This window comes from Manis javanica, chromosome 1 (assembly GCF_040802235.1).
Source record: "Manis javanica isolate MJ-LG chromosome 1, MJ_LKY, whole genome shotgun sequence".
NCBI classification, from domain to species: Eukaryota; Metazoa; Chordata; class Mammalia; order Pholidota; family Manidae; genus Manis; species Manis javanica.
The window spans coordinates 82,194,579-82,771,294 of record NC_133156.1 but is presented as its reverse complement, the minus strand read 5'-3'; the positions used below and the strand labels follow the sequence as shown (position 1 = coordinate 82,771,294).

Here is a 576,716-nt window from a genome sequence, read left to right as displayed (position 1 = left end):
ACAATAGCCAAGATATGGAAGCAATCTAAGTGTCCATCGGTAGATGAATGGATAAAGAAGATGTGGTACATATACACAATGGAATACTATTCAACCATAAGAAAGAAACATATCCTACTGTTTGCAAGAACATGGATGGTGTTGGAGGGTAAAATACTCAGTGAAATAAGCCAGGCAGAGAAAGCCAAGTGCCAAATGATTTCCCTCATTTATGGAGTATAATAATGAAGCAAAACTGAAGGAACAAAATAGCAGCAGACTCAGAGACTCCAAGAAGGAACTTGTGGTTACCAAAGGGGAGGGGTGTGGGAGGGTGGGTGGGTGGGAGGGAGAAGGGGATTGAGGGGTATTATGTTTAGTACACATGGTGTGGTGGATCACAGGGAAAACAGTGTAGCACAGACAAGGCAAATAGTGAATCTGTGGCATCTTACCACATTGACGGACAGTGACTGCATTGGGGTAGGGGTAGGGACTTGATAATATGGGTAAATATAGTAACCACATTGTTTTTTCATGTGAAACCTTTGTAAGAGTGTACATCAATAATACCCTAATAAAAAAAAGAATAACCTTCCTAATTGTGCCTTTAAACAATAAAACAAAATGTTTCCATATACAGTTGTTCAACCCAGCTTATCATGGCCTCTTACCTTTCCTAAAAGTATAGTCTAATAATTAAAAAACAGTGATTAAGAGGCTTTTCAACTTTTATAGGTCACTTTATCAGTTACTTAAAAAAGGAAATTTATCCTTAAAAATATTTAAACAAAATTCAAGGAGCAATTTGGATACCTGTGAGAAATAGATTTATTATTCTGGACATGGAATGCTAGTATGTTACTATTATAAATATGTAGAAGTCCAATTTAAAGATAAACAAAGCCCCATATGTTGAAAAGTTTTCTAAGTTTACATTTGGAAAGTAGCATTTAAAATAAGATGTATAATATGATCTTGATTTTGGTGGACTATATGTATGCATTTATGAAGAGAAATATATTGAAATGTAAAGTTCCTGGTAGGCTTACACATGAACATTATTAATTCTTCATAATTTTCTTTGTTTTCCAAAACTCCCTCAATAAACAAATGTTATCTTATGTTAAATGTTATTTAAAAAAATTGTTTATGTATTACAAGTACATGTGGGTTGATTAGTTAATAAATGATTTAGGGAAATTGTGGGTGAAGTCTGAACTTTGTGCAGTAGGTTATCCCTATATTAATTGTGAAATGCGGCACCAGTAGTACAATGGAATTTTTAGCCACAGTTGCACTGCCAATCATAATATATAACTTAATAGTGTCATAAACAAAGAACAGCAAACAGATTTAAAGAGAAATATTAAGATTATAAGTATTGACAAGAAATTCAATAAGAATTAAACTGATATTTTTGTATAAAACTATTAAGTACATATGTAGGTGATGACAGAGTTGGTTATAATTGATAGTTTTTTTTTTTAATTTTAAAAATTAGAACCAGAGGACCCAATAGCCAAGAGAGAAAAATACTAGGGGAAAACAGGACTGTTGAAATGAAAACTATAAATTTAAAATTTAGACAAAGATCAATTACCTAATTTTAGACCTTAAGGAACTAGGAAAAGAAAAGCAAATGAAACCAAAAGCTAGAAGGGCACTTCCTCATCATGATAAAAGGCATTTATGGAAAACCCACAGCTAACATCAAACTCAACGATCAAAGAAGGAAAGCTCTTCTAGATTAGGAACAAGACATCTGTCAGCTTTTACCATGGCTATTCAACATGGTACTGTAAGTTTTGGCCAGAGCAATTAGGCAAGAAAAATAAATAAAAGCCATCCAAACTGGAAAGGAGGAAGTGAAACTATCTCTATTCCTGATAAAATGATACTATGTATAGAAAATATCAAAAATCCACACACAACAAAAGGCTATGAGAGCTAATAAACAAATTCAGTAAAGTTTATGGGTGTATGGTTATCCCCCAAATCAGTTCTGTTTCTTTACACCAGCAACAGAGAATTTGCAAAAGAAGTTAAGTAAATAATTCCATTTACAATAGCATCCCAAGGAATAAGATAACTTGGAAGCCAAAGAAGTGAAAGATTTATACACTGCAAACTATAAAACATTGCTGAAAGAAATTAAAGAAAGCCTAAATACATGGAAAGACATCTGTTTTCATGAATTGGAAGACTAACTGTTGTTATGATGTCATTACTACCCAAACCAATCTATATAATCAAAGCGATTCCTATCAAAATTCCAATGGCCAGTTTTGAAGAAATGGAAAAGGCAGTCCTCAAATTCACATGGAATTGCAAGAGGCCTCTAATATCCAAAACAATTTTGAAAAGAAGTTGGTGGACTCACACTTTTTGAATGTCAGACATCCTATAAAGCCACAATGAAAACACTTTTGTGTTGTAATGACATCAGGACAGACATATGGATCCATGGAATAGAACTGAGATTCCAGAAATAAACTCATACAACTGTGGCCAGTTGATTTTCAACAATTGTGCCAAGACCATTTAATGGGAAAAGAAGAGTCTCTTTAACATACACTGGTGGGACTGGCTGGCTGGGGAGCCTGCTGCTGGTGGACATCTTTATGAGCCAAATCACAGCCCTGTCCTTGGATGAATGAGGGTCTGTACTTGCCTAGGAGTACTGCCATGACCCAGATAGCATGCCTTTAAATAGGAAACAGAAAACTCCATGCCAGATCAAGACAAAGATTGTGGGAAAAAGAGAAAACATTTTACATTGTAGTACCTCTTATGGCATATTTTTTTCCCTCTTTTTAACTAAGGGACCCCACAGTTTCATTTAGCACTTGGCCCACAAATTATGTAGCTGATGCTGGTGTCAGAAAACGCAATATAAAGAATCTGTAGTTTATGAGCGTGAATAGAGCATAGTCAAATTTCATCTTACATGGGACCTTTGTTTTAGCCTGATTAGGCAGGCAATGCGTTATATTCAAATTCATGGACTCTTAAATAGTTTCGATCTTCCTTTTCAGTATAGAGAAGGGCTATCTGTAGCAAAGCTTCAGAATAAGCAAAAGTATTTTTAAGTTCATGAGGTTATTTTTTCCCTTCCCTGTGTAAGACTCCTGGTCCATATCAAATTGTGATTTGTACTTTCTTACTAATTAAGGCTACACAAAAATCTCAAAAGAGCTTTCTTTTAATCATAAAAATGAAAGAACTATACTTAAATATAGTAAAGATTGTGCAAAATTAACAGCAAATATCACTCTACATAGTGAAAAGCTAGTTAAAATTAATAAGGTTCATCCTCATTTATAATTCAGCTTTTTTTTGGGGTCCTAGTGAATGTAATAAATCAGGAGAGTGGGTCTTAACAGAGATCCCAGTACATACAGAATCACTATATATCAGTGTATATGATACTTTACTATATGAAAGATGGTTTATCAGTTTTTTAGGGAAAAGGTACATTTTTAGTAACTGGCACAGTAGACTATCCCTTTGGGAAAAAAAAGAATTATTCCTTACCTTTTGTGAAGTACAGAATATAATCCCAGATGGAGTAAAACTTGAATGTAAAAGCAATACAAACTTTAAAAGAAAATCTGAGAATAAATGCTAAAGTACTAGAGATGATGTTTTAATTAAGAACCCCAAACCATTAAAGAAATGTATACTTAACCACGTGAAATCTTTAAAAATAGCAAAACCAAAGTAAATAAACAGAAGAGAGAATGTGAAAAAATATTTACAAATTAAAGCTTTTTCTATAACACAAAGGATGCATAAATCATTAACAAAACAATTAAAAATGGAAAAATGAACAAGGGCTACAAAGGCAATTCACAGAAAAGTAAATTAAAATTGTTAATAAACAAATGAACATATACTCAACCACTTTTATGAAAGGAAATGCAAAATAATATAAAAATAGGTTATTACTCTATATGTGGCAAAATGTACAAAGAGAGGTAACACCTACTAATGGCTGGAATTCAGGAGAAAGTGTATTCTCAAACACTACTGGTAGGAATAAGAATTATTTGAGGAAAATTTTGTCAATATCTATTAAGATTGAGAATTTATGCCATAGGAAATGAAGCACTAAAATGGAAGTATACACATACAAGGAAATATATATAATGACCAAAACATACATGAAATATATGATATAAAAAATACACAAAACAAATCTCTATCAATAGGAGAATGGATGGATAATTTCTAAGTATCTTTATTATGGAATATTATGTAACTGGGATAAATACTGAGTTAGGCCTTCACCAGTTGATTTACTGGGTTTCTGTGATATCTACAAAAAACAGAGGCAGAGAAACACATATATCTCAGCCCTCAACATATATAATACACATATACACATCATATATATGGTTATATGGGCATTTGTTTATTGAGAAGCCAACTTTAACAAACTATAGCCTTTTCTAGAAATTATAAAATTGTAAAACTTGACCAAAATTAAACAACATATTGTTTAAATGGGACCATCTAACCCATTTTACTCAACCAGAAGTTTAAATATGATACTCTAGTATCCAGTTTAAATATAAAAATTTCCTTTTTACCCTTCCCATGTCACTGTTAAGAGTTTGATGTGCATTCTTCCAGAACTTTTTCTGCATGTACACACACACAGACATGGCAGTTTTTCTTTAAATATAGAACAGGAGCTGATTCTTTGTATTACATTTAACATACTTGCCCCCTCCTCCAGTAGCATGTCTTAGAGATTCCCCCCATTCTGAGAACTTACGTGTAACTTATTTTTAAAGGTCTATTTCAAAAAACAGATGTGCCATAACTTAATGATATTTCTGAGTAGATATGGCATTTCCAATTTTTGCTATTACAAATATTTATTTTCTTACAAATAACACTCTTCTTCCAGGAACTATTCCTGTCCTCCTGCCCAAGACCACCAGAAGGAAGCCCAACTTACTGCTTGTTGCAATAAGGGAGCGATTTAGCTGAACTAATTTTCTACAGCATATATTTTTTGGTAGAGAAATTTACCACCCTGGCTTGCACTGTATAAAGGATACCTGAATTCCCTTAGCATCTGATGGTCATCAAAAGGAAAATAAAGAAACATTTTATTATATATAGCTCTGATGCTACCTGGTCTCTTGAAAAATGCTGTTCTCTGTAGTTGTAAAGAGATCTTAGTTTGAGAGTCATCGTAACCATAGCTTTAATGTATAAGTAGTGATTATTTTGTTTAATTCTTTCTTATGCCAACAACTTTTTTTTCTTTTCTTTTTCTTTAACAAACTAATGGTTCTCATGGCACTGAAGTTATAGCAAAGTGATCACTATACTCAAGGGCTTCTGAGTGTTCAAAAATTAATTTTTGCCACTCTTAATTATCACCTGTCTGTTCTTTTTACCTGGTAATTTCTTTGATCTATACCTATCATGGTAATAAAGAACTCAACAATAAAGGTGGGTTGAGGACTAAGCTTTTTTTTATTTAAAATGCATTGGTAAGATAACATCAATTATCAAGGCCTGCCTACCTATTCATTTTAGAAAAATTAGAGCAAGGATGTTTTCTTTCTCCATTCAGGTCTTAATTAATCAATTAGCTATTTTCACAGTCAGTTCACTCAAAAACTCAGAATTTGAAGGGGCAGAAACAAGTCAAAGGAGTTTTCTGGTTTAAAACAAAGCCTTTTTTATTTTTACCATAATTTTTAAAATCGTACAGTGTGGCAACATTTATCATTTTAACCATTCTAAGAGTACAATTTGGTGGCATTAAATAGCAACTTGAGTTAATTTTAGGTAATAATTAGATAGTATGGATGCTGGGTTTTGGTTCTTTGCTGTTTTTTTGTTTGGTTGTTTCAAAAATTCCAATCAGTAAAGGTTCATTATGAGTGCTCTTGAAGGGCTGGCAGAAAGAGCCTTTTGACCACAGCCCAAACTCAGGGGAAACAATCTGCTGGCTACTTTCAAAGAAGTTGAGGTGATGGGATCCCTCTTTTATCAATATGAATGAGAGTGATACCATCCAAATATAACTGCCCTTAAAACAGTGGGTTTCTTTAATATCTAATAGAAATATTATAACATAGAAAGCAGATATAATGTCCTCCAAAGGAAAGTATGACTTGCAGGGTATTTCATGCCTTTGTGTTCCTTCCACTGTTAAATATTGTGGGAGGAAAGGCCAAGGCCTTGGTGATCCCCTATTCTAAACTTAATGAAAGGTTTTCAAATCAAGTATAGAGAAGATATTTTTTCACAATAAATGGTCTCAAGAACAGATTTTCCAAGTCATCTGGCAAAGTATTTAACCTATTTCCCATTAGTTTCCACATACAACCTCTACTCTATACTCAGACAATTTTCCCATACTTGCACTTTTAAAACTTCCCTTTTTTCCTTCTTAGATTTTTTTTTTTAGTTGAAAAAAATGAGAGCTGTAAGGTGTATTAATTAAAGGTAGTTGGCGATTAGGGTGGATGTCCAGGGCTGAAATCAGTGCTGGGCCTGGAAGGCTGGTCTGGAAATACATCTAAGGACTAGTCAGTCTTTCAGGTTTATGTCAAGTCTTTTCTTGGCTCGCATTTCTACATCAATCTCCACTTTACAGACAGGAGTCCTTTACATAAAAGTCGTGGTCTCTCACAACACTGCTTGACCGTTAGGCTAATTCATGGCACATTTTCATGGCCTATAGGCTGTTAAGTAGTTTGGTTTTTAATTTCACATTCCCAAGAATGTATTGCTAGCTAGACTTACCTTTTCCCAAGCTCAAGGAATTGAAAAAATCATAGTGCAAAACCACAAACTTATATGCGTGCATTGTGTTCCCAATCTCTAGGCAGAGTGATGTGTTCTCAATGACCCTAAGATCATTTCTGCTTGGATTAAGACTATAAAGGAGGTAAACTTATATTTCAACTTTTGCAGTTCAAATTCTTCTTCATGAGGCTTCTTTTGGGGTTAGGATTAATTTTAGAGTTCCTTCCAGTTATTGAGGTGCTTTCTGCAACCCTAGCAAATGGTAGGAAACTCACTTGATACCAGAGGCTCTCTTTTTCACCAATTTGTTCTGGAATGTCTGTGAATGTCAGGATTGAATGGTGTTAAGGTTTAACAAACAGTGTTATCCTCAAAGGGTTAATAACTGTTAAAATGTGTTCAACAATCATCAGAGCAAGATATTTCCTTCTTTATACATAAAAAATCAAAAGAAATTGGCTTTACTAAATAAGAGGAAGAAGGGTCTAAGTGGTGTGGTCTGACAGTAATTTGTATTAGTCTAGAAGAGCACATTTGTAATGTCTTGTGGTAGTACATTTATCTCTTGGTGACAGAAGGAATAATTGCTTTAGAGAGCATATCAGTGGCTGTTTAAAAATTTAACTCTTTATTTCCTCATACCTAAAGTTACAAAATAGAGAGAAGAAAAACATCATGAGAAATACAATCCAGGTAGAAGAGTTATGGAATATTGGTTAAAAGAAAAACATATACATTATCCATTTTCAAAGAATGGTAAAAAAGCTGGAAAAGTAATGAAAATGCTTTTCATTATATTTAGGTATGTATTATTTGTTTACGGGTATTACTATCATGTACTATTATCATTTCTGCTTGTTTTGTCTCTGGAACATGATTTTCAGGTTAAACATCCCTATCTAAAGTGGCTTTTGCTCAAAGATGAACTGTCTAATAAGTTGTCAATTAGGGTTTGCCTGTCCTATGTTCTCAAATTTGACAGGCTGAATAGTTTCTTGAGTACTAGCTCCCTTTGATCTACACCTTTGTGTGAAGTCTGTTCATCCTTCAGGTCCTTGATTTCCACTGAAAAGATCTGTTGATATTTGTGTCTCCTGGTGCCCAGCCAAGTTCTCAAAGGAAGGAATGGCATCTTATTTGATGCCATTAAAAGGTGCAGTGCTTGGGTATGGGTGAACAGAACCTCGAGGTAGTGAGATCACATAATTTATTGCTTAAATTGATCACTTCTGTGAATGAAAGAGATTAATTATTATGCTGGGATAGCAGGTGTGAACTGTCCCATCAAACCAGGATGCATGGTTACTCTTCTTCAAGGCAGCCAGGGTGAAAACAAACATCGGACACTACTGGAATCAACTTTTTAAAAGTGAATTGAGTATTCTTGTTTGTAAGATAAAGATTAAACCCATAAAATCTTTTTAATTGCTTTTATCATAACCTTATAGTAAGCTGAAGTTACACATTTAATGTGATTTACTTTTGTCTCCCAGAAGTGACTCATCTTTTTATACACACACACACACACATGTAATAAATGTATAAATGTACAAAGATATAATAAAGTGTGATGCTGGTATTTCTTGAACTGCTTGTATTTTTTTAAGTCTATTGATTTTGCACAAAGTTGGAACACTACAATTTTGAAAGGGATTATTTTCTAAAAGGGGCCAGTCATGCATTGAAGGAGGGGGCAGATTTCCAAACTAAAAATGCACTTGTAATAAATGATATTCAGCCTATGGCTGGTGCATAGTAGGTATTCAATAAATATTTGATGAAGGAATACATAAATGAGTGATGAATTCTAGCTTAGATTTTTTTTTCTTGTAGGAACTGTGGCTAGCTAGTATTTTCATCTGGTTCATGCTGCTTCTTCAATTTATTGAGGTCGCTTTGAATTCTGATCTTTTCTTCTGAAGTGTTAGCAACCCCTTCTAACTTGGTGTCATCTGAAAAATACTACCTGTATGAAATGTGTGACTGAGTTAAGCTAGGAGTGCCATGTTGGACATTTTCCGAAATGAGAACACAGCTGGAAAATTATTACTCAACCAAAAGCATACTTCATTTCAACTTCATCAGGCCAGCCTTGCCCACATTTGACATATTTTTTTTCTTATCATCTACAATGGATCACTTAGCTTCTTCACTAAATAGAAAATAAATTGTGTTGATGGAGCCTCATGAAAATTAAAGGACAAGAAAGGTAATAGGTGATAGGTGAGAGCATTATAGAAATACCTTGTAAGCATACTTTATAAATTATACTCCAGTGCATACCTGTTTATATGCATCCATAGGCAAGTATTGACATATAATGTATAGAAACAACCTACTATAGATAATTCCATAAGGCAGATGTAAATTCTCTAGTATATTTATCTGCCCTCTTTCAAAAGTTTGATAGAAAAATATCTTACTGCTGAGAGCATAATTCTCTTCAGTTCACTATTTTGTTATCAAGAAAGCTTTTATGATCATCAAGAAAAAATAATAATCTCTCATGTTAAGTTCAAAATGCTTGGTCTTCTAAAATACACAGAGCAAATTTTCTAGTTCATTTTAGAAACAAAGATAAAGAGTAGGAGATAAGCCAATCAGTGACTATGTATGTAATATGAAGGAAATAACTGAAAGAATTATTCAGGTAATTTAAAATAAAATTCTCTCTTCCCTTTTCATTTACTTATTTATTTGATAAATAAGGTAAAAGTTGGCCTACTTGAGTTTATATTTGTTGATTTACATCACCATGGAAACTATTTAACCATTGCTCAGAAATTAGTGGATCGTATCTACATTTTCATTTTTCTGTTTGTTTTATTCTTAAATTTAAGAACTTAAAAATTCTTTTCCTGTTACAGAAAAATACAAAATGCTGTTTACAAACATATCAAATAATTTAAAAAAATTATTTTTGCACTATATGCTTTTTTCATTTGGGGAAAATATGACAATGTAGGTAACAGATATATATTCCCATGGTATAACTTTATAATTCCCTCTGTTTACATAACAAAGGATCCTTCTAATGATAAATACCACTTCTAAAACATGTTTAAAATTCCAGTAGCGTGATGTGCTTTAATAGCTGAGGACTGAGTCGCAGCACTCCCTTGGATCCCTAAGTGGCAGTGTGTATTTGTATGAGGTACAGTTGGCAGTGTGAATCTCCGATGTTGATGATGACCTGTATGTCACAAGCTTCATTGCCAGCAATGCCATATGCAAATTAATTATAGCTTCATGCCGCTGTAGAACACCATTCATAGAGTAATTGCCAGCATTTTTCCTGGTCATTCTATACATGGAATGAAAATAATAACCCTTTAGGGACCTATTTCTATAAATTAATAGAATAAAAGCATTATACTGTTCACATTCCTCGCATTATTTTTATCACAATTAGAGATGTTCATATTTTGTTACGTATTTAATATATAAAAGTAGAATTTTAATACATTGTCAATATTCAATATATTCTTTGCATTTTTAAAACACCTAGTGATTTTATATAGGTTAGTGTAAAAGGACTATTTCAAATAAAATAAATTATTTTGCAAATGACTTGAAAGTCTTTAAATGCCATGAATAAAATATATGATGATTAGATGTCTGAGAAATTACTCTCAGTTACTGTGGTAGTACATGGAACACAAATGTTTAATTTTTGCTTCACCTAAGTGTTTGCTATTTCCGAGATTTCTTATGATTTCTAAGAGGAACAGTACATGTGGACCTAAACACGAATAATGGAAAGGATAATTGTTTCTAATGACAAGAGCTTAAAATTCTTAGGGAGTAAATTCAGCACCAAGTCTTAAAAGTCTATGAAGTGAGAAAAAGGTACTAATAGATGAATTAGAAACAGAAAATTTCTATTAAAGCATCTGTGGGCTTTCCTTGTTTCATTTAAATTTTCTCTCATTTTAGAAATCTAGTGATATGTACTCCTCCTTTTCAGCTTCACATGTAGAAGTGCTTTCCTCCATATGCAAAATGATTTGTAAATGCATTCTGTGAATAAAACACATTAAACGCCATTTGCATGTAGTACGTTAACACATGTGAAAAATGGTTCACACAGTACATTAGGAAGGGAATAAACAGAAATGACTTTAAAATGTCTGCTATATTTATAACAATTTAAAACATAACAGAGCAATGAATTTCAGGTGCATTGGACTTGATTCAGTGACAATGTTTTCTCTGAAAAGCTTATTCATTAATTTTTTTTTTTTGAACACTCCTTTGGCAGTTGCAGTGCTAAGCTGCCAAGATTTTCAGAGCTGACCAGAAGGTGGAGAGCTCATGCAAATGAGCTCTCCTCCTCTGCTGGCAGCCCACAATGACTGATTCAAAGAACACTTTAACCCAGAAGATGAGTCTGAGCTGAATATCGCCAGCCAGAAACCACTCCAGTGTTCCATGTCAGGTGGCAGGATGCCTTCCAAATAGTATTTTACTTTCCAAAATTAACTGGCTCTGTTTCCAGTGATGGAATAGTTCATTTCCTCCCTTTTTAAAGTGGAAATCCCCATGCATTAAAAATCTTTCTATCTTTAAATTAAATTTCTAGGCACTGTTTCTATTTCTTTCAACTTATATAACACCCATTAACAGGAATATTTATGTACATCTTTATTCCCAGGCTGTCTAAATTATATATGGCTAAGATTCAGTGTTTAATAATATATTGAATCTGAAAGAAATATTGAAAAATATACAATGTGTGTAAGCCTCAAAGTTTTATTAGATTTCCTAGTGTGAACTGGCACATGATATAATTTTCAAGAATAGTATAAGGGGGGGTATGTTGAATTGGCGAGATGCAAGTCGAGCAGTATATTATAACATCGTCATTTTACCTCAGATTCTGGTTTCATATACACTTCCGCCTCTGGTAATTTACATAAACATGCATAGTCTATGAATTATGCATAAACCTTATTTTAAATGCAGAGCTTTCAACTCTCACAGTGCACTGGTATACACACCCATTTGATTGGCTCTGCCCTGTTTTCATTACTCGCAATTTCTTGGAACACAAAAGAGGTTGAAAAGGCTGACAGGAATGGACAGTATTTTTTCTTGTGTGTGTGGGAAATATTTGTTTCCTTTTCAAGGCAATTGGCGTTGCAAAGTTTTGCCTGTGATTATTGTTCCTAGTTGTTAGTTTTTCCAAGGAAGAATGCATTAAAATGTCTGAACCTACAAAACAGCAGTCACAGTCAGATACTTTATTTATTTATTTATTTTTAAAGGGCACTGCAGAAAATGTTCTCTTTTTGAATAAATCTGAGCATATGGCTATAAGTAGAAAGCATTAGATTTTGGTGGGGACGGGTATATTCCAGTTAAACTTGAAATAAGTAGGCAATTGAAAAGCCTAAAGTAGGTATCCAGAAAATACAAAAATTTTAGCATTATAATTATGTTTACTTAAGTGGAATGAATATTCTGATTAATGTACACCCATAATGAGCCCTGTGCATTTGAGACATTGTGTGATTACTCTTTTCCTATGAACTTATTTATACGAAATAATCCATCCAATGATACAAGGAAGGAGATACAGACATTTTTACTAACATAGTATTATGCTAAAAAGCAATACAGTGAGATGTAAATAGTATATAAGAAAGAAAATTTTTTCTCTCTGTTAACATATCATTCTGTGATTTAATATTCTTATTAAAATAACAATGCTATGCTTTAAAAAGGGACAGGAAATAACTGTTCTCTCTTTTTAAAAAACTTACTTCTCATTGTCTTCTTTCATTTCTTTCTTCACTTTCTTCCCATGTACCACTTGGACTTTGTTCCTTTTACTTTTCTCTGCTTTTTTCCCTTTTTTGCACAACTTTTTACTCCCTGTTTTAACACCCTGGTGGACATTAGTCATCAAATTATGCCTGATATTATCTTCCCTTTTATAATTCTTTCTTTTAGCTTATTTCTCTTAACATCTTATTAAATTATTATGAGAATTTCTTTCTCTTGATAAATTCTTTATTAAAGCTACAAGAAAATGGATATTTGGCTTGAGTGAAAAAGGAGTTTGTGTGCTGCTCAATTTACTTTTGGGAGTACTACCTTTAAAGACCATGAAATTTAGATTTCATTCTGTTGCAGGGGGTTACCAAGTTCTCCCTTTGTGGGTTTACATTAGAGAGGAACATTTGGAGATTAATGACCAAAAGAAGCCTTGGGGTCATTTTGTCACAATTTTATGTGTGGCCTTAATGTAGTTAGTATCTATTCCACAACCAAATGACTTAAATACTAGGAAAAGTGTGAAGCTGAAAACAGGTTCCCACTTTGTGACTGGTGCGTAAAAGGGCCAGAAGCAAACTCGAAGTAGTGTACTACACCTAAGAGAAGGTGAAGAGATTCCCTTTAACATTCACTCCTAAAAAGAAAATTACACCTGGCAGACCTTGCTTGCTGATTTCAAAACTGACAGAGAGAAGTCAGGTATGCTCCCTTGTTTCAAGTTATTCAATTTATGCCTAAAATTTGAAAAAGGCTATCTACCTATCTATCAACCTACCTACCTAATCTTTATGATATTTGGAAGTAAACAGTATGTTTCTATTTAAATAATATGTCTTTGCTTCTATATCTTTCTTTGGCTTTACTAATGAATGTTCATTCTTTTAATCCAGACTCTGTAACAGAAAAAGCACTTAGATGGCATTTGGTCATTTGATCACAGCCAAAATTTCTTTCATGATATCAGACTCCCTAGAACTATGCTAATTCTAGTACAATGTTCATATCCATGCTGACATAAGCTTTGTGAAAAAAAAAGGATTCTTTAAACTAGGGAAAGCTTTCCTACACTGGACCCCTCTATCTTGCCTGTAGTGGTCAGTTGGCATATGTTAACATGGAATTCTCTAACTAAAAATACCTGGAAGAGACTCCTTTAACTTGGAATTTTATAAAAATGAAAAAGTTAAATGAGAATAATTAAATCTGTACCATGAAATGAAGCTGTCTATAGCTCAAGATATTAAAGACTTAACTTTTAATTAAATTCAATTCAATGTAATTATGTTTTGTTATATTATGTTCCACAATAAAAATCTTAAGCACCCATATGCTACTCTCGAACAATTCTTTCCTATCCTCAATATCAACCTCATTTCTACTAGATCTGCTTTCTGAACTCTTAGATACATCACTTTTCTTGGTTCCTATATGACATTATTTATACTTCTTTGGGATTTATTCACTTTTTCCTGCCTAGAACTACATGGTTGAAAATCTTACCCACTCTCTTTCATCAATATCTCAGCTATTGGATGTTTCTATTGCTTACTGCATTTGCTTAGCAAAACCACAGCTCTGAATCAATTCTTCAATCACTTCTATGCTATTGCTGGCATACACATACTGCTAAATGTACCAAGCAACCACAGCTCAATCCACATCTGTACAAATTCATGGTGCCTCAGCACATCTGGATCCTTAGTGAAGCTAAGCAGTCTTCATTTTTCATGTTTGTTTTTTCCTTTTCATAGTTCTCTGACCAGTTCTTTCTTGGATTCTGTAAGTTCATACATACATCTCTTTCCATCCTTTACATATTAGCATCCAGCAGGCTTCCATCACTGCCCTTATTTTATTGTACTTCTCACATGCTTTCTTTGGAAGTGCCCATCAACCTTCATGGTTTTAACTTCTGTATCCATACTAAAGGCTTTCTTTTCTACATCTTCCACACTACTTTTATCTACCTGGAGCTCTGAATTCATTTACTCTCAATGCAAAGCAAGAATGATCCTGTTAAAATGCAAGTCAGATTACAACCACTTCTGCCAATAGCCCCCAGATTCCCCATCTTCATCAAAGTTAAATCTAGAATCATTATCTGCCTCTGGGAATTTGCAGTCCCCTTTCCCCTCTGCTTTGAACACTTATGCCAGTGACTCACTTCTTCACTTTGTACAGCTCACACTTTTCAGTGAGAGTTCTCCTGACCATTCTAAAACCACACCCTTTCCCTGGCCTTCATAAACACACCCTCTACTCACACTTCCTGCTTTGTTTTTTCTCCATAGCATGTATTGCCATTTCTATATTTCACTTTTTAATGTTTTTATTCACCTTCTCTCTCATACCCCTATACACCATAGAGTATAAGTCCTATGAGAACAAGAATATTTGTCTACTTTATTGACAAAGCCTATTAGTGTGCCTGAAAGATAATACATAGTCTTCTAAGCAGGTAGAAGAATGGGAGGCTCATGGATTTGAAATTAATAGAGTTCACTAATGACATTCAAAAGGTTGGGCTGAGAAGGGACTTTTTTAAACCTCAGAGAGAGGAGGGGGCCAAAGATAGTGGTGTAGGAAGATCCTGATCTCACATCCTACCATGGACACCCCCAAAACTCCAAAACATATGGAGCATTTCTCTTTGAAAAAGATCTGATGAACTTTTTCAAGTTCTGATGAACTCTTTCAAGATCTGATGAAAAGTAGATGAACTACTCTCCACAACAAAGGATAACTGGACCACATCAAGACAGGTAGAAGAGGCACAGACACAGTCTCACAAAAAACCCCACCCCAGACACAGTCACACACAATAGGGAGGGATGTCATCAGACAGGCAATTCTCCTGGAGGAGTGGGGGTGAGGGATTGGTGCCCCACATGGGCATCCTGGCCCCTGTGATGTGCTCTTGGGAAATAAGACTCTGAATGTTTGCCTTGGAAAATGAATGGGGTTGATGTCCAGGGGAACTGAGATGCCCCTCTTGGGGGGTTCACATATAGTGTTCCTCACCTTTAGACTGGGAGAATAAAAACCCCTAAGGCTATCAGCAGATTTCTCAGCAGAAACCTTGTATGCCAGAGCGAGTGGCATGACACATTCCAAGTGCTGAAAAGGAAAAAGTTTCAACCAAAAATTACCACTCGAAAATATATAAAGAACTCCTACAATCCAATGCCAAAAAAACCGAAAAATCCAATTAAAAGATGGGCAGACGACCAAAACAGACATTTTCCAAAGAAGATATACAGATGGCCAACAGACATACGAAAAGATTCTCAACATCACTAATCATCAGGCAAATGTAAATCAAAACTACAATGAGATACCATCTCACACGAGTTGGAATGGCTAATATTAACAAGACAAAAAAATGAAAAGTTTTGTCAAGGATGTGGAGAAAAGTGAACCCCTGTACACTGTTTGTGGGAATATATATATATATATATATATAGCCACTGTGGAAAGCAGTATGGAGGTTTCTCAAAAACTAAAAATAGAAATGAAAAAAAAATACCATATAATCCAGTCATCCCACTTCTGGAAATTTATCAAAAGAAAACAAAGTAACAAATTCAAAAAGATATATATGCACTCCTATTTTTATTGCAGCATGATTTACAATAGCTAAAATATGGAAATAACTTAAGTGTCCATCAATGGATGAATGAGTAAAGAAGATGTGGTACACATACACAATAGAATAATACTGAACCATAAAAAAAGAATGAAATATTACCATTTGCAACATCATGGATGGACCTGGAGGGTATCATGCAAAGTGAAACAAGTCAGACAGAGAAAGACAAACACCGCATGATCTGACTTACATACAAAGCTAAGAATTGAAACAAACAAACAAAACCAAACCCAGACTCATAGATACAATGAACAGAGTGGTTGTTGTTAGTGGGGGAGGAGATTTGGAGGGTTTTGAAATTGGTGAAGGGGATCAAGAAGTACAAAATTCCACTTACAAAATGGGGATATAATGGACAGCATAGGGAATATAGTCAATATTATTGTATTAACTTTGTAAGGTCACAGGTAGTAACTAGACTTACTGTGGTGACCATTTTGCAATGTATACATATGTTGAATCACTGTATTATTATACACCTGAGACTGAGGCAAATATAATATTGTATGTCAATGAAACCTCAATAAATGGGCAAAAATAAAAAGAGACTTGTAAGAAGGTATCTGGATAAAGGGAAGTTTACAATGAGCCTCTTTGGTAACTGCTGGCATAAGAGGAGCAATGTTAAAAAGGAAAACATTGTGACTCACATTACATGGAAGACTATGCATTAAGAAATAGTAATAAGAAGGAAACATAAAGGCGCTGCTATTTCATTAGCAAAACTTGGTTTCTTATTTCTGTTTTGGTCCAGAACCACTCTGTGGCTCTAGCCATGCCATCGCCACCAGCCCTTTCCTTTTTTTTTCTCCCCTCCAACTCTCATTCACTCCCACTTTTCTTTTCCTTCTCTTCCACTAATACTCTTACACAAATGTATTTGTGCTACCATAAAAAATACTGTTTTTGCATATAATCCAGTCTTTGCAGGATTTAATTACGCTGATGATCTATTAGTATAACCAATTCAAAGATAGCCAAGAAAAGATATTCACCATTATCTGTAACTAAACAAAGTACTATTTGAAATAAACCCAGCAGTCAAACAAAGGAAGTAAACAAAGACTCCAAATCTAAAGGTATTTTTACTTCAGTACATTCCTTAATTGTCAAGGAATTTTTACTAATCTAGGAAGTTGGGTGGAGTCTCTGAACTTGAAAACAAAGCACGTAAATTGATGGCTCATGTAGCCTCAAAGTGACAAATATTTTTTTCCTATGCTATGAATATGTAATTCTTTCTTGAAAATTTGCTGAGGTATTTCACTCACTAAAATCCTGTGGAAATGAGTACTGCAGATTTATTAGCCACTCCATAGAAATGTATTTCCTTTGTGTTTTAAATTAGTTGCATTTTAATGTCACTGAACATGCCCTTGTTCTTGTTTCTATTTGTGGTCTTGCATCCAGTGGGAATTTATAGGGCTCAGATTTATTTAAATTATGCTGATGTATTTGATCTTTCAACATACAGAGCATGATAAAAATGGGTGTCTGTCCATATCCATAAATGAAATATGAGCAAAAAGGCATGCTGATAAATTCTCCTCTAAATCAGGTTTAATTAGATATCAAAAAGGGATAAAGCCTGATAAAGTTTGCACTCTGTTTCAGAGATCTAAGATCAGAAAAGAAAATAGTTATTCAAACATGTATTATGAAACATTTTCTTGGATTTTATAGGTGACAAAGCAAGAAGATACTTCTAATTAAGCCTACCCACTTGTTGAGCAGAAACTTCCTCTTCATTAATTCTTCCAATTTCACTTTACAAATAGCTTAGGAAAACTTCTCTATCCACCAAAAAGATTATAAGCACGAAAATATCATCATGCTTGCCTATATTAGACACTAGGAACCGTAGAAATATTATTACTGATCCACATTTGGCATAACTATTTTTCTGCTTTTGGAATTTGGGCAAAATTTGGTACATTTCTAAAGCATTGGATGTAAATCAATTCTTATATTTAGTGCACTGGGGTTGCTTTCTAAAAAGAAACTCAAGAGAAAACATGGAATCAAATAGCCTTTTGTAAGATAAGTAACAACTTAATTTGTGTTTTTCACATGGTAAATATTATTTTTGTATACTGAGTTACTTAAACTGCAATACAGTCTTAACAAGTTTCAAGGACCCATGTACATATGCATAAAATACATTTCCTTGTCACAAAGGCGTACATTGTGTCTTTTCCCTTTCTCCATGTATCTGTCCACTCTTTCTATCTGCCTTCTTCTATAGCACCAGTCAAAGAAGAGAAAAGTCCTATTAGAATAGTTGTAGGCATGGGTAGGACATGTCAGGGTATGTGAAGGATAAATGTCATGTGCCGCTCTCATTCCATTTGTTCCCCATGCTCACTCTTCACCCTAGCCTCACCTTTCCTTATACATTCCTTTTGCCAAGTGATTTAGAACATGACAGACATGAGCAGGGTTAGTAGTAACTAAACTTTCTGAAATTATGCTTGTGGTTCTTCTCCATGTCTCTTTTTTGTTATAAAAACAGAAACTAAAATGCAGGGGTCTATAAATATGTTAGATGTCTTAACTTCATTTAAAAACAGTAGTAAATGCAGTTATTATTATGAATGCCTTTTAATACAAATTAAATACATGTCATTCAAAATGCTAAATGTTTATACCAAAAATATAATGTCTCCATCCCTTAGAGATTTATGTAGATGGTTCATTTCATAAGTTCCATTATTTCCCATGGTGGAAAATAGTTTAAAAATCTCACTAAAACTTCAGAGTTTCTTGTAACTGATTAATTTAGCAAACTCTTTCTTAAGATTCTATACCTAGATTTAACTTTCCCTTATATCTCCACAATTCTTTTTAACTTTCCTTAATAGTTCTGAGACTGCAATTTCCTCCTGTCCTTCTAATGCCCTAACTTGTCATTCAGTATGCTAGCCATACTCCTCTCCTAAGCCACCCTGGCAATTGCTCCCTTCCTCTGTATCAACTGTATGTGTTCTCAGTACAAGGGAGGTTTCAAACTCTGGAGTTACTCTTTGTGGGTTTTACTTTTTTCAGAATGTTGGATCCATGCTTCAAATCCTATTTGGAAATAACAGTTCCCTACCACCCCATTCTGTGCTGAACCCATCTCCTTTTGTCCCTCTGGTATCATTTTCCATCAGTCACCCTCACAGTCCAACACCCCTTCAGTCTTTTGTCCACTGATACCTTTTCTCCATTCTATAAATGTACTGAACACTTTCATTCTAAAAACATTTCTTTCAAGCCTGCTCCCACAAGTTAATCTACATTGTCATCACTCCTTTCTTTTCTTGCATACTGGTTTAAAGTATAAGCATTTTTGTTGCCCCCACTTTTCACTTCTTATTAACTTGAGGACTCAACACTCAATTATTCTTTGGTTCTGTCTTCTCAAATGTGAAAATAATGTATCAGTTGTTTCCCTTCATTTCTCATCCATTCCTAATTTAAGAATATCAAACATTTCTTCTTGGAAAGTGCTCCTCAGTACTTTAATAAGAACAGCCAACTCTATTTTGATATATGCTTTGAGTACTTTATATTTGCTAGACACTAGTCTAAGGATTTTACACATATTTGCTTGGCTAATGCTCCATTAGCTACTGCTACTTCATAGATAAGAGACTGAGATGAAGAGATTAATTACCTTCCCAAGGTCACACAGTGTCACAAAGACTTGAACTCAAGAGAGCTGGTTCCAGAGACCACTCTATAACTATCCTGTCTTCAACGACAGCTTTTGGACTCCCTTTTATTGACCAGTCTTGTGCTATCCTTTATATATATTTTAGAAGATGCATGTTATGTGTGTGTGTGTGTGTGTTTAACAATTACAAAGTATTCACTAATGCATACAGAAAGTAAACAAGTCTTTCTTGTAAAGCAAATTCCTACAGATGAATGGTCAGGTCAAAAGGGTCATAGACACTTGCAATGTTGGGAAATACTGACAAATTTCCTTCCAAAAAGGCTGTACCAACTAAAACTTTGTCAACAGTGTATCAGAGATCTCATTGTTGTACAACTTTTCTATCACTTCATGTTATCAGTAATATATTTTGCCCATCTCATGAAAAATTGTTTTATTTTCTTATTTTAGTTTGCAATTCCTTCATTATAAATGAGTAAGCATATTTCTATGTTTCTTGCATTCTTTAAAGAATGAAAAATGAAATCCTCTATTATCTCCTTCCCCCAGTTCCAATGCCTCTCCAAGAGGAAAGAATTTTATGTTCTTCCAGATTGCTTTTCATGCACTTAATTCAAAGATGGGTATGCATATTTACTTGAGTTTTAAAAAATATTTCTAAAAATGGGATCATGCTATATATTTATCCATGAGTTTCATTTCTTCACTTAATAATGTGCTCAGGAATTAGGAAGATTAAGTTTTTTATTTCAGAATATGCCAATTTGCATCATTCTATTTAATGATAGCATAACATTCCATAAGATGGAGATGCCATGTTGACTGACTTTTAGTTTTTTTTCCTATTTTTTTGTTATAAAGAATGATGCAATGAATATCTTTGCATAAATATCTTTGTGATCAAGTGTAACAAGTAAACAGGTCCTTACAGAAAGTAAACAAGTCTTTCTTGTAAAGTAAATTCCTACAGATGAATGGTCAGGTCAAAAGGGTCATAGACACTTGCAATGTTGGGAAATACTGACAAATTTCCTTCCAAAAAGGCTGTACCAACTAAAACTTTGTCAACAGTGTATCAGAGATCTCATTGTTGTACAACTTTTCTATCACTTCATGTTATCAGTAATATATTTTGCCCATCTCATGAAAAATTGTTTTATTTTCTTATTTTAGTTTGCAATTCCTTCATTATAAATGAGTAAGCATATTTCTATGTTTCTTGCATTTTCCTATTAGTCATCCATTTCAATAACATTTATTTGTCATTTCCTTAATTCATAGGAAGTAGGCAAAATTTTATTAGTCCTTAGTATGTTTATTATATTTATTGTAATTGTTTTATCCTATTTTATTTTTTGTTATCTTTTTCCTTTTTTATACAGAATTAATATTCCCATTGGCTCCTTGAATTAAAAGTTGAAGTATCTCTTATTAATTGTTGTTGTTTGCCTTGTTTTCTAACAAAAACATTTAAACTTCTGGATTTTCTTTTCAATTCTATTTTGTCCACATTTCATAGATACAATATGTAGCTTCTTATTGCTACTCACTTCTGAATGTTATGTTTCTCAGTTTTAATTTCTTCTTTCACCTAAGACTTGCTTAGAAGAACATTTAAACTTTTTCTAAGAAGATACATAAAAAAATACTTGTATAAACATATACAAATGTCTGTTTTACATATATGAACATGTTTATTTACAGCTTACTTATGATTTGGTTATAATTCTTTTTGGGAGACATTTTAAAATTCGTTTAGTGTTACTTAAGTTAAATGTTAAGTTGATACTTTGTTTCAGTAACAGTAATCAGATTCTGAGCCTGTGTCTCCTCAGAGTATCTACTAATCACAGTCAGCCTACTGACTGGGAGAGGCTTATGAGGAGGAGGGGGAGCAGTGGGCAGTGGTGTCCTAAGTGTCTCACTGAAGAGCAGATCATTTTGAAATACCTTCCCTCCATTATTTTCAATAATAATCATAAAATAAAATGAATATATTTCATGAATAGTCATGCATATTTTTCACATATATAAAACTCACATTTCCCAAACAAAAATCTTTGTTTACACACTGTTTAAGTTTTAAACATTTAAGTGCAAATAAAAATTCATTCCAGGTGGTCACACAGAATGACAGAATTGAGGTAACTCAAGTTCTGTTTATCTTTATAATCATTGCATTATCACTGTTTATTTTAAGTCTACTATGAAGGCAGGGATATATGGCACCTTAGGAGATGAAGACACCAACAGCACTGGAAACAAGTCAAAGACCCACAACCTTAGGATATTACTCTCCTAACAAACTCATGTAGCTGAACCCTATCTACAGGGGAGGGGTCTGTATAACGGGGAGTTCTCTCAATTAACTTCTGAGGAGAATACAGTGTTTGTTTTGATGGTAATAAAACTGTGCTAATTTGAAGCTTAGATACAAATTATAAAAACCCATAACTGCAACAGTTTTTTAGAACATATACAAAATATTTTGGGGGAGTAAGTTTCATCACTGACATTGTTTAGAATTGCCAGAGTGCGGTGGTAATTGAAAGCAGATCCACTCTGACTAGGTTTTATTACTGTTTTGAATTCTCTACAGACACTAAACCCATATTCTCTACACCTGCAGAGATCTACTTACTCCCATTGCCAGTGCTCACTATACTTCTGAAGGAAATGGGAAAGGGAAACACACACACAAACTATAAAATAATGAGGGACTGAAGATAGAGGTAGGCTTTTCCATATAGGCTCCTAAACCAGCCTACTCTGAAAGAAGGTAAAAGGGGCAGAAATTTGTGCTATGCTCTTCACGTTTTAGCACAGTTGAGCAAAATTTGACAGCATAACTTTGCAGTATGATAAATCATATCTACTTAAAACTTCAAGTTAACAACTAATTAATTATGATTTATCAGTATATAATTTGCCTTAAGAAATTACATAAAAGAGGAAATATGTTATCATTTATTCCTTACAGAATTAAAATTTTTTCCTAGACTCATTAGTAGGAAGTTTACTGTTTTTCTTTAATAGAATATCTATTTCTGATATTTCCCTTGGTGAGAAAATAGTATAGAAGACTTGAAAAAGCCTGTATCTTAGTGTCTCAAAGAACCTTAAAATGAGGATTTGAAAAATCCATGTTTATTTTTTGCCTTCAAAGAATTTGAGTCTTCCAATTATGTTCTTCTTTTTAAAGATTATTTTGGCTATTCAGGCTTTGCATTTCCATATGAATTTTATGAAAAGCTGTCAATTTCTACAAAAAATAGTTAATGGAAGTTTAATGGAAATCACATTCAATCTGTAGACCAATTTAGAGAGTATTGCCTTCTTAAATTTCCCAGCCAAGAAACCCGATGGGTCTTTCCATTGATTTAAGTCTTCCTTAATTTCTTTTCACAATATTTTGTAGTTTTCAGGGTACAAGTCTTGAACTTCTTTTGTCAAACTTATAAGTATTTTATTTATTGATATTATAGAGTTTTCTCAATTTCATTTTCAGATTGTTCATTGCAAGTGTATCAAATCAGTTAACATGACAAACATCTGTGCAAAAAATTAAGTTAATAAATTTCTGACTTTCTTAAGATAAATAACTAGAATGTCAATTACTAAGCCGATAGGTGTGCATCTTCTTCAGTAGTTCTTGAAATTGGATGTATATGAGCCAACATACATGACTATACATTATAAGATACTTGGTAATAGGGTAATTGGCTAAAGAATGTTATCTCAGAATTTTTGAACTTTTAAAAAATTTTAAGTGAAATTGAATTCCTCACATTTATTTTTAGTTTTTAAAATTCTCCTTTGCTTAGTTATCTAAAGTTATCTTATTGCTTTCTAATTGTATATGTTTATTCATTTTAACTTGGTAATAGCTCTTTGATAGATTTTCCTTGCACCCTTGCCAAGGTATTCTCAACTTGGCAGTTAGAGATTCTATTAAAATGTGACTCAATTCTTGTCACTCATTTGCTTAAAACCCTCCATTCGTATGTCATTTTACCCAGAGCAAAGCCCTTTCAATGGCCTACACGATCTGACCTCATTTCCTCTCTGATCTTATTCCTATTGCTTTCCCATTGTGACTCTATTCCTCATTCATCCCCTCCCTCCTGCACTGGTTTTCTTTCTGTTCCTTCAAGCTCTCAGGGTCCTTGCATATCCCAGGGCTGCAGTTCCCTCTGCCTGGAATGATCCTCCCCAGATCTCACTGCTCCCTCACCTGCTTTAGTCTTGGCTCAAATGTCACACTCTCACTGAGATCTTTCTTGAACTTTCAATTAAAAATTGTAAGTAAACTTGATTTTGACTAAAATTGCATTAAATCTATAAAATAATTCTTAAGAAGTAGAATTTCACAAATAATATTCAGTTTCCCTATCTAGAGAAAGGTATAACTCTTCATTTATTCATCTTTAATATTATTTGTAAGGTTTTCTTCATAAAGATCTTACTCATGTTTTTAAGTTTACTCTTAAGATATTTATTTCTTGCTGCAGGAGTAGTTGCTATTGATAAGCTTTACTCATATTTTCTTTCATGTTACTTGTGTTATATGGAAAAATTATTTGTTTTTATATATTTATTTTACCTTCCAAATAGTTTTAAATTTAATTAATCTAACTTTTAATTTTATTATTTTCTAATATGCATTCAGATGATACACAAATCGTATTTTACTTCAACCTTTTCACTACTGTATTTCTTATTTTTGTTTTATATCTTATTATATTGTAAGAACTTCCAGAATAATGTTGGAAATAATTGGAGGTGGGGTGAGGTTCACCTCTTATTAGAAATCAGAAAAACATAAACAATTTTTACTCATGCTATAACAACTAGAAATTGCCAGATAAACCTAACACACACGTCTTCCTAAAAACTATGGAAGAGTTGTAGATACAAAGAACACTGAAAGAACTAAATACCAGTGGGAAGAGCAAGGGATAGAGGCTGCTTTTATACTTGGGACCAGCTTCTGAGGTTGGTGTTGAGTAGGCAGAGACATGAAACTGCTATGAAAGGTCAGTCTGCTGGGATGAGGTGAAATCAGTCCAACTTTCGACAAAACTATGGCCTGTCATGTTGGGTTTAAATCTAGCAGAGGCCCACATGCAATATAATCCTCTCTGCTCAAAATTTTCCCATGCTAATTTTGCTGAGATAGTAAGGATTAGGGAACAGGATGAGAAAGTAAAGAGATCTCCTGGTCTTGTATCTGCAGCCTCATAGCCTCGAAGTCTCCAGGTTACAGTCTTTAATCTCGAATACCAGACAGTAGAACAAGAGAATAATGGAATCAAATCTCCCCCTCCTACCAGTCTCTCACTCTTGATACCAAGAGAAGGGATTCTGACAATTATGGAGTTTCTCCTCCAACGGTAGTGGCTGATCATGTTAATAAGGCCTTGTGGACCATAACTTGACTGTGCTTGAGGCCTGTTTTTAAATTAAGTGGCTTGCTTTTATGAGGGAATTCATGAGGCTTAAGTTGGATTTCAAAGAATAAAGTAAATAAAGCATGATGTGTTCAGCAGTAAAACTAACTGTAACCAGGGCTCAGACTATAGGTTTAATTTTAACTTTTGTTAATGATTAATTTTCTAACAGATAATACATTCACCAGTGTTTTAGGTCTGGTTCGCTGGAAGCAGATCCTGAGGTGGGCATTCTTGTGTACATGGTTTACTAAGCAGTGCTCTTAGGAAAAGGAGAGTGAGCGAAGTCAGACAGAATGGTCTGGACTGGAGTCTGGCTTTAGTCTGATCCCAATAAATCTCTGGAGCACAAACTACACTGAGTTCCTGCCCCCATGAAGCAAATGAGGTGGCTTTTGGATATTTGTCAGCTTTCCATCATAGATGGCCTTCTCCACTGTGAGATTATTAAGAATAGTGCAGGTTCTAGTACTGTAATAGTTTTAATTTTCTTCTTTAATTTTTCTTTTTATATTTAAACCTGTGACCCACCTGGAATTTATTTCCTTATGGGATATGGAGTTTCCCAAACATTTTCCCTAACATTGTTTATTGAATTACAAATCTTTTCCATACTGATTTCTAATTTAGCCTTTATATTAAATTCTCATATATATATTTGGATCTAGTTTTGTACTTTTATAGTGTTGTCTTCTAGTCATGAGCCAGCATTAAGATATGAGGCACAGTCTTCTATTCAGGATGCAGTATTCCTAAGTACTGTTTCTACTTGTATAGTTTTATAGTAAAAGTTAATATTCAGCAGGGCAAGTCCCTCCTCATTATTATTTTATTTCACAAGTTCTCTGGCTATTCTTACTCAGTTATTTTTCCACATTAAAAAACTTCAGAATCAGTCTGTCTACTTTCAAAAAAATCTCAGTTCTATCTTATTAGAATTGTGATATTTTAATAAATAAACTTAATAAGAGTTGGAAACAACATAATATTGAATCTTCCTCTCCAATATCATGTAATGCTACTCTATTTGTCCACATGTTCTTTTCTTGACCATAGCAACCTTTTACATTTTTCTTTACATAGCTCTTGCTCATTTCTTATTGTAGCTTCAGCCTATATATGGTTCCTTTTTGTACAAATAAAAGCCAATGATTTCTGTTATTAATTATCTATCAATCTCCCCAAAATCTCTTATAATAGTACAAGTAGTTCTATTACATTTCCCAAGATGCATTTATATTATTTATGAACTATGACACTCTACTTTCTGAATTTGTACTGATAATTTCTTCCTCTTTTTAAATCTGTCAACTGGTTTCTTCAGAGAAGTGTTAGGGACTTGTTATCCCTACTTTTATAGGCACGCTTTAGCGTTTTCATCAAGCATGATGTACTCAGACATTTAATTAGCAAACTCTTTAAATTCAGAGCACAGAGCCAGGGGACCCTCTTGCTGGGCTTCCCCAAGGCTGTTTATGAGAAGCATCAGCCTCAATTATCTTGCTTTGACTTATTTACTTTATCAGACACAGTGCTCACTGGTCCTCTCAAATTTCCCTTTTCTGAGGGAAAAAGATGGTTTTTTCCTTCTGAAGATACATCATTATCACTGTTGAGGTCAACAAGTCATGTGCCCTAGGAATGATGCTTTCTAACCCTTGGCTTCCACAGTGCAGCTGCCATACTTACTGTGGGGCCTGGCATGTAGGGCAGCTGCTGAGAGGGGCCAATAATGAAACCTGAAAGTGCAGGGATATTAGCAGTCTTTGTGTTGGACTCTGATCCCTGGGGAAATGGGTGGCAGGTGCCCAGCAGGTACACTTCCCTCACTCTGCTCTCCTACAGACGGCTTCCAGGTACAGCTTCATGCAGCCTCTCCAGAAAATTCCCGTGTATTGAGCTAATGCAGCTGCCACATGCCTTGCTAGCTACCTTGTCACTCTTGTGAAGCAGTATTCAGCACGGTCATGCTTTACGTTACAATGTTTCTCATCTTTCTTTGCTACACTTCCCTTTTTCCCTCATCCTTGCAGTCCTGCAAGTCTTTCCAAATAATATATTAGCATTTCCTTCCTTGTTACAGTCTTTGCTTTCTTTCTCAGAAACCCAACATAAAACACTTCTCTCAATGCATACTTAGTCCTAAACCACACTTAAAGTGATAAAGGTTTGCCTAGTATTGTCTCAAATTCTTTTTTACTTAGGGAGACAAGATTTAGTAATTCTAGAAACAAAAATATTTTTTTCTTCCCAGGTCATGAGTGGCAAAATTCTCTCTTTTACCAGCCATGGTTCCATCAGTGAAGCAGTACTGCGAATAATGTAGAATAACAGGTTTATTATAGGGATGTGACTTTAAGACATGGGAGGAATTGGTAGAAACATTCTTAGTTTGGCTGTTTCTTTTGTATCTGCTACTGAGTCTGAAAACATATGGCGGGCTACTGGGAAGTGAAGTGAAGTGGCAGCATGAACAACTGGAAATCACGAGAAACAAGCCAAACCTGCGTCCAGCCCTCACAGAACTCCCCGGGGCCTCTCTCCATATCAAAGCCTTGACCTTGCTTCTATGAATGACCTGCAGGGGAAGCTGTTTTGCAGAGGAGCCACATCATACCTGACCCAGAACTTTGGGAAGCTGAAAGAAAAGCTTTAGCAGCGGCTGGAAGAGCTGTGGGCTCTGCTGCAGCTCAGGACAACAGAGCCAGGCCTAGATCAGGGGAAATGCGTGTGGACTCCAAACAGGGCCTGAAGCGCCTTGACCCTCAGATAGTAAGCTATAGCTATTTCTTCACTTCTGCTTTCTAGATGTCATGCAAGTTTCTCTTGTGGCAGCTCTAACTGGAAGCCTTGAGAGAATTGAATCCTGGCAAATGTAGTTTAGCTTAGCCAAGTTTATACATCACAAAGTCAACTAACATGATGAAGTAACTATTTCATGTATAAATGAAACTTACACATACACATATAGGTATATACATATATATATATATCTTATGTTAGATGATTGGAGGATAAGAGAAGGAAAGAAAAAACAGAGTAATATGCTAACAAATATATTCCTGTCACAATAGGGAAGGAATATGCATAACTATTGCAGTTCTCATTCTTGCAACTGTTTATATCACTGCAGTTATTTATAAAATTTTTTTCACCCACTACCTAGTCTACATTCTCTTTGCCCCAGCAAGCATCTCAGCTGGTTGTGGTTCCTTATCTGGGAGGGTGATGAAAATCTTCATCTGTCCCATCACTGCAAGATGTTGCCACCCAGCCAGCTCTTAACTGTCTTTAAAAGATCATTTCATTATTCCTTCAAGCCAGCTGCTCTCAAGGTGCGGTAAGAATACTATGAGTGTGGACACACCACTAACATTTTATCTGCTAGAAAATGATTTCCTTGGTCAGAAATGATTCTGTGAAAAATTCTATGCTGGTGGATGAGACATTCTATAAGTCTGCAGATGGAAGTTTTGGCAGAAGCATTCCATGCAGAGAAGGTAACTCCACTATCACAGTGTCAATTCTAGGAAGAACATTGTTCCTTCCATGAAGGAAGCAATCTGATTTAATCAACCAGAGACCAAGTAGATGGCTGGTTCTTTTACAGAATGGTGCTGTATTAGGGGCTCAGGGTTGGTCTGTGTTTTCAGAAGGTCAGGTACTCAGTAGCTGGATGGAGCCAGATGGGTGTTAGTGAGTAAAAATCATGCTGCTTCCCCCAGGTCTAAGCTTCCTCCTGCTTCCCTGGCCACTTCAGGAGACCACTGAGCCATGAATTAAGTGGCAGAAAAGGGATATGGACTTATGCCCTTAGTTCTAGTACTCTTCTACCTGGTTATTGAAATCTTCTGATGAAGTCATTATTTGGTGAGTGCTTACATGGGATACAAATATCTTTACATTCTGTGCCCATTCAGAAAGAGTTTCCAAGTTTTCCTACAGATCTCTGACCATCTACTAAACTGCTAATGACAGCTCATGTATTGGTGTGGACCTATATATCTGACTATCCTTTTTTCTAGGCAAATGAAACCTCTAGGTTTACATTTAAAATTGGCCTCCCTTCACCAGTGTTCTTCAGAGCAACCCTGGGGTGGGGTTAAAATGCTGTACTGTGCACTTCCAGGTGATGCTTGCACATTGTACTGAGCCATCTGTATACCAAGACTGTTTTATCTTCCTCAGTTTGAATGCCCTTTTACATCTTTTTTAGCAGTTGTGTTTTCCTCTTCTTTAATTGGCAGTTCATAGCCATTGTCCATTTTTTCATTGGTGATCTCTGAATAGGGAGGCATATATCTGTTGTGAACCCTTTTCTTGCCAATGTTTTTTTAAAAAACATTGACACTCTGGTTGCCAGAGTGTTTATGAATGAGATGTTGGTATAAATTTCCTTGAATAAAGTAGTTTTCTTCTTCAATAGTCATTAATTTTGAGCGAGTAGGTCGAGGAGGGTTAACTGTGTTCTGTGCTGACAGGTGAGACTGCCTGTGCATGCGTGTGGAGCAGGCAGGCTAGCGGTCTTGCTAACAGCAGAAGTAAATGGGACTTTACTCTGGGGGTGAGTAGCTTTAGAGTATTTGATGTCTGAGTAGATCTGACTTTGCTTTTTCCTTTTTCTTTCAGTGTGTCATTGAGGGTCTTACTTACTTTCCCCAATAACCTCTGTGTACCTCTCCCCCTAAAGGTTGTCCACTGCCTTGAGAGTGGTTGTATCACTATTAGGTTGTATCGTATGCCTAAGCTCTACCCCTGCGGCCCATTGTGATGGGACTGGCACACGGAAAGCAGAAAGGGGAAAAGGGGCTCTCCAGACTCAGCTGTGCCGAGACCAGCTTTCTAATTAATAATGCTGTGATTGCTCTTGCTGTTTGCATATGTTGACTCTGAACAGGGAGCTTTTATGTGACTCCCTTTGGAAGGACCCATCTTAACCCTGGACAAACATCCTATATCTGAAGCTTGATATAATAGTTTATAAGGATCAAGAGAGTTTTTATTTGAATAAAGGTAGTCTTAAAGCAAATCCTAGAGAAAAATTACTCTGGATCAATTACATTTATATATGGCTAGGTAGGATATAAATATTTTATATAAATATAATATCAGCTTTGCCACTTACTCTTGGTATAACTTCGGGCAAGTTATATAATCTTTAGGCACCTCAGATTTGCCTTTTATAACCTTCATATTGTGCTGTGGAATTAAATTAGTTGATATATGTAAAAAAAATCAGAATTATGTCTAGCAGAGACATGCTCTAAATTATTTTCTATTACTCCTCATAGCACACGATTTAGGTTATACAAATATCTTTGTATTTGTTACTGTTAAAGAGATGTAACATTGAGATTTTTAAAGCAATGTCTTTTTTCTTTTGAAACAACCTTGAACTTACAGGAAAGTTGCAAGTAAAATAAAAAATAACCTTTCCCTAAGCCATTTGAGAATTATTTGCACCCCAGATCCCCAAATACTTCAGTGTACATTGTCCTACGAGTACATTCTCCAATATAACCACAATACTACCATCAATATTAAGACATCAACACTGATACTTCACCTGTAATCTTCAGAATCTAATCAAGTTTCACCAATTATTGTCCAAATAATTTTCTTTAGAGTAAAAGGGTACAAGTCAGAATTCTGTATTGCATTTAACTGTTCTGCTTTCTTCATTCAGACTATCTCCCCAGTCTTTCCTTTGCTTTCATGACCTTAACAGTTTTGAAGATTACAGAACCATTATATTGCAGAATGTCACTCAGTTTGGTTTTGTCTGATGTTTCATCATGATTAGATGCAGAATTATAAAGTTTGGCAAAGTATCACAAAAGTGATACTGTGTTCTCATCATTTATCCTGTAAGGTGGTACACAAATTTTGATTTATCCCATTACTGCTGAGGTTCCTTTTGATCCCTTGATTAAGATGATGTTTGCTTGGTTCTCCATTTTCAAGTTCTTTTAAGCTTTGTAATTAACAAGTATTTTGGAGAGATGCCTTGTGAAGCTAAATAAATATTCTTTTTTTCAAAATCTTTCTAGTTAATCATTCATCAGAATGGACTGTGGTTTCCTATGTTATTCAATAAGCTATAATCCATAGTATCATATTTGTTTGGTGTTCATATTGACAGAGATTTGACTATTGGGAGCTCCTTAAAGATGACTCTTGTGTCTTTTTTGACATGACCCCATTACTCCTGGAGCACTTTATTGCTTTCCAGCACAAGAATATGTTTAGGTACATCTAACATATTTCCTGTCCCAGCCCTGGAATCAGACATTTCTCTTGAGAGCCCTGTTTCCTTTAAGTGAGTAATGATACAATCAAGATCTGATGCTCCCAATGCTCACTGCTTTGAGGGATTTTTACTTTTACCCGGGCTTCTAAGTGGGGAAAGCTAAGGAACATGTGTATGTATCATACATGTTTATCTATATTTCTATTTCTCTTTTTATATATTGAAAACCAGTAGTTCACTGATAACCCTGAATCCAGACCAACAACATAGGGTTCAATATAATTTTAATCCCTTTTATATTTGCAATTCCCACAGTGAGAAATTTGGTCATATGTATGTATTCCATAACTCCCCCTGTTGTACCTGTGTCCCATGCACATGCCCATCTCATCCCACCGGCTCTGGCATCCTCTGTAGATCCTCCTTACCCTATTCTTGTGTCAATCTTCTGTCTCGCTCTGCATCACTGTTCAGGAGCCCTCCTTACCCTATCTTGGCCCTGAAACTTACTCTGGGCCAATTTCGACCCTATGCAAATTCCCTCCTTACCACATTTGAGCTTTGATTCTCCACACTGAGCTTCTTCCCCCTGCTGTCCCACTCTTACCACATGTAGACCCACCTAATGGCTTTAGTACTGAATTGTCCCAGGAGGCAAAGGCTTCTTGAAGGGGAATCTCCTTAAAGGGCTTTGGCCAAAAGAAATCGATGTGGGAGTTGTCAGCAAACAAAATGTTTATGGATGAAATCATTCATTTTTTTATAGTTTGTGGTTACATATCTACCCCAATGTGGTCGCTAGCACTCTGGTCCTATAACTAGTTAGAAACATTCACAAACCTGCAGAAGTTTCAGCTCTAGTTTTATTTCTCTCTTCTTTCTGATACCATAGAATTTCCCTTGTTTTCATTTTGAACTTAACTATGTATTTAAAGTTTTTGGCAATAATGTATCCAGCCTATCTATGTATTTGTAATGAGAAAAAAAGATTTATATGTATCAGCTTAGCCCACCATGTTGCCAGACATCCCTTTGATATAATTTTAAAACACTTCTCAGTTAGATTTATGTGATCACTTTCTGAACAATATCCATCAAAGGACAGAAATAGAAGATGACAGATGTTTCTATTTAGCATTTATCAAAAATGTTTCCAGCAGTTACTATATTTGGTGCTGTTATCATAAAAGTAATTTAGTTTGAAGCCTTATCCTTTAAATGGAACAATCCAATGTACTATCAAAATGGCACACCTCTCATTACAATTTACGAGTCAGTATGGAAAAACACTGTGAACTATTAAAATAACAGGAGTGTTCCTACCTCCATATTCAGGCTCTTATCCAGGCAGAGTTGCCATGGGCAAGAGGAACAAGAGAGCAGAGAGAGAATGCTAGGTATTAAATAGGTATTAGATAGGTATAGATAGGCATAAAATCAAGGATTGCAAAAGGTGAGCCATCTGGTTGCCCAGTCAGACCCAGAAAACCCACTATGCTCCACTCACATGAATGCTGTACCTTGTCTATGCTAATGGAGTCTGCAGTTGTCCTTCCTCATACCATGTCACAAAGACAATATCAAGTCCTTTTTCAATGGTCCAGGACCATTGAAGGAACAGCCTTCACCATCAGATCAGAGGAGTGGAGTCAGACTCCCTAAGAGGTTTGCTCAGGTTGCCTGCCACATAAGGAGCCATGCATAAGGGCATACTGGGCATCTGACATATGTCTTTAGTAGTTGGAAAATGTTTGTACTTCTATTATAATTTGTCTCCACATAACAAGCGATTTATGTATTTATTATGGCCATCTTACAGCAGATGGCAGTAGAGTGTATTATTTGAACAAATTTAGCATATTACAATAATTTTCTGACAAATGAAAGCAGAGTGTGTTGTTCTAACAGAATTGGTATTTGTTTTTTGTTTCCTAGAGGAACATATCCATTAATTCAAATAAATTTTTGATATACAAACATTTCAGTAAGCTTTTGTCTCTTTTCCCACTAATGTTCTGCTTGGTATCTTAAAATAAAACAAAAATTTAAGAAACCCTTTTAATATTTAGTGTACCGGTTAAATTGCCATTTTGTATTTCAGTTTACATTATCTACCACTGATTTACTAAATACCCATTTAAAATTAATAAAGTACCTCAATTATGACATGAATCACTATGCAATAATCCACAGACATTTACCATTAATAATCTACAATATAGGTATTAGATAGGTATAAATTAAGGATTGCAAATGATGGCTAGCTGATTATACTATAGACATTATTTATTTTTAATATGGAAATTTCATTAGTATAAAAATTAACTTTATTAATATTTAGCAGCTTAATATTTACATTTTATTTTTAAAAGCTACAAGTTCTAAGATAAAATACTAACCCTTCTTTAAAGAATGCTTTACAACATTGGAAGAATATTATGGCCTTTCTATGCGAGCTACAGACCAACAAGATTGGCATCCTGGGAGGTTGTTAGAAATGCAGATTCTCAGGTCCTGAAACATAAACTGCATTTTAACAAGATCCCATATGATTTATATGTACATTAATATTTAAGAAGTACTGGTCCAGATGACATATGTAATTTGAAGAATTACTTGAAAATGAAATACTACAACTATATAATTTGAAAAATTACACACACAAAAAAATACTACATCTATGTAAAAATTTGTAAGTGACATTTAACAATGAGAATAGTAAAGGAGTGTGATATTGATGAGCCACTGATATTTAAGTAATTTTAAAATCTGCAGTTGTTTTCTAAAATTTGGTATGACTCCTGTTGAAATATTATAGTATATTTGGCATAATCACTTAAAAGACAGATTTCTAAATACTTTCATAGTTTTTTATCTATTTGATTTTTCCAATATCATTTCTCATTGCAGAATAACTCATTGGATATTCCAGTTCTCATTAGAGAAATTTCTAATAACTCCAGTTCTCATTGGCAATATTCCTAATATCTCAGAATTACAAATTATTGAAAACTTAAAATCAACTTCCACAAGATGGTGGCAAAAAAGATCCTGAACTCACCTCTTCCCATGAATACACCAAATCTACAGCTACATGTGTATCTTTTCCTATTAAAAATAATCTTAAAACTAGATGAATTACTTCTCTGCAACAAAGGATTCAAAGTCCATATAGAGATGTGTGGGAGAAGCAGAGACATTGTATCACCAAAACCTGCCCCTGACCCACCAACATGTAACGGAGGGATCTCACCAGTTTGACACTTCTCCTGGATGAACTGTGGGTTGGCTCCCTACATCAGGCAGCTCAATCCCTGAGATGCCAGAGGGACAAGCCCCCAGAATGTATGGCTTGGAAAACCACTGGAGTTGACATCCAGGAACCCCAAAGTGCTATAGGAAATTGAGATACCCCTTTTGGGGCTCATGTACAGCTTTGCTTGCCCTGAGATCACACCAAAAAAAAAAAGCAGTTTGAAAAGTGCCTAGGATACATGTCGGGGAGATTTATTTGCATAGGTTGTAACACTTTCCAGCACCCTGGCTGGGCCTGGCTAACAGGAGAGGTTGTGGTATATTCTTACTCCAGCCTGACCAGCATGTGCACACAGACAAGGCACTCTCCCACAGCATTCCTGAAGCCCGAGAGTGAGCACAGTCAAAAAATTTTCCTGCTGCCTTTCTGATGCCAGCAAGCATGGCCCAACCCTTACACTCTCCAACAGATACCCAAAATCCCCACAGGGGATGTTCCTTGATTGCATTGGCCCTGGTGGTCAAGGGAGCTGGCATTCTTGAGCTCCACAAGAATGTAACAGTTATAAGGACAGTTCTTGGCAGAGCAGCCCCCTGGGGCACTGCATACACAGCACACTGAAACACAACTCCAGTCTTCCTATGAAAGATAACTTTTTACTTATCCTGAAGCTTCAGCCTGAGGGACAGGTTTCAGGTTTTCCACACAACTAGAGGTTAAGGAGGTGCTCCCAAGGGACTTAAGCAGGGAGACACCATCCTTGTGTACCCCCTTGGCCCCACTATAGCTAGATGAGACCTCACAGAAAAGAACTTATACACTTGTCTGGAGCCCAGTTCTTACAACTGCTGCCCAGGAAACATCTCTAGATATGGTCAGGTGGCCAGCAGGCATTACAATTGTCCCACAGGACAGTACATGTCTGCATACTTTTAAAGTTGGTGCCTGAGGGTTTGGCTTCCAATAAGAATGAAACTAAATGCTAAATGAGATTCTTCTCCTTGGAACACTGACATGTTCAGGCAAAACCTCAAAGTGGAGACATATCAAGAATAAATCAGGCAGTTTAGAAAAGCAACAAAGATTTAAGAGACAACCAATTGCTAGGGCAAAGTTGAACAAGAAGTTTCACCACATACACAGGCTACCTACCTACTCGGTCTACCACATACTCTGGTAGACTGAGTGAGGTAACTGTTTCACCTAATACAAAGACACAAACACAAACAGTCAAGCAACATGAGGAAACAGAGACATATGTTCCAAATAAAAGAACAAGACAAAACCTCAGAAAAAGACATTAATGATATGAAGATAAGTAAACTACCTGATAAAGAATTCAAATTAATGGTCATAAAGATGTTCATAAAACTCAGGAGAGGAATGAATGGACACAGTGAGAACTTTAACAAAAAGAAAATATAAGAAAATACCAAACAGAAGTCATAGAGCTGAAGAATACAATAACTGAACTGAAAAATATACTAGAGGGGTTCAATATCAGACTGGATGAAGCAGAACAACAGTTCAGCAAGCTGGAAGACAAACAATCGAACCCACCCAGCCAGAGCAACATAAAGAAAACTAATTTTTAAAAATGAAGATGACATAACGGACCTATGGGACAACATGGAGCAGAATAACATTTGCATTATTGGGGTCACAAGAGGAGAGAAAGAAAGGGACAGAAATCTTATTTAAAGAAATAATGGCTAAAAACTTGCCTAACCTAGGAAGGAAACAGACATCCAGATCCAGGAATCCCAGGGAATTCCAATAAGAGGAACCCAAAGAGGGCCACATCAAGATACATTACAATTGAAATGTCAAAAGTTAGAGAGAGAATATTAAAAACAGCAAGAGAAAAACAAATTGTTATGTATAAGAAAAACCCTATAAACCTATCAGCAGTTATCTCAGAAGAAACTACAAACCAGAAGGGAGAGGCACAACATATTCAGGGTGCTATAAAGAAAAAACTTTCAACCAAGACTTTTCTACCTGGCAAAGTTATCATTCAGAATTGCAGAAAAGATAAACAGTTTTGCAGAAAAGCAAAAGTTAAAGGAGGTAATCACCTCTTAACTGGCCTCACAAGAAATGTTAAAGGGACTTCTTTAAGCTGAAACCTATGGTATTAATTAATAACAACAAAATATAGGAAAGTAAAAATCTCACTGGAAGAAATATACAGTAAAGGCAGTTGATTAATCACTTATAAAGCTACCAAGAAGGTTAAAACACAAAGTTGGTAAAATTGACTAAAACTTCAATAATTACTTAAGGGATACATAAAATAAAAAGATGTAAAAAGTGATTTCAAAATGTAAAACATGAGGGGGGATGTAAAAATGTTCTTTAATGTGTTCAAATTTCAGTTGCTATCAACTAAAAATAGACTGTTATATACATAGGGAAGGGAGAAAGAAAAGAAAGAATCACAAAAACAACCAGAACACAATTAACAAAATGGCAATATATTGACAAGTGATAAGTATCAATAATTACTTTAAATATAAACAGACTCCAGTCAAAAGACAGAGTGGTTGAATGCATAAAAACCAAGACACATTTATATACTACCTATAAGAGACTAACCTCAGAAGTAAGGGCACATACAGAATGAAAGTAAAGTGTTGGAAGAAGATATTCCATACAAATGGAAAAGTAAAGCTATATTCATATCAGAAAAAATAGGCTTTGAAACAATGACTGTAATAAAAGACAAAGAGGGAGACTAAATAATAGTAAGGGAGTCAATCCAGCAAGGAGATATATATCTGTGAATATATGCATCCAATACAGAAGCATGAAAATATATAAAGCAAAAATTAACAAACTGAAGGGAGAAATTGACATAAATCTAATAATAACTGGGGAATTTAACATCCTTACATCAATGACTAAATCCTTCAGACAGAAAACTAATAAGGAAATATCAACCTTAAATGACACATTAGACCAGATACATCTAACAGATAATAACAGAACATTCCATCCAAAAGCAGTGGGATATATAATCTCAACTCTACAGGGAACTTGCTCCAGGACAGATCACATGTTAGGCCAAAAATAGTTCTCAGTAAACTCAAGAACATTAAAGTCATAATAAGCATCTTCAGTGACCACAATGGGATGAAACTAGAAATCAATTACAAGAGGAAAAGTGGAAAAACTACAAATACATGGAGATTAAACAACATATTATTGAACAACTACTGGGTCATAAAAGAAATCAAAGAAGAAATTTAAAAATGTAGAGAGACACAAAAGAAAACTGAAACATGACATACCAAAATCTATGGGATGCAGCAAAAGCAATTCTAAGAGGGAAGTTCATAGCAATAGCAATACAGGCCCACCTCAAGAAACAGGAGATCTCAAACAGTTTAACTTTATACTTAAAGGAACTACATAAAAAAGCAGAAATGAAGCCCAAAGTTAGTAGAAGATAGGAAATCATAAGAATCAGAACAGAAATAAAAATAGAGACTAAAAGGGTGATAGAAAAGATCAATGAAGCTAAGAGCTGGTTCTTTGAAAAGATAAACAGAACTGACATATCTTTAGCTGGACTTACTAAAAAAGAAAGAGAGCTCAAATAAATAAAATTAGAAATGAAAGAGGGGAAGTTACAATGGATACACTACAAATACAAAGGATCATTAAGACTACTATGAACAATATGTGCCAACTAATTGGCCAACCTAAAAAAATGGGCAAGTTCTAGAAATTTACAATCTTCCAAGAATGAATTATGAAGAAACAGAACACCTTTTAGTAAGGAACTTGAATCAGTAATAAAATTCCCAACAAACAAAAGCCCACAATCAGATGACTCTATTGCTGAGTTCTACCAAACACTCAAAGATTTAATTCTTATTCTTCTTAAAGTCTTCCAAAAACAAAATTGTAGAAAAGGGAAAGCTTCAAAATTCATTTTACAAGGCATACGTTACCCTCATACCAAAACTAGGACACCACAAAAAAAGAAAATTATAGACCAATATATCTGACGAACGTAAATGAAAAAAGCCTCAAAAAAGGTACTAGCAAACTGATTTCAATAATATATTAAAAGTATCATACAGTACAATTCCAGGGATGCAAGGTTCAAGAGCTACACATTAGTCAATATAATACACCACATTAACAAAATGAAAGATAAAAATCACAGAATCTCAATAGATACAGAAAAATCATTTGACAAAATTCAACATCCATTTGTGATAAAAACTCAATATAGTGGGTAAAGAAGGAATGTACCTCAACATGATAAAGGCCACATATGATAAACCTACAGCTAATATCACATACAATTGTGAGAATCTGAAAGTTTTTCCTTTAAGATCAGGAGCAAGACAAGGATGCCCACTCTCACTATTTTTTTTTTATTTAGTTGACTAGTCTGCAGCATTTTATTTATTTTATTTTTTTAAATTAATTAATTAATTGATTTTGTTGTCATTAATCTGCAATTACATGAAGAATATTATGTTTACTAGGGTCCTCCCTTCACCAAATCCCCCCCACAAACCCCATTACAGTCACTGTCCATCAACATAGTAAGATGCTGTAGAATCACTACTTGTCTTCTCTGTGTTGCACAGCCCTCCCCGTGCACCCCCACATTATACATGCTAATCGTAATGTCCCCTTTCTTTTTCCCCACCCTTATCCCTTCCTTCCCTCCCTTTCTCCCCAGTCCCTTTCCCTTTGGTAACTGTTAGTCCATTCTTAGGTTCTATGATTCTGTGGCTGTTTTGTTCCTTTGGTTTTTTTTTTGTTCCCATAGTCTTTGGATTTGAGATGAGTCTCTTGTAAGCAGCATAGAGATGGGCCTTGCTTTTTTATCCATTCTATTATTCTGTGTCTTTTGATTGGTGCATTCAGTCCATTTACATTTAGGATGATTATTGAAAGATATGTACTTATTGCCATTGCAGGCTTTAGATTTGTGGTTGCCAAAGGTTCAAGGTTAGCTTCTTTAGTATCTTACTGTTTAATTTAACTCACATATTGAGCTAATTTAAACACTGTCTGGTCATTCTTTATTTTTCTCCCTTCTTATTCCTCCTCCTCCATTCTTTATATGTTGGTTGTTTTATTCTGTGCTCTTTTGTGCTTCCTTTAACTGATTTTGTGGGTAGTTGATTTTATTTTTTGCCCTTAGTTAGTATTTGGTTGGTCTGCTTTCTTTGCTGTGATTTTATTTTCTCTGGTCACATCTATTTAGTATTAGGAGTGCTCCCATTTAGAGCAGTCCCTCTAAAATACCCTGTAGAGGTGGTTTGTGGGAGGCAAATTCCCTCAACTTTTGCTTGTCTGGGAATTATTTAATCTCTCCTTCATATTTAAATGATAGTCGTGCTGGATACAGTATTCTTGGTTCAAGGCCCTTCTGTTTCATTGCATTAAATATATCATGCCATTCTCTTCTGGACTGTAATGTTTCTGTTGAGAGGTCTGATGATAGCCTGATGGGTTTTCCTTTGTAGGTGACCTTTTTCCTCTCTCTAACTGCCTTTAAAACTCTTTCCTTGTGCTTGACCTTTGCCATTTTAATTATTATGTGTCTTGGTGTTGTCCTTCTTGGGTCCTTTCTGTTGGGAGTTCTGTATACTTCCATGGTCTGATCGATTATTTCCTCCTCCAGTTTGGGGAAGTTTTCAGCAATTATTTCTTCAAATACACTTTCTATCCCTTTCTCTCTCTCTTCTTCCTCTGGTACCCCTACAATGTGGATATTGTTCCTTTTGGATTGGTCACACAGTTCTCTTAATATTGTTTCATTCCTGGAGATCCTTTTATCTCTCTCTGCATCAGCTTCTATGCATTCCTGTTCTCTGGTTTCTATTCCATCAATGGCCTCTTGCATCTTACCATTCTGTTTGTAAATCCTTCCAGAGATTGTTTCATTTCTGTAATCTCCCTCCGGACTTCATCCCTTAGCTCTTGCATATTTCTCTGCAGCTCCATCAGCATAGTTATGAGCTTTATTTTTAATTCTTTTTGAGGAAGACTGGTTAGGTCTATCTCCTCAGGGTTTGCCTCTGTGATCTTTGTCTGTATCAATTTCTTCTGCCTTTTCATGGTGATAGATATATTCATGGGGAGCTGGCATGTGTGTTGGGTAAGAGAAAGTCCCTTCTTGCCAGTTTATGGCCTTCCTCTCCTGGGAGAACAGCAGCCTCTAGCAGCTTGTGCTGGGCAGCTGTGTGAAGATGGGGCTTCTGATCTTGCCCGGCCGCTATGGAGTTTATTTAGCTCTGCAGTTGCTGTGGGCGTGGCCTGCCTCAGGTTGCTGCTTCAATATCGTGGAGCCGCGTTGGAGGGGAAATGGCCAGGAGGCTTTTTATCTCCATGAGGGGCCTCCGAGCTGTGCTGCGGGAGTTTGGGCACCCAGAGTTCCCCCAGATTCGCAGCTGCTGAGCTAAGTGTCCCAGGACACTTCTGTCCAGCTGTGGGGTCCCTGTCCCTTTAAGACTTCCAAAAAGCACTTGCTTTTCTTTGTCCCGGGTGCACTGGCTGCAGGGACCTGCTCACAGGTCTTACTGTCCTGTTTCCCTAGCTTCCAGCACCCACTCTGTGCACGCACTGTGTCTGCGCTCTGGTGCAGATGGCTAGGGCTGGTTGTTCAGCAGTCCTAGGCTCCTTCTCTCTCTCCCTGCTCTGATTCCTCTCCTCCCTCCAGGAGCTGGGGTGAGGGGCACTTGGGTCCCACTGGGCCAGGGCTTGTATCTTACCCCCTTCACAAGGTGCTGGGTTCTCTGGCTGTTGTACTGTGTCTTCTGGTCTCTCTTTTAGGATTAGTTGTATTTGTTGTATTTTCAAAAATATATATGGTTTTGGGAAGAGATTTCTGCTGTTCTACTCATGCTGCCATCTTGGTTCTCTGAAGCTACTCTCACTATTTTTATTCAACATAGTATTGGAAGTCCTAGCTACAGCAATTAGGTAAGAAAAAGAAATAAAAGGCATGTAAATTGGCAAAGAAGAAGTAAAACTGTCACTATCTCCAGAACATGATACTACATATAGACTTACCCTAAAGATTTTACCAAAAGCCAATAAATGAATATAATAATGTGGTAAGATACAAAAATAACATACAAAAATCTGTTGCATTTTTATACACCAACAATGAACTATCAGAAAGGGAAACCAGGGAAACATTTCTATTTATGAATGTATGAAAAAGAATAAAATGCCTAGTAATAAATTTAACCAAGGAAGCTAAAGACTTGTACACTGAAAACTACAAGATATTGATGAAATATTGAAGAAGATACAAATAAATGGAAAGATATTCTGTTCTCATGGGTTGGAAGAATTAAGAGTGTTAAAATGACCATACTAACCAAAGCAATCTACAGATTAAATGTAATCCCCTTCTAAATTCAAAGGGCATTTTTTGCAGACCTAGAAAAAATACTTCTAAAATTTATATGGATCTTGAAAAGACCTTGAATAGCCAAAATAATGCTGAGAAAGAACAAAGCTAGTGGTATCATATCCCCTGATTCAAACTATATTACCGAACTTTAGTAATCAAAGCAGTATAGTATTGTCATAAAAACAGACACATAGATCAATGTAACAGAATACAGAGCCCAGAAATAAGACCATGCATATATGGTCAATTAATTTATGACAAAGGAGGCAAGAATATATAATGGGGAAAGGACAGTCTCTTCAATAAGTGGTGCTGGGTAAACTGGACAGCTACATGCAAAAGAATGAAACTAGATGACTATCTTACCTTATATATATATTTTTATTTTATATATATGTTATCCATCTTATATAAATATCATATATATATATATATAAACTCATATATAAAAAAACTAACTCAAAATGGATTGAAGGCTTGAATGTAAGACCCGAAGAAAACATAGACAGTAACCACCTTGACATCAGTCTGAAGAGATGATTTTTGGAAGTTACTCCAAAAGCAAGGGAAAAAAAGGCAAAAATATATGAGACTATATCAAAAATCCTTTTAAACAGTGAAGGAAAATGAAAAGGCAACCTACTGAATGGCAGAACATATTTATAAGTCATATTTCTGTCAAATGGTTAATATCCAAAACATACAAAACTCATACAATAACAAAAAAAATCAAACAATCTCAATAAAAATGGATGGATGATTTGAATAAACATTTTTTCAGGGAAGACAAACAGATGGCCAAGAGGCACATGAAAAGATGCTAAAGATCACCTATCATCAGGGAAATGCAAACAAAATCACAATGAGATATCACAGTACACTGTCAGAATTGCTATTTTTGAAAAAGAATTAACTAATGAGTGTTGGTGAGGATATGGAGAAAAGGAACCCTTGTGTACTACTGGTGAAAATATAAATTGGTGGGTGTAGCAATCATGGAAAACTCTATGAAGTTTCCTCAAGAAATTAAAAATAGAACTACTGTAAGATCCAGCAATTCTACTACTGTATATCTATCTGAAAAAAAAAAGGAAAACATTAATTTGGAAAGTTTTATGTGCCCCTATGTGTACAGCAGAATTATTTAAAATAGTCAATACAGGGAAATAGCCTAAGTATCCATCAATAGATGAATGGATAATGAAGACATGGTATGCATGTATCCATGTATGTATATATGTACAATGGAAATACTATGCAGGCATAAAAATGAAATCTTTCTGTTTGTATCAACATGGATCAGCCTTAAAGGTATTACATGAAGAAAGATAGGCAAAGACAAATACTGCATGATTTCACTTATATATGGAATCTAAAAAGCAAAACAAATAAGCAAAACAAAACCTAGACTCACAGATAGAGAGAATAGATTGGTGGTTGCCAGAGGAAAGAGGTTATGAGTAGGCTTTGAAATTGGTGAAGGGGATCAAGATGTACAAAATTTCCATTTTAAAATGAGTAAGTCCTGGGGATGTAATGTACAGCATAGGAAACATTGTCAGTAATGTTTTATTACTTTTGTAAGGTTACAGAGGGTAACTAGACTTACTGTGAGGATCACTTCCCAGTGTATACAAATGTTGAATCAGTGTGTTATACACCTAAACCTAATGTAATACTCTAAGTCAATTATACCTCAATAATAAAAAAATCTTGAAGACACTCATGTCTTAAAAAAGGTTCTGTGTAGTTACGTTTTCTATAAAACTATAACAACCAAGCATAAGTACAGCCACAAAGAATATTGTTTCCACTAAAGTGAGAGAAATAACTATTTTATAACAAATTATTATATCTTAATGATGTGGCTCTTAATTCCCAATTTTTGTTTTCTCTTAAATTCAATTATTTGATTTGTATAATCTATATGAAATGAGTCTGTCCTTATCATAGAATAAATAATACACTACTATAAAATTTCCATACTGAGGATGGAATACTTTCTTTTTAATATTCACAAGGAGATACCCTAAACATTAACAATGGTCCAGGAGAACCAGTTGGTCATAATCAAGATAAGAAAATTCCCTAACATGGCCAAGGTGAGCCTAAAGGGACTCAGCTTGCCATCTCTCTCTATCAGAGATGGTTGCAGTGCTCCCCCCACCACCACCACCACCACTGCCATTCAATGGTAGTAATGTCTTAACTAGTTTATACTGTGACTACTATGCTTTGCTACTTTGGGACTGTTAGTGTAACAGCTTTGAAGATAGTCAGTTTGTATCTCTGTGGTGTCTTTCCTCTCTGTTTATCCCCACTTACAGAAATCAGTTTTCTAAAATCATTTACATGAAACAACATTCCAGTTATTTCTGCCACAACTTAAATCTCTTTAATGTGGTGCTGTCTCTGTGTGCGTGTCTGTATTTGTTTATGTGTTTGCTTTATTTTCCAGTTTATTTTAGGAACTTGGATCCTAAGGTACAGGGTCATTTTTTCTCCCAAGTGTTTTGGAAAATCATGCTGGTCAACACAAAGGACCCAAGGAAGACAACACCAAGACATATAATAATTAACCTTGCAAAGATCAAGGACAAGGACAGAGTATTAAAAGCAGCAAGAGAGAGAAAAAAGATCACCTACAAAAGAAAACCCATCAGGCTATCATCAGACTTCTCGGTAGAAACCTTACAGGCCAGCAAGGAGTGGCAGGATATATTCAATGAAATAAAACAGAAGGGAATCCAGCCAAGAATACTCTACCCAGAAAATTTATCATTTCAATTTGAAGGAGGGATTAAACAATTTTCAGATAAGCAAGAGTTGAGGGAATCTACCTCCCACAAACCATCTCTACAGTGTATTTTAAAGGATAGAAGTGCTCCTAAGGCTAAATAGCTGTCACCAGAGAAAACAAAACCACAGTAAAGGAAGTAGGCCAATTAATTACTAACAAAATACAAAATTAAATCAGCTACCCACAAAGTCAGTCAAGGGATACGCAAAGAGTACAGAACATGACACCTAACATATAGAGTGGAAAAGGAAGAAAAATAAAGGAGAAAAAAAAAGAAACTTGAGATTGTGTTTATAATAGCATAATTAGTGAGTTGAGTTAGACTGTTAGATAAAGAAGCTGTCCTTGAACCTTTGGTAACCAACAATCCAAAGCCTGCAAAGGCAATAAGTACATATCTATCAATAATCACCCTAAGTGTAAATGGACTGAGTGTACCAATCAAAAGACAGAGTTACATAATGCATAAAAAAGACCCAATTAATATGCTACCTACAAGAGACTCACTTCAAACCCTAAGGCATACACAGACTAAAAGTGAAGGGATGGAAAAAGATATTTCATGTAAACAATAGGGGAAAAATAGCAGGAATTGCATACTTCCATCAGATAAAATATATTTCAAAACAAAGAAAGTAACAAGAGAAAAAGAAGGACATTATATAATGACAAAGGGGTCAGTCCACCAAGAGGGTATAATCATTATAAATATCTATGCACCTGACATGGGAGCACCCAAATATGTGCAACAAATACTAACAGAATTAAAGGGGGAAATCGAATGCAATGCATTCATTTTAGAAAACTTCAACACACCACTCACTCCAAAGAACAGATCATCCAGACAGAAAATAAGTAAGGAGATAGATGCACAGAACAAACACACTAGAACAGATGGACTGACAGACATCTATAGAACACTCCACCCTGAAGTAGCAGGATGCACATTCTTTTCAAGTGCACATGGAACATTTCCCAGAATATATCACATTCTAGGCCACAGAAAGAGCCCCAGAAAATTCAAAAAGATTGAAATTGTACCAGCCAACTTCTCAGATCACAAAGGTATGAAACTAGAAATAAATTGTATAGAGAAAACAAAAAGGACCACAAACACATGGAGGCTTCACAACATGCTCCTAAATAACCAATGGATCAATGAACAAATAAAAACAGATCAAGCAATACATGATGACAAATGTAAAGAACAGCTTAATGCCCCAACTTCTGTGGGGAGTGATGAAGGCAGTTGTAGGAGGAAAGTATATAGCAATTCAGGCCAATTTTAAAAAGGAAGAACAATCTCAAATGAACAGTCTAAACTCCCAATGAATGAAACTAGAAAAAGAACAAATGAGGCCCCAAGTCAGTAGAAGGAGGGACATAATAAAGATCAGACAATAAATAAATAAAATTGAGAAGAATAAAACAGTAGAAAAAATTAATGAAACCAAGATCTGGTTCTTTGAGAAAATAAACAAAATAGATAAACCCCTAGCCAGACTTATCAAGAAAAAAGGAGAGTCTACACACATAAACAGAATCAGAAATGAGAAAGGAAAAATGGCTAGAGACACCACCAAAATACAAATAATTATTAGAGAATACTATGAAAAATTATATGCTAACAAACCGGATAGTATAGAAGAAATGGAGAACTTTCTAGAAAAATACAATCTTCCAAGGCTTACCCAGGAAGAAACAGAAAATCTGAAGAGACCAATTACCAGCAATTAAATTGAATCAGAAAACAAAAAACTACTCAAGAACAAAACCTACAGAACAGAGGGCTTCACCACTCTATTTTTTATTTTATTAAGGTATTATTGATACACACTCTTATGAAGGTTTCACATGAAAAAAGGTGGTTACTACATTCAGCCCTGTTATCATGTCCCCCGATACCCCATTGCAGTCACTGCCCATCAGTGTAGTAAGATGCCACAGAGTCACTATTTGCCTTCTCTATGCTACACTGTCTTTCCCCTGATTCCCCTAACACCATGTGTGCCAACCGTAATACTCCTCAATCCCTTCTCCCTCCCTCCCCACTCACTGTTCCCCACCTCCCCTTTGGTAACCACTAGTCCCTTCTTGAAGTCTGTGAGTCTGCTGCTGTTTTGTTCCTTCAGTTTTGCTTTGTTGTTATACTCCACAAATGAGGTAAATCATTTGGTACTTGTCATTCTCTGTCTGGCTTATTTCACTGAGCATAATATCCTCCAGCTCCATCCATGTTGTTGTAAATTGCAGAATTTGTTTCTTTCCTATGCCTGAGTAGTGTTCCATTGTGTATATGTACCACCTCTTCTTTATCCATTCATCTACTGATGGACACTCAGGTTGCTTCCATATGTCACCTACTGTAAATAGTGCTCCAATAAACATATGGCTGCACATTTCTTTTCAAAACTGAGAAATTACATTCTTTGGGTAAATTCCTAGGACTGGAGTTCCTAGGTCAAATGGTATTTCTATTTTTAGTTTTTTGAGGAACCTCCATATTGTTGGCCACAATGGTTGAACTAGCTTACATTCCAACCAGAGGTGTAGGAGGGTCCCCCTTTCTCCACATCATCACCAGCATTTGCTGTTCTCAGTCTTATTGATACCGGCCATCATAACTGGTGTGAGGTGATATCTCATTGTGGTTTTTATTTGCATTTCCATGATAATTAGTGATGTGGAGCATCTTTTCATGTGCCTGTTGGCCATCTGAATTTATTCTCTAGAGAAATGTCTGTTCATATCCTCTGCCCATTTTTTAATTGGGTTATTTGTTTTTTGGGTGTTGAGGCATGTGAGTTCTTCACATATTTTGGATGTTAACCCCTTGTTGGATAAGTCATTTACAAATATATTCTCTCATACTGCAGGATGCCTTTTTTATTCTGTTGATGGTGTCCTTTGCTGTACAGAAGCTCTTAAGTTTGATGTATTCCCATGTGTTCATTTTTGCTTTTGTTTCCCATGCTTGAGGAGACAGATTCAGAAAAAAGTCGCTCATGTTTATATTCAGGAGATTTTTGCCTATGTTTTCTTCTAAGAGTTTTATGGTTTCATGACTTACATTCAGGTCTTTAATCCATTTCGAGTTTAATTTTGTGTTTGGGGATGGACAGTAATCCAGTTTCATTCTCTTGCATGTAGCTGTCCAGTTTTGTCAACACCAGCTGTTGAAGAGGCTGTCATTTCCCCATTGTATGTACTTGGGTTTATACCTGGGCTGTCTAGTCTGTTCCATTGGTTTATGGATCTGTTCTTGTGCCAGTATTAAATTGTCTTGATTACTGTGGCTTTGCAGTAGAGCTCGAAGTCAGGGCGCACAATGCCCCAGGGTTTTTCTTCCTTCTTAGGATTGCTTTGGCTATTTGGGGTCTTTTGCAGTTCCATATGAAGTTTAGAATTATTTTCTCTAGTTCTTTGAAGAATGCTGTTGGAATTTTGATAGGGATTGCATTGAATCTGTAAATTGCTTTACATAGGATGGCCATTTTGATTATATTAATTCTTCCTATCCATGATCATGGGATGTGTTTCCATTTATTGCTTTCTTCTTTAATTTCTCTCATGAGTGTCTGTAGTTTTCAGCACATAAGTCTTTCACTTCCTTTGTTAGGTTTATTTCTGGGTATTTTGTTCTTTCTGATGCAATTGTGAATGGAATTGTTTTCCTGATTTCTCTTTCAGTTAGTTCATCATTAGCTTATAGGAGTGCAACAGATTTCTGTGTATTAATTTTGTATCCTGCAATGTTGCTTAATTCAGATATTAGATCTAGTAGTTTTGGAGTGGATTCTTTAGGGATTTTTTATGTACAATATCATGTCATCTGCAAACAGTGACAGTTTAACTTATTTACCAATCTGGATGCCTTTTATTCCTCTCTGTTGTCTGATCGCTGTGGCAAGGATGTCCAGAACTATGTTGAATAAAAGTGAGGAGAGTGGGCAACTGTGTCTTGTTCCCAATCTTAAAGGAAAGGCTTTCATCTTCTTGCTGTTAAGTATGATGTTGGCTGTGGGTTTGTCATATATGGCCTTTATTATGTTGAGGTTTTTGCCCTCAGTACCCATTTTGTTGAAAGTTTTTATCATGAATGGATGTTGAATTTTCTCGAATGCTTTTTCGGAATCTATGGAGATGATTGTGTGGGTTTTGTTCTTTTTTTTGTTGATGTGGTGGGTGAATTTGATGGATTTTCTAACATTGTATTATGCTTACATCCCTGGAATATTTCCCACTTGATCATGATGGATGATTTTTCTGATGTATTTTTGAATTCGGTTTGCTAATATTTTGTTGAGTATTTTTGCATCTATGTTCATCAGGGATATTGGTCTGTAATTTTCTTTTTTTGTGGTGTCTTTGCCTAGTTTTGGTATTAGAGTTATGCTGGACTCATAGAATGAGTTTGGAAGTATTCCTTCCTCTTCTACTTTTTTGAAAATTTTAAGGAGGATGCGTATTAGATCTTCACTAAATGTTTGATAAAATTCAGCGGTGAAGCCATCTGTTTCAGGGATTTTGTTCTTAGGTAGTTTTTTGATTACTAATTCAATTTCATTGTTAGTAATTGGTCTGTTCAGATTTTCTGTTTCTTTCTGGGTTAGCCTTGGAATGTTGTATTTTTCTAGAAAGTTGTCCATTTCTTCTAGGTTATCCAGTTTGTTAGCATATAATTTTTCATAGTATTGTCTAATAATTCTTTGTGTTTCTGTGGTGACCATAGGGATTTTTCCTTTCTCATTTCTGATTCTGTTTATGTGTGTAGACTCTGTGCTTTTCTTAATAAGTCTTGCTAGGGGTTTATCTATTTTGTTTATTTTCTCAAAGAATCAGCTCTTGCTTTAATTGATTCTTTCTATTGTTTTATTCCTCTTGATTTTATTTATTTATTGTCTAATCTTTATTATGTCCCTCCTTCTACTGACTTTGCACCTCATTGTTGTCCTTTTTCTAGTTTGTGAATTGTGAGTTTAGACTGTTCATATGGAATTTTTCTTCTTTCCTGAGATAGGCTTGTATTGAAATATACTTCCTTCTTAGCAGCACCTTCAGTGCATCCCACAGATTTTGTGTTGTTGAATTATTGTCATTTCTCTCCACATATTGCTTTATCTCTGTTTTTATTTCATCATTGATCCATTGGTTGTTTAGAAGCATGTTGTGTAGCCTCCATGTGTTCATGGGATTTTTTGTTTCCTTTGTGAAATTTATTTCTACTTTCATATCCTTGTGGTCTGAGAAGCTGGTTGGTACAATTTCAATCTTTTGTACTTACTGAGGCTCTTTTTGTGGCTTAGTATATGCTCTACTCTTGAAAATGTTCCATGTGCACTTGAGAAGAATGTGTATCCTGCTGCTTTATGGTGGAGAGTACTGTAGATGTCTGTTAGGTCCATCTGTTGTAATGTGTTGTTCAATGCCTCTGCCTCCTTACCAATTTTCTGTCTGGTTGACCTGTCCTTTGGTGTGAGTGGAGTGTTGAAGTCTCCTAGAATGAATGCATTGCATTCTATTTCCCCTTTTAATTGTGTTAGTATTTGTTTCACATATGTAGGTGCTCCTGTGTTGGGTGCATAGATATTTATAATGGTTATATCCTTTTGTTGTACTGACCCCTTCATCATATTGTAATGTCCATCATTGTCTCTTGTGACTTCCTTTGTTTTGAAGTCTATTTTGTCTGATACATGTACTGCAGCTCCTGCTTTTTTCTCCCTATTAGGTTCATGAAATATATTTTCACATCCCTTCACTTTTAGTCTGTGTATGTCTTTGGGTTTGAAGTGAGTATCTTGTAGGCAGCATATAGCTGGGTCTTGTTTTTTAATCCATTCAGTGACTCTATGTCTTTTGATTGGTGCATTCAGACCATTTACATTTAGGGTGATTATCTATAGGTATGTACTTATTGCCATTTCAGGCTTTAGATTCGTCATTACCAAAGGTTCAAGGGTGACTTCCTTACTATCTAAGAGTCTAACTTAACTGACTGAGTATGCTATCACAAACACAATCTAAAGTTTCTCTTTCTTTTCCCCTCCTTTTTTTCCTCCTCCATTCTTTACATATTAGGTATCATATTCTTTACTCTTTGTCTATCCCTTTTTCTTACCTCTGGTGACAGCTAATTAACCTTAGGAACACTTCCAGCTATAGCAGTCCCTCTTGAATACACTGTGGAGATGGTTTGTGGGAGGTAAATTCTCTCAGCTTTTGCTTATCTGGAATTGTTTAATCCCTCCTTCAAATTTAAATGATAATCTTGCCAGATTAAGTGATCTTGATTTGAGGTCCTTCTGCTTCATTGCATTAAATATATCATGCCACCCTCTTCTAGCCTGTAAGGTTCCTGCTGAGAAGTCTGATGATAGCCTGATGGGCTTTCCTTTGTATGTGATCTTATTTCTCTCTCTCTCTGCTTTTAATAGTCTGTACTTATCCTTGATATTTGCCATTTTAGTTATTATATATCTTGGTGTTGTTCTCCTTGGGTCCCTTGTGTTGGGAGATCTATGTACCTCCATGGTCTGATAGACTATCTCCTTCCCCAGGTTGGGGAAGTTTTTGGCAATTACTTCCTCAAAGACACTTTTTCTCCTTTTTCTCTCTTCTTCTTCTTCTGGTGCCACTATAATACAAATAATGTTCTGTTTGGATTGGTCACACAGTTCTCTCAGTATTGTTTTATTTCTAGAGATCCTTTTTTCTACCTGTGCCTCAGCTTCTTTGTATTCCTCTTCCCTAGTTTCTATTTCATTTATCGTCTCCTCCACCGTATCTAATCTGCTTTTAATATCCTCCATTGTGCTCTTCAATGATTGGATCTCCATCTTGAATTCATTCCTGAGTTCTTGAATATTTTTCTATACTTCCATGAGGATGTTTATGATTTTTATTTTGAAATCTGTTTCAGGGAGATATATTAATTCAGTCTCACTCAGCCCTTTCTCTGGTGTTGAGATTTTGCTTTTAAACAGGTTCCTTTGATGTTTCATATTTGTATGTGGCACCCTCTAGCACCCAGAAGCTCTACTCTTTGGCTGCTCAGCCCCTGTAGTGATGTTGGGGGTTGCAGGGGAGTGGTGGTAGTGCTTGGGGGAAGAAAGAGCTGTTTTCTGATTCCCAGGTGCTATGCCTGGCTCCACTGCCAGAACCAGTAGGCCGAACACACCAGGGTAAGCCTCTGTGCTTTGTGTTTGTAGTTGCTGTAGGCGGGGCTTCCCTCTGGCTGTCCTGACACCAGGGCAGGGGCTGCCAGTTTGCGAGCCAGGTGCAGGCTAGCCAGGAGGAAAACACAGCAGGCTGCATATCATGTTGGAGGCCTTGGAGCTGCATAGCCAGCCAGGGGGATATAGCATCTGAAGATTGTTTAAGTTCCAACCCAAGCACCATTCAATGTAGGTTCGTGCTCCCAGAGCGGATCTCTAGGGTTAGGTTTTCAGCAGCCCCAGGCCTCCACTCCCTCCCTGCTCTGTTTCTCTTCCTCCTGCTGGTGAGCTGGGGTGGGGGAAGGACTTGTGTCCCACTGGGTCACAGCTTTGGTGCATTACCCTGTTCCGTGAGGTCTGCTGTTTTCTCCAGGTGTATGCAGTCTGGTGCAGCCTTTTTTCCTGTTGCTCTTTCAGGATTAGTTGTATTAATTATATTTTCATATTATATGTGGTTTTAGGAGGAGGTCTCTGTCTCACCTCTCATGTCACCACCTTTAATCCAATCCCCTCACCATTGAATTTCATCAGACACTTAGAGAAGACCTAATACCCACCCTCCTTAAAGTTTTCCAAAAAGTAGAAGAGGAGGGAATACTTCTAAACTCATTCTATAAGGCCAGCATCACTCTAATACCAAAACCAGGCAAAGACACCACAAAAAAAGAAAACTACAAACCAATATCCCTGATGAACATAGATGCAAAAATTCTCAACATATTACTAGCAAACTGAATTAAAAAATACATTAAAAAGATCATACAACATGATCAAGTGGGATTTATTCCAGGGATTCAAGGATGGTACAACATTGGAAAATCCATCAAATTCATCCACCACATCAACTAAAAGAAGGACAAAACCCACATGATCATCTCCATAGACACTGAAAAAGCATTCAACAAAATTCAACATCCATTCATGATAAAAACTCTCAATAAAATGGGTATAGAGGGCAAGTACCTCAACATAATAAAGACCATATATGACAAACCCACAGCCAACATCATATTTAATAGAGAGAAGTTGAAAGCCTTTCCTTTAAGATTGGGAACAAGATAGGGAGGCCCATTCTCCCCAGTTTTATTCAACATAGTTCTGGATGTCCTTGCCAGGGCAATCAGACAACACAAAGAAATAAAAGGCATCCAGATTGGTAAAGAAGTTAAACTGTCACTGTTTGCAGATGACATGATATTGTACATAAAAATCCCTAAAGAATCCACTCCAAAACTACTAGATCTAATATTTGAATTCAGCAACGTTTCAGGATACCAAATTAATACACAGAAATCTGTTGCACTCCTATACACTAATGATGAACTAATACAAAGAGAAATCAGGAACACAATTCCATTCACAATTGCATCAGAAAGAACAAAATACCTAGAAATAAACCTAACCAAGGAAGTGAAAGACCTACACCCTGAAAACTACAGACACTCATGAGAGAAATCAAAGAAGACACCAATAAATGGAAATACATCGTATGGTCATGGGTGGGAATATTAATATTTTTAATCCTGCCTAAAGCAATCTACAGATTCAACGCAATCGCTATCAAAATACTGACAGCATTCTTCAATTAATTTGAACAAATAGTTCTAAAATTCACATGAACGACAAAAGATCCTGAATAGCCAAAACAATCCTTAAAAGGAAAAATGAAGTGGAGTGTGGGTGAAGTATGCTCCCCAACTTCAAGCTCTACTACAAAGCCAAAGTAATCAAGACAATTTGGTACTGGCCCAAGAATAGACCCATAGATCAATGGAACAGAATAGAGAGCCCAGATAGAAACCCAAGCATATATAGCCAATTAATATATGATAAAGGAGCCAGACATACAGTGGAGGAAGGATAGCCTCTTCAACAACGGGTGTTGGCAAAACTGGACAGGTACATGTAAGAGAATGAAACTGGATTACTCTCTAACTCCATACACAAACGTAAACTCAAAATGGATCAAAGACCTGAATACAAGTCATGAAACCATAAAACTCTTAGAAGAAAACAGGCAAAACTCTCTCGAATATAAACATGAGCAACTTTTTCATGAACATATCTCCTTGGGCAAGGGAAACAGAAGCAAAAATGAACAAGTGGTACTACATCAAACTAAAAAGTTTCTGTACAGCAAAGGACACCATCAGTAGAACAAAAAGGCACCTTACAATGTGGTAGAATATATTCATAAATGATATATAAAGAGCTCACACACCTCAACACACAAGAAGCAAATAACCTTATTAAGAAATGGGCAGAGGATCTGAACAGACCCTTCTCCAAAGAAGAAATTCAGATGGCCAACAGGCACATGAAAAGATGCTCCACATTGCTACTTATCAGGGAAATGCAAATTAAAACCACTATGAGATATTACCTTACAATAGTTAGGATGGCCAACATCCAACATACAAGAAACAACAAATGTTCACAAGGATGTGGAGAAAGGGGAACCCTCCTACACTGTTGGTGGGAATGTAAATTAGTTCAGCCATTGTGGAAAGCAATATAGAGGTTCCTCCAAAAATTAAAAATAGAAATACCATTTGACCCAGTCATTTCAGTCCTTGGAATTTAACCAAAGAAAAGAAGATCTCTGATTCAAAAGGACATATGCACCCCTATGTTTTTTGCAGCACTATTTACAATAACCAAGACATGGAAGCAACCTAAGTGTCCATCAGTAGACGAATGGATAAAGAAGATCTTGTACATGTACGCAATGGAATATTATTCAGCCATAAGAAGAAAACAAATCCTCCCTTTTGCAACAACATGAATGGAGCTAGAGGGTATTATGCTTAGTGAAATAAGCCAGGCAGAGAAAGACAAGTACCAAATGATTTCATCCATTTGTGGAGCATAACAACAGTGTAAAACTGAAAGAACAAAACAGCAGCAGACTCACAAGAAAGGACTAGTGTTTACCAAAGGGAAAGGGTTGGGGAGGGCAGGTGGGAGGGAAGGAGAAGGGAGTAGGGGGCGCTATAATTAGCACTCACAATATAGGTACGTCACGGGGAAGGCCATATAGCATGGAGAAGACAAATAATGTCTCTATAGCATCTTACTACACTGATGGACAGTGACTGCAATGGGGTGTGTGTGGGGGGGGCACTTGATAATAAAGGCAAACTTGGTAACCACAATGTTGCATATGTGAAACCTAAGCATAAGATTGTATATCAATGATACCTTAATAAAAAAAATCATGCTGGGCATTTTAATGTCAGCCTGAGCATTTTCTAAAAAGTGTACACAACCTTTCTTAAGCTCAGTAAGGAAAATGAGAACAGATTTTTTAAAAAGCTTATTAAGTGGAGGGCCGAATTATCACATGGGGAACCTGCTTCACTGGAATGCAGAGCCATATGTCCATTGGTCAGTCTCATTCACAGGAGGCAAACTCCATTACTTGCTGTGAGCAAGAAAAAGGTTACCTGACCCAATGAGAGAGTATTAGCTTTTATGTTCGGCTATGAAAAATTTGCTTTGCCACTTAGGTCAGCATCATGATGTAAATCTTAATGAAAGTTTTTCAGATGTGAGAGTAAATCAAGCTATTTGGCCACCTTGATTCTCTCTTAATCTGCCTTTTTCTTACGTTATTTCCTTCAGTCAGGTTTAGGGGATAGAGATCTTAATGCAGACCCCATCTGCAGAGTAATCATCACTCCATCCGCCGTCTTGGCCCTCCTGGCACCCAAGGCTGAGGACACTGGAGATTCATGCACTAATTCTCTTTCCATGTGGAATAAAAGAAAAAAAATCAAGTTTCCTTTCATTTCACTTGAGATTGTTTTTTAAAAACTGTCATTTGTTTCAGATCCTATGTGAAGGGTCCCCACCAGTAAGATGGCGAACTTCTGGCTTTTTTTCGGGGTCCTCGGTTCCCGCCAGCGCCACCTGAAGCCCAATCACCTCTCGCCCCCCTCCCAATCCCAGCACCTAGCCAACAGCCACCAGCCCCGTAGAAGTAACACCACAATCACCCTATGCCCCATCCTATATAACCCAGCACCTTTCCCTAATAAAGCGGAACTCTCCGGTGAATTGCTGTTGTGTGTCGCTCCTTTCCTTCCATTGGTGCTGAAACCCGGGAGACGGGACACCCCAACTGGGCCCTGTCTTCCCCCAACACCAGCAGCAGCTTGCCCTCGTCCTCTTTTTCTGGCGCTGGCTCTCATCACACTCACCACTCCTCTCTGGCCTTTAGGTAAGTCCACCCCCCCACCCCGGGGTGGGCCACTCTTCCCTGAGCTATCGCAGTGCCATTGACCGTGATCGTCCGGCAAGGCCCTGACGCTCGGGGACGAGGAGGGAATGCTCCCCGCCTCAGGCCTTCACAGCTGCGGCGGACCCTCAGGCCCCTCCTCCAAAAGCCATAAACCCCCACCTCAGCTGAAACTGTTTAAGCAAAATTTCCCTGGGGTGGGCCACTCTTCCCTGAGCTATCGCAGTGCCATTGACCGTGATCGTCCAGCAAGGCCCTGACGCTCGGGGACGAGGAGGGAACGCTCCCCGCCTCAGGCCTTCACGGCTGCGGCGGACCCTCAGGCCCCTCCTCCAAAAGCCATAAACCCCCACCTCAGCTGAAACTTTTTAAGCAAAATTTCCCCGGGGTGGGCCACTCTTCCCTGAGCTATCGCAGTGCCATTGACCGTGATCGTCCGGCAAGGCCCTGATGCTCGGGGACGAGGAGGGAACGCTCCCCGCCTCAGGCCTTCACGGCTGCGGCGGACCCTCAGGCCCCTCCCCCGACAGCCATAAATCCCCGCCTCAGGCCTTCACGGCTGCAGCGGACCCTCAGGCCCCTCCTCCAAAAGCCATAAACCCCCACCTCAGGCCTTCACAGCTGCAGCAGACTCTCAGCCCCCTCCCCCTCCAACAGCCATAAATGAGGTGACTCCTTTGCGGATGAGAACGCTCCCTTTCCCGCCCCCTCCTCCTTCTGTTCCGTCTGCCGAAACCTGTTCGGTCTGCCGAAAACGCCTAGCGCTAGGTACCTCATGACTCCGGCACTCTGCCTTCTTAGGGAAGTCTGGGTGACGACCCACACTTCCCAAGAAATTCCGACTCGTATACGAGTTTCCGCAGACCACCAAGGATCATCGGGGACGCCCTTTGTCTCCTTGTGGTCTGCCTCCAGTCCGAGGATCCCCGTTCGTCTTCCCCTGTTTGTCTCCCTCTCTGTCCTTTAGCCATTTTGTCTCCTTGTGGTCTGCCTCCAGTCCAAGGATCTCCGTTTATCTTCCCCTGTTTGTCTCCTTCTCTGTCCTTTATCCATGGGAGCCTCCTCATCCCTCCCTGAAAGTTCACCTCTTGAATGCCTGCTTAAGCATCTAGCTACCCTCTCCCTGACGCCTGATATAAAACCAAAACTTCTCTGTAAATATTGCTCCCAAGACTGGCCGACATACCCCCTAGACAATAACAACCAATGGCCCGCAGGGGGAACTCTTGATCCTAACATCACTCGCAATCTCTTTAACTACTGCCAGTGCCTGAAAAAATGGAAGGAGATTCCCTATATCGAAGCTTTTCGCCTCCTAGCTCAAAATCCCAGCCTCTGCACCACCTGCTCCCCGCCCCAAGTTCTCCTAGCCTGCAAGCCGTCTCCCTCCCCTCCACACACTCCCAGTCCCTCTTCAATTACCTTTGACCCGGCCGACGAGCCTCCGCCATACAGACTTCCCCCTTCAGCCCCTCCCCCTCCTACAACCCCTCCACTCTCCGCCGCCGCTGCCGCCTCTTTCCCCATGGCAGAAGCCTCCCGTCCCCTCCCTTCCCCTTCTTCTCCTACAACAGCCCCTCCCCCTTCCTCTACCGCTGCCACCGCTGCCGCTTTCCCCGAGGCAGAAGCTTCCCATCCTCTCCCTTCCCCTTCTTCTCCTACAACAGCCCCTCCCCCTTCCTCTATCGCCGCCGCCTCCACCCCCGCAGAAGCCTCCCATCCTCTCCCTTCCCCCTCCTCCACCATCTCCTCCTACACCTCACCACCTCCTCCTCCGTCCCCCTCACCTTCCCCCCTCCCGCAAATCGAGCCTGAGCCTTTCAGCCCCCCTCTAACTAAGTTCCAAGAGCCTCGTCCATCTTTGCCCCCTCAGATTCGGTCCCGAGAGCCTCCCAAAATTATCGCGGCTTTGCCCCCATTACCTGTTTCCCCTGCACAGACTGAGCCAGAACCCTTCAGTCCCCCTCAGACTCGGTCCCGAGGGCCTCCCAAAATTATCGCCCCGCTCCGGGAAGTAGCAGGATCCGAAGGCATCTTGCGCGTTCACGTACCTTTCTCCTTAGGAGATTTAGCCCAACTAGAGAAACGCCTAGGTTCCTTTTCCACTGATCCCACGACCTACATCAGGGAGTTTCAATGGACCCTCCAGTCTTACAGCCTCATGCATCATGACATTTTCATGCTCCTGGCCAATACTCTCCTCCCTGAGGGGCGTAGACGAGCTTGGGACTTCGCCCAAATGCATGCTACCGAAACCCACAGGACTGACCCCACCTGTCCCCCTGGTCCCACTGCTGTCCCCGAACAAGACCCACACTGGGATTATAACACCGCTGTGGGTCTCCACTCTCGAGATATTTTTGCCTCCTGCTTAATAGCAGGTCTAAAAAAGGCAGCTCGTAAAGTAGTCAATTTTCAAAAGCTCCAAGACATAATTCAAAAGAGAGACAAAACCCCCTCCGAGTTCTTAGATAGACTCACTCAAGCCCTATTACAGTATACCAGTATGGACCCAGAAACACCTGAAGGAAGACAGGTCCTTATGACATACTTCCTAGCTCAAAGCTACCCCGACATTAAAGCTAAACTCAAAAAGTTAGAACAGGGCCCCGCTACCCCACAGACTGAGATCCTAACAGTAGCCTTTAAAGTCTTCCATAACTGGGAGGAGGAGAAAGAACGCCGTAAACAAAAAGCTGATCAGGTCAATTTCCAGATGTTGGCCCAGCTGATAAAACCACAACCTGGGCGCCCCTCTACAGACAAGCCCCCCCCCCCCCAGGAGCTTGTTTCAAGTGCGGAAAAGAGGGACATTGGTCAAGGGCGTGCCCCTCCCCCAGATCTCCTACCACCCCATGCCCCAGATGCCACAAAAAGGGCCACTGGGGGTCTGATTGCCCAACCACCTGAAGGGGAGGCTGGACAAACAACCCCCATCCTAAGCCCACCCTAGTGGGGCTGGCAGAAGAAGATTGACGGGGCCCGGGGGCTTCTCGCCCGACCATTTCCATCACCAAACAGGAGCCCAGGGTTACTTTAACAGTAGACGGTCGCCCCATCTCCTTCCTCCTAGATACAGGAGCCACCTTCTCAGTCTTGCGAGAATACCGGGGCCCTACCACGCCAGCCATTACTCCTATAGTCGGGGTAGGAGGTAAACAGATTTTCCCATTAAAACCCCCCCCACTTTTATGCACAATCCTAGACAGTCCCATACCTTTCTCCCACTCCTTCCTAGTTATGCCCCAGTGTCCCATCCCTTTACTAGGACGGGACATCCTTTCCCTCCTCCACGTTTCCATAACTATATCCAATCCCACAGCCCCCAGTACTCCCTTTCTGATGGCCCTCATAGCCGACAACCCCCCTCTACCCAATGAAAGCTCCAGTTCTGCCCTTATACACCCTGTAAATCCCAAAGTTTGGGACATTACAAGCCCCTCCATGGCCCTATGTCCCCCTGTCTCTATCAAATTACGTGACCCCTCTCAGTATATCTGTCAGGCCCAATACCCCCTAACCACTTCAGCCCTCATAGGCCTCCAACCCATCATTCAAGATCTCTTAAACAAAAACTACCTCAGACCCACTCACTCCCCATTTAATACCCCCATATTAGCTGTGAAAAAAAACAATGGATCTTTCCGCCTTGTCCAAGACCTTCGCCTCATCAACATAGCCGTTGTCCCTATCCATCCCTTGTTCCAAATCCATACACCCTTTTATCGCAGATCCCTGCCTCTGCATCCCACTTCTCAGTCCTAGATCTCAAGGACGCATTTTTTTCTATTCCTCTAGACCCCTCCTCCCAAGATTTTTTTGCCTTCACCTGGACGGACCCATACACCAGACATTCTGTACAGCTTACTTGGACAGTTTTACCACAAGGCTTCCAAGATAGTCCCCATATTTTTGGACAAGTCCTAGCTCAAGACCTCAAACAGTTTCACCATGATCACCCCGAGTCCACTTTATTACAATATGTAGATGATCTTCTACTCTGCAGTCCCTCGTGGGAACAGTCTCAACTTGACACTGCGTCTCTACTTAACCTTCTAGCTTCCAGAGGTTACCGAGTATCCCCTGTCAAAGCTCAAATCTCTTCCCCTTCTGTCACTTACCTTGGATTCCTTCTGTCTCAGCAAAGAAAGTCCATTACCTTAGACAGAAAATGACTCCTCTCTGACCTGCCCATTCCCAAAACCAAGACAGAAATCCTTTCCTTTCTAGGCTTGGCTGGGTATTTTAGAGCGTGGATCCCTAACTTCTCCCTGTTGGCAAGACCCCTATACGACCTCAGCAAGGGCCCCCCTGAAGAACCATTATCATCCTCACCCCGACACTCCTTCATTAAGCTCCATCAAGCCCTTGTAAAAGCTCCAGCTCTCCATCTCCCTGATTTGTCAAAACCCTTCTCATTATACATTTATGAGAGGTCCAGTCAAGCTCTAGGAGTCCTAGGCCAATATTATGGCCCATCCTTTGCCCCAGTAGCTTATCTCTCCAAGCAATTAGACCCCACAGTTCGGGGATGGGCCCTCTGCCTACGGGCATTAGCCGCTGGACAGCTCTTGCAGAAAGAAGCTCACAAACTAACATTTGGAGCGCCCCTTACCATTCTGTCCCCACATCACCTAAAAGATCTCTTAACCTACAAAAGTTTACAGACTCTCCCCCCCTCCAGACTCCTGACCTTACTGTCCTCTTTCCTCCAAAATCCAAACATTTCTTTCCTCCCCTGCCCGCCCCTAAATCCGGCCACTCTTCTTCCTCTGCCCTACTCTCCTCATACTCCCTCGCATGATTGCCTGGAAGCCCTTCACAACTTCCTTCCGTGCCACTCCACGATCTCCGAAGGAGCCCTCTCACACTCCGACCTCATCTGGTTTACTGATGGGTCCTCCTTTAAACATGAGGGCATCCACTACTCAGGATATGCAGTAGTCTCCCTCGAAGATGTCATTGAAGCACGAGCCCTACCCCCTGGTACAACCAATCAGCAGGCTGAACTCATTGCAGCCACCAGAGCTTGCACTCTGGCCCGGGACACGTCTCTCACATTGTACACTGACTCCAAGTACGTATTCCACATTCTCTTGTCCCACGTGGCAGTATGGAAAGAACGAGGCCTCCTCACCACAAAAGGGAATTCCATAACTAATTCAGCCTTAATTACTAAACTTTTAGAGGCTTCACAACTCCCACACCGACTAGGCATAGTCCACTGCAAATCACATCAAAAAGACGACTCCCCCATTGCAAGAGGTAACAACAAGGCCGACAGAGTAGCCCGGTCAGTTGCCCTATCAGAAAACGCACCAGACAACAATCCGTCTGCCCTTGCAGTTTTAGCCTTATCACAAGACGCCCTCTGCTCTCAGGACAAAGAGTCTCTCTTCCGCCTCTTACATGACCTGTTCCATCCCAGCCCCCAATCCTTAATCCATTTTTTACAATCTTTTTTTCCTCTTTCTCCTGAAGACAAAACCCTACTTAACCAAATCACCTGCAAGTGCACCATCTGCCAACGCACTAACCCTAACACCCCCCTCAAAGCCTGACCCTTCCCGGCTCATCAAGCAAGGGGTAATGTCCCCGCTGCAGATTGGCAAATAGACTTCACTAACATGCCCCCTGTACGACGTACCAGATACCTACTCGTGCTAGTAGATACATTTTCAGGATGGGTCGAAGCTTTCCCCACCACTAACAAACGAGCATCCGTAGTTGCCTCTATCCTCCTCACCCAGATCTTTCCTAGGTTCGGGATGCCCACTTCCCTCCAATCAGATAACGGCCCTGAGTTCACTGCCCAAATTATCCAAAACCTCTCCAAGTCGCTCTCGCTCCCCTGGCATTTACATTGTCCTTATCGACCACAAGCTTCAGGAAAAGTAGAAAGAGCCAATAGGACTCTAAAGGACATCCTGACCAAACTATCTCTACAACTACACCTTGACTGGGTTCGCTTACTTCCCTTAGCTCTACTCCGCATTCGAGCCCTCCCAAAGAAACCTTCCTTCTTGTCACCCTTTGAAATCATGTACGGCCGCCCGATTCTACCCCCGGGGCTCCCTTCCCACAAAGGACCAATTCCTCCCAATATAGCCCTTCCACTACTCTCTCTCCTTCGCACTGAATTGTGGAAATATCAAGATTGGCTCCTTCCTGATCCATCCGCCTCCCAAAATCCTCCTGTCTTACAGCCCGGCCAACTAGTGTTTTATAAGCCACCAGAAGATCAGCCCTCTCTCACCCCGAAATGGGAAGGTCCACACCCAGTTATTCTCTGCACCCCCTCGGCCGCCAAGCTCTCACTGCCTGATAACTCTGTCACCCCTTGGATTCATATCTCCAGGTTGAAACCAAATACCCAAGACTCACCTTCTCTGGACACCCAAGACCCATCAGTCACAATCCAGAGTCCTTCGGATACAGCCCAAGACGCTGTCTACTCTACCACGCGTCATCCCTCTGATCCCTTGAAGCTCCGCATCTCCCGTGCACCCTCTTTGCCATCCATACCTGAATCTTGACTTTTTCCTCCTTTACTGCTCTCTCGCTTTTTCCCCTCATTCCTATTGTCTTCCCTGCCGCCCCACCCTCCTTTGTATGGCGATTCAAAGTCAAGCAGACTTACACACAGCATCAAACAAAAGTTACTGCCCTCATTGCCACATCAGACTGCCCTCTGAAAGGCTGCTCTGAGCCTTTGTACCTCCACTTTCCTCCCTCCACTGAAGTATTCATTTACAGCTACCTTTATTCTCCCTACCTCTGCTTCCTCTATGACCAAAGACAAGCCTATTGCAGGCGATGGCAAGACACCTACGGGGGATGCCCCTACTGGTCTTGCACCATTCACTACATGGGTGACTTCCAGTACCCACAGCATTACTCCTCCAACCGTTTCATGAAATATCCCAACGGCTCATTCTCCTTATTAATCCCAGATCCCTGGGACTCTCGATGGGCTGCTGGAGTAACAGCCTCAGTTTACTACAAGGGGTCCTCGACCCCCCATGGTACCCTTCATATCTCTCGAGAGTATGTTCCCTCTCGCTCCCAGATCTCTCAAGTTGCATCAGATATCAGACAGTCCGAAAAAGTCATTATCCAAACTCTTGACGGCGCCTCTTCATCTTCTTATTCCTCCTACTCTTGGTTACAGCTCATTCAAGACACCACCATCTTTCTCAACCACACCCTCAACACCGCCAATTGTTTCTTGTGCGCATCACTACAGCGCCCACTGCTGGCTGCCGTGCCCCTCAATATTTCCAACTACTCCTTCCATGCAGAAGGACAACCCCTCCGTCCCCTGGCAGACATACCCCTGTGGGAACCAGAATACCCAGATAATCTCACCATCCACCACTGTGTAGGCCCAACTCCACCCCCCTCCAGTGCACTTCACTGCCTCTCTATCTACACCCCTACCTCCGGCTCTAAGACTTTTACGCAACCAGGACACTTCTTTTGGTGTAATGGCAGCCTTTTCAACTCACTACCTCTCAACTCCGATACACCCTGCATTCTCGTCACCCTAATCCCACAGCTTACACTTTACAGCATGGCAGAATTCCTTGAGCTCCAACCTCCCTTGCACTCGCGCACAAAAAGGGCTGCTTTCCTTCCCATCATGGTCGGTATCTCTTTAATCACCTCAGCCATTGGGGTGGGGTTTTCGGGAGGAGCCTTGGGTCACTCTCTATGGGCAGTTAGAGATCTCGACGCCAAACTTGAGGGAGCCCTGGCATCCACTGCCGATTCCCTAGCCTCTCTCCAAAGACAGGTCACTTCGCTAGCTAAAGTCACCCTTCAAAACCGGCGGGCCCTAGATCTGCTTACAGCCGAGAAGGGTGGCACCTGCGTCTTCCTCCAGGAAGAGTGCTGCTATTACATCAACGAATCCGGCATTGTAGAAACTGACATCACCAAACTCACTGACCTTGCCTCCAGCCTCCACTCTGCTTCCAATTCCAACCCATTCTCTTCAATACTAACAAACCCCCTCCTCACCTGGCTCTGGCCCATTGCAGGCCCCATAATAGTCATTCTTCTCGTCTGTCTCTTCTTACCTTGTATAATAAAGTTCATCAAATCCCAAGTCGGAAAAATCTCTAATCAAGCTTTCAACCAGCTTTTACTCAGGAACTACCAGCTTCTGGCCACGGAAGACCCCTCACCCTCACGTGACCTCCTCACCACATGCTGAGATGGACCCCTCTCTCCGCTGGAAACTGTTCCTGGAAACAATGTCCGCAGACGCCTGGCTCCTGACACCCATATCCTCTTGGCATCATTGGAATCAACAGGTCCTCAACCTATGGTTACAGGGAACCTTCATTGATTTCCAACCTGAAGAAGTCCACATCTACTCATCCTTACTGTGGGGAGTCCTATCAACCCTTTCCTCCCAATCCTCAAACCCTCACTCCCTTCTCCGCCCCTGTTCAGCAGGAAGCAGTCAGAGAGAAAGCAACGTCCACAAACCCATAGAGGAGAAAGGGGGGAATGAAGGGTCCCCACCAGTAAGATGGCGAACTTCCGGCTTCTTTTCGGGGTCCTCGGTTCCCGCCGGCGCCACCTGAAGCCCAATCACCTCTCGCCCCACTCCCAATCCCAGCACCTAGCCAACAGCCACCAGCCCCGTAGAAGTAACACCACAATCACCCTATGCCCCATCCTATATAACCCAGCACCTTTCCCTAATAAAGCGGAACTCTCCGGTGAATTGCTGTTGTGTGTCGCTCCTTTCCTTTCACTATGTCTGCATCATCAAATGAAAAACTGAATGATATTGTTATTATGAAAGAAAAGTTATCTGAGAGAAAGAAAAGGAAAGAAAGAAAGAAAGAAAAAGAAAGAAAGAAAGGAAGGAAGGAGGGGAAGGAAGGAAGGATTATCTTAATGGATTAGTAGGGGGCACAAAGATACTAAACAAACTAATTAGATTGTTTTCCTAATTCCAATGACCTTTATAGGCATAGCTGAATTAGACCCTGCTTTTTATTATAAAAATGAATCATTTTAAAACACAATAAAGCACTTAAATAATCTATGTAAAATTCAGGTATATTTGTAAAGAACGCAATGTAATTGCTTGGAATCATTAGTTAATTCATTCAATCAATCATGTACTTGACTACTTAACGAATGCCAATTCGAATATTATGAATATGCTAAGTCCTTTCTTGGTACTGGAGACACTATAATGAAGAGCCATACAAGGTCCTTGTTATGGAAATTACGTGATAGTAAGGAGAAAGGGAAAACAAATAACTAGATCATTTTAGATAGTGGTAAATACCATGAAAAAAATAAAAGTGTTACATGGAGGGATGACTTATGGGGGGAGATTGAAAACTTATTGAATGGTTAGAGAAAGCCTCATTTAGGATATGCCTTTTTGACTGAGGCATAAATGACAAAAAGTAACTTTCCTTAGGATTTTCCAGGGGTAGAAAATTCTAGGCAGAGGTACAGCAATTGCAAAGGCCTGGCTTTAAGGTAAGAATGAACTTGGAGGAAATCAACAGGACTGGAGCCCAAGCACAAGAGGGAAAATTCTAGGAGATGAAATTGGAGTAATTAGGCAGATTATATAGGCCTTTCTAGGCTCAATGAGAAGGGGTTTGGTTTTTCACAAAAGCAATAGGAAGCTAATACACAGAGTTAAACAGTAGACATGGTCTACTCATATTTTAAAAAGATCATTTTTGTACGGATTCTAAAAGTAAAAGAACATGAAACAGGAAATCAGGAGGTCTGTGGGGTAACCCAGGTGACAGATGATTAAGGTTCTATCTAACAGTGGAATGAAGGGAATGGACTGTTTGGGGACATATTTTGAATTGAGCCAACAATTGAGGACATGATGACTGGTTGGATATGAGGGATGAAGTAAGTGGGTGGATCTAGAATCGTATTCATCTGAGAGAGACTGAAAGAGAAGATTTTCTGGAGAAATTCTAGGATAATTTTACATGTGAATGGTCAATTATGTATCAGGTGAAGAAATCAGGTAGGTGAATGGATACACAACTTCAGTGATTGGCGGAGAGTTAGAGCCAGAGATACATATGTTTTGAAATTATCCACAAACTAATTGTGTCTTAAGTCTTGTGAACAGTTTATTGGCAATCCCAGGAAAACCAGAGTGATAGGAAAGGAGAGTGAGGCAGAGAGCAAACATGAGGCAGTGCATTACAGAGCCAGAGAGCTGTTAGCTTGATCACATTAGATACCTTCTGGAGGGTATACGAAATCACCGTGTCTCTGAATAGTCTTTCAAAGGGAGAGGAAAGGAGAAAAATTTGTCATCATTCTCATTCTCATTCCATGGTTCCCCTGGTCAAAGTCTGCTCTATGGGGTATTAACCTGCCTCAGTGAGGCATTAACTTCCCTGCCAGGCAGCCATGGGGGAAGCCAGAGTCCCAGTGCTTCAGTACAAGGAGAGGGTAGAAGTGGATAAGCCTCTGGTGTGGAGCTTCTTGGTCTGTAGTAACAGCTCCACTGCAGCCATCTGGTTCCAAACCTTGAGATCAGTGCAAACCATTCCTAACGCTGCTCTAGCCAGACACCAGCCAAGTGAGCATGCTGAGAGCAGGGAGTGCAGCGTTGGGCTAGCAATGCACTAGGTAAGAGCTTGTGTCAGAAGAGAGGAGACCGTGTCAACAGAGGAAATAGGAAGGCTGAGTCCTGGAGTAATTGCTATTTAGAGGTATAGGAATGAATTTGAGGCCAGAAAACAAATTTGTGGAGGATCAGATGTTGGAGTGGGGAGAACACCTAGAGACTTCATGGGAAGGAGTAGTTCACTATGTAGAAGGCAGCTGAAGGGTCATCTTAGGTAAGAATCTGGAAGCCATTTATACTGTGGCTACAGTAAAATCAATGGAACAATGGCAGTAGATGCCAAAATGGAGTAGGTTAATGAAAGAATAGTATACTAAGAAGAGCAGCAGTAACTATTGACAGTTCTTATAAGAATTGTTATGAAGGGAAGCAGAGAACAGGAAGGTATTGGGAGGGCAAAGAATTTTTTTAAAAGATGAGTAACTAAAGAGTGTTTGTATGCTGATGACAGAAGCTGACTATCAGGAGGATGGGAGAGCTGGTTAGTGAGAGAGGAGGTAGAGTCTAGAGCACCAGGGAAAGCCAGACCTTGGGTGGGAAATGGGTGACCACTTCATCAACTTCATTAGGAGGGAAGAGAGATAATATTTGTCCAGAGGCCAGGAAGTTGGGAGATTTGGTGGTCAGAAGATAAACTTGTTCCCTTGTGACAGATTCTATTTTCTTAGTGAAACATGAAGCAAGATAATATGCTGAGAATCAAGAGACAGAGAAAAGAATGTTGGATATTTGAAGAGAAAGGACAAGTGTTAAAGTCATTTTAGAGAGTGGGGGAGTAAATATACTATAGAAGTAAGATGTTTAATACTTACCTGAAGTATGTGGTCATAAATTCATATAGTAAGGCCAGTCACTATTGTGTATTTTTTTCCCAGCTTTAATTAACTGTACTGATACTTGTGAGAATCGGCAGATAGTTAAATTAACACAGGATTCCAAGAACCACAGGGAGGGTTTGTCAAAGGAATTGAAGGTATTCAAAGGGAGTGATGGATTATAAACCTCAAAATGGGTAAGGGAGGAAATTCAGACATGAGGAAATGGAAGTTGTAGGGTAAATGGATTAGGAGTCTCGCAGTCCAGGAAATCATTTCTGACATATTAATACATCAGCATTCAGTTAGAAAAATAGTAAGTATAGGTACTGATGTAAGCATTTTAAAATTCATCTTGAGTCTCAGTACTGTATACACCCATTAGAGTTAAGAAGAGTGACAAAGCAAGATCAGCAGTCTAATTTGTATTTAATTTTAGAATATCATCAGATAAATATAATCTTTTTGAAGTATAAATTTTTTTATATCAGCAAAAATTCTCATTTAAATCCTCATTTTAAAGATGGTATTTTTTTCAAAAATGTGCCTACAAACTGAATGGAACAGCATAAAAATATATAACACACAATAAAATAAAATTCTGAAAAATGAAATAAACAGGAAGTTATGCTATTATGCTTTTGACTGCAGAATTCCTGGGTGAGAGCTGAGGTGGAGCTCTGTGTGTGGAAAGCACTTTAGAACCATCTAAAGAGTATCGGGGCAGAAATGACAATGCATATGCTTTATGGCTTCCATACCTCTAACTTCTTTCTCCGCAATTCCTTATCCCCAATCAGCTTTGTGAGAACATAAACTTATGTGCAGATACTGAAAAACAACATATTGCTGTTGTCTAGAAAGTCCTTGTGATTAATAATGGGGTTTTGACAAGGTGACTAAAAAATAAGGATGTGTGCAGAAGATAATAGAATGTTGGGCATTGAGAAAAGGAATATTTTAGGTGGAAAGATAGAAGAAATGGCAAGATGTAAGAAAACAGGAAAAAGCAAGCATTGCTAATTTTTAATAGCTGTTTAGTGTATCATTTGAAAATCTATTTATTTAGGAACAAAATCACATTGTATTAGTCATATAACACCAGGCCTGCAGCTATATACAGGGTATAGTTATAGATTCTAGGGACAGCATTCCATACCCTCTTATCTCAACTCATAACAACAAACCTCCTTTTTTCTCCATTTGGTACTACAGAGGTATACTTACTCTTTCTACATGAATTTCAGACTTAGTAGTATATATTAGTTTTCTAGGGCTGCCATAATAAACTAATAGGTGGCTTAACAACAGAAATCAATTTTCTCATAGTTCTTGAGGCTAGAAGTCCAAGGTCAAGGTGCTAGCAGGTTTGGTTTCTTCTGAGGCCTCTCCTTAACTTGTAGATGGATGAACTTTCCAATGGTTTGCTGTGTCTTTACATGGCCTTTCCTCTATGTGTACACTTCTACACATCCAAATTTTCTCTTCTTGGATTAGCATCTACCTTAACGGCCTCATTTAATTTAATCACATCTTTCCCCCACCCCACCTAATCACTTCTGTAAAGAACTTAACTTCAAATATTGTTACATTCCGAGGTACCATACATTAGGTCTTCAACATATGATTTTGGGGGATCAAAATGTATTCCATAATACAATGAAACAAGTGTATTTCATAGTTTGATAAAACTTATTTGACTTATTAAATTCTAGTATATAAGATAATTTGCTGTCAGAGTATATAACTTAGTAACTTGACTCTAGAAAAGGAAAAATATTTTTTATTTTGATTTTGTCCTAGAATTACAATTAAACAGAACTTCCTATGAGATTTTCAGCTCCTCTTGGAACACAGTAGTAGAGTTCTGAGTCATCTCATTTTTCCTTCTGGACACCCCACAGAACAAACAAACATAAAATCCACAATCTGTACTTTTTACAAGTGAGAGAGAGAGCCTGCAAACTCAAAATTATTTTTAAGGGCTTCAAAGGCCACTGAACTGACCTGCAAAGCAGGTCTACATGGGAAGTTGGGATAGAGCTGTGAGGAAGACAGGTGAGTGTAGAAGGGCCCAGCTACAGAGACCTCATGAATTTACAGCAAATATTCATCCTAGGAAGATAAGATCCTATTCTGAGAGTGAAATTCTATGGACAGGTTTGAGAATCAACAAGACATGACTTCTAGGGTTGGTGAAGATAGAAAGTATAGAAAGTTGCAGAAAGAAAAAAAAATCCTTTGAAAGACAAGAGCTATTCACTAGTGATGACAACATAGAAAGACACCAGGAAAACTGAGGGTTTCCAGTAGAAGTCCTCCAGCGTCGGACTAAATGCTGAGAGGCAGTGGAGGCAAGTCTTTACAGAGGCAGCAAGCATATGAGGAAGTAACCCTGGGCGTGAGGGATCACTGACTGGTAAAAGCTGGAAAGTTATACTAGCCCTTCTGATATTTTTAAAGCTTCAGGAAATTTTAACGTATTTAAGTAACAAAAAGTAATAATTACAGCATTCATACAAAAATATTATAAATGTGAAAAGTAGCATAATTTTCCTGCTGATGATAAAAATGCACCAGAAAAGAGGTTAAGAAAAGCAGATAAAAACTGTAGCCAGCAAACCAACATGAATTAAAATGAATATATTAAATCATAAAGAAAAATTCACAAAATGAAAGTATAAGATCTCAGGGAGGTGATGGTCAGACAACAGAAAGATATGAAATTGGAAATGGAATAACTCAGAAGGGAAATAGAATAAAAAGATAAAACTTTGAGAAATAGACACTAATTTCTAAGAGCACAAAAACTCAGTAAGGAAAGAGAAATGCAAAAAAGAAAAAAGAAATAGAAATAGAAATGCAAAATAGGATTTTAGAAAAAAAATTATAGATATAAAAATCATACAAAGGAGATCCCCAAAAATGCATAATTGGAGTCCCAGAAAAAAAAAAAACTAAAACAACCAGAGAGAAGAACAGTTAAACTATAACTAGTTTCTTGAGACAAAGAAAACCACTTGAAATTTCAAATTGAAAGGGAACACTTTTAGCAGATAAAAACTATTCCAGAATGATCCACACAGACACATTGCTTTGAAGAATTACTGGACTTTAAAGATAGTCAAGCAAAATTTATAATTGTCCAAGGAAATAATACATAAAACCCATGATTTTACATCCATTTATTTCTTTACACTTCAAGTATAAAGGCTATGATGAAATAGTTTTGAATATGCAAGAGCTTAAGAAATACTGTCCAAATTAATTGTTCTTGAGGAAAGTACTAGAGGGCAAACTTCAAGTAATCAAGGGATAATTGATGAAACTTGCACAGAAGGACCAGCAGTTTTGGAATCTTAGGAAGATTTGTGAAGATAAAGTGAATGTTCTAGTACATGAACATAGTTAAAATTTCTTGTGGTTAAAACTTTTAGGTAAAGGCTTCTAGGTAGAAACAGAATAATCACGGTTGTATACTTAAGAGCTGTACTATTAACTACCTATAAAAATTTTCTACCACCATATATAAAAGTTTTGCCAATATTCTTGGTTTTAGAATATACCTGACAATCAGAGAATTTAGAATTTGTTATCTTAAGTGCGTTAGATTTTCAGATCAATTGCCTAACTTTCTGCCTATATAGGCCAGTATGCATAAAGAAGCATTAATGCACAGGAGGCCTGGGGCTCGAGATCTTGTCTGTAATCTTTTATACAAAGAGCAAAAATTTTAGAATCTATTAAGAATTTTTTATCTTGATTTTCATTGTAAATAAGTCATTGACTGGACTGAATATAACTTTCTATTTCTAATAGAAAATAATTTAAACATTAGCATATACAAGGAAAGACTGAAAAATATGAAACTTGAAAGAGTTGAATTATTGGTGATCTGACAAACATGAACTCCGAGTTGAAAACATTTTGATGTGAAGTTGCTATACTTATAAAACAATAGTAAATCCTTCTCTTTTCCCATTTCCTACTAAATTACAAAATAAAGTATAATTTGAAAAACATTCTAAAATGATATCTCAAAATAATACTCAAAGCAAGAGTACCTATAGATATTTGCATTTTTTAATTCAAAAATGTCAACTAAAATCTGTTTAATGTTTTAAAACCAAATATAATTCTATGAAACACCCTTGAGCCAATGTCATACCAAAATGTTCAATATGATTTAGAGTAAGAAGCTGTTTGAAATGTTAACATAATATTGATATTGTAGTAGACATTAAATGTATGTTTCTTCACTTAATGCAACTAAGATTAAATTTTCAGTTTTTGTGAACAGGTAGTTTAAAACAATTCAAGAATCAATCAGTGTCTTACATTATGAAAGATAAATATGAGGAAGTATTTAGGAAAGTTCTTTACCCAGGAGCTTGAGCTGGAAATTGTTTGTTAAGCCACATGATTGTGAGATTTTCTTTTACTTAATTATTCACACAGATTGTCTCTGCTTGCCTTACATTGGCTGAAGCTGTATGCCTTTATTTTACATTTTTATTGCTTTCCTTTTAGGGCACTTTTTATTCTGACATTCACGTGGTAAAGAGAAAAGAATTGCCAATTATTATTTAAACTTCCTGTTTATAGTCTATAAATAGATTCTGACTCCAGTGAATCCAATATAAAGATGAAATTGTAAAATAATATTTCCAAGAAAAACTCAACCACATAATCTGTAGAAAAACGTAAAAAAGAGTTTAGTAAGAAATTTTGCTGTATTTCCTCTGTGATATAACAGGTTGTGGATGATGTTGAAACTTCAGTGTCTCTGGTCAGAGATGATCAGTGAGCATTAACTGGGAATGAGTTCTGGAAGGTCTGTCACCCACTGAGGCACCTTAGGTCATGTCCAATAAAATACTAAAACCTGAAGGTAGGAATGCACACCAGATCACGTTTTTAAAAAAATCTACACTTCATACACACTATCAGAGAGCCCCCTGTTCCTGGGTAAAGATTGAAGAATGAATGGTTCAGTTCTCCAAAAGCCACTGGGAAATGTCAGCACCATCTAGTTAATGGATTCCTGATTTGTTTGGCATTTGCACTTTCTTAAGAAATTGCTGATGTGTTTAGACTTCCTCTTCTCCTTAGCAGCAGTGAAATTTGTTGATTATGATGGCCTTATATAACATCATCCAGGCAGAAAGCTAAAAAATTACACATAAAAAAAAAAACAGGCCTGTTTATTACCAAGCATTGCGCTTCCTCATATGCATATCTCTGTTCTTCAGTTTTTGACCAGGTTGCTTTGTGGAAGATACTTTGTTAAAAATATTTCCATGGCAGGCCTCCACTCATAAAAATGTCATTTTTTCTGCCTGGTTGTGATAGGAAGTCTTTTTCATCTATTGAAACCTGTTAAATTCCCTTCAAATATTTTTGTTTAACTTAGAAAAACAGTTAGTGGAGGACCATTTAAAAACATGTAGATTTAATGAGGAATTGATGTTTGTACTTAAAAACATTTTTCAAAGAAACTCTCTTCTGTACTGCTGAATTTTAAAAGCCTGCAATCTTTACAGATTTCATTCCACTGGGCCAAACAGTCCAGACTGTCTATATTCCACATCATTTTCCCTTAACTTCTTTGAGCCATATATTTGTTTAGAAGACATTCCACTATAGCTAAGAATCCTGCCCATTTTAGTTTAGTTTGTATAAGGATCAACCCGGTAAGAAGCTGTGAGGTTAAAATTACTCAATTAAAAATCTTTGGTATGCCTCTAAAGGAAAAACAGAAGAGGTTTAATATTCTCTACCTAAATATTATTGCCTTGACCAGACTAGTACTGCAGATTGAATTACATATTACACAGTTCTTTGAACAGTAAACTAACTTAATTATTATGTTCATATTCTTATTTATTTCCAAGGGGACAAAATTCCTCCATTAGGCAGAATCTTACATTTCGATAACACGTTTCCACTCCCATGACTCTCCTATTATGTGTTTCATATTGTTCTTATAAAAGAAGTTTCTACTCTGTTCCTCACTTGTCCTTGACCCTCATAGCTGTTCCTCTCAATCCTCTCGGCCATGACCTTGACTCCTAACTCTTCCCCACCCCGCTGGATAAATATGAATTACCCAACCAACACCTATTAACCTGGCAAGAACAACTCCTCCATATTCACAGAAATACTTTTGCCCAAATTACCCAACTTTGACGCTTTCTGTTAAAGCTCTAAAAATTTTGCCCTCTTCCCCCAAAACAAAGGTCTCCTTCAGAGGCTTCTGATAGCTGGCAGTTTTATTACAAAGACTTAGGCCAGATTTCTCAATTTTTGCACTATTGACATTTTGGGCTGGATAGTTCTTTGTGTGGGAGTCTATCCTGCACATTACAAGATGTTTAATAGCATCCCTGGCTTCTACCTACTAGAAGCCAGTAGTACTCCCACCTCCCAAGCTGTGACAACCAAAAATGTCTTCAGGCATTGGCACATGTCCTTTGTGCCCCTGTCCCCCTCTTCACCTCCTCCACCCCACCCAAGCTGAGAACCACTGGCTTAGGCTAACAGTTGCTGTGGTTAATTCTCTTCCATAGTCTGTGGTGCTGTGATTTTGGTTTGGATCAGTATTGAGTCCTCTGCCTGGCCATTTCCATGAGAAGAGAGTGCTAGAGATCCCCTGACATCTCTCTCCTTGGAGTCTCAGTGACAGAGCTGAACAAATCATTTTATCAGTTGCTAGGATTCAGGAAGTATTCTCAACCAACCCAGGTAAAGATGAGGGCTAATCTCCCTGCATTTATAGCTTTAATCCTTAGTCAAAATCAGATTTGCACAATGTAGTTGAAGACTTACATACCCTCCTAAGGAAAGACATGAATCTTCTGAAGAATTTAGGACTATCCTTGGGATGTATAGTGTGGACTCTGTGATGCCTATCAATTAATTCATCTCCTTGTGAGTCCCCAAAATACTAAAACATGGTTTGAAAAAGCAGGAAGGATTGATGATCAGGCTGATATAAGATGTATGGGTCAAAATCTGACTATAGATTGATACATAGAGGAGTATAAAATAGGATAACACCTCACAACTGCCTTACTACTTTTTTCTTTGATGGTCTTAAATTCGAGGTAGCAGATTTTGTTAGGAAACATGGCAGATGGCACACAGTCTGTTTTTGAAATACAAGTTTGTAGAATACCTTGAAGCTTTTTTGATTGAGAAAAAATATTTGTAGGCCAAATTAAATAACTCCTTAAATTAATCAATTAGAAGAAGCCAAGGACAAGGACACCCCTATGTCTAGTTTAAATAAAGACATCTGCTGAAATTATAAGGACAAAGGACACTTTAAGAATAATTATCCCACCTTGGAGCAAAAGATAGTCTATCTAAAAAGAAAAAAGACAAATTGTCTGAAAGACTAACACCCCTCAGAGTAGACAGATGCTCTGGTCTGCCAAAAATTGCCCTCAACAAAAAAAAGAAAAATTTCTATACAACTATAAAACCAGAATATTCTGTTTTTGTTGTTACTGGGATTATACTCTTTAATATTAACTTGACCAATTTTTAAAAGTATTTTCTTTCTCAGAGCAACAAAAATGTTTTGCAATATTTTTGTATATCAATTATACCTGAATAAAACTGTTTTGAAACCAGTGTTTCAGTGGTAGTTATCTCAAATACCCTTCAGACTCTGCCTTTTTCTTAGAATGTCCTGTTTCTCTGGGCCCTCGGCCTCATCAATAGGCTTTTTTTGCCTAGTGGTTTTATTTGGTAATCTGTTGAGAAAGAGATTTTATTTATTTGTGAAATGGGGTACCACTATTAAATGTGGACCAGACAGTCTTCCTGGAACTCTCAGTAAATGCAGCAGCCTTGGCCTGTGTCTTGATGATGGCACAGATTGGGCACTTATCTGCTGTTTCCCTTACCAACATCTCAGACCTTGAATCTGCCCTCAATTGTTTCTGGGCTAAGGGCAGTTCCGACATGGATGTATAAAGTCACAATGAATCCCTCTATGTGGTTCTGAAACTGACCCCAAATACCCTTTCAAAAAAGAAATTTTTGAAGGACTGCAGCCCATCTGTACACCTACAGAAAAATTCTTAATCTCCTGTTCTAGCCTTTGTAACACCTTTCAGAAAGAGGTGCCTCTCAAAAAGGTGAATGGGCATGGCTACTTCTTTTGGTTGGGACTATTAATGAGATTGTGTTTTCTCACTTCCCTATAATCCTAACACCACTTCAACCTCACTCATAGAAATATTCACTTTATAGTTGTATATCTGTGTTCAGCATTCTTTAGAATGGCCTTGCATTCAGCCTTACTGTAACTATTTGCATCACTTAGGAAAATCAACAATACACACAGACAGTTATTTTCTAAAGGTTTCAGACAACTCTCTCACTCTCTGACTGAATCCTAACCTTAGAGACAGCCAGTTTAGAGACATCCAGCTCCCTCAAGAGTCTTACATAGTCTTAAAATATTTATAAGATATACATATATCCAAACATATAAAATGTGAATGGTCTACTGTTATGTTCTTATAGACCGAAGTCTTGCAGAATTTACTCTCTTCGGTGCTAGTGTGTAAGGTACGCAAAGTCTCTAAAGGTAAACATCAATTTAATTAGTCCCAAATCCATAATCTAGGCTATGACAGCACACAAAATGGAAAGACTTTTTCCCTTAAAAAGAGTAAAAGCTATTTGTAACCTTTCCAAGTCAATTTCTTGTCTCATTGGGTAGGTTAAACATGAGATACCTAACTTTTCTGAACTGACTGCCCCTATACATGATCTATTGAAAACTGGCATGACTGAAGCACTTACCTGGACAAACTCACTAGAGACTATCTTCTGTAACACAAAAAATTCCCCCAAAACCATAAATATTTCTTCCACTTGCACATGAACCTTGAGGATTCTAACTCAATAGCTAATAGATTTTATTAGTTATTCCACCTATGCAGCTATGAATATTTTCTTATTGACACTTGGCTAGAAGCCCTTCATTGTTGTAAAGCAAATGCTCAAATAGTAAAGAAATTTTAGATTTGGATAGTGTCCCCACATTTGTCTGATTGTAGAGACAGATTTGTCTACCCATTTCACTAGAACAATAATTAAAGGATTCTTAAGATTTTGCCTGTCATCCTGACACTTTACTGCCCCTACCACTTCTAATACTCAGCACATTAAAACTGAAACTTGCATAACTACCCATGAAACTACAGTTGCTGTGGCCAAAGTCTTTACTCTTATCTCTTAGGGCTATGAAGTCTTCTCCATCAAGAACTCATACCCTATCCACATATGAACTGGTCACCAGATGCCCCACTAGGGATCTCCTATACTTTACTGTGTTCTTTTAAGGCTGATAGGGCCAAAACTTGTAGAGGTTTAACGCAGTATACAAAAAGATCAAGGTATTTTCTGAAAGACAAGCTACAGAACCCCTATGACTTTCAGCCTGGAGACCTGATTTATTGGAAATGACACCAATATAACACTGCTCTTGAACCTTGAAGGGAGCTTATCAGGTATTGTTAACCACAAATACTGCAATAAAATCCCAGGGAATTTGATCATTGGATTAATGTCTCTCAGTAAAAGAGACATCTTCTATCCACCTTCTAAACTTCCAAGCCAATAGAAAATTGAAAAGTGAGAATATCTCAGGATTCTCCAGTAGCAGATGACTTCTCAAAGGAGACAGCTTTCTTAAGAACCTCCAATCAGGCAGCAGATGACTAGATGAGGATCCCAAGATCTTAGAAGCAAAACCGTGAATGCCAACTGCCACTGTCTTTTTGCCTTCTTTTTGTTTGTTTGTTTGTTTGGTGCATGTGTCCCTATTGATTTAAGATTTTTGATTGTTCAAGTGAGATTCTAAAAGTTGTTTCCCCAATCTTGTTACTCTAGGAAAATCAGGGAGATAAACAAAGTGTTAAGCAAACCCTAGCTCCTTCATTTCAAGTCAACCTTGATCATCTTTTTATAGATCTTGCTGTCATGTTCATACTATTCACTGGATGTCTAGCCTTTTATTGATTGATTTGAAACCTAGCCACTTATGACCCTAATTACACATTTACATAAATTATGTCTCCCTGAGCCAAAATGATGTCTTAGTTTTGGTTTAAAAATGTGTTTGTAGGAAAAAACAGCCAAACTAGTTATTGGGTGTTATGTGTTCAGTCATAGATTCAAAGTTGGCTAGTTCTAACTTTTCCAGATTTACAAAGTACATTAAAATAGGAAGAACAGTAAGGAGCAAGTAAGAAAAAACAGAATCATATTCCAAAAATATATATATTTTAAATAATTTATAGAACCTAAAATGAAAATGTTGGGATGAGTTCACATGTTTATTGATTTTTTCTACTAGAACTGCACTAAAATAATAGTAAAAAAAAAAGATATAATAACCGGTTTATTGAATGGGGTAGAACTGATGAAGACACAAGAAATAAAAATGGCTCAGATTTTTTTTAACCTCTGCTTTCAAGTGTTCATTGTTGAATTTCCTTTTCCCACCCTGGAGAGTTCCCAGATATATCTTATAGGTTTTACTGTTATTTCAGATAATAGAACAGTCTCATTAGTCTAATACTGACCAAAATTTCTATTTCATTTCATTTCAAAGACTCCTTCTCACTCTCACCCTTAGTTGAGGCCTGACCCAAGATGGAAGACTTGCAACAGAGTAAGGAAATATGTTCTGTATTTTACTGAATCCTCCCAGATTTTTCACCTATCTTCCTCCATTCACTATTCTGTCCTTAGCTATTCCAAGATTAAAGTGAAAAAAAGAGTGGTGAGTGATAAAGGAAAATAAAATGTTTGTTTATTGAGCTAATGTTCTTTTTAACTCTTTCTTGGCTACTAAGTTCCTTTTCTGGCACTAGCCCTGTCCAAATGTTGTGTCTCTCTTATGAGGTAATTTTGTCAGAAATGTTAGGTAGAAAGATAAGCATGAGCAGCCAGAAAAGGGTAAGATAAGGCTCAAAAAAGAATCTGCCCATATTAGGTTCAAAGAAAAAGCCACCCAAACCCTGCCCAGATCGGGGCTCCCATGTGGAGACAACACAGGCCTTGCAGGGAGATAACTTCCTGGCCAACCAATGGATGGAACTAAGAACTGTCCAAATAACACCTCAGTATGGGGAAAGGACATACTCACTCAAGGGATGACTTTATAGAAGGACCTAGAAATTAAATAACCCCCACCTTGTCAGCCAAAGAGGTGCCTCCTAATTACAATGGAATATATAAGCCTTCTGCCTAACAGATCAAGGCCTTTGTCTACCTTGACTCTGGTCCACTCCTCCCTTGGAGTGTATTCAAATAAAACTTGTCCTCTGCTTTGCTACTGTATCTCTGCCTTCCAATTCTTTGTTGCAGTGGGGATAAGGACCTAGGAGAACAAACTCAATCTGTAACGCTTTCACGTCTTTAGATGTACCCATTGCCCACCTCTCCCCTCCTGGAGCCAAGTCTCCCACCTACAATTACCCAACATAAAGTGTTCACTTTCTGGCTGACCTGTTATGGCTTCACTTCAGCTCATGTCCTTGCAGAAGATACCCTTTCCTTTCTGATGTTGCAGCCTCACACCAGACATAATCATGTTAGGCAATGACCTCTCACATCAACTCTAGCCAAGCTGCTTTCTGTGCTATTTACTTAGCCCACAGGGAAAAAACAATGACAATAATGTCAACAACACTGTTTTTGTCCCACCAAGATCTTAGTGATCAAGCTGCAACCACTAGAGTTCTCTGTCTTCACTCAGCTATTTTCCAATTGAGTTTAGTAAGTCACCAGATTTTGTAGCTCCAAACTTCATGGAAAACAAGTCATATTTTCCTAGAGTTATCCCACCATGTCAACCACCAGAGTCAACTATAAAGATAAAAGATCCAAATGACATTATATATTTCATCAGTAATATTGATGAAGACTAAAAGACTACAACTAACCTTTAAAATCCAAGAAAAGGTAATTACAACCTAGGATTGTACCCCAATCATACTACTCACCAAAAGTGAAGAAAAAATCATTTCAGCATGCCTAGACTCAGAAAATTTGCTTCCCATGGACAACTTATTTGTAAGTCATTGGCAAAGCAAAGGACTAAACCAAAAAAAGAGGATATCACAGGCCTCAGTAAACAGCAGCTGTAACTCAAAATACTAGGGAAGGACAAACCTGTTTGGCAGACCATAAAACAACCATGCTAGTCTGGAGTAGAACAAATAAAGTCTCTTCTCTTTTCAGAGAAAGGTCTCAAGATTAAAAAGGGACTCAATATAATCACATCATGTTTGAGAGCTTGAAAAAATGTGACGATATGGAAAATACGAAAAAACAATCAATATTTATTGTGACAGGCTGTGAGTTGCTCTCACCAAAGGATAGGGAGCAGGCACTATTAATCATTACATCTGAAGTTCCTATCTTAGTTTTTAATAGCACAACAAACATACTTTTAATTACTCAATTATTATTATCCTAAGTAGAAGTCTTTGTGGTTGAAGTCTGCAAACTTCCCCACTGCCATTACTGTTATGTATCATAGCTTTGCAATGCTAAATAGTTGTGCTAATTTACAGCTCTTATACAGGCATATTATGTAGATATTTAAGTGTAAAAGTACTAATGACATTGTATAAACAGTTCTTAAAGCTACAGAGAATATGTAGGAAGTATATTAAAAGGCAGAGTCCTTGAAATCCAGATGTTTGCATCTGAGATGGAGTTCAGAAATCTGAATTACTGACAATCACCCCAGGTGATTCGGACGCATGTGGTCTCTGTGGCACCTGTCATTAGCAACCATGCTCTACTGGCTTTGATTTATTAAGAGGGAATTCAGAATTAGCTCTAAAATGGTATTGATTTCATTATTTTCTAACATGGACAAAACATATTTTTTCCCTAAATCTATCACCCATTTTCCACTTTAGGAAAGTTATGTAAAAATGAAACTATAGTAGGAATAGATATTTTGCTTTAAAGGAGTAGGCAACTTTATCCCCTTGGGAGGAAAAATAGTCAAAATCTTTTTCATTTATTTATTCTGCCTCAGTTATATGCCATGGTAGTAACTTAGTTTCTCTACATCTACATTTTTCTCTTAAAATTGCTGCTTTTCAGCTGTCTAGACTTATGACCACCTGGGAAGAAATATGAGCATTAAAGAAAAAAATTGAGATTGCAGTGCTACATGCCTCTACAGTGCTAAAGTTGTATTGTTTAAACATTACTTCAAAAACCTATTAGATTATTGCCTTCCCAGTTTGGAAATTCTTTCCTGAGTGCTTCTAAGTTTTCCTTTTCTAAATATTTCTACAGAGTATTACATTATGCAGTATAGGTATCTTTGTTCATTCATTTACAGGTGTGTTTCCTTAAGAAGTGGTGTATTAGTGATCTCTACTATATACAATGAGATAGAAACTATGCATTATTTTCCTTTCCAAGAAAACTAAATTGATACACAGAATGATTGCTAGTAGCTGAAATTGCAGCAGAGGGGTACACTTGCCTTATTAAGATGAAATTTGTGGTTTGTTTTATTCTGGAAAAAAAGCTCTATCCCCAAATAAAGGATTAGTCTAGGGACCTGGTACATCAGTGCTGCCCTATCTAATAGAAAAGTGAGTGGGATGGATATTATAGCTCACTCTTTATATTGGGTTATTTGTAGGCAGGAAAAAATGAGAAATTGGAGAAAGTATTAGTTCACATTAAAAGGTAAAACACGAAGAGGCCACTGTCAATTCAGGCTATGCTTGCTGATTTCCAAATAACAACCTTGTCTCTGGAGTCATTAAAAGTATTGCTCTTCTGAGAAGAGGCCAAGGTTCTCTGCCTTCAAAGCTGAATACACCTTGTGTATTATTTTGTCATTCTTTATGAGAACAGTGGCCCTGAGGATCTTTAGAAAAAGAAAAGCTACCAAATATTATCTATGAAACCTCCTTTACAAAAGGATGTAGGCACATGTATTTAGTAGAATTTATTAGTTATAAAGCCAGTAAATATTTCAGTTCGAGTTAACATTACTCCAAAGATATGTTAGTGGGTATGATTGGTTAACATTTATTCACATTATTTTTTTAAACAAAGGATCATTCTGTTCCTTCCAGATTCAGTGTTTTTAAAAATCCAAAAAGAGTATGTATTCTTAATCTAAAAAAGACATGAATATTAAACTGTCTAGTATGGTAATAGATGGAATGTGATACAGAAATATAAAGTATTATTTAAATATTTCCCAGGGACAAATCAGTACTGTACCACCAATAAGCATACAATTGGTTTTATATTTAGGCATATAAAGAAGAGTTTGTCCTTCCAGTGCTCTTCTGAACAGGCTGAAAATCCCCTTTTTCCTGTTGAGGGGAGGGCAAATGCACAGGATGCCTGGAGATGTGTTTCCCTAAGAACTGTGTATCGGAGATCTCCATTATTTACAAAGTATGCCATAAACTGGGGGGTGGGGGGGAGTGGGGACAGGGGAGGATGTGGGAGATGGAAAGGAGTCAGAGCTCTTTGAGTGAGATGGCTGCAGTGTTACCTTAAGGGAACATCTCTGGAGCAGCAAGTGTTCTCACGGACCATGAAGCTCCATTGCTATGGGTTAGTGAGGGAACCGAGGAGCACTAGAATTGTTCACATGTTCTTTTGATAGACTTTCTGGGGCCACAAAGTCTGGGTGTTTGCATCTTGGTAACTTCTTTCCCAAGAACCCTCTAGGCTCAAGATGTCATAGACCCTCTTTTATATTTCTGAAGTTTACCTTTCAAATCATTCAAATTCTGAAAATGTAAATAAGTGTTGTATGGAGATGTTTCTAGGCAGTTAAAATCATCATTTTATTTACATTTATTTGGGTGCCAATATTGTTTTGGTTGACAGTGCAACAATAATTGATGCAGTTCAAAAGTTCACATTCATTCCATTTCCATGAACTCTGAGGGGCTTGGTCTGATTTTTCCTTCAGTTTAAAACAATGAGTCCACTTACATAAACTGTACATTTCTTGGGTGATGTTAAGAAACAATTAGTGCGCTTTTAACATGGGGTGGTATAAGGGAAAAAAACAGCAATTAACTTGAGAGGTGAAAAGGAAAAATATAATTTAGGAAAATTCAAATTAGGAATATTGGTAAGAGTTCATTTCACCACCCTGTCTCCACTACTGCAATATAATTTCATCTGTCATAAATAAGTTTTATTTAGACAGTAATGGTGATTTCTAAAGAGGAATGAAAGCTTTTGAAAGCTTTTTTCTTTAGGGCTCTTAACATATCTAAGTTTTTAGGCTCTTGCTAGTATGCTACATTTAAAAAGTGTTATCTTTGGTTGCATATTGTTTATACAATTAAAAGTAGATTAAAATAAAAAATTGAAGAACAAATGACAAGTTGAGAATTTTGCAGCATTTTTGCCTTTTAAAAATTATAATATTGTATATTTTTGTATGTATATATTGTATAATCTTTTTCTATGACATTTCTGTTCTGCTGAATGTTATATATCCATTTTGATTTCCATTTAAATGGATGTGGTTATTGTCGATTCCCTTTTATGTAACTGCAAGTTGAAATAAATGGAATTGAAAGAATTTCAAGACTTCACTTTTTTCATCTTCTAGGGGATACTTTTTAGGGTAAATAAAAGATGGGGAAATGCTGATGCCAGAATTTCAAATAAATAAGACATAAAGACCCACATAAAAACATATAAGAATTTCTAATACTGAATACAAAAAATAAATTCTAATTTATATTTGTGGCCACACTTGAAAACACTGATTTCTTTAGGACACAAATTTACATTATTCTTTTCTATCTAATTGTTGCATTTAATCTCATTTCTAAAGAATATTTTGTTTATGTCATAAACATCACAGTTACTTTACAATATTCCATCTGATACAATTGAAAATTTGTTCGATTTTTTACTCAAATGGCCAAAGATTGGAAGAAATATACTAAATATGTGTATATGCCCAGAAAGGCTGGTAAACTGTAATAAATTGATAATCTAAAATATTGCCACTGTTGGAAATGTATATAACACCCATATTTGAGATTAATATGTAATAATATATATTAATTTGAGGTTAATACTAATGGAACATACTTAGGATACCAATTCTAATTTTATTTTTACAGGATACTTTTAAATCAGTTTCTTACTTGTAACATTCTTGATAATATCCATTTTTAATTCTCATAAATACAGTTTTGTGTTTTAAATGAATTTTGTGAGGAAAATGATGCCAAATAAAACCAGACTACTTGCCGAGGATCATAAAGTTGATTCAAATCAGCATCAGAACCCACATTACTCTCTCTTAGGCCATAAGCACCTGAGCCCTCATAGGAACTTCTTGAATATAAACATTTCATCCTATTAACTCATTAGAATAGCTTTAAATGCTTCTACAGAACTGTCATTATTTTATTCTATTCTAACCCAATCCACTTCCTTAAATTTGTTACTTTGTAGTTTGTATCGGCCTCTTTGTTTTTCAGTTTGCCTTCTTTACTTACTACATAATGTTTACAATTGACCTGAAGATGATAGTGTGTCTGTAAAATGTCAGGAAAGCTGACAAGATTTCAAATATCCAAATATCACACACACACACACAAAAAAAAAAAAGAAAGAAAGAAAGAAAAGAAAAGAAAAAGAGGGAGAGAGAAAACTCATTTATATGTTAATTTTAAAAGCACACACACATATCAATTGGTATGTACAATGTGTAAGTGTAAAATAATGTTACTTCATTGAGTAAGAGTTATTAACTATAGGTATGTCAAATAGTTTATTAAACACAGTACTTGCTTTGTTGGGCAAAACCTCAGTTTATTAGCATGATAAGACAAAGACAAGAGACAGACCAGCATAGGAATGCATTAGAAGGGAGCTAACTTAAAATACACATGCACAGGAACTGAGATTTTGAAGCACAATTAAACTGAAAGTTTCATAGATGTCATGTTGTATTCCTAAGATTATATTTTCTCCAAATATGATCTTTTGGAATATCATAAAACTTCATACTGATATATTAACACTCAAAAATACATTGCCATATCAACTTTTAAAATGGTAATTATATTGGAAAGACTTTTGCCTAGAGTTAACTATGTGGGCTAGTATTAAAATAGTTACCCAAAATTCCAGTGTATTTTTGAGTATGCACTTTGAAGCTAAGCCATAGTCTATTTTTAGATGATGGTATTATGGATCTCCACATCTCTTCAACCCAATATAATGTGCTTGTTCTATGCCTACACAGAAAATAATGTGTGGTAGGGCATGAGGATTAAGTATTAATTCCTTTTAATTATATAGTTTAGAAAAACTGGTTGATTGCATTTCAAAGAAGATGTATCCATTTGGTATATCTCTTCTAATTGGACTGTTTGGCTTCCTTTGTATAATTTAAAATAATAAGCTTATTTCTGGGCAGGTTTGGACAACAACAATCAATTAATTGGTACTGTGCTTCTATAGGGAAGACCCTAGTAGAGAGAAGGCTGTTTGACATGACAATGATGAGCTGTGGAATATGGGAATAGACATTTTACAATACCTATTTATTCAGAAATGTATTGCAAGACTACCCTGTTGAGGATGAACAGTTATCATACAGAACAGTCTTCCAAATCATACATAAGTTTTCAGTAGTATAGTAGGTATAGAAGATAATTAACAGTGTAAGAAATATTCAGAACCTAATAGACTTGCAAAACACAGGTAAGTATAACTTTCAGCCACAACTTTCCTACGTTGAATTCAGCTCAGTTGGAATGTAGTCCATTGCCTAGCTGTTAGATAGATTGTGAATCTTTGTAGTATGACTATGTTCACAATACCACCTGATGTCTTTTGACAAGCAAATATGGCTGTTGTTTATTACTTATTTTCAGGTTCCTCTCCTACTCCCACCTTTTTGTACCCACTCTACATGGACACTAAACACAATATTATAGAGGGGACATTTTACAAAGGTGTTGTATGTCTTGTTTTCATATCTCAGCCATCATCCCAACCCAGCTTTCCCTACTGGAAAGGACAGTCCAGAACAATCACTGGTCCAGAGATATACTGGTCTACTACTGTTGCTGCATATTATCCCTGAGTCATCACGAGGAGCTGTTCTGGAATCCAGGCTTTCTCCTCTAGGGCAACTGGTTTGTTTAGCTAAGGAGATCAGTTTTCTTACCAACATACCTCAGGTTTGAATCCTTGACATTGTTTCAAAAACTCAAGTTGAACGTGAGTTGAGAATTCTGTCTACTTGAACTGAGTCATACTAAGAGCTCAAATTTTTTGTATGTAAGAAGGAGGGTAGATTGTTATGAAATATGTGTACACTCACATAGAAAGCTCATGAGCTATAGTGACTCAATTATGGGCTTTGGGGGCCATGTGAAGATCTGGGGAATGTTTTTACTGATAGCATGAGTAATGGGTACTGTGGAAGGAGGTTAGTTTTGAAGGACACTCTACTTCTTTCCCCTCCTTTGAATTCCTGCCTTCTTTCTTGTCTTTCTTAGAAGCAAACCCCACTATATTCCCATCAATATAAAATTGTGTGTGAAGACATTTCTTTGTTGTAGATTACTTTTTAGAACAGATACCTTCTAGAAAATGAAAATATTTATTATTTTTTTACTTGCTAAATTGCCTTGTAAATACCCTGAATATATAAAAGAATGCTGATTTAATGAAGATAACTGTATTTATCACTGAGAAAATTTCAGCTCCAAAAGAAATCTTTCTAAAGGATGTGAAGCTAGTTTTGTGCCAACCTTGGTTTTTGTAAGTTATAATCTGACAAAACTATATGAAACTGACTTCTGGAGCTTAAAAATGTTAGATATACCACACTGAATGGAGCATGATGTTTCATGTTTTTATTTTTTGCTCTTTATGGGTGCTCTGCAGTGCCACTGCTGGCTTCTGGATGGCACTGTAGAATTTTAATAGTCCCTATTTCAGACACAATTTGTTTTTTGTTGAAGTGTCAGACCTATTTTAATGGGGGCTAAAACCATGCAACTAGTCAGGTGCAAAACAGCTTAGGAGAAATATCAAGAGAATGTAGGAGAATGGAGAGTGCAATGACAGATTTTCATTTACAGTCTCAATTTCCATATTCAGATGCTCATGTTCTTTTAAAAATAACAATGAAGTAAACCCAATAATCAGGTACATGAATGTAGTTCCTTTGCATGTGTATAAGGAGGTATTTGAAGTAGGACATGATCACCTTAGCAGATTAATAACTAACTGAATACTATAATAACATCAAAGAGGAAAAGAGCCTTCCTCAGGAATTATTTCTTTCATAAAGAGAACAACCTTGTCCAGTGTTGGCCAGCGTAACACCTGGAGATGAATAAATTATGGTTGTGATTGAGTGTAGAGAAAATGCCTGTAACATGTAGTCACTCACTTGTGATAACAAGAAGGCAATGTCATTTGCTGTACAATGCAGAGGGAAAAAATGACATTAATAAGTCATAGTAAGTTTCAAGTCTTAAATAGGGGTATATTTTAAGGAAAGCAAAAAAATTTGGAAATGCACACACTACGATTATCTTTTTAAGGCAATAATGTGATATTTAACTTGTCAATAATGAGGTCTCTAACTATCTCACTTATTCTTCTCTCTTCACTTGTTTATTTTCCTCTAACCACCAAATTTATGTATTTCAGTTGAAATTATCTCAGGCTTTTCAATTTTATTCTAGTCAACCCTGCATATTATGTTCACTGTTATCAAAAGGCTTCTCAGGTGCCTGTTTATCCAGAATTTAAAGAAACAGTTCAAATACAGACTAGATCACAAAGTTTTACCAAATAGGTCATATAAATGATGAAAAGAAGCAATACGAGAAATTGAAGTGCTTTCTTAAAACAGAATAAAAAAATCATAATCCCTAATATTGTTTGTGTATTTTATCCCATGGGAAAGCACAGACTTAATAATATCTTAAATTGTGCCATCCTGCTTTAAGCAGGTTACTGTAATTAAAGTAGCCAGAGTAAGAATTAAAGAAATATGCCTCCAAAGTAATATTTACAGTGTGACTTTTATATTATGCTGTTTTCTTCCCATACAGTTAAAATGTGTATACCAGGTTTCTGTGTTTTATTTTTACTTACTTTCATGAATAGCTTTAATATATTATGACATTATTTTTTTTAGGAATGAAACCCTAACTTTATAACATCAATGACTGACTTATAGGGACTTTGTGATAGAAACCAATTATGTTGTTAAGATAGAAATAATTTCTACTTCAACTTCGATAGAATTGGTAAGCTATGCATAGGACGATTTTCTATTTTAAAAGTGTGTTGGAAGAGCCAAACACAACTACCGTGGATGTTTATAATTAGCAAATTCTACCTTAATAATGATTGCTTGTATATATACACTCTTAATAAACAGAAAGCTCCTTTAGAATATGGATTGGGTCTCATTTATTTTAATACCTTATTGTGCCTTTAGTATACTCTGCTAAAATACTACTGGACGAATGTTTATTAAATGAATGGACAAATAAGAATTTATATTTTATATATGTGTAGCTTTGCTAGCAAAAGCATAGATTTATTGGACAATATTGCATAGATGGGTGAGCACAAAGAAAACATCTTGAAATAATTTTAAACATCTCTATATTCTAGGGAGCCTAATTCCTTTTGTGCCAAATTTCTTTTATTATCATAGTTGTTTTCAAAATAATGCTACATTATTGACTCAACATTTTTCTACTATCACCATTACATTCTACCTCCTTCATGAAGCCTTTTTCATATACTGAATTTCTTCCTTTGAACTTCCAACTGAATTTTGTCTGTACTTTGACGATATCACTTTCCTCTTTTCAGTCTGTCTTATTGTTATATATACATCTTATATTCACATATATTTTTTGTATTTTATTTACCCTCCTAATTGATAGCTCCTTGAAAGTAATATTTACATCCATTTCATCTTTGAACCCTACTAGCAATTCACAGTACATACCGGCAATTCAAAAATTGAATGGATAAATAAATCATCAACAATTTATTAAGAGCCTACTCTGTGTGCATTAAGTGTGTTAGACTCTGAGGATACAAAGAAACATAAGATATATCTCTTATCCTAGAGGAGTTTATGGCATTTGGGGGAAGTATTCATGTACTTAAAAATATAATAGGTATTCATGAGTTCGTAATTTCTAATACTTCTACTCATCCTTCTTTATATTTAGGGGTGTATTTTTTATCGTCTTCCCTTGTCATAGTACAATAATTTGTTTGTTATTCTTTACGGAAATAGTTTTATTTTTATATTTGGCATTAATTTAATTCAAATGACAATTTTACCAAAATCAAATGGCCTCTAAGTATTCATGAGACTCATCAGGACCCTGCCTTCTGGATACTGCACCTCTATGCCTACATTTTGCTCCTTCTAAAAAATAAGGCAGCTGTGTGTGCATGTAACCAAAACCAGAAGCAGGACCAAGAAAGTATCAGGATAAACTATATTAGTTTGTTAGTCCTTTGGAGTTGGAGGGCAAATTATTCATATGAGACTGTGAAGAACATTGACTAAATGAACTCCTTTCCACTCAAACCATCACTACCCCCAAGCTTTGAGTGTTAGCAGTATATTTTGGGAAAGAAAATCTGTACAGTTTTCTTAGCTAACATCTAATGGAGGGCTGTCAAGCAAAACTAAATCTAGCCCATATGATTTTCTTTTTCAGTCTTAACCATCCTTTTTTCCTTTCTTAGTACTAGGTCATTAAATATTTTTAAAGAATGCTAAGTAAGCATCAAGAGCACAAAACAGATATGGGCTTAGTAACTACTGTGAAAAGTTAAAAAGCAGCACAGGGACGGAATCGAATCTTCAAAGACTGACCCTTCCCGTCTCCAACAGATCTTGCCCACAGAACATATCTATTTCTGTCAAGAAGTGCTGCAGTTGCTGCCTCTTTCTTTCTTTTTGTGATCATGCAACAGATTTTCAGGTATATTTAGAAGTTTTAAAGAACTTTGTTTTAGATGATAAGTATTTTAAAACTACTAAATAGAGTATTGGTGTGTGGGTGGGTATTTGTCTCTTTTTGCATGCAAGCTGAATGCCTGAGGCATCTGCAACTGAACAGTGGAAGAGATCTCAAGAAGCAGATAAATCTGTATGCACCCATGCCAACTAGCAATCAGTCTCCCTTCTTTCTGCCCTCCCTTCTATAAGTGTTCATAGGCACGTGCACACACACTTGCAAATATGGATATTATATAGGAAAAATGTTCCTCTGTATGCAAAAATCTAATTTTTTCAGTTTCACTATTCATATTTTAATATATCTGATACTTAGATCAAGCAATCAATACACATGTTTAATGTGGTATTGCATCTTGTCAAAAAGCTGTCATAATGGAAGCTAAATCATCTTGCAATTCATAGCACTTTAGAATGAGAAAGATAATAAGTATACATATGATTTTCAGTTTTCTTGCCTGAAAGTTTATTGACTCCAAGATATCAACTTTGCTTATTCTCTTCTGTTTTGTTTCTGCTACTTTTACACATATGTGAACACCATGTTTCTAAAAGAATTGAAAGCAATGTCTGCTCCAGTTTGCATAAAAGATTCTTTAAAATCGTGAGTGAATGATGTTGTAAAGAGATGAAGAAGGTTGCTATTTAGAGGAATATTATTTTGAATTATTTCTTAAAGTGAGGGTCTTTGAGGTAAAATAAAGGAACTTCAACTTACGTTTGCTTTTTAAATATTTCAAACTACGCATACTGAATTTTGTAAAATTTCATTGCTCTATCTCAGGAGTGCATCTTGATGAATTTTGTTGATACAGATGCAAACTGAGAACTGAGAGCCTGACACACAGTGTCACTAGTGTAACTAGTAACTAGGCTCACTAGTTATCCTTTTGATTGAAATGTATATAATCTGTTAAAGTGATTTCTAAATTCCCAGTTTATATGCTTCTAACCCATGATAAAAATGTCATCATTCCATTAATAATTCTATTACCTTGCTTTAGACATTTAGTAAGAAAACTCAAGTCAATACGCATGGTAAAAAAGGTCGATTCTTTAAGGGAGGAATTATTTTTAAAAATATATAACTATAATTGGATCAGCAAATTTATTTTGGGAAATTGGACTATTATTTAAGGCATGTGTGTGTGTATGTTTGTGTGTGTGTATGAGAAAGAGAAAGAGGTAGAGAGAGAGAGAGAGAGAGAGAGAGAGAGAGAGAGAGAGAGACAGCAAACAACTGAGTAATCTGTCAGTTTTTAGTGCATTCCATACCAATAAGATTTATAAAGAACAAAATATACAATAAATTCCAAGCTGAACTTCATGAACTGAATTAAAATTTTGCAAAAGGGAGTGTTCAATCACATGAAATCAGTATAGAGAGTTTTTCAACATACAAGAAAGAAAATTGGTTTAAATATCTCAAAATAGCACCACTTGCAGCAAGTATATAATTTGTGAAGTAATTGGGTAATTAATTGAAAAAAAGTGGAGCAGTACACGGAGCTTGTCCATCTTTCAAAAAATGGAGCTCAGATGGCATATGGCAGAATGTAAATGCATCTCTTCTCTGCGGCTTTGAATGTTAATTTTACAAACTATTCTAGTTGATCCAATTTGTAAAGCTAAATATAAATTGCAACTCACAGATTTTTTTGACAATGCCATGTTTTTATCACTTGATTTAAAAATTAATATGAAGTCCGATGGAATATATCCTAACATGTTAGAATGCCTTCAGTTTAAAAAAATAACTTCTTACTAACGTTTCTTCCATCAGTGTTTTCCTAATGTGTCTCCTACCTCAGGAAACTCGGTAGTAACATTTTAAGGCCTCTGTGTATTTTAATTCTAATGTAACTTAATTGTCTTCAGATTTACTATTTTCCTTTGCACACACTCCAAATATCAATCTCATTGAATTTTTCTCCAAACATGCCCATCTCTTTGGTGCTACTGCACCATAAGTCTCAACTCAAACATACCCTTCTCCAAAAAAAAATCTCCTTATCTGAGCTACTTCCTCCCGCCTTTCAGGTTTCTTTGCATTTGCCCCATTGTGTTAGAGACCTTCGTTTATGAAACTGTCTCCTCCTTTAGATTATATGCTATTCAAGGGAGGACACCGTGAGTAATTGATTTTTGTATCCTTAGTATGGAACACAGTGCCTGAAACATACTCAATAATGTGAATTAATTTTGAAACTTTTGCTCAAGAAGAATTACAGTTGACCGCAAATAGTAAGGGACATTAAAAATACACTGAAGTACTAACAACAATATTTAATAAGTAAAGGTGAACAAAAATATTTCTTTGCCTTGCTAGCTAAGTAGGTTATTTTTCTTTTTGCTCTAAAATTTTAAACTTCTATGACTCCATTACTCAGGATTTATAAGTATAAATGTTCTGCTTAAGGATAGGGACTGTGAGGTGGGATTCTAGCCAGGATTCTGAGTTTACCCAGAGTGACCTTGGGAAAATTACTTACATTGACTTTTATTCTTTGTAAAGTAGGGAGATTAAAAATACCAGTCCCACAGGTTAGTTGTGAGAAACACATGATATAATATATGTAAAGCAGGACAGTGCTGTCATTCAATAACATTAGCAATTATTATTACCATAGTTACGGCTCCTCCTTTGAAATTTACAATCTTTACCATGTTGAATCCTAAATTCTGCTTGGCATTACAAAATAATTTAAACAATTAAATGATCTGCCTTTGGCAGATGAGATACCAGCTACCCAATTTCAGTGTTTTTAGTACAAATTGATGTAGAGAAACCTTTTGAATTTCATCATTTCATCTAAGATTTCTCCTTGATAAATCCAAACGGTAGTTCCCGTGAAACATTATCCAACTGATTTAATCTGAACACATTGAATTCCCTTTGAATAAACTCACATTTTCACTCTCACTGTCAAAATCAAATTTATGTCCTAAGAAGTTTAAGAATTCTATCTTTTCCTTTTCAGCCACCACATTATTACCTCTCCCATGTTTATTACACAAAGACAGCACACTATTATAAGCCAGTATCACTTCTGCAAACTGGTGCTGACTTCTGTTGTGCACATTAGCACAGGTAGTAAAAATTTAGGTCAGAAATCATCTATCAGATGGTATCTCATCTGTTGATCAGGCCTGAGCTCAGGGACAGCACAGCTTGCTCTTTCCTACTTATGGCATCACGGACTCTGTGCTCCTAACAATGATACAGAACGGTACCATTGTAGGGGCTAAAATTATAAGTCTGGAGAAATAAAGAGGGTAGAGAGGTGACATTTGCACCAAGTTCGTTTTAGCTCTTAACTGCATTTTCTAAAGCTTAGTGTTCTTTTCTGTTTCCTTCTTCGAATCACCCCTGAAGCCCTCTGAGCCTACACATCACTGTGTTGAAGCTGCGAGTTCTATTATTATGTCAAATTTGGAGCCCTTCACAAGAAGAGGACAATACTAACAGGGATTATGACTAGGGTGACAGGCATTGGGAATTTAGGCGACACGGTGTGCCTAAGGAAGAGGGAGAATGGAGCTGAAAATACCCACTTCTGCCAAACAAAGAATTGTCTCACTAGTACTTACATTTTGTCAGACTATTAAAGTGAGTGATTTCAGATGAAGCCCAATGAACACATTACTGAAACATTGTTAAAATAGCTCTTTAGAGAACAACAAAAGATGATCACACTTGTTTGCCCAACCCAGGCAGATAGTTGATATCTGAAATTATGCTTTCTTCTATTTTTTTTAAAAAACAACACTTAGTGAACAAGAGTTACCCACTACCAACAATATTCAGTAAATGTAAATTAGATGCCTTTGGATTTTAAATTAATTTCTTCAACTTTTTTGTTTTGGTGCCTGAAAGGGTATAGTTTCCAAATATACCTATCTTTTGGTCAAAGGACACCTTAAGCATTAGGAGACGCTAATTTAAAATCAGAATGAATTGGTAATTAAATTTAAGTATGTTATTAATTTAATTTTAATAAGTACAGACAAATTTTTTAATTTAAATGAAAGCATACTGCTGATGCAGATTCAGGTGGAATAATGGAAGGGTAAAGAACAGTAAAGAGTACTACGACCAGAACAGTAAAGGAAAATATGAGAGTGGAAGAAATTATATCACAAATTTTGGCAATTACTATTTGTGTCACAGCAAAATGAAAAAGTAGTTTTTCTGTGTACAAAAAAATGTTAAAAATAATAAAATTGGCAATGTTCAGAGGGATTTTTGCAAAACACGATGAATTTGGTGTTTCCTTTCAATAGTCAAAAGAGAATTGGTGAATTGGTCACCTGGAGTCACAATTAAATGTCCCTAAAATATTTTAAAATAGCTTTTAAGAGAATCTAAGCTTATAACACTGGCCAGCTACAAACTGGTTGAGACTCCTGTGCACAAAAGAAATCAATTTTCAAATGCAGAGATGAAGAAATGTCCCTAATTTGTGGCCAAAAGAATCAAACTTGACATACATATTTTTGAATCTTTTCTCTACCAAAGAATACTCTGAGCTAGATATAAAAAATTACCTTCTACAACAATGGAGAGTGTTGCAGTTATGTTAGGTAAAAAATCCACATCCATTGGAATTTTAAAACAGGTTGTTAATTTCTTTTATTGTTTCATTCCTCTGAGTAATACAGATTGAAAACATTTATTCTCAGATTTCTGAGTCTACTGAAAAGGTCATGGAAAAATTGTTAAGATTAGTCAATATATATATATATGTAACTACTACCATAACACCTGTTTACAGAACTGTTGAAAAAAAATAGATGATGAATCAAGTGATCCTGTATTTTTTGTCAGTGCCCTTTGGTTGTCATAGAAGAGTTTTATAGAGGTCCACTGTTTTAAAAAGACTTGTCGATAACTGAAAATAAAGTTTTTCTTGAAAATTCAAAGTTCTAAGCTTATCTATGGCCTAAATAGGCAGGTACAAAATGCTGAAATGGAAAGTTTTCATAATACAAATCAATATTAATGATCATACATTTTTAAAAACATCAACAGGAAGAACATTTTAATTGAAATATATGGTGTTATGTAAATTGGCTGCAAACAGCTACAAAAGATGGTGAATTGAATTAACTTGAACACATATAGTTCTATAACTAATATGTTTCTGTATCAAAAACTAATCTCAATTCTAAAAAAGATGGACCATTGTTAAAGTGGATTCAAATATTAGAGGAAATGATTTCTTTTGGTACTCAATTTAGTTGTCTGAAAATTTTAAGTACCTTAAAGGCACTTTATTAAGTGAATCTACTATTTCAACATATTTTATAAAATCTAAATCAAGTGTTTCCAATGAAAATTTGAAATTGAGATATAATGTAGTATAAAATACACAATAGATTTTGAAGACCATATGAAAAACAGAATGTAAAATATTTCAATATTTTTATGTTGAAATGATTATTTCAGATCTATTAGATCTGTAAAATATATTATTAAAATTAATATCATGTTACTTTTCACCTTTAAAATATGGCCACTAGAAAACTTGAAATCATATTTCAAAAATCTATTAGATTTTTGTTGGATTGTGTAATTTCTCATTACTAATATTTTGCCAACATTTTCCATTTCCTTTGTCTTTTTCCTACTCTGTATGATTAGGAATAAACACCATAAAAATTTAGGTACGAAACTTACTTAGTGTTTGTACTGCACACTCTAAGCCCTTTTGTTAAATCATTATTTACTCAGAATATTAGGATAGTAAATATGGAAATTACATTTTATTACTAATCTATAAATTTTCTTAAGTCATTTTGAATACTTTTGAGAATTTAATATTAAAATATTAATAACAGTCAATCTTTTCCTTTTGGACAATGCCATGCAGACAGCTAGATCTTCGATAGTAACACATCCTGTCCTTCCTTTTCTGTTGGATTATTTGTTCTTTTTAACTGAGAACTTGAAAAGAAAGCTTAAAGTGAGAAAAAAAAACAGCATATAAACAAATATTTCCAGTTGTAACTCAGTTAAAATCATCAGGGGAAAAAATAGTTTTAAATAAGCCTTGCTAGCAAAGTAGGCAAGGATAGATTGGCACATATGTGAGATTGTTGGTGTCATGCTTCAGTGCTGACGTATGGTAAAATTCTTTCCACTCAGTCACAGAGGTGGTGAATTAGAAATTAGATAAACACAACCATAGGATCACTCGACACAGGCAACATTACTGTCCTCAAAGGGTCCTAGAAGTAGCTCAAATCACAGCCTCTGGGTAATTGGCAGAGAGAGACACTTGAAATTACATGTCGGGTCCACAATCTCTGCAACTAATTTAATTATGCTCAGGACCACTAAGATCTGGTCCAAAATGGGATATTAAGGTCGACTTTGAAATACGAATAATGCTGATTTGTCACAGACCAGGCTCAAAGTATGTTAACGGTTTAGACTGTGGTGCAGATACAGCAGTCCCTCCACTACATTTTTTTTACCTCCAATTTCAGTTCCGACTCTCAAAACAAATAGAAAACAAAAAGAGAGGGAGGAAATAAGAAGGGAGGAGAGAGAGGGAGGGACGAAGGTGGGGAGAGGAGAAGGAAGAAAAACAAAGATCAACAACAGCAAAAATAAACCCTCCGAAACCTAAGATGCAATTCCTATATCCCTTGTATGGAGTGTGTTCTACAAACCCATATTTCATCCTCTGTTGAGACGGATGGAGTAGAAAGTATAAATACATTTCAAGAAAGAGTGTTTTCCAACCCCTATTCTTTTCTTCATCATCTTGTGATCTTGGGTACCCTTAGCATCACAGTTATTTTCCTGATAGGTACATTTCAAAAAGAATCATTAGAGTGTAAGTCCTAAATTAGGTTCAACTGTCAATCAGAATGCAATAAATTCAGTTAAATGCATGGGCTTATGCATATATCCAGGTGCCAATGCTTGTACACACATGCACACATTCACACACACACCTGCCACAGAGTCCTAGTGTGGTGAGTGTGTTTGAAGCTTAGAATAATGCTTCTCATCTAACATTAGAGCAGCTGGAAATACAGATATACCATCAACACTTTAGAAATCCCATAATGCACCCAATAATACTATTTGTGAATGAGTTGCCTGACAACAATACTGTCATGTGCCAAGTAGACCCAAAGAAAGTACAAGGAAATTCCAATTTTGTCAGCAAAACCTCATTTAGTAGGGGATGTTAGCAAACCAATAATTTATAAAAAGAGACTCCTGAACCAATACAGACTATTTATGTGATCCACTCACGGCCTAGGCAGAGGGAGGAAATGTGGTCCAGTTTTTTGATGAGTAGAAAGTTTTTTTCTGATGTAAATGGAGCATAGATGTAAAGACAGTCATATGATATGCAGAAGTTTCTTTGCAAAAGGTGTAATTGTGCATGACAAAATGAGAGAGAAACATAAAATTTTAACCGGAGTATTATTAGTTATTAGTTCTCCTTTATACTTTCTATGTGTCATCATTGGTATAAAGTTCTTAGGAGTGTGTGCAAGTTGCCTACTTCTTATGGTCTAAAAGGGGTTAAAGTGATTAAAGATAATTATTGTTTTTTAATTTACCCCTTCAACATTTACACTTTGTTTTTCATTTTAGTTCGACTCAGTGACCAACTGGACTTTCCACCCAAATGTGGCAAAGCAGTCTGAGTAAATGAAGACAGCCAGACAAACCCTGCATGTGGTAAACAGGCAGTCTCAAGAAGGAATAAATACTATCACTACTCTAATTACTCTATGCTATTTTCCATAATACACTGCAGTACTTCATCAGATGTGTCAAGTACCATTTGCTGGAGACAGACTGAGAGATTAAGGAAAGACTGTCCTTCTAATGTAGTTTAGTTAATAATGATTTCTGGGTATTTAAAGAGCCTGGACCCAGCTTTACCTTTTGTTATAGTGACAGAATTTTATGGGGATATAATTTGTGCACACATATTATATACCTTTGTCATCGTTTTTATAAAACATGGTGTTGCCATTGTTTTTTTCTACTCAAATTTGTCTTATGAAAGTTGGCCTTATGTATGCAATACTGATATGTATTTTCCCTCTCCCAAAGTGTAGAATCCTAGATTGTTTGATACCAAACTAACTATGAACTAGTCTAGTAAGAACTAAAGTCTCTTTCCTACAAAGTCTCCTTAATACCATTACTGAATTAAAAAATTGGGACAATTATTTTTACTTCTCTGTCTCTTTAAGTAGAATTTAAACAATGAAGCTAGGAATTTATTTCCGACATACTGCTGCAGGGTCTGCTAAAAATTCATGATTTTTATTCACTATTAACCTAAGTAGTCTATATTATGTAGTGTTTTCTAAATTCAAATAATATTTAACCTGCCAATTTATGTTAATTATGGTGCCAGCTGAGAATAATGCACCATGTTACAACTTTCACAATTGCATATACATGGAAATGTCATGGATTTTTCATGAAACTTACAATTTTTTCAGTAAGTATGAGCATATTGCAAATAATTATAGATAAAGCTAATATATGCATAATTGGAAAAAAAACTAGATAATTTCAAAAACAAAGTAATGCAATGTTGTCTTAAAGTTCAATGTGTGTTTCCCTTCCAACCGTAATTCTATTATGTTACTTTACAGATCTCATTCTATTTGAATAAGAAGTATATGCACTACTTACCTATTTTAACCAAGGTAATTTAAGTATAAATATCATCCAGTAATTTATGTGTTAAGTGCTTGGAAATTCTGAGAAAGATTCCATATTTCTAAGCTACAAAATAATGCATTGTTCATAACTTTTAACACAGTTATTCTTTAAGATCCATTTAAACAAATATAAAAATATCAGAAACTGAGTAAAAAAACTTACCATTTTATCTGTATTTTAGCTGATATACCCTGGTGTGGACTTTAAGAGATACCTGCAGTATTGTACACTTACAAAGTTGTACATATAATGGACTCTGAATTTTCCCCAAAGCAGGTAGAGTTGCCTTGTCAAATTCAGATCCAACCAAGTTTCCTGAGATTTTTTCACATTGGTGCAAGTTTAGATTGTGATTTTTGGTTATTTAGATATTGCTTTGGTTTTGATATTCATCACGGGGCTGACATTAATAACAACATGAAAGTCTGTTTTCTACAAGAAGAATATAGAGATTCATAAAACTTTAGCATGCACACAGTTGAGCCATGTCACATACTAATACGATACATAATCAAATTTCTATCACTATAGATGTCATTCTGAAATCTTTGATAAGGACATAAACTTTTCATTATGTAAATGCACTGTGAATTTGATTCATAAATTGGTAATATGATTCAGAAAAAAAGCCAGCTCCATTTGCTTATTTGACATTTTTATGTTTTACCAGGCATTAAATAAAATATTTAACCTAATGGCAATATTCAGCAAAACAAAAGATTACTTGAAACCCGACATTGAAAAATCAATATTTTCCCAGGAAATTAATAACTAAACTATCTGTACATCATTTACATAAGTAACATCTAGATCATTTTGAGAGCTTGAGAAAAATGTTTAAAATCAGTGATGTTTATCATTTCAGAACTTGGTGTCTATAAGCATTCTGTTTTTTTAAGAAATATTATACTAGAATTTCACCTTAAAATGTTGTCTAAATGACTCGTCTCCCAAAACATGTTTAATTATTTTAAACAAAAACTCTAAAACTTAGACATATCTTTCGTAGAAAATTGCTCTCTACCAGTTATTTATGACCACAGTAATGCTGTGTAACAAACAATCGGGAAACCTACAACAATAATAATTTATCACCACACAGAGAAACTGGTTGACTAGGAGACTAAGATCAAGACTGCTGTCACTCAAATATCTATGGGTTGATTGGCTCGACTAGTTTATGATGGCCACAGCTGGGACAACCAGGTGGCTCACTCAGCTCTGTTTCTCATGTCTCCTTTTTCAACAGACTAGCCACGTTATATCCTATGGCAAAGAAACCTCTGCTTATGTCACATCTGGTAACATCCAATTGGCCAAAATAAGTCACATGGTAAACTCACTATCAAGCAGTGGTAGGAGGAGCTTCAGATTTACATGGCAGAGGGTGTTGAATTAGGGAAGGGTAAAAAATTGGGTAAGTAATGCAGTAACTCTCCCACACACTCTACTCTTTATTTCATCTTACTAGAGAAATAAATGTATTAATAGTTACCAAAAAAAAAACCAAAAACCCACAAAAAATTACACCAATACAGAAATAATCAAATTTCTGCCATAATAGCACATCACGGATGCTCTTACTTTTCAGTGAGACTTTGCATACATGTATGACAGATGAGATTAAATTATATATTGCCTACTGTGTATACACAATACTGTATATGAATTTTTATTTTTTGAAAACTATGTAACAATATCTTCAGCTTCATTGACTTTTTCTTCAACAATTTACAAACACTCTATTTTAGGTATCATTCTGGTGCCAATGAGCAAATCAGATAAAAATCCCCAACCTCATGTAACATGCCTTCTAGTGAGAGAGATGGGCAACAAGTGAAATAAATAAGCAACATATTATATGTTATATATATATATATAACATATTATATGTTAGATAATGATTCATAAAGAGAAAGAACAGGAAAATGAGGCAGCAAGTTTTTTGGAAGGAGAAAGTTGCAATTATAGATAGAAGGCCAGGGAAAGCTGCACTGAGAAGGTTACATTGGCATAAATACCTGAAGAAAATGAATGTGCCATGTTGACGACTCTAGAAAGAAAATTCTAAATAAAGAAAACTGCAAATGCAAGGGCCTTGCTGGAAGCATGTCTGATGTATTTCAGGAAAGTAGAGTGAGTATGATCGAGTGGAAAAGAAAAGAAAGAATAGAAGGAATTGAAGTTAGGCACTGGGGCCAGATAAAGTAGAATTATGGTTGTTGCAATGCCTTTGGGTTTTTCTTTGAATAAGATGGGGAGTCTTTGGAAATTTTTGTGCAAAGGAGTTTCATAATCTAACTTAGGTTTTAATGGGTCACTGACTAATGTGTTGAGAATAGTTTGAATAGTGGCAAGGGAAAACACAACAGACTATAGTTAGGGAAGTACTTCAATTAATCAGATAACAGATAATCATTGTTTGGACAAGACGGGTAGCAGAGGAAGTGATGAGAAGTGAATAATAAATGTATTTTGAAGTTGAAGCCAACAGGATAGTCTGATGGATGACTGGGATATGAGAAAAAGAAAGGATTCAAAATTGCTTCAGGGTTTTAATCTAAGCAATTGGAAAAATAGTTTCCACTTACTCAGATGGGAAAGACATTGGGAAGACATGTTTGTTAGGGATATCAGGAGTTAAGTTTTGACATATTAAGTTTGAAATGACTGTTAAATCCAAAGCAGAGATATCAAGAGGGCCACTGGATATTATGAGTATGAAGATTAGAGGTAAACTTATGACTGGAGGTATGTATCTGGACATCATCCTTGTACAGACAGCACTTAAAACCGCAAAACTGGATGTGTAACCAAGGTAGTCAGTGACAGAGGGAAGAAGAGGTACAGGGAGCAGAGTAATTTAATATCAAGAGCTGGAGGGTAAGAAGAAATCAGCAAAAGATGCAGAGACAGGACGTCAGTGAGGCAGGAGGTAACTCAGGAGAGTGCATCTGAGAGTCAAGTGAAGAGACTAGGCAAAGGAAGAGAAGATGTGTGATATGTATTTTTAGTCAATAAGAGCTAGGAATTGATTATTCCATTGAGCAACAGAATGTTGATGACTTTGATGGAAAGGTAGGGGTACAAATTTGAAGTGGTTTATGGAGAAAATGGAAAAGAATAGGGGGCATTACTACTGATCCTACAGCCTTTACAAAGATAATAAGAGGATATTTTGAAAAACTTCATGTTAATACATTTTAAAGTTTGGATAAAATGAAAAAGTTTCTTTAAAAAAAAACTAACCAAAATTGACAGAAAAAAAGAGAAAATCTGAATAGGCTAATACACACTAAAGAAATACCAATCTTATTCAAATGGAATAGATAAAATAGAACAGAAAGAAAAGAATGGAATACTTCTTAACTCATTTTATGAGAGCAGACAAGGATAATATCAGAAAGAAACATTATTGGCCAATCCTTCATAAATCTAAATGCAGAGCCCACCACCCGCAATTTAGCAAATAGAATCCAGTGATTTTTTTTTTAAAAAAGGACAATAAATGATTATGGATTTAATCATTGCCTGTAAGGTTGATTTTGCATTCTGAAATCAATGAATCTCAGAAGCCAACCAAATTAATAGAAATAAAAAGACAAAGTACATATCGATTCAGTAGATACAGAAATGTACCAAATAAAACAAAATTCCATATCCATTTTTAATAAAACATGTTAACAGGATAGTAATGGAAGGAACTTCCAGGATAAGACAGTGTATTTATAATGAATTTATAACAAATGTCATACTTCACCGAGAAATAGTGAAAGCTTTCCACTTGAAATTGTAACCAAGACAAATATGTTTCAAATCAGCAAGGTATTTTTATCATAAAGAAAATGGTTGATAGTTTTACTACATTAAGATTAAGAATGTCTACTCATCAAAGAATACTTTTAAGAAAGTGATAATGTAATCCTGGAGTAGGAGAATATATTCACCACATATAATAGTCAAATAGCTCAAACATAAAAACTGTTTCAAGTCATAAGAAAAAAATAGATAATCCAATAGAAAAATAGAAAATATATTTAGCAGAAACTTTACAACAAAGGATATCTAAGTGACCAATAAGCATAAGAAAAATGCTCAACATACTAAAAATATGCAAGTAAAAATAATAATATTGCACCCTTCATACCCACAAAATGGCTAGGCTTATGGGAAAAACACACATTACTAAATACCAGTTAGTGGCTAAGTATATAGAGTAACAGGGACTCACATAGCCTGCTAGTGGAATACAAATTGCTTTAAACATGTTAGACAATCTTCTAGAATTATCTTCTAAAGCTGAACCTACTACATGATTTAGCAATTTCATTCCTAGACATATAAAAATGCATGTATATATGCACCAAAAGAGGCACCAATACTCATGGCAACATCATTCATAATATCCAAGATTTGGAAATAACCCAAATGCCCATCAACGATAGACTATATAACTAATGTGTATTTGTACAATGGACCATGAAAAAAATAACAAAAATGAAGGAATTATATGTATATTTGTCCATGAATAAATCTCACAAACATAATTTGGGGTAAAACACACCAGAAATGAAGTAAAAAATATACACTGTAAGATTTTTATCTGTATAAAGTTTAAAAATGCAAAACTAAACTACAGAACTTAGAGTCCCATACTGTAATTCATAAGAGGCATGAGAATATTTCTAAGGTGTTGGCAGGGTTCTATTTCTTGATCTGTCTGACCATAACCTGGATATTTGTTTGGGTTAATTTGTTGAGTTGTACATTTTTGTTTTCTGTTTTTTTAGAATACTTTCTCAACATAGAGGTTACTATCTTAAAATCAGGAAATTTTGGTTGGTTATAACACTGGAAATAATCTTATCATATGTGTTCTAGTCAAAATGATACACTAGGAGTAGATGCTGGTAAATTTTGGAGATGAAAGTTTCTTAGAGGAAGGACTATATTATTTTTTCCTCTGGCTTAATTTTTCAGAAATACAGTAGAGGTAGAGGGCTTTTTTTTTTTGGCCTTTTCCCCATAAAAGCATGCTATATGCAATATATTTTGAATATATACAAGATCATCCTTCCTGCTGTGCTTAATTTTTGAATCCAATGCTGTCACAAAAACAGATGCAATGTGATGCCAGTGAAAAGAGCAAATACCAATTTTTATCAGCATTACATGGTCCCTACTGTAAATTGGTCTTGCAAACTCTGCTCAGGCAGACGAACCACACATTTTAAAAAGGTTTTAAGATAGGATAACAGAAAACAAAACTTTAAAACTAAGAGTAGGATTTTCTCCACATGAAACCAAAATCACCGAAGTGAGGTGAGTTTATTTTCCAGTACTGAACCCTGTTTTGTGCCACAAAGAATATTTATGTAATTGTTATGAAAATAGTATTTATTTAACTTGGTCCTGCTAAAAACTCATAATATGTCTGTTATCTATTTGAGTCTGATTTCCAACTAACCTAACAACTGGACCCATAATCTAATGGAAAATGTGAAATCTTAAAAAACATTTCCAATAATTATAAGTGAATGAAAATGAGGGCTCCATATATGCATAAAATGTTAATTTGTTTAAGTGACAGACAAGATAAATATCCTTTCTCCTTTCATCAGTTCTGCAACACTCTCAACTGTGAATTTGGTCCTATCTCTACAACAAGCAAACACATTGCAGAAGTAATTATTATGTAGTCATTAGTCTACTTAGTCAAGTCATTAGTCTACAAAGCCTTAGTCAAGCAGTCATTTTTTTAACATGGGAATTGGTCCTGCCTTACAAAACCTGCCATTAAAGTACTGAATGACTGTTTAGGTGATGGGAGAGATTACCAGACAAAAGCTTCATATTCCTGCTTTATAGAAATGTTTCTAGCCTACCTCATATTTGATGTTATGAAAGGTGAAAGAATATTTTTCATTTATATTATGATTTGGATATTCTTGTGCTATATATACACAAGACTTCTCCACTTTACCAATTTTGGGGGTAGAAAATAAATTTATATCTGTGGATTATTCAAATTAAATGTTTTGAATTCTATTTGGCATCTCCAGTTCATATTTCTTTCCTATCATGATTCGCTTGCTCTACTTCCTTTCTAATAGTTCAGACAATTCAGAGACTAACGTTTTCCACACCCCATTCCTGTTAGAGTGGCTTTACAAAGAGAAAGCTGGGAACTCAGATTTCTTCCCTAGCAACTGGTGATCCCCTAGTGATACTTTCTTCCCTAGAAGAGTGGGGGTAAAACTGCAATATTTCCAGAATCTCTTGCCTGGCCTTAGTGCATCTCCATATCAATAGGTATTTACAAGGGGTGGAGAGTAGTCCATCTATCAATAGTTGCTTACAAGGGGCGGGAGAAGAAACCAGCACACATTGAACCAGAGAGGGCATTTTGGATTCTTCCCAGCAGGACTGGGGAGAGACACAGACAAGTAGAAATAGATGACTTCTTGTAAGCAATAAACAGGTTTTTCCTACTTCATTCTCCCCTTTGACTAATTTTGGCTTCAAAGGTTTGTCCTGGGATGGGAACACATTTTCCACCCAAGTTACACCTGGCAATAGTCAGCAGGACCTCTGAAGCTGAAATCTGTATGCATGGGTGTGATGCTTGGGCAGGCTACCCCTAGAGACGGTGAAAGATACCTGGAAACCCCTGGATTATGGGGATTCCCCAGTGGCAGGTGCAGGGGTGGGGACCACCCTGGGGATGGTGCAGCTTCACCCAGGAACCACCCATTCATGGGGCTTCCATACAGGGAGATTCTAGAAGGGAACTGGTCTAGGGTAAAGCACTTCCTAGATGGGTGGACCCTTCCCCAGAATTGGGGAAGGGTGGAGACATTGGAAGCTGTGGAATTAGCCCTCTGGGAGATAGACGACTGCTTAGAGGCCCTGAGCAGCCTGGATTGCAGGATGTTTGTTTCTTGAGATAGTGGAAAGGGTTACTGAGGAGAGAGAAACACTTTGGCATTCCTTGGAGGAGCTGGGTGATGAGTCATGGGATGCCCTTAAGAAAGAGAGACAGTTATTGAGAAGAGAGGTCGCATTCCTGAAAGATAATGTTAGCAGTGGGGAGGAGCAAGAGGAGAATCTGCACTGCAGGAGGCCATGGGGGAGGGGGAGGAAAGAGCAGTGTTTTCAGCCCCAGAGATGGTAGAGGTGATGTCAGGAGAGGATGAGGGGGTGTGGCCGCTGATCTGTTGCCGAGGCCACCGCCTGAGGCACCAGCCTCTCCTGTATTAAAGGTCCACCCGGTTGTAATTAAGAAAGTAAAAATTGCAACAACCATGTCTTCCTCAGGGGGAGAAGCCTCACCCTCCTAGGTTGTGGAGCACTCAATGTTCTGCCCCTATGCTCAGGATGAGCTAGTGGACATGAGCATCCCGTTTCAGCAGAAGCTGTCGGAACCACTGCGTACATGTCTTTTGCATCTCTGGGATATAGGAGTGGAAAACATTGTTATGTTGGGTTCTGGAATGAAAAGACTGGCTTCCCTGAAAACTCACCCTTCCCTCCAGCTGTGATAGCAAAGTGCCCATCACACCTCAGGGAACCAGGAGCTTCTGGATTGGCTGACAGCAGCCATCAGGGCAATTTGGTCTAATCCGGATGATTTACCATGCTTAACCACTAGCTGGATAACATATGCAGAGCTCCAGCAGGTGTTATGGGAGTTGGGCATGAAAAATATCATCTATAATATGGATCCCAAGGGTTCTGAGGAGTTGTTCACTATAGGAATGAGAAATCTGGTGCTCCATACAGCTCCTCCATCTCTCTCTGGGGTCTCTAGTGACTATTCTTGCCCCCCACATAGGGCAACCCATAAGTGAGGCTACTCATACTTCAGCAGATCTGGGGAGGTTGAAATATAAGAGCGTGGAAGGAACTATGGGCTATGACTGAAAGGAGAGGTGCAAATGGCCCCATGAAGGTCTCAAAGACCCAGATGTGGGTTGACTTGATAAAGGTGGGGGTAGTGAAAGAAAAACACAATGGGCAGCCCAATAGGGTCTTGCTAGAACTGTGACACCAATTAAAGTCACAGCAGCAGTTCTAGCTGCTGAGGTCCAGGACACAGAAACTGGAGGCACAGCCCCATATCCAGCCTGTGTCCCTGCAAGACTTCCTGGGGGACAGCACTCAGGCTCTGCTTGGACCCTCTCCCACACAGAAGGACAATTGGGCATTTCAGTTTGAGGGGGGCATCAAGGCCCCCACTTTGGGGGACATGGTGGGGACTGAAAGCCACATGTAGAATTAGCAATTCATTGGTCCTTCATGAATGTACAATGTGTCCCGGCACTGGGGGACACAGGAGCTGGATGTTCTCTTTATGGCAACCCTGAGCATTTTGCTGGAACCCTGGCTATGACAATGGCTATGGGGGTAAGGCAATTAGAGTGAAGAAAGCTCAAATCCCACTGGGAATAGGGTATTTACCCCCAAAGGAGTATACTGTGTACTTTTCTCCCATCCCTGAATATACTTTGGGGGTTGATATCCTGCAGGGCCCATGGTTAGACCTCTGCAGGTGAGTTCAGACTGAGGGTGCATGTGGTAAAGGCAGTTCTGAGTGGACAGGTTCAGCACCCATCTGTAGCTCTGCCTGTACCTTGGTGGGAGACAAATACTAAGCAGTATAAATTGCCTGGGGAACACAGGAAATCGGAGGAACTCTACAGAAGTTGGAGAAGGTGGGCATCATAAAGCCTACTCATACTCCTTTTAATTGCCCAGTGTGGCCAGTGAAAAAGCCGAACGGCTCCTGGTGTATGACTATATATTACAGGAAATTGGATAGTCACAATCCCTTTGCGTGCTGCTGTCCCCTCTATAGCAGTCCTTAGGGACACCCTCAGTCATGAAATAGGGACATATCATTATGCTGTGGACCTTGCTAAAGCTTTCTGTTCTATTGACATAGTACAGGAAAGTCAGGAACAGTTTGCCTTCATGTGGAAAGGCTAGCAGGGGACATTCACTGTCCTTCCACAGGGATACCTCCACAGTCCCACCATTTGTCACAGATTTGAAACCCAGAACTTGGCCACATGGAAGAAACCTCAAATGGCACAGCTGTATCACTAACTGATGATCTTATGCTCACATCTGATTCTCCTGCAGTTTTAGAAGGGGCAGTTCCTAGAACGCTGCAGCATCTAAAGGAGAAAGGATGGGCTGTGAATAGCACCAAGGTACAGGGACCCAGTTTGTCTGCAAAGTTCTTGGGGCTTGTCTGGTAGGATAAAACTAAAGTTATTCCAGAAGCAGTCATAGACAAGATGCAGGCTTTCCCTACCCCTACCACCGTTGGGAGTATTACAAGAGTCTTGGAGTCTTTTGGGCTACAGGAAAGTGTTTATACTGCAATTGGCACAAATTCTGAAGCCCTTATACTGGTTGGTATGAAAGGGCATCAGGTGGGACTGGGATGAAACATGTGCAGCTGCTTTTACTGCTGCTAGGCAAGCAGTCAAGGCTGTACAGGCCTTGAGTGTAATGGACTCATCAAGGCCCTGTGAGCTACATGTTCATGTAACCAAAGATGGTTATGGATGGGGCCTTTGGCAGCACCTTGAACAGAAGTGCCAACCTACTGAATTCTGGTCACAACTATGGAAAGAGGCAGAGGTCTGGTACACCTTGATAGAGAAGCAACTGGCTGCTATGTACCACACCTTGCTGGCTACTGAGCCCATCACTGGAACAGCTTCAACCAAGGTGATAACCACCTATCTCATTGGGGGTGGATGTGAGACTGGACCCAAAGGCCACGGAAAGGTGTGGCACAAACACCTATACTGGCCAAATGGGGCACATACTTACAACAGCATACCACTCTTTCTACTAGCTCCTTAAGTGGAGAATTCCAATGCTTATTGGGGCCAGTGACATATACAACTGGAAAGCAGGAAGTACTTGCTTTTGAGCAATTGGTAGCTGAGAGCCCTTATCAGGAAGGAAAAGTCCCTATAGTGAAGATGTTTGGTACACAGATGGCTCCAGTCATGGGCAGCCCTCAAAGTAGAGGGCTGTGTCTTTCCATCCTAAGACTAAGACAATATGGATGGAGGGCTGGGAGGAGAAGAGCGGTCAATGGGAGGAGTTGAAGGCAGTATGGCTCATGATCACTTAGGAGTCCTCTCCTATAGTTGTTTGTACTGACAGCTGGGCCGTCTATTAGGGCTTGACCCTGTGGCTATCGACATTGTGCCATGCCAACTGGATGGTTGGTCACTGGCCCCTTTCAGGGCAATAATTGTGGCAAGACCTATGGGCCTCTGCTCAGACTAAGACAGTTACTGTATATCATGTGACTGGCCATTTGCCTTTGGCATAACCAGGGAATGATGAAGCAGATGCATTGGTTAGAAGGAAAGCCTGCCTCTGATGTAGTCCAATGGTAACATCAGCATTTGTTGCACATGGGGGGGCAAAAGACAATGTGGGCTGTAGCCTGTCATTGAGGCTTGCCGTTGACCTTTGAAGAAGTCAGCAGAACCTGGAAGGAGTGCCTTATGTGCTCTAAGAGGGACTTATACTGAGTCCCGCAGCAACATGGGACAATAGTAAAGGGGTCGATACCCCTCGTCAGGTGGCAAATAGACTATATTGGGCCTCTGCCCATATCAGAAGGGTATCGGTATGTCATTACTTATGTGGACACAGCTACTAGACTGTTGGTCACTTTTCATGCATGTTGTGCAGATCAGCTAATGACCAAAAGGTGCCTAGAGTGTCTCTTTTCAGCCTATGGCCAGCCACAGGTGATTGAGAGTGATCAAGGCACCCGCTTTACTGGACATGGCATTACAAAAATGAGTGCAGCAATTAGGAGAAAGTGGAAGTTTCATGTACCATAATACCCTAGTGGGGCAAGCATGATACAGAGGTACAATGGTTTGTTGAAATATGGCCTGAAGTCAGACACCAATAGTCTAAAGGGCTGGTTTCGCTTATGGACAGTGCTATGGTGTTGAATGTAAAGCCCTGAAAAAGAGCCTTGAGCTCTGTGAACATGCTAACTCACATTGCTGCTTCTCCTGTACAACTGTGTGTGAAAACCAAAGAGGAGTTATTGAAGCCAGGATATGGCCAGCAGAGCAACATGTTGCTGCCATCCCCACCTGCATTAATCCCTGGAGACTTTGTTGAGTGTACGTGACCCTGAACATACTGACACATGGACCAGTGATAGCTGGCCCTTCTGGTACCTTTGGGAAAAGGACTGAAAGCTGGCCTCTTGTGTGTTCCTGGAGTAACAGCAGAAAGATCATGGTAGTGTACCTAAAACAGCAGGGTGGTAAGAGCATCTTAGGGGGCAGTTTTGTTTTATCTTTATGGCCAGTTCATGTATATCCCGCAGTCCGATACATTGACCCACATGTAACTCCCACAGGAAAGGGAGTGAAGGTCTGGTGGACCAGGATGAGATCCCTTTCTTGCTCTTGTCTTATCACAGGACCACTCTCTCACATGCATTCTACCTGATGGACTAGGTTTGCCTATGCTGGTATCATTAAAACATGTATCTTATCACCCTTAAGTTTATTTTCTTCTACAGTCGCTGTGGCCTGGATCCACAGCCTGGCTGCAGTGGCTGCTTGATTAGTGCTGAGCTCCCTATAAGTTCAGATACTGGCCTCCTGTGGATGAGTGAACTACCGACTTAATCTGAAGAGGACTTTGAACCTCGCTGGATCCTCTGACCTGAGGATTGTCATGATTTTATTGCTATTGTTAATGTATGTTATTAGTCTGGTTACAGTGCTCCAGTTTTCTTGCACAGGGGCCATTGTGGAAGATGGGGAGTGAGTAAATTGTGAGGTGAGATTTCTGGAAGGGTGGGCTGTGGGTAAAATTGCAATATTTCCAGAATCTCTTGTCTGGCCTTAGTCCATCTCCATATCAGTAGGTGTTTACAAGGGGTGGAGAGAAGTAGTCCATCTCCACATAAATAGGTGCTTAAAAGGGGTGGGAGAAGAGGCCATGTGCCAGGCTTGGAGAGGTGTTCTTGGTTTCTTCTCAGCTAGGACAGGGGAGAGACATGGTTGAGCAGCGGTAGGCGACTTCTTGTAAGCAAAAAATGTTTTTTTTCCCCAGTTTGTTTCCCTTTGATTGATTTTGGCCTCAAAGGTTTATTTGTCCTGGGCTGGGAACACATTTTCTCCTGGAGTTAAAAAAAGTGAGTGCTAAAATGCTGTTATTCTACCAATTCTTGCCCAAGGAGGGATTAACAGGGAGGTTGGAAGGGCAGGACACAGGAGAGTCCCACTCTTCGAGCATCACCCTCTCTGCGTCCACTAAAATGTCTTGTGTTGAGCTAGGATTATGTCAGAAAGTGGAAACCCACAAGTCTGTTCTAATGCCTGCAGTTACTTGAGCAGAGTTACTCAGCACTAGGACTCCCCATGTCAATTACTTTGCATAGTCTACCCAGAGCCCTGCTTGGCACCTGCTGAAGACTTACAATAATGATGCTCCCAGGTTAATTTGTATAGGGTTAGCCACTAACCTTAAAGAGCTTTTCCATTTCAGGAATGTATTCTTTGAGAATATTTCCTTCCTCCTCTCATCCTCTGTACTTTTCTCTCTCAGCATTACCACTCCCATTTGCTTTTATTGTCTTTAGAAAAGCCTACCCTAATTTTCAGTTCTTGGGATGAACAGCACTCTTTGTGGGGAAAAAAAATCTACCTTTTCACATGCAGAACTAAGACTTTATTTTTCCAAACTTTGGCATCCTAACTACAATTAAGTATTGGAAAACCTTGAAGGAAATAGTGTAACACAGGTCACTTTTTGGCCCTGGTAGTAACTTTAGTTTCATTCTCTAATTCTCTCTTATTTATACTCATCATCAAGTGAAGCTGATTAAATTGCTTCCTCCTTTCCAGCTTCATTCTCACTATCTTATTTGGACCTCTATTAGCCATTCAAATATCTCCCTACACCTTAAATTTGCCTCTTTCAATCCATTCTCCATGCAGAGTGATCTTTTGATCCCGTTTTTCTTAAAAGTTCTCATTAATTTTAGCATATATCCAAAATAACTCAACATGACCTGCAGTCCCTGCCTGATCAAAGCTGGTATGATTTCTTAGTTTATCCACTCCCTTCAATAAATACTCATTTATTATCTTATCCTAAACTCTGAGTCTTCAGATTTAACTCCTTTGTCCTCAATCCTGAGGCTTACACTCTTATTTTACATTTTTTTTGTTCTCACAGCTTCCTAAAAAAGAATGTGTGATAAGTAACTATTTCAAGATATTTTTTATATCCAAAAGGTCTTTATTCCCCACTCACAATTATTGTTTTGCCTAGGCATAGAATTCTAGTTTAAAAATTATCTCTCAAAGTTTTAAAGATCTGACACCATTTTTTAAACCCTAAAGTTATTTAGTTAACATTATTAGTGTTTTAACTAGAGTAAGTTCAGCCTTTACATACAAAAGAAAAAAAAAGCTTGAGTTTTAGATGTCTCTAATTAAAAGAATTTCAAGTAAAACTCTTAACAGTTCACATTTTGGGGAACTTGCTAAATAGCAACAACCAAAATATGATTCTTACATTATCTATAAATAGAAGAAAAGTAAATATTACTCATGAAATTAACTTTTTTAATTCTAGCAAGTTTTTTATTTCAATAGTAATTGTTTTTTAGTTTTCCAGCTTGAAAATAATTTCCAGGTCACTGAAATCTTGGGCTAATATTATTATTTTTAAAAATTGACATATGGTTGAGGAGGTGAAAAAGATGGTGGAGTAGGAAGGAAAGGAGAAACCTCCCCTATACACACCAATGAAGAAACTACAGCAAATACAACTAACCCTGAAAACGACCTGAAGACTGCAGAATAGACCATATATACCTGGTGTAGGTAAAGAAGGGTAAAGTGGCAGATATGTGATGGATTGGGACTGAAGCCCTTCCCCCATCCCAGCCCACAAGCAGGAGAGAGAGGAACAGAGCAAGGAGAGCATGAACACTCAGGAACTCTGAACAACTGGCCTGGAGATGTGCTCTGAGTATATGAGTCCAGAACACATTGGGCTTTGGTAACTAAAGGGACTTGATAACAGAGAGAGTTGGAGTGCTGTGGAAGGCTGAGATTCTTGCTGCTTTTGAGGCACACTTCATCACCAGTCCTCCTGAGACCCAACACAGAGGCAGGAATTTGAAAGATTTACTAGCAGCAGGAAGGTTCCAGAGGGAGCTCCCCCTGCAGGAAAAAGGGCAAGTAGAAAATGCTTCCCCAGCCTTCCCTTAGCCCAACTGGCCAGGCACTCATAGGAGCCAGCCCAAATGCTCCATTCCCCTTACCAGAGGCTCAGCCCTAAGGCACCTCATTGTGCACTTGCCCACCCCACCCATCCAGTTCAGCCCAGCAGCAGTCAGACTTTGCTGTCTGGCAGGTGGAGGGAGACTTTCCCAGCTTTCCTGGCCTTCTCTCAGTCCAACAGAACAGGTGCCTAAGGGAGCCAGTCCAAATGCTCCTCCCTTCTCAGTGGCAACCCAGCTGCAATGCACTCCCCTGTGCACCTGCCCCACCCACCCAGCACCACCATCACTGCTGGGCATGCAGAGGGCAACTCTGCTCACAACAATCCCAGCAGAAGCACTGCTGTACTGCTTGCAAAGGGCTGGCTTAGATGACCCACCAGTGGTGGACTAAGATCAGCCACTGCTTACAGAAAGGCAGAAAGGTGGCTCCATCCATAGTCCACCAACAGCAACTGGTACTCCACCACCAGGAAGAACCAGGCACTGGTGAGCATAGAGTTTTGCACGTCTGGGCACCACAGGACTCCTTCTTTATAAAGTCATTTATAAAAAGTCAGTTAAAGAAACTGGCGAGAAGTGAGTAGCATGAAATACTTAATGCATTGAAACAGAAGGACTGTAAACCAAGAATCTTCATAGTGGATCTATCTAATACAAAGGAAGAAACAGAGAAACTCTGACAAAATAAGGAGACAGAGATATATGTTTCAAACAAAAGTACAGATAAGAGACCAGAAAGAGAGCTAAATGGACTTCAACAAAAAGATATAAGTGCATAAAAATAGTCACTCAGAGCTGAAGGATACAGTAACTGAAATGAAAAAATACAATGGAGGAATGAATAATAGATTGCTGCAAGTAGAGGAGACAATGAATGAGATGGGAATTAGAGAACAAAGCTGGAGGAACAGAGAGAAAAAATAATCTCTAGAAATGAGAGGGTGCTAGAGAGCTGTGTGACAACTCCAAATGAAACAATATTCACATAATAGGGGTACCAGAAGGAAATGAGAGAGATGAAGGAGTAGAAAGTTTCTTTGAAGAAATAATTGCTGAAAACTTCTCCAATCTGAGGAAGGATATAGACATGGGAGCACAGAGAGCACCTAAAAAAAGGAATTCCAGGAAGACAACATCAAGATATATAATAATTAAAATGACAAAGGTTAAGGATAAAGAGAAGTTATTGAAAGCAGCTAGAGAGAGGCAAAAAATAACTTGTAAAGGCAACCTTAATAAGGCTTTCAGCATATTTGTCAGCAGAAATTGGCCAGAAGTGAGTAGCCTGAAATACTTAATGCATTGAAACAGAAGGACTGTAAACCAAGAATCTTCCACCCAGCATGGTCATCATTTAGAATTGTAGGAGAGATTAAAACTTTCCCATATAAATGAAAGTTAAAAGAATTCACCACCACTAAAGCACCCTTACAGGATATGTTAAAAGGACTTCTGTAGATGGAAATGTTCTTAAACCTAAATATTTTTCACCTGTGAAAATAAACCCACAGTAAAGGTAGTAGACCAATTACTTACCATGAAAGTATAAACTTAAAAAAAAAGTAGTAAAACCTACTATACAAAAAATTGGTCAAGGGATACACACACACAAAAAAATGCAAATTATGACATCTAATACATAAAGTGTTGCTGAGGAAGCAAAATAAAAAAGAAGTACATTTAGATTGTGCTCAAAATAGAGCGCCATCAACCTAACATAAACTGTTATACATTTAAGGAACTATCCATGAACCTTATGATAAACCACAAACCTAAACCCTATAATAGATACACAAAAAAATTTAAAAAGGAAACCAAATAAAACAGTCAAGAATACCATCAAATAATAAGAGTATGAGAGGAAGAAAGGAATGGAGAGGAACTACAAAAACAATGAGAAAACAATTAATAAAATGGCAATAAGTACATATCAATCAATAACCATCTGAAATATAAATGTATACTGAATGCACCAGTCAAAAGATATAGGGTGTCAGAGTGGATAAAGAAACAAGACCCATCTATATGCTGCCTACAGGAGACTTATTTCAAATCTAAAAACCTATACAGACTGAAAGTGAAGGGATGGAAAAAGATATCTCATGCAAATAAAAGGGAGAAAAAAGCAGGAGTAGCAGTACTTATACCAGAAAAATAGACTTCAAAACAAAGTAACAAAAGACAAAGAAGGACACTATGAAATGATAAAGGCATCAGTCTAACAAAATGATATAATTGTAAATATTTATGCATTCAACATAGGAACTCCTAAATATATAAAGCACATACTAACAGACCTCAAGGCAGAAACAGACAGTAGTAAAATAATGCTAAGGGATTTTAACACATCATTTATATCAATGGATAGATCATCGAGACAGAAAATAAATAAGGAAACAATGGTATTGAATGACACATGTGAACACAGGGACTTATTAGATATATGCAGAATATTCTTCAGAATAGATCACATGCTGGGCTATAAAGAGAGCCTCAATAAATTTAAAAAGATTGAAATTGTATCAAGCAACTTTTCAAACCACAATGGCATGAAAACTAGAAATAAATTTTATGAAGAAAACAAAAAAGACACCAACACATTGAGGATAAACAACATGCATCTAAATAACCAAAGGATGAATGAAAAAATCAAAATAGAAATCAAGCAATACAAGGAGACAAATGAAAACAAAATAAAACATTTTTTTGTTCAAAATTTGTGAGATGCCACAAAAGCAGTTCTAAGAGGGAAGTACATAGCAATACAGGCCTACCTTAAGAAACAAGAATAATCTCAAATAAAGAGTCTAAACTCACAACTAAAGAAACTAGAAAAAGCAGAACAAATGAAACCAAAAGATAATAGAAGGGGGAACATAATAAAGATTAGAGCACAAATATAGAGAATAATAAAATAGAAAAAAATCAGTGAAATCAAGAGCTGGTTCTTTGAGAAAATAAACAAAATAGACAAAACTCCAGCCAGATTGATCAAGAAAAAAAGAGAGAAGACATAAACAAAATCAGAGACAAAAAAAGGAATAGTTAAATCTGACCCCACAGAAATACAAAGAATTGTTAGAGAATTCTGTGAAAAATTATATGCAATAAATTGAAAAACACAGAAGATACGGACAAATCCCTAGAAAAGTACAGTGCTCCAAGACTGACTCAGGAAGAAACAGAAAATCTAAACAGACCAATTACGAGTAGTAAAACTGAATTGGTAATAAGAAAACTCCCACAAACAAACGTTCAGGACCAAATGGCTTCACAGAAAAATTCCATGAAACATTTAAAGAAGAGCTAATACCCATCCTTCCTAAAGTATTCCAAAAAGTAGAAAAGGAGTGCTTCCAAACTCATTCTATGAGGCCAGCATCATTCTAATACCAAAACCAGACAAAGACATCACAAAAAGAGAAAACTACAGGCCACAGTTGAACATAGATGCAAAAATCCCCAACAAAATATTAGCAAACCAAATTAAAAAATACATGATAATCATCCATGACCAAGTGGGATTTATACCAGGAATGCAAGGATGGTACAATATTTATAAATCAAAGTGATATACCACATTAACAAAAAGAAGGATAATAACCATATGATCATCTCAATAGATGCCTGAAAAACAATTGACAAAATTCAACATCCACTCATGATAAAAACTCTTGACAAAATAGGTATACAGGGAATATACCTCAATATAATAAAGGTCATATTCAAACCCCCACAGCTAACATCATAATGGCAAAAAACTGAAAGCTTTCCCTCTAAGATCAGGAATAAGACAAGGATGTGCACTCTCATTACTTTTATTGAACATAATCTTGGAAGTCATAGCCACAGCAATCAGACAAGATAAAGAGATAAAAGGCACCCCAATTAGTAAGTAAGGAGTTAAACTGTCACTGTTTGCAGATAACATGGTACTGTATATAGAAAACTGTAAAGACTCCACCAGAAAAACTATTAAAATAAAAGGATTCAGCAATATTGAATGACATAAAGTCAATAAACAGAAATCTGTTACATTCCTATATACTAACAATGAACTAGCAGAAAGAGAAATCAGGAAAATAATTCCATTTACAATTGCACCAAAAAGAATAAAATATCTAGGAATAAAACTAACCAAGGAGGTGAAAGACCTGTACTCTGAAAACAGTAAGATACTGATGAGAGAAATTAAAAAAGACACCAATAAATGGAAATCTATCCCATGCTCATGGATAGGAAGATTAATTAATATTGTTAAAATGGCCATCCTACCCAAAGCAACTTACAGATCCAGTGCAATCTGTGTTAAAATATCAGCAGCACTTTTCAATGAACTAGAACAAATAGTTCTTCTAAAATTTATATGGAACCAAAAAATACCCTGTATAGGCAAAGCAATCCTGAGACAGAACAAAGCCGGGTGAATTACACTCCCTGACTTCAAGCTCCATTACAAAGACACAGCAATAAAAAACTTGGTACTGGCACAAGAACAGACCTAAAGATCAACGGAACAGAATAGAGAGCTGAGATATAAACCCACGGATGTTTTCAATTATTATATGATAAAGGGGCCATGAATGTACAATGGTGAAAAGACAGACTCTGCCATAACTGTTGTTTGCAAAACCAGACAGCTACATGCAAGAGAATGAAAATGGATTACTGTCTAAGTTCACACACAAAATTAAACTCAGAATGGACTAAAGACCTAAATGTAAGACATGAAACCATAAAACTCTTTGAAGAAAACATAGGCAAAAATCTCTTGAGCATAAGCATGAGCAATGTTTTCCTGCACACATCTCCTTAGGCAAGACAAACAAAAGCAAAAATAAACAAGTGGGACTACATCAAGCTAAAAAACTTTTGACAGCAAAGTACACCATCAGCAAAACAAAAAGGCATTCTACCATTTGGGAGAATATATTCATGAATGATACATCCAATAAGGAGTTAACATCCAAAATATATAAAGAAGCTCACTCACCTGAACACCCAAGAAGCAAATAACCCGATTAAGAAATGGGCAGAGGATCTGAACAGACACTTCTTCAAAGAAGAAATTCAGATAGCCAACAGGCACATGAAAAGATGCTCCACATCGCTAATCATCAGAGAAATGCAAATTAAAACCACAATGAGATACCACTTCACATTAATTAGGATGGCCAACATCAAAAAGACAAACAACAACAAATGTTGGTGAGGATTTGGAGAAAGGGGAACCCTCCTACACTGTTGGTGGGAATGTAAATTAGTTCAACCATTGTAGAAAGCAATATGGAGGTTCCTCACAAAACTCAAAACAGAAATACCATTTGACCCAGGAATTCCACTCTTAGGAATTTACTCAAAGAAAACAAGATGACAGATTCAAAAAGACAGATGCACACCTGTGTTTATCACAGCATTATTTACAATAGCCAAGACATGGAAGCAACCTAAGTGTCCCTCAGTTGATGAATGGATAAGGAAGATGTGGTACATATACACAATGGAATATTATTCAGCCATAAAAAGAAAACAAATCTTCCCATTTGTAACAACATGGATGGAACTAGAGGTTATTATGCTCAGTGAAATAAGCCAAGAAAGACAAGTACCAAATGATTTCACTCATCTGTGGAGTACAACAACAAAGAAAAAACTGAGGGAACAAAACAGCAGTAGACTCATAGAACCCAAGAATGGTCTAGCGGTTACCAAAGGGAAAGGGGTTGGGGAGGGTGGGTCGGGAGGGATAAGGAGATTAAATGGTATTATAATTAGCACATATAATATGGGGGGTGGGGCATGGGGAAGGCAGTATAGCACAGAAAATACAAGTAGTGACTCTATAGCATCTTACTCTGCTGATGGACAGTGACTGTTATGGGGTCTGTGGTAGGGACTTGATAATAGGGGGGAATGTAGTAACCACAATGTTGCTCATGTGAAACCTGAGCATAAGATTGTATATCAATGATACCTTAATTAAAAATTTTTTAAAAATTAAAAAAAAGGAAACCTACAGTATGGGAGAATATATTTGTAAATGATCTGTCTGATAAGAGGTTAACATCCAAAATATATAAAGAATTTTCATGCCTCAACACTGAAAAACTAATAACCCAATCAAAAAATGGGTGGAGGACCTGAACAGACTTCTTTCCAAAGAAGAAATACAGATGGTCAACAGAGACATGAAAAGATGCTCCACCTCACTAATCATCATGGAAATTAAAATCACAACCACAATGAAATATCACCTCACATCAGTTAGAATGGCCACTACCCAAATGGCAAGAAATAACAAATGTTGGCGAGGATGTGGAAAAAAAGGGAACTCTCCTACACAGTAGAAGTATTGGAAATTCGTGCAGCCACTATGGAAAGCAGCATGGAGGTTTCTCAAAACACTAAAAATAGAAATACCATATGACCCAGTAATTCTACTTCTAGGAATTTACCTGAAGAAAACAAAATCCATGATTTGAAGATACAAGTGCCCCTATCTTTATTGCCACATAATTTACAATAGCCAAGAAATGGAAACAACCAAAGCCCATCAATACATGAATGGATAAAGAAGAGGTGGTACATATACACGATGGAATATTTTTCAGCTGTAAAAAGAAATCCTGACATTTGAAACAACATGGATGGACCTAGAGGGTATTATGCTAAATGAACTAAATCAGGCAGAGAAAGACAAACACCATGTGATTTCACTTATTTGTGGAATCTAAAAACAAAACAAAACAAAACAAAACAAAATGAACAAAATAGCAGTAGACTCATAGATACTGAGAAGTGACTAGTTGTTATCATGGGGGAGGGGTTGAGGGAGAGGGTGGGGAGAGTAAAGGGAATAAAGGGGCACAAAAATTCTCAATCACAGTATAAGCTGTTCACAGAGATTGTAGCACACTATGGAGAATATAACCAATGATTTTGTAACATCTTCCTATGTTGACAGATGGTAACTGCACTAAGTGCAGTGAGGATTTAATAATGTGGGTAAATGTTGAATCATTGTGTTGTATACTTGAAACCAATATAAGACTGTGTTATCAACTATACTTCAATAAAAAAAAGAAAAAAACCACCATTCTTCAGTGAAGGGAAGAATTGGAATCATTCAAATGCAAATATGGTTTTGAACAAATTTTTAAGTGGAAGTGAAAGAAAAAAACATAAGAGTATTAATTTTCAGGGCCTGAAAAATTGTCTTGTGTTTTAATTGAATTTATGTGTGTGTGTGTGTGTGTATGCAGCTCCAGTTTTAAACATGTATAAATCATGTAACTACCAATATAATAAGAATACAGTACAGTCTCATCATTACAAAAATCTCCCTCTTACTGCATCTATGTAGTCAAACCCTCCACAGCTCCTTCCCGCTGACAACCATTGATCTATTATCTGTTTCTATACTCTCAGCTTTTTCAGAATGTCATATAAATATAGTCATACAACATGTATGTAACTAAATTATTTTACTTAGCATAATGCTTTTGAGATTCCATGTCATTGTGGCTACTGAGTGTTCATTTTCTTTTTTATTTGCTCAGTAATAATCTACTGTGAGGCTGTACTACCATTCATTTACCCATTCATCCATTGATAGACATTTGGGTTGCTTCCAGGTTTAGGCAATTTTGGGTAGACATGCTATAAACACTCATGTATATGTTTTTTGGAGAAAATGAATTTTTATTTCTCCACTGTAAATCCTTGGCATGGCGACCCTAGGATATGAAGTAAGTGTACACTTAACTTTATAAGAAACTTCAAATTATTATTCAGAGTAGCTGTGCTATTTTGTACTCCCCCCAGCACTGCATGAGGGTTCCACTGGTTCTATGTTCTTGAAAACACTTGGTACTGTCAGTTTTTAATTTAAGCCATTTAAATATATTTAAGCCATTTTAATTTAAGCCATTTTAATCACTAAAAATGATTTTAATTTGCATTTCCCAAATGGAAAATAATATCAAGCACCTTTTCATGTGATTATTTGCAATCCAGAGACATTCTTTGTGAAGTATGTGTTCAAATATTTTGTCCATTTTTTATCATGTTGTATGTTTTATTACTGTTGAGTTTTAAAAATTCTTTCGATAAAAATTCTTTGTCATGTTTTCAAATGTTTTCTCTCTGTAGCTTTTTTCCTTTTCTTAATGTCTTTCACAGAGTGAAAGTTTTTAATTTTGAGAAAGCTCAACTTATTTTTTCTCTTATAAATTGAGCTTTTAAGATCAGATCTAACATCTCTTTCCTGATGCTATATCATTAAGATTCTTTTCTGCATTCTCTTCTGAAGTTATAGAATTTATGTTTTTTCACTTAGATTGCTGATGCATTTTTTAGTTTACTTTGTGTAAAATGAGGGTTTTTCCAAATTATTTTTTGTCTAGTGGATGTCTAAGTGTTCCACACTATTTGTTGAAGAGGTTATCCTTTATCTATTGAATTACTTCTGCATTTGCCAAAAATCTACTGGCCATATTGGTTTTGGTTTATTTCTAAACTCTCTATGATGTTCCAGTGATTTATATGTCTATTCCTTTACTAAAACCACAGTATCTTAATTACTATAGTGTTATAGTCTTAAAATTGAGTACTGTGATTTCTTCCAACTTTAATCTTTTGCAAAATTGTTTTAGTTATTCTAATTCTTTTCCATATAAGTTTAGAATCAGCTCCGCTATATCTACAAAAATTTCTACTGAGGTTTTGATTAAAATTAACTTATATCCATAGATCAATTTGGGGAGAATTTAGCTTAGTCACACTGAATCTTCCAAATCATGAACAGCGTATGCCTCACCCTTTTCTAAAGACATAAATTTTTTCATTAGCATTTAAAATTTTTCACATATAGCTTCTTTATAGGTTTTGTTAGATTTATACTCAAGTGTATTTGTATTGCTACTCCAACAAATGATCACAGACTAGTGGCATAGAAGATCACAAATTTATTAGCTTACAGTTCTGTAGGTTAGAAATCTAACATGTTCTCATTGGGTTAAAATAAAGGTATTGACATTCTTTTTTTAAGCTCTAAGGGGGAATCCACTTCCTTGCCTTTCCTATCTTTTATAAGCTGCCCATATTCCTTGGCTCTGGCTCTGTTGTCTACTATCCCACTGATTCTTTTCTACCTTTCTGATCCATTTCTAAGGACCATATTAGGCCTGCCCAGACAATACAGGATAATCTCTCAATTTTAAGGTCAGCTAATTACAACCTTACTCTTTGCCATATCCATGGATTCTGGGGATTAAAATGTGGCAGACATCTTTAGGTGGCCAGTATTATGCATAATGCAGTATTTCATTTTTAAGAAATTGAAATGGAAGTGCTTTGAATTTTTGTTTCTATTAATTGATAGTAAACAAAAATGATTGATTTTTTCTGTTTACTAAAAGTTGAATTTCTGTTTACTAACAATTTAGCAAGATCACAGTCGACTTTGGGTTCTGTGATCTTGCTAAATTCAATTGTTATTTCTAGGCGCATTTTTGTAAAATCCTTAAGATTTTCATAGTAGGTATTCATGTTGTCAGTGAATAAGTCTTATTTCTTCTTTTCCAATATATAGGTGTTTCATTTTTTTTCTCTCCTTATTGCATTAGATAATACTTGCTGTTAAGTGTGAAATAAGAGTAATGATAGTAGACATTATTGCCTTGTTCCTAATCTTAGAGGGAATGTGTTTAGTCTTTCACACTGAATATGATGTCATCTGTGATTCTGTTTGTAGATGCCCTTTGTCAGGTTAGGAAAGTTACCTTCTATGCTAGTTTGCTCTGTCTTATCATGAATACATGTTGAATTTTTGTCCAATACTCTTCATACATCAACTGAATGTGATCATGTAGTTTTTGTTTTAGTGTGGTAATATGATGATCTAAATCAACTGATTTTCAAATATTGAGCCAACCTTAACATTACTAGGATAACTCACATGTGATCATAAAGTATCTTTCTTTTTATTGCTCAATTCTACTTACAAATATTTGGCTGAGAATTTTTGTATCTGTATTTATGAGGGATATTAGTCTATAGCTATGCTTTCTTGTTCTGTTTTTCTCTTGTTTTGGCATAGGAGTAGTGCTGCCATCACCAAATGAGTTGGGAAGTTCTCAGTTTCCATTTTCTTCTGTTTTCTGTAAGATATTGTTTAGAACTGATGTTATTTCTTTTTTAAGCACAAATTTCCAGTGAAATCATTTGGGCCTGGAGGGGTATTCCTCCCTCAAATTTCTGTAGATATGACAATTCAAGTTATTTATTTCTTCATGTGCAAGTGTTTACAGTTTGAGGTTTTCAAGGAATTGGTTTTTATCATTTTAGTAGACAAATTTATGTGCATAGAGCTATTCATAGTACTCCCTTGCAATTCTTTTAAATGTTTTTGGAGTCTGTAGTGGTATCTCCCTTTCTTTCCTGATCTTAGTAATTTGTGTTCTCTCTCTCTCTGCCTTTGTTAGTATAGATGTTTACCAGTTTGATTGACACTTTTAGGGAATAAGCTATTGTTTCATTATTTTTAAAATTGCTTTTCTCTTTTTAATTTCGCTGATTTCTGTTTGAATCCATATTTTTCCTTCCTTACTTTCGGGTTTTGTTTATTTTTCAGCTTATTTTGCTTTTCTTGTAGTTTGTTAAAGTGAGAGTTAAGATTATAGGTTGAGACCTTCCATCTTGTGTAATAAAAAAGTGTTTAATGCTATTAATTTCCATCTAATCACTGTTTTAGCTGCATCCCACAGATTTTCATGTATTCTTTTTCATATTTTTATAGTCAAGAATATTTCTTAGTTTTTCTTGAGACTTCTTTGACCTTTGGAGTACATAGAAATGTGCTGTTTAATTTTTAAGTACTTTAGTCATTCTGTTAGCTTGCAACAAATTCTTAATTTTGCTTCATCTGAGAATGTCTTCATTTTACCTTCATTCTTGATATTTTCAGTAGATACAGAATTCTAGGTTTACAGTTCTTTTCTTTCAGCACTTTAAAATTTTTTGCTGTTTCTTTCTGGCCACTATGAATTATGATGAGAAATCTGTAGTTTAATTTAGTAATCTGTTATTTTTGTATGGTTGCATTCAAGTTTCTTTGTCTTAAATTTTCAGAATTTTGTTTATTGATGTATATTGGAATAGATTTTCTTCTATCATCTTTGGTATTTGCTGAGCTTTTTGAAAATCTAAATTTTTATCTTTCACCAAATGTGGAATGTTTTAAGCCATTATGTTTTCAAACATTTTGTTCTGCACACACTCTTTTTCTCTACATCTGGAAGTATAAGTGAGTATTTTAGATCTTTCAAAAAACTTTTACTACTGGTTTCTGAATGTCTATATTTTTAAATCTTCTTCTCTGGCATTTAGATTGGATAATCTCTATTTATATTTGTTAATCTTTCCCCTTATCTTCATTATACTATTGAGCCCATCCAGGGAAAATTTTACTTTGGTTATTTTACTTCTCCATTGTAAAATTTCCATTTTGTAATATTTACTATTTTTTGTTAAGACATTTTATCTTTCCATGTGTTTTAAGAGTGTTTACCCTTACTTCTGAGAACATGGTGTTACTTGCTATAAAGTCTGATGATTCCAACATCTGGGTCATGTTGGGTACAGTTACTGTAGTGTAATTTTCCTTGTAAGATATTGATGTGTTTTTGATTTTGTATAACAAGTAGTTCTGTACTATAACCCTGCCCTGTTGAATATTATTATGAGATTCTGGGTCTTCTTTAAATCCTATAGAGAATGTGATTTTTGATTGTTTGCTTTAGCAGGCAATTGTCTGAGTTAAGTTCAGTCCAAGTTCCTTCCCACTTATACATGTTGTGGCTTCAATGTTAGGTCAGTTTTCAAAGGCTCTGAAGTGCCATTTCTACATCTATACTACCCAGTTGCCTAGTCTAGGACCTGGGCCATGTCTAAACTACAGTTCGGTTTTCAAAGCTCTTGCTATTTATTAAGGATAATATTCATGCATGTGCATGTCAGGAGTAAGCCCAGGGGTTCATACACAATTTTATGGGATTTTTTCCTTGAGCTCCTTCCTCTTAATCTCTCCAACATTTTGCTGTTCTCAGAAGCACTGTTTTCCAAGTTTTCTTGCTAAAAAGCTAGAGTTTTGGTTCTCTGGCTCTGCCATTCATCTCCCATTATTGTCTATGCCTCCACAGCAAAGTTGTAAATAGAAAATAGGGGAAAAAACACAGTGGGGATTCTCCCTCTGCTCTTGCAACCATAGAATCTCTGATCAGAGATGCTTTCTCTCCCTTAAGTTTTAGGCATCTGCCCAGCTGCCACAGACAGCTGTTTCTATTACTGCCACTGTGGAAGTGTTACACTGAAGAGTTCAAAATACCATGCTCCTTTCCAACCTACCCTTAATAATTAACATTAAATATATATATATATATATGTATAATAAAGAGACCTACATTTTTTGTATGAACCAAAGATAATCCTTTATAACTGACACTTTTCAAAACCTTTGTAGTTTTATAAAGGACTCCCTATATCGATCTCAGTTGAATTTGAAAGATAATGAATATTGCAAATAGCAGTGTACTATAATCCCAACATGCAAAACCTATAGTTGTTGCAGGGAATGAAACTTGGAACTACTTATCAGACCTTCTGAACTTTGAACAAAGTTAAAATACCTAGCAGCATTTTCCTCCATGCCCCCCCCCACACTCCCCCTCAAACAATGTACTGGTTGACTTAGAAAACAACTTCTTTATTTTAACCATGGTTTGTATCACTCTGTGCTAGCCACGGCAAATATTCATCATTATTTTAAAAGCTAGGAAGAAGGAGGGAGAGTAAAATATCTGTCTCAAGCATTTTCTGTCCAAAAATAAAAATAAAAAGAGAAAGGGAGGGGAGACGCTTTAAACAATATTACGCTGCATTCTCCACTTTGTCGTTCAATGCTTTACAATTGCCTAATTGTTCATCAGCTTCACAAAAGAAATGCCTTTTATTTTCTCCAGGCACTTAGAGATGACTAAGTGTCACTTAGTCAATTGGCAGAACAAAGAAGTCAATTTATGGATCACATTTTCTCTGTTTCGTTATTCTTGAAAATAATTTACTTTATTGGTTTAGTGTTCTGGAAAGGTGAGAGACTGACAGGCCTAAGGTACAGAAATATCATCCCATAGATTCAGGTTGTGCACACACATTTTTGCTTAAAACTAGAGGTGAAAAGGTAACAGTTTCTTAGTCTCTTCATGTTGAAACCTACTCTAAAAACTAAACAAAAGTAAGAAAGCCTGACTTCCTCCAGACATATTTCACCTTAAAGTCACACGCTACATTTTTTTCCCACATCAATCCTATTGATTAAGGTAGTCCTCAGTCATCTCCTTGATACATACATAAAATAGTTGTATAGTATTGCAACATGAAAAGCTTAAAGTATAATTTTTATAGTGTGCCTCTACTTGAAAAGTAATATAGCTATTGTAGCAATTTGGAAACTATATAAATATAAAGAATATAAAAATTGCTAATAATTTCATAAACACAGGGAAAACCACCATTTACATTTTTCTATGATCTTGCCATGATTTTTCTATATTCATATTAGCAAATTATAATCACAACAATATGTTATCTTATAAATTCATTTATATATTTTGTGAGCAATAGAAGTGTCTCACCTGAGGGGGACTGGCTCTGGGCAAGTTCATTGTGGATTTGGTGAGACCCAGTAATAACTGAACTTAGAGGTAAAAGGGTTTATATCAAGCTTTATTCTCATGGTGGCAGGTCAAGTGCTAGGATCACATTTGCCTCTGGGTTGTTTCCATTCTAGCTCTGTCTCTGCCTCCTGGCTGCCCACTGGGCAGAGCTCTTTTTTCAGTAACACTGACAAAAATAGCTCATTGCCAATGGGTGCATAAGCATTAGCCTAGCAAGAGGCCAATTATATCATCAAGTAGATTAGTGATAGGTGAGGATCCTGGCCATAGGAACTTCTGTTTTCCCTACAGAAGAAATCAAATATTCCTCTAAAATGACTTTTAATTGCTAAATCATTGTCTAGATGTGGACATACCCTAATTTATTAAATGATTCCCTTTCTATTGGACAAATCATTTATACTATGTGCTATCATAAATAACATTGAAATGAATATCACTGAATTGTGTTTTTATATGAATCTGATTATTTTGTTATAATAAGTTTTTTGTGGTGGACTTACTACACTGAAAGATTCTGAAACTTTTAAGGCTTATACAGTATATGGTCAAATCACCTTCCCCAAATTTGCCATCCTAAAAGCAGATTCAATTTTACTTTTTAAATGGTGAAAGTAATAGCTTAACAATCAAAGGGCCATGGACTACCTTGACTCAGAGTCAAGCTATTGGATTTTTCTCTTAGCTTGTTTAGAAATGAAATTTCCTATGGAAGAATGTATGTTCCTTTATTATTAAACTTCAATTTTTTCAGTATAATCTTGGAAATAAAAAAATCTTAATTTTATACTTTTAATTATGCTTTAATCTTGTTGTCTTGCCAATGAGTTTGAGCACCAAAGGTTCAATATGGATTGAGTGAGACCAAGAAATGACAATGGAATGTTGTCTTGCCAATGGGTTTGAGCCCCCAGCAAGTTCACTATGGATTCAATGTGACTAAAGAAATGACAGTAGAATGTTTCTTTGGGGTGAAAGGGTTTATTACCTGGCTTGTTCTCCCAGCAATAGGTTGAGCACTAGCGTCTCTGCCTCTGCCCAGAGCACCGGGCCAAGCTCTGCTCTCTATAAAGTGCAGTAGTAGCTTATTGCCAAAGGTGTGGAAGCAGTAGCCTAGCAACAGGCTAGTTACATCATCAAGTGGTTTAAGTTCAGTGAGGGTCCTAACCATAAGAAACCAACTTCCTCATACCCCACCCCTCCAGGATTCTCTCCTTATAATCTACACACTCTCAATCTTCCACAGTGGTCTCTGTGTAAGAAAGCTGGAGCACTATAATCAGATTCCACAACAGCAACAGAAGATAACAACAACTTAGAGATAATAAAAATTAAGATACAACAAGATTTTGACACAGGTAACAAAAATTATAATAATCCTCAAACCAGAGGAGGTTCCTAATAACAAAATTATAATAAACCTCAAGACAGAGGAGGTTCCTAATCCTCAAAGTCTTAGATGTGAGAATGAACAACTTAGATATAGTAAGAAAAATTAAAATATGAGAATTTGAACAAAAATTAAAACAATCTTCAAGCCAGAGGAAGTTCCCAATCCACAAAGACATTAGAGGCAATAAGACACATGTTTTAATGACACCAACATAGGCAAATCTTATCCATCAGGTAGAATGCATGCAAGAGATTGGTCCTGTGATAGGACTGTAGGAGGAAGGGGGTGCCATCCAGGTCTAATATACCACACTTTTACTACTCTGCCAGTGGAGGTTACTGAAGGGTCTATATATGGTGCTATTGGAGGTGTGCATGCACTGGCCATAATCATAAAACAAAACACCCTGGTAAGATGCTCCTACTTTCTGGCAGTTCAGGATGTCCTACTGTGACATTTGGGGGCCACTCTGCTGCTATTCCAGAAATACACAGGAGGCCAGATTCCAGGCCTTGTCCCCAAGGTGTCAGGAGAACCAGTCATCATTGGTACATGTGTTGAAAGGTCCAAGGCCACGTTCACGCAATAGAATCTCCAGGGTTCAGTGCAGTTGGTGCTGGCAGCAAGCTATTATTCTGGTGGTTGAACCTCACCTTCAGTGATTCTTCCTTGGTTTATATTTGCAGTTGTATAGGGGGTATGACTTTATTCAGTTCTCTGTAATCCACAGTCATATGCCAGGAGCCATCTGGCTTTTTTACTGGTCACACTGGGGAATTGAAAGGACTATGGGTGGGTTTTATAATACCCACCTTTTCCAGCTCCTGGAGAGTTTCTCCAATCTCTTTATGCCCTCCAGGCAGTTTGTATTGTTTGGTATTAGTCACCCGCCGAGGCACAGGCAAAGCTATGGGCGTGTGCCTAGCATGTCCCCTCAGAACTGCCTTCACCACATGTACTCTCAGACTGAACTCACCTGCAGTGGTCTGCAACCATAGACCCTGCAGGATATGAATTCCCAAAATATACTCAGGGATAGGAGATATATACACAGTATACCCTTTTGGGGATAGATGCCCTATTCCCAAAGGGATTTGGACTTGTTTCACTCTGACAGCCTTACCCCCGTATCTGTCTATGATAGTGGGGGTCCTGTGGAACCGCGCAGGGTTAACATGAATCAGTGAACATTCAGCCCCTGTGTCCACCAGAGCCAGGACACATTGTATGTTCACTGGGGACCAAAGGATAGCTATTTCAACATGTAGCCTACGGACCTCCCTGAATCCCTCAGGGCAGATACCTCGACCTTCCCCTCAGTTGAACCATGTTCCCCAATCATCTTCCTGTGTGGGCTCAAGTGAGGTTGGCTTGCTCTCCAGCAGGAAGTCTTGCAAACACCCAGGCCAGACTTGTGGCTCTGTCTCTGACCTCTGCCTCTTTGGTGTTCATGGCTTGAACTGCTTCTCTGGTTTCAGTTGTTGCCATAGATCTAGTAAGATCCTATTTGACTTCCTGTCTAATTTCCTCCCATCTGCTCCTGCCCGTATTAATTCAACCCACATCTGCGTCCTCGTAACCTTCATGGGGCCCTTTAAATTCTTCTTGTGAGTAGGAGACCTTATTACTTTCCATGTTCTCATTGCTTCAGCCTCTCTTAAGTCTGCTACTGTACGTGTCACCTCGTTTATGGGCTTCCCTAAGTGAGGGGAAAGAATGGCCACTAGAGATCCAAAGAGGGATGTAAGAGCCATTTGAAGTACAATATTTCTCATCCCAGTAGTGAAAATCTCTTCATCTGCATTGTAATTGTCTGGACTAAAGATGGCATTTCTTATGCCTAGCTCTCATAACACCTGTTGGAGCTCAGCATGTCTGCCATCTAAAAGGAGAGGATGGCAGATCACCCTGACTGGGCCACATAGCACGAAGTGTGGCCATAAGCTAAATGAGAAAGGAATGATTCCCTGGGATCTGATGTATACTTTGTAACTGCTGCCTCAAGGCAGGCTGCACTGTCAGGGAAGACAGCTTTCCCACCTCTGATCCAGACAGAACAATTCCATCCACCCCTAAGTCCCACAGACACAGGAGCCAAGCTGATATTGACTCCAAGGGCTTCTGCCTAAACCGGGAGCCCAAATCCACCAGCTCAGCCTGAGTATAGGGGCTGACCATAGAGTGGTCCATGACCTGGGGAGGGGGCTGCTCCTCTCCTTCAGGAACTTTCAGCTGCTGGGTTTTTATTTTCTTGACAACCACTGGGCATGCTTTCAATACAGGAGAGGCTAGTGCTGCCAGCACCACCCCTTCATCATTCCCCAGCTCCTCCATTTCTGGGGTTGAGGTCACCTTTCTCTCCCCTCCCCCTAGTGCTTCCTCTGCTACAACCTTTACCTTTTCTACTGTGCCTCGCAGCAATGTTAGCTCAGTCTTCAGCAGCTCTCTTACCTTCAGCTCAATGCTGTGCAGCTGATGTTCTCATTACACCTCCGCCTGTGCTTCCCTCAGGAGCTCAACCCTTTCCCTGATGGCCTCTTCCTCCTTCAGAACACCTGTCAGCGCTGCTGTCTCATCTCCAATGGCACCTTGCTGCCGGTGCTCTCGTACTGCCTCCTCCCACATCAATGCCATTTCCCTCCTCAGGGCATCCACAGAAGTCTGCAGCTTGCATTCTCATGTCGCCTCTTGCAGCAATGCCACTTCCCTCCTCAGGGAATCTTCTGAAGTCTGCAGCTCACGTTCTCGCACCACCATTTCTTGAGTCTCCTCTGTAGACTTTTTTGAGACTGTGAGAAGCAGCCAACCCACAGTCCCCACTGCCTCACAGGCACTCTGCTTCTCAAAGGATCTGCTTACTATACCAAGGGCGACCCCTACTAACTTAGGTGTCACCTTCATTTGCCTCCAGTCCTGGGGTGGGACCCAGTCCTCTAGGAGGCAAACCACCTCAGATCACATACCCATTGGGGGACAATTCACTGTTTCTCCATTCACAGAGGAAGCCCGCTGAAGTACCCCTCCCGTAAGGGCACCCTGTCTTTTCCCTTGGTCAACAGTGAACCCTGCTGACTTTCGCCAATGTTTTGCCAATGGGTTTCAGCCCCAGACAAGTTCGCTATGGATTCAGTGTGACCAAAGGAATTGACAGCAAAACGTTCTTGGGGTGAAAGGGTTTAGTACCAGGCTTGTTCTCTGGTGGTAGGTCTAGCACTAGCGTCTCTACCTCCACACAGGGCACTGGGCCGAGCTCTCTATAAAGCACAATAATAGCTTATTTCCTAAAGGTGTGGAAGCGGCAGCCCAGCAATATACCTATTGCCTTCTCAGGGTATACCTGCTGCCTTCTGTGTTCAGCTCTAGTACTAGCAGTATAAGAATTCGGGGTAAGTGTCTGGAATCATGTCTACCAACACTACAATTCATTTATATTTACTGCTACAAATATCCCTATGAGTATCCTTGTGCCTTGGCATAGTCCATCCAAATCCGGTAGTAGTGACTTCTAGGAGGCTTTATTTACAATGGTCACATTAATTTCTCCTGATGTACTAGGTGCAAGATGTCTAAGGAATGCATACATGGGCTCTTACCATTATGCAACATCTTAAAACTGAAATTTTAATTTTTAAAAACATATAATTAAAAAATGTACAAGGCTAAATACAAAGAGTTTCTAATACTGTTGATATCTACCAATAATCTAAGTATAGGTACCAGGAATTTACCATCTAAAAATAAATGCTAGTATTGAGTAATTACTCTGTTCTTAAGACTGTTTTAAACAATCGCATGTAACTCTAAGTTGTACCTTATTTGCAAAAGAACACTCAGATTTCATTCTTCCTAATTCAAACCTTGGTTTAAGAAAAAGCATAATTGGAAACTGAACTGAAATAACTTTGGATTCACTTTCTCAGCTAAACTGATTTTTTCATGTTTTAATTGCCCCCTAATTTCTCTATTATTGTTACATGTCCTAAAATAAATTTTCCATCTGCTCTTTCCATGTTTGATTGTCATGTTGGTTCTCTCGGAAACTGCTAAACAAGCAGCTTTTCTAATCGCAATTTGTGGTTGTGGTACATTTCAGTGCTCATTCTGCATGTAGAAAATGCACTTGCTGTTTAAAAAATACAGAATAGATTGAATATAACTAGATAATTCCATTTGTGGATATAGATTGTACTCTACAGCAGTTTTACTCCCACATTTAGCAAATTCTGCCCAAATGAACAATTTCTGGGAAAAAGTAATTAAAGGGGCATAGCAAACATCTTTGCATCTTTCCTTCAAATTTTTTCTCTTTTACCAGGCTCTCAAAAGGTTTCAGTTCAATTTAAAAAGGAATAGTACATTAAAAAATAATAGCATAATGACATATTCTATAATTAGACACCTTTCTTAAAAGATTAGGAAACATGTTTCTATGTGAATATGTTTCCAAATTTAATTAAAGTGATTGGAATAACAATGAGTTATTTCAGAGGCTTCCCAGTATACATGTGTCGGGAAAATTGAAGTTCCAGTGTCCACGATTCACCTGAACCTAAACTACTTGATAATGTAACTGGCCTACAGCTAGGCTACTGCTTCCACACCTATCATAGGCAATAATCTATTATTTACTGAGTCACTATATAAAGAACTCCGCCCAGTGCTCTGGGCAGAGGCAGAGACAAAGGAGGATTACAGACCTGCAGACTGTTGGATGCAGATGTGATTCTAGTGCTCAACCTCTCACCAGGAGAATAAGCCAGGTAATAAACCCTTTTACCCCAAGAACATTTGTGAGGAAGTTGGGGTTCCTATGGCCAGGATCCTCACTGAATTTAAACCATTTGTTGATGTAACTGGCATGTTGTTAGGCTACCGCTTCCACATCTTTAGGCAATAAGCTATTATTGCACTATATAGAGTGCAGAGCTCGGCCCAGTGCTTTGGGTTGAGGAAGAGATGCTTGTACTTGACCTACCGACAGGAGAACAAGCAGGGTAATAAACCATTTCACCCTAAAGAAACATTCTACTGTTATTTCTTTGGTCACACTGAATCCATAGCCAATTTGCTGGGGCTGAAACCCATTGGCAAGACAATTGGTGAAGTCTGCAGGTTTCATTGTTGACCAAGGAAAAAGATAGGCTGCCCTTATAGGAGGGGTGCTTCAGCAGGCTCCCCCTATGAATTGGGAGACAGTGTACTGTCCTCTAATGGGTATGTGGTCTGAGGTGGCTTGTGTCCTAGAGGGCTGGGTCCCACCCCAGCACTGGACGCAAGTAGAGGTGATACCTGAGGCAGTAGGGGTAGCCCTTGGTATAGTAAGTAGGTCTTTTGAGAGACAGAGTGCCTGAGAGGCAGCGGGGACTGTGGTTGACTTCTCCTCACAGTATTTAAAAAGTCTATGCAAGAGAAGGACATGCTCCTGTAAAAGACCCAAGAAATGGCAGCATGAGAATGCAAACTGCAAACTTCTGTGGATTCCCTGAAGAAGGAAATGGCATTGATGTGGGAGCAGGCAGCACTGGAATGCCAGCAAGGTGCTGTTGAAGAGGTAAAAGATTCCTTACAGAATGAAATGGCAGAACTGCCAGGTGCTCTGAAGGAAGAAAGGCCATAAAGGAAAAAGACAAACTCCTGAGGGAAGCACAGGCAGAGGTGGCATGAGAACACCAGCTTCAAAGCATTAAGGTGAAGGTCTGAGAGCTGCTGAAGACTGAGCTAACATTGCTGCGAGGCACAGTAGAAAAGGTAAAGGTTGTAGCAGAGGAGGCACTCGGAAGAGGGGAGAGAAAGGTGCCATCAGCCCCAGAATGGAGGAGCTGGGGAATGATGAAGGGGTGGTGCCGGCGGCACTGGTGCCTCCTGTATTGAAAGCACGCCCAGTGGTTGTAAAGAAAATAAAGACCTAGCAGGTGAGAATTCCCCAAGGAGAGGAGCCACTCCCTCCCCAAGTTATGGAGCACTCTGTGGTCTGCCCCTATATTCAGGCTGAGCTGGTGGATTTGGGCTCCCGGTTTAGACAGAAGCCCTCGGAGTCATTATTAGCTTGGCTCCTGTGTCTGTGGGACTTAGGGGTGGATGGAATTGTTCTGTCTGGATCAGAGGTGGGAAAGCTGTCTTCCCTGACAGTGCAGCCTGCCTTGAGGCAGCAGTTACAAAGTATACATCAGATCCCAGGGAATCATTCCTTTCTCATTTAGCTTATGGCCACACTTCGTGCTATGTGGCCCAGTCAGGGTGATCTGCCATCCTCTCCTTTTAGATGGCAGACATGCTGAGCTCCAACAGGTGTTATGAGAGCTAGGCATAAGAAATGCCATCTTTAGTCCAGACAATTACAATGCAAATGAAGAGATTTTCACTACTGGGATGAGAAATATTGTACTTCAAATGGCTCTTACATTCCTCTTTGGATCTCTAGTGGCCATTCTTTCCCCTCACTTAGGGAAGCCCATAAACGAGGTGACACGTACAATAGCAGACTTAAGAGAGGCTGAAGCAATGAGAACATGGAAAGTAATAAGGTCTCCTACTCACAAGAAGAATTTAAAGGGCCCCATGAAGGTTACGAGGACGCAGATGTGGGTTGAATTAATACGGGCAGGAGCAGATGGGAGGAAATTAGACAGGAAGTCAAATAGGATCTTACTAGATCTATGGCAACAACTGAAACCAGAGAAGCAGTTCAAGCCATGAACACCAAAGAGGCAGAGGTCAGAGACAGAGCCACAAGTCTGGCCTGGGTGTTTGCAAGACTTCCTGCTGGAGAGCAAGCCAACCTCACTTGAGCCCACACAGGAAGATGATTGGGGAACATGGTTCAACTGAGGGGAAGGTCGAGGTATCTGCCCTGAGGGATTCAGGAAGGTCCGTAGGCTACATGTTGAAATAGCTATCCTTTGGTCCCCAGTGAACATACAATGTGTCCTGGCTCTGGTGGACACAGGGGCTGAATGTTCACTGATTCATGTTAACCCTGCGCGGTTCCACAGGACCCCCACTATCATAGACAGATATGGGGGTAAGGCTGTCAGAGTGAAACAAGTTAAAATCCCTGAGTATATTTTGGGAATTCATATCCTGCAGGGTCTATGGTTGCAGACCACTGCAGGTGAGTTCAGACTTAGCGTATGTGTGGTGAAGGCAGTTCTGACGGAACATGCTAGGCACAGGCCCATAGCTTTGCCTGTGCCTCAGCGGGTGACTAATACCAAACAATACAAACTGCCTGGAGGACATCAAGAGATTGGAGAGACTCTCCAGGAGCTGGAAAAGGTGGATATTATAAAGCCCACCCATAGTCCTTTCAACTCCCCAGTGTGGCCTGTGAAAAAGCCAGATGGCTCCTGGTGCATGACTGTGGATTACAGAGAATTGAATAAAGTCATACCCCCTGTGCATGCTGCTGTCCCCTCTATTGCAGGCTTGATGGAGACCCTCAGCCATGAACTAGGAACCTACCATTGTGTGGTAGATCTTGCTATTGCCTTCCTTTCCATTGGCATTGAGCAGGAAAGTCAGGAACAGTTTGCCTTCACATGGGAAGGACGGCAGTGGACTTTTACCATCCTCCCACAGGGATACCTGCACAGCCCCACCACCTGTCATAGACTTGTAGCCCAGGACTTGGCTACATGGGAGAAACTGCCAACAGTGCAGCTGTGCCATTATATTGATGATGTCATGCTCACGTCCAATTCTCTTTCAGATATAGAAGGTGCAGCAGCTAGACTGCTGCAACATTTACAGGAGAAAGGATGCACTGTGAACAGCACCAAGGTTCAGGGACCTGGTTTGTCTGTTAAATTATTGGGGGTCGTCTGGTCAGGTAAGACCAAAGTTATACCAGAAGCAGTTATAGATAAAGTCCAGGCCTTTCCTACCCCCACAACTGTAACATTGCTACAGGAATTTCTGAGTCTTCTAGGCTACTGGAGAGTGTTTATACCACACTTGGTGCAAATTCTGAAGCCCTTATACCGGTTGGTATGGAAGGGCTTCAGGTGGAACTGGGATGAGACATGTGCATTTGCCTTTATTACAGCCAAATGGGCAGTCAAGGCCATGCAGGTCTTGAGTGTGACAGATCCATCAAGGCCTTGTGAGCTGGATGTTCATGTCACTGAAGATGGTTATGGCTGGGGTCTCTGGCAGGGGCTTGAATGAACTCGCCAACCCATTGGATTCTGGTCACAACTCTGGAAGGGAGCAGAGGTACAATACACTTTGATAGAAAAACAACTGGCTGCTGTGTATCACACCTTGCTGGCTACAGAACCCATCACTGGAATGGCCCCGATAAAGGTAATAACCACCTATCCCATCTTGGGGTGTGTACGAGACTGGACCCAAAGCCAAGGAGTGGTGTGGCACAAACACCCACACTAGCCAAGTGAGGTGCTTACCTAAAGCAGCGTAGTGCCCTCTCTAGTAAACCCTTGAGTGAAGAACTCCAACGCTTGTGGGGCCGGTGACATATACTAGTGAAAAGCAGGAAGAACTTGCTTTTGAACCATTAGTAGCAGAGAGTCCCTTAGTAGCTGAGAGTCCCTATCGGAAGGGAAGAGCCCCTATACCTGAAAATGCATGGTATACAGATGGCTCCAGCCATGGGCAGACCCCAAAATGGAGGGCCACAGCTTTCTATCCTAAGACTGAGACAAAATGGATGGAAGATGGTGAGGGGAAGAGCAGCAATGGGCAGAGTTGTGGGCTGTGTAGCTTGTGGTCAGTCAGGAGCCCTCCCCTATAGTTGTCTGCACTGACAAATGGGCTGCCTATCAGGGCTTGACCCTGTGGCTACCAACCTGGTACCATGCCAACTGGCTGGTTGGTCACCAACCCTTTTGGGGGCAAGAATTATGGCAAGACTTATGGGCCTGTGGTCAGACCAAAATAATTATAGTATACCATGTGACAGGTCATTTGTCACTGGCACCCCCAGGAAATGATGAGGCAGATAAATTGGCCCAGATACGTTGGTTAGAAGGACATCCTGCCTTTGATGTAACCAAATGGCTACATCAGCATTTGTTGCATGCAGGGCAAAAGACAATGTGGGCTGTAGCCCATCGGTGGGGCTTGCCTTTGACCTTCGAAGAAGTTAGTAGAGCCCGGCAGGAGTGTGTCATGTGCTACAAAAGAGACTTACACCGAGTTCCACAGCATCATGGAACAATAGCTAAGCGGACTATATCCCTCGTAAGGTGGCAGATAGACTATACTGGGCTTCTACCTGTGTCAGAAGGATATCGGTATGTGATGACCTGTGTGGTCACAGCTACTGGACTTCTGGTTCCTTTTCCTACCTGTTATGCAGACCAGCAGGGGACCAAAAGAGGCCTGGAGCATCTCTTTGCTGCCTATGGCCGATCACAGGTGATTGAGAGTGATCAGAGCACCCATTTTACTGGACATACACTGCAAGAATGGGTACAACAGCTGGGAGTCAAGTGGAAGTTTCACGTGCCATACAATCCTACTGCAGCAGGCATGGTAGAGAGGCACAATGGCTTGTTAAAATCCGGACTAAAGTCAGATACCAACAGTCTGCAGGGATGGTCAGTCTACTTATGGACCGTACTAGGGCGTTTGAATGAGAGACCCCAAAAGGGAGCTCTGAGCCACATAGACATGTTAACACATATGGCTGCCTCCCCTATACAACTACAAGTACAAACCAAGGAAGACTCACTGAAGCTGAGGTTTGGCCACCAGAATAACATCTTGCTGCCAGCACCGACTGCACGGAACCCCAGGGACTCCATTGAGTGGACATGGCCTTGGACCTTTTGACACATGGACCAACGATGGCTGGCTCTCCTGGCACCTTAGGGACAAGGCCTGGAAGCTGGTCTCCTGTGTAATCCTGGAATAACAGCAGAGTGGGCCCCAAAGGTCACAGTAATATATCCTGAATGGCCAGAAGGTAGGAGCATCTTACCAGGGAGTTTTGTTTTATCATTAGGGCCAGAGTATGCACCTCCAGTAGCACTATATATAGACCCTTCAGTAACCCCCATGGGGAGAAGAGTAAAAGTATGGTATACTAGACCTGAAGGGACCCCCTTCCTGCTACAGTCCTATGACAGGACCACTCTCTTGTATGCATCCTACCTGATGGACAAGATTTGCCTATGTTGGTGGCATTAAAATATGTCTTATCACCCCTAAAGTCTTTGTGGATTAGGAACTTCCTCTGGCTTGAGGATTATTATAATTTTTGTTATTAGGAACCTCCTCTGGCTTGAGGATTATTATAATTTTTGTATCAAAATCTTGCTGTATCTTAATTTTTATTATCTCTAAGTTGTTGTTATCCTCTGTTGCTGTTGTGGAACCTGGTTACAGTGCTCCAGCTTTCTTGCACAGGGACCATTGCGGAAGACTGAAAGCAGGTAGACTGTAAGACAAGAATCCTGGAGGGGTGGAGTGTGGGGAATTTGGGGTTCCTATGGCCAGGATTCTCACTGAACTTAAACCACCTAATGGCATAACTGGCCTGTTGATAGGTTACCACTTACACACCTTTAGGCAATAAGCTATTATTGCGCTATATAGAGAGCTCGGCTCAGTGCTCTGGGCGGAGGCAGAGACGCTAGTGCTCAACCTACAGCCAGGAGAACAAGCTGGGTAATAAACCCTTTCACCCCAAGAACGTTTTGCTGTCGATTCCTTTGGTCACACTGAATCCATAGCGAACTTGCCCGGGGCTGAAACCCATTGGCAAGATATTATACCCTGGGGAGATGGGGCAGGTGGAAGAGCAAAGGGTTTGCCAGTGTTAGTAACAGTGTCTCAGGTTGGATTCCCTGGAAGCAGATCCTAACCCAAGGATTCATGGGCAAGTGATTTATTAAGCATGTGCTTCAGGAGAAACCAATAAAGTGAAAAAGCAAGACACGGAAGAGGTTGAAGTTAATCCAATGCTATTTTAGGCAAAGGCCCCTGGAGGGCCGCTTTAGGCTCATTCAGAGGGAATTTTGAAGTATTAGTTATGCCTTAGTTTATCTCAATGCATAAATGCACCTCCAGGGAAGATTGGCTTGATTAAATTACATTGCTGCCAAATGGTTGGTCACCTCAAGGGTTGATAACATATTGTGCAATTAACATCAGTCTCCATTTAACACCACTCAATTTGTGGGCCTGAAGTGGGAAAGACTATGGTTGAAGCAGGTTGGGTTTATCTTAAGAAAAACATGGTTTATATTTGTTGAGAAATCTAAACAAAGCAGGCATATAATGTTCTGGTGAAAAATTCTCTCTTCATTTCTCCACCTCTATCCACAAGTATAACCACTATTAATTATTTGGTATGTACCTATTTTAGGCCTTTCATTAAATATTTCTCTGTAACTATTGAAAAACACTTGGGAAAACAACAAAAAATAATTCTTGATTCTATTACTTTTAAAAAACATATGAATAAAAGGGCAAGTCCCCTGTCTTCTCCTCAGATGTAACTTCTAGAAATAATTGCTGTTTTAAATTTGGTATTTATTTTTCCCTATTTTCCAAGTTTATACAGACATAGCTGCAAATATATATTTATATAGAAAACTATAATATGCTATATTTATTAACCAGTGCATTGCTTTTCTCAGTTAAGAATATGCACAAATTTCCAAAGTAATATCTATAAATATATCACATTCTGTTTAATTCTTGTATAAAATCTGCTTGATGTAAAACATCATAATTTACTCAGCCATTCTGTTTTACTGGACATTAAATTGTTTCTAGATTTTTCCTTCAAAATAATACTAAATTAAATATATTTCTACTGATATTATACTACTGCTTTTGTAGAACAGATTTGCAGGAAAGGGATTTTTGTGTCATTGTATATATCTTTTCATTTAATATATATCACCATGTGGGGAAAATTGAAGTTACTATGTCCAGGATCCTCACCTGAACTTAAACTACTTGATAGTGTAAATGATGTAACTGGACTACTGCTAGGCTACTGCTTCCACACCCATAGGCAATAAGCTCTTCTTGACTGAGTCACTATATAAAGAGTTCTGCCCAGTGCTCTGAAAGGAGGCAGAGATGGAGGTGGATTACAGACCTGCAGACTATTGGATGGAGAGGTGATTCTAGTGCTCGACCTACTGGAAGAATAAAGCCAGGTAATAAACCCTTTTACCCCAAGAATGTTCCATTATCATTCCTTGGTCTCATTGAATCCATAGTGAACTTGCCCAGGGCTGAAACCCATTGGGAAGACATACCATTATAGCAGTTTTTTAAAATAATGAGAAGTCTCCAAAACATATGTTTTAAAAAATCAATTCTATTGCAGCAGATATGTAAATTAATAGGAGGAAACATTGTGTATTTTATAAAGCAATCTAAAACAATATATTATAAAGATGAGAGATCTGATTGCTTTACTTATTTTTCACAAAATACACAAGCTTTTTATTTATACAGTATGATAAAGGCATGACATGACATTCATGGCCTAGTGTCAAAAAATAAAAGAAATTCCACAGAGCTAAAAAGGAATTTATAATAATCTAGGTAGTTGTCTATCTTTATTCAGCATGCAGAGATACATGTTCCACAGTGGTACTAATTTAAGTTCTCCTTTTCTCTCCCTTTTCTCCCCCTTTGCACATTTATGATGCCTCCATTTTTCATCCTTAAATAACCATCAAAAGTTTCTGATCTAGTTCTAGTTTGCCTTCTTTCTTCTCTTTCCTTTTCTTCTTGAGTCTTCATTTCAAATTAAAGTGTGAGCACAGAATAAAACCCCTCAAGAAACAAGGGAAGAGAAGAAACCGAATGGGAAAGCGGGAATTCTCTTTAAAAAGGAGAGAAATTGTCTTGACTACTATCTCTATGTTTAGTAGTCACTAATTCCATAAGGGATTTGAGGCTATTTTTAAAACATATACAATACAATGAAAAAAAATATTGACAGAAATGAGGCCAAGTATCAATGAAACCTACCTTACATACTATAGATTCCTATACAGTAATTACATTCAGATCTAAAACTTGGCTTTGACCTGGACGGCAATCAAAACAGAAGAATGGACTTCTTGGTTCTGCTGAGGACATAGAAAGCTAGAAAGTACATCACTCCCACCCTTACAACAACAAAATTCCAACCATTACAAAACCACAACTTGTTTTAAACCCAACAGAAAGTTAAGTTTCAGGGTAACTAACCTGAAACCTAAGGAAAGATGGGAACCACCAAGAAGAGACAGATCATGAACACTTATTCATCCTGACACCACACAATCTAGTAAAGAGAATTAGCCAAAAATTTTAATCTACTGGTAGAGGCCAAAAGTGAACTAATGTGAGGAAACAGTACATCTAGGAGACAGAAACACAGGGAGGATTCATACCTACTCCCCAGCTGTTCTTCAGACCTCACTAGGTGTATACAAAAACAGTTGGGGCAAACTTTTTAGAATTAAAATTAATGTTTCATGCAAGTTGTTTCTAAGAATCGAAAAAGAACACATTGTATGAAATGAATACCTTAATATCAAAACAGACATTTAACAGTATAAAAGAAAAAAACAAATGTAAGACCCTGATTAAATCTTACCTAATCCTACAGAATATTTCTAAAGTAAGATAATACTTATTGGCTAATATTTGTCTCAGGGATAGAGTGATCAGGGAATGTGATTATCAATTGGGGATGAAGAGAACGAAAAATAAAATAAATGAAATGAAATAAAATCAGTCCACAAATGGAATGATGATGATAATAAGCTTAATATTTACTCTGTGTACCCAAACTTTAATTAAAAAAGAAAGTTAACAACAGCCAGAAGATATGGTAAATCACATGAAGCATCCTTTTTTTTTGGAATGGTCAGAAATCACCCTGGAGAGAGCTAATATATTTTGTTACCTGTCAATCTATATTCTCTTCCCATAGGTAGATAGAGTCATCTGGTTGGTCCTGTCTCTGTGAACAAAAACTTATTGGGCATTTTATGATGTCCTAGCAAGAATCTCTTGGCTTCAGTATTATGAAAACTCTGAGAAAGCAAGACCCACACAGTCAGAATTTTGCACAAGTAATATAGAACAATGAAAGTTAGAAAGTAAAAAAAACAACAAAAAAAACTGCATCACCTAGAAATAGAATAAACATTAGGTAAATATCATTATAGACAACTCTATGGTCACATCTATAGATAGAGGGATAGAAGAATGTAGAGGTATATGGAAGTAATTTCATAAATGTGAACACACTATGCATGTTATTTTTAAACTATTACATTAATTCTATTTAAATGTAACAAAAGAAATAGGGAATCAAGTGAAGCTGAAATAATTGCTAACTATACATAACTATTTCTACATCTCAAGAGACCCTAAAATATTCCTTCTGACAAAAGAAAAAAAATTGTGCTGGTCATACACACACTTCCCATATAGCCTTCACTCAGTTTCCTGATTCCTCTGTTTTTAACATCGTACATTACATTCAGTTGGAAAAACTAAATATTTCCAAAGTGAGAGGAGAAATTCGACTAGAAATTAAATGTGGGATTATTGCATATAGGTAGTTTTTGAAGCTCTCTCTATGGAAGAAATTGCCTGGGGAGTGAATGTATGAAAAGAGTCTAGGGATAAACCTTAGGGTACCCAATAATTAATATCTAGATAGAGGGCAATGAGGCTACAAACAGAGAAGGAATGGTAGCCAGAAATATAGGGGATAACCATGAAAATGCATGTGTTTCCTGAAAGGAGTAGCCAAGGATATCAAATGCTACAGAAAAAAGAAGTGTCCCTTAGATATATGACATGTAGGTCCCTCTTTAAGTAGGAAAACAGAAAACTTACCAACAATGAACATATTCAGTATTTCATAGGAAGGTGACATTCTGGGGAATTTTAATGAAAATGGTAAAATTTCTTTTAGAATTTCTATTAACAATTTTCAGTGAAATTTAAGGCAAAATTGCATTTATGAAAAGGAGTCTATAAGTAGAGTAATGACTTCAGGTTCTGCACTTGCAATTATACATGCCATATACATGCTAGAATGTGTTTTGAGGACATTTCAATATTCAGACCTCTCCTAATCATAGTTGATTAGATCAAGGGAGGATTCTCATTATATAGCCAAGTCAGAGTTCTTCCCAAACCCAAATCCAGGTTTGGAATAAGACAGTTGAGCCAACTTCATGAGCTTGTAATAACAAATGGAGTTGGCCATTTTGCCCCACTGAGGGTTGTATGAGCCAGAAAGCTATCTGCCCTAAAAGAGGAGGTTTGTACTGATCTGCCTCTCATTTCTTTAATTCTCTTGTTGTGTATGTTTTATTTGCCATTGTACTATCCAGGGAATTCTTATTTTTCTATGTGTACTTCAGCTCTAGAATTTCCAGGGTTTTTATTTAATAGGCTAAGTCACTATTCATAATTTCCAGTTCTTAGCTGACATTTGGAGATTAGGCTTTTAATTCCAAAATCATAGTAAGAATAATTATTTTGCATCTGTGGCTGGTAATTTCATTGATAGCCTATGGTTCTATTTCATTGTCTATTGTGTTGCTTGTTGCTCATGTTTTCCTCTCATCTTTGGTTGTATGCTTGATGTTCTATATTTTAAAGAATACAGAAATAATTTTAAGCCTAAAATGAAGTATTTTCCTTCAGAGAGAATTTCTGTTTACTTTTGTCAGGCATTTGGAGACACAAGCAAAACAGGTGATCTTAAGTCAAATTCAAGGTTTGAGCTTTTCTGTACAACCCTTATGACTTAGAGGTTGCTCAGTACTTGCAAACGTTGAATTACTTTCTTTTTGTCCTTACTTCTAAGGGGTGGATCTTAGGGTTGCTTACCAGGGCCATCCTCTGTGGTCAAGCCTTGGACTCAGCTTTTGTTGCACTGAAGAAGTTGTCAAAGATAGTTTAGAGTCTCAAAGTTCTTTCTAGATCTGCAAATGCCTCCTTCACGGAAGGAGCCCCAAAGACCTGGTATACTTGGATTTCTATATTTTCCTGGACATTGACATGGTAACTCCTTACTCTTGTTTTGAACAGTAATATTGTTCTGGTTGGTGATCGTGTTTTGTAGAGTATGAAACTTACCAATTTGTGAGTTCCTCTTTAAGAAAAAGCATACAAAATCAGATATAGGGTCATGCCAATGAGAAGTCCTGAAAACTAGTTTCATTAGCTTCATGGTAAATCTCCCTCTGGTTGGCTTCACTTGGTGGTTTGGTCCACATTACCGGGTCTTCATTACCGGAAGTGGAAGGCATCTTAATGTACTTTTTTTTATTAAGGTATCATTGATATACACTCTTATGAAGGTTTCACAAGAAAAACACTGTGGTTATTACATTCACCCTTATCATCGAGACCCCCCATATCCCATTGCAGAAAAATTTGGAACGCTTCACGAATTTACATGTCATCCTCGCGCAGGGGCCATGCTAATCTTCTCTGTATCGTTCCAATCTTAGCATATGTGCTGCTGAAGTGAACACCATCTTCATGTATTTTTAAAGACATGTACCCTATTCAATATGGTGTAATATTCACATCATGAAGAACAGCAGAGTTAACAGAGAAGAACATCTTTCCTTTTTTCACATGTATTTCCTCTTTGAATGGAATGGTAGTCAGAATCAACCACATTATTTATATAGTTATTTATATCCCACTCTTACTTTTTTTTTTCTCATACTAGTAAGCACATTTGAATATGCAGAAGTTAAATCTGTATGTAATGCAATTCCATTTATATATATAATTTTTCCTTTGAGGGCTTCTTTAACACAACAGTTATTTCAAAGTGCATGTTCTAATTCCAAATGAACATGAATTTTTAGCTACTTTTTATTGTCAATTACAAACTATTTCACTACTGCTAGCATTAAACCTGTATGGCTTATGGTTTTTGGAATTGTTGAGATTATGTTGAGGCCAATGACTTCTTAATGTTTGTGTATTTTTTAAAATAATGCATATTTTCTGTTGTTAGCAAGTTCTTTATAAATTAATTAAAGCTATTAAATGTGTTATTAAAATTTGCTATAGCTTTACCTATTTTTAATTTTATTTGTTGATATATGAAATTCCAAATGCCTAATGGCATTCTTAATGTGGTTGCACTTTGTCAATTCTGTTACATGCAAAAAATGGTATTTGGTGGACCAGAAATCATGAGTACTCTGTGAAAAAAATAAAGAGAATAGGATCTAATTGAAGAATTTAAATTCTAAAACACAAGCAGAGATAGGTGGTACACCTCTTACTATGATGTAATAACAGGGATTAGATTTATATTTCCACGAGGAACAGTTAAAAAACTGGACTAAATATTGAAAAGAACTGTTTTAAGAAAGTGAACAAGAGTAGGTTTAGGACCATTAAGGGAAATAAAATGGGTGAACTCCATGATTTCCTGGCTTTCTACTTGTAGTTACATTCCAAACTGTGAAACATGGGGGGCAGAATGGTGCTCTTGCTGAGCTGGTGACCCAGAGATTACGGAGGCTGAGGCACCTGGGAATTGCAGGCCAAAGACAGACCACTGGCTTTAAGCTGAGCACTTTCTAGAGCGCACAGAGATGAGAATACTTGATGTTCACTCAGAGAATTCAACAAAAATCCCAGAACCATGTAGGACTACACTCTTCCTAGAGTTAAGATTACTCTAAGCACACCCAAACAAATTCTGAAAATGCTGGGGTAGCCACAAATAAAATCTAAAGCCTAGCAATAGCAGAATATAAGGGCAATACACAAAAATAATTTTTATTTATATATACTAGCAAATAAACTATTATAAATTTAAAATTCTAAATACCATTTAAACTAGCAGTAAAAGCATGAATTATTTAGGGATAAACTTAACATAATGTATCCAGGAGCCAGACCTGGACACTGGAAAGTACAAAGATTGTTATGAGAAATTAAGGGAGATTTAAATAAATGGAGACATATACTATGTTCATTAATCAGAATAGCCAATATTGTTAAGATGTCAATTCTTCCTAAATTCATCTGTAGATTTGATACAATTCTAATCAAAATCCAAGATTTTTAAATATAAATTGATAAAGTATTTCTAAATTAGATTAGAATGGCTAAAATGGAAAAGACTAAGAGTACAAATTAAGGATGTGGAACAAGTGGAATGAACATTGTTGGTGAGAAGACAAAGTGGTACAGCTACTGTATTAATCTTCTATTGTTATGTAGCAAATTATAACAAACAGCAGCTTAAAACAACACAGATTTATTATTTTACATTTCTGTAAGTCAGAAGTCTGGACATGGCTTAGGGGTGTCTTCTGCTTAGGGTATCACAAGATTGCCATTAAGTTGTGGCCATGCTAAGTTCTCATTTCAGGATTCAGTACTTTTCCAACTCCCTCAGCGTCTTGGCAGAATTAATTTACTTGTGGCTATAGAAATCATGGCACCTTGCTTCTTCAAAGATAGTAAGAGAGACTCTAAAGTGAGTCTACTTGCAACACAAGAGTATTATATATAATGTAATGTGTTGACAAGAATTGCATCCCCTCACATTTGCCATACTCCATTGCTTAGAAAAGTCACAAGTTTTATCCATACTCAAAGGGTAGGAGTTATAAAAGAGAATGAACACTGGCAGGCAGGGATCATGGGGGCCACCTTAAAGTCTGTCTTCCATAGCCAGACTGAAAAACAGTTTGGTAGATTCTTAAGAAGTTAAATATACACTGTCACATCACTCACCATTTCTAAGTATCTATCTGAGAAAAATTAATGCATATGTCCACATGAAGGCTTGAATGCAAACATTCACAGAAAATGTATTTATAATAGCCAAAAACTGGAAACAATCCAAATGTCTAGTTACTGGTGAATGAATAAATAAATTGTAATATACAGACAATGAAATGCTTTTTAGCACTAAAATGGAATAAACCACTGATACATTCAACATGAATGAATCTCAAACATTTGTACTAAGTATATGAAGCCAGATACAGAAGACTACATTCCATTGATATGAAATTATAAACAATTTTATGTAGGAAAAGAAAAATGTAATATTTCAGAGTGCCAGAAATCAGATTATGAGTTGTTACATCCTTGTTGCATGGGGGATGGGGACTGACCAAAGAGCACAAAAGAACAGTTTGGGGTAATGGTGATATCTTATATATGCATTGAAGTGGTAAATTTATACATGTACATAATGTCAAATACATGGCTGACAATTGGCATACCCTTTTCAATATCATATTCCATTCCCCTGGATGAGAGCCAGAGCCAATGAAGGTAGTTACCTGAGATGTCATTCATCCTTGCTGAGATTGAAGTTGGTAACATGAATTCATATTGGAATTTTTAAAAATCCCTCAAAGTTGATATGCCTAAATATGTGTGAATGGGAGCATAGGAAATGCATGTGGGTTTTATTCTGAGACAGAAAAGCTCTTATGGTAGATAGTTGAAAGGATTAGAACATATATACTATAGCTGATCATGGAATTCATATGGGCACAGAACAAAATAAAAATGAAGATATATTAGATGTAATGAAAATATTAAATTGAATGAAGTAAATAAGTGAGTAGGTACAGGAGAAAGAAAGATGCAAAACTGTTGCAGGTGATGACAAGTTTCAAAGTTTGTAGAAGTGGAATTGAGATGTTTAGAGTAAGTATATCAAGTCTGGATTTTGGAAGATACATAAAGTGGAAGCTGAAGTTTCCAAAATTTGTTATAAAGCATGTGTTAGAAATGAAACCTTTAAGTCAAGTAATTAAATATTTGGGAAAGATAAAAGAATAGATAGGAAGCCTATAAATTATGGCAATGAAGATGGGGAGATCATGATATGAACAGATACAATGGACTTCAGTAGATATGTGACAGGATTGAAGTGAAATAGTAACTTGAAGACAGTAGTTATTTAGTATCCTGCAAATATTCTTTTCAAAATACCAATCTGTGCTGTGAAATATGTAAGTTTAGAAGTTACCTTAGGAAATGAAACTCTTGGCCTGCAACAATAATACCTATGTTAGTATTAAACTATGGTTAAATCAAGCCATCAGCTAGAGATTTTCCCTCCCTAACATGAGATCTGTACCACGTTGGTGAATGTTTTTTCCAATGATTTTATTCTAAGATTACCTCCTTGCTTTGCTCTTAAAGCTTAAATCAGGTACCACTAGAACCAATACCGTTTTGGCAAATGCTTGCTTATGTAGAATGATTGGAAAGATTATTTTGAATCAAATTGTCTCTGCCTCTGGCCCTTCTATTACCTATTAAGCTGTTGCTTGAATGAATTTATCAAATATATATCAATCAACCAGGCATCAGTCAGAGCCCTTAAAAAGAGGAAGACATAAAATGAATTTTGAGATGTAGGGAGAAAAACAAAATCAAAAGCAAGGTATATTGCCCAGAAAGGCTGAATGTAGTAAGCATCTCTGTAATTATAAAGCAGGGTCCATGCAAACCAAGCAGAGGGGAGAGGAAGAAAAACATTTTGCCTACTTTTCAACTTAATGCTGTGCTTGTCTATGCACAAACTTCCCACCTTTATGAATTACAAAACCACATGTTTAAGCAGCAGACAAGCTTACATTTGTGGGCAATGCTTGCTAAGGACTCAAGCAGGAAGGAAATTGCTCTAGGTAAACTGCAGCTAAAACTTAAATGTGATTAGTTATTGCAGGTGAGACTGTAGAGAGGATAGTTTGTTTCTCCATTACAAATAGAGAGGCAAATTGTTTTCTTGTGATTGGACTAGATGACAAGTTTTTTTGTCAAAGGGTTCATATGGACTCATCATCTTGTTTTTTTGTGCTAAGGTTACTTGAAGGGGTGATGAAGGAATTCTCAAGTGTCCAAGAACAGTTTTTATCTTTTCCTCCACCCTTGCCAAATTAGAGAGGAAAGTATCAAGTACAATTCATGAACATTATGAGAAGAACTATGAGGACTGTGATCCCTGGTGAAACCACAGATAGGCTCTAAAAAATTGAGGTATTTGAAAACGGCAGCAGGGAGAAAGGAGAAAAGAACCCAGGGATTAGTGATTAGTTCTTTGAAGTTAACATTAAAAGAGGACATTGTTAACAACTACTAATCTACCTAGTGCTCTTGAGAGTGTGTGTGTGTGTGTGTGTGTGTGTGTGTGTGTCTATTTATACATTTGCTGTTGGGAAATAATTTGTGAAATATTAGTATTGATGTTTATTTCACTTTTCTATTACTTTTTATGACTTCATACTTTATTTCCTCCCCTTTTTCTTGAAGTACAGTTGATATACAGTATTATATTGGTTTTAATTATACAACATAGTGATTGAACAGTAATCTACATTACAGAACTATTAGCTATATACTCTGTTCTACTCTCTTCCCTAATTAATATGTGATGAGATTTTGTGCCTTTTTATCCCTGTCACCTATTTTACTCACCCTTTCCAACCCCTTCCCCATGGTAACAACCATGTTCACTTCTTAGTGTCTATGAATCTATTTCTGTTTTGTTTGTTTTTTGTTTTCTTTAGATTCCCCATATAAGTGAAATCATAATCATATGGTATTTGTCTTTCTCTGTCTGGTTTATTTCACTTAGCATACTACCCTTTAGGTCCAACCAACCATGTTGCTGAAATGGTGACATGGCTGAAAATATTCCATTGTATATATGTACCACACCTTTATCCAGTCATCTATTGATGGATGCCTTGGTTGCTTCCCTATCTTGACTATTGTAAATAACACTGTACTAAATACAGAAGTGCATATCCTTTCAAATCAGTGATTTTGTTTTCTTCAGGTAAATTCCTAGAAGAGGATTTACTGAGTTCTGTAATATTGCTATTTTTAGCTTTTTGAAGGAACTGCTTTCCATAGTGGCTGAACCAATTTACATTCCCACCAACAGTGGAGGAGGGTTCCCTTTTCTCCATATCCTCACCAACACTTGTTAATTCTCACCCTTTGGATATTAGCCATTCTAACTGGTGTGACTGAGGTGATATCACATTGTGGTTTTGATTTTCATTTCCCTGATCATTAGTGATATGGACCATCTTCTCATGTGCCTGTAGGCCATCTGTATGTCTTCTTTGAAAAAAATGTCTGTTCATGTCCTTTGCCCATTTGGTGTTGAGTTGCGTGAGTTCTTTATATATTTTGGACATTAGTCCCTTACCAGATATATAATTTGCAAATGTATTCTCCCTTGCAGTAGGTTGCCTTTTTGTTCTGTTGACGGTGTCCTTTGCTGTACATAAGCTTTTTAGTTTGATGTAGTCCCACTTATTTGTATTTGCTTGTTTCCCTTTCCTAGGTATACTTATCCAGAAATAAATTGCTTATCCTGTTTTCAAGAGATATCTGTCCATTTTATTTGAAGGGTTTTATGGTTTCTAGATTTATATTTAGGTCTTTAATCTAGTTAGAGTTTACTTTTGTGTATGGTGTTAGACAGTGATCCAGTTTCATTTTCTTGAATGTGGATGTTCAGTTTTCCCAACACCATTTATTGAAGAGACTGTCTTTTTTCTATTGTATAATATTACTTCCTCTGTCATATAGCAATTGACTGTATATGCACGGGTTTATTAGTGGCCTCTCTATTCTGTTCTATTGACCTATGTGTCTATTTTTGTGCTAACCATACTATTTTAATCACTGCAGCTTTATAAGAATAGCTTGAAATCAGAGGGTGTGATTCCTCCAGCTTTGTTCTTTTTTTTCCTCAAGATTGCTTTGATTATTCAGGATCTTTGTGGTTCCATATTAATTTTAGTATTATCTGCTTTAGTTCATTGAAAAATGTCATTGGTATTTTTGATGGAGATTGCATTGCTATAAATTGCTTTGGGCAGGATGGCAACTTTGACAATATTAATTCTTCCTATCATGAGCATGGGATAGCTTTCAATTTATTTGTGTCTTATAGTTTTCAAAGTACAGGTCTTTCACCTCCTTGGTAAGGTTTATTCTTAGGTATTATTTTATTCTTTTATATGCAATCATAAATGGAATTGTTTTCTTGATTTCCCTTTGCTAGTTTTTTATTAGTATATAGTAATGCAAAAGACTCCTGTATATTGATTTTATATACTGCAACTTTATTGAATCCAGTTATTAATTTTAATAGTTTTTGATTGAGTCTTTAGCATTTTCTATGTATAGTATCATGTCATCTGTAAATAGTGAGTTTAACCCTTCTTTACCAATTTGGATGCTTTTTATCTCTGTATCTTGTCTGATTGTCATGGCTAGGACCTCCAATACTGTATAGAATAAAAGTGGTGAGAGTGTACCATCTTGTTCTTGTTTCCAATCTTAGAGGAAAAGCTTTCAGCTTTTCACTGTTGAATATGTTAGCTGTAGGTTTGTCCTCTATGGCCTTTATTATGTTGATGTATGTTCCTTCTATACCCACTTTGTTGAGAGTTTTTATCATGAGTGGATGTGGAACTTTGTCAAATGCTTTTTCAGCATCTATTGAGATGATCACATTTTTTTAGATGATCACATTTTTTTTATCCTTCCTTTTGTTAATGCGGTATGTCACAATGACTGATTTATGAATATTCTATCACCTTGCATCCCTAGGATAAATCCCATTTGGTCATGACGGATGATCCTTTTGGTATTTTTAATTTCAGTTTGCTAATATTGTGTTGAGGATTTTTGCATCTATGTTCATCAGGCATATTGATCTGTAACTACCTTTTTTTGTGGTGTCTTTGCCTGGTTTTGGTATTAGAGGGATGCTGGCTTCATAGAATGAGATTGGAAGTATGTCCTCTTCTACTGTTTGAAATGATTTAAGAAGGAAGGTTATTAGCTCTTCTTTAAATGTTCGATAAAATTCAGCTGTGAAGTCATCTGGACAAGGCATTTTGTTCTTAAGTAATTTTTGATTATCAATTTCATTTCCTTGCTGGTATTTGGTCTGTTCATTTTTTCTGTTTCTTCCTGGGTCAGTATTGGAATATTGTACTATTCTAGGAATTTTTCCATTTCTTCTAGGTTTTCCAATTTATTGGCAAATAATTTTCATAGAATTCTCAATAATTCTTTGTATTTCTGTGGCATGTATTGTGATTACTCCTTTTTCATTTCTGATTCTGTTTATGTGTGTACACTCTCTTTTTTCTTGGTAAGTCTGGCTAGGGGCTTTTCTATTTTGTTTATTTTCTCAAAGAACCAGCTCCTGGTTTCAATGATTTTTTTCTATTATTTTCTTCTACTCAGTTTTATTTATTTCTGCACTGATCTCTTTATGTTCCTCCTTCTACTGACTTGTGGCTTCATTTGTTCTTCTCTTTCTAGTATCTTTAATTGTGAGTTTAGATTGTTTGTTTGGAATTATTCTTGTTTCTTGAGGTAGGCCTATATTGCTATGTGCTTGCCTCTTATAACTGCCTTCACTGAATTTCACAGGTTTGGGGCTGTTGAGTTCTTGTTTTCCTTTGTCTCCATATATTGCTTGATCTCTGTTTTAATTTGTTCATTGATCCATTGATAAATTAGAGGCATGTTGTTAAGCCTCCATGTGTTGATAGGCTTTTTTGTTTTCTTTGTGTAATTTATTTCTAGTTTCATACCATTGTGGTCTGAGAAGCTGCTTGATACAATTTCAACCTTTTTAATTTATTGAGATTCTTTTTTGTGGCCTATTATGTGATCTGTTCTGGAAAACATTCCATGTACACTTGAGAAGAATATGTATCCTGCTGCTTTTGGGTAGAGTGTTCTGTAGATATCTATTTTAATGTATTGTTCAGTGCTTCTGTCTCCTTACTTATTTTCTGTCTGGTTGATCTACTGGCATGAGTGGTGTGTTGAAGTTTCCTAAAATGAATGCATTGCATTCTATTTTTCCCTTTAATTCTGTTAGTATTTTTTTACATATCTAGGTGCTCCTATATTGGGTACATAGATATTTATAAAGGTTATATCCTCTTGTCAGACTAACCCCTTTATCATAATGTAACATCCTTCTTTGTCTCTTGTTAGTTTCTTTGTTTTGAAATCTACTTTGTCTGATATAAGTACTGCTACTCCTGCTTTGCTCTCCCTATTATTTGCATGAACTATCTCTTTCCATCCCTTCACCTTTAGTCCATGTATGTCCTTGGGTCTGAAATGAGTCTTGTAGGCAGTATATAGTTGGTCTTGTTTTTTATCCATTCTGCCACTCTATATCCTTTGATTGGTACATTTAGTCCATTTACATTTAAAGTGATTATTGATAGATATATACTTATTGACATCGTAGGCTTTAGATCTGGGGCTACCAAAGGTTCAAGGATAGCTTCCTTACTATCTAACAGTCTATCTTAAATCGCTGATTACTCTATTTCAAACACAATCTAAAGGTACTTTATTTACCCGCTTCTTCTTCTTCCTCCTCCACACTATATATTAGGTATCATGTTCTGCATATGTTGTGTATCCCTTGACTGATTTGTGAGTAGTTGATTTAATTTCATACTTGCTTGGTAATTAATTGGCCTAATACCTTTACTGTGGGTTTATTTTCTCTGGTGACAGCTATTTAGCCTTAGGAACATTTTCATCTCAAGCAGTCTCTTTAACATTTACTGTAGGGCTGGCCTAGTTGTGATGAATTGCTTTAACTTTTGTGTATCTGAAAATTGTTTAATCTCTGTTTTAGATTTAAATGATAATCTTGCTGGGTAGAGTATATTCTTGGTTGGAGTTCCTTCTATTTCATTACATTAAATATATCATGCTACTCCCTTCTGGCCTGTAAAGTTTCTGCTGAGAAGTCTGCTGGTAGCTTGATGGGGTTTCCTTTATAAGTAATCTTTTCTTTGGCTGCTTTCAGTACTCTCTCCTCATCCTTGATCTTGGACATTTTAATTATTATGTATCTTGGTGCTGTCTTCTTAGGGTTCCTTTTGTTAGGGGCCCTCTGAACTTCCATGACCTGAGAGTCTAGTTCCTTCCTGAGTTTGGGAAAGTTTTCAAAAATTATTTCCTCAAAAAGACTTTCTATTCCTTTGTTTCTCTCTTTTTCTTCTGGTACCCCTATAATGTGAATATTGTTCTGATTGGATTGGTCACCCAGCTCTCTTATTCTTTCATTCCTAGAGATCCTTTTTTCTGGATATTTTTCAGCTTCATTGTTTTCTTGCACCCTAATTTCCAGATCATTTACAACTTCTTTAACCTTTGAAAGTCTACTATTAAATCCCTCCATTGTATCTTTTGTTTCAGATATTGTATTCTTCAGCTCTAAGTGACTCATTTGGAGATCATTAATCTTTCTGTTGAAATCTTCCCTGAGATCTTGAATATTTTTCTGTAGATCTATGAGCATGTTTATGACATTGACTTTGAAGTATTTATAAGAAGATCGGTGATTTCAGTTTCACTCAGCCCTCTTTCTGGTGTTTTTTTCTTGTAGTTTTGTTTGCACCAAATTCCTCTCCCTCCTCATTGTTTTTTTTAGTGTTTCCTATGGAATAGAATAGCTTTATTTAGGAGGTGCCTTCTAGTGCCTAGAAGCTCAATTTCCTGTGCAGGAGTCCCAGCTGTTGGCAGGCAGTGGGAAAGGCACCTTTCTGTCTGGCTTGTAGTGATCTGATTTCAGTTGGGTTGTATAGGCCATCAGCTGATCGCATGTACAGGAAGAATACTCACGGTTGTGCAGCTGTAGTCACTGTGGGCAGAACTGACCTCTGCCTGGCCTGAAGCAATGGTGGGGCTGCAGGTGAGCCGGACTGGCACCTGACGAGAGGAAGTCACTCCCAGGGCTGGCTGCTGCAGTAATTTTCCAGCTGGGCTGAAACAGGACTTAGAAAGCTGGGAGCATCTCCCTCTACAATGCCTGCCTCCAATGCCAGGTAAAGTGGGTTGCACATAGGGAGGAGCCTTGTTGCTGTGGAGCTGGGGCAGGGACTGCAGGTGGGCGGTTCTGTCACCTTCCAGGAGGAAGGAACTCCCAGGTCTGGCTCCTACAGGCAGCTCCTGGGCTGACCTGAAACAGAGCCAAGAAAGCTGGGTCTCCCTTTGCCTACATGGGAGCAAAGTATGTGTATCCAAAAGCAGCAGGATACATATTCTTCTCAAGTGTACATGGAGTGTTTTCCAGAACAGATCACATAATAGGCCACAAAAAAGAATCTCAATAAATTAAAAAGGTTGAAATTGTATCAAGCAGCTTCTCAGACCACAATGGTATGAAACTAGAAATAAATTACACAAAGAAAACAAAAAAGCCTATCAACACATGGAGGCTCTGTGCTGCAGGGAAAAACCTCAGGGTTGCATTGAAAGTGAGAGGGATGGAATGTCTGGGGCTCCTAAGAGTTCCTAACATGTTGGGCCAAGGGTGGGCTCGGGAGGTATTGTCTACCTGACCTTTCTCCTGAGCAAATAACACTGTGTAACCCTTGCCCACCTGGTACCCCTCTTGCTGCTGGGAAGTCTTTCAAACTTCCCACTTTGCTTTTGTCTCAAGGGGTTGGTAGAGTATACCTGTTCTCCACAAGTGGCTGGAATTTCAGCCTCACTGATTATTCCACATGTCTTTGTTGTCCAGCCCCACTAATCACCAGAGCACCATGTAATGTGGGTTCATGTTCTCAGAGCAGATCTCCAAGGCCAGGTGTTAAGTGGTACTGGGCTTCTACTCCTCCTAGCTCTGTTCCTCTTCCTCCCATCTGTGGGCTGGGGTAAGGGAGGGTTTGGGTTCCACAAGACCACAGCTTTGGCATTTAACCCTTTTCTGTGAGGTCTTCTCTTCTTCCCCAAATGTAGGTAGTCAGTTCTGCAGTCTCCAGGTCATTTACAGGCTTAGCTGTATTTGCAGTATTTTTATGTTCTATGTGATTTTCAGAGGATGTTTCTGCCTTGCTTTCTTAGACCACCATCTTTTTCCCAGAATCCCCTGGTCTTGTTTTTTTATCTGTTCATCCATCCTGGGTCTTTTGATTTGTGAATTTAGTCCATTACACTAGTGATGTTTTTGTTGATGTTGTTATAAAAAGGGTTTCATGATAATATCTGATATAAGCAGAATCATAATAATGTGTACATGGAGGCAGCCTGCCTACCTACTGGTAACCTACTCTTCCAAAAATTACTTTTCATTTTGGATTACTTCTCGAACAATGAATTTCTAAACATGCATCTATTAAATAAAAATATGAAAGTCAGACATGTACATTAGATTAAATACAGTCTCAAAATCCAATGCTATCAAGATTTCACAACTCAAATGCCTCAGGTTACAAATTCAGATACTTTCAGGGATAGCATAAAAGAGTGAAGCATCCTTGTGAGAACTCCTGACATTTGGAGACCTCAGGACCTACTTAGAGGGGCATTCTAACTGCTTCCCAGGGTTTGTTTTTTGGGGGATGCCAGCCAAGTGTGATGCACCTGATTTTCCAAGAGAACCAGAAGTTTTGGTTTTCATATAAAATCTTTTAATTTTACATCTTAACAACTAATTTTAATTTAAAAACATTTATAGACCAAACTAATTTTATGTACTTATTTTTTGAGGGGGGAAGCCAACCCCTGGCTTAGTTTTATATCTGGGCAATGGACAACTAACTACACCTGATTGATTTACTGATTGAATTTTGGTTGTCTCTGTATGTTCATTTATATTCTTTGGATAGTATATAAAGTCCAATGAGTTGGACAGACTGAGACTTCCAATGTAATGACAAATGAACTAAACTTTATCTCTTTATGAAAGACTTTATAAGAATTTATGAGTACTCCTTTAGGATTTCATTGTGACCCTAGAGTAAATAATTGAATGAATTTTGAACTTGGATATTATGCATCCATAATTTAAATTAGTTAACTCAGTTTCAAAAGCACTGGGTTATTTCCTGTGGAATAAACTATTTTGGTTTTCTACAGAACATAGTTCACTGAATAATCTAATCTTGCCCTAATAGATATAGGATAAGAGGTCTGAGGTGGCCATGGCATAGGGAAGTTTGGATTTGGTTTATAAATATTTTAAAGTTGTCAGAAATACCTTGAAGTTATATGAAGGCCAGAGATTAAGAGATACAATCCAAGAAAAGGAAAGAAAAATTCCCCTAATATCAGGAATCGGACAAAGGATGACATTAATGATATCCACTTATGTTTTGCTCTGACAGTTCATTTAAGGGGTATGTGTATAATGTATTTTCTTTGAAAATAGAAATAACTTTCTGAAGGAAGCCTTAATTTTTTTGCAACCAAAGCATAGTCAATGCAGCTTAAGTAAGCAATAACTGTTTTTGGTAAAACTGTGTTTGAATTTTAATTGGAAAGTTGGAAAATTTTGATGTTTGGAAAAATACCATTTACTAACATGAAAATGCATTGTCATATTGTTGATTGGTATTGTAATCTAGCATTTCTCCCAGTGCTTTCAATAAGGGTACTTATATTGAAAAAAAAATCAAACAATAATAATTATTTTCATCATCATTATTAATGTTAGCTATTAAAGTATACTTTATCAGAAAAATGTTTCTATTGGGAGTTGAGTTACATGAACAAATCCTCTTTAGAGAAAGAGCTAGGGACCAGATAATTACCTATGTCCTCTGTTTCACAAAAACATTTTCTTATGGAGGTAGGGAAACTTAATAAAAGGCAACTGTTGCTGATTAAGATAAATATCATTTCTTAGAAGTTTTAAATTTAGGATTCTTTAATTAGAAACTAAGAAATTCCCAGTCCTTCTGAATAATACGTTCTTATATCTATAGTATAAAAAGAATTGCATGATTCCTAGGCAGGTGTACTACTTGTCAGCCATTAATATTTATTCTGTGTTTTGGAACAGATATTATGCATATAATAATTAATAAACTCAAGGAAGAATGTAACTAATAAACAATAATGGAAATCACAGCTTCTAAAATTTTATCAAGCTAATTCTAAATATCTGGCATGTCAAACACATTGTATTTGTCAAGTCAATTCTAAACCTTAGGAAAAAGAAATTTTAAGGAGACATTATTTAGAATCAACATACACACACACACATATAATATCAATTGTGGGAAATATACATGGCTATAGATAAATGTATGTTTATGAGGATTACTCTCATGGAAAGTCAATGAACAACTTTAAAAGAAAGGAAATGATTTGAAACCATGAAAGTTGTAATTAGGTAGCCATAAGGTACCACAAACAAATTTCTCTTTAAATGTCTTCTAGGAAAACAATGTCTGGGAATTGCATCCAGACTTTACCACCCTGGCTTTCTTGAAGTTTAATTGACATACAAAAACTGCACATATTTAATGTATACAATTTGGTGAGTTTAGACATATGAATTTTACTGGTGATACCATCACCACATTCAAGATAATAAACATTGGATCTAGTCTTTATAGCATTTGTGATAAATGTAAACAATTTATACAGATGCTTAAATTTAAATAGCTTTAAATTTTATTTTTCTTAGACATATTTTAAAGGTCATTATGTTATATGGGGGAGATCAGAGTGATTATGGAATGAAGATGTGAGAATTATTAGGAATATTGTAAGTGATAAATACTCTTCAGTTACTGGTAACTACCATGAAGAACATTGCCCTCTTATTTTTGAAGTTTGAAAAGAAAGTATGTTCCAGAAAACAAAAAAATCCCCAAAAACCTACCAGATGCATTCCAGCATTTTTAGCTTCTCCACTTCTTATTTATTAAAAAGGTAAAAAGTGGAAAACATTCTTGACAATGTAAAGCATTTTATGTCAGACATGCATTGTATTTAAATATTATGAATCCTGTCAATGCCTGTAATGGGTTATCACATACATAAGGTGAGGATTCAGTTTTTCATCATCAGGACACTATATATTAGCATGCATTTCAGAGAACATTACTGCATTTGGGCTCCAAAGGTGAAAATCCTAGGAATTAAAAATTGCATGTGTCAGAATGGTTCTTAGCCAAAAGATTCACAGTATCTGTTCTAATATAAAATAATCTGCAGTTCAAATGAAGCAGATACATACATCAGTATTAAGAAAACAAAGAGCTCAACCTAATGTTGGAGATCTTCCATTGACACTTCACTCCCCAGTAAGATTTCAGCACTGAAGGATCACTACACACAAGACTGAATAAAGGGCCACACATAGCCCTGGGTTTAGTTATTATTATACTGAATTACATTTTTATTATAATTGTTTCTTCTTTACTATTATATGCTTAAGTGATCTGCTCATATAAATGACTGCAGGATAAATAAAACTGACAAACACAAGTGACAGTATCTTTTGGCATTAAGATAATTATAGATCATTACATGGTACAAATAGTCAATAGTCCTAAAGTAATATGATTAAATAAAGCACTTTAAAACTGTAATTCACCTAGGCTTTTTAATATTTTACTATTTCTCCTTTGTTGCGCCAAAGCTATAAATTTCAAGATTTATTTGTCACTACTCTATATTCTCTGCTCTACACAGTATTTGTGGGCTATGGCAACCAATCCCCTTGGGCTTTCTTTTGCTTTAATTTGCATAAACACAGACATCATATGAATATTCAGTGAGTGGCTTTGCATTAAGTAAGTGCCCTTAATCAGCTTTTCAGTTCAGTTTTATTGGTTGCATGCACAGTCAGTTATTTCATCCAGAAAATCTGAAGGCCCTACAAACTAATCAGGTAAGGATTATAATTCCTTGATGCATTTAATGAAACAATATTATCATTTGATTACATAGGTTCTGGAGAATGCTAAAAGCATGGTGGGATTTTTTCCCTGTGTTTTTTCCTTCCCTTGGTGGTCAGGTGGGTGCATGATTCTCTAATTTGCATAAACATCAGCTCTATGAATAATTCATCAGGCTTATTTTAAACACTAGGCTTCTACTTTGGATGACACTAGGGTACCGCCATTTGATTGGCTGAATGCTGTTTTCATCACCAGCAGAATTCCTATAACATGAAAGCACCTAAAGGAGCTGAACTGAATATATATTATTTATTTTTTGAAAAATGTTATCTTTTCAAAGCAAATTGTGCTGCTTTTCCCCCTCCCTGACATACAGCTTCTAGTTTTTCATGATAATATACATTACAAGCTCAAACATGGCTACCGTTTGTAGACTTGACCAGTATCTGTGATTTCTGGAGAATGGGGTAGCAGCTGTATTCATCTGAACATGCATAAACATGAGCGACATGTAAATAAGAAACTGTCACATGTGTATGGAGCCCTGGACAGCTCCATTGCTAGGATCCATCTATTTTTCTTTATCAGAATCTTCTCTTTGAATAGATAACTTTGAGACTGTTCCATCTATTTTTAAATTCCATGAACAATTATAGTTTTATATACATGCATTTAATAACCATATATGTCTGACAAATTATTTCTTGTTGAATACAGAATTTATAGTTTTATCTCAGCCCACCTACAGATTTTTTAACTTGGTAATTCTTTGCAATACAATAGTAACTAGAGAAGTGTTAATCAAGAATGACCAGGTAATTAATTTAGATATTAGGATGTAATTCATTCTCATAGTTTATTAAAAATAAATTGTGCCTTTCTTTGTGTTTGTGGAATGTGGAAAGGAGGAATATGGAGGTTCACACCATTCGTTGTCAGTCATTTGAACATAGGCATTTGCATTTCTGGTCTCAGAGCCCTCATGACAAGATTCTTATTGTAAATATTTGTGATCCTGAAACATTACAGACATACAGTACTGGAGGGTGGTATAAACTGATTTTAGTCTTTGGCAGAGTACATTTTTGTTTTCCTACTCCACAAAATAATGTATCACAAATAAGATGCTGAACAATTACTATTATGAAAGGCATACTGAATTATATGTATAATCAACTATAAAGTACTCCATGTTCACTGTATTTCTTATACATGGTATGGATAAAAATTCTCAAAGGCATCTTTAATAACAAATAAAAAAGATTTAGAATTCCTTAGTGTTTGATAGTTTTTTCCAAATAAAATTTTTGAAGTTTAACTTACTTGTACATTGTAACATTTTTCACCATTTTTTTGTAAATAATATTTACTATGAGTTTCATATGATGCTGAAACTGAAGAAAAGTAAAATCCTTTTCATTTTCCTTCCTAGCTATCTATACATCTAATGATAGTGTTGGGCTTGCTCCCATTTTCCTTTGTTTGAAATATTTGTAGATAGGTGAGGGTCTATTTCTATTTCCTTTTTTTTCCTTTTTTTTTCTTTTTCTTGTCTTGTCTTTTCCATTTTTTTCCTGCTATCTCTGAATTCAATATGCTAAAGAAATATTTCTGAGACAATATTCCTTCACTCAGAACTAACTTTCAGAAGCATATGTGGCATATTATTATATCTGTTGACAAAACACTTCATAATAAATACAATTGAATAAGGAATTTAAAACAAAAATTGTTTAAATGAGAAGAAATTGCAAACTTATATGAGAGTTCCATGTACTCCTATTAGCAACTGTGTTTTATATTTAATTATGAATAGTAATATAAATCTCACATCTGCAATGTGATATGTTTAATTAAATCTTGCAAGATTCAGTATGGATGCTGTTTATTTAATTATCAGCCATTAAAAGTTTACAGCTATAATAAACACCAAGAATCTTTACCATACTATACAGAGATTATAGATTTGGAACTATTTAACCAAAGATTCTCATTCAAGTGATGCTCATTCTATTAAATACTTTTCATATAAAACGAGCTAAACTTACAGTTCTTCAATATTTACTCCTTCCATTTATTTCAAAATAATCCAAATTATTTTCTAAACAAGAAATGAATAACCGTAATTTCAGAAGAGAGCCCTATCCTTAAATCTATAACAGCATGTTTATAATTCTATTTTAGCTGTGTACAAATAGAAAAAAATGTCTATTTATAGAAATAGAAAATGAAAAATTCTCATAAAACTCTCTGATGGAGCTATTTTGAAATGTCCTTTTTAATGTGATAAACTGAGTTCTTGTGCGCTTCTGCCATTTATATTATTTGTGGCAATCATTCAAGCTCTTTTAAAGAAAACATTTTAAATGAAGGTAAGAACAGAAAAGTTAATGAATGACCACAGAATTTACTTTCCATTTTGGTAAGAGATTCTTCCTAGAAGGGCAGGAGTCATCTTGTATTGTATAAGCCTTGCTTAAAGAAAAAAAACCATTGTTTAAATTTTGGCAAGACAGCATCACATAAATAGAATTAAAATTATAATGCATTACATTTCTAAGGTGGAAAAATTTGTGTCTTGCAAATATAGTCTAACTTCATGTAGTGCGTTCATACTTTCAGACATTGAAAAAGAAAAGCAATGAGGTATAATATAGAAGCTGATACTGTCAATAAAAAGATACTTTTCTTTAACATCTGATCATCCTGCATTTGGTGGATAAATATTCAGATGTTATTATCTGTAATATTTGTATCCTCATTTTAATATTCTGATAACATTGTCAAAAAATTGTTGGTGAGAATTTAAGCAATTAGGCTGTGTATATACTGCTAAGTCTACTGGTAGTTAAGGAAAACTGCAACCAGCCAGTACTCTAGTCTATATATAATAGAGCCTAAACTGATCTACATGAGGTGAAGCCTTAAACTCGAGGAATATTTGTCTGTATAAAAGTTTAGAACTATCACTTTAAGACACGAGATATCAATTACCTTGCATGGATCCCCTAGCAAATTCATGCATTTTTATAAAAGATTGAATGTTCTCAATGAAGCTAGGACATCCCTTAGTAATTCTTAATCTAAATGATGGTGCAAGTGTGTGCCTTGATCACCCATATACAAATCTCTCCATCCAGTGTCACTCATCTCACAGACCCCCAATCATTCAAATTTGCAAATATACTTGAAACTTTCTTTCCAGTTTCCTGCACTGATACTGTTTAAATCTAAATAGACAATATTAAGTCTTCTTCAATAACACTGAGTTGGCCGTTATGTTTATTACACATAGAAGAGGCAGCGGGGGAGATGAGATGGCAGAGTGGCTTACTTTTGAGCTCTTTTGTTCTAACTGACATTCCTCTCTGCTACTCTGATTGTTCAGCTCCATTTGTTAGAATTTGTACACTCAAATTTTTAATGGGGTGAGGTTTTGTAAAGTTATTGAGTAAGTTTAATTTGTACAACTACTTGCAAAATATCCTTTGCATGTGAGGCTGTCAGCCAGTATTAATAAAGCTGTGTAGGCTTAGATTGTATATATTTTTGTTAAACTTTTAGTTCAGAACTTGTTTGAAATTTCCTAAGTATCACAGACCCAGTGGTGCTCTCAACTTAGTGATGAGAAGAACAAAAAACAATATTTGTAATTAAAATTCTACTTTAAAGGTTAATTATTTTAAAGGGATAAAATATTTTCAGTCTTCTGTCACACCATGGAAGACCTATGCGATATACTGAGTATCTACCCGGAGTGAGCATTTAAAATAGACCTTTAGGAGAAATTTTTAATAAGGGTGCTGTTTTATGATTACCATGTGATCTTTTATTTGCTAGCATAAAACATTAAGTTCACAGATTTTTTTATGGTCAACCTTGAATAAATCACCCTTAACTGAAATAGTACTGTATACAGTGTTTTTGCATTTCTAATTATAAGTAAGGCTGGTTAAAAAATTGAACATTATACTTTTTTTGTTTTAGTATCAAAATTATATTAGCTTTCAAAATGTGTTGGGCAGCTTTCCCCTCTTATCTGACACAGGTTGTCTGTGAATTATCTATTTCTCTGAGTTTTGTATTAACTACCTATAAATCTATTTGGACCAGGACTCTTTTGGAGGGAAATTTTTTTTCTTCTTGATTCAATTTCTCAAGTGGTAATGATCAGTTAGGATATTTATTTCTTTATATATTTTGATCATATATATTTTTATAAGAAATTTTCTTTTCACCTAAGTTTTCAACTCATTTACATAAACTTATTCATTGTATTTTCTTATGATTTATAAAATGTCTACTGTATATGTAATATAAGCACTTTTTTGTTTTGTATTTTATTTTTTCCCTTGATCATTCTTGCAGGAGACATGTCTTTTATCGATACTTTCAAGGAGTTTTGTTTTTTTGTGTGTTATCTGTATTGTTTCCTTGTTTTTATTTTTATTAGTTTCTGTTCTTTAAAGCTTTGTGTCCTTCAGTTCCTTAGAGATGATCACTATGCTTTGCTCTAGCTCTAAAATTTGATGGTTCTATAAAAAGTTACTCTATGTTTAGAAGCCAGTGGACCTCTCACAGAAACATAAAATGGAGTGGTATGTTAGTTATTATTTGGCGAGCCTATTTTTCATGTAGAAACTATTTTTCTTGAATAACCACAAATAGGCCATTTTGCATGGCAATGAATAGATTTTAAATTTTAGCCTTTGAGGAAATCTACTTGGAAAGACTTCAATATTGTAATTCCTGATGATGATATTAGTTGTCTAGTGATTTTTCAAGAAAATCTATCATTTTATATTGCCAGAGAGAACTCCTATAACCTGCAGAGTAGTATTTGGGATATGTTGCACTTATAATTAAATATGATTGCACTAACTGCTTAGTAAATGTTTCTAAAAAGTTCACAATACATCACATGATCATTTTAGACTAAATTTAATTCAGATTTTTTATATTCTATACTTTGTGAGTGGACCACTCATAGAAAATGATCTCAAAATAGGGCAAAGCTAATGAGAAAGTGCATCAGTATTGCAGTCTGCTTGCTTTGAAAGTATTTTCTTACTAAAATCTAATTTACACCTTTGGTATTGTACCATTAAATCAAGTTAAACTCTAAATTAATAGACACACAAATATCACAGACTGAATGTTATCTGTATGAAGACCTGGTTTTTGTTTGTTTGCTTGACTGTTTAGTCACCTCTTTGTAAACTGTCCTAAAATGAACTTGTTATGTGCATCAGCATTCATTCTTCTCTCTTAGCTTGCTAACATGATAAATCATATTGGCCTAACTAAATGTTGCAATTCAAGTTATGTATTGGAAATGTTTGAGGTTTCTTATAAATGCACTTAAATAAAATTCAAAAAGAAAATAAAAACTTTTGAAAGAAAATATTTTAGCAAAATGACCAAGTGTCTTGTGGAATATAATAACTTTGACTGACAACTATAACATTAAGGTTTTGTCATCAGTTACAGCCCCCCTTCTGTTTTCTTGATTCACAGAATACTGATGTGTCTACTTTAGCTATTAAAGACCCCGGTTCATTTATCTTCTAAAAAATGCAATATAACTTTGAAAAGAAGAAAATAATTCTTTAGATGTTGGTACTAAGTATAAGTGATTCAACATGTAGAAAATAATTTTCTTTTAAATACAAATCATATATTACTGAAATATTTTTTAGTCATGATTATTTTTATTCCAATGTGATCAATTTTACATTTCCTTTTTAAAATGATTTCAAGAGTAATTTTCTACTTATATCAAGGTCTGTAAATTGTTTAGTTCAACATGTAGTTCCCAGATACTTGTATCAAAATATGTCTGAGCTTGCACCTATATTTTCACATGAAATTAGACCATTAAACTTAACTTCAAAACTCAGTCAGTAATTCTTTTTTTCTGAGAACATCAAAATTCCTTTGCCACCAATTTTAAAGTCTTCTGGTCACAGGGAGAAGAATTTTGCCTACCAACAAACTATTTTAATAAGTCATGTAAAGTACCCTGGAGAGAATTTGATTTCACATAGAATAGAAAATAAAGTCTCAACAGTGGTTGTTTCTTGATACATCTGAGATAATAAATGATATTTTTAAAGTAATAATATCGAGATTTTGAGAATTTTACTTATAACTAACTTAACAATACTTTTGTGCAACCTGATACAATTTTTACTTGATGGCAGATTTGTATGACATAATGGAACAAGCTGGGAATAGACTCAAATCTCATAACAGATACTGCAATTATATAAGGACTCTTCCAGAAAAGTTATCAATCTTTTATGTGTTCAACACAATATATTACAAGTATTTATATTTTATAAACCAAACATCAAATATCTTCTATATTCCAGTTCTTTCTGTGAGAAATAAGTGATAAATAACTTTCTCAAAGTACTGAGACACACATGAGGCAATCTGTTAAGGGGTAGCCAAACATATATAAAAAATAGTGCATAGAAATACTTTCATTTTAAGTCAAATTTTGTAGCTTTTTCTCTTTGTATTATCAGAAACAGAGAAGAATCTTGTGTCAAGTATTCATCTGCTTCTCTTCATTCTCCACCTGATATGCTAATCTTTGATTATTGTATCATGATAATTTTCACTGTGGCTGGTTTTAATGTTCCAAACAATAGATGTAAGGATAAGAAGGAAAACACAGAGCAATAGCAGGTGATGAATTAAAAAAAAAAATAAAATTTTCATATAAATGCCTAGGGGAAGGGTTGGAGAGAGAGGAAAGAAGTTTGTAATATCCACATGCAGAAGAATGAAGGAGACTCTTATTTTACTAATTCAAAATGGATGAAAAACCTAAACGTAAGACCTAAAACCACAAAACTCCTAGAAGAAAGCTTGATGACATTTCAAGTGGGAATGATTTCTTGGATATGACACCAAAAGCAGAAGCAACAAAGTGAAAATAGACAAAGAGCACTAAATCATGCTCAAAAACTTCTGAAAAAAGGACACAATCAAGTGACTGAAAAAGCAACCTATGGAACAGGAGAAAATATTTTCAAATCATGCATCTGGTAATGGGTTAATGTCCAGAATATAAAAAGAACCCCTTCAACTCAACAAAACAAATAACCTGATTTATAAGTGGACTAAGAACTTGAATAGACACTTCTCCAAATATGACATACATTACATGCAATGATTGACAAACTTATGAAGAGATTCTTATCACTAATCATTAGAGAAGTGCAAATCAAAACCACAATGAGATACCACGTCACACCCATTAGGATGGCTAATATCAGAAGAACAGGAAATAACACGTGTTGGTGAGGATGTGGAGAAATTAGAACCCTTGTGCTCTGTTGGTGGGATTGTAGAATGGTGGAACCATTATGAAAAAACAATATGGCAATATCTCAAGAAATTATAATTAGACCTACCATGTGATCCACAAATTCCTATTATCTAAAAGAAATAAAGGAAGAGTCTTAAAGAGATACTTGCACATCTATCATACCATTATTCACAAATGCCAAGTGGAAGCAATCCAAAAATCTGTCAGTGGATTAATGGATAAACAAAATGTTATATATATGTGCAGACACAGACACACACACACACACACACACAAAGAATAGAATGTTATTCAGCCTTAAAAAAGGATATTCTGTCACATGATGCAATATGGATGAACTTAAGGACTTTATGCTAAGTGAAATAATCCAGTTAAAAAGGCCAATTCTGTATGATTCAATTTATATGAGGCATCTAAAGCTGTTAAATTCACAAAACAGGAAGTATAATGATAGTTACTGGCAACTAGGGCAAGGGGAAAAATGGGGATTTTTTTTTCAATTGGTAGAGTTTATGTAAGATGATAAAGTTCTAGTTTTCTGTTGCACAACAGTATGAGTATACTTAACACTACTTAATTGTACACTTAAACACAGTTAGAATGGTCAATTTTATGCAGTTTTTTTTTTACCACAATTAAACATTTAAAAAAGTTAACATGTGAGGCAGGAGCAAAGATGGCGGTGTGAGGAGGGCAGTGGAAATCTCCTTCCAAAACAATATATATTTTTGAAAATACAACAAATGCAACTATTCCTAAAAGAGAAACCAGAAGATACAGTATAACACTCAGGCTACATCTACATCTGAGAGAACTCAGCACCTCATGAAGGGGGTAAGATACAAGCCATAGCCAGCAGGACCAGAGCACGCCTCCCACCCCAGCTCCCCAGTGGGAGGAGACAAGTTGGAGTGGGGAGAGAGTGGAAGCCCAGGACTGCTAAATAACCAGCCCTAGGAATCCACACTGGGAGCGTAGACACAAAGTACATGCTATGCTGGATATTAGGGAAATGGAACAGTAAAACCTGTGAGTGGGTCCCTGCAGCCGGCACCCCTGGGACAAAAGAAAAGTGAGTGCTTTCTGAAAGTCTTAAAGGGACAGGGACCCCACTGCTGGATGGAATCGTCCCAGCACAGTCAGCCCAGCAGGCTGGGAATCCTGGGAAACTTCAGGCGCCCTAACACCAAGGGCAGCAGCACAGCTCTGAAGCCCCTCATTGTGATAAACAGCCTCCCATCCATTCCCCCTCCCACACAGCCCTGCCACAGCAGAGGAGCATTCTGAGAGTGGTTGCACCCACAGCAGCCACCCAGAGCCTCCTCAATTGCCACCCAGGCCAGAGGCCACACTGGCATGCAGCTGCACAGCACACACAGAGGAAGCTGGAACAGGGTGCAAAGGATCGCCATTCTCGCAGGAGAGCACATCCAGCGAGCCTGCCACTCTCCGCAGGGCTCTGAGCTGTCCCGGCAGCTGCCTTGCCCAGGGTGGCTAAGGAAATAAAACTGGAAGCTGCTCCCCTTGTGCAGTTAAGTGGCACAGGCAGCAGAGAAGGGCAAGGTGACCAGCAAACAGGAAGGAACTTTGTTTGCCCAGCTGACACATGCACCACTTGCCTACGACTACCTCTATCGCCAAGAAAAGGCAAAATAATTTGATCCAGTCCAGAATTACACAGACAACCCCATAGAGGGAGCCTGAGGAGATAGATTTAACCAATCTTCATGACAAAGAATTCAAAATAAAGGTCATAACCATGCTGATGGACATGCAGAGAAATATACAAGAGCTAAAGGATCAAGTTATGAAGGAGAATACAGTAATAAAACAATCTCCAGAGGGACTTAAGAGCAGACTGGATGAGGTGCAAGAGGCCGTTAATGGAATAGAAATCAGAGAACAGGAACACAGAGAAGCTGAGGCAGAGAGAGATAAAAGGATCTCCAGGAATGAAAGAATATTAAGAGAACTGTGTGACCAATCCAAAAGGAAGAATATTCGCATTTTAGGGGTACTAGAAGAAGAAGAGAGAGAAAAGGGAATAGAAAGTGTCTTTGAAGAATTAATTGCTGAAAACTTCCCCAAACTGGGGGAGGATATAGTCTCTCAGACCATGGAAGTGCAGTATCTCTCAACACAAGGGACCCAAGGAGGACAACACCAAGAAACATAATAATTAAAATGGCAAAGATCAAGGACAACGACAGAGTATTAAAAGCAGCCAGAGAGAGGAAAAAGGTCACCTGCAAAGGAAAACCCATCAGGCTACCATCAGACTTCTGAAAAGAAACTTTACAGGCCAGAAGAGAATGGCATGATATATTTAATGCAGTGAAACAGAAGGGCCTTGAACCAAGAACACTGTATCCAGCATGATTATCTTTCAAATATGAAGGAAGGATTAAACAATTCCCAGATAAGCAGAAGTTGAGGGAATTTGCCTCCCACAAACCACCTCTACAGGATATTTCACAGGGACTGCTCTAGATGGAAACACTTCTAAGGCTAAATAAATATCATCAGAGAAAATAAAATCACAGCAAAGAAAGCAGACCAAACAAATAATAACTAAAGGCAAAAAATGAAATCAACTACTCACAAAAGCAGTCAAAGGAAACAGAAAAGAGTACAGAATAAAACACCTACCATATAAAGAACGGTGGAGGAGGAATAAGAAGGGAGAGAAATAAAGAATCATCAGACTGTATTTATAACAGCTTAATGAGAGTTAAGTTAGATAGTTAGATAGTAAAGAAGCTACCCTTGAAACTTTGCTAACCACGAATCTAAAGCCTGCAATGGCAATAAGCACATACCTTTCAATAATCACCCTAAATGGAAATGGACTGAATGAACCAATCAAAACACACAGAGTAATAGAATGGATAAAAAAGCAAGACCCATCTATATGCTGCTTACAAGAGACTCACCTCCAACCCAAAGATATACACAGATTAAAAGTCAAGGAATGGAAAAAGATATTTCATGCAAACAATAGGGAGAAAAAAGCAGGTGTTGCAGTACCAGTATCAGACAAAACAGACTTCAAAACAAAGACAGTAACAAGAGATAAAGAGGGACATTACATAATGATAAAGGGGTCAGTCCAACAAGAGGATATAACCATTATAAATATATATGCACCCAACACAGGAGCACCTACATATGTGAAACAAATACTAACACAATTATAAGGGGAAATAGAGTGCAATGCATTCATTCTAGGAGACTTCAACACTCCACTCACTCCAAAGGACAGGTCAATCAGACAGAAAATAGGTAAGGAGATAGAGGCACTGAACAACACATTAGAACAGATGGACCTAACAGACATCTACAGAACTCCCCACAATAAAGGAGCAGGATACACATTCTTCTCAAGTGCACATGGAACATTTTACAGAATAGACGACATATTAGGCCACAAAGGGAGCCTCAGTAAATTCAAAAAGGTTGAAATTCTACCAACCAACTTCTCAGACCACAAAGGTATAAAACAAGAAATAAATTGTACAAAGAAAACAAAAAGGCTCACAAACACATGGAGATTTAACAACATGCTCCAAAATAACCAATGGATAAATAACCAAATTAAAATAGAGATCAAGAAATATATGGAGACAAATGACAACAACAGCACAAAGCCCCAACTTACGTGGGATGCAGTGAAGGCAGCTCTAAGAGGAAAGTATATAGCAATCCAGGCCTACTTAAAGAAAGGAGAACAATTCCAAATGAACAGTCTAAAGTCACAGTTATTAAAATAGGAAAAAGAAAAACAAATGAGGCCCAAAGTCAGCAGGAGGAGGGACATAATAAAGATCAGAGAATAAATAAATGATATTGAAAAGAATAAAACTATAGAAAAAATAAATGAAACCGAGAGCTGGATCACTGAGAAAATAAACAAAATAGATAAGCACCTACCCAGACTTATTAAGAGAAAAAGAGAATCTACCCACATCAACAGAATCAGAAACAGGAGAGGAAAAATCATGACAGACCCCACAGAAATACAAAGAATTATTTGAGAATACTATGAGAATCTATATGCTAAGAAGCTGGAAAACCTAGAAGAAATGGACAACTTCCTAGAAAAACACAACCTTCCAAGACTGACCAAGGAAGAAACAGAAAATCTAAACAGACCAATGAGCAGCAACAAAATTGAATCGGTAATCAAAAAACTAGCCAAGAGCAAAACACCCAGGCCAGATGGATATACCACAGAATTTTATCAGACTACAGAGAAGATATAATATCCATCTTCCTTAAAGTTTTCAAAAAAATAGAAGAGGAGGAAATATTTCCAAATGCATTCTATCAAGCCAGCATCACTCTAATACCAAAATCAGGCAAAGACCCAACCAAAAAAGAAAATTACAGACCAATACCCCTGATGAACACAGATGCAGAAATGCTCAACAAAATATTAGCAAACCAAATACAAAAACACATCAAGAGGATCATACGCCATGAACAAGTGGGATTGATCTCAGGGATGCAAGGATGGTACAACATTCGAAAATACATCAACATCATCCACCACATCAACAAAAAGAAGAACAAAAACCACATGATCATCTCCACATATGCTGAAAAAGCATTCGACAAAATTCAACATCCATTCATGAAAAAAACTCTCAACAAAATGGGTATAGAGGGCAAGTACCTCAATATAATAAAGGCCATATGATAAATCCACAGCCAACATCATACTTAACAGCAAGAAGCTGAAAGCTTTTCCACTAAGATCAGGAACAAGACAGGGATGCCCACTCTCCCCACTGTTATTCAACATAGTACTGGAGGTCCTAGCCATGACAATCAGACAACACAAAGAAATACAAGGCATCCAGATTGGTAAAGAAGAAGTCAAACTTTCACTATCTGTAGATTACTTGATATTGTACATAAAAAACCCTAAAGACTCTATTCCAAAACTACTAGCACTAATATCTGAGTTCAGCAAAGTTGCAGGATACAAAATTAATACACAGATATCTTTTTGCTTTCCTATACTCAAACGATGAACTAGCAGAAAGAGAAATCAGGAAAACAATTCCATTCACAATAGCATCAAGAAGAATAAAATACCTATGAATAAACCTAACCAAGGAAGTGAAAGACCTATACCCTGAAAACTACAAGACACTCTTAGGAGAAATTAAAGAGGACACTAATAAATGGAAACTCATCCCATGCTCCTGAGTAGGAAGAATTAATATTGTCAAAATGACCATCCTGCCTAAAGCAATCTAAAGATTCAATGCAATCCCTATCAAAATACCAACAACATTCTTCAACAAACTGGAACAAATAGTTTTAAAATTCATATGGAACCACCAAAGACCCCGAATATCCAAAGCAATCCTGGGAAGGAAGAATAAAGTGGGGGGGGGGGGGGCGGGGATCTTGCTTCCCAACTTCAAGCTCTACAACAAAGCGACAGTAATCTAGACAATTTGGTCCTGGCAAAAGAACAGAGCCACAGACCAGTGCAACAAAACAGAGACTCCAAACATTAGCTGAAACATATGTGGTCAATTAATATTCGATAAAGGAGCCATGGACATACAATGTGGAAATGACAGCCTCTACAACAACTGGTGTTGGAAGACTGGACAGCCACATGTAAGAGAATGAAACTGGATCATTGTCTAACCCCATACACAAACATAAATTCAAAATGGATCAAAGACCTGAATGTTAGTCATGAAACCATAAGACTCTTAGAAAAAAACATAGGCAAAAATCTCTTGGACATAAACATGAGCGACTTCTTCATGAACATATCTCCATGGGCAAGGGAAACAAAAGCAAAAATGAACAAGTGGGACTCTATCAAGCTGAAAAGCCTATGTACAGAAAAGGACACCAACAATAGAACAAAAAGGTATCCTGCAGTATGGGAGAATATATTTATAAATGACAGATCCAATAAAGGGTTGACATCCAAAATATATAAAGAGCTTACACACCTCAACAAACAAAAAGCAAATAATCCAATTAAAAAATGGGCAGAGGAGCTGAATAGAAAGTTCTCCAAAAAGAAATTCAGATGGCCAACAGACACATGAAAAGATGCCCCACATCACTAGTCATTAGAGAAATGCAAATTAAAACCACAATGAGATATCATCACACACCAGTAAGGAACTCCACCATCCAAAAGACAAACAACAACAAATGTTGGCGAGGTTGTGGAGAAAGGGGAACCCTCCTACACTGCTGGTGCGAATGTAAATTAGTTCAACCATTGTGGAAAGCTGTATGGAGGTTCCTCAAAATGCTCAAAATAGACTTACCACTTGACCCAGGAATTCCACTTCCAGTAATTTACCCTAAGAATGAAGCACTCCAGTTTGAAAAAGACAGATGCACCCCTATGTTTGTCACAGCACTATTTACAATAGCCAAGAAAACCAGTTAGGTACCCTAGGCATTTGTGAAAACTTATCAATAATATGATGGATACTGTCTAACTGAATTTGAATAGTTTGAGAAAAATCAGATAAAACAACACATTCCTGGGAACTGTTCACATCCCATATGTTCTTTTAAAAGTAGATAGTCTACAGTGGCACAATTTTGGAGCACTGCAACTTGCACTTCTCCTAATTCTTAGTTGAGTTCCGACAATATAGATCCAGTCAAATTTGTTGTCTTACTGTATGCACAGGCCAGCTTAGATATCTCCTTCTTCATTCCAATGGCAAGTCCAGGAACCGGTGGGTTGAATGCAGCTACAGCTGCAACAGCACCAGGATCTTTGTTGAAGTTTTTTGATGATCATCTTCTGGAATGACTCTACCAGAGGATGTTAATGTTGGAAGTTCTTCTTCATATCGTATCTTAATTTGTTTTCTGGGTAGGCAAATTAGGCTATGATCCTCTGTGTAAACACAAACAAACCCGTTGCCCACACATTGATATGACCTTTATACCATTGTGAAGAACCTATTGGAGACAACCACACAGGAATTGCTTTTTCTTTTTTTTAAGAGAAAGAAATATTATCAGAAAAACGTACTTCCATAGCTGATCATCCGACACCCTTTAAAAGATCAAAATTAAGGATATGTAAAGCATGCATTAATCATTGATTTGCAGTTAATGTTATCCTATCAGGGAGTAATCCCCCCTCCCCTTTTTTATCATTAATTTACAATTACATGAAGAATATTATGTTTACTAGGCTCTCCCCTACACCAAGTCCCCCTGACAAACTCCATTACAGTCACTGTGCATCAGCATAGCAAAATGTGGTAGAATCACTACTTGTCTTCTCTGTGTTGCACAGCCCCCCACTTTTCCCCAGCCCCCACATTATACATCCTAATCATAATACCCCCTTTCTTCTTCCCCTCCTTTATTCCTCCCTACCCTCCCATTCTCCCCAGTGTCTTTCACTTTGGTAACTGTTAGTCCCTTCTTGGGTTCTGTGATTCTGCTGCTGTTTTGTTCCTTCAGATTCTCCTTTGTTCATATACTCCACAGATGAGTGAAATCATTTGATATTTGTCTTTCTCCACTTGGCTTATTTCACTGAGCATAATACAATCTAGCTCCATCCATGTTGTTGCAAATGGTAGGATTTGTTTTCTTCTTATGGCTGAATAATATTCCATTGTGTATATGTACCATATCATCTTTATCCATTCATCTACTGATGTACACTTAGGTTGCTTCCATTTCTTGGCTATTGTAAATAGTACTGTGACAAACATAGGGGTGCATCTGTCTTTTTCAAACTGGAGTGCTGCATTCTTAGGGTAAATTACTAGAAGTGGAATTCCTGGGTCAAGTGGTAAGTCTATTTTGAGCTTTTTGAGGAACCTCCATACTGCTTTCCACAATGGTTGAACTAATTTACATTCCCACCAGCAGTGTAGGAGGGTTCCCCTTTCATACAACCTCGCCAACATTTGTTGTTGTTTGCCTTTTGGATAGTAGATATCCTTACTGGTGTGAGGTGATATCTCATTGTGGTTTTAATTTGAATTTCTCTGATAACTAGTGATGTGGAGCATCTTTTCATGTGTCTGTTGGCCTTCTGAAGTTTTTTTGGAGAACTGTCTGTTCAGTTCCTCTGCTTATTATTTAATAGGATTATTTGCTTTTTGTTTGTTGAGGTGCGTGAGCTCTTTATATATTTTGGATGTCAAGCCTTCATCAGATCTGTCATTTACAAATATATTCTCCATTACAGTAGGGTACATTTTTGTTCTATTGATGGTGTCTTTTGCTGTACATAAGCTTTTCAGCTTGATATAGTCCCACTTGTTCATTTTTGCTTTTGTTTTCCTTGCCCGGGGTGATATGTTCATGCAGAAGTAGCTAATGTTTATGTTGAAGAGATTTTTGTCTATGTTTTTTTCTAAGAGTTTTATGGTTTCATGACTTACATTCAGGTCTTTGATCCATTTCAAACTTACTTTTGTGTATGGGGTTAGGCAGTGGTCCAGTTTCATTCTCTTACATGTTGCTGTCCAGTTTTGCCAGCACCATCTGTTGAAGAGACTGTCATTTCCCTATTGTATGTCCATGGCTCCTTTATTGAATATTACTTGACCATATATGCTTGGGATAATATCTGGAGTCTCTAACCTGTTCCACTGGTCTGTGGCTCTGTTCTTGTGCCAGTACCAAATTGTCTTGATTACTATGGCTTTGTAGTAGAGCTTGAAGTTGGGGAGTGAGATCCTCCCCACTTTATTCTTCTTTCTCACGATTGCTTTGGCTATTCAGGGTCTTTGGTGTTTCCATATGAATTTTTGAACTATTTGTTCCAGTTCATTGAAGAATGTTGCTGGTAATTAGATAGGGATTGCATCAAATCTGTATATTTCTTTGGGCAGGATGGCCATTTTGACTATATTAATTCTTCCTAGCCAAGAGCATCGGATGAGTTTCCATTTGTTAGAGTCCTCTTTGATTTCTCTTAAGTGTGTCTTATAGTTTTCGGGGTATAGGTCTTTCAATTCTTTGGTTAGGTTTATTCCTAGGTATTTTATTATTTTTGATGCTATTGTGAATGGTATTTTTTCCTGATTTCTCTTTCTATTGGTTTATTGTTAGTGTACAGGAAAGCCACAGATTTGTGTGTGCTAATTTTGTATCCTGCAACTTTGCTGTATTCCAATATCAGTTCTAGTAGTTTTGGAGTGGAGTCTTTAGGGTTTTTCATGTACAATATCATGTCATCTGCAAATAGTGACAATTGAACTTCTTCTTTACCAATCTGGATTCCTTGTATTTCTTTGTTTTGTCTGATTGCCGTGGCTAGGACCTCCAGTACTATGTTAAATAACAATGGGGAGAGTGGGCATCCCTGTCTGGTTCCCGATCTCAGAGGAAATGTTTTCAGCTTCTCGCTGTTCAGTATAATGCTGGCTGTGGGTTTATCATATATGGCCTTTATTATGTTGAGGTACTTGCCCTCTGTGCCCATTTTGTTGAGAGTTTTTATCATGAATGGATGTTGAATTTTGTCAAATACTTCTTCAGCATCTATGGAGATGATCATGTGGTTTTTGTCTTTCTTTTTGTTGATGTGGTGGATGATGTTGATGTATTTTCGAATGTTGTACCATCCTTGCATCCCTGGGATGAATCCCACTTGGTCATGGTGTATGATCCTTTTGATATACTGTTGAATTCGGTTTGCTAATATTTTATTGAGTATTTTTGCATCTACATTCATCAGGGGTATTGGTCTGTAATTTTCTTTTTTGGTTAGTTCTTTGCCTGGTTTTGGTATTAGGGTGATGTTGGCTTCATAGAATGAGTTGGGAGTGTTCCCTCCTCTTCTATTTTTTGGAAAACTTTAAGGAGAATGGGTATTATGTCTATTCTGTAGGTCTGATAAAATTCTTAAGTAAATCCTTCTGGCCCAGGGGTTTTGTTCTTGGGTAGTTTTTTGATTACCACTTCAATTTCTTTGCTCGTAGTTGGTTTAACTTTTGTGCTTCTTCCTTGGTCAGTCTTGGAAGGTTGTATTTTTCTAGGAAGTTGTCCATTTCTTCTAGGTTTTCCAGCTTGTTAGCATATAGGTTTTCATAGTAGTCTTTAATAATTCTTTGTTTCTGTGGAGTCTGTCGTGATTTTTCCATTCTCGTTTCTGATTCTGTTGATGTGTGTTGATTCTCTTTTTCTCTTAATAAGTATGGCTAGAGGCTTATCTGTTTCATTTATTTTCTCAAAGAACCAGCTCTTAGTTTCATTGGTTTTTTCTATTGTTTTATTCTTCTCCATTTTGTTTATTTCTTCTCTGATCTTTATTATGTCCCTCCTTCTGCTGACTTTAGGCCTCATTTGTTCTTCTTTTTCCAGTTTTGATAATTGTGATGTTAGACTATTCATTTGGGACTGTTCTTCCTTCTGCAAGTGTGCCTGGATCACTATATAGTTTCCTCTTAAGATTGCTTCTGCTGCGTCCCACAGAAGTTGGGGCTTTGTGTTATTGTTGTCATTTGTTTCCACATATTCCTTGATCTCTACTTTAATTTGTTCATTGATCCATTGATTATTTAGGAGTATGTTGTTAAGCCTCCATGTTTTTGTGAGTCTTTTTGTTTTCTTTGTAGAATTTATTTCTAGTTTTATACCTTTGTGGTGTGAGAAGTTGGTTGGTAGAATTTCAATATTTTGGAATTTACTGAGGCTCTTTTTGTGAGCTAGTATGTGGTGTATTCTGGAGTATGTTCCATGTGCACTTGAGAAGAATGTGTATCCTGTTGCTTTTGGATGTAGAGTTCTATAGATGTCTAACTTTAATGGTTATATCCTCTTGTTGGACTGAGCCCTTTATCATTATGTAATGTCCTTCTTTATCTCTTGTTACTTTCTTTTGAAGTCTATTTTTTCTGATACTAGTACTGCAACCCCTGTTTCCTTCTCTCTGTTGTTTGCATGAAATATGTTTTTCCATCCCTTGACTTTTAGTCTGTGCATGTCTTTGGGTTTGAGGTGAGTTTCTTGTAAGCAGCATGTAGATGTGTCTTGCTTTTTTATCTATTCTATTACTCTGTGTCTTTTGATTGGTGCATTCAGTCCATTTACATTTAGGGTGACTATTGAAAGATATGTACTTATTGCCATTGCAGGCTTTAGATTCGTGGTTACCAAAGGTTCAAGGTTAGCTTCTTTAGTATCTTTCTGCCTAACTTAGCTCGCTTCTTGAGCTGTTATTATACACTGTCTGGAGATTCTTTTCTTCTCTCCCTTGTTATTCCTCTTCCTCCATTCTTTATATGTTGGTTGTTTTATTCTGTGCTCTTTCGTGTTTCCTTTACCTGCTTTTAGTGGGTAGATGATTTTATTTTTTGCCTTCATTTAGTATTTGGTTGGTCTGCTTTCTTTGCTGTGATTTTAATTTCTCTGGTGACATCTGTTTAGTTTTAGGAGTGCTCCTGTCTAGAACAGTCCGTCTAGAATACCCTGTAGAGGTGGTTTGTGGGAGGCAAATTCCCTCAACTTTTGTTTGTCTGGGAATTATTTAATCTCTCCTTCATATTTAAATGATAGTTGTGCTGGATACAGTATTCTTGGTTCAAGGCCCTTCTGTTTAATTGCATTAAATATATCATGCCATTCTCTTCTGGCCTGTAATGTTTCTGTTGAGAGGTCTGATGATAGCCTGATGGGTTTTCCTTTGTAGGTGACCTTTTTCCTCTATCTAACTGCCTTTAAAACTCTTTCCTTGCCCTTGACCTTTGCCATTTTAATTATTATGTGTCTTGGTGTTGTCCTTCTTGGGTCCTTTCTGTTGGGAGTTCTGTACACTTCCATGGTCTGACTGATTATTTCCTCCTCCAGTTTGGGGAAGTTTTCAGCAATTATTTCTTCAAATACACTTTCTATCCCTTTCTCTCTCTCTTCTTCTTCTGGTACCCCTATAATGTGGATATTGTTCCTTTTGGATTGGTCACACAGTTCTTTTAATATTGTTTCTTTCCTGGAGATTCTTTTCTCTCTCTCTGCATCAGCTTCCATGCATTCCTGTTCTCTGGTTTCTATTCCATTAATGGCCTCTTGCATCTTACCATTCTGTTTATAAATCCTTCCAGAGATTGTTTCATTTCTGTAATCTCCCTCCAGACTTCATCCCTTAGCTCTTGCATATTTCTCTGCAGCTCCATCAGCATAGTTATGAGCTTTATTTTTAATTCTTTTTGAGGAAGACTGGTTAGGTCTATCTCCTCAGGGTTTGCTTCTGTGATCTTTGTATCAATTTCTTTTGCCTTTTCATGGTGATAGAGATAGTTTGCGGAGCTGGCACCAGTGATGGCTGGGAGAACGTCCCTTCTTGTTGGTTTGTGGCCTTCCTCTCTTGGGAGAACAGCGACCTCTAGTGGCTTGTGCTGGAAAGCTGCATGCAGGTGGGGCTTCTGATTCTTGCCCAGCTTCTATGGAGTTCATCTCCGCTGTTGCTGTGGGTGTGGCCTGCCTCAGGCTGCTGCTCCAATATGGCAGAGCTGCGTCGGAGGGGAAACGGCCTGGAGGCTGTTTATCTCCATGAGGGGCCTCTGAGCTGTCCTGGTATCCAGCGGTTTATGGTGCCTGGAATTCCCTGCTGCTGGGCTAAGTGTCCCAGGATGCTTCCTTCTGGCTGTGGGGTCCCTGTCCCTTTAAGACTCCCAAAAAGCACTCACTTTTCTTTGTGCCTGGGGCACCGGCTGTGGGGACCCACTTACAGGTCTTACTGTCCTGTTTCCCTTGTTTTTAGCATCCCACGCATGCACTGTGTTTGCGGTCCGGTGTGGATGGCTAGGGCTGGCTATTTAGCAGTCCTGGGCTCCCTCTCCCTCCCCGCTCTGACTCCTCTCCTACTGCCGGGAGCTGGGGTGTGGGGCACTTTGGTCCTGCTGGGTATCTTACCCCCTTTGTGAGGCGCTGGGTTCTCGCAGGTGTGGATGTAGTCTGGCTGTTGTCCTGTGTGTTCTGGTCTCTCTTTTAGGAAGGGTTGTCTTTGTTGTATTTTCAGAAATATATGTGGTTTTGGGAGGAGATTTCCACTGCTCTACTCACACCGCCATCTTGGCTCCGCCCTTGGCAGTTTTTATATTCTTCTGAACAATAGTCAGTTGGAAAAACCAGAAAATGTTCACTTTATCCTAAGATAGTATTTACTTAGCTCTTAGGCATTCAGAGAATATTCATCTTTTGTTGTATAGCCTGATTAGAACTTATATCTTTTTGTGTTTCTGATATTTTTAACTAGCTATCCATCTGTCTTTATCCATCCACCCATCCATGTATCATGTATATATACACTTTTCCACCTTCCTATCCTTCCTTCCAGCCTGCAGTACAATACCTGTGAGTGGTTAGCATAGTCATACATTCTCAAATATTCTAATTCCCTGAGAACTTGCAGAATGTTGAAAGGAGATTCAACATGAATTTTTAGGAATTGGCATAATATTTGATGGGATTGTGAACATATATTGTGCTTTTTTACCTATCTATAAATCCCTAAACTGATAGCGACAGCAAATGTGACTCTTATCCTTTTCAGTCTAAATGACAAAGGTAGCTTCATTGTGATTCACAATGGATGTTCTCCCTACTACTAGTGGCAATTGCGCTTGCTGTTTACACTAATTGCTGTCAGGACAACTGCATATTTTGCACAGTGCTCACTAGCAAATGTTTTGAAATTTCTCCAGAGGCCACCTGTTGTAAATGGGCTTCAGTGCTCTTAATGAATACTTTATTAGTCTCCTTATTTTGGTCTAGACTGTATAACATGGGTTAAGTGTAAAGTATCAAATTAACAGAAATGTTTCATTGAGCCATTCATTCTCTGAAAAATTTTTGTTAAATACATGTGTGTATTTCATGTAATCAATTTACTAATGTGAATATGTGCCAGGGAAGATATTAGTGACTCAATACAAAATATCTAGTATTTCCTAGGCACTATAAACACATCACTATTGACTGATTTGAAATAATAAGTCATTGGGCTGGTTGAATCAATCTGATAGATAATATGTTCTCTAGGAAGTCAAATACCTTAAGAAAATTTTCTGTAGTGAAATTACTCACCGCACATCATTTTTTCATTGTCACTGTTTGATCATCTTTTGCCTTGTGGCCACGTAAAATAGTGTTGAACTTCTAAGATCATTCACTATTTGCCTATCAGAAAATTACTGTTGTCTGGGTCAAATCTGGTGCTTTAGCTTTCCAAATTCCTCCTTTTTAGAATAGCTCTGAAAATGACTCTGTTACTATTAATTAAACAATGTCATGTAACATCACATGTTTGCATTCCATCAACTACATATGTGTTTTTTATGGTTTTAAAAACAGATGAGCTGAAATATCATGTAAAATTTTATGAGTTTTGGTTGCTTTGGTCACAAGGTGCAATTAAAGAACACTTATTGAAGAGCTAACATATATCTGATACAATGTTAAAAATTTCAGATGTATCATCTCATTTTATCCTCATAAAAACACTATAATGTAAGAACTGATATCATCTACATTTTATAGTTGAAAAAGTTCAGGTTTGGAAAGGCCATAATTTGTCCAAGTCCACAGTGCTTTTGAGTTGAGGCTTGGTGATTCTAATGCAAAAGCTTACATGTTTTCTATTTTATCATATGAGACCCAGGTTAATATTGACAGCCCTTCATCACATGAATACAGTTATCTTTAGGTTAAATTTTTAAAAATTCACTCTGCTTTTTAAAAAGAAAAGTAGAAATGGGAAGAGAAACCTGTGAGTTCTTGTGTGATAAGCATTATGTAAGATATTTCAAATACTTTCTACTGAGCCCTTAAAATAAAAATTGATTATTTCTATAGTAATTATGATAGGTATGAATTCTAGACTTCATTTCTAGTTAATGTAGTCCATATTTTTCTCAACTATGATGGAAAATTGATTTTTTTAAGGATCAGCTTATTTCTTTATTACTAAAAATAGGTATGTTTTAAAACATATTAATGATTAGAGTATATACACAAATGTACATGCTTACATACATACAAATATCTATTTATTTTAAAATTCCAAATTGCTAACCCACTAGTATTGAATTTTTTTATTGAAGTATAGTTAATATGCAATATTATATTGGCTTCAAGTATACAACATAGTGATTCAACAGTTACATACATTATTAAATCCTCACTCCAACTAGTATAGTTACTATTTGTCAATATAGAAAGATGTTATAGAACTATTGACTATATTCTCTATGCTGTATGTTCATCCCTGTGACTAATTTATATTATGATTGAGATTTTGGGCCTCTTTATCCTTTTCACCTATTTCATCCACCCACCCAATCCCTCCCCCATGGCAACCACAAGTCACTTCTGTCTATGAGTCTATTGCTGTTTTTATCATATTGTTGTTTTTAGATTCCACATATCAGTGAAATCATACATGTGTGGGTTTATTTCTGGGCTCTCTGTTCTGTTCCATTGACCTATAGGTCTGTTCTTGTGCCAGTATCATATTGTTTTGATTACTGTAGCTTTGTAGTATAGCTTGAAGTTGGGTGGTGTGATAGCTTTAGTTTTGTTCTTCTTTCTCAAGATTGCTTTGGCTATTCAGGGTCCTTTGTAGTTCCATATAAATTTTAGAATTATTTGCTCTAGTTCATTGAAAAGAGGCATGGGTATTTTGCTAGGGATTGCACTGAAACTGCACAGTGCTTTGAGCAGGTGGGAAGATAGACAACTGACTTTTTTAACCTTGTATAAACATTATAGGGAATGTATGTTTTGCTTTTAGATCAAGAATGAGACACATTTTTCTTGCTATATTTATTCATTTACTTATCAAATATTTATTTATTGCATACTATATGCCTGGCACCCTTCTAAGTGCTGGAGTTGGACAGTGAAACAGGAATACTTGCCTTTATGGAGCTTAGATTCTACTGAATTTTATCCCTGGGACCAACTCATATACTACACTGGAGTATATTATTTATAGACAATATGCTTATTTGATAACTTTCAGATCATTAATTTGATTCAAGATGTCAGGATCATAAAAACATCAAATTTAAGATTTATCCTAATCTACCAGTTGGTAAAACAATGTCTTCCTTTTTTTTAATCTCAAGAGAATTGACTAGAAAAAAATACTGTGACATTTAGTTCAAATTTCCTTCCATGAACAAATAACTAAATAGGAAATTCTAAGATAGAGTAGGTAGCTATGTTACTGAGCTTCTTTTCATTTGTTTCTGGAAGTTGTTATCTTTTATGTTCCTTTGTATTCTTATCCCTATATACTGTGTGTAAGGCCCAAGACACCTTGTTTACGTGGATCTCCTCTCTCACCTTCCTTACATTCATTCTTTCTCATATTTATTTCCACTCCTAATGACCTATCTCTGTTTCTCCATTATTTTCTCACATCTGAATTCACAGCATGAAAATTTCCTAAGTCATGGTGTGTGTGAAGGAATCTAGTTGCTGCAGTTACAATGGCATTACGTAACATTGTGATGGTTCAGCATATATGTCAAGCCATTATAAATTTCATTGAGGTCTTGAAACTTACCTTTACATGTATAAACCAGTTGTCTACATTCTCTGATTACTTAGAGAAATAGAATTGTAGAAAATAAGGGATATCCCCCATAAAGTGCAAATATTATACCCATCCCAGATAAAAGTAGACAGCTCAAGAAACAGAATGAGAGACAAAAGATAGTTTTCAAGAAAGCTATTTAGGTGCTTTTTCTTTAACCTAAACACAGGTAACTATGAATATAAGAAAACTATTGTTAGGTAGAATGTTTTTAACCTTTGCTGCTGGTGGGTAATTGACACACAGGAAGGAACCTTCAATCCCAAGACTTTTAGGTACAAGAGGTAGACTTGTTCTCTTCCTGCCAAAGCTACTGCATCAAAGAAAAGCCCTTTAAAAAATTTCCCTAGTAGTGGACTTACTTGCAGAACTGGAAAGCTTAGCCTTAAATTTCAGTATATGCCCATATCTGTGCATTAGAAAACAGAAATACAAATAGCTTGTTATGGACAATTACAATTGGTGAATACTTAGAACTTTTAAAATCAAAACTTTGAAAACATACTGTTAGCCTATCAAGTTTCACATGTGTAGGCAAACAACTGACATGAACTGGATTGGATCAGCCTGATAAAGGATACAGATGATGCTCATGAAATGACACAGAATCAGATGATTAAAGAGGAAATGGCCCATACTAGAACAGTAGCAGAGATATTCTGCTTAGCTACACCTTAATTAAAATATAGATTAATATTACATCAAACATTCATTTATATATTTATTGGGGTTGTATAATTTATCAAGACCTGGGCACTATCATAAGTATCAGAGATACAGAAGTGAATAAAAACATATGTCTTCCTCCCAGAACTCACATTTTAGTTATTCATGTATAATTTTAGTCTTTTGGTAATAGTTAAATAACAGTAAATATACTTTGCTACCTGTCCTGTATCCACTTGTCCCTTTTTTCTTGCTAAAGGAATCTCCATATTATTAGGGATGCCAAGATGCTCAGATAAAACTACTTTTCCCACACTTCTTTTAAAATGAATGTCCAATAGAATGTAAGCAAAAGTCAATGAATGAGACTTTCAGCAGAGTTCTTGGAGAGATATATCCTTCTGCACTTGCTCTTTCCTGCTGTACAGAATGATGGCTAGGGCTAAAGCAACCATTTTGAGACTGTGAGACAATTCGAAGATAGAAACAATATTTTAAAAGGTAGAGCAGAAAAATCAAAGGAGCCTGGTTCTCTGGTGAAATCTCAGAGTGACCATAGAAGTTCAGGAAAGCCTGCCTCTGAATGTCTTCTACATTCATGTTACTGAAGTTATTATTTGGAATATTTTTAATATCCATTTCTTTTTAATCTTTAAACAAATAGAGAGAAGACATAAATTTTAATACAAACATGAATTTATATGCATACTGAAATATTATTCCAAATGTGGACTTGGTTATTTTCAGCCAAGCCTTTCACATACACCTACCACTCCAGGTTTATAAAGCTCTCTGTTGAAAGGCTGTTTTGAGATATTTTAAGGAAAAATGTCTAACCAGAAAACCCTGTTGACCATTGTAAGCAGTTTTGGATGAACCAGCCAAGAGTCCCCTTACCAAATGAAGTTCAAGATAAGCTACTCCTGTGTTACAAGTTCTACATTTCCTTTAATTTCAGTTTTACCATTTTCAAAATTCTTATGCATACTCTATCACAAAATTCATTGTTTAACTATTTTTAATAATTTCCATTTTTATGAGTATATTCTCTCTTTAGTGCAATTATCTTGCAGACCAGAACACTATCTCTTCATATTATTTTAGCTGCTATGCTGAGACTAGGACATGATACTCAGTTATTAACTAGGTGATTGTATGACCCAGGGATCCTTGTTTAGTGAATAAAAAACATGGTATTTTTATTTTATTGGGATATTTAAAGTTTCTTCATTTTTTGAAAAAAGGTGTTTTACGAGTACTTCTTACGTTTTCTAATGATGCATAAAAGTTTCATCCTTTGTTGCAATTTCCAAGAACACTTTTAAAAGCGATGTCTCAAAAAATTTAGTAGTACTACTCAACATTGCTACTTTCATTCTTTCATTCAATCTATCTTCCTTGAGTACCCTCTGTCTATCCAGAATTAATCTAAGCTGGAGAGGAGGAGCAAAGTGGGTGGGATAGCAGTGAGTAAGGCAGAGACTACACCACAAGAAGTTATTCTAATTGGCAAAGCATATTATAAACGAGTATGAAAATGTACAATATAATTCTAAATAATGAGAATGGAAGTTCTACAAAGAAATTAAAGCAATTAAAAATTGCTAGGAAGAATTTACATTAATTAAATGAATTTTAATTAAAGAACTTCGAATAATGGGAATGAGGACTATTGTTTGATGTAGTGTAGCGAAGCCAGTAACACAAAGATCTGGAAAAATGGATTACAGGACCTGAGCTAGAAATGAGCTGGGCTTTCTCAAAACAGACAGAAGGCTAGTGTGACTGGAGGGATATGGGTAAAACAGAACAGTAGGGGAGGAGTGCCCAGAAGGAGACAGAACAGATTTTCAGGATTTAGGAGGTGACAGTAAGAGTTTGAATGTTATTTATTTTAATGGTAAGGGTCTAGAAAGTTTTTATCAGGGCAATACATCACCAGATTTACATATTAAATTGTTCTTCTGGCCACAGGGTAGATAAAATGAATATTTGAAAGCCTGAGTGGAAACTGGGAGACCATGTAACAGATGACAAAGGCAGTCCAGGTGAGAAATACTGTAGACTGAATAAGGGGACTGGTGAGAAGCCAAAAGGGGCCAAAATCAGAAAATATTTGGAAGGTACAATTGAGAGGACTTGCTGATATACGGGGTACCACGGGCAGTACTTTGTTCAGAGTCAAATACAGAGCAGATGAAATCCAGAATGACAACATTAACGTACTAAGATATTTAATAAAATGTTCTCATTCATCCTGAGAAAACACAGATTTCCTTAAAGAATTAGCCTTGCAACTGAATGACCTGTCAGAGGATAAAGAGAATCATAGAATCCCTTATAAAGAATCTTACCACTTGCTAATAATTCTTATAGGTGGCTAATCAAGAGCTGAAAAAGAAAAAACAAAGAATGATAACTTTTTGATGATTATTATTTTGTGAACAATGTACATGGATCTGGATTTTAAATCACAAGTGTTGAATATTTCTGTTTTATTTTGCCCCAGACTTTCTGCTGGCACTTGGCAACTTTAATTATAGTAAGAAAAACAAAAAAATTGACAACTTAAAAATTTATAAAACCAGGTTGGTTAAGTTGAAAGTACTCTCTTAGAGTAGGATGCTAGTTATACTTTATTTTTGAGTTATTGGGTACCATCAAAAATGTAGACATTCAGAGAAAGAAGCACGTATCAGAAAATTGACAGCTTTGTGCATTGCTTGAAATGTAGGAGTAAGATATATTTTTTGAAAATACCAGGGAAAAGGAGTGAAACTTCCCAAATGTAGAGAGCTCAGTGATTAAGCATATAGTCAATAAATTCTGACAGTAGGCATGCAATGAGAGTTTGGGTATTTCACACACAGGCACTATTGCACCAGACAGATAAACACACACCCACTAATTTTCTCACTGACTTTGATGACTTTATTTCTTCTACAGTCAAAAAGACAGGATTTTAAGTCATTTATTGTTGATTCCACTGGGAACATCTATCTGGAATGTGGCTTATTTGTGGTAGGTCACAGTGAGAGGTGAATCAGTTGGTGATGACAGATAGATAAATAGATGAACAGATGATAGCTAGATAGGCACTAAAACAATTGTAGCTGGACTGTTGTAGTTGAAAGGAAGGTGAATATATCTGACATGCCATTGTGTGAAATTCCTGGTTTATTTTTTATATGGTAGATCTTACTTAGGCATTTTTTATGAGTTTAGAAACTAAAGACTAAAAAGGAACCAATGAGCAAAATAACAAAGATAATTTGCAAGTGCTTACAGTTTAACACTCAATTCTCATTAAAAATGTCAAAGTAAGAAACATCTAAAAATACAACATGATCAAATAGGATGAGGAAGAGTAGATTTTGCCAAGCTAGCCTGACTTTTCTAACTTAAGCTAGGTTATCAGGTTTACTGGGGAGAATAATGGAAAAGTCGTAAGTAGTAGTTGGCAAATGGAGACTGTGCATTATAATAATTTCATTTAGCCTCCAAACAACTCCAAGGTGTGGTTATTATTATCTCCCTTTCATAAGATAAAGAAACAAGAGTTTCCGAAATATAGGTAAAGTGAGTTGTGGAACTATGATTCAAACTCATACTCTTTTCATGGTATTTCTACACCCTTTTCTTAGTAAGTCTCTTTAGCAGTAGGGAAATCTTTTCATTAGATTGAAAGAAATGTTAAGAAGGTAAATTTTAGCTCAGAGAAAGGAAATTTATTTATTCTATTAAAAAAGGAAATCTATTAAACACTCCAAGTAAAATGGACTTTCCCGGGAGGTATTGAGATCTCTTCCAGCTGTAAGATCAAGTCTACAATTATATTCTATAATCATGATGAAATAAATTAAGAATGGGATTTCATCATGCAATTCAATTTGTTATAAAAAGAGAGTTGGTAGGTATGTATCATTGCTAACAGCACCCAGGGAAGGTGAGGAAAAATAAACCTGTAACCTCTTTACCACTGTGTAGAGAATTACACTCAGTTGCCTTTGCCTTGCAGAGCACCAAGGACTGAAACTAGGTTGGATTGGGAATACCATCCACAGGGAGCTACTCCTGAGCTGATTCATGTGTTTCTAAGATCAGCTAGTAAGAATAAAAAACTCAGATGGTTTCTGACCCCACGAATGTTACTCTTATCTCCTGCAAGTTTTGAAATGAGATCTGATATTTACTTTACATCTTGACAAAAGCATACTCTATCTTCTCACAGAAACACAAACAAAATTATGGGTCTGGCTGGTACTTTAGAGTCTTTTGAGTCCAATACAAATACATTTAAGAGAAAAGGAATGCTCCCCTGATCTAATCACAAATCTCCTTATTACACAGATGCTTCTCAGCTGATGCACTGCAACCATATCAGCTATGTCCCTATCTCCTGAGAAGTACTTCCTCTGATTTATTTACATTTTGACCTTCAGCTATAGTTCAAGTGGACTAACTTATAACTTTCATATTCATACATAAATGGCAGCTATTAATAGCATTAAGTAATATCTTTTTAAAAACAAGTGTGACCATTTTTATTATGGCTACTGATAATGACAAGAAAAATTAACAGAAAATTGAGATTTCTCAAAATGTTCTGAAATACAGATATTTGCTTCTGATCCTCAAACTCTTCAAATGAACTGTGCTTTATATCTTCATTATCAATGAGTATTATCTGATGTGATTATCAACATAACAGAATTTATATAAGATATGTAAACTACATTTAGTACAAGTGCTGGCAAGGATGTGCAGCAACTGGAGCACTCTTTCACTGCTGTTTGGAATATAAAATAGTTTTGACCCCTTTGGTAAATAATTTAGTAGTCTCTTAAATTTTAAATAAATAACTATCAAAGTATCCATTCATTCTTTCCTAAGTACTTGCTTATGGTGTAAACATACCTGTCCATCAAAGATGTATATGCAAGTATCCATCGCAGCTTTATTTGTAATTGCCCCAAACTAGAACCAACACAAATGTACATCCACAGGTGAAGAGATAAACAAATGTGGTATATCCATACAAAAGAATTCTATTCAGCAATGAAGAGGAATGAATGATTGGTGTATGCTACAATGTCAATGAATCTCAAAATTGTTATGCTTACTGAAAGGAGTACATATTGTGCGGTTCAATTTATACACAATTCTAAAAAAATAAGCAAATTAATCTCTAGTGGCAAAAAGCTGATCAGTGTTTGCCAAGGGAAGTGTGTAGGATTGGGATGAGCCAAGAAGACCCCTTAGCATTTTTTTAATGAAGTTTTCATTGATAGACACTCTTATGAAGGTTTCACATGAAAAACATTGTGATTACTACATTCACCCATAGTATCAAGTTCCCCCATACCCCACTGAAGTCACTGTCCATCAGTGTAGTAAGATGACACAGAGTCACTACTTGTCTTTTCTGTGCTACACTGTCTTCCCCCTGAACCCACAAACATGATGTGCACCAGTCATAATAACCCTCAATCCCCTTCTCCCTTCTTCCCCACCTACGCTCTCCCACCACTCCCCTTTGGTTAACTGCTAGTCCATTCTTGTAGTCTGTGAGTCTGCTCCTGTTTTGTTCCTTCGGTTTTGCTTCGTTGTTATACTCCACAAATGAGGGAAATCATTTGGCACTTGTCTTTCTCTATCTGAATTATTTCACTGAGCATAACACCCTCTAGCTCCATCCAGGTTGCTGCAAATGGTAGGATTTGTTGCAGCAGATGGTAGGATTTGTTTTCTTCTCATGGCTGAATAGTATTACATTGTGTATATGTAACACTTGTTCTTTATCCATTCATCTACTGATGGACACTTATGTTGCTTCCATTTCTTGGCTATTGTAAATAGTGCTGCAATAAACATAGGGGTGCACATGTCTTTTTGAATCTGTGATCTTGTTTTCTTTGAGAAAATTCCTAGGAGTGGAATTCCTGGGTCAAATGGTATTTATTTCTTTAGTTTTTCGAGGAACCTCCATATAGATTTCCAAAAGAGTTGAACTAATTTACAATCCCACAGGCAGTGTAGGAAGTGACCTCACCAGCATTTGTTGTTCCTAGTCTTTTTGATGTTGGCCATACTAACTGGTGTGAGGTGATACCTCATTGTGGTTTTAATTTGAACTTCCCTGATAATTAGCAATGTGGAGCATCTTTTCATGTGCCTGTTGGCCATTTGAATTTCTTTTTTGGAGAATTGTCTGTTCACATCCTTCAACCATTTTTTAATAGAATTATTTGCTTTTTGGATGTTGAGGCATGTGAGTTCTTTACATATTTTCAATGTTAACCCCTTGATGGATATGTCATTTAAAAATATATTCTCCCAAACTGTAGGATGACTTTTTGTTCTACTGATGGTAGAAGCTTTGCTGTACAGAAGCTTTTTAGTCTGATGTTGTCCCAATTGTTCATTTTTGCTTTTGTTTCCCTTGCCCAAGGAGATGTGTTCAGGAAAAAGTTGCTCATGCTTATATTCAAAAGATTTTTGCCTATGTTTTCTTCTAAGAGTTTTATGGTTTCATGAATTACATTCAAGTCTTTGATACATTTCAAGTTTACTTTCATGTATGGAGTTAGACAATAATCCAGTTTCATTCTCTTACATGTAGCTGTCCAGTTTTGCCAACACCACCTGTTGAATAGGCTGTCATTTCCCCATTACATACCATGGCTCATTTATTGCAAATAAATTGACCATATATGCGTGGGTTAATGTCTGGGCCCTCTGTTCTATTCCATTGATCTATGGGACTGTTTTTGTGCCAGTACCAAATTGTCTTGATTACTGTGGCTTTGTAGTAGAGCTTGAAGTCAGGGAGCTTAATCCCTCCAGCTTTATTCTTCCTTCTCAGGGTTGCTATGGCTATTTGGGGTCTTTCATGGTTCCATATGAGTTTTAGAACTATTTTCTCTAGTTCGTTGAAGAATGCTATTTGTATTTTGATAGGGATTGCACTGAATCTGTAGATTGCTTTAGGCAGGATGACCATTTTGACAATATTAATTCTTCCTATCCATGAGCGTGGGATGTGTTTCCATTTATTGGTGTCTTTAATTTCTCTCATGAGTATCTTGTAGCTTTCAGGGTATAGGTCTTTCACTTCGTTCATTAGGTTTATTCCTAGGTATTTTATTCTTTCTGATGCAATTGTGAATGGAATTGTTTTCATGATTTCTCTTTCTGCTAGTTCATCATTAGTGTATAGGAATGCAACAGATTTCTGTTTATTAATTTTGTATCCTGCAACTTGGCTGAATTCAGATATTAGTTCTAGTAGTTTTGGAATGGATTCTTTAGAGTTTTTTTATGTACAATATCATGTCATCTGCAAACAGTGATGGTTAAATTCTTCCTTACCAATTTGGATGCACTGTATTTCTTTATGTGGTCTGATTGCTGTGGCTAGGACCTATAGAAATATGTTGAATAAAAGTGGAGAGAGTGGGCATCCTTGTCTTGTTCCAGATCTTAAAGGAAAAGCTTTCAGCTTCTCATTGTTAAGTATGATGTTGGCTGTGGGTTTGTCATATACGCCCTTTATTATGTTGAGGTACTTGCCCTCTATACCCATTTCATTGGGAGTTTTTATCATGAATGGATGTTGAATTTTTTTGAATGCTTTTTCAGCATCTATGGAGATGGTCATATGGTTTTTGTCCTTTTTGCTGCTGTGGTGTATGATGTTGATGGGTTTTTGAATATTCTAACATCCTTGCATCCCTGAAATAAATCCTACTTGATCATGGATGATCTATTTGATGTATTTTTTAATTTGATTTTCTAATATTTTATTGAGTATTTTTTCATCTGTTCATCAGGGATATTGGTCTGTAATTTTCTTTTTTTGTAGTGTCTTTGCCTGGTTTTGGTATTGAGTGATGCTGGCCTCATAAAATGAGTTTAGAAATATTCCCTCCACTTCTATTTTTTGGAAAACTTTAAGGAGGATGCGTATTATGTCTTCACTAAATGTTTGATAAAATTCACTGGTGAAGCCATCTGGTTCAGGAGTTTTGTTCTTAGGTAATCTTTTGATTACCAATTCAATTTTATTGCTGGTAAAAGGTCTGTTCAGATTTTCTGTTTCTTCCTGGATCAGCCTAGGTTGTATTCTTCTAGAAAGTTGTCCATTTCTTCTAAGTTATCCAGTTTGTTAGCATATAATTTTTTGTAGTAGTCCCTAAGAATCCTTTGTACTTTGGTGGTGTCCATAGTGATTTTTCCTTTCTCACTTCTGATTCTGTTTATGTGTGCAGACTCTTTTTTTTTTTTGATAAGTCAGGCTAGGAGTTTATCTTATCATTTATTTTCTCAAAGAACCAGCTTCTGCTTTCATTGACTATTTCTATTGTTTTATTCTTCTCAATTTTATTTATTTCTGCTCTAATCTTTATTATGTCCCTCCTTCTACTGATTTGGGCCTCATTTTTTCTTTTCCTTGTTTTGTGAATTATGAGTTTAGATTGTTCATTTGGGATTGCTCTTCTTTCCTGAGGTAAGCCTGTATTGCAATATACTTCCCTCTTAGCACGGCCTTCGCTGTGTCCCACAGATTTTGCGGTGTTGAGTTACTGTATCATTTGTCTCCGTATATTGCCTGACTTGTTTTTATTTGGCATTGATAGATTGATTGTTTAGAAGCATGTTGTTAAGCCTCCATGTGCATGTGAACTTTTTTGTTTTCCTTGTGTATTTATTTCTACTTTCATACCTTTGTTGTTGAGAAGCTGGTTGGTACAATTTCAATCATTTTGAATTTACTGAGGCTCTTTTGGTGGCCTAGAATATGATCTATTCTTGAAAATGTTCCATGTGCACTTGAAAAGAATGTGTATCCTCCTGCTTTGGGGTAGCATGTTGTCTGTTAGGTTCTAATGTGTTCTTCAGTGCCTCTGTGCCCTTACTTATTTTCAGTGTGGATGATCTGTCCTTTGGAGTGAATGGTGTGTTGAAGTCTCCTAAAATGAATTCATTGCATTTTATTTCCCCATTTAATTCTGTTAGTATTTATTTCACATATGTAGGTTCTCCTGTGTTGTGTGCATACATATTTATAATGGTTATATCTTCTTGTTGGACTGACCCCTTTATCATTATGTAATGTCCTTCTTTGTCTCCTGTTACTTTGTTTGAAGTCTATTTTGTCTCATACAAGTACTGCAACTCCTGCTTTTCTCTCCCTATTAGTTGCATGAAATATCTTTTTCCATCTCTTCACTTTTAGACTGTGTATGTCTTTGGGTTTGAAGTGAGTATCTTGTAGGTAGCATATAGATGGGTCTTGTTTTTTTATCTATTCAGTGACTCTGTGTATTTTGATTGGTGCATTCATACCATTTAAATTTAGGGTGATTATCGATAGGCATGTACTTATTGCCATTGCAGGCTTTAGATTCATGGTTACCAAAGGTTCAAGGGTAACTTCCTTATTATATAACGGTCTAATTTATCACACTTAGTATGCAATTATAAGTGCAATCTAAAGGTTCTTTTTTCTCCTCCTTTTTCTTCCTCCTCCATTGTTTATATATTAGGTATCATATTCTGTACTCTTTGTCTATCCCTTGACTGACTTTGGGGGTAGTTGATTTGATGTTGTATCTGCTTACTAATTAATTGGTCTACTTTCTTTACTGTGGTTTTATTCCTCTGGTGACAGCTATTTAGCCTTAGGAACACTTCCATCCATAACAGTCTCTCCAAAATACACTGTATATATGGTTTATGGGAGGTAGATTTTCTCAGCTTTTGCTTATCTGGGGATTGTTTAATCCCTACTTCCAATTGAAATGATTACCTTGCTGGGAAGAGTATTCTTGGTTTGAGGCGCTTCTGTTTCATTGTATTAAATATATCATGCCACTCCCTTCTAGCCTGTAAGGTTTCTGCTGAGAAGTCTGATGATAGCCTGATGGGTTTTCCTTTGTATTTGATCATTTTTCTCCCTCTAGCTGCTTTTAAAAGTCTGTCCTTATCCTTATCTTTGCCATTTTAATTATTATATGTCTTGGTGTTATCTTCCTTGGGTCCCTTGTGTTGGAAAATCTGTGGATTTCCATGGTCTGAGAGACTATTTCTTTCCCTAGATTGGGGAAGTTTTCAGCAATTATTTCTTCAAAGACATTTTCTATCCTTTTTTCTCTCTCTTCTTATGGTACCCTTATAATGCAAATATTGTTCCTTTTGGATTGGTCACACAGTTCTCTCAATACTCTTTCATTCCTGAAGGTCTGCTTTTCTCTCTGTGATCAGCTTCTTTGTATTCCTGTTCTCTAATTTATTTCATTTACTGTCTCCTCTACTTCTTCTGCTTTTAAATCCCTCCATTGTATGTTTCATTTCGGATACTGTATTCTTTAACACTTGTATCTCATTCTTGAATTTCTCCCTGAGTTCTTGAATATTTTTCTGTAGCTCCATGAGCATGTTTATGATTTCTATATTGAAATCTCTTTCAGGATGATTGATGAGTTCAGTTACACTTGGCCCTGTTTCTGGTGTTTGTGGTATTTTGGTTTGAACCAGGTCCTTTGATGTTTCATATTTGTATGTGACACCCTCTAGTGCCTAGAAGCTCTACTCTTTGGAGCTTCTCAGGCCCTGGAGTGATGGCGGTGATTTCACATGACTGGCACTGGTGTCTATACAGAGGAAAGAGCTTCTTTCTGCTTCCTAGCTGGAGTGCCTGCCTCCACTGCCAGGACCATTGGCCAAGCATGCAGGAAAAAGCCTCTATGCTTTGCACTTGTAGCTTCCATAGGCAGGGCACCCTCTGGCTGGCCTGGCACAATGGCTAGGGCAGCTGTTTTACAAGCTGGTACCAGCTGTGAGGAAGGCATAGCTGGCTGTGTATTGCAGTGGGGGACCTCATAGCTGGATAGCCAGCCATGGGGATGGAGTGCCTGAAGCTCCTGAAAGTTCCCAACCTGCTGGGAAGAGTGTGCCCAATTTTGTCCACCTGTCCTTTCTCTTGATCAGCAAGCTCTACGCAACCCTTGTCCCTTTAGCAGCCCTCATGCTGGTAGGAAGTATCTCAGACTGCTTGTCTTTCTTTTGTCCCAGAAAGGCCAGTGTGGTTACCTGTTTCCTCAAGTGGCTGGTATCTCTGTCTCTCCAAGTATTCTGCCTGTCTTAGCTTTCCAACCCCACTAATCTTCAGAGCACCATGTAATGTAGGTTTGTGCTCCCAGAGCAGATCTCCAGGGCTGGGTGTTCAGCAGTCCTAGGCCTCCACCCCCTCCCTGCTCCATTTCTCTTCCTCCCTGTGGTGAGATGGGGTGGGGGAAGGGCTTGGGTCCCTCCAGATCTCAGCTTTGGTACTTTACCCTTTTCCTTGAGGTCTGCTGTTTTCCGCAGATGTAGGCAATCTGCCTCAACCTTCTTTCCTGTTGCTTTTTCAGGATTGGATGTATTTGCTATATTTTCATATCATATGTGGTTTTGGGAGGAGGTTTCTGTCTTGCCTCTCATGCCACCATCTTTAAGCCTCTCCCTTAGCATTTTGCTAATACATTCAGAAGGAAGACCAATCACTTTTTAAAAAATGATACAAAATGCCAAACAGCAGTAAATGTGTGTCTTTCTGACAATATCCTTTTATTTACCCCAAATGACAAATTTTTAATTATAGAATCCATGAATGTTTCAAGGAGCTGATCTTAGAAACATACAAATGAAAAATAAAACCTCATAGGCATAACCTTTATGTCTGTTCACACTGAATATCATATTTGGTGTGTGTTTACCTTCATTTTGGTTCCATCTCTATCAAAAAGCAAAATGGACTTTCACAATGAAAACTAACCTCCTTTATAATGAAATTTAAATCTGCTACTCTCTGTCACTGCTGTTTACAATAAAACATTACAATGTCCCAATCAGCATCATGCAGTGATGATAACAGTCACTTTGGATAGCACCCACCTCTGGGAATAATGGAATTGTACTCTAGAAAACATCTTCACTCAGTGCCCCTCAACCATGCTGTGCTTCCTTGTGAAGAAGCTTTTTTATTCAGCATTAAAATAACACTTTCCTGGTAGTGTCTTTCTTGACAGACAGACACATATATAACAGACTCAGTACTGTCATATATCTTTCCCTTTACTTTAATGATTAAAAATAAAAACCTCTTTCATTTAATTGTATTGCTAATGTTATTTGTCATCTAAGTATTGCATTATGTCATCCAAGTCCAGTTTTAATTGGATGCAGTAACACTTGCTATTAGGATATACTGAGAAAGCAGACTCCAAGAAGGGAATAGTGGCTACCAAAGGGTAACCAAAGGAGAGGGTGAGTAGGGAGGGAGGGAGAAGGGGATGAAGGGGCACTATAATTCACACACATAATGTAGATGAGTCATGGGGAAGGCAGTACAGCACAGAGAAGACAAGTACTGACTCTATAGCATCTTACTACGCCGATTGACAGTGACTACAATGGGCTGGGGTAGCAGGGACTTAATAATATGGGTGAATGTTGAAACCACAATGTTGTTCATGTGAAACTTGAATAAGATTGTATATCAATGATACTTTAAATATATATATTGTGAAAGGATCCATAGTACATAGGCTTGTATTTAGCTGTAGTTACCCTTTGTATTGCAAGAACCTCATTTGTTCCCGGCATTTACTATTTTCAGACAGAAACTCAGTAGGGAGTTTCAAGTCTTCTAATATTTTGATATCCCACTAATAAGCTGTGTGATACAGGTGGGATTATATATCCAAATCCTGTCTGGGAGAAAGTTTCTTTCTTCCAGGCATTAAGAAAGATCAATTGATAACTAATTAAACACTCTTGCTATCCCCAGGGACCTCACCACTTAGTAACTTACTCAGAAGAGATGGAACATAGTCTAATGGTTGAAAGCATAAACTTAAGGGCATACAACCTGTCAGTCACACAGTGACCTGCCCTTAGAAGGGTCTTACATTTGGTTTAATGCTCTGCTATCACCTCTTAAATCTCAATAATTTTGAAAAAGGGGTCTCACAATTTCATTTCACGCTAGGTCTCACAAATCAGGTAACCAGTTCTGCTAAGTGCTCAGATAATTTATAAACTGTGTAATATTCTGATGACCTGTTTCTTCATCCATAAAATGGAGATAACTTTGTACCTACCTACCAGGATTTTTCTTAAGATATGTAAGAAAAACTAGCTTAATGTATGGCCATAATAAATACAGAAAAAAATATTGACTTACTTTTGTGTTTATTGATTCATCTGGTTCACTACTATCTGCTGTTTTAAAACATCCATAAAATATAAAATTTTACTTTGAAGATGTATATTGTATTGTGCAATGTATATTGGTGTGTTGCTTTTAAACTATACATGTATATATTATAATCTTAAATGAATTATGTATATCCATGGATTACATGCCATTCCTGTGGCTTTCCTCAGGAGAATTAAGGCTAGCAAACTGAATTTCACGTATTCCATCCTTCAGAACTGAAAATCAAGAAGATGTTACCCTCAGCTTGACTGAACTTTAGACTTAGGCTTCTTCTTGACTCTAGGAATGTCTAACCTCCCTTTTCTTAGATATTTACTTCAGAAAAAAATATATAAATTCTTTCTCTGCTCCTTTAATGTAAATCTTCTCCCAAACTTTTGCCAATTTTACAACCAGGAATGTCTTTGTCAAGGACCTGGGAGTCATCCCTCTGAAGTGTAAGAGGGGCACAGTGCCTCTATCTTGGTGAGAAGGTAGATTCAGTACACCACAATTAACAAACACAGATGGTCCAATCAAGCTGACCAACCTTCCCCCTAATGTCCTTCAGCACTTTTTCTTGCTGGCTTACTTCAGCACTTTAAAAAAATTCCACATCTTGTTTCAGTGGAGTTGAGTTCAGTCTTTTTCTTCTATTAATAGTCAAAAATAGTCTTTCATTCCTGTTTAATTCTTTCCAGTGCAATTTTTCTTTGACACTAGGTCATATTAATGGCAGGCTTTATGACATACTGTTTCAAAGTGTGGCCAAGGAAGCAAGCTACAAGAATTAAGATCCTGGACATACCATTTATCATCTAAGTGTTCCTGGGCAAGTATCTTAATCCCTTTGAGTCTCAGTTTCCTTCTTTACATATTAGAAATATTAATAGAGTTGTGTGAAATAAATGACACATCCATTTACAATTACTAGCCAATTTAAGCTTGACTAAATTTAAATAAATTTGTTAGCTATAAATAAATACCTCAATAAATGCTAGATATTAATATTAATCATAGCATAAGGAAAAACAGATATTATTTGGCTTCCACTGATAAACTAGGCCTTCTTCATCTCTGACTATTGGAAGAGGTTCTGATTACCCTTTGGAATTAGTTTTGCCCCTCCCTCAATCCACACATAGAATTTTTCTAAAATGAAGTTTCTTTTACTTTTTCCACTCTTATTACCCCTCAATATTTTCCCATTATTTTGAGGATAAAGTTCAAAGTCTATAGGATGATATTCAAAGGGCACCCAGGTCTAGCCCTGCCATCTCTTCAGCCTCATGTCCTGTGACCCTCCCATTCACATCTCTCTATTCCCAACATTCAGGACTTCTTTAGGGTCCTGGCAGCAGTACTCTAGCTACTTCATCATGTTACTCTCTTTCCTGGAAAACTGTTTCCTTTCTTATCTTCACGTATGGAGCATCTTATCTTTAAGACTCACTCAAATGTGAACTCCCCTGTGAAGTGTAGATAAGTCTCTTCATGAAGTGTGAGTTTTTTCATTTTTGTACTGATTTCATTTATATTTTAATTTCAAAATAACCTAAGCTCATTATATAATATTCACATATTTCAAAGACAGAGTATAGAGACTATTTACTTAACATTTCTTCCCCTTTTCACACCCTTTCTGAAATCTAACCATTGCTAAGACTGTGCATGTGTATAAACTTTCATACACAAAAATAAAACTCCACATATGTTCTACACAAAGTGTGATCATACTGCATACACAATTCTGAAACTTAAAACAATATTTCATGAGCAATCTCATTCACTCCTTCATGGAGCCTATGAAATCGGAGACAATATTATCTCCTGATTTCCAGTTGAGAAAAAAGGCTCAGAAAAGTCAACTCTATTTCTTAAGTTCACATGGAGAGTAATAGGCAGAAATGGATACAAAATAAAATAGGCAGAGATGTATGTCTGACTGCAAAGAGAATGGGAGGTGGTCTTCAGAGAAAGGCCAGAATTTAACATCTTAACATGGAAGAGTTTGGGGCCTGAGTAGGTTTAAAGGCATGTGCTGCTAGAAGTAACTAAGAAGGACAAGGAACTTTGAAATCTTAAAACCTCCCTTCTCAGGGAAGGTAGTAGAGAAAGGGAAGGGAGAGTACAATTTCCTAAAACTGATGTCAACTGTCTGGGGTCATGGGACTATATGTATTTGTTTCTTTGTTTAGGAAATTGACAGGAAGAAGTAGGGAATGTATGGCTTTGTTCTTTAGGTAACCAACTGTCCTGATGTGTCCTTTTTCATGACATAGGACTTTTGCTGCTAAAACTGGAAAGTACCAAGCAAACCAGGACAAACTGATCACTTGCTTGAAAATAACCTGGAACAACTCTCCCCATATTTCTACCTCCATCTCCCAGATCTATTTTAATCCCACTCAGCCTTGAAGGCCCACCTCAAATATCACATTTTCCAGGAACTCTGACACCATCCCCAATCAGAATTACAATTGCTTTCTTTTACTTTGTTTTTACTTAATATTTAAAATTTCTCTTATTTTATCTTGAGTCACATTTACTTGTGACATGTATCTCTCCTTTATTAGAATTTTTTTGATTGGTTTTAAGATACAGATACAATTTTTTAACATGTAAAAACTATCCCAATAATTTATATTTAATAACTGGGTTATTATTTAATAATAATTTTATCAAACAATTATCCCAATACTATATATTGAATAACCCATCTTTTCCCACTGATCTAATCTACTATCTTCCTCATATGTTGAGTTTCTATATATGTATGGTTCTATTTCTAGGCTATCTTTTAGAATATAAATCATTAGGGAGATTCCATTATTCTATTCATTTGAGTCACCATCACCACCAATGCCAAACTCTGTATCTCCTACTTGGTAGGTACTTAATACAAATATTTGCTAAACTTAATTAAATTAAATTATTGTTACAAGCCCTTTTGGCTTTTATTGCCTTATATCCAAGGAGAGGATAAATGGTGATTTTATATTTGTTAGAACTAAAAGGACGTATCATTTAGATGTTTGCATTACAAAGCACAAAAACCTGTTCAGTGTGTTCATGACTATTTACTTGAATTGGATTTTAAATATGACTTTAGGTTAAGTTCTAGAAGAGAAAAAATATTTACCATTTCAATTTGAAGCAATGAAAAATATTCATTTGAAAACTAATGTGAAGATTAAAAATGGTTTTGAAAATGTACTTGAAACCATGGAGACACTATTTATGAAATAATATTAAAAGTCTATGACATCCTGGTGAAAATGAAATCATGTAGTAGCAAAGGCATGCAACTTGTTGGAGAAAATCATATGCATGATTACTGTCAAATTTCTAGCTTTTGCCTTGGGTGGTCGGTTCATAACTAAAAAAACTACTTAAATCATAACTAACATATAGGTCATCCATAGACTAACAATGAAAGCACATTATGAACTGTAAGCTACGATTAATCTAATTGTGTTACTGAGGTACAATAAAAAAATGAAGTCAAAAATGTAGAAAAATGGGAAAATATATAGTCCATATTGGCCATATTATATATATATATATATATATATATATATATATATATATATATATATATATATATATATATATAACATGTATTGTGGACTTAGGACTTGGCTTTTTTGAGTTAAGTAATTATTTTGAGGTCTTGGGAGGTTTTATTGTTTTTCAATGGAATTGTCATTTTAAAAATAGAACTAGTAATATAAATTCCTTAGTTAAAAAAACTGCTCCCTGTGCTTTTGACCATGCCCCTCATAAATTAAAATTTTTTAAAAATATAAGCTGAATGTAGAAATATTTGTTTCTATTCATATATATATTTCAGTATCACTGGCTATTTAAGGAAAAATATACATTTTGGGAATGGTTAAGCTGTTAATCATAGTGATGCAAATCTCTGTTTCAGTCCTCATCTTTTGAGTTTCTATTTTTAATCCCTTCTTGCTTCATATGATGATGTCACCTTTCAGTTACTTTATAATATGGCTGACAAAGAACTACTAGAAGTGGGAGAAGGTTCAGCTCTTGTCATTTTCCTGTGATTCCCTTATGTACAAATTGTAAGTATTTCTTTGTTCAATTAGTAATTCTCTCACCATTTTGCAAGGGATATGTTAATTAACATAAAATAACATGCTCTTGTAATCCACTTAACCAATTGCATGAAAGTAATCAGTGGAGATAAATAAAGGCACGAGGGCACTCTCAAGGCCTCTAAAGGATGGAACTTCCTCATATACAGCTGAGATAAGTATTTTTGTAATGTATCTGAAGAACCTATTAAAAAGCTCATGACAATAACAACAAAGTCTTACTTCTGGAATTTATGTTAAGGAAATGATTAGTAAACCAGACAAAGATTTACAAAAAAGAGGTGTTTCCACAGCATTATTTCTAATACTGTAAATTTTAAACTAATTCAATCTTAAACTAAATTTTTAAATGTAAACGAATTATAATTTTCAACAACTGAAAAATGTTTAAACAATTTATATTCGTCTACATGCTAGAATAATAGGCAGCCATTATATGGTATTTCTAAAATATTTCATAACAATGAGAAATGCTTCTAATCATAAGTAAAAACAGCAGGATACACAAGATACAAATTAAAATATAAATGTAGGAAAAATTATAAGGTAGTACATTTTATTTTTTCCTTTGTTCTGTTCTTTAAATTATAAATTATCCATAATAAACACATTTATAATAACAAAATCCCCTTATAAACTTAAAAACTAACCCTCATACCCTGCCATCCAAAAATAACCACTAGTGAAACTTTGGTCTCATATCTGCTAGTATTCTTTCTATGCATATTAAGATAGTTGGTGTCATACAACATATATCATTTTAGTATCCTACTTTTTAAAGTTAACATTAGAAAATAAGCAAAAAATCAGTATATAATTGTACTTAAAATTATATAATTGTACTTAAAATTAAGTCAAGTAGTCTGGGCTTAATTCTTGATTTTTCCACTGAACAGCTGCATCGAATAGAATTGTGTTTGGATACACTTAAAAATCTAACTTGTATGACTTAATCAAACTGGGTTAAGGGATTTAGGCAAATATGGGCTGGTCTTAGTTCTCAAGAATTCCATCAAGGTCATGACATTCTTAGCTTGTGGTTTTCAGCCATCTTTACAGGATGACTGCTGCACATACAGACTTCACATGCTCACTGGGAGAAAAAGAAGAGAAGAAAGATGAAGGCCAAAAGGCTGACAAGGTTCATTCCAGGTGAGTGTTCCTTTAGAACAGCAATCTCTGTTTAAATTGCATTGGCCATAACTAGACACATGGCCAGCTTCATCTGTGTTAGTCTGGTGGCTGAGTATTTTTAGCTGAGCTCATTGCAACCCCAAACAAAATTGCAGTTCTGATAGTGGAAGAAAAGAGAATGCGCTTTAGGTGAGCAACCAGCAGAGGCTAAATCATAGCTGTGTAATACTCAGCAAAGCACTTAGCCTTGCTGAGATTTAATTTTTTCACACTTGAAATTAGATCAAGAAAATATCTCATGGGGCAATTGCAATGACCTAAGGCATGTAAAACAATTGGTATCATATATAAGCATTCAAGAAATTTCAGCTATTACTTATTAGTCATAAACAAAATTAATTTATCATATGGATATACCTTAATTTATTGACAATGCTAATTTTTTTGGTTATTGTGTATGTATATATATGTATCTTTTATAATTATAATAATTATATATTTATTTAAATTAATGCTGCTATGAATAATTTATGCCTATGTTTTTCCTTCAGTTTGTATTACATTCTTAAGAAGAATTCATATATATTAAATTAATGGGTCAAGGAGTTTGAACAGTTTTAAAACAATTGGTTCATCTTGCTGGTTTGCTCTCCAACATGTTTTTTACAATTTATTTCCACAATAGTTCTCATTTCCTCATTCTAAACTACCGCATTCAGTATAGTCATTAAAAATGAAATTGCTAATTTGATAGAAGATTTGGCAGACTACTTCCTACTCATTTAATTTAAATTAATGATCTCCTCTTCTTCTTGGACATACAGCCTGTCTATATTTCCCAGCCTCCAATGTAGATAGGTATATTCATGTAACAAAATTTCAGAAAGTAGAATATGAACAGACGTGATATGCACTATTTTCAGGTTTGGCCTATAAAGTACTCTCACATGTGTATCTCCATGTTCTTCTCTTTTGCCTGGCTGAAGTGGGAACAAGGATGGAAGCTTTGGAAGCCAGGTTTTGAACTTGGCAAGTCTTCAGCTGGTCCCTGGATCACTCCCTGAGACCTCCTCCAACTGGTGCCTGAACCCACTCCTCTGCCTTCCCATGAAGGGATGTAACACGAGCAAGAAATAAACTCCTTCCTCAGCAGTTCTTCACTTGAGGCCCACAGGGTCTCTAAGGGGTTCAGAAGTAGAAATCAGGGGGTCTGTGAACTTGGAATGGGAATAAATGTATATTTAATATCTTAAATGAGATTTAGCATGTCCTTCTATTATGAATATAGGCAACAAACTAGTAGTACTAGCAGAGCCTGTAACAGGTATTTTGTATCACATTACAATTGCAGCAGGATTTGAAATTTAATTGATATTCATCAAGACTTTAAAATTATGGTAGTAATTAAACTTGCTGCTATATTTTGTTATTTAACATTTTAATAAAGAAGCATCTTTTTAATATGTTGTAAGTTATTTTAATATTTGATGGCTGCATTTCAATTTGTTTTTTAAAAATCTTTTAAATTTTATTTTATGTATTTAAAAACATTATTAGTCTACAGGCACACACCTGATCATCTACATTTGCTCTCTTACAGCACTAAACTATGTTTTCTACCTTTATCTTGCATCTACCTACCACTTCAGCATTTTATTAAAAATAATAATAATAATAATAAGGGAGAAATGTGGGATTCACATATAAATCAAGTATAAAAATCAAACGAATATTCATATTTGACCTGATTATTTATAGTTCATAATGTGTGATCAAAACCAAGTTTCTGTGATGACTGCCCTTGTACTGTTCACCATGTAAGAACTTATTCACTATGTAAGAATTCGTTCACAATGTAAGAACTTGTTCGTTATGCTTCAGAAGATTGGAGACTGACGAGAATTAGGCTTGGGGTGGATTAATGATTGTGCATTGAGCATTGAGTCCCCTATACAGAATTTTATTGTTGTTAACAACCATTTGATCAATAAATATGAGAGATGCCCTCTCAAAAAAAAAAAACATTATTATGAAAAGGTCCTAACCTTCACCAGATTGCTAATGTGGTCTGGTACAAAAATTTGAAGATGTTTGTTTAATTATATTGAGCCATTTTACATTTTTGGTTCTTTTGTTATACCTTTTAGTATTACACTGACTTATACAAATAATGAATAGTGTTGGTGTTTGAGTGTTGTAAAGTTAAATTTGATGTGATTACATATATGTATGTATTTCATACATAAATCTGATAAGATTATCACATTCATAGATCATGTTTTTACCAGTTTTTGTCTTTTAATTTTATGATTTTTGATGTATAGCATTCAAGTGTGTTTATGTGGTCATATCTACACCTCTTTTTATGTGATTTTTATATTGCTTTCTCATTTTAAAAAATCTTTCCCCAACCAAAAATCAGTGATAAGGTGCTAACGGTTCCACCCAGGGGTGTGTGTCATTCACAATGTAGTCCATGTAAATATAATCTCTGGGTTGTTCAGCATACAACTTGGGTAGCTAGTCTCAGCAGACTCGATTTGTTAAATACTTACCTATATATTTTATTTGCACTTAATTTTTTAATCCATTTGGAATATATTTCATTCTCTGTTATGAGATGGATAAAAAGATGGATAATTTTTCTAACACCAATTTTTGAATAATTTAACTCTTCCACCTCTGTTTCCTTTGGAACATATTAAGTTCCTTAATATATTTGGGTCTATTTTTGCATTATTCAATGCTAATCTTGTACCAGTACCATATTTTTTAAGTTATTGATGATTTTATAACAGTCTTAAAAGTGGGGTAGGCCAGTTTCCCTTAATTACTTATAAGTTTTAAATTTTTGATATCCTGAAAATATCTTCCAGAAAAATTGCTGAATATACTCTCAGAAGAATGAAACTTTTAGAGTTGCAAGACAAACCTGTTTGGCCAAAGAATGACTCCAAGATTTCTTTGTATATCTGGCCCCAAAGAAAATACTGTACTTATATTTTACCCACAAATTTATGAGTGATTTCACTTCACCTTTTCACTTTTGGTGAGAAGAGCTCTGGAATAAGAATCAGGAACCCTCACCCTCCTACACTGTTGATGGGAATGTAAACTGGTCCAACTGTTGAGGAAAGCAATATGGAGGTTCCTCAAAAAACTAAAAATAGAAATACCATTTGACCCAGTAATTCCACTCTTAAGGATTTACCTGAAGAAAACAAGATCCCTGTCTCAAAAAGACATATGGACTCCTATGTTTATCACTGCAGTATTTGCAATAGCCAAGACATGGAAACAACCCAAGTGTCCATCAGTAGATGAATGGGCAGAAATGTGGTACATATACACAATGGAATATTATTCAGCCATAAAAATAAAACAAATCTCACCATTTGCAACAACATGGATAGAGCTAGAGGGTATTATGCTCAGTGAAATAAGCCAGGTGGGGAAAGACAAATACCAAATGATTTCACTTATTTGTGGTATATAAAAAGAAAGCAAAACAGAAGGAACAAAATAGCAGTAGACTCATAGACATCAAGAAGAGACTAGTGGTTACCAAGGTGAAGAGGTTGGAGAGGGTTGGGGGAAGGGAGAAGAGGATTAAGGGGTGCAATAATTTACAAGCATAATATAGGTTGGTCATAGGAATAGTAGTACAACATGGAGAATACCGTTAATAGTTCTATAACATCTTACTACATTGATAGATACTGACCCCACAAGAGGGGGTTGAGGATTTAATAATATGGGTAACTGCTGGTTGTACATTTGAAACCAACATAAGATTGTGTATCAATGATACTTTAATTTAAAAAAAAAGAATCAGGAATCCTCAACTTGAAAACACCTTAATTCTTTCTAGGTGTTTAATCTTGGACAGGTTTTTATTGTCATAGAATTTTAGTTTACTCATGGATAAAATGTGAGTATAATTTCTATTCTACCTTTACATGGGGCTTCTGTGAAAAAAGAATATATTTGAAATCTTTTTAAAAACTGCAAAGTATTGTAGGTAACAAATTAATATTTAATTCAAGTTACTGTTTTAGTAGAGCTGGAGGTACATACTTACTGTTGTCTACATTTATCTCACCACATTCTCTAGGGCAGAATTTAATACAAGACAAGATATAAGATATGTCTTGGATAGTATCCAAGAAGACTTAGTTTTACTGGAAAAGCTAAAAAGATTTCATTATGGTAGTCCCATGACACAGACTCTGAGAAAGGCATTAAACACAGGTTACAATTTCAGTAAGTTCCAGTGTTTGAATAGGGTAATTGGGGGGAAATTAATAATCTGACCTGACATGACCTGATGTTAAAATTTGGGGATGGAAGTTATACTGAGAAAACGAGAGGCTGGTTTTAGTTGTGTAAAAGAGGAACTATTTGGAATGGGTTCAAGATTCCAAGTGGTTTAGAGTTGTTAAACTTATACATATCAAAGTCCAGTTTTGCAAGGAATTTGGGTGCAAAATGGAACACAGTGGTGAAATATTCAGTAACACCTATTGTAGAGGTGTATTTTATTTCCTTGCAGAAAAACACATTCCGTGGAGACACTGTATAGCACTATGTCTTCCAAAATTATATGTGCAAGTTGTGATTGATATGTTTCCACTCTAAATTACCATTATGTGTATACAGTCTATGCTGTTGTTGTAAAGAGAATTACCATAAGCATCAACAGGAGGACTGCCTTTACTTATGAAACGACGCTCAATACTGTAGATGTTTACCCAAAAAATGAAGTGTGTTCTTTAAACAGACTCCATGTGAAGTTTTCAATTGCTTCTTTAAAAATAAAAAATGTTTTACCAATTATGAGGGGAAATGGTGAGGGAACTAACATTTTATGGACTCCTACTATGTGCCACCCACACACAAACAGTACATTACAATCATAGCATTAAATGCCTACCCGCATAATAGCTTTGCAAGTTGACTTCTAAGGTTGCAAATGTTAAGTTTATAAAGCAGAGGCAGTTTTCCATAGGATGCAGACTCCAGAATCAGCAAAACTGGATCTGAAAACCAATTCTGCCTCTTCTGCACTGTAAAACTTACCCCTCTAAATTTAAGCTTGCTTTTCACTTTTTTTTAACGGAGATATTACTACTAATAATAAGAGTGATGCTATTAATACATAATAATAATTAGGTAATCAAATAATATGCAGTAATAATAATGGCTGTGTGGTTAAGATAATACACATAAAGAGTTTAATAAGTGTATAAATTTAGGTAGCAGTAAATAACTGTTCGTGGGCATTATGAAGATTCCAAAAATCTTTAGATTTTTGTATTCCACAAATATATTTTCTTTATATCCTATTAGAATTTATGTAGTGCCTGCCATAATTTAGAAATTTTTCATTGAGCCTCATTACTAATTGAATCTCTTTACAGTGTAAAGCACCTCAACTAGATAACACTCCAGCCCTACTTCACATTCAGTTTCTGATTGGCTAGTGAAATGCTGTGGGCTCAGTGTAATTGGCTAATTCAACTTCTGGCTTCCAGAAACAAAAATGATTATGTGTAGCCTGACATATTTAACATAAAGGGGCCGATTTTAAAATTCATACATACATTCTACATAAAGGGAGAAGCTAGAAGGTTTTAATATACTTACAAAGGTAACTGAATTATAGTTAGTTAATTTCTCCAACAAAAAATTGCTCAGAATCTTACTACACTGATGGACAGTGACTGGGAAGGGGTATGTGGGGGGGACTTGGTGAAGGGGAGAGCCTAGTAAACATAATGTCTTTCATGTAATTGTAGATTAATGATACCAAAATTTAAAAAAAAATTGCTCAGAGCATTACAATTGTTAAGGAGAAGACTAAAATTCCCTCAGATTCTATTCCAGTGGCTTCCAGCTCACTCAGAGAAAGACTGATATCCTCGGTTATGGCCTATAATGTATTAAACAATCGGCTTCCCACAACTCCTTGCCCCCAACACTCACACCTTTCCCTCTAAGACCTTGATTCCTCCTCCGACCCCTCAATCTAGCCACACTGATTTTTTTCACCAGAAGAGCCAGCCCCCGTCTCCATCTGCTTTTTCCAGGGCCTGGAATGCTCCTCCCAAGGTATTCTGATGGCACCTTTGCTCACCTCATTTGGAAATTTACTCAAATGTGACCTCTGTGATAAAACCTACCCTGTACCTCCTCATAACCTATCCTCCTCTCTCCGGTGCTCTGCTTCCCCTCCATACTTCTAACACTTATCAACCATCTTATCAACTTCTTAGTTTACCTTGTTTCATTTTATTATTCATCTTCTTTGCAACAAAATATAAATTGTATGATAACAGCTAAAATTAGTTTGGTTCACAAGCTATCTCTAGTGCCTAGATTTAGTCCTAGCATATAGTAGACACTTATTAAATCTTGATTGAATGAATGCATTCTTTCTTCAAAAGTAAAAGTTTTAATTGGTGACTTCCAATACAAAAGAAAATGGACATGTACTTTTATGAGACACTAAATATTAAATATTTAGATATCTACTTTCAATCCAAAGACAAGAAGGAACTCCAGGAACTCAATTTATTTAAGAGGAAACTCAGACATAATGCTACACAGCTGGAAGGAATATGAGGAATTTAAGATTGGATAGGGGAGAGTGGGCCTCAGGGCACTGGAGAGAATCTCCAAATGCAACTAGGCAACTCACTAATTCATCATATGAAAAATTACTGGAAGAAGTACATAATTGAGAACTTCTACACCAAAATGAAATAGTGTTAAACTAAGGAAAAAATTTATTTTAAACTATAAATTAAACATGTACTGTTGCTATGTTCTTCTTACTTGTTACATTGAATTATTCAGAATGAATTTCAAAAAACAAAATTTTGTGGCCCTAAACTATTGTTTCAATGGACTGTTTCTAGTTCTATATCTAACAAAATCGCCACTATTACAGTTTTGCAATTTAGCTAGCAATATTCAGTTTCTGATTGGCTAGTGAAATGCTGTGGGCTCAGTGTAATTGGCTAATTCAACTTCTGGCTTCCAAAAACAAAAATGATTATGTGTAGCCTGACATATTTAACATAAAGGGACCCATTTTAAAATTCATACATACATTCTACATAAAGGGAGAAGCTAGAAGGTTTTAATATACTTACAAAGGTAAGTATTTGTCTTCCATCTGCTCAACTTTCTAAAATTTTACTCCAAGGTCATACTGCTTTCCTCCAAGGTCACAAAGTCAATCCCTTTTCTTACTTTGAAAATGTCATCAAGACATCATTTTTCAACTCTGATAATTGATGCAAACAGTACCATAGAAGAAGAAAAGATGAAATACATTGAATTCACTCAGTTGTTGTAAAGGATGCAACATATCTTACTAATACTATACAAGCCAAATGGTGAGTAAGTCTTTGTGCCCCTGAGGGGCTATAACAAACACATGAAAATTTCTTCCATGAAACAAGGGAAATGACTTATCATTAGTAACCGATGAAAATATTCTGGGAAGACTGATATTCCAATGATCTACAGATTCTGTGTGTTTCTTCTATGAACTTTCTGGATTATGGAGCCTTTTTATCTTGATGAGGAAGGGAGTAGCTCTCTAGAGGTAATGCCGGATACAATTGTGGTAACATTTCTTAGAGAAACACATTCTAGAAGCTTTCTGCTTCTAGTGCAGAATTATGAAGACAGAGACTTACATTTTGTTGCTTTTGTTCTTTTATAATGTTGATTATCTTTTTCATGAAATTATTGCTAAAAATAGCTACTCTTTGAGTTTCAACACTTAGGTTCTTATGAATTGCTAAGAATATTTTTCAGAAATGTTTAAATCATCAATTACAATAAACATTCGGTTTGGTAACCACATCGAAGAACTATAGCTCCAATATTTTCAAATGTTATTTTTAATAACATTATCTAGAGGTGTACTTAATCAAATCTGAACAGTTGTCTCACATTCATGCCTCTCATTCACCTTGTTCCATGAAAGCATAAAAGGAATTCATTTCTTTCATTTAAAATTTCTACCTCTTCCAAGCCATTGCTTCTATGAAATTGTCCTCAAAATGTGAGATTAACAGTTTTTTTGTTGAGTGAGGATCAAGAGGCATGACTTCAGTTTTTTAAAAAGTTAATATATATCACAATTTTTGCTGCATTTATTTTAAAAAAAAATACCACATGGATATTTGGTCAATCTGCTTCAACTCTACCTTCCCTCCTTTTTTTATGTACACGATTAGAAAAGAGTAGTTGAAATCAAGAGAAAAATCAAAGAATGAGAGCCAATGAGCTCTCCTTTGGTACATATGCTGTATTAGAAGGCAGATTAGAATTTATTCATGGGAAAGCACTGTCTCTTTTTTCTCAGATACCCTAAGATATCTGCTTGTAAGGGACACATAATAGACACATAAATTTATGTAGAGACACATAAATAATCTCATTTGAAGCTTTCTACTTTCCAATTAGACTCCAGAAACTAGTGTCACAAAATTAGTGTCATTTGTTTACAGATTAGAGTGTTCAGAATTTACCATAGAAGAAAGTCTATCACTTCCTTGTTTGGCACTTTATTATGATCATACATTACCTTCAACTTTCAAAGTACTTTCATAAAAAAGTGAATAGTAACTGTTTCTCTGTGAGAGTAACAATGCCATATGTACGCAGCTTATGCATTAAGGAATTTAAAAAAATAATAATGCAAAATAACTTCAAAGTGTTCAAAATCTATTTAACAGTATCAGGTAAAAATGATATAATTACTGAATCATCTTTTCAGTCCTCAATATTTGCAGTGTGTTCACACAATACTTCATAATTTGATATCAATTTTACTTTAAATCTTTAAAACAATTTTTACTTTAAATGAAAATCTTGATTATCTGAGTTAGTGAGGACCTGAAACAGAATGGTTAGGCTTACTTTATAGATCACTCCCAAGGACACTTTGAGTAATAGTGTTAACTTTTCTCTTGAAGTTTAATATTTACTAGAACAAGTAGCATATGTATCTTATTTAAGCACCTCTTCTTTATTCTATAATCTAAAAAGGATTATTTAAATCAATGAAATAGCTAAAAAAATAATAATAGCAAGTGATAATTTATTAAGCATTTCCTATTTTTTCATGCCTAACATACCTTTTGCCATTTCACTCTAATAATAACCCTGTGGGTAGGTTCCACTATGTGCCTATTTTATAGAAGAGGAAGCTGAGGTACAGTGTCCTCCTTCTCAATATTGCCACTTTCCCAAGGTCAAATGGTGAAACATAGCACTCACTTTGACAAAAAAACTTGTTTTACAGATGAAACTTTCATCTTTGCAAGTCATCCTAAGACTAGGACTTATTTTCACCAAAAATACTGACTTAACTATGGTAGTAATTTTCAGTGGGATGGGAAGAAAGGGGAAATAAAAAATATAAAGATGTTTTAAGGACAAATAGAAGCATATGAGTATTTTGGAAATCTCTACCATCACACAACATGATCTGATGAATGATGATGCCTTCTTTCCACCTTATTCTCCAGGCTAAATCCAGACCAAAGACAAGGAGATGTTTAAAGTTGTCTAACTCTATACTCTGACACTTGATACCAGCTCAGTCATAAAGCTACCCTGGAGGAATGTGGCCCCTACCTCAGTTTCAAGTCCCACTCTCTACCTTGGGCTCTATTTCATTTTGCTGGGCTCTGGCATTACCCTGTCACTTCCTTCTCAGGCCCACACTCTCCAGCTTGAGACCTCTGCCAAGTTCTTGTTTGACTCTTCTACAACTGTATTGTTTATGCATGCTTGTAGCATGAGATAGCATTTTACAGCTGGAAGGTATTGAGAAATCACTGAATTAAAATCCTCCTTTCAGAAGCGTGGAAACCAGGCATCAAAGCAGATTTTCCCAATTAAATACAAAAGGCATGGCTTGAGTATGGCTCATTATTCAATATTTTTTCCTCCTCACTATGACACTAGTGGTGTGCTTTTTACGAATTAAAATATTCCTTACCCACACTTAACCTGCCTTATGTTTCCTTCCTTCTCAATTTACACTCCTTCCTGTGTATTATCTTGGGTCTTGTCCCACCAGCAGAGAGACAGCTAGCTCTCTTACACACAATGCAGGTCTATACAAGGAATGAGGGATGGGCTACATTCAGATGTCTACTTGCTAGAGAATAACTTCTCATTCTTTCTCATTTCAGAGAACCTGAGCAGTGTTAAACATCCTTTAAACAGATAGAAAAATATAATTTATTATATAGAAATGCAAGCTTAACATACTGGTTTTGAAACTGGCTCCCATCTTTAGTTTTTCTACTGCCTGGACTATTCCTTGTGCATCTTCTGCTACCACCAGAATTAGTCATATTGGCTTTTGAAGTAGCAGTCCTGGTGTGAAAGTTTGGAGATTTAAATGTTTTCTGCTTTTGAAACAATGTGTGATGTAATTGAAATAGTAATATTATTTATTACCATTGTTTAAGTCCATTATGCAGTAAATAGCCTTCCCCCCCCTACTTTTCCTCAAGAACATAATCAGCAGATTCCCACAATTTCAATAGGAAAATATGCTTTAAGATTCAAACAACTAATTTCAAAGTTAACAGATAATTCATTAAAAAGTTCACAGCGACCAAAATTTACCAGTTAAAATGGTCTGCATTTCTTGTTGAGGTTTTTGTGGACTGCATTTTAATACAACTGAATTTCTTCTTTTGATATTTTGTTGCTTAACACTGACAGTCAAGCGTTTATATATCAAGACAAGTAAGAGGTAACAATTTATTCTTAAATGTCTGTTAAAGCTTCTTTTTATAGCTGAAGGAAAAAAATATTTTACATAATGTTAAAGCAAAAGACAGAGTTAAAAGGTCAAGGTTCTGAACAAAACTGGCCAGTTACTGCCTGTTTGAACTTCAGTTAGTTATTTCAGCTTTGGTTAAGTCAGATTCCACATCTACCGAATACCTTCAGTTCTTGTTTGTAAAACACAGGAAAGTCCTTAAGAAAATGCGTATGTGTCACAGTGCAGAATATGCTTATCATTGAGAAGAGTGTGTTAAAGGGTTCCTTGTCCATTTTTGTGCACAAAAAACCCGTGTTCCTGGAAATACACAGACTGTCAGGGCTACAAAGAAATGATGTATTTAAAACAACAGAGTAACTAAATGTTGTGTTCTGTATGCAGTTTGGTTATTGAGGAAGAGGAGCCAAGAATCTTTTATCTGATAAATCTGTGAAATTCATCTCTCTTTAGTCAAAGAAATTGCTATATCAGAAGGAGAAAAAGAAAGTAATATACATTATATATGGGCATACTCCTTTTTAACAAAACCTAGGGAAAGCTAATTGTTCCAGACTGAAATCAGGAGAAATATGAAAAAAGTAAAAATGTGAATATGTTTTACAAACTTGTCCAGTATTTGAACACACAATCAATGACCCATCCAAGGTCCAGTTTTGCTCAAGGCCTCAAAGACTGACAACTGTCTATAAAAGTGGGCAAAATGAATGGAGCAGAGTAATCATCAGGTGATTCAGATACAGATTATAGGCATAGAGGAAATGGTAGAAACCTGCAGTTATGATGAATAAAATTGCTGACTTTAGTCATCAAGACCAAGTGTTAAATAAAATATGTGTTTGCTTTGTTAGGGATGAATTGGGCTGAACGACAATTGTCTGTAGTTGTGGTAACTGAAAAGAGAGCAGCTATGTGTTGTGAGTGCCTGTCAAGTGATCTCACCCTGTGTGGGCTTGAAAAAAAAAGTCCCTATTACTGTTTCCATTGGCTAACTAATGTGATCTACTCCTAGGGCATGAGAATCACAGTGGAAATTTATATGTATTATACGAGCAGCACAATGCACTTTATGCCACAACGTCACACAAATTGTAATTATTATATTATTGAACATATGGAATATGAAAAAAGGGTGTGTTGAGAATGAGATATCAAGACAATATAATTCTTTGACTTAGAGTAATGGTAAAGAAGTGTCCCCAGTGTAGAAAGATCAAACTTTTGACAGGTGGGCTCAGCAAGGCTGAGGCTGAGCACTGTTGCAACACATTACAAGGGATAGATTCAAGGGGAAAGAATCAGCAAAGAAAGACTGTTCCCATGAGAAACAGCAACTCTATAGGGGCATGTTCAATTGTTATATTGTAAGGGCAGGATTATAAATCCTATAGAAGAGTGAAAAGACATCAATCAAAATGAAAAAGAAAAGTTCTGATGTCTATTTTATTTTTGTTCAGTTGGGAAGCAATATATTGTGATGGAAAATTAACTACATAATTTTAGGAAAGTTATTTATTTTCTTTGAGTTTCAACTTCATTATTTGCAAGTTGAGAATTACTCTAGTAAGAATAAACAATGCTCATGACAATATATTCCATTCAGAATTTCAAACTAGACTCTCATACAAGGTTAAGAGTCATGATTTCACTCTTAATGTCTTACCTTTGTGTCCACCAAATGAAAAATTACCTGATCAGAAGATAAGGTACCAGACCTGAAGTTCTATAATATGCCAATATTGACTGAATGAAGTCAGTGAGTACTACAAGCAAAATGTAACTATCTTAAATTAAGAACAAAAACTGGAGAAAACTGTGCTTCAGGCAATCTAGTGATCATACAATTGCTGATGGAGCTATTCATTAAGAATATACATTGGAAATATCTATTATGTTCATATACATTGACCTAATAATTCCATTTCTAGTTAGTTAAGGTATAATATATGGTCTAGAAAATCTGTTAGTATAAGGCTGCTCACTTCAACCTTGATCAATAGAGCAAAATATTGTTTGCAACTGAATAAAAATAGAGAACTGATTAAGGAAATTGATGGAATATCATGAAACTGCTAAAACTGAGAGCTATAAAAAATATAGTGAAGGCAACCCAAATGCTTACCCAAGTGAGAATAGATGAAAAAAGCATGGTATGTTCACAGTGGCTTATTATACCAAGGCAAAATGAGTGACCTAGAGAGATAGACAACATTATAAATAAATATTAGTAATAAGATTATTAAATAAAAAAGTAGATTTTGAAAGTTAACAAGCATTTTACTAAACTTTATAAATTCAGAAATAAAATACATACTTCTTAGAATCATTTATAAATATAATTTACAATTTATATATGTACATATATAAATATAATAAATTTACATTTAAAATATATGTAATATACAAAGATTTATTTTTTTATTTTGATATCATTAATGTACAATTACTTGAACAACATTACGGTTACTAGACTTCCCCTATTATCAAGTCCCCCCACACACCCCACTACAGTCACTGTCCATCAGTGCAGCAAGATGCCACAGAATCATTACCTGTCCTCCCTGTATACACTGCCTTGCCCATGCAACCCCCACATCATGTGAGCTAATCATAATGCCCCTTTTTCCCCCCTTATCCCTCCCTCCCCACCCACCCTCCCCAGTCCCTTTCCCTTTGGGAACTGTTAGTCCATTCTTGGGTTCTGTGAGTCTGCTGCTGCTCTGCTCCCTCAGCCTTTTCTTTGTTCTTATGCTCCACAGATGAGTGAAATCATTTGGTACTTGTCTTTCTCCATTTGGCTTATTTCACTGAGCATAATACCCTCTAGCGCCATCCATGTTGTTGCAAATGGTAGGAATTGCTTTCTTCTTATGGCTGAATATTCCATTGTGTATATGTAACACATCTTCTTTATCCATTCATCTACTGATGGACACTTAGGTTGCTTCCATTTCTTGGCTACTGTAAATAGTGCTGCGATAAACATAGGGGTGCATATGTCTTTTGCAAACTGGGCTCCTGCATTCTTAAGGTAAATTCCTAGGAGTGGAATTCCTGGGTCAAGTGGTATTTCTATATTTAGTTTTTTGAGGAACCTCCATACTGCTTTCCACAATGGCTGAACTAGCTTATATTCCCACCAGAGTGTAGGAGGGTTCCCCTTTCTCCACAACCTCGCCAACATTTGTTGTTGTTTGTCTTTTGGATGTTGGCCATCCATACTGGTGTGAGATGATATTTCATTGTGATTTTAATTTGCATTTCTCTGATGATTAGTGATGTGGAACATCTTTTCAAAAACTACTAGATCTAATATCTGAATTCAGCAATGTTGCAGGATACAAAATTAATACACAGAAATCTGTTGCTTTCCTTTACACTAACGATGAAGTAGCAGAAAGAGAAGTCAGGAAAACAATTCCATTCACAGTTGCATCAAAAAGAATAAAATACCTAGGAATAAATCTAACCAAGGAAGTGAAAGCCCTATACCCTGAAAACTACAAGACACTCCTAAGAGAAATTAAAGAGGACACTAATAAATGGAAATTCATCCCATGCTCTTTGGTAGGAAGAATTAGTATTGTAAGAATGGCCATCCTGTCTAAAGCAATCTACAGATTCAGTGCAATCCTTATCAAAATACTGACACCATTCTTCAACAAACTGAAACAAATGGTTCTAAATTTCATTTGGAACCACCAAGGACCCTGAATAGCTAAAACAATACTGAGAAGAAAGAGTAAAGCAGGGGGGATCTTGCTTCCCAACTTCAAGCTCTACTACAAAGCCACAGAAAGAAAGCAAGACAATTTGGTACTGGCAAAAGAACAGACCCATAGAACAGTGAAACAGAATAGAGAGTCCAGATATAAACCCAAGCATATATGGTCAATTAATATATGATAAAGGAGCCATGGATATACAATGTGGAAATGACAGCCTCTACAACAACTGGTGTTGGCAAAACGGGACAGCTACGTGTAAGAGAATGAAACTGGATTACTGTCTAACCCCATACACAAAAGTTAACTCAAAATGGATCAAAGGCCTGAATTAAGTCATGAAACCATAAAACTCTTAGAAAAAAATATAGGCAAAAAATCTCTTGGACATAAGCATGATTAACTTCATGAACATATCTCCCGGGCAAGGGAAACAAAAGCAAAAATGAACAAGTGGGACTATATCAAACTAAAAACCTTCTGTACAGCAAAAGACACCATCAGCAGAACAAAAAGACATCCTACAGTATGGGAGAAATATTCATAAATGATATATCTGATAAGGGGCTGACATCCAAATTATATATAGAGCTCACACACCTCAACAAACACAAAGCAAATAATCCAATTAAAAAATGGGCAGAGGAGCTGAACAGATTTCATATTTTTGAAGTAAGAGAATAATAAAAGTAGAATTTTGAATGTTTGCTACCTTCTGTAAGGGAAGGCAGAGGAAGGAGTGAGGGACACAGGGCTTGATGTACATTACTGTCAAACAGCTTTTGGGGGGATGATGGTGAATTTGTGAGGGATTTATAGTGTTACAAATAAGTACATGCTTGAACCACTAATGAGAATATTGTCATGAATCAAGGATTCTGATTCCTACTGTTATATATACCTAAAGGCCAAAAGGGGTAAAAAGATGGAGACACTTTTTTTAATATAAAATACTTCTTAAAGATTGATTAACAAACACAAATAATGGTTGTGGTGACTATATGCTTTTTTAAAATTCTTTTCTTTAAAAAATTTTTTAAAACATTATTTTGAGGAGAACAAATATTTATCACTCATTAAAAACAGTAAGTAGACTCATGGTCTGTATGTTACTGAACTTGTATAACATGAAAAAGACAAATGAAATAATGTAAAATTGATCAGCATTTCAGCAGTCTCTTAACTAGTCCCTGTAGCTAGAGGACCTGAGAGGAGTCATTATTGACCTTGCATTGACAATTCATTTAAGAATCAATCAAGAAAAAAGAAATGTGACTATTTGCAAGAGCACATGTCAGATCCAACTTGTAATGAAAAGTAGTATTACCTACTAGAAAAATCTCCATTTGATATTGAACCAGAGAGTGCAACTGTTGGATTTCAAACATGAAAGTAATATGCTCTCCTATTCAGTTATTTCTGCAGATGTTGTGTATAGGGGAATTTTAGATTAACATACATAACATGGACTTTGAGTTCATTAGCTGAATGTTGATGTGCAGAAAACCAGCAGGAATAGGGGATGATTCATAATACAGGCAAATTGATTGGACACTTTGACAATGATGTTCATAGAACACGACACTGCTGCTGGTTATATGTCAATGCACTAGAAGCTCATTCAGAATTAGGAAAATATTACACCAAATTATGCTTTTATAAAGATTTAGCCATATAGCTTTGATGTACAAATATTGTGGACTATTTCCACCTTTCTTTTAGCTTTTAAGATAGACACCGTATTATCACTCTTAATCCTAGTAGTATACTACTCATCTAATTCATACCAGATGAATTAGATGAGTAGTATACTTTACAGCACTATATATATTTTCCTTTAATTTAGTGTTTTCTTTCTACTACATCATCTGTAATACATAAAAATCAGTAGATTTCACAGTGTATTTATTCCAGTTTTATTTGCCCAGTGATAGAAAAAAAAATCTTCTTGGGTAAGAAGCAGCTTTCAAAAAATAGTCTGTTCAGTGAATTTTAGTGAACACCTTTCCTTTCCCATCTCTGTTGTGCTGTTTGTCAATGCAAAATAAAAATAAGTTAGAAAATATTTTCTGAGGTAATTGTTTATTATTTCTTATTAATCATATTTTATGAACAAAAGTGCTCAAGTTTTCTCTTCTTGCTGGTTATTTAAACACTATGGCTTTCAATGACAGATGTGAAAGACTATGCGATAAAACAAAATAAAGCCTCAGGTTTGAAAGAAAAATGGTTGAGTTTGAATTCTCATGTGCTCCCTTTTAGGAAAAATCATACAAATTCTCTGAACCTATTTTCCTAACAAGTGAGAAGGAAGAAGAAAACAGCCAACAACACAGCACACAAGAGTCTTTGAAAAATAAATAAATGTGTCTATTCAAATAAGCAAAACTCTTTATTGTTTTTAATGTTAAAGAACTTGAAGCCAAACTCTCCTCCCAGAACAAGGAGGACCAGGCTGTATCAAGGAATATGGAAACAGTGGAAACAGCCAATTAACTTTTTTTTAGGATTGAGAACAGTCTCTCCTTCAAGCTCAAGCCCCCAGTTTGGGACAATGCCAACACTGCATGTTTTCCTGAGAGCAAGCATGGAAGCACCTGCTCTCTGCAGAGCTGAACTGGAAGTCTATGTAAGCACCTCCATAGATTGCTGTGGAGATTCTGGATAGGAGGCTTCACTGTGTCAGAAAGTAGAAAAGAAATGTGGCACCAATGAACTCTTAAACTATAAACATAAGTATCTGGTCTAAGGCTTCTTGTGTTGTGATAAATTATGCTGTTTCAATATAAGTGTTTGTTTTTTGCATTTTTTAATTATTTAAATTATTCATGCTTATGTAGAAAAAACAGGAGCAAAAAAGCAAGTAGAAAAAATTACCCCATGATCTTACCACCTCTAGCACTATTAGCAATACTCTATTAGCACTACCATTATTAACATATAACCATTAGTAGCATTTTGGAGAATATTTTTTCTAGATTATTTTCAATATGTGTAGATGAAATATGTGTATCTTTAAGTGGGATCATAATTAGATATGTTCTTTGAAAAGCTACATTTAGCAAGTAGCAACTTATCATTGACATGCTATTTATTGATCAATATAGATTGACAGTATCATTTGTAATAATTGAGTAGAATTTCATTTTATGGATGTAAGAGTTATTCAAGTAATAACCTATGGCTGTACATTTATATTATTTTCAGTTTTCCCCTATTATAAGTAATAGTGTATTTGAAATGTATCTTCACACTTCTACCTTTATGAATCCATCTAATCACTGAAAAAAATTCTTGGAAGGGGAATTTCTGAATTAAATACATTACTTCCAATTACACTTTAGAAAGTTTCCGCTAATTTTATTTCTGCCAGCGATCTGTGAGAGCCCATTTCTTTTCAGTCTCAACAATACTGTACATTTTCCTTCTTCAACTCTTTGACAGCCCAATAATTGATGAGAGGAGAGAGGATATTTAGTCTTTTGTTGGCGGTTATGATTATTTGTAATATTAAGAATTTTTCATCATATATTGTCAATCACTTATATTTCTGATCTTTGTACCTTTACTGTTCACATCCTTTGCTCACTTTCCTACTGGTTTATATGTTCTTTTTTATTACCACTTTGTAAGCTTTCTGTATATTAAAGACATTAATCCCTTTCTCTCACATATAATAATATTAGTCCTTATCTGTCATTTGCTTTTTCATTTGGATTATGGTATTATTTTCCCCATGCAAGCATCTTAAAATATTTATTTACTTAGACCTTTCAGTTTTTGCCTTGAGCCCTGATTGAAGGAACTTTCTTCATTTACACATATGAATTAATATATTTTCTTCTAGTAGTTTTACATTTTATTATGTACTTAGTCCATTCGGTGAATTAATTTTATTTTAAGGTATGGATGGAATCTAAATTCATTCCTGTGAAGTGGTTAAAGAGTTGCAACACTTTTTATCAAACTGTACATTTTTTATTCACTGATTTTAAATCTACCTTTATTATATAGTAGTCAGTTTCAGTTTACCCACAGTCAACCACAGTGTGAAAATGAATGATCCTCCTGACGAATCAGAAGGTTATTAGTAGCCTAAAGAAAGGTTACAATGCCTAAGTCATTCACTTCACTTCATCTCATCATATAGGCATTCTATCATCTCACATGGTAGGGTGAGTTGAGAACAGTAAGATACTTTGAGAAAGAGAGAAGCCATTTTCACATAATTTTTATTACAGCAAATTGATATAATTATTCTGTTTTATTATTAGTTATTGTGCTTAATTTATAAATTAAACTTTACCATAGTTATGTGTATATAGGAAAAAATACAGTATATATAAGGTTCAGTATTATCTGCAGTTTCAGGCATCCATCACGAGTCTTGGAATTATTTCCTGCAGATGAGAAGGGACTAAGTTTTTATTTGTAGTTTTGTTTTTGAACTTTCATTCTGTTTCATTGACCTCTCTTTTTGGCACAAACTTAATATTGTTTTAGTTTTTGAAGCTTTATGATTTGTTTTAAAGGTTGATTAGTTATGTCCCTCTAATGATTCTTCTCTCTTTAATCGTTCTTGACTCACTGTCCCATGTTTACTTTTCTAGTTGAATTTCAATATCATTTTGTTGAATTCTAAAGAAAATAGTAAGGATTTGACAGTAGTTTCCTTAAATACATAGGTCAACTTAGGGATAGGTGACTTCTTTAGAAAAGTGAGCTCTCCTATTGAAAATATCACAGTTGTCTCTATAAAAGCATGTCATTCTTAATATCTTTTATGAAACTTCTGCATGTTACCTATAAATTTCTTGTGAGATTGATTCCAGTTTATAGGAGGTTTATGTTTTATAAATTTCATTTGTTTATTCAATAAATATTTTTTACCATAGTATATGCAGGTCCTGGGGGTAAGTCTGCTTGAGAGATATCAATGGCTAGAACAGCACTGTCCAATAAAAATATGGTTTGAGGTACATCTATAGCTTTTAAAATTCTACTAGCTACACTAAAAAAGTAAAAGAAACATATGAAATCAATTTTAGTAATATATTTTGTGTACCCAATAACCAAAAAATTACCATTTCAATTAATAATCAATATAAAAAATTATCAAGATATTTTTATGTTCTTGTTTTTCATCTATGTCTTCAAAATTCAGCATCTGTTTTATTCTTACAGCACATCTTCATTTGGACTAGCAACATTACAAGTGCTCAAAAGCCATGTGTGGCTAGTAGCACACATAGTGAACAGTGCAGGACTAGAAAATTCAGCATCATCAGGATTTAGATAATAACTGAAGCTTTTCTAGTAGTGGACTCGGTCCAAGTAGACTTACAGATGGGTATAAAAAGATGGCTTATAACAAAATATATAGGAAGTACTGAGAGTTAATACTAAGGAAGAGGAGCCTGCAAAAAAGACTATAAGAGAATGGCTTAGGAAGTAGGACAAAAGAAAAGAATATCTGAGATTTGGGAGATGAAAAAGGGAGTGTTTCAAACAGGAGGACTGCCATTTCTAAGAGAACTTTGCTAATTTATCCAGTTACATCTTCAATGAAGAGTTGGATACCATCAAAAACTTATTGGCAATGAAGAAGTAATAACTGATAATTGTTTCAAATAGAGTATCTAACAAATTCAAAGAATCTGAGAAAATTTTTAACTGTTTGATAACTTTTAACTAATTTGAAATATTTAGTTTTTACCTACAAATTCTTATCTAAGTATAAAACTTTCTATTTCAGTTAGTAATAAAATAGTGTCATCCTTTATTATCTTTCTTACATCCCACATCTAATATAATATAGAATCTTGTAGTTTACAACTAAAATCTCTTCTCACAAGTTATCTCCTGCCATCCTGGTACAAGCCACCATCACCTACTGCTTGGGATGATACAAAAGCTTCTCGAACTGAGCTCCCTGATTTCATCCAACCCTCTATTCTATATTTCACTCTTGAGTCAGTCATCCTTTTACAAAATGGTCAGGTCCTGCCACTCCTCTGCTGAAACCCCTGATATGTTTCCTATCTCTCTCAGTAAAAGGGAAAGTATGTACAATTTCTCTGCAAGTCCCTCCATGATCTGACCATTCGCTGCTTCACTGATGGCATCTGCCACAGCAATTTCCCTCTTACTCCACTCGGCCAACTGAATAACCCTTGAACTTAGATCGCCAGTTCCCACCTCTGAGCTCTCTTTTTCACTTCATTAAAATCTCTGCTGAAGTATCACTTTACCAAAAACACATTTTCTTGCCTAATAAAAGAACAGCCCCATGTTCTTTGTCCTGTATATCCTTATCATGTTTAATTTTTCTTTATAACACTTCTCACTATCTGACATCTGTTCTATTCTATTCTTTCTGTTCTATTCTATTCTATTCTATTCTATTCTATTCTATTCTATTCTATTCCATTCCATTCCATTCTATTCTATTCTAACCCCTAATTTCTTCTCCAACTAGAATGTGAACTCCAAGAAGGCATAAACTTTCATTTGCTCACTGTTGAATCCTCAGAGCCAAGAACAGTGCTGGCACTTAGTAGGCATGCAATATTTGTTAACTAACTGACTGAATGAATAAACATATGTCTGGATATTTTTAAAATTACCATAGGTCTTCCAAATCATTGCTGTCATTAAAAGTAATGTTTCCACTGAACTCTTTGTGAAGGGTTTTTTTCCTTCCCAAGAGAAGATTCAATTTCATGCTTTGAAAGATTAAATGAAAGGGAATTTGAGTTATAAAGACAGAATTCTGGAATATTACCATTTTTACAGATTTTTTTTACTGACACAAATTTATTATGATAATTGAGAGTAAAAATATTTCTCAAAAGGTCATATGGCACAGAAATGAAAAGGTTAACACTTTAGAGACTTTACTTCAAGACAATCTGGTCTTGAGAGATCCACTACTTCCTAGCTGCATAAACTTGGCTTCCCTTTTATATGCCTCAGTTTTCTCATCTGTAAAACAGGGTAAATATTTGTACCTACTTCATAAAGTTGTTGTGAGGATTAAATGATTTGAATTACATAAAGGACTTAAAACAGTGCTTTGAACATAGTGCTTCATAATAATAATTATCAATAATTATTTGATAACAGTATTATTATTTGACAAATGGATAGATACTCTTAGTTGGTGGACATTTTTCCTATTTGTTAATTTTTCTTTGCAACAATTCTATGGAAAAATCTCTTTCATAGGAGAAATCTAGGCAGTGTAAACTATGTAGGTACAAAAAGTGGATAAGAAAATTGAGGCAATTTCTAGTTATTTACATAAACTCCCTATTTTTTCACTTGTGGAATTTAGACAACTTTTTGAGCCCTTACAGTTAACAAATGAATACCCTATTTCTCCACTTCACTGTATATGCATCAGCAAGGTTAAAGGGAAAATAAGGCGGATTCAGCAAGAAATCCCTGAATAGAATGACATTCTGAAAGCAAGTATCTTGTGCACAGAGAAAGGAACAAGAACCATAAGCCTGAGTGGGGACAATTCAAATGCACAGACTCTACATTTGTAAAATACTGATAATGAAAAAGTCAGGTGCTTAAGTATTTGTCGTCCTCAGGTAAATCTGATTCAAACTATTCATCCATACCTTTTTCTACATCCATACCTTTTTCTACAACATAATGCCAATGCCTATATTTAGGCTTCTACAATACTTGAAAATCTTTATATATTATATTTGGTAAGTCCACTGGAATGATATTAACAGTCATAATTGATGTTGACACATGGTTTTTGTTTTTATCACCTATATTAATATGTATTTGTCATTGTATTTAATTATAATCTTCATAAAATTAGGTTTTTCACATCCTTTGTAATTCCCCAAAGGGCCAAGAACAGTGCTCAGGAAACAACTAGTGAAGATGTAACAAACAAACAGAATTTTTAAGGATGTCATATCTCCTCTTTCAAATATTCTTGCTGTTGAAAAATATAATCTGTTATTTAAAAGTAAATTTTAACAAGGAAAAGATTATTGTTCCATATGTAAAACATCTGACATGATTTCTTGAACATAGTGAACACAACAAAAGTTGATTTCTCTTTCCTGCCATGTCCTGAGGCATATTTATCAGCTGTTCACTGCCTAAATGTCTCAGCCTAAAATCCAAGAACAATCAAGATGTGATATGCAATTTTCCTGAGCAAAATATTCACTTTAAGTGTTGAAAAGATTTATATGAAATTATTTTCCCCCAACTCTGCCTCAGGGTTTATAATCTTGTCAGAGAGCAAGTCATATCGGCAGGAAATGGCATCTAATGAAATGCTGAAACAAGAGCATTGATAGAGCCAAGAGATAAGAGAAGGGAGTCATTACTTTGTTATCTTCATAGTCAGGGAGAACAAGGGGCCTCAGCTGAACCCTAAAAGGTCTTAAAGTTTGGAGAGGGAGATGGGAGAAAAGATGGTTGTGAATTTGGCTTTGGAAACTTTGTATTTTTTATCTTAGGCCATAACACATTTACAGATGATCCATTAAATTAAAAAAGGGATCTTGTCTACCTTTGTAACCTTTGCTTCTCCCAAATTTACTCAAAGGTGACTCAGAATCTTTATAAACAAAGTTCAAAAGATCAGTCTAAGACAATCTCATGAAATTGTATAAAATCGTTCCTGTTTTTATAAATACTGAAGGGTTTGTTTTGCAGAGAAAGGGGAATTATACAGAAGGAGGAATAAATATATCCTCAATATTTATCATAATACAATCTAGTATCTTTTATCACTTATACCCTGAGGAAATACATTAGGTACCACATTTTTACCTGCCCATGTCTTTTTTTTTTGTAGAAAAATTAACATGCCTGAGTTAAAGTCACCATATGAATGTAAATTATAACAAAATGAACTAAATAAAGAACTGATTGCTTTTTTATTTGTAAAATGTTGATTGTGATTTTTCTGAAAAAGAAACTAACCAGACCGTGATTACCACCACAAAATTATTTACAAGACATAATCTAGTGGAAAGCAATAGGTTAAAGAAGATGGAAGAGGAGAGAAGGTAATTCTTTTAGATACCCAGCTTTATTTGATTTTAATATGTATTATCCTATAAAAATCCTGCATCTTAACTTTAAAAGAAAGGTATTGATCCAAGATTTGGAGGGGTTGGGGGGAAAAGAAAGAGAGAGATACGTGTATTGAGAGAAGTTTATAACTAGATCTGACACTGAGTGAAAATTTAGAGTACATACCTAGCATGTTTTGTGCTTCCTTTCTTCCAGAGAGGAAATGACACTTTAGATTCCCTGGGATGCTGGAACCACATGCAAAAAAGGATGGGCAAATTTGTCATTCAGAATTTATGAAGGATATTTTTTCTTCTCACTGACTAAAAAGAACAAATCAAACACTAGGTTTCCAATTCTGAAAATTAGTAGACTCTGGAGAGCCAATTAAACATTATTCCCCTATCTCGACTCTGTTTTAACATCCTTCTTTATTGCACACTGTTTCTTTCGCTCACAAGGCAGGTAGATGGTGTTATCAGGCTAATTTGGGGACAGTTATCATTATAATGTAATTTTTTGCAATTATGCAGTAGACCAGGTGGCAAGACAGCATGGCTTTGCATTGCCAAGGTGCAAAACAAATTCAGTGTTCAATCAACCTGAGAGAGAAAGGACAATTCTCATTTGCATAAACATGTAGCCAAGGAAACGAGATGCACAGAGGTATAAGGGGAAAGAGACCTATTTTACATGATGTGCATAGAATATCTGACAGTTTAGATTGGAGGCGTCATTGATGTGGGCTGGAATGGTACGGTTGGTTGCCATGGATATGGTTTTCCCTACTGGCAGTGCAGAGATTGGCAGGGATGGATGCTGAAAAAAAAAAAAAGCCCAAACCACTGTAACACTCTGGCAGCCTCATTCTTTTCTTTTGTTGAAAAGCTATGTATCCTTTCCACACTAATGACAGCTCATCAAGGATGCAGTGTAATCTAGAAACACTGATATTTCTGTAATAAATCACTCATGTATAATATATATGTATTTATACATATTTATACATTCTATGCACATATATATGTGGCTATCTACATGTATATATTTGAAATAACATGTATGCAGATTAATAAAAGATTAGATTCATGAGAAAAATGTTTACCTTTTTGCTATTCTTTTCTATTTAGCATTAATTTGGGAAATCCTTAAATATGAGGATTTATTAAATAAAGTAAACAAGGTATAAATAGACTGAATTATCCTCTAACTTAAGAGAACTGCAGTTTGTTTTTGTGAATAAGGCAAACAATGAAAGGAAGGAGTGGCTTGTCCTGATGGCCTAGCCTCTGAGTATTTGATCCCTACAGTCACTGCATTTCTGTAATGTAACTAAGCAAATGGTATTTATCTGTGAAAATCAAGGTATTTTTTATTTTCTTTATAGGTTCTAGCACATCATTTAGCATAGTATAAACCCAATATGCTATTTATGCTGTTTTTCAGAAGAGCTAAAGGCACTTACTTTTTATTTCTAAAGGCTCACCCATGTTGTTTCCATTCGATTAGTCCCAAACCTTGCTTTTATTAAAAGGATTGCAGGAATGTCTTTTGTCTTTAGAAATTCAGTCACTAACAGATCGTGTGAGTGGTGTCTCCAGGAAGAAAGCCTCTGCCACCCAGTCCTGCAGGATGAGAACTGAGGACCTTTGTCTCCACGAACGCAGCTTCATACTCGGCCTTACTCCCAAGATTTGGACGCTGGTCGCAAGTTCTTAGGACCTGTGGGTTTCCTCTCCGCTCCTTTCAGAATCTGCAGGAATGGTGAATGGCGCAGCGTTTTCTAAGTTATCTATTCACCCCAAACTGGAAACTGAGGAAAGAGTTGGAAACAGAATTTATTGTACAAAATATCAGGTTCACTTCTGAAACACTACTGTGTTGTTTGCTCTTAATAACTGACTTTGCTATCCATACAGCCAAAATTTGACGGATAATGACCAGCCACCTGATCTGTATTTGCACTGATTTAAGAGAATGTGTAATTGAAAGAACAATTAAAATGGTCTCTTGCTTTATAAGAAAGGTCTTTTAAATGAGCAAAATGAAGAAAGTCTGAATTGATATTACATAATTTTCCTTTTACTTAACATTTTAGGTGAAGGTTTATTATTTATTGATAATGCATATGAAAGGCACTGGCTATTTTTGCTATTTCATTTTTTCACATGAAGCATACTAGTGAGTCAGTTCCTATAAGAACCCTCACTCCACTGCCCCTCAGCATTGTTCTCAGCTTTCCTTAGAAACAACTCAACAATGGCTAGTATCTCTTCTATGATAAACTAGACAGCAACTTTCTCAAGGTGAAAATCAACTATAGTCATATTGTATTTATTTTCATTATTCTTAATTCTGTTTACTTCTGTTTCTTAGAGTGATGACCTCCTGTTCATTCCCTAAAGTCATTTGTTTCCAGTTATGCATGTGGACATTAACAAATATTTGTTGCCAAAAAAAAGTTAGTAATTGCTTTAATCTTTGCACTTCGTTGTTTCTCAAGTTTTAAAAAATGAGATAGGACCTCTGAATTCTTTCCAGATAATAAGTTTGCCCTGTAAGAATGAGGTTCAAATTATTAAAGAAATGAATGAGTATGAATTTCAGGACAGTAAATTAATATAATGCACATAATCGATATGACTACATGCCATCTCATGTAGTCATGTACTACATGTAACATTCCTGCCAGGCATGCCTCTTGCTTATTCTTTATTGTCTTATGTATTTTTGCGTAATTTATTTCGTATAACACCCTGTGTTGCTTTCTATTTTTCTTTCCCACTCCTGTACTTTCTGCTCGTGTGCTACCCCTCCATTTGTATCTGATGTGACAGATACTATGCTGAAGTGCAGCTGCGGCATGTTCACCATTGCCCAAATCTCTTGGAGACATTTGCAAGATCTTAGTGTGTTCCTTCATTTTCTATGAAATATCTAAAAGCTACAGCACAGAGCCCCTCACACATAACTGTAGAGATAAACATGGAGAGCGGGTATGTATCATACATGGAAATTAAAGTTTTAAAAATCCTGTTTCTATTTCAAAGACACAAGATTGCTTGTTCATCATTAAAAATCAATTCTTAGTCCTACAGGAACAAAGATTTATGAATGTGGTTATTTTATGGGCAAAGACTTGATTATTTCATGCTGTGAGTGTGATCCTTCAATGGTCAGAAGAGGAGTTCTGGAGAGGTCTACTTTCATTTGGCAAGTGTACACTTGCCTCAGTCTCACTCATAAGCCAGAAGTCAGTCACATGCACTAAGGCCTTAAATGTGTTCATTTCAAATCAGGCAGGAGGCCTGACTCACATACTAAATTTTCAGTATTAGCATCTCCAAATGTTTTGTCATTTGTATATGTAGATGGATTCATTTTCAGACTCTGATTACTGGCTCAATACTGTATCATTTTAAGGATTTTGTTAAGTATCTTATTTTCTCATTTTTATGTTGTCAAGACATACAACTTTACTTAGTTTTAGCCCCTTCTATAATATACAAATGTAAATTTTACATTTTTTATAATGGGTTAATATTTTTTCCCCCTGAAAATAAGACATTTTCATTCTTTTCAACTTATTCAAAATACGGACAGTATTTCTTCCTTGAAAAGAGAATAATGCAGCAAAACTGATTATTTGTGGTGATCAGGCTTATTAAGACAGAGACAGAAAAACCTGAATGCATATTCTAGATCTGTCATTAGGTGATTAAAATGGGAGGGTTTCTTTATCTTGTCTTACTTTCCTCATTGTAAAGTGACACTCTCTGATCTTCATAGCTCATTTGCCACAATAAAACAAGTATGTCAGGATTTCCAAATTCTTTGAGATGAGGAACAGTGGTTGACTTTCCTCCTGTATTTTGACTAAAGCTTCAGGTGGTACATGTGTTCAGTTGGCCATGACAGAGCTAGTTTCTGACACAGACAATGGCAGGACAGGTTGATGGCCAGGAGATCTGACAGCAAAAGTTGCTGACTTGGACCTGATGTTAATCAATACAAGGTTTGGAGAGCTAATGATGCATTATGATCAATCTATTAAGAACACCTAATTGTTGATGTCTTAGAAATTTTTTTTGGAAGCGTTGCCTTTGCTGATACACCTTTTATACCCTATCTTCTTCATCTCTAAGTGAAACTAAAGATCCTTTTGTCTTCTATTTAAATCCATCCCTTTTCTTGGGATGACATGAGCATTGGTATAATAAAGCGTAGGAAGAACATTTGTTATGTGAAAGGTATTGAAATTCCTGATGTAGCATGCATCTCGTTATGATGGCATTTCTCCCATCTGATAAAATTATACAGATATTAAATTTCCACTCACAAACTTGTCTATCTGCCGCCCACACTTAACATGACCCCATAAACCTGCCATCAATTTTGTTTTCCTTTTAGGCTACTTCTAAAAAGTTAACTTCAAATTATTTTTCTGGTCTTGTAATTTTTTCACTGTACCACTGTTCCATGTCACCCATGATGACATCAGACTGTGCCAATATGAACTTACCCTTATCCAGGCAGCTCAACAGGATAATGCCCTTCACCATTCAAATTAAATCTGAACCCTATGCCACTGCTCCTAAACTGCTATTCATCAAGTTTTTCATGTTGTCATGTAACCATGCTGTGGCTTTTTCTAATGTCCTTATCTCTATCATTAATTTTACCTTCCGGTGTAGTAGTACTGAATGATATGATTTACAACTTAATAAAGTGAGTTTTTAAAACATTAGATAAACTAGTAAATCAATTTTTACAAGAGTCGGTAGTCTAGAGTTCTGAAGGTAAACTAAATTTACCTCCTTTGCCTGATTTCATCTCAGGTGAACTGAGTGGTATAAAACAATGCGGTAAACAATGCAGTCATGCATAATGCATAGTAGTTATATACAATTTCTCTGGTTCTCCTAATGGTGTCCAGAGGAAGATATGGTGGAATGGAAGCAGTGATAGGTGAAGTATCTCCTGGACTATGAAATCTCATTTTCTCACTTTTTTTAACCTTTATGCTTGGGAATAAAATCTATCTCTCTGGGCACTAATCCTCTGAAGGGGGGTCATTGTCTTTCAGTGCTTGAAATGCCAACATTTAAGATAATATACTCAGTTGAAGGATAGACTAGCATAATAAGGAATATTGATAAGTCATTAGGTCCAGTTTTCTGCCTTTAGACAGGTGATTAGCCAAACCACCTACAACAGATACTCAAAACAATCAAAGATATTTATCTTCTAAGTGGAGGAAGAACAAATATGCTCTCCTTACTCACTGAGACACCAATGTAAGAGACTAAGGCAGTTGCAAATTTTACCCAAATTCATGTCTACTATGGTAATCTGGATTCTATCACTGGATGGTGGTAAATTCTGGGGTGACAAATAGAATCTAGTCTATTATAAACCATCATACTTTTGAATAGGTATGGGCATGACAGGCTGTTATTAATCAATTCGTAAAACTCAATACAAGCTCTCCATATCATGCAAAAGACCTTGTATGGAAAGTTGTAGATCTACTGCAAAATAATCAAAAGGAACTATGAAGAGAATTTTCCAGTGGCCTGAAATGGTAGGAGTAGGAATAGCTTATCTTTGCCTCCTCTACTCCTGCCTTACCCCCCAAGGGATGGAGTGCTAAGTGATATTTCCAAGCGTTAAAAAGTACTTTTCCTTTCTTAATTTCAAAATTAAGAGCTCACAGTGTGGTGTGGAATATGGAGACAAAAAACATATGCACTTCACAGTAAACAAGGGCGCATTACTATTAATCCTTTAGTGAAAAAATAATAGCAGATGTACTTTTAAGAATGATGTGCCAGCAAGACCAACTGTAGACAACTTGGTAAAGTCCCTGAAGGACACTGATCTCACTTGCCTAGATCTCAGCCCCCTTAAAGATGAATAAAGGTTTGGGTAGTTTCTAGACTAATACTTTCTATATTATTCTACAGCGTCAACTAAAAACATTGTTGGGTCTCATTAAGGAACTCATTGGTGATGGAAAAAATAACAATACAGATTCAAATTAATAGTGCACCTGTGCTGGAATTTTCCTGGTATGTCTGCTTCAAGCAATTGAAGAAAGAATATCAGGCATATATAACACAGGTGAAATCTGTGTTAAAGATTTGAATCTGGAAAAAGGATACACATGCTGGTAGTACTTTGATAATCATGGGCAAGATATCTTTATGTTCACTGGCTCATAGAGACAAAGGCTTGTTGGATGTAGGAGCAGAGTTTGCAGAACCATAAGAAAGTTCTACTTGAACTCTGATGATTATATCATCAGATCCTGAAATACTAGAACAACTGAATATCCATGGAAATTCGAAAAACTTAATTTTAACATAGGTTAGTACACCAATATGTATTTTATTACCTACCATATCCAACACGGAACTTAAATTCTGTGGTGGATTTGAAAGTATAAGGCGTGATTCATACTGCCCAAGTAGTTATATCTGGTTGGGAGGAAAAGCAATAATGAAAAACACAAAAGAGTTTATAAGTATGTGTTAAATTGTGTAGTACAGACTACAAATTTGCTGGTTTATTGTTTTTACTGTGAGTGGTATAATACAGTCCTCAAAAGAATAAATATCCAAACACGATTAGAAATTAGATTATACTAGGGTTCCCAAAATGTGTAACTCAAGACACTAATCACAGAGAATATTCTTTAACATGCACATTTTGAGGTCAGAAACATTGTATATTACGTCTCTGCTACTGAGTGCTAATAATGTTTCTTAGAATGCTGAAGGTCCTAAGAAGTCATGCAGAAAAGTAATCCTTATAATTTCATTCCAGTACTTTCTAAATTTAATTAACCATAGGACCCTTAATGTCTCTTAACACTTGTATTCCTCCAAAAACATCTTAGAAAATGCTGGATTTGGTAAATCTGTAAATCACAGAACTATACTGTAGTAATAACTGAAAACAAGAAAGCCAGGAATATAGCTGTTTTCTGTAAAGATGAATTTCAGGGTGACAATCAGGATCTTGGTTAACATAAAATTTGTGTGATGGACCATGGTCCATCTACCATGACTCTTTATGCCATTTATTATCCTCTTAGGAATTCAGTCCAATATTCACATTGATGTATTTTTTCCAAAATCACAGCAAAGGCATACATACAAGAAAAAATCATTATAAAAGTAGAGGCATTGATGATACTCATAGAATTAACTAAAGGATATCCCCACAGCACATCATTTTTGCTTATCCATGCATGTGCTAACACAAGGTGTAGTCCGTGACAATATGAGTTTAGTTTTGATTGTAAAATTTGGTTGGAAATTACTATTGTAAACTGAGGCACTGACTTAACAGAGAACTTTCATCTGGTCCCCTTTTTGTCCTTTTCAGGGTAAATTACATTACTTAAAAAGATTTACTCTGGGGAAACAAACAAAACACCTTTAGTTTATTTACAGCACTTTTCCTCACTTCCAGTATAAAGTATTTAATAAAAGTTAGTGATGGTGCTATCAGTATTTTAACTGAAATAATTGGTCCCCATCATTTACATCAAACCCAACCAACTTCTGCATCTCAAAGTACTGGCACTCTGTACTCAGCTTAATTCTGAAACTTTTTGTGTCACCAAGCTACTTGGAACCACATTGACAGAAAAGGGGTTTAAAAATAAATTGTTCAGGTAGAATGACATTAATAAAGATTTTTGTTACTATTCAATGATACTCTCCATCATGAACTCTTGACTCAGAGCAGTGCTTCCCAAACTTTCATGTACAAAAGGATGACCTGGTGGATCTTGTTAAAATGCATATTCTGATTCAGGAGGATTGGGATCTGCATTTCTAATAAGCTCCCAGGTGATATGGTCTGGGAGCTGCTCTTTAAGGAACAGGATCACTGAGAATAAAAAGGAGATAGCCTTGTTCTTCTCCTGTCCTGGGAGCTTACTTGTTTTTAATTCCCTGTGGCATCTGTACAAGGATACCAGGTAGCAAAGTATTTGTTTCAAGAATGTCCTTCTCTAAATATGTTGTCCCTGTCTTGAAAAATTCTAGTCACTGTTACATTCAGAGTGCTTGCTTTAAAGGGTACATTAGTTCTTCAAATAAGTTTTTGATAATTCATTTGTTTTCAAATTTCTGAAACAAGAGGTTATTTGTAGAAAATCTCTCATCAGTCTTCTTTTTTAAAAGGGAGCCTGGACAGATATAATGTGCTTGCCTGGGCTATACTGCCTAAAGCCAACCTATCCTTGCAGACGTAGTAGAGAGAGGATTTGTAGCTGTTTAGGCTTTAAGTCCCTGAGTGTGAGCAGGACACACCTGGGATCGGTCAGCAAACGGCAGGGCCAGTCTTTAGGGACGGCCACTTCATCTTACTCTTAATGAGGCAGCAATGCCAAGCGGCTGTGGATTTTACCCAGGGTGTTGTTGTAGGCATTTTTTAATGAAGTCTCAGACATATTCTGCTGGCTTTTACCTAGCAGCCTAACCGTGCTTCAAAGTTTCAATCTTTTGACTGATCCCACTCATCTTGTTTGGGGGCAAAGGGATGGAGGAAAGCTTCTATAGCTGGTTGGAGGCAGATCCCACAATAAAACAATAAACTTCAGAATTGAATAAAAATCTAATTTGTGAATGCTAACTGTTTTTGGTAGTGTTAATTTTCTTCACTCTCTGTGTACCCTTCCATGGCCATCACTTCCTTTTTGTTGGACTACTCATTAACTAGTAGCCCACAGCAGCTAATCTTCTGCATTTCCCTCCCACTACTTCACTTTATTTGTTTAGCTGACAGGTTTTTGAAGCAAGCTGGCTAAAGCCTGCAAGAATTCCTGGCGTTTTTTTCTCCTTCATTCTTGTTATTATTAGGAATATGGACAAGGTATGTGCATTCCATCTGAAACTTGTGCCGACATTTCTATCTCTTGGGAAAGAACCAAATTGCTTCATAATCGTCATGGACCCCATTCTGTAACTATTTATAGGCAAAATTCTTGTTAGTGCCAGAGAGAGTTTTGCCCTCATTTAAAGTTACAACATCAAGTGGTAAAGATATTTATAGCCACCTCACTCTCCCCAAGAAAATGTGGTATGGGTGAAAATACGGTATTGGAAAAAAATTAATGTGCTATAGATGCTTTTCTTTTCACTAGAACATTTTCTCCTAAATCAATAAAACAGCTTAAAAGAAAAAAAGAAAATTAAACTTAATTGTGAACTAGTGTTTTAACTAACAATTATCTTCTCCCTCACTTTTCATTAAAAAATGTACATTTTACTTGGAGAACACAATGAAATGTAAAAAGTACTGGCTCTTCTTTCTTAGCCAAACATGGAGCAGACATTCTGGTCATTTGTACCTCATAAGACTCATAGGAAAGCTAAAAAACACTTACCAGGCCCTTTGAAGATCAGTCACATTCAATAGTACTATCTTTCCAAAAAATGTACATGCATGGACCTTGTCAGCACTCAGCTCACTCTGTGGTAGTACTTAGTGTCTTGTCAGCCTATCCTCCATGCTTTTCCTCCAAGTGCTTCACCCACAAAAATGTGATTGTGAATAGTAGATGAATCAGAGCACTTCAAGCTAGAACTTTCACTGTCTACTAGTCTTACAACTACCCCTCTGTGGGAAGTGCTTGACAATTTTGATCTTAATTACCTCATTTATAAATAAATGGGAGTGGATTAGCTAGTCTCAGGTCTCTTTGGGATCAAATATCCTACAATAAGTACAGATTACAAATTTTATATACATATTTAACTTTATCTACAAAATATGGAAGCTGTAAAGAGAAAAGCCAACCAGTATATTGTAATTTCTGTTTCCTATACAACTCCATAGACCTATTGATGATTTTTTAAAATTAGTTCTGCAGGAAGAGGAAAGACTGAATTCCGACATTTATTAGATTGCTGGCTTGTAAACTGACTTTGGGCAAGTAAATTAATCTCAAAATTGAAATTTATAATAGATTCATCAGTAAAATTGGGTTAATAAAATCTATTTTACAGAATTGTTAAGAGAATAAAGCAAGTAAGACTTTCCATACCAGACACTAACAGCCCAACAAATGGTAGCTGTTCTGACTACATATTATGTCCTATATAGGTGAGGGTGGTAGTGAAAAGAACATTGGTTTAGGCATTAGGAACTGTGGATTCTAATTCCAGTTCTTCCACAACTAAGTGAATCACAGTATTCTCATTTATTAAATAAAGTATTCAATGAAAGGATCCTCAGCTCTCCTTCTAACCTTAGTTTTTCACAATTTTAATACATATGAAGACTGCATTGAGGCTCTTTGTCACTCAAAATTCTTTTCTACAAAGGCTGGAATAATCCTGATTGTTTTAAATGGTGTATTACAACAGTTCTTATTTATCTCTGACTTTGCTAGCAAATATACAGCCTTTTTTCTCTGCTATCTGCATTAGTAATATTTAGAATGTAGATTTTCCAAGGTCAAACTGATCCATATTTGAAAACTAGGTCCTTGAATTTTATAACAAAAATGTATTTTAAAATATTAAAATATAAGTATTTTAGTTTTCAATACTCAAATAAACTCATTAGTAATACGACTTGTGCAAAACAGAGGAAAAATATAGAAGGACCTCAACAGAGTAATAATTCCTTAAACACGCAAACATTTCCCTTGCGTTGGTAAGTACAGTATGTTCCTTTCCTATTCAAAATGAACCTATAACAAAATATGCTAAAACCATAACTGGCACTTTTTTCTATATTATGAATGAATCACAATTTACATTTTCAAGTTCAAACTATTTTACATGCTAAGTATCCATTTGGATCAAATTTTCATTTGGTGGTTGGATAGCTTCCATAAAATGAACACCTGATTGACAACTCATTACATATTAGTCATTGATCAGTACATACCCTGGTTTGAACAAAACCAATTTCTTTAACAAGTTATCTCTTATACTGTGTATGTATCCCCTAAATATTGACAGTCACACAGATATATGTATACTGTTACAGCTGGATTTTACAGGCACAAAGATGTCTTGGTTTAAAAATATTTTATATGTTTTTATATTGAAGGAGGTTGCAGTCAATTTTGTATTTGAAACCACAAAACTACCAATGACAAATAAAGGTCCAAATCTATTTGCTACAACAAATTCTCTTCCAAAAAGAACCCTGTGAAATTCATATTCATTTTAGAAGAAAAAATGATGCTAAATTTTTAATGAATTTTTCAAATGGATATGGGTAAGAAAGTTGTGGGTGCATTACCTGATCATAAAGACATAAAATGTGAAATGAAATATATTGTGTGATGACCTGATATACATATTCTTAAAGACATCTTGCACCATCATTAAATCATGTTACTGTTGATTTTTATTTAAATAAGGATTGCAAACTGAAATGCCTTCAGGGCCCAAGCAAGCATCATAAATGCAGGAAGGAGTCAGAAAGTAAACTGAGAGGTAGTAGGATTGTGATTTACAGTACAGCATATGCCTCATCTAAAACCATTCAAACTATTAAAAATAGAATGACAATTACAACAACTAATTTAAACACATCTGGGAGTGGAATTCTCCTAAGCCAATTTCACATAAGAGCCTTGAAGTTGCATTTCTGCTTTAAACAATGGACGTTGAGAAGTTAAGGATGGACTAGGATTAAGTAGAAAATTAATTTCAGGCATTCAGAAGTCAAGAAAAGTTTATTTTATAATCCAAAGAACAGAGTCAAGACACATTCTCAGTCTTCCAGAAAGGACAAAGGAACACTGATAGAAATGTTCCAATCTTTGACTCTAATGATGAAATTTCCATAATCATAGCCAAAACCCTGGAAACCAATAACTCTAGGAACAGGGTTATCAATTTCAAGGTCTTTCAACTTCTCTGTGGTAGGGACTTCAATATAAAAAGAAGAAGAAGAAGATGGAGGAGGCAGAGAAGAAAGAAAAAAGGGGGAAGAGGAGAAGACCAGAATTTTTTCTCTGGCACATGAGTTCATGAAGTATGACTGTGACTATGACGCCAAATTAAATTAGGCAGCATTCTGTGCCCTAAGACAGTAAAAGCATGTGGTCAAAATGTTCTCTGTCTGAATGGCCATATCCAATTAAGCAATTTATTTTAACTTCAAACAAACTGAATTATTTTCATACACATCTGGTTGATTGTTAATTACTCACAAGATCATCGACAGGAATTGTCTTCATGGCTTCTCAGCCTGACCCCTATGGGAATGGCTTGAATGGCTTAGGGCTTCTATTTACTGGCATTTTACAGGCATGGTTCTCAAATTTGAGGTTGTCTTACCTGTTGTTCCCACACTTCTTTGGGAGTTCTGTGGCTACATTTCAGCTGTGTGCCCTACTGAAGACATGTTACTCAGTACAGTTTGAAGCAGTCTAGCAGTGTGGTCTCGGATCTTGACTCTGCCTCTTCCTAGCTGTGTGGCCTTAGGAAAGTTGCCTAACCTCTGCTAGTCTCAATATCTTTATCTGTAAAATGGCCTTGAACACAGTTTTCTCTTGGGGGAATGGCAAGGTTAAGTGCACTAACTAATGTGTGTGAAGTACCTAAAACAGCTGTGACACACAGAAATTGAGCATTCAGTAAACATGTTCCTTTCACACTCAACAAGAACCAAAAATGATAGCAAATAAACCTGAGGACTTTGAAAACAACCTCACTGATTACCAGGATCAATTCAACTGCTCTCTCTGGTCAGAAATAAAAACCTCTAACAAAGAAAATTTAGATCAATGCCTGAGTGAAATTTGACAATTCAGTTGCCAGTCACAGCACTTACGAGGGTAACAGCTCTTAAAAGCATGAGGACCATGAGGGCTGATACATCTTGGTAGTAGGTACAGAAGCTTCTTAAAGAGCAGTAACGCTTTCTGCCAGGAAGCCAAAGAAAAGGCTCTGACCACAGCCCGGGGAAACAAGAAATGTCCAGGGAAAGAACTTCTCTTCAGCTGGGATTGCCAACTAACCACAGGATTGCTTCTGGTCACCAATCATAGAGCTGTGCCTGAAATATGCTTAATGTATTCAAGAGCAATCAGCAAGAACCTTATTATTTAAATTTCATGATCAGAAGTACCAAAAAACCTTTGCTGCCCCAGTCAAGTGAGTAAGTGCTAGCAAATTACCAAAATCTAAATTTAATAAAATTGTATTAGTCACCTTCCAAGGTGTCATCTCAGAGTAATGCTGAGATCAAAACCCTGATTTGAACATGTCAAACCAATCACAGGATGCCAGGTGGCTTGAGAGTTGAAAAGAAACTTCTGACATGAGGGTCTGTGTAGCTAGCTCTGCTGCTAAAACAAAATACACTTTGCCTCTTAGGAGTCGAGACCCAGGGAAATCTGTCTTGTCCAAAAACATTTTCTGCCAGACTCTGCACTGTATTTTGTATTTATAATCACCAGCACACAGCAGTCAGTGCCCCACAAATGTTTTAGGCTGTTGTTCTATGCTGTGATTTAAGCAAAATCTTAAAGAACAATGTCCTGATAACCAGAATGAAATAGCAAAATCAATAAACTTAACGGTCAGAAAATACCTATCTCTGGCCTCAGCTTCCTAACCTGAATAACAGGACTAATGATAACTGCTCAGTCAACAGTAAAGGGTAGTATTGAGGGCATAATTTTGTAACACATGACAGCATGCCACACACTGCAAAACACTATGCAAATCTAGCACCTATTGCACAAATACTTACTATGCACATACCATGTGGCAGGTACATTTTCAGGTACATTATTCCTGGGACTAATTACAGAACAAAGAACTAAATCTGTGTTCTTATGGAACTCATAATCTATCAGGGGAGACAGAAATCAAGCAATAGATGTTATAATAAAAGTAAATGTCACCACATGTTAAAGGGATAAGAAAATAGAAAAAGAAAAAGATTGAGGCAGTAAAGGGGTTTAGGAGAATGGTTGGGGAGGGGGCTACAAAATGAACTAGGGATGTTAGTTAGGTTTCGGCACTTCATGAAGGTGACACTTGAGCAAAGACTGGAAGGCGGTGAGGGAGTTGGACTTTCAGATATCTGTGGGAGAGCTCCGCAGGTCAAACAAACAGCCCTAAGGTAGCAGCACATAAACTGAGTGAGTGGAGCACAGCAAGTAAGGGGAAGAGTGGGCATTGATGGAGTTGCAGAGGTACCATGGTCCAGATCCTGTAAGGTCCTGTAGACCTTTGGAAGGATTTCGGCTTTTATTCTCCATGGAAAATGAAGTTATTGCAGGGTTTGAAAAGAAGAGTGACATGCTCTAACTGTTACTTTTGAGAATCTTTTTGTGCAAGTAGACTGTGGGAGACCAAGGGTACAGGATCTCTACTTTACCTCCAACTAAAAGTGTTGAATAGGCAGTTAACTATGTGAATTGGAGATAAGAAGAGAAGTATGGAGATATAAATTTGGAAACTATCAATGTATAGGTAGTAATTAAATTCATGAGACTGGACAAAACTACTGAGAAAATGATACAGAGAAATGAAGAGACCTAAGAACTGTAATGGGAAACTCCAGTATTTACTTTGTTGAAGAAGTGAAGAGGAACCAGTAGAGAAGACTGAGAAGAAATAGCAAGCAACAAAGGAGGAAAGTCAGGAGGATGTGGTGTACTGAAAGCCAAATGAAGAAAAGTTTCAAGGAGGACGAAGCAACTCTGTCAAATGCTAATGATAAATCAAGCAACACAAGAATCAAAGTTTACCATTGGGGTTAGCTATACAGCTGTCAATAATAAGGAAGGGAGGGATGAAAAAAAAAGGGAGGGAGGGAGGAAGGGAGGGAAGAAAGAAAGGTTGAAGGAGCAATGAAGAATAAGAAGGACACGCCCCCAACCTCAAGGTCCAGAACTGTGAGGATGGTGGAAGAAAAACAATCAAATAAATAAAAACAACAAAATTCAGCCACTAACTGAGAGACAATGTAAGGAAAAGAGCTTTCTTAGGGAAAAGCCAGGTTCCCATTAGAGTAAAAAAGGTGAAGGGTGTTCCGAGAATTTAAGGATCTGGGGGATTTTGTTGACTACAGACCATGAATTCCAAAGGACACAGTGGGAGGATTTCATGAATTGGGGAGTGCTGGAAAAGGGGAACAGGTCAGAGACTGTGAAGAGCCCTGTAAAAATTAAAGTGACAAGATGTAAGTATGGCTGGGATCCTGGGCTTCTTTTGATGACTGACTAGATGGGAATAATGGGAATAATGTGATTAGTCCTGGTAGTTTCAAGCAGACCGTGGTAGCAAAGCAGTAAGTGTGAGGAGATCAGGAGGTTTGGGTGAAATTACTAGAACCATGAGGTCTGGGGAAGCTGTGGATAATCAAATTCCAAAGCCATGAATTCACCCTTGACATTCATGGATGGAGTTGAGACTTCTGAGGAATCTGGGTTTTACTGTAACTCACAATCTGACCTCACCCTTGATCCCTGAGGAGAGTAAGAAGGCCTGGAGGGGGCACAGAAATTGCCCTCGTTTGAGGGTTCCTTTTAGATCTCTCAAGAGAGGAGAGGAATTACCATAAATACCCTGACACTCCTTTTTCCCTATGATGAAACTGAGGACTTCTGGGGAAGCCAGGTATGATTGTCACCATTATGGTATCAGGAAGACATAATTAGTTGAAGCCATCCAACTAGGATAAGAAGGCGTGGGCTGGGAGATTACTGACCTTCACTGAGTGCCTATTATATGCCAAGTTACTAGACATACATGTTTCATTTAATCTACAATGTTAAGGTTAAGTGGGTTTAGCCATCTCTGGTATAAACAAAGGGCATGCTTGAGCTACTAACTCTGAGATTTGATACCAGGTGTGATTCCACTTTGGGGATTTTGTTGGAATCATCTTCCATATCCATTCTTGCAATCATATACACTATTGATATTATGTCTAATTCTAAATATTTTATAGGAATTTCTATATATTTTCATTAATTATTCTAAAACAGCTAGTATACAGACTGATTTTCAATATGTTTTCTCATTTATTGAATGGTTCATTATCTAAATCTTCCTTTTTATTCAACAAATATGGGTGTTTCACTATGTATAAAGCTCTATTAAGACATCTCATCACATTTCCTATTAGCTCTCCAACTTGGCTGACAGAATGTCATTTTATTTTCATCCTTAACTTTTTTTACATGTAAATTCCAAATGTGATAAATTCCTTAAATATGGTGTCAGAGAAAAAAGAACCCCATTAATATTTTAAAATATTGGGTCTATAATGGATTTTTTTAAAACATTTTTTAACCATTTGAAACACTGAATATAGAGTTCTATGTCTTAATTTAAAGTGGGTTTATTAAGTGGATTTATTCACTTAAACAATTCACTAAAAACACCAGTGAAATGATTAAGAGTTCTTGTTCTGAAGTAAGGCAGACCTGATTTAGAATCAGGTATTCTTATATGGACTGAAAGACATAATGAGTGAAAACCTTGCAGCACAGTGCCTGGAATATATTAGATGTACACTAAATGCTATCTCAAGTTCCTACTATTATACTAACTCAAAACACTATGGGCAATAAAAAATGATTGAGACCTATTTCCTAAGAACAAGGAGCTGATAAATCAGCAGAAAAAAACAAGATAATCAGAAAACTGGAATAATCAGGCAAGATTTTGGTTGAGGTTGACCATTATTTCATAGTTCTTAAATTAAACATTAGCCATAGGTTGAAGGAAAAGGAAAGTGAATCTAGAGATTTGAGGGATAATATAAACTAACAGCAGCCAGCCATCAAAGCCAGTCCAGAGAAGATTGTGGCTTCCAGGGGCAAAACTAGAATCCAGTACTTATTTCTGAGGATGGGTAGTTGTAAGAAATGGAATGAATTTTGGAATCCAAGTATGACCAAAGCCAGGTCAAGAGCAAGCAAAAGCAAATAAAGCATCAAGATGTGCTGTGGACTTAAAGGCTCAGGTGGTAAGAACTTATTTTCAGCTCTAAATCCCCTTGCATTTCCTTTTAAAAGAGCAAAAGCACACCTTCACAGTCACATTATTCCTCATCTGTAAAGAAACCACCTGCCATTGGCCAGACAGTTAGGAAAGACAATTGCAGACTGTCTGCAGCATGGCAGGCCTGCAAATGAGAGCGGTGGCATAAGCAGCAGTGCTTTGGCGGCACAGCCTGGTGGAGAATGGCCATTCGACTCTGGAAAACTTTGGGATACACTCAAGGAAGAAATCCTTTATGTAAAACAATGCTTATTTGGACAAAGTGAGATTTTAAAACTCAATTAACAGTTTGCCTTTGCCTTACTTTGTATTTCAGAGTTGCACTCTATAAAGACTATTCTCTGCCTTTTTCTCAGTCTCTCTGCCCATTAGATGCCGTTATTTTTGTCTTGGGCTCATTAAACAAAATCCTGACAGGGTATAGGCTCCAGCTTCCCTTGAAAGTGACTTCATCTATTGTAATCATGTGCGATAATGTAACAGTAAGCTCTCTGTCAAAGCTGAGTCCTAAAATAGAGCGGCAGGACCTCACTTACTTAGCCTGAGTACGTCACCATTGTACTGTGGTTCTGACAGCACTGGCAAGGAAACCCAGAAGTGGGGCTCGATCTATTTGTTCTCTTCTCAAAGAACTTATAATATAATAATAGTAGCTAGAAGGATTCCCAAAGGAAGCAAATGTTCATATAGAATTTAGACTTAATTTCAAAAACATGAGGCACCAAGACTAGCTGATTAGAAAGGAAAGTGAAAACCCACTTAGGATTAGAGACTGGATTTCCTCCTGGTTATGAATACAGACCCTGGAGTCAGCCAGCCTGGAATAGAATTTAAATCTACCCCAGGGACCTCAGGTATCCAGTTATCCTCTTGAATCCTTGGTTCCTCATCTACAAATTAGGGAATTGTAATATCTATCTCAAAGCGTTATTGCTGAAAAGATATGTGATGTAATATATACAAAGAACTTACCTCTTGCTTGGCACATAACAAATAAAATACTCAACAGATTGCTGCTATTATTCATACACAGTCCCAAGAATCCTATATTGCAAAAAAGAATCATTGATATATCTGTTTTATGAGGCTGGGGTTTTGTGCCTTTAATTCTTTACATACCCAGGTTGATAAATTAAGAATTTGTAGGGCTAGAAAGAGGTTTCTTAAAGTTTGGAGGGCCCATCAAAGCTCTCTGTGTTCACTCTGTGAACATTCATATCCCCAACAGCCTGGTGTACTTCTCCACTGACAAAGATAGCCAACAATCCTGGCAGTCTGAGTTAAAGGTCACTGTAGAACATGCCAAGCCATCTAAAACAAAGCTCACGACACCATACTCTCTAAGGGACACTCATTGTCCAGTGAAATGAACTCCTCGTGACAAAAAGAAGAGCTAGTGAATTAAAAAGGAAGTCACTGAACTCCAAAAGAGGAACACAAAAAACAGTTTAAATGACCAGAATCACTTGGGTACTTACTGAAAATGTAGCTTCCTGGACTGTTATCACAGGCTGCTGAATCAATGCCTTCAGAGACATGGAATCCCAGAAACTTCACTTAAAACAAGCTTGTGATTTCGGTTTAGGTGGCCCTAGAATCACTGATTTAAACAAAGGGTAAATGGACTGAGGGAAATATGGAGGGAGTTTACACAAAAAGAAGCCCAAATGACTGAAGTCAGTAAGGAAAACATACAAATAATAAAGACTTCAGCCTATTTCAGCTAAAGCAATGTAGATTAGGTAAAAGGTGGATTCTTTAGTAATCCACAGATGAATTTTATTATTTAGAATGGTGAAAGATACTTAATCAATTTGGCTGCAATATCTTTTTCAACTCTACTGCAGCAGCTTCTTAGATATGTCAGTTTTATTCGTAAGGGACATTCATATAAAGCAATTTGTTTTCTTGGGCCACTCATGCTTTAAGACATCCAATATTTATCAGCTCTTTACAGTGCAAGTAGTAAAAAGTAAATTAAAACAAATAAGAACTAAGAACTGACTGATTAGTCAATTGTTTTTTCCCCACAATTAAAATTAAAATTCTAGCAGGACATAAGATATCTGTGAGCTTTAAGCCTAGAGAATCTGCATCCTCCAGTTTTTTCCCCTGATTAATTCACCTCTGTTGCCAGGACAGCATTATTTATTTAATTTTTTCAAGATTATCATATGTTTATTATGAGGATTTCCTTTTAATTGCTTGAGTACAATCCTCTGCTTCAGCAACAGCACAAGATAGTAGATAACAGTAATTCATTATCACCATTTGTGGGTGAAATTTGGACAGTAATTTGGATAGGGCAATGGGAGCAATGTTATTTTTCCTTAATAACTGACATTTCTGTGATTTTTTACTTACTTTACTGTGGTTGAGGATTTTTTTTACATGTAATGATAAAATATTGTGATAGATGGCAGTTCTTCTCTCTTAATTGCACTAAAAGCAAAACACTTATTCCTAAGGAATAGTTGTGGCTTATACAAATACAAATCTTTTTCTTTTCAATATAGAGTAAGCCACTCTCCATTTAAAGGATCAGCCGTGTACAATCACAGTCCCTGGTAGTCTGCCAAACACAATAGGGCATTAATTAACATGTGCTGGGGGATTCATCAACATGCACAGTGGTAGTGTGCAATTGGAACCTTTTTTTCCCCTCCCCTTCCTCTCTACGTTGGCAGAATTCATGAAAGATCTATTCTAGTATGTAAATCAGTTATTGCTAAATGCCTCGTAATGGAGTTCTTTATTTTTCAAAGCTGTTGTCAGAGCTACTCACATATCCTAGAAAGACACTCACTCTGTCTTTCTCATGTTTAAAATCCAACTACAGTAGGCAAAAATAACATATTTGTTTACTTGTCATGCAGGCTGTACTGTAAATAAATCATCTGATAAATTACTCCCTAAAAAAAGAAGAGAATGAGATTCATTTCCTTTAATGTTTTATCAGTGGAGATGCAGAATTACTCTCCCTGTTAGCCCAGGGTGACAGTATGCTGGCCTGCTAACTTCTGTGAACGTTCAGAGAAACAAATCATACTGTATGTAACCAGCTTCTACCACCTGGCATGAGCAGGTGAAAAAAATAAGAGTAAATTTTATTTTATTTAGTTCTAAATTGGGTCTTTGTCTAAATCTTACTTTGCTAAGCCCTTGCTAACTGATTTCAGTACCATTTGCCTGTTCATTGGAACCAACATACGGATTTAATAATTCAGACCTGTATGAGCTGGACTTTTGACAATAGACAATCTCTCCTCTTGAAGATCAAATCAGGGAAAGGGAAAATCATATCCATATTTTCCACTTATAAGAAAATATATACATATTTCAATTTATTTTGAGATTTTGGTTGTATAATTTGTGGCTAGTTCTTTTTTTTTAATGAAGTAATATATGTAAAGTATTTACCAAAGTACCTAAATGCCTAGCAAATGGTAGTAGATATGCTTGGAGGTGGTGATAGAAGTATTATTTTTACCATTTGTCTTTTATACCTTAGAAATCACTAGTGTTATAAAAGCACAATGCAATTTTCATGTTTTAATCATTTTCAATATATATCAATATAATGCTTAGTTTTGGCATGTAGAAAAGATGTGGAATTTAAAGATTCACTTTGACCCTCTTGCCCTTCCATAAATGTGTGACCTTTACATGACCTGTCTTAAAGAGAAGCAATTTAGTGATTCAGATGTCTTTGGAGTTGTACCGACCTGGTTTTCTTTCCCAGTTCCACCACTGTGTGACCTTAAGCAAATTATTTAATTGCACAGAGGTTCAGTTTCTTCCTTTATAAAATGGTAATAATGGTTGTAAGGATTCAGTGACATGATGTGTATCAAACACTTGGCATCATCCTGGCACGCAGAAATGACTCAATAAATGGTAGAGACACACTCTTAATATACCCCAAATCTCCATTTTCCTATGCTGAAAGACACAGGAAGCATTCTTTGATCCTGCTCAGGGATGAGACTTCCTCTTTTTCCTTAAGCACAGAGCAGGAACTTTGCCCAGTGGTACTCAGAGAAGCTGAGAAAAGTTAGCCTGATGGTAAACATTCTATGTGGTTGCTTCTTCTCCCTGATTTGCCCTCACTATATCACTAGTAGTCAATGGAAACCAAATAATTAAAATTGTTTTCATTAAAAAATAAATTAAAAATCAAAAATAACCACTTCTAATAAATAGGCAGTTCTAAAATATTAAAATTTAAAACTTATGAATTATCTCTATAAATACATATTTTTCTTTTACTGGATATTTGTAGGAAAATATTTCTATCTTATGAGCTTTCATTCTATCATGGATTCCAGCATTTAAAAAAAATGTTTTCTTTAAAATGATGGAATATTTGGGGCAATATTCATACTATAGTTTCTGAAGTGTGAAAAATCAGTTATAATATCCTATAAAATATTTTCATTGAGAGCATATTTTTGGTAATAGTAAAATATGCTGATATGTTCCCATGGATCCATTTTCCCTACAGCCCTATTTATATCATATGTAGTTTATGAGATATAAATTATGTTTATCTCAGATTTACTCTTATTCATAAGATATTACAAGGTATTTTTACAATATTGAACTTAGACTAAAAAATAAGACGGAACTTGGATCTTTATGTGGAAAAGAGGCCATGCTCATGGGAGTGTCAATGTTCCTGAGCCGCAGCTACCATCAGAATATGGTGAAGTAAAGTTAATTCCATAGGAAAAGACTTTCACATACTTGTAAGAACACCACCAAAGCTATTCTTCTTTTCTGGGTTTGGGAAAGGCTCAGAAAAGCACCATTCCTGCCATAAAACTGAGTCTCAAGGAATTTGGGCTAAAACAATATTAGAATAGAGTGGTGGAATTGTGCCACAACAGCAGAAAACTTTTTTTCCTTTCTGACTGATGCTATTGCTATATGAGATGGTTATGGTCATTTAGAGTAATAATAATTCCCCAGTCATATCAAGTTTGCTGGAAACATTTATTACAAATACTAACATCGAGTTTTTTATGTGCCAGGTACACCTCTAATCACCTTGTAAACAATAACTTATTTAATCTTTGAAACAACGCTATGTATCATGTACCTTTATTATCTTCCCCAGTTTACAGGTGAAGTGAGGTGGTAGAAGATTAAGTAATTTGCCTAAAGTATCCCAACTAGGAAGTGGTTGAGCTGGGACTGCAACCCCAGACAGTTTGGGTCCAATGTCCATACTTTTAACCACCATGCCATGCAGGCTGCTCCAGCAAGCTGCATTAGTCTCTCTTCTCAGTGAAAAATGGGACTGAATAGTGGAAGAAGATGGGTGGCAGAGAAAGAGAATCTACAGTAGCCTGTCACCCATTCAAGAACACAGAGTGCAGATCTGGAATTCTTTCAGGCCCAAAGGTGAGGCTAGGACTGATTGCAGCAAACTCTTATTAATTCAACAAGCAATGAACCAGAATTCAACAACATTAATTAATTGACTTGAGGTTAAATTCTTCCAGATTATTCAGTACTTTGTAAAGAATGCATAACATCTAATCAGTTAAGGACTACCAGTGACTTTGAATTACATATTATCTTGAATAAATCAGCACTGATTTAACAAACCTTTATTAGTTATTAGTAGCTATATCTTTGTTGATATAAAAAAACCATTACTGATATCAGTTTATTTTAAAATGGCTATAATTTGAAGCAATTTCCAAAATCTGCCATTATTTTTTAATGGTCCTGGGAGAACAAATGATTAAGCAGCCTAGTCTTTGTGCTAACGTCTTTGCTTTTACTGAATCAACCACAGTTGGCTTTAAAAATTATAAATGAATAAGAGAGAGAAAGAGGGGGTGGGGAAGGATAGTTTTAGGAGAATTTTCCCCATGTTTTTTGAGGACTCTTGCTCAGAAAGTATTTTCCACTGCTAATATTCAATACAATGACATAGGCCCAATAATGATCCATGCATATGCGGCTGTACGTATGTGGGTGTGGGAGTGTGTGTGCGAGAGCTATGGGTGTGTAAAAGATATCTTGCCAACTACCAGTGACATAACATTTGCATGCAGAAATGCCACATTCAAAACATGACATCATGATCTACAACAATTTAACTTTCTTAGATATATCACTTTTGTGTTCTAAGCAGACTACTAATGTAATGCAGGACTATGACACTCAGGAAAACTGAAGCCCCTTTGTCATTATCCCAGGCATGCTGTATGGTAAGGACCTCTTTTGCCTCTCTTCCCTTCGCCACCTCCTTCACACAAGCATGCATGTTCATACACAGCCACACACATTCACATACCAAAGCTGTGTTTGTAAACCACAAAAGTCAGCCGAAAAATGAGGAACTGGCACCAGTTTTATCTACTCTGATATCTAACAATTTGTTCCATTATTCTCCCCACCACCAGAGGAACCAAGTCCATCAGCAGTTAAACTGACTGATATGTTTTTTTTTTAATCAGATTGCCTGCTCCCTAGAAATGTCACCTGCTTTGGCAATAGCTTATACTGCCTTTGACCAATTCAGAGGCTCCCCTTTCTTTGCTCACTCCTTTCCAGAATTCCCTCACTGCTTTTCCTGCATTCCCTCATGCATCCATTCTTTCTGGAGTGGGGCTTTCAGCCTCCTCTCTATGGAATTTAAATTCACATTTCTTATTAACCCATTGCCTCTCTGACACATTTTGGTGGAAGACCTCTTTTTAATTCCTATTAAGTATAAATTACTGAATAGCTCACAGGGGACACAAACTCATTTGCAAAATTCTGCAATCCTCAGTAGCCTTTCCTATCAATAGGGTCAATGAGCTCTTGTGCTTGATAAGTGAGTGAGTGAGTGGGTGAGGGGTGAATGAATGGGAGAGCAAAATGCATGGTCCTTCCTTTAAATGTATTTAATATTTACCTATTGATAGTGAAATGGGCAAGGTTTTGAGACTTCTAAGAGGCCCACTGCAGCACTTACCATGCAGAGAGAGCTCAACAATGATGCAAAGTACAGAGCTATGGGTTACTTTCAGACACAGTGATGATATGCTGGAAAACTGAGTTTTAGGGCTATATTCACATCAGAGGCAGGTGAAAAATGTTGGCACAGATGATTTATTTTTCTAAAGAAATATACCTTAACATCTCTGAATTGGGAGAAGGAATGGGAGAAGAAGTTTCTGAGTTTTGTTTTGTTGCCAATAAATATTTTTGAAGGTGTCTGTAGCAATCTGACACTTCTTAGTGAATCAGTTGTTGGTCCCATTCAAAGTTGTTAAAATATTTATGTATAAATCTCTTATGATAAATGCTGTACTGTCATTCTTTGATTAAATGAACAATATTAAAGAAAGTAGAAGAAACTCTTTGGAGTCTAGTCTCCCATTGACATTCAAGGGCTTTTTATGTGTAAGATCCATCAAGGTTAATGAAAGTTACCCTAGCAATTCCTTAGGCACTGGTGGGAGGATAGATCATTTAATTTCTATTCAGATGGTATCTCCACATGGAGTATCTGATCTGTTGGAGAAGTGAAGGGCACAAGTTGGGTGAACTGGAAGCTGACACACACAGCAGGTCATGTAAAATTGAAATTAACTTTTCTATTTGTCAGCTTCCTAATTAATGTTATGTGACCAAACTATCAGAATGGAATTTTATTTAAATCTTTTTCACCCCAATGGCAAATTTATTTTTCCCTCATGAAGTATGGTGTATTGAGACAGAGGCAAAACTTTAGGATTCCACTTGGTAGAAAATAACAAAATATGATTTATTTTTGAAAATTGCAAGATTTCCAAATTTCAAATGGACATGCCAAGCCATGTGTTCCAGACTTTATTTAAAGTCATATTACACTGTGTCTGATATTCATCCCTGAACATTTATACTTCATTATCATGAATGAAAATCATCCTCCCTACAAGATACGCCCCCTCAGAGAGCAAGCACTAGATGAGAGGGATCATTAGTACAATCTCATATGGTGACCAAAATAATCATTGTAAGTGATCTACTTGACACTTTAAAAGAAAACACAGAAAAAAGGAAAGAAAGTGTAAGTATAAAAATGCATTAAGATCTTTGCACCAAGTTCATCAGAACCCAAAATCAGTTGAGAGCATAAGAGACTATTTTTGACATTATCTGAAGCCTTGAACCGATCAAGTCAGAGGAGATGGTGTCTGAGTTTATCTGAGATCTCACTATGGCCTATAAGGTCCCACTAGATACCAACCACCTCCACCTTATCATCTCCCCTTCTATGCTTTTCTGCCTCCCCTGCATTCATTTGAGATCCTTCCTGTTCCTCAACACACCAAGCACTCTTGTGTTGTCTGCACTTCTGTACTTGCTGTTTCCTCTGCCCAGAACTTCTTTCCCTGAATCATTACAGTTCACTCCACCAATTACATCACATTTTTGCTTAAATATTAGTTGATTAAAGTCTTCCCTGATCATCATTTATAAAACAACACCCTATTGTCCTCTGTCACCCTTCATTTATTTTTCTTCCTACCACTTGTTACCATCTGACATATTACATGCTTTGTCTATTTTTCAGCATCTCCACCATCACTAAAATGTGAGATCTGTGAAGGTTTGTTCATTACTGTTTCCTCAGCCCCCAGAATAATGCATAGCCCATAGGAGACCCTCACTGAGTATTACCTGAATGAATGAATGAAATGAATGAGTGAGGGGCTTCTCCTTTGACCCACTTCTAACATCAGCCATACCGTCTCTGAAAGTGATACTTTAGGGAACCAGCATAATAAACGGCAGGACTTGAGACTTCAGTTTGAGACCCTAGTTTAAACCATGATTTTATAATTTATGAATTACAAAACCTGGAACAAAATAAACGATATCTCTGAGTTTCATTCTCCACATCTGTAACATTGGTATAATAATTCCTACCTTATTGAGATATTTAAAAATATAAATCAATGTCTACCATACAGTCACTATTAATATCTAGGTACTTAGAAATATTGAAACCCTTCATGATACATTAGGCATGTATTCTCTTCTATAACTCGTAGAGTTTAAGAACTGCCACTTTAATATTTTTTTTCTAAAGCAGATAAAACTGCTCTCAGCACCTCCCTAATGAGGTGGAGGGAAAGTCAAGTGCCTCTGCTGTTCCAAATAGAAGACTCAGGCCCTTAAGTTTCCATTTGAGATCTAGTCCCCTATTTGTAATAGTGCATGAGCCCAAAGCTCTGATCCTGTCACCTGCAGAACCAGCAAGACCCTAGCCCCTTCCCTGCCTTATCTCCCAAAAAAACCCTCCAAACCTTCCTCACTTCTCCAATTGGCTCACCTTGGACTCTCCCAATCCTTGAGGGTCTGCTCAGCATTGGCAAGTAGAGCCTCATTATTTATGAGGCTGGGTTTTCCAAACCAAAATATTAGGTGGGGATTATCTTTGGATTCCTGGAAATTTAAAAACTCCTGAGTCAGTGAACAATAATGACAATGCAATTTTCTTAAGGTGCGTAAAGGGGAAATACATATATCAGTAAGAATAAAACACAAATTATTCTATTAATTATCCTGCCTTAATTGAATCCAATCAGGATTCTAGAAAGTGGGGACAATACACTAGGATATTCTTTCATCCCAATCATGATAAACATTCCATAAAGGACATTCTACCTCAGCTTAGAGTTCTTTTATGTTTAAATATCAAATGTTTTCCAGGCTTCATCAACCAATAGGTCAAACCAAGGAACAGGAGTCAGACAGCAATAATAAAACAAGACTTGTGGTCCTGTGGCTTCATTGGAGGAACTGCTGGAAACTTCTCTAGTATTTTCTCTCTAATTCTAGTTACTTCTCTTTCTTTCATTGATGCTTTTGCTGTTTAGTCAGCTTGTTTCCAAGCTCCAGGCACAGTAGCATGCTCTCCTTCATTATTTTAATTGGAGCCAAAGAGGGAAGCTATTGAAATGAAGGTGGATGAAAGGTATTGCTGCTGCTTCTTTTTGATACTGGTATTGTGAGTGGAAGAGGCTGCCTTGCCAGTTCCCAAGTTTGGGACTTACGACTTCTTTTACTAGGAACTGACATCTTTCTCAAGCTTCTCTTTCTCCTTGAGAAGCCTTGGGAACTTCCTGCTGATTCTAGAAGGAACTGGTATTTTTCTGATCCCCCTTATTATGTAGGGACTGGGGCTTCCCCAAAGCAAATCCTTATCCTCACCCAGCTCATCTCCAAATTCCAGCCATCCTTCCTAGAGGATCCCAGCTGCACTTCTTCATGTTTGTTAAATAGTTTACTATTTGTAAATAATTTTTTGCATATATAATCTTCTTTAAATCTCTCAAGAATATTGTGTTATAGAGACTGTTGTTGTCTTTATAGAAAAGGAAAAGGGGTGTAGAGAGGTTAAGTGTTTTGCCCCACATTAGAGCTACCAAGTGTTAACTAGATCTCACACTAAGGTCATCTGACTATAAATCTTTCCCCCTCACTCCATACAGCACCTGTAAAATTCTGATTTACATTTCATACATTGTAAAACACAGTATGATGTTCATAATAGCTATCTAATAAATACTTATTGATTTATTTATCACATTTACATATGTCAGAACAAATGTTGTGGAGCTAGTTTGGAAGCATAGGAAAGCATTTCCTGAACTTGGAGGTCACACATAAACTGTTACCAGGGAAACCTTTACTTAACCAAACACTTTCAGAAATCTGGGAAATCTCCAAATTGTTCTATGTAAGCTGCTATGTGATGCTACGATTGTCTAAGAGACAGAGGAAGAAATATAAGCCAAGGAGAGGTGGGAAGTGGGAATACTACAAACCTAATTTGGAGCAAGATATCTACCCTTCCTCAGAAGACTGTTCATTGCAGTAATAATATATGTTGATAATATATCTATCAAGAGAATATAATATGGATGAAATAGCTCTTCTAGGAAAAGAGAATTATTCCGCAGGTTGGGGCTTCCAACAAATAGGAAAATTCATGGAACTCTTAAGAAGAATGCCTATGGGCTATTCATATCCTCATCATATGTTTACCTGGAGATCTACATAGAGATAGAAATTCCTAGTTGAACTATATTTCTTTGAAGGCAAAAGAAGTTTAGAACTGAACACAGTTTCCAAATTAAAAATGTTGCATTAAGGCCAGTATAATATATTTCATGAAACTGGAAAATATGTCACCCAGGCTTTTGCTGGTTGGAGTATATTTCCTTCAGAGGGATAATTTTTCTCCCTTTCTAGATTATAGGTTTTAGTTGTAGCAATTTTCAGTACAAGAAGAAAGATTTTGTACATTGAGGTCAACCTGGCAAGCCAAGACAGAATATCTAAATTGTCAGATTTTTTAAAAATAGTTTTTTCATTTGAAACTGCAAAAGACTAATGCCATATTTTAAAGTTTATACATGAAAATATTTTCATATTTCTATTCTTACATATAAATGAAAAAAAGGGTTTCTTTTTTCATCCAGTTGCTTTATGAGCTTTGCCTTCCTACTTTTTCCATTGTGCTTGCCCACCCCACTTATTGAGTATGAATGTGGGTCCACTAATTCAGTTATCTCAGAGTCAAATTATTTGCTTCAGCTGTCATAATGGCCAAGTATTTAGCAATTGATTGCATTAAAAACCATGTGACACCAAAATGAATAGAATGTGTCTGTCTGACCAGTCATTTACCCATTTATACTATAAACAACTGATCTGGTAGGCCTTCAGAATAGCTCTAGCTCACCTTCCGGTCCTATTAATCTCACACACAATAACCTGTTTTGCCTGGAAACCATATTGAGCCAAAATTTGCCCTTGCTGTCATTTCTTCTCTCCCATTGCAGTGGTCTCACTTTTTTCAAAATAGAATTTGTTTTATTTTCTATAGCTAAGAGTAATATAAAATTTAGGATGGGTCATTTATACCTGTTTTTACAAACCAGCACTTGAATTTGTAAAATGTAGGTACCTTTTCCATTAGCCATAAAAATATGAGGGAGAGACTGATGGCATTGGGTGGAGAATTTGAATAATAAGATGATGTTGTATACAGGCTAATCAATATATTTTACTCCTTATAACTTTTCCAAAAGTCAACATTTAGAAGTAAAACCATACACACTTTTAGTAGGCTTGCAAATTTGTTTCTGAAAAGCCTAAGAAATATCTTTTCATCTGGTTTTGTTACAGAATATGAACAAGATGTCCTTATTCTGTTTCAAAGGAATTTAAAATTATTTCTGATTCCATATAACTCAGAAGTAATTCTGAGTATTTTTATAAAATAACAATATGCAATTTCCACTACACTTGGAGTTACAAAATCATTATTGTTACTATGGAGTTTCTTAACAATTTTATTTGGTTTCCAAATGGACATGAATACTTGTGTGTATAGTAGATTGTCTGTGACTTCTGTATCCCTCTGATTTAGTTGCAATAAGAGAGGGAAAAAAAGATTATTAAAGTTCAAGAAAAATCTTTAGCGGTATAGGCAAAAACAGATAAATTAGACATGAGGAGACAGAAACAATACTTTATGAGCTACACAGATCACAGTTCTGATAGATACTCTTTTGCTCAAAAACTCCCTATTGCCTAAAGAACCACAACCAAACTCCAAGCTCCTTAGCAAAGTCATCAGGTATCAACAGAGCTGTTCACTGCTGACTTCCACCACTCCTCCTCAAGCAGCTCTTATATTATGCCCAGTCAGTCCAGGTACTCCACGTCACACAAACATGCCCTGTATTTGCCTGACCTGAGGTGTTTTCTCTTGCCATATTTTCCTATCTAGATGTACCAATTCTATCAGAGCACTCCTGTCCCTCTTCTCCTGCTACCCCAATTGAAGGCATCTTCCAAGGATATGTCTAAGTTGTTTCTCCTCTGCGAATTCCTCCTAATTTAGCTGGAAGAAATCTCATTGATTTATTCTGAACGAATTTTGTGACTTTCTATTCTTACTCATCATAGTCTACCTCTTATTATGGTTGTGCACTTAACTTTTTTCATTAGGCTTTAGAATTCTTAAAGGTAGAGAAGATAACTTATTCATTTTTATATCTCCCCATGATGCTAGTACAATAACTTACTGATAGATCAAGAAATATTTGTTGCATTTAACTAAACTCAATTAACACTAACTCCACAAAGAATCCAATAATCAAGATTAAATTTTTAGTGTATTTATGAGCCAGATTTCTGTCTTTCTGCCTCTTTCTTTTTAAGTGAATCTGGGATATTTTAAAACCACTAAGAAAAAATTAGAGGTTTTAAAAATTAGTCATGAGCATATTTCTCATAATATTCTGATCAAATGTCAAAATACATAGAAAGATGAAATAAACTGGAATCAGCATTGTGTGTTCCTCAAAATATACTTGAGTGTGATTATGAAAAATTACCAGGTAGATGACTTTGGGGCTAATGATTTAACAAGTTATTTAATTTGTCTGTCATTTAGAAATAGCACACCTTGGCAGTGTTCCACCTTGACTGAACTTGAGGATATTGTGACCCTCCAATCTAAAGAGGCAAAGTTGCATAACCTTCTTAATAACCACCTAGTACTTTTCGGTGAACTGTGTTCTTCCACTGGGACAAATGCCTTCTAATATTTTATATATTCCTGGTCAGTGACTTAAAAAAAAAACCTACCCAATTGCAGTCTGCCATTCAAAAGGAATACTTCTGCGAAGAAAAAGATGTGAAAATGTAGGCATTCAAGTGAAAATTCAATCCTTCACAGTACAGAGCCTCTGCAAAGTCTTTTAAATGACCCTTTTTATCATGGTGCCATGTCTGTACCTTTCTGAATAGAGAGACCTGGTAAGAAAAATAGATGTATGTATACAAGTGGTTGAGTAATGTATTACTCAAATGCACTTTGTTCTTTTTGGCAAACTGACCATATCAAAGGAAAGAAAGCTATACATTGTGACAAACTGAGCCTTACCAGAAAGTCTGAATTAGAAGTGAGTCCTCTGTTATCTGCATTAAAATATGATCAGAGCAAAAAAAAGAATCATCATTTGACCTCCTGAGAAGTGGAGATGTGGAGATGCTGGGGAATTGAGTTCCTATTAAATCAAGACCTATACTTTCTTATTACATTTAGACTTAGCCATCAGAGATGATTTACATTAAAAACAACAATAATAATAAATACCTCTTTCCCTCTAAACACTCATCAGTTTTATTTTTGTAATGTTCAAATAAAGTGTTAGACTTTTTTGTCTATACTTTTGTGAAGAACTATTTTAAGAAGGTGATGATCAAATATCCCTCAGCCTGTCATCAGAGTAAATACTGTACTTTATTTTTTACCTCTGTATATAGCTTTTAAATGAAACATCAAACTTTTGCATTATTATTACACAGTTATTAGATGGCCTTGGTGGTTATCTGAGAAGCCCCTTGGAATGTCAAAAGACTCTTTCCTCATGCTGCTCAAATTATTTTTAAAATTAGTGGAAGAATCATGAGCCAAATACATCCTTTAAAAAAAATCAGACACATACTAGTCAAACTTGCTCATCTACAGATCTTTTTCCTTTATAATAAACAACCCTTTTTTGAGTGCATACATAAAGATGAACAAAATAATATGGAATGGATTAATCCAAGAGGGGGAGAAATGGCATCTGACATATCACACAGGCACATAAAACTATTGCTATTTTACTCATATTAAAAAAGTATGTGTGATGTGGCTGCCCAGTTATTGTGCATGTGAAATCGCCAGATCTAGATGCATTTGCCCAATTAATTACTCTGCTGTTCAACAATAATGGGTAATGGTCCAAGCAGCCTGCTCCCCTTCAGATCATCGATGGAATTCGTGCACGCATAATGTCCTCTCTTCAGAAAATGATCCCACCAAGCTTGATCATGATTTTTTATTCTTTTGAAATAAAGTCATAGATTCAATTATATGTTAAAACAGTTTGTAACAAAAGGAATGGAAATGGAGCAGAATCTGTCTCTCTCACTCTCTACCTTTCTGGGTAGAAAACTGGAAGGCGAGCTTCCCCCACTCTACCTTTTTCAGTAATAAACTTTGATATTATAAAATAATTGCTGATCAAAACTGTTCATCATTATCCTTAATTAGACTGTTGGTTTTTAATAGTTTTCTTCGTTAAAACAGATGAAGGTATGGTCTTCCATGTTCAACTATACATGATGTCCCTTCATGCTGGTAAGCAGATGACTAAGCTTATGATGTAGCAGATCAAACAAAGAACCCTCAAGTACAAATGCACAGCAGTTCCCATAAACTGGGCTAATTAGCAGTGTAATTAACGCACATGGTGACTGAAACAAAATCAGAGGAACCCAAGAATCACTTAGAATACCTAGTGGTGTGACTCCCCACCCCACCCCTTTGTTTTTAGTGCGGGGTGCAGGGGGAGGGGCAGTGCAGGCGAGAGTCACACCCTTCTTCCAGCTCTGTAGCTCCCCACATTCTGGTGGCGCAAACCAAGTCCTCAGCCCAGGTCTGGATAATAAAGGATGTTCATGGCTCGCCTGTGTCTGCAGCAGCAATATTAGGATTTTAGTGTAGTGCAGGGTTTTGCCAGTTAAAGGCAGCTTAGGAAAAGAGCCTCCTCTTTTGCCTTTGCTTAAGCGGACACACACAGTTCTACTTTGTTAGCATGAGAATTGGAAGCAAGAGTGGACATGTGGACTTTCTTTCATGTGGACTTACCTGCTTAGTTAGGGGTAAATGTTAAGTGTAGTACCTGAAGTTCTACTCACAGGTTCCACACCAATATCGCTTATAAAACAGAAATCCCTCCACATATAAATCAAGTATAAAAATCAAACGAATATTCATATTTGACCTGATTGTTTATAATTCATAAAATTCATAATGCGTGATCAAAATCGAAAGTTTCTGTGATGAATGCCCTTGTACTGTTCACCATGTAAGAACTTATTCACTATGTAAGAATTCGTTCACCATGTAAGAACTTGTTCGTTATGCTTCAGAAGATTGGAGACTGACGAGAATTAGGTTTGAGATGGATTAATGATTGTGCATTGAGCATTGACCCCCTATAAAGAATTTTATTGTTGTTAACCATTTGATCAATAAATATAAGAGAAGCCCTCTCAAAAAAAAAAAAAAACACAGAAATCCCTCAAAGGGGCTCGCAGGCCTAACTAGTTTTCTTCAGAATTTTAAATATCATGGTTAAGACGTCTTGCTACTTGATACAGGATGCTTAGTATTTCATCCCACTACACGAAATAGTTCCAAGGTTTTATCAAGAGCAAGGGAGGGCAAAGACCATCAATAAAAATCAAAGGGAAAAATGACCATTGCAGGAAAACAAGTGAGTATTTATTTGAAAGAGCAATCCACTCTTTAAATAACTTGTGTCACCTAAGATTAATTATTCCTTATTCAAATATTTTCACTCTTATTTCATTTGATCCTTATTTACCTTGCAAAAGAGCTAGGGAAAGTATTTTAATTCCCATTTTATAGAACAGGAAAAGGCCTCAGAGGGGCTAAGTGACAGAAAAGGTAATCAACAGACAACTAGTAACCAAATTTCTAGTTTGGTGAGGCTTCCACTGTAGTAAACTGACCATGTTTAAAGACCTCAATTTTTCCCAGGTCAGCAAGACCACATAAAAAATCAATCATTATTGAAAAATTTGTTGACTAATTCCGTTATAACACATTTAGTATTACATTAAACTATTACCTCTGAGTCATGGCATATCCACATTTTTCTAGTGATTATTGTAGGATTTACAGATGATCTCAGATGCTGCACTCCCTTTTTCAAAGACTGACATCTGTATATTTTGGGAGAATTTTACTTATAATAATAATTGCTACAATTTTGAGGGTATATTCATGTGATTCATGTGATTAACAGCCATGAAAATATAAAAATTTTGACCTAGTGAGTCAATTGATCTATTAGGTAACTCAGTTTACCTTATCTGATAGAATTTGATCAATTAATTTTCAAAAGAGCAGATCCAGTCTTGCGTTAGATACAGGCTAAATGGAAGTATTAGATTTCATCATCAGAATTGATGATGAAAGTTTGGCAAATGTTCATAAGATGTTATTTGAGATTCCTAAAGAGTGACTTTCACAGAAATAAAATTGACATATTATTAGTAAAATCTTCTCTTCAGATCCTGTGTGATATATGAATACTTTTCATTATGATGCACTTTGTTCTTGGTATCTGCCCAAAATTATGTATAGATAAGCTTGCTTGGAACATAAAAGAAATAATAAAAGAGCTAAAGATGGGCATTTGGAGTGACTATTGGGAATCAGACTACTAATCCAAAGAAAATGTGTATCCTCTGCTTTCTTTTCTCCCTTTATGGAAAGAATATGGAAAAATGAAATTAGGGCTACACTGGCTATTATTTAACCAGCTTAATTATGATATCAGACTTAGGAATAAGTTGGCAGAGGGGTAATCAGTGATAAGTGGAGGTAAGACTAATGTAATAGATACCTCATAGACTTCTTCCCAGTCTTCAGATTTAATTGGTGTTAGAAATGCAGAAGGGAAGATTCCAACACAGATTCTTTTTTCAATTTTTGAGCTGAAAATATAATTTTGGACAATGTTTACTATCTGACTTTCAAATTTAAATAAGGTGGCCAAGAAAAGACACAAGATACCAATTTTCAAAAAAGGAGAGAAGAACCTAATGCAGCAGTGTGGAGCAGAACATGATACCCTATAATTATCATTTGAGCATAAAACTAGCATTTGATAGATCACTAAATGATGTAAGACCTTTCAGGAGAAAAAGATTAAGGATAAAAGAAAATATTATTACAAATCAAGACACAAAAATACATACATGCTCTATGGGGGTAAACTAAAATTGCAGAACAGTTTACACACTTCCAAGTGCAAAGTAGCAATATAAAATATACAATATGATCTATTACATTTACTTTATCATTATATTGCCTTTATTTTTGAATTCTTCATGATAGTACCTTCATCTTCTGCCTTTTCTTTCATCCTCTATATCTGTAGTCCTAGGGAGGGCTTTTAGGCATCCATGGCCCCCTGAAGTTGCATGCAGGTTTTTTATGCAAATATATTTATATACTTGTGAGAGGATGATCAATAAATTTTAGCTGATACACTAAAAAGCCCATGTCCCTTAATGGCTAAGATTCAGCTATCTATAGCTAATTAATAACAACTTACAAATGATTTTTTTCTCTTTAAAATTTCTCCTCCTAAGCCTTCAGTGTTTTACACCTTAACTATCCCTTCCAGATGCTTCCCCTCAAACTCATCTTCTAATGCAAATACTACCAAATCCATCTTATTAAAATATCATCTGTATCATGTCTCAAATCTATTAAAAAACAAACAAAAGCACTAATGACTTTCACTTTACTCACTAGGTCACATTTTGGCACTCAAATTCATCTAATATTGGGTTCTCTACTACCTCAGTAGAGAGTAGCTGACATTTATAGAGTGGCATTAATGTGCCAGGAACAGTGCTAAGTGTTTTGCATAAATGGACTAACATAATCTCTCAAATGGCTCTACAAGATTGGTCCTATTCTAATCATAACCCTTGCACAGATGCTTTATTAAGACTTAAGAGATGAGATTATCTGCCCACATTTACACAGCTAGTATGTGACAGTTCCAGAATTCAGGCAGCTTAGCCCTACGTGAGTTTTTAAGCCATGAAGCTCTATCCTGCCTATCTGATTTACTTCTTGCCAACATGAACCTTCCTCTCTAAACAGCTAGGAATTTTCAATATGAACTGAAAAAAAAGCACATTTCTGAAGTCAAGACTTTTTCAAACTCCATCTTCCCCTTCTCCAAGATTGAGTTCATATCTTACCTCTCTCCTTTAGCACATTCATTAAGCTTCCCCATCTTAGAACCATAACATTCATTGCCCACTTTCTCATGTGTTGGTCATACACAATTTTACATTATGACTTTTCTCTGATTGTACAGGAAGCCACTGGAGGGCAGGGCTTTGATCTTACACTTTTATTCTATCATCTTCAGAACATCGACCAGTGCCTTTCATAAAGTTCGCATTCAAAAAAAATACTTATTGAGGGAGTAAATTAACCTGAAGTTGTAGAGAGTGTCATGTTTGAAAAATAATACTATAATTATTTCTCTAACATTCTATTATGTCTTGATAAAAGCTCCTGTACATGGTGGCAGGTAGGCTCATCAGCTATTGCTACCATGTTGAAGCTCCCTCTCTAAGTTTTCCAGTTTGCCTGGGGTAAATCTGAAAAGCAATAAATTTCATCTAAGACATGCTGGTGTGAATGATTTAAAAAAAAGAATTATATAACCAATTTTTTTTCCTTTAAATGAATTACTGGGTTATCTTGCTCTCAGGATAAGGATCTATTTAAAGAATCTCTCCCTGATTCAGAGCCAGAATTTCGACTCAAGGGGGCCAGGAAAATTCCAAAGATTCAGATTTCTAGACAATTCTTGGGAGTAGTAAGATCCTTCAGTTCTTTTAATACTTCTTGGGGATATGTGGAGCCATCCAAGTCTCTAGCACTTGGGACACCATCAGACTGCCCCATCAACATATCTCTCAAGGGCTGGATCCTTCCTCACCCTCATCTGATAGAAAGCACTCCAGCACCAACTGATAGAAAGACAACGAAGAAAGAAATCTACCCATATACTGAGAAATCAGTTCTTTCAGTTAGGCTGAACTATCTACATTGCAACTCTGTTTCCTTTCTTATATAGTACACAGAACACCTCACATCTTTCCTATCTAGTGAAAGCAATATAACCCATTTTATTGTCCAACCTTTAGAAAAATGGGATATAGAAGGTATTTTGAATAATAAATCATGTTACAGTCATTCTGAATAATTATACTCTGTACATATGTATGTATGAATTTATATAGACTGCCTTTGCTTTTTCAAAAATCCTTTTAAAATTTCTAAAAGAAACTCATACCTGAAGTATCTAATTGCTCAATGGATAAAACCCAGGGCTTAGATGCATCACCATAAATGATTCAGCTTGCCTTTTAATAGTTTAAAATGCAGGGCTTATACTAAATCAGGAATCACTTAAATGCTTACAGACAGAAAGCAGATAATGAATGCTTGGAGTAGAGTTAGTGGAAATCTAAGTACTGAGGACTGGGGCAAATTGAAGAAAGTATGCCCTGTCTAAAGAGAATAGTTAATGTTCAGTCCCTGGTGAGTTTACTCTGCCAGAAAGAGGACCCAGTGCCACAAAACCTTCCAGTTTTTTATTAAAAGCAAGGTTTCTTTAAGAATGTGAAGTACCCTGATTTTCTAATTAAAAAAAATTTTTTTTGAAATCTGGGCAGGCCGAACAAAGTATATATGAGGATGGGATCTGGCCCAGAAGCCACTAGTTTGATACTGAAGAGTGGATGATCCATACCTGTTTATTTGATTCATGCAATATGTAAATATTTATTCAGCTATTTCTAACACGTACTATTTCAAAAAACCCTTAAAAATTAAAGATATTCAGCCATAATTAGTATAGCTGAATTAAGAACAATTCCTTTTAAGATACTCTATTAAAAATGCTTGGTGGAAGGAGGAATAGCAGTAACTATAATGCATTTTAACTTCAACAAAACTTTCCATTCTGGCCCTCATGATGTGTGCATCCACCAACAATAGTTAAAATTAAGTAAAAATTGACAGGTGGATGTAAAACTACATCCAGGGAAAGGTTATTAGACTCTGGACCATCCCAGAAAATGTTTAACAAAAAATATTCCACAAAGATTAGTCCTAGCCTCATCTTATTTAACAATGTCTTCCTAACGTATAGAACCATTGTTGTTCCTTTTTCAAAGACTGAGGAATTGACTTCATGACCTGCCATTCAACTCAGTCTTTAACTTTGGAAAGTTCTACTGAGGTTGTTGGATGGATATTATAGAAATGTAAGAAATGAGGATTCTACTTTAAAGGCTTTGAATATGATTTAAGATATTAAGCATGTATATGAGATGAAATAACAAGTTTGTTGTACAAACTGATGTAGTAGAAGTTAATGCTGCTCAGTGCCAAGGCTGAAAGGCATCCCATCAGGTGAGACCAACCACCACAAAAACCTCTGGAGGTGAGCCTTGTATTGGACTTAGAAGAAAGTACGAGACCAGGCAGGGTAAGATCAACAAGCCATGCTAGTTCTACTGTTTATTATGTTTAAAGTGGTAAGACGAATGAGTCAAGAGCAATAATCTCTAGCCAAATGAGATAAAGGGCAGCAGATATGAATAAGGGAAAAAACAGTGCCATTCTACAACCCATAAAATGGAGTAATGATACAGAATCTGTGAAAGAGAGTAACTACCAAATTCGTTCATTAGAGTTAGTTTTAATATTGTATTAAATCCAGTTTGTTAGCATTATGACCCTTCATTTTGAATGAAGAATAGTGATTTGATTATTGACATATCTGATTAGAGTTATGTGTCTACCTTTTTTGAAGTGAAGATTGTAAATATATTGCCATTTACAAATCCATATTCAGTTCAATTTAAGAAGCATTCAGGAATAGTCAAAGGCTATGTGAATTTATATATGTGAAGAACAAATGATGTATATGAAGAACATGGAACAGTTTCTGACTCATATTGATAATCAGCATTGCATGGAGGAAAGAGTTGTGTGGTGGAATGACACAAACATGAATCTGAATTTATTTAGTCATTTGATAGACTGGTGATTATACACAAAACAACCAAATTTTCTGAGTCTCACTTTCCTCACATGGTAATACAAATAGTTCTTTTGTGAGACTGTTCTAAAGCTAAACAAAATAAAATGTAAATCATGGCAGATGGCATTAAATAGCTACTCTTATAAAATTATCATTATTATTCATATAACAATTACAAGTTCTCTTACAAAATTCATAAACCCACCTGTAATGAATCAATTTCTAAATTATTATTGTAATAAAGGCAAAACATCTTTAAGTTAGGATTTTAGGGTCTTGTAAGCAGAAATATACTACATAAATTTTTTTTACCTTTAGTCCTTAATTTTTATGTTAACCAAGTTAACCCAGTTCAGAAGCTTAGCTTTAACATATATACACTCACTTTTCTACAAAATATAATCAGGTATTTGTGATAGGTTAAACCACTGTGTTTCTGATACAAAGGGAAAAAGAGACAATTTTCCCTGGGATTCTTGTGGAAAATTAATCTGCTAATTTCTGAACCTCACTGTGATTCAAAATGCCTGGTTGAGTCTTGAATACATGCTTTGTTTTAAATACAGCAGATGCTTCTGTGTGGGGCATGGTTTTTCACCCTCAGCTTCACTTACCGGCAAATAGAATGGGATAGTGCTGTAGCTTAGCTGTGTAGCCCAAAAGAAGAATATAGCCAAGAAAAAGTGAAAGACGGATGCACTACCCAGAACGTCTGCCTCAAAGTGCAGCATTAGATGGAGAATACCTGAGCGAGGACATTTATTAGGAGATTTCTACACACCAAATACACTCCCACACATGAAAGGGAGGAAAGGGTCCCCTTGATTTGTGTTTATGAGATTGCAAATCATTCCTCCAGAAAATATAGGAAAACTCTCCCTCGGGTATATAATTTAAATGCCAAAGTCAATTAAATCCATTAATTTCATTAAAAGAATCCGAATAAAAACTGAAAATTCAGAAATCCGTAATTGATCTAAATCTGAATTTATGAGGAAATATATGTATATATCAGGTATATTTATCCTAAGATCAAAATTGGCAAAAAGAAAGAGATATAAATGTAATTCTTGCATAGAATTGTCTTCTTTGGGATTCAACTCTAACACCCAAAGAAAGAACCAAATTATTTTATTCTTGGAGAAAACAAGGTTAAATTATGAAAATCTTAATATATTCTGTATGAAAAATACTTTTAATCTAATTCAAATTCTCCTTTTCTCTAGATTTATAGATGAAGCTTCTTTGTTTCACTTCATGCAGAAAGGATTCACAAAAAAAAATTACCTATGTAAGCTTAGTAAGATTAAAACAAATTTTAATTCATCATAAATGACTGATTTTTGTTTGTTTTGAAAAACTTGGAGATTTCTTGCATCTGAGTAATTTCAAGTATCAAATTCATCTTTTAAGATGAGTCAAGTTGAGTAGCCTCTAGCCTAAAAAAAAATCAACTCTACATATTTTAAAGCCCCATTTGTTCTACCATAAAGCTACAAACATCTGCACTGATTACAATTAAAAACAGTGTAAAAGATTATCACTCCAATTATAGCTTCTTGTTCTCATCAAAATTCAGAACTGTCCTCAGACAGTAATGTATGTGATGCTCACATGCCTTCTTCTCTGAAATGAAACCTCCCTGAGATTTTTTTACACTTCTTTAAGATAATGAATATATGTAGTTGTACTGAATTTATCTTTATCAGAGAAGTAGTATTATATTGAGACAGACTTTCCAAAACTCTTTGGAAGTCTAATTTTCCTTCCTATGTGAATCTAGATAGAAGAAATGAAAAAAAGCACTAATATGTTATCCAGCAAAAAAGTTTCTAGCTTTCCAAAGTTTCTCTGAATGTTGTTTTAAAGGACACTAGTCTCTATGGTTCTCAGTATTATCAATATTGAAAAGTGTAGTAAATCAGCTGGATTTGAAATATGTATACATTAATTTAGCACATATTCCATTTAAAAATTGGACCAATATTTCTCAGCATTTTATGTCATTCTTCATACATGTGGAAATAAAACTGAAGTACATATTTAATAATTAGTAGTAAATGTAAAAATTGAATACAATTTTTAAATGATCAATTCAGAAAAGAAATGTTATAAGAAAATCACTTAAGAAACATTAAACAGTTGAACAACAAAATATGTATATATATTTTTCCTCCCGCATAGTTACTTAAAATCTTTAAATGAGGAGAAAGATGAAAACTCAGACTAGACCTGTGTTTAAGCAAATGTGTACTGAAATTTAGTACAAAGTGGAGAAATTAAAGAACATTCTGTTTAGTTCAGTATTTTAAAAGAGCATCCTTACTTTAAAATATCTGCTCATTGTCTAATTAAATGGTGAAAACACAAGTGTTCAAAAAGAACACAACTAAGTCAAATACATCATATCAGACAAGCACTAAATTCATATTTTATGAAATTCTGTTTGTTCATAATTGAATCTTTGAAAGTGAATTTTTTAATATGTATGCCAAAAATAAGGAAAATAACCAACAAAATTATTTTCCTTGTGATATTATTTAAAATGTATGAAAAATTAAATTTCCACACATCTTTGACAAGTACTAAATTCATTTACCAAATCCTTTCAAGTGGGAATGTTTTATGGAAAACATTTATCAGCCATTGTATACTATGTGTATAAATAAAGTTACAATTTGATTTCTTAGTGATCTCCAAACACAATGAGCAATATATGATTCTTACGCCATGAAGTTTCTAAAATTCCTGTTTTACATATGTAACACTACAGCCTTTTCCACTAACAGTTCCCCCACCCTTTTTTGGTGATTTAAAAATCTTAACCCTTGATTCATTACTAAAACCATGCAGATGGCTGTTATACAAAGTTAAAAATCAGCTTCTTTGCATCATTAAGACATCTAGACCTCCTGAGTGAAAATATTACCTTTTTTCACATTACCAAAGAAGGCAATTCTATATTCCCAGAATAGAGTGGTTCATATCTGCACATAAAATAAATGTAATATTGAAATGTGTGAATCAATAGGATCAGAAGGGTGAACTCCTGTGCTTATAGGGTAAATCTCAGATAGGAAAGATAAAAATTTGTGATTTTTGTTATATATGCTCATTAGCAGTTGAAGAAAGTTTAAGCATGCCTTTACATATAAATAGTGAGGATAAGGCCATTTTAATGACATTTTGCAAGGATCACCATGGAAAGCTGTATTTCCGACAGTGACAAAAATACCTTAGCTTGTAAACAATACCTTTACAGTTTGATTTTTCCAAGTGCTGCTTGCAGAACAGAATATCAGAGGGGTGGTAATGGAGGAGTGTCAGAGACCATAACTATTTTAAGTGTTTCCAAGAGGTTATTCTTTTACTTTGTTACCTCTCATTATCTCAATATTTGAGTGCTAAAGGAGACTTTGTACTGTAAAACAAAGTCTGATAGATACAAGCACACAAAAAAGCATCAAGTGTGCAAAACTGAAAATTTAAACAGGAATCTTAAAGAGAAGTGGAGGAGAAAGAATGGAATCAAACAGAAGGAAAGGCAAAAAATAAAAATAAAAAGATCTAATTCTTGGACAATATCCACCCAAGCCAACATGGACCAAAAATTTAAAGCCAGGTTATTTAAACTCCTGGGATATTTTGACCTAAAATAACTCTTTATTTGCCTGAATTCTCTGAATAATAACAGCAATTTCTCTTTCATTTGCCTCGTAGACATTATCGAAATATAAACAGGAATTGTTGGTTCCTTGAGATCAGAGTTCAAAAGACTCCTCATAAAGCCACTAGATGGCATGAAAGCACTGCACCGGGCCCGCTCACACGACACAAGTAACGTGGAGGCATTTATTCTCATGCTGAGAGCTCAGTGCTCAGTCAAGTACGATGCATTTTCTTTCAAAGAAATCTTTCTGTGTCGCATGACACTTTGCAGGACACAAAGCGGGTATTCCACCCTCCCCACACACACACACTCAGAAAAAGTCGAATTAAATTTGGAATTGTAAAAATCATTTCAGTATTTACTGGGGCTTCCTGAGAACTTTACCTTTCAGCTCTTCAGGGGATAGTCTGCTATTTGTTATGCAGCCTTCCTTAATAGGTAGGTAGAGGGAAAGAGAAGTCCCTTCAGCATTGTGCCTGCTCAAACAACTGCACACAAAGTTTGCCTATTCTCAGTCATTTCCCTTTTTCCTGATTTTTTTTTTCATCAGAAATTCTCTTTGTCTTTTTTCATCTGATATTGTGGGTTCTCTCAAAAAGGACTGTAATATGAAAAGCTGGATTTAACACTGCTGTCACAATGGCAGTTGTCCTCTTTTAAATATTCCTTATCAGCAAAGCAAAAGGAAACGTCTTAGTTCTGGCTTTTCAAATGCAATGTTTTTAAAGTCTCAGTTAATGTTTCTGCCTGCTCACAAGACACCTTCTAATTTACCCTCCAAACTTTGGGATATACTTTTATATTGGGTGTATTTCCAGCTTCCCAACATATGCATAAAGCACGTACCTCCTGTGCCTCCACACCAGAAACAATTACCATATTCCTCCAGACATCACTACCTCTCTTCACAAAATGTCCATTATGAAAGCTGTTTTGATCTTTTGGATAAGTGCCTTAATTTAAAATAATAGCAAAAAGGTAAAATTAGGCCTTTATGCTCAGTAGTGCATGAATGACAAATCTGTTGTAGTTGGGTGTGTATTTTAAAAGATTCCTTTTAAAACCTCATAGCAAATTTACATATAGTCAAAAATTATACTACATATTGGCAAACTGAACTGCATAATTTGTTTCATGAGCTACTGATATAGCTATGTTTATATATATATATAATGGGTTTTACAGTTTTGATATCATACCACTTCAAAATCTGAGATTTCCAAAACCGTTAAGTTTGTGCCACCCTTGAAAAGTTTTTTCCTTTGTATAGCGCCTCAGAGCAAGATTAAACATTTTTCAAGTATCTTCTTAGTCCTGACTTAAATGAATTTATGAAAATCAGAGATCTTATGAGGACACTCAATTAAAACATATGGAAAAATAAAGATTCAATGAAATGTCCACACATCTTTAAAATACAAATAGTGGAAACCAAATGGACAACTTGGCAAAATTTGCCCCATAGGAATGTTATATCTTTTTTTACCCTATGTAGTTCTTTTTTATGGAAACATAAATTAATTTGTCATATTAATAGATCCATGGAATGAGTCCTATGAGTTATGTTTCAATTCGCTCTAATCTTTCGTATCATTTAAAAACTTCACTTTAGGTAGCATTTCCCAAACTCCAAAACTCCAAACTATATATAATGTTTACTACAAAACAAGGCAGGTGATAGGTAGACAGATAAGAGGTAGCTTGATAGAGGAGCCTGTGTGTGCACAACTGATTTGCTTTCCTTAGACATTCTATGTAATTCACAATTGGTCATACAGGATATAACACAGCATAATGGTTTAATACTCTGAAGCGGATGATTTTTATATACAGATCTAAAGCAATTTCTAAAAGTAGGATATCAAGTGATTATGAATGGGCACTAGGTTTTCTGTGGCATCAAACACCAGGGGAGCATAAAGTCACTTTATGTTTGACAATCCATCTGGAGTATATATATAAATGCTGTAGAAACTGCCCGGTCAGTACTATTTGATCACTTGCTGAAAAAAATAATAGCTTTTCACTGGTTCTGAGAGGGACACTGCTCCATCATGATTTCAATTAATTACTTCAAGGAAAATTTTTTTCTAATTCTTTTTTAAAATTTGGACTCTCCTATGAAGAAATTATTGAACTAGTCCCATAAAATGGAAGAGAGACACTCCAAGTTTTCATGGTACAGATGTGGTAGGTGGAAGCAATACACACTAATATTTTGTTGTGTTCTTTCTGTATTCATATATTCAAAGAGTTTGATAAAACTTGCCATATATAATTTTATGCAAAACAACCTGTTAAAAAAAAGAACTTTGTAAATGCTTTTGTAAATGTGCTGAGTCAAGCAGAAAAGCCCATCTTTAAATTACATTGGAAGTCACACAAGCAGTCTTAACTAGTATTTGAAATGACCAGTAATGTGTTATATTCTCATTTGCCAACTGGTTTTCTGTAATATTAATATTTAGAAAGTATAAAAGAAAATCTATTGATCAGAATCTCACTTAAAAAACAAAACTTTCATTTTGTTTTGTTTTGAGAGGTCTTTTTTCCTTTAGTATTGGTTGGCTTATTTGTCCAACCAATTAATTGAATCTAATAATTTAATAATTTAATATTCTAATAATTATGTATTACATTCATTCTGTGACAATACATAACGTATTTTAATAGCAGAATATTAATTACATAGAAATAGTTTCTAAGTTTCTTTAACCTAGTGATTTTTTATTTTGTGCTCGTGGTCAAAATTCTACAAAGTCATTGTGTATGTTTAGGAAAAACTAAACAGGGACCCACTTATAATTTGGAAACTTAATAAAATAAATATACTACTTTGAGGAAAAACACACAAAAATTACCTTTTTGTGGTTTGGAGTAGCATAAATTTGACATATTTTTTAATGAAAATCTTAAATTAGAACAAATTTGGAAAATAAAAAATTTTTTGAGAAGTCCATAGAAAACTCTGCAGCATCATGAAGTGGCTAAAACTTACCTTTCTTTAATGTGCAAAATTGAGCAGAAATTACTAACAACTCACCATTAATTTGGGGAAAGAATGCTATTTATTTGTTGGCTGTCATTTACTTCCTTAACAGAAACTTACGTGGTTCACTACCTAAAAATGAAGAGAGCTACTATATTGATAGATTAACTCTAGTTTCCCAAGTGTTTTCACAAAGTTTCTTCCAACAATGCACTGCCTTAAGCATTTAATTTGTGACTAAGATGGAGTTGTCCACCAAGCCCCAAATGAGCATCACAATCTCTATCTCCCTGGACAATCTTGTTAGCTTCAGAACTTTTCATTTTTTACCAGTCCTCAACAACTGAGGACTACATTTCCACTTCCATTGAATACAGTATTCAATAAATAAAACAAAACACAGTAAAATAAAAACAAAATGAAACCACAAACATTTGAATAAAATTAATGTTGCGCCCCTCTTATTTGATTACACCAAAAAGAGTATGTCATTTTGCTACTTCTCTGATTTGCTACTTGAGTGAACTGTTTACAAAACATGTAACATTCTTCTGAAGTGAACTGGGGAGGGAGAAGAGAGAGAGGGAGAGAAGGAGGAGGAGGAAAGAAGAAAGGATTCAGATCAACTGGAATCTAGTAATCTGAGCAGGAAATATAGTTTAAGGGTCTATCACCTTTTCAAAGGTTAGCTTGAGTTGATAACAATATACAAATTTATAAAACTCTTCTCTCTGCCTCTGTCTCTCTCTCACACACACATGGACACATGAGCACACATACACTCACACACAGGCCCTGATCCCAAACTGAAATAAAGAGGGATGCACGTTACTAATCCTTATGAACAACCATTTGCACCTGGCGTCAGAGATGGCAACAAAAAACCAACCACTTCTCCAAAGCTGTTTTCTACAATACAATTCATTAAAATGCCACTGAAAAGGGGCTTACATGAAATAAAAACATCCTGTTTCCTGAAGTAGAATGCAGGTAACCAGAACTAAAATAAGCCCTTGCCCCAGTTTGTTTGAAACTCCAAACAAATGTCAAGATGCTGCTAAATGACCTCAGATGAGATGAAAGAATATCCTGAAGCATAGAAACATTATCTGAAAAAGAATATGAGCAATTAATGATAGAACATTTGAAGTAACATACATTTTGAAGTCACCAAGATGTTTTTCTAATCTTCTTCACTAGTCCTCCAGATTTTCATTGTTTATTGAATGATCACATAATAGGCCAGGTATACAACATGAATATATTATTGCAGATCATTTTCATCATTTTCCAGAGAGAGTAAGAAATGAAAATACTTGCTCACAACTTCATCAGGAGTCCAGTGACTTAGGTAGAATCAGAATTCAAGACATCAGAAACCTCGATACCCCATTTAATTCTGTACCACTAGGCCACACTCTCTTTCAAATTGTTAATAGAAACAACATTGCCCTTTGTACAGCCGTAGATGCCCTATTGATCTGTATCACATACCATTTAACACTGGATGATTTGGCTAGGAAAAGCAATGTTCACTGTTCCATGGCAAATCAGACAACAATGCTAAGATTGGCTATAGAACCAGGAAAATAGCATAGAAACTGGGGAAACAAACAACCACAAAGAACAAACCTCATCTGCATGTTTTCACAGCTACTTTTTACTCCACAAGAGAGCAAAGTAGTAGAGTGCAACTGTATTAAAAGTAAAACTATTTCTGCCTAACACAGATGTGGATCATGGGAATGGAAACCTAATAAACCAACAGCTGAAGGCCACATTATTGCCCTATCCTCCTCGCCTAGCTCATTTAGAAAATGACATATTTTTCTTCACAATGTTTTTCCCCTCCTCTCTCTTTAGTGGCAGTAATGCTGAATGCTCTTGACATAATTCTTCGTTCACCCCTGACAGTCATTTTTATGAATACTATCCCAGTAATAAAACACCTGACCTCGAGTCTTTAAGATGGCCATTGGCTTGGGTTACCCCAATTAGCCAGGCTCATTTGGAAGTATCCAGAGGAGTCAGGTGTCTCGCTCTTTGCTAAACTCAGCATTGCAAGAGAATACATTGTTTCATTCAGGTCAATGTATTTTTCAAGGATTTCTTTATTCATGTATGATCTAAACATAGTAAAATAACAGGGTTAAAAAATCTACAAGTATGTAGGATTCTGATACTAAATATTTCTGCACTGGAAGTCACATAGGATAAATTTCTAGTTCCCTGAGAGTTGCTTTCCAATACTTAAAGATAATAGAAAGAATTATGTATACAAGCATCAAAGAAGAGCTACTTTATTTACATATAAAGTAGCTATATGTATGTATAACTTAATGAAAATAGTTACACACTTGTGTGCAGAGCACCCATCTGTGAATATGTATGTGGCTGCATCAATATATTTTTTCAATACAGATCTTCCAAATCAATAGCTTTTTATTAAAAATACTTTACATGGAGAAGAAAATTTGTCCCTCTGAGATAAAAGTATGTTTATTACTTTAATGTTAGCATATTAATTAAAGATTTTTTGCCCCAAAAATGAAATTGGGAGTTAGTGTAAATAGTAACATTGAGGTTTCTCAGAGAACTTCGTCAAAGGAATATGGGTATTTTCAATGTAAATGAGATGTAAGAGAAATCAATGAGTACATTTGAATTATACATTGAAGGAAGGACCCTTTAAGTTTTGAATTATTATAAACTAAAATACTTCTTTGAGTATCTGACACTGCAATCTCTTTGCTCCCTTTATTTTGTATCTAATGTTCATCAGTAGGTACAAGACTTCTCAAAACAACTGTAATTTTTCTTTACAAATCTTTTAGTTTGTGTATGCTATGAAATTTTGTCACCAGTCACATTTTTATTCTTTCTTAAAAAGAGTAAACCACAAGATTTCTTGATAGACAATGCTTGAAATAGAATATGAAGTCCACACAAACTGAAGGTGGACAAATAATGCAGACAGAAATGAGTGTATGTGTCTTCCAAACACTACAAGCCTCCTTTTGACATTCAAGCGACTTAGTAAGGAGGGAAAGAGAAATTGAATTTAGCTGATGCAAATGAAATTAAAACTAAATTGGTTGTCACATCAAACTGATGTTAACTATGTAAATGTTTTCTGTTTATAAAACTACAGTTTAGAGCATATAATACTGCAAAAAGAAGAGTATTTTCATCTTCGTTTAAAATAAAAGTTAAAAGATTGTGTAATTGTTTAAAATCTTTGCCATTTACTCATGTAAAATTTAAGGGACTATGAAACATGAAAACTGTGAGCATAGAGTATTGAGATAACATATATATACACACATCAATACACAGGCATGTTTTTCTGTACAGGCAGTATCCCATTACATCATTGCTTCAAATGCATTCATTCTCTTCAATATTGCTGTCTGCTTCAGGTTAACTACCAAAATCATTTGCCTGAGAAGCGAGATTTAATTGTCTTACAACTACCTCTGTGAGGTACAATAGGGATTACAAGTACCCATTGATTATACTATTGGGTAGAATAAGGGACTCTTATTCTAGCATTTCTCATTCATTTTGTCATTGCATTCTCTTTGAAAGAGACCAAATGGGTCCCAGCAGGTGAAAGCAAAGAAACCTGAAAGGCCCCCTTTGATGAATGACAATACCACATCCACCCTCCCCCCCCCCCATTTTTGGTGAGTATAAAACCTTATTAAATCATGCCCTGTTAGATATTGATTGAGAGGGAGCTAAACTAAAACCAACAATAGCAGCATGGATCAGAGAACACTGCTTTCATCAATGGGCACTAAACACAGCTAAGCTTTCCAATCCTTTTTTTTGTGGTGGTGGGGGGGACTCCTTTTTTTTTTTACTATTTACTTTTGTTTAAACCATTATCCCAGAAAGTCATACAATTATAGCAGCTTTGTCAATCAAGAATAGATCGTAGTTGTCTAGCACTTCATCTTTTTGAATGTAGCAGTGTATTGCACAAACAATATTATACTTGGTTAAGATTCAGGATTATTATTATGATTATTTGGGGGGGGTGCAATTCTGGGTAATTATCATAATTATTCTTGACTCTGGGACCCCTTTGATGACAAGACTGCTTTAAAGTAAACCACTTGGATGTAACAACCCAAGATATTTGAAAAGAGACTGCTGCCAGAATCAGAGTTGAAAACTCACCCATATTTTAAGGCTATCTTGATTATCAGGCTGTTTGCGTTCCTGGGCTGTCTTTTCTGCCATCTGTGAGCACCACAGCAAACAACCCCTTTATGACAATCACCTCAGTATAACTTGAATATGTCTGCTTTAGAGGAGACTTCTGTAATAAGACTCTGTGCTAATTAACTGTCAACCTTTTTTTTTTTTAATCAGCCGAGTACATTTCAGGAAGTAAAGGAAAGACATTTCACTAAAAACTCCTAAACAAGAATTAAGCTCATGTGCTAGACTGCAACAACTTCTTGCTCTTCGGCCTTACTCTCTGTAAATCTGTTTGCTTTAATTACTTCTCATGTGATAAAGATTTTCATTTTTCTTGCCAGTTGACTACGAGTAATAATAACATTTGTCCCTTCCTCTAGAAAGCTACTTGAATCAATAACTTCACCAAAAGAAAAAAAAGAAGGAAAGGAAAGGAAGAAGGGGAGAGAGAAAATATGCAGGTGTAAAAGCAACTTTTTTGAGCTAGAAAAAGTAGTTACAAGGTTAGAAAAAAGAGGAAGCTACTGTTGCTATTGAAAATCACAGGTAAAAGGGCTTGGTACTAAAATGATTAGTTTGCTATCAAAGATAAGCAATTTTTGTTCAAGATAATTATTTGTAAAAACAGCATTATATGCCATGAAAATGACATTTGAAAAAAATATCTCTAGCAACTATCATTGTATATAGTCTGCAAAGAGTAGACAAATGAAGGCTTGTACAAAATTGAAACAAATCGAAATTTCAAATTTATTCTGGTGAATTCCTCTCTATTTGATGGATAAAAACAAATAACCATTTTAAAATAAAGCATTAATAAAATATAAAACTCATGAATGAATTCAAAGGTTTTTATTTTGTTGTTAAAATCCACCTCTGAATCATGAATCTCCAAAATATACACAGGAAAGAAAATTTTAAGTTGTATAAGGTAAATAGAAAATGAGAACATATGAAGTTACCTCATTTTTAGGTAAAATTTAATTTCTTCATATTGTATAACTTATTTCTGCACAATTCTCAAAATTTTAAATTTGATTTATAAATTAGATATTATTATTGAATGATATAAAATTTACTCAAAACTTTACCTTATTGCTAATTAATATTTTTCATTTGTGGGGTCTCTTTGGATTTGTTAGCTTAAACTTTGAAATTAGACATTATATTATTTTAGCATTTTTAAACATTTGGCATCAAATATAATTTAGAAATTTTATTTTTCTATTTTTATTCCCATATCTTCTTAATGCTATACTTATAAATATCAAATCATTAAGTATGCCTAAAACTTTTAAATCAATATATCTAATTATTATTTTAAAACATTTTAACACAACAGTTAAACAAAAAAGTTGCTAAGCTATGCACTGGATGACATACTTTTGTAAAGCATGATGATGCACATACATTTTTATAAATGCTGCAAAGCAGTTTCAAAGCTTTAAATTTTCATATGAAACCTGATATAATTAAATGATGAAAATCTGTTGCTCGTTTTATTTTCATTATATTTGATTTTTTTTCAAGTGAGTATTACCTGTTAATTTTATACTGATTAGTTTGGTTCCTTTGCTGATTTGTGTTTCCTGAAAAAAACCTGAGAATTCTTGTCTTAATCTATAGTAAATTTTTAATTCACTAATCAAGTGGCACTATTAGATTGCCCTCTATCTTAGGCAAGTAACTAGAACGTAAAATAACTGACCATTTAAGTTGCAATAATAGTATTTTTTTAATGTCCTTAAAGTACATTCTCATTCTCCATGTTTTAAAATGCTGCAATCTTATCTCTTCTCTAAGTTGTCTGGGAAAATTACATTGAAATGATTATATTTTAATAATAAGTTACTGTAGTAAGAAAATTATCAAATTTTTGTTCATTACCCTCCATATATCAGAATAACTAATAATAACTGAGGTTTGCCAAATACTTATATTGTTACATATTTGGAGGTGCCTTTCTGAATTCTTTTTCTCTTTCATCACATTTAAAGATTGCAAACAAGTCAGAAATTATTTTGGTTTCAACACTAAAGCATAACAACTTCTAAGCACTAGAACTCATAATACTCTGAATTGATTTCAATTTGTATTAGAACTATAGTAAAAAAGAAAAGTGCCACATATTTTGCCTAATTTTTTTAAACTGTTAAAAACACAGAAGAAGCCTGCTTCACAGAATTTCACTCTTTATGCATGATCACATATACTTTTTTATTAAATGACCCATTTATCAAAGTGTTAAAGAAAAATAAAGAGATTTTTCTCACGTATCTTCTAAAGACTCTCCTAAAACCAATCTGCAGAATTGTACTGATGTCTATGCAAAGGATTATTCCCTTCTACATTACAAAGGTATTACATTAAACAGTCCCATGAATTTGACATAAAAGTAAAAACTGAGTAAATTTTTCAAACTGAATAATCATGCTGAAAATACCCCAAGTGCTAGTAGCATCTGGTCCACAAAAGTTTCTTTTAGATTAAATAAGATTTTTTTTTTCCTAGTGAGAAATGTCCTACTCACTTTATTATTGGGGGGGATAATTTTCATTTAAGTTGAAGTAATATTGTTACTATTAGTTCAATGACATGGATATTGGATTTTTAAATTTGAGTTGGTAGTACATTCGAATCATTTGTGGTAGATTCAGTGGGACAAATTTTGACAAAGTTTCAATTGATCATTTCTGAAGTTGGTAAGTACCCAATATAGAATCTTACATTTTCTCTACAGCTATTTTTGAAAGATTTAAGGAAATGTGATTTTCCAGGATAGATTTTATAGTAGTTTTCACATCAAACTTTGTAAAATTCTAAGATTTCTTGAATTTGTTCCTGTAGCTTTCATATGAAGATATTTGAATGGACTCAGCCAGTTTCCCTAATATTTATTGGGTTGAAAACCATCACTAGGACTCTCTTCAGTTTCAATAGAATATCCAAGAGATGTTTGCATGTAGAAACTAAAGGCTTTCTTTTGACATGACAAGGCCTTCCAATTCACGCTCAGCAAATAATCATGAAGTACATGCATCAATTTTCTCATTCAGCATAGGGAAATTGGAAACATCTGTTAAGATAATTCTTAGAAGCCAAACTCCTGTTAGAGGGAGAATCTAGGAAGAAAAGTCAAAACTCCTTACTTTCAAGCTAAATGTTAAAGTCTCAGGTCTCATTGAAGGATTTCAGAGGAAAGTCAGCCAGCCACACTCTTTTGTTGTCTCTTCTTACAAACTATGACCTCCATGAAGCAATGAGACATTTGGATGGTCCTCAATAACAGCAGCTACCCTGACAGCCTATACAAGTTTCACTGTGGCTAGTGCCCTGCCCTCCCCATTGCTCAAATCACTTATCAAAGTCTTCTTTTGGAACTGCCTTCAAAATGAAATTATTAGCCACTAGTAAATATACTTACTTTATAGTCATACTTCATTTTTAAACCCAAAGCAGAGATACCTACATTCACCACACTTACTTCATGTAAGTTTTCCAAAGTCAATCTTTCTTTATTGGACAAAGCTTTTCCATTAAAAAATATGTTTGAAAGAGTGGGTAGTGGTTTCTGAAGGCAATTATCAAAAGAGGACATCCAGTACTGGTTTAAGCAATAGTGGAATCATTGAAATGAGTATTTAATACTTAGCAAGATGACCACTTTGAAGCACTCAATTTTGATGAATGTTTCGTTATATTAATTAAAATAATCAGTCAGTCTGCCCTTGAATATCTGCCTGTCACTCCTTTTACAAGATCACAATCTCTTGCAGCTGTGCATGAAACATGACTTGAAAACTTACAGTTCATAGTCACAGTCCCTTTGGATATAGACAGGCCTTCTGAGTGACAAGGGTTCTTTGTATATGTGCACAAAAGGTAAAATTTAAGACAAATCTTAGCATATAGACTAATATATTTTTATATAACATTGAATCACCACTCATGTGAATTTTATTGCTAATTTAGGTAAGTTTAAATTAAAAAAATATTTTGTCCAAAAGGATATAATTTTAGAATACTGTAATATGAACATTCAATGTGTCAATATGTCTGCACCTAAAATGAATTTTGTTCTTAAAGTATATTCACCAGTGCTTAAATGTTTTCCAAGGATTTGAAAAAAATCACCAGATAACTTTAGTATCATATATATGTCTTTAAAAATAGAATAATTTTTAATTACGTAGAATTATGTATTCACCAAATTTTGAGTTTCTGATTTTCTTTTGTAGTTAATTTCTGTATTGTCAACAAAGATAATATACTCATGATATACACTTTCCCTTCTGAAAACTCCGGTACTGCTTGTGAATGCAATTTACCACAGTGAAGTAGGAACGTGATGCACTTGGTGTGTGAAAATTCCTACTTATGCCTAGCAATGTAGGTAGACTCTAGAATTTTTGTGCATAACTTGGTGTCTCCTGCCATTATGAACTAATTATTCCAGGAAAATGATGAAAGTAAACTCATGTTTCTCTGCCTTAATTCAGCAATGGAGTCTTCTCAGAGGGTTAACCTCGTGCAGCTTCTTACGTTTTTGGAAACATGTGCCGCCTTTACTTCTAGAAGATGCCCAATGGGAGGTCGTGAACACCATGACCTTGGGAGCCTGTACTGAACACATGGTAGCAACTTTGTCACTGATTAATAAGAGCATTGTCTTTTGTGTGACCACTTATTTTTTTCTTACATATCATATTATGTTATTAGGGATTTTTAAGATTAACTATAGGTTTTCATTCAATCACAGTTTTCTCTATTAGGAGAAACCATTGTGTTTTTAAAATTTGTGTTGCTCTGAAATTATTCTTAGAGATTATTCTTTTACCACTTAGTACATGGTATTTTATTTGTATATTATATCATGGTTTAGAACTTAGCAATTAGTCCTTCTAAGCCTTGTTTCTTAAACAGTAAGAGTTTTAGCGAGCTCTTCCTCCAGTTTTGACTATAGGAAACCATGCCAGCCTCTTGGGTCATTTTATTTCTGTTTTGACTTGGTTAAGAATCCAATGCTGAAGCCTTTTAATAGTTTAGTAAAAAAAAATAAAACTCCATTTTTGATTACTGCAATTTATAGGTGTCTGTGACATAATCAGTTTAGAAAAAGATAGCTGGATCATTTGAAAAAATGCTCAACATTAAAGTAAGATAGATCTTACAACTGCTTTCCTAAATACTTAAATAAAAGGCACACTTACCTAGTGATTAAGACAAAATTTTGAAAACTAAGAGTGGTGATATGGAGACATTTTTCCTTAGGATACTGGAAATACCTTGAGCAGTTTCCCTGAGGCTTATTGATGTCACCTTACCCCACCCATCCTCTCTGTTTACATCTGCTAACTGTATAGAGAACAATTTCTATGCTTCTAATAAGTCTGATCTTAGTTTTTCTGCCTCCCCACTTTTGGCTTCCTTTACCTTTTCCTTCTTATACATCTATTCATTTGTTGTTTTTTTTGCAGTGATGTTTTATAGCATCACTGTATGAAGTATGACTTGTATTGTTTGCTGATACGTGTCAGTTCTTAGAGCTCTGGACTGGACTATCTTTCTGATACTGTGGCCTCAAAGTGAGTATTTCTAGTACAGTAAGAGATTTTCAGCCCTAGCATCTAACATCTGTGAGTAGCTCTCAGCTTCTACCACATGGAGGGGGACCTCAGTGCTGCTTTTTTCGGAGGCATTAGGTTTTAAATTTCTGGAGGGCAGAGATCCATTCATTCACTTTCCCTCTTAATTATCCCTTCCTTGTGACTAGTGAAATTTGTTTTTACATAAACTGGATGCAAGGAAGCTTTCTTGGAGGCTTGTCTGCTATTACTACTTCCTCTGAAGTAAACTTATATAGTCTATGAAGGAATCCAATACAAAATACCACATGGAGACAGTTGCTTGCAAAGTCAACTGGTGAAAATTTTTCCTTTTCCACCATCAGTTGCTTCTGAGCATATTTCTCAGACTTCATACTCTGAATCCTTTCTCTTTCCAGAGGTAGAGTTGTTTGATAGTGCTTGTTACTTCATTGTCTAGAAAGTGCCAATCTGGACGAGGAGGCAGAAACGGGACTGGACTGAAGACGTCTTTGCCTAGTCCTCCAGGAAGTCACATGTACCTACCAATCTGTTCTTCTGCCTTGGTTAGGTCAAGTGGCTTCTGTTTTATCTATCTGGGCAACTATCTCTGTCACTGCCAGTAGCACCAATAACCTTTTTTTTTCTCAGAGCCAGAGTCTTCTCTGCTCTTATTAATGCCCTTTAAGGCTGTAGTCAATGTGAATCATTTTCAGAATTTACCTAATGCAAATGGGCTGTATACCCTTCTAAGATAAATGCCATGATACAGAATTCCCTGGCAGATTTACCCTGTCTGCCTTTTGAGACTATGCTCACCTTTTGCTGGATTCCCCTTCTGAGCCTCCCCTCATTAACAGAGACCCATTGCCACTTTATAGCAGATCCCCTAGTTCTGTGCCACATCCTGCAGAGGAAACGATGTCTAGGTTTTTGTTGAGTCTGTATCCATTCCATGCTATCTTGGTCCGGGTGAAGGTCTAGTGCTAAACGCAGGCCCAGCAAGTTTGCTCTGTTCTGCCATTGTTACTGTTAGCCTGGCCATACCTGCCTGTATCTATACAGATGGTAAGTCTTTAGTTGCTTGTGCTTCTATTAGAGCTCAACTTAAAAGGTTACTGAACAGAAATACAAAAGCCTCTACATTCCAATCTAGTTATAGGCAGGATGATAACAAGAACCCAAATGAGTAAAAGCCAACTGGCTTTCTTAAACTAATGATCCCAGTACCATAATCATACAAGTGGATTTCAAAATATTCCATATCTTGACTTTACATCTAAACATGCTGAAGCAGTTCTAAGCAACACAAATGTTGGCTTTTTATCTCTTTATGCCTCATGCCTGAATATATAAGATGGTTATTTTAAAAAGTAGATGTTATTTTTTATAAAGAAATGAGGCACAAAATACATCTTTATATGCCAGTCATTGATTATGTTACTGATAATAACTTTAAGCACCTGGACATTTGAGTGCAATTTACATCAAACTGGTGCTTTCCAGGAGAAACATTAACCATCTGCATAATGTAGGATGATATTTCCAGTTAATACCTAGTTCATATCTAGGGTACACAGTAAGAATGAAAAAGATGTCGCTTATGAAAGGCCTGTTTCTTGACAGTATATGAATAGCAAAACCATTAATCTGTGTTCTATAAAAATGATCAATAGAGAATCAACTTTTTTCTACTTATAATTGCCAAAAACAGAAATGATGGACATTATTATTTCTGTTTGAAAACAAAACCTATTTCTGCAGTTCTGTGATTCTGATTTCTCCATGCTATGTAATGAACGCTTCCAATTACAATACATAAAAAGGACCATTTTATATCTTACATTTTTCAAATAAAGTTTAAATTTGATTGAATCTGGACATGAGTGAGGAAATACAGATGTCAGGTATTTTTCTAATGGGACAATGTTTGAACACAGACTTCAAAACAATTTTATATGATATAGGAAATTATTACACAAAATGGCAAGACAGTAAGCTATTAATGGCTCAAACAATGATTTCTATTGACTAAACACAAGTAACACCTAATTCTCTACAGCCATGACTGTCACCATGACTGAACCTAAGTTTTATCCATCATTCTTTAATCTGGACAAATTCAGAGCATATGATATAAGTCAGTCCCATGTTAGCTTACTGAATATTTTCCAAGATGGTAAACTAACAACAGGGCTTGTCTTATGACCACAGAGTCATGCTTACTCACCTCATCATTACATTTCTTGAATAGCTTTAAAGAGAAAACCTCTAGTGAAGAAAAGAGACAAGCTGCCCGTGTCCATCTGCTTTGGTTCCCAGCTCATTTGTTTTTATTGATTTTACATTTTGGTCAATTAATGTGTTTGGTTTACAATGTTCTCTTCTTTATTAAAAAGGATGCCTGTACCCACTGTAGCTTCTCTGGCACTCACATGAAAAATGACAGCAGATGGTGGGGGATCACCACAGCAACTCACTAATTCCAACAATCATCATGATGCGTTGAGTTCATTTTGTAGCTTGAAGTCAATTCACTCTTTCCTCAGGAGTTTAAAAGAAAAGAAAGAAAGAAAAGAGAAAAAACAAACAGAAGTCCTTTTCCTTGAATTGCTGATAAGCCAAAATATGAACTTAAGAAGCAGAAAGGCTGCTAGGTTCATGCTGTAATTTAAGAAAAGGAAATAGTTCTTGCAGAAAACATGTCAGGAAACAAAGAGCTAGAATTTTTGTTTTTCAAAGAGGCAAATTGGAGACTAAAGGGGTACAGCTATGGTTTCTAATTCTCTAGTCCTTTATAGAGAAAAGAACTGTTCTGTGGTTTTGCAAACAACAACGTATATTTATATTCTATTCTTAGTGGCACTGACAACCACACTTCTAGCTCTGTTATTTAATTTTTGTATTTCTGTCCAAAAATACTTTTCAAAAATCAGCTACTTATTAAATAAACCTTAGAATGATTTATTAATTTGTTGTGAATACTGTGGAGTATTTCAAGTTTGGGCATTTGAATTCATTTTGGAAAAATTTTGGAAAATATAGTTGTCAAATGCAACTATTCAGTAGAGTTGTTTTAAAGGGTTAATTGTGTACAGAAAAAAAGTCTTCTACTTTATATTTTTTTCATCAGTCATTAACATAGCAGCCATGCTGTGATTTTTCTCCTTTATGACTTTCTTTAAATAGACCTACCAAAAGAAATGTTATATGAGTCAGTCAGTCTAAAGCCTTCTTGCTTGTTCCATAATTAAATAATGCCATTCTTAAAGAGAGAAAAATATCTATTTTAGGAATTTGTTCTTAAGGGAAAAAACCAACTTTTTGTTTGAACAAAATGCAATCAATATAAAAAATGGAAGTTTAAGATTTTATTATATGGATGATTGTCTCAATTTTCCTTTTAGTTTTCTGTGTTAAACTGGCTTTTTTCACTGACTTACATTAAAATCCTGAATAAGACATAACCTGTTTTACTTCCCAACCTCCAAATAAAGATAATACTTATCATATAAACTACTTTAAGGAACAAAATGTTAATGATGTTAAATTATTTTTAAGTAAAGCAGCTTTCTGAAATAAGGATATTCAAATATCAATTGTTCTATACTCCAAATCATGCTTTTTTTCTTGCCTTTCAATTATTTCATCTGCTTTTGATAAAAAATTAGGAATTCATGATTTATTGAGTGCAAAGATCAAATTATTATTTAGTTATTTAATAATATAAATATCTGGATAGTATTAAACTTCAGGTGAGTGACTTAAAATTTTTTCATTATATTTATATTTTTAAAGCTTATTTAAAAATAAATATTTAGAACGATTTCTAAGCAAGAGACAAAACAAGAAAAAAGATGGAGGGCAACAGTTTCATAGGCAAAGATGGGCAAGTGCTATTGATGTGGCAGTTACAGATTAGTTTTGATCTTTTCTGTTCTATATTCCAGCCTGTGTTTTCAAATTTCCCCTCACCTACCCTGACCTGCCTCTCTTAGACTGTACATATGAGCAGTTATTCAGGAGTGGTTCTGTGTTGATTCCTCACCATTTAGTGAAGGATTATGGTAGGATAGGAAAAGAACTGTAACAATCCCTATAATTGAAAAAGACTCCATCTCCTTCTTACCACTCCTGATTGTGTCATCTAATCAGTACAAGCACTTCTATCTAGTCTCCCTTTCTTGACTCTTCTGGGAAGTTACAAGAAAAGCATACAAGGGAAGTTATTTTAAAAGAGAAAAGAAGACGAAGTAAAGCAAAGAATTAAGGTAAAAGGAGGTCGTCCCTTGAGTAGTTCCCACCCTCTTGTGGTGTGGGGAGCAGAATTAAGGCAGCCAAAAGAATTATCTAAAGATGGCTTCAATCACTGGGGCTATAGGATCATCAGGGCTTGACATCGGACCGCACGGCTTCTGATCCTGTATTTATCATTCTAGCTCGAAAGCCTCAAGCAAATTATTTCAACTCATCTGTAAAATAGGGTCAATAATAGTACGACCTCAGAGAACTGTGAGGAGTAAGTGAGATAATATGTATAAAGCACCTATCAGAGCACAATCAATAAATGTTTATTATTATTGTACTTTACTCATCAAGCACTGCATTGATCACAGAACTATCGATCTAAAATTATTAATGATTCTCCTCAAGAAACTAAGTTACCAGAGGAAAGCCTTACTCCAAAAGTAAAAGCCAGTTTTTGTCATTTCAACGGTGACTCCATCTTAAAAGGCCACAATAAATCAAGCCAGATAATATCGCCAGGAGCACAGTAAATATTTCAAGCTAAGGCAACAGTGGTAGCCATCTGTTGACAAGGATTATTATCTTGGGGTTCAGGGACACCCGCACACCCAGACCTTTAGGAACTTGATGATTTTCTTGGAGAGAGGGGTTTTAGCTTTTGACCAATTTCCAACGATGTCCAGAATATTAATAAATTTTCCTGTCTTTACTTCAAATTAATTTTAAAAGGAAATTAGCTATGTTATTATGTCCAATAGGCAAGCATGAATACCAGCTGGTACACGCAACAAGGTTTCTCCAGCCACAGGCCAGGTTCCCACATTACTTCTAGAAACCCTAGATTCCTGATAAGCAGGTGAGTACAGGTGATCTGCTCTGATTTAATAGGTCTGACCTTAGAATATTTTTTTTTGCCCTCAAAATAACTCTTTTTTTCCAAAGGATTGATATGGTTCTCCCTAGCCCTAAATCTTCAAATCTGCCCTTGAGATTCCTTTGATAGATCAGCATCTACAGGTCTAGGATGGCTTCTTATAGATTCCCTTGATCTGTTATTATTACTTGGGATTCACAGGAGAGTTTTCCCTTCTCTTTTTAATTCTCCAACAATTGCTATATAGTTTTCCAAGCACTCAATACTAAGGAAAAGCAAGTTATGTCTAAATTTAAATATTCTGGAATTAATCACAAACAGTCCATCAAAAATCCCATTTTGTAAACTATTTAATATGCAAGAATCCATAGACTCTTTCATATAATCTCTTCAAAGCCATTTGTTTCCTCTTAAGAGTGTTCTCTTTTTCTTATATTTTTCTTTTAAAAAATCTGAAATTAAACTCCCTCAAATGAAATCAAGTGCCATAATCCAAGAGGTTTAAATAACTTTTGAATTTGAGAAAATTCATTTTTACTATTATCAGTGATCACCATGTGAAATGCAGAAGTGAACTCAGTGCTTAAACTAATTAAAATATTTTCTTAAATATGTGTTTGCTATAGCTCACGTATTTTTTCTGGTAATAAGTTATAAAGATATTGATTAAAAAGTATGTCTATGCTTTAATATAATATATAAGATAATACTATATATTTGTGTGGATAGTCCTATAATAAACATATATGTACATAAAAACACTATCTTGAATAGGTATGTTTTTAAAATATAAGACAATTTCATTAAAAGAGAAATATGTAATACCTGGGATACAACAAAGCATGTGATATGTGGAAACCATTTCTAGAGCTCCTATTTATCAATTAAAAATATAAAACGAGAGCTAGACTTAGACTTCATCAATCTCAGTTTCATTCACTACTACCAGGACCACAACCTCATCCCTATTTTCAGTTTGGCTTCACTGACCTGAACTCAGATATACTGTCTGAAACTAGGGCATTTTTTAACTAAGTTTGTGGTCCGTGGGATCTACAATCTATTATAACCAAGTGTATTACAAAATTTGGATTCTTAAAAAATGAAAAAGTTCAGTTAATTCTCTTGTTCACTTTTTTTTATTAATAGTATTTGACACAATAAGAACTATACTACACTTTTATGTTATTTTCTCTTGCAAGTCTTCAGCCCCTATTGTTTCATCTGTTCTGTCAGTCAACTAAACACATAAACTTGTAAGGAAGCTACTGTTAAATCCACCCTGCTTACAAAGATGATTTCTCAATAGGCCTGGTGTCGAATGTGCCTGAGATGCTCAGCATAACCTCCTCAGGAAGAAAAATACATCTACTCACGAGCTGCCAAATGATATTCGTGACTGCTTAAAATTAGACACTGGTATTTAATCACTTGCCACAAACATCTGTGGGAAAAAAGCTTGGGCCTTGCAGACTAGGTTAGATGATCCACTAAAATATTATTATCTCAAAAGGATGTGTGCATAATTTTTTAAGTGGGCATTAACTTACTAGGTAAAATTGACGCAGAAAATAAATACATGTTCAAATAATTTCTTTAACATAAAAATACTTGTTTTGTATGTCTTTCCAAAAAAATGGATGTAGTTAGTTACATGTGCTAACTTTATTAATGATGTCTTTTGTGGCTATGCTATTTAAATCAATATATCTGTTTTCAGGTATAATAAAGTATAATTAGTAAGTACAGAAATATTTGCTGTCTGCTATAAATATAATTAATTAGATACAGTACACAGAATTTTTTTGCATGTTATAAATCACTTTTGATTTCAACAAATGGTCCTACACAACCCTTAGTAAACTAAATGCTATTTGACTTATCATTACTAAATAATTGAATAAAGAAAAGAGCTAGGTAAATGGTGTGGAAAAAATATCTAACATCACTCTTATCAAAATGAAAGTTGTTTTGAAAATGAAACACAATTTCAGCTTTTGTAGCTAGTGCAATCATTTTCTTACCTTTATTTCAGTAAAACACTTTTCCGCTACAATCTACACACATACACAATCTACAGTGTTAAGTGTCCTTGGATGCCTCAATTCAAACAGATGATTTTTTTTTCTTTTAATTAGGTAGCTTTATTTTTGGACATAGAACAATTGATTCTACATGTCATTAACCAAGCTAAAAGCACATTTACATGTATTATTATACAACATCATGAATTTGGGAGGTGCCTGGGGGGTTAATTACTGTAAGTAAAAGTATTCTTGTTAATAGTAATAATGAATCTATCACTGAAAATTATAAGCATGCAGTATTGTGTTCTGGATATTTCGGCATCAGATCTACAGAGGTTTGGGTTTTTTTCCTCACAATTAATTACTTTTACTAAATAATACTTTCTGAATATGCTTAAATGTAGTTCAGAAAGCTCTCAGTATGGGGGAAAGAGTGAATCTGTTATCTGTGTTGGATATAGTTAAGATATTGTTAAGGAGGTGTAAGTTTTGAGTTTTCATTTTCAATTTATTGGACATTTGGGAGGCACAGTATTCTCTTTCTATTGAAATTCCCATCATACCTCATGCAAAGTAGTGAACTATACCCTCTAAGATCTCAATACATTCTACAGGAGTGGTTATTAATGAAGGAAATCACTTTCCAGACATACATATTATGAGATAATCATAAAGAAATAAGGGAATCTCCTTGTTTGTAATACATTTCACAGTGAATACTTCCACTGTTAAACAGTTTTATCTTCTGACTTGATCTGATTGTTAGGTGACCATGGGATTTTCCCATTTCTATTACTGACCTACATTACTTGGCACATTATAAGAACAAACTGTGACTTGACTGGAGTTTGTTAATAGAAACCTAATGTTCCCATATGAGCTTTTAGAGACTTGCACCTTAAGTTCACCTTAGGCATTTTTGCAGAATTATAACTATATGCTGACAAAACCTGGTTTCCTAGATAAGTATTAGGAAAACTAGCTCTTTTCTAATACTAATGTCCCCATACCTCTCTATATATGCTGTTACCCAAGTCTTGGTTCCATCCAAGGAAATAAAAGGAAATAAGACAAGTTAAAAGTGCCCAGGTGCCTAGAGAAGAAATTCACCTGGGTTCTCACAATATTATGAAAAAATCTTCTAAGCTGAAACACCCCCAGTGACTCACCTTCATGAAGAAAACATTCTGCATGATTCCTCTAGTTAAACTTAGCCCACTTTCCTGTTATTCTCACTTGCCTAATTTCTACTGTGGCTCTAATCCCTAATAATTTATGTTTATATCTGTTAATAGAAAACTTTTAATTTCCTAAATTCTCAGTAATCTAACAGTCATTAGAGATTACTGTGGGTTAAGGTAACAGGAAATTCCAGAGATTAGCTATGAATTATTATTATCTAAAGGCAAACAACAAATTATCTCTTGTAGACATGAAAATGTATTTTACATAATATTTATAGCACTTAAGCATATGCAACTATATGTAACTACTGAATTACATGCTTTGAATGCATTATTTTATTGACTCTCATAACCCAGTAAGGTAGAGAATAACCATTTTCCTCATTTTGCAGAAGAGGAAACTGATCCCTGAAATTTTACCTGTGGATTAACCCCAGTAGAATCATCTAGAAGGCACTGATAAAATTGGAATCTCTTAAGCTCAAGTCAGTTCCCAAGGTGATTTTGATACATGTTAGGTTAGGAACCACTGATATAATGGATTTTTAAATATAATCATTTATTATATACCTATACATATCTTCATACTAATTCAAAGATATATTTATAGTAACATGTATTATCACTATTGAAAGCTGAGTAAACAGTGCTCATCTTGTGATCTTTTAAAACCAAAGCACCATTGAGGATGATTTGATATTTACCTTGAGGAAACAAGTGATATCAAGGCCAGTCTTTGATTCATAAGGTATCCTATAAGGTTAAGAAGTACAAATAAGTTTCTATGAATGCCTTACTCAAGTGGTAAACATTTAACTTGTGGCAAGGACAGACATTTTTAACAACAAAAAAAATGTTATTTGATTTAATGTCCATGGAACCTCCCTGTTTCACATATTGTACTAGACCCCAGGAACAAATGTTGATAAAAACAATCCCTAGGAGAAGCAGGTTGACGCCAGTGGACTCTTTGAGTTGAGGATATGTTGCTGACAATCTGGGAGGGCCAAGGAGGCTACATTATGAAGAGCAGAATAACAGAAAGGGAAGAGTTTTATAAACAAAATACTCAAAGACATTCAAGGGGTCCCTCCAAGTATTCATTGGAGTATGACAGCAACATGCATGTAAAGAGACTATCCAAAGCCAAGGAAAGAACCACCTGAAAGGATTAAAGGAAGTAATATCTAGCAGTCACAAAGGGCCAGAAATAGTACCTAGTCTCACAAGTCAAACTAGAAGACTTCATAATTCATGAGGCATTGAGTGGAGGTTCTTGCCTCAGTAATAGGAAATAAGAGCACTAATCTAAATGGGGCCTGATCCTGCCTAATAAATTGTAAGCAAGACCCAAAAGGACCAAACTAATCCCAAGTGACTTAACTGTATGCAATAGCAAAGCTAAGAAAATTTATAGGAATATAAAAGTATCCAGCACTCAATAAGGTCAAACTTACAATATTTCTAAGTATACAAAAAAAGGAGACAAATATGATTCATAATAAGGAGGAAAATGAATCAATACAAACTGACCAAAAACTAACCCAGGAATTAGAATCACCAAGACATTAAGTAGCTACTATAACTATAACCCATTTAGTCAGTAGCTAGAGGAAAAATTGAACAAGGTAAGCATAGACATGGAAGATACAAAAGAAGGCCCAAACTGAGCTTATGGAAATGAAAACTGCAGTGTGTACAATGAAAAACAAACTGAAATGAATAACAGCAGATGATACCCTGCAGAAGGAAAAATTTGTGTGGTCGAAGACACAGCAATAGAAACTACCCAAAATGAAACAGGGAAAAAAGACCCAAAAATAAATTTGACAGACCAGTGGTGGTCTGTGGAGAAAAACTAAAGTAGCCTAATAAGCATATAATAAGAATTCTTAAAGGAGGGGAGGGAAATGATAAGTAACATTAAGAGAAATCAGAGCTGAAAATATTCCAAGTTTGATGAAAAATATAAGCCAGCAGATTTAAGAGACTCAATGGGCCCCAAGCAAAAGAAAGATGAAGAAAATGACACTAAGGTGCATCATCATCAAACTGCTCAAAATCAGAAATAAAGAACCAGAGAGAAGATACATTATACAGAAGAACAAACACAGAAATGACAGGATTCTTGTCAGAAACAATGAAAGCAAGAAAAGAGTAGAGCGATATCTTTAAAGAGCTGAGTTTTTTAATGAATTTTTTTAACTTTTTAAAAGAGATCATTTTTAATGTTGACCTAGAATTCTACACCCAGTGAAAGTATCTTTCAAAAAAGAAGATAGAATAAAGATTGCTTACAGACACAGAAAAGCTGCAAAATTTCATCTTCAGCAGGTATGCAGTATAAGAAATGTTAAAGGAAGACTTTCAGACAAAAAGAAGAGTTTCAAGATATGGAAAGCAGAAAACTAACAGAACTACAAGAAGAACTAGACTAAACCATAATTATAGTCAGAAAATTTAAACACCCCTCTGTTAGTAATTGTAAGTTAAGTGGATATAAAATCAGTAAGGATTTACAAGACTTGAAAAATACTATCAACCAAGTTGGTCTAATAGATAACATTACACTCAAGAAGAGCAGAATATGCATTCTTTTCAAATGAACATGGAATATTTACCTAGATTAAGTCATTTTCTAGGCCATAAGACAAGTATCAATGAATTTAAAAGAATTCAAATAAAAAAATATTTTCTGACCACAGTGGAATTAATTTAGATATCAATAGCTGGAAGGTAATCTGTAAAACCTTCAAATATTTGAAAACTAAATTACACACTTTTAACAAAACCATGGACCAAAGAATAAATCAAAAGGAAAATTAGCATTTCAAAAAAATAAAAATGGAAACACACCATATCAAAATTTGTGGGACACAGGTTAGGCAGTTGTCCAATTATAGCCCAAAGGGCAAATTTTGCTCAGCAGCTATTCCTGTGAATAAAGTTTTATTGGAACATAGCTTCATTAACTTTTCACATATTATCTATGTTTGCTTAATCTATAATGACACAGTTGATTAATTAAGGCTGAGCCTATAGGGCCTAGCATGCTTAAAATATGTACCATCTGGTATTTCTACAGAAAGTTTGCTGAATCCTAATTTAGAGGAATTCGTAGCATTAAATGTCTATATTGGAACAATCTTGTAGTTCAAAAGTGACCTCTGTTAACATTTTAATCTATGTCATATCACTTTTTTGTATGCATTTTTTTAGTTTTATATTCTTGATTATATCATTTCAACGTTTTTATTATTAAAAATGCTAAGCTTAACATCTTTGTAGATAAAACTTTATTATTTATCTCTAATTGTTTTCTTAGGATAAATCCTCAGGAAGAAAATTCCTGGATTATAGGTTAATTGACAACTGTTGTTTGGACATATTTCTGGATTTTCTATTTTGTTTCATTTATATGTTATCCTTTCCTCAATACCACTTTATTTTAATTACTGTAGCTTTATAGTAACCTCTCCAATAAGTAGTATGAACTGTTTTTCAAAACTTGCTTGGCTAATCTAGGTCCTTTGGATTTCATATACATTTTAGAATCAGTTTGAGATTTTCTTTTCAAAAAACTGTTGGAATTTGGTTGGGATTATATTGCCTTTCTAGATTAATTTGGGGAGTATTGACATCTTAACAAGACAGATTTTTCCAATTCATGAAAACTATATATCTCCCCATTTAGGTCTTTAATTTTTCTCACGAACGTTTTGTGGTTTTCAGTGAACAGATCTAGCACTCTCTTGGTTAAACATACCCTTTAATTTTTCATGTATTTTGATGCTTTCATAAATCCTATGACTGAGTTAGTAAATCTGTATATATGAACATATATATGGATTAAATCCATGCCTATGTTTCATTTGCAGCATATTTCAACTAATTGAACTAACTGGCAGAAGAATGAAAGAAAAATGGAAGGGTATACAGTAGGCAGCACCCTAAATTGCTGTCATTATTAGACCAGCCCATGTGACAAATCAAATGGACAATAGAATCCCCTAGAAGATGTATATAAGAATAGAAGTAATGTCTTTTTGCTTTGGGTACGTTTCGGAGTTTCTCATCATTAAAAATGTAGCTACTATATATTTCTATGTGTACTGTGGGGTCAGACATTATACATATTTTAAATTTAGTAACTATAGGAAGCTAGTAAAATGTATACAGGGGATGTTTATCATAGTGTTATTTAAAATTGAAAAATGTGAAATAACCTAAAGGTGTTGTTTAAATCATCTTGGGCAGAATTCAATGCTTTTAAATACTTATTTTTTAAAAAATGTGTCAAAATGTGTGACATTTTCACATAGTTTACAAACTGACTTGGAAAATAATTCTATTATAGATTATAACAGATTTTATTATAATAAAAAACTGACAATGCCACTGGTTACCTAGAATGAAGAAACAGCTCACAGATAAATTCTTTCTTATGTGAAACAGTGTGATGAATCAGAAAGATTTTTCTAGATTAAGAAAAGGCAAATTCAGATTTTATTCCCAACTCGGACAGCATCCACCTGTATGAACCTGCCTTCTGAGAGCAATTTATCTAACAAAACAATAGTTCAATTCACCAGTTCCCAGTCCAGCTCCTCATCAGAATCCTTTTTGTCACAGGTATTTGGACCACACTCTGCAGATTCTGATTTAATTACTTTAAGGCAGATGAGTCTCAGGAATTTTCATTTTTAATATCCTATGTGTTTTTGATGTTTTGTAGCAACAAGTCTGTGGACAGGCATCGTGGGCAGTTGGAATAAATAATATTTAGGATTCTTCCTAATTCTAATTCCTTTAATTCTTTAATAAAGGCAATGAAGATTCTATATCACTTCTAATCAGTTTCTAATAATCACAGTTGCTGCTTAGAGTTAAAGGAGGATTCATTTCAAATTAAGAAATAATTACTAAATTAATGAAAGTAACAGTCCTTAATATCAAGTAGTTGGTACAAGCAGCAATGAGTAAAAGAACATCCCACTGTACCCTGCTCTAAAATCCTTAAGAATATTGACTATTTTCCATTCCTTCTGTTAGGGAAGAAGAAGAAAAAGATGAACTTATTCTGAATTCTATGTACTTTGCCCTTTAGAACTAGATGGTGTTACTGAAAGTAATATGGATCCCAATCCCAGCACATTACAATATATAAATATCAGAACCTGAATATAAATGTGCACTGTATCTTTGGCCTTTGGGATATTAAAACACTTGGTGAACCATGGACACACATTTAAGTTAAGAGAAAAGAAGGTGGTCCTTCCAAGCTATGTTATGAACCCAACAGGAAAGAACGTCTTCTTTGATGTCCTTTGTAGTATTTAGTATATGCTGAAGTTCAAGAACCATCTAATAAAAAATATTAATAATATTTATGATAATTAATGAAGGTGCTGAAAACTAGTACTTCAGTGATAGGTAATGGATATTTGACAGGGAAGTAGATGTAACTTTGATACCACACTGTATTTTATATATATAAACATATTCATAAATCTTTTTGTACATTTTCTGTTTTTATATGTACCTAGTTATGTAATTAACTTAGTTAATCTGTAAAATGAGTTCTTTGTGTTTTATTTAACTTAATAAAGTTTATATATTCAGTTAATGTATAAGCTCATTTATTCATACATTTGAAATTTATTTAGGACCCATTATGTGCAAAGTACTTCCCTGCACATTAACAAAAAAACAAAAACCTACCTGTTTCTTGCAGATTACCCCTTCTTTTTTCTCTTTACTTTAATCATCCCAAATGTTTTTATCAAAAGTGCCTCCCACCCCTTGTCCCACTGGTCATTCTTTTATTTGCTGAGAAACCTTATGTCCCCCAGTCACACTGCATTGCTTTCAATATCTTGACAGTGACCATCACATTTCCATCTCTCTTTCCCGAAAGAGTTTCACTGTCTCCTGCTACAGACCTGTCCGTCTTGATCTCTAAACTAGTCCCCAAGACATTTATCCTTTTCCTGCTATTGGGCTTCTCATAAAGCATTCCAGCATGGGCAGCCTTATTTTCACAGCTTTTTCACTCCTTTTACTCAAAGCTCACTTCCCTCAAGAAAACGTCCTCAACTTGGGGAAGCAAATGCAGTCACACTGTTTCAGTTTTTTCTCCACTCTCACAGAACTAGTTTATCATATGGCCTCCAATTAGTGTAATAATGACAGGTAGTATGACTAGGTTTTATTACCCTGAGAGCCTACTTTGTACAGGACATCATCAGAATCTGAGATTATCAACAGGTAAAACACAGTCTTTGACAGAATGCAGTTTTAAATCTATTTTGGCAGATAAGACAAGAATTGGATAAGAATGCTACAGAGCTTGAGGTAAGTCCAAATTAGTAGAATAGGCAAAAATGTAGACTCTAAACTTGCTACAACTCAGATATATGGGAATGTGCATACATACACACAAAAACTTTTCTTTAGCTGATTTCATCATATTCTGGTGCTTGTTTTCACTCAGTAGCAAAAACACTTTAAAAAATTGACTTGCTGGTTTAATGTAACACAGTCTTTTCCAAGTTCATGCTAGGTAAAGGGGAGAGTTACCATGTAGATGTAGGTGCTCTTTCTTCTTATTTCTTCCCCCAGTGATAACCCATCACAGAAGAAGGTATTGCAATCCCATGACAGCAGGGGACAGGCTCAGGTTCTCACGTGAACATCACTGCCAGTTCTCTCTGACCTACAGCTGGGCTTACTGCCTCTCCTTTGGAGGACTTGGCCTCTCCTGCTTCAGGGACCAAGAGCAGTGCTGCTCTGGAGTGAGCGATGCTTAGCAGTTCTGGAGAGCTGGGTCATCTTCCCTGTTGATAGACTGGGCTCCCACCTTGACTCTCGATGACACAGTTGGCACTCGGAGATTCATCCAAGTCCTCCTCCCATTGTCCACTTTACATGGTTCCCTTAAGATTGAGGTCATTTCACCCCAAAGTGGTCCCTTCACAGGCACACACTGACTCAATATCAGATACCTTTGGCTTTTCCAAAGATGTCACAGAGGAAATTCTGGGAGGCAATTACATTTTCCATAGGCCATGGACAGCCAAGAGCGGGATGAAGGGAGAAGAAAGAGGGGAAAAAAGACAGGGAAGGAAGAACTTACGGAGTTTAGTTTGATTATTGTGGGAATGAAAAAAGGAAGTTACAAGCCTTAAGTTGTGATCATATCATAAACAGCCCTGAATATGTTGCTAAGAAGTTAGAATAAGAAAGTTCCAATAAGAAAGTACATCTGCCTACAGAAGGACAAGAGGAAACTGAAGTTCAGGGTGGAAACTATATTGTTAGAGGGAAGGTCAGACAGAGACCAGAAACTAAATTGTCAGGGACAGGGAGACCCCCTGTATCATCACCACCTGAAACACAGTAGATACTTATTTTTTAAATCTTGAATTTATGGAATAAATGAATGATGGAAGTAACAAAGTTTCATCGAAAGTCCTACAGAGATGGTTCCTTCAAGTTTCCTTGGGAAATTAGGCTCTAGATTCAAAGAAACAGTGAACTCTTTGGGAATATGAATAATGCAAACTCATACGAAAGCTATGTTATTTCTAGTGTAAAAAAGTCACATCCTGTAATGGTTCTGATTCCTTGAGTAAGGACCTGGATGGTTACAGCACTAAGGACAGGAGGCTTTATTCTGCTTACAGTTTAAGTCCCACTGGGAGACCCTTTGAGTTGTTTGCTGTCAGCACATTTTCCCTGCTGAAGCCACTTCAGAATAGTTGCCTTGTTCAATGAAGGCAGCAGTCCCTCTCATCTGAAAGTATGATTTTAATCATGTACCAAGTGGAGCTTTCCAAAATGAGTGTGCAAAGAAGTTTCTGTACTGCCCATTAAATCCTGTTATCCTTACTATTATCAGTTTTCAGCTGAGGGATTACAGGTTGAAACAACCTTATAAAACACTGTGGTTATTTTAGTAACAATGTACAGGGTCATCTAATTTCATTTGAATCTCTTTGAAGTCTTACTCATTAAATTTCAAATACTAAAAACATCTAGGGAAAATGGATATTGAATCTCAGTGTCATCATGTAATCATTGGGGTATCTGAGTCACGGCAATGAAAGTTTGTATTATAAATCCTCCCCAAAATATGCAGCACTCTTTTTCTTTCTGCAACCAAATGCCTGGTATGGTATATCAGGTATGTTGCAATCATTTTCATTGTTGCAACAGCCTACATAATATCTATTTTTAACTCCATTTTACAAGTAAGGAAGACAAGGCAACAGCCTCAGAAAGGTTTAGTAACTGACCCAAAGTCATTCTTTTCAAAAGCTGGTAAGGCCTTTTCTCCCTCCAGAGTCCTAGGCCTGCTGGTAGTGGCCTCTAAGAAAATTCCCAGTTTTGACAGTCCATTCTCCTGAAGAAGTCTTTGAGTGACCTTTATTACTTACTTATTGTTACGAGTACTGTTTTGCTGTTTGGAGCATCTGTGCCCATTGTTCTATCGTTTTACAGATATGAATATGGAAATATTCAGGAATAAGAGGAGATGCGCCAAGGAATAAAATTGAAATGTGCCTTCTTTTTCTTGGGCAGGAAAGTGAGAACTTTGGGATCCAATATTGTATTTGAGTACTTTTCTTAATGATTCAGAAGACTTCTGTATTCCCTCAGACCTGTAAGTCTGTTTCAAGTCCAAGTGTTGAGATTTTTGTTGTCCCTGTCTTATTGGGTCAAAGTGATTCACAAATACAGGTCAGTCTTCTCTAGGCTCTTTCAAGTTGATTTGCAGAGGGTACAAATAAATCAGCAAAATAAAATTAGATTTAAAGAAAGGGAAATGGGCTGACAAAGCACACACAAAAAGTCACCCCTGTAAGAGCTGGGTTATAAATTTCACCAAATGTTCTCTGCTGGGATAACCTCCCTACAAAAGCTATTAGAAATTTGAAGCCCAGGACCCTCCAAATAAAATACACTGAGGGTCCTTTACCCTACAAAGTCTTCTGAGCACAGCTATCTTGGGACATTCCCTATCTTAGTTAGAGACCATGTTTTTTCAGGGGAAAAAAACCACACTTGGGCTGGATGGATAATTTATGGGAAAGAAACAGGGATAGACTACAGAGCCTGACATGGCTCTAACTAGGATAGAAACAAACATCCATCAAGAACCAAAGTACTCTCTCTCCCTGCTGTCCCTCTTCTCTATTTCTCTTTCACATGGGCCAAATAAAGTTATGACAGGACTGACTTTAAGTCACTCTGGAGTTCAAGAATCCATTAGGCTAACTAATTAGAGTCCCCAGAACCCATTTACAAATGCTGAGGAGAAGGAATCTGATTGGTCCAACCCTGGTCCAATCAGCTGCGGATGGGTGGACAGGGCCAGAACCCACTACCCTGAGGAGGAGCATGACTCTCCCAGACCTTTGGAGTGTCAGAGCTCCTGCCCTAGAGCCTCACAGGCCCCTCCTCCTCTCAGCAAGCAGAGTATATAAAAGTATTTTTCCTTAGGACATGCATTCTGCTTACAATATGCTATAATTAATTTCTGATGCCCAGAGAAACTACTATTACCATCACATTTATCCAAATTCTCACCACTATACAGCAAAAGGATTCATTTTGATTTAGTTACTCAAAAGATACACGGAGCTCCAATCCACTCCCTCCACCACCACACATCCACCATGTCCTCATCCTCCCCGTCTGTCACCCTCCCCTGCAGCATACATCAGAGACAGCTGTAAACACCAAGAACATATTACTGGCCTGATAGCAAAGAGCATAATGATACCTCCCTCCAAGCTTTCTTAAAAAGGATGTTGTTGACAGTGAATATACTACTGTTTGTTCAGTACTTCGAGTTTCTCAGAAAACAGTCACCATATAAAAATAGGGTAGTATTACTATTATTACCATGTTTAACATTTTGGTTAATAGTGGGAAAGTTCTTTTACAATCCTGGCTGTAAACTCTAGCAGTAAATTCTTTCCTTCTTTAAAGCTGTTCCAGAGGCTTTGAACAATGATACTAAAGTAACAATTCAAGTACATCACTGTGCCTAATGAATAACAGCAGTCTTGATTAATGGCACTTGTTCAACATCACACTGACAAGAGCATGAGGTGTTAAAAAAATAGGGCTTCTGCCTTCTGTGATTTTTTTTCTCTTTAAAAAAACAGGCATCATCAGGGCTGAATATTTTTTTTGAGCTGCACTTTTTAAAAATTACCTTTTCCTCTATTCAACTGCTGTTGTATTTTCCATTCGATAAGTACTGTGCTTTTGTCTCATGCTGGTGCTTGCTATCAGAGTGTTACCACTCAAGAGATTTGATGTAGGATCTGCTAAGCATGTCTGCAATCAGGAAGGCAACTGCTACCCTAGCACTAGACCTCTTTCCATGGTAGAAAAGGAGGGTGGGAGAGGGAAGTATGGCAGGCTTTGCTGAAAGGCACATACTGGTCACAGCTGGCAAGGAACAGCTAGGTGCTGGGAATATCTATCATGAAGCCATTGGTGAATTGCAGGTGACTAGAGGCATGCTTCACAGTGCTGTATCAGAGTTTATGTATTTTACTAACCTTATTTCAAAGGGTTGAAGCTATACAGTTTTATGAGCCCCCCTATCCTTTACTAGTTGGAAATAAATTCCTCCTCAACTATATATCAGAGGATGACACTGGCTTTTGGCCCATCTCTCTGGGCAAAGGCTCTGCCTGTATTTCTTCTTTTCCTTTTAGCCTGGGGGAACAGTGCAGGGATGTGGAAGTGTGTTTCTGTATGACATGACAGGAAAAAAAAAGCTTGCAGCTCAAGGTGAGGGAGGTGGTGCAACCTGAATGCCAGCTTTAGCCTCTTCTTACATCCCTGTCTTGCAAATTGTTCAATCCACTGGTGATTTGAATGGTTAGCATGATTGTCAGCTATCTCTGCACTCCAGCTTTTCTCTCTCCTGGCAGAAACATCTGGGACACAGACTTTACAAACAGTAATAATAACCCTACTTTAGCTTTTACATTTTTGCAGTTGTTATTATGGCATCACGGTAAATGACCATAATTGACCCCCACAATAAAATGTTGCCAACATTCATATGAATAGCAACTGCAGTCGCACAGGCTAGCAGGCTTGTGCTTTGCAAATAAAAATTTTGCTGAATAGCCGACATCTCAGGTTCATTTGGGGACCTGAGTATTTCTGAATTATAATAGAAAGCTATTTGTTTCTGAAACAGAAGAGTGGCGCATACAGGAACCTAAATAGGAGATCAGGGGGTAATTAAATATTAGAAGGAATTTCCAGGTTTACAGGAGTCCTTATATCTTTGGGGGCTGATTGAGATACAGAGTGATGAGTCAGTAGACTCCACCTGAGCACAGAGATCTTGTAATTCTACTTCTCATTGAAGGGGCACATACACACACAAACGCACACACTCATGCAAAATTACCATCCCATAGTTAGCATTGACCTTTCCTGACCTCCAGAACTGGCATGCAATAAGGACATAACAAAATAGTGAAGAAAGAAGTGACGATGGCAAAGCATGTATCAATTCTCTGGCTGTATTTGTGCATTTTAATATTGTGCTCAGGATGCAATTTCAGCTAAATTAGTCTTGACAATTTTCAGCTGATTTGGTTGAGAAATCAAGATCATTTCAAGATGGTTATTTCAATAAATGAATGAATGGGTGAATAAATGAATGAAATCTATATACCTGCTTCTATTTCCAAAGGAACCTATTTTATCACAGAATGCCTATTTTTATTATACTTTTTCCCCTCAAACCAGGCATGTTGCCCTAAAATAACACACAACACAACCCAGAAGGCAGGGACCTTGAAATTAGCTTTATATAGATTTATGTAATCTAAATAAACCTTGCTGGTTCAATCACTGTCATCCAGGTCCAGTTGAAATTACTCAGACAGGATTTTGAAACCCGCCCCAAAGTCTTCTCTTAATTCCTTTTCATGTCCTAGAAACAAATTTCTCTCTAGTTACACTCCTCTGTTAAATAAAAACACCTAAAGGGAAAATAACCAGCAGTCTTACATCATTGTTGGTATAAAAATTAAGGAAGATCATGAACTTCTCATTATAAACAGAAGATAATGGAAATTATTCTACTATTCCTATGATTCCCAAATTATAGGGGAATTGAGAAGGAACTTTGCCTAGGAAGTTGCCAGCACTTTATTTTTTAATTATATTGAGATAGAGTTGATACACAGTATTATATTGGTTTAAACATGCAACATACTGATTTGACAATTAATATACATTCCTAAATGCTAAGCATTGTAGGTATAGCTGCCATCTGTCAACATAAAAAGGTATTAAATAATGTTGACTACATTTACTATGCCGTACTTTCATCCTTTTCACTATTTTATAATTGGATGTTTGTACCTCGTATCCCCTTCACCTATTTCACCCATCCCTCCACCCCCTCTCCTATGGCAACCACCAGTCTGTCTTCTGTATTTGTGAGTCTATTTCTGCTCTGTTTTTTTTTTAGATTCCACATATAAGTAAAATTATATGGTATTTGTCTTTCTCTGCATGATTTATTTCACCTACAATAATACCCTTGAGGTCTGTCCATGTTGTTGCAAATGGCAAGATTTTTTTACTTTTCTATGGCTCAGTAATATTTCATTTTATATATGTATCATATCTTCTTTATCCATTCATCTATTGATGGACACTTACATTGCTTCCATATCTTGGCTATTATAAATAAAGGAAATAATGCAGTGTTATACATAGGAGTGCACATATCTTTTTGGATGAGCAATTTTGTTTTCTTTGGGTAAATTCCTAGAACTGGAATTATGGGTCATACGGTATTTCTATTTTTAGCTTTTTGAGAAACCTCCATACTGCTTTCTATAGTGGCTACAACAATGTACCTTCCCACCAAGACTAAACCAGAAGTAAAAGAAAGTATGAGCAGATCAATGACTAGTAATAAAATTGAACTGGTAATAAAAAAAAATCCCCCCCCCCAAAACAATTGCAGGAACAAATGCTTCACAGGAGAATTCTACCAAACATTAAAGAAGACTTAATACCTATATTTCTCAAACTATTCCAAAACATAAAAGAGGAAGGAGAGCTTCCAAACTCATTCTACAAGGCCAGCATCATCTTGATACCAAAACAAAAAATACTACAAAAAAAAAGAAAATTACAGACCAATATCTCTAATGAACATAGATGCATAAATCCTCAACAAAATATTAGCAAGTCAAATTCAAAAATATATTATAAGGATCGATCATTCCCCATGACCAAATAGGACTTATTCCAGAGAGGCAAGGATAATTCAATATCCACAAATCAACCACTGTGATACACTATATTAATAAAAGGAAGGATAAAAGCTATATGATTACTTCAATAGATGCTTTAAAAGCGTTTGAAAAAATTCAACATTCACTCATGATAAAAACTATCACTAAAGTAGGTACAGAGGGAACACATCTCAACATAATAAAGGCCATTATGACAAACCTACAGCTGACAATATACTTAATAGTGAAAAGTTGAAAGTTTTTTCTCTAAGATTAGGAACAAGAAAAGGATGCCAACTCTCACCACTTTTATTCAACATATTACTGGAAGTCCTAGCCACAGCAATCAGACAAGAAAAAGAAACAAAAGGCATCCAAATTGGTATGTAGCAGTAAAATTGTCACCATTTGCAGGTGATAAGATACAGAAAACCCTGAAGTTACCAGAATTTTATATCAACTATTCACAAAATAGTTTCCTGTGCCATGAAGAGTTAACTCCCCAGAATGGCTTAGGACAAGCACAGTATAGAACACAGTTACCTTTTGACCATTGCCACCTTTCAAAAAATTCTCCTACCTTCTAGTTTCACTATTGACCAATGGTTCCATTTGGTCAATGGCACCTCAGAGTGGGTTCAAGTCCCACAGTATTTACCACTCTTCCCCAAACCTCATCACAAGCAGATTTACCACCTTACTCATCTCTCTCTCCCATTACAATAGTATGGCAAGGTTATATGTTACCAAGAAACTTATTAGTCACAGGCTTTTTTTTCTTTGGGCTATGAAAAGCTGTAATCCTCCTAATAAACGTTTTCAATTTTTAAAAGGAGCTTGTTAACCCTAATGAATCTCTTATTTTTTAATGGATAAACATGCGTTTTGTTAAGGGAAGACTTGTTTACGGGACTCTCCCCGACTTTTTTATTTTTTATTATGGTATCATTACTATACAATCACATGAGCACCACCATTCTGGTTACGAGAGTCCCCCCATTATCAAGTTCCAACCACATACCACATTACAGTCAGTGTCCATCAGCATAGTAAGATGCTATAGAGTCACTACTTGTCTTCTCTGTGGTATACAGCCTTCCCTCACCACCACCCCCCAACATTATGTGTACTAATCATAATGTCCCTTAATCCCCTTTTCCCTACCTTCCAACCCACCCTCCATAGTCCCTTTCCCTTTGGTAACTGTTAGTCCATTCTTGGGTTCTGTGAGTCTGCTGCTGTTTCATTCCTTCACTCTTTGCTTTATTTGTATACTCCACAGACGAATGAAATCATTTGGTACTTGTCTTTCTCCACTTGGCTAATTCCACTCAGCACAATACCCTCTAGCTCCATCCATCTTGTTGCAAATGGTAAGATTTTTTTCTTCTTATGGCTGAATAATATTCCATTGTATATATGTATCACCTCTTCTTTACCTATTCATCTACTGATGGGCACTTAGGTTGCTTCCATTTCTTGGCCATTGTAAATAGTGCTGTGATAAACATAGGGGTGCATATGTCTTTTTCAATCTGGGATCCTGCATTCTTAGGGTAAATTCCTAGGGTGGAATTCCTGGGTCAAATGATGTATCTATTTTGACTTTTTTGAGGAACCTCCATACTGCTTTCCACAATGGTTGAACTGATTTACATTCCCACCAGCAGTGTAGGAGGGTTCCCCTTTTTCCACATCCTCACCAGCATTTGTTGTTATTTGTCTTTTGGATGTTGGCTGTCCTAACTGGTGTGAGGTGATATCTCATTGTGGTTTTAATTTCCATTTCTCTGATGATTAGTGATGTGAAGCATCTTTTTGTGTGCCTGTTGGCCATCTGAATTTCTTCTTTGGAGAAGTGTCTGTTCAGATCCTCTGCCCATTTTTTAATCTAATTATTTGCTTTTTGGTTGTTGAGGTGCATGAGTTCTTTATGAGTATTTGGATGTCAACCCCTTATTGGATATGTCATTTATGAATATATTCTCCCGTACTGTAGGATGCCTTTTTGTTCTACTGATGGTGTCCTTTGCTCTACAGAAGCTTTTTAGTTTGATATAATCCCACTTGTTCATTTTTGCTTTTGTTTCCCTCTCCCAGGGAGATATGTTCCTGAAAAAGTTGCTCATGTTTATTTTCAAGAGAGTTTTGCCTATGTTTTCTTCTAAGAGTTTTATGGCTTCATGACTTACATTCAGGTCATTGATCCATTTTGAGTTTACTTTTGTATATGGAGTCAGACAGTAATCCAGTTTCATTCTCTTACAGGTAGCTATCCAATTTTGCCAACACCAGTTGTTGAGGAGGCTGTCATTTTCCCATTGTATATCCATGGCTCCTTTATAATATATTAATTGACCATATGTTTGGGTTAGTACCTGGGCCCTCTATTCTGTTCCACTGGTCTATGAGTCTGTTCTTGTACCAGTTCCAAATTGTCTTGATTACTGTGGCTTTGTAGTAGAGCTTGAAGTTGGGGAGCATAATCTCCCCCGCTTTATTCTTTCTTCTCATGATTACTTTGGCTATTCAGGGTCTTTTGTGGTTTCATATGAATTTTAGAACTTTTGTTCTACTTTGTTGAAGAATGCTGTCAGTATTTTGATAGGGATTGCATTTACTCTAGATTGCTTTAGGCAGGATGGCTATTTTGGCAATATTAATTCTTTCTACCCAAGAGCATGGGATGAATTGCCATTTATTAGTGTCCTCTTTAATTTCTCTTAGGAGTGTCTTGTAGTTTTCAGGGAATAGGTCTTTCACTTCCTTGGTTAGGTTTATTCCTAGGTATTTTATTATTTTTGATGCAATTGTAAATGGAATTGTTTTCCTGATTCCTCTTTCTGCTAGTTCATCGTTAGTGAATAGGAATGTAACAGATTTCTGTGCATTAATTTTGTATCCTGCAACTTTGCTGAATTCAGATATTAGTTCTAGTAGTGGATTCTTTAGGGTTTTTTTATGTATAATATCATGTCATCTGCAAACAGTGTCAGTTTGAATTCTTCCCTACCAATCTGGATGCCTTTTATTTCTTTGTGTTGTCTTATTGCTGCAGCTAGGACCTCCAGCACTGTGTTAAATAAAAGCAGAGAGAGTGGGCATCCTCATCCTGTTCCTGATCTTAAGAGGAAAAGCTTTCAACTTTTCATTGTTAAGTATGATGTTTGCTGTGGGTTTGTCATATATGGCCTTTATTATGTTGAGGTACTTGACCTCTATACCCATTTTGTTGAGAGTTTTTATCATGAATGGGTGTTGAATTTTGTCAAATGCTTTTTCAGCATATATGGAGATGACCATGTAATATTTGTCCTTTTTTTTATTGATATAGTGGATGATGTTGATGGATTTTCAAATGTTGTACCATCCTTGCATCCCTGGGATGAATCCCACTCGATAATGATGGATAATCCTCTTGATGTATTTTTAAATTCGGTTTGCTAATACTTTGTCGAGTATTTTTGCATCTATGTTCATCAGGGATACTGGTCTGTAGTTTTCTTTGTTTGTGGTGCCTTTGCCTGGTTTTGGTATTAGAGTGGTGGTGGCTTCATAGAATGAGCTTGAAAGTATTCCCTCCTTTTCTATTTTTTGGAAGCCTTTAAGGAGAATAGGTATTATGTCTTCTCTAAATGCCTGATAAAATTCAGCGGTGAAGCCATCTGCGGGACTCCTCTTTTTCTGCTCTGTTATGCTAAAATTCAGCATCTTGATATCCTATTTCTGAAAAGTTCCCTGACATAAATATGAATTTCAAAGCTCAGATTAAAGTGTTTTAACTTTCTTCTTATGCTTTTATGCTACAGGTGCATTAAAAATAAGCAGAATAAAGGCAGAGGTAAATAACTTGACTAAATTGTACTGTTTCCCTTTTTCCCTCCCTATTTCTACCAGAACAGAAACGAGATAGGAAGTGAGAGGCTGAAGGTCAGATAGCCACTCATTGGTTTGGGGCTAACTTACTCTGGACCAAGGAAGGCCTGGATCATCTCCAGCTGAACTAGTCAGCCACTGTGGGCAATAGAAGTGCTACTCATGGAATTTGCTAGTGGATCGAAGTATGTGAGAATGTTCCTTATGTTGAATTTTTTGAAGTTTGTGGATTCCATTATTACCTCAACTGCGTATAGTTTTGACCAGGGAAGTATTAGCCATAAGCCTAGATTATCAGTCTCTGTGGTCAACTCTCATTCCACTGGGAAGGAGCCTTCTTTTTCTCCTTTGACCATGGCTATCCTGTCTACCTTCTCTGTGTTTTTAGTCTCCTTTCTTGACCAATGAGTCTTACTTAATAGCACATTATGCAAATATGCAAAGAAAATTAATTTTTTCTTTTTATATGTTTAAAAGATGCTCATTAACACATATGACAAATGAATTTTTTGAAATGTGTGGTCATTTTCTCTGATTGAGTTAATTTTACTTCTTGAACAAGTACCTATAAATTATATGTGTGAGAAATAGAATGCCTTAACTTTCTGTTTAACATTATTTTCATTCCAAAGTGGTCTATTTGGGGGTACAAGCTCTGTCTTTCAGAGTTCTTCTTTTGTCCCTGAATAATCCCAGGGTAGCAGTGCTCATTTTTTAAGTGGTGATCCAGCGGGAAAAAGTAATGGATTTGTAGTGACAGCCCTTGATTTTTATTCTCTGGATCTTGAAAGGATTTGGTTAAGGGATAGCTAATCCAGGCTAGTCTGATTGAGTCTGTAGGGCATTTTGCAATATCTCCTGCAGCAATGAGATTTCATGTTCTCATGGCTGATATTCAGTCCTATCAATTTCCTTCTGATCTCACTCTATACTTTTTTACTTCTTCTTTCAAGACCTATGTATGTCTCTGCTGTTTTGATGACCATCTCAGCCCCTCTTTTTCCTCTCCAGGCTTCTGGATACTTCTGAATTATCTACATGCTATATGCAGCCATGAGAAACCTGGACTGTTATCTCATGCTTATTTATGGACTGTTATCTCATGTTTATTTAAATAAACATGCCTTCTATCACACTGATGGATGAATTTGGTTATGGGGAAAATGTTTGGCCTCTTCTAAAGCCTTATATTCTCCCCTTGGCCAGTTCTAAGAAAATAGGTCACCAACACAGATAGACTCAGATTCCTTCATTTCTCTTTGAATGTTTCTACTTCCCTACATTCATCAATGCTACTCCCCAACTCTGGCCTGGAGTAGAAAGCCTGGATCCATGTGTCCCACTGCATACTTATACTTCTCTCTCATACAAATTCCCCTTTAGTTGGAAGGGCTGAACCTTTACCATGTATTAGTATCATCCTGTACATTATGTTCATGGCACATGGTAAAGCTGAGAGCTCAATGAATTTAGAATCTTTTTCTTCCTCCCAAGATTTTTCTGGCTTTTAAAATTCTTTTCTAACCAGGTTCTCAGAAGTTCTTTGAGAGAGAAAAGCTAAATGTTAGCTCTTTATTTCTCTTCATATTATGCCTATTTCATGCCTAATTCCAGATAAAAATGAATGTTCTGGATCACTAGAATGAAAGCCCTGTATATGAAAATGTGAACAAGGGAGAGTGCAGTGATATTTTAAAACAGTATTATCCCTGTTATAAATGCTAAACACCTTTAGCTAATGTCTTCTCTGCCATCATTTTAGATGGCTTTCAGAAGTGATAGCCTTTCAAAATGTTATGGGGGATTTCAAAATGAGGATTTTCCTCCAAACCTCCCTCATAGTTTCTGACCCAAGTTTTAGCAGGCGGTTATTAAGTTAGTGAACAACTTGATACCTTTGCCTTGTCATTAGACTGTGAGTTCCCTCAATACTGGGAACATTGTTCATATTTAAATCTTCAGGATCTAGCATAAATATTAGTCATTCATTGAAATGAATCCAAATTTTCTTAAGTACTTCTGAATAGTAAGTCAGATATAAAGATATAATAGGATAGTAACAGTAAGAAGAATAAGATATAAAGTCAGAGAAGTAGCAAGAGACCAGCTCATTTAGAACCTTACAGGCACCTTGATAGAGGATTTTTCTCTGAATGACGGACATGATTTAATTGCTCTGTTAAGAATAAAGTACATGATTGAAAGCAGAAGACTAGTTGGGAGGCAATGTCAATAATGCAGATGAGAGATGGTGGTGCCTTGGACCAAGATAACAGTAGTAGAGATGTAATTAGAATCTGGTAGGGGAAAAAAAATCTGGTGGGTTGAATATTATTTGAAGATAAAGAGAACAGAATTTATGATATATTGGATTTGGGGTAGGATGAATGTCTTGGACAATACCTTGGACTTTCCAAAGTCAAGATAAGACAAAAACTGGGTCCTTCATTCAACTGCCCAGATATTTTCTCCAGCAAAATGGAATTGATATAGTAATACTGATAATAAGAATAGTATAACCAACATTTATAGATCATTTATCATGTCAGACACTATTTTATTTTATTTATTTATTTATTTTATTTATTTATTTTTTATTTATTTTTTATTTATCCATTTATTTATTTATTTATTTATTATTTATTTATTTATTTTTATTTTTTGTAAGACACTATTTTAATCACTTATGTAGGTTCCCAGCTAGAAACTACATTTCCTTTGGCTATGCATGTGGCCATTACTAATTTGAAGCCAATGGGGTATGAGTGGAAATGCTGTATTTAAATTATTGTCTCCGCCCTGAAGACAAGTTGCTTTTCCTGGACTTTGGGTATTATTTCCAGAAGCAGGACTATTTATGAGCCAGCAACCCAAACTTCAACTTTATGAATGGGAGCCACAAGTGAAAGGAATCGAAGTTCCTAAGTTTGTGGAGCACAGCTACCCACTGTTTCAAACTGTCCTGTTACATTAGCGGCAAATGAACTTCTATTTATTTAAGATTGTTGAATCCCTTTTTTACGGGAACATAGCTTTTACCATAATTAATATGTGCACTTTTCTGAGATAGAATGATAGCAGCATTAACCAAGCACATATAGAATTTTATTTTTTATATTCTTTTCACAATTATAAAATAGCAAATTCCTTTACTGCATCTGGGCAGGTCTTTGCTAATCAGATCCTTCCCCTGCCCCTTCCCAGGCTAGAAAAAAAAAAAGTGATATTCAAGGTGATTATGATCAATTGTAGGTACAGTATCTGACACATAATGCATCTAATATACTCTAGTTATTATCATTATTGAGCCCTGTTTCACCTTTCAGTTTCTGTATTTCCCAATTTCCCATTAATTTTCTATCTCTCATCCCAACTATGAAAAGTGGACCATGGTTTGCCACTCAGCTCTTATAGCACTCACCAATAAAGGATATTTTTGCTTCAACAGATACTCGTAGCATTCTCTCTTTGCTCCTCTTGTACTGTGTTGCAAAGTACAACCTGTAATAATAAATTGCTCCCACTTTACACCAAAAATAAAATCTTCTTTTGGAATTAAGTACTTTCAACTATGCAATGCCAAAGTCAGCATAGAACTATGATAATTTAACAATTTCAACCCCCCAAATCTCCCAAAAACATCTATTCAAAGAGGGTTTAAAATTCAGGCAATGCTCTCGTGAAGAAAACATTCAAAGTTAGGAAAACCTGACAATAAAGGATCTAGATCCCACCCCTCCCATCTCCAATGCTATCACCTCACCCCAACGTGCCTCATCATATACCCCAGCTCTCAGCAATGGCTCCTTCCATGACTTTATACAGCTGTTATTGTTAGCATCATTCATTTGGGACTCAGAATGTGATGATCATTATAGCTGTTCATTTTTTTGAATGCAGGTTCTGTCTCCATATTTATCACCATGGCATATAATCTGAAGTAGCCTAGCTTCCAGCACAGCCACTGAATGAACAGAGTGTGCTCAGTAAAATTGGACTGATGGTGATACATGTAAATACTGCTTTTCTCATAGAGCCCAGGATTTCCAGGAAGCAGGATTGGGAGGAGAAACCTGAAGAAAAAGGGAGCACCTTTCTCCATAATCACACACATCATACATATGTACATAAATATATTATTTCATGACTAATAAAGGTTAAGGAGGCCCTCAATAGTCTTCTTTCTGGTGGACCAGTGTTTAAGCATATGCTGCTCCACTCAGGACATCTTCTTGAATTTTAGGTCTCAATTTAATAGGCCATGCTTGAATTTAACGATCTCAAGAGGACCAAAATCTAACAGCTAACAAAGTAAGGTGTGTATTTTATGAGTACTAGCAGGTTCTCATTTCTACCTATGATCAGGTGGAAAATATTTTAAAGCTCCTTTTCCCATGTACTTGGCTGATTCTTAATTATCAGGTTTGTTATTGTTACTTTACTTCCTTATTTTTGGTTTATTTTCTCAAAAGTTTATGTTATGGTATTCATCTCTGTGAAAAATAGAGAGAATGATATTACTACAACTATGTTTCAGTATCTGAAAAGGGCATGTACCATTTCTAACAGATGACATTCCTAACAGATGTCAATTTTGTATAAATATCATTCTGGAGGCAGAAGTCAAGACAACTGAGGCAAAACAAAATAAGTTTGCAATTAAAAACCTGAAGAGTGTTTTTCCCTTTTAATGAAGTGGTTCAGAGCAGTCTCTTTAAAGTTAATTTCATAATTCATCAGGAAGGCAATATAGCAAATGGGTTAAGAAAACAGGCTGTAAAATCAGACTGCCTGGGTTTGAATCCCAGGTCCATTACTTACTAGTTGATAAAACTAGAGCACATCACCCTTTGCTTCTATTTCTTCAACTGGAAAATTTGGAGGGGAATATCATCTATCTCCCAGGGTGATTACATGGATTAATTAAATGAATGAAGGCAAACATGGAGCACATAGTCTGATGCATGGTGAGTACTGAAAAAATTTGGGGATAGCAAGTATTCTAGATACATCAAGTGCTGAAATCTCCATTTAACTTTTTCATTCTATGAGGAGAGAATTTAAGCCAACATCCTTTGTCATACTTGGAGATTTAATTACCTCTTGTTATCTCCAGGTGAGTTCCACTATAGGAAGAAAAGAACCTCAATAAGTAAAAATGCACAGGAAGATAGAAAAAAACTGCACTGAGTCTTCTTTATATAAAAGTATTAACCAGGGTTTAAAAATTATTTATACTAAATGTTGTATCATATTGCCTACACCTTCATACTTTTAGGAGGTTTGAATCTAGGGATAACCCTGGCTTCACTGTAAAACAGAAAAAATGATTGGATCTCCTGTCATGATTTCACCTTCCCCTCCCCAGGGATCTATCTTAGGTCCCATTTCCACTGTCTAAGAGGTTATCCAATGTCCACTAAAATGTTAATTTAGTGTTATTCCTTCAAGTATAGTGTCATTTTAACAGTAAACACCTATAAAAGGAAAATGTTGGGCTGATTTAGTGGGCTACTGCACCCATATTTCCCATGTCCTCTACGGCCCTGTCTTCTGATCCATCAGTTGGCATTTGTCCTTGGCTAGGCCAATATACCATCCTTGAGATTTTTAAACTTGATATAGAGACACAGGATAGTTTCCTTCTTTCCTGGGTTAAAGATATAAGCTTTTAATCTAGGGAAGCATTGGTAGCTTTCCCTGGGTTAAAGATGTAAGATATTAAACTAGGGAAGATTTACATCATATGAGGAAATCAGCCTACCAGGAGAAAGAATGACTCTGATATATAGATTCTAGAGATATGAAGAGTTTGGGAAATGTTAAGGATGCTGATTTCAGAAGATTTTTTTGGAAATGTGGTGAGGAAGGGAGGACAAGCAGAGTTGTCTTGCCCTTTCCACAGCTGTTTTTAGTTCCTCTTTGGAGTCCAGAAGATACTTCTTATGCTGCCTTCAGAATTCTCTTAATCAAACTTCTTTCATCAGCCATGTTGTGGCCATTGGTATGATGCAGGCTTCCCTCAACTTCTGGAAGGTACATTTAGACAGCATTTCACGGATGGCCCAAACTCTATACTTTTCTTTGCTCCATATTCTTGTATGCACAATACGAAGTCCAAGGGACTTAGTGCCCATGAAACCATCAGTGATCAATGGAAGCCAATGGATAAAGGCTTTCTCTTTTTGTCTCTGGGTGTATTTCACAAGGATGTCAGAAGGGTTGAGCACCAGTCACTTGATCCCCCAGTGGAAGTTACTGTGGCTAACTTAACAACTTTTTATTGAATTGGCTTCTCCTCCTCATTTGTTTCTCTCCTTCTGCTCCATACCCTTGTTCCTTGGCAGACAAAATCTAAAGAATCCTTTGTATTAGGCTCTGCTTTTGAGGGACCCCAGGCTAAGACACCCAGTATTCTTTCAACAACTTTTCTTTGGGTCTGATTTTATTTATAACTACTTGTAATGGTTTTAAAAAGACTTGATTTCTAGTTCCAGTTAAGTGGCTAACACACTGTGACTTTCAACAAATTGACTAATCTATACCTCAATTTATTCATCTATAAAATGGTGGAATTGGGCTCATTTCAAAGACTTATTTCATCTCTAAGATTCTATGATTTGAAGAAAAGGTTTCATGTCTCAGAGAAAAGAATCTCTAGTGGTGGCAATGCAAACACTGAGAAAGTCAGTTCCTCCTGTATTTCTGGTCCCTCTGTGCTCATGTCCCTGGCAGCACCATGAAAGAATTATCCCTTGATTTTCATGTGCCCCCTAAACAAGGAAACCAGGGAGAAACTGATGATGGTGGTTACATGTAGTAGTTGAGTTTATAAATCATGTCTCTATCACATCTGAATCTCCCAAGATGCTCCAAGAGAATCTTTGGATTATTCTTGGTCTAAAATTAATTATGTTCTTATTTTAAAAAGTCAATTCATGAAAAACAAAGTCTATGAGAAGTTTTTGGAAGTTTCTTTCATCTGTGAAAACTCAAGTCTTATAGGAATCTGGAAGGTTCCTGAAACTTCACTTGGTTTCAAGATTCTCAAACTTGGTACTTGGCATTCCCTTGCCTTCCTCTCTTACATCACACATCAGACTCTTTCTTTGGTACCTTCAGTTATTAAAGTGCACACATTCCCTGGTGACTCCTGGCTAAATAGTCAACTTCTATCATCTTTAAAATTCTGTACTGTGAATTAATATCTGACTTTCTTGTCTTTGGTGAGGACTGGTTGCTCCTCCAAATCCTCTCTCCACTTTGATATCTCTCAAAAGATATAACCAAGGAAGTAGAAAGTGCAGAAAGTTACATGGGTAAAACAAAACAAAACTATCCTAAAAATCCTACATATTTGATGTTAAAGAAAACAATACAGAGTCATGGCCTAAATAAATAAAAATAACTGGAGACATCACTGAGAGCAAATTCTTAATATCTCAAGCCATTTGAAAAGTGACAGTATTTGACAACCAGAGAGAACTGACCCAGCAAAATCACAGCAGGGAACTGAGATCAGGCAGTAGAGAATATCTTTAGCCCAACTGAGAAAAGGGGAGATGATGGAGTATTTAATAGTAGGACAGAGAGAATGACTTTAGAGTAACGCATATCTAGATGACCAAAATTTTTGATCAACAGTGAGTCCAAAATTTGTTGTCTAATCCACCTAAAAACAGAGAGGTTTATAAAATCTTCTCCACTTAGTGGCATTGAGAAGGCAGTGATTTAAGGCAAATATTTTTTGTGGAGCCCATTTTATTCAAGGAATATTGTATTACCATGTGTTTCATGAATTTGTGCAGTAGAAAATAAAAACAGAAATACCAGACAATTACAATGCAGCTGAGAAATGTGTTTGCTTTAGAAACCAAACTGAGTAACCACAAAAATAGAGGCAAATAAATTTTTGCAAAGCATATGTCAATGCTGATTTTTAAAAAATGGTTTTGGGATCTAGAAGATCAAAGGCAAATGCCCCAGAAGCTGCTGCTGCATAAGGCCCATGTTGACTTTTCCAGCAGGCAGACTACTCAGTCATCAGCAAAGCAGGGAGGTAGGAAGAGAAAGAAAAAAGAGGCAGGTTCCTCTTTGATGAAAATAGCCAGAACTTTGCAAACTGAAGGAAATCTAGAAGAAATATTTTCATTTTCATATCACTTTAAATGTCCTTTTGAAAACTAAACTTTTATTGTGAATTGCATATGAAGGTGGGGGTGGGACCCAGTCTCTCCGCTGGTGGCTTCTGTGAGGCGTTTTCTAGGGCCAACATGGAATCCCAGTTGACACAGTGAACTCTCTAAATTGGAGAGAAGATGGAATCAAAGTAGCTCCAACCCAACTCAAAATCCAATTCTGCTAAGCTAGCCTTGCCTCTAAAAACAAGAGTGACAGCAGAACAAAAAGGCATACTACCTTTGGGTATGGGAAAATATACTTGTAAATGACATATCTGACAAGTGATTAACATCCAAAATATATAAAGAACTCACATGCCTCAACAACCAAATTGCAAATTAAAAAATGGGCAGAGGATATGAACAGACAATTCTCCAATGAAGAAATTCAAATGGCTAACAGGCACATGAAAAGATGCTCCACATCACTAATTATCAGGGAAATGCAAATTAAAACCACAATGAGGTATCACCTCATACCAGTTAGGATGGCCAGCATCAAAAAAACTAAGAACAACAAATGCTGGTGAGGATGTGGAGAAAGGGGAACCCTCCTACACTGCGGGTAGGAATGTAAGCTAGTTCAACCATTGTGGAAAGCAATATGCAGGTTCCTCAAAAAACTAAAAATAAAAATACCATTTGACCCAGAAATTCCACTCCTAGGAATTTACCGAAAGAATACAAGTTCTCAGATTCAAAAAGACATATGCACCTCTATGTTTATGGCAGCACTATTTACAATAGCCAAGATATGAAAGCAACCTCAGTGTCCATCAGTAGTTGAATGGATAAAGAAAAGATGGTACATATACACAATGGAATATTATTCAGCCATAAGAAAGAAACAACTCCTACCATTTACAACAACATGGATGGAGCTGGAGGATATTATGCTCAGTGAAATAAGCCAGGCAGAGAAGGACAAGTACCAACTGATTTCCCTCATTTGTGGAGTGAAGCAAAACTGAAAGAATAGAACAGCAGCAGACTCACAGACACCAAGAAGGGACTAGTGTTTACCAAAGGGAGGGGTGGGGAGGGAGGGAGAAGGGGATTGATGGGTATTATGATTGACACACATGGTGTTGGGGGGGATCATGGGGAAGACAGTGTAGCATAAGAGAAGGCAAAGAGTGACTCTGTGGCATTTTATTACACTGATGGACAGTGACTGCAATGGGGTATGGGGGGCTGACTCGATAATATGGGTGAATATAGCAACCACATTTTTTTTCATGTGAAACCTTCATAAGAGTGTATATCAATAATACCTTAATAAAAAATAAAAATTTATAAAAATTAAAAACAAGAGGGAGCTCCACTTTCTAGAACATTACTGTTGCTGTTGCTCTTTCTTTTTCCCTTTCCTTCTTTCCTCCCTCCCTCCCTCCCTTCCTTCTTCCTTTTCCATCCCCTCCCCTCCCCTCCCCCCCTTCCTTTCTCTCTCTCTTTTTCTTTCCTATTGTGGTAAGAACATTTAACATGAGATTCACCTTTTAAAATTTCCAGTGTACAACAGGGTGTTGTTAACTTTAGGCACATGTTATACAACAGATCTCAAGAACTTATCTATCTTGTCTAACAAACTTTATGCCCATTGAAGAGCTACTCCCTACTACATTTTGATAGTTTACGGTAGCTGATGAAAACGGAGAGGCATTTCCTACTGAAATACTTTATGAGATTTTGAGGGAAAAAAAGTGGTAATTTCTATATCTAAAAATGATGGAGGACTTGATTACTTCTTGTCCTAATATTCATAACTAAAACAACTAATAATTAACCAGTTATGGGGACTTGGTGACTCAGTAGATTTTTTTTTTCTATTTGCCTCCCACCCCAAATTTTTTCAAATAATCATTTCCCTTTAAGGAAACAACTGATGGAACACATCCTGAAGCCAGCCTTTTCCCTATAAACACTAGGTCTTTCTCTCAGGAGAAAGAATGGTGGAGCTGATGCACCCAATGCAGTATGACTAACCCTGTGATCTTTTACTGCCCAGTTTAGTTCTCAAGAAATCCTTTTATATGCTAATTTGGAGAAACTATTTCATTCCTCTTGGTGGTAGCTCTCTTGACTTCCTACTGAGTTACCCATCAGCTATAAATTGTCCCTCACCAGAAAGGTGATCTTTTAAAACAGGAATTTTTCTTTAAGTTATTGAAATAATTATTGGAAATGGTTAAAAGGTATTAATAACATTCCAGAGGAGTTTACATCATGTAGTCTACAAAACAAATGGTCATTCCAAAGGCCAAAATAGCAAGTACTAAAATTCCAATGACATTCTGGTACTGAACTAAATCCTCTGAGAAATAAGGGACTGGCTTGTTCTACAGCCCATAAAATTTATCACACTCCAGGGTGTAAAGCAAGGCAAAGAACTTTGTTTGCTGTGTTATGTATTTCAGTAAATATGTCTGTGTCTCTAAAAGGATATTAGTTTTAAAGGCCCTAAAGACTTTGAGTACCCTAAGACTTTGACATTTGGGGATGATTTTAACTTGCCTACAGAGGTAGAACAAACTCCATTATTTCCGACAGAATTTAAAATCTATTACTTCATCAGTTTCCCAGATTTACATTAACAGTATTTGTAGTAACATTTATAAAGTGAAAAATAGATGATATAATAATAAAGTCATTTTTCTTATTTCCTTTTCTTGTTTGGAAGAGAGAGAAATTAAAGAAATTAAAGAAGAGAGAGAATTAAAATGGAGCTCCTCTTGAAAGAAATTTGATTAAAATAAGCATTGGAATTCTATTTATTTTATAGGCTTCACTACCTCTGCTTCAGTGCCAACTCACAAATTCAGCTGTGAGGAGGTTGTTAAATGTAAGAGAACCCATCCTGATTTTTCTGAAGCCCGTGTTATCACTGTCCAGCCACTCAATTTGGATCTTGTCTAACATGAATCCTGGAAAGCAAGGCAAGAGCTGGCTGGAAAAGAGTGACCAAGTATTTTAGCCTTTCTCAGCTCTGCTGGATAATGGAAGAAAACAGCAGCAAGACTCTTCTGCCATTCAGAATTGAGGTGGGACCACTCGGGGTTTCCAGTTTTAGAATATAACTCTTTGGGCAATTAGAAAATCTCTGAGCATCTGTCTCCCCTGGCATTTAGGTAAATTAATAGTATTAAGCATTTCTAAAATAAGAAGTGGGTTATAAGATATGCCAGTGTACCATGAGCATAATTTGCTCAGTTTCCTTTTCCCCAAAGGCGCCTCATCAAGGTACAGTCCTACAGCATTAATGCTTATGAGCTCATAGCCCTGAAATATCTATTTCTCACACATTTGAGACAATGAAACTTCATTATAATGCCCCCTTTCTTAACTCCAATGCCCAGGACAATGATTTGTTTTAATGTCCCAGTCTAAACCTCCTGTAGCAATATCTTGTCAGGTAATAGCTTCCATTCATAATACTAACAGCTCTCTAGTTCTCCAGTCAATTTGGCTATTAGAATCCTTTCTTTTCTTTGACTTCCTAAGCTTTAACCCTGCCATACACAGTGCAAACTAAACTAAAAAAAAAAAAAAAAAAAAAAGCACACTTGCTACATATGGCATTTGGGGTGACTAGATAATTTTAAAATCAAAAGGAGTTTTGCTCTCAAGGTACATGTATTTCTTCTGAGCTTTCCATAAACAAGAAAAATAACCTTTTTATAGTTTCCTAAAACTTATCAATGATTTATAAAGTTTTCATTTCTTAGGAGAGACAGTTATATATTTATGATTTTAAGATTCCTAAGCTTCCCGCCAGATTCCTTTACAACCTGAAATTTATGGAAGACAAAACTTAAAATCCTTTCCTTGTATAGATCAGACAACCTATATGTGTTTAATTTGTGGTACATAAGCAGTGTAGTAAAATAGAGTAACTTTCAGATGCAAAGTCAGAATGACCCAGACTAGATTCTTGAATCACTACTTATGTACTATTTATCCTTGGAAATTTTTCCCATCTGAAAAATGGAGTAATAATATTACCTAACTGACAAAGTTGCTCTGATGATTAAGATTTTAACAGGCATCTTTAGTATCTCTGTAATACATTAATCATTTACCATCCCTTTGCTAATGCAATGATTTCCATGTAGGGCCTGGGTGATTCCAGGAAAGATGATCTTACCCTTTGGCATGTAATCTAAAGTAAGCAATCAAGATATCTAATGCCTGTCCACAGAGACAGTTTCATGGGTAGTTTGAACCAGTGTGAATCTCAGGACTTTTGTTATGTACGGCAAGACAAAGAGACTCTCTGACCAGATAGACAGGAAACAGGAAGTATGTAGCTTTGGGTACTTGTGGCAAACATCTTAAGAACCACCAGGGAGCCAACGGAAGGGCTGAACCTTATCTGCTGTCAGCCCAACCTCTGTACTCTCCAGTCACATAACCCAATAAATACTTTTTGTTTAAGCCAGTTTAAGGAAGATTTTAATTACATGTTAATCAATATGTTAAATGCACATATCATTAAATGTATGTTGTTTCCTACAGTCCCTAGACATATTATTTAGTGAGTGGAAATGCACTGTGTGAACACTCCAGAAGTCCCATTATTCCTCTTCTCACACTCAAGTATTAGAATATTGTACAGTCATTTTAAGTCATAAAACAGTCTTTTTTCAGAAATGTAAAATGTTTAAAGTTCAAGATATAAAGCAGTCCTTCAATTTTCATTTAAAAAGAAGACTTTTCCTCCTCTTCAGTGCATTTGGCAAGCCATTTGCATTCTCTACTCACCTACTCCTCACCTCATTAGCTGCTCTCATTATCTCATCTGGGTTACAGGGTAATGGAGGAGAAAGATCAAGGAAATAAGTGGAATGGCTCTTATTTGCGGTGGGTAGTAAAGTAGTATCCTGCCTTCCCACTCTCTGGGCCAGACTATGTTGAAAGTAGACTCTTCAGAAGCCACCACAGTTCCTCTCTGACCACAGGTCCCATGACTCACAAGAGGCACATTTTCTTTGCTTGTCTTTCTCCATTCCTCATTGGCTTCTTTTCCACTGATCATCCACACCACAGAAATTTCACAGTTGGGATTCCCTCATCCTGTGGTAGGAGTCTTACTGACCCTATTCAAAATGATTTTTTCAAGTTTTAATATCACCTGTAAGTATGTAAAATTTGTAAGAATATAAACTCATATTTGGGAACATTCATCGCCAACAATTCCTAATTTTTTTAAAAAAATCATGAAGATAGTTAGACATCAGAGCAAGTCTAAGTAGACTGATAATTAGAAAAAAAAAAAGAAGCACAACTGACAAAATAGGTAACTAAAACTAAACAGAAACCAAACTGCTCAAGGACTCATTAAGTGGCAATTCTGCTCCCATGGCTCATGCAGATTAGCAATACATGAAACGACTAATGGCTAGGAATATTCATTTTTGCCAGATTGTAGTTTCAATTTGCTTTTGATGAAATCCCCTGGCATCACCCATGGACTGAATGAAGATGGCTTTGTGATCCTAGCGCCTCCGCCATATGGTCCCCCTGACATCACAAAGTCCCTGTTGGACCTGGGATTCAGTTTCTTCTGTAGCTTTACCTTCCCTAGACATATGCCTTCTTCTGAGTCATTACATGTACAAGTTGTTATGAAAGCCCTAGCTATTTCCCCAAACTTAGCTACTGTGACAGGAAACTGCCAGCAACGTACTATTATTATTCTATCTCAAATTTCTCCAGTTCAACAGTTACAATTTTTAACTACCATTGTCAATATTTCCTTGATTTTACGTGGGTACCAGATTATCCCTGAAGTGTATTTTAACTTTGTCTTTGGGAACCATGACCTTCTTTTGGACACCAAGAGTATAGCATCCTGGCTTACATCCATTTTCATCATGTAGCTTACTGGATTTTAGCATGGGACCTGGAACATAAAACATTCTAGGAGGCAGGTGCATAAAAGCTACCAGCTCCTTTATTTTGCCAGTCCTGTTGTAATACAGAGGCAGAGGTAAGTGAAGTATGGTCAATACTCTTATTTGTTATGTAAATTAATAACAAATCCCAAGTAAAATATTCCTTCCTCTACCTGCCAATTTTTAGCTAATTTGAAGTTAGGATAGGGTATAAAATGTATATTCAGATTTTCCATGGGAGATTCCTTTCTCATCATAAATCAGTATAGTTTTCCTGGCCAAGGGACTGGGACAAAAGGGAACTAAGTGCTAGCTCTTCTCAGGGGCTTTATGGTCTTGGAAATACCCTTGCTGAAGTTTTATTATAGCCCTGCACTTTGTAGACCACTTCGTACCTCTATCCCAGACCTCCCATCTTATCAGGAGAAATCTTCTCAAAGAAATAGCCATGAAACCCATGGACATTCTGAAGCCATCCTTCCCCTGTTCCCCATTACCCATGCATCAGCATATGTGCTCCCTTGACAGATTTCACAAAGGGCTGCACACCAGGAGGGGGAAAGGTAATGATGTGTGTTTGTCTTACGGGTGCACTCACATTTCAAACTTGTCTACAATTCCAAAAATGAAAGGATTTGTTAAACAATAACAAAAGCTAAATAAAAAGAACATTAAACTGTAAAATGAAGAAAAACTGTCATTAGGTGTAACCAAAACAGTCTGTGTATGGTTTCTCAGAATGACAAGTAAATAATAAACATTAAATGTTGTCAAGAAGCTTCAACAAAAAGTGTTTCCATGCATGTGCAAATAGGAAGATGTGCTGTAGCCAGCACCAGATCAAGGAGCTTTGTGGGCAATCACATGGGCATTGAGTAGAAAGCCTCGACCTGCCAGATTTGCCTTTTTTCCCTTCTTTACTAATGTTGACAGGAATTCTCTCTCTCTCTAATTGAATATCCAGTGGCCCTTTACTTTCTGTTTGACTGCTTACTTAACAAAGCACTTAGAGGATTTGTTGAAAAAACTAGTCCCTATTTAGATTACTTTAGTGGCAAAACTTTTTTAAAGTCAAAGAATGTAATACCAGCATTCATAGCATTCATATAATATATTCATATATATTATCTTTTTCATTATAATAATTTGTTTAGTATAATTGTTCTCTGAAGGTAGTTATTATCTACATTGACAAAGAGACCGAGGCTCAGGGAAGTCAAATGACATGTGACAGAGAAGGCTCTGAAACTCAATCATACAGGTTTTTATTTTTCTTAAACTGTATTTATTTCTTAAGTTGGAAGGAAAACACTGTGCTTACAATGGTTCTTAAATATTTGGGTTCCCATTTTCTGTTAATGTTACTTATAAATAAAAAGTTGTGGTCACTGTCATTGAAGCAAGTCCAGTCTCAAAAAGAAACATTTAGATATTGTCATCCTCTTGTGCCCCTTTATTAAATGCAAAAGTAACACACAACTAGTGAGTCAAGAGAAATACTGCTTTCCATTTCTTTATGCCTCTTTCCTTTGTCCTTATGCAAATTTTAATTAGTAGTTGTAGAAGAAAGGGTAGTGACCACTGAAGAGAAAGGAAATGGGAGCTAGTGTCCTACTCCTGAAGTAGGCACAGAAGGGTCTGCCTGTACTACGGGAAAGAGCGGTGGCTGATTATCAGAGAAGCTGCTGGCTCCCTCCTTCCTAGGAATTCAGCTGTAAAGTAATGGGAGTAACTACTCAAAACTGTGAATTCCTTCTTGCAAAATCCTTGCATTTCAGTTGTTGGCCTTAAAAAAGAAAAGCAGCCATGCTCATAAGGAATCCAATTCTTACCTTTAATGCAGTGGGGAAAATCTGTTGCCACATCAAAGGAAAAAATTAACAAAGAGATCTCTCCAATGATTTCTGACTTTTGTCTCATTTTCCTTCATACCTCTGCCTCTCCCTGCTCCTTCCTCTACCAGGCTCAAATGTTGTGTTTTGTTTCATGTTTTTTTATACTGAGAATTTTAGTTTCATCTATTTCAGTATGCTTAACATTTTAATCTTGCACAGATTAAAATCTTTATTACTAATAATCTTGGAAGGGATTTTTCAGAATCTCTTGAATAAAAAGTATTCTGAATGCCATAAATAGATACTGTTGCTGGTGGCTAAAACATGGGTTTTGGAGTAATGTTGAATTTGGTTCATGACCTACTTCTAATGCTTCCTCTACGTTCCAAGCTCTTGCCATTTAGTAGCCATGGTCTTAGTTACTGAAATTTTCTCTGCATCCTCTCTAGCATGGTGATAATAATAATAATTTTCTAAGCACTTAATACAATGCCAGATAACATGCAGTAAATTGCTATAAAACATTTATTATTACTATTAATATCTGTGTGACTTTGTACAAGTTATTCAAACTTTCTGAGATTCCATTTTTTATATGAAAATTGAGAAAAAAGTGCTTTCTTCATAGATGTGTTCTAATTCATATTCCCAGTTGATGTCACGTATGTAAAGCAGAGTTTCTGGCAAATGTTTTCATCTAGACACTAAGAGATGCATTTCCTAAACAAACTCCAAACCTTGACCTCTTCATTTCCAAAGGTCCTTACATCTATCTCACCTCACCAGCTGTCCTTTACACTCATGCTCTGGACCCAGTCAACATTCGAAAGACAGAGGTCCCTAAAATTTAAGATTTTAACATCCTGACTCTCTGATCACAGTTTCTTTGCCCTGTCATTGATCTGTGTGGTAAAACCCTGACCTGAGATCTAGTTGTCAGCCTTCCCGCCCTTGCATCAAGGCAGCCACATGCTCCTGGACAGAGGCACACAATAGCAAACAAAGACTGGTGAACCCAAAAGTTATCATTTCCAACTAACTGGGACCTTAACAGTGCCTGGCAATCTTATTATTCTCCTAGTCAATTCTCTCTCTTATGCCTATTGGTAGTTATTAAACCATCTCCACTTCCCTCAAAACTTCCTCTTTGCTCTTAGAACATACCATAGCAAAGGCAGTAGACATTTCCCAGCAAGAACTCTACCAGCATAAGCACAGGTAAGTGGACAGGTACTCAGGTACTTTTCTAGGGAAGGTAACATAGCCATCTCCTCCTCCTATACTTGCCAATCCCTTCCTTTCCAGGGGCCTGCAGTCTGGAGTCTGGGTTCTTGCTAGCTCTCAGATGTGAACCCTATCCTTGACTACCATAAAGGAAATGGCTGTCTCTCATCTAGGAATAAAGAAAACTAACCTCTCCATCCGAACTAAAACCCATTCGTCCTTCTTCCTCCTCAAGGACTTTGCTCTACTTATCTCTTCTCCTTATTACTGGCTCATTCTCAACAAATTGAAATATGCTCAGTTTTCTCTGATATTAACAGAAAAAAAGCTCTTCTTTTGAAAATGAATGATGACCACAAATTCTGTCCCTCTTCATCACTGAGTTCTGCTAACTTTACTTCATTTGTAGCTCTAGATTTTAATCCAATCTGTCCATCTTCATTTTAACTATTTCATCATCACCTCTACCTAACTTATTGCCTATAATCTTGCCTCCAAAATGGTTCTCTTGATTCCAGATTTGCCTCTAAGACATTTTTTGCCTTCTAATGAAAATAATATTTTCAAATAAACATACAGTCACATCACTCTCTTTTTAAAAAACCCACTAATGACTCCCCATTGCCCACACAATAAAGACCAAATACCTTTATTTGTCTTTATATATAAAAGCCAGTTTTTCTTTCTATAGTCTCTGCTTACTTTACTCACCTCATCTTATCACTCTACCCTCACACTTTTGGCTTCAATGAGACTCAGCCTTTGCACCTTCCTAAACACACCTTGGGATCTCTGCACACGCTGCTGGTCCTGCCTAAGTTCCTCTTCCTACTCCCAGCCTGTCTAGCCCCAACTTGTCTTTCTGTTCTCAGCTTAAACCTCACCTCCTCCTAGGAAGCCTTCACTGACTTCCAAAGCCTGAGTTAGATACCCACCCTGTTCCCCCATAATAACCTACTTCTACCATTATCTTCTCCCAAGAGGAATTAAACAGCATTGCAATTGCCTGTCAACTTTCTTGAGTCCATATTAGACTGTGAATTCCTTGAGGACAGAGATAGTGTCTTGTATATTGTTATGTTCGTAATGTACTGAAAGGTGCTAAGCACATAGAAAATGCTCAAAATAGTATTTGATTTAAATTGAAATTCCTGTCTGGAGATCTGGGCCTAGTATAATGTGGGCTATATATCTGCTTGGTCTTTGTGTCTGAGTTCCTTTCCTTATAACCTGTTTAGGAAGATGGTCCCTTAACCTTGCCAGTTTCTTTGTGCCTTGGACTTTTTCCAACACACCGTTCTGGTTACTAGAGCCATACTCACTACCTACAAACTTCTTAGTGTTAACTACTGGCTTCTACATTGTCAAGGCAGCATGGACTCTGCACATAGACTTGGATGTTAATCCCTTTCTAGCATTTGCTAACTGTGAATTTGGATACATATCTTAGTTTCCCTGGGCCTCAATTTCTTACCATGTAAAATAGGGTAAGAATATTTATAAGTTGTTATGAAGATAAAATGAAATTATTATATCCACTGCCTAACTCAATGATTCAATAAATACTAATTTTCATTATCTCTGACTCCTCCTGCAGGATTCCCCTAGGCAATAAATGCTTTCCGAAAGAGATTCACCACACTCTCCTTTAAATTCTCATATTTCACTGCTTGCCCGTCCTTTCCAGTGAGCTTTGCTCTCATAATCTCTGAATGCTATGTTCTGTACACCAAACTGAGTCTGACAAGTATGCTCCCTGACTCAGTAAGTGAGTCTAGACTTGCTCCTGACACACAAAATTCATGATTCCACAATATTTAGTAACATTAAATTGAATTGAATTGATGTATGTATTTAATAAATCTTATCATCAACATTCAAATCAAGACAGTGAAGAGTATCTCTGGTTGTTGGTATTCCCCACTAATGAGTTAGGAGTGCATTCTCTCACAAACAACTGAAAAACTGACTATTTTGACTTAAATAAATGATGGTTTATTTTTCTTAAAAAGAAGTCCAAAGGTAGACAGTGTCAGGTTGGGGAAGCTACTTGACAATGAATTAATACTATCAATAGGATTCCAAGTTGACTCCGTCCTGCTCTGCCATCTTTGCCCTGTTGTTCTTATGTATATCATGGAAACCTCTCACCAAACAGACTTTTACTAACATCTCACTGACTTTCTCTGACTTAAGTACCCATAATGGGAAGTGAGGGTGGCCAGAAACAAGAGCAACCGTAACTCCCATTCATTGCTGGTGGGAGTGCAAAATGTCTCTTTAGAAGACAGTTTGTTGGCTTCTTAGAAAACTAAACATAGTCTTACCATATGTATATATGTGTGAATTATGGCTCATGTAGCCATAAGTCCAGCTGACAGTGATTAGTCATCTCTACACCAGTGCCCTTTATGTGTCCTCTGAGTCCTCCTACGAATAAGACATAGATCAGATAAAATTATATTAGTCCCTAAATCATATCCATTACTTTTTAGCATTTTTGTTGTAGATGTTAGATATGAGAAGTGGTCAAGGACACTAGAAATGCCATGGGTGATGGTGGGGGGTGGGGAGGTATGGGGATGGTGGGAAAGAGCTCCACAGAGTTGGAACAACGGAATTACTTTCTGTAATTCTTGAGATTATTCCTTTTTGAACCCACTCCAATTAATGTTTTTAGTTAACACGTCCTCAAATTATACAAAAGAAGGAAATATAACTTCATCAAAGGTAATTAAGACATTCGTAAAACAAATGCTTCTAAAAAGATCAAGAGTATAATGTTTACTAGACATGTATGGTCACTCTCTTTCCTTCAGCACTTTTTTTCCACCACAGACAAAAGTTGAAAATACCACTTAGGCTCCCCTTTATTCTATTATTATAACTTTTAATTGTTCATGGAAATTCAGTGCCATTCAGCAAACAGATGGCCTAAAAAAAAAAAAATCAGAAACACTATATATTGCCATGTGATTGGTTGAGTGTTAATGGCCTATGTTGTTTGTTCTATTCCCTGTTAATTACTTCATTAAAATGAAGTAAGGCAAAGCTATACTCTGTCATAGTCAGCCCACTCTATAAGTAAAAGCAAGGAAATGTCAACGTTCAAGTCATGTTTTAGTGGATAGGAGCATATAACTAAAAAAGACTTGTCATATAAAGGATAGAGGCAATAACTTTCTAAAAGGAGATTTGGCCATATTATAGTGCCTTGATTGTCAGGGTCAAGAATATAGCATTTATTTTATAAATTAGTGATTCATTAGAATGACTTGAGATTTTTAAAAATATGGACATTAGACTTGATATAAAGGGAAATCATCCAAGAAGAAATGTCTAGCAGTGCTTTGGAGGTACACTCATTAGAATTTTGAAATAATTTTAAAGGCTGAGGTATAGAGTTCAGAGTCATCCATGTAGGGGTAGTAATTTAAACCACTAGAATGACTGAGATGCACTATGAGGAGCTACAAAGAAAACTGAATGGAGGGCTAAGAACTAAAATTTGGAAAAGAGTGAGGAAAGACACCAGAGGAGGACCTAGAGAGAGAAGAGTCAGGGAAATTAAGGTAAGAGAGATTTTTACATGTTGAGAAAAGTCAATGAAAATTTAACTGAGGAGGTCATTGTATATTCCTACAAGGAACCTCAATTTATTTCAAAACTCATATAATGGCATCAGAAGTCAAGCATCCACATGTGATCTTTACTTAATATTAAATATACAGATATGATCACCACAGATTAGTTGCTGTTATATAGCTTTGCTGGCATCAAAATGATACTGACTATAATTTAATTCTTACTGGCTAAACGTGCACTAAAATGCTGCCAAGATAGCCAAGTATTACTATTGGATGACAAGTGAAATTTGGACAAATTTAATATAAATATAATTAGCATAAACTGTGAACAGCCAAGGAATAAGAACACCTGCCAAGTAGCCTGGCATCAAAATTCAAGAATAAGACCACTGTTTCTTCATCAAGGGCTAAAGACTCAAATCGTGCCTAAAATGCTGAGTTCCAGAAAATAATAGAGTTTTCTGATAGCAGTTACTCATAGAAATTGGGGGAAATTTTGCTATCTAATTTCTAACTCTATAAACAAACAAACAAATAAATAAATAAATATTTATTTATTTATTTATTTATTTATTTATTTGAACAAATGTGTAGACTGAACCATACTGGATAATCCTTTTCTCAACTTAATCCATGGTATGTAGATAAAGGTGAACTGATTGAGAACCAAAGGACAGAGGATCTGGCACTAACTCACTGTGGTCATCTGGTCTTAAATCATTGTGAGATTCTTTGTGTCAGCTTTGCTTGCTTGTAAATATACTTTCATATGTGAAGTAAATTGGAGAATGACTCAGAGGAAGGGCCATCATTTTTCATTTCAGCTTGTGAAAATCTACCTTGGCTTTGTTACAGTTTTTGTTTCTCATCCTATTTTTCAGTGTTCCATTGCTCTTTTCTTAAATCTTTTCTTTTGAGTGACTAGTTTTGCAGAGAGGACTAAAAGAAGAGACATTAACTGACTTTACTAAATTCTATTCAACAGAACTTATTGACCACTTTCTTCAGGCTTAGCTACATAGGAGACATAAAAGAAGTTATCTGCCCCTGTCCTTGATAAGCTACCCATATATTTGGCAGAAACAAGATCAATATGCAAGCAAATATTAATTTACAAAATAAATCAGTGTATTAAGGACCCCCAAAATGGCAAACACAATAGGAGATAAAGTTCATAAAAACAAACTACACACAAAAAAATGTAAGTCCAAAGCATTCTTGAAAGGCATCATAGAGAATTTGATCCTAACTTTGAGACAAGTAGGTTTTGAGTAAATAGGACAGAGAAAGGCACACCAGAGATGGAGAACCAAGTAAGCAAATGTGTACAGGCTGAAAAGGGCTGGGGAATTCTGAGCAGAACATTCTGAAAAGATAACCTAATCCCCACCCTAGTAATTTCCATGATAGTTAGCTTTTTGGTTCTTGACTACTTTCATTTCTGACCTTATAAAGAATTTTAAGTGGCCAGAAGACTATGTGTAAAGTGTCAGAGAGGGGAAGGAACATAACTTGTGCTGTACTATAGTGGGATATCCTTAATTTATTTAGGTATTTATACAGTGTTATTCTCACTAGGTGATAAGCATGGTTTAAGAATGTTCACATAATTAACTTGTTTAATCTTCCTAACAACCACATTATATAGGCACTATATTAATTCCCATTTTACAGAAGAGAAAACAGAGACACACAGAGGTTAAGCAAAGTAACACAGCTGTTAAGTGATGGAGCTGGAATCTGAACTGAGATATTCTGGCTTCATAACGCTGACCCCCATGTAGAAATGGACATGTAGGGTAGCACCATATTAGAGAGGACTTTGAAACACAAACGTAGGGTTGACATTTTACTATAAGAGCAGAGGGAAATCCTTGAAGGTTTTGATATTTGAAAAATATAATAAAACTAATCTTGCATTGGTATGTAGAACTAAGAGAGGGTAACTGCTGCCATACTGTTCTTTCCTTTTTAAGTGCAATTTCAAATGTGCTATGTAGTTGACAGATGCGAATCTGATCCACAGTTTTGGTTTAGCTGAGGTACTCTGGCTTTTGAACAGCACTTGTCTCCTTGTTCCAATGTTTTAAGTTAAACCATGGGAACATAACACAAATGCAAGGTAGTGATTAGTTGAGTGTACTTTTTCTGTATGGCTCAAAGCACCCACACTAAAGCTACTTTGAGGGGAATCTTGCCACTTGCCTGTCTGCCTGCCCCCTTCTTGGCTTACAAAAGTGTTAGTTTTCCCCAGCTGCCATTGCCTTTTCAAGCTGAGTGTGCATCCTACAATTCCATGAGGCAATATGGGCAACGGATCAGGAAAGGTCTTGGTGCATCCAATTAAAAGTTGTTCAATAAACATAAAAATTCAAGCACTGTAAGACTAAAATCAAATCCCTGGTGGGTTGTTGATAGACTTGTTATTAAAGGTTTGCCAAGCTTTAATAAGACTGATAACAAGAAACTGCAAATCTCTTCAAACTATTCTGTAAACATTTGGATAGGGCTGAAATTAAGAATACGGAGTACATGCGTTTCACTGATCTGTTCTTTTTAGCTGGCTTTCATGTTACAAAATCAGCAACATATGTGGGCAGATCCAATTGACCTTCAAGCCAGAGTCTGAATATCTTAGGTGTATGTCACTTCATCTCCGGCTTTGATCAGCTCTAAGAAAGAGAAATATAATTATTAGCACATTGTTTTGTGCAGCTGACAGAGCATCTGGTATTTTAGAAATGCTTTTGAGATGCCTAAATTGGTTTGAAAGTTGGTTGTAACAGAGCCTGGAAAACATGCAACATCTTTGCAGCATTAGTAATTAAGAGAAATCAGAAGCAAGTTTGGTTAGCACAAAGTTTTACCTGAAAACAAAATACCTAAGGATGATTAAGGGAAGAATTAATTTAAAAAATGATAGCACATAAGGCTCCCAGTTAGTGATTAGCCAAATCTCTGATACAGACAACTTAATTACATTTCCTTATTGCAGCATCAGCATCCACCTGACTATGGTGACTGAATTTCCATCATGGACTATTATGTTTGCATTTCCATTATAAACAGTTATGTTTGAGATTTGAAATCTCAGTCATTTCAAATTGCTTCAGATTTTGACTTGGCATATGGGTTGTTAGTCCAACTGCCATTATGTAAAAGAAAAAATAAAGTATTTGAAGTCTTTCAAGACAGTTCTGAATAAAAAATAAAAGTATACAATTTTCATGCTTCTTTCCTCAATCTCTAGTCTAAAAGAAATGTGCAAAAGAGTTATTCTAAAAATGTTTCAATACTGGTTTTGATCCAAATGAATGGAAAACATCTCTATTCTTTTGGCTGGGGGTTACTGTCATAACACATATTGAAAGGGGAGAAGAACTGCCATGTTCTTTCAAAAAAGAAGACAAAAATACCTATAAAGCGTCTAGTTAGAAATGCTAGTTTTGATCCATCCCCCAACTTCAGAATAGTCTCTAGTATATTTCTAATATTACTAATCATTTCATTAGATAATTTTGCATTTACTCTTATAAATTTTAGGAGTAAATTTCAAAATTTCCATTAAATTTAAAATGCTGGAATCTCATATATGTTTCATTCCTTATGTAATCTTTTTTTCTCACTGATAATGTTACTGTCAAACAGGCACATTTCTGATTTGTTATTCTTAAGGACCATTTATTTTCTATATGAAAACAATGTCAAATACCAACAACAAAGTACTGTTCACTTTCTTTGTAAAACATTTCCATATTTGTGACTGAGAAGGAATTTTAGTGTTAGTCAACTAATCGTTGTGTACTTGTATAATATCCACATTATGGCAGATAAAAGATAAACACTTAATTCTCTTATAGCCATTGTCTACCTTCTTTCTCCAGGTGTGATTGATGTGTTTTTAGAAAATACAAACTAATACTGAAACAGATTCTTTTCTCTCAAAAAAAAACTTCAGTATATAAACTTGTAAATGTTTTTAAAACTGGAAAATTTTCTGATGTTGACACAGGTACTTGACATTTTGTACTGTGAATATATATATATCACTTAAAATATAACACTTTAACCATGGGGGCTTTATTAGTGTCATGAAGACAAACAATGTCCAGTAGCTACCCTAGAACTGCAAAATTTAAAAGTCCAAACACTTGAAGAAATTATGCAAAACTAAGGAGTTAATACTGATTCCAAATGTAGCCTTTAGGAGATATGAAGTATAGCTTTTGTGAACTCATAAGGGATAAGACTAAGCTAATCTCAAAGCTTTTGTTACATTCTATAATATCAAATGAGTTGATGTAAACTCAATCAACTTTTGAAGGGAAGGATTCCTCACCTAATTACCTATCTACCCATACTCCACTCCTGCCACCTACACACCCATGTATACATATGTAAGTGTAACGACAGAGGATCAGATACAAATTTTGTGAAGAGTCAGTGATGCCCTGCAACTCAATCCTTGTCTGATATATGCTTGGAGAAGATGAGAAGACATGTGAGTATGGACGGACTCCACTCTCTAAAAGTCAAAGTTCAAAAACTCAAAATATATAGCTCTAACTAACGTACAAGGCTGATGTAGATTACAGATGCACTTGGGCATCCCATCTCCTATTTGACAGTACAAATATCCATGCTTTTTATAAGCCATTACTATCTCCTTTGTTCAATCACATTTATTGAATATTTACTATTTTTCAAAGACCTGATATAGACAGATGTATAAAATAGGTTCCTTATCCTCAAGTCATCAGCAATTCAAAAATAAGTCAGGGTGAAGAGTTGGGTATAGGTTTTCCAAGGAATAAAATTCCCCAAACACTGGGGGTGGAAGTTCTTCAACCTAAATTCCATGTCATTCATGACTTCTTCTATTGGGACGGGGGACAGAGAATAAACAGCAAATACAAAGAACAAATTTTTGAAATCTGGTACCACTTTTATCATTACTGAACATGTAATCATCTTTGACTAATCTGATACAGAGGTGGAAATTGGGCTTGCTGACATTTGTCTAAGAGACTTGCCTAAATAGGAAAGGTGAAGGCAGAGAGTAAAAGCTAAACCAGATAGAAAAGTGATAGACTCTATTTTCCAACCAAATATAAATCATTTATCTGCCACACACTATTTTCAGATAAACTTCTCAATTAGCATGGATAATCAGAAACAAGATTTCAAAGTACAAATTGCAGCGTACAACCTTAAATATCCCAACAAATTATATCCAATCTAATTTTTTTAATATTGTAAAACCTTCAATAATAAAAGCATTTATTATAGTCAGTTACCAAAGCTAATATAAGGTGACTGTCAAGTGAATTTGAAGATATTTGGAAGAGTCTACTTGACTGTCTATATAACTCCAATTCAACATACACTTGTTAAGATTGTTAGACCTACACAGACAAAAAAAGCTGAGATAATTCTCACTTGACAAATATTTGCCAGGCTTATACAAATGACTTCAAGTTCCTTTTGACAGCAATTTTTCATAAATACCGTGATCATCTCTCTAACTCCAATATTCACATGAATTGTGCTCTTTGCACACACCATAATTTCAATATGGAAACTCAACTGTTTATTAAAAGAAAGAGCAACAAAATTTCAGAAAGCCATCTTAAAATAATGATTGACCTCACACTACATTAATATTTAGTATATTCTGTATTGCCTGAAAGAAGATAATAGGGTATTTTTCATTTTCCATCCATTTTTAACAAGTTTCTTTATGCTTTTAACTTTAGGGAACAGAAATACCCAAGTTCTTTTCTCACAGAAGGAAGCTAAATGGTGAATGTGTTAGAGAGAAATGACAAAATCAAGTTAACAAAGCAATATAGTGAATGAAAGGAAGGAAAAGAAAGAAAAAGGAATGTTGTGGCCTCATCTCTGTTCCGCCAGACCAGTGTGCTCACATATCAGCACATCACATGGAACCCAAACCTTTCAAAGGATGTAAGATTACACTTACGAGTCTCTGAGGAGGAAGCTGAGACTCAGAACAGTCAAAATTTACCCAAAGTCACACAACTTTAAAGAAACCATGATCCAAAATCTTGGACAAATCTTGGTTGGAATCCACTGAAGCACAGGCTAAATTAAAGCAAGGTGGTTCTGAATCTGAGAGCTTAGAAATTACAGTGCTAATAACCATCATAAAGAGAGGCAATTTTGGTTTGAAGAAGGACATTTGGCTGAAGACAGCAAACAACAATGAGGCAGCTGAAGAGTCTTTGCAATTGTTTTCAAGAGAATAAAAACAGTCTATACCTATTTTGTCATTTACATTCTTCCCATCTCTTCCATCCAACAGCTGCACATTTAGGAGTGTTTTTGAAAACTGCTTCAAAGGAGTCTTCACTTAAAATGGATGGATCTAACTGGTTTCTTAGGGTATTTATGGGGTTCTACTGTTATCAGAAGATGACAGGTTCACTAGAGTTTTGTGGGTCTTGCTTTCAAGGAGACAATCTAAAAGTCCTCAATTCCAAAAATGAACTCTTTAAAAATGTGCATCTCTTACCCAGGCTTTCCCCACCCCTAATCGAAAGGTTTCTTTAGTTTAGTCCTCATTTTGCATACTGAGTACACCTGAATCCTAAACTCCCACCAATTCTGAGTGCCAGCACCATAAAGAGGAATTTCCATTAAATTGTCTAGAAAATTCTGTGGAAAAAAAGGCCAGAGAAAGGGGTTTACCAGTTCTTTATCATCCAATATAGCAGTAAGATTGACAATGACAGACTATAAGTGACAAGCAAATCATCGGGATCAAGGTTAGAGTTACCTGGATGGCTTAAAGACTCTGAGTGCAGATAAAGGAATACATCATTTCACAAGAGAGGATGAATTTATTAAGTATTATTCAGGTATATTTTGCAAAATTCCCCTTTCTATGGTGCAATTATGGTATATATATATTTAAATAACTAGGCATTAAATCCAGTAATAAATGATTAGCCTTATAAAACTGTGGTCCCTTTATAAGTGAAGAAATTGCTGTTAGCAAGTAATATTTTCATGTATCTGTTGGGTTCATGTGAGCTCCTCTCAAACTAGAAAATATCCCAATTATTAACCTAACATTAATCCCTTTCTACCCACTGCTTGTTGCAATGCCCACTGATGAGTGTCATAACTGCCATCTTAGATAAAAAACCCTTCCTGAACAATGCCCAAATATGCTTAAAATTGCAGACAACAGTTGTGAGCTTTTTTGCTTGCTTATCTGTCTGCCTTCAAAGTGACCCTAAATAGGCCTCAGAAGGTATAGCATTTAATTCAGATTCCCGGCACAATATACCTTCTCACAATTAGTTGAAAGTGCTGTTTTGTAATTAAAGGGTGAAGTGGGGCATGATGAACATATGGAAAGGGAGACCCTTAATAAGTGATGGAGCCTTCAAAAGAAATTGCTAATTAGTATGCATTTGATGTGCACTATACCAATTTTAAGACTTTGCCTTGAATAAATTGCTATGTTGGGTATTCGAAGGAGTGGTGAGATTAGCATTTACAAAGGGGGCAATTTTCTGTCTTCTTGACTCTGTTAAATGGAGGAAATAACTTCCAAGACTGGAGCAGTAGTTAGCCCATCAATCATTCTCACAGCTGGAAACTGGGGATCCCAAATGCGGAGATCAGTTAATCCGTCAGCTAATAAGTTCATAGTGGCACCATATGGCGCAGGGCCACTCCACACTGGGACAAGGACAGAACTGTTTACACAGGCATGCTGCTTTCTCAGGTAGCTCCCTGCTGACAGAACCCTTTGTTCTGAGGGATCAATTTACTTTGCACAGTAAATTGACTGAATTGGTCAGTTCAGAGCATATAATTGTTAGCTAATCCTGTGGAATCATGTCCCATCCGTATGAGAGGGACAAAGGGGTGCTGCCCATGGACTAGTAGTCTGGGGCACCATCCTGGAGCTATACTCACTGGACAGGCTGGACAATGACTAAAGGACCAGTGGATGATAGCTAGGTAGTAAGCACTGACTTCAAACACCAAAGAGAAGAGAAACCCTGCAATGTTCAGAAGGGCTTTACAGGGTGTCTTTACTCAACTGGTACCATGACTTAACTTGGAGTAAAGACAGTCAGTCCAAGCTATCTAGGTGCAGGCCCTTCTCCAAATACTGACCTGGAAGAATGAAGAGGTACCACTTTACTACTCCACCTCCAAATCTAAGGACGTACTGTACTCATATTCATTTAAAATTTACCTAATATTTTTAAAAAGGAAAGGAATTAAGAAAAAGAAGTTTAAGAGTTATGTTCCAAAAAGCACGGAAACTGCAAGTCAGGTGAGAAACACATTTCTTAGGCATTGTGCAAAATTGTCTGAGGCATCCACTGTTACGGATGTGTATGGGAAAATGCATCGGGGCTTTTCAGAGCAAGTGAGCAGAATCTTCCCATCCATGTACATTGGTGTGAACCCTGCAGCTTTGTTCTATAGATGTATTTGATCTGACTTTGTTTTTTCCTTCTCACATGAAAAAATAAAAGAATAATAAATAAAATGAAAAAATTCCACCAATTGAGATAAATGTTGGACATAGTTCCCTCCAACTAAAAGTTTTCCTCAATAGCTAGTGTCAATAGACTCATTTCACATCAATGGTTTGAAAAGAGAATTGTGTTCAATAGGAACTGAAGCCATTTGGAGTTGCTGAGAAGACATTTGCTTATTAAATGTCTGAACTGTAATGAACTTTATACAACCACACCAAGAGTTTCCACCAATTAAGGAGCCATTGATTGCTTTACTTATTTTATTGAGAAGGTCTCAGATTAGTGTAATAAGGTAAAATTGCCGCAAGTTTTTGGTTCCACAACATGTGGAATTTGGGGTTTATGTCAGTTTTTCTCTCTTTAAAGTAATTATAGAGAGGAATATACAGTTTAGTGGCAGTTGATGTATTTTCCCATAAAAATCTAAAAATAATAATTCACAAGTATCACCAGTGTATCTTCCCAAATTCCTATGTATCTGCAATTATTTCCCCTCATGGGATTTTTCATTTGTCTATTACCACATCAATAGTACATAGGATTCTGCAGCATTAAAAGAAAATGCAAAACCTAGGAGCATTTGTATATTTTATTTTAGGAACTGCTATAATGAGAGTAAGATAAAATATAAATAATGCTGTAGAAGTGCTTTTAAGTTAAACTTATGAAATGAAAAAAAAGCAGAAAATGTAAATTGTCTAAAGAAAACATCATGAGCAGGATTCTAATGTGAAACCAGGCACTTTGCCAGAGAACTCTTTTTAGAGAGGAAAGGCCCTTTGTGATTTTTGGTAAAATGTTCTCTCTCAGATGTTGTCATCAAATTGGATTCTCCCTCTCCACAGATTGCATATGAGACAGGCGTGAACTCTTTCTGAGTCAATCATGTGCCAATTTTCCATTTATTTAAATAAAATTTTTAAAAAGTTGCCCAAGTGCACCTTCTGAAGTCAACTTGAATTCCCAGGCCCTCAATTACCGAGATCAAATCCATCCTCTTTGCCCCATCCAGAATCTGACAAACCTGCACTCCATCCTCATCTCAGCATTTACCATATTACAGAGATAATGCCAAAGCTCTTGAATTCTGAACTAAAAAATAGAACTCATAGTCATTGAAATTTGTTTTATGTGTTCATGCATTCTTTATAATTGGAACTAAGTAAAATTTCATAAATTTAGTAACTTAATCTTCAATGGTTTTTTTAAGTATAAGGAGTAGGTTTAAAGAAGTTATAAAAATTATATTTCACCAAAATACTGCTCAGAAGTTTCCGCCCATTCCTATTTATATACTCACATCCTCCCTCTGTTCTCTATACTCTCTTGTAGTAGTTACACTGGAAATCTCTTAAATTTTTTTATACATTGGAAAACGGAGATTGCTCTTCACAGTTAGTGATATTATGTTCTAACTTTTAAGAGTGTTTCTGAATTCATCATGTCAAAATCATTACATTAAATCTTCAACATATTTAACCTTTTTATTTTTTAAATTAGCAAAAACTAAAAGGAACCAAGAGAAATATATGCTTTCTTCTCCCCTTTGTTACTGCTGACCTTCTCCTCCCAGGGCCTCTCTCAGTGAAGACAAAGAAAACTTCTCTCCCATCTCATTATAGAAAGTACCCTTACAGGCTCTATCTCTTAACTGCATCATTAGATGTGCTTTCTTTCTTCTTTAGTTTCAGTCTAAAGAAATGCCTATTCAAGGGCTTTAGAAACTTGCTGTTTTTCAGACTAGCTTTGGGTATGTGGATTGGTCAGTAGAGTTCTTCTTGGACTAAGACAAGGCAAAGGGTTAAGATTTTCAGTGATTTCTCTTTATGACTGCAGCAATTTCTGTATCTAGTCATCTAACGATTTATTGTTATCAACCACAAATTATTATTATTATCAACCACAAATGCATAATATTTCCTTTCCTTGTTTTATCTCCTTAGCAATGATCTCTACTTTTCAAATTATCAATTTTACCTATTTACCTTTTTTATTTTTCCCTCTCCCAAATGTAAGCCATGTGAGGGTAGAGATTTTTGTCTGTTTTGTTCATTTTTGTGTCCCAGTATCTCCAATAGCACTTAGCACACAGTAGTCCCTCAAAAAATACTATTAAATGAATGAATGAAATTAATATACAATCATTGAAATCTTGGAACAAGTTACATTATGCAAAAATGGAATCAAATATACTAATTTCTGCCAATGAAGTAAATTATTTTAACAGATAATTTCAAGCCATTTTGCATATTTGCCTTACTATCAGTTAAAAAAGGTTCATTTTTCACATTGTGGATTTTCTGTGACTTACAAGCATTGAAACAGAGTAAGCTAGAAAAAGTAATATCCTTTCTTTTGTTACTTGTTTGGTGTTTTAACTGAAGATTTGATATAATACAGAAACTAAAGCCTAACAATAGGGTTGGGATATATCCACACATTTAATTTCATCCATATAATAGTCTTTGTTTCTGTCACTGTGATTGGCTAGAAAGTGCTACTTTGTTTGGTTATAGAAAGTTCAAGGTTTTAAATACTCAACTTTTAGTAAGCTTCATGTAGCAAATTTATTACAGTTACATATGATAGGTTATGCAAAACCCCTTTCTTCTTTCTTTCTTCTAAACTTTCTTCTAAAATTTTGTGTTTTACTCAGAATTACGGTGTGCTGTAGTCAGCTTGATAAAAGCTAATTTTATGCATCTCTTCCAAACTCCATGCTCAGTGACCTCATATCTTGAAACTGGACATCAGGGAGTGCCTCAAAAACCAGTATTATAGGCTACAAATGCAGGTTGTTAACATTTATAAGCACACCACTAGTCCTATCTGAGTCTAAAGCTAGCTAATGAAACTAAAAGCTATCTGAGGAAACTAAAAGCTAGCTAGTACACTATTGAACAAAAGATTCGAGTTCCCAATATAAAATGCTTTTGAATCATATTAACATGGAAAACAATACTAGAAAGATTTTCTAATTCTCTTCCCACTTCTTCACCCATCTATTTCCTCTTTTCCTATCAAGCCATGAAGAATACATTCAAGTATTACTCTTCAGATGAAGAGGTTTGCCATAGCAACTATTTTTCCATGTGTCCAATGGGTACTTATTATATGATGAATGATGATGGTTTACAGGTAATAAATCTTAACCCAAAGGAAGGGAAAAAGATGTTTTATTACTCCCTTTGAAATGCAGGATGCCAGTCTATATGGGATACACACCCTTCTTCCTGGTACTTCTCTATAGAATTGTTCAGAAATGAACAGAAAAACAGGAAGTTGCTTCTGATTCATTTGCAACGGTGGTCTGAGTAATACATTTGGTAGCGTTCCAGAGGAAACCATGAGAGTCTGACGAATTAAGGGGAAAGAAATTTCAGTAGGGCAAAGAAAGCTGGCATATTTTGAAATGATTAAAAAAAAAAAAGAAGCCATGAAAATCCAAATTTGATGCCTCACTTATGGGATGTTTTTGAGGAATCTGTATAATTCCTTAAACAAAAAATAGATTGTATGTTTGAATTACTTGGCTTTTGTTTTTGAATATCTCAATGTCTTTTGTTCCTTGAAATGTCTATATGTGTTTTGGGGTTGTACTTAGAAAAAGATCTGAACAAATTAATATATGTAAAGATAAAGACACTACACAGTAAAATCACAAAGAGTATTCTTAACATTTTTTTAATTAAAAATGTCAAGAATATTGATTTTTAAAAATCAGTCAAATATTTAAAAGATATACACTTACACACAGAGATAATGATTAATGCTGTAAAATAATAATATTTAATGCAATAAAAGACTTAGAAATCATTTGATCCTGTGAGTACATGCAAGACATGAATCTTAAACCTCACCACCCCAAGCCTCGATGCAGATATCACTAACTGACCACAACATTCTTTCTCACTGTTCCCAAACTTGGTTTCACATAATAGTAGCCCAATGCTTCAGATGACCACTACCAATTAGCGGGACTAGCATACAACATGAAATCAAGTTACCAGTCCTAATTTTGGTGAACTGTTTATTTTACAGTTTTCTTAAATGTGGCATACTGAGCTAATGAAAACTACCTTCTAATCTAGTTTTAAACAAAAATTGCTCAATAAAAATGTTTTAAAAGAACTTTAAAATATATGATTGAGTTCTAAAGAAAAAAAAGAAATTCTCACACACCAGGAATAAATAAGAAACTTAAAGACAGATATGTTCTTATGTTAGCTGACACCGTGTTAGGCCAAGGATATATTCATCATACACTCTTCTTGGTAAAGATTCTGTTCTTAATACTCAGTTTCAAGACAAGTGGCCTAGGACTCATTTGAAGTACAGTGCTGAAATTGTGCTGTGTAAACCTGATATCCTAGGGCAAGTCCATCCTACGGGAAAGGGAGCTGTAAAATTTCTACCCATAGACCTAGGAAAGTTAAGGTAAAACAAAGTGCCATAAGAAATGATACCTCCAAGTCCTCCCCACACACGGGTTTGCAATCTGAATATGCTTCATGTATTATTGTGAAATCCCACCAAAAGATTAGGGTAAGGACAGTTAAAGACTAATAAAGCCTCTCTCGGTGGCTAGGAGAAGCTAACACAAAAATACTGAATTTGGACACTTCGAAAATGAAGAACACAGAAACTCTCCATTAAAAAGCAAGCACAACTGAAGATAAGTGTACAGTCAAAAACTATAAATCATACAGTATCTGATTTACCATGAGAGAAATGGGCAGAGACAAAATAGGGAGAATAGCACTTTAAGACCCTGGGATAATAAAATCATCTTAAAGAGACCCACAAAACAAGTAGGCTTTAAACAATAAAGTTTGAAAGATAGAAGCTGTAATAAAAGAACACACTAACATGTATTCCAAACACTGACAAATCGACATGAGAAAAGAACAGCGGAAATTGAAAAACACCCAAATTGACCTTCTGGAAATGAAAAATAGTCACAAGTTAAAAATTCAATAGATGGGTTGAAAGGTGATTAGATATAACTAAAGGAAGAATATGTAAAGCAGAAGACAGAGTTGAGGAAATTATTTCAAATTATTTCAAATACAGCACAGAGTCAAAGAGACTGAAAAATACCGAAAAGAGATTAAGAGACATGGAACACAGACTGAGGAAGCCTAACATATATATCACAGAAATTCTAGAAGGACAGAATAGAAAGAACAAAAGAAAGGTATTCAAAGATTATGGCTAAGGATTTAAAAAACATATGAAAACCATGAATACTTAGAATACAGAAGTGCAATTTTTATCAGGTATAATAAACAAAAATAAATAAATATATATATGAAATTAAAACATCAAAGACAAAATTTTTAAAGCAATTAGAGCAAAAAAGATAATGTACAAATGAATAACAGACTGAGAATAGATTTCCCACCAATTACGATAAATACTAGAAGATAATGGAGTAATAACTTCAAAGAGCAAGAGAAAATAGCTGGTAATCTAAATTTACCATTCATGAGTACAAAATAAAGATATTTCCCATTTAAAAAACTGAATTTACCCATTTGAAAAACTGAGATGCTAAATACTATAAATTATTTTTAAGTTGGAAAATCAAAACTAGAAGGAAACAATATGAGTAAAACATTGGGAAACATGAAAATATGACTGAAAACATTGTCTATAAAAGAAAGTAATACAGTGTATATTTACAGATTTAGAGACAATAATGGACAATAATAACATGGAAGCTAAGATAATGAATGATCCTAGCTAAAGCATCCCAAGATCCTGATGGTAAAAATGGAAAATTATAAATTATAGACTTTGTTAAATCTAGCACATATGTAAATTATTTTAAAGCTATCTAACAGAGAGAAAGAATCACAATGCAAACATCCAACCTACTAGAAAAGAAAAGAGAATAGAGAAGGCAGGCAAGAAGAGGAGACAAATTTAGAAATACTATAGTAAATAGAAAATATATTTACAGCTATAATATAAATAAGTGTAAATCATATATTCTCAGTTTGGATTAAAAAAGAACCCAATTATAAGCAGTTTCCAAGAGCCATCTTAAAATGTAATGATAATAGGTAACACTGCTTACACACTATGAAATTTTGTGGGCACTTTACATTTAACACTTCATTTATCATCATAACCCTTGACATAGATATTATTATTATTAGGAAGAGGTGGAAAGGTAGTCTGGCTCCATTATCTCTGTTTAACCATTATGATCTATTATCATTACAGTATGACTAAAATAACTAGCAGTTGTTGAGTACATGCTATGTCACAAAGTTCTAAGTGATTTTCCATACAACATATTTAATACTCATAATGAACCTATGAAGTAGATACTACTATTATTTCCATTTTTCAGGTAAAGAAACTGAAGCATAGAGACTGAATAGCCAAGTACCCAGCTATGACAAATATTTAGTCTTTTCTGGAGGCAAGGTTTTTAACCACAATGCAATACTCTTTTCCATCAAGACACAGTAAATTTCAAACTAAAGGACAGAAAAGGCATTGGAAAAGAGTGCACCCCAAGAAAATATCAATCTGAGAAAGTTAGTGTCACAATATACATATTAGACAAAGCAGACCTTAAGTAAAAAGCAGGACTAAAACATGGAAAATTATCATATGATAAACATACTCCCCTATAAGGTTTAACAATCTTGAATGTGCATGTGTCTAACAACAAAGAATCAAAATATATAAAGCAAAATTTAATAGAGTAATGAGGAAAAACTGACAAATTTGTAATAGCAATGGGAGAATTAAGGAACGTTTCTCAGAAGCTGAGTATCCAAGAAAGCAAAGAATTAGTAAAGGTAAAACAACTACAATTTCAAGAGATGAATTAAAGAGCTTAGCAATCCAGAAGAGTAACAATTGTTCCTGTTTTGGTAATTTCTTTTGTTTAAAAAATAATTTCACACATGACATTTTTTTTAACCTCTCTACAAGTGCATTTCTTCAATACCACTGAGTAAACAGTCTCTGAGAAATTAAATAACCTGGGTGAAGAGGACCATATTATCTTTATAAAAGACTGTTGGAAGCAGATTGTTTGTTGGTAGGAAAATGGAAATTGAAAAAAATAGATGACACAAAGAGTAATATCTGCTTTTGTACCAGAGCTCCCCTCTATCTAGGTCAAAAACATTGACTTCAGACAACTGTAGTCTAAACATCCAGACAAACTATTTTTACCTGAGCAACATACTAAAGAAGACCTTCCTTTGCTCAATTAACAAGAACAGAATTCTTTGATACCTTCACCAGAGGAATCCTGTTACACAGAATGGAGTCTGGCTCTTTTCAGTACAATTAAATTACCACAAGTAATGAAAGGAATGGAACTAGCAAAGAACTGAGATACAACCTGCTCTCAAGGAGTCTGTACTAGAAAGTCATTCCAGATTTGTATTAGCTCTAGGCATTAAGGCAGCCGGATTCTATGGAGTTTTACCTCCGTGCTGACCATTAACATAACATAGTTCTCTTTAGGTCTTTGGTTATTTTTCTCTGTTCTCTTCTCCCCTGCTTACCAGCAGGATTTACTTCGAATCTTTTCTCTCCCTCACAGCTTCTCCTTCATTGTTACTCTAGTTCATACACTTTGGCATCATGATCATTATGATCAGCTGCCAAATGTCTGATATTTCCTAAATATCTCCAAAAATAAGCATCAGATTGGTCTAGGTATTTTCTATTTCAGAGTATTTTATCATGGCAGGGTATTTCATAGGCAGCTGTCCAACCTGTTGATTATTGTTTTCAGGTCAGGCACCCGCGTAGTCAGCTATGGCCAAGGAAGATATGTTAGCATAGTCTAAAGCATGCCTAGTTAATATGAGCTGTTCTTTTTCTGTGAAGAAAGTATGGGTTTAGCATGAATGTAACTGTCAACTAAACATTTTACTCATACAAATTTACCTGAACTATAAAATATAAACTAATTTTTTAAAGTGCAGAAATTTTTCATTACTACTACTATCATCAATTCTTTTTCTATCCCATAATTATTTCTCAGGCAATAATCTGCATTACCATATTACCTTTATAAAAGCAGATTGCAACCTACTATGAAAACAAAGATTCTAAAATTTCAAAATAGAATGATTTAAAAGTTCCATTTTTCTGTTTCTGTCAAACTCACAGAACCAAATGTAAAATAATCAGGATTACTAAGTTATAATACTTGCCATATAGCTAGAATTTGGAAGGATAATTTAGGTTGATTTTTTAAATTAATTTTACTGAGATCACAGAAATGTTAAATACAAGTTTACAGGAATAAAAATTGAGAGTAAATTTGAATGAGTGATGGGAAGAAATGCCAACCACATAATGATTCCTGCCAAGTGGCCACACTGGCTGTTTCTTTTCATGCTTGAGTCCCTAGAGGGCAACAGATACACAGAAAATGGGTTCGACTGAACTGACACAATGTGTTACCATCTTGAGGCAGAGTCCAGAATGGAGATGCTATGGATGAGCCATGAGTTCAAATGACTCCAAACAGTCTAAGAACATCTCCAAAATTTTATTTACAGCACTTTGTGAGAATATAAAAACATGAATTTTTTTTAACATTCTAAACTAGTATAAAATCAAACACAATGTAAATAAATAGGCTCTATTTCTTTCAGAGTTCTACATAGGTCACACACTCTGCAAAACTCCCTCAAACCACCATTGACATCTGGAAGGAAAAAAGCTTATGTTTCTTTTTTTCTGGATTTTCTGTTTTCCTGTTTTACCAAGTTCAGTTTTCAAAGAATGGCTCCTGCCTTAAACAAAGAAGACCCTTGGCTGATGCAGCATAGCTGGACTGTCAGGCTCTGACAGATTGAAAAGCCACAAATCTACAATGAACCAACAATAGGGCTCTATGACCTTTAGCACCTCCCTGAGTTGTCTGACCCCATTCCTTTGTCTCTCTCACTTTCAGTTTTGGGTATGTTACCTACAGCTCTTTCAAAGATCTGATGTCATCTTAACATGTTTCTGCAGAAGTTAATTTCCCAATTTCAGTGAAAGTTAATTTGATTTTTTAACATATTCTTTTACCCTTATGAAGACTTATACATATATATATATATAACATTTTATGTATACTCTGATTTCTGAGAATTTGTCTCCAACTGGATATTTTCAATTCTTTCATGTTTAAACAATAGAAAAAATTTATATACACACACTCACACACACATTTCTTATATATACATATACATAAATATATACACATCTCAGAATGCCAGGCTTACTAAAAATTTTTTCAGTTTGCATAGTACATAGCAACAAGTGACCTGTTAAATGATGACAAATCCTTTAGATTATGGCTTTAGACCTTTAACCTTTTGACTTTAGGTTGTATCCAGGGAGCAGTCTGAGAGGAAGAATGCAATAAACTGCTTGTAATCCAGTGGTCTCAAAAGAAATTACATCAAAACCAGCTGTTACACCACTAGTCATTAAAGACTGACAACATGTTAACTAAAATACGGCCATCACTTTGAAAAAGACTTTTCTCTCCACCCTGCTGTTGAACTGTCAGAGGTCTCTTGCCTCACTTAACAACATCAGAATATGTGGATGCAAAACTGCACATCCAAACCCCTAGATTTAAACTAGCAAGAAGTGAGTTGCATTTGTTTGAGACATGATCTCTTTATTTTAAATGTGTTTTAAGGTTTGGCCAGTTTTGAACGTGTGGTCTCACAGACTTCTGGCAGATACTGGAGATTTTACATGTCTAGTCAGATAGCATAACTTATTTGGATTATTTGTTTGCTTTTTAAAGTGTGTGTGTAAGATCACACCTCTCTTTTTTCCCTTCTTTTTTGATATGATGAAAGCTGGTGTGGAGATTTTAATCAGAAAGTACAATTCCTGACATACCTTCTGGCTTCCTTCACTTGAAACACTGAAGAACTTTGAGTTGGAAGTCACACAGGTCTATGTTTGACAACCAATGGCATGTCAAAGCTATGGAATAAATGCTTGAAGTGTAGTGTACATTTTTCTAGGGACTGTCATCCAGTCATGCCAGCATTTAAAATCCAGCAAACCATAACATTAGGCCATGAAAGTCAAAATCAGTGTGGGAAGCACACAGCAGTGATTAAAAAATATGGGGTGGAAACATGTTGCTAAGTGTCTGTTACAAACACAACCTGTACAAAAGAGAGACTGCCAAGGGCTTCCAAAGAAGATGCCTTTCCCCACCTGGGAAACCATGCATTTCAGCAAGAGAGAAAAGCCAGTGACAAAGCCAGAATACAAACTCAACAACTGGCACCATTCCTGGGGCATCTTTATTACCTTATTCTCTTTCATGCAGGGTTCAGTAAGTAATCCTCTCATTAGAAAAGGTTCCTTGTTGAAATACACTCAATAATTTCAAGTTCTTTCTGCATTCTTGTTCTGAATTCTATACCAAATTTTACTTTGATTTTTTTTTAGTTTAACACATTCTAAATTTCACAGCAGATTTAGTAAAAAGTTAAATATGCATTTTGTACAAATAAAAACTAACAAATATATGGTCTTATAAAGCTAACCATTTTTTTAACCTTCAGATGCAGGGCCAAGTCTTTACCCATTGACAGAGTCTGGGAGTTTGCCTTTTACTTCGGCACCTAGAATAAAAATACAGCATTTCCTGTTTGTTCATTCACGTGCTGCATATTGGGTCAGCCATTCCCCTCCCACAGCATCAGGCCTGGTCCAACCAAACACAAGGCCAGGATTTAAACTCTTGCTTGCGGCTTTTAAGTTTCATGGGATTGAACAAAGGGCAGTGGAGTTGGTGAACCCACATTTGAATCATGGCTCAACTATCTGTTTGTTCTGTGCTCTTGACACGACTTCTTCAGTTCACAAAGGCTTCAGTTTTCAAAACTATAAAATGGAACTGATAAAGCCAATGCTCTCAAATTTAATAGTTGGGTTTTTTAAATAAAAATCCAATAAAATAATATGCAAGAAAGGGGTCTATATCATTTAAAGGGCTATACACATAAAAATGAATAATTTTATTACCTCCTGCAACTACTTAATTCTCTACCACAGTCAGTGGTGACCGTGCTTCCTGGGATCATCTGCCTCCACTGTGTACAAGGTCAATCCCACATGAACTCTCTTAACTGCTGGCATCTCTGATGCTGACCCCTCTAAGGGACCCAAAAGAATTCACCTGTAAGTAAAAAGTCAGTGATACCTACATGCCAGGTCATCCTAATGACAATAATAATAATATATTAGCACTGTAAAGCTCACAAAATTTACTGTCTCACCAACAGTAAGTGGGGGAAACACAAAGTAAAATTAACTGGCCCTCTAACTTCACCTCCAATTGTTCACCTCACACATGTTCTGAAAGGGCTTCTAAGAGGCTATTTATACACCTTATGGTTCTTTTATATGTCTTTACCCTTGTTAAGGAAGAACAATTCACCATATACTGAAGATACTTACATCTTCCCTTTCCAGTAAAAATCCTCACTCTGGCACATTTCCTTCAGTTTATATTTTTAGGAAGATTCTATAGTGAATATGACACATAAGTAAATATTGCATATTTTATGATACACTGCGCAGTTCATAGGGAGTCCTGGTTTATCTTAAAATGGCTTTCTACAGTTCACGGAAACGAGCCCTATGCCAGCTATGCTTATATTCAATGACCATGGCTGATTAGGCCAAGGGTGGACACCTGATCTAGGTTCAACCAAATCCTCTTACCTTAATTATGGGATTAGGATTTAGAGTTTATCAGTTAGATTATTTCGACATGTTGCAAAAAACATAACTCATAAATTCAGGGACTGTAAGAGACGTATTTGTAGAAGTAGAGAAAGGTGAACTTTAAAGATGGAAGAATGAAGCACATACCTGAAAAGAAGGCAAACTGGGTGTCCTAACAGTCTCTGCATCATAGCCTTTCATGATGCATGAGTGTAATGCAGTCCTTCAGTTTCATAAGACATTCCTCTATCTTTAAAATAAATTTCATTCTTTTTGTTATTGTTAGACTACTTCAAATTGATTTATGTCTTGTGCAAAGTCCTAAAAAGTATATATATTGAGATTTTGTATTCACTAATCTAAGACATCTTAATTGCCTGTGGAAGGTGAGGATAATAAAGAGAATGTGTAAGTGAAGGTATCTATAAGAAATTTTTATACATTTATCATAAGAACTAAGATATAAATGAAAATTTTCTGTAAGATTTGGTGATATTAAATCTGTTATGCTACAGGTTCATTAGATATATATGGATCAGATTCCTCTATCAGTTAAGAGTCAGAACAGATAACCACTAAACTTTTGTCATACCATTGCCAGATGTTTTTATCTACAAGTTGACCAAAAAATTACCTATCTATCTACCTCCCTATCTATTTATCTACCTAATGTAGTTATGTTTCAAAGGTAAAAAGATCCTTTCATGAGGACAAGAAACAATGACAACCCAAAAACAATGAGCACATGTATTCTCTCCAATACTAGAACTCCTCAAAGCTGGATCATAGAACATACAGGATGGCCCTGGAATATTTAATGCCAGAAAATGCTGAAAAATAAAAAAAGGTGGATTATGTCACAAGAACAAGGAATTCTATTTGAAGAAGCTCTCCTGACCAGATCTGGATAATTTGTTGAAAAAAGTAATGAAGAACAATAATGAATTTTTAAACCATTGGAAAAAGAAGAATTCATGAGTCCATAACTATAATTAAACAATAAGTAGATAAATAAAAAGGAAGGGCTCTTGCTTGAGGTGAATGTGAATTGCCAATTCATAAACATGGAAGAGTGCTGAAGTTGGAAAATCAGCATTTAGAAAAGATTGGGTCAGACAAAAAATATCAACACATGCTAAATCTGGAGGGGCATTTTGAGAAGGAGGAAGATACATGCAGGTCTTAAATTATGTTCCCACAAGCTGCTTATTATGGTAAGGAATAAAAAATAGCAATTATACAGTGGAGAAATCAATAGTACTTTGACTGCATGAACAAAAATACTATCACCAATGAGGAATAAATGGCATCATGCATCTCCAGATGTGATACCTTAAGAAGGTCATTACCTAGGTAGTGTTCCAGCCAAGAGTGAATAAACTGAATCTGAAGTTTCATAAAGAAATAATCAGGTGAATTCATGTTCTATTTAAAAAAGAAGGGAAAAATCAACATCATTAAAATCAAAAAAAGGCTGTGAAAATGTCACGATTAAAGGAAACTAAAAGAAAGATGATCACTAAATGCATTATCTGTACCTAGATCCTATACTGGAGGGAAACTTGCTATAAAGGACATTATAGGACAATTTTTTTAAACTGGAAAATGGACAATAAGTTGAAATTATCTATTAGTGTTAAATTTACTAAAGTTGATCACTGCTCTGGGAGTATGTAAGAGAATATAGGAAATACACACTGAAGTACTTAGAGATAAAGAGCCATGTGCTATAAAACTTACAACTTACCCTCAAATGGTTCAGAAAACAATTATTCAGAGATAATAGATAGAGCAACTGATAAAGCAAATGGGATAAAATCTTCACATACGTGAATTCTGGGCAAATATTTTATGAGAATTCTTTGAGCTCTTTCTATTCTTGCATTTTTCTGTAAGTTTATTTCAAATGAAAAGCTTACTTTCTAAAAAAAGGTTCACACATAGACCAGAATAAGACTATGGAAAGTATCTAATAAAGTATACATCAAAATGTTCTAAGAGATGTTAACAGGTGTTTTGAAAACAATGAGTATTGAGTATTTAATAAAGTATAAAATGTTAGGTTTAAAAAAAACCTACAAGGTTCTTTACTGAAGGGCTTCTCTGATCCTCACAGTGTTGATAGGAATTGTGAACCTCCAGAAAAGCACTTTAGATTGAAGTGCTTACCCAATAAGCTTGGGCATTAAATTGTTTTAGCAATATCCATTTTATTATATTTTTTCTTCTTGTCTAGTCCCCATACTTTATAAAAAACTGGACTTTACAGATGATAAATGATTTCAGTTTTCCCTAAGGGATATAGCTTGTAAATGAGAATCAAAGAATCTAACACTTCCAGAGTACTTATTACGTGCCAGTGCTTTAAATGTATTTCTTTCTTTTGCAGTCCCATGAAGTAAAAGTTACCACAACCTCCCTTTATTAGATAGAGCCCAGAAAGGTGGTACACTTGCCCAAGGGCACATAGCTAACAAGTAAGAAGAGAGACTTAAACCCAGACTGCCTGGCTCTGAAGCTATGAATTTGGTCTGTACACTACACTGTCAGACCATGTTTGGACCAAAACCTTGAACCTTTACTCCCAATCTGGACCACTCCCTCTGTGGGAATCACTAAATAAATTGACCTAATTTATTTTCTATTTAAAATTTAAGAGATATTTAAAGAGTTGAACAACCTGTTAATTGTTGTGTCCTTCTGTTTATGTATCCTTTTTTCTTATTTTAAAAAGTACATTACCCAGTATTGTTTTATTATTATTATTATTTTATTTTGGTATCATTAATATACAATTATATGAGCAACACTGTGGTTACTAGATTCCCCTCATTATCAAGTCCCCACCACGTACCCCATTATAGTCACTGTCCATCAGCATAGTAAGATGCTATAATGCATCCTTCACTTTTATATTTTAAAATGAAAAGTAAATTCCTTGTAGTTCCTGATATGCACATGTATGACAATTACGTTTAATATTAAAACACACAGTTTACCTTAAATACTTCTAATTGCTGCATTGATTTGTATATTACTTCACATTTCTGACATATATTTATGGCCTTCAATTTCTAGAAACTTCAGAATACTATTATTATTAAGTTGCAAGTACACAACACTTTCTATTGCTGAGTGCTTTGTAATCAGTTCTAACAACTATTCCTCCCAGGACTCTCTTAGTATGGGACAGCAGTTTGTGAAATCCTTGGAGTAAACCATAGATGAAATGACTTCGAAATGTCAGATGTAAGTCTACTTGAACATTGTCTAAGTTGCAAGATCACTCTTTCAGGTGATGCAGTTAGTAATCCCTGTCCAGGACCCAGTCCAAGATGCATGGTCCATAAAACTGCAATCAATTCAAAGTTGCTGAAAGATCTGGAGAAGAAAGCTGATGAATCATATTTAAGTGCAGAGAGAAATTATGTCTAAAAGGATTTTTACTGCTGATTAGTTTTTGAAGTTAGTTGCACATCAGTCTAATTTTCTTACCACTTGTAATTTTCAAGTATTTTCAGTACAGGCCAGCCTTCTAATTCCCACTTTTTAATGAATTAGGACTTTTTAATGAAAGTCCTAAGGAACTCCTTACTTTGATATGTGTTGCAATAACATTGCAGGAGAAGAACAAGGATCTGTTACTTAATAATGAAGAATTATGGTAGAGACAGCAGCGCTTTTCTTAATGACCACTGATGTAGAAATTGACAGCTTTCAGGTTTGCAGTCTCCTCCACCCAACTTGGCTGATAACTGCTTCAAATAAATGACAGTTTGCCAGCATACAAAAGCCACTAGACATGCACAGATAACTAAGTGTCTACAAGAACAACACTGTAGATCTTAGTTACTAGTTATTTTACTATCTTAAGTTTATCAATCGAAGAGCAGAGCCAGTGGAAAAACCAAACTGGTGAATTCAGATAGCAGCTGTATGCATAAAGAACAAAATAAAATGTCGACATTCCTATAAAGTCTGAACTATAAAATCCTGAAATGAGTGATTAAAGTTACAACTCTGTCCAATAATTAGATCAGCTCTTAAAAGAGGATTAGAACCAACATCTAATCCTGGGCAACATTTGTGTATCTCTAGCCTGCCTGGCCAGCCTCATTTTCAACTACACTGAGCCCTGTAGGTTCTCACTTCTCTAGCTTCGCCAAAGCTTACTACTCTCCCATGTTCTGTTCTCTCCTCTCCTCTTCCCTCTCACACTCCGTCTTCCCATCTTCCTAACAACTTTCCACCCTTTGTTTTTAACACTTCCCCAGGTATTACCTCCTCTGTTCAAGTTCTCCCTAATATCTAATTCCTACCCACAATCAGATTCTTTCCCCAATAGCCTGTTTTTTTTTAGCATTGTTTCCATATTGTATAGATTTATAATCACTTGTTTACAAGTGTATCTCACCCACCAAACCATAGGCACATTAAAGTGGGGGCAGGCTCTGTCTTAGCCTTTCTTTGATTCAAAGACCTAATAGTAATTGATACACGATAGACTATCAGTAAATGCAAAAATGATCTGTTGAACTTTAACTAGGTCCATTTAGGAGACTTAACAGCTAACTCATTTTAAAAACAAAGTGTTATTTATGTGTGGCATATATTATTTTTATAGCATTATTTTTTTGTAAAATGATCTAGACTAATTAAAAAATTTTGGACAGTATAGAAAAAGCCAAAAAGAGTGACAAATCACCAGACTGAGCATTTAACCAGAGATAAGTAGGCATATACACATATAGACATAGGTATACAATTTTCAGAAATGTTACCATTTTACACAAGCTCTTAGGTAATTGATTTTTTAAACTCAATTATATGCCATAGATACTTCTGTGTGTCAATAAATATAATCTAAATCTCATTCTGGCAGTCGCAGAGCAGTTCAGAATATGGATATAACATACTTTAGGATATTGATGGACATTCAAACTGTATTTCAGTTTCTCATTGTAAATATTGGCACAATGATTTTTGCTAGAAATGTATATGTTACAATTATTAGGGATGCAGAGCATCTTTTCATAGATTTATTGGTCATTTGAATTTTCTTTTCTGTAATTTACTATTATAGCCTGTTGTTCCAGTATTCCGACAAGCATTTCACAAGTGATTATCAACGCTTTTAACATAACCAAATCATGTTGCAGCTTCAGGTATGGAGTCAAGGGTATGGGGAAGACTTTTCTTGATTAATCTGCCTCCAAGTACCCAGCAGATCTACCCAAATAGCAACCACTGGTTCACAGACCACAATTTGAGTAGCCTTTGCCAGGAATAACACTGTGTCAGATGTAGAGAAGGGAGCTTCTCCTTAAGATGTAATTCATTGTGAGATAAAGAGTTTAGAAAATTGGGGTATTTGTCTGTTAGATTTTTGCCTTTTCTTCAAAGTAATCCCTCACAATGTTTACTGAAAATACTTATGAAGAATATACTGACCTCAGACATTTTATTTATGTTTTACATGTTTCTATGCCATTTTTCCCACAAGAATTTTAAAAATGCATGTTAAAATAGAATTTATATATTTGTAATTATGATTTTTAAATGATTTTTATTTTCTGAAGATTTCTATAGCTTTTATTTAACTGAAATATTTGACACAACTTCATTCCCAAACCATGTTCTCTAGCTTCTCTAGCTTCCTGAAATCTTTAATCCTACCAGATAAAATAAGACAGTTTTGAAGCAGGGATTTAAATACACACCTATATATCTCTTTTGTGCCACAATTCACAGTGGCTTTGTTGATTCCTAAAGTACTAAAATAAATTTGATTTTCATGGTATAAATACCATTATTCTAAGCTATTGAAAGATTAGTAGGTGAGAATCTGAGTAATGTTGTTTCTAAGCAAAAATGGAAAAGCAAAGTTTCAGGATCGATTTTTGTCAGATATGTGAACACCCGTTCTATAGAATTTAGCTCCTGTTTTGACAGCTTATTGAATACTCTCCCAACTTTTCCCGCCTGGTAATGTCTCCCATTAATTAATACCCATTCTCTGTTCACAGTTTTGATAGAATAGCAGTAGTTGTTAACACAACACTCATAATCACAATTGCTCAGGTATGTTTTTTGTCTGTGTTATGTATAAGCCTCAGATATTAAATGCTGCCAAAGAGAAAAGTAAGGTGGAATTTTTAGAAATAAAATTAAGCTTTGAAATAGGAATAAGAATTCTGTGTTTACTTCACTTTTTGTCTCTTCCCTTATGGTGGTATCAAACTCTGCAAAACAGCTTCTCTTATCTTTCCTTTTTCTTTTTTTCTGGTATGAATGAGGTTCCAAGAATTGGATATAATTTTTTTTAATATACTTAGAACACAGTATTTTTTTTATGAAATTGGGGAGCAACTTTTTACTACATCTGTGTAGATAATGGTCATCAAAAGAAGTCTCATGTTCAAATATAATTTTTCCTTTAGAGTGCAAAGTAATTTAATGATATTACCCTCTTTCTGTCTCCCCCTCACATATATATAAATATATATTTATATATATTTATAGTACAAATTTTATATATATACAAATTTATATATATACAAATTATATATATATATATATATATATATATAGTACAAATTAGTTCTCTCATGTTTGAGGGGAGAGAGAGAACTAATTTGTACTCCAGCTAATAATGTATAAACTGAATTTTAAATTTCACAGAACAACTGCAAACATTAAGGATATAATTTTGATCATTGTGCTTACTAGATTGGCCAAAAAAGGAAGGTATCTAACTCTTAATCTATATTTATTTGGTTATCAGATAGATTAATGATTTTGTTGCCATCTGTTTATAAACTACACTAAATATTTAACTTAAATATAATTGGTTATACATTATTATCAACATGAAAAGATACGAAAATTGAAACAATACAAACAATATAAATTATGACTGAAAATACAGTAAAAATTGCTGAAGCCTGTTAGCCTTGTCCATAAAGTAAATCACAGATATCTTTATCTGTGAATCAGTTTGGGGGATAATAAAAGGAAAATCCTTTCCAAAGCAATTGGTTAGAAACAAGGTTTTCCTGATTATTTGGGCAACCTTAGCTTATATACTCCTAAAATCCATTTTGTTTTTATATTAGGATTAAGGAAAATCTTTCCTTTTTTTTTATCAAGAATTACTAAGAGAAAAAAAGAAATCAAGGTTTCATGCACTGAAACAATGACCTAAGCATTACTTAACAGATCAACATAAAACTTTGGTTTTAGTGATTATAGAATATTTAAGAAGAGAAAATGTGAACCTTTCTGCACAGAATGACAAAAGTTATTTAAATATAACCTTCCATTCAATGTCATGATCAGTTAAGGAAAATAGATGGAGCTTGGAGAAAACAGGAGAAGAAAGACTGAACTGAATGAAAAGAGGAGATAAAAAATGAGGGGAGAGAAAAAAGAGAGACAAGTAAGCAAGAGAGAGAGAGGGACAGCCAAAGAAAAAGAGAAACAGATATAAAGAACCACAAAGTAAGGAAAGAGGAATGCTTAAGTATGGTTAAAGACCCTAAAAGGATTCAAGCTGAAGAAAGCCACTTTGGTCACACTGTGGAGTATGCCAGGATATATTGGCCTCTGGTTATTAGCTTTTGTAATCACTGCTTTCAAATACTGAGTTGGGGCAGAATATACCAATATACTGATGAACACTCTAAACATGAGATCATAACTGGGTCTCCACTCAGACCCTGAGTAATTGGGAGAAAGAAGAGGAGAGTGGTTCCTGCAGTTGTGTTAAATCAATTTGGGTTTACTATGGAAAAGCCAACCAAATCAATTTTTTAAGAACAGTGATTAGTCCACCCATCACAGCTGTCTATATAAGTAACTCCTAGGCAAGTGTTGTTTTCTAATTTCACTAACATAAGGAAAAATTACTTTTCCATCAGCTGGAAATAAAAGTGAGACAAGCATCATTAATTCATTTTATTTTTATTACTTTCTACATTAAGTATGTTTTTACATTATGTTTCTTTTCCTTCCAAAGAAAACCACCAGGGAGGCCTCGTTTTCACTGCACTAATATGGTGTGTCATTCTTGGCAGGGAACTGTAGATGTTGCTGAAGTTACATAGCTGAAAATGCTAAAAACCAGGCCTCCAATTCTTTGGCTTATTACAGTTCTATTTTAGCCCCGTCCTCTTCCCTCCCACTCAAGTTCTGTACCCTAGCATGCGTTTGGATATGCTGCATCCTCCAGTTCTTCACACTAAATATACTCTTAGAAACCACGAGTGAAACTTGCAGATGAGTCATTCTCTCTGGAAGCCTCAGTTCCATGGTGGACAGCTCGTAAGCTGGCATAGATTCAGTTGAATGGGGGAGCAGAGACAACAGTAGTTGGTTCATCATGTTCTGCAAAGGGAGCCAAGGGGATGGGAGCGGATGGTTTCAGAGTAAACTGAAGCAAATGCTCATATTATACTTAGAAGAAAAGCTGGTTAAAGAGCTAATGCTCCAAAGATAATGTTCTAAGCTTAGAATTTTGTTTTCATCACTTGTTTTTGAGGCCAGGCACTTTTTTTTTCTTTTCTTTTCTTTTCCTCTTCTTCTTCTCTTTTTTTTTTTTTTTTTTTTTTTGTTATCCTTTGACCAGTTCTCAGAGCATAATTTGTTTCCAGTCTTTTTGTTCTAGGAGTGAAAAGGTCAATGCCCTTTGACATGGCATGAGATGTTCAGTGCACCAGGGGAAACATCACCAGCAGGGCTGACTTAAAACAACTTCGGGGCAACCAAAGTCAAACACAGTAAGTGTTGTTCAAACCCCCAGAGAATACTGGCTTTGTTTATTAGCCAACTTACATCTTGTTGAATTGCTAAGTGCTGCTATCTTGAATGAGCAGATATATGAGAGACACCAAACCCAGATGAGGTATTTGCAGGCATGATATAACAACATCACTCTCTTAAACTGTCCCCTACAGGAATCTAAATACAGAGTGGCTATTTTCTTAAATGGAAAAAGTTCCATCTCAGGTCCCTATAGTCCAATAGACGCTAAATGATTCTACAAATGAACAAACACTGCTCTGATGAGACAGTAAATTTAGTGAGAGTAATAATCAACCAGAAATTCAGAAAAAAAAGTGGATTTCTTTTATAAACAGCCTAATCAGGAAATGAATCACACATTCAATCTTGTACTCACAAGACTTTTTCATTAATTTAACCCAGAAAACACTGATCTGCTCAATATAGCATCAAAAACATTTTTAGTTACATAGCATGTGTAAATCTCTAAGTGTTCAATGAGTTATTAACTGTTATTTTACTGGTACAAGATAATGTTTTTAACTCCATTTCACAGATCGAGAAAGAAAGGTGAAGTGTTTTGCCTGAGGTCACTCACCAAATATAAACCAAAGACACATTTAGTACCCTGAACTACTGACTTCCTGTCTTGTTTTAAATCATTGAATCATTTTGCTTTTAAATATACTGGAGGATATTCAGTGGAATGGAAAAATCACATTATGTAGGAATGGAAATAGAGGGAATCTGGATAAAATGTACATCAATCTTCTTCTATATTATCAAGGGCAGTATTAAAGAGCAAAAAATGAAGCCCAAAGAAGAAGAGTACAAGTAGGTGCTAAATGGTTTGGCTTTCATCTCTTTGCTTTCAGACCAAGAGTCAAGCTATTTGGGCACTGGTCCCAGCTCTGTCATATACTTAGCTGGATCTTAAACTCCCTGAGTCTAATCTTCCTCATCCATAAAATGGATATAATAAGACTTACTCCCCTGAGGAAAGTTATGAGTTTCAAATGGAAGTATGGACACAAAAGAGTATTTAAAGAATATTGTAGGTTGTAAAGTGCTGCACGAATTCCAATAATGATTGTGGTAGTTGTACTACTGTTTTATTAGAAAAGGAATGACAGAAAGCTAATGAATAAAATAGACATTATAAATTAATGGTTCTTAACTATTTCATGTCACTACCTCACTAAAAATCTGATGAAAATCATGGACTTTCTTCAGAAAAATTCAAATTCAGAAACATATACAAAATTTTAATTATAACCTCAAGAGATTCACAGATCATCTGAATCACATGTGTTCTTAGAACTCACACTAAGAACACTTGTAGAGGAAGAAAAGAAATGACAGATTATCTGGAAAGCAAGGAGGCATGGAAACCAAATAGCAAAATGGACATATTGAGCCTACATATCGTGGTATAAAGCTGTAAGAAGGTGGTTTCGAAGTCATTTAGAGATGAGATTTGGACAGACAGACCGCTGATTGAGGAGTAGTGTTACTATTTCGTTGTTCAGGAAAGAAGGAAATTCCTTACCCATGTCTATGACAATTCTGGGAACACTCTCATACATAGGGAGAAACCCCAGAAAGTGTGCAGGTGGAAGGAGGTGGTTAAGGGTATAAAGGATGATGGCAGCCAGAGATTCTGATTGGGGTAAATGTAGAATGGGAATGATAGGAAGCCAACAAATAAAATAGATGTGATAAACTAATTGTTCTTACCTATTTTATGTCACTAGATAGATTTCTGGTTGAGGAACAGTGCTTCTGAAGAACAGTTTTTTAATGTCAATCAGAAAGGCATTTAGAAAATGTAAAAGGAGGTGACATTTTTGCCTGTCAAATCAGCCCAGGGAGCATAGCCTCAGAAACGAACAGTAACTAACAGCTAACTAACAGTACCAGCCTCTGCATTCCTCTTGGTTTCCCACCTGTGGACTCAGCAGGCAATCACAAGGACACTAATTCTGGCTAAACTTGGAGGAAAAAAAGGGACTCCAGTTGTTAAGATCACTTTCCACTAAAGCCATCCTACAACCGATATGGTTCTAACTTTGGCTCCCAGGTTCTCTATAAATGAATTTTATTACCTGCTGCTGCCTATAACCACTTCTTTACCTGGATTGACAGCCTGAATCTTAGACCTAACTTCAGACTTGAGAGACTCCTATGTGTTTCACATGTCCATTTGCATCATGCTGTCCCTGATCTACCTTCTAGGTTCATATATCCTATGACATATGATATGCCCTTATGACCTAGTCTTAATTGGGAAGCTGATCTCCATCATCTCATGACTCTGAATTCAGGACAGATTCTGCCTCCAGTCCCTCCTTGGTCAGGCTCAAGATTATCTCTCCTGATTCCTGATCTGAAGAGTATAGGGGAAATGACTCAAAGATTCACAGTAATATTATTTATTAAGTGGAATTGCTAATTTGGATAATTCCAGCAGTAGCTGTAAATCATTCTCCTCCCAGAGACACCTCCCATGTCACACAGTCACTCCAGTAAGTACAGGCTTCCCAAAACCAAGGTGGCTCTTCCAATTTACTATACATTAGATGACTGCAGATTTACCTAAACTTTCTGAAAATAAAATCATCAGTGGGAGATAGAAACTGGGTACTTAATTGGTTAATCCATGTTCTGTAGTGAAATTGAAAGATTGGTACTTTCACCTATCATAGCACACATGTTGCAGTCACACACACACACATCCTTCTATTTTATGAAAAGTCGCCTTGAAATATACTGTTCATCCTGGTGTTAACTTCCTGTACTCTGAGATTTACTGGGTTTTTTTGTAGCCCATATAAAATTTCTAACTGTGTGTTCTATTACATAATGCAAAGCTTGGTTATATTCTTTTCAGCACTCACCTCTGCAAAATTCTCAACTGGGAAAAAAATTACAAAGCTCCAGGAATTAGAGGTGGAATTAATAAGTAAGGCCAGACACCTCTGACTCCACTATACTTCCCTAAGTGTTAGAAGTGGCAATCTATTTTAGGAATCATAAATGTATTCTAGTATATGCAATTCCAGGTAGAGAAATTTTTTTTTGAGTACAAGTTATGAGAGCCTGAGCAAAACCTCTTGGTGACCTATACATGTTTTATACATTGCTAAGAACTGTACAAAGAATCTAGATTTTGACAAACATGTTAATCTATTAATCTGGAAAAACAACAGATCATTTGGCAGTACTGTAATATATTTTATGGAAAGAAAGTACATTACATAACCTATGACCCCTGTAAGGCTGGTAATCTACCGGTGTATTTCATTTTTATATTTAATATATGCTATCAAAAACCAGCTCATTATTGTTTCTCACATAAGGCTTTCAGTATAAAGTTTACAATATAGTGATAATAAAGCATTAATTTTCTGTAAAATGCAGTATTTGCATATCTTTAGATAACTATCTTTTGAATGAAATAAATCTCATTTTTTAAATTAACAAATATTGTAGGGAATATTAGCTAGGAATTTCAAAAGTACTTTTTGAAACTATTAGTAAATATTTTGCTGAGCTTTAGCAATAAAAAATCCAAGTTCATTTTAAAATGTTGAGAGTACAATCATAAATACACATGGTTAGTATTTACATGGGACAGGAGTAGAGTAATATGTTTTTTGAAGGCTACTGAATTGTACTGATTGCCTCTGGATAGCAACACAATATCATGATGTTGGTATTAATTTGTACTAATATTGTCAGAACTGAAAACAAGAAGACAGTTGATATGGCAACAACCTGTTATCACACACTCATTTGAAGCAATCTGGGAAATGGATGTGTTGTACTGAAAATGTCCAATGTGCAAACCATAGTGTGGGACAAGTAATAGGGATATATGTATTACAGCTGAGCAACCTGGTATAAGACCTAACCTCATCCTGTATAGTCAATTGATTGTTCATCCATCTAGCCATTCTCTTAACCCACAAGGCACTGTGCAAGATGCTGGAAAAATGAAGATGAATCAGACATGGCTCCTGCCCTCAGAGAACTTGAGATTATTAGGAGAGGAAGACATTAAAGGTATGATAGATTGAATAATAATCTTTAATGGTAAGTGCCGTTGCTAGGAAGGATATATATTGGTTAATTCTACCTAGGGGAAAGAAAAATGAGAAATTCTTGAAAGAGAAGGGTATAGAACACAATACTGAAGAATATGTAAGTGTTCTTTATGAGATAGTTAGTATTTTCATTTTTAAACTATTTTTATTTGGATTTTCCATTACTTGTAAACCAAAACTCCTGATACAGTTTTTAAGCAGTTATATTACATAACTGCTGTTTTTATAGATCAAAATCACCTCAACATCAGCAATTTCATATGCTTCAACCTTAGGGTTAATGTGACGAGATCAAGATTTTAAGCAAGGGATTAACATGGTCATGATTTGTACCTTAAAATGATCATACTGACAGCAGAATAAAAGTATTTATGGGGATCCATGGCAATAAACATGGAGATCAATTCGACAACTATTACAATGGCTGAAGACAGAGCTAATGGGGTACTAAATTAAGACAAGAGCAGCAAGAATGATAGATGTACATATAGGAGAGATGTTAAAGAGGTATAACTGACAGATTTTGGTAACACTGGAATTAGGATGTGAGAGAGAAAAGAGTATCTCTAGAAAGATTTTCTGGCTCAAGTGGATAATTATGCTTTCAGTACAACTGATTCTAACTCTGTTCTTATTTCTGTATCTTGACTCATATGCTCATTGGTCCTGGCAAACCCTGGCCCTTCCACCCTAATTAAAATCTCTTTATTTTTTATTTTGGTATCATTAATATACACACATACATGAGCAACATTGTGGTTACTAGATTCCCCCCATTATCAGGTCCCCACCACCTACCCCATTACAGTCACTGTCCATCAGTGTAGTAAGATGCTATAAAGTCACTACTTGTCTTCTCTGTGCTTTACTGCCTTCCTCATGTCCCACCCTCTAAATTATGTGTGCTAATTGTAATGCCTTCTTTTTCCTTTATCCCTCCCTTCCCACACTAAAGCCTCTTTATCTTAGAGCACTGTAACTGCTTAAAACCTGTGTCAGGATTTGGGGCTACAAGTAACACAATATTCAAATAAAAAAGGCTTAAAAATGAAAACATTAATTATCTCATATAAAAAATACTACCTAGTCTTCAATACTGTGTTCTATACCATCCTCTTTCAAGAATTTCTCATTTTTCCTTCTCATAGGTAGAGTTAACCAATTTAACATCTGCTCATAGTTCTGCTCTCTTTAGCTGTCTGACTGCAGTAGTGTTCTCAGTGACTTGTTCCTTGGGAACAACAATTGTCCATACCACATATTTTGTGTTCAAAAGCACACAATTTTGTCCTGTTGCTATTTGGAAGCAAGAGGCACACACAATGGTGGGCCTTCCCTGATGGAAGTGTAAGTTCTGTAAACAGGGGCAGGGTCCTGCCTTCTATTTCTTGATTGTCTCCACAATATCTGTCATAGACATATGTGCAGTGAAAATAAAATTGACAACAATTATGGCAGATCCAATGCTTCCTTATAGAAAAATATAGAGAATTTTAAAGAAATGTTGGTTAATCATAAGAAGAGGTCATGACAGCTATCACATCCCAGCCAGAGCTTCCCAGGCCCTTCTGGTTCCCATTACAGAACCATGCTCTCTATTCCTCATAGGGTATCAATGCTTCATGGGGTATCAGACATCTGTTTCACCTCCACAATCCTCATGCCTAACCTATGTTGAAGATAAATAAGGAAATATAAAAGTTCTGACATGCCCTATAATTCTAACACCTTTATTATTTGTGTTAATAAATCTAATAGTGGGAATGGTCAGATAACTTAAATTTTAAGAATGCTTTCAAGTAACACATTATTTTGCTTTTAGAGAACTCTGGAAAATGAGTATAGTATCAAAATTCACCTGATTTTCAATATTATTTTTCTATAGTTATCTAGAACTGAGCATACTTTACTGATATGTGATTTTCTTCTGTTTCATTATATAAGAAAAATCTTGAAAGATAATAAGAAAATGTGTATTATTCAACACTGAACAATTGAATGTGTATTCCATTTTCCTTGTTGTTGCAGATAGTTTGCCACAATTTTAAAAGATGTAACAGTTAAGTACTTAACTTTTGATTTTTTAAGAAAAATAATGTAGATTCTTCTCTGTGTTTATCTAGGAAAAAGACAAATCTATGATTCTAAAGATCTTTCAACATTCTTTTTATGTCTGTTCATATAATTTTGCCATTTTTGATATGGTGTATCTATATTGCATATGAAACTGCAAAAACTGAAAGATGAAAATGATCTATCAAATTATCTGCTATTACACAAACAGGTTAATAACGGTAATTAAAAAGAATAATTATGCAACTACATGCCACTCAAAGGAGTCATTTGAATTATGCAAATCAAGCATAAGGTCATATAAAGCAAAGAGAAAAGAGCTAAAATATGCAAAAGTGTACTCTCTGTTGGCAGTTCCAGTATTAGAAATATTAATATCACAAGCATGTAGTATGCATATCATCTTTGAACCTTTGTATCATAATATCAGATTTTTTTTTTACCTTATTAGGTATTCTAAAATTTGAGTAATACAAAATTTTATAGAAGAGCTGATTTAATCCAAGAGTAGAATGTATATGCTCATGGAATATTTATTTCATTATTTTTATATTCTTTACATTGCCCACTTTTCTATTATAAATCATGCTATAATAAATATATATTAAATTGGATGAGAATTACTGATTATTTTATTTAAATAGTTTGCTAAAAGTAGATTAGGAAATTATAGTTATGGTTATGCATAGAATTATATTTAGATTTAGGATTCGGATTAGAGAGGTAATAGATACAAACTTTTAAATTCCTTAATACATATTAACACATTTTCAAAAGAACAGTTGAACCAGTTTAAACACTGTGAAATTTTCTACTGTGCAGTTTCTGGCAATAATGAAAATAATTTCCTTTTATTAGTATTTCTGTGACGTCTAGTGAAGTTGAATTTTTCTTCCCTGTGTTTCTAGGTCCTTTGCTTTTCTTTCTCTATTACCAAGCTATATATGATCTTTATTCATTTTTCCACGAGTTGTTATTTTTCAATCTTTTTCAAGAATGCTTTTTTTCATATTTGTTAGAAATATTTTCCCAGTTCATTACTTGCTTTTTAAATATTTTGACATGTGTATTATGTTTACATGCAGTCAGATTATTAAATACTGATCTTTATGTTTTTTCCATTTCTTTTATTCTTAAAAAAAAACTCTTGCTACTTTAAGAATTTTTTTTCTAGATCCAAATGGAAATATGTTGGTAAACAATATAATAATTTGATTTTTCCCCCAATTTTTCTAAATTTGTTGAAATAAATTTCTTTCCTATTTGTTTCATTTTGTAAGTTAGCTTACATATTAGTATTTGTTTTAAGAGAATCTACTCTGTTCCATTGACCTGTCTGCTGATTCTTATATACTTACCACACTTTTTAAATTATTTTTGTTCTGTACTATGTTCTCATATTTGGGACAGCAAGCAAGCCCCCATCACTTCTTTTTTATATGTCATCTATTAATCTTTCAGATGAACTTATCTGAAGAATTTCAGAGTTTATTCCAAAAAGATAAACATTTATTCTTTTCAATCACCTCATTAATTTTGAGCATTTCAAAAAAGACTTCTTATATTTGCTCCTTATACAAAAGAAAGGAAAGGAAATAGTATAAAGTAATTCATATATTTCTTTCAAGTACTTGCTAAACACATTCACATACAGTATAGTTCATTTAATCCTCAGTCACTCTATGAAGATAGTTTAAATTGTCCTAACTTACACATAAGAAACCTAAGACTTAGAGAATTTATAGTTTACCCAGGATTCCAGTAAAAACACAGGTAGAATTACTCCAAGCTAATGCTTTCATATTATCACATATAACTTGGTCCCTTACTTAAAAAAATGAAACCTTTGAAATTATAGACAACCATCTTATTTAAAATATCTGTATCTATTTTTCTGTTATTTATGTAATTAATGTGCACTTTAATTTTTTTATTTATTAGCCTGATGGATACATTTCAAAGTAAAATATACTAGAAAAGAAGACATTGTATCTCTAAAGGCAATCACATAAACTGTTTTACCCTCAGGCCACAGTGGAACTTCAGGTAAGTCACTTGATTTAAATTTGCTTAAAAGTAATATCTGTTCCTTGTCTTCTCAAAATTAATGATAATTCAAAAGACCTACATATATTTTTCACTACTTGAGTATGTGCACAGAACACACTGGAACAAAATTACCATACTGGTATTCACAAATTAAATGTGCACTAAACATTACAATCTAGTGGGCAGATCTCATTCTTTCAATTCTTTCCAAGTCAAATCCACAGCTATTCTAGAAATTCATTTCTACTCCAATCTTTCAGTAATCCCATTTTTGCATCTTACACTTCCATTTAAAATAAATTATTGGATAGTTCTTATATATCAAGATTAATCAGGATTCTTTGGTCGCTATATAGCAACTTAAAAAAGATTAAGCAAGAAAGGAAGTAGTTTGGCTATGTAACTGTGAAGTATAGAAATATCTGTATTCAGATGCAATTTGATCGAGATATTGAAAAAAATACTGTCACAAACTTCTCTCTACATTTTACTCTCAGATTTTACCCTGTTTGTGAGCTAACAGTTAATCTGCCTCCGTTACATGATGCTGACAGAAGACCCTGAGATTCCTGAACCAAAGACAAGGACTTTATTACTCATGGCACAGCCAGCAGCATGAACATAAGGGTATTTCTGTGAATCTCCCTTATTCCAAAATCCCATGGAGGTGACACAGACAAGCCCACACAGATGCCTGCCTGCACGGGCAGTCAGCTGTATTATAGGAGAAGAACTCTGAACTTGGGAAACCTGAACACTTTATAAGGGGCAGTAAGCATTCCTTTCCTATGCTCTGGATTCCTACTTTTTTTCCCAAGGCTGTTTACTAAGCAAACATATTTTAAAATATAGTCTGGAACAAAGAACAACCAGTATTTTGTTCACAAGATGTACAGAAATTTGAGAGACCCATAGAGAATTGTCTCCCTATAGAAGACTCTCTGTCAGGTAGCAAAGAAACCTACCAGTTATGTTCTACTACCTGAGCAACCATGGCAGAAAGATAAAATGTGCTTTCTCCTAAGAGTCTTAGATAAAATGCATATGTAACTCTGACTGACCAATCCTGAATACTGTGTTCCTCCCCCAAAATACATCAATTTAGAGTTGGATAGAGGTGCCTGCTCAAAATATTAGGGTAGTGTTAACAGAGAAGGAGGTATTGATGCAAAGCAAACAAAATGCAGCCAAGTTCTGTATCATATGCCCTTTTCCCTCTCTGTGCCCGTGCTCGCAACCTTCCCTCTACTTTTGTATACTCTGTCTTTTGTCTCTTTGTAGCCGTATCTAAGACATCCTACAAAAGCCATGTCTAAATGTGTAGTCCAACATGAAGACTACGATGTTCCTTTCCCAGCTAGGGAATTCTGTAGATTCACTTAGCATTTTCTCTTCTTCAGTTGTGGCACTTTTTACTTCCTACATTGCATTACAGTGATCTATTCAGCTGCCTTAACACACTCAACCAGACTAGGATCTCTCTCTGAGCAAGGTCATGTTTGTGCCTGTCTTTATCTCCTATGGGTCAAAGCATGTTGCAAGTGTTTAAAACAGGTATTAGATTGCATTTCAGTCACTTTGATCTCTTAACTAACAATGGAACAATTACTGGACCAGGAGACCAGAGACTTTGGTTCTCCTCCTATTTTACCACACACTGGTTGGCTACCTTGAGCAAATCTATCAACTTCTCTGAGGCTAACAGTTCTCTCATTTCTGAAAAGATGAAACTATGTGCTCTCTTCCTCATATGGTTACTGAGATAATCACATGAGAAAATGCATACAAAATTGCTTTAGAAATGTAAACCACTCTAATAATTAATGAATTTCATTTTCATATAAGTGAACCGTTTCTGTTACATGAATTCAATGTGTTTAATATTAGCAGAATACTTACACAAAAGTAAGTAGATGTAATTTGAAGGATGCTTGCAAAAATTCTGTCGGTACAAAAATACATACTCCTTGGTACTTCTAATTCTGCCATCACCTTTTAACTTCTCTGAGTTAATTTTTAGAATGCTTATCCCCAAAAGTCCTCATAAAAGTATAAAGTTATTGACAGAGTTATTATATTAGGCAATTATCTGTTGATAAAACCTTATATTATTTTTACTGACTAAGAAGCAAAGAGATATACACAGGTAAGATTTGAAAGGAAGAAGAACAAATTAGAAAGAGCGTAAAACTGTGGCATGAGCTTGTTTAAGAGATAATTGGGAGAGACCATATTGCCAAGAAGAAAAAAAGCACTTAGAGAGAGAGGTTGCCAGCTTAAAACACAATTTCCTAATTCATAGCTGTGCCTTATACTGGCCTTGTCAAACAGGTTAATTTTCTCTACACCTTTTTTTAAAAATTCACCATTTTCTCTTTTAAAGTTGAACAGGGACACAGACTGAAACCAAATAATCCATTTGTTTAGAGAATATTTTCCCTATAGAGAAGAGGTATTTCATAGCTTTTTGAACTTTGTTTCTGCTATGTTAGCCATTAGTCAGTTGGAAAAAGCATATTTTTTCCTAGACTTTTTTCCCTAAAAGTTTTGGTTGCCTCCCAGTTTTGAATAGAATCTACAAATACTCGTGTTGAAAATTACCCTTACAAAGCTATGTGGTTTTTCCATCTGTCAGAAAATTCAGTATTATTTCCATAAAATGCCTTCCTAATTAACAATGAACAAATTCCCTATAAGCAAAATCATGACAATGTGATACAGAAATGTTTGCAGTTCATTGAAAAATGCCAGAAGAGCACAGTTACAAAAATAAAAAGATATGAAAGAAAACTCATACAGAAAGCCCAAAGCAACTATATTTTCTTAGAGAGTTGGCAAGTGCACTGAAACAGTTCTAAACTATTTCCTCAAAAATAAGCAGAAATGAAAAGTTGAGTCAGGACTGTACTTCTGAGGTCCACAATGAATCCCAGGCATTCAATAGAACCCCATGGCCCTTAGCATCAAAAGCTGTAACAAGGATCATGAAGAATTAAAATTGATGGTTTGCCAGAAAGAATCCACCTGCAACATTAAGATCATTACATTCCCTGCTCCTTTATTACAGTGATTTTTCAGGCCTAATGTAAGGCTCTGGGTTGCATCTGAAATGCTTTTAATCAATGCATTATCAAGGACATGAATGAAACAATGGCTACTGCAGTGTAGACTTGGGAGAGACTAAAGCGACCCAAAAGGCTGGAGTTTGGCAGCCTTTGCCACAATCAGTAGAGGTCAGATTTCCGAGAATATTACAGGAACATATCCCAATAATCAAAATTAAAGATTAAGTACCTTCCTTGCATTCTACAGATGGGACACACTTCTTTATCAACTGAACTGCTACTTATGATACTTTCCATACTGGGAATTTCTGCCAAGGGACAAACTTAATGCAGAGCCTCAGTCATAACAATCTGTTATACTAAATTAAGAGGAAATCCAACAATTCACCTGAAGACAATACTGGCCTTTAATCAATGGCAAAAATCATTAAAATGTTCATAAGAAGAAAAGCTCGGGTAGATGCAAAAATAATTAGTAAAAGAACTCTATCTTCAAGGGCTCAAAACAAAAAGCACTGTGAAAGGCTTAAATAGAGATAACAATCCTGAGTATACAAATGAGAATCAATAGACAGTCTAGGTCAGAAACAACACAGAAGTAGGAACCATTCAAGAGATTCCTTCAGTTTCCTCAATTAAATGAGAAAAATATATAGACCTATTGAAATTTTCACAAATCACAGGATTGTCACTTTCTATATTAAATTTGTAAAATGAGGTTAAAATGTATAAAGTATACATTAACTCAGCATATTAATAATTTGTGTTATTTTCAAGAAAATAAGTAAAAGTAATTTTAAACCAAGTGCATAAAGATACTATTCTCTTATTCCTCAGAATCAGAAAGTAAAAGAAACTTTATGGATAAATGATCAAACAATAATCAACTTTGTAATCCTATAAACTTTACATTTTTTATTTATCCCCATTCTATAACTGAATTAGGTTCAAAAATAAGTCATTGCTATCTCAGTTTTGTATCTGACAAGTATGAAGCACATAGCAATGCACGTCTTTCCTGCTCCCAGATAACAGACCATTAGTGGTTCTTTTTCCAGGAACATCAGATTCACCTCAGTCTCAAGCAGTGTTTATGTCACCTGTAGATTAGCAGGCAGTAGAGGAATGAAAATAGATGAAAGAAATTACATTAAAATGACTGTAGTAGGCCCAAAAAGTACGATTTCAACCTCGAGTTACAAAAAAAGGAATAGATTTAATTTTAGAATTTATTGATTTTATCGGCAAGTATGTAGGAAGCAAGGAAAAAGAAACTTTAGGACAAAACAAACGTTAACTCCTAATATTAAATATGATAGATAATTGTAGAATCTATCAGAGAAGAAATGAGAAACCATACCACAAAGTACTACAGAGTACAAATCTATGTGAAGGTTTGTGATTGAACTATAGAGTACAAACGTTTACAAAGTCAGGAATAAAAAAAATTATATTTTCTAGAAGGTAAGTATTTGGGGGGTTAAGATTTGGGCAGTTGTTTGAAAACGTAATACAATCAAGACTTGAATAATGGAATTAGGGGAATCTTTTACTATAGCATACTATGATTAACATAATTTTAAAACAGATTATAACCCTAATAAAACTAAGTAACCCAAAAGGCATATCACATACCACACCAAGAAGTTAAAGAAATAACTCTAAGATGATTGTTGACTTCCAGTGATGAAAAGTTTGTTCTTAGGGGTAGTCCCTGGTAACAGTTGCAAAGGGAAAATGGTTAGTTTCTCCCACTCTTCTCATATCAAAAGAGCTCTGATATCCTTCAGACACAAAAAGATATATAATGCTGATAGCTTGAATCATTGCCTTTCTCAGAGATATTTGCATTTTAAAAAGTATCAAAGTTATACAAAACAACTATCACTACTCAGTGGGTAAGAGAAGATTTGGGGCAGAGGATAATGGGCTTCCCAAGGATACCCGAATTCATTCATGAAGAGACTTGGTCTCAACCTTTCCACCAGGGAAAGTGATTTTAAGTCCTGGTGGCCTCTGAACTTAGCCCAAATTGGTCTGCCATCTGGTTGACATTTTCTTAATATCTCTACACATCAGCATAAAATCTCATATGAATTTTGGACTCTACTGCAACATGTTTTGAAATAAAAGAAGTAGGTTCCCCAATCTGGAGTAAAATTAGAACTCTAGAATGGTTTAGGAAACACACAGTCATGTTTATCATTTTGAACATCTCCTACCCAACCCATTCTATCCCAGCATACTGATAAATGTCTGTGACATTTGTCTCAGTACAAGAAGAGTGGGTATGCTATTTTCTACCAAATGGATAATACAAACAGAAACAAATTATCAATATGAATCAGTCAGCATCACAACCAAACCAGCAGGTATGGTATGCAGAACCACTTCTTTTGCTCTGTTTAACTGTAGTCATATGTACTGAGTATGTTGTACCTGAATCACTAAGATAGGCCTTTGGAAAATGTATTGGCCAGTTCCGTTCTGTCAAAAGCCAATAACTGTGTATAAATAGGACCAGAAACAGTCTCTCAACAAGCACAGAATTGAGCAATTACAGTGAAATTAGACAACATACAACAGTCACTTAAGATAATTCAGTCTCAGAAAATCCTTAGCAATTTATGCAGTGTTTGAGCTTGAAGATCATTGCCCAAATTTCCAATATCTCTATAGAGATCAAATTTAAGAGTTTCAGAGACAAAAAAAGAAAAATAATGTAATTTAGTATAATGCCATGGAATGGAATATTTGCTAACAAAAGACAGAAGATAATCATATAAGTTAGTATTTTTTTCTTTGGATTTTTGTTGAGTTTTATTTTTAAGGCACTTATCATATAAAAACCCAGGAAAGTATCCAGATTAACAGATTACCCTGGAAAAAGATCACAGACTGAGCACTAGCTTCTCTGTGATAAAATTTCACATTCAATCCATAAGACCACACTGAAACATTTACCCATATAAAAGCCAACTTTCTATAAGGAGAGGAAAAGGAAGTTGCTTCTAAGTTATGACAGCAGTTGATACTGTATGTGGAGTAGTCATGATCACATCCGTAGGAACAGAAATGAAGTAAATGATCAGATGCTAATGAACTTGCACTGAAACATTAGCACATCCAAGGTTATTTGAAAATCATTGAGTCAGGGGCTAGTTCAGATCTTCTTGTCTGTTGTCTCTCTTGGACAGAATATTAATATTACATTTCCAAGATAAAGCAACACCTAAAAATGAGTGCCCACTACCTGTCAAACACAATCACATACCTCCATTATTGTAAGCCTGCCCTGTAATGACACTATCACCATTCTTGAGATGAGCTTTAGATTCAGCTAGAGAGGTCAAATAACTTGTCCAAGCTTGATCAGCAAGCAAATGGCCAAGTCAGAAGTTGAACTGAACTTAAAAAGTGAAATATTTCCATTCTACTTCAGTAGGCATTGCCTAACTTTATCTTGAGCTCTGACCCCCCAAAAGAAAACATAGGCATTCTTCCAGAGGGGAGAAACCTGTTGTTTTTCGATCTAAAGAGTGGCAAATATATCTGAAATTTACCTTCAATTCCATCTAATTTGTGGCTCAGCCATAAAGATTACAGATAGATTATGACAGGTCATTGGAGTTCTCTACAGAAGTCATTTAGAGAATTTGCATTCATTAAAATCACATAGATGATATTTAAGATACATATTCCTAGAGCCCAATTCAGATGTACTATAAGCAATTTCTAGTAGTGGGCACAGGCATGTGCATTTTTAATAAATGCTTCAGTAGTTCTTTCCATGGTACAAAACCCCTGCTCTAACCGAAAGAGATAGTCCAATCCCAAATCAATCTCAAATGCTCAATCTCAAATAGGCAGCTGGCAAAAATATTCCTAAACAGCCCCAGCACCAGACACCCCATCTCTTCAATTAAACTCTGCTTAACAGAAGTTCCAGGAGTTAACTGTACTCCAGAAAAAAGAATCAGCATGAATATGCCTTTCCAGTTCTCTTCAAATTAAAAATAATTCAAAATTTTCTAATCACAGAATTAACATACAGTCAAATAAAGTTTTGTAAAACTGTCAGATGAACCTATCTGCAGTCCTACATTTAATGAACTCTGAGTATACAAACAAAACATAATTAAGCAGATGAACAAACATCTAAACAAACAGCAATTTCTTTGCATCCTAGTAAACTGGTTTTTTTTAAGTGTGAGTTCCTTGGTATTTTCCAAACAAATTAAATCAGGAGAATTTGTGATACACTGAATAATTTGGCCAGGCATATTATAATGAGAATAAAAAATTTAAAATACACTGTGAGCATTATAGAATCTAACAGTTTGTGACATCAGGATAGAAATATCAGGATAGAAACTTAAGAACTCTGCTATAACCCAAAGAGACAGCACAATTCAAGTAACCCTCTACCTAAAGAACCTTCTAAAAAATGGGCAGCTTCAAAAAAAGGAAGGCTCTTAACATGGCCCCCAGTGGTTCTGCTGTAAGTGTCATATTCCTGCCATGCGCATGTCCGCTAGAATTCTGTTCCCTGAGGGAATGGTAGTGGATTATACAAACTATGGGGGAAGGGCCGGGATCTGGGTCCCACTCCTGACTCCTACTCTGCCAGGTACAAACTCTTTTAACTTAATCTGGCAAGACATTGATCATAATAATAAGAAAGCATATGTGGAACTATTAAAAAATATGAAGTAATTTTTTTTATTTCTTTAACCCTAAATGATCTGACTAGGAAAACTGTGTTAATCATATTAACACCTTTGAGAAGAAATACACAAGAAAATCAGAAGAGAAAACGATTTTCCCAAAATAAAGAAATCTAAAGACACATAAAAGAGAAACACTGAATAATATTATGGGCACAATATTTAATCAATTAATATGCAAAAGTACATTGCTAAGGATATAAAACACATTCCTTTCATTTTCTTCAAATTATCAAATAAAATATCACCAGGAAAGATACAGTCATCTGCTATTTCACTTTTGAATAATCTTATTTATTTATACCCTACTTTATTTCTAAAAAGATGTTACTTTAGTAATTAAATTTTTAAAAAGTTTAATTAAAACTATTAATTGAAAGACAATTGAACAATAATTAAGACAACTGCACATTAAGAAAATAGGAAATGTGTATAATTTGTAAAATATCAGAGTGAAAAAGTTGGTTTCTCTGCCTTCACATTGTATCTGTCTCCTTTGCTGCTAAATCTTTGGATCAAAAAGCTTCTGCTCAGTCCTGCAGCCCTATACATAGGCTTGTTAATTAAGAAAACAAATTTTGCTCATGATTTAAGATTGACGCAAACAGTCTCTTACCCAAAACTCAACTTCCCCAAGGAAATAAAGAAGTATGCACAAAAATGATGACTGCATTTCAAGGACTTAGAGGAACATCATGGCCAGACCCATGTCAACAAAATAACCAGAGTCAACTAACCAAGGACAAGGAGTTTCACGACCCTCCTCAGGCACATGCTGCTGTTCAGATGTCTGAGTCGATCATCACCTCCTTATCTCAATTCCCTCCTGTTCCGCCCTTCCTAATGTAAAAGAACTTTAAAATCAACCCTACGTTAAGATGGTTCCTTAGGACATTAGCTTGCCATCTTCTCAGTCTTCTAGCTTTCTGAATAAAGTAACTTTCCTTGCCTCAACACCTTGTCTCTCAACTTATTAACATGTCATGCCATGAGTGGCATGAGCTTGGATGTGGTAAGGATGTTATCTTAAAAGATAATCCAGAAAAAAGAAAAGATTCTAAAATTTCCATTTCTTAAAGTATTTAAGTACCAAAACATATCTCCTAGAATTAAGAAAGTTTTTGTGCATATATGCAGAATCATATACAAACTTACATTTTCTCCAACTGAGAGAGAAATATAGTAGTCTTAAAGCAGGCTTCCAGAGTGTTAATGAAGACCAGCAGTTTATGGAATCAGGAACTATCTAAGCCCTTTAGAAACACTATCTTGTTTCATCTTCTCAATAATCTTAAAAGGCAAATATCATTATTACCCCCATGTTACAGACGAGATACCTAAGATTTAGGGAGGCTAAGTACCTTACCCAAATTCATGCAAGTATAAAATGAGAGAACTATAATATATAGTTTAATCTGTATTTACCCTCTTTTTTCCTGCCTCCCTTTCACCTGATGTTTTAAAAGAGCATACTTCCACCCCACATAATGCTACAATTCTCTATATATAGCCACTCTGATTAGGTATTTTGTATTTCATGATGCTCCAGCAAAATGAAGAAATTCTTCCACAAACCTTTCTTGCTTCTTGTATCACTGCCCTCTTACCCCCACCCAATACACCAAGATAATCTCAGGAAGCAAAGAGCATGATTTGGAGCACTTGCACAGAGCTGTCACAGTCAACATGTGCTTAGAAAAATGGCTCCAGCATTCTACACTGGGGACAAGTGGGGATAGGGCAGGTTACTATGGCTCTTCCCTGAATGTGAAAAGGAGAACATTAAGCCTGCTACTATGTAACTTGTTCCCTGAGATGTACTGCCATCACTGAAAGAAATATAATTATTTTCTCTGGAAATCCAAGTGTATTACATGTAAATCATTCATGTGCTGTTTGAAATATCTGCATGTCAATAAGCACAAGACTTCTCATTTTCCTTCCATTTCTACAGTGTCTTTCTGGTCATGGCTTAAAGCCCATTACAAAATAGGCCATTTGCCAATATTTCACTGCTAATTCTAAACATGCATAAGTCATGTCTCCTATGTAAGGTCACATCCTATGATGGAGAGGCTACATTTGGAGATGAGTAATCTAGCCCAAATGGGTAAAAAGGCAGCATCTTATTGGTGATGTCTTACCACCTGATAGAGCATTTTATTCACATACATCCCCGTGAAAACTGTTTGAAAAGAGAAATGTGTCATATACTCGATTGTTCTGTTGGAAGACTAAGTCCCACAATTCCCTTCCTACCCTACTCCAGCAATATTTTGGCAGGAGAAAAGAGAGTATAATAAAGTAGCACCTTGGAGTATATGAGCACAGTCAGGACTGTGTAGAAGTATGTTGACTGCTCTTTGCCATAAGTCAGAACCCAAAAAACTTTCCACAGTTCTAATTCCAAACTCATCCTGTGAAGTACTTGGCTGATTTGCTTCCTAGTTCAATCTCTCTCAATGCCAGAATTGAAGCAGGGCTGCCCCTATACCCATTGGACCTCCATTAGCAATGGCTCCAAGAACATTCCATATTGCTAGCTGTGGTGCAAAATACCTTTAGTTTACGCTTTTTAAATAAATATATCAAATAGAAACTTTAATGTAACTTTTGGTTCTTTCACATGCAACCTTTTTGAAGAGAAAAAAATAAAAAATTATGTTAACCTAGAAAAAAATAAGTCATGTTAACCTAAACATCAAAAAAGTGATTAACTTTTTTCTTCTAACTTAACAAGGCTGCTTTGACAGATCCCAGCTTACTAGTGTCTCCATAGGCCACTTTCTTTCACAGTAGATACAGATAAATAAGGAGATTAAAGTATTTTTATGGCCGACAATAAGTTTAGACTTTAATTTTTATGCTGATTTCATGTACTAAATTAGTTCACTGCTTTGTACTAGTTAGTAAAATATATATAATTGATATACATCACTGTGTAAGTTTAAGGTGTACAGCATGATAATTTTATTTACATACTGTGAAATGATTACCACAATAGGTTCAGCTAACATCCGTCTTCTCATATAGATACAATAAGAAGAAAAATAATAAAGGAATAAAAATGTCTCCTTGTGATGAGAACCCTTAGGGTTTACTCCCTTAACAACTTTCCTATATATAATGTAGCCAGGTTAGCTACAGTCATCCTTAGTACTTATTTACCTTATAACTGGAACTTTGTACTTTTTGACCACCTTCTTCCAATTCCCCCTCCCCATTCCTAACCCCATCTCTCAACCACAAGTCTGACCTCTCTTTCTATGAGTTTGATTTTTTGTTTTTTCTTTTTTTCTTAGATTCCACATATATATGAAATCATATGGTATTTACCATCCTCTGTCTGACTTACTTCACTTAGAATAATGACTTTATGGTCTATTCATGCTGTTCCAAATGGTAGGGTTTCCTCATTTTATATGGCTGAATACATTCCATTGTGTATATATAGCACAACTTCTTTACCCATTCATCCATTGATGAACACTTAGGTTGTTTCCATGTCTTGGCTATTGTAGTTAATGCTGCTATGAAAATGGGAGTGCCAATATCTTTTCAAGCTAGTGTTTTAATTTCCTTTGGATATATTCCCTGAGTGGAATGGCTGAATCATACAGTAGTTCTATTTTTAATTTTTTGAGGATCTTCCATACTGTTTTCTATAGTGGCTTTACCAATTTATAAGTATACCAACAGTGTGCAATGGTTCCCTCTTCTCCACATCCATGCCAGCAATTTATTATCTCTTATCTTTTTGATGATGGTCATTCTAACAGGTGTGAGGTAATATCTCACTCTGGTTTTAACTTAGGGAAATTTGTATTTCCCTAATGACTAGTGATGTTGAATATCTCTTCATGTCCCTGTTGGACTTCCACATATCTTTTTTGGAGAAATGTCTTTTCATATACTTTACCCACTATTTTTTTTTTTTTGCTATTGAGTCATATGAGTTCTTTATGAATTGTGGATATTAACCCCTTGGCCGATAAATGGTTTGCAAATGTTATTTTCCCATTCCATAGATTGTCTTTTCACTTTGTTGATGGTTTCTTTTGCTGTGCAGAAGCTTTTTAGTTTGATGTAGTCTCACTTGTCTTATTATTTAGTTGCTTATGCTTTATGTGTCACATCCAAAAAATCATTATCAAGACCCAAGTCAAGGGGCTTTGTTCTGTTTTCTACTAGGAGTCTCATGGTTTCAGGTCTGACATTTAAATCTTTAATCCATTTTGAATTAATTTTTGTGGGTTATGTGAAATATGAATGTTTCATTCTTTTACATGTGAATATTCACTTATCCCAGCAATATTTATTAAAGAGACTGTATTTCCTTCCTTGAGTATTCTAGGCTCCCATGTCAAATATTAGTTAACCATATATGCTTGAGTTTATTTCTGGGTTCTTGATTCTGTTCCATTGGTTTGTCTGTTTTTATGCTAGTAACATACTGTTTTGATGACTATACTTTGGAATATAGCTTGAAATCAGGAAGTGCAGTACCTACTGCTTTGTTCTTCTTCCTCAATATTTTTGGCTACTTGGGATCTTTTTGATATGTTTTAGAAGTATTTTTTCTTCTTCTATAAAAAAGTGCCATTGGAATCTGGATAGGGATTGTATTGAATCTATAGATGGCTATAAGTATTGAACTTTTAACAATTCTTTCAATTCATGGCCAAGGCATACCTTTCCATTTATTTGTCTTCTTCAATTTCTTCCATCAGTGTCTGTAGTTTTCAAAATAGAGATCTACCTCCTTAAATTTATTCTTAAGCATTTTATTTTGCTGCTACTCTAAATGAGATCAAATTACAGAATATACAGAAACAATGCTGATTTTTTAATGTTAATTGTGCACCTTGCAACTTTACTGAATTGGTTGATTAGATCTAACAGTGATCTGGTTGAGTCTTTAGGACGTTTTCTATGTAAAACTGTATCATCTGCAAAGAGAGACAATTTTATCTCTTCCTTTCTAATTCTGATAACTTTTATTTCTTTTTATTGCCATATTATACTAGCTGGGACTTCCAGTCCTATACTGAACAGGAATGGTGAGAGTGGGGCTATGAATTAGCTTCCGTGCTCTGGCAGAGCAACAAACCAGGCCCCTCAGTTTGGACAGCTCATTGTTTGGGGTCCCAAATAAGGACTGAGTGACACTGAATTCCCTGGCCAGGTGAGGCCACTGGTTTTGCTCTGCAGAAGGAGGAAGCCATAGGCTCTGCTCTCTGTTCAAGTGACGCTGTATGTAGGACTGTTGAATGGGCTATGCAGCTTCCTGTGTGCTCCAGTCAGGTTCCCTGATCAGACACATGTAAGGCTGTATTCAGTGATGAGATGGGTTACAAATCAGATTCCCTGACTGGGTGCAGCAGAACAGCTCCAAAACTGGTAAAGCTCTTTGTTTTCTTAAGCTGATCTGCATCCTAAGTTCCCTGACCAAACAGGACCACTTGTTTTGCTCTGCAAACTATTGCCTCTGTCTGCCCTTCTCTTGGCTCAAGTGCCACTAGGCTGCACATCTTTGACAAACTGTTACCATCTCTTCTAGTCAGATGGAGCTAGAAAACTCTCTCCATAGTGGGTGGGACTATATCTTACCCCTTGCCTGGGCGAGAGGGGGAGGGACCACTCCAGGCCACTCTGTTTCCCAAACAGGCTCTCCAGTTGGGAAGGGCCAGAAACTACCCTCAGCCTCATCTATGAGTTAATCCCTCTGCTCTGCCTGTGCACAGCATGGGAAGCCTCCACTCTCATTACTGGCTTTGTTTGAGGGGCCATCTGCTCTGCTTGCCTGCCTCTTGGCTCAAGCACTGCTGGGCTATACCGCTTCCAGTTCTTGTTGCCAGGTCTTCTGGTCAGATGGGGCTGATAAGCATCTCCATAGTGCGTGGGGCTGTGACTTAGCACCTGGATTGGGTGTGAGCAAACTGAGTTCTAGGGTGGGCAAAACTCCTTATTCAAGGATTCAAATCAGGCAGATCTGCATGCTACCAAGGTCACTGGTCAGAGTGTACCCTGGACTTGGGTCTACAGATAAGCAAGGCTGATGGCTGAGATTTCTACTTGGGTGCTGTAGGTATGAATTCTATCTCCAAGATCTGTGTGCTCACTGTTACATGCCCCTGCCTCCGCCCCAGATTCTCAGGGATTGAGCTCCAGAGAGTCCCCTGTGGTGTGAGAGCAGAGTAGGGTCTCTCGCAAGGAGACCCATAATGCAAGGAAGGGGCTAGTTGTCCCACTTAGGTTCTCTTTCCCCCTTAGAGGAACTGGAGGTTCAGGAGAGACCTCTCTTTGCGGTGCTGCACTGTCCTGGGTTAGGGGGAATGCAGTCACTGTGTAGCCACATCTCTTACTCTTCTAATGAGTCTGTCTTGGTCACTGAGGTACGGGGGGGGGGGTACTTCAGCCTTACCCCCATGTTCTGGGGTTCTCTCAGTGGGGTCTTGGTCTTAAATGTTAGCTGTTCTTCTGAGGAGAGCAAAGACAGGAACCACCTATGTTTCCATTTTTGTGATGTTGCTCCTACTTTAGCTTTTGCCTTTAAGTCAAGTATTCATGGGTCTACCAGCATGAATTGTTTGAGTGGTTCATTAACTTAGTAAGCAAACATTTCCTGAGTGACTACTTCATGGCAGGCACTGAACTAGACATTGAAAGCACAATAGTGAGCAGGTCCTGTTGCTCATGGGGCCTGCATTATCAGTAGAGATAGAAAATTAGTCATGCAATTATGAGACAATCATAAACATACTAAACTTACTCCAATATTGTCAAAGAATTCATTCAGACCAGAAAGAAGAGAAGGAAGATGAAGAATTGGCAGAGGAGAAAAGAAAGAAAGAAGCATAAAAAATGTAAACTCTACCCACCATCTTTCTCAACTTATAACATGTCCTGAGGTAAACATAATCCAGAAGATATGAAAGGTCAGTTAATATCTGTCATGCATAATGTGAACATCTCACCATAGAATAATCTGAGTGTTTTGAAGGTTTGACCACTAAACATAAGTCATGGTCTTCATCTTCTCTTCAACTGAATTAATAGCAGTCTAGAAGACAAATAGGATGTGCGAGATTTATTAAAGACAGGATAAATAAATACATCCTCCAATGTGGTGCCTTCCTATAGTGTTTTCAAAGGTAATTTGACCTGGTATGAATCTTGCTTACTGAAACTTGTAAGCTATGTCTCTATGCCATGCCAGTGTGGCATATGGGAGGAAAGAAAAGTTACAGGCAATCAGGTGACCAAATTTTTTCTTATTTGATGTTACAGATCACCATATATACAAGTGAAGTGGAGTGAATGATGGGAGGGTCATGTTTTCTGTCAACCTCCATAGATTCCATTCTTTTAGCTATGCCTGTTGAGTATTGTTGATATCTTCAATGTGTAAGGCAATTTTGAAAAGATCAAAGCATTTTATCATGAGGACAAGACCTCTTGCTTGAAAGGATGCCATATTTAATCCCAGTGCAATTCTTCTTGATACAAATAAGATGGATCCCCCCAAATTTTTTTTAAAGACACCCTTTGTCAGTGTCTCCACTCTTAATTTCTATTGGTAGGCTCAGAATGAGACATCTGACTATTTCCTTCCATTCTGTCTCCTCACTAGGCATTGTTAGCAACCTTGCTCAAATGAACTGGGTTTAAGAAAAGAGTCTGGATGAATATGCTCCATGTAATGAAAGAGAAAGGGTATAAAATGAAAGCAACTGCCTGCAAAGTTCAAGGCAAAAGCTCATTTTTATCTCTACTACCTGGATACTTAAAGTGGGAGAAGCAGTAAATTATCTAGATAATCGCATTATTTCTTTAAATTGTTGTATCTTCAGACTCAACTACAAAGTTAATTAATTTCTTTTTGCAAAGTTTAGTTTCTAAACTTAATCGAATAAATAACAAAACCAAATGAAAGCATTATCAAAGATTTGATGACCCAGAAAAGTATACTGGTACTATAGCAAAATGAGTAGCAATTAACTTTTGCATTAATGTTGCATTACATTATCACTTAATTGATATTCAAAAACATGCAATCCCATGGTACTTTCCCATAAACTGAAGTAGAAAATGTTGAAATGGAGAAGAACAACAAGAATGCATAAATAAAATATGAAAAGTTATGTCATGTTCTATTAGGGTTTTTCATGTTAGCATCCTATTATATTAGTATTTGTTTTCACTAATATGATATGAAAATTGCTGAAATGATTGCATGGTCATATCTTGTTAGGCGACTCAAATTCTAAAATTATATGATTCTAATATAAGATGAAGGAAAATTGTTAATACTATAAAAAGTTTCTAATGTGATGTGAAGGCCCATTTGGAAAAAAAGTTTAAGTTACTTGGTGTGATTTCTTAGAAATATTTTCCTTATAGGAACCAGGTGGTAACAAAGAAGGAGAAATTGGGCATGAGGATATCACTGCTGGATACATAAATGGAAAATATTTCTCTCAGGTAGGCAATATATTGCATGAATTTTTTAGTCTATTCTAAGTAATTATGAATATTAATTAACAGAGTCAAGTTTTGTTTCTTTTTTTGTTCTTAATGCAGGATATACCGACAGTGATTTCATTTGTTTTATTAAGAAAAGCCATTATTAATAATACTTCTGTTCATAATTTGCTTTCCTGTGAAAGTTTTTATTAATTGCTAAACAGTACAGCTTGGTATCTACTATATGGTAATAAACGTAGGGTGTTGCTTAAGGGAATAGTTTTTTAGAGCTTACGGAAAAACTTATTTGTTATACTTAAGTGTGAAAATATATCATTCAATAGTCTGTTTTATTAAATAACTTGGGCTTCAGCCTAATGCTCACTTTCAATCTGGGTATAAAAATATTGTTTTGGGGCATCAGAAGTCGTGTTGCTAATGTAAGTCAAAGTAGATTTCTTTATCAAAACTTGTGTCTTATATTGCAGAAACCTGGCATAAAAATCAAGTTAAGAAATGAAAGAAATATTGGAAGAATAAAATAATTAATTGTAAAGGATGTTATTTACTCTTTTAAAAATACTGGTTTCAAAATTCTGTAAGATTTCCTAAAATATTTTATTTTAATGAAGACTGCCACATTTTAATATTTATCTTAATGCAACATTTTATATACTAAAGAAATACTTTTTCTCAAAGATGACATTATCAACAGTTTACAAGTGATTACGACTGCTTGAAGGGCTTGATTTAGGAAACCTAGTCCTGACATATTACTTTGTGGAAAAATTAATTTATCTCAATTGGCTCTTAATGTCAGTTTAAAAGGGGAACTATGTAAAATTGGCTGTCAGACACAAAAATCCCCTTTGTTGAAATGAAAATGTTTTATAAAAAAGACAAAGTGACAAAACTGACTTTTGGATAGGGCAGCTTTTGAAATACAGTATATATTATCTTAAATTTGGTGTGGACTCTATTTGTCAGAACAGATTTTTCTCATCTCTTTTTCATTTCCTCCTACCTAAAGGGCTCAACCGCAAGTCCGATTCTTCAAAAATGATTTGGGTAAGAACCATTCTGATGTGAACTTCTATAGGGCCATTTGGAGCTCTGTGGTGAATCAATGTCAGCTTAAATAACAACTGAGATAATCATGAGAATATTTAAGATTTGAACTAAAGTTTTTCTAAATTCAAATGAACTTTACTAATTACCAAATCTGTCCCAATTCAAGTATGTAGGTCTTATTATCAAGTCTTTTCTTGTCTGAGGTTAAAGAAAACCAGGCAGAAGTTTCTGAGGCTAGTAATAAGAAATGGAACACCCATGCCACTTTGTGATCCATTTACAATACACTACATGGTCAAGAGATCAGAGTCATCTTGAAAGCGGAAACTGAATGTTTCCCTTTTTTTTTAAGGCAGTAACAAGAACCATAGCTCCACTGAATATCTTCCATAGGAATGGATTTTCCTAATTCTATATTGCTAGGGCTTTTCAATGCTGGGTACTTTATGCTTATCTATGCTAATCAAGATAACATTAATCCCTCCTAAAGTTAGACTTTATCCGGAGCTACTCTTACAAGTTTTTCACTAACTGTCTATAATTTGCCAGAATGGTGAAGATGTAATGCATCACCAAAGCCCTTGTCTTTATTTCTGCCTAGTCGTGGTGGAAGCTGCAAAACTTACACACTGTATTATCTATTGCAATGAGACTACTGCCAGCCCCAAATCAAATGCCTTTCTTTCCTCAAAGCCCCGACAATGCTGCCCTCCCCCCATAAATTAGCAATGTTAGGAAAGAGACTTGTCCACATTCTATAGATTACTTTAAGGAAAAGCTCTGTCACCCACAATAGATTTGGGTTTCTTTCTAGTTTAAGATTTATATATTTTTTTATTGATGGGTTATGAATATTGACACAGGAGATATTCATTGTTTATTGAAGGCTTGTTTACATAAAAGATCTTCACAGGCTACCCCCTAAGTCTAGAGGTCCTAAACCAGTGTCAGGGAGCTGTCTGGGTATTTTTTCCCACGTATTGCACTGCCATTCTACCAACAATAGAGGCCCATTAACGTTTGGCCCTTCAAGTTACTGCAGCCCAAGCCTCAGTGGCAGGACGTCTGCCCAATATGTAAAATAACGGAATGAATGGGTTCCTTGGAAACAATGATAACAAGACCTGGCTGAGCTAACTGTGACAGCATGTGGTAATTTTCCAGCCCGCTGGCCCTGTAAAGGAAACTGGAACACAAAGCGGAGACTGCAGGGCGGGCCAGCCTGAATAGCTGCAAACAAGTGCAGAATATCTGATGATGTCATACGCACAGTTTGACAGATGGGACTGGACTGGACAATTTTTCCCCCTTCAAACATATTCTTAACTATTTGTATTCCATCGGCTTCTCACTTAGGAAGTTTCAATCCTATAATCACCTGCTTGAAAGACTAAACAAACCTTAACTGGCATGTGCTTGATTCAAGTACCACTAGTTTTATGAAGAAAAATGATATCCATTATTAGTGGATGAATGCTAAGGGGAGCAGTGGGGGAGAGGGTATTGCTGTGGATTAATGCATCATCTCTGCTTTCAACTGTGGGCCAGGTTTTGAGCCTAGCTCTGACTGAATCCTGCCATACACTTTGAATAGCATAATGAAGTATTGTTATTGCCTCAGTCTAGTCATTACATCAGGGAAACAGACATCTGAAGTTATCAAAACTGATTACTAGCTGAGCTTTTGTGTCTTTAAAATAAATGCATTAAAAGTAGTCTCATTTTTTCAGTCTTATGGGTGTTCTCTCAAGGTTGGATGTTTTAGTGTTTATAGTATATGTATCACTATATACAAGTTGGTGCTAGAGTGTATCTATAGACTGTGCTCTCCCAAAACACGTTGGTATGTAGATCTGCGTTTGCGTGTGTGTTTAAGTTGGTGCACAAGAGACAGAGAAAATGAAGATTGACAACATTTATAAAAATGAGACACAACTCAATTAAAATTCACTGAAAATAGTAAATGAACTGGCATACTTGGCTTAATTGTAATGACACAAGACTGTCTTTTTCTTCCCCTTCAAATAAGTAGTTGCTTTGGCTCTCACATGTCTGCCATTTTATTGATGTAGTTCTTTTTATTTACTTTTCAAGGAATTTATGTAAATACATGTAGGCTACGGAATGGGTCTCAGATACAGTTTTATTCTTTAATCTTTTCATCAAATAGCTAACTAAAGCAGGATAGCCAGAAGATTCTGTTTAGGAAGAACTGATATCTGTCCTACAGAAAATCATGGCACACTGCCTAACTGTAGAAGCAAGAATAATAGCAATAGCATAATAAAATTAATGATAAGGATTTATAAAATATCTTTTCAACTAGGAAATTACCACACACTAACCTATTTCCTTCAGCCTCCCAGATTATAGAAGCATATAAGCACTATGCTAAACTTAACTTGTCCTGTCTTCTAACATAGCTGTTGGATGAGGAGAAAAAAACTCTAAATGTAAGCAAGGAGAATTCTCCCTCTCAACTTTTAGATGTATAGGGAAACATTCACTCAATAATAAATGTCTACTATCTGCTTCATACCAGGCTATAGCTTTATTCTGTTCAAATATTCCAACTGGGATTGTGTTAACTTCTTTAAGTCAGTGTTAAGAGAAGTATTTGCACAATGCACATTTGCACCACTAGCTACTTTTGAATAGCAGCGTTGTAGTTCATTAGCAGCCACAATCCATTCTTGGGTCATGCCTAAGTTTGAGGGCCTATATCGCTGCCAGGGCCTATACTGAATGAGAAGCTCATCATAAGGCATGAGGTTTATGAAACAAGAGTTTGTTCTGCTTCCCACATTTCCCACTAAGTAACACCAAGGGCATCCCTCTACATGTTTACACCAGATGGAGCTCCCCATCTGTTACAGAAAGCGAAATTGTTTTATTAGTAGTTGTGGTGTTTGTATCCCCACAGGAGACTGAGGTGAGAGGAAAGAAAAAAAAAAGGCGGGGATTGGCAATAAGAGCTTCAACTATCACAAGTCATAATCTGAAGTTATCCACAGCTATTCTTTGAGACCTATTGCTGATGCATTTGTCAGCAGCCTCAGTAGGGCTTTCTTAGAGGCCCTGGAAAGCAAAGCCAAGAAGTTCACTTGGGGAACAATATAATACTTGTTAGGAAAGAAAAACAGAATCCTGTGTTAACACTGACTTAAAAGTGTTAATATTGGCTTTCTCAAAGTCTTCATCTAACCAAAAAGCCAAACTACTGAGTTTAATCAAAGTAATAACATCTAGAATGGCAATCATGATAGTATTTCATAATGACTATGAACTCGCAGGATGTTTGAAAGAAATTTATAGATGAAGTATCCACATACATTTAGTGTAACTTGTAAAAATATCAGTAAAGATAATGTCATATTAAGTCATTCCGAGGATCATCTAGTCCAATATGCTAGAGGCATTCATTCTATGAAAGAACATACTGTCATTCAGGTTTGTACCCCGAAAAGTAATTTATTTCTACAAATATGACTACTTCCTTAACAGTGAACTATAGGTATGATAGTATTTAGCCTACCTAAAGATTTCTTGAATCTACTGAGAATTTAAGCTTATCATCACTTCTTGGATTCACTAGATTCATAAATATATTAGCCACCTCATAAAACCATGTTTCATGTTTATCTGAAACTTACAGTTCAGTTCAATTAAATAAATATTTATTAAGGATTGACCTAATGAATAATACTATGCAAGAACAACCAGAAATACAAAAGAGGGCAAGGAGACTTCAGAAAACTTGGAAGAAAACTTCAGAAAAAATGGAAATAAAGGAAGACACAGGTGGTATGCAGAGATCTTGGAGAAAGGGCTGTCCTGTGGAAAAGTACATACAAGTTATATATAAAGTCTAATAAAAGAAGTATTTCTGAGGGGGAGTGCTGAGGTTTGGTGAACATATATATATTAGCCCTGGAAATATTACATAACAGTTTTTTATCTTTGATTGAGATGGTGCCCACATTTAGAGCATTCATTTTTCTAGACTGACACCAAATCTTGTCTTTCAGTTTACCTGACTTCAGAAAACACCCTTTAACCTTTTTATCATTTTGGTGGCTCTGCTCTGGACCTTTTCCAGTTATGTAGCTTGTTTCTCACTTACCATTGAGTATGTTTAAGTATAAATGGACTTTTGATTTGGTTTATAAAAACAGGAAGGGAAACTCAGTCAGCTCTAAGTCGAACGCAATATAGGCCAAACCTTTCAGTTATAAAAAAAACAAAATTGAAAACAATTCTTTATGTCCACTGCTCCTATAGAGTAACTCAAGAAAAGGCTCAATTAGAGAAGGATTTGAAGATAGCAACAAGGAAATTCATGCAGTTCTCCTCTATTATTTAGCAAAAGCATTGGGTAAAATGCTATAATTCATCCCAATACTGATTCTGCAGTTGACTGTATAACTATAGTTAATGCCGGCCATCACATAAGTTTGAATTGCTGTTTCTGGCTTTGGGTATAGTAGGCCTGTTTTTGTCATTTTCTAGGTGTGATGTTTGGAAAATTCTTGGTCCTTTCTGCATATGTTTCTTTACTGGTAAAACAGAAATACTGATGTCACAGAGCTATTAGTTCAGCAGCTAGAATTTAATGAGTTAAATAAATTCTATAACCTGCTGTTCTTAACAACAACAAAAATAACAAAAAGGCTCTCCTTTTCTTCATTGTAAAATGAAAAATTCTGTGCCAGAGGTTTAGCAGTTTCTCTTAACTCTGAAATTCTGTTTTGTAAAGCAGAAGTCTATAGTTATATAAGATAATATACACCATTTGGGGTTTTTTATTTTAAAAAGGAGACAAAACTTACAAGACAAATACAAGGCAGCTGGTGTAACTGACGGGAAGTAGATCTCAGTGTCCAGGCCTCATGCTCAGGCTCAGCTCAGTTTTTTACTCATTTAATGACTCCGAGTGGGTCAGGGAACCCTTCTGAAGTCATCCATAGGCAGAGGGATTATTAATGCTTACCTCAATGTGAAGGCCCTTTGTGAACTTCAAAGTGCTATAACATCATCAATTTTTATCGTGTTAGAGTACTTTGGAAGCTTTATTTGCACCATCAATATACTCATACCACCCCTCCACTCCCCCACCCCAGCGTCTCCAGAGGTATATTTCAGCATTTCTGTTACCAGAATGATTAAAGCCAAAAGTTGATAAGAATAAACTTTTTAATTATTTTACTTAAAATATTTTCTTGAATTTTAAAAAACATCCAAATCCTGAGGAATTCCTTCTTTAAAAAGTTTATTTACAATTATTATTTACTGATCATACTAAACTTTATGTCTAAGGTAAAGTTTGCTTTCTGAGTGTATCCATCAATGTCAATGTGTGTTCTAATCTGTTTCTCAAACTAATTAGAGTATGTCAGGAGAGATTCTATTTTAATTTAGGATGTTTTGTTAAAAATATTCTTGGTATTAATTCACCAATATTCATTGTCCCTTCCAAGTGAAAGGCCTTGAGATAGGGGCTGCAACAGATACAAAATGAGTAAGATCAAGTCACCCATATCAAGAAATTGAAAAAACTGGTAAAGTAAAAAACAGGTGTACAGATGATTATTATCAGGATAAGATAAAATGGCCCGAGAGAAATAAAAACGAAGTTTTATGAGAGAATCAAAAAAGGAAAAGATACATTTTGCCTAGAGAATAATTCCATTTGCAATTAGAAAAGTTCTTTTTAGGACAGGCCTGTCAATAACTTGCAAATTAAATATCTGAAAAGACTATAATTATAATACAGGTGGCCCATTTAAAGAAGTCCCACTTAACATAATGTGATTTCAATAGTAATAAGATAAAGAATACAGAGTTCAAGCACATATAGATCCTCTTTTTTGAACGGCACAAAGGATTTTTACTGTCAAGTTTTTTCTTTAATGGGTCACCTTATCTATTAGGATCACAGTATTTTTTTAAATAAGATAAATTTAAAGAGATGGTACAAACTTCTGGATGAAGATGACCCATTTTTATTTGTGTCAGTGGACACTATGTGAAGTCCCATGTGTGTAGTGCCCTCTGGCATTTCTGCAGGTGTGTTAACTCTTGCAGTCATGAGGGCACAATCGGGTCATGCAGACCTCCAGGGAAGGAGACAGCTCCCAAAGAGGCCCCTTTCCAGGATGTCTTTCTTCAGAGTCTAGTAGCCCTTTCTAAAGAACAGGGTCCATCACCCTTACCCCTCTGCCCTCCCCAAGTTTGGGTCTGGGTACCATTAGTGCACTGGAGCAGTAATTTCACTAAATTGTACCTTAGTGGCCCCTATTAGGAAAGGAAGTGTGAATGCTGCCAAAGCCCTTTCCTAACTGGCAATGGAATCACAGGTCAGAAAACATCTTTAGCAAGCATAAATTATTAGGTTCACTATAAAAGAGAGCTGACAGATGAAACAGGCATTTCCATGAGTGAACAATACAGCTTCAATTCAAAGACTGCTGATTGGGTGTTCAGCCTTCCAGCATAAACAGCTATTCAAATTTTAAACTGTAACCAAGTGAATAAAGAGAAGGAATGCCGCGGCCACCTTGGGTTCTTGAGAACGATTCAACAAGGGATGTGATATAAATAAAATGTCAACCTACAGGCTCAGTATTTCTTCTTCTTCCCAAAGATGCTTCATAGCCCATGAAACAGAAGGCCAGTGTTTCAGACTAGAGGCTGCTCTGGAAACCCGGAAAGCTGTGTTTCCGCACTGGCTGTCCTAGAGCCTCACCAGGAGATGGTCACTGAGCACACCAGCTTCCCTCTCCTCCTCCCATCTGTCTGTTTCCCAGCCTCCCCCTTTGTAAGATGTTATCTGTATTCATGGGGCAAGACTATTAGGGATGAAGTCACAAACATGTAATTATAAACCTTGCAGCAATGCAAAGCATTTTACTTATAAGAAAAGTAGACACTGTCAATTTCTTACTGAGATGTCACGAAGTAAAAGTGCCTCCCTGAGATAAAACTTTAAGTGGTTAACAAAATGAAAAGCATTATCTCTATGTTTTGCCAAAGGATGCAAATCCCAGATGTTGAAAGCCTCCTAGCATTTCTCTGGACAATATGATAAGAAGCTAAGGCCATCTGCAATCTTTGGTTGTACGTAAATATCTGGTTAAAATAGAAGCACGTAGATACATATATGTGTATATATATATACTAACAGGAAATACAATAGTGCTTAGTGCTTGCTAAAGGAAGACTTCACTCTTACCAACCGGGAACATTTTAGGCTTATATTGTGTCTCCTTGAGTTTCTGAAGGTCAGCAGAAATAATTTTAGGCACGAATAATAAAGAAAGTGATCTGGAGTTCCTTCTCTAAGGCTCCATGGGTATGTGCCTTGTGAAAGACCTACGTGTTGAATGCAGCACCCCCAACCATTGCCCTGTGGGGTCAGTCTAGGTCTCTTTTTCTAAAAATGATAACTGTTACCACAGAAATATTTATTTGTCAGTAGTTGCTACAGGGTTAATTTTTCAGTAAATTCCACTGTAAGCTGGAAAGTCTTCCAATATTCATGACAACCATCCAGAGAGCCCCCAGGTGTGTGAAGAGCTCTAATTGTTTTTAATGAATCAGCCCACACAAACAACTCCATTTACAGTGAAGATCTAGATAGAGGAAGTTACCCTGTAACATATATATTATTTCATTTTGGTATGTTTGCATCAGATCACAAATGTGAAAAATATACCAGAGGCCCAGAAGTGACTATTAAAATATCTGTTTGGGGAGGATGTTTCTTTACATTGATTAGAATCACAAAACAAATGGGCCTTCCTACTCTAAAGTACCACCTTCTAATTTCTTTGCCTCCTAGAGAATGCTGGTAACATTGCTTTTAGATGCTAAGGTTAAGACACTTATTTACAATACGTAAATGAGGAGATTTACTACTGAGAAGAACTACTCTAAAATGCACCATATAAAGAGACTAGTGACTTTAAGAAGGAGAAAACTGCACATGTGTGAGATTAGGTATGGCTTTGATAACCTGGGACCTCAGGATGAGTTCTCATTCATTTATGTCCTGCCCATAACTACAGTTTAAATAAGGGTCTATATGATCTATGTAATTTTGAAGAAGAGTATTTCCATGAACACTATTTAGCACTAATGTACAGAAACCACAATGTGAGAGAGTCTTGTTATTAAAAATACCTCTGCCAAGATGGTACTTCAGAAATGGCTCTGTGATAATACTGTCTAGAAAAAGGAGAGCTCATGCAACCTGCTACTGACTGGAATATGCTAAGCCTCCCTCCAGTTATTGGGTTGTTGGTATGTGATAATTGGTTTTTCATTTTGGTATCATTAATACACACTTACATGAACAACACTGTGGTTACTAGATTCCCCCCATTATCAAGTGCCCACCACATACCCCATTAAAGTCACTGTGCATCAGTGTAGTAGGACGCTACTGATGCACTACTTGTCTTCTCTGTCCTATACTGTCTTCCTTGTGCCCCCCCTTAAATTATGTGTGCTAATCTTGATGCACCTTTTTCCCCTTATCCCTCCCTTCCCACCCATTGTCACCAGTCCCTTTCCCTTTGGTGACTGTTAATCCATTCTTGGGTTCTGTGATTCTGCTGCTGTTTTGTTCTTTCAGTTTTTGCTTTATTCTCATACTCCACAGATGAGTAAAATAATCTGATACTTGTCTTTGTCCACCTTGCTTATTTCATTGAGCATAATCCCTCTAGCTCCAACCATGCTGTTGTAAATAGTAGGATGTGTTTTCTTCTTATGGCTGAATAATATTCCATTGTGTATATGTACCACCTCTTCTTTATCCATTCATCTACTGATAGACACTTAGGTTGCTTCCATTTCTTGGCTATTGTAAATAGCAATGCAATAAACATAGGGGTGCATATGTCTTTTTCAAACTAGGCTCCTGCATTCTTAGGGTAAATTCCTAGGAGTGGAATTCCTAGGTCAAATAGCATTTCTATTTTTAGTTTTCTGAGGAACCTCCATACTGCTTTCCACAATGGTTGAACTAATTTACATTCCCACCAGAAGTGTAGGAGGGTTCCCCTTTCTCCACATCCTTGCCAACATTTGTTGTTGTTTGTCTTTTGGATGGTAGCCATCCTAATTGGTGTGAGGTGATATCTCATTTGGTTTTAATTTGCATTTCTCTGATGATTAGGGATGTGGAGCATCTTTTATGTGCCTGTTGGCCATCTGAATTTCTTCTTTGGAAAAGTGTCTGTTCAGATCCTCTGCCTATTTTTTAATTAGATCATTTGCTTTTTGTTTGTTGAGGTGTGTAAGCTCTTTGTATATTTGGATGTCAACCCCTTATCAGATATGTCATTTATGAATATATTCTCCCATAGTGTAGGATGCCTTTTGATCTAATGATGGTGTCCTTTGCTCTACAGAAGCTTTTTAGTTTGATATAATCCCACGTGTTCATTTTTGCTTTTGTTTCCCTTGCCCATGGGGATGTTCATGAAGAAGTTGTTCATGTTTATATTCAAGAGATTTGTGCCTATGTTTTCTTCTAACAGTTTTATGGTTTCATGACTTTCATTCAGGTCTTTGATCCATTTTGAGTTTACTTTTGTCTATGGAGTTGGACAGTAATCCAGTTTCATTCTCTTACATGTATCTGTCCAGTTTTGCCAACACCAGCTGTTGAAGAGGCTGTCATTTCCCCACTGCATATCCTTGGCTCCTTTATTATATATTAATTGACCATATATGTTTGGTTTAATATCTGGACTCTCTATTCTGTTCCACTAGTCTATGGGTCTTTTCTTGTGCCAGTTCCAAATTGTCCTGCTTACTGTGGCTTTGTAGTAGAGCTTGAAGTTGGGGAGTGAGATGCCCCATTTAACTCTTCCTTCTCAGGATTGCTTTGGCTATTCAGGGTCTTTTGTGGCTCCATATGAATTTTAGAACTACTTGTTCCAGTTCGTTGAAGAATGCTGTCAGTATTTTGATAGTGATTGCATTGAATCTGTAGATTGCTTTAGACAGGATGGCCATTTTGACAATACTAATTCTTCCTACTAAAGAGCATGGGATGAATTTCCATTTATTATCTTTAATTTCTCTTAGGAATGTCTTGAAGTTTTCAGGATATAGGTCTTTCACTTCCTTGGTTAGGTTTATTCCTAGGTATTTTATTTTTTTTGATGCCACTGTGAATGGAATTGTTTTTCTGATTTCTCTTTCTGCTAGTTCATTGTTAGTGTATAGAAAAGCAACATATATCTGTATAGTAATTTTGTATCCAGCAAATTTGCTGAAATCAGATATTCATTCTAATAGTTTTGGAGTGGATTCTTTAGGGTTTTTTATGTACAATATCATGTCATCTACAAACAGTGACAGTTTGACTTCTTCCTTATCAATCTGGATGCCTTTTATTTCTTTGTGTTGTCTGATTACCATGGCTAGGACCTTCAGTACTATGTTGAATAAAAGTGAAGAGAGTGGCATCCTTCTCTTCTTCCCGGTCTTAGAGGAAAAGCTTTCAGCTTCTCATGTTAAATACGGTGTTTGCTGTGGGTTTGTCATATATGGCCTTTATTATGTTGAGGTACTTGCCCTCTATACCCATTTTGTTGAGAGTTTTTATCATGAATGGATGTTGAATTTTGTTGCATGCTTTTTCAGCATCTATGGAGATGATCATGTGGTTTTTGTCCTTCTTTTTGTTGATGTGGTGGATGACGTTGATGGATTTTTTAATGTTGTACCATCCATGTATCCCTGTGATGAATCCCACTTGATCATGGTGTATGATCCTCTTGATGTATTTTTGAATTCAGTTTGCTAATATTTTGTTGAGTATTTTTGCATGTATGTACATCAGGGATATTGGTCTGTAGTGTTTTTTTTGTGGTGTCTTTGCCTGGTTTTGGTATTAGAGTGATGCTAGATTCATAGAATCAGCTTGGAAGTATTCCCTCCTTTTCTATTTTTTGGAAAAATTTAAGGAGAATGGGTATTATGTCTTCTCTGAATGTCTGATAAAATTTAGGGGTGAATCTATCTGACCTGGGGGTTTTGTTCTTGGGTAGTTTTTGGATTACCAATTCAATTTCATTGCTGGTAATTGGTCTGTTTAGATTCTCTGTTTATTTATGGCTCAGTCTTGTAAGGTTGTATTTTTCTAGAAAGTTGTACATTTCTTCTAGGTTATCCAGTTTGTTAGCATATAGATTTTCATAGTATTCTCTACTAAATCTTTGTTTTTTCTGTGGTGTCTGTCATGATTTTTCCTTTCTCATTTCTGATTCTGTTATGTGGGTAGATTCTCTTTTTTTTTTGATAAGTCTGGCTAGAGGTTTATCTATTTTGTTTATTTTCTCAAAGAACCAACTCTTGGTTTCATTAACTTTTTCTATGGTTTTATTCTTCTCAATTTTATTTATTTCTTCTGCTGACTTGAGCCTCATTTGTTTTTATTTTTCCAGTTTCAATAATTGTGACTTTAGACTATTTATTTAGGATTGTTCTTCCTTCTTTAAATAGGCCTGGATTGCTATATACTTTCTTCTTAGAACTGCCTTTGCTGCATCCCACAGAAGTTGAAGCATTGTGCTATTGTTTTCATTAGTCTCCATATATTGCTTGATCTCTGTTTTAATTTGGTCATTGATCCATTGATTATTTAGGAGCATGTTGTTAAGCCTCTATGTGTTTCTGAGCTTTTTTGTTTTCTTTGTACAACTTATTTCTAGTTTTATACCTTTGTGATCTGAGAATTTGGTTGGTACAATTTCAATCTTTTTGAATTTAGTTAGGCTTCTTTTGTGGCCTAGTATGTGGTTTGTTCTGGAAAATGTTCTGAGTGTACTTGATAAGAATTCTGCTGCTTTTTTGTGTAGGGTTCTGTAGATGGTTGTTAGGTCCATCTGTTCTAATGCATTGTTCAGTGCCTCTGCATCCTTACTTTCTGTCTGATTGATCTGTCCTTTGGAATGAGTGGTGTGTTGAAGTCTCCTAAAATGAATGTATTGCATTCTATTTCCTCCTTTAATTCTGTTAGTATTTGTTTCACATATGTAGGTGCTTCTCTGTTTGGTGCATAGATATTTATAATGGTTATATCCTCTTGTTGGACTGTCCCCTTTATCATTATGTAATGTCCTTCTTTGTCTCTTGTTACTTTCTTTGTTTTGAAGTCTATTTGGTCTGATACAAGTTCTGCAATACCTGCTTTTCTCTCCCTATTGTTTGCATGAAATATCTTTCTCCATCCTTTCACTTTCAGTCTGTGTATGTCTTTGGGTATAAGTGAGTCTCTTGTAAACAGCATATAAATTGGTCTTGCTTTTTTATCCATTGTATTACTCTGTGTCTTTTGATTGGTGCATTCAGTCCATTTACATTTAGGGTGATTATCGATAGGTATGTACTTATTGCCATTGCAGGCTTTGGATTCATGGTTACCAAAGGTTCAAAGGCAGCTTTTTTACTATCTAACCGTCTAACTTAACTCACTTATTACTTTACTATAAACAGTGTCTGATGACTCTGTATTTCTCTCCCTTCTTTTCTTTCCTCCTCCACTGTTTATATGTTAGGTGTTTTATTTTTACTCTTTGTGTTTTCCTTGACTGATTTTGTGGATAGCTGATTTTATTTTGCCTTTAGTTAGTAATTGGTTGGTCTACTTTCTTTGCTGTGGTTTTATTTTCTCCATTGACATCTATTTAGCCTTAGGCATACTACTATCTAGAGCATTCCCTTTTAAATACATTGTAGAGATGGTTTGTGGGAAGTAAATTCCCTCAACTTTTGCTTATTGTTTAATCCCTTCTTCAAATTTAAATGATAATCATGCTGGATACAGTATTCTTGGTTCAAGGCCTTTGTTTCATTGCATTAAATATATCATGCCATTCCCTTCAGGCCTACAGGGTATCTGCTGAGAAGTCTGATGATAGCCTGATGGGTTTTCCTTCGTAGGTGATCTTTTTTCTCTCTGTGGCTGCTTTTAATACCCTGTCCTTGTCTTTGATCTTTGCTGTTTTAATTATTATATGTCTTTGTGTTGTCCTCCTTGGGTGCCTTGTGTTGGGAGATCTGTGGACTTCCATGGTCTGAGAGACTATTTCCTTCCCCAGATTGGGGAAGTCTTCAGCAATTATTTCTTCGAATACACTTTCTATCCCTTTTTCTCTCTCTTCTTCTGGTACCCCTATAATGCAAATATTGTTCCATTTTAATTGGTCACACAGTTCTCTTAATATTATTTCATCCCTAGAGATCCTTTTCTCTCTGCCTCAGCTTCTCTGTATTCCTATTTTCTGATTTCTATTCCATTAACAGTCTCTTTCACCTCATCCAGTCTGCTCTTAAATTCTTCTATTGTTTGTTTCATTTCTGTTATCTCCCCCCTCCCAAATTCATCCCTTAGCTCTTGGATATTTCTCTGTATCTCCATCAGCATGCTTATAACTTTTATTTTGAATTCTTTTTTAAGAAGATTCATGATTTCAGTCTCACCAAGTCCTCTCTGTGGTGTTTGGGGGATTTTGGACTGAACAAGATTCTTCTGCCTTTTCATGGCAATGGGAGTGGTAGCCAGCAAGTGGCACCTGTGTCAGCTGGGAGAACAATGTCCCTTCCTGCTTGCTGGTCTCCTTGTCTCTCTCCACTATCTGTGCTGGTTAACCAAACACAGGGAGCAGCCTCTGGGTTGATCCTCTAAGCTGCCATGGGCAGGGCGGCCTTTGAGATGGTCTAGGGCAATGGCGGGGGTCGCAGACCAGTGGCACATGTTCTGCTGTGTGAACAGAGCCCCCTCATGCTTCCCAGACTGTGCCCATCCTCCTGTCTGTGCCAGTCAACCGTGAGAAGGGAGCAGCCTCTGTGTTAACCGCCTGAGCTGCTGTGGGTGGTGAGGCCCTCAGGATGGCCTAGGGCACTGGCAGGTGTTCCAGGTGAGCGGCACATGTTCTGCCACGAGAACAAAGCCCCTTTGTGTTGGCATGTGATTATTTTGATGACCAGTGATTATCAATTTCTACAGCAACATTTCAAAGGATTCAAGCTGGCTTAGTTTTCATTACTCCAATTCAGTGGTTTGGGTTTTAAACAACAGCACATGCAGAGAATCTTTCTTCTCTTAACCTGACAGGAGTGTGCTTCATTAAATTTTTTTCTACCCTAATATATCTGAGTGAAGTAAGTTCATACATATCCTGATTCAGGAACTTTTCAAAGAAAATCTGTACATTATCACCCCTTGTCTTACCACTGATCTTTTAAGGCAAGGTAATTATGAGGTGAATTGTATAATTAGATGTAACCCCAATGATAAAAACCTCAATTTAAAAAATTATAATATTCAAACCTGCTACTTTTGATTGATAAATCCTAAGAAATTTGCAGGTAGATGTCTGTCCATAATATTATAAACTTCCATTGTATCATGTGTATTCCTTCATTGTAACAGTCCTTATCTTGTGATTACATGTACTCAGTATTTGTGTTTTATCTTAATCAGAGGTTCTCAACTCTGGGTTCACATTTAAAAATTCTGGGAGCTTTTTAAAAAATACTGATTTCCAGGCCAATAAAAACTGAATCTCCATGTGTTTGTATATATGTTGAGGGGAGGGGAAAGGAGGAGACATACTGATTTTTTTAAAATTTCCAAGGTGATTCTAATGTGTAGCTTAAGACAAAACCACTGCCCCAAATTGTTAGCTCCATGAAGAACAGGACTATTTTTATATCTTCTTGACCCAAAATTAACAGTACTCAAAATTCATGCTGAATAAATAAATGAGTATCATACTATCATGTACAATACACTGCTTTATCAGCAAAGCCCACACAGAAATTTCAAATACCTCTGATATCTGAAGCTAGTCTTGGACAACTGGCCTTTGAATGTTATTTCTAATGAAGCAGAAGTTAATGAAATTATGACATTAGTTCAGGCCTTTCTCTTTAAGCTTAAATTGCCATTCTGTGGCCCCAGCTTCAGAATGCAATCTAGCACCCTCTAACCCCCACCTTCCCATGCCTAGGATACACATGCAGGAGAAGGCATGCACTAGAGGGGAGGATTAACTGCTGTGCTCTTCCCACACCTGCCCTGCCTTTTCAGGTCCATCAGTATAGCATTGTGCATGAATGAAACTTGTTGCATTAGCAGGAGGAATGTTGACTTTTCATTCCCTCATAGTAAAAGGTGGTGGAACATAAAATTGCTTATTTACTATTTAGGATAAAAAGACATTAGCATATCTACAGTTTGTGATATTCCTGGTCCACCAGGTTATGGGTCTGGGTCCAGTAGAAGCACCAACAGAGATGTTGATGAAGGGCAGTATCTTAATATAGATAGTGATTACTTCTGAGGGAAGGAGAAGGTAAGATTACAATAAAAGACATACAGGGAGAGGGGCTGAAAATTTCTAGTTCTTAACCTTTGTTGTGGTAAGATTTTCACTTGAAATATGTCATAAAGCTACTCATTTGTTTAATGTGGTTTTCTGGGTATGTATTTTATTTTATAATAAAAAGTTTAAGTTAAAATGTATAAATAGTCAACCATTTATACCAATTTTAACTTAAAATAATTCATTTCATTGTAAAAAATTTAATATAAATGTATAAAACATTAAAAATCCTATATCTGAATTCAACTTAACTTTTTAAATCTATCTATATATTAGTTATTACCACCTATTGGATTATTGAGCTGGATTATTGAGCTTTCTAAATATGTTTTTCCCTCCTTTTCCAGGTTTCAAGAAGAGTCCCCTTCAGTTCAACTGTAAGATTCAGAGGATGAGTGGTACTCTCAGTAGAAACTATCTGTGACATTAGTGATTTTTATTGTGTGTCTGATAGAAGACTCCAACCTTTTCAGTCTATCATAATAAGATAGCAGCCCAGCACCTTAAGCACCTTAGTTCTCTTCCCTAGGCATGTAAATTTAGTTGAGGGCATAGAATTCAGGAACAATTTAAATGGGTTTTTTTCCCCCAGCTTTATACTTCACCTACCATTCCTTTTCCTCCTAAATAAAACTTTAGCTCTAATTATGGAATAATTTGGATGGCTCTTTTTTATTTCTCCCAACTTCTTGATTTCTCCTTGAACTTCCTTTGTGTCTGTCAGTAAGTTGACATTTCTTGAACATCCAAGTCTGTGCTTTGCGAATTTTACCAATTTCTGAGTGATTCTGACTTCTCAGGGCTTTCTTTTTATTTTACCTTTTTATAGTTTCTCACTCGGCTCTCTTGGTAACTATGTCTTCTGGCCCCTCCTATTCCTCCCACTGTTTCCTGAAGGAATTAATGAATATCTATATGCTCCCTTTGTTAGTCTTCCATCTTCATACCTACTTCTCACCCCTGCCACAGTTAACATATTTCCTGAAGTAAATTGGATTACTCACTGCACCCACTTGTCATTGACAGACATTCAAGTTCATAGCCCTTCTAGCTTGAATTCTAACTTTTTGGATTCTATTTGATAAAGAATATATTTAAATCCTTATTGATGATAATAATCCTAATAATAATTCCTACTCAAAGCATATTTCACTTACAAAGTACATATTATTTTATAAATTTAAAAAATGCATTAATCCTCTTTATCCTCCACTGAGCCAAGGAGAAAGTATAATTATTCCCATTTTGCATATGAAATCACTGAGGTAAAACAACACATATTTCCCCAGTGGCTAAATAGAGCAGGAAGGAAAGAAATGCCTGACTCACATTTATCTGCTGGGCCATGAAGAAAAATTTCTTGAGTTTCAAGAAAATTCAGATGAACCCTTTGTGCAAATGACTTATCATTGCCTCCCTTGAAATGATTATGGTGAATATTTATTCAAGAAATTCTGAAACAGTTCATGTATGTCACACTACCCTGAGGAGGAAATGTTAAAAGACTGCGAATAAGAGAAATGCCAGGAAGTACATGACCCATGAAGGAGATCAATGTGGAGTTTATCCATTGAGATATAAAATTTAAATGAAAATCTTTGACTTAATGCAACCTAAGGATGAAGAATCCCTGGAGATACTTCTAAGACCTGAAACAGTGCCTTTCCAGAGTTCAGAGACTTGACTGAACTTTCTCTCACACTCTTTCTCTTATAATGCTGCCCCCTACCCTAAGAGGCCTTGTCACATGAGGGAAGACGGAAAAAATATCACTCTTAACTTGATTCATATAGGAGAACTGGGGGGAAATAGAATGATTCCCCAATCAGGTTTGTATTATCACAGGTACAATAATGTAGAATTGATGGAGTGAAGGAGAAAAAATTTACAAATTGAAATTTTAGTATTAAACTCAGTTTTGGATATAGTCTCTGGCTATGACAACACTTAACATATAGACAAGAAGCCTACAGAAAAATCTCTTGATGAGGGCCAAATTTATATGAGATTTTTCTTTCTTGCTTGCTAGATCAATTCAATGACAGTAAATGCTTACTTTGCATGGACCAGTTGATTCTTCCATAGTAAAGTAGTAATCCTATTGAACTAGAATTTTCTTGCACAGAAACTGGTTCATAGCACCTGATTTGCTCACAGTTTCTGCTGATTAACAGGCCATGTACAGCAGTAGGTTGTCTCAATTGTAACTCTTATTTCCCATACTTCTTATTAGGATATTATTATTATTATTATTATTATTATTATTATTATTATTCACTCATGTGTGGAATCCTTAAGTCTTACTTCTTTCTCACTTCATCCACCTTTAACCTTCTCTTTTATTATCCTTGAAACCATAACCATGGTCAATCTTTGCCAAGGAATAAAGAGAGCTTTGAAAGGGCTTCCTCCATGTTGAACATACGTTTTGTATAAGTCAAGATATTATTCTTCTGAGTCTGTTTGTCAGCTTGTGGGACCCATTAATAAAAATCATTTTGCTAGACGTTTCCAGAAAACTCTGCTCTTCTTTGATAAATTTGAGAAACTTAGGTGGAGGGAGCATTTTTAGGTAAAAGGATAAATGTCTGGGAGGTGTATTATAACCATAAGAGGTTCCTTTGAAGAAAGCTTCAAGGTGAGAGTTGCAAGTACACAATAAGGGTATTGAATAGATCAAATTGATTCAGAGTCTCTGTCATGTTCCTTTTCCTAACCCCTTAACCCATTCTCAGAACTTTAAAAAAACCCTTTGGTCCTAATAACTGCTCTAGGTGCCATAATACCCTTTAGAGATGTTAAGACTCCTCTGTGAGACTGGAGTGGTTAGAATAGTAGAAGAAAAAGAGCCAGGTCCATTGTGCACATTCATATTATGCAAATATGTGTACATCTATCTTGCAAGATGATAAAAGGAAAAGGGGTTGCAGAATTCTTTTTTATGTGTAACAGGGTACTATTAATTTTTTTATATTGAGATATTATCTGACCTCCACCTCAAATATAGGTGCACATAGCTTTTTGCTATAAACATGGAAAACTGTTAGCACTGACAGGCTGATCATATTCTTAAAAGGTGAGGATCTGATATAATAGTGCTATCTCCTCATCATTTGTCATTTTTGTGGGGTCTTTTTAACTTTGGTGTCAACATAAGTGTTCCTCACATATGAGGTGACATCTCACTTCAAAAGCATGTTTTACTCCTGTTGTTTCAAATGCATGACATAAGATAACCTATTTTTAATAATTAAAATAATTTTATGGAGAGAACTATCTAATATTGAAAATACTCATTATTATTTTCATTTGGTATTTATTTGAAATTTCTCTCCAAATTTGGTGAAGTAAAAATGGATAGATATTAATCTTTGGTGAGGTAAAAATGGGCAGGTATCATTAATCTCTTTGATAGGTGGCCACACTGAAGACCCTCCTACAAGAGCAATCTGTGGATGAAAGCTAAATCCTCTCATTCTCAATCAATAGTATGTTAATTTGAATTAATGGCTGAGGAATGTAATGCTGAAACACACAGTACAGCTTCACGTTGTGATATAACCTCTCCCTCCAGTTTTGGTTCAGGAAAATAGATGGAAAGAAAAAGAACGGAAGAGACTTAAGTCTTACTGAATTGGGGTACAGAGAGAAAGGAGAATATAACTTCCCTCTTCCCCTGCTATTCTTGGTTTACATAACCTTCCAACCCACCCTTTATTCTTTCCATTTCCCAACACTGCTTTTTAAAATTCCATTTCTAATCCTCACCTATCTAGATCACGGCAAATATTCATAGTACAATTCAAAACCTACCTTCTGTGGAAAGATTTCCATGCCGGGTATTCCTCCTATAAAAAGGGAAGCACTCGACCATTTTCCAGACCCTTTTAAGTACATCCAAGTTCACCTCAAAGCTAGAAGAGACCTTTGAGATCATCTAGTCCAGGTCTGTTTTTCTTTTTTTTCTTTTTAATTTTGGTATCAGTAATATAAAATCACATGGGCAACATTGTGGTTACTAGATTCCCCCCATTATCAAGTCCCCACCACATACCCTATTACAGTCACTGTCCATTAGCATAGTAAGATACTATAGAGTCACTACTTATCTTCTCTGTGCTATACTGCCTTCCCCATGCCCCACCCCTATGTTATGTGAGCTAATCATAATGCCCCTTAATCCCCTTCTCCCTCCCTTGCTACCCACCCACCTCAATCCCTTTCCCTTTGGTAACTGTTAGTCCATTCTTGGGTTCTGTGAGTCTGCTGCTGTTTTGTTCCTTCAGTGTTTGCTGTGTTCTTACGCTCCACAAATAACGAAATCATTTGGTACTTGTCTTTCTCCACCAGGTCTGGGTTTTTTAAAAAAGGACCCAGAGGTTCAGAGAGATTAAATGATTCCCTAACTCGTCTAGCTGTAACACAGTTCCTTTGGCTTTGTCCTCAGTGATTTGTCCTACAGTTTTTTAATGGAAATGGTTTGTTCTGCCAGGGTTTTTTGGTGTTTTTTGTTATAGCAATGAGAGGAATTATCACTCTTTCTTTGCCACTCTTTCCAACAAGAGGTTTGTTAGTGACAAAAGGTCACTTAGGAAAAAGGCGGAGCAGACAGATCCTGAAGACATGAGCCTGTTGCAATTTTCACACAACTAAGGAGTGATCAGAGCCTTCTCTGGAGGAAGGACAGGGGGTTCTATCTGCCTGACAGGGAACCACAGGGTTGCATGCTTTAAAAATATCCTTATCTTAACAAAGTCAAGGAGTGAAAAGTACTGTGTAGCTACTGAACTATTTCCAGCATCCCCATTGTCCAAAAGCTTCTGCACACTGAAGCTAAAATTATTTTCTGTCATTGCTCTTGAAATAAAAGCAAGAGAGGATTTTTGAACTGTATTTCAAGATCATTTTACCCAACTCCTCCTAAAACAATGGCTTCTTTTTCCACTTTGCTTAATTAAGCTTGCTTTTTTAACAAGTTGACAATTTCTAAATGTTTAAAATTTATTTTTAATGCCTTTTAGTCATCAAATCTTATGTCCAGCTTCCTAAGTCACAACTCAGAAAATCAAGATACCATCCTCACAAATTCCACTTCTCAGCTCAAAGTGGGAATGGCATAACCAAATCCAAGACTACTCTCATTCTCCTTGGAGGTTCCAAAACAAAGCTATTCCTCCCAAAAGGAAGAGTGCTTTGATGGCCTCAATTCCTTGAGAGGAGACAAGAAGATCTTTCTGAATGAAGTATTACTGCTATCTTTATAAAAACTCAGCCATGCCTCTCATGTTATACAGATAAAAAGCTTCTCTGAACAGCAATTAGAATTCTGGACTACATATTCTGTTTGATTATCTTGTCTGCCCCCAACTCAATTATTTGTCTGTATACCATTCCAGTTATCATGTTCCCCAAGTAGCAATTATATCTGCCATATACAGTTGACCCTTGAATAACACAAGGATTGGGACACCAATCTCCCACATGACTGAAAATCTATGTATAACTTTTAAGTACCCAAAAACTTAACTACTAATAGTCTATTGTTGACCAGAAGCCTTCCTTACCAATAACAGTCAAATAACACATATTTTGTATGTTTCATGCATTATATACTGCATTTTTACAAAAAAATAAGCTAGAGAAAAGAAAATGTTATCAGGAAAATGATAAGGAAGAGAAAAACATTCGTAGTACTGTACTGAACTTATCAATACCGTAAGCTTGTGTTGTCTATTTACAAAATGAATCATCTGTCAATACCTACAGCAATATTGTCTTATATGATACAAAACACTATTGCTATTTTATGGACATTACTAACATTAGACATCAAAAATGAAAATATAATATGAAAAATAAATTCATTCTTATTTTCAGGGATCACTATTCATGCACTGGTAACGAAGCAGCAGCAGTATATTGCTTTATGGTAGCACAGTGTAATCAATGAGGTGGCTTCATGGAAGCCTCGCCTATACACTAATGAACAAATTATTATATAAACTTTATGGCATACAGTGTTACAGTCATATTCATATACAGTATTGGAAACATTGTTACATGTTTTTAAAAACCACTTACCATGAAGACAGGCTGATAAGCAATTTTCTCTAATTACAAGAGAGGCATACTATTTGGCAATGTAATTCTTTGAAAGCAAAGTTGTGAAACAGCAAGAAAACTTACACATTATTAATTTTATATTAAATATCACTTACCTTATAGAAGAATAGGTACATACTTCCACATAAGTCTTACACACAATATTCTACACAATGACTACTTAGCAATGAAGATGATGAAACAAAAACATGTCATATAGTTCGTGCCATACAATTATTTTATTTTTACATTAAAACATTTACACACATACAGAACATGTTCATTAACTGTATAGCATTATGTATTTACTATTCTTTAAGTGGAAGGAGATCATCATAAATGTCTTCATCCTTGTCATCTTCATCCAGGCTGAGGAGGAGGAGGAGGAGGAAGAGGAGAGATTGGTCCTTCTGTCTCAGGAGTGGCAGAGGCAGAAATGGAGTAGGTGGAAAGGGAAGCAGGAGATGCAGGCACACTGTGTAATTTTATGGAAATAAATCATACTTCCTGACATTTTTGCTTTTTCATTTCTCTAAAAATGTTTCTATATGGTATCAATATCTCTTCCACCATTTTAATTTTAGTTTTAGTACCCATGTCATAGAAGGGTCCATGTCATAGAAAAAGTCAAAAACAGGTCTTGAATAATCAGAACGTTTCTGCCAGATTGTCTAATGTCAATTTGTTTTCTGCCACTGCTTCTTCTACTTCGTCTTCTTCATTGTCTGGCAGTGGCTCAGAAGCATTCATCTCCATCAAGTCAACTTTGTTAATTCCTCTATTGTGGTGTCTATTAGCTCTTGAATTTCTCCAAGATTCGTATCTTGAAACCTTCACCCCTAAACCTTTTTTGCCATATCCACAGTCTCTTTCATGATTTCCTTGATGGGCTCTGTCGTAAAGCCTGTGAAATCATTCACAAGTTTTCTCCAGTGGTAATTTGTTGTTTCAGGCTTGATGGTTTTCACAGCTCTTTCTGTTAAAACAATGGCATCTTCAATGGTGCAATCCTTCCATACTTTCATGATGTTCTCTCTATCAGGGTTTTTCTTCCATAGTGTTGACAGTCTTTTTCACAGAGCACCATGCATAATGACCCTTAAAGGCCCTTATAACCCTCTGATCAGAGGCTGAATTAGAGATGATGTGTTTGGGGCCAAGCAAACCATTTTGATGGCTTCAGTGTGGAACTCACAGGATTCTGGGGGTTGAGGAGCATTGCCCAATATCAAAAGAACTTTAAAAGGCAGCCCCTTACTGACCAGGTACTTTCTGACTTCAGGGACAAAGCATCACTGGAACCAATCCAGTAAAAGGGTTCTTGTTATCCAGGCCTTATACAAATAAAAGACTGGCATCTGGTGTTTATCTTTTCCCTTCAAGGTTCAGGAGTTAGCAGCTTTATAGATAAGGGCAGTTCTGATCATAGAGCTGACTGCATTTGTACAAAAGGGAATCAGCCTACCCTTTCCTGCCTTAAATCCTGGTGTTTGCTTCTCCTCCTTACTAATAAATGTCCTTTGTGGCACTTTTTTTTTTTTCTGGAGTAGGGCACTTTTGTATCTATTAAAAACCTGTTCAGTCAGATATCCTTCCTTTTCAATGATTTTCCTAATGGTGTCTAGGATTCATCTGCTGCTTCTTGGTCAGCAGAAGCTGCTTCTCCTGCTATTTTGACATTTTTTTAAACCAAACTTCTTTATAAAATTATCAAACCATCCTTTGCTGACATTAAACTCTCCAGCTTTAGATCCTTCACCTTCCCTTTGCCTTAAGTTGTCCAAATGACTTTGTTTTTCTCAAATCCTATTAGAATCCATAGTGATGACTTTCTTATAGCAATCCTACATCCATATAAGCTGTATGTTCAGTATGAGGTAAAAAAGTTCTTTCACAAAAAGTGAAAAGTACACCTGCCAGCATAGCTGCAGGCACAGCTTCACAAATTTCCTTTTCTTTTTTTTACAAACATCCTTACATTGGATTCATTTATCTTGAAAATGGTGGGCAGCTGCAGCTGCAGACCTTTGTCTACAGTACATATCAGGCAATTCCACTTTTTCTTGTAAAGGCATGACTTTTTTCTGCTTTGTGGGAGCACTTTCAGCATTACTAGTAGCACTTCACATGGGGCCCATGGTGTTATTCAAAGTGTACAGTATTGTACTAAACACAATGAAAACTACACAAGAACTATGAGATCACTTTTATTGTGATAAACAGTTTACTGAAATGACAAAGTGCTCATGTAGAGATGATTAGCATCACATAGCATTTTAAGTGGATACTCGCAATTGCAACAGGAGTTGATTACAAAATTATTACAGTAGTGCAGTAGATACTACAGTTATATATTTTATGCATTTATGATTTAATACTGCATCCTTACATTTGTTTACATTTCTCTCAACTGCAAATGGTGGCACATAGAGTCTGTGCTTGTGTGTGGAAGTTTGGATGAATTTTAACTTTTTATAATAGATTTATATACATTTTATGATAGTAATGATAAAATAGACTAGATCTATTTTATGCCTCATCACATACCTTACTTAATCTTTTCAATATTTCTAGGCTACACAGTTCATCTGCCAGTTTTTTCAAGTTGTTGCAAATCTCCCCCAATTTTTCCAATATACCTATTGAAAAACATCCACAATGTAAGTGGATCCATGCAGCTCAAACCCATGTTGCTCAAGGGTTAACTGTATTCTACTTCAGGCTATTATGAGCTGAGTATTTGTGTCCCCTCAAAATTCATATATTGAAATCCTAACTCCCACTATGATGGTATTTTGAGGTGGGTCTACGGGAGGTCATTAGATTTAGAGCAGGTAGAATTAGTACCTTGAAAAGAAGATTCAGAAAGAGAGATCACATGGATGTGCATGCACTGAGGCAAGGTCATGTAAGCAAGCTTCTTAATGCTGAATCATGCTGCTTAGTCCATAGTGACAACAAATAATTCAATTGAATACTTCCTACTTCTACCTCAGCACATTAAAACTGTTAGGTTGTGGAGGTGGAGCCAACATGGCGGCGTGAGTAGAGCAGCGTAAATCTCCTCCCAAAACAACATATGTTTATGAAAATATAACAAAGACAATTCTTCCTAGAATAGAGAGCAGAGGACACAGGACAATATCCAGACCACATCCACACTGCAAGAACCCAGAATCTAACAAAGGGGGTAAGATACAAGCCCCAGACTGGTGGGTGAGAGCTCCTCCCCTCGGCTCCCAGCGGGAGGAGAAGAGACGGACAGGGGAAGGAGAGGGAGCCCAGGACTGCTAAACACCCAGCCACAGCCATCCTCACCAGAGCACAGACACAGTGCATGCGTGGGGTCCTGGATACTATGGAAACAGGAGAGCAAGACCTCTCAGCAGGTACCGGAGGCCAGCACCCAGGAACAAAGAAAAGAAAACAGCTTTTTTTCTTTTTTTTGTCACTGCTTTTTGGAACTCTGAAAGGGAAAGGGACCCCAAAACTGGATGGAAGCATCCTGGGACACTTCGTCTGGCAGCAGGGAATCTGGGGATCTCTGGGCACTCTAACACCTGGGGAACAGGGAGCACGGAGGCCCATTACGGAGATAAATAGACTCCCGGCTGCTCCTCCTCCAATGCAGCATGAGCATATCAGAGCAGCCGCCCAAAGCAAGCCATGCACACAGCAACAGTGGAGATGAACTCCATAGCAGCCGGGCAGGAATCAGAAGCCCTGGCTGCACGCACATACCCAGCACAAGCCACCAGAGGTCACTGTTCTCCAGGAGAGGAAGGCCACAAACAAACAAGAAGGAAAGTTCTTCCAACCGTCACTCATGTCAACTCTGCAAAACTATCTCTACCACCATGAAAAGGCAAAATTACAGGCAGACCAAGGTCACAGAGTCAATGCCTGAGAAGGAGACAGACCTAACCAGTCTTCCTGAAAAAGAATTCAAAATAAAAATCATAAACACGCTGACGGAGATGCAGAGAAATATACAAGAGCTAAGGGATGAAGTCCGGAGGGAGATTACAGATGCCAGGAAGGAGATAAAAGAAGTGAAACAAACTCTGGAAGGATTTATGAGCAGAATGGATAAGATGAAAGAGGCCATTGATGGAATAGAAACCAGATAACAAAAACACATAGAAGCTGACATAGAGAGAGATAAAAGGCTCTCCAGGAATGAAACAATATTAAGAGAACTGTGTGACCAATCCAAAAGGAACAATATCCATATTATAGGGGTACCAGATGAAGAAGAGAGAGAAAAAGGGATAGAAAAGTGTCTTTGAAGAAATAATTGCTGAAAACTTACCCAAACTGGAGGAGGAAATAATCGAACAGACCACAGAAATACACAGAATTCTGAACAGAAAGGACCCAAGGAAGACAACACCAAGACACATAATAATTAAAATGGCAAAGGTCAAGGACAAGGAAAGAGTTTTAAAGATAGCTAGAGAGAAAAAGGTCACCTATAAAGGAAAACCGATCAAGCTATCAAAAGACTTCTCAACAGAAACCTTACAGGGCAGAAGAGAATGGGATGATATATTTAATGCAATAAAACAGAAGGGCCTTGAACCAAGGATACTATGTCCAGCACGATTATCATTTAACTATGATGGAGGGATTAAACAATTCCCACACAAGTAAAAGATGACAGAATTTGCCTCCCACAAACCACGTCTACAGGGCATCATACAGGCAGGGCTCTAGATAGGAGCACTCCTAACAAGAGCACAGAAAAAAACACAGAACACATGAAGAATGGAGGAGGGGGAATAAGAAGGGAGAGAAGAAAAGAATCTCCAGACAGTGTATATAACAGCTCAATAAGCAAGCTAAGTTAGTCAGCAAGAAACCAAAGAGGCTAACCTTGAACCTTTGGTAACCACGAATCTAAAGCCTGCAATGGCAATAAGTACATATCTTTCAATAGTCACCCTAAATGTAAATGGACTGAATGCACCAATCAAAAGACACAGAGTAACAGAATGGATAAAAAAGCAAGACTCATCTATATGCTGCTTACAAGAAACTCACCTTAAACCCAGAGACATGCACAGACATATTTCAGGCAAACAACAGAGAGAAGAAAGCAGGGGTTGCAGTACTAATATCAGACAAAATAGACTTCAAAAGAAAGAAAGTAACAAGAGATAAAGAAGGACACTACATAATGATAAAGGGCTCAGTCCAACAAGAGGATATAACCATTCTAAATATATATGCACCCAACACAGGAGCACCAGCATATGTGAAACAAATACTAACAGAACTAAAAGAGGAAATAGAATGCAATGCACTCATTTTAGGAGACTTCAACACACTACTCACCCCAAAGGATAGATCCACTGGGTAGAAAATAAGTAAGGACATGGAGGCACTGAACAACACACTAGAACAGATGGACCTAATCGACATCTATAGAACTCTATATCCAAAAGGAACAGGATATACATTCTTCTCAAGTGCACATGGAACATTCTCCAGAATAGACCACATACTAGCTCACAAAAAGAGCCTCAGTAAATTCCAAAATATTGAAATTCTACCAACCAACTTTTCAGACCACAAAGGTATAAAACTAGAAATAAATTCTACACAGAAAACAAAAAGGCTCACAAACACATGGAGGCTTAACAACATGCTCCTAAATAATCAATGGATCAATGAACAAATTAAAATAGAGGTCAAGGAATATATGGAAACAAATGACAACAACAACACAAAGCCCCAACTTCTGTGGGACACAGCGAAAGCAGTCTTAAGAGGAAAGTATATAGTGAACCAGGCACACTTAAAGAAGGAAGAACAATCCCAAATGAATAGTCTAACATCACAATTATCGAAACTGGAAAAAGAAGAACAAATGAGGCCTAAAGTCAGCAGAAGGGGGGACATAATAAAGATTAGAGAAGAAATAAACAAAATTGAGAAGAATAAAACAATAGCAAAAATCAATGAAACCAAGAGCTGGTTCTTTGAGAAAATAAACTAACTAGATAAGCCTCTAGCCAAACTTATTAAGAGAAAAAGAGAATCAACACACATCAACAGAATCAGAAATGAGAATGGAAAAATCACAAGACTCCACAGAAATACAAAGAATTATTATTGAAGACTACTAAGAAAACCTATATGCTAACAAGCTAGAAAACCTAGAAGAAATGGACAACTTCCTAGAAAAATACAACCTTACAAGACTGACCAAGGAAGAAACACAAAAGTTAAACAAAACAATTACGAGCAAAGAAATTGAAACGGTAATCAAAAAACTACCCAAGAACAAAACCCCCAGGCCGGACGGCTTTACCTCGGAATTTTATCAGACATACAGAGAAGACATAATACCTGTTCTCCTTAAAGTTTTCCAAAAAATAGAAGAGGAGGGAATACTCCCAAACTCATTCTATGAAACCAACATCACGCTAATACCAAAACCAGGCAAGGACCCCACCAAAAAAGAAAATTACAGACCAATATCCCTGATGAATATAGATGCAAAAATACTCAAGAAAATATTAGCAAACCGAATTCAAAATATATCAAAAGGATCACACACCATGACCAAGTGGGATTCATCCCAGGGATGCAAGGATGGTACAACATTCGAAAATCCATCAACATCATCCACCACATCAACAAAAAGGACAAAAACCACATGATCATCTCCATAGATGATGAAAAAGCACTTGAAAAAATTCAACATCCATTCATGATAAAAACTCTCAACAATAATGGCTATAGAGGGCAAGTACCTCAACATAATAAAGGCCATATATGATAAACCCACAGACAACATTATACTGAACAGCGAGAAGTTGAAAGCTTTTCCTCTGAGATCGGGAACAAGAAAGGGATGCCCACTCTCCCCTCTGTTATTTAACATACTACTGGCGGTCCTAGCCACGGCAAACAGACAAAACAAAGAAATACAAGGAATCCAGATTGGTAAAGAAGAAGTTAAACTGTCACTATTTGCAGATGACATGATATTATACATAAAAAACCCTAAAGACTCCGCTCCAAAACTACTAGAACTTATATGGGAATACAGCAAATTTTCAGGACACAAAATTAATACACAGAAATCTGTGGCTTTCCTATACACTAACAATGAACCAATAGAAAGAGAAATCAGGAAAACAACTCCATTCACAATTGCATCAAAAAGAATAAAATACCTAGGAACAAACCTAACCAAAGAAGTGAAAGACCTATACCCTGAAAACTACAAGTCACTCTTAATAGAAATTAAAGGAGACACTAACAAATGGAAACTCATCCCATGCTCTTGGCTAGGAAGAATGAATATAGTCAAAATGGCCATCATGCCCAAAGCAATATACAGATTTGATGCAATCCCTATCAAATTACGAACAACATTCTTCAAGGAACTGGAACAAATAGTTCAAAAATTCATATGGAAACACCAAAGACTACAAATAGCCAAAGCAATCCTGAGAAAGAAGAGTAAAGTAGGGGGGATCTCAGTCCCCAACTTCTAGCTCTACTACAAAGCCATAGTAATCAAGACGATGTGGTACTGGCACAAGAACTGAGCCACAGACCAGTGGAACAGATTAGACACTCCAGACATTAACCCAAACATATAGGGTCAATTAATATTTGATAAACGAGCCATGGACATACAATGGGGAAATGACAGTCTCTTCAACAGATGGTGCTGGCAAAACTGGACAGTTACATGTTGGAGAATGAAACTGGACCATTGTCTAACACCATACACAAAAGTCAACTCAAAATGGATCAAAGACCTGAATGTAAGTCATGAAGCCATAAAACTCTTAGAAAAAAACATAGGCAAAAATCTCTTACACATAAACATGAGTGACCTCTTCTTGAACATATCTCCCCGGGCAAGGAAAACAACAGCAAAAATGAACAAGCGGGACTCTATCAAACTGAAAAGCTTCTGTACAGCAAAAGACACCATCAATAGAACAAAAAGGTACCCTACAGTATGGGAGAATATATTTGTAAATGACAGATCCGATAAAGGCCTGATGTCCAAAATATATAAAGAGCTCACCCACCTCAACAAACAAAAAACAAATAATCCAATTAAAAAATGGGCAGAGGAACTGAAAAGACAGTTCTCCAAAAAAGAAATACAGATGGCCAAAAGACACATGAAAAGATACTCCACATTGCTAATTGTCGGAGAAATGCAAATTAAAACCACAATGAGGTATCACCTCGCACCAGTAAGGATGGCTACCATCCAAAAGACAACAACAAATGTTGGTGATGTTTTGGAGCAAGGTGAATCCTCCTACACTGCTGGTGGGAATGTAAATTAGTTTAACCATTGTTGAAAGCAGTATGGAGGTTCCTCAAAATGCTCAAAATAGACTTACCATTTGACCCAGGAATTCCACTCCCAGGAAATTACCCTAAGAATGCAGCACTACAGTTTGAAAAAGACAGATGCACCCCTATGTTTATCGCTGCACTATTTACAATAGCCAAGAATTGGAAGCAACCTAAGTGTCCATCAGTAGATGAATGGATAAAGAAGATGTGACACATATACACAGTGGAATATTATTCAGCCATAAGAAGAAAACAAATCCTACCATTTGCAACAACATGGATGGAGCTAGAGGGTATTATGCTCAGTGAAATAAGCCAAGCGGAGAAAGCGAAATACCAAATGATTTCACTCATATGTGGAGTATAAGAACAAAGGAAAAACTGAAGGAACAAAACAGCAGCAGAATCACAGAACCCAAGAATGGACTAACCGATACCAAAGGGAAAGGTACTGGGGAGGATGGGTGGGTAGGGAGAGATAAGCGGGGGGGAGGAAGAAAGCGAGTATTATGATTAGCATGCATAATGTGGGGGAGGGAGAAAAGGGAGGGCTGTACAACACAGAGAAGACAAGTAGGGATTATACAACATTTTGCAATGCTGATGGACAGTAACTGTGAGGGGGTTTGTGGAGGAACCTGGTATAGGGGAGAGCCTAGTAAACATAATGTTCTTCATGTAAGTGTAGATTAATGATAACAAAAAAAAGGAAGAAAGAAAAGGGTGATTACTCCCTGATCGGATAAAACTAACTGAAAATCACCGATTAATATATGCTTTAAATATCCTTAATTTTGATCATTTAAAGAGTGTCAGATGATCAGCTGTGGAAGTACATTTTTTCTGATAATATTACTTTCTCTTAAAAAAGAAAAAAAGCAGTTCCTGTGTGGTGATCTCCAATAAGTTCTTCACAATGGTATAAAGGGCATATCAAAGTGTGGGCAAAGGGTTTGTTTGTGTTTATACAGAGAATCAAAGCCTAATTTGGCTACCCAGAAAACGAATTAAGATACGATATGAAGAAGAACTTCCAACATCAACATTCCCTGGAAGATTCATTCCAGAAGATGATCATCAAAAAAACTTCAACAAAGATCCTGGTGCTGTTGCAGTTGTAGCTGCATTCATCCCACTGGTTGCTGGACTTGCCATTGGAATGAAGAAGGTGATATCTAAGCTGGCCTGTGCATACAGTAAAACAACAAATGTGACTGGATCTATACTGTCGGAACTCAACCAAGAATTAGGAGAAGTTCAAGTTGCAGCGCTCTAAAATCTTGCAACTATAGACTATCTACTGTTAAAAGAACATATGGGATGGGAACAGATCCCAGGAATGTGTTGTTTTAATTTGTCTGATTTTTCTCAAACTATTCAAATGCAGTTAGACAATATCTATCATATCATTGATAAGTTTTCACTATTGCCTAGGGTGCCTAACTGGTTTTCTTGGTTTCACTGGATATGGCTAGTAATTGTGGATCTGCTTTGGTTGTGTAGCTGTACTCCTATTATGTTAATGTGTGCATGCAATTTAATTAGTAATTTAAAACCTATACACAATTATGTTACACTACAAGATGATATGTCAAAGAAATAATCAATCTCCCAGGTTTTCTTCCGTCTGCTACTTCTACAGCTTTTCTTCTTCCTTCATAATTACAACCCCTAAGTAGAATTCATACTTCATATCAAAATTGCCGAGTATCATAATTCTTCCATGTGGTAAAGATACCTCAAGACACATGCTGGGCATAGAAGCCACAGGGCATAAATCTGCAAAGAAGTGAAAAACTAACCTTTTCAAACAATATGGCTTCTCTCTCACTTACCAACTTTACATTTCCCTGTATGGCCCCGGAAGATGACTGGTTAGCGAGAGACAGGTAAGATTCCTCAAGGGAGGAACAACCTAAGACAGACACAGTCGCAAGGGGGCCATCAGGTGAGAAATTGGGGACCAACAGAGGTGAGGCTTAGAATCTCACCCCCACTCTTTTGAGAGGAATCTGCATCCGTGGATGTTTTGTTGCCCTTGTCTAGCTTGGATTAATACTTAGTCTATAGGCACACACCTGATCATCTACATTTGCCCTCCTAACAGCACTAAACTATGTTTTCTACCTTTATCTTGCATCTACCTACCACTTCAGCATTTTATTAAAAATAATAATAATAATAATAATAATATGGGTGAAATGTGGGATTCACATAAAAATCAAGTATAAAAATCAAACGAATAATCATAATTGACCTGATTGTTTATAGTTCATGATGTGTGATCAAAACAGCAAGTTTCTGTGATGACTGCCCTTGCACTGTTCACCATGTAAGAACTTATTCACTATGTAAGAACTTCTTCACCATGTAAAAACTTGTTCATTATGTTTCAGAAGATTGGAGACTGTTGAGAATTAGGGTTGGGGTTAATGAGTGTGCATTGAGTCCCCTATACAGAGTTTTATTGTTGTTAATAACCATATGATCAATAAATATGGGAGATGCCTTCTCAAAAAAAAGAACCATTAGTGTGTATATCTGTCTTCATCAAGCATCCAGAAGTTTTTGAGGAGCAAGACTTTTGTATTCTTTTTTTTTGTTTATACATGATTTATATGTGAAACCAACATTTTCCCATATTATAATTATTTTTTTAGTAAAATGCTGAAGTGATAGGTAGATGCAGACAGAGGTAGAAAACATAATTTAGTGCTGTTAAGAGGGCCAATGTAGATGATCAGGTCTGTGCCTATAGACTAAGTATTAATCCAAGCTAGACAAGGGCAACAAAACATCCATGGATGTAGAAGATTTCTCTCAAAACAGGGGGGGTGAGGTTCTAAGCCTCACCTCTGTTCATCCCCACTTTCTCTCCTGGTGGCCCCCCTGAAACTGTGCCTGTCTTAGGTTGTTCCTCCCTTGAGGAATCTTACCTGTCTCTAGCTAAGCAGTCATCTTCCGGGGCCATACAGGGAAATGTAAAGTTGGTAAGTGAGAGAGAAGCCATATTGTTTGAAAAGGTTAGCTTTTTACTTCTTTGCAGATTTATGCCCTGTGGCTTCTTATGCCCAGAATGTGTCATGAGGTATCTTTACCACTTGGAAGAATTACAATACTCGGTAATTTTCTATATGAGGTACTAATTCTACTAAAGGGTTGTAATTAGGAAGGAAGAAGAAAAGCTATAGAAGTAGCAGACAGAAGAAAATATAGGGAGATTGATTATTTCTTTGACATATCTTCTTGTAGAGTAGCATAAGCATGTATAGGTTTTAAACTACTAATTAAATTGCACACATACATTAACATAATAGGAATACAGCTACATAACAAAAGCAGACTTACAATTACCAGCCATCTCCAGTGAAACCAAAAAAACCAGTAAGGCACCCTCGGCATTTGTGAAAACTTATCAATGATATGATAGATATTGTTTAATTGAATTTGAATAGCTTGAGAAAAATCAGACAAATTAAAACAACACATTCCTGGGAACTTTTCACATCCCATGTGTTCTTTTAACAGTAGATAGTGTATAGTCGCATGATTTTGGAGCACTGCAACTTGCACTTCTCCTAATTCTTGGTTGAGTTCCGACTGTACAGATCCAGTCAAATTTGTTGTTTTACTGTATCCACAGGCCAGCTTAGACATCTCCTTCTTCATTCCACTGGCAAGTCCAGGAACCAGTGGGATGACTGCAGGTACAACTGCAACAGTGCCAGAATCTTTGTTGAAGTTTTTCTGATGTTCATCTTTTGGAATGACTCTTCCAGAGGATGTTACTGTTGGAAATTCCTCTTCATATCATATCTATTTTTTTTTGAGAGGGCATCTCTCATATTTATTGATCAAATGGTTGTTAACAACAATAAAATTCTGTATAGGAGACTCAATGTACAATCATTAATCAACTGGAAGCCTAAATTCTCAACAGTCTCCAATCTTGTGAAGCATAATGAACAAGTTCTTACATGGTGAACAAATTCTTACATAGTGAATAAGTTCTTACATGGTGAACAGTGCATGGGAAGTCATCACAGAAACTTTCGCTTTTGATCATGCATTAGTAACTATAAACAATCAGGTCAAATATGAATATTTGTTTGATTCTTATACTTGATTTATATGTGAATCCCACATTTCACCCATATTATTATTATTATTATTATTATTATTATTATTATTATTATTATTATTATTTTAATAAAATGCTGAAGTGGTAGGTAGATACAAGATAAAGGTAGAAAACATAGTTTAGTGCTGTTAGGAGGGCAAATGTAGATGATCAGGTGTGTGCCTATAGACTAAGTATTAATCCAAGCTAGACAAGGGCAACAAAACATCCACGATGCAGATTCCTCTCAAAAGAGTGGGGGTGAGATTCTAAGCCTCACCTCTGTTGGTCCCCAATTTCTCACCTGATGGCCCCCTTGCGACTGTGTCTGTCTTAGGTTGTTCCTCCCTTGAGGAATCTTACCTGTCTCTCGCTAACCAGTCATCTTCCGGGGCCATACAGGGAAATGTAAAGTTGGTAAGTGAGAGAGAAGCCATATTGTTTGAAAAGGTTAGTTTTTCACTTCTTTGCAGATTTATGCCCTGTGGCTTCTATGCCCAGCATGTGTCTTGAGGTATCTTTACCACATGGAAGAATTATGATACTCGGCAATTTTGATATGAAGTATGAATTCTACTTAGGGGTTGTAATTATGAAGGAAGAAGAAAAGCTGTAGAAGTAGCAGACGGAAGAAAACCTGGGAGATTGATTATTTCTTTGACATATCATCTTGTAGTGTAACATAATTGTGTATAGGTTTTAAATTACTAATTAAATTGCATGCACACATTAACATAATAGGAGTACAGCTACACAACCAAAGCAGATCCACAATTACTAGCCATATCCAGTGAAACCAAGAAAACCAGTTAGGCACCCTAGGCAATAGTGAAAACTTATCAATGATATGATAGATATTGTCTAACTGCATTTGAATAGTTTGAGAAAAATCAGACAAATTAAAACAACACATTCCTGGGATCTGTTCCCATCCCATATGTTCTTTTAACAGTAGATAGTCTATAGTTGCAAGATTTTAGAGCGCTGCAACTTGAACTTCTCCTAATTCTTGGTTGAGTTCCGACAGTATAGATCCAGTCAAATTTGTTGTTTTACTGTATGCACAGGCCAGCTTAGATATCACCTTCTTCATTCCAATGGCAAGTCCAGCAACCAGTGGGATGAATGCAGCTACAACTGCAACAGCACCAGGATCTTTGTTGAAGTTTTTTTGATGATCATCTTCTGGAATGAATCTTCCAGGGAATGTTGATGTTGGAAGTTCTTCTTCATATCGTATCTTAATTCGTTTTCTGGGTAGCCAAATTAGGCTTTGATTCTCTGTATAAACACAAACAAACCCTTTGCCCACACTTTGATATGCCCTTTATACCATTGTGAAGAACTTATTGGAGATCACCACACAGGAACTGCTTTTTTTCTTTTTTAAGAGAAAGTAATATTATCAGAAAAAATGTACTTCCACAGCTGATCATCTGACACTCTTTAAATGATCAAAATTAAGGATATTTAAAGCATATATTAATCGGTGATTTTCAGTTAGTTTTATCCGATCAGGGAGTAATCACCCTTTTCTTTCTTCCTTTTTTTTGTTATCATTAATCTACACTTACATGAAGAACATTATGTTTACTAGGCTCTCCCCTATACCAGGTTCCTCCACAAACCCCCTCACAGTTACTGTCCATCAGCATTGCAAAATGTTGTATAATCCCTACTTGTCTTCTCTGTGTTGTACAGCCCTCCCTTTTCTCCCTCCCCCACATTATGCATGCTAATCATAATACTCGCTTTCTTCCTCCCCCCCGCTTATCTCTCCCTACCCACCCATCCTCCCCAGTACCTTTCCCTTTGGTATCGGTTAGTCCATTCTTGGGTTCTGTGATTCTGCTGCTGTTTTGTTCCTTCAGTTTTTCCTTTGTTCTTATACTCCACATATGAGTGAAATCATTTGGTATTTCGCTTTCTCCGCTTGGCTTATTTCACTGAGCATAATACCCTCTAGCTCCATCCATGTTGTTGCAAATGGTAGGATTTGTTTTCTTCTTATGGCTGAATAATATTCCACTGTGTATATGTGTCACATCTTCTTTATCCATTCATCTACTGATGGACACTTAGGTTGCTTCCAATTCTTGGCTATTGTAAATAGTGCAGCGATAAACATAGGGGTGCATCTGTCTTTTTCAAACTGTAGTGCTGCATTCTTAGGGTAATTTCCTGGGAGTGGAATTCCTGGGTCAAATGGTAAGTCTATTTTGAGCATTTTGAGGAACCTCCATACTGCTTTCAACAATGGTTAAACTAATTTACATTCCCACCAGCAGTGTAGGAGGATTCACCTTGCTCCAAAACATCACCAACATTTGTTGTTGTCTTTTGGATGGTAGCCATCCTTACTGGTGCGAGGTGATACCTCATTGTGGTTTTAATTTGCATTTCTCCGACAATTAGCAATGTGGAGTATCTTTTCATGTGTCTTTTGGCCATCTGTATTTCTTTTTTGGAGAACTGTCTTTTCAGTTCCTCTGCCCATTTTTTAATTGGATTATTTGTTTTTTGTTTGTTGAGGTGGGTGAGCTCTTTATATATTTTGGACATCAGGCCTTTATCGGATCTGTCATTTACAAATATATTCTCCCATACTGTAGGGTACCTTTTTGTTCTATTGATGGTGTCTTTTGCTGTACAGAAGCTTTTCAGTTTGATAGAGTCCCGCTTGTTCATTTTTGCTGTTGTTTTCCTTGCCCGGGGAGATATGTTCAAGAAGAGGTCACTCATGTTTATGTGTAAGATATTTTTGCCTATGTTTTTTTCTAAGAGTTTTATGGCTTCATGACTTACATTCAGGTCTTTGATCCATTTTGAGTTGACTTTTGTGTATGGTGTTAGACAATGGTCCAGTTTCATTCTCCAACATGTAACTGTCCAGTTTTGCCAGCACCATCTGTTGAAGAGACTGTCATTTCCCCATTGTATGTCCATGGCTCGTTTATCAAATATTAATTGACCCTATATGTTTGGGTTAATGTCTGGAGTGTCTAATCTGTTCCACTGGTCTGTGGCTCAGTTCTTGTGCCAGTACCACATCGTCTTGATTACTATGGCTTTGTAGTAGAGCTAGAAGTTGGGGACTGAGATCCCCCCTACTTTACTCTTCTTTCTCAGGATTGCTTTGGCTATTTGTAGTCTTTGGTGTTTCCATATGAATTTTTGAACTATTTGTTCCAGTTCCTTGAAGAATGTTGTTCGTAATTTGATAGGGATTGCATCAAATCTGTATATTGCTTTGGGCATGATGGCCATTTTGACGATATTCATTCTTCCTAGCCAAGAGCATGGGATGAGTTTCCATTTGTTAGTGTCTCCTTTAATTTCTATTAAGAGTGACTTGTAGTTTTCAGGGTATAGGTCTTTCACTTCTTTGGTTAGGTTTGTTCCTAGGTATTTTATTCTTTTTGATGCAATTGTGAATGGAGTTGTTTTCCTGATTTCTCTTTCTATTGGTTCATTGTTAGTGTATAGGAAAGCCACAGATTTCTGTGTATTAATTTTGTGTCCTGAAAATTTGCTGTATTCCCATATAAGTTCTAGTAGTTTTGGAGCGGAGTCTTTAGGGTTTTTTATGTATAATATCATGTCATCTGCAAATAGTGACAGTTTAACTTCTTCTTTACCAATCTGGATTCCTTGTATTTCTTTGTTTTGTCTGTTTGCCGTGGCTAGGACCGCCAGTAGTATGTTAAATAACAGAGGGGAGAGTGGGCATCCCTTTCTTGTTCCCGATCTCAGAGGAAAAGCTTTCAGCTTCTCGCTGTTCAGTATAATGTTGTCTGTGGGTTTATCATATATGGCCTTTATTATGTTGAGGTACTTGCCCTCTATAGCCATTATTGTTGAGAGTTTTTATCATGAATGGATGTTGAATTTTTTCAAGTGCTTTTTCATCATCTATGGAGATGATCATGTGGTTTTTGTCCTTTTTGTTGATGTGGTGGATGATGTTGATGGATTTTCGAATGTTGTACCATCCTTGCATCCCTGGGATGAATCCCACTTGGTCATGGTGTGTGATCCTTTTGATATATTTTGAATTCGGTTTGCTAATATTTTCTTGAGTATTTTTGCATCTATATTCATCAGGGATATTGGTCTGTAATTTTCTTTTTTGGTGGGGTCCTTGCCTGGTTTTGGTATTAGCGTGATGTTGGTTTCATAGAATGAGTTTGGGAGTATTCCCTCCTCTTCTATTTTTTGGAAAACTTTAAGGAGAACAGGTATTATGTCTTCTCTGTATGTCTGATAAAATTCCGAGGTAAAGCCGTCCAGCCTGGGGGTTTTGTTCTTGGGTAGTTTTTTGATTACCGTTTCAATTTCTTTGCTCGTAATTGTTTTGTTTAACTTTTGTGTTTCTTCCTTGGTCAGTCTTGTAAGGTTGTATTTTTCTAGGAAGTTGTCCATTTCTTCTAGGTTTTCTAGCTTGTTAGCGTATAGGTTTTCTTAGTAGTCTTCAATAATAATTCTTTGTATTTCTGTGGAGTCTTGTGATTTTTCCATTCTCATTTCTGATTCTGTTGATGTGTGTTGATTCTCTTTTTCTCTTAATAAGTTTGGCTAGAGGCTTATCTAGTTAGTTTATTTTCTCAAAGAACCAGCTCTTGGTTTCATTGATTTTTGCTATTGTTTTATTCTTCTCAATTTTGTTTATTTCTTCTCTAATCTTTATTATGTCCCCCCTTCTGCTGACTTTAGGCCTCATTTGTTCTTCTTTTTCCAGTTTCGATAATTGTGATGTTAGACTATTCATTTGGGATTGTTCTTCCTTCTTTAAGTGTGCCTGGTTCGCTATATACTTTCCTCTTAAGACTGCTTTCGCTGTGTCCCACAGAAGTTGGGGCTTTGTGTTGTTGTTGTCATTTGTTTCCATATATTCCTTGACCTCTATTTTAATTTGTTCATTGATCCATTGATTATTTAGGAGCATGTTGTTAAGCCTCCATGTGTTTGTGAGCCTTTTTGTTTTCTTTGTAGAATTTATTTCTAGTTTTATACCTTTGTGGTCTGAAAAGTTGGTTGGTAGAATTTCAATATTTTGGAATTTACTGAGGCTCTTTTTGTGAGCTAGTATGTGGTCTATTCTGGAGAATGTTCCATGTGCACTTGAGAAGAATGTATATCCTGTTCCTTTTGGATATAGAGTTCTATAGATGTCGATTAGGTCCATCTGTTCTAGTGTGTTGTTCAGTGCCTCCATGTCCTTACTTATTTTCTACCCAGTGGATCTATCCTTTGGGGTGAGTAGTGTGTTGAAGTCTCCTAAAATGAGTGCATTGCATTCTATTTCCTCTTTTAGTTCTGTTAGTATTTGTTTCACATATGCTGGTGCTCCTGTGTTGGGTGCATATATATTTAGAATGGTTATATCCTCTTGTTGGACTGAGCCCTTTATCATTATGTAGTGTCCTTCTTTATCTCTTGTTACTTTCTTTCTTTTGAAGTCTATTTTGTCTGATATTAGTACTGCAACCCCTGCTTTCTTCTCTCTGTTGTTTGCCTGAAATATGTCTGTGCATGTCTCTGGGTTTAAGGTGAGTTTCTTGCAAGCAGCATATAGATGAGTCTTGCTTTTTTATCCATTCTGTTACTCTGTGTCTTTTGATTGGTGCATTCAGTCCATTTACATTTAGGGTGACTATTGAAAGATATGTACTTATTGCCATTGCAGGCTTTAGATTCGTGGTTACCAAAGGTTCAAGGTTAGCCTCTTTGGTTTCTTGCTGACTAACTTAGCTCGCTTATTGAGCTGTTATATACACTGTCTGGAGATTCTTTTCTTCTCTCTCTTCTTATTCCTCCTCCTCCATTCTTTATATGTTGGTTGTTTTATTGTGTGCTCTTTCGTGTTTCCTTTAAGTGGTTTTAGAGGGTAGTTGATTTTATTTTTTGCCTTTAGTTAGTATTTGGTTGGTCTGCTTTATTTGCTGTGATTTTATTTTCTCTGGTGACATCTGTTTAGTTTTAGGAGTGCTCCCGTCTAGAACAGTCCCTCTAAAATGCTCTGTAGAGGTGTTTGTGGGGGGCAAATTCCCTCAACTTTTGTTTGTCTTGGAATTGTTTGATCCCTCTATCATATTTAAATCATAATCATGCTGGATACAGTATCCTTGGTTCTTGGTCCTTCTGTTTAATTGCATTAGATATATCATGCCATTCTCTTCTGGTCTGTAAGGTTTCTGTTGAGAAGTCTGATGATAGCCTGATGGGTTTTCCTTTAGGTGACCTTTTTCTCTCTAGCTGCCTTTAAAACGCTTTCCTTGTCCTTGACCTTTGCCATTTTAATTATTATGTGTCTTGGTGTTGTCCTCTTTACGTCCTTTCTGTTGGGATTTCTGTGTGTTTCCGTGTCTGTTTGATTATTTCCTCCCCCAGTTTGGGGAAGTTTTCAGCAAAACTTCAAAGACACTTTCTATCCCTTTTTCTCTCTCTTCTTCTTCTGGTACCCCTATAATATGGATATTGTTCCTTTTGGATTGGTCACACAGTTCTCTTAATATTGTTTCATTCCTGGATCTCTCTCTGTGTCAGCTTCTATGCGTCCCTGTTCTCTGGTTTCTATTCCATCAATGGCCTCTTGTATCTTATCCATTCTGCTTATATATCCTTCCAGAGTTTGTTTCACTTCTGTAATCTCCTTCCTGGCATCTGTAATCTTCCTCCTTACTTCATCCCTTAGCTCTTGTATACTTCTCTGCATCTCTGTCAGCATGTTTATGATTTTTATTTTGAATTCTTTTTCAGGAAGACTGGTTAGGTCTGTCTCCTTCTCAGGCATTGACTCTGTGACCTTGGTCTGCCTGTAATTTTGCCTTTTCATGGTGATAGAGATAGTTTGCAGAGCTGGCTGAAGTGATGGATGGAAGAACTTCCCTTCTTTTTGGTTTGTGGCCTTCCTCTCCTGGGAGAACAGCGTCCTCTAGTGACTTGTGCTGCGAAGCTGCGTGCAGAAAGGCCTTCTGATTCCTGCCCAGCTTCTATGGAGTTTACCTCCGCTGTAGCTTTGGGCGTGGCCTTCCTCGGGCCGCTGCTCTGACATGGTGGAGCTGCGTTGGAGGGGGAATGGCTGGGAGTCTATTTATTCTCTGTAAGGGGCCTCTGTGCTCCCTGCTGCCCAGGGGGTTAGAGTGCCCAGAGATCCCCAGTTTCCCTGCTGCCGGACTAAGTATCCCAAGACACTTCTATCCGGCCATGTCGTCCCTGTCCCTTTAAGACTTCCAAAAAGCACTCGCTTTTCTTTGTCCTGGGTGCACCGTCTGCAGGGACCCATTCACAGGTCTTACTGTCCTTTTTCTCTAGTTTCCAGCACCTAATGCATGCACTGTGTCTGCGCTCTGGTGTGGATGGCTGGGGCTGGATTTTTAGCAGTCCTGGGCTCCCTCTCCCTCCCCACTCTGACTCCTCTCCTCCCGCCAGGAGCTGGGGTGTGGTGGGCTCGGGTCCCGCCAGGTCGGGGCTTGTATCTTACCCACTTCACAATGTGATGGGTTCTCGCAGGTGTGGATGTGGTCTGGCTGTTGTCCTGTGTCTTCTGGTCTCTCTTTTAGGAAGAGTTTTCTTTGTTGTATTTTCAAAAATATATGTGGTTTTGGGAGGAGATTTCCGCTGCTCTACTCGCACCACCATCTTGGCTCCGCCCCCCAAGACTCATTCAAGTTGGCTCCCAAAGTATGACAGAAATGGCCATAGGCACTTTCTGTTCTCAGTTTTTCTCTCCAGCTTTTCATTTGTCTTGGAAAGATAAACTCCACTTACAAAACAGCATTCTTTCCAGTGACTTCTGAGCTAAGCAGGGAAAAAACTGTCTATCCCATGTGCTCAGTCATGATCTCTCCTAGGCCTTTTTGTGTTATGAAATGTAGTGAATCTCCCTAGACCATTTGTGGATCCCATCCTTCCATCAAAGAATATGTTTCATTCCTTAAAATTACATTTTTTGGTAGTAAAGAGAAAATTTACCTCCATGTTCCCACACCAATAGGAGAGAAAAAGATATATAGGATATATAGGATCCCTCATGCTCAGCACATGCCAACAAAATAACTGTCCCCTCCCACCACAATGGCACACACACAGCCCCCCAACTCCTCTTTTCACACTGAGGAAAGAAGGGCACAGAAGACCAAGGATTTAAATCATCTTTGTCCCTCCGCTCACTGCTGTCACCGGTTTTCTTTGAGTGGGTCTTTAAAGAACAAGTACACGAGTGCATCCTCCTTCTACAGGTGTTTGATAAGCTGCCACATTAAGTTTCACATGATTTTGATCCCATCATCTCTTCCAAAATTGGTTTCATTCCCCAGTTAATCTTACTGTTAAATTTTTCTGCACCCTTTCAAATGGTTCTTGTTCAAATTTAAATCCATTTCTACTCTTATCTTTGTTAACTAATGAGAGTGGTTTCTTCTCCTTTGGGAAACTACCAGTATGTGTGTAGGCATTCACATTTGTGTGTTTTTTTCTCATACTTTAAGAGGTTATCACAAATTCTGTAGAAGGAAACTTTGCTTTAATTAAGCATATACATAATTTCATTATTTCCCCCAACCTCCTTGCATGTTTATTTTCTGTAATATTTGTCTCCTTAGAGAAATGCACACTATGAAAGATGTTTCTCGGATATCACTTAAAATATAGTCTGCTATCAAAACTACTATCAAAAGCCCATTGTTGGGTCACTTGATTGTGGAAATTGAAGTAACTTAGCCGACATGAAGATTATTTAACTACCTTATAATTTCTAGGATGAAATATTCCCAAAATTCTAATTTCTTGAATAAATTACTGTAATTTGACCTATCATTTATCTGATACATGAATAAAGAACAATTATTTCTGTATTTCCCTCTTCTGACTTGTCAATGATTTTAACAGAGAATTTAATCACGTTATTTATGAACAAATACAGCCAATTAAAAAGTATTTATCAATGATTTAGTGGGTACATAATACCTCAAATAGGAATATAAGAAAAATGCTTTCCTTTCCCATTCTCTTAGACAATATAATCTCTCATGACAGAAATATTCCTGATATCCTTTTTCAGATTCTCAAATTTTTTATCCTATTCCCTGCCAAATCAATCATTATATGAAATGTCCATACCCCAACCCATATGAAGCTCCTTCTGGCAAAAAAATAAATAAATTGTTTTTTCCCCACACAGACTAAATCTGCTTTCTACCATCATAGGGTAAATTTAAAGTTACACAATACTATCAGTGCCCCTCTAGCCCCACCCACTCCTGACCCAGACCAGGTCTCTGTCCCCTTCCAAATACACTCCCCTCTACAAGCAGCCAACTCCAGGAGTTAATTCAGTCAGTTTCATCACTCCATCCTGGACTCTGTTGACCATATAGATCTCCTAATCTGTAATTCCCATCAGCATGCTTCAAAAAGAGAACAAGATCCTTTGAGAATATGTAACTATTTTTCAAAGGCTACATAACCAAGTATGGTTTTAAGGGAGTCATCTTCCAGATCCTCACCTTCCACATATGTTCTTTTACACAACTAATCTGAGAATGGTTTTAGATGGAGGGCATCATGATAGTTCTTTCCTACCTCATTTTTCTCAATTTCTCATTTGTCTTTTTCCCACATAGATATATATACATATATAGATAGCTAGGCAGGTAAATAAAATCTCTCTCATTCCAAATTTTGCTCTTTTGTAATCTTTGTTAAATATTAAAAACCTCCAGGCCCCCCCCTAAAAACTTCAAAATTATGGGTACTAAAGCCTCCTTTAATCAAGACTTCATAAATCTTTGTTCAGCCTCATGTTTTTCTTTGTCTTGCACACACTTCTGCTAAGAGCCAAGTGTGGCATAGAAACAGGTTTTAGCCTCAGTAGAGATGTCATGGATTTAGATATTTCACATTGTGCAGAAGGACTTCATTTCTTGTATCACTCAACTATTTACCAAAAAAAAAATGTACTGCTGTTAAAGGAGAGCCTAAGAGAATAATGCATAGAGTGTATGAGTAGAAATTTTGGAAGCACTGGAAACTTTTTTCATTTAGGCAAATGTGATTTGCCCATCCTAAAATTAGCCTTAAGAAGTGAGATGTCAGGGAGTATGTATTATCACATTTATTTGAATTGATAAATGAGGTGATTTGTCTGAGAGAAAATACGTCTAATTTACCAATTGGTTTGATAGTGACAACTGGCATTGATTATTTGGACATATGACAGATTTGTTCCCTAATCTGAGTTAAATCTGTAGTTCCAAAGTTTTGATGAAAAATATTTAAAGCATGTGATACAATAAATGCAATTTACCAAAAATGTATTGGCAAAGGTATATTGAAAGTAACAATGTTTTGATGTTCCAAATAGTTTCTGAATATATCAGTTGTTTTTTAAAGTCCCTCTAACGGAAAGAGAGATGAGTACAATTAATAGTTACTTGATGAGTTTCAGTGAAATGTTTTTGTTATGTTCACCAGGAAGTCAGAAACTGAATAAACAGAAAGGCTATTTTACAATTTTTTTCACAGTTCTTTGCTCCAAACAAAATTAAAGAAGAAACTATCATGATGACAAATTATTAAAAATAATTTTGGTAATATATTACTATGGTTTTTGGTATCCAACTCAGAATGAATTCAAATAATTGTGAGAGACTACTTTTTAAAATAAACAAATTCCTTTCATTCATATTCAGGCCTCCCAGTCTATTCCACACTCACATCCATAATGGGACTAGAATTGATCTTGAACCATCTTTCATTCTAATTATTCATTCCCAAGACAAGTCACCTAAATGTACTTCTAATAGAATCTATTTCTAATGTTTAATAATTTTATATCAAAACTTGTAACATTTTTACATACTGCCAATTGTGTACTAATACAAATCTTGAGGATAACTCAATCCTGAAGGAAAATGTTTCAAAACTTTGAGCATTCTGGTTACAAAATAATCAAGATTTTTAATTCAATTAGGATATAATTCTATGAGCAAAATGGAATGAAATTTAAGTTCAAGGAGTAAGGAAATAATATAAAATGGAATTAAAGAGGAGCTTACCCACATATTTTTTATTTACTTTAAATCTTTGAATCTAAGTATAGCATTATATTCAGAAAAGTATAAAAGTCTTAAGTGTAGCTCAATAAATTTTCACAAAATGAACATGTAAAACCACACCCAGATCAAGAACATTACCAGTACCCTGGAAACAATGTGGTACCCTGCCCAGTCCCTACCACCCAAAGTTAATCAGTATCCTTGCTCCGAACAAGCTAAGATGTGCTTGTTTTTTAACTTTATATAAATGAACTCATAAACTATGTACTTTTTTCCCATCATCTTTTGCTTAGCATTATATCTGTGAAGTTCATCCAGAGTCATATATTGTATAAATGCATTGTAATGCATATCAGCTATTTATCAGCTTTACAATATATGGGATGCTACATATTTAAATCCTGGTGCCACTCAAAATTATGCAAGGCTAGCTATTTCAAGTCTTACCAAATGTAAAATAGCATTTAATTACTATTTTTCTCATAGAATTGCTGCAAGATTATGCACGGAAAGCACAGTTCCTGACACATATAGAAACAGTGATTGTTGTGGCTGTGGTTTTGGTTGTTGCCTTCCAACTGGTCATCCCAATTTTAATAACACCCTCCCCAAATCCCTTCTTACTGCCCCCAACTGATATAAGTACAACACGTAAGTGAACATGTCCCTCCCTTTCTTACCTATGCCAAGCTAGCTATGTCCAAGAACTACTGCACAATTTAACCTAGACCAGACCCCTCCCAATCTCCTCTGTAATTTTGGATTACCAATACCTCTTTCACAGGACTGCTGGGAAAAAATAACTGGGAAGATGCAAAGGATAGAAGAAAGGAAATATAGAAAAGCTTAGTCTATGGAAACAAAGCACTTGGTGCAAAGCAAGTGCTTAACAATGGTTGTTACTCAGGAAGGAAGGAGGAAAGGGAGGGAGAAAGGGAGAGGAGAGATTACTGTTTACACTGATTCTGTAGGTGTTGGAAGGGTGCCTACTGTGATGAGAGAGCACTGTCTCAGTCAGCTGGTCTTGATACCCACTTCGTAGCCAAGGCAGGTAGAAGCAGCATGAGCAAAGTAAGTAGAATACATGATTTTTACACCATTTTGTAGATGAGAAAACTGCAGTCCTGGGAAGTTAATTGATTTGCCTAAGGATTTACAGGGAATGCGACAGAGCCAACATTCTCATGAACCCTGATTGCAGAACTATGATTTTTTTTCCCTCCATTCCATTGCCTCTTTGAAATATTCTTATTTCAATGTGGTATCTCAAAAATGCTCCACTCCTAGGAGAAGATAATTTTCTATTTTAACCTCTGTTGCTCTCAGGGTCCATTCTATAAAATTGAACTAATGATAATAATGCCTTTTAAATGAGTTAATACATATAAGGTGTGTAGAATGGCATTCAGTGAGTGTTACTTTTGTTGGTGTTTTAATTTTAAACTATCAATTCACTGGACTTATGATTTAAATAGAAAAGCAGCTTTGGCTAATAAAGGTCAAATATCTCAGGGAACCATTATCCCTTCCACTTAAAAGTAAAGATCAACATTCTAATACATCCTTGACCCTTTTCCTAATCATTACATCTTTAATTTCTTTGTGAATTCAAGCCCCAATAATAGGTGCTAAATAAATACTAATTCAAAATTTAGTTATTAAGATGCTTGTTCTTAAAAAGCTTTCAACAAATTTGTGAAATTAGGATACATCTCAAAAAGAAAAAACTAACTACGCTTTTCATGGTACAACTGTATTCTCATCAAATAAACTTGCCATAGAGTCCTACTTTCAAAAACTCAATTTTCCCCCACAGTTCTTAAAAATACTGTGATGCTCAGCCAAAAATAGGAATATTTTCTATTATTACTAAAGTAATATTATAATATCTGAAATTCTATAACATTTCCATAGTTTACAATGTATTTTTACATTTATTATTGCCTTTAATTTTCTCATGAATATGTGCTTGACCAGACTTATTGTAAATATAAATGTTGTCATTTATATTCATGGCAAGGTGAAAATGAGTGGTTCATTTCAAAGGATAGCTTGAATCATCCTTTATACATATAAGGAAAGAAAAGGATTTGCTTCGATAGAGTCAGTGCTGTTCAATAGAAATTATTTGAGTATTTGGCATGGCTACAGTGGGTTGGACAGAGAACACAAAGATGATTTGGACACAATACCTATCCTCTGGGAGGATCCAGCCCATAGGGGAGGAGAAAAACAAATGAACACATACAAAAGATATAAACAAAGTCTACACAGTATAGGTTCATGAGGCTGCTAAACAATATCCATGTTGCTGAACTGAAATATTTAGATTCTCAGGATGTAAAGCCATTATACCTAAAGCAAATAGGGAGGATTCCAAATCAGCTGGTAACTTAGAAAACACTGTCATCATAAGACACAGGTTGGGCCCAGTGTTATACAGCCTTGCTTCTCAATGTGTAGTCCACAGAACATCAGCATCAGCATCAAATGGGAGCTTGATTGAACAACAGCATCTAAGAGCCCATTTCTCACCTTCTGAGTTAGAACCTGAACTTTAGCAAGATTCCCAGGTGATTTGTATACACATTAAAGCTGGAGAAGCAAAGAGTAGCTCCCCATGTGACCTGCACATCAGAAATACCTGAAGAGTCCATACCTGGGCCCTTCACCTGGCCTGTGAAATCAGAATTACTTACCCATCTTTATTATATCTCAGCTCAACCATCACTTTCTCTATGTAGTCTTCTCTGACTCACCTTCAGACCAGGATAAATTCCTCAACTATGCATTCTGAAAGCACACTTTGATCTTACCACACTTTGTACCTAAACAGTTTTTTATGCTGTCCTATAACTCTCTCAAATTGGCAAATACTCTGTGACAGCAGGAACTATTTCTGGCTTTGCTCAGCATTATACTTCCAGTGCCCAGCAGAATTCTTGTCACATGTTAGACAGTCAATAAATTCATTCCACACATATGTATGGAGCACCTACAACATTCTAAGTTCTTGAGATGTGTCACTGAATGAAACAAGGATCCCTGAAGAAAGTGACAGATAATAAATGTGTTCTATTTCTAGTAAGGACAGAAAATTAATAATACAAATGAAAAATAAATGCTTAATGTAGTATGTTAGAGAGATATAAGATGAAGGCAGGGTAAGGGGAACAGGGAGCACAGACTGGCGGAGGGGGGGGTAAAGTCACCATTTTAAGCAGTGTGGTCATAGTAAGCATCATGAAAAAGTCATATCTGAAAGAGACGGGAAGAGTAAGTTAGCCCACAGGTATCTTGAGCAAGAGCATGCCAGACTGGTGGAAAAACCCTGCAAAGACCCTAGGAAAGAAGCACACTGGAGTGTTCCAGTAACTGCAAAAAGACCAGTGCAGGCACTGTGAATTGTAGTAGTGGGGATACAGGTACAGGGGAGGAATAGGAGATGACTACACAGATTGTTTCAAATTCTCAATAACATACATACATGTGAATCCAGGTATTATCACAAAGTGAACACATTCATGTAAGAATCACTCACATCTCCTCCTCCCAAGGATAGCCTATGCCCTGGCTTCAAACACCATTAGTTCACCTATTTTCAATCTTTATATAAATGGAATCAATATATATTCCTTTGTGTCTTCTTTCTGTTTTTGAAATCTGTTCATGTTTTTACATGTAACTGAAGGTTACTGATGTTTATTGCAAGGTAGTGTTTAGTGCAGTGTAAGTATATATATGCATAATTTATCTACCTTACTGTTATCAAGCATTGATTGTTCCCAGCTTGTGGCTGTTGTGAATAATAGTACCATGAACATTCTTATATATATGTTTTTGTATCAATATCTATTAATCTTATTCCTAGAAGTTATTAGGATTTGTAGAACTTAAGTCATAAGTTATATGTACAACTTTAGTAGATAATGTTAAGCAATTTCCCAAAGTGGGCTTTATCAACTTAAACTCCTACCAGCAGGGTATAAAGTGTTCTTATTTCTCTGCATCAGTCTTTGTAAATTACAGCCATTTTGCTGAATATGTAGTGACATCTCACAGTGAATTTCTTTCCTTTATGATTTAAAAAGTTGAATACCTTTCCATATGTTTATTGACCATTTGTAGATCATCTTCTGTGAAGTGCCTCTTCAAGAGTCCATTGTTCCATTGGATTGTCAGTATCTTTCTCTTACTGATTTGTAGAAATTCTTTCTGTATTTTGGGAATGGGATCTTTGTCAACTGAATGTGTTGCAAATATCTTCTACTTGGCTTGCCATCTCACTTTCTTTACAGTGTCTTCTGATGATTAGAATTTCTTAGTTTTAATGTAGACCAATATATCAAGGTTTTCATTTATGGTTAAAGCTTTTTGCCTCTTACTGAGCAAGATCATGAAGATCTTTTTATATGCTATACTTTGGAAAATTTATAAGTTTACTCTTTATATTTAGCTCTACTATTCAACTGGATTTAATTATGGTGTAAGGTAGTGGTCGATCAAGTTTTATGTTTTCCCACATGAATACCCAATTGACCTAGCACCATCTATTGAAAAGATCATCTTTCACCTCTCTTCTACACTGTAATACTTATCATAAATCAAGTGTTCATATTTGTGCGTTTCTGCCTCTGGGTTTTCTGTTCTGTTACACTGGTTTATCACCAATGATTGTGGCTGTTAGCCCAGATATTCAATAGTACAAGTTGTCCAAGTTTTTCTGCCACTTTAAGAGTATTTTGGATATTTTTAGCCTTTTGTATTTCCATATAAATTTTAGAAATAGCTTAATAACTTTCACAATAACAAAACCCATTCAGATTTTAGTTGTGATCCAAATCTATAATTCTTTTAATAGTCTATTGACATCTGCCCAATACTGCATCCTCTAATCAATGAACATGGCATATACATCCATCAATTTATGTATAATTTCTACTAATACTGTTTTACAGATTTGTATGTAGACACCTTATATATTTTTCATTAGATTGATATCCAGGAATTTTGTTTTTAATGATACTAGAAACAGTTACATTTACTACTAATCTACATTTTCTAACTATTCTCTCACATAGAAATATATAAATATTTGTATGCTGACCTTGTACCAAGAAAACTTGCTCAACTGAATAATTATATAACTTATATTTCTGTTTCAGATTTCCAAGGTATGCAATCATATCTTTATGTGTGGGATTTTCAATGTTAACAATCATAATTACGTGAGAATAACATTTTCTTTTTCACTGTTTTTTAATCTTTGTAGCTTTTAATTTTTCTTGTCTACAAAACAATGTTGAGTGAAATAAGGTGTTCTTGGTTATTCCTAGCTCAGAGGAAAGCTTTCAACAGTTCTTCATTAAGGGCTTGTCATACGCTTTTTGTAGATGTTCATAACCATATTAAGGAACTTCCCTATTCCTAGCTTGCTAAAGGTTTTTTTTTATCATGATGGATGTTGATAAAATTATTTTCCTTTATCTATTTTTCTTTTTTATTGTGTTTAATGTGGTAAATCACACTAGCTGATCAATAAATGTTAAACCAATCTTGCATTTCTGGGTTAAGATCTATTTGATCATATCATATATATCCTTTTCACATATTGCCAGATTGAGTTTGCTAATACTGTTTTAGGATTTTAGAATTTATGTTCATAAATGAGACTAGACTGATATTTGCCTCCTGCTGAGCTTTTCAGGTTTGGGTGTTCAGATTGTACTAGCCTCATACACATATTGGAGTGCAGTCACTCTTTTTTACTCTATGGAAGAGTTTGTGTAAGATTGGCTCCCTTTTTTTTTTAATTTGGTAGAATCTGCCAAAAGGCCATTTGAATTTGAAATTGCCTTTCTGGTAAAAGTTTAAGATGCTGATTAAGTCTAAGAGGCATAAGACGCAATGAAGGACAAGGAGGTCTGCAATCTCCTTTCTCTCCATTTACTGGGAAACCCCTGGGTAGAAAGAAAGATGACTTAGTCAAGTTAATTCATCGAGATCAAACTCAGTACTAAAGCACACTTTAGATATCCAGTATATCCTTCCTAATGGAAAGGAGAAACTTTTTATTTCCATAATTCTTTTTCCTTGATTGTATTAAGAATTAAACTTTTCTATTGTGGATATTCTTACTTTATTTGGCTTAAGTGTAAATATATCAAAATCAGGTTTTATTCCTAGTGTTTCCTTCTAGCATCATCCTCTGACCAACTGAACTAACTAGACACTCTATTGTTCCCTTTTAACCACTCCTCAGTGTCCAACATAACAGGCTGAGTGAACAGGAAAGGAATCAAAGGAAAATATTAATATCCAGAATACTATTTCCACAATAACCATGTATTCATTAGGAAAAAAAATGAATTACAGAGGCAAAACATGAGAACATTATGATAAATGAAATAAGTCACACAGTGACAATATTATATGACCACACTGATATACAGAATCTAAAGATACCAAACTCCTAGAAACAGAAAACAGGCAGGGGTTGCCTGGGGTGGGGTGGAGTGGGAGGGTGAGAATGAATGAGATGCTCAAAGAATACAAATGTTTAGTTGTAAGATGAGTAAGTTCTGGGGACATAATGTACAGCATGGTGACTATAGTTAACAATACTGTATTGTATATTTGAAAGTGGCAAAGGGAGTAAATTTTAAAAGTTCTCACCAGAAAAAATATATATATAACTGAAATATGGGTATGTTAATTAACTCTGTACACCTTAAAGTAAGATAGTGTTATATGTTCATTACATGTCAGTAAATCAGGAAAAAAAGAAGCAAAAGTTATTGGAAGGTGTCTTATAATTAGCAGAAAAAGCGAAACTCATCAGTCTTGAAGGGCAACAACTGTTGGTCTTTTCCAATGTTGCACTTGAATTCATCAACACTTGGCCTCCCAAAGGAAGGACCAAAAGATAAACGTTTGGGTTCACAGTTTGATATGGCAAACATGACTCTTTTGATGGTTTATCTCAGTCAGAATTCAGTGGTTATTTACCAGCATAGTCTAATAACATGAAAGGTGAGCGATCATGTCACTGGTGTCGTGCCATTAGAGATGTGATTCAGGACACTCTCAGTGCTCTCCAACATGTTTTCCTCTTTTCTTCATCATTTTTAAACAGGTAATTTATATTTGAAGTGTCTTTGACAATGATTATTTTCCTTTCTTCATGCAAAAATGGAGGGGGAAACACTCCCAAGCTTGTATTATGAAATAATTTTAGAAAAAACTGTTTCTCAAGTGAGTGTTAATCAAAACTACTGACAAACTATTTTTCCAGTGAAGACATAAATCATATCCTTGCATTTCTTTTCTATGAAAAGTTCCCTGTAATACTCTTGGGTTATGACATGGACAAAATTATCAATAAAATTATAGCCTTTAAACAAGCCTTTAAGACCTCCTGAACTAAATAACTCTAACCCTCCATGGGCAGGGTTCTGCCATAGTTAGGAATCTCTTTAAGTTGCAGGTATTCTTCCAACCTATTAGTGTTTTTAAGTAGTCCACAAATTGGATTTTATTTATTTTGTCATAGAACTGTATGTAACTAAGCAATTTATTAAGCTGGATTCAGTTCAGCTGAACTTCATACCATAATATTAAAGGATAGAGAGAGATGATGGTGCTAACACTCTTATAACTAGCTTAGACGGCTACAACAATGTATACTAACAAACTTTGTGTGTTCTACAATTCTATTGCTGTCACATAGCCAAAGCTACTGTTTCTGTTTTCTAAAATGTCTTAAGACATGGGAAAATAATGTGCTTTCCAGAAGACAGATAACTCATAATAAGCTATATCAAACACTGAAAATTTTCCACTTATATCATTAGTACATTTTGTATATTCCAATCATCAAGCAAACTGCAGATGTGATAAATATTTGAAGATGAAAAGATGGGAGGGAATATATGAAAGGTGTTTACTAAAGGTAAAATATTATCATGGAGTTTACTTGGATGAGCTGAACACATTATGAATTATTAAGACAGGGTATTTGCCATAGCCCTAAAATATTACAAGGTAGTACTATTTAGAATTATTTGAATCCCCAATGTATTAACTCAGAATGCATTTCTTCATATAATACTAGGTTATATTTGAGTAGAATTTCTACAGATGGTGGTTGAAAAACATACATTCATGATAAAAAAAATATAGGAACAATCATCACAACACTAGTAATTTCAAATACCTACATATGAAGGAGGGGGAAAAAAGACAGTGGAGTTGGAAGGCAAAGCAGAAACCTCCTCCCACACACACACCAAGGAAGCAACTACAGCAAATACAGCTAACCCTGAAAATGACCTGAAGACTGCAGAACAGACCAGCTACACCTGGTGAAGAATAGAAGGCTCCACAGAGAAGCATCAAGTGGCAGAGTCACAATCAATTGGGACCCCAGCCCTTCCTCCATCCCAGCCCACAAGTAAGAAGAAGAGGAACAGAATAGGAAGGGGATAACTGCTCGGGAACTCTGCACTCTTGGCCCTGGAAGTTTACTACAAAGCTACAATAATCAAAACAGTTTGGTACTGGCACAAGAACAGACCCAGAGACCAATGGAACAGAATAGAAAGCACAGATATAAACCTATCCATACATGGTCAATTAATATATGATAAAGGAGCCAAGAATATACAATGGGAAAAAGATAGTCTCTTCAGTAATTGGTGTTGGGAAAACTGGAGAGCTACACGCAAGAGAACTAAAATGGATTACTATCTAACTCCATACAAAAAAGTAAACTCAAAATGTACTAAAGACCTAAATGTATAACATGAAATCATAAAACTCTTGGAAGAAAACATAGGCAAAAATCTCTTGAACATAACCATGAGAAATTTTTTCCTGGACACACCTCCTTGGGCAAGAGAAACAAAATTAAAAATGAACAAGTGGGACTATATCAAACTAAAAAGCTTCTATACAGCAAAGGACAACATCAACAGAACAAAAAATCATCCTACAGTATAGAAGAATATATTCATAAACATTTTATCCAATAAGAGGTTAACACCCAAAATATATAAATAACTCATATGACTCAATGCCAAAAAATAAAAATAACCCAATTAAAAAATGGGCAGAGGACTTGAACACACATTTTTCCAATGAAGAAATACAGATATCCAGTAGATATATGAAAGGATGCTCCACATTGCTAATCAAGGAAATACAAATCAAACCACAATGAGATATCACCTCACACCAGTCAGAATGGCTACTACTCAAAAGAAAAGAACAAGTGCTGGTGAGTCTATGGAGAAATGGGAACCCTCCCACACTGTTGGTGGGAATGTAAATTGGTGTAACCACTGTGGAAAGCAGTATGGAGGTTGCACAAAAACTAAAAATAGAAATACTATACAACCCAGTAATCCCACTTCTAGGAATTTATCCAAAGAAAAAAAAATCCCTGATTTGAAATGATATATGCACCCCTACATTTATTGCAGCATTATTTATAATAGCCAAGATAGGGAAGTAACCAAGTGCCCATCAATAGATGAATGGACAAAGAAAATGTGGGATATGTTTTCAGTCATAAAAAAGAAAGAAATCCTGACATTTGTGACAACATGGATGGACCTAGAGAGCATTATGCTAAGTGAGATAAACCAGCCAGAGAAAGACAAATACCATATGATTTCACTTACTTATGAAATCTAAAATTAAAATTAAATTAAATTAAAAAATACAAATTTTTTTAATACAAATAAAAAAATTAAAATTAAATTAAATTAAAAAAATTAAAAAACAGACATGGAGAAGTTTCCATGGTGGTTAGCATGGGGCTGGGGTGGAGGGGAGGCCAGAGTGGAAGGGGAAGGTGAGAAGGATAAAAGGGCACAAAAATTCTCGGTCATGAGTGGTCATGGGATGGTAGTACAGCAAGGAAAATATAGCCAGTGACTGTAATATCTTCCTATGTTGACAGATAGTAACTGCATTAGTGGGGGTGAGGATTTTATAATATGGGTAACTACTGAACCACGTTATACACCTGAAACCAGGATAAGATTGTGTATCAACTATACTTCAATTTAAAAAAATTTTTTTAATAAAATACATACAGACATAATAAAAAGTAACAAGACTACTATAATATTTGGTGTACTTGTTTAAAGAACACTTTAATCATGACAAAAATGATGGCATAAAATACAAGTGTAAGAAACTGCCAAAACCTAATCCCCAATAGTATGGATTCGTTAAGTAAATTATATATTTTTATAAGGGTGATGATAAAATGACTGTAAGTTTTATCATTAAACCAGAAAAATTTGGGAGAACAAAGAGATGCTATAAAAAATTACCCTAGGAAAAGCAGTGTAAATCAGAGTATAGCATATATATGAGATTGATGGCTCAAAGAAGTATATGAAGGAGAATATGAATTATATCACTTCATTAGATTATGCCAAGTTTTTTTCTAAAATGATTGTACAGTTTATCACATATTCACCAAATCTTGGTCCTGCAATACCTTTAAATTTCATCAACATAATGGAGTAAAATGTATCACATATGGTTTAAGTTGGAATATCCTTAATTACTAATAAAGTAGTCAAACATCTTTTCATGAGTTTATGGTTATTTAACTCTTCTGTGAAATGTCTGTTACAGGCTTTTTTTGTGGATCCTTTTATTATTTTTATTTTTTTAGTATCATTAATCTACAATTACATGAGGAACATTATGTTTACTAGACTCTCCCCTTCACCAAGTCCCCCCCACATACCCCATTAGTCACTGACCATCAGCGTACTGAGATGCTGTAAAATCACTACTTGTCTTCTCTGTATTGCACAGCCCTCCCCATGCCCCCCCACATCATACATGCTAACTGTAAGGCCCCCTTTCTTCATCGCCCCCTTCTCTCTCCCTTCCCACCCACCCTCCCCAATCCCTTTCCCTTTGGTAACTGTTAGTCCATTCTTGGGTTCTGTGATTCTGCTGCTGTTTTGTTCCTTCAGTTTTTCCTTTGTTCTTGTACTCCACAGATGAGTGAAGTCATTTGGTACTTGTCTTTCTCCACCTGGCTTATTTCACTGAGCATAATACCCTCTAGCTCCATCCATGTGGTGGCAAATGGTAGGATTTGTTTTCTTCTTATGGCTGAATAATATTCCATTGTGTATATGTACCACATCTTCTTTATCCATTCATCTACTGATGGACACTTCGGTTGCTTCCATTTCTTGGCTATTGTAAATAGTGCAGCGATAAACATAGGGGTGCATCTGTCTTTTTCAAATTGGGCTGCTGCATTCTTAGGGTAAATTCCAAGAAGTGGGATTCCTTGGTCAAATGGTATTTCTATTTTGAGCTTTTTGAGGAACCTCCATACTGCTTTCCACAATGGTTGAACTAATTCACATTCCCACCAGCAGTGTAGGAGGGTTCCCCTTTCTCCTCAACCTCACCAACATCTGCTGTTGTTTGTCTTTTAGATGGTGGCAATCCTTACTGGTGTGAGGTGATAACTCGTTGTGGTTTTAACTTGCATTTCTCTGATAACTAGTCATGTGGAGCATCTTTTCATGTGTCCATTGGCCATGTGAATTTCTTCTTTGGAGAACTGTCTGCTCAGCTCCTCTGCCCATTTTTAATTGGATTGTTTGCTTTTTGTTTGTTGAGGTGCATGAGCTCTTTATATATTTTGGATGTCAACCCTTTATCAGATCTGTCATTTGTGAATATATTCTCCCATACTATAGGATGCCTTTTTGTTCTATTGATGGTGTCCTTTGCTGTACAGAAGCTTGTCAGCCTGATATAGTCCCACTTGTTCATTTTTGCTTTTGATTTCCTTGCCCAGGGAGATATGTTCATGAAGAAGTTGCTCATGTTTATGTCCAAGAGATTTTTGCCTATGTTTTTTCTAAGAGTTTTATGGTTTCATGGCTTACATTCAGGTCTTTGATCCATTTCTAATTTACTTTTGTGTATGGGGTTAGACAATGATCCAGTTTCATTTTCTTACATGTAGCTGTCCAGTTTTGCCAACACCAACTATTGAAGAGACTGTCATTTCCCCATTGTATGTCCATGGCTCCTTTATCATATGTTAATTGACCATACATGTTTGGGTTAATGTCTAGAGACTCTATTCTGTTCCACTGGTCTGTGGCTCTGTTCTTGTGCCAGTACCAAATTGTCTTGATTACTGTGGCTTTGTAGTAGAGCTTGAAGTTGCAGAGCAAAATCCCTCCCACTTTATTCTTCCTTCTCAGGATTGCTTTGGCTATTCGGGGTCTTTGGTGGTTCCATATGAATTTTAGAACTATTTGTTCCAGTTCGTTGAAGAATGCTGTTGGTAATTTTATAGGGATTGCATTAAATATATAGATTGATTTGGGCAGGATGGCCATTTTGGCAATATTAATTCTTCCTAGCCAAGAGCATGGGATGAGTTTCCATTTGTTAGTGTCCTCTTTAATTTCTCTTAAGAATGTCTTGTAGTTTTCGGGGTATAGGTCTTTCACTTCCTTGGTTAGGTTTATTCCTAGGTATTTTATTCTTTTTGATGCAATTGTGAATGGAATTGTTTTCCTGCTTTCTCTTTTTATTAGTTCATTGTTAGTGTATAGGAAAGCCTCAGATTTCTGTGTATTAATTTTGTATCCCTCAACTTTGCTGTATTCCGATATCAGCTATAGTAGTTTTGGGGTGGAGTCTTTAGGGTTTTTTATGTACAATATCATGTCATCTGTTAAAGGCTTTTGCCTTCTTCTCCAAAAGATTCTTAGTCTTTTCTTATTGGTTTAAAGTTCTTTGTTTTTATGATCTGAACACCATCCTTTATCAATTATATGTGTTACAAGTATCTTCTCCCAGTTTATGACTGGACATTTCCTCTGTATGGGGGGAGGGGCGTAATTTGATAAATTAATGTGATCATATTTAGCACTTTTTGTTCATGTTTTATGATTTTGATGTACTGGTTAAGAATCCATTCCTATGCAGAGATTACATACTTACTTCTAAAAGTATTTGAAGTCTTGCCTTTCAAATGAAATCCTTCTATCTGGAATTGATTTTTCATATAGTAACAAGAGATCCTAGGGGGAAGGGAAGGAGACACTTGACACTCACTTACTGACAGTCAGAGATCATTATACATGTCCCCTGAGTGTGGCCAGCACAATGGACTAGTATCAGAGTCATGCCTAAGCAAACTAGGGAGAAAAGGTTGTTCTATAGGCTTCTGACAGACTTTGCACAGTATCTCTGATGTGATCTCACCACTTATGGAGGTCTCAAGCTCTGTTGTCTTTTCCACATGCATGCAACCTGAATAAATCTAAGTAGGCCACATGGGCAACACAGATACCCTCTCTGTCCTGCTTGTTAAAGCCCAATACCATACTTGCTTACATCACCAGATCATGCTTTCTCGTTTTTGTCTCCAAAGATTTTCCTTTAGCTCATGAAGTTGTCACGTATTTAAAAATGTTTTTTTTAAATATTTTATCCAGTATTGTAAATGTCCTTCCCTAAGAAGTGTTCTCTGAACATCTACTCAGCCACACTGTCTGAAGCAAAAGTCTATAATGTGACTTCAAAATGCTTTTTCAGTGTAGTCTAAGCTGAATGAACATTAACAAAAGTTTGTGCTAAAGGTGTCAGCATTGTCTGTTTTACAAAGAAGACAATTGATGTTCAGACACATTAACTTTGTTTTCTAAGGTGACTCCAATTTTGTTACTGAGAGCATTACTTTTTAAATTTGTTTTATTTCTTAGGGTTGACAATAACACAGTTCCTACCAACCTGGCAACATCTTTTCTCCATTCTCTCTAAAAAGACTCATTTTAATCAAAGAGTTATTACCATTCCTGAGTTATTATCTGGAACCATATGTGAAGAGAAAACAGAATAATTGAAATTTTCCTGATTATCACTAACAAACTGCTAATTTATAATTGTAAACAAGCACTAAAATTTTAGTCAGAATAACCAATGCACTTATAGTTTCATGTTGATATGCTTAATAGGAAATATAACACCTATCTTTGAAAATTAAATTTTAGAACATAATACACTATGTATTTACCTTTGTATTGGAGTAGATACATATTATTTTATCATTATCATTTGGAGAAATGATTTTCCTTCCATAATCAAGTTACAAAAAGAATGTTTTCTTAGGTTGTGTTTTCTAGAAACAGATTTGAGGTGGGTATTTGCCTATGGGTAATTTATTGGGGAATACTCTCAGGCACAATCCATGTAAAGAAAAAGGAAAGGCACACTGAATAGAGGGAAGAGTTGAATTATAAGGCAATTGCAATGGGGCCTCACCTTTTCCTGTACCAAACTCTAGCTGCAATGGTCCTTCAAGTTGTTCGAATGGAGGCAAGGGGATGAACCTTTGTACCCAACATGGCCCAATCATGGGATGAGGAGTGCCAAGTAACTGGAGACAGAGCATAACCATAGCCAAAGTGGCTTCCTTTGGCCAAGGGCAATTCCTATAGAGGGAATTCAACCGTGAGCTATGGCAATCAACACTCTCAGCAGCTGGGACAAAGCACACCTTGGTCCTAATTGGTGTGTGGGAGGAAATCTCCCAGGAGAGGAATCTGGGTTACATACCACAGCGTTTTTAAACAAGAGTATGGCAGACTCTAGGCAGTGTTTTCTGACACTGACTTTTCTGCTGTATAACATGTACTTCTTGTATTAAGGTACTCCAAAACCTTATCAATTTCTCTAATTATCTCAAATCTTGAAAAAATTTAAAGATCGGTTAGAAGGAAAATAAGTTAGAAATTTAGAAATTGGAAAGCTTATGTGCTTTGACCTTTTTTGTAAAGTTTCAAGTTACTTTTTTTTTATAAGTAAGAACCTTTGTGTTTAAGAATAGTACTAAAAATGAACAAATTGGAGAAAAATATAAAGAATTCTTATATACTACTACCTATGACATTTGTAGTGAATGCTGTGGTGTGCAGCTAAGATCCTGCTCTTGAACCTCGACATTTATTCCCTATTTTCCAGGATGTTGGCTACTGTTTACAGTAGAGTATCCTTTTGGAAATTACATGTAGTATAAGAAAATCACCTGTCTAAAATTTCACTCCAACTTGAAAGGTAAAGTTGCAGACCTCAAATGATCAGCTGAGGCTTTTTTGTATTCAATCTCTCCTTTGGCCAAATCCTGTTTCCTTTACTCCTTTACAAATTTTGTGTGCAAAAACACTGACAAGTAAATTTCTTGAACACACATGTCTGTCTCACAGTCCTTTATTCAGGGACTTTGATCTAATAGACTTAATACCAAGAGCAATCCTAGGAAGCAGAATCTAAAACAGAATGCAGTAACTGGATCACTTATTGACCAACTGGCAGTGAGGACCCTGTTGGTGGGCTGGGTGAATTACAGATAGTCCCAAGCAGGCTACAACAAATCTGTTATTACAACTTACACCAAGGGAATGTATTGGAGTGAGTGACATCTCAGCTACTTGAGAAGTCTGGAGAATTTAGTAATGGAGATTAGAATGAAAGAGTAAGGATAATCAACCAAGAGTTTAAGGCAAAGTATGAAAGCCAGAGGGCCTCCTAGGCAGCATATAAAGGAGCTCTAATCTTTTTCAGCCAAAGGACAAGAAAAGTTAAGTATCAGACCCAGTACTTAATTATGAGGTAGGATATTTTCAGAAAATGCTGAATTTTCAGCTCCTGTAGGTCTGCTATTCAAAGATCAGCCCTGATGAAGAAGGAATAGGACCATGAGTCATAGAATAGGAAAATCTGGGTTGATACACTCAAAAATTGGGAACGTTTAGGTTTTCCTGAAGACTCTGGACCTGCGTAAGTGATCCATTCATTCATGTTAAAGGCTAGTGTTCCACTCTTCCTTGTAGATGATGCACAGCCTCTGCCTTGAAAGACAACACAAGCCTTCTTTAGGATCCATCCCCACTTCCTTCTCTGGCTACCAAATCAACTGTTAGGGTCAAGTCATGACATAACCTGGCCAGGAAAGTTTTGGGCCTATTGATGGAGAAACAGAAAAGAGGTTCTCAGAAGTCCAAAATGAGCTATGATCCACACACTTGAAGTAGAAATTCTAAGACTACCATGGCAGATGGGAAGAGAAAATCAACAGCATTCAGAGAAATGGCCATTCTAGAGTGGATGGTCTACATAAGACTGGAAACATCATAAGTGTACTATATTCCATGGGTGGGTTTGAAAACATGATATGGAATGTGCTAGTTAAAGGGTACCAGAATCATGGAGAAGCTCAGAGGTGGCTGTTCTCTGAATGCCAGGCTAATGGTAGAAAATACAATTATAGACCTTCACTCCCGGAAAGCAGCAGAGATGACAGAATCCAGTAGGGATGATGGAGATGATAATAGAGGACAAGTGGTGATAATGCTGAACCATCAGAAACAAGTTGAGGCTAGTACCATTACAACTGGATAATTACAAGAAGTTATGGAGATGCTTCAAAGAATATGGCATTCCTAAGAGAAGAAGATGGGAAGCCAACAAGTATATTTCTTAATTTATATAACCAAAGGAACAAGGATGGGAAATTAAGAGTTTTAGCACTGCTTGCCTAGTAAGTAGCTCAGTTTGTAGAACTGCGCCAGTTCTCAGACCTAAAGTCCAATGACTAAAAGAGATGCTGGGTTCCTAGGAGAAAGAATCTGACAACAGCAAAGCAATGTATATGGTAGTCCTTGCTTAAAAGGACCTTTATCTACTCAAATAAACACAAACTTGGAGAAAAGGAGCACCCATACTTTTTGAGGACTGTTGAACACAGGGCCCAAATTAACATAAATAACCAGAGGCTCAAGGAGACATCATGGCCCCTGTTAGAGTGCACATGTATGGGAGACAGGTATCAAGTAGAGTCCTGGCCCATGTCTGGCTTACAGCACATCCACTGGGTCCATGGTGTTCATTTCCTTGGTCTCCAGATGTGCAACTGCACTGGACACACTTGGTAGTCTGCAGAACCTCCACATCGAGTCCTCTGCATATGGGTAAAAGCTGTTACAGTAGAGAAAGTCCAATGAAAACCTCTGAAGTTTCACTTTCATGACTAAAAATAATATTTCATTTTGATGGTAGTGCCAGAGGTTAGTACCACCTCACAGACCTGAGGATTGAAGAGATAGTGGTCCCCATAACTTCCCACTTAAATTCACCATAGCTCAAATGAATTCTGTAAAGCCCCATGGAACCTGTACATGACATTTGACTATCACAAAGTTAACCAATTGCAGTTATATGCCAGATGTGATATATTTACTTCAGCAAATTAATATATCCTGAGGTACAGCTATGCAGTCATTAATCTGACAAATATGATCTTTTCTGCTCCTATAAGGAAAAAGGATCAGAGGCAGTTCATATTCATATAAGATGAACAACCGCACATGTTTAGTTTCCTGCCAATCTATGTTTAACACTGCACTGTCTGTCATAATACCCAAATAAACTACCTGGATCATCTGGATATTTCACAAAACATCACAATGGCCTACTACTATACTGATGATATCGTGTTAACAAGGCTAGATGAGCAAGAATTGGCAAGTATGTAGGAGGCCTTGGAAAGACACATGTGCTCCAGAGAATGGAGGATAAACCTTGAAAAAATGCAGGAACATCACGTAAGAATGAAGTTTTAAGGGTTAAGTGGTCTGGGGTATGTCAGAACATACCCTAAAGGTAAAATACAAATCATTATGTCTTGGAATTCCTATCACTAAGAAAGAGGAATTATACCTGCTATTCCTCTTCAGATTCTGGAGGTAGCATATTCCATACTCTGACCAATTTACTAAATGACATAAAGGGCAGCCACTTTGTCTGCAGGAGTAAGGACAGGAAAGAACTCTACAGCACTGCACCACGCTGCAAGCAAGCAGCTCTGCCTCTTAAGTCATGTGACCTAGTAGGCCCTATGGTATTAAGTTTCTCAAGATCTGAAGCAATTCTAAAAATTAATATGGTTTTGCAATAATTCAGTATAGGTAAGTCACAGACAGCCCTGGTTACTTAGGGCCTGCCATCTTTCATGTTTAAAATTTGGCTACTACAAGAAAGACATCATTTTCCATGTAGAATGGAAATGTGATTGCCAGTCCCCATCTATGTGGAGACAGTGTCTAGATAATGAATACAAATAGTCATGAATGAAGAGATTTCTCATAAGCTTTCAGAAGCCAAAATAATCGCTTGAAAAATGAAGGATTTGATTAACTACAGTTATTTCCTCTGCATAAAACTTCAGTCTTCAACTACTAGACCTCATAAGGACCTTCAAGGTCATCTAATCCAATGCTCTAATTTTACAAATGAAGAAACTGAGGCAAAAAAAAAGGTTAAGAAATTTGCCTAATATATTTTCAATTTACACTTTATGAAAGCCTAATTTATATCCAATTATATTCTCATAAAACTAAGTCTAATCAATTCCATATTTAACAATTAAAACTCAAATCAATCAAATCTAAAATGCATTCATGTAAAAGAGATTCATATATTAAATCATAAAAAATAGAACAGGTGATTAAACAAAGAGTCATTTGCCCAGCCATCTCCTTATCTGGAAATATAGTTCACATGTCACGTGGTCTTAAGTTCTATTTCTTCTAACAAAATCCTTTACACAAACTCATAATGACACAAAGTTGCTAAAATTTATGTCCTCATTTCCTCTGATTAATTTATAGATTGAACATTATCACTTTTAATCATTTTATGAGACTGGTATTTTTATGGCCAGAAAAGGGCTCAAGGTTATCTTTTGCATTATAGGATTTGGTCTCTAAGCTCTACAAATCCAGACTTGATGGTCTGATGAGCCAGAGGAAAAAAATAACTTACTCCTCCCAAACCTATATAAGACTAATGGGTGCCATAAAAGTCAGAAATCATTCAAGCAAAGGTTTCTTTTGATCAAATCCTACAGACTTTTTTTTAATACTAATTTCTCTTGGCCTCTTTCCTTAAAGGTGGAGGGTGACCCCACTCCTTGGCTTAATTAATCACTCTCCTGATTCCCTTTCTACCTCTCTGATCATTTCTTCTCAGCCTCCTTTACATCAACTCTGTCCAACCCTTAAACTTCAGAACACCTAAGGACTCTATTCTTGCCTTCTTTATACTCTGTAACAGGGATGCTTAACAAAGCAGGTGTGAATTTGAGTAGGAAAAAATAAATCATTATTTCCACTAACCTCTAACACAAATTCAGTATTCTCTTCAATTATGAAAATATATAATAAACTATGTAGTATTATAGTAACTGTCACTGTGTAAACATTTTTTATCACAGACTTTTTAAAAATCACATTGAAATTGTATCAGAGATCTCAAAGTAGCATTTATAACTCATCACCTAAAAAACTGCAGGAGAAACCATCACATAACAACATAATATGGGAAAGCGTAAAAATAAAAGAAGGAATAAAGTTTCATGGAAGCAGAAAGGGAAAAATATCTAACTCTCATTTAGAAGAACTGGGGAGTATTATATAGGAGTGATATACGACATTGACCTTGAAAGATGAATAGGGGTTGTCCAGATGAAGAAAGGAGAAGCCTTTCCCAACAGAACAAACAACATCAGGAAGACCCTGAGTTGTGAAAGAAAGGGGTGGATGGTTCTGCTCCATGGAAGTACAGTCGGCGGTAAGGGAGGGAGGGAGGACAGAACAGACTAAATGATCAAGCTGAGAAGACAGATGAGTGAGAGGCTGTGAAAGACTGTGCATGCTATGCTAAGACCATCAGATCTTTTCCTACAAGCAGTGATAAACCACCAAAGGTTTTAAGCAGAAGAATTTCAGTATCTTATTTGCTTTTAAAGTGCTAAAGCTAATACTAATATGGAAGAAGAACTGGTGGCATGGAGACTAGTGGACTAACTATTGCAGGGATTTATGCAAGAGATGTGAATTGTTGCCTTGGGAAATAAGATAACAGTAAAAATAAAAACTGTATTAATTCTCTGCCTTAGATGATGGGGTAATGGTGATGCTATTAACAAAAAGAGAGAATATAGGAATGTGAACACAAAATCTTAATTTAAAAAGAATGTTGTATATTTTGGGAATGATTCTTCAGCTTTGTGCAACAAAGAACATGACTACCAGTGGCTTAACACAGATAAGGTTTTTTTTTCTTCGTTAAAACATGAAGTTTGGAGGTGAGCAATTATAAGCACTTGTTCAGCAATTTGATAGTATTTCAGCTTCACCAGAGAAGAAATACAGATGGCAAATAAGCACATGCAAAATTATCAACATCATTACCCATTAGGTAAATGCAAACTAAAACCATGATGATACTACTTTGCATATATTAGAATTTCTAAAATTCAAAAATTGGCAATACCAAGTGCTAACAAGATATGGGACAAACACAACTATCAAACATTGCTGGTAGGAATGATAAATGGCACAGCCACTTTGGAAAATAGATTAGCAGTTTCTTATAAAGTCTTACCAAGTTAAACATACATTTACCACATGACTCCAAAATCCCACTCCTAGGTATTTACCCAACAGAAATGAAAGCCTATGTTCAGATGAAGACCTGTATATGAATGATTATAGCAGCTTTAGTCATAATCATTCAAAACTGGAAACAATCCAAATATCCATCAGTCAATGAAGATAAACAAACTGTTGTACATCCATACAACAGAATATTACTCAGCAGTATAAAGGAGCAAATTACTGAATACAACACATATTTATTAAGTGAGACAGAAGCAATCAGATGAACGGTTCCACTTCCGTGATATTCTGGATTGCAAGACCAGAAGAATTGTAATTGTATCAGTGGTAGCTATGAGGTGGGGAGAAGGGATTGACTACAAAGAGGCATGAGGGAATTTATGGAATGATAGAAATGTTCAATATTCTTATTGTGTTGACAGTTATATACTTACATATATTAAAAGTCATGGATCTGTATACCTAAAAGAGTTATACCTTATGTAAATTATACTTCAATGACTCTGATGGTTAAGAAAAACCCAGATTCTAAGAACTTTGTTTATTTTAAGGGAAAAAATTAAAATTAGTCTTATGAGACTAAAGTAATAGCATTCAAAATAATCATGATGTGGAAGAAGAACTAGAGAGTTAATATTAAATAGTAATTTAGTGATCAGAATTTGTAGTGTTCACAGATATGTTTTTTTTTAATCTATAGTATTCAATGGGCTTGGGGATGATTTCCGTTTCTTCTCTTTATGCTGTTTAACCACAGATTTTTCTTGACTAATACACTTTAATTTTTCAGAAACTTTTGCTTCCCAAGTCTTACAACTTTGAACAATTCTTCTTTTAATTACCTGTATTTACTTTTATTTCATTATTTAAATTTTACTCTTTACACATATATGGCATACTATTTTACTTAATAAATACAATTTGCCATTATAGATGTAGTAAGTTCATCAAAATAGAGACCAAAAGATTTATAATCTGATCACGTCCTCACATATAACACATGATGCCATGGTTTTTTAATTCCTATTTTACTATGCAAAACTTAACTGTCAACTAATGAAATGGTAAAATTCCATAGAGTTGATAATATAATGACTGAAGATAGATATCACAGTTTTTGCATAAGATTGTAGTTGGAGACTGCATTCTTCTATTGCTAAGAAATAAATAGCATTTCATCTGTTTTCCAAATTTCCTGTGTGCACTGCTAATGCTAATCATTCAACTTCCCTAATTATGTCAGAATGGTATCTTGAAAGACAATGGCTCAATTCACTAGAATTCACAAATAGTACTGACTCAATAGAACTCCACATTAGACCTTTTCTCCCATTTTCTCATAGAATCTCTAGTTTGTGAATACAAATCTAGGATACAATCAGAAGTAAGTTCAAGGACAACGGTGAGTTTTCTGGGTTAATACACACTAGATTTGTGAAGTAATCTTTGCCTGAGTTCTCACCCTAAGTCTTCTGAAAGACAGGCATTCCTGAACAACATTACAAACCCTGGCGATTTGTTCTCTGGTCAGTTTCTTTCCTATTTATGTATGCTTTTTTGTCATGGGTGTTTTGCAATGTTTGTCCTACACAATTATTTCTTTTCTGAGTCTGCCCCACCTCCCTGCAGGCCTGAGAGGACTCCCAAACAGAGGTTGTGAATGCACCTCAAGATCCACTTTCTGACCTCCTCTTACCACTGTATATGACTGTTTAATTTCCTATTTAAGACAAATTAATCGTTGCATGCTCTAATGAGGCTGCAAAGGATCCCACTCCAGTCCACAGGCTTGGAAGAGGTTACCCAGAGGTTGCCCAGATTGATGGTTCCAGGGCAGATGACCTGAAAATGAACTTTGACTAAACTTTGCTCTTTGTGCACTTGGCAGTCTGTATTTGGAAAGTGGCAATTGTCTGCAGTGGACAGTTTAAAACTTTAGCCTAAGACTTTGGAGGTTAGCCTTTAGAGTGAGGAGGGGAAAAAAAACTCTTGTCAATCTTTTCATTACTAATTTTATTAACTGTTTTCTAAGTGTTTTATTCTTCTCTATAACATTCCAAGTTACATTTCAGGATGGAAAGCATTAGGCTAACTAAAAATGTCTTTTTTTTTTTCATTTCTTCTTCCTCCAGGCACTAAACAAGTTAGAATTCTTTTTAAACTTGAGTTCAATGTATTATAATGCAACTTAGATAATGCTCTTCACTTAAGAATTTAGATAATATGTGTACAAATACTAATTGATTCCCACCTATAGGCCATATATTAAACCCATTTTACTAATGAGATATAATTTATCTCTGGTTTATGTCTCCATTGAAGGCAACTGTGTTGAAATCGTTATATTTCAACGCTGTACTACAAGACAAAATCTATCAAGGGGAGTCCCCCTAAACTAATTGTTCATCAAAATGAATGTTAGAGAACTTTTTCATTAGCATGCTAGCACAAAGCGACAAGACATTATGAGAAATTATTTGGGCTTAGCCTACCCTAGCAAAAGGGCTGAACTCTATAAAACCACGTTTTGTATAACATACAACTACTCTTCATAAATGGATAAATAAAACATAAATAACAGTGTTGTGTTATGTAATATTCTTCACTGTTTCCTCATAAGCAATTGCTAACTACCATGCTGTTCTCATTAAGAATCATGAATAGCAAGTGGCATCTCCTTATGAGAGAAGGGAAAATTGACCTGGAATATGGCTTATTTTATCAAACAATAGATTTGGAATAAGAAGTCAACAGCTCTAACTTTCGTGTACTTTTCAGTTATTTTCATTCTCTCATCTGCTTTCTCTCTCGAAGTGACTTAGACAATCCCAGGTGGTATATCCAACTACCTTCCTTAGTCTTACTGTAGTTTGGTAGAAAAGAAGTGGAAGAGCCTTAATATACCCCTCTATAGGTAGGTAGGAAAGGACTTTGCATGTGTCTTTTTCCTTGACCAAATCCCTATAAAACTATAGAGGCATCATAACAGGTCACCACACCGTGGGAACTAGACTGATGTGAAAGACTCAGGGTCCCACTAAAAGCCTGTGTAATCTTCCAGTCTCTGCTGTGTCCTGGTGAACCAGGATTATTTCATCTTCTTAGTGTATTCTTCAGGTCTTAGTTAAATCAGGACCTTTTTTTAGGTTCCTCCAGAATAGAATGGAGTCCTCACTGGCATCCAAAGCAGACAACCATTGCCTTTTTAAATATCATCCTTCCTGGTGCTCCTGTGTACTCTGAAACCCCGGCTGCTTAGTTCAGAGACGAAGTGACTGAAGATTGCCAAACCAGTTCCCCTGACACTTCCTGAAGTTTTTTTGGCTGGAGTTATTTGGTATCAACCTCTACCCTTGACTCGTATAAAGTTGGGCAGGGGTCAAGGAAGGCATCTTTCTGGATGACAGCAAATCAGCACATTCTCATCAGCAAGATTGGCCCATAGTACAAAATGGTGTTCTGTGGCTTTTACTGTCTCTTCAAATTATATTACTCTTGGGTAGATAGGACTTAGGAAGGAGTGTTGATAGAAATTTGTATCAATAATCTGCCCTCTCTGCTCTTTAGCTCTTCACTTGTCCATTGAAAATCCAGGATCAGGAATAGAAACAGAACTTAAGCTCAGGCATAAAATAAAAGTCTTGCGAATCAGTGTTTCAATAATACTATATAGATGAATAACCTACAATAAATTGGCCCAATCTCCTTTGTGAGAATAGAGCTTGATCATTACATCCAAAGCGATAGGCAAAAGCTGTAGTGAATAAAGCAGAAGATCCTTTTTTAAACAAAGATGCTCTAAGAATGCCAGAAATGAAGGGAGCAAAATAAACTAAGAAAAAATAATAACCTTTTTGAGTTGGAAAGGGTTGGTATCTGTTAAGTAGAATGTCTTTCACAGTGTAATATCAAGTATCACCAGCTCTTTTGGGGTCATTTTAAATCAAACCAGGTGCTACTAACTTGGCTCAGAAGATAGAAATGGAGCATAAAAGGGATGTAACAAATCAACCAAACCCATGATCAGGTTCTTATCACAGTTTAGGATGCGCAGAAAATGGTAGTGCAATGACCAGTGGAGACCGCTTCCATTCCTCACAGCTTCACTCTTTCACCTTCCCCTTAAGGGCCAATTGATGTTAGTGATGTTGGTATGAACTTTTTTTAGTCACTAACTTATATTTTAATGAAAAATGTACCTCTACTCCTCCTACAGTGTGATATATTTAGTGGAAAAGAATGACTGACGGAGTATCTTTTGAGAGTGATTTTCAGAGTGCCTTCCAAACTAAATTTCATGTCAAGACGTCCAGCCCTCTGAATTCCCAAGTTATTCTATATAGAGAACTCTGGATGCTCTGAAATCTTCACCATTGGCCACATGGCTATTCCTTTCCTTTTACAATAGTTGAAGGAGCAGAGACATTAACAAGGCCAAGACCACAGTGCAACCAAGAAATATTAAGCAAAAGCTAACTTTATGTCCTTATATGATCAGCATCCACAAACACGGGCCACAAGCAAATGAGAGTGTTAGCCTTGCTTGTGGTTAACTTCCTCATCATGAATATTTTTGGAGAATTTATTCATACTACCAACTCCTACTGTATATTTTAATTGATTTGCTGCAAAACATGAAAAAGCCTAAAAGACCCAGATCATATAACAATTATGGAAATGAAAATTATTTATTCTACAAAGCAGTTTTAATTTTTAAATCCAGTAGCTATTTTTTAATTCAATGATTGACATACTACAAAAATTTAGAAGTTGAGAAGAGATGTTTCCCCACAACATTATTAGTCTATTAATCACCAAGGCAATCCATACATGTACAAAGAGAGATTGTGCATTATATCTTTATTCGTAAGTTAGGTACAAGTCAGAATTACAACCAAAATTAATAAGAAGGGATGTAACAAATGAACCTTAAGACATTTCGTTTGAAAATCAGATAATGTCAATTAGCATTGATTTACTAAATAAGGATGGGCAGATGAGAGTGACAATATCTTATCTACCTCACAGGAACATGTGATGGTGAATGACTGACTCACTCATGAAATATTTTAAGTCAGCATTTCCCAAGCACACACACTATGTTTAAACAACTCCAAATATCCAAATAAAAGAAAAACTCAGTTGTAGAAACCACATTGGGTGGAACAAGTCCAGTAAGCACAAAACATTACCAAGTTAGAGCTAGCTACTAGGTCCTAGGAATTAAATATTAAGTAAAGTTGACCTGAACTCTATTTAATTCAGTTTCAGTTCTAAAACCATTTTCTGGAAAGGAATATTATGCTTTCCTAAGGAGTTCCCAGGAGGTTCTCCAAAGTTAATTCCTACTGATCTCTGCAAGGTAGGTACTATTAGATCCATTATAAAGGAGGAAATGAAAGCAGAGAAATCTTAGAATGATTTGCCCAAGTGAAGAAACTGAGAATAGAAACCTAATTGTTGGACCCTTAGGGCAGCATTTTATCCACTACATTACACAGTATTTTGTACCCAACTGCTTGCCAGAATACTCTGCATGTATATGTTAGAATCATTACTGTTACCATTTATCTAGGCTAATGCATGTTGCTTGGTAGGGTCTCACCAATATATGAAAACACACAGGTACAACCTAGTAGAGTTTCAGTTCAGGAAAACACAGACCCCCTTCTCATGCCTCAGGTTACTTACCAGTAAGCAGGCTTTTAGCAGTAAAGAATGAACCACCAAGTTCATCAAACATTCCATGATACACAGGAATATAAAGTGCTACCAATGGGATAAACCCTGGAGGCATCTAACACACAAGGGAGAGCCAGACAACAACCAAGAAAGACATTCTGGTTACAAAGAAGAGATGTGCATGGATTAGAGAAATATTTAGAAAATTAATTTGATCTTTAAATATAATATGAGGCCAATTTAGCCTCATATTCTGGTGGTTGTGAGGGCACTGGGGAGAAAAGGAATTGTAAAGAAAAATTCTGAGTCTTCAAGGGCATGATCTTAAAACATGCCTTCATTTTGTAAGATAAATGGGTTGAGTGAAAATGTAACTGATTTAATTTTACAAGATACATAAGGTATTATTGCAGACTACTGGCCTGTATGGGAGAACTCAGTGAGTGCTTGCTTTAATTCTACTTTCAAGAAATAAGTGGAGTATCAACCATGGAATGTCAGGACACAATTTGATTTGAAGTGTTTCTTCACAAATATTCAATAAAGATGCCAAATAGCATGCAAAGATATTTAATTCAGAAAATCAAATTAAATAGATAGTAAAAGTGAAAAAAATTAAGTAGTGGTAGAGAATTGACTTGAAGTTTGTTGTTTCCCTTTAAATAATAGCATTTTTAGTTGGAATATCACAAATAATGATATATTTGAGAAAATTTTGTCTTAATATGATGCAAATGCAATAATCAAATTTACCAGGGAGATAATTAGAACTTTAGAAACAAAAAGTTCAAAAACTGAAATACTTAGATATAAATTTAACAAACTATGTTCATTTGATGTTTGTATTAGTTTTCTAGGGCTGCCATAAAAAAGTAACAAAAATCAAATGGCTTAAGCAACAGAAATGTATTGTGTCACAATTCTGGAGTCCTAGAAGAGCAAGGTGTGGGCAGGGTTGGTTCCTTCAAAGGGTTATGAGAGAAAAATCTATTGCATGAAAATATGAATCTCAACCTAAATGACACAAAAATTAACTCAAAATGAATCACAGATATAAATGTCAAATTCAAAATGACAAAACTTTTAGAAGAAAGCATAGAAGAAAATTTTAGGTACTGACATTAGGAAAGGAGTTACTGAAAATGGCACCAAAAGCTCAATTCATAAAAGAAAAAAAACTGATAAATTGAACTTCATCAAAATTTAAAGCTTTTGCTCTGCAAAAAAAATGCTCCAGAAATAAAAGATAAGCTCCAGATCATGCAAACATATATATAAACTACGTACCTGAAAAAGGACTTGTATCAAGAATGTAGAAAGAACTCTAAAAATTCGAGCACACTTTTTTATCCATTTATTTATTTTTTATTTTTTTATTTTGCTGTCATTAATCTACAATTACATGAAGAACATTATGTTTAGTAGGGTCCCCCCTTCACCAAGTCCCCCCAACAAACCCCATTACAGTACTGTCCATCAGTGTAGTAAGATGCTGTAAAATCACTACTTGTCTTCTCTGTGTTGCACAGCCCTCCCCATGCCCTCCCCACACATTATACATGCTAATCGTAATACCCCCTTTCTTTTTACCCACCCTTATCCCTCCCTTCCCTCCCATTCTCCCCAGTCCCTTTCCCTTTGGTAACTGTTAGTCCATTCTTAGGTTCTGTGATTCTGCTGCTGTTTTGTTCCTTCAGTCTTTCTTTGTTCCTATACTCCACATATGAGTGAAATCATTTGGTGTTTGTTTTTCTCTGCCTGACTTATTTATACCCCTAGCTCCATCCATGTTCTTGCAAATGGTAGGATTTGTTTTCTTCTTATGGCTGAATAATATTCCATTGTGTATATGTACCACATCTTCTTTATCCATTCATCGACTGATGGACACTTAGGTTGCTTCCATTTCTTGGCTATTGTAAATAGTGGCTTTTGGATGTAGAGTTCTATAGACGTCTATTAGGTCCATCTGTTCTAGTGTGTTGTTCAGTGCCTCTGTGTCCTTACTTATTTTCTGTCCAGTGGATCTATCCTTTGGAGTGAGCGGCGTGTTGAAGTCTCCTAAAATGAATGCACTGCATTCTCTTTCCTCCTTTAGTTCTGTTAGTATTTGTTTCACATATGTTGGTGCTCCTGTGTTGGGTGCATATATATTTATAATGGTTATATCCTCTTGTTGGACTGAGCCCTTTATCATTATGTAATGTCCTTCTTTATCTCTTGTTGCTTTCTTTGTTTTGAGGTCTATTTTGTCTGATACTACTGCAACACCTGCTTTTTTCTCCCTGCTGTTTGCATGAAATATCTTTTTCCATCCCTTGGCTTTTAGTCTGTGCATGTCTTTGGGTTTGCGGTGTGTCTCTTGTAAGCAGCACAGAGATGGGTCTTGCTTTTTTATCCATTTTATTACTCTGTGTCTTTTGATTGGTGCATTCAGTCCATTTACATTTAGGGTAATTATTGAAAGATATGTTCTTATTGCCACTGCAGGCTTTAGATTCGTGGTTACCAAAGGTTCAAGTTAGTATCTTACTATCTAACTTAACTTGCTTATTGAGCTATTTTAAACACTGTCTGGTGATTCTTTATTTCTCTCCCTTCTTATTCCTCCTCCTCCATTCTTTATATGTTGGTTGTTTTATTCTGTGCTCTTTTGTGTTTCCTTTAACTGCTTTTGTGGGTAGGTGATTTTATTTTTTGCCTTTAGTTAGTATTTCATTGGTCTGCTTTCTTTGCTGTGATTTTATTTTCTCTGGTGTGAAATAAGTCTTAGGAGTGCTCCCATCTAGAGCAGTCCCTCTAAAATACCCTGTAGAGGTGGTTTGTGGGAGGCATATTCCCTCAACTTCTGCTTGTCTGGGAATTGTTTAATCCCTCCTTCATATTTACATGATAATTATGCTGGATACAGTATTACTGGTACAAGGCCCTTCTGTTTAATTGCATTAAATATATCATGCCATTCTCTTCTGGCCTGTAAGGTTTCTGTTGAGAAGTCTGATGATAGCCTGATGGGTTTTCCTTTATAGGTGACCTTTTTCCTCTCTCTAGCTGCCTTTAAAACTCTGTCCTTGTCTTGTCCTTGATCTTTATCATTTTAATTTTTATGTGCCTTGGTGTTGTCCTCCTTGGGTCCCTTCTGTTGGGGGTTCTGTGCACCTCCGTGGTAAGATCGATTATTTCCTTCCCCAGTTTGGGGAAGTTTTCAGCAATTATTTCTTCAAATACACTTTCTATCCCTTTTTCTCTATCTTCTTCTTCTGTACCCTGTAATGCGGACATTGTTCCTTTTGGATTGGTCACACAATTCTCTTAATATTGTTTCATTCCTGGAGATCCTTTTATCTCTGCATCAGCTTCTATGCATTCCTGTTCTCTGGTTTCTATTCCATCAATGGCCTCTTGCATCTTATCCATTCTGCTTATAAATCCTTCCAGAGATTGTTTCATTTCTGTAATGTCCTTCCAGACATTATCCCTTAGATCTTGCATATTTCTCTGCAGCTCCATCAGCATGGTTATGAGCTTTATTTTTAATTCTTTTTCAGGGAGATTGATTAGGTCTATCTCCTTCTCAGGGTTTGCCTCTGTGATCTTGGTCTGTATCAAATTCTTCTGCCTTTTCATAGCGACAGAGGTATTTGTGGGGAGCTTGCGTGTGTGTTGGCTAAGAGAAAGTCCCTTCTTGCTGGTTTGTGGCCTTCCTCTCCTGGGAGAACAGCGACCCCTAGCAGCTTGTGCTGGTTTCTAATTCTTGCCCTGCCACTGTGGAGCTCCGCAGTTGCTGTGGGCGTGGCCTGCCTCAGGCTGCTTCTCCAATATGGCAAAGCTACGTCAGCGGGGAAACGGGCAGGAGGCTGTTTATCGCCATGAGGGGCCTCTGAGCTGTGCTGCCACCCAGGGGGTTAGGGCGCCCAGAGTTCCCTGGGATTCCCAGCTTTTTGGTAAGTGTCCTGGGGCGCTTCCATCCTGCTGTGGGGTCCCTGTCCCTTTAAGACTTTCAAAAAGCACTCGCTTTTCTTTGTCCCAAGGTGCCAGCTGTGGGGACCTGCTCACAGGTCTTACTGTCCTGTTTCCCTAGTTTCCAGCACCCCATGCACGTACTGTGTTTCTGTGCTCTGGGGTGGATGGCTGGGGCTGGGTGTTTAGCAGTCCTGGGCTCCCTCTCCCTCCCCGCTCTGACTCCTCTCCTCCCGCAGGGAGCTGAGGTGAGAGGCTCTCAGGTCCTGCCGGGCCGCGGCTTGTATCTTACCCCCTTCACCAGGTGCTGGGTTCTCGCTGGTGTGGATGTAGCCTGGCTGTTGTCCTGTATCTTCTGGTCTCTCTTTTAGGGATAGTTGTATTTGCTGCACTTTCAAAAATATATATGGTTTTGGGAGGAGATTTCCGCTGCTCTACTCACAGCGCCATCTTGGTTCTCCTCTCAAGCACATTTTTAAGTAGGCTGACTTGAGCAGACACTTAACCAAATGGCAAATAATGCAGAATTGCATCATTTTAATTCTATCCTTTCCTCCTCTTATACGTTAATTATATATGCATTTTATTTCCACTTTATTTGAACTAATTTCCTCAAATTATTCAATATTTATTAAATTTACAGTCAATAGCTGTTTAAATTTTAAGACAAGTTTACAATTTTATTTGCTCAACTTTCTTATATGTTAGTTGTTTTTCCTAGGCTAAATTTCCTTCTTGCTGTAGAATCTTTGTTTGTTTGAAAATATATTTTCCCCTTCCTCCTGGATAGTTAGGAATTTAGCTGCATATATATTTCTAGGTTCATGGTTAATTTCTTTCACCATTTTGAGGACTTCCATTATCTTCTGCCTTCTTATTATTGTTGAGTGTCTGCAGTTTAGCCTAGTTGGAATTGTTTAACAGAACCTACTTTATAAGGTTATTAAAAGAATTAAATTAGTTTGTATCTGTCAAGTGCTTACAATAGTATTTGGCACTCAGCAAACATTGTTTAAGTATTTGCTATATGAAAATAGTAAAACAAAGAAGAAAATGTCAGTAGACTGTTATTACATTAATGTATATATTTAAAACAGAGAAATTCCATTTTCCTTAAATTCTGGTAAGTATTGTGTAGATATAGGATTAACAAGAACAAAGAGTATATTTATTTAAACTCACACCTGAAGTTACACAAGCAACATTCACTGAATTTAGTTCTCATCACTTAACAACAGTTCTCTTTTCTATCCTATATATTCACCTTGTCACTCATATGTCTCAAATTCCTGTAAGCAAAAAATTGTCAATGACAAGTAAAGCGACTACTGCATCTCTCCATTTCCCACCCAGAGAAGAACTCAGAGTTTCTAGGAAACACACAAATCCAAAAGGAAATGACATGAAAGGATTAAAGGGGTTTACTTTTTATTATCTTCCTTCTAACTTCCTGGAGCATCTCTGGCATATTGTTTCTTGAAGTCTCTATCAGCCAGCACTGGTCTGGTGGACAGTAACTTCTGGAGGAACATGCTGAAATTTTCACCAATTCATATATTTCTGCATCTTTGTAGGAAAAGTCCAATTTCCAGTTATTCTTACAAATATGTTAAGCACTTCTTCTTCTGCTTTGAATGAGTTTCTAACACTTGCATTTCCACTTCTCAATCAGGCTCACCATTCCTCAACAGCTAGTGTACTGCTTGTTACATCCTTTCCTAGGATCTCTATTAAAAGTTTTTCCCTCCCAAAAAAGTGTTTTGGGGAATGTTTCCCTTACTATTCATTTAAAGGAAGAAAAAGCCATAAGCCTTTAGGCTAAATCTTATCTACTCATGGATAAGTTTCAAAGTCAAAACAAAGAAATACAGTCACAATTACCAAAAAAAAAAAAAATCCCATAATTCAGCACAAAATAGAATGGTGACATCATCATAAGTCCAGCACAGGTGCTTCTTGTTCTTGCACTGACTTCAATCATTGTTTCAACTAAGGTCAGATGATGGAGTTGGCTTGTGTTTAGGAGTCATATCATTGGGAAAATATATCTAAATAATAGACTTACCATCAGAGTAATGAGAAGTTCACACTATCAGAGTTATGGGATTACTCTGGCCTATAGAGGGAACAGCAAACTCACATCTAAACACTGACTGTAGAAGAGCAAGCAGAATCAACCACCCTACTTAAATAACCTTCTTTCTTTCCCCAGAGTTAAATGTGATCAGGTTTTATCATTCTTTGTATACAGGATAACGGAAAAACTTTGCCTCACTGGTTTCCAATTTATATATTTTTTTAAACTAAAAAAAAAAAGAAAGAACAGCATTTGGGTCAGTGATAATTCAAGCCCCATCTCAGACTTCAAAGAGGAACAATCATAAAAGAGAGTCATAAAGTAGAATTTAACTTTGGAATTCTATAATTTGAATTGAAATTGAAAATGATATCTGATTTATATGCTTATTGATGCTTAAAATGGCTGAACATTTGATAATCAGCATTATTTATTTCACAATACCAGAAATGTTTTTTTCATTTACAATCTTCAAGTCTTTTGGTAAAAAGATATTCAATAATATGTCAAAAAGAAAAAAAATGAAAATGTGCAATTCAATGTATCCATTCCATATTGGTTTTAAAATAATTCAGGGGAGCCCCAGAGTTTGTGATTACTCAAGATTTAAAGGAGTTATGATTGATTAAATGAATTGAATAAATTAAATGAATATCTTCCATTTAGCAGAAGAACTCAGTTTATTAAAAGTAGGATCATGATTGAAATTTCTTTTTTGTGGATAAAAGGTGAACAATTTTTTTATTGAAGTATCATTGATATACAATCTTATGTTGATTTCAAATGTACAACACCGTGCTTCAACAGTTACCCTATTATTAAATCCTTGCCCCCTCAGTACAGTTACAATCTATCAATGATTGAAATTTGCAAAAAGGCATATATTAATAAACAATATACAGTATCATTTTTTAAACAGCTGCCAGAGTATGAAACAGGCACTTTAATGACATAGGCATTTTCCATCACTGGATTTATAAATGGAATAATGATACATAAAAGTGTTTGGTGTACAATAGGTTGCCAAGTGTTTATAAACTTAAGTCATATCCAACCTGAGTGATTCCCTATCAGGTCAGTTACTAGGGATGACTGAAATAAGATAACTTAATTTCTAAGATAGCTTCCAGTCCTAAAAGTCTTTCTCATATAGTAGAAAAGTTTGTTTACTTACTTTATAATTGCATTTCTCTATTTTTTTTACATATGTTGGGTTTGGGGCTCTTCCAAGATAGTTAGAAGTCAGATCAAGGTTCCCAGCAATACAATGCAAGCTGCAATGTGAGAAATGGTTACAACATGGTCTGAGGTTAGCTCAAGAACTTCAGCCAAATCTCAACAGTAGTAGTTCTAGATCAGACTATGCATTGTGAACACAAAGCAAGGCAATATCCTTTGAAATCAGGGTAAAACAAACTGTCTCCTAATGTAGTGACTGTGTTTGTAGTCCTGCTAAATGACAAGTTGAAATTGCTTCAAAAGGCCATAATATTTTGCTTATTCTGGAAATTAATGGCTTAGACTTTGTCCTACTGGAAATAAACCAAGGTATTAGGTCTCTGAGAACTTTCCAATATTTGAACTTCTGAGCATGGAATATCAAGGTAAATTTCATGTATAGATATTTCTTAAGATGTAAGTTGAATAAACTTAATTTTACTTTATCCTTTAATATAGCATAAAAACAGATGAAATTGTAAACACTGGCATGGAAAGCAAAATAAGCACTGTAAATTACCCTTTAGTCATAATTTTTACTTACCAACAATTATTATATTAATATATTGACATATTAATGTTAAAAATACTAGCAATAATTGGTATTTACTAAGAACTTCCAATAATTAAAAAAGAGTGTTTATTTCTTCAGGTTACTGGGGCAATCATCTCCAATTATTGTTCTAGTAACCAGTCAGTAATAAATCTGAATATGATCTCCAGTACATTGATATTGTTTATTTATAAATTATATTTATGATGTACTTCTACATTAGCTATATTTCAAAGTACACTCAGTGCAAATTTCTTTGTAACAAAAGCAGACAATTTAAATAATCTTGATCATTTCAAATTTCTTTTGTCTAGCTTATCATTAAGTAAGTTGATTGTGTGGCAGATGCTGGCACTTTACAAACAGGAAAATAGTAGTCTGAGCCTTTTTTTGTTCCTTTGTTCATACATTATTAGTAATAATAATTTGATCCATGTTGGTGTGTTATTTAGTTTACTTTTTTCAAGAAACAGTTACACTTCTTGTCTATTTAGTAAGGGTATCATTTAATTGACAGGAACAGGTATTTCCTGTGGGTCCTGGAAATGGTGATGAGCACAGGAACACCAATCAACTCATAGGGAGAAATTTACATGCTGGCTCATGACTTAGTAGATAGATTTTATCTGAGCCAAAGTGTAAATTTGGCTGGGTTCCTATAAATTCAACATAAAAGCCTAACCCACGATAGTTTCCTCACTTCATGGATGTTGTTGGGTAAGTAGTGAGGCTTGTTGGGAAACATTAAGCACCATACAAATATCAATAATATCAATATTAGTTAAACTATTATTATAATTATTACATTAAGCCAACCACAGTGGCTTTTATATACAGGTCCACTCTGGAGAAAAAAATCTGTAATAGACACTTTGCCTTCTATTTGACTCCTTTTTTAGCAGGGCCTTCTGTGCTAACACAGTATCAGCTCCTTAATTACTCCTAAATTGTGGTATCATGCCAAAAGATAAAAGACGAGCCCTTTCATTCATTTGTTTATGTATTTATTTGTTGGCCAAGTATTAATTAAGCACCTACTCTGCTTAAAAGTCACATTACTAGATACAAGGAATACAATTTTGAGCAAGGTAGGTGTGTCTATGAACTTCTGGAGCATACTCTAGCAGCAATATCCCATAGGTTCCTACTGGTAGGAACTTTCAGCCTGAAAAGAGATACCCCTAGGTCATTAGAAGAATTATTTGGAGAAAGTGGGATAGAGTGTTCAAAAAGTGTTCATCCAGTGATACTACACACAAGGCTGCTCACAAACACAGGCAAAGTTCCATCAACACAATTTCGTGTCCAACATTTAAATCTACTCTTTCCATTACTTAAAGAATACACATTTGGGAGGCCAAATGATAAAGTCAGAACATCAATTCTCCTAGAACTAAACCGAACATTTTATGGCTTGGAAATACCCAGTTCTGTTTTATTCCACTATTACCCTACCCATTGTCATGGCTAACTTAATGTCTCAGTGCACAATGGGACCTCTAAATATTTTCTGAGCTGATTTAAATTGAAATGCTTTTCAAATTATTAATAATAATCTATTGTAGGATTGTGAGAAATAGATCAGCCCATCTTAGAAGACACTTCGGAACAGGTATGTATATTATATTAAGACATGACAAGCAATTGCTCCTTTGTACCAGGAGTCAGCAAACTTTTTTGGTGAAGAACCAGAGAGTAAATATTTTGGATTTTGCAGGCTGTATGGTCTTGTCACAACTACTCAACTCTGCTACTATAGCATGAAACCAGCAATGGACAAAACATAAATGAATGAGGGTGGCTGGGTTCCAAAGAAACCCAGCCACAAAATCCAGTTATTTACAAAAACAGAAGCATGCCACATTTGGCCTGAAAGCTATAATTTATCAACCTATGTCCCAGGTCAGAGAAAAATACATGATGCATCCACAAACTTTTAATACAGGAGAATCACCTAAGAAGGACTTTTAAACAGCTATGAGTAAATTCAATTAGCAATTGATTCAATTTGTTTAAAAGAACAATAAACATTTGGGGAACAGATCAGAAAATACTAAAGAAAGGTAACCCCAGCTCCTAGATGTAATGAAGTAGTTTGTCAGATTTTCAACTTATCTTTAACCTGTGCATATTTTATGTTATATATACTACAGTTACATACTGTACATACAAGTACAGAATATACATACAATTTATATGAATTTTTTAAGATTAATATTGTAACATTAATATTTTGTCATTAAAAACCTCTCATAAATACCATTTCTAATGACCATATAATATTCCATGGCATCCACATGGTGGAATACGCAAGAGGGATACTTAGCCTTCTCCTAAGTCCCATTTAAGATTTATACATATTACATTTTATAAAAGCAATTACACTACAGAAAATGCAAACAAGTAAAAAACACCTGATACCCAAAAAAGATCTATAAGAAGAATCTGAGCCCTCCCATTAAACACAGAATATGAACATGTTTGCCTTTTCTATGTTTCTTCCTAAAATGACAGCAAAAAAATATAAAAGACATAAAAGCACAAGGACAAACAGGATAGGAAATTACAACCAAAAAGGAGATATCAGCAACTTGGGAAAGGAAGAAAGCAAGAGATGAGAGGTACCTGTGACTTTCAGAAAAAACAATAAAGTGAAAAGCAAATCACTTTGATACATTTCTACTTTGTTACCATTTTTTTGTTACTCTCTTCATTAATCTCAAGTATACTGTATTATGTTTCTTTGAAATTTATGGCAATTCTGCTTTAAGAATCTGCTTTAGTTCATGTAAAATACATATGTTGTCCAATTTGTTTTTACATTATTTAGGATAAGGTTAAGCTGCTATATAGAAAGACCAAAAATTACAGTAGCTTAAGGAATATGGGCACTTATTTTTCTCATTTAATAGGTCTAGGAAAAGTAGAAGTCAGTGGGGCACCTCTGCCCCACATGATCATCCAGAACACCACATTTCTCCTCTTGTGCTGCTCAGCCAAACCCAGGCAACTGAAACCATCTGCATGGTTAAAAATGGGTCACCACCAACTCAGGTCCCAGCCAGTGGAGGGGGCAAGAAAGCCCACAGGAAGCATGCCCAGAACCATTAAGACTCAAGAAACAGCATACAACATATCTGCTTATATCCCATTGATGAAAACTCAATCACATGGCCACATCTAACTAACAGGGGGGCTTGCAAATGTATCTAATTTAGCAAGAAAGGGGAGAATTAATTTTAAAGAAAGCTAATAGCAGACAACACAATCATCTTTCTTTTTTGTGATTGTACTTCTCAGGCATCTAGTTATTTTCAACTGTGAGCTCATGTACCACTGGGTAAACCAGTTCCTCTATCAAACTATTCACTGAGGAAGAGAAAAATAGAGGCAGTTGAGGGGAAAGAGAAGAGTGAATATTTTGAGAGTGCCCAAGAGCCAGCATCCACTGTCCTCCACTGCTCATCACAGCAAGGCTTACACCCTTCCATGTTATCATTCAAGCAGACTCTTACATTGGTAAAAGAGCCATTGCTACTGATTCCTGCCATGGAAGGAAGTGATGCAGTGATTGCCCCATGGAAGGGGAGAAGCAAGAGCAGAGTTTAAGAAGGCTTCATGCCACCTCTCCACCACCTGCCACTCCAGGCTGCCAGCAAGACTGCGTGTGTGTGTGTGTGTGTGTGTGTGTGTGTGTTCTTGTTCAAGTTCTTTAAATTATTACTCATATAAATCTTAGTTTCTTAATAAAGGAGAGATTGAGAATTAAATGGCATATATATGTAAAAATCTTACTATCCTGCCTGAAATACATGAGGCAGTCAATAAGTATTAACTATTATGTTTCTCTACCTCACAGAGCCTCTAATAGAATGTTAAAAGCTGTGAGATCTGGTCTGTGACAAGGTCACTCTGTGTTGTCAATGAAAACACCTAACCATAAGAATCTGGGTCAAGTCACAGAAACCTAGATATATCTAGGGAGCTGACAAGTAATTTTAGGATTCCTTTCTAGCCACCACATTCTCTGATGTAAAATGAAACTGATTAGTGTGATCCGTATTTCTAGGACATCTTAGAGGCAGCCGTCATACGTTTGTGACTGAGTAAACTACCTGTCAGAATGTTTTGGGAAAGGATCTGCTACCTCATCAATAGAAAAGACTGCAAACTGAGATCACAATCACCACTGCACCACTGGAAACTAGAGAGAACACAGGTTCCGACTAGTCTGTTTGAAAGAGACACAGATGGACAGAGACAGAGAAACAGATGGCATGCTACCTTATAGCAGGAGATTTCTAAGATTTCATATTCCCTAGAGTTCTGACCTTAAAATATCCTTCCTTTTGTGAAATAGTGATGGCAGAATAGTCGGTGTTTTTGTTGTTGAATGTCCTCAAAAAATGCAAAGTTAGCTATCCTTTTTTATGTTGTCCTCATAACTTTTAAATTTTTACTGTCCATAAAATTGGACATCCTAGGAACTACTACCTAATGACCATATAGACAACTCAAATTGTTCCTGTGTGGAAGAAGGACTGATTCAAGATCTCCTTATGGGTTCCCAATGTTTGTCATGATTCTAAGATATATAGTCTTATATGCACTATGCCTGCTTTCTCTAAACAGCCTCAAAACAGTGCTATTGAATTTTTGTAACTTTAATTTGAAGGAAGTATCAGGGAAAATACATCCTGAAAAGCTTCACAATATAAAACATATATATGATAAAAAAAATAGCTGAGCTCACAAAAAGAAAAAGAAAAAAAAAAAAGGTTCCCCTGGGCTCCAAACAAAGAAGCTGAAAACCAGGAGTAACAACAATTCTATTTAGAGTTGTAACTCTATTTAGAGTTTAGTGTTTTAGAGTGTTTACTGCTCTTGGATTCTATCAGCTACACCAGGGATAGGAGACATGACCTTGGACCTGCAAAGGTGATATGTTAGAATTAAGAATCCCAATATAAAGTTTGGATGTTGGCAGGGCTACCCCCTTAGTAACCAGGAAAAAAAAAGTCTTTCTACCAACAAATAAAGTGAAGGAAATTGTCTATTTCAGCCTAAGCTGGGGTGGGGGAAGAAGGATCTCTCTTGAGACTTTGGAGCTACAGACCTTCCCTTATAGGGATTTGAAGTTCAAATTGATATTACCTGTGTGTGGTCCAAGGAACTCCAGACTGAAAATTAATCTAAAATGGATTTGGTACACCGGGACACTTGACAAAGCAAGTGCAACCTGAATCAATTTCTTATTAGATTCCCAACGATAAAGCCCAGCCTAATATAATTTCATTATCCAAAGTTGCACATGAGGAATAAGTCACCATGAGAAAGAATCAGCAGAAACACCAAATACTACAGTTAGACTCCTATGGATTCTAGGTAGTTACTGAGTCTATTTACAACTTACATAGAATATAAAATAAATATGCTCAATATTAAAGCAGCACAATGTGGAATCAAAAATATGACAGGTAACAGGATAGTATCAAACCAAGATCCAGTATATTTTTTAAGGAACCAAATGAATCATGAGGAAATGAAAAATCTGAGCACTGTCATGGTCACCCTTGTTTTGAGTGATGGGACAACTGAAACATGTAAGTAAAAGGTGTTATAAACATGTGAGTACTCCTATCATGTTCTTGTTTACATTTGCCTGGCATTGTCCTATGTTTCTGGCCTTATCCACTTTTATACTATAGAATAGTTGGACCCAGTAGATAAAGGACCTACTGTCACTTCAGCCCCCCCCACCACCCCTTTTTTTGATATTCCAGGACAGTTTTCCTTTTTTTTAATTGAAGTATAGTTTACATACAATATTATGTTAGTTTCAGGTATACAACATAGCAATTTAACACTTATATACATCATGAAATGATCACCATGATAGGTAAGTCTAGTTACCATTTATCAACAAAGTTATAATAATATTATCAACTACAGTTCCTTTGTTCTACTTTACATCCCTGTGACTTGTTTATTTTACAACAGGAAGTTTATTCTTAATCCTCTTCAACTATTTCACTCATCCCCTCCTCTCCCTCCCTTCTGACAACCACCAGTTTGTTCTCTGTATTGAGTCTGTTTCTTTTTTGTTTGTTCATTTATTTTGTTCTTTAGATTCCACATATAAATAAAATTATACAGTATTTGTCTTTCTCTGACTTATTTCACTTAGCATAATATCCGCTAGGTCCTTCCATGTTGTTGCAAATGGCAAGATCTCATTCTTTTTATGGCTGAATAATATTCCATTATGTACATGTACTATATCTTCTTTATCCATTCACCTATTGATGGACACAGTTTGCTTCCATACCTTGGCTATTGTAAATAATGCTGCAATGAACATAGGGGTGTATATACCTTTTCAAATTAGTGTTTTCATTTTCACTGAATAAATACCCAGAAGTAGAACAGCTGGATCATACGGTAGTTCAGTTTTTAACTTTTTGAGGAACGTCCATACTGTTTTCCATAGTGGCTGTACCAATTACCACCAACAGTGCATGAGGTTTCCCTTTTCTCCACATGCTGGCCAACACTTGTTATTTCTTGTCTTCTTTGACAGTAACCATCTGACAAATGTAATGTAAGGTGATATCTCATTGCAGTTTTGATATGCATTTCCCTGATTAGCGATGTCGAGCATCTTTCATGTACCTATTGGCCATCTGTATGTCTTCTTCAGAAATATGTCTATGCAATTCCTCTGCCCATTTTTTAATCAGATTTTTTTGGTTTTGTTGTGTTACTCTTCTTTTTTCTAAAAGAACTTTTTCAAACAAACCTAATATATAAAACAAATATAATTAAAATAACCCTCCTAGACTGAGGATGGTGATGGTGGATAAGAATGGGGAGAGTTGTTCAGATGGGTCCTCCCAGCATGAGCCCCACACGACAGATCCTGAGACCTGACACCCTAGAGATCCCTAGAGCCCAGTTTGAAAAATCCCTGCTCTGGTACAGCTGACCACCATGCTGCCTCAATTGCTTTTTCCCCTCCATTTCCCAAAGGTACAATTCCTGGGTGGTTTTATCATAAGAAAGAATTACCGTTTTAGCAAATGACTAAAAGATTTTAAGTGTAGGGAATTTTTGTTTTTATTCCCAATGTTCAGTCATTTTAATAGCATTTGCTTCTAAACTAACACTATTAAATATAGTTAAAGAAGATATCTTTCTCTATGATAGATGTAGGATTTATTAGAATAATTCATTGTTCCCTAAAGACAGCAATACACACATATTGCAATTGTTGCAAATCACAGTTATAATCTTTCCTATTTTTTTTCCCTGCTAAAGACTTGTTTTACACAATCAAAATTTAGCAACTTCATTAAATGCATTGCCTGATGCACCTGTTTGGACTTGGGGTATCATTTTCTTTTCTCCAACACATTTTTATTTAAAATGTGCTGAATTTCCCAGAGACTGTCTTGGGACTTTGAGACATCTATACCCAGGATTTTGCTCAAACCAACAAGAAGTATTGAAGCAAAAATCCAACTTTGGGGCATCAACTTAATCATTCCTTTCCAAGTATCCTACACTGACGGAACATGTCAGCCCAGATACATACACCATCACTGTTCAATGCCTAGAATAACTATTAAAGCAAAACTGACTGCACTCTAATGAAAGCTGTCATGGGAATGGTGTAAGGACAGTGAAGAGAAAACAGTGCAGGAAATAATATTAAAAGCTTTGAGTGGATTGGAGCAAATATGAGGGAAACAGTTCAAATGCCAGAAATAATACCATATAAGACAATTTAATCTATACAAGTGATCATATACAAGTAATTAAGCCTATCAAAAAGAAGCATCCAACAGAGGCAGATTTAAGATCAAGCCTTTAAATTATCAGCATATAGTGATCAGATCTATGGTGGCAATTTTCTGTAAGTTTCCTTTTATCACATGTGAATGTACAATGATCACGTTGCTGAGTCTCTCAGTAAGTTTATGAATTTAAATTTGAAGAACTGTGTACAAATAAAAGGGGTAGAAATAATAGAGTAAGCAAAGGGGAAAAAGTGTAACTAACAAATGAAAATTCTTTTTCTAATCTTGATGAACCCCCTTCTAAGAGCCAATTTTTGTTCTCTGAGTCTCACATGAGCTTTTCTGAATTATATATATTTATTGTTAAAAGACATGCTGGGTAGGGAAGAAGCAGGTGAGAAAAATTAGTACACAAGAACATGACTAGTAAGAGGCAGGATGGTTTTATATTTATTTTATATATATATATATGTGTGTATATATATATATATATATATATATATATATATGTTTAAGTAAGAGTATTTAAGAGACCCCAACTGTATTTGCATAGATTCTGTGATTGATTGTAAAAGTAGTTACAATTCATCACTCTTTCTTGTATCCATGCCATTGGCAATCTGACATTGAAGCTCCTCCAATTTAGAAGTAGAGAATCTGGGTTTGCCTTATGACACGTTTAGCCTTTAGAATGCAGTAGCAGTGAGGCTGTCAAGTTCTGAGCCTATGGCTCAAGAGACCTTGCACAGTGACACTCTGTTGAACTCTGCTACTACACATAAAAAAAACCCAGTCTAGCCTGGCCAAATAGGTGAGTGAGGCCAGCCTATACCAACCAGACTCCAGATGGCCAACTACTGACCACAGTACTTGACTAAGCCCAAACAAGATCAGTCAAGGTTGGCCCAGAGTAGAGAAACTACCCAGTCAACACACAGACTCTAAAGCTAAATAAACACATATTGTTTTAAAAGCCACTGCATTTTGTTGTGGTTTAACAATAACTAAGTGATTCAGTCTGCAAACAAAAATGTCATTTCATGATGCCTTTGTCATATATATGTCCACTGAGTCACTTATCATTCGGTTACAATTTTTTTCAGTGCCAATTCTATACTAGTTGTCAGGCCACAGCATTCATTGAGCATCAACTTAGAACTCTAAGCACTTGGAATGCAAAATTGGAGGCAGAAAGGGATGCTCTCACAGAGTTAATTTTCTAGTAGTAAAAATAGACATTTGGGGATTGGTTACAAAAGAGTAACACAAGGGAATTGGAGGGGCAATGGAACTATTATGTCAAGAACTGTGGTGGTATACACATAATTATACATTTGTCAAAACTCATAGTATAATTTATATACCACAGTGAGTTTTACTATATGTAATTCTTTAAAAAAACTATCAACTAAGACATCAGAGAACCCAAAAGTGAATGCATATTGTGACAAATTCATCTAATATTATAATAAATAAATTACATAACCATACTAAAGGAGGTAGAGAATAAAGGAGCTGACCTAAGTAACTGAAAAACAGTATTTGACTAGAAATGATAAGATAAAGACAAAAGAAACTGTCACAACTGTACTCCAGTTGACAGGTTTTTCTCTCACAGGGGTATGGATTTGTAATCCTAAAACTAGTTTATATAAATGATAGGGTAGAACAAGAAGTAAATGTATTGCAATATTAACAGCTAAGTTTCTCACTGTCAGAGAAAGAAGTTATAAATAAGGGGGAAAGGCTAACATGAATGCTGTTTTCTTTTACGAATTTCATCAGTATAAATCTAAGCATTTACAGATAGATACAAAAATAACTAAATAAGCATGCATAAGTATGCATTAAACATAGAAGTATGCATGCTTCTAAATGAAGAAGTATGTACAACTTTATGTATATGTATTTCTTAACCCTGTCTGCTCGGAAGGTCTAGAAGCAGTAATATCCCAGTAGGAATTAGCATACTTAGTATACAGATCTTGTTTTCTAATTACCATTTCTAATAAAAAGAACCAAGGCTCCTTGGAAAAATGACTAATTCCAAGGCTGAGGCAGGTAAAATATAAGATAAGCCTGGGGCATCTTGTGGCGCTGTGGTAAAAAAAAAAAAAAGGATGGAGGCATACACACATACAGAAAGGTTACAAAAGCCAAACTGAAAGTATCCCAAATGGCCAAATCTACCAGTTGAACAAAAAATAAATAACAATATTACTGGCTTATAATCTAAAAAATAAAATAAATATACTTGGTTTAAAATATTTACTAAATATTTTAAATATTTATTGATAAAAAAAAGGACAAGGGGCAACACTTCTTTACTTACTTCCAATTAATAAATGTACAAAGAATGAGGGAAATAGACAATAACCATTAGAATACCACAGTAATAACTTCCACAGCAAGAACCACTGGTAGATGATAAAATTAGTAGGTAAAAGTTATGGAAACAATACTATAATTTCAAAGTTCAACCCCCAAAATAAACATTTGTTAATTATAAAGAGAAAAAATGGTAACATTACAGTGGAGAAATATAGCAGACATCTCCTTAACCAAGTGAATGACGAAGATTAATACCACCAGTAACAAGATGTATTTACATACTACATATATATATATATATCACACACTAAAGAGAATATATCACTTTTGTGGTATTTTTCCAGATACTGTGTAATCACAATATAATCATGAAAAAACATTAGACAAATCCAAGTTCATGGATATCCTCCAATAAACTTGACCAGTACTCTCAAAAGTCCCCAAGGTCATGAGAGGCAAGGAAAGACTGAGGAACTGTCAGAGACTGAAAGAGACTAAAGTGACATGACAACTAAATTCAATGTAGGATCCTGGATTAGATGTTGGAAGAAAAAGGATGTTAGTGGGAAAACTAGTAAAATCCAAATGTTTAGTAAATGGTATTGTACAATGTTAATTTCCTCATTTTGCCAAACATGCTCTGGTATGTATGATTTTGACAGTAGGGGAAGAAGCTGGTAAAAGGGTATACAGAAACTTTTTATACCATTTTTGCAACACTTCCATAATTCTAAAATTATCTCAAAAGCTTAAAAATACATATTCATAATTAACTCCTTTTATTATTAGACACTACTAAAGTACTTCATAGTATATCTATGACTTTATATATATATACCAAAGTAAAACATGGGGTGTTTTAATAAATGTTTATTTATATCTTTTCAGACTGTCAAATGTATCAGTAGAAATTTAGACTAGCTAAATTTTAGTGTTTAGTGTACTTGGCATTGAATTATAAAAATGTGTTTTTAAATCCCTATTCTATTCAATCACAGGAATCTAAACCAAACTAAAATAAAACAAAACAAAATAAACCATAAGCACATAAAATGTGACAGGCACTGTACTTGGTACTAGGGTAAAGGAGTAGGCAAAATAGACCTGCTCCCTATTCTAAGAGTTTACATTTATCACTAAGATTTATTCAATTCTTTGAGTTTCTTTTAAATCTTCTCAGATAATTACCAAAAAGTCTATAAATGAACATTTAGAAGGGAAAGAATTTTATCTTCTCCTTCCTTTAAACCCAATGGAATATGTTACGTATAAAACTTAAATCCTCAATAAATGCTCTTGCCTGACTGACCCAGACCCAGGATTAGCACACTGAAAAGGCATTTTTTTTTCAAACCTATGAGAACTTGTGCCTGCAAAGGTAAAAGACAGCTTTTGACAATGTTCTCTATGTTGCAGATTGTAGCAAATTGCTCAAGTTGGCCATGCAGCCTACCATTCACCATGTTAACTATAAGACCAGCTGCAGAATTATCAGAAACAAATTACTTATTAACATATTTAGTTCTAGCTAGTAATAATGGAAGATTCTCTCTCCTCTTTGGTGGTTCCAATTGTCAGATATTGATAAACATTATTGGGTAAGAAACTATACAAATTGATTCATCTATTAGTACAACTGAGATGTGTGATTTACAGAACAAGAATTAATTGAAAAATCTGTTCTGTTATGGAAATTACTTCAAGGCAGTTTCAGGTCATTCCCTACCAAGTATTTCTTCTTATTGTACTAAAGACTGGTATTTTCTGTCTTGTATCATTTCTAATTCTATGAAATATGTACAATGCAGCTAACTCTCAATTTATGGAAATAAAGAATTTCTGAGTAAATCAGAGCCCCAGGAGAGTAATCAAGATGATTACAGAGCTTGAAATCTTATCTTACAAGGAATAGTTGAGGAATCAGTTATGCTTAGTGTACAGACCTAGGAAAGCTGGGATAACAGTCTTCCAAGTATTATGTTTATCATGTGGAAATTAGAGTCGTTCTGTACTGTATGTATTTCAGAAGAGTAGATCAAGGACATATGAGTGAAAATTCTATAGGAACAGTTAGCTAACCAATTAGAAGTAGTTTTAGTTGTAAATGACATAATACCCAAATATAATCTACCTTAGAGAAGAAAGAATTTTGTTTCTTTCAAGTAAACAAAATCTGGAAATAAAGAGTTCAGGTTCCTCAGAAGACCCCACAATTAGAAACCCAGGCTCTTGACATCCTCAACATGTGGTTTGTACTTCATTATCTAAGATGGCTCAAGTTCTAGCCATCATATCTGCATTCCAGTCAACAGGAAACAAACAAAAAATAAAGTGGGGTGGAGGGTGAAAAAGTGTTACACCCCCTCTATATAAGAATATTTCCTGGAAAGTATGTACAAAATATGTTTATATTCCATTAGCCAAAATCTATTTATACCACAGCTGCAAGGAAGGCTGGAAAATATACCCTTAGTGCAGGTAACTGTGCATCTGGCTAATATTTGTTCTACCATTTAAAAAGGAAAAGAACAGATACTGTGAGACAACCTGTGGTCTCTACAGCATGGGTGCCAAATCAATATAAGAAAATGTTCTCCGGTAGATAAATAACTCCAGAATGGCAGCTTCTTGGGAAGTTAAATGTTCCCCATCACTAGAACTATTCTCAGCAAAACCTAGATGGTCACTTGCCAGGAACGCCAAACTGGAGTCTAAGCATCTTTACAGGTTTGGACTAAGTCACTTCCAGGATTCTAGTAAAACATAAGGCATTAAACTACAGATAAGAGAGAACTGCAAACCACCAATAAGCCATTGGATTTAACTTCTCAGCCTAGATTTTACAAAACGTCATGTGTTAACAACCATGCTAATTTATTCAGTCTTTTGCCCTTGTATTAGTTTGCAAACACTGCTGTAACAAAATAGATTGGGTGGTTTAAACAATAGAAAATTATTTTCCCACAGTTCTGGAGGCTGGATATTCAAGATCAGTGTTGGCAAGTTTGGTTTCTCTTGAGGCCTCTCTCCTTCACTTGCAGGCAGTCACCTTACTGTGGTGCCTTCACATGGTCTTTCCTCTATGTCTGTACATCCCTGGAGTCTCTTCCTCTGCTTATAAGGATACCAGTCCTATTAGATTAGGTATCTTAGGACATCATTTAACCTTAATTACCTCTTTAAAGGACTTATCTCCAAATACAGTCTCATTCTAAGATACTGGGTGTTAGGGATTCAACATAAAATTTGGGGGGGTGAGGGCAGTGAGGAATACAATTCAGTTCATAACACCCTTCCTTCTTTTCCCACCTGATCTGCTGTCAAAAAGTGACTGGAACTGAAATAGATAGCAAGAAGTAAGAGTAAGATGGAAAAATCCAAAAGTTCAATTATCTTACTGAAAATCAATATCTAGCTGTATTGACATAAACTGTATAACAAAACAAGAGGCATTCCTAATAAAGTAGTGATAGAAGTTGGGGAGACAGTAGGAGACAGGTTTTTGCCAAACCCAATTATATAATCTTTTTCTCTAAGTATACATCTATTTCAATATCAAATTCTAAACACTGAATATCAGGAACCTGACCAATATGCCTACTTTGAGAGAATAATTAGAAAAGCTTATTAATTACCTTCATTATGTACTTGGTTTTCATTTAGCTAAGCAACTGTAATATAATTGCAACATATACATGAGAGTTTAATTTCACAAACATATTTGAATTTCACGACTCTATCATTTGCAACAGTGAGCTAAGCTTGGCAACTCAAGTGCTGTGGGAACTTTCCTAATTATAGCATATATACTATCATCATTTATATATTTTATAGGTTCCTTCATTTAATAAATATTGAATGATGATTATGTGCCAGAAACTGTGAATGCAACAGTAAATGAGACCTTCACAGTCCCTAGAAGTCCCTCCTCTCAGAAAGCTTATAATCTAGTGAGATGTGCAGACAAGTAGACAAGCTTACTACACTGGGTGATAAGGGCTCACTGGGACATGCAGAGGTGCCTCCCCTGGATTTGAGAGGCCATGGAAGGATTCTTGACTGACCAGTGTTTAGCCAAGCAAGGGAAATGGGATAAAAATCACAACCTACTGCCAATTCTACATTCCTTTTATTCCCACCTTCTTTTTATTTTGAAAACATTCAAAGCTATAAAATTTTTTAAGCAAAATAAATATTCCAATTTCTTTCACTGACATATACTAACTATCATTTTGCCACTTTTGCTTGCTCTCTCTGTCTTTGTCTCTTTCTCTCCATACAAGTACCCACACGCATATATAATCACTTCAAAATGTGCAAATCAGCTGCCTGTATCATGATATCTTACCCTTAAGTATTTTAACAATGTCCTATAAAATTTACCACACCTAAGAAATTTAAAATGAAACCCCTTCAGAAAGAAAGACCATGCCCCAACGTTCACTTCACAAAAAGCAGAAGTCCCAAATCACCAGATGAAGGAAACAAGCATGTGTCATTAGTCCCCTGAATGGCTAGCACTGATACTCGGACTTCCTGGTTCCTGAGTGAAAAATACTAATCTCCCAGTCCCCCCGTCCACCACCCCATGAGCCACTAGCATGTTCACTTCATAAAAAGTGACAGACTCAGAAGGACAGGGTCCTTCTCAAGGCACATGGTTGAACAGAGCTGTATCAACTGTGCCGTGGCCCAGACACACCTTCCAGAGGATGCAAGAGACTTAATGTACTTCATGATCTAGTGACAAGAATTCCAGAATGACCATTAACTAGGCAGTATTTTCCCAGAGCCTTCAATGTGAAACACCCCCATGAGATATTTAAAGCAGTCATAGAATATTTAAACCTATTTGCTTTTTTATTGAGCCTAGCACGGTGACTGATGTTTGCTGAATGAGCTGATCACAAGTGAAAGCATACCTGACTGCCATCCTCCAAATGACTCTACAAAGTGGTGTTGCCTGTCAATAACAGCACAGTCATAGGTATTTATGAATTTGCATCGTACTACAAACATGCAGTTGTAACACCAGTGAATTTCCTCCATCCCAACTTGCAGAGAATAAAATACCAGTGTTTTTTCGCTGCCTCCCTGCATATGTTGGTAGTAAAATATTCACGACTTAGAGAATTATGCAGTGTGTTTTCAACAGCAGCTTTTGAAAGCCACTTTTTCCATTAAAACTGTCAGTTTGGTAATACAGCCATGATTTCAAAGCAAAGGAGCATTATGGTGCAAATCAAAGATAGATTACATGTTTTATGTTTATATATTCTAGGACCTTCAAGGTATAAAGTTGTTGGATATGTTTTTTAGATTTCATGTAAGTTGCATCCATTTTGGAATTAGAATGCATCACCTTTATTATGAACCAAATAAAACTAGTGTATAATATATGTGGTATTGCTAGGTATTATACCTGCTCTATTCACTAGCAACTGCAAGTGGAAAGGGTGGCAGTGAGAACTGAGAAAGCCACTTCCTGTTGCTCTAATTTTTAGTTAATGAACTCCTGCATATCTTTTCTCTTCCTTATATTCTGGCAAGATATGCAGACATCCCCAACATGTCTATGATTACAATTAACTACTGGTCAGATAACAAAGTTAACAAATAAATTTATAACCAAGGGACCTTAAAAGTGAGAAGGAGCTTGATGCTATTTTTTATTAGGATTAAATATATTAATATCTCTGACAATTAGTTGTAATAGAAAACTGTTACTGGATTTGTGGTGCGACAGAAAAACTGCTTGGCAATAAGACAGCCTGCATCTTAATTACAGGTTACAATGCATACATGGGCATGCTCGGTTTGCAGGAAAAAATAATGAAAGGAACTAAAGCCCTTAAAATAACAGTATTTGTCCATAAGTGGTGAGAATTCTTCAACAACACATGAAAGTGACAAGATGATAGCCTATTTAAATAGAGTTAGATAATATGCTTCAGAGATTTCCATCTTAAGCAATATGGTGGTAAACAAGGGCTGTATGAATTAAACTAATATTAGAACAGTCCTGCAGTCTTAGATTCAAATTTGATGAGAACTATTTTATTTAAGTCCTCAAGTCTCTTCTGGTCACCAAGATTCCAGAAGGGGAAAAAAATGAACTAAAGAAAAGTAGAAGCAATCTGGCATCATGATTAAGAATATGCGGTCTAGAATAGTCTGAGTCCATACCCTGGCTCTGCCATTTACCAGCTCCTTAAAAAGCCACTTAGCCCCTCTGTGCCTTGCTTTCCTGACCTGTTAAGTGGGAGTACCACTGAGTCTGGCTAACCATATTTTGTTCCTAACACCTTTCTCATTTACGCATAGAGGAGATGGAAGAGCCAATAACTTGCTTACCAGACTACTGTACAGTTAGGCCTGGACATACAGTGTCACTGGGCTAATGATATATACTCACAATCTGGTGGAGTTCCTAGGGAAACATTTGCTTCCTGCAAAAGTGACCTGGGTAATGGGTGGGAAGGGAGGGATAAGGGCGGGAAAAAAGAAAGGGGGCATTACAATTAGCATGTATAATGTGTGTGGGGGGCACGGGGAGGGCTGTACAACACAGAGAAGACAAGTAGTGATTCTACAGCATCTTACTACACTGATGGACAGTGACTGTAATGGGGTTTGTGGGGGGGACTTGGTGAAGGGAAGACCCTAGTAAACATAATGTTTTTCATGTAATTGTAGATTAATGATACCAAAATAAAAAATAATTAAAAAATATTTTATAAATAAATAAATAAATGAAAGTGACCTGGGTAGCTGTGGCAGATGGATCTACCCTTTCTTCTATATTCTTGCTTTGAACACAGAGATGTCTTAAATTGTGGCAACTATCTTGGAATTTGAGGAAAAGACCTAGAGAGTCCTAGAGACACTGGCCCTGACATCAGAGCCATAATTAATGGCTCATAATTATCCATAATCATCCATAACTGCCAACTACCAAATTTCTTCTGATGTAAGAAAAACAAACACCTATTAACTTACTGTAAGTAGAACTCTCAATTACTTACCATTGTAAGCATTTCTGATTCAATAGGATTAGTAACAGTACCTGCTCCGTAAAAGTTGTTCATAAAGATTAAATAACTCACTTAAAACATGTAACAGTGCCAGCACATAGTGATAATTGAATAAACTATTATTAGCTAATAGTGGTACTACTAGTAGCATTAATAGTAGTAATATCACCATAATTATTATACTTTAAAACCTTTAGGAAAAAGAATCTGCCTCCAGCATGATACCCTTGAGGGTGCTGCCTTTGGAGTCATAAGCTTGAGGTAGAGGATACTCAAGGGTTCATGGATCTCTCAGGTTTAATTGGCCCAGAAGAGAATCTAGAGCCCTGGAAGAACTAATGTGGTTGTCAAAGGGGCATAGCCTACAATCATGGGGTACCTCAGGCATTGAGAAAGCTGAGCCAGCACTAAAATCCATTGCAAAAGAGACAAAAAGAAGGTAAATTAAGAGCACATGCAACTTGGAATTACAAGAAATTTAGCTTATATGAAATACAGAGTTAAAGATTATGAAAGTAAAATGCATAGTATTAAGAACAAGCCTGATTCTATGCACTCACATATCAAGAAGAAAATGACATGTAATTTATCATTTTATTTTTTTTAAGTATTTGTATTTTAGCAAATTGCTACTTCAGGAGTTGCTAATTGAAAGAATTTTATCTTCCTCTCACCTTAGCCTTGAAAGAAAACGAACATTTGCTTCTCCACAACCACAAATGTAATTCATGTTAATCATCAAAAGTACACTGCCAGTCTCAAGTTGGCAAGGACAGAGCAAAATTCAGATCCTTAAGAGTCACCAAATAACCAAATGGCAAACTCGAAGATACCAAAGCAAAAAAATTAAAAAATTTTTAAAGCCATTAAAATGTAGTACTTTGTTTCAGAGCAGTGAGTGACTCCATCTCTGAATGACAGAGAAGCTGGTGCTCTGATATTCTTCACTACAGTGTTTACAAGACTATGCTAAGGTTCCAGCTATTACTGCAGGTGGAGGAAATAGATGGCAACAGCAGCTAAGCAGCAGGGTAGGAAGAACAGCTAATGAATCCCTGCACTGATTCTGCACACACAGTCACAGAGTGACTGCCTCCATTCCCAAAGCTCTATACTGGTCTTTACCACTGACTGGCAGGATACTAGATACAGGTTTATTCCAAATGCTTACAATCACTCAAGTTGATCATGTGTGGTGTAAAATAAACAATATTATGTGATTCCCCAATGTGGACTTGCCCTTTCTGGAGCAGAACAGATCTATTTCCTGTCTTCTGAGTAAACAGTATGCAATTCAAAACTCTGTGCCACACCACCCCATTAGACAGAGCTATCTGAGTCTGCTGGCAGCACAGCTATAATGAACACAGTGGCCCTTTCTCCTTCCTTCTTATTCATAATGGTGTAAGGATGAATTGTTAGCTTTAACTTTAAGCTTCCTGGCATTGGTCCATTTGTATCACCCCCTGGCATTATTTAAACACAGTGTGCTTCATATTTATGAGCTTACGAAATTTCTGGTCTCCTGCTTCTGCCATTCTTAAGAACCATCAAGGGAAAAGGGTGTGACCATAAAAGCTAGTGTGTAACAAACCTCATTCAAATGCAGGCAGTGTATTAGGAATCTTAATTCTATTAGAGCATGGACAATGAACGTATTTGTGTTAGTTACTTTCCCACTTTGAGGTTAAACAAACCAGTGAATGGGACTCCGGGTGGCAGCAGAATGAGATACTGCACTGGATGACGCAGGCAGACAAATGCCAGGGATCATTTAAAAAACAAGTCTTTTTCCTGCCTTCCCAAGACTTTTCAGCAATTTGGATTCTGTAAGTGGAAATGAATAGCTCCAGTCCTCCAATATCTTCATTCAGCAGTTCAGTTCCAAGGGTCATGTGATGCATTTATCTCTATGGCTGCTTCTAAGAAAATGTACCCCATTCAAAGAGGGTCTGAATTAACTATAGTAAATGTGTTCTGTCTACTCTTAAATTGATATCCTTTCCTGAATAAAGTTCTAATTTGCAATAATTGCCAGACTGAATAACTTGCTGCAAACCTCCTACTAATGCCATCACAAGACTTGTTTCCCACCAATGTGATTAACTGAATACAGTTGTTTAAAACACCACACATACACACACGTATGCACGCGTGCCACGCCTCTGACAATGGTGTAGACTCCAACACAGGTGCTCCTCCACCACAAGGAAACCATCTGTCCTTCATAAACATCACTTACTCTGAAGGGGGCTGCTGCTATAAGCTGCTGTACCACCTTGTCCAAAACTTTCACTTCATACATATCTACTGAATACAACTAGAATCCAGCATTATTTCTAAGTAAAACTGGAGGAACATGGACTCAGCTTGCTTGTTTTTCTGAAGATTAATCTCTTCAGGTAGAGGATTTGGTATAGGATATAGGTATTAGACATTTGTGTGACATCCCCTTACCATGTTCTATCTATTGCCAGTATCCTGCATGTGGGCCTGAAGCTTTGTTGACTACAGTAATCATCATTTAACAAGTATCAGGAAGGCACTAAGAATTAAATCCTCCCAAATCAGGCAGGTGTTGACTGATCAGACTAAATATGGACAACAGCAGCAAGAATAAAGAGATTAAACATGGATGACATGGTATAATAAGATTCGCAGTGTGTTAGGGTTTTCACATGCCCTCAAATCCTGTAGGCATCACTTAGGATAAAATAGTCCACGCATGCTCTGCTTCAAGAAATGTCCCCCGTACAAAGGGGTACTCATTCTACTCTTAAAATCTCACTAGAGAAGGAGCTATAATAAATTTAATCCTGATTACCTGCACTAACTTTAATTTGCAATAAAATTTATCATAATTTTTTTCTGACTCTCGTCCTTCACTTGTTCTCATCTAATTGGTATTCAGTAACTATATAAATGGTATTGTTGATGTATCAAAAAGTTAAACAGTTATCGAAGTTAATAAAGCTTTCTTACTAATGAAAAAAAAATTAAATATTTAGGTATTACATTTATTATTATATATGTTATAAATATTTAGGTATTATTTATTATTAGGTCCAAGTCTAATTTTAATCCTTTAAATTTATTAACCACTTCCAATATCATGAGGGCATAGAGAAAGCACCTATTGATATTTATCTACAGATGGTCCCATAGGAATACTTCCATTCATTTTTGCCAATAAAGACATACAAAAATGTATCATTTTATCAATGGGCCTAAGGAAAATAAACATAAAAATAAGAAGAATATTGACCAAAGTTATAAAAATATTATCACTCAAGAAATGATAAAGCCCTTGGTTTCATATTAGACCTCAGCGTTCCCAGTATTTTGTTTTTTCCATTTCTAAGAACTATGGTTATAGAATGTTTGCTATTAGCTCTAAAAGTAAAAGAAACAGGTGATGAGCTAGCTGGCAGTTTGTAATCATAAAGAGAGATCGAGGCTTAACAGTGAGCTAGGAGACCTGGTACAATTAAGGGTAAGTTAAAGTTGTCATTTGGTCTAGTCACTTAATAAGTTAGAACTGCATTTGGCAATAAATTTCAACAAGATAGAAAATAAAATAACCTAACAGAGACCAGATCTACAAAAGCAAATAAACAAGAACTGTGTACCTCTTACTTGCAACATATCTTTGTTTGAAATATCTAGCCAATTCACATAGGAAACCACATCACATATCGGTGATAGAAAACCTCCCAAGAGTTCAGGGTTAAAACATCTGAGTACTCCGGCTTCTGATATTATCAAGTCACTCTAGGCAACAAACTATTTCAGAAATGCTGATAAATATAAATCCATATTTGCAGAGTAGTGGAAATTATAGAAACAAAAGTATTTTATTCAGGTCTAAACTAAAACAGCTTATCTTCCATTTATAAATCCCAAGAAGCAATAAATACTCTCCTATATGTCTTCTTCTACTTCCCACCTCAAAGGCTTTTCTTCTGAGAAAGATAGCATATAACATTCAGCTACTGGGTATCTTCTACCTTCCAGTTTTATCAGGATTTGGGGCCTGTATCATGATCCTACTGTGTCAGTGAAGAAAAGTCAGACACAAATGCGTTTTCAGCATGATATATTCCTGTTGCACTTAGACAAATAAATTTACATTTTAATGTCTTTTGGTTCTGGGAGTGTATTTAGGCATTTCTTTTTCATGATATGTAACAATAAAAACTTGCACATTTGAGAACCTAGTAATTTTTCATTATGATAGGAGTCTTAAACAATAAAATCTTCACATATAGAAAACAAGCAGAGCATGAACAGTGACTATGGCAGTTTTCATTTTTTCAACCAGGTCAACCAACAAAGGAAGGCCTGTACTCATCAGAATGAGAAAGTATTTCGGCCCCAGTTCCTATTTAGCCCTTGACCTCCAATGTGACTGACAAGTGGAATGGTGATTTGGGAATGTGAGCAGACACCTGTCCACTGAGGAATGGACTGGAGCCAACAGCTCATTACACAGAAAACTACTAAACAGCTATTGGAGACCAACGACTTTTCATCACCTGGGTCAGATACAAACCAATAACCTAGAGGTGAAAGGCTGTCCATCAAATTCCAGTTCCCACTTCCCAGGTCCATTCAATTCCATCCATTCAATTTTAAGGGCTCTCTTCTATAGGTTTGTGCAAAGAGGCCATGTGATTCAATAGAGTTCAGACTGTTATTATCTATGTGATGAACTGAAAGGATTATAGATTCTATCACAATTAAGTTCTCCCCTAATGAATCTGAAGGCTTTAAATAATCTTCTCAAAGTGCACATCACTTTTCTTTTCTCCTTAGACACTCTTGAGAGAAGGCACACTGGGTGATTTCAATGGTAGATACTCTCAGCCCTGAAGTGGATTTGACATGTAGACGAGGCTGTTAGCCCAAGACTGTGAAGTCCACACTAGTTGCAGTGTTCCTGATGTGTGAGCACGTATTCATAAATTAGCAGCCCAAGTGTTTAATTTTCATGCAAGTACTTATGTGTTTACTAAAGATTAGCATTTTAATTAGTCTATATTTTTCTCTCAGACAATTGGCACGAATAGTATTGGAGGATACCTGACTAAGAGGATGCAAAGTAAAAAAAAGTTAGGGGGAGGGGTGGATGGTCACATAGTTTTACTCAAAATATCCTAATTAGCTAGTCACTCCCTTGGCATGAAGAAAAAAATGACATGAAATACAAGTCAGGAAACCACTGAGATTTTGTATGGTAGGTTTGATTTGAGGATTGGTTTTTTATTTTATCTATTTATTGATTATTTTTATTCAGTTTTTTCTTCTCAATTATAGCCCTCTATAGAGAGCTTTTCTCTCAAATCTCTTTGTATTCTGTATTTGCATCATGCTTGTAATATTAAATATTTTGTCTCCTCCATTTTAACTTCTCATACCGTAACATTATTAAGTGCCTTTAATTTAGCTAATTTTAAAGTGACATCAAAAGAAAATGATTGAGATACTTCAGCTCTGTTTAAAGGCTTTCTGATGCAGTTGGATGAAGTCTTCACTGTGAAACTTTTAATGAACACCTGAAAAAATGTAAAAGTTGCTGAAAACATGATACAAGAATCCCAAAGAAACAGAGGGACTTCAGCTGAAAATGCCCACACTGATGATCACAGCAACAAATCTAACCACTTAGGATTCTTCCTAAGGTCATTTCACTGATCCAAAAGCAGCAATTCAGAGGCTGGATGTAGTTATCAAGGGACCCCAGCAAATCAAAACACACTTTTCCCCCTATTACTAACAGGTCATAAAATAGAAAGTTTTTAAAAATTCCTTTATATCTCTATTTTTTCCTGGTAAATTTTTCTTCTATTCTTTATTTCACAGTTTTTTTTTCAGTTTGATCAATAATATTTCCTACAGCCTTGTTCTAATATTACTCCTACATAAGATAATAGTGCGAGATTTGTACTTGTTTTGTAGATTATTTCTTGCAAATTTTCTAAAAATAACATGCTTGGGAAGAATTACTTTACCCTCACAAATAATTTGTTACAGATGATCTGGAATTTATGCCTTTACCACTAGTGTTTAATAGGAAAAGACTGAGACTTTAAAGAATGGACTTTAAGTTCATAAAACATAATTTTTGCTTTGCATTTTCTTTTTCCCATGTAACAGTTAATTTGAAAGAAAAGAAAAAAGAAAGATGATATTTAAAATTAGCACTACAGAGATGAGCATGGAAATAGCCATGCAAATGTCATATAGACTTTCAAAAATGTATAAAGGAATATGATCATCTTCACTGGCATAGTTATGACTAGCTGTCATACACATGTATTTTATGGCGTTATATATAACCATGTGGTGTTATTATAACATGTAACATGACATTTGACAGACATAAAATGGCTCTCTGAAGAGAAGTCTGGGAAATAAGAGACATCAAATTTTTCATGAAAAATAAAACAAAACAAATGAAAGGGCAAAGGATCACTCATAAAATAAAGTCTCCAAATTTGGGGCTCTTCAATATTATTTTTAAAAGCTTAAGTGGCTGGGGAAAATTTAAATCCCATTATGAAGACTCCTGCTACTTTATAAAGTACAGTGATCTCTCATTCCTTGATTTGACAGGGGATAGGCTTTTACACACAAGTGAATTTAATATAAAAACTTTTTTTGTTGACTTCCCCTCTTTTTATACAACTTCTTCTGAAATGTATTTCATACTTCCTCACTTTCTTAAATTGATTATACATATGTAATCATCACCTTACTGATGACTTGGAGTCATGATAATAAACATCAACTATCGTGCAGTAAGACTCTTCTTGGCTATTAGTATTGAATTTATTTGCTCTGAAAAGAAATTGTTCCATGCAAATATTTTTATTTATTAAATCTGATCTTTATTTATTATTTATGTTTATCTCTTAGAGCTTTCATCTGTCCTTGATAACTCTTATCAATATCCCTGTGTCCAGGAGTCACTTGGCTAGAAAACCAACTGACTGACTTAGGCATTATATAAAATAGTAAGACATTCTCCTTATCTTTAATATGTGAAATATAGTGCAAAACATTTTGGAATCTGTATTTGCCTCTCAAAAACTTCTTTGCCTACTCTTGCTCTTAGCTGGGTCCCCCATAGGTAAAAGAAGTCTGTAGGACAAAAAGAAGTCGACAGTTAAATTCAATGCACTCTCTTCGGACCACTTGATCTGGTAATTTTTCATCCTGAAAGAGTCAACCACACCATAATCTTTTTTTCCCCTCTACATTTATAGACAACTATTGGTTAAAAACAGATTCCCATCTTAGTATTAAGAAAAAAAATCCAGCTCTAATTGAGGTAAATCTTAAACTGCTGCTTATGCAGTCACTTTGAAGACATTAAAGGACAGTTTGGGATATAAGCTAAGAAAACATAAAAGACACAACCAATGAGAGAGCACTGTGTGAGCAAGAGTCTGCACCTGCATATGGCATTAGAATAGTAATAGCCACACAGCTTAAACATCTTGAGACATCTCTGTAAATGAATATCAAAGTACGAGGGACTCAAATCTAAAACTGGTATCAGACAGCCCTTCTTCCCTATGTGGTCTGTAAAGTAAAACATAAATTATTATTTCCCTAAATACAAATAATTTCCTATGTAAAATGACCAAGACAAAGCTCTCTACAATGATGTGCTTATCCAAGAGATAAAGAAACCTGACAAATTTGCATAAGAAATAAAGTGAATAAATGTTTGGTAATCCAAAATAAGTGTCCTATAGAATACCACTTTGTGGCCGTACTAATTATTTGTCATCTTTCTGACTCAGTTTCTTCATCTGTGGAGTTGGGGCTAGTTAGAAAGGGACAATGCTGGTATTGTCAATTTGGCATGCTGTTTGGGGAGTTAATGACTGAAGTGAAAATGTTAATTTGTCATATCAAATGAAAAAACATGAAAAAGGGCTTTGAAAACTTGAGCATTATAGTAGTGATTAAAATCAGTATAAAAGAAGTTATCTACAAGATATACTTTCTTGACTTGGCAAACAAGAGAGACAAGAACTCAGCCTTTCTAGAGCTGTTTACTGGGGGAGACAAAGAAGCAATGCTGTAAGAAGTGAGAGATGCTGTGGTAGAAGAATGCATTCTAGGGATTTCCTGAGGGAGTGATACCTATTAGAGACCCGCGGAATGAAAGGAGCTAGTGGAAAGGGGCATGTAGTAGACTTTCATGGAATATGTGTTAGAAAAATTAATGTATTGCTGGTAGAAACAGAACTTTGACCACCTTTTTTTTTTTATGTAGCTGTTCTTTTAACTTTCACCAGAAGCAATTTTTTTTAATTGTTGAAATTATTGAATGCATTTTTGAAGTTTTATTAAGATTTTGGAAGCATGCTTAAGAGACATATACTTTCACGCAGACAGATGCCAGATGTAAATATTTCACTGCTTTATACCATTTCTATGCATAAAATTTTAATTATAAATGTTCTAAAAGTTATCTTGCACAGAAAATACATACCAAAAAAATAATATTGATAAAAATCTGAAGTGAATCCCAGTATTAATAGCAATAAGAATGTGAGGGCAATAAAATATTTGTGAAAGTAAATCTCTTAAGCATGCTTCCAAAATGCTTAAGGAATTAAGCATGCTTACAGGGCTCATTGGATTTTTTATTAAAGTATCATTGATATACAATCTTAAGATAGTTTCACATAAACAACTCACTGGTTTCAGCATTCACTCATATTATCAAGTCCTCATCCCCTCTATTGTGGTCACTGTCTACAGCATATTAAGATGTTACAGAGTCATTAATTTTCTTCTCCATGCTGTACAGCCTTCCCCATGACCTACCTTTATTGTAATTGTGAATCATAGTGTCTCTTAATCCCCTTCTACCTCCCTACCCACCCTCCACACCCTCTCCCCTTTGGTAACCACTAGTCCCTTCTCAGACTCTGTTCCTTCAGTTTTGCTTTGTTTTTTTACTCCATAAATGAGTGAAATCATTTGGAACTTGTCTTTCTCCACCTGGCTTATTTCACTGAGCATAAATACCCTCTAGCTCCATACATGTTATTGCAAATAGTAGGATCTCTTTTCTTTTAACAGCTGAATAATATTCCATTGTGTATATGTACCATTCATTAGATTATTATAGGCTCTAAGTAGCCCTACAGGAAAGAATCTTGCTAAATTTTTTTAAAGCCAGGTTTTCCAAACTTATTTCATCAGGGAAGGGAATACTTTCTTCACAGAACTCCACCGCCATCTCAATGAATACTATTTGAAAACACTGTTCTAAGCATGCATACGTTAACTACATGTTGCCTTCTTCATCAATAATATCATGTAAATTACTGCTTTTATTAGAGTATAATACTTTAAAAGTTGCATATAATAACATCAGTGAGAATCACCTCAGAAACTATAGTTAGTGATATTTAGATCTAACTCAGTGGTCACTTTATCATATACTTACAAGGGGAAGGGTTATATATGGTTAACTCTCTTATCAGTTTTATAGTATTATATACATACATATACAAACACACCACTCACATATATATATAATGTGCATGTATGTGTGTAACATTATAGCTATATAGTAATAGTTTCTTATATAAAAAACATGAAAAGCTTCAGCATTTACCAAAGGTGATGTGGGACCCATATCCCCAATTCCATTTTCATCTCTAATACTGAAGTAATATAGACACTCTCTCAATGACTTCTTGTGGAACCCTGAGCGAGCAAGTCCCTCCTGGGTTGTTCTCTATGAGGAATGGAAGGACTGCTTGGATGGTCTCTGAATACTCTGGCATCACAGTCATCCCACTCTGCTTTAATATACATTTTCCTTTTACGTAGCCAATTCCCATAATTTAAAATATGATTTAAAATCTAATTGTTTCTTTCCATTCTAATCACCCCTTCAATGTTAACAAAAGTCTTTGGTGGACAGAAGTGTGTAAAAAGAGCTTCTGATGCTCCTGTATAATAGGTATGCTCCAAGCATTATTCCACAGTAGGCTGCTATTGTTCGGTAGGAAAACTTTTTCTAACAGTGGGCCAAACTACTGAACATTTTTAGTTCCACCTTACTTCAGTTCCAGAAAAATTGTATTTGTTCCACTACAGTCTTTAAGAGATTACATAATGTATTCCTAAATTAAGTTATAAACTGAACATCTAATAATGTGTGCACAGAAAATTAGGAACATGTCTTCACTTGATAGAAAAACTTAAAACAGACCTTTAAGTATAGGTTTTCACCATCCAAAAGACAGCATTTAGTTTCTCAGAGATTATCACTCTATTTTCAGAAGACACCAGCAGATGACATAAAATGACAAAGAATATGAGGGCTACAGAGACGCTAAAAGTGGAGGACATAGTGAAGACTTCAGAGAGCCAAGACAAAATCTGAAGAAGCAGAGCACACCAGTCAGCAGAAAGTGATTAACTGGATGAGAGGAACTGTCCTCATTATCCACTTGAAAGACAGTCAGCATGACAAACTCATGTTTAGGCAAATTGAGGTAAGAGTGATTCTTGAATATTTATAGATTATGAGTCTTAAAGCTGAAAAAGTTTGGGCTGATGTGCTTGAGGCCTGTAAAAGAACATGACAGTCTGTTGCATTCCTGTGAAGTCAAGGCAGGTAAGCTCCATATGGCCCTTTTTTTGAGAGATCCACACTTGGGATAAGGCATTAAATTTTGATTCTGGACCATAAATCCAAAGTGGTTTTTCAAGGTTTTAAAAATCATACTCTTTTTGAATTACAACTCTGCCCTGCTTTGGCATTAGAAGGCATTCATGACTGCCATCAAAAGATAGAAACTGATGGATTAAAAGACCATGTTTCTTTAGCCTGTGTCATTCAGAGTTTACTAGAGAGAGCTGAGATTTATTATGTGGTCACTAGTTCTAGGACTATGGGGCCATGGCCGATGTCTTTTATGTTAATGAATCCCGTTTCACATATGAGGTATTGGAGGTGAGAAAACCTTTGCAGTCTGGCTGACCCTCACTGTAACTGAAATAATCTGCATCCTTTAAAAAGTAGCATTGTCTAAGAGTCTGAATTCTTCTACATTTGCCATATTCAGAAATACTGTGGTAATAAAGAATACCTAGAATTGTCAGTTCCAGGGAAAAAAAATTAGTATACTGATAATTGTAAGGCAAAATAAATGTTCCAAGAATAAAAGATAGTCTTTGGGAAAAATTTTCCCTATAAGATTAGAGGAAAGCTATAACCACTTTGGTAGGAAAAATCATGAGAGGTAAAAATCCCCAAAGCAAAAGTCCATTAGTGATTGGTCATAGCCAAGAAAGGCAGCAAAGGGCTACAGTGATGAGTGTAAGAGTGAGTGGGGAACACACACCTGCAATGGAGGATATTTGGAGAGGTCCCAGCAACACAGCTCTAGGACAAAGGTTTGGTGGTAGAAATTTCTTCATGAATTTATCATTGGGATTTGAGAGTTGTAAATCATAAAGAAACTAATGTGACAAAACTATTAAAAACAGAGACAGGTTATCAAGCTCTAAATGTCATGCAATGGACCCTATAGTCCTAGAAATTTGTAGACCAAAGATAACCTTCTAGTTATACCCAGAAAGCCTGGCATTTGTTTTTAAACAGCCTGAATCCAAAAGAGGGAATTAAAGATTATACAACAAACAGGAGACAGACAGGTCAAATAGCATAATCTATAGCAATGGCTCTTGGCCTTCTCTGCTGTCATTTCAATCACCTGGAAAATTTTAATACATACTCAAGCCCAAACCCCAGAAATTTGGATTTTGGATCCGTGTTGGGGCCACAGGCATCCCTGCTTTTTAAATACAATCAAGTGATTCTAAAGTGCTGCAAGGGTTGAGAACCCCTGGGTGATAGCAGGGGATTCTTAAAATTGAAAAATCACTTTTCAGAAATAACAAACATATGTCAAAAGTGGTTGCCCTAAATATTCAGAGTCAGAATCTAGCTAGCTGTCACCCACCTTTCTAGTCTTATAATAACTCCTCACTGTTATAACCATTCTTTCCACTATTTTCCAAAACACACAGCTTTTTCATGCCTCCACCCTTCTTCTGTGATGATTCTTCTCTTCTAATACCTACCAGCCATCCTGCTTCCTCTTCTCTAGCTGGTGAATAATACTGTCTAGAAAGTCATTTGAAAGTCACCTTTTTAATGACATTTTCTCAGGAGTCTTCTTTGCCTCTCCTCATGATTCCACAGCACTTTATTCAATCAAAAAGCCTACCACTTCCTGTTGTATTATATGTGATTTATTGTTCAGTCTGACATACCCTTGAGACTAGTTACAACAGTCAGACAACCTGCACTGACAGCTAGATTTGAGGCAGCCAGGTTTTGAACATGTGACCCTGCTTCCTTCTGCCATGGCTGATTGGATTAGGACAAGCACCTGATCTGGTCACAATCCTTCCACAGGATGACCAGTGACCTATGAGCCAGGATTAAAATGCAGATCCACCAGATTCCAAACTCTGTGCTCCTTGTGCTATGCTCCATCGCCAATTTTTTGTGTAATAAATGTACCTATAATAAGGGGAGGAGGTGGACCATTACAAATAACACATGCTTATCATAGAAAAAATTTAGAAGACAAAAACTGACTAATCAGTATAGTCTTCCCAAATTAAGTATCATTTAGAGTACTCTGCCCCTTATTAATACTTTTTTAAAAAATGAACTATTATTGCTTGCTTATCCTTGCATATAAATTGGAATGCCACAAAAATCCCTTTGATGTTTTAATTGAAAGTTAATTAGATTTAGAAATTAAATTGAGATACAGCACTACATTTCAGTCTCCAGCATTAAGGACAGTGCCGGAAACACAGCAAATACTATATGAATGATATATACCTTGCTTGATTTAAGCAGATCACTGCACTTTTGGTTTCAGCATAGACAGTATGTTAGGTCTGTTCCCTACAGGGATATAAAGTATACAGCCATCTTATATATCTTTATTTATTTTTGTATCTACATCAATAAAAATTCTGAACTAAACTGGCATGATTCTTTCAGACTGGATAAGACTATTTAAAGTAATTCATTAAGTGCTTTGATAATTGATCTCAAGACACAGTCCAAATTCTTTTATTACTGACTATTTCTATAATAAAAAAATGTATGTTAAATTAATCCCACTAACTTCAGATTTGGATGAACGATATTCTTGAAATAGGCAGAACTCTCAGATGGCCCTCAAAATTTCTACCCCCTGGCAGAGACACACCATCTCCAAGTTACTCAAGCAAACTCTAACTCAGTGGTACCCCCTTATATAAGGAGAGATAGGTTCCAAGACCCAGTGGAAGCCTAAAACCACAGACAGTACCAAGCCTATATATACTGTTTTTCCGTATACATACATACCTATGAAAAAGTTGAATTTATAAGTTAGACACAGTAAGAGAGTCACAACAACTGACAATAAAAAAATATGGTTCTTCCTCAACCTACAATGGGGTTTCATCCTGTGAAACCGACTGTAAATTGAAAATATCCCAAGTCAAAAATGCATGTAACACATACAACATCAAATATCATAGTTTAGCCAACCTACCTTTACTGTGCTCAGAACACTTACATTAGTCTACAGTTGGGCAAAATCACCTAACACAAAGTTCATTTTATAATAAAATGCTGAATATTTTGCGTAATTTATTGAATGCTGTACTGAGAGTGGAAAACAAAGTGGTCATAAGGGTGACGGAACGGTGGCGGCGGGCCGACTGGGAGCGCGGCTCCCTGCATCACCAGGCAGTACTGCAGCGCAGACCACTAACCCAGGAAAATATCAAGGCAGGATTCGAAGTACAGTTTATACTGAATGCGTCAAAAATTCTAAGTCAAACCATCATGAGACAGGAACCATCCGTACAGCAATTAGGACAATATAGTGTAACAAGACCTACGTGAGTCTTCTCTCCCAATTCACCTCACTGCATTGTACGCACTCGTCTTCCTCTTGTGACGATATGGGGGCAAAATGCCTACCTGTGAGGAGAAGCGACGCGAACGGCCGGCACCCAGACGGAGCCTCCGGCGCCCCCCACCCCCAGCCCTCTGACGCCGCCCAGCGCGGAGCACCACGGGGAACTGAGACGACGGCAGGCGGCCGAACGCCCGCGGGAGGGCACGCCCTACTGCTCTGAGGGGCTTCTGCAGGCCTGATTAAGGCCCAATCAGTTGACTCTTAAGAAAGATTATCCAGAGAGGACCTAACCAACTAGGTGAGCTCTTAAAAAGGGACAGGGCTTTTCCTAAAAAAAGAGATTTAAAATGTGAGAAGGAATTTAACACAAGGTAGACTCTCCATTGCCAGTTTGAAAACAGGAGCCACCTGACAAGGAATAGGGGCCCCTAGGAACTGAAAGCAGCCCCCAGCTGTCAGCCAGTGAGGAAATGGGATCTTCAGTCCTGTAACCACACGAACTGAATTCTGCCCCAACCTAGTGAGCTCAGAAGAACACAGCCTCCTGGTGAGACCCTGAGCAGAAAGCCCACGCTCACTGTGCAGGACTTGGGACCTACCGAACTGTGAACTACAGAAAAATGGATGTTATCCTAAGCAACTAGCTGTGTGGTCATTTGTTATACAAAATATACTTGTTATACAACTAATATACTTGAAATGCAACTTTACTCATACTTCATTTTTATCCCAGATATGAAGATATTACCATGATTTAAATCCACAGATAACTTACTTGCCTTTTTACTCAAAGTTGGATACATGAAGAATAACTATCAAAAGCGATATACAATATTTGCAGTAAGGCAGATTACACAATGCTTGAAGGGACTCGGTAATTCATATTATCATTACAATAGCAGTATGTGTCAATGCTATCCCTCATATTCTAAAGTCTTTAATAAAGACAACATTTGAACATTTTAAAAAATTTCTTAAGTGTTCAACACCTAGCCGAGGCCTTATTAGTTAAACGTTTTGAAGTTGTCTCTTACCTACATTCTGTACCTTACCAATATGTACCTCATCTTCTAATGCAATTTAGAGAGCAAACACTGGGGAACTATAAATCACACTTGGCATAAAATGTGTTCCCAGAATAGTGACATCTCAGTGGCTCCTTAGGCCTCTCCAAACATGCAATTAACAAAAGCCACTTTAGGAAGGCTTTCATCTAGGTCATACACTGGAAGTGGATAGAAGAGTTTCACTTCTATAGAGAATAAAAGTGTTTTTAAGGTTTCACCTTGGTCAAATGATTTCAGTCCTACTCTATGGGAAAATGCAGAAGCACATATACTAATACAGAAGCTACCATAGAATCAGCAAATAAAGCTGACCTATTCCTTAAATAGAGAAGGATCTCATACACATAAACAAACGCACATCATGTGCACACTCATGTGGCAGCTTAACAAAACCCAGAAGAAAAAGAAAACAACCATGGAAAACTTGGGCATATAAGACACTATAATCCTATATACAAAGCATGTTGCTTTCTTCTGGGACTCCTCCAAAAAATGAAGCCATTTCTTTAATTGGCTTTATTGTATTTCAAACAAGGTTACTTTTTATAGTGGCAAATTCATGCTTTTTCCCTTGATAGAGTAGTTCTGAAAATTAAAAAAAACTTTTTTAGCCAACATCCCCTCTATCGGTGAAGAACAATGTAGCTTCTAGTCAATGACCTTCACCTCTTCTTCTTTTGCTGGCTTTTTATGGAGATTAGTGGCTCTCAGATTGCGTCTCTATGGTAGCTTATCACCCTTTGACAATGGAAAATCAGGGCTTAGAATTCTCTTTTGAAAAGATGAACACAAATATCATCTTTATGCTGCAAGTTTAGGATACTAGTACAGCCTGATGTGTATAAGAAATCTCTTAACCCTCCATACCTCTTCATGCAAGCTCCTGGGATAAAAAATTACTTTACTATGGCTTTCAACTAAATTGCAAATATACGATCTAGCCTAATAACCACCGCCAGACAGCCAAAGAAATGCCCTGTTACATGCAGACTAACCTTAGAAGTATTTCAGCAATGTAGGTGAAGGGAGGAGGAAGCAATCCCTTTTCTATCCTCTAAATTCTTTTTCTTCTGTCAAGGAACAGGGAGAGGCCCTGCCCAAATCCTCTTCAAATGTCACAATCTTTGCTGAATCATGATATTCTTGTAAACACATGATGTGACTCTAAAGCTACCCTAAACATGACTTTTTAAATACCATCATACTATTATAATGCCTTCAACTACAATTTGAATAAATGACAAAAAGAAGAGAAATTGGAACCAGGTGAGGATTATTTTTCCTATTTTTTTTACATCTAAATTGAACCTAAATCACATCATCACATTGACATAGGGTTTGAGTCCAAGAAAAAATTTAAAAATATTCTCCATATTAAATGCTAATTGAGTTTTTTTTAAGTTGAAAAAGTTTAGTTCTCTTTCTCTCTAAAAGCCTTGACAGAAGATGGTCGGAGTGATATGCAGCCAAGATAATGGGAGAGATAACAGAGAGATGACTTGTTGTTGGTTTGAAAATCTACCACTGAACACTGCACAGGTGAAGAAGCTATTAGAGCTTCACAGGGGACACATGGAGATTCGGAATTTTTTGGGATTCAAATCTATATCCTTTTCTAAAATATATATAATGGAAATGATGTCTAGTCTGTGTTCATGGCCATTTCCCTAAAAATCTGGGGAATTCTGTGTTTTTGGCAAGAAACTGATTTTCAGTGATATCACTTCCTAATGGAACTTGAAAAAATGCCTCGATGTCTCCTGAATATCCTAAAGTGATATCTGGAACAATGAAAAAAGAGAATCAGATGTAAACTGGTAGTAGGAAGGTCATCCCCTAAAGAACCTCGATATTTGTACTAAAAAACCAAAGTATTAAAATACCGCTTTTAGAGATCACACCTTTAAAAGTATAACTTACCTAAAATTAAACTGCACAAGAAGGAAGGGGATTATAAATTTTTGTTCTGCTTCTCTGTGCCAAGTCCTTTGTACATATGCTCTCATTTAAATCACAATATCTCTTGGAGGTAAATAGTATTATCCCCCCTTTATAGAAGAGGAAACCAAGGTTAAGGGACTTTAAATAATTTGTCCAGAGTCATACAGCCTGTAAATGACAGATGCAAAATTGTAACCCTTAATCTCTGCTATTGACTTTATGACACAAAGATTTACAGAATAAAGGTTTCACCCCAAGTCAGGTTTAATGTATATAACAGAACGCCATGCATCATCCTTCACAGGGCATCACACCAGTGAACTGGGGGACCTATATCTGTTCTTCAGCCAGACCAGGAAAAGGTGCCTAAAGTGGAATGGATTATGCCAAGAAGAAGTGATGATGAGTGAAGAATCAAAGAATAAAGCAACAAATACAAATAAAACAATGAATAATAAAATACATGTTTTAAAGCAATAAATATGACAGTCTTCTTAAATTTTTCTCTTTTATCTCCTCTACCCTAACACATTAACCAGAAATAGAGTGACTATATATTTTATCAAAATTTTGGAATGTAAAAAGGGGCCCTATTAAAAATTATGATGGCTCATCATATATAAGCAGGACTTTTAAATACTGTGACAATGAAGGATGATGAGAGGTTTCATTCAATGGCAAACAGTTGCTTTTGTTATAATAAGTAAAACAAAATTTCTTGCATTTTTAGTACTACCAAAGTTTCCTACAATTTCTAATTCTCCCCCTAAAGCTGGCTTCCTCTAGCTATCAAAATGTATCTTAGAGGGAAAGATCTTATGAGGCATTATGACTGACTATATTACCTTCCCAGGAGTATTTTGAAACAAACTAATTATAAAAGCTAAAGGAATGAACTTCTAACTCTAGAGTATCAGATGTAAATGGTACAGGATTTTGGAGAAGCCGAGAAGCGTCTTAGCACCTATTAAAACATACCATCCATAGGTAAGAAAAGTCCTACTTACCAATTCACCTCCAGCTATCAATATAACTGAAATTAACTCCAGGGATATGTCTTCAGGAAAAACCTAGGCTATTTGGAAAGAGACATTGAGCAATTCAACTGAAGTTGTAAAATACAAGCTGGAGGAAACCTTGTAGGTCTCAGTTCTCAATATCTTTTTCTATGGACAACTTGAAAAGTTGTCATCAGGAAAGTGGTGATGATGCATAATTCCATCTTGTTGAAGAAAGCCTGAATGCCCTACCAAAATTAATTAATCTCAGAGAAGATTTTTTTCAAATGAAGAATTCTGAGAGGATAATCATAGGCACAGATAACAAGGTATTTACTGAGGATCATAGTGGTGCACACTAAATGGACATTAAGACATGTCTAATTAATGAATGACTGAGTAAGTGACATTAAGTGACCTACAACTAGAGATTGAGTTAGTTCTCTACCCAGATCATTTGATTCCAAGTTAGGTACTCTTTCAACTATGCAAGGCTCAATCTCAAACTCTGAAAAGTAATCACAGTATACAAAGGATAATAACTATTAAAACAAAGCAAAATAAAATCTGCAATCCATAAAATTCTCCTTCACTTAACCTAGAAAGAGAAAGGAAATATATTTTTAAAAAAATAAATGGGAGTGGGGTGGAGCCAGGATGGTGGCGTGAGTAGAGCAGTGGAACTCTCCTCCCAAAACCACATAGAATTATGAAAATATAACAAAGACAACTCTTCCTAAAATAAGACCAGAGGACACAGGACACCATCCAGACCACATCCACACCTGCGAGAACCCAGCACCTCCCGAAGGGGGTAAGATACAAGCCCCGGCCCGGCGGGACCCAAGCGTCCCTCCCCCCAACTCCCAGCAGGTGGAAAGAAACCCAAGCGGTGTTTTTTTTCTTTTTGGGCGAGTGCTTTTTGGGAGCCTTAAAGGGACAGGGACCCCAATACCAGGGAAACAGGGCAGTAAGATGGGTGAGCGGGCACCTGAGACCGGCGCATGAGGACAAAGAAAATCGCGCATTTTTCCCTTTTTTTTTTTTTTGGCGAGGCTTTTTGGAAGCCTTAAAGGGAAAGGGACCCCAATTCCAGGGAAACAGGGCAGCAAGACCAGTGTGCGGGTACCTGAGACAGGCACCTGAGGACAAAGAAAATCGCGTGTTTTTCCCTTTTCTTTTTTTTGGCGAGTGCTTTTTGGAAGCCTTAAAGGGACAGGGACCCCAATACTAGGGAAACAGGGCAGCAAGACTGGTGAGCGGGTGCCTGAGACTGGCACCTGAGGACAAAGAAAATCGTGTGTTTTTCCCTTTTTTTTTTTGGCGAGTGCTTTTTGGAAACCTTAAGGGGACAGGGACCCCAATACAAGGGAAACAGGGCAGCAAGACCGGTGAGCGGGTGCCTGAGACCGGCACCTGAGGACAAACAATATCACGTGTTTCTCCCTTTCTTTTTTTTTTTTTGGCCAGTGCTTTTTGGAAGCCTTAAAGGGACAGGGACCCCAATACTAGGGAAACAAGGCAGCAAGGCCAGTGAGTGAGTGCTTGAGGCCGGCGCCTGAAGACAAAGAAAATCACGTGTTTTTTACTTAATTTTTTTTCCCTCTCTCATTGTTGCTGTTGTTGTTTTGGTTTGGAGAGTGCTTTTGGAAGTCTTAAAGGGGCAGGACAGGACACGTAGCCCAGAGGCAGGGAATCTGGGGATCTAAGGGCACTCTAACCCACTGGGCAACAGGGAGCACAGAGGCCCATTACGGAGATAAATAGCCTCCCAGCCACTCCCCCTCCAAGGGCCTCCACCATTTTGGAGGAGCAGCACCAGCCATGCCACACCAACAGCAACAGCAGAGATAAACTCCATAGCAAACGGGCAGGTAGCAGAAGCCCTGTCTGCGCACAGCTGCCAAGCATAAGCCACTAGAGGTCGCTATTCCCCCAGGAGAGGAAGGCCATAAACCAACAAGAAGGGAAGATCTTCCAGCTGTCACTCGTACCAGCTCTGCAAACTATCTCTATCACCATGAAAAGGCAAAACTACAGGCAGAAAAAGATCACACAGACAACACCTGAGAAGGAGACAGACCTAACCAGTCCTACTGAAAAAGAATTCAAAATAAAAATCACGAACATGCTGACAGAGATGCAGAGAAAAATGCAAGAGCAATGGGATGAGATGCAGAGAAAAATGCAACAGCAATAGGATGAAGTCCAGAGGGAGATCACAGATGTCAGGAAGGAGATCACAGAAGTGAAACAATCCCTGGAAGGATTTATAAGCAGAATGGATAAGATGCAAGAGGCCATTGAGGAGTAGAAACCAGAGAACAGGAATGTATAGAAGCAGACATAGAGAAAGATAAAAGGATCTACAGGAACAAAACAACACTAAGAGGACTATGTGATGAATCCAAAAGGAATAATATCCGTATTACAGGGGTACCAGAAGAAGAAGAAAGAGGGAAAGGGATACAAAGTCTCTTTGAAGAAATAATTGCTGAAAACTTTCCCAAACTGGGAGAGAAAATAATCGAACAGACCACGGAAATACACACAACTCCCAACAGAAAGGACCCAAGGAGGACAACACCAAGACACATAATAATTAAAATGGCAAGGATCAAGGACAAGGAAAGAGTTTTAAAGGCGGCTAGAGAGAAAAAGGTCACCTTTAAAGGAAAACCCATCAGGCTAACATCAGACTTCTCGACAGAAACCCTACAGGCCAGAAGAGAATGGCATGATATATTTAATGCAATGAAACAGAAGGGCCTTGAACCAAGGATAATGTATCCAGCACGACTATCATTTAAATATGATGGCGGGATTAAACAATTCCCAGACATGCAAAAGCTGAGGGAATTTGCTTCCCACAAACCACCTCTACAGGGCATCTTACAGGGACTGCTCTAGATGGGAGCACTCCTAAAAAGAGCACAGAACAAAACATATAACATATGAAGAATGGAGGAAGAGGAATAAGAAGGAAGAGAAGAAAAGAATCTCCAGACAGTGTATATAATAGCTCAATAAGCGAGCTAAGTTAGGCAGTAAGATAGTAAAGAACCTAACCTTGAACCTTTGGTAACCACGAATCTAAAGCCTTCAATGGCAATAAGTACATATCTCTCAATAGTCACCCTAAATGTAAATGGACTTAATGCACCAATCAAAAGACACAGAGTAATAGAATGGATAAAAAAGCAAGACCAATCGATATGCTGCTTACAAGAAACTCACCTGAAACCCAAAGACAAGCACAGACTAAAAGTCAAAGGATGGAAAAACATATTTCAGGCAAACAACAGTGAGAAGAAAGCAGGGGTTACAGTACTAATATCAGACAAAATAGACTTCAAAACGAAGAAAGTAACAAGAGATAAAGAAAGACACTACATTATGATAAAGGGCTAAGTCCAACAAGAGAATATAACCATTCTAAATATAAATGCACCCAAAACAGGAGCACCAGCATTTGTGAAACAAATACTAACAGAACTAAAGAGGGAAATAGACTGCAATGCATTCATTGTAGGAGACTTCAACACACCACTCACCCCAAAGGATAGATCCACTGGGCAGAAAATAAGTAAGGACACACAGGCATTGAACAACACAATAGAACAGATGGACCAACAGACATCTATAGAACTCCACACCCAAAAGCAACAGGATATACATTCTTCTCAAGTGCACATGGAACATTCTCCAGAATAGACCACATACTAGCTCACTAAAAGAGCCTCAGTAAATTCCAAAATATTGAAACTCCACCAAACAATTTTTCAGACTACAAAGGTATAAAACTAGAAATAAATTCTATAAAGAAAACAAAAAGGCTCACAAACACATGGAGGCTTAACAACATGCTTCTAAATAATCAATGGATCAATGAACAAATCAAAATAGAGATCAAGGAATATACAGAAACAAATGACAACAACAACACAAAGACCCAACTTCTGGGGGATGCAGTGAAAGCAGTCTTAAGAGGAAAGTATATAGCGATCCAGGCACACTTAAAGAAGGAATAACAGTCCCAAATGAACAGTCTAACATCACAACTATCGAAACTGGAAAAAGAAGAACAAATGAGGCCTAAAGTCAGCAGAAGGAGGGACATAATAAAGATCAGAGGAGAAATAAACAAAATAGAGAAGAATAAAACAATAGCAAAAATCAATGAAACCAAGAAAATAAACAAAATAGATAAGCCTCTAGCCAAACTTATTAAGAGAAAAAGAGAATCAACACAAATCAACATAATCAGAAATGAGAATGCAAAAATCACGACAGACCCACAGAAATACAAAGAATTATTAAAGACTACTATGAAAACCTACATGCCAACAGGCGGGAAAACCTAGAAGAAATGGACAACTTCCTAGAAAAATATAACCTCCCAAGACTGACCAAGGAAGAAACACAAAAGTAAAACAAACCAATTACAAACAGAAAAATTGATACGGTAATCAAAAAACTACCCAAGAACAAAACCCAGGAGCTGGACGGATTTACCTCGGAATTTTATGAGACACACGGAGAAGAAATAATACCCATTCTTCTTAAGTGTTCCAAAAAATAGAAGAGGAGGGAATACTCCCAAACTCATTCTATGAAGCCAACATCACGCTAATACCAAAACCAGGCAAAGACCCCACCAAAAAAGAAAATTACAGACCAATATCCCTGATGAATGTAGATGCAAAAATACTCAATAAAATATTAGAAACAGAATTCAACAGTATATCAAAAGGATCATACACCATGACCAAGTGGGATTCATCCCAGGGATGCAAGGATGGTATATCATTCGAAAATCCATCAACATCATCCACCACATCAACAAAAAGAAAGACAAAAACCACATGATCATCTCCATAGATGCTGAAAAAGCATTTGACAAAATTCAACATCCATTCATGATAAAAACTCTCAGCAAAATGGGAATAGAGGGCAAGTACCTCAACATACTAAAGGCCATATATGATAAACCCACAGCCAGCATTATACTGAACAGCGAGCTGAACGCATATACTCTGAGATCGGGAACCAGACAGGGATGCCCACGCTCCCCACTGTTATTTAACATAGTACTGGAGGTCCTAGCCACGGCAAACAGACAAAACAAAGAAATACAAGGAATCCAGATTGGTAAACAAGAAGTTAAACTGTCACTATTTGCAGATGATATGATACTGTACATAAAAAACCCTAAAGACTCCACTCCAAAACTACTAGAACTGATATCGGAATACAGCAAATTTGCAGGATACAAAATTAACACACAGAAATTTGTACCTTTCCTATACACTAACAATGAACCAATAGAAAGAGAAATCAAGAAAATAATTCCATTCACAATTGCATCAAAAAGAATAAAATACCTAGGAATAAACCTAACCAAAGAAGTGAAAGACCTATACTCTGAAAACTAGAAGTCACTCTTAAGGGAAATTAAAGGGGACACTAACAAATGAAAACTCATCCCCTGCTCATGGGTAGGAAGAATTAATATCCTCAAAATGGCCATCCTGCCTAAAGCAATATACAGATTTGATGCAATCCCTATCAAATTACCAGCAACATTCTTCAACGAACTGGAACAAATAGTTCAAAAATTCATATGGAAACACCAAAGACCCCGAATAGCCAAAGTAATCCTGAGAAAGAAGAATAAAGTGGCGGTGATCTCACTCCCCAACTTCAAGCTCTAACACAAAGCCATAGTAATCAAGACAATTTGGTACTGGCACAAGAACAGAGCCACAGACCAGTGCAACAGATTAGAGACTCCAAACATTAACCCAAACATATATGGTCAATTAATATTTGATAAAGGAGCCATGGACATACAATGGCAAAATGACAGTCTCTTCAACAGATGGTGCTGGCAAAACTGTACAGCTACATGTAGGAGAATGAAACTGGACCTTTGTCTAACTCCATATACAAAGGGAAACTCAAAATGGATCAAAGCCCTGAATGTAAGTCATGAAACCATTAAACTCTTGGAAAAAAACATAGGCAAAAACCTCTTAGACATAAACATGAGTGACCTCTTCTTGAACATTTCTCCCCGGGCAAGGAAAACAACAGCAAAAATGAGCAAGTGGATCTACATTAAGCAGAAAAGCTTCCGTATAGCAAAAGACACCATCAATAGAACAAAAAGGAACCCTACAGTATGGGAGAATATATTTGTAAATGAAAGATCCGATAAAGGCTTGACGTCCAGAATATATAAAGAGCTCACATACCTCAACAGACAAAAAACAAATAACCCAATTAAAAAATGGGCAAAGGAACTGAACAGACAGTTCTCTAAAAAAGAAATACAGATGGCCAACAGACACATGAAAAGATGCTCCACATTGCTAATTATCAGAGAAATGCAAATTAAAACTACAATGAGGTATCACCTTACACCAGTAAGGATGGCTGCCATCCAAAAGACAAACAACAACAAAGGTTGGCGAGGCTGTGGAGAAAGGGGAACCATCCTACACTGCTGGTGGGAATGTCAATTAGTTCACCCATTGTGGAAAGCAGTATGGAGGTTCATCAAAATTCTCAAAACAGGCCTACCATTTGACCCAGGAATTCCACTCCTAGGAATTTACCCTAAGAACGAAGCAATCAAGTTTGAGAAAGACAGATGCACCCCTATGTTTATCGCAGCACTATTTACAATAGCCAAGAATTGGAAGCAACCTAAATGTCCATCAGTAGATGAATGGATAAAGAAGATGTGGTACATATACACAATGGAATACTACTCAGCCATAAGAAGAGGAAAAATCCTACCATTTGCAGCAACATGGATGGAGCTGTAGAGTATTATACTCAGTGAAATAAGCCAAGCAGAGAAAGAGAAATACCAAATGATTTCACTCATCTGAGGAGTATAGGAACAAAGGAAAAACTGAAGGAACAAAACAGCAGCAGAATTACAGAACCCAAGAATGGACTAACAGGTACCAAAGGGAAAGGAACTGGGGAGGATGGGTGGGCAGGGGGGGATAAGGGGGTGGAAGAAGAAGGGGCGTATTAAGATTAGCATGCATGGGGGGGAGGGAGAAAGGCGAGGGAGGGCTCTACAACACAGAGAGGACAAGTAGTGATTCTACATTTTGCTATGCTGATGGACAGTGACCGTAAGGTGGTTTGTAGGGGGGACCTGATATAGGGGACAGCATAGTAAGCATAGTATTCTTCATGTAAGTGTAGATTAAGGATTAAAAAAAAAACAGAAAGAAAGAAAGAAAGAAAAGGGGGATTACTCCTTGATAGGATAAAACAATTGGTAAATCAAAGATTAACGCATGCTTTAAATATCCTTAATGTTGATCACTTAAAGGGTGTCAGATGATCAACTATGGAGGTACTCTTTTTTGATAATATTCCTTTCTCTTAATAAAAATAAAAATAAAATAAAATTTAAAAAAAATAAAAATAAATAAAAAAGCAGTTCCTGTGTGCTGACCTCCAATGAGTTCTACACAGTGGTATAGAGGGCATGTCAAAGTGTGGGCAAAGGGTCTGTTTGTTTCTATGCAGAAGATCAAGGCCTAGCTTGGATACCCAGAAAAAGAACTAAGATACGATATGAGGAGGAGCTTTCGGCATCAGCACTCTCTGGAGGACTCGTGCCAGGGGATGACTATCAAAAAGCCTCCACAGGGATCCGGACGATGCTATGGTTGTGGCTGCGTCCACCCCACCGTTTCCTGGACTTGCCATTGGAATGAGGAGGGAGATGTCTAGGCTGGCATGTGCATACAGTGAGACAACGAATTTGACCGGATCTGTACTGTTGGAACTCAATCAGGAGTTGGGAGGGGTGCAAGATGTAGCGCTCCAAAATCTTACGACTATGGACTATCTATGGTTAAAAGAACATATGGGATGTGAACAGATCCCAGAAATGGGTTGCTTTAATTTGTCTGATTTCTTTCAGACTGTTCAAGTACAGTTGGACAATATCCATCATTTCATAGACAAATTTTCACAAATGCCTAGGGTGCCTAAATGGTTTTTCTTGGCTTCACTGGAGATGGCTGGTAATTATAGATTTGCTTCGTTTATGTCACCGTATTCCTATTATGTTAATATGTGTGCGCAAGTTAGTTAGTAGTTTAAAACCTATACATACTTAAGGTACTCTACAAGAATATATGTCAAAGAAATAATCAGTCCTCACATGTTTTCTTCCATATGCTACCTCTATAGCTTTTCTTCTTCCTTCCTAATTACAACCCTTGAATAGAATTCATGCCTCATATCGAATTTACCGAGTATCATAATTCCTCCCGGTGGTAAAGATACCTTGAGACAAGTGCTGGGCATAGAAGCCACAGGGCATAAATCTGCAAAGAAGTAAAAAGCTAACCTTTTGAAACAATATGGCTTCTCTCTCACTTACCAACTTTACATTTCCCTGTATGGCACCGGAAGATGACTGGTTAGCCAGAGACGGGTAAGATTGCTCAAGGGAGGAACAACCTAAGACAGGCACAGTTGCAGGGGGGCCATCAGGTGAGAATTTGGAGATCAACAGTGGTGAAGCTTAGAACCTCAACCCCCACACTGTGTTGAGAGAAAGCTTCTGCATCCATGGATGCTTTATTGCCCTTGTCTAGCTCGGATTAGCACATAGTCTACAGGCATACACCTGATCATCTACAATTGCTCTCTTACAACACTAAACTATGTTTTCTACCTTTATCTTGCATCTACCTACCACTTCAGCACTTTATTAAAAATAAAAATAATAATAATAATAAAGGGAGAAATGTGGGATCCACATATAAATCAAGTATAAAAATCAAACGAATATTCATATTTGACCTGATTATTTATAGTACATAATGCGTGATCAGAACCGAAAGTTTCTGTGATGAATGCCCTTGTACTGTTCACCATGTAAGAACTTATTCACTATGTAAGAATTCGTTCACTATGTAAGAACTTGTTCGTCATGCTTCAGAAGATTGGAGACTGATGAGAACTAGGCTTGAGATGGATTAATGATTGTGCATTGAGCATTGACCCCCCATACAGAATTTTATTGTTGTTAACAACCATTTGATCAATAAATATGAGAAATGCCCTCTCAAAAAATAAAAAATAAAAAATAAATAAATGGGAGAGAAATTGGAATTTAGAGACAGATGCATTCATGAAATAGAAAGCAAGAATTACTTCTGAGATTAGAAAGATGAATAAAATGATATGCCTTAAAAATGAGGTAAAGAGAGAGGCAGCCAAGATGGTGGCGTGAGTACAGCAGCGGAAATCTCCTCCCAGAACCACATAAAGTTATGAAAATATAACAAAGACAACTCTTCCTAGAATAGAGACCAGAGGACACAGGACAACATCCAGAACACATTCACACCTGCAAGAACCCAGCGCCTCATGAAGGCGGTAAGATACAAGCCCCAGCCCAGTGGGAGCCAAGTACCCCTCACCCCAGCTCCAGGCAGGAGGAGAGGAGTCAGAGAGGGAGGGAGAGGGAGCCCAGGACTGCTGAACACCCAGCCCCAGCCATACGGACCAGAGCGCAGACACTGTGCATGCGTGGGGTCCTGGACAGTAGGGAAACAGGACAGCAAGACCTGTGAGTGGGTCCCTGAGGCCAGCACTCGGGGACAAAGAAAAGAGAGTGGCTTTTTTTTTTCTATTTATTTATTTATTTATTTATTTATTTATTTATTTATATTTTATTTATTTTTTTTTTGGCAAGTGTTTTTGAAAATCTTAAAGGGACAGGGACCGCAAAACCGGACGGAAGCATCCCAGGACACTTAGTCCACTGGCAGGTAATCGGGGGAACTCTGGGCACTCTAACCCCCTGGGCAGCAGGAAGCACAGAGGCCCCTCACGAAGATAAATAGCCTCCCGGCCACTCCCCTTCCAATGCAGATCCACCATATCAGAGCAGCCGCCCGAGGTAAGCAACACCCACAGCCACAGTGGAGATAAACTCCATTGCAGCCGGGCAGGAATCAGAAGCCCTGTCTGCGCGCAGCTGTTCAGCACAAGCCAATAGAGGTCGCTGTTCTCCCAGAAGAGGAAGGCCACAAACCAACAAGAAGGAAAGTTCTTCGAGCCGTCACTCATGCCAACTCTGCAAGCTATCTCTATCACCATGAAAAGGCAAAATTACAGGTAGACCAAGATCACACAGTCAACACCTGAGAAGGAGACAGACCTAACCAGTCTTCCTGAAAAAGAATTCAAAATAAAAATCATAAACATGCTGATGAAGATGCAGAGAAATATACAACAGCTAAGGGATGAAGTCCGGAGGGAGATTTCAGATGCCCGGAAGATCACAGAATTGAAACAAACTCTGGAAGGATTTATGAGCAGAATGGATAAGATGCAAGAGGCCATTAATGGAATAGAAATCAGAGAACAGGAACGCATAGAAGCTGACATAGAGAGAGATAAAAGGATCTCCAGGAATGAAACAATATTAAGAGAACTGTGTGACCAATCCAAAAGGAACAATATCCATATTATAGGGGTACCAGAAGAAGAAGAGAGAGAAAAAGGGATAGAAAGTGTCTTTGAAGAAATAATTGCTGAAAACTTACCCAAACTGGAGGAGGAAATAATCGAACAGACCACAGAAATACACAGAATTCTGAACAGAAAGGACCCAAGGAGGACAACACCAAGACACATAATAATTAAAATGGCAAAGATCATGGACAAGGAAAGAGTTTTAAAGGCAGCTAGAGAGAAAAAGGTCACCTATAAAGGAAAACCCATCAGGCTATCATCAGACTTCTCAACAGAAACCTTACAGGCCAGAAGAGAATGGCATGATATATTTAATGCAATGAAACAGAAGGACCTAGAACCAAGGATACCAGCACGATTATCCTTGAAGAAGGATATCCAGCACGATTATCATTTAAATATGATGGTGGTATTAAACAATTCCCAGAAAAACAAAAGTTGAGGGAATTTGCCTCCCACAAACCACCTCTACAGAGCATTTTAGAGGGACTGTTCTAGACGGGAGCACTCCTAAAACTAAACAGATGTCACTAGAGAAAATAAAATCACAGCAAAGAAAGAGGACCAACCAAATACTAACTAAAGGCAAAAAAATAAAATCAACTACCCAGTAAAAGCAGTTAAAGGCAACATGAAAGAGCACAGAATAAAACAACCAACATATGAAGAATGGAGGAGGAGGAATAAGAAGGGAGAGAAGAAAAGAATCTCCAGGCAGTGTATATAACAGCTCAATCAGCGAGCTAAGTTAGGCAGTAAGATACTAAAGAAGCTAACCTTGAACCTCTGGTAACCATGAATCTAAAGCCTGCAATGGCAATAAGTACATATCTCTCAATAGTTACCCTAAATGTAAATGGACTGAATGCACCAATCAAAAGACCAGAGTAACATAATGGATAAAAAAGCAAGACCTATCTATATGCTGCTTACATGAAACTCACCTCAAACCCAAAGACATGCACGGACTAAATGTCGAGGGATGGAAAAACATATTTCAGACAAAAAAACATATTTCAGACAGAGAGAAGAAAGCAGGAGTTGAAGTACTAATATCAGACAAAATAGACTTCAAAACAAAGAAAGTAACAAGAGATAAAGAGGGACATTACATAATGATAAAGGGTGCAGTTCAACAAGAGCCATTCTAATATATATGCACCCATTCTAAATATATATGCACCCAACACAGGAGCACCAGCATATGTGAAACAAATACTAACAGAACTAAATGGGGAAATAGAACGCAATGCATTCATTTTAGGAGACTTCAACACGCCACTCACCCCAAAGGATAGATCCACTGGGCAGAAAATAAGTAAGGACATGGAGGCACTAAACAACACAGTAGAACAGATGGACCTAATAGACATCTATAGAACTCTACATCCAAAAGCAATAGGATATACATTCTTCTCAAGTGCACATGGAACATTCTCCAGAATAGACCACATACTAGCTCACTAAAAGAGCCTCAGTAAATTCCAAAATACTGAAATTCTACCAACCAATTTTTCAGACCACAAAGGTATAAAAGTAGAAATAAATTCTACAAAGAAAACAAAAAGGCTCACAAACACATGGAGGCTTAACAACATGTTCCTGAATAATCAATGGATCAACGAAGAAATTAAAATAGAGATCAAGGAATATATGGAAACAAGTGACAACAACAACACAAAGCCCTAACTTCTGTGGGACGCAGCAAAAGCAGTCTTAAGAGGAATGTATATAGCGATCCAGGCACACTTGAAGAAGGAAGAACAGTCCCAAATGAATAGTCTAACATCACAATTATTAAAACTGGAAAAAGAAGAACAAATGAGGCCTAAAGTCATCAGAAGGAGGGACATAATAAAGATCAGAGGAGAAATAAACAAAATAGAGAAGAATAAAACAATAGCAAAAATCAATGAAACCAAGAGCTGGTTCTTTGAGAAAATAAACAAAACAGTTAAGCCTCTAACCAAACTTATTAAGAGAAAAAGAGAATCAACACAAATCAACAGAATCAGAAATGAGAATGGAAAAATCATGACAGACTCCACAGAAATACAAAGAATTATTAAAGACTACTATGAAAACCTATATGCCAACAAGCTGGAAAACCTAGAAGAAATGGACAACTTCCTAGAAAAATGCAACCTTCCAAGACTGACCAAGAAACACAAAATTTAAACAAACCAATTACGAGCAAAGAAATTGAAATGGTAATCAAAAAACTACCCAAGAACAAAACCCCGGGGCCAGATGGATTTACCTCGGAATTTTATCAGAAACACAGAGAAGACATAATACCTATTCTCCTTAAAGTTTTCCAAAAAAATAGAAGAGGAGGGAATACTCCCAAACTCATTCTATGAAGCCAACATCACCCTAATACCAAAACCAGGCAAAGACCCGACCAAAAAAGAAAACTACAGACCAATATCCCTGATGAATGTAGATGCAAAAATACTCAATAAAATATTAGCAAACAGAATTTGACAGTATATCAAAAGGATCATACACCATGACCAAGTGGGATTCATCCCAGGGATGCAAGGATGGTACAACACTCAAAAATCCATCAACATCATCCACCACATCAACAAAAAGAAAGACAAAAACCACATGATCATCTCCATAGATGCTGAAAGAGCATTCAACAAAATTCAACATCCATTCATGATAAAAACTCTCAGCAAAATGGGTATAGAGGGCAAGTATCTTAAAATAATAAAGGCTATATATGATAAACCCACAGCCAACATCATAATGAACAGCAAGAAGCTGAACGCTTTTACTCTGAGATCGGGAACAAGACAGGGATGCCCACTCTCCCCACTGTTATTTAACATAGTACTGGAGGTCCTAGCCACGGCAAACAGACAAAACAAAGAAATACAAGGAATCCGGACTGGTAAAGAAGAAGTTAAACTGTCACTATTTGCAGATGACATGATATTGTACATAAAAAACCCTAAAGACTCCACTCCAAAAATACTAGAGCTGATATCGGAATACAGCAAATTTGCAGGATACAAAATTAACACTCAGAAATCTGTGGCTTTCCTATACACTAACAATAAATCAATAGAAAGAGAAATCAGGAAAACAACTCCATTCACAATTGCATCAAAAAGAATAAAATACCTAGGAATAAACCTAACCAAAGAAGTGAAAGACCTATACCCTGAAAACTACAAGTCACTCTTAAGAGAAATTAAAGGGGACACTAACAAATGAAAACTCATCTCATGCTGATGGCTAGGAAGAATTAATATCCTCAAAATGGCCATCCTGCCTAAAGCAATATACAGATTTGGTGCAATCCCTATCAAATTACCAGCAACATTCTTCAACGAACTGGAACAAATAGTTCAAAAATTCATATGGAAACACCAAAGACCCCGAATAGCCAAAGTAATCCTAAGAAAGAAGAATAAAGTGGCGGTGATCTCACTCCCCAACTTCAAGCTCTAACACAAAGCCATAGTAATCAAGACAATTTGGTACTGGCACAAGAACAGAGCCACAGACCAGTGCAACAGATTAGAGACTCCAAACATTAACCCAAACATATATGGTCAATTAATATTTGATAAAGGAGCCATGGACATACAATGGCAAAATGACAGTCTCTTCAACAGATGGTGCTGGCAAAACTGTACAGCTACATGTAGGAGAATGAAACTGGACCACTGTCTAACCCCATACACAAAAGTAAATTCAAAATGGATCAAAGACCTGAATGTAAATCATGAAACCATTAAACTCTTAGAAAAAAACATAGGCAAAAATCTCTTAGACATAAACATGAGTGACCTCTTCTTGAACATATCTTCCCAGGCAAGGAAAACAAAAGCAAAAATGAATAAGTGGGACTATATTAAGATGAAAAGCTTCCATATAGCAAAAGACACCATCAATAGAACAAAAAGGTACCCTACAGTATGGGAGAATATATTTGTAAATGACAGATCCAATAAAGGCTTGACATCCAGAAGATATAAAGAGCTCACCCACCTCAACAAACAAATAACAAATAATCCAATTAAAAAATGGGCAGAGTAGCTGAACAGACAGTTCTGAAAAAAAGAAATACAGATGGCCAACAGACACATGAAAAGATGCTCCACATAGCTAATTATCAGAGAAATGCAAATTAAAACCACAATGAGGTAACATCTCACACCAGTAAGGATAGCTACCATCCAAAAGACAAACAAGAACAAATGTTGGCGACGTTGTGGAACAAGGGGAACCCTCCTACACTACTGGTAGGAACGTAAATTAGTTCAACCATTGTGGAAAGCAGTATGGAGGTTCCTCAAAATGCTCAAAATAGACTTACCATTTGACCCAGGAATTCCACTACTAGGAATTTAGCCTAAGAATGCAGCACTCAAGTTTGAAAAAGACAGGTGCACCCCTATGTTTCTCGCAGCACTATTTACAATAGCCAAGAATTGGAAGCAACCTAAGTGTCCCTCAGTAGATGAATGGATAAAGAAGATGTGGTACATATACACAATGGAATATTATTCAGCCATAAGAAGAAAACAAATCCTACCATTTGCAACAACATGGATGGAGCTAGAGGGTATTATGCTCAGTGAAATAAGCCAGGCGGAGAAAGAGAAATACCAAATGATTTCACTCATCTGTGGAGTATAAGAACAAAGGAAAAACTGAAGGAACAAAACAGCAGCAGAATCACAGAACCCAAGAATGGACTAACAGGTACCAAAGGGAAAGGGACTGGGGTGGATGGGTGGGTAGGGAGGGATAAGGGGGAGGAAGAAGAAAGGGGGTATTATGATTAGCATGCATAATGGGGGGGGAGAGAAAGGGGTGTGCTGTACAACACAGAGAAGACAAGTAGTGATTATACAAATTTTGCTATGCTGATGGACAGTGACTGTAAAAGGGTTTGTGGGAGGGACCTGGTATAGGGGAGAGCCTAGTAAACATAATATTCTTCATGTAATTGTAGATTAATGATAACAAAAAAAAAAGAAAGAAAAGGGGGATTACTCCCTGATAGGATAAAACCAACTGCAAATCACCAATTAATGCATGCTTTAAATATCCTTAATTTTGATTATTTAAAGGTTGTCCGGTGATCAGCTATGAAAGTACATTTTTCTGATAATATTCCTTTCTCTTAATAGAAAAAAAAAAAAGCAGTTCCTGTGTGGTGATCTTCAATAAGTTCTTCACAATGGTATAAAGGGCATATCAAAGGGTGGGCAAAGGGTTTGTTTGTGTTTATACAGAGGATCAAAGCCTAATTTGGCTACCCAGAAAAAGAATTAAGATACGATATGAAGAAGAACTTCCAACATCAACATTCTCTGGAAGAGTCATTCCAGAAGTTGAACATCAAAAAATTTCAACAAAGATCCTGGCACTGTTGCAGTTGTAGCTGCATTCATCCCACCAGTTCCTGGACTTGCCATTGGAATGAAGAAGGAGATATCTAAGCTGGCCTGTGCATACAGTAAAACAACAAATTTGACTGGATCTATAGTGTTGGAACTCAACCAAGAATTAGGAGAAGTGCAAGTTGCAGTGCTCCAAAATCTTGCGACTATAGACCATCTCCTGTTAAAAGAACATATGGGATGTGAACAGTTCCCAGGAATGTGTTGTTTTAATTTGCCTGATTTTTTTCAAACTATTCAAATTCAGTTAGACAATATCCATCATATCATTGATAAGTTTTCATAATTGCCTAGGGTGCCTAACTGGTTTTCTTAGTTTCACTGGATATGGCTGGTAATTGTATGTCTGCTTTGGTTATGTAGCTGTATTCCTATTATGTTAATGTGTGCACACAATTTAATTAGTTTATTTTACATAGATGCATTCATTTCATAGTTCATACACACTTATGTTAACTACAAGAAGATATGTCAAAGAAATAATCAATCTTCCCATGTTTTCTTCTGTCTGCTACTTCTATAGCTTTTCTTCTTCCTTCCTAATTACAACCCTTAAGTAGAATTCGTGCCTCATATCGAAATTACCGAGTATCATAATTCTTCTAAGTGGTAAAGATACCTCAAGACAAATGCAGGGCATAGAAGCCACAGGGCATAAATCTGCAAAGAAGTAAAAAGCTAACCTTTTCAAACAATATTGCTTCTCTCTCACTTGCCAACTTTACATTTTCCTGTATGGCCCCAGAAGATGACTGGTTAGCCAGAGACGGGTAAGATTCCTCAAGGGAGGAACAACCTAAGACAGGCACAGTCGCAGGGGGGCCATCAGGTGAGAAATTGGAGATCAACAGAGGGGAGGCTTAGAACCTCACCCCCCTGTTTTGAGAGAAATCTTCTGTATCTGTGGATGTTTTGTTGCCCTTGTCTAGCTTGGATTAATACTTAGTCTATAGGCACACACCTGATCATCTACATTTGCCCTCTTAAAGCACTAAACTATGTTTTCTACCTTTATCTTGCATCTACCTACCACTTCAGCATTTTATTAAAAATAATAATAATAAGGGAGAAATGTGGGATTCACATATAAATCAAGTATAAAAATCGAATGAATAATATTTGACCTGATTGTTTATAGTTCATGATGCGTGATCAAAACTAAAAGTTTCTGTGATGACTGCCTTTGCACTGTTCACCATGGAAGAACTTATTCACTATGTAAGAACTTGTCCACCATGTAAGAACTTGTTCGTTATGCTTCAGAAGATTGGAGACTGTGGAGAATTAGGCATGGGGTTGATTAATGATTGTGCATTGAGTCCCCTATACAGAATTTTATTGTTGTTAACAACCATTTGATCAATAAATATGAGAGATGCCCTCTCAGAAAAAAAAAATGAGGTAAAGATAGAGAAGACTGAGTAGAAAACAGAGAAGGAAGACAAAAATAATGTTATTTTATTTTTATTTAGTAACAATGAAATGAATGCATCTACCTAAAATAAGTGAAACTGTATGAGAAAAGTTCCAAACAACAAGGCTTGGAAAAAGTAAGAGTGGCACAATGCTGAGAAATAGAAATATACAAGTTATAGCACATAGGAAGAGGAGAGGAAGAGATACAGCTTTAAAGCACATGAGAGTCGATAAAGGAATGAAGAATCAGCAAGGGAAATGTGACTTGATGTAATAGATCAGCAACAGAATCTGAGAGAAAATCCAAGCATGACATTTTTAAATTAAGCACAATTAGATGGAAGGAAAGCAAACATCAGAAATGATAAAGTCAAGTACACAAGACCATGCACAAAAAATAATGGCAACAAAAGAACAAAGGGAAAAATGGAGAAAAACTAAGGGGAACAGAAATACAAAGAAAACAAAAGTAAATTTTTTTCTTCAGAAAATTCTACCCTAAAACTTTTCATTTCCATACACACACTCTGTAAAGAACCAGACACACAACTCTTTTCCCAGACACTGAGAATGTCTTTGCCCCCAGACGTCACCCCTAGGCCCCCCTTACAAAAATTCTCCTGGGAAAAGTGACAGTTCAGGCAGCAGTGCCTGGGTTGGTCCTTCATTAGAATAGTTCCCACAGGCATGTGTCCTTGATAGTAATACACAGGAATCCCATATGGCACAGTCTGGATCTTGCGGAGGTGGAATCTGCATAAAGTAGAACGAAGCCAGGGCCAGCACAAAAGCAGAGACATGCATGTAGCGACATTGGCTCCATGCCCTCTGACCCAGCTCTGTGCCTGTTCCCACACTTCGTGCAAACCCAGGCAAGTGTGTCTGAGGGCCTTTAGGTAGCAGCAGTCTGTCACGGGATGAGGATGGGGCTGAAAGGAAGCCCAGAATTAGTCCCTTGACAGTGCATGGATCAATTTTAAGGCAGTGCCCTATCATCCCAAAAGAAAACCTACGTGTGGCTGCAATTAACCCCATTAGCAAGTGTCTAGCATTGTACTACTGCCTAGCAAATGACCCTGCAGGGAGATGACCAGAGCAGAATATTCCTCTGGTATCTAATTCAGTCGTCTACTGTTTGTGACTAGAACTAATGGACTTAACTAGCAAGGTTTCATTTGTATATGTGTGTATGTACATTTGAGGATAGAGTGGTCTTTGTTGTTTATTATTGTTATTCTTTCTTTTTTTTCTTTTTTTTTTTGCCTTTATGTGGTCATTTTAAGTGAAGCCACCAAGAAATACAGCTATTCTTTTATCTGCAATTTCTGGAAAAATAGATTTCCAAGGATTATATTTTTTGATATATTAATTGATAAGCATCTCTTAATAGTAGCCACATAAACATACACACACACACTGGATACCACTTCCTGGCTGTTCAGTGCAAGAGAATGAAGCTAAGGCTATCCTACCAACTTGGAAGTCAGATCTCTAGCTTGTGCCAGTGTTGGTGTATTACTTAGTACTTCTTCAATGAAAGAAACTAGAAACATTTAAAAAGTGTGAACTAATCAATTCTTGGTACCAGCCATTTACTCCACAGTTGGCATTTTTATAATTACAACTCAAAAATCACCTGAAAAATTATGACTATAGTTTGTATTTACATTCAGTGATGGGAATTTCATTTTTTGAAATAAAAATGTCTCTTCAAATTTCCTAATGTTTTCCTACATACGTTTCAAATACTTCAATGCAAATGGCTTAGGTGAGGTCACAGGAAATATAATTTCAAACTTCTTGTTCAACTTTTCAACCTTTTTTCCTTTTCTGGTTTAAAATGATATGATTATTTCAGAATCTTTATTTTGATGGGAAAAAATTTGTAAACCTTCTCCAGCAAGGTTTTTTGCTGTCCACTGAATGCCTGAAAAGAAATTAGGACTCTGAGGCAGTACACTGAATTATTCAGAAATAAGGGAAAATAGCATCTCACCTTGCCTGGCATCCAAGCTCCTAAGACATGGGGCACAATGGGTCCTCCCAACTCACACACCCTCTCAGTGCTCTGGGTTTTCATCTACTAAAACATCTTTATGAAGACTACATGTCTTGATTTGCTATGTCACAAAATCCAGGCAAACTGCTTCACTTGAATTTTAAAGTGACAAAAGAAAACTGCTACGCAAGGCACTAAAAAACAACATAATTTATTTGTTCTGGCACTGAAGCAAAGTCATCATAAATGCCCACATGAACACTCCACGTCAGGGGCAGTGGGCAGGGCTTGACCACATGTCCTGCAGCCCCACCTCACACTCTGAAGCCAGGGGCTGCTGCTGTGGGGACAGCAAGAGTGTATTGCACTCCTGTTTTGCCAGAATATGTCTGACTGACTCCAGGAGGGGCAGATAGTAAAAGATGAAAACAAGAAAGGAGGAGGGAGGGGGGCGAAAGAAAACCAGGACCACTGTTTTTTAAAATACTTAATAATACTATCTAATTCTAAATCACATAAGAGATTAGTTTTTTTGTTTTGGTTTTCGTTGTTTTTTGGTTGTTTATTGAGTTGAATCATAATAATCTTTTTAAGCAAGAGTATTGCTTAAACATTGTACTATTTTAAGCAAATTTTTAGCATACTGTATTATTAACACCCTGTAATGCTTTCTTTAAGCATTACATTGACTTCTAATCAGAGTGAAATGAAGTCACATTATTTGCATATCATCATCTTTATCAAGAGTTCCACAAGATGTTTACTAAAAATGATTTCCAACCTAATGCTATCTTCTTTCATCAAATAAGTTAAATTTAAAGTATAACAAGACAGCATTTATAGATAGGCAAATTCTATGTCTAAAATAATAGATTTTTTTACTAAGTTGAATGTTATGATAAAAAGTTTGGAAACATTGTGTTGTAAGGCCTTTGGCCTCAAGTGAACAATGGAGTATGGTTATACTTTCTAGGCAGTTTCCCGCCATGAGGCAGTATGAGAGATACCAGGCTCATCCCCTATCAAAATAAATCTCCATCACTGGGATGCCCAGGACACCATCACTAATATCGTATTTCTTTGGGTTAAATGAAAGTGTCACTCCAAGTGTCTGCTTTTCAGATACAGACACCTAACTAAGAAAGCCAGAAGTGATGACTCTTACTGAGAGGCCTGAGGGTATTGCTTACCTGGAATGAGAGGGATCTGTGGAAGAAGGAAGCAGGGCCAGCTCTGAAAAGCATTAAGATTTCCTGAGGGCCAGTGACGCCCACCTCACCCCCATCCTTGAGAGCAGCATTCACAGGTTCTCAGCATAAAGCTGCAGGGTGACCAGGGTCACCCTCACCCCAGGCCAGTGGCAGGGGCACTCAGTCATGGAAGAGGGTTCATTGTTCACTCCCCTAGAGCATCCACAATAAGCCTGTAAGGATCATTTTTTGGTCTGTCTTTGAAGGGTTTGTTTTTTTGTAATCCTTGATATTTTTTGTAATATTGGTATTTTGTAATAAAAGACTCACAGAGTTCAAATTCGATTTCAAAGCCACTCTGTTTTTTAACCAATGTCCATCTGCTCACAGTTGTTTTCAGATGAACACAAGGCCATAGTCTCCTCACTGACAGCGACTTTTCCACTGTGGTGACTTTCGCTACAGTGCACTAAAACCTTCAACACTGTCATCAGTCGTCTCCATAATCAGTCATGGATTTCTCAGTTTCCCTCTTGACATTGTATCAATGCTCTTATAACAAAAAGTATTTTAAAATAAGGAAAAGAAAAGTTAACTTCTTTTGGAGCAACCCTTCAAGTCACACCCTCCCTTAAATCCCATACCTGAAACAATCAACAGATTTATTCTAATGCACTGAGGGGGTGCATCCTTTCTGTGTCACTGCCCTAAAGGGCTCTTGCAAATTCAGAAGGCAGGCATCTCAGCCTCCCATCCCATCACCTCAGCAACAGAAACCCTCGGATGCACAGGTCACTCTGCTGCAGCTTTGAGAAGAACACATTCCCCATGGGTGGTCTGGCTTTTACAAGTGTTTGGGCACAAATACATTAATGTGGTCCTTTTTAAAGCAGCCAATCCTTCTAGGCTTCCATGGAAAAATTGTCACACCAGTTCTCTGCTTTCTAAAATACTTTTTTTAAAATTGAGCAAATCCGAATACTGCACAATTGCAGATTGTTGTGGATTCCCGGATTCCCATCGCCATTCTGCCATCCAGTCAAAAGCTTATGCATTGTATTCATGTTTTCAGCTCTGCTGTCCTCGAAGCATCTCCATGCTTTGCTGCACTGCAATGATATTTAGTGTCCTGTCAGTTCCCAGGTGGCAAGGAGTGCAACCAAATGGTTTGCAATTTAATCGGCACAAAATGTGAGCATTTAGAAACCAGAGACAGGAGGGGCTATTCCTGACTATAATACCAAAATGCTTTCTAAGTAAGTAAATTGCTTTGGCCTGTTGACAAGCAAAATGTGCTCTTAAATTTTTGTTCTAATTAAGAAAAAACAGTATTTCCAGAATCAGTTTTATAGTGATATCTGCAAATGAAGCTAATTCAATTTAGATTTAGGCACTGGACACTTTTTTAATATAACAGGTAGTTCAGAGTCTTAGAAGGTATTAAAATATTTTCTTTGTGATTGGAAGGAAACATTATTTGTAACAGCTGTAACCTGAAGGCGAAAATGCCTAATTTACTCGTAGATTATTAAAAAGCAGCAGGACGCACTCAAAATGAAAGGCCCTTAGTTCTTCAGATTGAGGTGACTAGTTAAGGAGAGAAACAGCAGGACTTTTCAAGGGTTGTCTTTGAGGTCTGAGTTCTAAGAAAGTTGCAAAGGCTTCTTAAAGTTCCAGTGGCTCAAGAAAGAAGCTACCAAATTAAATTGATTGCTTTTAAAGGAGGAAAGAAGAGTGAACAGAGAATTATTCACAAGGCCCCATTAATGAAAGAGTGTGTATGTGTGTGCATGTATGTTTAAGTAGCTGATTTTCACAAAACACAAACAGGTGGGTCAACTAGAAAGGAACTCTAGAGCAAAGGGCAAGTGGACATGAAAGCCTATTTTAGATATCTATCCACCAACTTTTGCACTTCTAGACTGTTATCAAAAAAGAGCCCACCCACCTCCTGTTTCATGATGCTGCATGTGTGTTTTATACTCTACCTCCTTGTTCCTGGAGACATCCTTTTTTACTCCTTTGTTCTGTCTAGCCTCCCTTTTACTCTTTCTTCTCTTCCCTGTGACCTCTGGCATTCTTCAGCAGACACTTGCTCTGTGTCATGACCTTGCCCAAGTTCTTTCAGATCAGAGCTCCTTGAACTTCTCCCTGACCCTAACTCTTGTTCTGGCTTCATTCTTGTCTTGGCTTCATTCTTGTCCTAGAGCTGCTTGCTAGAGGGCTTCCTGAGGATCAGGGCAGTGTCAGCATGGCTAAATGGTCTGATCAGTTCACATAAGCCACTTATTGACAGCATCTTCCCAGAGGTGGAAAGCGTGAGTCAATTTTGAACTTGAAAATTTTGCATGGTTTCCAAATGTCCTGAATGTATTCTCCTGTTCCATGTGATTATCACTTTGCAGCATGCTGCTGGCTACCTAAATCCCATGCAAATCACTTGGAAGATACAGGCTCAGTGAAAAACACTTTCCCACATGTACAATTAGAACCAAGCATTATTCCCTAGAAATCTAGCTCTAAGAAATGAAAAAGAGAGGTTATTATTATTTTTAATATTAATAGCAACTATTAACCGTTAATTTAGCCTAAATCATCTGCAAGGGAAATCTGTGCTGCTTGCTTGTTAGTTGAGTGGAGTGCATGGTAATATTCTGTTGTGTGCTATGTGGCATACTCGGTTGCTAGGTTACCCAGAGCATCAGGAATTCAGGGAACAATGTACTTATATCTTTTTCAATTTTGAAAAATAAAATAGGTATTGACATAAAATACAGTGTGGCACTGAAGTAATTTTGTAGTGGAGAGATCAGAGGAAGGGGGCCTTTCATCTCAGTGACAGCAGTTTACTCCTCGTTGTGACTTACTGAGGACCCTGGCAGGACAGCTCAACAGGATGTCAGGCTCTGGAAGAATGCTTGTGGTCCCTGTACCCCAGCAACTATTTCTTGAGTCAGGCCCCCCAAAGCCATCCAGCAGCTACTGTTCTGAGAGCTGTGTCAACTGGTCCTACAGAAACCTATGACAGGCCCAGTGATGTATGGGCCTGCAAGGGAACAGCCAAGCCTTTCATGTTCAGAACAAATATGACAGATACGGTGAAGGTCCTCAGCTGGCCGGGGCCATGCTGGGAGCTTTTTTTAAAATGATTATTATTATTATCACCTTCGTACTCAGAGATAATGTCATAATTTACAGTCAGGCATTGTGTGACCCAAATGATTGATGCCAGTTGGACATGAATTGGTGGGGTTAATAATGGTCTTTCAGTAGGGCCCAGCATGGAGGAAGCTCTGTCAGAAAGGCTGCCCTCACTTTGATATTCTGCTCGAGACAGGAAGGTGGACTTCTGGGAGCCAACACTCCATCATGCTCTACTTCTGAAAGTATCCCCTGGGCCCTGGTGAAAAGTAGGGATGGGGGAACCTCAAAAGCTCCTTTCTGTTCTCTCCAGAAGTACTTATGATTTTGTTTAATCTTCAGCAGTGGATGTCACTACAGAAGCTCCATCGAGACATGCAGCCTTAACTCTCTGATGAAACAAGTGCCTTGGAAGATATATATTAAGACTATAAACTAGGAATTTACCCCATTCCAGAAGCATTATTCAGTAGGAACCCATACCGAGTGAGTTGCTTCCTTGTTCTTTAATCTGTTCTTCACGGCATTATATTGAATGTCCACAGTCACACATTGGACTAAATGCTGAGAAGGATCAACAAAGATCTGTTTATTTTAACAACTATTGAGATAATCCTTTTATCTTTAAAGTGAAAGTGATTAAAACCAGTTGGGGATGCTGTAATTTAAAGAAAGAAAAAGCAGAATGAGGGCAGTTAGCATTCATTTTATAACTATGTTGTAGGTACTTGAGGGCAGCTTTTCTGAACTTAAGGGAGTTGAAATTGAATCTAGGGGATGTTATGTACTTTGCCCAAAATCACACAGTAAGTAGAAAACCAGGATTCTAACCCACATCTATGACTCTTTCCCTTGTTTTACATCTCAGTGTAAAGATAGCCATATATGTGTCTTACTACACCAAAGGACAGTGACTGCAATGGGGCATGGGGGGCGGGGGACTCGATAATAAGGGTGAATGTAATAACCACATTGTTTTTCTTGTGAAACCTTCATAAGAGTGTATATCAATGATACCTTAGTAAAAAAAAGGTAACCATATATGATAAGAATAATTTTTTAAAATCAAGTATCATGAAAATTAAAGAAAGGAAATATGCCTTCTAGTTGAGGCCTCAGAGAAGTCTTCAAGGAAGGAATGATGAAAATGTGGACCTTGAAGGATGGGAGAATTTCAATAGATAGCAAAGAGCATATCTATCACCACATAAATCATGTAGTAAGCAATTTTTCTGTTCAGAGAGGCACTACACCTTTGTTTTCAACAATGCCAAAAAGGAGAACTACTCTCTAAAAGTATTCAATCTGGACCACTTGTGCCATTAAGTAGCAATATTCCTTTCTTTCAAACACTGTAGTTTATCTGTCCCTCTGAAACATATTATTAAGCCATCATCATGTAAGCATCATTCATCTTGAAGTTCCCTTTTAACTTTATACCTACATCCAGTAATACCTTTCCTCCAAATGCCCCAAAGCACTTTGAAAACAGATAATATTATTACTATTTTACTGGCAATGACTCTGAATCACACCCACTATGTCTAACACTCTTGTCCCTGGAATTATCAACATGCACTGATGATAAAGATCATTCTTGATGAACAGAAAAAAAAAGGTACAGTAAGCCTTTCTAAGTAATAAAATGAAGCAGACTGATTTATAAATACACAGTAGGTATGCAATAAATAGAGAATAAAAGTCAATTCTAACAACATTCAACATTCTCAAAAGCTGCATCCAGGGACCCTCCACAATTGGATCCTAATCTAGACCTACATTTCCCAAAGTCTATATTTTATATGGTTCTAGGTTAGTTCGCCACAAGAGAAACTTTCGTGGAATTTGGAAGCCAGAAATGAAGCAGGAGCCATATGTTCTGAAAGTCAGTTGATGCAGGGTACCAGGCTCCATTGCCACTCAGGCACACTGACGCAGTATCTGTGGGATCAACTTACTGTCCTTCCGCAGGGCACTCCTGTCATCAAGGTTGGAGGTGGTGACAACTGCAATTCAATGCAGCATTTGTCTTACTCTCACCCTCTTTACATCTAATTCTCTTCCCAACTGCTAGTCCTGCTCACCTGCAGGACCACTCCCAGAGGCAGAGACAACAACCTTCTGTAGATACCCCAGCTCCCAAAATCATGTGTAGTCCAGTCCCTATAATAAATTCCTTATTTCATATCAGTCTTAATGTGTCTCCTTCCCTAAGCTATATACTCTGTCTTTATATTCCACTTCTACTTTCATACAGAAAACCTCAAAGAGAAATTAACTTGCCTAGGATCCCACAGCTAATAAGTGGTGGCACTAGGTTTTGAACCCAGTCTATTTGGTTCCAGAATCCCTCCCTTTAACGACTGTTCTATGCTGCCTGTTATCTTTCATATAGCCTATCTATAAAGCATGTTAACAAGTGAAGCCAAAAATTTGTGGTTAATAACACAATAAAGTTTATTTCTTACTCATGCAAAGTCAAATGTGGGCCAGGCACCCTCCTCACCATTTAGAAACTGGCCTCCAAGGTTGCTACTGCAGAGAAGAAATAGTCAGGATGTTGCAGGATTATTTTAAGAGCTAGTCTACAAATGACTTCTATCTCTTCCAGCCACATCCCATTGGCCAACCAGTCACAAGAACCCAGTCTAATTGCAAGGTGTCTACAACATGCAGAAGAGTACACAGATAATTGCCAAACACTGACAGTCTCTGCCACACTCATCGTCTTCCATGACAGAAGGATGTCTAGGCAGATGAATCTCTACTTCCTCAATATGCAAAGCACTATGTTTGTAAATCTGTTTGATAGCACATAGCATCTTTTTCAAAAACATTAAACTTTTTTTTATCAAAGTAAAAAAAGAAAGGACCTGAACACTTTAAGTCAATTGATCATGCCACCTTAAAATGAAAACCAGCAGTCTCTTAGCCCAGCTTTTCTAGAATCTTCCACCCTCCTGCTCCGTTTTTGGCTGTTTGTCCTATAGTACTTCTACTCTGTCGTCATCCCTCCTCTTCCTCCCGGTATAACACCCCTGTATCCTTGTACCCATGTCTACTTCTATCTTAGTTATGCCTTTGTTTTGTTAGAGCAAGTCATATGTTGTTTCTGCAAAAAGATGCTTTGAAGGCAAATTCTCTGAGATCGTGTAAGCAAAATGTGTTTGTTTTGCTGGGTACATAATTTATAGTTTAAAAGGATATAGAATTCTAAGCTTCTGTTGTTACTACTAAGAATTTTGATTCCATTATCATTCTTGATACCATGTATGTGAGCTAACTTTCCTCTCTTGCATTTTAAAGCATCTTCTTTATGTTCTTGCTATCTTGAAATTTCCCAGTGAGGCATGTTGGTGTAGATCCTTTTTTGTTCGACCACATGCTGGGCACTCAGTGGGCTGTTCAGGAAATTTTCTTATATGATTTCTTTTTTCCCCATTCTCTTTCTGGAAATTTTATGCATTGGCTTTTCTGGATTGAATTTCTAGTGTTCTTGTCTTTTATTGCCGTTTGTCGATTTGTCATTTTTCTTCCACTTTTTGGAGAATGACCTTAACTTCCAAATTTTTGTGGGGGAGTGGGGGGACTGTTTTATGATATCTTTCTTTGTTATCTAAGTGTTCTTTTTAATGACATCTTGTTCTTGATTCACAGACACAGTATGTTCTCTCAGGTCGCTGAGGATTTTATTAATGGCTTTGAAGTGGGAAAAGGATGCATTTCTCCTATTTCCTATCTTACCTACATTTTCATTTGAGATCTTTTTGGCAGGCTCTCTCTTTTTCTCTCAAATTCTTTCTTTGCCCTTTCCCCTGTCTTTCTTACTGAAGACTACCCTTGGATAGCTGCTGAGTTATTCCCCATTCACGTTTAAGAGGGAAACACTGAAAAGTTGTTTGGAAAGTGTGTTAGGTGAAATTTGTCAATGGCTGGGTCTCACTGCTGGGTAGAGGCCTGGTCGTTTAAACAAGTGATTTAACTCAGTCTCTATAGACAGGTATAGACAGACACTCTGATAGTTCAGGACCTCCAGAGAACACTTTGCACTCTCCTGCCTGTAAGCTGCTTCTTACAGCCAAGCAGCTCAGGAAGTCAGCGAGTCTCACCATTCAGTATGAAGACATTCAATAAGTTATCTTGTTTTCAACATGGTATCTTCCCTCCTACCATTCATATTAGCCTCTCCAATTCAATTACTTTCATATGCTTCCTGTTAACAATTGAGAGGGAAAGAGGACCAAGAAGTTCTAGTTTCTGTGATAGAAATTTCCAACCAATTCCCCCTGATTTCAATTCCATGTTTTATTCCTGTCCTTGGTGATAACAAGTGGCTTTAATTTCTGAGGGTCCTGAGGCAAGATTTGACTTGTTTTTCATTGCCATTACCATCTGGAGGCTCTTAGAATCAGTTTTTTACCTCTGTCAAGTTTTCTATTCATTTCTATCTTCTAAAAATGGCTTCATCTATTGTGTTCTCTCTGATTCTGGTTATGCTTATCAATTCACACCTCTTTAACTCCTGTATTCCCATTGTAGTGGGATTTCAAGACGGTACAAAATAAACATGTATATTCAATCCACTAAGATTAACCTGCCTGTTTTTTATCCGTTTGCACACTTTCTCTTTTCCCACACAGTTATAAACTCCTTGAAGGCAGGTACTGTAACTTACTCTGCCTTCTCTCTCCCATGGGATCTTGTATGTAACAGGTTCTTGATAAATATCTATCTTATTGGAGAGTACAAAAGGACCTGAAATTCTGTCTAGAAGCTCACAAAATCTTTCCTTCAAGGCATTAGAATAACATTTCTTTTTAGAATAAAATGTATGGATAAAAACCTTCTGTTACTAATTACTGGAATTGTGTAAACCAACCTTTATATCCTCAGTTTGTTGTTTAGACTTTTTCCTTTGGCTAAATAAGTGTTTTTCACTCAACTTCTACTTTTTAGCAAAAACCCCAAACAGCATAATTTACAGTGAAATAATAGGGGAGAGATCTCTGGTTATTTCAAAATATTAACGACAAAGCCACACCTGGAAACACACAATAGCCAAGATGAGAAGATAGATGTTAGGTGAACCTACTGTGGTGATCATTCACAGTATATGTAAACCAAACCATCATGCTTTATGCCTTAAACTCATGCAGTGGTACATGCCAATTATTTCTCAATAAACCTGGAAGAAAAAAAAAAGACAAGGCTAGCCAGAATTTCAGGGTATGTAGAACTCTTACTTGACAGAAAAATGTAGTTCTCTCCATAAAAGACTTCACTCTCAATCTTTAGGTTTCTACTGGAACCCTCCTGTTGTAATTGGAACATTTCTGCCATCAAAAATACTTAGAAAATGGGCATAAAAGCCACAGGGCATAAATCTGCAAAGAAGTAAAAAGCTAACCTTTTCAAACAATATGGCTTCTCTCTCACTTACCAACTTTACATTTCCCTGTATGGCCCCAGAAGATGACTGGTTAGCCAGAGACAGGTAAGATTCCTCAAGGGAGGAACGACCTAAGACAGGCACAGTCGCAGGGGGGCCATCAGGTGAGAAATTGGGGATCAACAGAGGTGAGGCTTAGAACCTCACCCCCACCCCTGTTTTGAGAGCAATCTTCTGCATCCGTGGATGTTTTGTTGCCCTTGTCTAGCTTGGATTAATACTTAGTCTATAGGCACACACCTGATCATCTACATTTGCCCTCTTACAGCACTAAATTATGTTTTCTACCTTTATCTTGCATCTACCTACCACTTCAGCATTTTATTAAAAATAATAATAATAATAAGGGAGAAATATGGGATTCACATATAAATCAAGTATAAAAATCAAACGAATATTCATATTTGACCTGATTGTTTATAGTTCACAATGCGTGATCAAAACTGAAAGTTTCTGTGATGACTGCCCTTGCACTGTCCACCATGTAAGAACTTATTCACTATGTAAGAATTTGTTCACCATGTAAGAACTTGTTCGTTATGCTTCAGAAGATTGGAGACTGACGAGAATTAGGCTTGAGATGGATTAATGATTGTGCATTGAGCATTGACCCCCCTAAACAGAATTTTATTGTTGTTAGCAACCATTTGATCAATAAATATGAGAGATGCCCTCTCAAAAAAAAAAATACTTAGAAAATAGTGACCCAGTCCCTCCGTTTTTTTTAACAATGGTATGAATATTGACTGCTTACATAACTAGGAATGATATAGTGCACACAAAACAAGATATGATGATTAAAAGAGCAAAGAATAAATCCATATGTTTTCTATGATACAAAAAAAGATTATTTTTAAACCATCAACATTTTATTCTTCATAGCTTCTGTGTGTATGTATCTTTTAAAATTGCCCTTCCCATTTGGGGTATCATTTTAAGCTGAGATTTTTCAAATATGTTATTTTAACTGCTGTTGTTTTGTTTCATGTATTTTAATTGAAGTTTTAAATTTTGTGCTTGTACCCCATGGAATAACCACAAAGGGTATGATTTTATTAATTGAAAAAATAAATTTGAAAACATGCCCTAAATAAGTTAGACAACTATGTTATAGATGGAGTTCAAGAGATATATGGATATATATGTTTTAGTGCCTGTGTACATCTTTAAATACATGTGAATCTTTTTATGTAACAGTGACAAACAGAATGGCAAAATAAAAGCCTCAGCCACATTCAAAAAAAGCATTATAATGTTGAGCTAGTTGAGTTATAAAGTGTTTCTAAAGGGAGAATTTCACAATGATTATAATGTTTTTGTTCACAATCATTGAGTAACCATTGTGTGCCAATACCATAGTATGCACTAGTGAAAAAAGAAATGACTCCCCCAGCCAAAAAAAGTTAATTTGCCTTCAAGGAGTCTGCAATCAAAAGTCAGACATGCAAACAGTTGCAAAAACAATATGAACTGCTAGAGCATCGCTAGAGTCCTATAGGAAAAGAATTGTAGGAACCCTTGAATTGAGGCTTGCAAAATAGTTAGGCATTATCTGGGAAGGTGATGCTGTTAGTGGGCATTCCAGAGGGAGAATGCAAGTGTGCAGAGCACAGAGAAGGAGCCATTCAGTATAGCTGGGGAGTAATGAAAGATAGAGGAAGAAGAAGAATCTAGAAAGGTAGAGAGTGGCCAGACTACGAAAGACACTATAGGCCATGTCCTTAGGAGCTTGTACAGTATGAAATGGAAGCTACTTAGAGGATTTTATGAAATGGAATACCAAAATCAAATCCATAGTTTAGAGAAGTCCTAGTGATATGAAGGATGAACTGCAAGGGGACAAGAACAGAGGTAGAGGAGCCGTTGCACCACCCCAGAGAGAAATGGTAAGGGCCTGAACTAATAAGGCACTGGCAGAGATGCTGGAGGGCAAATTTAGACTATATCAAAGAGATGAAATTTATAGGAATTGGTAACTGACAAGAAAAAAGGTATGAAGAAAAAGGAGGATGATCATGACCATTCTGGGTTGGGTGCCAGATGGTGGTTCCATTTGCTGAGATAGGAAATTGAGAACAGTAGTTGGTGGATAAGAGGAAATCTTAAGGAGTTCAGTTTTAGCCATGTTCTGTTTAACGTGGTAACATCATAGGCAGGTAGAGATTCCAGCAGATAGTTAGCTCTGTGGATTCTGGCCATGATCTGGCTTCTGATTCATTTCATTTCCTCCCATTTTACCTGCATTCCAGTCACACTAAGTTTTCACTCTCTTCGAAGGGCCATCACAAAGACTCTCCTTGTCACCTCATAGGAAATAGCCTCCAACCCCCAGGTCACTCTCTAGCCCCCAAACCTTTTTTCCTCTTTAAAACATTAAGCACTGCCTGAAATTACATTACATGTTTATTTGCCTTCTTGACTATTTGCCTTAATAGAATGTTTTGTACAGCTACAGTCTTAACTAAACATATTATTTTCTGTGTCTCAGTGCCCAAAAGCTCCTGGCATGTAGGCAGGGTCCAACAGGCAGCACTGAGGGCCCACCTGACAATGGAGGTCACAAGGTTGTAGTGGAACCAACCTTGGTAGTTTCCTGATACTCTCTATCAACACTCAACAGTTTGCACATGAAAAAGGTGGGTTGGACTGATCCAAAGCATATAAGGTAGCAAAATATCTGTGTAAGAGAAATGTGAGAGATAGGAAAAAAGGGGGAAAGGGATGCAAAATAGGATTCAATGACATCCAGACTAGATACAAAGGGCAGTGTAGCATCTATCTACTGAAGGCAAGAGGCTATGTATATACTGTGTATACAAACCATTACAGTTACTACTTTTAAGAAACATACCATAAAATTGGGGACATGGTACATGTGTGCAACTACCTGGTATAAGGTAGCATTTGCTAAGTTCCATGAGAGGTAATAAAAAGTGCAAAATAAAGGAATTTGCTGGCTTGTGAAACTGAAAATTGAAAAAATAAATGTCCCTTTAGGTATATCTGATTTTATTTGCTTGAACTGGAACCTAGCTCTCTCAGCCCTGTTTTTTCTCTTTGGGGGCTCTATTCTCTGACAGGTTTTCCCTAAGTGGTAACCAAAATGATCATCAGCAGAAACAGGCTTACATTTCACCAACTTAACAACCCCAGAAAAAGTAGATGCCTCTTCACCAGTAATGTCAACCAAATCTGGGTTGACATGTCTACCCATGCATCAGTCACTATGACTACAGAAATAGACTATTATGATTGGCCAAGTCTGTCACATCTGACCCCTGGGTCCATCAGCACCATCCAGTCCATAAACTGAGATCAGGGTAGCAGTGATTACCACAAGGAATACTGTGCAGGAAAAGAACACATGGCACTGTAGCATATAAAACACTGAGGAGCCAATGGGGTAAAAGGAATCAGAAAGTTCAAGGGCTTGAAAGAATCCAGATCAAAGTGCATTGTTTGGGGAGGGAATGAGGGAGCTAAAGAACTGACTGGTTTGAGGCTATAGACAGGCAGGAGCAAAATCTCAGTAAATATGGGGAGTGATCTGTAAGAAGATACATAAAACAAATAAGAAGGAAAGAGGATGGTAAAAACAGGTATTATAAACCAAAAAATAATATAATTAATTAAACAAGGGTTAAGAATAAAGCCTAAGTACAGTAAACTCAGAAAACAACTTGTCCATTGACTGAGCTATCAAACCAATTCTTTTACTTAATCTATTGGTTGCTTTATTTATTGGGTTGATCATTTAATGGAGGCAAAACAAGTAATAAACATAGTAAATAAGAAGAGAGATTTTTGTCAAGAGCAAAAATAATGTAAATGTAAGTGTATATGTAAAATTTTTAGGAAAGAGACCATGGGCCAAAATTGCCTGGATATACTTTGCCCTCGCTAAATTCCTTCTATTAATGCTCATCTCACATTAATAACATATTCATTTGTGTAGTGACATTGCTCCCTCCACTTAATTGTTAGTCTACTTTTTTAGATAAGGGACTATTATTCCCAGGTGTTATGTGACTGAGCCTGGTAATGTAATAATGGACATCAATTTGTTTTATCCAAGAAGCTAATCATTTTTAAGTTAATTTTAATGTCTTAAGCACATATAACAAAAGTACAAAATAAATATACCATTTGGTTAATATTAGAACTATTACCTGAGACAGAGACAGAAATAACTAAACTGTTCATCATTAGTGACATCAATCATCCTGTATGTGCACACATCATAGCAACATGTTCAGTAGTGTTAGACAGGAAAGTTCCTATCCCATTCTGGATTCCATGAGGAAGAATTATTCCCCGAGCACTCACAACTTTTTGCTCCCCCTTGCTTTCTCATGAGGTAGAGAGATTTACCTGTTTGCAGATATAGAAGAGGTCAGAGATATGTGTAGCCCCTATCTATGAGAGGAAGCTGGCATTCTGCTCTGCTCCTCCATGCTGGAGTTTATGCTACCCATGGCTGGATGAGCGGGTCCTACTCCGCAGGATGATAATAGGAATCCCACTATTGCCTACATGCTCCAACATCAGCTTTGCCAATAATAAGGGGACACTTGGGTTCTCCATGTGACTATCTTTTGTTTTATCTCTCAAGTAATTCCACACTTGGGCTGGAATAAGGTATTACAGGCAAATCTCAGAAAGGTAGTATCTACTCATAAACAAAATGTATTTCATTAGACCAGAACTTAAAGCAGCTTGCTGTAAGTGGACACATCAGCTATTGTCTTTATTGGTTCAGGTATTAAAAATATGGATAAAAATAAGGAAATGAAAGAGGTCTTAATTAACTAGCATAGAAAGGGACTACAGAATTTAAAAACATTACTTGAAATATGGCCCTTTCATAAAGCTCTTTTACTGCTCTCCAAATACATTCAGTGTGTAAGTACCAGCATCCCAAACTGCAAATGTTACATTAAAATTTAAATAATAAAAATAGGTGAAAAAGTTTTCACTTTTAATATTACTTTTACTCCTTTCTGGAGAACAAAAGGAAAAAACTATTTTCCAGTCAATTGACGAACATTTCTTTCTCCAACACATTCCCCAACATCAGCTGAGCATCTATCTACTGAAGGCAAGAGGCTATGTATATACTGTGTATACAAACCATTACAGTTACTACTTTTAAGAAACATACCATAAAATTGGGGACATGGTACATGTGTGCAACTACCTGGTATAAGGTAGCATTTGCTAAGTTCCATGAGAGGTAATAAAAAGCACATGGATGCTTATGACAAATTGAGACCTCTCTCAGAGGAGAAAAGCCTGTGCAAATTAGGTGGCATTTTCTTTGGAGATAACGGAGGAAGGTGTAAAAGGATGAGCAAATGTGTGGAGTTTAAAATGCACAAGGCAGAGCTTTGGGGAGAAATGAGAGATGAAACTGGGAAGGTATTTTGGGGCCATATCTGGAGCAGGGCTTGAATCTTAAAGAGAGTTAAAAATGTTTGGAAAAACTGCTGCGTGGGATGAGCAGTGAGTCAGCAAGAGATGAATAAAAGAAGTGCTGTGCAGAAATGATGGCTCCGTTAAAGTGAACGAGCAAGAATTGGCGGCAGACTCAATCAGTACAGCTTTCTACAGCAGCACTCTGCAGCCCAGCAAGGAAGCAATTGGAAGTTCAAGGTCAGCGGGGAATTTTAGGGAATAAGCAAAGGCGCTGCTGAGTTGGCTGGCCCTGGAAAACAAGATAGACAGGAAAGAAATGAAGTCAGAAAGAAGCTAACAGACAAGAAAAAAGAGCAGAAGCAGGGGTGTAATGGAAGTGAAGATCAGGGTCAGTATGAGTAACAAATCTAGAATGACATTAAAGAGATTATGGTAAGAAGGAGGATACTCAGAATAAGAGATTGTAGAGATAGACGATGAGATCCAAGGATGGAGTAGAGTTGAGAATCACTGGTGTCAAGGAGGCAAGGAATGGTCACTGACATAATAGTAAGTGATGGATAGGTTAAGTTCAGTGAATAAGGGAGAAGAGACTATGGGGCTTAGCATGTATACCATAGCAGATAGAATAGAGAGAGTTTGGCGTGAGATAGCTGTGAAGAGGAGATATTGCTGAATTCCAACAGCCAGAACAATAATCTGGAATTGGCAATGAGAAACAAAGAAAGTTACCCTTTCCTTTGTCCCCTATGTTACTGATGAAGGAAGGGAAAGGAGAAAGCTATACTGAAAGGAATTCCATGGAAAGTAATATCATTAATGAGAAAGCCAGGTTTACTTATAGAAGACAGACAGAAAGAGCAGTTGGAAGAGATAAAGGATATAGGAATAATTTCATAAAAATAGAGGGGAAATCCTGATTGATATGCAACCCAAAGAACTAGAAGCAAGAAGTTTTTTAGAAAGTCATCAAGATATGTTTTCATAATTCTCATAAAATACAACCATACTTAAAAATCACAAAATTTTCATTAAAGTACAACAAACTATGAGAGTTTAAGCAAGAAGACTCCAAGATTAGCACGCCCTAGAGCTCACTGATAGTTTGTGACCGCCAGCAGCCCCTGGGACCTACTATCTCCTTCTCCAATCCCACTGTTACCCCAGTCTGTTAGGGCATTAAGCCTATGCCATAGGCTCCAGGGAAATGCAGATGAAAGGAGTCGCTCTTAGGGAAAAAGCTGGTGTGAGCTAGAGATGGAGGAGACAGCAGAGAGAACAATTTGTGTCTGAATAGTGTGCAGGGAACAGATGAGAAGTTAGAAAGAAATTGGTACAAAACTTTACTGGACATAGAATCTAGAATCTCAGAATGAGAAAGAGAACTAGGGGTCATCTAACCAATATGTGGCAATTTGGCAGTAATCAGAAGGCAGAATTTAGTCACTGGAGGATTTCAGAAGCTGATAGTGTCACCTCTGACCAACTAAATTCCTTGCTATAAATATCCTTGTGATTATAGTTAAGGCCCACTTGGATGATCCAGAGTAACATCCCTATCACAAGATCTTTAAGTCAATTGCATTTACAGAGTCTCTTTTGCCATTCGAGGCAAGATTCACAGAATTTAGTCACTGGAGGATTTCAGAAGCTGATAGTGTCAATTAACTCCAATACTAGATGAATAATCAAATGCTTATTTTGTTAGGTTTTTGTTTCTATCCTTATTTACTGTGATGATTCCAGCTTTATCTGTCAATACCTATAGAAAATTTCATCATAGAAAACTTCATCAGTTCACAGCATTTTAATTGTTTATAATAGTGATGATACTGCACGAAGGATCTTGTCTCCTGAATCAAGCACTATATATATAATATATAGATGTATATACCGTCCTTTATCCATTTTTAATCAACTCTTTTAGACCGGCTGCCATTTCTAGGCCCATGACCCTGGTTCGTCTGCCTAGCAGCTTAGTTGTTTGGTGAGATGTCAGCTCCCGCCTGCTATGGCATGACTCCAGCAGCAAGTGGCAGACTCCCAAGCAGGACAGTCTCACTCAGAGCTGTTATTTGCAGCTTATGTAGCCCACTAATGACTTCATGACACCATTATTCCTTTCCTTAGCTTCTCAAAGGACACCTGGCTCAACTGAACAACTAGCATATTTTGTCACACTGTAGGTCATCCTGACCCTTAGAAACAGAACTGAAGAGAGGAGTAGGCACCATGCAATTGTCACGCCATTACTCCTAGCCCTGGAAACACAATGATACAGAAGTTCAGAGATGCAAAAGAGACTGCTGGGAAGGTTTGCTGCTTTCTCAGCTCTGACAAGGATAATTCCAGAGCCTATGGCTTCCAGTAATAAGGTTTCAAGTTGGCAGCATTCAGATGTATGTATGTAAATTCTTAGGGTCACACTAAAGACTCTCAAGATTTATATTATAGGCCACTGTCTAGAAGATAAAATAAGACTCATTTAGTGAGACGTGCATCAGTGAGAAAAAAAGAGGTAGGTAGAAAAAATTTTGCATTTGAAGATTCTGAATAAACATCACGTATCTATTATTGTTACCACTAGATTATTTTCCATTTATTTAGTATTTTCAAAGCCAAACACTATACCACAGGGCTTCTTTCATTGACTTTACATCTTTTCTTTTTATAAATGAGTGGGGTCTGCCATCTTAATCATATAGAAAAATATTCTCCCTTTTCACTTAAATTCTGTTTAAGCCAAGCATAAGGAACTACTTCCATTTAAACAAATGAAATTAATGGAGTTTTGATAACTAGGTCACTTTTATTCAGAATGGACCTAAATCAGACACATATGCTGCCAACTCAGAAAGGAGTTTCATTTGGAAATTATGGCTTTGGATAGGTAAGATTTTTTTCGGACTCTCACCTAATACTTGATTTTGACATACAGTCACTTGTTAGATGCATTTCTGTAATATAAAATCTGAACTACAGTTAAGTTTTGCCCAGACAAGAAATTATAGTGGACAATAATTTGTCAGAACTCTGCACATAGTATGGAATCTTTTATTTTTTATTATCAGTTCAATGTATGTTCCAGGAGGGGTTTGGGCATGCAACCTGAGGAGTAATTCCAACTCTGCCATAAAAATAAGGAAAAAAGGATACCCAGGGATTTCAGGACATAACTGGTCACAGGACACAAATGTTCTACTTGTTTTCATGTAGAAATATAAGTGATTTGTTTGCTGCATTATCAGGATGAAATATAAAGATTTCCATTCTTCCCCAAGGAACATTTGAAAGTTAAACCCTACATGAATTTGAGGAGGGGGGATAACTCCTGTAGGTGATTCTTATTCTAGGCTTTTTGGGCCACCATGGCCTATTGAGAAGGAATATGAAGAAAATAGCTTATTTTAAGAGTGAAGGGATAGAATGGAGGGAAGAGTGAAGGACAGGTCTTACCAGATTGGCTGCAGGCACCTGGGGCCTGATCCTGACAAAGTCAGCCTTGAGGGAGAGGGCCTGGTACCCAAGAGACAGTGAGGAGGGGTTCTGCCTACAGGCTTGCTAGAATGCCCTGGATTGTTAGGGAAGAAAAGTTTCCACGGTCAAGTACCCAGATTCACGCCACTCCACCTAGACTGCCTATTTGAGTTTCCTATTGCTGCTTTAACAAATTACCATGAACAGAGTGGTTTAAAACAACATAAATTGCTCCTCTTACAGTTCTGTAAGTCAGAAGTCCCAAATGAGTCTTATGGGGCTGAAATCAGGGTGTCAGCAGGGCTAGTTTCTTCTTAAAGGAGAATGTGTTCCTTGCCTTTCCCAACTTCTAGAGGCTGTCATTCCGTCTCATGGCCCCACATCAGATCGGCTTTTCTCTTCCTGCTTTGCCATCACATTACCTTCCACCTCTGACCAACTAAACTCCTTGCTATAAATATCCTTGTGATTATAGTTAAGGCCCACTTGGATGATCCAGAGTAACATCCCTATCACAAGATCTTTAAGTCAATTGCATTTACAGAGTCTCTTTTGCCATTCGAGGCAACATTCACAGGTTCCAGCAATGAGGACGTCCGTATCTTTGGAAGGCCATTGTTCAGCTTACCGTGCCTCCCACGTGGTTGTTTCATCCTCTGGTGCTTGAGAACACTGCACTCTCTTGCATACTACCTCTCCCAGTGACAGCCCTGCTCAAGTGATGTCTGCCTGTGTCACAAGTCAGGCTGGTTCTTCAAATATTCTCAAGCAGCCACCTCCAAACATACACAATGCTTTGGTGCACTCATAAGCTCAAAATGCAGGAAACTGGGACAAATGACAGGGTGGGAGAGGAGAAGCTATGCCTTTGTACTTTGCAAGAAGCAGAGAACAGAGATCATGACACATTTAAGATACACGAGCAGGGAATAGTTAATGATGCTGGGGATGATGCTGGGGAAAGAAAGTTGATTTCAACCCCCGTGAGTCTCAAGAATGATGTCCAATGATGAGAGCAACTTTGAATGGTAGAGGAGTTAGCAGAGAAATATCCCAGTGTGCATCTTAGTGTCCAGAATCTCCCTAGTCTATCAGTTTGTGACTGATTTAAATACCTGTAAATTATTTAACTGGAATAATGCATGTTCTCTAGAGAGAGGAAATAATTCTTCTTTAGTGGCCATAGAAAAACCAAAATATTTTTAATGCCCAACCAGACCAGTTGATGGCATTGATGCATAATATGTCTGATTGGCCCAGCACCAGTGTAAAGCTACTGGCAGGTCCCCTGGTCTCTAATTCCTTTCTAGCCAGGATAGCAGCACCTTGTTCCTTCCTTTGGAGAGGTGCAAAGCTGAAGCACAAGTGAGCTACCATTCCAATAATACCAATCCTTTAAAAAGCTCAACACTCAAGAACGATGTAGAAAAGGTTATCTTTGAAGACAATACATAGCACAGGAATCTTAACAGTAAATTTTATTAGGTTTTTAAAGAGAATTATACATGATAATGGATCCATGGAATAATGGATAATCCCAGAGGAACTACAAAGTGGTGATGCACATGAGGGGAACCAGTAATGCCATAAACAGTGAAGTGTAAGCCCAGCAGTTTATGAACAGACAATGCACTCAAAGAAAAAATTCAGCTTCATCTTAAGGTTGATATAATCTACTGGTATTTAATTCTCAGTAATGATTTTTATTGATTTCCATATTTTACTAATACAAGCAAATAAAATGGCTTAGAACCTCAGAGACAGTATTATGGAAAAGTATTTTTATTCTTATAACCAGATTATTATGATAGGGTTTTCATTCATTCATTCATTCATTCATTCATTAAACAAATCTTTTCTGAGTGCCCGGTCTCATGACAGACATCGTATTTTTCCTGACACTATTCCATTTAATAGTATGTACCCTGCGAGTTATGTATTTTTACCATCACTTTATGGGAACAAAAGGGAAACTAAAAGCTCACATAGTCAACTATCTCCCCAAAGGTCACATAGTCTTGGGGAACTGACAGAGCTATAACTTAGTCTCAATTCTTCTGACTCCAGAGCCACCACACTACATTATATGATTTGCTCCCTGCCTTCTGAAATCCCTGCCTGTCTTCCAGGGGTCTTGTATATAAATAATTGCAATACAAGGTAAAAAGTCAACTGTGCCACAACCTCAAGAATGTGCAAGTATTCTTCCAGACTCCTGGCTATCTCATAAATCACACTTTCTGGAGAAGTACCCCTTTCCTGTGCCTCTCCTCAAACCAAAAGTTAACTGCCTTTTCAACTTTCACCTAAAGTTTTATCTCTCGATTAACAGCCATTTTCCACAATGGAGCACAGCTTTTAATAAGTTCACAAAACTTAGTGCCTATATTATAACAAAGAAAGAACAATGAAACCTCACTGAGGTCTAGATACAAGGCAGAGCATGTCTCGCTTCCCAGTGAGGCTTCACCACTGCACACCCAGCTTTGCCGCAGACAAGACTTGAATTCCACCTCAGTAATGTTAAAAATGCCTCTGAATTGGACCTTTGTGGTCTCTTGTGAGTAATCAAAATTCAAATGTTAAATCCATGAGTGGTCAAGTTCTACAGTGTACAGCAAGTGCTGAGAAATTTGAGAGAAAAGAGTAATCACAGCTGATGGAGAGAAACTGAGAAGGCTTCTTGGAGAAGGCAGACTTTGGGCTGAGCACTGATGTTGAGGGCAGCGTTCAGCAACAGGTTGTGCAGAAGAGATTCTAGGAGGAACTGTCATGAACCAAAGCGTAAACAGAGGATGAGCTGAGTATGTTCCAGATTCACTAAATAGCCCTGGGAGAATAAAGTAGGAGAAAACAAAAGAAGCTGAATTGTACTGTATTTGCTAGCAGTACAAGTTACTGGAAGTTTAAGATCAGGGTAATGCCTTTTCCTTTATAAATGTACTCAAGGAAGCACATTTGGCAGAAATGCAGGGTAGATTAAATACTTACCTGAGCACTTTCCCAATCTTCCTCTTTCTAACAGCAGATAGAGAATAAAAGTAGCAGATAGTCACTATCCTGGCTTCATTTGCCCTAAGCCAGAGGAAAGTGACTACTCCTAGCTAATAAGATGTAAAGGGACATCTTCCTCCAAGAGTTTATCGGGCAAAGCTTTTCTCCCTTGGTAAGAAAGACACGTAAGAAGGAATTCTCCCCACTCCCTTCCTGCTGTCAAATGGTGTTGTGTGAAGACCTGATACTTGAAGTTGTTGCAACCATACTGTAACCAGAGGGCAAAAGTCAAGCCAGTCTCAGAATGCTAATCCAGAGCCCTAACTTGCTGAGCTATTGAAGCAACACTACAGCTGCCTATGTAGAATCTTCTTGGTGTGGGAGAAAAATAAGTCCTTGTCAACAGCTGCCTATGTAGAATCTTCTTGGTGTGGGAGAAAAATAAGTCCTTGTCATTTAAGCTACTTTTAGTTTGTTTTTCTGTTAGGTCAGCCAAAAGCAGCCTGATACCAGAGGTCACCACAATGATGTTGATGAAAGGTAATGATCACCAGGATGGTGTCAATGGATCTGGAAGTAATAGGATGAATGCAAGATAAATACATGAGGTAAAATAAAAACCCCATAGACAGACTGGCAACACTGTATATAAATTCTCTCATAATAAGACTGGGAATCACCAACCCATTACAGATGAGTTTTATTTTAATCTTGGCAAGTAAAATAAGTGTATTTAAATGTGTGGCTAAGGAGACCTAAGTACAACCAGGCTAACCCAGATCTTGACCCAGGTAGGAGACCTAGAATATGAACATTGCAAAGGAAGTTCTATTATGCCTGTCTGGATTTTAAAAAATTGTTTTCAGGTTGGAGTACCTGGCCAGGGGTCTACATCAGAAAGCCAGAGAAAAATGAGTTAGTGCTGACCCAGCACTCCCTGAATAGGGCTCTGTGGGGCAAGGTGGCCCAGGACTGTCCACTCTCGCTCACATCATGCCACCCTGACCCTTCTCTGTATTCTGAGGAAGCCTTCTCTAAGACCAGGAAAATTTGCTGGACTCTTCTTCTAGGAGTGAAGAAAGGAATACCTTTTTATCTTGTGAAAACTGAATAGGATAAATTAAAATGGGGGAAAAAAGCTCAAGACCATTTATATATTACCTTGAAACATACAAAATTGCCATTTTCTTAGTTGAAGATGTCCAAATATCAGCAAGTACATGTGGTTCAGCCTAACAGTTTCTTTTTAATAACCTACCCTATTCTATTTGTTGACTAATTTTCATTAAATCAATTTTATTTAATGATCAGTTATTTGAGGGCCAACCTCTACCAACACGTAAAAACATATAAATAACCTATCAGCCTTTTCTCCAGAAGCCATTATTATCTGAGACAATTCTCATAGATATTTCAATGTAATGCTGCCTAGTGTGTTGATCCTACCAATGTTCAGTAGATGTCTTAGGCCATCATCTTAGTTACACCAGCCCAGCAGGCAGGGAGAATCAAGAGTCATGACACTGTGTCCTGGAGTCCTGGGCCTCAGGATTAGCAAATTTTGCCATCTCAGACTTTGTTTAAATTCAGAGAGGCCTATCTCTATTTAAATTTCCTCTAAGTCAGTGGTCCATGGAAAGGGGGCTTATTTCATGGTCAGGACACTTTTCACCAGTAATGTTACAACTCACATTCCTCCTAAATACTTGAAGGTTTATACTCCTTATCACAGACATGTCTCATTTTCTTCCAAAGACTCCATGGTCTGGCCTCCTTGAGGAAGGCCCTTTCTAATCTTCATGAGGAATGCACAAATCAACTATTAACATGACTTTGGCCCCTATTCCTTGTGAAATAATACCTGTAACCTTATGATACTAAAAGCTCATGACTTTTCTGGCCGGTTTTTACTAGAGGGTCCCCACATTAATTGAAAGTGCTCCTGCTTGAGTTGTTCAAAATGATTTTTGGTAAGCTCAAAGAGTATCATTCTGACACCCTTGTTTTTCTCATGACAACAGGTCTATCTGACCTCTGAAAATCAAGCCCAAGTAAATTCTACTCAGAGATAACACTTAAAAAAAGGCTGGTTTATATGATAGAGGTATATCTCCATATCCAAACCTCCTATTATCATAACTATGATATAATACTTCTTATTGATACTCCTTGTATCTGAAGAAAAGTATGTTTATTGATTCAAAGATAATTAGTCTAGATCAGAGGACAATCAGTTTTCTCTCTAATGGTTCAGATAGTAAAACCGTCCCTGTCACAACTACTCAGCTCTGCCACCCTAGCTTGAAAGCAGCCACAGACAATACATAAATGAATAGGTATGTCTGTATTCCAATTAAACTTTATTTACAAAAATAGGTAGTGGGCCATATTTAAGCTACAGGTAGTAATTTTCCAACATCTATTCTAGATTATTATTCTATATTATAAATTTTCAGAGACTTTAGGTTTACATTCATCCAAAGATTATCATCAAAGACATATGAAGGTATCTACCATGACAGAGCCTTTTTATATGTGGGATATGAATAAAGAAAATGTCCACAGAGTTTCAAAATTTGAGACTTCAAGAAAACTGAGTACATGTAGTTCATGTGCCTTATTTTACAGATGATGAAAATGTACAATAGATTTTAGTGAAGAACTAGGTTCACTGACCCCCTTCATCCAAAATTATCACAATCCAAGAAATTCATCACACCATTGAGGAAGCAAAACACAGTGCACTTGAATAACTCTGAGGATATAAAGCCTATCAGTGGTATCTTCAAGGGTCTCTAGCCTGCTAATACCTAGAGAGTGAGATGGAATTCCAGCTACCTATTCAGTTCCTTACTAGCTTTAAGTTCCCACCCTAACACACACACAAACACATACATACATCATATACCCAGTCACTGTGGGTTTCCAAAATTCAGCCCAGGCTGACATAGGTAGAAAAATTCAACTGAAATATATCCTCATGCTGGCCAGCAAGAATTATTTCCACAGTTAAAAGTAATAAACTATATACCAAGATGCCATAAGTTACAATATTTAGAATTGAGTCAATGAAAACTTAAAATACAACATGACAATGTTAATATGGCAAGATTTTTAATAATGTATGTTTTATATTTTACAATATTTTTCTGTATTTTTCTAATATTTTTCCAATTTGCACACACTAATTTTATAATCTGAAGAAAAATTAACTCAAAAAAAGTGCTGGAAACAGAACATATTTTGTAATAAAAAATGACTTCCTAAAAGGATGGCTTAACATCATATTCAACTCTGTATCACTGTTCATGGCAACATACACTTATTATGCATTCAATGGATGCATATGTGGTAGGTAACTTGAGAATATTCTCAGTTAAACAGGTAACATTAGTGAAGGTATTTAAACACTAAAACATTCTAGCAAAGTCATTCTCATCTTTATTTGTAATATCCATTATTAGCATGCAAAACTATTTGGCTTTATTACACTCTAAAGTTATGTTTCACAGCTGTGTTTCTGTAGCTGTGAAATTTAGTCCTCTGATTACATTTTAGCTGTTTACATTTTAGCTGTGAAATAGGATTTTGTTTTTAGCTAGCTAGCAAGAGAACTTTTGTTACATCAGTTTTGAAAATTGTCAAACCAGAAATAACAAGTTTAAATATATCAAAATGAACATTGCTTTTTTTCATGGGATAGTATCTGCCATAATAATTAGTGAGGTTGAGAGAAAAAATTACTTCATTTTTTTCTATAGAAATTTTTGTTATGTTCTGAATAAAGGAAACATCCAATCTAAGGAAAATGGCACAAGGTCATTATGGCTTCTTCACTGATAAAATGTACAGAAAATTCTTTGTCCTGAGGCAAAGTTTATATGTACATGAATGCAAACAAATATTTTGCTAGGGAACAAACTGGCCCCCGATGCAGTTTAACATAGGCAGCAAGATCCATGTGCAAACCAAGATTTAACTTGCTTAACAGGGTCATCTAGATAATCCAGGGCAGTGACACTCAAACATAAGTCCCTGAACCATCACCTGGATGCTGTTCAGAAATTCAATCTCAGGCCCCACAACAGAGCTTTTGAATCAGAATCTGCATTTTAAGTACCTCAGAGGATTCATGTTCACACTGAATTTGAGAGGCATCAGTCTACTGCTAGATATTTTCAGAAGGAAGTTTGGACATAATATGCAAGCTGTACCTTCACAGACAGTAATAAAACCAGTTAGTCACAAATATATCAGAACATTTGCACACAGATTTATGTCACTTTTAGTGTAGTCACACTTGGAAGCTACACACTTATTTCCCTGACACTATATTTGGAAATTTCCTTTGGGACATGGTAAGACTCACAAAATCAGTGTCATTACTTTATAGTTCCACCTCTTTTCGGACCAAAAACATCTTTCATGCTGATTTCATTGACAAAAGTAAGTCAAATAACACTGAGTTCTTTCTAAATCAAATCCATTTTCAAATATAAATATTTGCTCTCTTTGGGAGTAGTAAAAATGATTGGGGGGCTAGATTCTGAAACCCTGAAGAGGAACTAAAAAAAAGTGTTTGAACCATGGTGCTGTATTGTAATAACATATGTCATATTTATATATTTAATATATAACATGTTAACTCCTTTAAAATATCTAACTCCTTTAACAGATTTAAACAACATATTTAACTGCCTTAAAAAGGGCAACTCTACTTAAATGCACCATTTAGTTCTAGCATTTTTTATTTTTAAATTGGTACCCCACTGAAGATTTAACTAATTAACAGTTAGACCTGATAAAGATCTAACTGGTTTTATTATTGCCCTGTTAGCAAGAAGGTACCATGAGCTCCCCCAATCTGTCCTTAGGGGAAGGAATTTTCATAAAGGAAGAGAAAGGTTTCCAGATTGTGGAGATAAGATTATTTTTGCATTTTTATGGTCTGGACTCTCCAATTAACAAGCAAGCTCTATTGTCACAGAAATGGGGGAAACTGATGCTTTGTTTGCAGCCCAAAAAAGGGAAAACTGTTGACCTCTGGGGTGAATTCCCAAGGGTTCAGCATGGGACAATGGCTACCATCTAGCACACCACAGTCCTGGTGGTCCTTGGATGGTATGTGAACCCAAAGGATAAGCACTGAGATCTTCGTCCTGGGGAAACACTCTCATTCAAAGGAGCATCTTGGCCTAGAGCTCGGTGGGGTGACGGGCAGCCATCTGTGATGGCTCCCAGACAACCGGGCAGGAGGGTTCTTTTCGGACAAGATTAGCCAGGGGATTTCTTTAAGGACTCTGGAAACATGCAGAATTCTGGGGGCAATCTGGAAGAGGGGAAGGAGCACTCTGAGGGTGTCATTAAAGTTTATGCCTATCAAAAAGAAAAAATTCAAGCCAGTTCAAGTTCTACTCATAAACAGAAAACAAAAACGGCAGTGCCTGCAGCCCAAGTACAGTAGGGTACATCACACCTATGCCATTATTTCCTGGCCATCTGTAAGAAAGATTTTAAACAAAGACTTTCACAGGCAGCAGCTGTCAAGTCGGCTGACTTTGTGAATAGCTACTTCAGAAGTCAGTGTGGGAGAACACAGTCAAGAAGCACCATCCTGATCTGGCGTGGGATATGACAGGCCAGGTAAGGGAAATGTAGCCCAGGAATAGGGAACACGTGCTGTCCATGCAGTCTTTCAACTGTGTTCACAGAGCTCCTTCATAGTATAAACACTGTGCTAAACAGAAAGAATGCAAAGCAAATAACTACTTTTCTAGAGTTCATATTATTGAAGAGAAGACACATAACATGCAACCTACTATGTGGTATCAATGGAGGAAGCAAAATAAAGTGGTTAGGTTTATGGGTCTGGGGGTCAGACAGATCTGTCTGAAACTCTGCTACCCAAATGATTTGGACAAGTTAGGAAAAGCCTCTGAATCTCATTCTCTTCATCAAGACTACGTGCACTGCAGCACTTAAGCATTTAGTAGATGTTAGCTGCTGTTTTTGAATAAAGTATACATTAATGGAGTGATATATTATTCTATCTGTAGGATCAGAAAAGGCATCATCAAGAAATACATTTGACTTTTATCCTGTAAAATAAGTGCAATTCTACAAGTAAAGGGAGTGTGGTGGGGGGACTGCATTCCAGGCAGAGAGGACAAATCATGAAGGGGTTCAGAACAAGTCTCCCCAAATTGTGCCATTTGGGCATGTGGAATATTTTGAGCTGAAGGTAATCAAGACCCTTCATTACTTAGAAGAAAATAAATTGGGGATCTTTCCCAGAATCAGTTTTTACCAGAGATAAATTTTATTTGAGTGACCCATTATATAGCAAGGCAAACATCTAATTATCAACATTCTGCTCTCCTTAGTGCCCTGTGAATTGCACTCCGTCCCTAAGCCCCAGTCACCTATTTCATTCCTTAGCTCAGGATGGCATATATACCTCATTTTACCTTTCTGTCTTTGAGCCTCTCATGTATGCAGGGTTCCCATTTATACAAAATTAGATTTTATTTTCTGCTGTTAATCTGTCTTATGCCAATTTAATTCTTAGACCAGCCAGAGGAACTGTGACAGGTAGAGGACATTTTTCCCTTCCCAACAGTCACAAGAGCACTAAAGTACATGACCATCCAGAGTTGAAAAAAGGTTGAAGTACAATTATAATAAAAGGTCTGAGGAATGATGATGAAAATGTAAAACAGGGCTGTGGTGTATGGACCATGTACCTAGAAACAATGAGGAACCAGCAAATGTGCCAAACCAAGGAGGCACAGAATCAGATATATATTTCAAAAAGATAATTGTGCCATGCAGAAAGTAGAGGAGGAAAGGTCAGAGGGTAGAGCATTGAGGGTAGGAAATACTTGATGAAAATCAAATAAATATACCAGGCACACCTTTGGGAGTTGTTGGTATGCAAGATGGGGAGGCCAAACAACCTCTATCATGTTCTTTTTTCCTCTTTTTCATACATACACATCCACAAACACATGTATTTATGGGTTGGTCATATAACCTCTCGGCCTCAGTGTCCTCATTCATAAAAAGGAGATAATAGAATGTTGTAAGGATTAAATGGGTTGATACATGAAATGTCTGGCACATAATAAGGCCTGTATAAACATTTGTTTTATCTCACTCCTTCCTGTCATGTCAATCCTTTCCTTTTTTCCCTTTTTCGCTGGTTTAATCACGGTCCCCTTCCCACTGTCCACTTCTTTTATGTCACCAAAGTTCCTGTAAAGTTTTAGGCTTAATGTGTCCCACAACTTGAATTCAATTCATTGAACTGACTCCCTCTTATGTTAGAATTATCAGACAAGGTAAGGGATAATCCACATACAAGAGGAATCATCCTCTTTTCCCGGCACTAAGGAAGCTCACATTCCATTAGGGAGAAGTTGTGAAGTACATAAGGTAGTAAAACGTAGTGCAGAATAAAGCAAAAGATAATGGGAGCAGTTACAATAAATGCAAAATGGAAAAGCACTTTGCTGGGTGTCAAAAGACACATGGTCTCATTTATGATGCAACTCTTAGTGGCCAGATTCCCTGTGACAAGGCACTAGACTTTAGCTAGGCAGAAAAGTGGTGGTTAAGCACTTGGGTCTGGAACCAGACTGCACAGATTCTCATGGACTCCACTGTTTACTCACTCTAGCTTTGGACAGGTTACTTTACCTTTCTGTACCACTGTGGTTCAATTTATAAAATGAATATAACAATAATAATATCCACTTACTACAGCTGCTATCTAGATCACATGAATTAATACATGAATAATTACAACACTGCCTACCACAAAGCAAGCACCCTATAAAAAGTGAGCTCTTTTCAATATTTCTGAGCCTCAGTATCCTTTATAATACAATATGGATAATAATTGTCATCACCAACCTATCTTATACGGTTGTGGTGAGATAATTTACATGAAATGAGGTAACTTATGTGAAAGTATTTTGTAAATTGTTGAGAACATACAAATGCATAATGTTATTTATAATACAAAATGAACATCAATACCATTAGGTAATAAGTTATTCCTTCTCAGAGTGTCCTCTGGCCATCTTGTAGATAGGAACTTCATTTGGAGCCCTTCCTAAATGCATCAGATCAGAACTAGAATGAAACCTTTAGGTCAATGTTGCTGGAATTCTAATCAATGAGAATTGCAGACAATGTGTAAAATAATAAAAGTGTTGTTGGATGTTTTTCAATAATCATTTCGATAGATGGTCTTAACAATGAACCTGTAGGCATTGATGACCACATTTTTTAGATATTAGAGCAAATACAGGAAATGCAATCTTTTTAAAATGTTATCCACTTGGGATGTCTGTTGACATTTTGCAAAGCAAAACATAAATGTACTTACACCAATGAGTAAAACATTAAAATTAAAAATCAGCCTATCTTTTCTCCAAGTACCTTTTTCAAATGGCACAGAGAACTTTACACAAGCTCCAGGCACCTGTATATTTAATTCCTAGGGGCAACGGTATTCAATAGTGCATTAAACATCCTGGTCAGGCACTGCTGAATCAGGCCAGTTCTGGGATTCTCCTTGCTTGCCAGCACAACACACAGGCCTTGAGATGTCATTATTCCAAAATGATGACAAGCCACCCGCTTATGCTGTGAAGGGGAGATTTCACCACCCCAAAATATGTCTCTTTGGCACAAGGATTATTTTGAACTAAAAGGCAATTAAAACCCAACAGATGCAGGAAAAAATCTTTGACTCTCCTTCAACTGCCTAAATTCACACTGGAAAGGGGGCCTGCATCAGGAAGAGAGATATTACCTGGGATACCTTTTTACTTAAGGAACATCAAGGGCAACCATTGTTTTCCAAACAACTCCTCTGCCTTTCTGTAATGGCCCTCCTTCCCTTTTATGGGGAATCCTGTTATGTAAGCCTCAATTACCAGGCAGCCCTTTGGATCTCATATTTTTATCATGTTTCTGTACAAATGAAATGTGTTTGTTTTTCTCCTGTTAATCTGCTTTATATTAACCTAACTATTAGATGAACTAAAGAACCTAAATGGGGAAAAAAGAAAATTTTCCTCACCCCTACTTGCTGCTTTCCAAGAGACAAAACCAAAGCTTAAAAAAACATTGATTTATATTATGCTACTGTGACACTCTTGAACAGAATATCACTTTAAAGGACAGTGCCTGGAAGAGAAAAAGCTTTATTGGCTTAATCATGGAATTGTGGTCATTTGAACGGTGTTCCTTTTCTTTTTTTACCATCATTATTTTCATTTTCATTAGAAATCAGTCTCGGTACTGGGGCAGCACCAATTTATTTGTAGCACAAAGCACTAAGGTGATCTTCTCTTAATGGGAGAATAACTGTTAAGTCATTGGACTGACATCTTCACAGGCCAGCACTTCTTAGCTTGGACATATTTATTAAACATAACTGCAGCAGTAATGACAAAAGTTGTGAGTGCGTGCTTCCTAATTTTCTTACTTGAATAAAGTGCTGTAAATCAACTTATTTTGGGGAAAATGGCCACTTTCTCAAAATTTTCAAAGTGCACCAGAAAACACCAAGCTTAGGTACACTGTATCTAAACTAAGCAAGAAAATGGTAGTGCCTCCATTGATGCAATTGGAAATGATTCATGAAAGAACCCTGTAATAGCAAAGCACGGAGGTCCTAAAGTGATCTTTGCTGGGGAATCTTAAAATCACAAATAGCAATGTTTAGTCCTTTGCCCTTTTGTAAGTCATAAAATTGTGGTACAAATAAGGTAGACTTTTTCCAAAGGTCTCCCAGAGCCTAAACAAAACTAAAATGCAGCATCTACATCCCTTGACTTACAACCTCTATAACCTTTACCTAAAAATGTAAATTCCGAATGTCTATTTTACTATTCTTTTAGTTGACTACCTAAATGAAACTGTTTCTAGAGTCCTTTGCCCAAGGGTGATGCTGATTATTAGAACTAAAACTAAAGATGATGTGCAGTCACACATGTGGCAATTGGATACAATTTTATGGTAGAAAACAGCTTGCTTACCAACATAACTAGGATTAGAAATAGCACTCCTTTGATCACAACACTGCTATTATTCTTTACACCTGGGACTGGCCTCTTCGCTCTAAACCACAGCCAGAAAGTAGTCAGTCTATGAAGTTTGTTTCTCTCTCTCCTTCCCATTTTGCATGTTAATACTGGGACAGCTGCCCTTGATAGAGATAGTTACACAGCCATGAGAGAGCTAGAGATGTTTAAAGTAAATAAATAAGGTTGCAATAGCAGGTAGCTCACAAACAATTGATATTTGACTTTGGAACTCTGAGGCACCCACCAAGAAATGCTTACATACCCACAGGCCTACTTACTGTGTCCTGAACTCAGCTTCTGTACAGTCCAACTGTCAGCTTCTCAGGGTCCCACTGAGAAACAAACAAGAGGAAGCCACGTAAGAAGAAACTGAAAATAAAGGGAAACCTAACTGACCTGGCATCGGGAGGCCAGCAGCAGGGAGCACTCATGTCCCACCACTTCCTGCAGACCCCACAGGAAGGAAGAGACATACCTTGCGCACCTTGCAAGGGAGTACTGCAGAGCTACAATTTTACTACCCAGCACAAGGAAAGAAGGTTTCTTCCTCCCCCTGCAACAGCCCAGCCAGTGGGAGACTGTTACAGCTCAGCCAATGAGAAGCCACCATACTTAGAACTCGGAGTTTACTCCAATTGATTATTTGTTTGTAACAGCCAAGTCAGTCCCAAGCCCTAACTTTCCTCTGTAAGAGTGTTCCTCCCCCTTGTTCTCTGGGCTTGCCTATGGTTTTGCCATAGCTTGCAAGCCCCAAATTGCAAGTCTCTGCTATTCAGCTAAGTAAACTCCATTTTGCTCGAACAAATAACTGACAGTTTTATTTTTAAGGTTATCAAAAACAAACCCTTGATGGTTGACAGTGTAGACCAGGATCTGGAATTACTCGGAATCCTTACAAGTGTTCAGAACCCCTGAACATGTGATGTAAAGTTGTCATCTTGTATCAGAAGCATAGGAACTCAGCCTGCCCTTAAAGTTTAACCTGGGCCTCAAAGGGCAAAGGTTAATCTTTCAACAGGGATTTAGGAAATATTTAGAAACAAGCCATAATTCTACACTTGGAAATACACAGATGTGCTCAAAGAGAAATCTAGGTCATCAGCCACACACATGTAAATTCACACATGCTGATCATCAGCATCTTAGTAGTCTCTCCTATTGCACTCATCACAACTAAATTAGTTGAAGGGCAACTTCCAAATGATTATGAAGGTGTGTTTTTCTATACATTTGACTCAGTAGGTTTTATCTAGTTCAAACACCACATAATATTTAAGATCAGATTACAGATTTAGCCTCTGGGGGAAATAACTGAACACATTCATCAGTATAATGCAATAACCATTCACAGAAGATCCCCATTATAAAGTAAAAAGAAAAACAATCTGTGGTATGTCCATGCAATGAACTATTGCTCAGCAGTCAAAAGGAACTACTGATACACTTAACAACATAGATGAGATCAAATTCATTATGCTAAGTAATAAGATGCAAAAAAAAATGCTACATACTGTATGATTGCATTTATATGACATTCTGGAAAAGGCAAAACTATAAAGATGGAGACTAGTTCAGTGGTTTCCAGGGCTTAAGGTTATGGGGCAGTTGACTATAAAGCATAAAGTCTGACTACAAAGGATAGCACAGAAGAATTTCAGGAGATGGATGATGGAACTTTTCTGTTCCCTGCTTGTGGTGGTAATTACATGACTCTTTGCATTTGTAAAACTCATACCCCAATATATGAATTTTACTGTATGTCATTAAAAATTATATAAAAAGTATAGAAGCTTCTTTCTTACATATTCAGAGAGAACTCTTTTAATATTCCTATTAAATTCTTGCTTAGCATTTCAAGAACTTAGCTTCAATGTCACCTCTTCTGTGTAAAGTCTTCCCAGATTTTTCTATGTTCTCTTATCTTTTTAATTCTCTTTGTCCTTTTTTCCCCCCAAAGGAAATAAACAGTATTCATACAGCTAAAATGCACGTGGTAAAAAGATCCCTCTCTTCCCAGGGGTCACCTGTATCCTAAAACACATCATCTTTACCTGATGTGTTTTATACTTTTACTACATAGTTATGTACCAACACCTTTTGCATTTTGGGAGCTTTACATTTTTTCTACATTAACGGATATTAATATTAATATTAAATAAATATCATATATTCTTTTGCAATTTGCATTTTTCATCTAACATTGCTTTCACGGTAGTCCTTTCATTTTTAACTGCTGCAGAATATTTCACTGTAGAGATATGCCAATATATTAATTCTGTGCACTCCTCACAGATTTTTAGGCTGTTTTCATGCTCCATGTTACACTAAGTGAACATCTATTCTTATTGCAAGACCATGAACAACTCCAGGACAGAAACTGCCCAGAATGTCTGTTCCTCCCCACCATTTCCAGTACACCTGAGAACCACAGTGCATATAATATATTTTGCCTGGAAGATGATGCCGTGTGCCTGTCGAGCAGTAAGCACTCAGTAAAAATGCTGACAAAACATTTCAAATCTTGTGATTCCTACTCACTTCTCCATGGTGTAGGATTTGAGGGGAACTGACTCAATTCTTACCAGAAGGTCCCTTAAGTATTCCTTTGTTGAAGTAGACGTCTATGAAACAAGATCATTTCACAATTTTCCTGCCTTCTCATTAGGGGAACTCAAAGCACTATACAAACCGCGATTTTCTCCAGTGATTTTCTTCTCCCCTCAGTGGCCTCAAGGTCAGTTCAGAGCAGTATTAAACACTGCTTAAATACTTTACCCTTGGCTCTAAAAGGCCAGAAATCAGAGTCTGTATGTAAGTAACAGTACCAACCTACTATTCCCAGATACTGGTTTCTCTCGAGGATTTGTTTTTTCTTTTCATGGGGCCCCATTTGTGCTCAGTCTGCTCACCTGGGCCGTTCAAGGCGCTGGCATTAAACTGCACACCCAAGCAGGTCTTGAGCCACCACTCGCTCCTCCGCCCCACGCCCCTACTTCTCTCTCTGAAACTGTTAAGTAGATGTAATGCTGTTTGGTCTCATCCCTAATTCTTTGCAGTTTCAAGAGCTGTGTAGCCTTGATGTACAAGACAAATACACACTGTAGCTCTGGGCTTACAAAATCATCTATCATCATCCTGCCTTTGGACGTGACCAGTACATTGTGTGTTTCAGAGAAATTAATCTGGTGTTTAGAAGGAGAAAAGCATTTCAAAATCAGTCTGCGTGCAGAACCTCCTGCAGACCCTGCAGAGGCATTTTCGACGCCTTTCGCGCCGGCTCAGCAAGCCTCAAACTTGACCTTCAAGAGGATTTCAAGGGTAGTGCTTTCCTCCGGTTCTCTCGCCTGTTCCAGGAGCGCGCGTAGGCCGCCTTCTGGGAAACAGCTGCCTGGGACCACAGCTCTGAGAACTGCACGTCTAGGCGCGCGGACTCGGAGGGAAACCGCAGGAGGCGCTGGCGGAAGGCGGGGGGCAGAAGGGAGGATGAGGTGGAGGGCTGAAGACGGAGGGACGAGGGAAATTATCTGCATAAACATGAGGCACCCAGCACTGCCCTCTTCCGCGGCAGCTGCTCGGGCCGGAGGGAGGTGAGAGGGGGTGGGGCGGGGAGGAAGGAGGGGGCGGGGCAGCGAGCGCCTCCGCTGAGGCCGGCGCGGGTCTGGAGCGCCGAAGAGGTGATTTGCATGGCGCCCTGTGATTGGTTTTTGGCGGGGGGCTGGGTCTGAGAGGCGGCTCCTGAATGGTTTAACGAAGGAAATTGCAGGATTCTTTTGGCTGAAGAAAGCCTGACGGGACCAGGTCTGCACGACATGAAGTCTGGCCGCGAGGGGGCGCGATGTCCCATCTTTGTTCTTGTTGAAGTCTCCTTTTCTCTCCTCACTCCCCCTCCCTTCCCTGCCCCCACCCCCCACCCACAGACACACGCAGAAAGTGCAGAGAAACCCTGTGATCCAGTCAACTGGCTCTGCCCCGTCTATTAAGAAAGATGAACACTCCTTTCTCTTCCATCTCCTTCATGGGAGACCACTTTTCATTTCAGATTATCACATCAATAAACATTCTTCGAGGAATAAAAAAGGCACTTCGCCAAAAGATAAGAGATTATATATGAAATGTGTGGAAAATAGAGAAAGACAATACATGTAGGCAGGGGAATAGGCACACATATGTAAATACGCATATAATCACCCTGAGAACACAAAACGGGCGAGAGGAGGAGGGAGGGGCATAGACAGGACACCTAACATGCATCACTCACAAGGTGCTCAGAGGCTGTCCACACTCGCCCACACTCCGTGGCACACACCCACTGACCAGCACAACATACCACTACACATACACTTCTGAAAACGCATCCAAGTGAATTTACACGCAGTAGAAAGACTGCTAGAAAATATGAGAGAATTTAAACGGTTCATCCCTTCCCCCTCCAAAATATATTGAAGCGGAATGATTCTATTTGCATAATACTAATAGACGCAGGACGCCAACACTGGCAAAAAAAAAAAAAACATCCATTTGCGGCAGATAGCAGAGAGAATGCGTGTATTCACATATAGATACGCACACGCACGCGCGACTGTGGGCGGGACACACCCACAGCCTGTGTCCTCCGCCCACGGGCACAGGCAGAGGACAGAAGCCATCAACAGCTCTCAGTACAGTTTTCTAGAAAACACTGACGCCAAAGAAACGTAAAGAAACCCACCCTGCTCAACCACGGAAGCATTATTAATGGACATAGGTTTTCTAAACACACACACACTTCTCAGATAAGAGACTTGGGTTTAAAGAAATCATGGATGCACAATAGATAACTGAGAGCTAGAGTATGTCATTAGCTTAAACAATACTTTGGAATTACTTCAACCTGAAAATGGCTTTCTGGGGTGCTCCTGAAAAATCGTATCTAAGAAAAATAAAACATTTTCATTTATTACGCTTTTCCTTTATTCTACCCCCACCCACCCACCCGCCCACCACCATCTTTTCTTCTTATTTTGAAAGACGGGATAGAAGTAGAATCACCCTTGCCCAAAGGAGGGTAGCCCTGTTTTTGTTTAGCGAGCTCATGAGCTTTCCAGTTGATTTCCCAGGAAGGAAGGTGCTAAGGAGCGGTTCTCTTCGCAGCCTCCCAGCCAGACGGCACCACAAAAGGCATTATTACACATTCCAAATAACAAGGGCTGTCTATATATTTACAAATCTGTTCAAATATTTAACCTCTTAACTTGCTAAATATCCCCCTCTTCTCGCTTTCTTTCCCTCTCGCGCTCTCCCCTCTCCCCTTTTCTGCCCTCTCTCTCCTCCTTTTCCTTTCTCTTCTAAAAGTGGTGGGGACGGCGAGTGCCCTTCTGGGATCCAAAAGGTGGCCAAGGGCGCTGGGCTTTATGTGACCCTCTTTGAATGCCAATTTCGTTTCCAGGCAATTGTTTATTTGCCAGCCAAAATATCGGGTTTGAATCACCAGGGCTACCTTTAAAAAGATTTTATGTTGCCTCTCAGTTTTTAAACTGCCCCCAGAAAGGCATATCCTAAATAGGAGGCATTTTCCTGACCCTTTAGAGTTGCCTGTGCCCCCAGTCCGTGATGTTTTCCCCTGAGTTGCATCTTCTGCCCGTCAAGGAACTGATAGATGGTTAACTGCATAAGTAAGGACCTTCTAAAGAAAGCCAGGGAGTTTCGGGAATATTTGGCTACCCAACCGAGGCCAGAGGTGGCGAACACGCCTATTGTAGGAACCACTTCAGAATGCCACCGTTGAGAATTTCTTAGTGCACAAATCTTTCTTCGTGGGGCTAATAAACTCATTGCAGAGGCCCAATGCAAAATGTGAAGATACAGTGGGCCTCTAATGCAGCAAAAAACGTCAGATTCATTCAAAATCGAGATGTTCTCAACACTGATGCATAAAGGGGAAAGAAAAGATGTGCATGGGCTTGGCGGGAAAGAGCAGGAGCCCTGCTAGCAGCACCGGCGATCCCTACGTCCTACTCACCAAGCAGGTGGACTTCCCTTGCAAAGAGTCACAAGCACCCTCACCCTGCGATGTCCCAGCTTCCAGGATTCTGCTGTGACGCAATTTAAAGTACCTTGGAGGGACTTCTAGGTTTTCTTTTCGTAAAGAAGTGAAGGAAAATCTGGTGCCTCTAAAGTTAACACAAAACGGGAAAATTCCTCTTGGCACGTTTTGGCCTCAAATAAAAAATATCTTTACCTATGTGTGTGTTTGTTTGTTTGGGGGTAATGCAAAAAGTGTAAGTACAGTTTGGCGAGATGATGAGATGTGAGTCTCCATGTCAAATCTGTTCAGTTGACCATAATAATTCAACTTCCACCATCTTCAGATGTCAATTCTCCTCTGAGGCGCCCTAATCTTCCAGAGGCTAGAGAGCAACTTCGTAAAACTAGCCCTCACCTCGGAGCCTAGCCCTCAGCACACTCAAGTTGGGGGACACATCCCAGTGGTCCAAAAACTCCTCGCCCCCAGTATCTGCCAGTCGCTGAGTCTCTCGAGGTGCTGAAACGCTCCCACGTGCGAGGCAATGCCCCTGACTGGCAGCTGTCAGGGCTGGCATGCCGGGCCCCGGGCGCTCCGGCCCGCCCAGCCTCAGGCTAGGCGAAGTAGCGGGAGGGAGTGGCTAACGTGTATGTTTTAAAGAGGTTTGCTGAAACTTTTTATACGTGCCAGTAAGAAAAGGAAGGAAAACCAAGTGACACTTTTAAAAAAGAGAGAGTATGTTTACTCTGTGTGGCACGCCAACCCTGAGGAAAACGTTGGCCGGCACTGATATTACGCGTTGTTTTCTGTAATGTGCCATCTATTTGTATGACTGTGTGACGGTCAGGACTTTCTCTCTTAATGTTCAAAAGATCTTTCGGGAAACTGCGGGCAGTTTTTAAAATTTTTCTAGTTTTTCCCGATCGGAAGAGATACTCATCCAGACATTATCTAAATCTATGAAAGAATGAAGGCTGTTTGTCATGCATCCTTCGTCTCCAGTACTGTGTGCCACCCAATTAGAAGTAATTTAAGCAATCAAGGCCTCTATGAGAGGAGGGGGTGATAAAAATAGGATTTCCATAGCCTCACAACTCTAATTCGGAAGAAAATCTAAAATTACATATGTATAACTTCTTTATATAAAATAAATATATAATCTGAGTGTCTCCTGTTCGCTCTTTTTTAACTCAATAGCCCCTCCCCCATGGTCTGACTTTCTTTTGGAATTTCATAACAGAAGTGAAGTAAATTTCCGAAGAAAAATACGAACTAGGATCCCTAAAAAGTCTTTGAGACCAAACGAGAGGATCTGGGTGGGTCGGCCCAGCCCTGCCCGGGCATATCGCTGTCATCAGTGCCCTTCAAAGCAGTTGCTCTCTGACTTTTATCTGTGGTGGGCGGAAAAATCCCAAAAAGTAATGCCCAGAGATGGAGGGACCCCATTTCTGGAATCGAGTTGTATGACCCCGGGATACCCAGGGGTTCAGGGATACAAACTGAAGCGATAGGTTGTGGTCATTCGAGGCAGTCAGGATAGCTGCTGACACAGACATTCTTCTTGGGGGATAGGGGTGCAGAACAGGGGCAAGAGGACTTGTTGGGGGAAAGGAGGTGGACAAAAGCAGGTACACATTTCCAAACAAGTCTGGAAAAGTAGAAATATTTTTTTAAAAAGTAAAACAAAACAGAAAATGGACTTAAAGCAATGTCCTTTAGCAGAAACAAGAATGCAAAACTGGGAGTGCTGCCTCACGCATTTCTCGCGTCCCCACCAGACAAGCGGTGGCCGGGGGTGGCCTGGGTTACAGGCCAAGTGCGGGAGTGGCTGACTCCTGCCCCTCTTCCCCTTCCCTCCCAGCCTGCCCTTCCCAGCAGAGCGATTTGAGAGAAAATACATATCCTCCCCAGCTCCTCCAAGAGAGTTGAAGAACTCTGATCCCGAAATGGACAGAAGTGATGTTGGCAAAAATTCCTGGAAGTGAAGGGTCAGTCCCTGTGCTTCCTGCAGGCGCCTAGTCCTGAGCCTTTGATCCCTTTGGTCACGCGGATACAAGCTGTCTGGAAGTGAGTTGTGCTCAAAGCCAAACGCAAAGAACCAGAACCCTGAGAACCCTGGCAGGGCATGGAGGGCGGGACAAGTCGTGCACTGAGCTCTGGGCCCAGGCAGGACGTCACCCTTGCACTTCAGGAGTGGACAGAGCTGTCTCCAGAACGGGAACTCATCACCTGGAAGCAACCCACTCCAGAACCCAGTCTTCTGGAAGGAGCTTAAGGTCAGAACATTACCTCCCCAAAGCATCTAAGGATAGAGGATAAGTGCAGAAGTGGGGACAGCTCCTGTCTCAATGTGCCACTGTTGTTAAACAATAGCAATTCTAGAGAAGGCAGCAAAGCCTCAATAGGAGAAGCTGGGGACCAATCTCTGGGTTTCTCAGAGCGTGAGCCACAGACCAACTGCCACGCAGGCAGAGGCACATGCCAGGTGCCTTCTCCACCCCCAGGCTATTCTTAACAGAGGGTTCTTGTGCACAGCTAGGATAATATTGCAGTGTTTAAGTCCCCCTTAAGGGATAGTCAATCCCTGGCACCTAATTTATTTCCTATTTGTTCTGCTTGTTTGTATCTGATTCATGAACTGAAACTATTTGATTTATAACAAATTGATTTAATAATTCAAAAAGCATTTTTATTTTCAAATAATCTTCCCTAGAAAGTAATGTTGAAATTTCTTCTTGAATTTAAAGCCTCATGAAAATTGCTTCCAAAATTGTCTGAAAAAAAATATACTGTATTCTTACATAACTGAATTAGAAATAGGTGACAATTTAAAAATGTATAAGTATTAAGAATATTTATGCTAATGAGGTTTTCTGGTTTAATAGATTTAAGCATTTCTGAATTTAATTCTTCCTTTTGCTATATAATGCCCTAATATGTTGGGGTAGTAATCAGAATAGATGTTATTGACAAGCAACAGTATCCTTTTAAAAGTTAAATTTGTTCTTTAAATCTACTCTTTTTTTTATGTAGCAGTTCAAAAGTTTAGTACACATGTATTTGCAGAGAACATAATATAGCCTTTTCTTTGCTATAAATAGCTGGGCAAACTTCAGTTGTTTCTTCTTACTAGGTCTCAGCTTTGTTAATTTTGAAGATTAACTAATTTACAGCTCAAAAACTGTAGAATTTTACAAAACATTTTACTTCAATGTATTCTGTAGTCACATAAGAAGACAATATTATTATCAGGGTGAACCTTCCTGGCTATTTTATACAACTGGTCGATGTTTTAACTGTTTATATAATACTCTGCTTTAACTGTCTAGGAGATTTTTCTAACCTGACCCATCACCCCTAACAGCTTAAAGGTCCATGAATATACAGTAAGGATTATAAAGAATTGTGTATCTTTATGCTTATATCTGTTTTTCCATAAAGGAGATATTTTTCACTAAATTTCCAAAGAGATTCATGATTCAAAAAAAGTTTAAGAACTATTGATCTATACTAGAAAGCATTCATAAACAAAAACAATAACCCCAGCCATCACTGCATTTGCATTCCTTTGCATGGATGAAAGAGTTGGTCCTTAAAGTAGTTTAAAGGCACCAAATGCTATGTGTAAACGCACTTCTATAATAGTACTTTATCTTATAGAAAATGAAGACTTCAGGAATCATGTAAAAATGACCCTAAAAAGAGCTTAAATTTTTCCTCTAGCTATTGAAGTTGGTGAATTAATACCTTTGATAATTTTATGTTTCTCTGAAGACAGATAGATCACATCAGCAATTATAAGAATCAAGAACTACAAAGAGAATATGCTCTCTGACAGTGTCCTGAAGTTGTCTTTTTCTACAGTAATAAAAAATCTCTTCTCAGTTCTCTCCCTCCTCTCCCTCCTCTCTCCTGTGTATCAAGTTCCCATCTAGGCCCATTCTTCTAGGTTGACATGAGCAAGCAACATTAGTCCAAACAACAACATTTTCAGGATTATCATCAGCAGATGACAACAAACTTTTTTTTTCAGCCCCAAGTCTACGAAATTAATTTCCATTCCAACAGTCACAAGGCTTCCCTTGGAAATATCAGTGACTGCACAAGCAATAGACAGATCAAGTGTAGGTGCTCCATCATCTGAATGGGGCTGGGTTATATTTTCAATTGGAACAAGGCATTAAGTGATTAAACTGTGTTAGTAGACATTGCACTTTTATCAAGCCTTTTTCTATCTAAGCAGGCATGAGGATAGTCAATCCCTGTTCCTGAAAGTCTCCCAGGAAAACTTGGAATACTTTAGGAAATCATGTTTTCAATTACAGTACTGGCATTTTTTTTCTCACCACAGAATAAAGCTGAATGTCATTTTTGAAACTTTACTTTTTATAAAACATTTCAATAAGCTGCTTAAGATCCTCTTGCACTCATTGATAGGATTTTTGGCACCATTCTGTTGCACTAGTCCACAACCACTTAACTGTTAAATGTTAACAGATTACAAGTGATTTAACAAAAGTATATTCAGAAGTCCAGACCCCATTATGTAAGTTCCTGCCACAGCTAGCATTCACACAAGACAGAAGATCAAATACCAGTTTGGGAACCACATTTTTCCTGCCCCTTTCCAAGTGAATTTACAACACTGGTATGTCTTCACCTTATTCCTATCAACATACCTGGCACAAGACTAAGAGAGTGAGGGAACTAATAAATGAATGAATAGATATGCAGGGCACCAGTGTCTACTTGACTATTTGGAACCATAGCAGAAGCGGCAGTTTTTTAGTAATTCCTATCCTGGTTCCTGTAAGTATTCTTAAGTGAAAAATGCAAAAGGAACACAATAAAATACTAAATACATATAATAAAACTGAAATAAAATTGTTAAGCAGCCATTATCATAAAATTATTTTTAAAAGTCTCCCAACTTCTAATGGACATGGGGGAAGTAAAAACCAAACTTCCTAGGGAGGCCAGAAGATTACAGCATCAGACATTCTTAGTGCTCTGTGTGGATTACCTCATTGAATCTCCCAGGAAAACCCTTAAACACATGGACCATTTTAGAGGTGAGAAGACCAAGGCCCAGAGAGGTTAACTCACTGCTCAAGCACCGCATGATGCTGAGGACTGGTGGTATAGGGCAGAGCCAAGCTCCCAGGGGAAGCAGTCTTGTTCTAGAGGTAGAGCTCTTGGCCATTAGGTGGTACTTTACATAAAACAGTATTAAGTTGAGACTCATTTAATATGTTGAAAGAAGTATTAAGAAATGGGAATTTTAAAAATATTTCAAAAAATAGCAAGTGCTTCCAAGAATTCAAAGATTACACTCATATTGCTAATGACAAATAAACAAATAAATAGACAGCATAGCATGGACTGTAGAATCAGCTGAGTGGGTTTATATCCTTAACTACCCATCTTTTGACTAAGAGACCTCAGGCCTCAGTTTAGCTGTAAATTGGAGGTAAAAACGCTAACCCTGTGAAATTATGATGATTAAATATAATGGATACAAAGTACTTGATATAAGATAAGTATATAATAAATACCAGTTTCTGGGTGGGACATTGGGTAGGATTGAACTGTATCCTAATTGCAGCATTGACTCTATTTTGAAAATTGAAATGTCAATATTCAGTTAGGTCAGGCTGCCCTAGGTACTTTACAACATCCCCACTTGTTTTTTCTGTTCTGATATTTTTCAGAGAACATTTCTGTTACACTTAACATGAAAACTAAACAGTTATGCTTTTTGTATTTCACAAATAAACTTGCAAACAATCTCCCTGCCCCACCCAAAGTACTTAGAAGTTAAGAATGTTTCATCTGAAGGAGGCCTGGAATATATAGAAGTCTCCTGTAAGAAGAGCTCTATAATATTGATATATTTAATTACATAATTATGCAATATTTAAATTTTTTATCAAAATAAAAAACAACATGGCTTAAATAATAGTACAGAATGACTTAGAATGAAAAGCCTCAGTCTCCTGCCCTTTCTCCACTTTCATTAGCCCCTCATAAAGAACCACTCTAAATGTTTCAAACTGTTCCTGATTTCCCCTTTTCTGGCAATTACCATCATATTGCTAATATATTTTACATATATTTTTTATTATTTTTAGACATTGTCATAAACTTTCTGCCATGGGAAATGCAGATATAAGTTAACTTGTACCATTTCCCATACCTTTTCCCCATATAGTGTCATCACTATTTTTTAGTTTCTATATTGCCTTTTAACTTAAAAAAAATACATTTTCACATGTATTTCTTCATGCAAAAACCTTAGATAATATCCTTTGATTTCACATTTTAATTCTCCTCTCCTCTTTCACCACCCAAATTGTATTCTTTGTATTTTGTATTTATCTTACAAAATTGATTACATTATATTCTGCTTTCTTTTTTGGAATTTCTGAAATTAAGTTCATGTACATTTTAGTACATTGAATATAAATTTGAAAATCAATAGTTTTAATATGCAAACATATTTTATTGTACAACCATAATTATATTTCCTCTTGCACAGCCTTTGCTTTTTCTGGAGCTTCCTATTAACTTTCTTTAATCTTAAACTACCTTTTTCTTTATTGCCTCCCTAAGTTTTGCAGATTCAGATGAAACTAAATCTTTGGAATCTACTATTGGTCTAAAAACTTCCCTCCATGAGCCTCTTTTTGTGCTCCAATCTTGACATATTTCTCTCCAAGTTATTTGCACTGCTGACAGACTGAGACATCCTTTCATTAGTTTCCTGAGTTGTACCCAGTGTTTTCTGTGTTGGATCGATCTCATGTCATTCTTTTTTGTATCACTCACCCCAGCTCCCCCTATTTTGCCCATTTAGCCTCCTATAGAGCATGTGGCAGACAATTTTCAGTCCTTTATTGTCTAAAAATGTTATTTGTTTTACACCTTACTGATAATTTGACTGGGTATAGAATTCTAGGTTTAAAATATCTTCCCCCAGAAATGTTAAGATATTGATCTAACTTACCTTTTGCTATGGCTGATGCAAGGACTGATACAATCTGATTCTCACTCCATTGCAAAAGTTCAGGCTTTTTCACCCTCTGGAAGCCTTTAGAATCTGCTTTATCCTTAGTGTTCTGTAAATTTAAATAATGTTTCAAATATGGGTCTGCATTTATTCACTGTTCTGAACATTAAATGAATACTTTCAATCTAATTACTCCTGGCCTTCAACTCTAGTTTCTTTCTTTAGTTGTCTTTTTATCTGTTTCTGAAATTTCCATTAATTGGGAATTGGGTTTTTGAGATTAATCCTTTTACCCTTGTGTTTCTTTGAAATTTATTGTTCAACCACTCAATCGATCTTTTAAGTCTGATAATCACATTTTTAATACCAAGATCATTTGCTTGACCTGTAATTTTTTTTCATAGCACCCTGTTATTTTACCAATGCATTGTTTCTTAATCTTTCTGTGGTATGAATTTGAATTTTTAAGGATTTTGTTTTTGTTGTTTCTGAATTATCTGTTTCTTTCAGAGTTGCCATCTCCTCTGTTTCTTTTTTTTTTCTTTTGTGACTGGTTTTTCTTGGTCTTTCTCATTTATATTGTCAGCTTTCCTCAAATGATTAGAGATACTTGGTTCCTAACTAGGAAATAGTAAAACAGCTAACTGGCAGCTCTCTAAACACAGGTAGGGTCTTACTTTTTGGCAGTTCAATTCATGAAATGTGATTGGGAAGCTGGCCATTTTCCTGAAGAACACATACTGGCTCTAATTTAAAGATCTTTGTTCTGGGGTGTCATGCTTACACAAACTTCCCTGGACCCATTTTATTGATTTCACCAGAGAAGGGCCTTCATTATATTTGCCTGGGAAATGATACAACTGCCTACACTCTATACAATAGGGTGAAGGCATTGTTGATTTCATATATAATGAATTAAATGCCTGTTTTTACTCAGGTATCTCATTCCAACCCTCCTCCACACCTGCTATTTCTGAGTTCTGAGCCTACCAGTTCCATAGGGAAAATTAGCCCCTCTTTGCCAGTAGTCACCTCTGTATATATTCTAGGAAGGAATGCTTCTTCCCTGGTTAATCACTTGCCACTATTCTATTTTGCAACATACAGAACTTCTCAAAATTTCCTTTTGCTGTTAGACTTTTCTTAAGTTCTTTGTTCTATACATTTAAATATGGTTTTCTATAATTTATTAGTGTTTGAGGAGGGTCAGATTGCCATGTTGAACCAGAAGCTTATGTTTAAAAAATGTAACCATGATTTTATATTGTTTATACTTTATTTCACAATACACTTGATTTGTTGCTTTTATTAGCAGTTTGTAATCAATCATGAGCCTGAGTTTAATTCAGTATAAATTGAAAGGATAGTTCTAAGATAGTCTTTGATGATTTGAATGACCAAATGTAACTCTTTTTCAAACTTATGCTTCAATATGACATGGATATAAAATGTTTATTTCTAGGGTATATATGTTAGTGTTAAGAGCCTAGAAAAGACAAAGTTGGATTTATTGAAATGTATTTATACCACACATCTTTTCAAAAGTTGCTTGAAGAAACCAGAAAATCCTTCTAGCAAAAGCATACACAACAACCATTGGCATTCTATTACAAAATATAAGTTTGCTTATAAACAAACAATATTAGATGCTTCCTCAAAATTACCTTCAGGACCAGCACAATAGCCACATTACACTTGATACGCAAATAATACACACCCTTTGACCTTCATTCATCTATTCATGTTATAGATCAGCCCCACAGCAACTGTGGTCAGGTCTGGTTTTCACTATTGCATCTCTTGCATATTGTGATCAACTGATAAACATGTGCTGAGTAATCATTGAATGAACTATGTGTCCAGACAAGGTTCTGACACTGACAGATTTGGGAAATTAGATGTATTAAGATGTATTAGGAATAAGAGTCTGCAGCAAGTGATAAATGTCACAGGGGTTACTGGGACAAGTTCAGTAAAAGGCATTATAAGTACATTTAAGCCAGGATGATTGCAATATCCAACAGAAAAGGAGGGATAGGATTTTGACAGGTAGAAATAAGAAGGGAAGAGCTTTACATGGTATAAAGGTTTAAGTCAAAATAATATCCAGTTTATAAAGTATTTGCATACATTCAATATGTTTAACCAATAAACAAAAGCCTGACTTAAAGAATTCAAAAGTAACAGTTTCATAAAGAAGCACTGATGACAGATCAGATTTTCTTTCTTAGATCAACTCTATAAATTTACTGAATGCACATTTAGACATAATCATCTTGCCACATTCTTCAGGCAAGGTTAAAGAGTTTCCTACCATATCACCTGGCTTTGAAGCTGAATTAAAATATGTGACTAAGTCAATATACAAATATTCCTTACTTGCAATTGATTGTCTGCTTAGAAAATGAGAGCAAATATCTCTCGTTCCTTATTGTTTTACCAAGTTTTGGCAATTTTGACTTGCAGCCCTTACATTTTCTTAATGAAAGCAGAATACCTGGATATTTTAATATTCTGTCTACAAATATCCAGGTGCTTGCACTTCAGTCAAATAAACCACAAAGTGGATGAGGCAGAACTCAATGAATTTGGCTGAAACTCCCCATCAGAGCACTCCTGGGGACAGATTATGAACTCCAGGGTGGGTCAGTACACACAGGTGCAACAGTAAGTTCTGGGGCTACCTTTGGAGCAGAGATTTGGGAGTCAGCATCAATTCCAATTTTCCTAAGAAAAAGCATCTTAAAAAGGATACTGTATCCCTGTTTGGAGCAAGAATATAAGAAAGGATAAAATGGAGGAAATAAACAAATGACAAAATAGTAGTAATAGTCAAACATTCTTAAGTTATTTACATGTATTAGTTCATTTAAGGGGAGAAAAAGGAAAGCAGAGAGAGGAGGGAACAGAAATTCATTTTCCTAGAAAGTTCTAACCTTAAAATGACAATCTTCCCACTGTTGTCCTCCAGGAACTACATACTGTGCCTACATACTGTGTCTCTGTGCCTACATACTGTCACTTCTGAAGTCACTCAGAAATCAGTCTTGCTTCACATTTATGAGACAAGAGGCATTCACAGAGGTATTCACTGGAAACTCCACCAAGACTGCCAGATAGGGAGATATGCTTAGTGCCTTTACAGTTTGGGGTGATGGGCCTTCAAACTAATTATATTAATAAATTTCAATGGCAATTCTGTATTTCATATAAATAAAAACTGGAATAACATGTTACTTAAAAAATTATTTATAACCTTTATTCTAACATGTTAAGTCCTCTTCTCGAAGGGTGCATCATGCTCTTGATAGACTGAGTGATCAACAGCATTGGTGGTAAAAAGCACATTGGTGAGATGAGAGTCTTGGAAATGTGGATTTTAACCTCAGCTCTGGCACGAATCCCATGTGAGGGAACATGGACCAAGGTTTTCTGGATGTGTTTAGTGTTGCCAGGTAATCACATATAAAAGACCTTCTAAATGCCAACCCTGTACATCCCCCACCCTCCATTGCTCTATTGGTTGTCTTTGAACTTCTACACTTTTAGCTTTGTTCTGATTTAAGATTACCTTCTCCTTAATGAACTAGCTGAGCTCTACAATCTACTTCTAAAGAAATGAAATGCTATGCCATTCACAGCCTTCACATGGAGAAGCCATGTACTAGTTAGGATATCTCAGCTGCATAAGTGCATTTTAAAAGGCAAAAGTATGTATGTGCTTTAGTGAAACCCCACATTACAAGTCAATATCTAAACCATCAGTTATTTTAAATTCAAAGATTATGCTTTATTTTTCCTGCTTTACATACAAGCAGGACTTAGGGTTGCTCTAAAACATGCAAATCAAAGTCCAGCAAAATAGTGCAAGCTAAAGGTAAAGCAGAAATCATTAAAACCTGTTTTTATTTACGAAGTTTCAGGCTCTCTCAAAAGCACCAACTTACTAAAATCTTAGTCTTTGTGTATCTCAGAGGGACGAAAACATCTTTTCTCATTTTGCAGAGTTGAAGCCACTTTTCCCAACTTTATCCCACTCCCCAGACACCAAATTAAGTGACCAATAGTCCAGTCGTTTTTTAAACCAATATAGTTTTTAACTCTGGCAAAACCAAGCCAAGTAAAAACTGAAGGCTACTTTGGAGTTAGCAGCATTGCCTACATTACACCCATGTGTGAGCAACACTTCTGTGGCATGCAGGTCCCCAGGACAAGCTCTGCTGCTGTTAGCAAGGGACTTTCTCTGGGCAGGAACATTCAGAGCCCTGATGTGTAAAGGAGCGATACCTGGGAAGATTATGAGAGCATTTGCAGGCTGTGCATAGTACTAAAAGCTCTGCTGAATCGTTCCACGGCTGCTCTAGTCAGTAACAAATTGAAGCACTTTATAAAATTTGTAGCTCTTCAATAATTTTGAATCACTTTAAAGTGCTCATGCTCCAAACCATAAAGTCTTTCTTAACCACTGCAAACGTATAAAAGGCACATCATCAAAATGACAGTAATCAACTCCTTCAGTTTTAGGTGTGAAATTGTTCTGTTTTTTCCTCCTTGTTTTTTGTTGTTCACAAGTGCAAAAAAAAAAAGTGGTCATAAGGACTCAATGAACAAAATCTCTTTTTTTTTTTTAACAGCACCAAGTAATCACACTTCTAAAAAGTTCTCAGATGAAGAAATATTCCATTTTAGATAAGATACCCTTAGCGTGTGTGGGCATGTGCATATGCACGTTACATCTATCTAGGATCCTAATTGAACTGAGAGGCCACTCACTGGTACAGAGGAGACTGCTGATGCAAGCCCTTGGGAATGCCTGAGAAATAACACATATGTGGTATCCAGGACAGTAACAGAAGGGACGGCAAAGGAAATGTATCATGCACTTTACAGTGTATGAATTTATTTTTGAGTTAAAATGAAATTCCTATGGCTTAAGTCACTAACTGAAGTGCACTAAAACACTGTCATGTTGACATAATATTCTAGTTTGCTTTTTGTCTTTAAAATTATTGAATTGATCCCATTCAGGTATATCCATCTAGCTATTGGATCTTATCAACCCTGGTTCACATTGTTCACAACCAAACCAAATCAAACCGCATGTTAGTTTTCAACTGAAGGTGACCTACCAGACTAGTGTAATAATGCCTCCCACTCCCTGCGACAGCTGGACGGTATCTTACAAACATTCTAAGTCCAGTTTCAGCACAACTCAAATTTAGTTCACTTGAAAGCATGCATAAAAATGAACATACCCTTACAAATTTGAAGTTACGGTGACACACATCACATCTGCTCACTCTAGTTCACCCTAATTGGCAGATCTAGTCGCAAGGCCCCACTAACTCTGAGAGCTGGGAAGTATGGGAGAGCAGTTACGTATCTGGAAAGTTTGTAAATATCTCTGCCACTGGTTCTATCCAAAACAGAGCAGACGTACCTCACTAATTTTTAAAACCTTACCATGTGTTCATAGTGTTTACTCACGAGTCTATGGTAATCTCTTTTTTTTTTTAAACATAGCATGGGTTGAACTTTATTTCCCCTTCCCATATTTGTATAGTTGGTGGACCTGTGAGCAGATATTTTCTCCTCTAAACAAGAACACAAATTCACCAGGGCAAAACACAAGCAAGCTCTCTTGAGTCCCAGTGTGCAATGCACTGAATGTGTGTCTCTCACTCGAGATTCCTATGTTGAAATCCTAACCCCAGATGTGATGACATTAAGAGGTGGGCCTAGATCGAGGGTGGGGCCATATGAATGGGGCTGGTATCCCTGTAAGAGACCCCAAAAAGCTCTTTTGTCCCTCTGCCAGCCCCATGAGAACACAGTGAGGACAGCAGTCTACCAGAAGAGGCTCTCATCAGAAGCCAGCCATGCGACCACCCTCATCTTGCCTTCTAGTCTGTAGAACCATGAAAGATAAATTTATTACAGAAGTCCGAAGGGACTATGACACAGTGGGAAAGAAACATCTCTTATCTGAGGGGTATGGCTTCTCTCCACTGCAGGGCTGCTGTACACACCGGTGGGTAAAGGGGAATGGACTTGTTCAACAGCCTATGGGCCCTGAGAAAATGCAGCCCCTCCTTGTCTAATCAGAGCAAGAGCAGTACAGTCTTCAGAACATTAGCAGGTGCCAATGGGCTTGTGTTGCCCAGAACAGCCCTCAGTCCCTCCGTTTGTGAGCCTCTGAGTATGGTCCTGCAATGGCTTGCCTAAACCCAACCTACCATTCCTATGAAATTATGTTGCTAAAAAGCCAGTAACATACATTTCATTGTTAGCATTGGGGCCTTATATTAAAAATTGATAACCCAGTTGCTTCAGACAGCTTTGTATTTATGGCTTACATACTTAAGATTAATTTAAGGGACATTTCAATGTCAGAAATCTTACAAAGCAGCATTTGGTTTTGGGCTTGGAACCCAAAACAGGCCAAAAAGGACTTACTTTTTCTTTATCAAAAAAGAGAGCATTGAATTGACAAAGTTAAAACACTTGATGTAGAACAGACTGAGGTAGTCAAACTTCCACGTGAGTGTGTTCCCATGTGAATTAATGTGACCCTAAGACTGTATGAGGAAACAGCTATTACACAAACTGCAAAGAACTCCAGGGGTTCTCAAACAGGGGAAAGTCGCCTTTCTAGGAAGCAACTGGAAATGTGTAGAAATGTTTTGTTTCTACTTTTTAGTTATTTCCAGTTTTTTGGTGAGGGGCTTCTGGTGGCAATAGTTAGTGGGGAGTCAGGGATACAAACTATTTTGCAATGCAGTTTTTATCCTGTAATAAAGTACTTCCTGCCAAAAATGCCAAGTGAGAAATACTGAACCAAACAAATATAAACATAAAAACATACAATAAAAGAAAGGACTGACTCTCGTATTCCTCATAAAGGAGAACTCTTCCTACCACATACCAAGAGAAATGCAAGAAATGCGGTCTAGTGTGGAAAGAGCTAAAACACATCAAGAGGTTGGAGGAACTTGAGACAAAAGTCAACATCTTAATTTAGTTTTTATTCAAACATTTAAAAAGTAATCTTTGACCCCTTCATCTTCTTGAATAATGTAGTCCTTAAAAATGTGAACAAAGTAGGTTAACAAATTAGGCATCCATCCTGGCAAGGGGGGCACCACCATGGTTGTCAATGTATAATGATGGATATGAAAACAAATATAATTGTAAATGTATGTTTCTGTATTTATGTGTAGGTACTTACAGTCACATATGCCATAGCTCTGTCCACTGAGAGGGTCTGGGAACACTGACAATACAAAAGCAATAAACACACCTAAATGATCAACTCATGGCTTTTTAATACCATTCGCTACTAAAAGAAACCAGGGTTTCTAGAGAAATGATTGATTCCAGAGTAGGGAAAATGCAAGGGGAGTTTGGAACATTAAGCTGTGCCAGAAAGGAAGAGCTCAAAGAATAACTGAGATATGTCAAAAAGTCAAAGAAGCCAGCCTGAAGGAACTTCAGGGACAACATCTGGGACAATTTGAGCATCAGGATAAGTAACAACAGTAACAGAGAATGATTCATTTAATAAACACAAGTCCATAGGATTTAAAAAGATTAATGAATTCTAAGTTTGGTGAGGACCAATATTTACATTGCTTCAAGATACTTCTCCATAAAATAATTACAAAAGAACAAAAACATCTTTATAGTGGAAGACACCACCTTAATCAAGGGATTAAAGTGAGCATCATCAATAACTTTGTGCTGATGAGAGATACAATGAGAAAAGCAAGTCACTTGTAATAATCCTGCCAAAGCTGAATAACCTGAATTTATTCATAAGGAAATATCAGACAAATGCAGACTGAGGGTCATTCTATCAAATACCTGGCCTATAATCTTCAAAATGGTTAAGGCCATGAGAGCCAAGAAAGGATTAAGGAGCTGTTTTAGTGATGGCATGATGACTAAATTCAGTGATTTTACAATGGATTACATAAAGGACATTGGACACTCGCAAAAACTGACTATAGACTAAGCTTTAGTTGGAAATCATCTATCAATACAAAATTCCTGATTTTGGTAGTTGTTTTGCTATTACACAGGAGAATGTCTTTGTCAAGAAAATTCACTAAATATTAGGGAGTGATGAAGTATTTTGTGAGCAATTTACTATCAAATAATTCAGCAAATTAAAAAAAACATGTTCTTCACACTTGAAACTTTGATGTAAATTTAAGATAGTTTAAAAATAACTAACAATAATAATCTTAAGGGTTCACTAAAAATCACTGTTTGCTAAGTCTTAGGGATACAGTAGTAGAAAAATGCCTTCAGTTCTGGCACCTGGTGCTTATAGTTTGGCAGAGAAAACAAGAGTTGAATAAGTAATTTTAAGGGAAAGAGAGGAAGCCGTTCAATTTAGGATAGAAGGAAGCCCCCTTCCCCCACTCCCCTCCCCCTTCCCAGTCCCAAGGTGATTTTTATGCTAAGCATGGAATGATACCTAGGACTAGCTGTGTGATGGGTGTAATGACTGTCTGTATGTGGGGCATAGGGATCTCAGACTTGGGCAACAGGACATCTCTGGTATGGTACAGTTGTGTAAAAACCATTAGACATGCAAAGAAACAATGATGCCCACCATCAATACTGAAGGACTTTAAAGTACAGACATTGATAATTTGAGCTCCTCAATGAATGACTAAAATGTATTGAGATCATATATAAAAGAACAAAATTTTTTAAATTACTTGCATTAAAATATATCAGCCATGTTCCCATGGTACGAAAAAAAGGAAAATATTTTATACTCTTTTCATCATAGGAAGATACATATTTACAAAGTAAGAATAGCACTGAGCACTCAGTACAAATGTAGAATTACTTTAACAGTATCAACTTGATTTTTTCTATCACCCCATTCTGTTTCTAGTCTGTCCCAGCTTTTACTTTTTGATGACTCTACTACTTCTAGAGAATTTCAGACCTTTCCCTTTGCAATTCATTCTCAAACATAAATGAGCCCCTACTTCAATAATTCTTAACAATTTTTAGTCACACATCTCTTTGAGAATTTGACAAGTTATGAAGCACTTTCTCCTTAAAACATTTACACACAGAAACATCTTAAAAAGAAATTTAAGGAGTTTGCTAAGCATTCTTACTTCTTAAATCATTCATATAACCCAAATTATAAATCCTTCATCTTCCAAGAGTCAGTTATTGATTATTTCAATTTTAAACAAAGCAGGAACTAAATAGTGTTAGAATAACTGGTTATACCTAACTGAAAGGCAGGTCAAAGCACTACCTCAAAGAGGTAGTTATTTTTTAAAGATTTGCATGTCTACACATGAAATAAAAATTTTACCTTCTTGTACTTCCATGCAGGTGTAAGCAGATGGACACATTATTGTTGTTTGACTGATTGATAACTGGAGCAGAAGGGAGAATGTGTTAGAAGTCCCGTTAGATGAATTAAACGGGCAGATTCAGGTTTTGTGGATCCTGAAGCATAAACAATTTGGGGGGGGTGTCTCTCTTTAAGAAAAATATATAATTATGTAAGAAAATTGTTAAAAAGTAAGTCGTTACTTAGAATGAAAGATCACACCAAATCACAAACATTATTATAAGATTGAAAACAATACAAATGCTACAAAATCAGAAAAGTAGCACAGTATTTTTACTAGGTGACATGCCTCTGGCCCTATAACTTATGTCATGATGGTGGATGAGTATTAAGGCATGCGGGATTTAGGAATACTTTAGAAACTAGTCCATACTTGAGGGCCAGCAATAACTATACATGGAAGTTGATAGAGGGTCACATAAACATACCCCACTAAACCTGAATGACATGTACCTGAACTCCACTTCCCCTTAGCTGGATGCCCCAACCAGTCCAATTCCATCAATCCTCATGAGCAGTACAATGGGGGGAGTTTCTGAGTTTGAGTCAGCCATCTCAAACAACTGTGAACCTTTTGCAAAGAACATTAAAATTGGAAGAGATCCAGAAAAACAGCTGCTATAACTTCATTTCCTAGTAGCAAATAATTCTCTTCTTTGGGACCATCACATGGCTTTTGCCTTGGCACTGAATGTGCAAAGACATTCTGATGTTAGATAGCCTCTTTCCTCTCTGTGAGACAGAATGCATCCCTTTCCCGCTGTCTTTAATCTGAACCTCACTTCTAGGTTCCTCTAGCTTTGTCTCTGGATAAATAAATGCATGCTCTGTAAGTTGGTGTTTTCTGCTTTGTGTTTCACTAGCAACTGCAAAGATAAAGAGTTTAAGGAAATGGATTTTAAGCTAGACCATCTATTTTTTTCCTTTCATCTTAATAAGGAATCCTGCTCAAAGCAAGTTTATTACACACATTTCCAGACTTCTAAAATAGTGGCTTAAATAGTGTTTTCATCATGCTATCCCCATATCTGTGATTCTAGAATATGTCTTTTTCTTTCAATATTATTCCAAATGCTAACTTAGAAGTTTCTTCTTGGTTACTCTTAACATTAACTAAGAATATTGGTAACTCAACATCTTGATTTTCTTAACATGCAGCTATTTGGCCACACAAACTCCAACTTTCAAGGAAGCTTTTGTCCTTCAAAAAGTTTTCCCTAAACATCAGTTACACTAATCCTCAACAAAGTGCTTACCATACTGTATAGCAATGTCTCTCAACTAGGAGTCACTTCAAGGCAAACCCTGTCTTACTCATTTACATACACAATACACATTACAGTCGCAAACAGCAGACACTGTGCACCATTTGAATGGACACGTTACTAAAAGTTTATAGAGGTAAATCTCTCAATGAAAGCACTTGAAACTTTGCCTTGCTTTTTAAATGCAACTGTTACCACACAAGGCAATAGCAGTTGTAGAAGTCGTAGATGGAAGTTTAAATTATTTTCAGATAACCTCAAATCGTAAAGTCAGTGGAACTTCTAACTCCTGTAATCTAGGAAGAAACCCCCTTGCTCACTCCACCCTAAAACATAAAAACCCGTATTAATCCTTTTGGGTTCTGTTTTGGACAGATTTTTACCATTCACTCTCTGAACCCATTGCCCTGAGGTATCATATTCCTTAGGGTCTTCACTTCCTACATCACTGATAAGAGCTGATAAAAGTTTTCTTGAATTCTGAACTTTGAAAGATCCTAGAATTCCCCTTTACCACCAAATACCAGATGAGGTATGGGACCTCTGCTATTATTGTACTTGGTTCTTCTGCTTACTTCCTTTGCTCAAGGGTGCCAGAAAGTATACCATCTAGATACCCATCTAGACTCTTAAAAATATGTAGAGGTAAATGTAGGAGAAATACCATTAAGCAATAGTATTTTGGCTTTACCAACCAGGAGGATCAAAGTTCTGAGTTTTCAGGAAATGAATTGATAAAGGCTGTGACTGACTTCCTTTTATTTCAGGGACTGATATAAACTTTTTACTGTGGCAGTAGAGCAGAACAAATCTATTAGCATCATTACAAAGCAATATTTTAACATCACAAACTCTAGAAACAATCTTAGAATAAAGAACAACCCTTTAAAACTGTGTCAATTTAGCTTAATGAAAAACATTAATCGTCCTATTCTACTTATCTTACTACACAATAGTCCATTACATTCAGCAACCTAACTTTGAGCTCTGCTCTTATTTTTCATCCAGGGGTCTAATATTTACATAATTTTAATAAACTGTAGATAACCATCAAATATATTTTTAAATAAACTTAAATTGTAGAGGTTTCAGATTTACAGAAAAATTACAGAAATAGTACTGAGTTCTATATATCTATACCCACTTGATCCTAGTATTAACATTGATCACAACTACTGAATCAACACTGATACATTCTTACCTATGTCCATACTTAGTTCCAATTTCCTTAGTTTTTACCTAATGCCCTTCTTCTCTTCTAGTATCCCACATATTTTGTCATTATGTCTCTCTAGTCTCCTCTTGGCTCTTGCAATTTCTTGTAATTTCCTTGTTTTTTATATCCTTGCAAGTTCTGAGAAGTACTAGTCAGATATTTTGTAGAAAAGTCCCTCAATTGTGATTTTTCTGGTATTTTTCTCATGAATTACAGACTAGTGTTAGGGCTTTTTGGAAGGAAGACCATGGAGGTAAGGGGCCATTCTCATCACAATATGTTAAGTGGACATATAATTTAATTGTTGATGTTAGCCTTGATAACTTGGCTAAGGTGATGTTTGTCAAGTTTCTCCACTGTAGTTAGCTTTTTTCCCCCTTTTCCATACTGTACTCTTTGTAAGGAAGACACTGTGCATCTAAGACAATGTATTACTATGCTGAGTAGTATCCCATTATGCACATATCCCAATGTGTTTACCTCTTCTACTACTGATGGACAGTTGGGCAGTTTCCAGTATTGGGCTATTTTGAATAAAGCTGTTATGAATATTCTTAAAAAGTCTTTCCCTGGATGTGTTTTTATTTCTCTTGGGTAAACACTTTAATGTAGAACTGCTGGGTAGATATGTTTTTATTTTATATAAAAAAACTACTAGAACTTTTTATAAAGTGGTTGCATCATTTCTAATGTGGCTGTAACACAAAGTATGAGAGTTCCAGTTGCTTCATTTCCTTGCCACCATCTAGTCATGTCAAAGTTTTTAATTTTAGCTGTTCCAGTGGGTAGTGTTATCTCATTGCAGTTTTAATTAGCATTTCCCTGATGACATAGGATGTTGAGTAACACATCTTTAAAATAATATGTGAATGGAAGGCTGTCTCTGAACAGGCTCTTGGTGGAGAACAGAAGTATCTAGTAAAAAATTAACACTCAGAAGTTGGGGCCTTTCACCACTAGCTAAGGTAAAGTTAATAGGGACCAGATGTACTCTTCCATTTTACAGAACTAAAACACTCAACGAAATACATGAAATAAGTTTTCAGATACTGAACAGGCAGCACAGTATAGTGATTCCTGAAAGACGAAAAATTATGAGGTGAACTCTGCTCCACATACATTCAAGCCACAGTACAGGGACTACATGCCAAGCCCAGTGGTCACCCTAAGCTGAGAATCTGGGAAGGCAAAGGCAACTAGGAACAAGACAGGAGAATATTAGAAAGAAGAGCTGAAGAGAAAGCTTTAGAGATTGGCAGAGTTCCTTCATGTGTTCAGTTGATTAGATTAATAAATGCATTTAGGAAATCATCCCATGTTGCAGAAAAAAACCACCAAAAAGGAATGGGCAGAACAATCCTTGGGACTCAACAGGGGAAGGAAAGTTCCTCTTTCCCCCAGCCAGACTGAGACAACTTTAACGCACAGGGCAGTGGTCAAGTACTCAGAACGATATTTTAGTGCAAAAATTAGCACTAAATTAAAGGCTGTTCTCTCATTTTAAAAGCAAGCTTCGAAAGAATCAAAACTTGTCTCCCAGATTTCCTAGTAACTCAGCTTCACACAGAACAAAGCTCAAGAATATTTAAAGAAATACAAAAATATCTACTACCCAGCATGGCCAAATGCAGTGTCCGGCATCTGGTCAAAGATTTTCAGGAATGCAAACAAGCAAGAAAGTATGACCCAGGATGAGAAGAAAAATCAATCAACAGACACAAGTTCCAAATTGACACAGAAAACACTAGTAGAGAAGGACACTGAATCAGCTATTTCAAATATACATGTTGAAGAAAACAAAGCATGAAGATGTTAAGGTAAGACGTGGGGGAAATAAAAAAAGACCCAAATTGAACTTCTAGAGATTAAATAAAAGGTCTGAGGTGATAAACATACTGGATGAGTTAAACAGCAGATCAGACACCAAAAAAACAAATTAGTGAACTTCAAGACACAACAGTAAAAACTACCCAAAATGAAACATAAAGAAAAAAAAATAACAGAAAAACATTGAAGAATGAACAGAGGGTTAATGAATAGTGGAACGAATTCAATTTTTTAAAAGTAAAAGAATTTTATTGTTTTACAAGTGAGCAACATACACAGCTGAATAATTAATTACAACCATGGCACTTCCAATGGTATTCAAATGGAGTCATGAGAACAAGAAGTGCTCTTCCACTGAAAATGCTAAAACTGAAATCCACTATTTCTGCCAAGAACTTTAATATTTTCAAGTACAATCAATACTTAAAGAGGCAAAGAAAAGTATTATCAAATTTACTGAGTATGTCTGAACATGTATTGAAAAACCTTTTACGCTTGATCCAGGTAGTGCTACTACTAAACATTTTATGTAACTACTACTAATTTTTAAGAATCTAACACCCTTTTCTTTCAACAGATACTTCTGCAGAAGGCTGTCAAAAAAATCGTAAAATCCAACAATGCACTGCAACTGCATTTCCACTTCTTTCCTTAGGGTAGAAAAATTAGTCAAACTTGAACTCAATCTGAGATAAAAACCCAGTGATTTAAGAGCCTACATGAATTCAAGTAGAATTACAGAAAACTGTAACTAGAATCTTCATATTAAAATTGCTAGAGGTTGAAGACTTTTTAATGTGCCTTGCAGTCAACAATGAAGTGTCTATTTAAATTTCTTGCCCATTCTTTTTTTGTATTCAGTAGTTTTTGTACATGCTGAACAGTAGTCCTTTGTCTCATGTTTTGCAAATACTTTATCTCAGGCTATGACATGTCTATTTTCTTAACAGGTTTCTTAATCAGCAGATGTTTTTAATTCAATGAAGTCTATTTTATCTTTAAAATAAATTTGATTATTATTGCTTGTGTCCTATGGAACATTTGCCCACCCCTAAAATTATCAAACTATCCTTTCATTAATTCTTCTGAAAACTTTATGGTATTAGCTTTTACAATGAGGTATATATAGATGATCACTGAATTAATTTTTGTATGTAGTATGAAGTATTAACATACCATATATGAGGGATTGGGGTTCAATTTTTAAAATGTGGATATCCAACTATTCTAGGGCCAACAGTTGAAATGACTGCTTTCCCCATTTTTAAAGTATGAATCAAAAAAATTTTTACAAAAAAATTTCTAAAAATTTAGTGATTAAATTTAAAAAAATTTGTTTTATTTCTGTAATTCAGTTTTTCCTCTGATGTTGACATTCAATTTCAAAAGACTACTCAATTGACAAATTATCAACTTTGGACATCAGCTATTTATCCAAAACAGTTAACAGATCATCTATTATAATGATATAAATTTAAATATTTGGAAAAAATCATTTCATGCTCTAAGAAAATTTTTTTAAAGTAGAAATGAAAAAGTAAATACATACATAAACAATTACTATAATTCACATCTTATCATTGCTACTTAAGGTGCTTCCATTAACATAGTTTCATTTAGACTTTTCAAATATTCTATTCTATTCCTAAGCATATTGTTTCACTGTAGAATAACATAAAATAAAATATACTCCAAATAAACAAAATAGATATTAAAGCTAAATTTTTCAGAGAACTATTTTTGAAATACATCTCCTTTGAAGACAAGTAATGACTCTATAGCATCTTACTACACTGATGGACAGTGATTGCCATGGGGTTGAGGGGGAACTTGATAATATGGGTGGAATGCTGAAACCACAATATTGCTCATGTGAAACCTTTGTAAGATTGTATATCAATGATACCTTAATTTAAAAAAATACATCTCCTTTATTCTTAATATTTCAGTGATGGATATTTAGTATATTCAAACTGTGTTATACATTTGAAATATCAGTAAGATGTTATTAATTGAAATTGAACATATTACTCTTTGTATAATTCCCTTTGCGTAAAAGATTTTCTGACAGATTAAAGAATGGGGAGTAAAATCTGTCTGCCAATGTACACAT

General features: G+C 36.4%; 1 long non-coding RNA gene and 1 other non-coding gene across 2 annotated transcripts; both read right to left on the bottom strand.

Moving 5' to 3' along the window:
• Window positions 1–144,536: 144,536 nt before the first annotated feature.
• On the bottom strand, window positions 144,537–144,643 carry LOC118971288 (U6 spliceosomal RNA). The gene has a single exon (XR_005059664.2). It is a non-coding gene; the product is annotated as a U6 spliceosomal RNA (small nuclear RNA).
• An 82,068-nt stretch (window positions 144,644–226,711) lies between these two features.
• On the bottom strand, window positions 226,712–561,444 carry LOC108402536 (uncharacterized). Its single transcript, XR_012129331.1, has 4 exons — window positions 560,902–561,444; window positions 548,173–548,226; window positions 227,981–228,328; window positions 226,712–226,763 (listed from the first exon to the last, which is right to left on the bottom strand). It is a non-coding gene; the product is annotated as an uncharacterized lncRNA (long non-coding RNA).
• Between the last annotated feature and the right edge of the window lie 15,272 nt (window positions 561,445–576,716).